General features: G+C 49.4%; 33 protein-coding genes, 3 long non-coding RNA genes, 7 other non-coding genes and 2 pseudogenes across 121 annotated transcripts in view; 22 read left to right on the top strand and 23 right to left on the bottom strand.

The window, feature by feature from the left end:
- The window catches only part of SHC1 (SHC adaptor protein 1), a 10,688-nt gene extending 7,698 nt beyond the window's left edge, over positions 1-2,990 (bottom strand). The window contains exon 1 of one of the 3 annotated variants that reach the window (XM_059673862.1): positions 2,829-2,990. Coding sequence is in view for 1 of the 3 variants with exons in the window: in XM_059673861.1 (XP_059529844.1) it covers positions 1,441-1,524 (84 nt within the window). In the remaining 2 variants the exon portion in view is untranslated. Of the gene's footprint in view, positions 1-1,440; positions 1,806-2,278; positions 2,540-2,828 lie in introns of those variants that run through there. The other 2 variants (XM_059673863.1, XM_059673861.1) reach the window with 2 other exon arrangements.
- A 236-nt stretch (positions 2,991-3,226) lies between these two features.
- CKS1B (CDC28 protein kinase regulatory subunit 1B) lies at positions 3,227-6,697 on the top strand. Its single transcript, XM_059673866.1, has 3 exons — positions 3,227-3,383; positions 5,448-5,575; positions 6,178-6,697. The coding sequence occupies exons 1-3, from the start codon at positions 3,325-3,327 to the stop codon at positions 6,225-6,227; spliced, it is 237 nt and encodes a 78-aa protein (XP_059529849.1). The 5' UTR covers positions 3,227-3,324; the 3' UTR covers positions 6,228-6,697.
- Positions 6,698-8,785: 2,088 nt separating this feature from the next.
- Positions 8,786-15,262, top strand: FLAD1 (flavin adenine dinucleotide synthetase 1). 2 transcript variants are annotated; one of them, XM_059675216.1, is made up of 8 exons: positions 8,786-8,875; positions 9,327-9,551; positions 11,601-12,345; positions 13,186-13,333; positions 13,766-13,864; positions 13,947-14,136; positions 14,873-14,946; positions 15,046-15,262. In XM_059675216.1, exons 2-8 carry the CDS (start codon positions 9,471-9,473, stop codon positions 15,179-15,181), a joined length of 1,473 nt encoding a protein of 490 aa, XP_059531199.1. In that variant the 5' UTR covers positions 8,786-8,875; positions 9,327-9,470; the 3' UTR covers positions 15,182-15,262. The 2 variants fall into 2 exon arrangements, 1 of the variants encoding a protein (XP_059531199.1); XR_009449918.1 differs by lacking the exons at positions 8,786-8,875; positions 15,046-15,262 and having other exon boundaries at positions 8,913-9,551; positions 13,947-14,207.
- A 132-nt stretch (positions 15,263-15,394) lies between these two features.
- Positions 15,395-16,363, top strand: LENEP (lens epithelial protein). The gene is made up of 2 exons (XM_059675217.1): positions 15,395-15,921; positions 16,010-16,363. Exon 1 carries the CDS (start codon positions 15,709-15,711, stop codon positions 15,892-15,894), a length of 186 nt encoding a protein of 61 aa, XP_059531200.1. The 5' UTR covers positions 15,395-15,708; the 3' UTR covers positions 15,895-15,921; positions 16,010-16,363.
- A 4,391-nt stretch (positions 16,364-20,754) lies between these two features.
- ZBTB7B (zinc finger and BTB domain containing 7B) lies at positions 20,755-36,418 on the top strand. Of its 5 annotated transcripts, none has more exons than XM_059674358.1 (4): positions 20,778-20,832; positions 20,988-21,088; positions 32,685-33,841; positions 34,199-36,418. In XM_059674358.1, the coding sequence occupies exons 3-4, from the start codon at positions 32,691-32,693 to the stop codon at positions 34,662-34,664; spliced, it is 1,617 nt and encodes a 538-aa protein (XP_059530341.1). In that variant the 5' UTR covers positions 20,778-20,832; positions 20,988-21,088; positions 32,685-32,690; the 3' UTR covers positions 34,665-36,418. The 5 variants fall into 5 exon arrangements, with proteins under 5 accessions (XP_059530343.1, XP_059530341.1, XP_059530342.1 ...); XM_059674359.1 differs by having other exon boundaries at positions 20,797-20,815; XM_059674360.1 differs by lacking the exon at positions 20,988-21,088 and having other exon boundaries at positions 20,755-20,832.
- DCST2 (DC-STAMP domain containing 2) lies at positions 34,971-46,448 on the bottom strand. The gene is made up of 15 exons (XM_059675049.1): positions 46,181-46,448; positions 45,836-46,006; positions 45,496-45,597; positions 45,054-45,251; positions 44,650-44,715; positions 44,048-44,261; positions 43,757-43,914; positions 42,910-43,074; positions 41,928-42,095; positions 41,695-41,795; positions 40,663-40,793; positions 40,202-40,329; positions 39,751-39,844; positions 39,506-39,646; positions 34,971-36,642 (listed from the first exon to the last, which is right to left on the bottom strand). Exons 1-15 carry the CDS (start codon positions 46,446-46,448, stop codon positions 36,618-36,620), a joined length of 2,130 nt encoding a protein of 709 aa, XP_059531032.1. The 3' UTR covers positions 34,971-36,617.
- Positions 45,059-62,542, top strand: DCST1 (DC-STAMP domain containing 1). 5 transcript variants are annotated; one of them, XR_009449867.1, is made up of 17 exons: positions 45,059-45,174; positions 46,124-46,779; positions 47,323-47,448; positions 47,516-47,590; positions 52,410-52,538; positions 53,094-53,233; positions 53,970-54,186; positions 54,278-54,421; positions 55,172-55,293; positions 55,870-56,027; positions 58,216-58,315; positions 58,448-58,543; positions 58,662-58,788; positions 59,118-59,234; positions 59,784-59,834; positions 59,977-60,090; positions 62,291-62,421. XR_009449867.1 is itself a non-coding variant. In XM_059674362.1 (17 exons), exons 2-17 carry the CDS (start codon positions 46,713-46,715, stop codon positions 62,540-62,542), a joined length of 2,127 nt encoding a protein of 708 aa, XP_059530345.1. In that variant the 5' UTR covers positions 45,059-45,174; positions 46,124-46,712. The 5 variants fall into 5 exon arrangements, 4 of the variants coding, with proteins under 4 accessions (XP_059530345.1, XP_059530346.1, XP_059530348.1 ...); XM_059674362.1 differs by having other exon boundaries at positions 59,692-59,834; positions 62,291-62,542; XM_059674363.1 differs by having other exon boundaries at positions 59,784-60,090.
- Positions 62,543-63,058: 516 nt separating this feature from the next.
- ADAM15 (ADAM metallopeptidase domain 15) lies at positions 63,059-73,431 on the top strand. Of its 15 annotated transcripts, none has more exons than XM_059674341.1 (23): positions 63,060-63,241; positions 64,364-64,470; positions 65,103-65,179; positions 65,614-65,692; positions 65,865-65,941; positions 66,033-66,225; positions 66,981-67,046; positions 67,129-67,197; positions 67,275-67,444; positions 67,583-67,667; positions 68,370-68,518; positions 68,602-68,776; positions 69,046-69,138; positions 69,267-69,571; positions 69,661-69,856; positions 70,111-70,188; positions 70,608-70,680; positions 70,895-71,033; positions 71,434-71,503; positions 72,066-72,137; positions 72,545-72,616; positions 72,880-73,004; positions 73,108-73,431. In XM_059674341.1, the coding sequence occupies exons 1-23, from the start codon at positions 63,163-63,165 to the stop codon at positions 73,148-73,150; spliced, it is 2,592 nt and encodes an 863-aa protein (XP_059530324.1). In that variant the 5' UTR covers positions 63,060-63,162; the 3' UTR covers positions 73,151-73,431. The 15 variants fall into 15 exon arrangements, 14 of the variants coding, with proteins under 14 accessions (XP_059530327.1, XP_059530332.1, XP_059530333.1 ...); XM_059674343.1 differs by lacking the exon at positions 72,545-72,616 and adding an exon at positions 72,224-72,294; XM_059674340.1 differs by having other exon boundaries at positions 72,063-72,137.
- Positions 73,432-74,289: 858 nt separating this feature from the next.
- On the top strand, positions 74,290-78,406 carry EFNA4 (ephrin A4). Of its 2 annotated transcripts, none has more exons than XM_059674382.1 (4): positions 74,290-74,655; positions 76,490-76,785; positions 77,200-77,268; positions 77,840-78,406. In XM_059674382.1, the coding sequence occupies exons 1-4, from the start codon at positions 74,543-74,545 to the stop codon at positions 77,887-77,889; spliced, it is 528 nt and encodes a 175-aa protein (XP_059530365.1). In that variant the 5' UTR covers positions 74,290-74,542; the 3' UTR covers positions 77,890-78,406. The 2 variants fall into 2 exon arrangements, with proteins under 2 accessions (XP_059530365.1, XP_059530364.1); XM_059674381.1 differs by having other exon boundaries at positions 74,302-74,655; positions 77,676-78,406.
- Positions 78,407-87,932: 9,526 nt separating this feature from the next.
- On the top strand, positions 87,933-101,046 carry EFNA3 (ephrin A3). 6 transcript variants are annotated; one of them, XM_059674367.1, is made up of 6 exons: positions 87,933-88,158; positions 93,998-94,287; positions 94,650-94,715; positions 94,903-94,980; positions 95,209-95,297; positions 100,277-101,044. In XM_059674367.1, the coding sequence occupies exons 1-6, from the start codon at positions 88,025-88,027 to the stop codon at positions 100,304-100,306; spliced, it is 687 nt and encodes a 228-aa protein (XP_059530350.1). In that variant the 5' UTR covers positions 87,933-88,024; the 3' UTR covers positions 100,307-101,044. The 6 variants fall into 6 exon arrangements, with proteins under 6 accessions (XP_059530350.1, XP_059530351.1, XP_059530353.1 ...); XM_059674368.1 differs by lacking the exon at positions 100,277-101,044 and adding an exon at positions 98,609-99,648; XM_059674370.1 differs by lacking the exon at positions 94,903-94,980 and having other exon boundaries at positions 100,277-101,046.
- A 24,251-nt stretch (positions 101,047-125,297) lies between these two features.
- LOC132220274 (uncharacterized) lies at positions 125,298-128,834 on the bottom strand. The gene is made up of 3 exons (XR_009449752.1): positions 128,649-128,834; positions 128,097-128,213; positions 125,298-125,901 (listed from the first exon to the last, which is right to left on the bottom strand). It is a non-coding gene; the product is annotated as an uncharacterized LOC132220274 (long non-coding RNA).
- Positions 128,835-136,001: 7,167 nt separating this feature from the next.
- Positions 136,002-142,177, top strand: EFNA1 (ephrin A1). 2 transcript variants are annotated; one of them, XM_059674379.1, is made up of 5 exons: positions 136,002-136,233; positions 139,695-139,990; positions 140,938-141,003; positions 141,158-141,208; positions 141,368-142,177. In XM_059674379.1, the coding sequence occupies exons 1-5, from the start codon at positions 136,142-136,144 to the stop codon at positions 141,478-141,480; spliced, it is 618 nt and encodes a 205-aa protein (XP_059530362.1). In that variant the 5' UTR covers positions 136,002-136,141; the 3' UTR covers positions 141,481-142,177. The 2 variants fall into 2 exon arrangements, with proteins under 2 accessions (XP_059530362.1, XP_059530363.1); XM_059674380.1 differs by lacking the exon at positions 141,158-141,208.
- Positions 142,178-142,934: 757 nt separating this feature from the next.
- On the top strand, positions 142,935-145,230 carry SLC50A1 (solute carrier family 50 member 1). Of its 6 annotated transcripts, none has more exons than XM_059674378.1 (6): positions 142,935-143,086; positions 143,374-143,451; positions 143,556-143,679; positions 144,246-144,407; positions 144,657-144,776; positions 144,843-145,230. In XM_059674378.1, the coding sequence occupies exons 2-6, from the start codon at positions 143,390-143,392 to the stop codon at positions 144,957-144,959; spliced, it is 585 nt and encodes a 194-aa protein (XP_059530361.1). In that variant the 5' UTR covers positions 142,935-143,086; positions 143,374-143,389; the 3' UTR covers positions 144,960-145,230. The 6 variants fall into 6 exon arrangements, with proteins under 6 accessions (XP_059530361.1, XP_059530357.1, XP_059530356.1 ...); XM_059674374.1 differs by having other exon boundaries at positions 142,958-143,105; positions 144,858-145,230; XM_059674373.1 differs by having other exon boundaries at positions 142,958-143,105.
- A 436-nt stretch (positions 145,231-145,666) lies between these two features.
- Positions 145,667-146,268, bottom strand: DPM3 (dolichyl-phosphate mannosyltransferase subunit 3, regulatory). The gene is made up of 2 exons (XM_059674383.1): positions 146,180-146,268; positions 145,667-146,017 (listed from the first exon to the last, which is right to left on the bottom strand). The coding sequence occupies exons 1-2, from the start codon at positions 146,205-146,207 to the stop codon at positions 145,740-145,742; spliced, it is 306 nt and encodes a 101-aa protein (XP_059530366.1). The 5' UTR covers positions 146,208-146,268; the 3' UTR covers positions 145,667-145,739.
- Positions 146,269-155,315: 9,047 nt separating this feature from the next.
- Positions 155,316-159,455, bottom strand: KRTCAP2 (keratinocyte associated protein 2). Its single transcript, XM_059675561.1, has 5 exons — positions 159,298-159,455; positions 158,812-158,966; positions 158,620-158,683; positions 155,703-155,769; positions 155,316-155,467 (listed from the first exon to the last, which is right to left on the bottom strand). The coding sequence occupies exons 1-5, from the start codon at positions 159,377-159,379 to the stop codon at positions 155,347-155,349; spliced, it is 489 nt and encodes a 162-aa protein (XP_059531544.1). The 5' UTR covers positions 159,380-159,455; the 3' UTR covers positions 155,316-155,346.
- Positions 159,456-160,155: 700 nt separating this feature from the next.
- On the top strand, positions 160,156-169,759 carry TRIM46 (tripartite motif containing 46). 3 transcript variants are annotated; one of them, XM_059675557.1, is made up of 10 exons: positions 160,156-160,485; positions 161,860-162,121; positions 162,354-162,697; positions 163,594-163,737; positions 163,850-163,945; positions 164,580-164,833; positions 165,125-165,246; positions 166,189-166,491; positions 167,287-167,584; positions 168,598-169,759. In XM_059675557.1, exons 1-10 carry the CDS (start codon positions 160,159-160,161, stop codon positions 168,989-168,991), a joined length of 2,544 nt encoding a protein of 847 aa, XP_059531540.1. In that variant the 5' UTR covers positions 160,156-160,158; the 3' UTR covers positions 168,992-169,759. The 3 variants fall into 3 exon arrangements, with proteins under 3 accessions (XP_059531540.1, XP_059531543.1, XP_059531542.1); XM_059675560.1 differs by lacking the exon at positions 160,156-160,485 and adding an exon at positions 161,019-161,113; XM_059675559.1 differs by lacking the exon at positions 160,156-160,485 and adding an exon at positions 161,292-161,395.
- Positions 169,760-170,648: 889 nt separating this feature from the next.
- On the bottom strand, positions 170,649-175,100 carry MUC1 (mucin 1, cell surface associated). The gene is made up of 7 exons (XM_059673299.1): positions 174,963-175,100; positions 172,869-174,535; positions 172,719-172,774; positions 172,450-172,583; positions 172,167-172,288; positions 171,936-172,082; positions 170,649-170,989 (listed from the first exon to the last, which is right to left on the bottom strand). Exons 1-7 carry the CDS (start codon positions 175,021-175,023, stop codon positions 170,921-170,923), a joined length of 2,256 nt encoding a protein of 751 aa, XP_059529282.1. The 5' UTR covers positions 175,024-175,100; the 3' UTR covers positions 170,649-170,920.
- Positions 175,101-177,408: 2,308 nt separating this feature from the next.
- Positions 177,409-187,872, bottom strand: THBS3 (thrombospondin 3). The gene is made up of 23 exons (XM_059675152.1): positions 187,503-187,872; positions 186,249-186,455; positions 185,434-185,690; positions 185,230-185,332; positions 184,456-184,482; positions 184,165-184,247; positions 184,027-184,078; positions 183,754-183,902; positions 183,267-183,407; positions 182,960-183,037; positions 182,447-182,599; positions 182,122-182,232; positions 181,924-182,031; positions 181,456-181,615; positions 181,028-181,146; positions 180,862-180,914; positions 180,378-180,571; positions 179,779-179,957; positions 179,622-179,670; positions 179,250-179,446; positions 178,846-179,018; positions 177,799-177,938; positions 177,409-177,711 (listed from the first exon to the last, which is right to left on the bottom strand). Exons 1-23 carry the CDS (start codon positions 187,579-187,581, stop codon positions 177,653-177,655), a joined length of 2,871 nt encoding a protein of 956 aa, XP_059531135.1. The 5' UTR covers positions 187,582-187,872; the 3' UTR covers positions 177,409-177,652.
- A 938-nt stretch (positions 187,873-188,810) lies between these two features.
- MTX1 (metaxin 1) lies at positions 188,811-194,041 on the top strand. 3 transcript variants are annotated; one of them, XM_059675174.1, is made up of 8 exons: positions 188,811-188,944; positions 190,170-190,239; positions 190,353-190,432; positions 192,365-192,457; positions 192,634-192,816; positions 192,942-193,018; positions 193,479-193,603; positions 193,704-194,041. In XM_059675174.1, the coding sequence occupies exons 1-8, from the start codon at positions 188,864-188,866 to the stop codon at positions 193,916-193,918; spliced, it is 924 nt and encodes a 307-aa protein (XP_059531157.1). In that variant the 5' UTR covers positions 188,811-188,863; the 3' UTR covers positions 193,919-194,041. The 3 variants fall into 3 exon arrangements, with proteins under 3 accessions (XP_059531157.1, XP_059531155.1, XP_059531156.1); XM_059675172.1 differs by having other exon boundaries at positions 193,449-193,603; XM_059675173.1 differs by having other exon boundaries at positions 188,827-188,938; positions 193,449-193,603.
- A 439-nt stretch (positions 194,042-194,480) lies between these two features.
- GBA1 (glucosylceramidase beta 1) lies at positions 194,481-209,734 on the bottom strand. 3 transcript variants are annotated; one of them, XM_059675164.1, is made up of 13 exons: positions 209,591-209,734; positions 202,202-202,460; positions 199,221-199,505; positions 198,754-198,841; positions 198,098-198,289; positions 197,855-198,001; positions 197,429-197,562; positions 197,040-197,212; positions 196,591-196,828; positions 195,757-195,981; positions 195,225-195,388; positions 194,741-194,857; positions 194,481-194,650 (listed from the first exon to the last, which is right to left on the bottom strand). In XM_059675164.1, the coding sequence occupies exons 3-13, from the start codon at positions 199,245-199,247 to the stop codon at positions 194,545-194,547; spliced, it is 1,611 nt and encodes a 536-aa protein (XP_059531147.1). In that variant the 5' UTR covers positions 199,248-199,505; positions 202,202-202,460; positions 209,591-209,734; the 3' UTR covers positions 194,481-194,544. The 3 variants fall into 3 exon arrangements, with proteins under 3 accessions (XP_059531147.1, XP_059531148.1, XP_059531146.1); XM_059675165.1 differs by lacking the exon at positions 202,202-202,460 and having other exon boundaries at positions 209,591-209,726; XM_059675163.1 differs by lacking the exons at positions 202,202-202,460; positions 209,591-209,734 and adding an exon at positions 200,426-200,619.
- Positions 204,531-270,328, top strand: FDPS (farnesyl diphosphate synthase). Of its 3 annotated transcripts, none has more exons than XM_059675171.1 (10): positions 204,531-204,536; positions 263,935-264,100; positions 265,039-265,179; positions 267,164-267,244; positions 267,394-267,516; positions 267,891-267,979; positions 268,072-268,144; positions 269,054-269,131; positions 269,229-269,363; positions 270,073-270,328. In XM_059675171.1, the coding sequence occupies exons 2-10, from the start codon at positions 263,960-263,962 to the stop codon at positions 270,271-270,273; spliced, it is 1,062 nt and encodes a 353-aa protein (XP_059531154.1). In that variant the 5' UTR covers positions 204,531-204,536; positions 263,935-263,959; the 3' UTR covers positions 270,274-270,328. The 3 variants fall into 3 exon arrangements, with proteins under 3 accessions (XP_059531154.1, XP_059531153.1, XP_059531152.1); XM_059675170.1 differs by lacking the exon at positions 204,531-204,536 and adding an exon at positions 262,679-262,803 and having other exon boundaries at positions 263,938-264,100; XM_059675169.1 differs by lacking the exon at positions 204,531-204,536 and adding an exon at positions 263,640-263,861 and having other exon boundaries at positions 263,938-264,100.
- Positions 211,718-217,626, bottom strand: ENTREP3 (endosomal transmembrane epsin interactor 3). 7 transcript variants are annotated; one of them, XM_059675153.1, is made up of 12 exons: positions 216,797-217,626; positions 216,541-216,597; positions 216,232-216,342; positions 216,018-216,137; positions 215,764-215,871; positions 215,042-215,217; positions 214,808-214,907; positions 214,407-214,476; positions 213,589-214,137; positions 212,945-213,025; positions 212,563-212,816; positions 211,718-212,473 (listed from the first exon to the last, which is right to left on the bottom strand). In XM_059675153.1, the coding sequence occupies exons 1-12, from the start codon at positions 217,019-217,021 to the stop codon at positions 212,300-212,302; spliced, it is 2,025 nt and encodes a 674-aa protein (XP_059531136.1). In that variant the 5' UTR covers positions 217,022-217,626; the 3' UTR covers positions 211,718-212,299. The 7 variants fall into 7 exon arrangements, with proteins under 7 accessions (XP_059531136.1, XP_059531137.1, XP_059531138.1 ...); XM_059675154.1 differs by having other exon boundaries at positions 215,042-215,214; XM_059675155.1 differs by having other exon boundaries at positions 212,957-213,025; positions 216,797-217,625.
- On the bottom strand, positions 218,267-222,730 carry SCAMP3 (secretory carrier membrane protein 3). The gene is made up of 9 exons (XM_059674197.1): positions 222,525-222,730; positions 222,114-222,191; positions 221,365-221,490; positions 221,160-221,280; positions 220,616-220,744; positions 220,002-220,161; positions 219,802-219,903; positions 218,996-219,113; positions 218,267-218,726 (listed from the first exon to the last, which is right to left on the bottom strand). Exons 1-9 carry the CDS (start codon positions 222,588-222,590, stop codon positions 218,580-218,582), a joined length of 1,047 nt encoding a protein of 348 aa, XP_059530180.1. The 5' UTR covers positions 222,591-222,730; the 3' UTR covers positions 218,267-218,579.
- CLK2 (CDC like kinase 2) lies at positions 223,295-232,140 on the bottom strand. Of its 7 annotated transcripts, XM_059674190.1 has the most exons (14): positions 231,972-232,135; positions 231,137-231,199; positions 230,237-230,406; positions 229,287-229,515; positions 228,518-228,605; positions 228,104-228,170; positions 227,819-227,935; positions 226,633-226,799; positions 225,790-225,884; positions 225,031-225,160; positions 224,848-224,930; positions 224,613-224,692; positions 224,345-224,435; positions 223,295-223,810 (listed from the first exon to the last, which is right to left on the bottom strand). In XM_059674190.1, the coding sequence occupies exons 3-14, from the start codon at positions 230,404-230,406 to the stop codon at positions 223,625-223,627; spliced, it is 1,503 nt and encodes a 500-aa protein (XP_059530173.1). In that variant the 5' UTR covers positions 231,137-231,199; positions 231,972-232,135; the 3' UTR covers positions 223,295-223,624. The 7 variants fall into 7 exon arrangements, with proteins under 7 accessions (XP_059530173.1, XP_059530177.1, XP_059530176.1 ...); XM_059674194.1 differs by lacking the exon at positions 231,137-231,199 and having other exon boundaries at positions 228,518-228,602; positions 229,287-229,512; positions 231,972-232,138; XM_059674193.1 differs by lacking the exon at positions 231,137-231,199 and having other exon boundaries at positions 229,287-229,512; positions 231,972-232,137.
- Positions 232,357-242,788, top strand: HCN3 (hyperpolarization activated cyclic nucleotide gated potassium channel 3). Its single transcript, XM_059674186.1, has 8 exons — positions 232,357-234,371; positions 236,501-236,930; positions 237,849-238,010; positions 238,397-238,615; positions 239,020-239,166; positions 239,561-239,801; positions 240,796-240,960; positions 241,313-242,788. Exons 1-8 carry the CDS (start codon positions 234,088-234,090, stop codon positions 241,996-241,998), a joined length of 2,334 nt encoding a protein of 777 aa, XP_059530169.1. The 5' UTR covers positions 232,357-234,087; the 3' UTR covers positions 241,999-242,788.
- On the bottom strand, positions 242,789-252,239 carry PKLR (pyruvate kinase L/R). Of its 2 annotated transcripts, none has more exons than XM_059674187.1 (11): positions 252,074-252,239; positions 250,957-251,139; positions 247,845-247,936; positions 247,619-247,750; positions 247,321-247,507; positions 246,719-246,989; positions 246,441-246,591; positions 245,996-246,148; positions 245,737-245,903; positions 244,669-244,850; positions 242,789-244,067 (listed from the first exon to the last, which is right to left on the bottom strand). In XM_059674187.1, the coding sequence occupies exons 1-11, from the start codon at positions 252,177-252,179 to the stop codon at positions 243,961-243,963; spliced, it is 1,731 nt and encodes a 576-aa protein (XP_059530170.1). In that variant the 5' UTR covers positions 252,180-252,239; the 3' UTR covers positions 242,789-243,960. The 2 variants fall into 2 exon arrangements, with proteins under 2 accessions (XP_059530170.1, XP_059530171.1); XM_059674188.1 differs by lacking the exon at positions 252,074-252,239 and adding an exon at positions 251,678-251,791.
- On the bottom strand, positions 261,192-272,068 carry LOC132221174 (uncharacterized). Of its 2 annotated transcripts, none has more exons than XR_009449911.1 (3): positions 271,951-272,068; positions 270,838-270,948; positions 261,192-263,267 (listed from the first exon to the last, which is right to left on the bottom strand). It is a non-coding gene; the product is annotated as an uncharacterized LOC132221174 (long non-coding RNA). The 2 variants fall into 2 exon arrangements; XR_009449910.1 differs by lacking the exon at positions 261,192-263,267 and adding an exon at positions 269,280-269,393.
- RUSC1 (RUN and SH3 domain containing 1) lies at positions 271,997-280,353 on the top strand. 6 transcript variants are annotated; one of them, XM_059675147.1, is made up of 10 exons: positions 271,997-273,458; positions 273,735-274,145; positions 275,107-275,205; positions 275,355-275,431; positions 275,555-275,729; positions 275,823-275,928; positions 276,109-276,155; positions 276,783-277,332; positions 277,872-278,000; positions 279,630-280,353. In XM_059675147.1, exons 1-10 carry the CDS (start codon positions 272,096-272,098, stop codon positions 279,694-279,696), a joined length of 3,024 nt encoding a protein of 1,007 aa, XP_059531130.1. In that variant the 5' UTR covers positions 271,997-272,095; the 3' UTR covers positions 279,697-280,353. The 6 variants fall into 6 exon arrangements, with proteins under 6 accessions (XP_059531130.1, XP_059531131.1, XP_059531133.1 ...); XM_059675148.1 differs by lacking the exon at positions 279,630-280,353 and adding an exon at positions 279,420-279,552; XM_059675146.1 differs by having other exon boundaries at positions 272,001-273,458; positions 279,647-280,353.
- Positions 280,354-282,183: 1,830 nt separating this feature from the next.
- On the bottom strand, positions 282,184-403,037 carry ASH1L (ASH1 like histone lysine methyltransferase). The gene is given in 28 exon segments (XM_059675176.1): positions 282,184-284,670; positions 285,012-285,313; positions 286,143-286,183; positions 289,021-289,187; positions 289,744-289,916; positions 290,034-290,172; positions 290,601-290,691; positions 292,046-292,132; positions 292,961-293,209; positions 294,417-294,549; positions 294,633-294,687; positions 297,629-297,781; positions 298,975-299,132; positions 301,098-301,192; positions 301,345-301,509; positions 302,152-302,260; positions 302,715-302,861; positions 302,981-303,187; positions 306,637-306,745; positions 306,858-306,903; positions 309,024-309,097; positions 321,331-321,425; positions 337,148-337,327; positions 349,834-350,575; positions 354,013-354,192; positions 376,060-380,620; positions 391,921-392,441; positions 402,900-403,037. Coding segments are annotated over 27 exon segments (8,970 nt in total). The 5' UTR covers positions 392,341-392,441; positions 402,900-403,037; the 3' UTR covers positions 282,184-284,578.
- On the top strand, positions 300,258-300,360 carry LOC132221464 (small nucleolar RNA U13). Its single transcript, XR_009450006.1, has one exon. It is a non-coding gene; the product is annotated as a small nucleolar RNA U13 (small nucleolar RNA).
- On the bottom strand, positions 332,575-332,707 carry LOC132221449 (small nucleolar RNA SNORA48). Its single transcript, XR_009449996.1, has one exon. It is a non-coding gene; the product is annotated as a small nucleolar RNA SNORA48 (small nucleolar RNA).
- LOC132221499 (U6 spliceosomal RNA) lies at positions 341,529-341,631 on the bottom strand. The gene has a single exon (XR_009450028.1). It is a non-coding gene; the product is annotated as a U6 spliceosomal RNA (small nuclear RNA).
- LOC132221489 (U6 spliceosomal RNA) lies at positions 387,972-388,079 on the top strand. The gene has a single exon (XR_009450019.1). It is a non-coding gene; the product is annotated as a U6 spliceosomal RNA (small nuclear RNA).
- Positions 402,801-433,057, top strand: DAP3 (death associated protein 3). Its single transcript, XM_059675166.1, is given in 13 exon segments — positions 402,801-403,102; positions 412,470-412,551; positions 419,539-419,661; positions 423,211-423,312; positions 425,083-425,191; positions 425,332-425,424; positions 426,301-426,431; positions 427,089-427,169; positions 427,260-427,418; positions 428,614-428,673; positions 428,994-429,083; positions 431,638-431,755; positions 432,713-433,057. Coding segments are annotated over 13 exon segments (1,521 nt in total). The 5' UTR covers positions 402,801-402,815; the 3' UTR covers positions 432,799-433,057.
- Positions 404,101-407,428, top strand: LOC132221172 (high mobility group protein B3-like; annotated as a pseudogene).
- LOC132221175 (uncharacterized) lies at positions 410,307-437,877 on the bottom strand. Its single transcript, XR_009449912.1, has 3 exons — positions 437,815-437,877; positions 435,165-435,333; positions 410,307-410,406 (listed from the first exon to the last, which is right to left on the bottom strand). It is a non-coding gene; the product is annotated as an uncharacterized LOC132221175 (long non-coding RNA).
- LOC132221422 (U1 spliceosomal RNA) lies at positions 433,713-433,869 on the top strand. The gene has a single exon (XR_009449974.1). It is a non-coding gene; the product is annotated as a U1 spliceosomal RNA (small nuclear RNA).
- A 198-nt stretch (positions 437,878-438,075) lies between the features above and the next one.
- Positions 438,076-442,910, top strand: MSTO1 (misato mitochondrial distribution and morphology regulator 1). Of its 3 annotated transcripts, none has more exons than XM_059675160.1 (14): positions 438,076-438,205; positions 438,316-438,439; positions 438,915-438,984; positions 439,076-439,151; positions 440,071-440,125; positions 440,210-440,348; positions 440,483-440,600; positions 440,846-440,980; positions 441,081-441,236; positions 441,488-441,619; positions 441,694-441,878; positions 442,058-442,162; positions 442,251-442,363; positions 442,640-442,910. In XM_059675160.1, exons 1-14 carry the CDS (start codon positions 438,122-438,124, stop codon positions 442,849-442,851), a joined length of 1,704 nt encoding a protein of 567 aa, XP_059531143.1. In that variant the 5' UTR covers positions 438,076-438,121; the 3' UTR covers positions 442,852-442,910. The 3 variants fall into 3 exon arrangements, with proteins under 3 accessions (XP_059531143.1, XP_059531145.1, XP_059531144.1); XM_059675162.1 differs by having other exon boundaries at positions 441,084-441,236; positions 442,612-442,778; XM_059675161.1 differs by having other exon boundaries at positions 438,091-438,205; positions 441,084-441,236.
- LOC132221160 (GON-4-like protein) lies at positions 442,428-492,418 on the bottom strand. Of its 9 annotated transcripts, none has more exons than XM_059675137.1 (33): positions 491,906-492,262; positions 491,263-491,389; positions 489,186-489,716; positions 486,838-487,029; positions 484,028-484,221; positions 483,044-483,118; positions 482,814-482,864; positions 479,970-480,020; positions 479,530-479,640; positions 477,844-477,963; positions 476,219-476,389; positions 472,995-473,187; positions 468,760-468,861; positions 466,402-466,442; positions 465,701-465,804; positions 463,503-463,701; positions 462,910-462,996; positions 462,357-462,525; positions 460,591-460,735; positions 458,452-458,602; positions 455,818-455,934; positions 453,737-455,440; positions 452,932-453,190; positions 451,987-452,171; positions 450,939-451,136; positions 449,023-449,166; positions 448,317-448,460; positions 448,095-448,214; positions 446,379-446,492; positions 445,447-445,657; positions 443,974-444,595; positions 443,784-443,886; positions 442,428-443,422 (listed from the first exon to the last, which is right to left on the bottom strand). In XM_059675137.1, exons 2-33 carry the CDS (start codon positions 491,315-491,317, stop codon positions 443,273-443,275), a joined length of 6,813 nt encoding a protein of 2,270 aa, XP_059531120.1. In that variant the 5' UTR covers positions 491,318-491,389; positions 491,906-492,262; the 3' UTR covers positions 442,428-443,272. The 9 variants fall into 9 exon arrangements, with proteins under 9 accessions (XP_059531120.1, XP_059531122.1, XP_059531124.1 ...); XM_059675139.1 differs by having other exon boundaries at positions 491,263-491,353; XM_059675141.1 differs by lacking the exons at positions 491,263-491,389; positions 491,906-492,262 and adding an exon at positions 492,269-492,418.
- A 2,362-nt stretch (positions 492,419-494,780) lies between these two features.
- Positions 494,781-514,047, top strand: SYT11 (synaptotagmin 11). 2 transcript variants are annotated; one of them, XM_059675168.1, is made up of 4 exons: positions 494,781-495,067; positions 501,487-502,313; positions 510,188-510,308; positions 510,761-514,047. In XM_059675168.1, exons 1-4 carry the CDS (start codon positions 495,034-495,036, stop codon positions 511,069-511,071), a joined length of 1,293 nt encoding a protein of 430 aa, XP_059531151.1. In that variant the 5' UTR covers positions 494,781-495,033; the 3' UTR covers positions 511,072-514,047. The 2 variants fall into 2 exon arrangements, with proteins under 2 accessions (XP_059531151.1, XP_059531150.1); XM_059675167.1 differs by having other exon boundaries at positions 510,188-510,311.
- Positions 514,048-518,497: 4,450 nt separating this feature from the next.
- On the bottom strand, positions 518,498-519,421 carry LOC132220431 (heterogeneous nuclear ribonucleoprotein D-like; annotated as a pseudogene).
- Positions 518,498-529,319, bottom strand: RIT1 (Ras like without CAAX 1). 2 transcript variants are annotated; one of them, XM_059673495.1, is made up of 6 exons: positions 529,195-529,319; positions 528,496-528,635; positions 528,271-528,327; positions 525,997-526,070; positions 525,581-525,772; positions 518,498-524,808 (listed from the first exon to the last, which is right to left on the bottom strand). In XM_059673495.1, exons 2-6 carry the CDS (start codon positions 528,596-528,598, stop codon positions 524,578-524,580), a joined length of 657 nt encoding a protein of 218 aa, XP_059529478.1. In that variant the 5' UTR covers positions 528,599-528,635; positions 529,195-529,319; the 3' UTR covers positions 518,498-524,577. The 2 variants fall into 2 exon arrangements, with proteins under 2 accessions (XP_059529478.1, XP_059529479.1); XM_059673496.1 differs by lacking the exon at positions 529,195-529,319 and adding an exon at positions 528,989-529,155.
- A 1,364-nt stretch (positions 529,320-530,683) lies between these two features.
- Positions 530,684-547,731, bottom strand: KHDC4 (KH domain containing 4, pre-mRNA splicing factor). Of its 3 annotated transcripts, none has more exons than XM_059673493.1 (14): positions 547,629-547,731; positions 546,900-547,116; positions 543,269-543,397; positions 542,813-542,892; positions 541,417-541,469; positions 541,004-541,167; positions 540,044-540,255; positions 538,911-538,971; positions 538,220-538,277; positions 537,727-537,980; positions 535,049-535,240; positions 534,038-534,150; positions 532,844-532,935; positions 530,684-531,966 (listed from the first exon to the last, which is right to left on the bottom strand). In XM_059673493.1, exons 1-14 carry the CDS (start codon positions 547,664-547,666, stop codon positions 531,767-531,769), a joined length of 1,863 nt encoding a protein of 620 aa, XP_059529476.1. In that variant the 5' UTR covers positions 547,667-547,731; the 3' UTR covers positions 530,684-531,766. The 3 variants fall into 3 exon arrangements, 2 of the variants coding, with proteins under 2 accessions (XP_059529476.1, XP_059529477.1); XR_009449782.1 differs by having other exon boundaries at positions 531,909-531,966; positions 534,038-534,122; XM_059673494.1 differs by having other exon boundaries at positions 531,825-532,935; positions 534,038-534,122.
- Positions 536,312-536,448, bottom strand: LOC132221439 (small nucleolar RNA SNORA42/SNORA80 family). The gene has a single exon (XR_009449988.1). It is a non-coding gene; the product is annotated as a small nucleolar RNA SNORA42/SNORA80 family (small nucleolar RNA).
- LOC132221443 (small Cajal body-specific RNA 4) lies at positions 540,592-540,720 on the bottom strand. The gene has a single exon (XR_009449992.1). It is a non-coding gene; the product is annotated as a small Cajal body-specific RNA 4 (non-coding RNA).
- Positions 547,732-550,844: the final 3,113 nt, after the last annotated feature.

Raw genomic sequence — 550,844 nt, 5'->3', positions numbered from 1 at the left:
AAGAGGAGGTCTGGCCCAGTCCAAACCGGACAAGGGCAGGCCAGAGGGAGCAGGAAGCTGAGGGAGGGAAGGGGAGGAATGAGGGAGGAAACAGAGGCAGCTGGGGTGGAAAAGGGAGGAGATCCCAGAGCTCAGCATTTCCCTTCCTGTGAGATTGAACACAAGCCCCCACCCCCACCCCACCCCCATCACAAAGTGGGGTGGTAGCCCCAGGGAGCCAGGGCCATTAGCACCCTCCGCTAGACAGCTGTGAACTGGAGTAAAGAAACGGGGAGAGGAGCCCTAGCTGGGCGGATATGTTGGCTGGAGCATCGTCCCAGTCAGGGCACAGACCCAGGCCAGGCACATACAGGAGACGACCGGTCAATGTTTCTAACACCGATGTTTTTCTCTCTCCCTCCCTTCTTCTCTAAAATCAATAAAAATTTGATGAAATGGGGAGAGGAGCCCGCTGGGTAGCTGAGTTGGTTAGCGCATCGTCCCAATACACCAAGGTTTTGGTCAGGACACATACAAGCAGCAACCAATGAATGCATAAATAGTGGAACAAAAAAACACGATGTTCTCTCTCTCTCTCTCTCTCTCTCTCTCTCTCTCTCTCTCTCTCTCTCTCTCTCCGCCCCCCCTTCCCTCCCTTTCTCTCTCTAAATCAATAAATTTTAAAAAAAGAAATGGGGAAAGGAAGAAGATGGTCCCAGAGGAAGGGCACAGCTGGTGAGGCACGGGGAGAGGAGCTGGAGCCGAGGGCGGGCTGGTGGCACTACGATGCCAGGAACAGCAGCCCACAGACGAGCACTGTCCTGCCCCCTTTCCACAGGCCTGGTTAGCAAAGCCAGCTGTCCAGGGTAGAAGGGGGGGCAGGGCACTGGCTCCAAGGTCAGCTCCCCCTCCGTTTGCGGGGAGGACCGGTGAGGGCCCATGTGCCCACCAGGGGACACAGTTCCTCTCATACCCAGGGCACAGTCTGGCTGGAGGAGGGGGGAGCGTGAAACGGAGGCCATGAAGCGACAGGGGGGCAGAAGACAAACTATGCCGAGTACAGGAGAAAGGAGTGCCAGGAGAAGACGGGCCGAGGCTGGACACGGGGAACCCATCCCAAACCCACTCTTCCCACCCCCAGCTTCCTGCCACAGCGCTGCGTGAGGGGGCCATAGAGGAAGCTGGAAAGTGACCCAAGAGGAAGCAGTAAAATCCATATACCCCCTGAGCTCACCTCGGAATTACCTATCCTTAAATTACTTCAGCAGATTAAAGTATGCAGATAACCATGGGATGTGCTAAGCTCCGTCACCTCCCCCCGCCCTCAGCAGAGGAGAGCTGGCATGGCCTCCCCCACTCGGGAGAAGGGATTCTCTCCGTCTGCTTCCCGAGGCTCAGCGCCCGGGCATCCAGAGCACGAGGAAAGGGTTCTGCCACCACCTCACACACGCAAACACACACCGGGGTGTCTTCATCTTTAGAGACGGGCATCCTGCAGACGCCTGCGGCACCCACAGGCGGCGAGTGACCGACAGGTGTGGGCATTTGGGGGCAAAGTAAGAGGAGATGGGGCTCCTTCTGCACAGAAAGCAAGGAGACTGTCCGCGGGCGGGCGACTGGGTGTGGGGAGAAGCGGCATGCGCCTGCCCAGCCCAGCAGGGAGGAGGAGGAGGCAAGAGCGGGAAGTAGCAGGAAATGTGGAAAGCCTCAGGAATGTTTCCAGAAAGGAAGGCTGGGCAAGCGGGACCAGAAGGAATGCCCAGACAAGAACTCTGGTTAGGGGGAGGGTCAGAGCCAGAGCAGTGGTGGAGGCTGAGCAGAACCCCTAAAAAAAAAAATTAAACAGCAAAAAGGTCACTGCCCCCTACAACCCCGCTCCACCCCAACCAAGACACCGTTTTCTGATGGTGGAAAACTTTCGCTCCTGTCACAGTCAAATCAGTGCCCTACCCAAACCCCCGGGAACAGGTATGAGACAGAACGGCTGGTCCTGGGATGGGTGGGTCCTGGGGAGGGGAGCTCAGGGAGTGGGGCAGAAGTCTGAGCAAGCCTCCCGCCCCGCTCCTGCCAAACCCCAAGCCCAGCCCCCCTCGGGGAGCCACCCTTGGAAGGGGGTTCAGGAAAGGAAAAGGGCTGTCTCTACGCTCACTCCTCAGACCCAGAGGTGGAAACTCTGCTTCCCACCTGGTGGGTGGAGCATGCGGGAAAACTGAGCCCAAAGCCCGAGAGAGAAAGGAAACAGGGAAACGTGAGCAGATGGAGTTTGTGGGGTTGAAGGCAAAGCTTCTGAGGTGAAGACCTGGGTTCCACAAGGATAAATCTCCCGAGGGAGGGCAGTCCTACGGCCCGTGCTTTGGAGACTTCTAGGAGGCCAGGCTCTGGGCGATCCGACGTGGACTAAGGAAGGGGCGGGGCTGCTAGAAGGGCCGAGCCTCTAGGAAGGCGTGGTTCCGCCAATTCGAAGTCTGTGGTGCTTTGGGCAGGGTTCTGCCCTTTCGGGAGAGAGGCTTTTTGGTGGGCAGCTGTGAGCCAGCAGAGAACCGTCGCGCTGAGGCGGAGTTTCGGGGAATCGGAAGGACTAACGTGGAGTTTCGTGGAGTGGGGCTGGAAAGCACGTCTAGGGTGGGACTTCCAGGAAAGCTGGGCGACAGGGTGGGGTCGGGGACAATAAGTAGAAAACCAGACAGGGTTCAGGGATAAAAAGCCCCCCGAGGCTGGGAGGTGGGACTTCCGGGGAGGGGGTCTTAGGGGGCGGGGCTTATGAATGAAGACCGGAAGTAGGGTCCCGGGAGAGGGGTTCCGGGGTGGAGGAGTGGGTCACCTAAGGAGGAAAAAAAGTCCCCACTTACCAGGGCCTCATGGAGTCTCCGCACCGCACCGCGGGATGATTTGGTTCTGGATCACGCCAGTGCCTCCTTAGGTCGCTGCTCCAACTTTCTCCCCGGGAAGGCCTCCCTGGAGAAACTTTATTGCACTCACTTCCGGCCTCGCTAACCCCTGACCCTCTACCCCACCGTCCCTCCTTCGCCCGTCCCACTTTCCGGGATCAGCCAATGGCAGTGCGGGAACGCTCACAGAAGCCGTTCTAGCCAATAAGAGGCCTATTTTTTACCTAAGCTCGTCCTTGAGAAACGTAACAAGTGCGCTCCAATAAGGACTCGACGAGAAGCAAATGTAAGCCAATAGGAGGCATGGAGATGGAGTTGTCCCGCCTTACGTCGAAGGGGCCAATAGGAAGTGCAGGCGGCGTGTTTGAAAGTGAGGCCAAAGTGGGTGGGAGCGCGTGCTGCTGGGAGTTGTTTGGAGGTTGGCGGCGCGGGTCTGACGATCTCAGGCAGAGCGATCATGTCGCACAAACAAATTTACTATTCGGACAAATACGACGATGAGGAGTTCGAGTACCGGTTAGTGCCGGCGTGGGGGCCGTAACGAGGGGGTGAGCTTTGACAAGTGAGGGCACGAGGAGTTAGTAACTAGGACTGAAGAGACAGAATGGGCGCGTGCGCAGCAGGTTAACGGGACGGGGTGGGGGTGGTTGAGAGCGTAAAGCGCATGCGCGAAGGGTAGCGACGCGTGTAAAAGTAACAGCACGGAATTCCGTGTTAGCCTTCGGGGGGTGGGGGGCGGGGGGCGGGGTAGGTGGGCGTGGTGAGTGTTAGCCTGCAGACCACCTTCGCCCCTTGGGGTTCCTGGATCATTCTCAATCGCATTGAGCACGTTGAACTTGCCTCCCTAAGACTGCTTGTATCACGGCACCACCATAAAACACGGAACCCACTGGGAAACGGGGGCAAAGGCGGAGCTCGAATTTCCCTCGCGTCTTCAATGCCAGGGGAGTTACCGAGCGAGTGTCCCTCATTAGTTCATGAAAAAGGGGCGTGCTTGTCCGGCTTGGATTAGGAGGGGGGCCTTCGGGGACCTGGGATGTAATAAAACTGGCCAGGAACATTGAGAAAAGGCTTAACATGGACCCAGTCGATACCCTTCAAATATTTGAAGGGGATTCGTCTAGGAAACAATCGTGGAGTGTTTATAGATTCTACTAAAGTACAAGGGTGAGCATGGTGTCTGCTTCCAGCAAACCTAAAATAATCTGTGGGAATACAGACTTCAGGAAGAAGGTGGTGATTGGTGTGATATAGATACGTAGGGATTGTGATGGGAGCACATACGACTTGCCACGGACGGTGAGGAAAGGAACCCCTACAGAGTCTGCACTGGATAAACCCTAAATTCACCGTTCTAGGGTAGGAAATCGGGAGGGTTTCTACAAATGTTGGCATTCCACTAATTGTATTGAGTGTGATACTTAAAACACCTTCCTGGTGTGTACCTTGTCTTCTCAATTGAAGACCGTAAAATGGAAACTTGCTTGTGTTTCTTCTCCAGTCTCGCACGGGGCTCTGGACCCTCTGGCTGGAGAGTTCCGCCCGTGCTGACAAATAAATACTTAATCATCTTGATGCCAGGCCCGTGGGGATTTAAATGCATGAATCAGCTTGATGCCAGGCCCATGGAAAAAGGCCCAGGCCATGCTGGAGCCGGTTAACTTCCTTCTCCTCAGCTGTTTTCTTCTACACCTGAACTGAGCTAACTGGAACTGTGTGCTGGTGACACATGGCAGGGCCAGGGAGGAGAGGTCGCCAGGCTCACCCTTGCAGGTGTAAGGCTTGGCAGTGGTATTTAGGGTTAAGAAAAGCTTGGGTGTTTTGGTGGGGGTGTTTTGGTGGGGGGTTTTGTTTTTTGTCTAAACAGTTATTGAAGCTAGTCTTTGTGCCAGGGGCTTGTTAGGCTGTTAGCTATTTTCAGACATTTAGACTAGAACAGATTCTGTAGGGAAAAAGTCTGTTACTAGTACACTTTCATTTAGCATGATAAAGTCTCTCTGGGTTAGCCCAATTCAAGTTCGAGGAGTAATTTCTTGGCCATGAAAAGAGACGTATCCTTGGTTAGGAAAGCATGAAGTTTCCCAAAGGAAGTCTCATGGCACAACCCTTCAGAGTCAGGAAAATGAAATGAAGAATAGACTTTAAAGACTTCGGCATTGACATTATTTCATCCTTTGTGCTGGCACTCCATCTTAGGCCTTTCTTCACAAAAATCACTTCTCTTCCGTACCAATCCTGTTCAAAACCGCCTTAATTATTAATACCCTGTGTACTGTGGGGCCCCCATTGTATTATTTTAGAATCATCAACTAGAAGACTAAGCTCCAGGAAGGCAGAGGCAGCGTATCAACAGCGCCTGAAATTTAGGTGCCCATTCACTTGAGTTATTAATTAGTACTTTTACATATACTTAAGTTGGCCTTTATTTCTAGCTCCCTGTATCCCACAATAAGGTTAACTCCCTGCCATCAGAAACTGGTTTCTCTTTTCTTTTGTCTCTTGGCTTTGTATGCAGGCACTTGCCTAACAGACTGGACCCAGTACTGACCAATTTCCTACCTTCCCATGTTTCTGTTACAGGCATGTCATGTTGCCCAAGGACATAGCCAAGCTGGTCCCTAAAACCCATTTGATGTCTGAATCTGAATGGAGGAATCTTGGTGTTCAGCAGAGTCAGGGATGGGTGCACTATATGATTCATGAACCAGGTCAGTGCAATGGCTGAAAGAACCATGTAGGGCTGTTTCACTGAGGAAATGATGGTCACATAACCCAGCGAAATAAGGGGAAGGTGGGGGTGGTTCGCCGGTTTCTTACCCCACCCGTCATCTAGAAAAATTGGACCAAAAATAGAGTGAAATATATGGGAAGTTCAGAGACCAGCCGTTACTGAAAAAACCGTTAGTGTCTAATTCACTCAGAGGGTACTCTCTTTTTAAGGCCACATAATACTCTGGGAGAGATTATGGTCCCTACTTCATTGTCCATCAGAAAGAATTCTTGGATGTGTTCCAAATAAGCCAAGGAAAGTATATTTCCTGATAAGACACCAGACACCAAGCTGTCAAGCAAAACTAATAAAAGACACCCTGGCGCTCCACAAACAGCAAAAAAACCTGATATTAACAAATCTAAACTTGGCAGACAGGCCAGGCTTATGGGTCTGCTTCCAAAGCCGCATGCTTAAATAAATCTTAATTTAGTTATCAAGGTCCGAGTGGGAGAAAGCTGGGAAATGGGAGTGGGGTACCCTATAGATTGTGCGTAGAATGGTGTTCGTTTGTCTCTTAGATTTCACTCACTCTTTCAGAACCTCACATCTTGCTGTTCCGGAGGCCGCTGCCCAAGAAGCCAAAGTAATGAAGCTGGCGAGCCACTTTTCAGCCCCTAGCTTTACTCAGCTGTCCTCACTTGCTAACAGCTTTCTGATAACATGTTGCCTTCTTGTTTCTCACTTTGCTATTTAAAGGATGTTTAAAATACACTGTTTGAAATGTGCTGGTGACTGCTTTGCTTCTTAAGCAGAGCAGAGCCAACAGCAGCACTGCCGGCCGAGGAGTGCTCTGTGGACTGCAGCCTCAGCTGTGTGACCCCTGAAGCCATGATGAGTTCTATGTCCAGCAGAACACACGTGGCAGATGGAGGAAGCATCTGAGAATGAGACCACGGCTGTAACAGGGATTGTGTGAATTTGCTGTTTTGTTTTGTTTTCCTGCCAGGTGTATGTATGGGGATTTGTGTTTCAATGTATTGGAAACTTTCCATTTTATTCAAGAACTCTATTTCATGTTAAAAGCCTTGATTAAAGAGGAATTTTTTTTATAATCTAATTCTCTGCTTGTAAAGGTTTTTCCCCCTCTCAGGGTGAGCATCACATTCAGTATATGGTTCTAATTATACACCCTTCACTTAGATAATGAAACTCAGCTTTGCTGATAATGAGGTTTATTTCAACAGTCAGGTAACTGGTCTTTAATCTTAAAAGCTGACATGCTGTCAAACATGGCTGAAATATATTTTGATCTAACTACTGGCCAAAGGTAGAGGTTATATAGGGATAACATCATCTCATCAAAACAAGTGAACTGTTTCCCACAGTCAGGGATGCTGCCTTTAATATAGTCCCAGTATTTGAAGGGCACGCGAGGGTAAGGGCGGAGGCCATCAGCCAGGGGCGGGTAGTGTGCTCCGCTCCTGCCTGGCCTAAGGCTCTGGCACACCTATGGCCTCTTCACTGCACATTGGTTGGGAGTTTTCAGTAGTTCTCACTTTGGCTGAGCATTGGGATCCTCGGAGTAGCTTTAAAAGTACTGATTTGTAAGTCATTCCTAAAGGTGTTGACTGAATTGGCCGGGAGTGTGGCCTGGATGTGGGGATCTCAAGCAGTCCTATGCAGGTAGATACAGCACTAACTTTTGAGAAAACAGGAAACTAGCTGTTTAAGAAAACACTAAATCACAGCTTACCCTCTACTTTTAAAAATAACAGTAGTGCTAAGTAAGGGAGATTAATCTACCACCTTTCCCTGTCTTCCATCCGTTTGTTCCAAGAGCAGTACAAGTGTAGTTCCTGGACCGGAAGCATCAACATCATCTAGAAACTCATTAGAAATGTATAGTCTTGGGCTCCACCCTAGACTAACTGAATCAGAGACAACGTGGTTGGACCCAGCAACATTTTAGCAAGCTTTCCAGGTGATTCTGGTGCATGCTTAGCTTGAGAAGCCACTGATAAAGGATTGGACCAGAGCTGATGTTTGAATGGGTGTGTGTGTTTTGTTTTGTTTTGGGGGGGGGGTTACCTCCAAAATACTACCTTTATTAATCATCAAGATATAAAGCACGTGGCTTATGTCATTAGGCAAGTAGGGCTTTATTTTTTTAGAGCTTGAGAAAGAATGGCTAGAAGCTTGGTTCTACCGTTCACTTTATTTTGTGTGGCATCCCTTTACCTTTCTGAGCCTGTTGCCCATCTGTAACACAGACATCATATCTATCTTAAAGGGTTTTTAGGAGTCATATGAGGCCGACCAGGCGTGGTTCAGCAGTCTTCCAAATGATGAATGGATTCTAAACCTTTACTACAAAAAAAAAAAAACAAAGTCCACAGACCAGTAGCATCATCATGACTGAGAACTTGTTAAATACAGATCTCAGGCCCCACCCAAGATCCCCAGATGAATAATAAGAACATTAAGGTTTGATGGGCACTTTTAAACCACAGGCAATTGAATGAGAGTAAGGAGAGTAGTACAAAGTGGGCACGTGGCACTCCCTAGTCGCTGCCATCACTTGGCACTTGCAAAGCAGTAACAGGTGATGGATGCTTAAACTAAGCACATGCGGAGCAAGGTGGGGCAAAGCTCTGTCCTGTCAATGAGGCTTAAATAATTAGCTTTACTGTTCATATCAGAGACAAATGAAAGTCTACACACTCAAAGCTCACCTCCAAGATCTCCCTACCTCACAGGCAATGCTGACTATTGGTGTCCCTCCATCTGCTATAATAAATCCCTTCAGACACCAGTAGCAACTCGTGACCCCTTGGCCAATAACAGGGTTATGGCTAATGAAAACAGCCGTGCACGCGAGAATCTGAATACAAAACAAAGGTTAAAGTCAAGCCTCCCTTTATTTCTAACAGCAGAAAGCACCCCAAAATCCTTAGAGCGTCTCCCACCACCGCTCCTTTCGCGCCCCAGCCCTCCTGCCAGGCCCCTCCTCCTCGGCCGCACCACCAACCCCTGAGCCCGGCCTCCACATTTCCGGGCAAAGGGCGACCACGTGGTTGTCGCTAATGACAACCCGGCACTGCTCCCGCCCGCTGGCTAAAGCTCGCGAGTGACAGTCGACTTCACCAATGAACACGTGAAGGTAGTCTGAGCGACAGCCCAAATGACCAATGAATATGCGGTAAGTGCGGCTCTGAGGTGGGACTGTGAGTACGGAAGCTGTCCTGGGACAAGAGGAAAGGAGAGAGGGAAAGACCTGGTGAAGGGGCTGGAGCAGGTGAGAACCTGAGAGAACTCAGTTGTCAGGAGAGTGGTGGGAAGAGGTGGGATTCGGGCTAGAAAGGGTGCGGAAGCCTGCAGAAGAAGGCGGCTGAGTTCTGGTGTGGGTGGAGGAAGGGAACGTATTTAAAGGGCCCAAGTCCCAGGAGCAGGTAGACATTTAAAGGGACAGGTGCCCCAAAGAGAAGAGACATTTAAAGGTGTAGTTGCCCAAGATAGAGCAGACCCGAGGAGCGGAGCTCAGCGGACACTAGACCTTTTAAAGTGGTAGCTGGAGCAGGACATTTTAAGACTAGAGCCAAGCTTAGAAAACACTTAAAAGAGGCATGGGCTGGATTTTGAGAACATGTTTACTAAAGAGGCAGGGATAAAGGCGTCAGTTGTCAAGGGCCTGGTGAGGAAGACCATGCCCTCCTGCTCTCCCCCATTTTCCTTTCTGGCTCCTCCAGGTTGCCTCGACCCCGGACCCCCTGTTCCCAGGCTATGGCCCCCAGTGCCCTTTAGATCTGGCGGGACTCCCGTTCTTGCGCCCCCTATTTGGGGGTCTGGGTGGCTACCGGAGGGCCTTGCAGAGGGGCAGAGAAGGCAGGACCATGGCATCTAGGGCCTCTGCCCCTCCCCCAGGGCGCAGCGTGACGGCGGGCATCATCATTGTTGGAGATGAGATCCTCAAGGTGTGTCTGGGACAGAAGAGGGGGGAGGGCGGGGCGTTCTCCTGTCCTTAAGAGTCTGCTCCACATTGTGTTGAAGGAGGGTGAACCAGGGTGGGGGTCCCCTTGCTGCCCTAGGATTCTGGAGTGAGTCCAGAGTGGTGGAGGAAAAGTGACCCTCATTCTGTTAATTCCGTTGAAAAGCTTACAGCAAAGTTTCTACAGTTTGCCAGGCAGTATGGTATGGGGATGAGGGGCTTTACAGAAATGACAGGGAGTCAGCATGCGAAGGAGGTATAGGTGCATGTATTCCTTAAAAGTTAAATCTGACCTAATTGAGGAATGATCCAAGGCACGCAGCAGCGTGGGTGGGATAGAAGGAAAGTACCAGAAGAGAGAGATCCCTTCTGAATAATCAGGGAAGTCATGGTAGGCATCAGGTTTGTAATAGTAATAGAGATCCCTATTTTTTTAATGCTTACTAGGACCTGGCGGTGAGCTTATTACATCATATATGTGACTTTACTAATCCTCACAACAACCCCATGACATTGGTACTTTTATATATATGTGTGTGTGTATATATATATATTATTGATATCAGAGAGGAAGGGAGAGAGAGATAGAAGCATCAGTGATGAGAGAGAATCACCGACTGGCTGCCTCCTGCAAGCCCCCTATTGGGGATCAAGCCCACAACCTGGGCATGTGCCCTTGACCAGAATTGAACCTGGGACCTTTCAGTTCACAGGCCGATGCTCTATCCACTGAGATAAACCGGCTACAGCTAAGTCTTTTATATATTTTTGTTGTTGTTGTTGATATCAGAGAGGAAGCGAGAGAGAGATAGAAACATCAATGAGAGAGAATCACCGACCAACTGCCTCCTGCATACCCCCTATGGGGACCGAGCCCGCAACCCGGGCATGTGCCCTTGACCAGAATCAAACCCAGGACCCCTGAGTCCACACGCCAATGCTCTGTCCACTAAGCCAAACCAGCCAGGGCTATAAGTCTTAATTAATATATTATGAGACTAAGGCTCAGAGAGGTTGAGAAACTTGCCCAAAGTAACACAGCTAGGAAGTGCTAGATGGACTTGATTCTCACTCCAGAGCAACCACTTAACCACTAACCTCTGTAGAACAATAGTGGAGATGAGGCTGGGCAAGAAGATTGTATACATACCATAGACAGCCTCAAATATTCTGCAAAAGAATTTGAACTTTATTCTGTATATGGTTGGAAACAACAAATGGCTTTTGAGTCCAAGAGTGATGCAATCACAGTAACACATTAGGAAGGGTATTCAGGAGGCACCAGGCAGAGCACTGCGGCTGGAGCTGGGAGCCTGGCCAGGAGGCTGTTGCAACTATTCAGGTGAAAGGTGCCAAAGAGCTGCTTGGTGGCAGTTGGGACAGAGAGAAGAGAGCAGATGGGGACGTATTTCAGAAGTGGAGCTGACAGCATAAAGGGCCTGAGTGGCTGTGGACAGTGTCTGGGGATGCCATTAACAGCCAGGGCTAGGGTGACGATGCCCAATCAGCATTTGACGCCAGGGGACTGAGACTGTCCGGGGTGGTGAGGAAGTACAGAAGTTGTCACATGGGATTGATCACTGAATTCATCAACCTAGATGAGGTCAAATCAAGGTCGCAGTGCAGAGAAGGAGGCCCGAGGTATATCACATCATCCCTGACTCCATTCACATGGATCAGGGGTCCTCAAACTACGGCAAATGCAAATATTGTATTTGTTCCCGTTTTGTTTTTTTACTTCAAAATATGATATGTGCAGTGTGCATAGGAATTTGTTCATAGGTGTTTTTTTAAACTATAGTCCGGCCCTCCAACGGTCTGAGCGACAGTGAACTGGCCCCCCGTTTAAAAAGTTTGAGGACCCCTGACATGGATCGTCTCGCTCTGGTGCCCAGTCCAGAATTCTTGGCAGCCTGAGGTGGCATCCCCCAGAGAGCGGAGGGCCCCACCATCACGCAGATGCGCTTTCATCCCTGCCCCCTTTGCCCCTCCTCCCCCAGCACTGACGCTTATCTCCCCGTCTCCAATCTCCCAGGGACACACTCAGGACACCAACACCTACTTCCTGTGCCGGACGCTGCGCTCCCTGGGGGTCCAGGTGTGCCGAGTCTCTGTGGTTCCTGATGAGGTAGCCACCATCGCCGCCGAGATCACCTCTTTCTCCAGCCGCTTCACTCACGTCCTCACGGCGGGGGGCATCGGTCCCACTCACGACGATGTGACCTTTGAGGCGGTGGCACAGGCCTTTGGGGATGAGCTCACGCCACACCCCGAGCTGCAGGCCGCCATCCAGGCCCTAGGCAAGCAGGGCTGGGAGAAGCTGTCACTGGTGCCCTCCTCTGCCCGCCTGCATTACGGCACAGACCCTCACACCGGCCGCCCCTTCAAATTCCCACTGGTCTCGGTCCGCAACGTCTACCTCTTCCCCGGCATCCCAGAGCTGCTGCGGCGGGTGCTGGAGGGGCTCAAGGGACTGTTTCAAAACACAGCTGTTCAGTTCCACCTGCGGGAGCTGTATGTGGCCGCTGACGAGGCCTCCATCGCCCCCATCCTGGCTGAGGCCCAGACCCACTTTGGACAGAGGCTTGGCCTGGGTTCCTACCCTGACTGGGGCAGCAACTACTATCAGGTGAAGGTGACACTGGACGCACAGGAAGAAGGGCCGCTGGAGGAATGCCTGGCCTACCTGACCGCACGTCTTCCTCGGGGGTCGCTGGTCCCCTACGTACCCAACGCCATGGAGCAGGCCAGTGAGGCTGTATACAAACTCGCCAAGTCAGGTAGGGGCCTCCGGGGGGGCGGGGGGAGAGCAGAGGTACCAACCCACAGGTGCCACCCTAGGTCTAGGAGAAGGTAGAAGATGACAATTGATTCATTCATTCTCCCGATAATTTTTTTTTAACATATTTTATTGATTCTTTACAGAGAGGAAGGGAGAGGGATAGAGAGTTAGAAACATCGATCAGCTGCCTCCTGCACACCCCCCACTCTGGGGATGTGCCCGCAACCCAGGTACATGCCCTTGACCGGAATCGAACCTGGGACCTTCCAGTCCGCAGGCCGACGCTCTATCCACTGAGCCAAACCAGTCAGGGCTCTCCCGATAAATACTGAGTACCCACTTTCACCAGCACTGTGCTGGGTGTTGGGGAGATAGCTCAATAGGACAGACGTACACCCACTCCATGGACAAGTAGTGTAATCGGAAAGGTAAACTTCACACAGATAATGATGCCTGAGACGTCCGTGTGAGTGAGGGGGGCGGCACAGCCAGGAGCTCGGCCTTGCTCTGGGGTCAGAGGCCTCTCTGGGCGGGTGATGGAGAAGCTGCATGATGAGGAGCCTCTGGCCAGACCAGGAGTGGGGCCCACAGTGGGAGAGGCACAGAGGAAGCAGCAGGAGGTTTAGGAGAAGGGAAAGAAAGCAGGGCCCTGGAGTGGGAGACACTGAGAGGGGCAGCGGCTGAAGGGCGGCGGGCGGGGAGCAGACTGCCGGCTCGTAGGCAGCACGAAGGAATCTGGACTTTATCCTAGAAAATATTGAAGGGTTTTAAGCAACAGCATCATGGCTGCATGTGTCACATGGGATTGGTGACGGCCTCTTCCCTCCCTGCCCGGCAGGGTCCTCTCTAGGGAAAAAGGTGGCAAGTGCCCTGCAGACCATTGAGACCGCCCTGGCGCGGTACAGGCTCACCCAGCTCTGCGTGGGCTTCAACGGGGGCAAGGACTGCACTGCCCTCCTGCACCTCGTCCATGCGGCTGTGCAGAGGTGAGCCTCCGCTGGAGACCAGGCCCCGGGACACCAAGACCCCTGATCTGCCCCGTTTTCTGGTTCCCCGTCCCAGGAAGCAGAAGGGAAAAGTGGCGCCTGGGTGGCGTTTGGGTGGGAGTCAGTCATAGGGACCTCTCAGTTCCATTCCCCCACCCTGTGTATGGAGCATCTGACACATGCCTGGCCCTGGATGCGGAAGATCCTGGTGCTGTTGAGGTGAGATCCGCCCACCTGAAACAGGGATGTGTGCTCCAGGTTTGAGAGGTGAGAGATCAGAGTGGGCTTCCTGGAGGAAGTAGGTTGCGATGGATGGGAAAGACAAGGAAAGGGTGTGCATCCCAGGAGCCAAGGAGAACAGTGCAAGCTCCCTGGAGAGCATTCCCCGGCCCGTGCCGGCCAGCCTGTGGTTTTCTCCCCGTCCCCCCCTAGGAAATGCCCTGGCACTCAAGAACCCCTCCAGATCCTATACATCCGCAGCATCTCCCCTTTCCCTGAGCTGGAGCAGTTTCTGCAGGACACCATCAAGAGGTACTAGGGGCCTGAAGGTTTGGGCTCGAAGAGGGGTTTGGAGAAGCCCATTTGTGACCCCCCAGCCCTCTTCCTTCCTCAGGTACAATCTGCGGGTGCTGGAGGCTGAGGGCGAGATGAAGCAGGCCCTGCGCCAGCTGCGGGCACAGCACCCCCAGCTGGAGGCGGCCCTGATGGGCACCCGCCGTACGGACCCCTCCTCCTGCAGCCTCTGTCCCTTCAGCCCCACCGACCCAGGCTGGCCCTCATTCATGCGCATCAACCCGCTGCTGGTAATGCAGAGGGAGGCCTGACTGCCCTCGGTCCGTGCCCCCTGTCAGTCATTGCACCCTGGCTTCCTGAGGTAGGGACATTGGAGCCTGGGGCTTGGAGGAAGGGGCCCCATCATCCAAGGAAGGCTGTGCTAGTGGTTCATTCTGCCTTTGGACCACTATTTACCAAGCACTCATTGCGTGGCAGGCATTGTGCTTTTGGCTACGGACGGAACCATGACTTAGACCTGTGCTGTCCACTATGGTAACCGTTAGCCATTTACTTACACTCAAAGCATAAAGTACAAATGACTGAACTGCACAGCTTAAAAGGATGGATTTCAGTGGCGTGTGAATTATATCTCAGTTTCAAAAATTAAACACAATTCAAAAGTAGTTCTTCAGCTGCACCAGCCACAGCGGAAGTGCCCACCACTCTAGCACAGCAAAAGAACGTTTCATCGTCCCAGAAAGTTCTGCTGGACAGCTGGCTGACACAGACAGAGCCCTTCCTGTCCCCCGGAGCTGACCTGCCAGGGGAGGGGGGGTCGGGAGTGGAGAGGGACAGGATGAAGGCCTCTCTTTCTCATTGCTTGGCCTACACAGAGCCAGGTGTACCAGCCAATCAGATAGCAGGCCCCCCCCCCCCCCGAGGCCAAGGGAGCAGACGAACCCTGAGTGGGCCCCTTCCCAGGCAGCAGAGGGTGGAGTGGGAGAGGGCAGTGTTGGTGACTCTTCTCCGACTCTGACCTCCCAGGACTGGACCTACAGAGACATCTGGGACTTCCTGCGTCAGCTGTTTGTCCCCTACTGTATCCTGTATGACCGAGGGTAAGGGTGTGGGCAGAGAACGGGTGTGGGTCAACATGTAGGTGCTGAGATAGGGAGAGCCACCTCACCACACGTCCGCCCTCTGTCTCCCGCCTCCAGCTACACTTCACTGGGGAGCCGGGAGAACACGGTGCAGAACCCAGCCCTGAAGTACCTGGGCCCAGGAGGACAGCCCACCTACCGGCCAGCCTACCTACTTGAGAATGAAGACGAAGAACGGAACTCGCGCCTGTGACCGCCACCCCTGCCCCCTCCAGAAGAGAAAGAAGGAGGCCACCCCTGGGTGTCACCTCAATAAACAGTGCCTCTCCTCTCACGTGCCTGTGTCTTCCTGCTCCCAGGGGGATGGGGAAGGCAGAGTGGGCCAGGCCCCTGAGGGGCTGGGAAGGAGCTCTCCTGGGTGATCCTGACTGAATGCCAACCACCAGGGGGCAGAAGCAGGGAGTTGTGCCAACCACTGGGGGTACCAGCAACCAGGCAGGGCACCCAAGGTTTCTAGGCTCAGGCTGGAGGGCGGGAAGCTGAGCTGGCCTGGCTGTGGAGGATGAAAGATGGAGTGGCCAGATCCTCCTCCTCCTAACCCCACCCCTCCTTCATGGGGGCTGACTCAGCCCATTCTCAGGCCCAGAACCTTCCCTGTGACAGACCCTGGGGCCTTTGTCCCTGTAGTCATGAGCCTGGGGGGTGGGGGGGCGGGGTGAACAGTGTTGATAAAAGGTACCAGGGGCAGCTCCCACACCCTTCCTCAGAGCTGCTGCCCACATGCAGGCCCGCACACAGCCCTTAGCCCAGGCCCTACCTTTCTCCCGCAGAGGGGCCCTGCCAGACGCTGGGCTCCGGGCGCCTGTTGTAAAGACGGGCCCCAGGTGGGAGGGCCTGCAGCGCACCCTGAGGGAGGTCCTCTACGTCCTCCTCTGCTGCTGGTGTGTCAAGGAGCTCCTGGATTAATGGCAGCAGGAGACTGGCCTCGTGCAGGTGAGCAAGGAAGGCAGGACAAGCAGACAGGAGGCATGGCTGCTGCCGCTGTGGCAGAGACTGTCTCCCAGCTTTCTATTCTCTTTAGTGCCCAGCTCTACCCCCACCAAGACTCCCGGGGCCGGCTGCATTGACCAAGGATGGGCCACAAACAAGGAGTGAAGTGTGGATCTCACTTTGGGTCGGTGCCGTCTGTCTCAGACCGGCCTCATCTCTGGGCCTCCATTTCCAGCCCCCACCTCTGGTGGAGCCCTGGTGCGCGGGACCTTGGCCTGCTGGCTAGGACCCTAACAAGCCTGCGGCAGGACCTGGCACTTCTCCAAGCCTGGCACAGCGAGCCCACCAGCCCAGATGGTTGATCTTGCCGTATCCTCTTAGTGCCAGGAAGGGGCTGCCCCCTAATATCTCTGTTTGAGAATCCCTGCGCTATAGATATAATAAACAGGCCTTGTGGCTAAAAGTTCTCCATGTCAGAAAAAGTCCGCACTGCAAGGGACTTGGGGGGGGGGGGGGGGTGTGAGCAGTGAAGGAAGGAGGTTGTTCTAGATCAGCGGTTCTCAACCTGTGGGTCGAGACCCCTTTGGGGGTCGAACAACCCTTTCACAGGGGTCGCCTAAGACCATCGGAAAACACAAATATAATTACATATTGTTTTTGTGATTAATCACTATGCTTTAATTATGTTCAATTTGTAACAAAATACATCCTGCATATCAGATATTTACATGACGATTCATAACAGTAGCAAAATTACAGTTATGAAGTAGCAACGAAAATAATTTTATGGTTGGGGGTCACCACAACGTGAGGAACTGTATTAAAGGGTCGCGGCATGAGGAAGGTTGAGAACCACTGGTCTAGAGGGTTGGCGGGGGAGGGGTAAAGGGAAGCAAAGTGCCAAAATAGGGCGGGATGGGTAAGATCTCACCTGCCCCTCTGCGCCCTGGGACCCTCTCAGGCCACAGGACACCCGCCTGAGGAGGAGGAGCGGCATGACACCAGAATTCCCAGCGGATTTCCTAGGATACAAGGCCCTCGATGGTGTAGGAAAGACCGGTGGACGAGAGAGGTCATAGCGGAGTGTTCTGGGGAGCCACACGCCATAAACTGGATTATTATAGTGATGATCTTCGGAGGGTCCCACATTTTCCCAGTAAGGCCGTTGGAATGGGGTGTGTGGTGGTCGTTTCACCAGCTCCAGAGCGCAGACCCCCCAAGGGCCAAGGCTCTTATTTGCATCCCTATTTGCATCTCGTTTGCATATGAGTTATTTCCCCTTCAAAAGGCAGAAGTCGCCGCCCCTTTCTCAGTTACTCCCAGCTGAGGCTTTGCGTCCCCCAGGCTGTCCGGGCGCACCCACACCCATTCTCCCGGCCATTCTCCGCACGCTCTGACCTCCAGCCCTCAGCACCCTTCCATATTTCGCCTGCACCTCCACCATTCCCAGCTCCCAGGCAGCGCCCCAAACTCTTAGCTGGGTTCCAGGACTTGGGGACCTGCGCCGCCTGGCGGCTGGCTGGAGGGAGGCTGAGAGCAGAGGGGTTCTCTGATTCGCCTTCCCTGGGACGTGGAGTTTTGGAAAATGTTCCCCCGAACTTCCTGAAGCTAAATTTATCTCCCCGGCCCCGGGGGGCGCAGAGATCCCCGCGACGATTAGCTTGGCGAGGCAGCCGGCGCCCGCCCGGAGGGAGGCGCGGAATCGGCGCCGAGTTATAAATAGCGCCGCCCGCAGGTGTGGGGGGAGTCGGCGGGAGGGGGGCAACCCTCGCAGCCACGGCCCCTTCAGGTGGGTTGGGCGGTCGCGGTGGGGCGCCGGGGGGCGGCGAGCTGGGGGTGCTGCGGTCTGAGCGCCCCCAGCGGTTTCCTGGGCGGCGGGTTTTTCGAGGGAAGCGGAGGCAGCGGGGGGAAGGGGGGCAGCAGGGAAGAGGTGGGCGCCTGGCGCAGATCGACGCTCCACTTCCAGCTCGGCCCCCCACATCCACATTCCAGAACAGGCCCCCAGACCCACTCACTCAGGACCCCCCCCCCCCAAGGCAGAACCTCCCTCCTCCAGGCTCTAGTCTAAGGCCTCGCGTTCCTCGGCGGATGCCCTTTGGAGCACGTGGCCCAGCAGCCGTCGCTCGGCTCCGCAGCCGCTCGCAGCGCAGGTAGCAGTCTCCCTGGGAGGGTGCACCTCCCGCCGGGCCCCCCTTCTCTGTGGTCAAGCACTTCATTCTCCGGGTATTCACCCACCTCCTGCTGCTTCCCCCCAAATGAATACCTAGTTGGCCGCCTGGAGATTTAAGTTAGAACGGGCGTCGCTGGGACGCCCCCTATCCCCAGGAGGCCCAACACCTGCCCTCGGGTTCCCAGTTCCAGTCAGGGCTGGGGGCGGGGCGGGGGTGGCGGAGGCCCCAGGGGCCCGGCCCGCGGTCGGGGGAGGGAGCGGGGCCCGGCCCCGGCCGCGTTTCCCGGCCGCAGCCGTCTCGGTGGTTCGGGGCGTTGAGGGCCCGAAGTTGGGGAGTAGGCGGGAATTTCAAGTCGGGATTCCCCCCCGACTTCTGGGCGAGGAAGGGAGATGCGTGGACCAGACGAAGCGAAACGTGGGAGGGTCACCGAGGGACTCTCGGGAGGTCCCGGGAGGGTCGAGAATCCAGCGGGGAATGGCAGGTCGGCCCAGAAAGATCCAATTGGATCCAGCACGACCTGGGGCACACCCCGCGGAGAGGAGGACGGGGCGAGCCCGAGGCGCCGGGCGCCGTCCGCTTATCTGTACCTACGGGCTGGTGCCAAGCGAGGCGCCCGCCCTTCCACTGCCCGCGGAGGCCTGGTTCTGCCCTCCCGGTGACACGCTCCCGCCCTCCGTTCCCTCGGCCGTGCCCCTTCCTCCCCGAAGCAGCCCCCTCTGCACTGCACGGGCGCATCTGGCACTGGGGCATCTGGCACGGCCGCCTCGGCCCTGGTACAGCCGCTCCGCAGACCAGCGCGACCCCGACGGCTGCAGGAGGGAGGGGGAAAGCCTGGCCTGGACCCCGCCGGGCCGGGCCCTCGACAACCGGAATCTGACCGGCGGGGCCCAGAAGAAAACCCGGAGTAGTGACCAGCCTCGGGACCCAAGGGGGACAGGGACGAGAGGAAAACCCGGAGCGGATTCCCCTAGCGGTTGCGCCCCATGCCTGCCGCTGCCCCCCTCCTTCCTAGAGCCCCCCTAATTCTCCAGTGAGATAATGTCTGGGGTGGGGGGCTGTTTGGTTTGGCCTGGGCCCGCAGGGGCGCCTCACACTTTCCGCCCCTGGCTGGGACACGGCAGCAGCTCCGAGGCTGAGTCACGGCCGAAAGAGGAGGGAGGGGCCGGCACGCTGTCCCTCCCCTGCGCGGGGATCTCGGGTCAGCCCGGGTGAGGGCCAGGGCCACACTGGCACCGCCCATTGTGGTCCAACAGGTTGAGCTGGTGCCCGGCGGAGCCACCTGCTGGAAAGGGAGGGAGGCCCCCTGCGGAGGGGGTTGGGGAGGAGAAAGCGAGTCCCACCCAGTTCGTCCAGGCCGGCCGCGGGGAGCCGAACCGGGCCCGCGGTGTCCGAATGGGATTCCGTTTGATATTAGCGGGGGGGAGGGGCTCTTTGGGGTACACAGCACCGCAGGCCCAGTTGGAAGTGTCCCTCACCGGCTACCTTCCTCCATCGGGGGGCCCCGAGTGTCGCATCCTGGCCCCCTCCAAACCCACACGTCCTAAAATGCCCGGGCAGCCCCCTCCCCACCTGCTTCTCCGCGAATCCCAATCTAGAGGTCCCTCCTGCTCGGAGCCTCAGTTTCTCCATTTCGGGAAGCCGCGGACTGGAGGCCCGGAGCTGGAGCGAGAGCGGGCCTCTCCCCCTCCCCCCCCACTCCTACCCCCACCCCCCCATCTTCGCGATCCCGGCTCCTCCCCTCTGACAATGCCAAGGCCGCAGTGGCAGCGGCTGGAGCGCAAAGGATGCTTGCCCAGGGCGCCGATCCCTCCCCGCGGGGCGCCGTCACGCGTGGGGAGGGACGCAGGGTGCTCGCAGCCTCTACTCCCCCGCTCCCTTTGGGGGAGGAGGGATGGGGCGTAGGAGCTGGAGCCCAGGGCCTGGTGGCTTCCCCTCCCCCCGCTTCCCGGGGCCCTGACCTGATTACAGCCCCTCCCGGGACCCCGCTCCATCCCCTGAGTCCCCGCCTCGCCCCAACCTGGCCTCTCTGTAAGCTCTTGTACCCTTCCCTTCCGAGGTGCCGACCCTACAGAAAACCCCTCTTGGAGGAATGGGAGCCCTGGAAGGGGGTGCTCGTTTCTCCGGCCGCTGCGGACACCCCCGCCCCCCGGCCCCTGCCCCTCCTCCTCCAGCTTTCAGGCCAGCCCCTCGGCTCCGCCCCGGTCCTGGCCGAACGCAGGGCGGGACCCAGTGGGGATGGGCGGGTGTTCGGGCCAATGGGCCGACGGGGCGGTGGAGGGCCCGGGCGGGGCGGGGCCGCTGCGGAGGGCTGGATGGGGGCCCGGGGCGGAGCTCGCGTTAAGGTGGACTGCGGGAGATAGGGGCTAGAGGGGAGAGAGGGAGAGGGAGAGAGGGAGAGGGAAAGGGACCGTGGCAGGTGAAGGGGGAAAGAGATAGAGAGGAAAGCGGGTGGGAAAAGAGGCGGGTGGGAAAGGCTCGGGGAGCAAAGGAAGAGCGGGGTAGAAGGGAGCGGGGAGGGAGGGACCCATCTGCGCCCTGCAGGGACTGGCTGGACCAAGGGGTTGAAGTTTATGTCCTTATTGGGTGGAGGGAGGGGGGCCTGGGGGGCGGGTGAAAAACCAGGAAGTGACAGAGGGTGTTGCTAAGGGTTGGGGGGGGAGTTTGGGGGGTGGCAGGGGGCGGGGGGAGGGAGGGGAGGGATGGGGGGAAAGCAAGCTGGAGGACAGGTGAGACAGCAGGACAGGTGAGGCGGGCCCTGAGGGGGGGCGGGTGGGAGCCAGGTGAATGTACGGTTCTCGCGACCGAGGGGGGGGCGGGCGGCAGGAGGAGGCCGAGGGCTGCGGAGGAGGAGCCCCCCAGCAGAGCGCGGCGCGCGACTGACCGCGGCCTTCTGACCAGGACCGGAGCAGGGCCCCGAGCCCCCGGGCCTGGCGGGGGACGCGCTTCTCCCCACGCGCTGTGCCTCGGCAGCTCCAGCCAGCGGTCCCCACGGCGGAGAGGTGAGTGAACCCCACTTTTGTCTCCCGGCCCGGGGTCCCCCGGATTCCAAACGACTGCAGTGTCCTTCGTCCGTCCTGTGAGTGGGACCCCCCCACGCACACGCATGCCGGCTAGGTCCCCACCACTCCCCTTCCCAGCGCCTTCCCGGGACCTCGGCTCTTTGGAATGGGTTTTCACTGGGAGGAAAGGTAGAGCAGGCGCTCCGGCCGCTCCCCGCCCGCGGCGGAGGGACCCCAGAAACTTTCTCTGCACTTCGGGGATCAGACAGCCCGGCGGCCCCGGGATGCCGAGAGGGCGAGGCGGCGCCGAGCGCGCCCCCCGTCCCCTTGGCGACTCGAGGGGGAGACCCTCGGCCCCGCGGAGCGGAGGGAATGGAAAGGCTGACGGACTCTAACTAGGACAACACCTCCCCGCCCCCCGCGCCCCCTGGCGCTGTGGGTTGGCCCCGGGCCAGTTGCATGCGGGGTGGGGGCAGCGCCGGAGAGCCGCGGCCCGGCCCGGGGAAAGTTACCAGCCGGACTATTCGGTTTCTTGCGCTTCCAGAGCCGCGCTCCGGGCCCGGGATGGGGGCGCAGCGACAGCCTCCATCGACCCCTCTCTCCGCCGGCCCCCGTCCCACTCCCCCCGCCCGCTGCAGTCCCGCCGCCACCTTTCAAGCCCGCTCGGGCCCCTCGACCCGGAGCGAGGGCGGGTGCCGAGGAGGGGTTCAGTCGCCCGCACCCCGCCGCCCGGCGCACCTGCCCTGCCTGGAGTGGGGGTCGCCACGGCGTGGCGGAGCCCACAGCGCGCGCCGCCGGGAGCGGGCTGCCAGGGGCGGGGGGCGCCGCTTCCATTCCCAGCCTTCCCTCCTCCCACCCCACCCCAAGTCAGCGAGCGACGTGTCCCGGCCAGAGCAGGGGGGGCCGCAGGGGGGGGCGGCGTGGGCAGCGGGTTGTGCCCGGACACGTGCCTGCCCAGGCGCCCCGGCCCAGCCGGTGTTTGGAGAGAGGGCGGGTCCCTGCCCCCCGCCCCGCACAACCCCCACGTATCAAAGGGCGGCTGAGACGTGGTGAGACCTCGGGGCGCCCTGGGAGGGGGGAGCCTGGGTCCGGAGCAGGGGAGGGGCAGAGGAGCTGGTGCGAGCTGACCCACAGGAAACGAGCGCTGCTGACCTAGTTTGGGACACCGGAAGTGGGTGCTGGGGAGAGGGGGAGACCAGCAGGCTGTCCTGGCTTCCGGGCCAGGTGGAGGGCATTCTTGAATTGACCCCCACCCTGATGCCCGAGAGACCCTTAGCTGCAGCTGAGAATGGGAATGAGTCAGCGCAGCTATTTCCCCTTCCCCCAACTTATTTCTGGAGAGGGAGACAGTTCATCGGAGGCAGGGGGAGCCAGACTGGGCAGCGAGGGGTTAAAGCAGGATAGGAACTCTCTGTTCCCTGGGGACGTATGTGTGTGGGGGGGGTGAGGCCTGGAGGATTATGGGGTTGCCTCCTGCTCCCACCCCCCTCCACACACACACCAACTGGTTTGGTCACCCCTGTACCTGCCTGGCACTGCTGGGAGAGCTGGCATGGAGTGGGCATCAGGTTGGGAGTGGAGAGTGGGCACGGGGAGTGTTGTGCTGGTCTGGAGAGGGACATGCTTGTGACCGAGTTTGGGTGGTAGTTCGTGTTCCTCCTTCGGGGTGACTGCGAAGGGCAGGGGGCTCCCTCCGGGGCAGCTGATGAAACAAGAAGAAATCGCTGTCAGTGCCTCCTGGCCTTGGCCCCCGGGACCCAGCTCCCCCAGCGTGCCTCTGTTACATGGTTGCTGTGGGCACCATGCAGCCGGCTGACACCCCCAGACACTGTCCCCTCCCTTGGGTACCACACCTCCCCCAGCCTGAGCACAGGGGTCAGGAAGGGGTTAATGCCACTGGAAAGGGGCTCTGGGGAAGAAAGAAGGCAGTGCCCACTGGGCTCAGGTGTCAAGGAGAGAGGCCTGCTCTGAGGAGGCGCTCTCATCACGGCTGGGCTCCGGCTGATGTGCACCCCAGTGTCCGGGAGACAGGTGCTGACCTCGTCCCCCTTCCCTGTGGTGCCCCCTGGCACCCAGGGCCTTCAACTCCTCCTTGGCCTAGTGCCTGCCCCAGGAGGGCGCGGCGGGCAGCGGGGGCTGGGCTAACAATGCACCATCAGGCCCTTTGTGTGCTTGCACTTGGCACCCTGGGGAAGGGTGGGGGAGGGGGGCCCGGCGAGCACGGGCATGGGGGACCGGGTGCCTCAGAGGGGACAGTGATGGCTGGGGGCAGAGAAGCAGAGAATGAAAGCAGGTGGAGAGGAAGGGGAAGTAGGTCATATAGGGTGCTAGTCCCCCATTCCCAGCCCAGGCTGAGAGCAGCAGCCCCTGCTTCTATGGCTGCCCAGATGGCATTATGCTGCCTGAGGCACAGCCAGGGACTGGGCATCTGGGGTCAGAAGTCACTGCCTAGGGGACTGCTCAGATAGAGGAGGCCTGGCCTGGTACTGCGTCCTCCTGGTGTCTAAGAGACCCAATTCTAACCCAGCGCCGAAGCCCCAGGATGGGTAGTGAGTGGACTCCAGGCCGGGCACTGCCCTCTGATAGAAGCCTCCAGGCCTGCTTCAGGGCTTCCGGCCTCTGGTGTGCTTGGTTCCCTGACCTTCTGCGAGGTGGGACTGCTCCGCACCAGGCCTTGGAGCCCATGCCTGTTTTGGCCTAGGGCTGAAGAGGAGGGTGAGGGAGGAAGGTGGGGACAGATAGGACCCTGGCATGGGGTGTGCCTGCCCTGGCCTCTTCCCCCTCCTTCTGCTGAGTAAACTCGTGAGTAAACTTGACGTTTTGCCCGGACAGTTTGAAGTTGCCTCGCCGCCCCCCCACCCCCAGTCCTGCCAACACACAGGCGGCCAGGCGCCAAGGCGGGCCTGGGGGACTGGGGGGAAGGGGTGAGGACTACTGTAGTCCACCATCAAGGGCTTTGGAAGGGCACGAAAGACCCCCCACCCCCACCCCACCCAGCCAGACCCAGGTCTTGGCGAGTCTTGGCTGGGGCCTGGAAGCGTTTGTCCTAGAGCCTTGAGGAGCCAAGCAAAGTGGTCTCAAAGCAGAGCCTCTGCCACTTCTAACCTCCACTCGCACTGAGGAAAGGCACCTTTAATGCTCACAGGCTTCCTGGCACCGGGGGGAACTCCCCTTGGCAAAGACCACAGGGAGACAGACCAGAGAGGGCTCCCCTCTTCGCTCTCGAGGTGGGTGGGAGGCCGGTGGCCTTGGCATCTCAGCCCTCTCCTCCATGAAGCCTCCCAGCTGCATGGCCTCGGCCCTGAGGGTAGGCCCTGGAGGATAAACAGCATCCTCATCTGCCAGCACAATGCCTTGACTTCACACCTGGGCCTGTCCCCACTCCACCGAACTCCCCTCAGGCCTGTCCCTCATGTCCCCTGGCCCCTTTGTCGGCCTGTTAGTATTCCAGAACCCAATCAGCCTTCAGAGCTTCCCAGCCACCAAATACCTGTGCCAGGTCCAGGGATTGGGGTGCCCCAAACGAGAGAGCGCAGGTGACAGGCAAACGTCGCCAGTGACCCCCTTGCAAACACACCAGTTTGCTGTCACTTGACATTACTAATTCCCCTTCTGCCTCCCCAGGCCACCAGATTGGCATGGGGAAATGCCGTCCCTGTCCCGACCAGGCCTCGGAGTGGGGCTCCACCAAGCCTTGCTTTCGACCTCATGTCTCTGGCTTTGGTTTCCTTCCTGTTTCCATTGCCCCCCCACTCCTCCCCACCCATATGCCCCTTTCAACAGACATCCTCTCTTCCTTCCTTCCTCCTTTCCTCCCCCTTTGCCTGGGAGCAGGGGTTCTCTCCCCCCATCATGGACCTCCCAGCCTTTTATCTCTCCTAAACACAGTCCCCTTGGAGATTAGTGACCAGGTCTTCTGCTCTGCCCTCCCCACCCCATCAGCAGGACTCTGGGGAAGAGAAGAAAGCGCTCAGGGCTTCTCAAGGGAACTACAACTCCCAAGGTGTATGCAAAACAACTGTAGTGCATACTGGGAGTTGTAGTCCTTGATCTCTCAATTGGGTTCAATCTGGAAATGTTTCTGGGTGGAAATACATGCCAGGATTGGGATGAATTGGGACACGGGCACCCTCTGCATTCCCCCTACCTGGTTCTCGTCATCCTATTCCCCTGTGACACCATGTTCCCATGACTGACATCCATCTCCCCTGCTGAGACATGCTACCCATTGTCACCTTAGGACTCCACCCAAGAGATGCCCACACCCTGCCCTGCTGCCCCTGGCAGGGGTGAAATGGAGGGGCCCCGTGGACTCCCTCCCTATCCCCTGCCCTCTAGGCTGGCGCCCTCCTTTATGGGGATCAAAGGGCAGACGGCAGCCCCACCCCGCGCCCTCTTAGGTTTCTGGCATTAAGGCTCTCAGGAATTGCAGGGACTTTGGTGCCCAAGCAAACGCCTGGGCAGGGGGAATGCCGGGAGGCTGGCGCCTGGTGGCAGGCCCCCACCTTGGGGCGCGGAGCCTTCAATAACCGTTCATCAGGCTGTCCTCCTGGGCTACTGCAGGCCTAACCCATGTGCTGCCTCGAGGTTGTTTGAGAACAGGGTCCTGGGTTTTATCTGTAGGACCTAGGGGCCTGGGCCCGCCTAGCTGGCACCAAGGCACAGGGGTGACCCTCCCCCACCCCAGGCCCACAGTTGGCATGGGGCGCTGGGAGCAGGGGGGTAGGAGGGAGAGAGGGCACGACTGCCAGCATCCTGGTGGGTAGGTGCCAACCGGGACGGGAGCTGGTGAGGGGCAGCAGGCCAGCGGCATTGAGCCAGCAGCTGTTGGGGGGAAAGGGGAAGGGATATTTTGGGGGGCATCCACAGGACTTGGGATGGCCTAGCGTGTGGGGGACACTAGGGTGCCCCTCATTCCAGGAATAAGAGACCACTGGTGTTGTTTAAGTGGGACCTTGTGGCCCACCCATGTCTGGGCTCAGAGCCCTCCTGAGTTGCCCCTCAGGCCCAGGCGGGTCCCACCCAACCGGCCAGGGTGGCAGCAGCTTGCTTGCGCAAGGGGTGGGGCTAGGCGCCCTTCCCAGCAGATGCCCCCTTGCAGCTCCTTCCTCTTTCGGTGCCCACAGCTCCCCCCATCTGTCCACCCCCCACCGGCCAGTTCTCTCCCCGTGGTCCCCCTGGCCATTGGGGGCTGGCACAAGTGCTACCCCCTGGCCTGGTTGGCAGGGGCTGGCGCCCGAGCAAGGAACTGTGGTATGTGAGTGGGTTTGGGGTGAGGCATGGGGAGGGCGGGGTGCCGCCTTGCCCAGCCCCTAAGGGCCCCAGCCCAGTATAGGGTGGAGAGAATTCGGCCACCTCCCAAGGGGGCTGAGGGCCCTACTGGGGTCTGGAGGACCTCCTTGTGGTCCCCTATCCCACCACATGCCCCTAGGGGCTGGGACCTGGGCACCTGTCACCCTGGCACTGACTGTCCAAGGTTCCCCTCCTCCCTCTTCTAGCCACAGCCACCTCCTGTCCCCACCCCTCCCTTCTTCCTTCTCCTGGTCCCACCTCCAGCCGCCTCTCCCATTGCTCCTCTTCACCTCTGTCCTCCTGGACTGTCCTAGCTCCTACCTTTCCTCCTGCTCACCTCTTTCCCCCTTTAGGACTAAGGGCAGGCGGGGGTGGGTACAGCTGGGGCTTGGGGCACCACAGGCAGAGACTCTAGGCCCTCTCCCACGCTGCCAGCCCTCTGGTAACCCCTCCCTCCAAGCTGGGGGGAGGGGGGAGAGCACCCAGAGAGTTAAGGCTGTAGGGGGGAGGGGCTGGACCAGGTCGTGGGCGGCCCTTTTGAAGGAGGGAGCTGGAGCGGGGAACAGCCACCCTACCTACCCCCCAGCCTGGCCCTCCCCCACCCCTCCCAACCTGCTCCCCCCCAGGGGCCAAGAGGAGTTGCCGGCAAGGCCCCTCAGCGTTCAGGTGAGTAGGCCCGCGCTGGGAGACCAGGCCCTAGGGGAGGCTCGGAGGCCTAGAATTGGACAAGGGTCAGAGAGGGACTGAAAAACAGGTTTGGAAGAGGGTGTCCGAACTTCTCTGGGGGTTAGGGAGCTGAGGTTCTGAGGAGCTGGCGTTGGGGGGGGGGGGAAGCTTCCGTGTGTTGGGGACCCAGCAGCACCGCCGAGCCAAAGCAGGGGCCTGCGGGAGCCCGGGATTGCTGTGCGGTGCCAGGACGGGAGGTTGGACAGGCTGGCAGGGAGCCGGGCTCCGGGGATCGAGCTGGGGTGTCCTCTGGGGCTGGGGGGCTCAGGTTTCTGCTGTCGGCTTGGCGGGTGTGCGATTACCAGTCGGCTCAGTTACCCAGCCAGAGACACTAGGCTGGGGGGAGGGGGTGGGCACAGGGCAGACCCTGGCACCTTGTGCCATCTCCTCAGGCCCTAAGAGGAGCTGGCACTCTCAGGCGGACCCTGCTGGGAACCCTGATGGCCACGGTCTGTCCAAGGGCGGTTGCCTGGCTCAGGGTGGGCACCCTCTGGGGAAAGTCCAGCAGCTTCAGGGCTGGAAACTCTGACGGGCAGAGAAGCCTAGGTTGTCCTACCCGCCCCCCCACATCCGCTTTCACTGTACCCCCCCACCCATGCTCCCCAACTGGCCCCCCGATTTTGGGTCCTGTGCTTCATCCAGAAGGGAGGCATGGGTGCCCTAACGCGGCCATCCCGGGGCAAGACCAGGCCTTGATTGGGTTCCTCTGTCCCTCTCTCTGCTGAGGCTGCCTGGGGAGAAGGGGAGGGACCCTTGGATAGGGCGAAATAGAGAAAGTGGGAGAGACCTGGGAGAGAGAACTGGGAGGGGAAGGGAGAGGCCTCCAGACTCAGCGGTGGCAGTGGAGGCCGGAGCCGGCACGGGCTGAAGGAAGACAGGAGAATGCGTCATGGAGAGAGGACAAGGGTCGGAGAAGGCACGAAGGGGACAGAACAGGAAGCCAAGAAAAGGGGCCAAGAGTGGAGAGTGGCTGATGGGCAGGGGTCCCCCAAGATAAAGTGGGGAAGGCTGGGGAAGAGGGAGGTACCCCCATCCCTCCCTCCGCCATCTTTTATCTTCCTCATAGTACCCTGATGCGGGCGGAGAGGCGGTGGGCGAGGGCTGGTGTCACGGAAAAGAAAGTGGGAGGGAACACTGAGGTCTCCCTCGAGACAGGAGTTGAAGCCCCAGGAATTGGGGGTTTTGAGGGAGGAGAAGCTTAGCCCCAACAGCACCGGGAAGCCGGCTCCCCTTGCCTCCTTCCCCTTCGTGGCGTGGCTTGCGGTCTCCCTTCCCCGCCTAGGCCCCCAGGAAGTGTGAGTGCTGGGGGTGGTGAGGTTAGGAGGGGGAAGCAGCGTATGGGGGATGGGGAAGTCTTGCACTCGCTTTGGAGGGGCTGGGGTGGCGAAAGAAGGGCTCCAGACATGCCTTGGGCATCCCTGGGCGAAGCCCTTCGAACCCATCGGCGACTCACCTCCGTCCCTCACCCTGCCTCCCCAGCTAGGCGGTCCAGATGGCTTCAGCCCTGGGCCCCAGAGGCCCTGGGAGGGGGTGGGAGACGCTGGGGAAACTAGGATTCCTGGGTCCCTGAGGACTTTGGACTGGCTGTCCTATTTCCCCAACCCTCTGGTCCAGCCACAGGCCAAAGCCCTTGGCTTCGTGCAAACTTAGTTCCAAAAAAGAAAAAAAGAAAAAAAAAAACAGGAAGAGAACCCGAGGCTGGAGTGGGGTGGGAGTTGAGGGATTGCAAGGAGAAAGAAGTGGGGGGGGGGGGGGCCGGCCAAGGTGCCAAGGCCCCGGGAAGAGCCGTAGGTCTCCCCATCACCCCCGACAGGAGGGTGTCACAGCCTGGTCCTCCTCCGCCCTCGCCCCCGGCCGCTGCACCTGGAGAGGCTGACCAGGCTCCTTCGGGCTCCCTGGCAGAGCGGGGAGGTGGGGGCCTGGGAGCCCGCGGAGGGGGGGCTCTGTGTGCCTGTGTCTCGGGCCCATATCTATTTTCTCCGCTGCTAATCCTGGTTCCGCCTGCTGCCCCCCACACTAAGCCTCACTCCCCTAATCCCCAGGGTGCGGGGAAGGGGGGCCAGCTTTACTCAGCTGCCCTGTTCAGGGCCTCGTATCCCAGCTCTTCAGCTGTGCGAGCCAGCAGTGCTGGCCCTGGTGCCCCCATCCCTGCACTGGCCACTGCCCGAGGTCGGCCCTGGAAAGAGCTCTGGCCTCCTTTCCTTCCCAAGCCCTTTCCTTCTCACTGCCCTCTCTCTACCTCGTGGTTCTTGGTGGTGGACGCGCCCTGGCAGCTGCCCCTGGGCACTGAGGGGTAGGCGATAGGGGTTCCTACCTTTCTTGCCCCAAAGTCTTCCCCCCACCAATGATGGGGCAGGCTTGACTCAGGGCCCAGTTTCAAGAGAGCTGCCCACTGGCTTGGCCGGTCTAGCAGGCCTGACAGTGAGGGGAGCCTGGGGGGGTGGCAGGAAAGGGGGGAGTGATGGGGCGGGGCCCCCAGTTCTTCCCCCTACCAGGCAAACAGACCAAACAGACCTCGCCTGGTTCCCTGGCACAGCTGCCCCCCCAACCACCACACGCCCATGCCCACAAGGTCTTAGCAAGAGGGGGCATGCCAGGCTGGGTGGGGATGGGCCGCCCTCTTGGGGCGTCAGGGGGCTGGGCCCTCTGGGATGCAGAGGTGGGAAGGGTGCCCAAGGTGGGGTGGGCATCCTGGCACCAGTGCCCCACCCTGGCAGAAAGAAGGGGGAGGCCTCCACCCCATCTACCCCTCCCAGATGATGGGGCTAGGAGTGCCCCCTTGGCCTGGTTGGCACCAGCATAGTTCCAGGTGGCACCTAAGTTGGCATGGATGCCAGAGCCCTGGGTAAGGACTGGGGGAGTTTCCCAGAAGCTCGAGAACCATATGAATACCTGCCCTTCCCACGTGTGTCTTGTGTCCTCTGCCTCTTCCCTCCTTCATTGCTACCTGGTGGCATGGGCATTGGAGTTGGACCTAAAGGGTTAAATACCCACCCTTGCCCACCCTTACCCACGCCTGGTGCGAACTGTATAGTGTACCAGCCTGAGCTTCTGACCTGACAGCAGGGTCAGCCAGTCAATGCCCCCGCCACACCGAGCTGCCATGGCGACTGGCCTTGGGGTGGGAGAAAGGAGGCGGGCTTCGTTAGCAGCAGGAATGGGTGGGGTGGGGTGGGGTGGGAGGGAGCGAGAGGGATGGGATGAGCCACGTGCCTGTGGGTGTCCAGCTCCCGGCCAATGGACAAGGAGGACAGCCACACCCATCCCCCTCTGGAAGGACAGGATCTGCTTGGGCCCAGGAGGGTGGCCACTGCTGCTTAAGTGGCCGCGGCTGCTTCTGCCCACTGGGTTTTGTTTGTTCCTGAGTCCGGGAGCCATTCGTCACTTGTACTGTTTGTAATGTTCAGGCAGGAGAGCCCAAGGGAACTGGGAGAGCTCCCACAGGGGTTGGCCTAGAGGGAGAGAAGGGATTTGGGGATTTAGGGTGGGAATGGGTGGACTGTTCTAAGGCCACTTAGGTGTGGCTTAGGAGCCAAGATAGACACGTGGGTGCTACCCACTCAAAGCTTCGGCGCAGTTTTGGCATCGCCATGGAGGTGCCAGGCAGGGAGGCAGGCACAGACAATGCAGTTCTTATGTCTTAAAGAGGAAACGTGTGGCCCTTGACTCTACCAACTCCTCCCCCCCAAACACCTTTCCCCATCCCTGGCCCGGGCTGAGCAGCTATTGGGAGTGACATAGGAAAAAGATCATCTAGGTAAGTCCTTCATGCAGCCCAGGAAGCAGGCCTCCCGGGGAAGGGAAGTGACTTGTCCAAGGTCATGTCGCTGGTAGTAACTTGACTCCCTGGGGGTGACTGAGGGAGGGAGCCAGACCTGTCTCCAAGTAGCTTGTGCAGTGGAATCTGCCCTCAGGCCAGGCCTGGCTTCTCCCTCCCAAGGCCAGGGCCTTTATTGAGCCCCTGCTGTGTCAGGCACTGCGCCACACTTGGTCTCATCTAACCTCGTCGCCACCATGCTAGGAGTCACATTATAGATGAGGAAGGAGATTCAGAGATGAAATCACTTGTTGAAGGTCACAGAGCTAATCAGTGCGGAGTGAGGATTCAAACTCAAGCCTGGCTGACTCCAGAGCCCAGCTCTTTCCAGGCCCCAACTCTGTCTTCAGTGGCTCCAGATCCACCCAACGTCAGGGCTGAAGGGCTGAGCCCTCAGGGCTCCCCCTCCCACCCCCTCCCGGTAGAGCTAAGGAGATTAACGCGCGAGGGGAGAAATGACTTGCCCAAGCTCATTCCGCAGCCAGTAGCGGAGCCAAGACCTGAAGCAGATCTCCACACTTCCAGGCCAGACTCCCTCCACCACCCGTTCCCCTACCTGCCCCAGCCTTGGGATTGCTGGCTGCTGACTCTGTCTTCTGTGGCCGTGCCTGGTGGGGGGAAGCCTAGAGGTTGGGAGATGGCCCTCTAGATGTGGGGAGGCTCTGCTGACCGGCCAGAAGGAGAGGGAGAGGTGGTGGTGATGGTGGTGGTGGTAGCAGAGGTGGAGAGGGGTGGGACTGGAACTTGGCCTATTGGCAGTGGGGGAGGGGCGGGGACGATGCTTATCTGCGGGGCAGGAAGCACCGGAGCCAGCGACACCCCAGCAAAGCACTGCTGCTCCTTGGCCCCATGGGGGAGGGAAGGATGTGTGTGTGGGGGGGGGGGGCACGGGATGCTGGGAGCTGTTTTCCTTTTGGCCTTTAGAAGAGGGGACATAGAAGGGGAGATGCATTTTTAGTGGAGGGGGAGGGGAGGAGGAGGAGGGTGTTGGAACGAGGCCTCCCCCTGTGCCTAGTGCTTTACTGTGCACCAGATGCTTTAGGGCCGCACGAGGCCTGCAGAATCGGTGGGTCTGACCCTACCAAGGCACGAGGGGTGAGTTAATTAAATGTTTGACCAAAGATAGCAGGCTACTTTTTCTTAAGTTGATCATTTTGTGTGGCCCTGAGAATGATGTTACAAATATCCAAATGGCCCCTGGCAGAAAAAAGGTTCCCCACCCTGCTTCAGGGAGATAACCAGTTAAAACAACTGGCGGGTCTCCAGCAGACCTTGGTCCAACCTGAATCTCTCGGCTGCTGAAAGGCTCCGTCACACTTTTCCGATGACTGAGGCCGGCGCCACAGCCACCCAGCATCCTTCAGCCACTTCTTCATGAAGCCCGAATCAGGCCCCAGGCCCCCGCTCTCGCACCCAGTGCTTTTCCCGGGGCTGGGGAGTGGGGCAGGTGACGCGGAGGGGTCCCAGGCAGGGGCCCGAAAGTCAGGCCGCTGCTCCCACAGAGGCTGAACCGTGAGCAACACAGACTCCGGGCCCTCCTCCTCTGCTTGAACCCTTGTCCTGCTTCACCTGGGAAGTCACTTCCCCTGCCTGTGCCTCAGTTTCCTTGTCTGTGAAATGGACCGTTGTCCCTCCAGGGATGGTGGGAGGGTATCTGGCACGTAGTACCTGCCAATAAGCCTTGGCTGGTGTTGGGTCTCCTTCCCGGGGTCCCCCAGCAGGGCTGAGCGCTCTTAACCTGCCCTCTCCTTGACCCTGCAGGAGAAGATGGGGAGCCCCGAGGATGACCTCATTGGGATCCCGTTCCCGGACCACAGCAGTGAGCTCCTGAGCTGCCTCAACGAGCAGCGCCAGCTGGGCCACCTGTGCGACCTCACCATCCGGACGCAGGGCCTTGAGTACCGCACCCACCGCGCCGTGCTGGCTGCCTGCAGCCATTACTTCAAGAAGCTCTTCACCGAGGGCGGTGGCGCCGTCATGGGGGCTGGGGGTGGCGGCGGGACAGCCGTGGGGGGAGCAGGGGCAGGCGTGTGCGAGCTGGACTTCGTGGGGCCCGAGGCTCTGGGAGCCCTGCTCGAGTTTGCCTATACAGCCACACTGACCACCAGCAGCGCCAACATGCCGGCTGTGCTGCAGGCCGCCCAGCTGCTGGAGATCCCCTGTGTCATCGCCGCCTGCATGGAGATCCTGCAGGGCAGCGGGCTAGAAGCTCCGAGCCCGGACGAGGACGACTGCGAGCGAGCCCGCCAGTACCTGGAGGCCTTTGCCACGGCCACGGCCTCGGCCTCGGGAGTTCCCAATGGTGGAGACAGCCCTCCACAGGCGCCTCCACCACCGCCCCCTCGGCCTGTCGCCCGCCGTAGCCGCAAGCCCCGCAAAGCTTTCCTGCAGACCAAGGGGACCCGGGCGAACCACCTAGTACCTGAGGTGCCCGCAGTACCCACCCATCCGTTGACCTATGAGGAGGAGGAGGTGGCCGGCAGAGTGGGCAGCAGTGGGGGCAGTGGGCTGGGGGACAGTTACAGTCCTCCCACAGGGACTGCCTCACCCCCAGAGGGGCCCCTGAACTATGAGCCCTTTGAAGGAGAGGAAGAGGAGGAGGAGCTGGTGTACCCCCCGACCTACAGGCTGGCACAGGTCGGGGGGCCCCCGCTCTCCCCAGAGGAGCTGGGCTCGGATGAGGATGCCATCGATCCCGACCTGATGGCCTACCTCAGCTCCCTGCACCAGGATGCCCTGGCACCAGGCCTGGATGGCCAAGACAAACTGGGAGTGCGCAAGCGCCGCTCCCAGATGCCCCAGGAGTGCCCCGTCTGCCACAAGATCATCCACGGGGCAGGCAAACTGCCACGCCACATGAGGACCCACACGGGCGAGAAGCCCTTTGCCTGTGAGGTCTGCGGCGTCCGTTTCACTCGGTGAGCATCCTTGGGGCGAGGGTCCAGCAGGGGGCCATGCCATGGGGGCGGGAGAAAGGAGTCCTGAGCCCTGAAGTGGGGAAGTGGGTGATCCTGGAGGGTCCGGGTGGGGGTGGGGGTGGGGGTGACCAGAATGAGGAGAGAGGCCGGAATAGGAAGACCAGTCAAGAGGGATGGGTGTGGGGCATGAAAGAGGAGGTGGCAGGGCCCAGCCAAGCTGAGACAAAGTCAGCAAGGGGATGCTGGGGCAATAATGGGGGAGCAAATGGTGAGGGCTGGGAGTGGGACAGGGTCTGGGAATCTGGCCAGGACCCCACCCTGAACATCCCCCTTTCTCCTCGCTCCTGCCTGTGCCAGGAATGACAAGTTGAAGATCCACATGCGGAAGCACACTGGGGAGCGCCCCTACTCGTGCCCGCACTGCCCAGCCCGCTTCCTGCACAGCTACGACCTCAAGAACCACATGCACCTGCACACAGGGGACCGGCCCTACGAGTGCCACCTGTGCCACAAGGCTTTCGCCAAGGAGGACCACCTGCAGCGCCACCTCAAGGGCCAGAACTGCCTGGAGGTGCGCACCCGGCGGCGCCGCAAGGACGATGCACCGCCCCACTACCCACCGCCCTCTGCCGCCACGCCGTCCCCCGCGGGCCTCGACCTCTCCAACGGCCACTTGGACACCTTCCGCCTCTCTCTGTCTCGATTCTGGGAGCAGTCGGCCCCCACCGGGCCCCCCGTCTCCACTCCAGGGCCCCCTGATGACGAGGAGGAGGAGGGGGCACCCACCACTCCGCAGGCTGAAGGTGCCATGGAGTCCTCTTAAAGAGGGAGGGGCCGGCTGGAGCAGCACACGCGGGGCCACCCATGCCAAGCAGTGGGAGCCTGCAGGACAGACAGAGCTGGGGTCAGAGCACCGAACCGCCCTGGCGTCAGAACTCATCCCCTTCTCCCCAGAGCCCTGATTCCAGTTCCAAGCTGAGAAGGTTTTGGGGCGAAGGCTCCCCAGATTGGGGTGGTCTCCCAAGGAGTGATCCATATAATCTTATGTATATACTTACAGCTCTCTTGTAAAGGTGGGGTCCCTGTCTCCAGCTGTGCCTGGGGAGTAGAAGCAATAATGTATTTCTGATTTGTGGGGTCCCTCTTCGGCTATGCGGGTTTCTAGGGGGTGGGGGGCTTGGGACCAAAGCCTTGCCCTGCCCCCATGCCCCTTGGGGCTTTGGCTGTGTCAGGGGGTGAAGGACAGCCCCTCCCTTCCTAGACCCCTCCTTCCTGGTTTCTGTTCCCTTTTCCTGACCGTGCAAGGGGGGGCGGCAAAAGCAGGGTAGGTGGGGGAAAGCAAGGTAGAAGCTTGAATGACCGACCGGGGGCGGGGGGGCCTGGGCCTGTAAGGAAGGAGCCATCCCAGTCCCCCTCCGCCCAGCTCCCAGCGCTGAGTCATGGGGTCCTGGAGAAGCAGGGGGCGGGGTGGCCCGATTGGCTCGCCTGCCCCTGGGGGCAGCGGGAGGGGCCCCGCCCAGCCAGGGGTGCTGCTCCGCAGTTCTGCTCAGTCCTCCCCTCCCCTCCCGCGTCCCCGGGCAGGGAATGTCTTGTTCCCGCCGCTCCCTCCCCGGGGCCAGAGGGCAGGGCGGGCCGGGCTGTGTCCTACCCTCTGCTCCTCCCCGCCTCCTCCCCGCCCAGGTGCGGGCCGCTGCCGCCCCTGACTCACGCCGCCCCCGGGCTGGCGCGGCGCTGGGTGTGGGCCGGCGAGGGGCTGGGGAGCCGGGCGGAGAGCGGGCTCGCCGGCGCCACCTGGCGGCCGCGCCCCTCGCGGGCGGGCGCCCCCAGCGGCCACTTGGCCGCCGTCACCTCCACCCGCGCGCGGCTGGGGAGCCGGTCCCCTTCATGGAGGCCCGCAGAGAGCTTCTCGCTGGGCCCCGGGAGCGGGGAAGGAGTCCACGTCCCGGAACCTGGCCAGCCGGGCTCTGCCGAGGTCGAACCCGCCCTCTTCTGTACATAGCCTCTTCTGTTGGTCTTGTCCAGATCTAGTTTCAGATTTTTAACGACCCAATTCCGCCCCCTCCCCTTCCTCGCTGGGTGCTGGACCCCCCGTTGTGGCCTGGGCTCTGCCTTGCACTATAACCCCCACCCCCCACCTCGCGGCCCCTCCCCCTCCTTAAAAGGGGCAGGTTCAGGGGCCCGGTGCTCTCCCTCCCATGCACCCCTATGCCCATTTGCACAGCTGCCCAGGTACCCCCAGTCGTGGGGGGGGAGGGTCACGGGGAGGAGGGTAGTGGGACCAGTCCCTGAATCTATTTAAAAAGTAATGTTGTAATATATTGGGGTAGGGGGAGGTCGGGTTGCTCTGGGCCTCATCTTAGCATTTCAGGTGATAGGGGAGCCCAAGGTTGGGGAGACCTGGGGCCCATCCCTCGGGAGTGAGGACAGTGTGGCCTCCACCCTCCCTCCTTGCTGCTTCTCCACTCAGTGCCTTAGGGGGGGAGGCAACCCCCCTCTCCTGTTCCCTTCCCCTTCCCGTACCCCCCACCTCTGGTGTAAAAGTGACAGGAAGAAACAATAATAATAATTTAAGATTCACATCGTCCACCTTTGGTTCCTTTATTTGGGGGCAGGTGGGAGGGTCAGGAGGTGACGGGGTGGAGAGGCAGGGCCGGAGCTCCAACGCTGGGGAGTGGCCGCTGTGGAGACAGGACCTCGGAGGGGGTCGCCGGGGCTGAGGGCTGGGGAATGCTGGCGATGGGGCCGCAGGTGGGGGCTGCGGCCTGTGCGGCCTCCGTCAAGGTCCCTTCTCATCCGGGTCACTAGTGAGGCGAGGAAGGGCCCCGTCCGTCAGCAACATTCTCACAGGTTCATTCCTGCCCCTGTCCCATCTGTTCAGATGGGCCTCTCGCTAGGCACCAGGCCCCCAGGCACATCAGCCCAGGGCTGTGGACATCTGACTTCAGGCTGATGATGACAGACCAGCGGGCAGTGACTTGCCCAAGGTCACATGTCTGGTGAGGCCAGAACCAGGAAGGACTTGGTGATAATACCTGCTCAGGTGACTCAGCTTTTATATTCCCTGAACTTCTCTTCCCCTTCAACCTCTCCTCTCCACACGGCTCCCAGCCCCTTCACACGGAACGTGCCCGCTGGACATTCCTCCCCAGTGGAGGCTGCGGGCCTCTCAAATCCCACTGGCCAGTGGCGTTCCTGGTTGCCATGGCAGCCACACCACTGGACCTTGGCTGTCTCCCCAGGCCTCCCAGAGGCTCTGCCACACCTTTCCAGGGTCCTGTCTCAGGCGTGTGGCCCAGCAGCCTCCTCATTGGAGGACTCATCCAACTCTGGCCTTTCAATCCTTGTCCTAATGACCTTCCCCTCTGCTCCCACGCAGGCATCCCCCTCAACGTTGGCCGCTCGCTGGAACGATCCCCGATTTCTTCCCTAGCTGCGGCCCATTCTCTCTGTCCCTCCTGGCCACTGTCCCTGCTCTAACGCATCCTGACTTAGACCCTGGACTTCCCCCTGAGGCCCCAGGCCCTCCTCTTCCCCCAGGCCAGTCATCTCAGACACTTACTGAAGAGGCCTGAATTCTCTCCCCATCTAGTACTTCCCCTGACCCGCCCAGAAAAAGCCCTTGAATCCTGTGCATGACTACCACATGTGCCAGGGGGGAACCCACATAACCTCCCTGACCCAGGAGCTCGGTGTGATAGTGTCATCCTGATGCATCAAGGTTGCGGGGTCGATCCCTGCTCAGGGCAAACACAAGAATCCACCAGTGAACGCGTAAATAAGTGGAACAGCAGATTGATGTTTCTCTCTCTCTCTCTCTCTTGCATGCGCTCTCTCTCAAATCAATCAATAAGTTAAAAAACAAAAAACCACAACCAGAGCACAGAGGTCAGTCATCTGGGCCTCGAATGCTGCCTGGAAGTCCCTTAACCTCCCCTCTCAGCTTCTTTGCGCACTCCCGTAGGCAGGTATTTCACCCTCCACCACCTTAAAACCTCTATTCCACGCCTTGGCTCTCAGCAGGCACCCTTGCCTCCTGCTCCCCAGAGAAAGCCAGGCCACCAGGGCACAGCCTATCCGAGGCCACCCGATCCCATCTCCGGCAGCTCTCTCCCTTCACGCTCCTTTTCACCTCCTCAACACGCAGGTCTCCCTATCCTTGGAGAAAGAAGACTGTAGTGTGGGTCCCCTTCAAGCTACTCTCTCACCGTGTGAGGCCGACTCCCCCCTCTTCACCATCAAGCTTCCCTTTTTAAATTACAGCAGTGATATTTTAAAAAAGAATTCTCAAACTTCTTGCAACAATGGTGCGAGGCCTTGAACCCTGTGTCTGAGTCTTCTATACCAGTCACCCCTCAACTCACTATGATCCGGTTTGGGTCTTCCTGGGGCCATTAAAAATGTTTCCACCAGGCACTCCAATAATCCTTCAATCACTGAATTCCATGGCCGGTCTCCAGTCCTCATCCTACGTGACCATCTCAGCATTGGATGTGCTTGGTTCTTATACTCTTGAGCCTTTCTCCTCCTTGGTTTGTGATTGAGCCCCTTGGGGTTCTGTCCCTGTCCCCTTCTCCTCTCCTGCCATGGCCTCTGCCAGGATGGTCTATCTCAGTGGTTGGCAAACTGCGGCTCATGAGCCACATGCGGCTCTTTGGCCCCTTGAATGTGGCTCTTCCACAAAATACCACGTGCGGGCGTGTACATGCAGTGCGATTGAAACTTCGTGGCCCATGCGCAGAAGTCGGTATTTTGTGGAAGAGCCACACTCAAGGGGCCAAAGAGCCACATGTGGCTCGCGAGCCGCAGTTTGCCGACCACTGGTCTAGCTCATCCTTCTTACAGTCAACACCCCCCAAAATGCCCCTGTGGCCCTGAGTCTGGCCCTTTTCCCAGTCTCCTGGGCCTCTCCAGTTAGATTCTCTATAGACACACAAAGGTCTCAAACAGCCCCTTCCTCTTACCCCGGGCCTGCCCCGCCTCTCGCCCTGGCACCTGCCCCGTCCCAGGCATAAACCCCCTTCTCATTTGGCAGCCCAGTCCTGAGGCCACCACCGACTTCTCCTGAACTAAGACAGCCTCCTCTCTGCCTTCTTAGCTTATTGTCCCAAAAGACAAATTAGGACCATGTCACTTCCGGACCAACAATCTTCCCGTCTCTCCCCACCTGGACTTCCCACCTCATCTCCCAGCATTCTCTGAGGTTCCCACCCAGACAGCTCCCGCCCTCCCCTCCCAAGTGCCTCAGGGTCTCCAGGCTCACACAGGTTCCCGCCCCGCAATGCTTTCCTCCGCTCTTCAGCCTAACAAGCCGCAGGGTGCTCCCAGTCCCACCTCTTTCTTCATCTCCTCTCAGAAGCCGTCGTTAATGCACCCCGATTCCAGACGGGTTGTTCCCTGTACTGCCCAGCGCCTGCTTCACTCCTTGCATGGGCTACTCTCCACACCGTTGTCACTTACCTATTAGATTCACTCCCCCCCACCCCCCATCCCCCCATTCAGTGGGCTCCTCCGGGGCGGGGTGCTGACACGGAGCAAGCACTCTGCAAACCTCCATCCCTCCTCGCTTTTCATCTCTGTCTCCAGCTCCAACAGAGGACCAGGCACTCGGGAAGCCATCTGTAAACACGCTCAGGCCTCCCAGGCCCAATCCTGCTTCCTGCTCACCTGAGCTCAGAGCTGGACCCCGACGAGAGGGTCCTGCCCAGCGCTTCTTGGAGCCGCTGCCGCAGTAACCGCTCCTGCGCGGGGTTCTTTCTTCGAGCTGCAGCCAGCCACAGCCGGGGCCCTTCCTCATCGCTGGAGTCCCTGGAGGAGCCTCCCTTGTCAGTGGCCCACAGAGGTCCTGGGGGAGGGGTGGCTGCTCCCACTGCCCCCCAGACTCCCGCCGCCCCATCGCGCGGGGGACTCACAGCTCCAGGTCCAGCTCTCCCTGGTAGGAGAGGGGAGATGCGCACACGGAGCAGGTGCTGTCCAGGAGGCGGAAGCAGGTGGGGCAGAAGAGACCTGGGGCGGCCAGGAGGGGAGGTAAACGTGAGTTGACCCCTCACCCACTCTGCTCCTGGCTTCCTCCCTGCCCCACCACTGGGGGGCGGGGGTGGGAGGGGGAGGCCTTGTCCAGCGGCGCACACTAGGGAATTGCAGTAGTGCCTCTTGCGTATAAATCCTGCTCCCACATGGGGGATTTAAGGCAAACACGGAGAAGGTGAGCTGCTACCTGCGGGTTCTGTGTAAATGAGAAGAACACGCATGGTAATGGAGGGAGGGATGCAAAAGGCGAGGGACAGGCGTCCCTAAGTGAAGGACCACAGTTGATTGTCGTATGCAAATGCAGCGAGTCCCGGCAGCGCCCCAGGAGCTCACCTCGGCAGGCTGGGGTACTGCAGGACACAAAGTTCTCCGTGTCCCCCTCGTCCTGGGGCTGCCCACAGCCCAGGCAGTAGGCCTGCTGCTGCCCAACGTGCTTCATCAATGGAGCCAGACAGAGGCACCTGAGGAGAGGGGTCCCAGACCCTCAGCAGCCCGCCCCCAGCCTAGCCGTGCCCCCCAGCACCGCCCCCGGAACCAAGGGCAGGCCTTCCTGCCGTCTACCCTCCATCCCGCTGGCTGTAGCAGCAACCTGCTTCCTGTCCTCCTCCTCCCTTCGCTCCCCACCTCTAAGGACGTGCATCCCTAATCCTCCCTCTCAGTGCGAGAATGGCATGGGGTGGGCATCCTCCTCAACCAACCCTCCGGACACTGAGGGAGGACAGGGTCCGTTCGGACCTCCGGCTTTTGTTCTGTCCCTCTCTGCCCCGCGCCTATAGGGAGGGCAGTGGGCTCACCGCCTGGCCAGCACCTGCAGGAGGCTCAGCTGGCCCTGGTCCGCTGCCCGCCGCCTCACTGACCGGTGCAGGGCAGCCAGCAGAGAGGTTCGGCGGCTCAGAAGTAAGTTGTAGAGGTAGGAGATCCTCTCCTGGCGGAGGCAGGTCAGGGATGGGGTCCCCTTTACCCAGTTTCACCTGCCTGGCCCGCCCTCTGCACCCACCCCCTCTCCCTCCCTTTGCCTTCCCTCCAACTCCCATGAGTGCCTCTCGGTTTGGCTCCAACGCCCTTTCCTCTGGAAGCCTCTGGGCTCCCCCAGGCAGTCGCCCATCCCTCCCCTGGTTTCCATAGCACTGTATTCACTCCTTAATAAGAACCCTTGTTTACTTGTAATGTCTTGTTAGCAGCCTGTCTCGCCTGCCTGGAGTCTGGGAGCTCCAGACTGTGTCCATTCGCCCTGGCATCCTCGATGCCAGCACAGGGACTGGCATCCAGTAGATGCTCAATAAATGAGGCGTAAACGAATGAGCAAGTGGTGAGTTTCCACTCACACCTCAACAGGCCAACACGCCCCCTTCCCCCACGGTTTCAGCAATACTTGGGCCCTGGCTGGTTTTGCTCAGTGGATAGAGCGTCGGCCTGTGGACCGAAGGGTCCCAGGTTCAATTCCGGTCAAGGGCACATGACCAAGTTGTGGGCTCGATCCCCAGTAGGGGGCATGCAGAAGGCAGCCGGTCAGTGATTCTCTCTCATCACTGATGTTTCTATCTCTCTCTCCCTCTCCCTTCCTCTCTGAAATCAATAAAAAAATATTTAAAAAAACACACAGAACAGTACTTGGGAGGCAAGCTGTCTCAGGAAGCCCTGCCCCAAGAGGCCCTATTTCTCCCAGGCCCTACGGTGTCGGGAGACCTTCAGTCTAGGTAATTTGCTTTGGGGTTCAACCGGAAGAGCGAGGACTGGGGCTGCTGAAGGACTCCAAGCTCCCCAAAACTCAGACAGCCAGATTCGCCCCCTGGGGAGGGGGACAGGGACTGGCTGGGGCCCCTCACCTGCTCCCGGGATGGGTAGTAAGAAGCACAGATGACCCGCCGCAGCCGGCTGACGTAGCTTCCAAACAGGGTGACGAAGAAGCATAGGCCGTACATGATGCCTGGGGGCACAGTGGGCACAGCAGCCACTGCCGGTGGGTGCAGGTGCCAGCCACACCCCCTCCGCAGTCTGCACCCCTCATGCCCTGCGTGGGGCCTACGTCACACCCTGTGCTCAGGGGTGCGGCTGTTACCGATGACGATATAGCCAGTGGTGTTGGGCTCCGAGGGGTGCAGGGCGCAGCGCCGTGACAGGACCGTGACGTTGCCTTGTTGCAGGACGTCGAAGGCCGACACCAGGTCGCGGTAAATGTTCCCGGTATAGCCACTGCCTTCCACAGTGATGGATACCAGCACGGGGCCTGGCACAGAGACCCTGTGTGAGGGGCGCTGGGGCAGCCGCCTGCTCCCCACACCTTCCGGAGGGCAGAGCGGGGCAGGTTGTAGGGACGGCCCAGCACCCTCAGCACCTGGCCTTTGATGCACCTGGCACCTGGCACTGGCTCCCCGGGGCAGAGCTGGCTGGCACTGGTGCCTGGTCTGCCCGCCCAGGCCACCAGATCTGAGGTGACCTTAGCGGTCAGTGAGTCCATCCCCACCCCCACTGCTGCCGATGCATTTGAGTTAAAGCGCCTGCTAAGCGCTGGCCATGTCGTGGGCGCGGACTAAGTGCGTTATTGACTGTCGGTGTTTTTACTTTCGTTGTTGGCCCTCTGGTCACAGCATTAGATTCCTTGTGTGCCATGGCTCTCCACACACTCAGTCAGCCCTCTGCCAGCAGCCAGTGCTCATGGCCTCATTTCCTCCTTAGAGGGACCCAGCCAGGCTGCTGCATTACTGCCTGCTGTGCAGGTGAGGCTGACGCTCTGGGAAGTTAAGCAACTTGCTCACGGTCCCCGCCTCATAAAGAGCGGAGCTGGGATTCGAACCCAGGGCATGTGACTCGGAAACGTGTGAGTTTAACTACTCGGTCATGGTGTAACCTTGACCTGGACACAGGGTTTACCCGGCAGAGGGTAGAGTAGGAAGAGGAGCAAAGTCAGAGGCTGGTGAGTAACAGTGATGACGGGGTGGGGTGGGGGTTGGGGGGGGCTCAGGCAAACCCCCAGGATGGTGGGGAGGATGCAGGAGCCAGCCGAGGGGGCTGAGGGGGGACGGGGAGGTTCAGGCGCTCACTGCGGGCCACCATCTCCCCCTGCAGGTGGTGCCGGGCCAGGTCCAGCACCCAGAAGACCGCGTAGTCCAGGAAGATGAGGAGCAGCGTGATGAGGAGTTGCCGGAGAAGCTGGGAGATCGCCAGGAGGTAGAAAAGCTGCTCCCACCGGGACAGGTAGAGGGAGCCTGGGGAGGGGAGGACGGGTCGGGCGGCTGCCCCCAGCTCCCTCACCCCACAGACTCCAGACCTGGAGGGGCCTCTCTCCTGGGGAGGCCTCCTGCCCTGGAGGGGCTGGAGCCTGTGTGCTCATCTGGAAGGTGTGGTCGCTGCGAGGACCCCTGGGCAGAGGGGGAAGCCCTCTTCCAGGCCAGGAGCGGAGGCCTGATGCTGCACCTGGGCCTGGTGGCCCATTTCCAGTCTCCGGGAACCCTCCTTCCTGGGGAACCCCTGACCCCCATACTCAACTCCCTGCATCACAGAGGGCCCCAAGTTGCATCTCCTCCATATTACCACACTCACACTTCCTGCCCACCCCCAAAGCCTCCCCCCTCACTTTTCTTGCTCCATGTCCGCCCTCCACCCCTCTTCCTCTCTGTCCTGATGGCCAGGCGCTTCTAGAAGCATCTTCTGCCCTCCTCTGTCTGCCTGCTACGAGGAGCCCTCCTTCCCCTCCACACCGAGGGCTCCCCAAGGACAGGGCGGTGTCTCCCCCGAGCCTGAAATTGCCTTAAAGCTCCGGGTTGTCCCTCCTCACTCGGGCCCTGCCCCAAGCCCAGCCTGTGCGTGGGGTTCAAGGTCAGGGCCGTGGGGTTGGGGGGAGCCCTGGCCTTTCTCAGACCCCCGGCCCCTGGTCCTCAAGGCGCTCACCTGGCCGGATATAGTGTCTGGCCTCGTGGGCACTGAGGGGCAGCACGGTGGGCAGCCCCGCCCGGGAGCGCACGGCCTCCATGCGCAGGAACCGGCTGGTGATGTAGATGTTGTCATGGCTGTCCAGGTTCAGGTAACAGTACCGGTAAAACAGGGCCCTGGCGGAGCAGGCGCGAGGGTCCTCAGCACCCCGGATCTGACCCCACAGGCACCACCCCCACACGGGAACCCCCGCCTCCCAGAATGCCAGGCGACTGCCTAGCCCCAGCAGCCCCCACCCCAGCCCCTCACTGGAGGTAGAGCAGCGCAAGCAGCAGCGGCGTGGAGTAGCCCATCAGGGCCAGGGACTCGCGGGCGCGGTGCAGCTTCATGCTGACCGCCTCGTAGAGGTCCAGGGCCACCTGGGACAGGCTCCGGGAGGCATCCAGGTCCACGGAGAAGTAGTGGGTGGCCGTCACGTTGAACTCAAACTCTTGACGCACCCGGTTAATCAACTTCTGCACAGCTGGGGCCCGCCGGTCGGGGAGAGGTGAGCAAGGACAGTGAGGGGGAGACACAGCCTCACCGGAGGGAGGGGCCTGGCACAGCCCAGCGGCCAGAGGGACCAGCGGGGACCCCCAGGGCCTGCACCCACGTGGACTGAGGAAGGGACAGCGCCCCCACAAGCCGTGCTCGACAGGAAGTCAGGCTTTGGTGAGGCTCCTCCCCGTTGCGGGGCCTCGATTTCCTCATCTGCACAGCACAGATACGGCTCCGGGCAGCCCACTGAGGCCCCTTCCTGCTCTCGCCTTCGCACCCAGGGGCTGGCGCGTCCCAGGCTGGCGATGGCCTCACCAGGATGAGGGAGGCGGGGAGAGCTCCCAGGAGCACCACAGAGGGCAGGGGTCACTCACGGATGCCGATGGTCGTGCGCAGGAAGGGCTGCAGGTACTTGGGGATGATGCAGAACACCTGGACCACTGAGAGCCAGAGGCTGAGTGTCAGGAGGGCAGAGAGATGCGGCCGGCCTCGCCTGCCTCCGGGGACCTTGTTCTCACAGGGTCCTCTTGACCTTTTGCTTGTCCTCCTGGCCTCAAAACCTTTGGCTCAACACCTTTTGGCTTCTCCCTATCACCTCACCCTCCCACGCTCGTTTCTCACGATCTTCCCTCCACCCCATGCTGGGCCAGCATCCTTATTGGCCCCACAGTCATCACCCCCTACCGGTCCCCTGGGCCTGCCCTCCCAACGGACCCTGCCCCCAGTTCACGGCGCCCCCCCCCCCCGCATCCTGCCCCTGAGCCCCTGGCTCTCTCACGGCTGGCAAGTCCACAGAGCACCAGCTTGAAGGGCATGAGCACGTAGCACAGGTGATAGGCCTGTGGGATGACCTTCATGCAGCTGTCCTTGGCGTCATCGAAGACCCGCGCGCACTTCAGGTAAGGGTTGCCCAGCTCTGAGTTGCACACGTCTCCGATATGCAGGAGCCAGTACCACACATTGCGCAGGGCCCTGGCTGGGGACAGCCGTGGGCTGGTACCCAGGGCCGGAGGCCTGCAGCGTCTTTCCAGGGGTTTGGGGAACCCCAGGAGAGCACGCAGAGCGGGGAGGCCTGCGCTCAGGGGCCTGGCTGTGTGTCCCTGGGGGTTCATCAGAACCCAGGAAGGGCCCACAGGGTTCCGGACAAGGGTGAGGCGGAGGAGACGGGGTGAACTGTGACACCCCCCCCCTCCCAGAAACAGACGTGCTAAGGTGCTGACCTATATGCTTCACTCCATCCATGATGGACCGAAAGAACTTGCGGATCCGGTCAGCCACCTCTTTGGCCTTCTGGGCAATGGCCTTAATCTTGTTCAGGGCACCTGAGGGGCAGGGCAGGGGCACTGTGGGGTCTCTTCCTCTGGGGACTCCTTCTTCCCACGCTGTCCCTGGGGGAGGGGGAGGGGGAAAGGGAGGGGAGAGGGGCTGCCCGGGAGGTGGGGAGCCGGGAGGTGGGGAGCAGCTGCCCTGGCAGGGGTGCAGCCGGAGGGCACGGATGAGGGGCCTTCTGGCGCAGGGAGGCGGGGCAGTGCCAGCAGAGGCTGAGGCTGGAGGCCTTACTGACAAGGGGCTGCTTCGCTCGCTCCAGCAACGCAGCCGTCTGGTTCAGGGCCAGCTCCGCCCCGCAGGCCACGGCCTCGCTGGCTTGGGTGAAGTTGCGCAGAGTGTTGGCACAAGGCCCTTGCAGCACCAACCCAAAGACAGCCAACAGCAGCAGTGCCCGGCTCTGCTCTGGGGGGGAGGGGGGAGCTCCATCAGAAGCAGGACCCCAGCCTTGCAGGTGGCAGCACATCCAATCCCTCCCAGAAGCCTTCAGAGTGTTTCCCTCCACACACACACCCCCCCCAGGTCCCCCGGCCCAGCCCCTGTCCCAGGTCCTGCCCTCCCACCGGGTGCCACGCTCACTGGAGAAGGCCTGGGGCAGCACCAGGAGGACAGTGACCCGGACCTGCCGAGAGAACGCCATGCCCAGGCCGAGGAAGCCGGCCAAGGTCAGCGTGCCCACCAGGCAGCCCCAGGGGCTCTGCCCTTCCACCAGCAGCTCCAGGAGCCCATAGACCGTGGCCAAGGACAAGCCCAGGCTGAAGCCCCCCAGGCTGCGGACCACGGCCCGGGCCAGGCTGGGCTCCTCGGCCCCCGCGCGGCGCACAGCGTCCTGCAGGCCTGTGGGCATGGCGGCTGAGCCCAAGTGTCTGCCCGTCTCCAGGAGATGCCCACCAGGTTCTGTGGCTCGGGGGAGTCACAGAATTCCTCGCCGGGTTCTGAGGTTCCGGGCTGTCACTGTGGGTGTTGGGGTCTCTAATCCCCACGTCTCAGGGCAGAGTGGGGACTGGAAGACAGACCTCAGGCAGGTGTGGGCGAGGCCGAGGGGACAGGAGCAGAACCTCACACCCAGAGCTTCCTTGAGGAGACCTCTGAGTGAGAGAGGCTCCCCAGAATGGACATGGACACCGGAGTCCACCAGGACCGACCGAAAGGGCAGCGGAGGAGACAGCCCCACACCAGTGAGTCAGTCGTCGGGCACCACCCTTTCTGGCGCCCCCAGCCCCCAATCCTCTCATCCAGTCTCCTCCAGGACCCCCTCCCCTGCGCTTTGGGGTCCCTACCCCTCTCATTCAGTGCCCCTCCTTCGGGCGAGCCCTTCCTTCACCCCCCATGTCTGCCCCACTTCCTTCAGGACCCCTCCAGTCCCTGCCACCCTCCTCCAGGCTCCCCCAGCCTCCAGCCCAGTGGTTCTCAACCTCCCTAATGCCACGACCCTTTAATACAGTTTCTCATGTTGTGGTGACCCCCAACCATAAAATTATTTTCGTTGCTACTTCATAACTGTCATGTTGTTACTGTTATGAATCGTCATGTAAATATCTGATATGCAGGATGGTCTTAGGCGACCCCTGTGAAAGGGTTGTTCAACCTCCAAAGGGGTCGCGACCCACAGGTTGAGAACCGCTGCTCTGGCCCCCCTCAAGCCCTCACCCTAATGAACCTCATCCTGGTCAGAAGAGCCAGGTGTTGGCTCTGATGGGCTCAACGCTTTGGCCCTTCAGCTGTGCAGAGGCTCCTGAGCTGGGCACTGCCCACCTGCTGTAGCCGATTCCTGTGGCGCCAGCCCGGCGAGTTTCCGGTCACTGCTGTCCTGCTGGGGGCAGGCGCTGGGGGGCTCCTGGCCATAGGTGAGTGCGGAGCAGAGGGGACGGGGCGGCCCATCTTTTGATCTTGGTTTTGACTCTGTCCCCTCAGGTCTCTTTCAGCTCCTGGTGAGCCCTATGAACATCTACGAAGAACAGAAGATGATGATACTGTACGGCCTGGCGGGTTAGTGCGGGGGCAAGGGCAGGCACCCAGGAGGCCTGGGGGACACGGCCCCGTCCGGGGTCCCCAGGAGGGAGCCTGAGCTTGTTTCTTCTGTACCCAAAGCCTGTGGCCTCAGCCTTGCCTTGGCCTTTGAGGCGAGACCCAGCGGGAGGAGGCCCCAGTCTGTAGGAGACACAGTCCTTTCCCTTTAGGGGTCTCCCCAATCGGAAGGACTCCCCATGACCCTCAGGCTACAGTCCCAACCCCACGACCCTTCCTAAGCCCCATCTCTCCTCACCTCTCTGGCCTTGTGTCTTGCGCCTCTTGGTAAGTTCAGGTCATTCATTCAGCACTAACTGTGCACCTGCTGAGAATTCAGCAATGAACAAGATTGGCAAGCAGCTGTCTCGGAGTTTACGTTCTGGTGGAGAGAGTTAGGCATTAAATGGACAAGAAATAAGCAAGAGCATTTCTGATAGTGACAAGTGGTATGAAAAACAGTTCACCAGGCCCAGGTGTGGCTCGATGGGTGAGTGTTGACCCATGAAAAGAGGTCACCGGTTGGATTCCCTGTTAGGGCACATGCTCAGGTTTCGGACTCGATCCCCAGTAGGGGGTGTGCAGGAGGCAGCAGATCAATGTTTCTCTCTCATTGATGTTTCTATCTCTCTATCTCTCTCCCTCCCTCTCTCTAAAATCAATTTTAAAACGCATATTAAAAAAAAAAAAGTTAACCAGGGGAATTTGATGGAAAGGGGCTGGGGAGCTACCCTAGCTTGAGTAGTCAGGGAAGGTTTCTCAGAGAAGGTGACATTGTAATATCAGGAGCTGTTGGGCTGTAAGAAAAGAAAGCCCACCTAAAAGTGGTTTAACCATAAAGAAAGTTTATTATCTCATACTAGAGGCCCGGTGCACGAAATTTGTGCATGGATAGGGTCCCTAGGCCTGGCTGGCAATCAGGGCCGATTGGGGCCTTCCAGCTGCCGGCTGGGGCCTTCCTTCCCTGGCTGCCGGCTGTGGACCAGGGCCTTCCTTTGTTCCGCACCGCCCCCTGGTGGTCAGCGAGCAATCAAACTCCTGGTGTCTGGTCAAACTCCCAAGGGGACACTTTGCATATTAGCCTTTTACATATATAGATAATAAGTTTCAAGTTAGAGTGGAATTTGGAGTTTGTATAATTCAGCAGCTTATTAAATCCACCAAGGACCCAGATTCCTTTCATATCTCTCTTTTTTCTTTTTTTAAATATATTTTATTGATTTTTTACAGAGAGGAAGGGAGAGGGATAGAGAGCCAGAAACATCGATGAGAGAGAAACACCGATCAGCCGCCTCCTGCACACTCCCCACTGGGGATGTGCCCGCAACCAAGGTACATGCCCTTGACTGGAATCGAACCTGGGACCCTTGAGTCCGCAGGCTGACGCTCTATCCACTGAGCCAAACCGGTTAGGGCTCTCTCTTCTTTTAATCCTCACCCAAGGATATTTTTCCATTGATTTGTAGAGAGAGTGGAAGAAAAGGGGGGAGGGGGGGCGAGAGAGAGAGAGAGAGAGAGAGAGAGAGAGAAACATTGATGTGAGAGAGCTACATCAGTTGGTTGCCTCTCACATGTGCTCCAACCAGGGGCTGGGGATCAAGCTTGCAACAGAGGTACATGCCCCTAAGAACAAGGAGAACTTTCCTGTAACCCTGCCCACGCCCAGCCAGCTCCCCTCTCGTCTCATTGGTCAGCACTGAGCAGCACAGGCCCTCTCTAAGCCTGTCCCAGGCGAGGAGCACGGAACTGGCATCCCCACCAGCTTGCAGAATGAACGCCTCTCTATGGGACACCAACAGGAAGCTGCTCTTCTCTAATCACTGCATTCAAACCTGTTCTGTTGCTGACGACCTTTCATGGAGACCCTTAGCTTTCTGGCTCCTTTCATTTAGAAGCCCTAGTCCTGCTTCAGTAATTACGACTATTTTTAAGAGACCCATTCAGTCTACTATATCAACATTTCCATCTCAGTTCCTGCTCCAGCCTGCTCCCTCCTTCCCACCCTGCCTGCTCAGCTCAGGCCTGACCCCTGGTGGGGGTCCTGTAGTGGAGAAGGGGGCACGGCCAATCCTTGACTTTTTTTCTCCGCTTTCTTCCCCTCTGGTTGTTCTGATGTCAGAACGGGGATTACAGTGGTTCTCAACCTCATGCCGCGACCCTTTCATACAGTTCCTCATGTTGTGGTGACCCCCAGCCATAAAATTATTTTCGTTGCTACTTCATAACTGTAATTTTGCTACTGTTATGAATCGTCATGTAAATATCTGATATGCAGGATGTATTTTCATTGTTACAAATTGAACATAATGAAAGCATAGTGATTAATCACAAAAACAATATGTAATTATATATGTGTTTTCCGATGGTCTTAGGCAACCCCTGTGAAAGGGTCGTTCGACCCCCAAAGGGGTTGCGACCCACAGGTTGAGAACCGCTGCATTAGAGGAAAAGGGACAAAAGTCTGAAGTCACCGGGACTGTTATAATTCTTCTGTGTGACAGGCCCTCACGTTTATTGTCTCCTTGGAGGCTCTGAGTGGACCTTGCAGAGCCCAGGTCACTGCTGAGGGCAGTTCCACTTGGCCGACCTCGGGTGAAGCTGCCCACAGCTCCTGCAGGCGGCCCACGGCCTCCGCTTGTGATGCCTCCCACAGGCAGGCGCCCTTTCGGATGGGGAGCCTCACAGGTGACTGGCGGCCTGCTCCCTTCCAGCATGGCCTGTTGTCCCAGAGGAAATGCCCACTGCGAGCCCTGCCAGACTGGGAGAGCAGGGCACCTTGCAGCGGCTCTCTCTGCCATGGAGCGCGTGCCCCTCTCACTCCATGAATGCTCCCTGGGCTCTGGGCTCTGGGCAGCCCCGGTTCTGCAGCTCAGCAGGAGGCTAGCCCCGGACAGATGACCAGGTTCCCCTTCTCGAAGCGCCAGTCTCTACAGGGTTCTCTTGGAGCCTCTCACTCAACATGGGGAAGCGAATGCCCGTTCTTTTCACAGACTCGCCTCCAATGGCTGCCTACTCCAACCGTTTCTCTCCACTTCCAGAAAATTCACATTTCTGGTCTTGTCTTTATACAGGCTGGTTGGGGTGGAGGGTGAGAGACTAGCTTTGCTCTTTGGGAGTCGAGAGAAGGGGTTGGCACCTCCATCGGGCTCTCTCTCTTTTTTAAAATATTTATTATTGATTTCAGAGAGGAAGGGAGAGGGAGAGAGAGATAGAAACATCAGTGGTGAGAGAGAATCATAGGCTGTCTCCTGCACGCCCCACACTGGGGATCGAGCCCACAACCCAGGCATGTGCCCTGACCAGGAATTGAACTGTTGACCTCCTGGTTCAGAGGTCGGCGCTCAACCACTGAGCCACGCCAGCCAGGCCATGGGGCTCTCTTTAGAGTGTAGGGCAACTCTCAACTCTATCAACTCTCGTCCTCAGCTTGAGTCTTTGGTCAAAAGGCCAAGGCCACAGGAAAAGCCCCTTCAATGTTCTGTTTTACCACAATTGGATTAGACAAGCCCAGATTCACTCCCAGGGGTCAGGGCATGGACAGGCCGTAGAACAAAACTCAAGTTATATTAGCAAGAAAGAAAGCAGAACCAACGGTTGGGTGGCACCCGATAGGGTTTGCAGCAAACCTGTATGACTAGGTGGTGCCAGACAGGTGAAGATTAGGGGGAGGAGCGCTCCTGGCTGGGAGAACAGCCAGGGCAAAGACCAGAGGGGAGGGATGAGCTGGGCGTGTTCTAGAAACAGCAGCAAGGTCTGTGAGGGTGGACATGGTGGGTGAAGGGCTGAGTAGCATGAAATCACGTCGGGAGGGAGGCAGAGGCCAGATCACGAGCCTGTAGACCCTGGTGAGGGATTTGGATTTGATTCCAAGTGTGGTAGAGAGTCACCGGATGGTTTGGAGCAGAAAGGGGACGTGGTCTGATTTATGTTTTTACGCGATCGCTCTGGCTGCCGTGTGAAATCGAAGCGTAGCTTAGCAAGAGAGGGAGTAGGAGGCCAGTCAGTCCAGCGAGAGATGACGGGGACTCTCTGGGGGCAGTGGAAAGGGAGTGAGGCGTAGGCTCGGGGTTTGCTTTGGCGACCCCGGGATGAACACTCTATCCGCACAGGAATCTCCTAGGTCCCCTGACCAGCTGGTGCTGTTCCTGTGGCCTGGAATGCCGTCCGTGCCTTCTAACAACAGTTACTCATCTCCCAGGCCCAGCTGACACATCACCTCCTTTGTCCAGCTTCTCGGCCCCACCCCTCCCTGCAGAAGTGCCCGCTCCCTCCTTTGCTCCCACGGGTCTTTAAAGCGCCTCCCTGAGCACTGAGCACGTCGCCCTGTAGTCATCTGTTTACCCGTCTGTCTCTCTCCCTGGATTATGAGCTTCAAGGAACTCACTGTCTCCTTTCATAGACCACAGGGAGACACATGGGAAACTGCGGAAACATACCAGGAGGGACATGCTTAAGGGCTCAATTAGGGACCTAGGGTAAGAGAGAACGCAACCTGGAGATAGGAGCTAGTGGCCCCTTCCCTAACACACTCACTCACTCGTGGACACACACGAAGTCGTCACCAGCCATGGCCTTTCCGTCTCTCCCAGCCCTCCAGAGACGGGCACTCAGCTGAGCTCTGTAAATGGCTGTGGGAGAAGTGAAGTAATGCGTGGCCTGGAAGGCCTATCTGAGTCTGTGTAAATGGGGACAAGAGCGGGATGGTGGTGTTCTAGAAGGGAGCCGGGGGGAGGGGAGGTAGCTCTGGTAAACCTGGTAGCCTAACCAGCTTCCTGGCTCTGCCTTACCACCTCCCTTACAGGCTCCGGGGCCGTGGGCTGGGGGACCTCCCCTCATATCCGTTGTGCCAGCCTCCTGCTAATCCCCAAAATGCTGGGCAAAGAGGGCAGGCTCTTTGCGTTGGGCTACGCCTTGGCCGCCATCTATGAGGGTGAGTGTGCCCCTGGGCACCAGTTAGTGCTCCTGAAGCGGTGACCTGGGTGGGACACCCCAGGGGAGCCAGGCCTGGAGGAGGAGAAAGGGTGGGAACCGAATCCCAGCTGCGGCCATGTGCTGTGTGTCCCTGAGAGCGTTCCTCCCATCTCGGGGCTCCTTGGCTGACACAGGCGGAAAAGCCAGGGGCCGAATGAGAGGGCCTCTCAGGGCTGCGGGGGCCGTCAGATTCAGTCCTGGAAGGCGGTCACTGCATGCAGTGTGGGAGCGAGGGGTGGGCTTAAGAAAGTGACTTAGCTCCAGAGCAGCGGTTCTCAACCTTCTGGCCCTTTCAATACCGTTCCTCATGTGGTGACCCAACCATAACATTATTTTTGTTGCTACTTCATAACTGTCATGTTGCTACTGTGATGAGTCGTCATGTCAATATCTGATATGCAGGATGGTCTCAGGCGGCCCCTGTGAAAGGGTCGTTCGACCCCCAAAGGGGTCGCGACCCGCAGGTTGAGAACCGCTGCTAGAGGGAGTGACTCAGCGGGGCTTCTCCCCCCAGGACCGGTGGCCAACCTGCGATACAACCTCAACGAGGTGGTAGCCTCGCTGGGCTGCACGGTGGAGCTGCAGATCAACAACACGCGCGCGGCCTGGCGCGTCTCCACTGCCCCGCTGCGAGCCGTGTTCAAGGACCTGCTGGTCAGGGCCCTTCACGGGCAGGGCCGAGGGGCCCCTATTTCCAGGGGCCTAGGTGACTTGAGCTGGGAGCGGTGACCCTGAATTTGCACTTTCCCCCTGGGGGTGCTGCTGGCATTGTTTTTTCCAGGACTGTCCCCAAACATTGCAGGATGTGCCCTGGTCCCTGGGCACTCAATGCCAAGAGAGCCCCCGCCCCCTGTCATGGGGACATGCCCTGCCCCCTACACAGTTCCAAACGCCGAAGTGGGAGGTTGGTTGGGCAGCTGAACTAGAATGTCGGGGCGTTGGGGGCCTTGGCCGTGAGGATTTGGAAGCGTTGAAGACCAGGGGATAGAGAGCATTGGGTTTTGGAGACTGGGGTTTGGGGGGATTGGAGCGTTGAGCTGGGGAGATAGGGGTTGAGGGGCTTGGGAGTCGGGACATTGAGACAGCATAGGGCTGAGAGATGGGTGATGTGGGGTGTCGTCCAAGGACCTGGGGAGCCCTTCCCTGACTAGCAAGGACCTGAGGAGGAGCTGGGAGCCTGGGAGGTGAGCAAAGCAGAGGCATCTGGGGAGAGGAGAGGGCTCCGGGCACTGTAACCAGTGAAGTTAAGGTGAGAATCTACCTCAGGGCCTAGGCTCCTGCAGGCCTGCGGTCAGAGCCCAAAGCTCGGCTAATGCGGGGAGGAGAGGCTGTTGGGCAGCAGAAGCTCTAAGCCCCTGTCTCTGACCCTCTCCAACCCTCGTGCCCCCAGGGCAGCAAAAAGTCACTGAGAGCCGAGACTCAAAACATCTCCCAGTCCTTCGGGGACCTGGACGCCCAGGTGAACAGTGAGACTGGCTACACACCCGAGGATGCCACGGACCTGGAAGAGGCAGCCCAAGGGCTGAGGACCCGCCGAGCCATGGCCTTCAGACCCCACCTCTCCACACAGAAGATGTACGAGCTGAAGACCAAGCTTCGCTGCTCCTGTGAGGGGCGTCCCCAGGTGGGGCAGGCCATGGGGCCGGGGCTCCAGCTCAGGGTGTGGGGGTCTCAGGCAGCCCTTGCCCCTGCCCACAGACGTGGTGAACAGGGCCATACTCAGCTGCCGCCGCTGGTTTGACAAAAAGCACGAACAGTGCATGCAACGCATCCGGGTCCCGCTCCTCAACCACCTGCTCTGCCTGCCCATGAAGTTCAAGTTCTTCTGTGGCATTGCCAAGGGTCAGCCCAGGGGCAGGAGGGTGGGGAGCACCAGGGTAGGGGGCTGAGTCCTTGGGGTGCGCTGGGTAGGTGTGGGGCAGGAAGCAGTGAGGCGGGAGGCTTTAGGCTCCGAGGACACAGCCCCCTCAGAGCAGCCCTTCCACTCCCCAGGGTAAGTGACAGCCACGCTCTGCGCTGTCTTTTCAGCTGAAAGATGGGCATCTTAATAGTGCTTATCCCGCCCAGTTTTTGAGGGTTTAAGGCAGTGGTTCTCAACCTTCTGGCCCTTTCAATACAGTTCCTCATGTGGTGACCCAACCATACAATTATTTTCGTTGCTACTTCATAACTGTCATGTTGCTACTGTGATGAATCGTCATGTCAATATCTGATATGCAGGATGGTCTTAGGCGACCCCTGTGAAAGGGTCGTTCGACCACCAAAGGGGTCGCGACCCACAGGTTGAGAACCGCTGGTTTAAGGCGAGAACACTTGTGAAGAAGATAACAGAGCTGGCGAACGGAGCAGCTGCTCTATGAATATGGACTAACTTTATTAATAGTTGGGATGGTTATAGACAGGGGGAAAAAGGGGGCAATCAGACCCTGCTCCTGGGAAAAAGAATTCAAGGAGAGCAGAGAGGAAATGGACTCCAGGTGGGAGGAAGCCGTGGGCAGGGAGGCAGAAAGCAGGATGGAGAGGATCACCGGAAGGGAAGCCTGGAGGCTGGGCACGGGAGGCAGCCCCTAACCTGGCCCCGCTGCCCCCCAGCGATGGAAATTTGGTGCCGCAGTCGCATCCCAGTGGAAGGCAACTTCGGGCAGACGTACGACTCTGTCAACCAGTCCATTCATGGGCTGGGCGGGGACTTTTCAGCCACGATTAACCTCAAGGTAGGAGGCAGGGGCATTTTGGAATGGGGGGGGGTAAGGAGTGGGAGGAGGGCACAGGGAAGAGAACCTGAGGTAGGGCAAGTGCAGGTGGGGGGGCGGGGGGCATAGGAAAGAGGTCACTGAGCGTGGGGAGGGGGCAGGAGGGGAACAGCATTGGTGCCGGGTGATAGGAGAGAGACAGGCTGAGCCTGTGGTGCGCATGGACCCGGCGTTGGGATGGACGGTCAACCAGGTGTGAGACGTGGCCGCTCACGTAGACGCAGGGGAGCAAGCCTATGACCAGGAGGGTGTTGGGCGGGAGGCGGCAGCAGCTCCCCCAGGTCCCGCGACCAGCCAGGGGACATGACGTGAGTGGGGCGCCGGGGAGAGATGCCACGGAGAGACTGCGCCTGGCAAACAGAGGAGTGGCTCCATGAATAGCGACTAAGTTCATTAATGGTGGGGATGGGTATAGGCAAGTGAAAAGTGGGGGGCAATCAGGCCTAGTTCCTGGGAAAGAGAATTCCAGGAGAGCAGAGAGGAAAGGGACTCCGGGTGGTGGGAAGCCTGGAGGGCCTGCAGCTGTGCCCCCCGCAGGAGGAGAAGCAGGCCGGGCTGCTGGGCCTCAACACCAGCTGGGAGCACGTGAGCACCGAGGTGCGGGACTACGTGAGGCGCCAGGAGGCCCAGCTGGAGTGGGCCCTGGGGCTGCTGCACCTGCTGCTCTCCTGCACCTTCCTGATCGTCCTCCACGCGTGAGCCCGCCCCCCCCTTCCCAAAGCCCCTTCCTCAGCTCTGGAGGGGAGCCTGCTGGGGCGGGGGCTGGGAGAACGGACCATCAGGCCCACCTCCGACTCTGAATGTGCGTGTCCTTGTGCCCTTAGCTCTGCCTTTCCTAGAGTGGGGTGAGTTGTTTACACAGAGTTAAAGGAGACGTTCCTTTCTGTCAGAAGGAACATCGCCCGTGTTCCTGCCGCCCCAGAAGGGCGCCCGTCTCCATCTATCCAGCTCCTTCCAGCCTTTATGCCGATGCTGACGTTTTTACTTTTCGCTTTGACTTCTGATTTTTTTCTTGCCCTTCATAGTCCCCTTGGCTCTGACTTTGTGCCATTTTTATCGTCCAATTCTGCTTTCATTTTCTCCCGCCTGCTGTGTTGGCAGCTACTTTCCCTCCATTTGGACCAAAGTCCTCAACCCCACCCAGCCTGGCGTCCAGCCGGGCTGCCCCGGGCCTTGCTCTCCGTCCCCTACTGACCTCTGGACCCTCTGTTTCCTGTCTCCACCCCTGAAGGCTGGAGATGGGCAGGGGCTGGGCAGGGGCAGCCACAGGGGCTCCTGCTCCGTCTGCCCTTGTTTGTAGAGCCCAGAGCGACGCCAGTGAGGGGTTCTGTGTGTGCCTGTGAGAGGACAAAGATGAATGGGCCACAGTCCCACCCTCAAGAAGCTCACGGTGGAGGGCAGACAAGAGAGGCATCCGAGAGACAGAGGCCATTGAGGGCTGTGGGACGGGTGTGGGAGCCGAGGAGGTGCCCCTGCAAGAGCTATAAATGGGCTTCAAAAGGCAGCCGATGGGGAGCCATGGTCAAGGAGAGAGAGGGTGTCTCGTGGGCAAGGATCCTGGCATCTGTGGGATGTGGAGGGCAGAGGACTCGGCTGGAGTGGGCTTGGCCAGACAGTCTGGAAAGCCCTGGGGGCGGTTGCAGGATGGACGGGGACAGACTGAAGGCAGGAGTCCAAGGTGGGTCAGAGGTTAGGGAGCCTGGCCAGACTGGGGCGTGGCAGGAAGTCGGCCTGAGAAGGCCCTAAAAGAGAAAGGTGTCCAGGCCTCGGAGCCTGGGGAGGGGAGGGGAGGGGAGGGGAGGGGAGGAAGGAGGCACAGAGTCAAAAGGCACTTCCAGGCTTTCAACCTGGGTGAGGTCACTCCCGGCAGGGGCAGCATTGGGCACAGGGCGGGCCGGCTCCGGAGGCCTCTGCCGAGTAGCGAGAGGTTCCTCCACAAGGGGGCGCTCACCATCTTTCTTTGCATTTACAGTCAGTTCTACTTTAAAGGGAAGATGTATGGATTATGACAAGGCCCCAGGACCAATAGCGTTGGCAGTTACGTTTCACGGCGTACAGAGATTATTTACTGTCATGTTATAGTTTCAAACACATTTTATTTTTTTAAAGTATTTTTACTGATTTCAGAGAGGAAGGGAGAAGGAGGGAGAGAGAAACATCAATGCTGAGAGAGAATCATTGATCGGCTGCCTCCTGCAGGCCCCCTACTGGGGATGGAACCCAGGCATGTGTCCTTGACGGAAATCGAACCCGGGACCCTACAGTCTGCAGGCCAATGCTCTATCCACTGAGCCACACCAGCTGGGGCTCAAACACATCTCAACAATTAACATTTTTTTCCTTAGAAATGGAAGCTTTATGTGGGGCCATGGGAGAACACAGAGGAGAGTTACACATGCACGCGCACCCACCTACCCCCCCAACACACACACCTACCCCCCCCAACACACACACACACACACACAGAAACCACGGCTGAACCCAGGGAGTGTCAGAGGGGAAGGAACCTCCAGGAGATGTTTTTCAGGCTCAGCCGAGAGGCGAGGACTCGGCGGTGAATGTGGGAGTCATAATGGATCAGGTGGCTCTTGAAACCTTGCCGGGTCCCCCCCGCCCCCCCTGTGCCTTTGCTCTTGCTGTTCCCCTGCTTGATATTCATCCTGGGAGATGCACGCCTGGGACAACTCCCTCCTCCCGCGACACACCGGCAGGCACAGCTCCTCCCCGCTGCCCCCTCGCTGGTGCGGGCGCCTTTCGCTGCGCCTGACTGAGGCAGGGCCGGGCTTCTCCTGGGAAGCAGATGACGCTCAGTGGCCGGCTGGTGGCGTGGCTGTGCCTGAGGCAGCCCAGGGCTGAGAGAGAGGGAGCCGTCCTCACCCGCAGGTCCTTCTCCTACTTGGACAGCTATAACGGGGACATTCGCTTTGACAACATCTACATCAGCACCTACTTCTGCCAGATCGACGAACGCAGGAAGAAGCTGGTGAGTGGGCCCAGCCTCACCCGAGGGTGCGGGTGCGCCGCTAGCTGCCCTGTGGCTTCGCGCTCCGGGAGGGCAGGGGGTAAGGGGGGAGGGGGCCCTTGGTGTTCCTCGCGGTGTGGACACCTTTTCCAGGGCAAACGGACTCTGCTGCCGCTCCGCAAAGCTGAGAGGAAGACGGTCATCTTCCCCTACGACCCCACCATCCAGGCCTCAGAAATGAGAAATGTGGTGAGGATGGCAGGGGGGCCACCAGAGGCACAGGTCTGAGAGTGGAGGGCAAAGGCCTCGAGAGGGCGCCATGCCCGGGCAGGTGGGTGCCCCGCTCCACCCCGCCTGCTCCTGGCAGGTCAGGGAGCTGCTGGAGACACTGCCGGTTCTGCTGCTGCTCCTGGTGCTGTGTGGGCTGGACTGGGCCCTCTACTCCATCTTCGACACCATCCGCCGCCACTCCTTCCTGCAGTACTCCTTCCGCAGTGAGCGCGCCCCGACACCGCCCTGGCAGCCACCCACCCCGATTCTTCCAATTTTGTCTCCGCCTCTGGGTCTCAGCCCCTTTCTGTCCTCCTCAGGGTCATATCTGAGCCCCGCCACCTGACAGCTGTTCCCGGGGCCCTCGGTTTCCAGCCCCTTTACATCCACAAGAGAAAGGGCTTGGCACTCAGGAAAGGGGTGGACTGTGCACCTGAGAGGTGTTTCTGAGCTTGGACCTCTCCTCATCCCCTTAACTCCAACTCCTCACCTAACCCCTACATCATCCCCCATCCCCCAACCCCCACCCCACAACCCCGGATCTTTGCCTCAGGCAGTCATAAACTGGAGGTGAAAGTTGGGGGGGACTCCCTGATTGCCCGGCTTCTTCGGAAAACCATCGGCGCCCTGAACACCTCCTCGGAGATGGTGGTGGAATCAAACAACATGCGTGAGTGATGCTGAGATTTGGGAGCAGAGGAATGGAGGGCTGAGGGGCGGCCAAGGCCACGAGTGGGGGCCTGGGCCTTGGTGGGGAGAGATGGGGTCAGAGGAGACTGATTGGGTTGGGGAACCAGAGCAGGAAATATCAGGTCCGACTTGAAGAGTTGGAGGATGACAGACTTGGGTCAGAGGAGCCTGGGGGCTGGGCCTTAGGGCCAGAGGGTCCCGTCGTCTGGAGGGCGTTGTCCCACAGAACTCCCTGCCCCGATGGAAATGGTCTACGTCTGCGCTGTGTTGAGCACAAAGCCACCTGGGCCCTTGATGGCCCAGCTCTTCAGGGGGCGGGGGAGGCAGGAGTCCAGCAAGGTTTCAGACCTAACCCGCGCCCTCACTGGGGTGGAAATTCAGCCAGGGCTGCCCTGTCCCTCAGCGGCCAGACCCTTGACAGGCCTCCCCGCCCCCAGCCTGCCTGCCTCAGCCCGTGCGCCTGAGCGCCGGAGCCTACGCGAGGACTGGACTCCCCACCGGCCTGCTAGTGTGTCTCTGTCTGCTCCAGGCTTTCGGCTACCGGCTCCGGAGGGTCATTGCAGCCTTCTACTTCCCCAAGGTGCACCCTGGCCTCTCCCCGGACCTCCCCGCCCCTCCGGGCAGCGCTCACACACACACACACACACACACACACACACACACACACACACCAGCCCCGCAGCTCCCCCGGCGCTGGCCCTGATCCTCTTCTCCTGGCCCAGCGAGAGAAGAAGCGGATCCTGTTCTTCTACAATGAGCTCCTGCGGAAAAGAGCGGCCTTCACCAAACTGAGGAGGGCGGCCATCGTGAGGCAGGCGCGAGAGCAGAGAGGCCAAGTAAGTCAGGCCAGGCCTGCGTGCTGTGGCTCCCGGCTGGGCCTGAGAACCGCGAAGGAAGGGCTTCCCCCCCTTCAGTCCACCCAGCCCCCACCAGGCCCCAGGCCTCTGGGAGCTCAGTGAGTTCAGACATGATTCATGCCAAGGGGCCTGGTCATCTGCTCCTGGACGTCAGGGCTGTGTCCATCTCTGAGCCCCAGACGTCAGCCCAGCCTGAGCTACTCAGAGGACCAGCAGGAAGCAGGCGGAAAGGGGGAGTAAGATGTGATACAGGCTGATCGAAGGAAAGCAAGAGGGGTTCATCAGAAACCAGGGACCACAGCAAAGCTACAGGGCCTACTGAGAGGCCTGCAGACCAGAAGCTCAGGGCAATCCATAGGAGGCGGGGAGGTGGGGGCTGGGGGCCAGGGAGGCCTCATGAAGGTCGCGTGGTATATGGAAAGCGCATTGAGTCGGAAGAACCAGGCTCCAGTCCACACTCCCTCCCTCATGAAGCTGTGTCACTCTGGCCATAGTCCCCACTGGACCTGGGCCTCCCTCTGAAGAACAGGGGTCGGGGGGAAGACAGATCTGCAGGCCTGCTCACTAGAGACTAGTAACAGAGTGATGGTCAGGTGTAGGGATCCATTGCCAGAGGACCTGGGTTTAAATCCTGGCCCCTGTCCTTATTACTATGACAACTATATGATGTTGAGCACTTACTTAAATGCTGTGCCTTGATTTTCTGTAAAGTGGAGTTACCCACTCCATTTGGGTGTGGTAAGGATTAAGTGAGTTTTGCTGTCGAGGTGCAAGCACATAGAAAGTTCTGAACACGTGTTAGTTGTCATCGTGTGACTCCAGGCACGTGACCACCTCTCCAACCATCAGTTTTCTCACCTGGAAAAGAGATGATGAGGATGAAAACAATGCCTGCCTTACATGGTTATTGTCTGAATTGAGCTAATTCACTTACAGTTTCTTAGTACAGGGCCCAACATTATTCAAAAACAACAGCAGCAACAACAAGTGGTACTTGTTCTTATTCAATCAGCCCTAAGCAAACTCATCAAAGTGAGAATGTCTGTTTAACTTTTTCCTCCTGTGCCCAGATCCCCTATCCCCCATGAAACGCAACATGGACTGATACAAAAACAACAACAACAAAAAACCAGCAACAACATACTGTGATCCCATGACCCGGTCCTGAGTAAAGTGGATTTTGATGGGCAGATAGAAATGTGAAGGGCATTCATTCCATGCGGAGGGAACAGAATGTGCAAAGACTAAGAATCCAAACAGAGGGCGTGCCGAGTGCCAGGGCTAGTCTAAGGAGGCAGGTACAGCTCAGGAAAGGGTACGCTGGGGCAGAGGCTGGAAAGGGACCAGATTGGGGGAGGCTAGGAAAGCCATGCCCAGGAGTCCTGCCTTTGGCAGGCAGTGCAGCTCCTGGAGTTTTGGGAGCCAGAGTGACCTGATCAGGTGGCGGGTGGGGAGAGGGTGGGAGAGAGGGGGCGCATCATGTACCGGGCTTGTGATTTCCATCAGGGCACCTGGGTGCAGCCAGGTTTGATTGTTTGTGATCTGTGTGCCTTTGGGAAAGTCAGTTCACCTTTGTGAGACTCATCTTCCTCATTTGCAAATTGGGGAACACAACAGTGATCGTCTTATCTGTCCTCCTCACTTCGCAGCCCCACCCTGAGAACCAAATAAGATGACTGATGGGAAAATGAAAATGATGGTTACTGCTGTTGTCCACGCTGCATCCTCCCACTCTCTATTTTTTTAAAATATATTTTTATTGATTTCAGAGAGGAAGGGAGGGGGAGAGAGAGAGAGAGAGAGAGAAACATCAATGATGAGAATCATTGATCTGCTGCCTCCTGCACGCCTCTCACTGGGGATTGAGCCGCAACCCGGGCATATGCCCTTGACCGAGAATCCAACCGTGACCTCCTGGTTCATTGGTCAAACTCAAGCACTGAGTTCCACCAGCCCGACGCTCCCACTCTCCATCATGGAGTGCGGGAGGGCAGCTCTCTAGGACCCGCCTCCATAGCACCCTTGACCTCCGGGGTCGTCTTTGCCCAATCCAGTTTCCTCCAGCTCGTGGGCACTGTCATGCCTCGAGACTTCCGACAAGAAGCGCTGGCCAGTTCCCCTCCGCCCTTTCCCCACCTCACTCCCTCTCTAGCTCTACACCCTCCTCGCTTCCCAACAGCGCCACGACCTGGCGGACATCCTGCACCGCCGCTGCCCCTTCCTGCGCCCCTGGCTGCGCCGGCGCTGTGTGGTGTGCCAGGCCCCGGAGACGCCCGAGTGCTACGTGTGCCCGACTCCGGACTGCGAGGCTGTGTACTGCCGGTCGTGCTGGGACGACATGCGGCAGCGCTGCCCGGTCTGCACACCCCGAGAGGAGCTCTCCTCCTCCGCCTACAGCGACAGCAATGATGACGCTACCTATGCGGAGTGAAGGGGGTCCTGCGCGCTCCCACTTCGCCCTTCCCAATTAATAAAATGCCGTGCACACTCCCGCCGCCCGCGCTCTGCAGGGATCTGGTACGCGGGCAGGAGCGAACCGGACGCTGCCCAGCGGGCAGCGGGGAGAACTGGCCCCGATCGCCGCAGGGCCGGGCGGCGGACTGGAGGCGGGAGGCAGCAACGCTGCTAGAAGAAGTCCGGACCTGCGGCGGGTGGAGAAGCGACGCCCCAGCCGGTCGGACCGGCCTCGGCTCCCACCCAGCACAGCGGCAGGAAAGCGGCAGCGCTGTGCTGAGCGAGCGGAGTCCGGGGCCGGGCCCGACGCCTTTGCGACCCGGAGGGGCGGAGCCTCTCCGGGGGCGGGGCCGCTGCGGGAGGGGCGGGGCCTGACTCGGGACCCTGTGAGAGGGGAGGGGCGGGGCCTGGTGGCGGGAGGGGCGGGGCCGCGGCGGGCGGGGCGGGGCGGGGCCTGGCTCGGGACCCTGTGAGAGGGGAGGGGCGGGGCCTGGCGGCGGCCCGGCGCGGCGCAGTGCGCGAAGCAGACCCGGCCGCCGCTGGACTCGGCGCGCGGCCCGGCACCTGCCGCCCTCGCCGGCCCCGGGCGCCGCTGTCATGCGGCTGGCGCTGCTCTGGGCCCTGGGGCTCCTGGGCGCCGGCAGCCCCCTGCCCTTCCCGTCGCTTCCAGGGACAAGTGAGTGCGGGGCCAGGAGTGGGCCAGGGCAGGACTGGAAAGGGGCGCAGCGAAGTCGGGAGGCATCGGGGTCAGAAGGAGACCCAGCGCGACCGGCCCTGGTCTGCGGTCCTGGGCGAGGGCCGGCGACTGGGCGATGGAGAGGAGAGGAGAGGAAAGGAGCGTCACCCTCGGCACGGTCCCCGCGGACACTCTCGGGCGCTGGTTCCAGCTCCCGGGGCCTGGCGCAGCGCCCCGCCCCTCCGGGAGTGGGTCACTGCGCCCCAGGACTGAGGCCTCGCCCCTTTGGGGCCCGACCGGCCGTTTCACCCTGGCCAGGGTGCCCAGTGGACACGCTCGTAGGGTTGGCGAAGAGGATTCTTGCCGCCACCTTCTAGGCCTGAACGGCCAGGCACCTCTCACTCTGGTGCTGATGCCACCAGAAACCTGGCTGAGCTGGCGGGGGCGCGGGAGACGCCAAAAGAGGGGAGAATTGGCCAGGAAAGAGGCTGGGACACCAACTCCTCCTTGGAACTTTCACTTCCTGCTGCGGTCTTGGGCCGGGGGCCGAGCGGGCAGGCGAGGGTGGAGTGTCCGGAGGAGAGAGGGCCATTGTGTGAGGGGGGGGGGGACCCAGGGAGGAAGCAGAGGCTGTGGGGAGCGGGTGTGCCTAACTGGGCATGAGGGGTGTTTAGGGAGGGCATGGTGGTGTTTGCACTGCTCACCCAGAAATGGGCGTTCCCAGCATCTCCGACGTGAGAAAAGGGGAGGGTGAGTGGGCACCCAGCCACCAGGCTTCCCTCAGTCCTCGTAGGGGGCGTTGCTTGGGGGGGAGGGAGATTGGGTGGGGGTGGGAGGGGAGAGGGCCCCTATGAGAACCTGGGATTGGCCTGAGGGCGAGAGGGAGGAGCCACAGGCTGGGCTAGCTCAATTTCTTTGGGGATTTGGGGATGTTGGTGGAATGAAGGCCCACTGTTGGAGGAAGCCCCCACCCCCAGTATTCTCCTTTAAGTCCCAGCACGCAGTTGAGGAGCCCTTCAGGCAGAGAAGGGCCTTGAAGTACCTGGGAACCAGGGCGGTCCGAGGGCACCAGCTGGTGCTGATGTCTCAGCATGCTCTTGGGGTACCCTGGGGACCCTGCAGGTGGCACCAAGGAGGAGCAGGCAATTCCAGAGAAGACCCCGAGTGGGCCCTTGGGACCCCAGATCCTTCAGGACAACCTCTCACTCAGCATAGCAGAGGTGCTTCAGGTGAGCCTCTCCGTACCCTCAAGTAAAGTACCACCCTGTCACCCCCCGAGTCAGGTGTCTCAAGATGAAGCTTGGCTGAAGAGCAGGTGAGTGGACCTCACCGTGGCTCGGCCACCCCAGGTCTGGCCCCCTCTTCCATCACACCCCAGCTCCCGGCTTCATTTAGCTCCCTCCCCCTTCTCCACCCATCTGCCTCAGCCCCACCCAGCCCATCCATGGCCACTGGGAAATCCTGAGGTCAAGCTTGATTTCTTGGTCTCATTTGTTGGTTTTCTCCGTGGAGGGACTTGGAGAGAGCGTCAGGACCTCACCCAGTGCCCTCCCCTTACCCCCAATTCTAACACTGAGTCAGAGGAAGGGCTGGGGCCTGCACCGAGTCCTCCACGATGCTTCCTCTCTGGGCAGGAAGCCGAGAAGGGGGCGGCTCAAGATACCTTCTTTGACCTCCCAGCACAACCCCCCAGAACAATGCCCCAGGCCAGACAGGCCTTCCTGACCCCTCCCTTGGGACAGCCCCCCCAATCAGTGATGTAATCATTGGTGCTCTCCTAAGGGCCTGACACTCTCTGGTCAGGGAGAATAGGAATTTGGGGGCAGGGCCAGGGCGGTGACCTGTTCTCTGGTGCCCACAGACCAGCCTGCCCGAGACTTTACGGATCAAATTGGAATTGGATGGTGAGAGTCATATCCTGGAGCTGCTACAGAATAGGTAAAGGCTGGGGTAATAATAATAATAATAATAATAATAATAACAACAACAATAGCATGGCTAACAACTGATATGCATTTACTGTGTGTTAGGTACTAAGTGCTTGAATTCATATAATCCTCATAACAACCCTACAAGGAGATACAAGTAATGTGTTATTACTGTCCTCGTTTTATACATAAAGAAGTCAAGGCACAGAGAGGTTACATAACTTGTCCGAGCTCACACAGCTCGTGTGTGGTGAAATCCAGGTTGGAACCCGGAAAGCCTGGCAGAATTTGTGGCCCAACCACTATGCTCTGCTGCCTCAGGGGGGAAGCAGGAAGGATGGGGCAATGCCTGGTACCCCGTTAACCCGCTGTCACCTTCAGGCCGCAGGCTGGCCCTGCAGCACCCTGGGAGAGAGCTGAGACTGCTCTCCTTTGTCTTCACAGGGAGCTAGTGCCAGGCCACCCAACCCTGGTGTGGTACCAACCTGATGGCACCAGGGTAGTTAGTGAGGGACACACACTGGTGAGTCGGGCCCTCTTGTGCCCTGTCTCTGGCCTGAGGAAAGGAGGGAGGGACGGCTGGAGGGGCCATCCCTGGGGGATGTGGGAAGATGCTCCATCTTAACCAACAGGCAAGTCTCCTGGGCTGAAACCCTGGCCTGCCCTGCAAACTGGCGCTCTGCTCTGTGCCGTAGGGGAACTGCTGCTACCAGGGCAGAGCGCAGGGCCATGCGGACTCCTGGGCCTCCGTCTGCACCTGCTCCGGGCTCAGGTACAGTGGGTAGAGTCCACAAAGGTAGGGAGATGGCAGGGCATGAGGCATGGAGCTGAAAAGTTGTCTGACTTCCTGTCTCTTTCTCTAGGGGCTTGGTGATCCTGTCCCCAGAGAAAAGCTATACCCTGGAGCTGAGGCCCGGGGACCTTCAGGGTCCTCCCATCGTCTCCCGGATCCAGGATCTCCCCGTGCCGCGCCACACTTGCACCCTGAGCTGGCGTGGACCGGTGTCCACTCAGGCTCCACCAGAGCGCCCCCTGGGACAGCACCATATCCGCCGGGTAAGGAGGAGTGGCAGGAGGGCTGGCCCCGGGACCCTCAGAGCAATTTGTCCACAGTAACAACAGCTCCTGCTAATGGAGCAATTTCCACGTGCAGACACTTTATGAACATTATCTCCTTTACTCTTCCCGGCAACCCTGGGAGGTGGGTGCTATTGATAGCTCTATTTTAGTGAGAGATTAAATGACTTGCCCAAGGCCATTCAACTAATAAGTGGTATATCAAGGATTTAGATGTATGTACTAGACTCCAGCTCCTCATGTCTTATGATCCCATATGTAGAGCGCTCACTTCGATATAGAAAATACATAGTTACCAATAATAAAGCAATAAAAACTGAGTTTCCTAATTTGTAAAATGGAGATAATAAAACTACGGATCTTATAGGGTTGCTATGAAAATTAAGTGACTCAATATGTAAGTAAAGTGCTTAGAACTGTGCCTGACATATGGTATTTGATGGTGTTGGCTATTATTATTATTATTATTATTATTATTATTATTATTATTATTTTAATTTTGGGGGGGAAAAAAAACATTGAATTTGGAGCCAGAAAAGCAGGGCTCTGCTCCCAGCTTCCTAACCTACTTCTTGGCCTACCTGGGGCAAGTCCCTAGCCTCTCAGGCTCTCAGTAGTTCCTCTGTAAGAGGGGCTCTTCACTGTCCTCGCGGTGGGAATGGACACAGCTTGGTCAGCCCTGCAGCTCTTGGCAGCGAGCGGCCTGTGTGCCTGAGGCTCCTTCTTGTCCACAGTGGCGGCGGGATGTGGTGACAGAGACCAAGATTATTGAGCTAATGATTGTAGCTGATCATTCGGAGGTGAGCTTGCTGGCCCCTGCTTGTCCTGCCCTGACCCCCACCTGCCCTGCCACCTTTCACGGGTACCTCTCTTAACCCACAGGTCCAGAGGTACCCAGACTTCCAGTACCTGCTGAACCGCACACTGGAAGCGGTCCACCTCCTGGACACGGTGAGTGTCGGGCTGGATGGCATCCTCGCGGCCCCCTAACCGTGAGAACCCCACTCCTGAGCCCGGCTCTTTTCCAGTTCTTCCGGCCCCTGAATGTACGAGTGGCGCTAGTGGGCCTGGAGGCTTGGACGCATCAAGACCTGATAGAGATCAGCCAAGACCCAGGTGTCACGCTAGACAACTTCCTCCGCTGGCGCCGGACCAACTTACTGCCTCGTTTGCCCCACGACAGTGCCCAGCTGGTGACGTAAGATCCCCAGGCTCAGTCCGTGGGCCAGCTCTGCGCTGACCTGGCCAGTTGTACAGCCCAGCTCCCTGCCTGAGGCCCTGAAGCTCTGGCCTCCCCTGGTGTTTGGCCTTGACCTTTGGCTTCTCAATTCCACAGAGCTACTTCCTTCTCTGGGCCCATGGTGGGCATGGCCATTCAGAACTCCATCTGTTCTCCTGACTACTCGGGAGGCGTGAACATGGTGAGCTGTTCCCAGGTCTCTTGCCCATTCCCAGTTAAGTCCCTCTTGGTGGTACCATTTATTCACTGGAACCCTCTACAAAGTTACCCAATGCCAAGGGATAGGTCTAGAGAGCAGGGGTGCTTCATGTGCCTTCTGCAGTCAGGGCACCCTCACTGATGGCCAGCTCACCAGTGTACAGCCTTCACCTAGGAGGTTTTCCCATTTTGGGTGGGTAGCTGAGCCCCAAAGAACAGAGGTGATCTCCCTGGACCACACAGTGAGGGAAGGAGAACAGAGCTGAGCTAGAACCCAGGTTTCCCACCCCCCAGGCCTGGGCTCTCCGACTACTTTATTTATTTATTTACTTACTTATTTATTCTTTCATTCATTTATAACATATTTTTATTGATTTCAGAGAGGAAGGGAGAGGAGAGATAGAAACATCAATGGTGAGAGAGAATCATTTGACTGGCTGCCTTCTGCACACCCCCCACTGGGGACTGAGCCAGCAACCCAGCATATGCCCTGACTGGGAATCGAACCGTGACCTCCTGGTTCGTAGGTCAGTGCTCAACCACTGAGCCACGCTGGCCTGGCTCTCCTCCTACTTTAGAAGCAACTAAGGAGAGAGGCAGTGCCTGCAGAGTGCCCAAGAGGTCAGCTGAGGAGAGAACAGGAGCATTTAGGCTGGTGGTGGACCTGGGATACCCCTTCCCATAGGACCACTCCATAAGCATCCTGGGAGTTGCCTCCTCGATAGCCCATGAGTTGGGCCACAGCCTGGGCCTGGACCATGACCCACCTGGGAACAGCTGCCCCTGTCCAGGCCCAGCCCCAGCCAAGAGCTGCATCATGGAGGCCTCCACAGAGTGAGTAACTGCAGGATGTAGAGGGGATGGGCAGGCGTCAGGGAGTGGTCTACAGCCCCAACCTTCCTTGCTGCCCTTCCCAGCTTCCTGCCCGGCCTGAACTTCAGCAACTGCAGCCGACAGGCCCTGGAGAAGGCCCTCCTGGATGGGATGGGCAGCTGCCTCTTTGAACAACTGCCCCGCCTGCGCTCCATGGCTACTGTCCATGGAAATAAGATTGTGGAGCTGAGCAAGCAGTACAACTGTGACTTCCCAGATGTGAGCCCCTCACCCACAGCCTTGCCCCACTCACTTTTGTGCCCTGGCCCTGGCTCAAGGGCTCCCTCCAAGCCTCCTGAGCCCCTCTCTGTTCTGAAGGGCTCTCTCACTCCTCTCCCACCTCCCTGTCTGCAGGGACAGCATGTGAGCTGTTGGGCTGTAGCTTTCACTGGCTGTGGGCGTCCTTTGGGTTCAGGCTCTGGGAGGAACTGGAGGTAGCTCAGCCCAGCCTGCTCTGATGCCCAGCCCCTCTGTGCCCTGGCCCACAGGACTGCACCGATCCCTGCTGTGATTACTTCACCTGCCAGCTGAGGCCAGGGGCACAGTGTGCATCCGATGGACCCTGTTGTCACAACTGCCAGGTGGGCACAGACTGGACTCGTCTTCTAGAGCTCATTTGCCAGGGGCCGGGGTGGAGAGAGTCATTCTGACCTCCAGGCCTGGCTGGATTTGCCCGGCACCCACACTGATACTCACTTACCCTCCACAGCTGCGCCCGGCTGGCTGGCAGTGCCGTCCGAAGAGAGGTGACTGTGACTTGCCCGAATTCTGCCCAGGAGACAGCTCCCAGTGCCCTCCTGATACCAGTCTGGGGGATGGCGAGCCGTGTGATGGTGGACAGGCTGTGTGCATGCGAGGGCGTTGTGCTTCCTATGCCCAACAGTGCCAGGCTCTCTGGGGGCCTGGGGCCCAGCCCGCTGCACCCCCTTGCCTCCTCACTGCCAATACTCGGGGGGATGCCTTTGGGAGCTGTGGGCGCAGTCCTACTGGCAGCTACCTGTCCTGTGACCCTAGGTAAGTGAGGAAATCAATGGCTCCTCCCCTAGGTTTGTGGGAGCCTTGGCCCCACTCCCACAGATCCCGTGCCTCCTTCCTCACTCCAGAGATGCCATTTGCGGGCAGCTCCAGTGCCAGGGGGGCATGGCCCAGCCTCTGCTGGGCTCAGCCCGGGATCTGCACTGGGAGATACTAGAAGCCAACGGGACCCACCTGAATTGCAGCTGGGTACACCTGGACCTGGGCAACGACGTGGCCCAGCCCCTCCTGACTCTACCTGGCACAGCCTGTGGCCCTGGCCTGGTGAGCAGCCTGGGTGAGCCAGACTAAGTGGGGAGGGATAGCATGGTGAGCAGTGCCCAGGCCTCACCGTCCACCCGTGTAGAAGGCACAGATCTGAGGGGAGTTCACATTCTTGTGATTGAGCCAAGTCCTGTCATCCTCTGAGCCTTGGTCTTCCCATCTGAAAAAGCAGGGTGCGGCCTTAGCCGTGTTGGCTTCCAGTGCTGGTAAGTTCTGCAAGAATGTGATCCTTGCTCTTCTTCCCCACTGGGCAGGTGTGCATTGACCGTCGATGCCAGCCTCTGGCTCTCCTGGGAGCACAGGAATGCCGAAGCAAATGCAATGGGCACGGGGTGAGCTGGCGCGGGAATGAGAAAGGGGAGCAGGGAGCCTCCAGGCCTTTGGCAACAGACATCCCTGGTTCTAATCCTTGCTCTACCCCTGCCTAGCTGCATGACCAGGGGAGGTTACTCACCTCTCTGAGCTCAGTGTCCTCGTCTGTCCAATGGGCAGAGTAATAGTACCCACTTCCTGAGGGACAAGAGAGGAGTCTGAAAGCTTCTAACTTGGTGTCCAGCATCTAGAAGGCACTCACAGTGGTAGTCGATCTAATTTCCTCCAGCATGAAGACTCCCAGAGTGCTAGCTCTCTGCCCCCCTTAAACCCCCGGCTCACCTGCCAGTTGTGGATATCTGGGATCTTGAAAAGCTGGGGACAGGGACACACGGCCCCAGAGTGCAGAGCCCCTCATTGTTCAACCTGTTCCTCCTAGGTCTGCGACAGCAACAGGCTCTGCCACTGTGAGGAGGGCTGGGCACCCCCTGACTGCCGTGCCCGGATCCGAGGTAGCAAGGCCTGGGGACAGGGACAGCCGGAGGGCAGAGCGGCTCACCCTTTACCCCTGTCTTTTCCCCACCCCTTCACTGCTGGCTCCCTGACTCTCTGTGACCCCTGACCCCCTCACTTTCTCAGCACCTGACTTTACTCCCTGCCCCCTGCCCGTTCCTAGGTGTGGAGTTCTCAGCCCTGCTCACCTTCAAACCTGCCTTCACCCCACAGCCTCCAGGTCCCTGACCACAGGGCTGCTCCTCAGCCTCCTGTTGCTGCTGATCTTGGTGTTGCTTGGTGCCAGCTACTGGTACCGTGCCCGCCTGCGCCAGCGACTCTGCCACCTCAAGGGACCCAGCTGCCAATACAGGTACCAGCCTCCCTGCTCCCAGCTCCCTCCACAGCTCTTTTGAGGACAACAGCCTGGAGCCCTGTCCCTACCCCCTCTGCAGCCTCTGCCACCTGGCTCTGACCCCAAGCCCCTGGGGCCACAACCCACGCACCTCCCTTCCCTCCATGTTCCCTGGAACTCTTCACCTCACATGTAGACTGGTAGACCTGAGTGGGTAAGCTGGGATGCTAGGATCACCTCCCCCAGGAGGCCCTGTGCTGGGAAGTGGGGTTCCCAGTCTGTTCAGCTTCCGCCCCCCACCCATGGGGCCTAAGCCCCACACATGCTCCTCTCAAGGGTCTGCAAAGAGTTAACCCCACTCAAGAGTGGCATACGGGTGGAGACAGGGTCTGAGGCTGAGCCCTTTCTCCATGCTTAGGGCAGCTCAGCCTGGTCCCCCAGAACGCCCAGGACCCCCGCAGAGGGCCCTGCTGATGCCAGGTGTCAAGGTGAGTCCTGAATGCCAGAGGACAGAGGGCCCCATTTTGGCCCGGCATCCAGCTTGGGCCCTGGGGTGGGCCCAGAGAAAGACTCACAGCGCCCAAGAGTCCATCAAAGGAGTCAGGGCCAGCCCTTTCCTCCCTCCTGGTTGCAGACTGAGAAACAAAGCCCAGCCTGGAGTCGGGTGGGGCAGTCGCCTAGAGAAGGGTCTGCTGACCTCTGAGCTAACCATGCTGGTGGCTTTGAGACCAAGCTGTGGTCCCTGGAAGGAAAGGGAGGGCGGGACCCAGGATGGCCTTCAGTGTCCACCATGTGGAGAGGGCTGGTGAGTGCCCTTGCCCTGAGCCCTCTGCACCTGATGATAGAAGTATGTGTGTGGAGGTGGTCTCCGTGCCCACTCTACCACTGGTCACCCCCTCTGCATGCAAATGAATAACGGCATGCAAACCCCCATTGTCCCGGGGGTCCTAGCTGCCCCTCCCTGGGCACTAACCCTCTCTGCCCACATCTCTCTCTCTGCTCCCTCCCCCTCCCCATTCTGCCTGTTGGCTCCTCCTGCTATCTCAGCAGCCTAGTGCTCTTGGCTTCCCGGCACCCCCTTCAAGGCCACTGCCTCCTGACCCTGTGCCCAAGAAACTCCAGGTAAATCTGGGCCAGGCCCTGCCCTGGCTCAGGGCAGGCGGGAGGCTTGGTGCCCAACTGCAGTTCTCCTCCCTGTTCCCTGCCAGTGGTGCTCTTCATTAGGGGACCCGGGTGCCCCTCAGCCTTCAGACACTCTGAGCCCCAGAAGCAGCAAAGGGTGAGCCTCCTGCCTTGGTTTCTACCACCATCTGGTGGTTAGTGGCGGGACTGCAGCGGGCCAGGGACAGCACGGTGACCATACCTTCCCCCCCAGACATCTGCTGGCATGCACCCGAGCCCTGTGCGCATGTCCCGACGCTCCTGCCCTCTGGCTGTTGTGCATGTCGATCTGAACCCCGTGGGAGCACCTCTGCATGCTCACTGCCCCTCGATGTGCTCTCACAGCCACTGCCCCTCTCTCTGTTCAGGCTGCGCTGGCTGACCGACCTAATCCCCCCACCCGCCCTCTGCCCGCTGACCCGGTGGTGAGGCACCCGAAGGTAACGGTGGGGGGAGAGAAGGTCACAGCCTTTGCCACCATCCGGGCTGTGGTGGTTGTGGCCGTGGCGAGATCTCCCCTCTGTGCTGAGGCACATACCCCACTGGTACTCTTATGGTGATGGATGGAAAGAGAGGTGACCTCTGGTGCTCTCCCCTCCCCCCAACAGCTGGTGTTCCCCAGCACCAGTACATTGGGGGGGTGGGGGGGATGCCAACACGACAGCCCCTCCCAAGCCTGTGTCCTACCTTCTCTCTTTCTCAGTCTCAGGGGCCTGCCAAGCCCCCACCCCCCAGGAAGCCACTCCCTGCAGACCCCCAGGGCCTGTGTCCTTCATGTGACCAGCCTGGTCCAGGAGCTGGAATCCCGCCCCTAGTGGTACCTTCCAGGTGGGCAAGGAGGGTCGCTGAAAATGGGGGGTGGGGGTGGGCAGGGCCAGTGGTCTGGGAAAAGGGGACCTCTGACCTTGTTTCTCTGCTTCCGGCACCCCAGGCCTGCACCGCCGCCCCCAGCTGTGTCCTCCCTCTACCTCTGACCTCTTCTGAAGTTCCACCTGCCTCCAACCCAGCTTAGGACTTCAAGAGGCGTGGGCCGGTCCCCTGCAGCACCCCTCCACACACCCCGCGGTGATGGAAGGAGCCAGAGCCTGGATGCCAAGGAGCAGGCCTCTTAAGACACCCCACGAGCTGTCGAGCTGCGCCCTGGGGACCTGCGCACGCAGTTGCAGATGGGGGGTAGGCAGATCTGGGCGCTGGGCCTGGCTGAGGGAGGTGCGCACAGTCTCTGCTCGGTTGTAATAAACGGAAGATTTTAGGAGCTTGCCTCGGAGTTTGTCTGCTCAGGGAAGTCCGGGTCGCCCCCGCTGCGGTTCGTCTGGCCGCCAGGGGACGCTGTCGCCTCAGACGAAGACTGGATGGGGAGCACGAGAGTCCCAGGCTGGAGCAGCTGGCGTCCCCCGGGTGCCCGCAGCTTGTTTCTGCCCAGCTTGGGGCGGCTCTCAGCACAATCTATTGCCAAAGAGAATTGTACGCCCTTCGCTATCCCCAGTCGCCAAGCCCTCGCCCCCAACGCCTGGGGGCGACCATCCGACCAAGCAGCCAAGCGGTGGAACCTGCCGTCTCCACCCTCGGACTGGTGGCTGGGAAAAGTGGCTCTGGATGGTGTGCTCAGAGCCCTGGAGCCGGGGTGGAGCCCGGCCGCGGCTCCCACGATCCCAAGGCCACGCACCTGCCTCCTCCCCCGCCCCCACCTGAGGGCTCGGGAACAAAGGTGCTTTGTACAAGCCGCAACCACCTCGTTAATTCGTCTTCAGGACCGGGCTGCGTGGGCCCCCAGCCCAGAAGGAAGGTGTGGGGCGGGAAGGGACAGGCGCCCACCCCAAGGTGGGCACCGAGCTCCCCACTGAAAGCTGGTGGGGGGCAGGCGGTTGCCCCTTCCCCCGGCGCTACCCCTACGTGTGCAGAGAACACAGGGCGATGCGTGATGTGGCTGGACAGGCTTCGTGGGTCCTGGCTCAGGCCTCCCTTTACTTTCTGGGCAGAGGGCGTGTGCTCCCGTTTAAATCTCCAAACTCCCGATAACGCCTTCTGCCTGGCACTAGCGCGGACCCGAAGGACACGGCCTCCTGGATAACCCTCCTGGGTAGTGGGAGACGCCCCTCCCGCCCCTCCCGCCCCTCCCGCCCCCTCGCCAGGCGGTCCAGCCTCCGCAGGAGCCCGGCTAACCTGGCGCTGGTAACGGGCTCGCAGGGGGTTAACCGGAGCTGGCGCTGAGCGCAGAGGCGGAGACGCGCTCCCATTGGTGGAAAGTTGTGCAGGGGCGTGGTCTGTGAGGCCCGCATCCCCCCCGCCCCTCCACTTTGTACCTTTCTGGCGGCCGGAGCGAAGTGGGCCGGGCCGAACCAGACCAGACCGGACCGCGGGGGGCGATGCGGCTGCTGCCCCTGCTGCAGGCTGTCCTCTGGGCCGCGCTGCTCGGCTCCCCGCTGCACGGGGGCTCCGGCCTCCGCCACGACTTCTACTGGAACTCCAGCAACCCCAGGTAGCCGGGCCGAACCCGGGCAGCGCCGCCGGGCCGGGCGCTCCGGGGCTGGGCGCGCGTCCGCCCGACTCGCCCTGCGCGCCGCGCCGCGCCGCCCGCACCCGGCCGCGCGCCGGGACTCCTTTGTTTGAGTCGACGGGGGAGGGGGGAGGGGCGAGGCGTGCCCGGGTCTCCCCCGACCCGCACGTGTGGGGGGACGCGCAGAGAACCCCAGCCCCAATAACGGTGGGGAGGCTCCTGGAGCCGGGCTGAGGGGCCTTGGCCTCTTCTCCGGGCCCCGCCCCCCTCGCTGCTCTTCTGGGGACTCCCCGGCCCCCCTCCAGCCTGGAAGGGGGCTTTCCTTCCTCTGGAGAGAGTGAGTTACTCTCCTGCTCGCTGGGCCTGCCCTCCGACGCTCTCTCTGATTCCTGAGCTCTCCTGTGGCAGCTCTGCTTTCATCTCGGTCCTTATCCCTCCTAGTTCCCTCCAGGCTCGGCCCTGCCCTTCTAGCCGAATCGCCTTTGGGTGAATCACCTTTGGGTGAATCCCTGTGTCCATACCCCTCCCCAGTTCCCCTGCCTCTCTCCGCTCTCTCCATCTGCTTGAGACAAATTGTGACTCTGTGTCCATTCACTCACTCACATTTACTGTGTGCGGGGACCTGGGCTCGGGGGCCAGGGATTAGAAAGATGAGAAGACGAGACTGTGTCCTCCCAGAGCCCAAAGACCCCCGGGGAGGGCAGGCGCCAGGACAGGTCATTCTAATGCCAATACCATATGATAAGCGCTATTGTTGACTTCCAACTCGGAATTCCTCTCTCTGGTTCCAGACCAGTGCCTCTGAGTCACTTAGAGGACTTGTTAAAAATCCAGGGTCCTAGCCCCCAACGCTGAGGTTTCTGGCTCCTTCACTCAATTCACAAATATCTATCGAGCGCATTCCTTGTGCAGGACACTTCTCCAGGCACTCAGGACCCGGTGAAAGGAAACATACACAGGCCTGAGGTGTGCTCCAGTGGGTCTAAGCTGAGCCCAGGAACCTGCGTTTCTGGTCAGAACTCCTGGTCCTGGTGGTCCTTGGACCACCCACTGAGGGGCAGCTGGAGGCCTTTCCTACACCAGGCTGGGTTGTGTGTCAGTGTGGTCGGGAGGGGGCGTGGTTTGTGCTGTATTGGATGCTGTGGGGGGGCGGTATGTCCCAGTCCTTCCCACCTGCACTGGCTCCCCCAGGCAGCTCCCAAGAGGTGGGGAAGGGAGTCCTGAGGAGGCTGAAGATTGGGTGATATGTGCTGGGGGCTCCCCTCCATGTCTGGAACCTGGAAAAAAAAAAAAAGAGGGAGGCACCCACCATCCACTGCGCCAATGGCATTCTTCTCGGCATTGGATTGAGAGCTCAAGGACAGCCTCCCTCGCTGTGCATCTTTTAAAGGGGATACTGCTCCCAGCCTCCATCCCCGTGGCTGCCCTGTGGGCCCGATCTCTACCCCTTGCCTCTGTTCCAGCTCCTTCGCAGCAGCCGTCCAGCTAACAGTTATGAGGCACAGGTGCTGGGCCAGGCCCTGGCTGGGCACTGGGCCCGAGAGATGGTGGCAGCTCCAACACAAGGGTGTGGTGAGAGGCCTTCTCACGTTGGAGCCGCATGGTCGTGAGCCCTGCAGCCCTTAACCTCTGCACCTGGGCACCTGTCGCTCATCTACTGCTCGCACTCTCTTTGTCCCTCAGAAGTTGTCAGTCTGGAGAACTCCGGCCTCTCCAGACGGCAGGGCAGAGGCTGGCAGAGACCCTTGGGAAGGATGCCCCTGACCCTTGTGCCCCACCACGACCCCCTCAGCCCACGCCTACCTTGTGTCTGCAGGCTGCTTCGAGGAGACGCTGTGGTGGAGCTGGGCCTCAACGACTACCTGGACATCTTCTGCCCGCACTATGAGGGCCCGGGGCCTCCCGAGGGCCCTGAGACCTTTGCTTTGTACATGGTGGACTGGTCGGGCTATGAGGCCTGCCAGGCACAAGGGCCAGGCGCCTTCAAGCGCTGGGAGTGCTCCCTCCCCTTCGCTCCCTTTGGCCCTGTTAAATTCTCGGAGAAGATTCAGCGCTTCACACCCTTCTCCCTTGGCTTCGAATTTTTGCCTGGAGAGACCTACTACTACATCTGTGAGTGAGGAGGGGCGCACTGGCGCCTCTTGGGGGAGGGTGGAAGCGGTCCCTGACTGCCGCCAGTCAAGGCAGAGCCTAGGTGTGGAGGAGGGATGGGCCTGGGAATGGAGACCAGACCTGGGACGGGGGAGGCAGGAGGGGCTGTGGTCAGAGAGGGGGGCTGGAGGGGCCCTGAGTCCAGGACTGGGGGGGCATCTAGAGTGAGTCTATAGAGACGACGAGGAGGAGGAGGAGGAGGAAGAACTAGGAAAGGGGCTGAGGGGACGAGCAGCAGCCATGAATGGGGCCTGGCACCTGGATGGGGCCCAAAGGGAAGGGAAAGCTTTCCAGGAACTGCAGAAAGGAGAACTTGGGAGGGTCTGAAAGGGTCTGCAAACCAGCCTGTGCTAACTTCTTCCTCCCACCGACCAGCGGTGCCGACGCCCGGGAGTTCTGGCCAGTGTCTGAGGCTCCAGGTGTCTGTCTGCTGCAAGGAGAGCAGTAAGTGGGTTGGGGCACGGGGAGCAGCCCTCTGGCGGGGGCCCTTGGGAAGGAGGGAAGGCCTGGGGAGAGCCTGGGAGGCTTAGAGGGGTTCAGGGAGGGCTGTAAGCTCTGGCCCCTCTCCCCTGTGCAGCCTGTGGGAGCTCCCACTGCAGTCTGTGTGCTGGGCCAGCAGAAATCACATCTCCGGCGGCCAGGCCTTCGAAAGCTTTAGCTGAGCAGGTGGTCTGCACTGGCAATTTGGGGGAGACTCTGAAGCTGGGTTTTGGAGAGGACAAGGTGGTCGGTTATGGGGAGGGAGTGGCTGAAAGGTCCTGGAGAACAGGATGGGAGCGAACAGCTAGCGGGGAGAGTGAAAGGAGGCTGCTGGAATGGAGGACACATCGGTGCTACCCTCCCCCTCACAGAGCCTGAGTCAGCTCATCCTGTTGGGAGCCCTGGAGAGAGTGGCACATCGGGGTGGCAAGGCGGGGGCACCCCCAGCCCCCTCTGTCTCTTGCCGCTGCTGCTGCTCCCAATCCTTCGTCTCCTGCGAGTTCTCTGAGCCGAGTGGAACTTCCTGCCACCCCAGGAGCCAGAGCCCCCCCAAGACGCCCTGGAGCAGGAGCCCCTGCCGCCTGAGCTAGGAGTGCCACGCCCGCCCGACAGACAAGGTGGAGGCGTGAGGAGGGAAGCCAGAGGGTCCGAGGCGACCCCTGCGGTGCTGGCCCCTCGTCCCAGGCTGAAGAGGAGCCACGGGGGAGCTGCTGGCCGCCTTGGGCATCTGGAACCAAGGCCAGCTAAGCCCAGGTCTCCCCAGCTGCTTTGAGGGCCTTGCCATCTCCCAGGAAGACTGGAATTTGGTGGGATTGAAGCCTTGGGCCTGCTGGGGGCCAAGACGAAGAGCTGGGGCAGGTGGACTGAAGGACCAGGGCAAGGAAGCCGCCCAGACCTGCCATCTGTGCCCAGTGCCCCGTGGACCCTGCCCGAGGGCAGCGCCTTTCCCTTCCAGGGGGCCACTCACTCGTCTTCCGTGAAGACAGACTTGCCACGAGGCTGAATTTCATACCAGTTTGTATTTTTATAAGTTTCTGGACCAAACCCTCAATAAACCACCCATCTTTTTTGTTGCTCTCCTCAACCTTCTGCCCCCTGGCCCCTTCCTTGACACCAGGACTCCCTGCGGCCTCTGCTCTCAGCGTGGCTTGGCCTGACCTCCCTGCCAGCTGTGCCCAGGCCATCCATGCCAGGCCTCGGTGGGCACCCCTCTGGGCAGTGTGCACTGGGCGCCAGCAGCAGCTGTGGAGCTTGGCACCCTCGCCCACCCCCCTGAGCCGGCTTCCTGTGCTGAGGAGAGGGTGGATGCTCCCGACAGCCCACCCACTTGGGGCACTGCCCAAACTGCGGCACCAGGCCGTGCCACAGGAAGAGGCACCGTGGGTTTCAGCGCTTGGGTCCCTGAGAGCTGAGCGTCTCTCTCCCTCCCGAGGGCAGCCTGGGCGGTGCCTGGCCTAGAACTGGGAAGGTGGGGTCGGATCAAAGCCTCCATCCCCAGCGGCCTCTTTGTTCTTCGCTTTTATAAGGAGGGAGGGGGTGGGCCAAGGAGGGAGGGCCCCCTTTGCTCTCAGCCCCACACTCTCCTGCCTCTGCAGACAAGGCTGTGATCCCCCCAAACCCATCCGGGGTGCTCTTTCTGAATGATGTCCTGGGTGGCGCCAGGGGAAAGGACCCCCGCCCCCTCCAGCTGTGTTCTACCGCCCCCTGCCCCACAGCCTCCCGGCCCGCCTGGCACTGAGCCCGGATCGATAGGTGGATGTTGTGCTCATTAGCTCCGAGGCTGCGGCAGCGAGAGGCAGAGTGTGAACACCCGCGTGGGGTGGGGTGGGGTGGGGTGGGGTGGGGTGGGGTGGGGATGGGATGCTGGAGGGCCAGAGACTGGCAGATTGAAATGCTGGGGATTGCGAATCCCTCCCCCACCCCCCGGAGCACCTAGGTCAGACCCAGTCCCTCTCGGTTCATTCCATTGCTCTGGCTGAGGCCTGGGATGGAGGACGGCGGGGAGCAGACTCGAGTCGACCCCTTCCCCCATTGGAGGCCCCTTTCAGAAAACGCCTGTCTGTGGGTGCGAGCGCCTGGGTAGGCAGGTCAGGGCCTCATCTCAAACCATCTTTGGGGGGGGGGGCGGCGGACGTGCAATCTGGGCTGAAGGCTGTCTTGTGATCCTGGGTTCGAGTTCCGTCTACCGTCATCCAGAATGTATGTCTCTATGTCGCCACGTCATCCGACTGTACTACCTCCACCCTCTCCAGGGAAACCATGGGTGGGGCAGGCGGGGCAACTGGTTAGTAGCCCCTGCCCTGCCCTGAGAACTGAGGGGTCTCGCTCAGCTGCCAACTGTCCCGGACACCCCTTCTTAGCAGACCGAGGGACACCCCCTCTTAGCAGACCGAGGGACACCCCCTTATAGCAGACCGGCCGGGCGCGCTGGCTCTAAGGACGCAGGTGCGAGAGAGACCCCAGCCCAGCCGGCTCTGACCTCCCTCCTCCCCGCCCTCCCTGTCACACTTGACACAGACACACGCCCTCGCCAGCCGCCCAACGCCCTGCAGGTGCGAGGGCGACACCTCGGCAGCTGAGCACTTGTGGGGGGCGCGAGGGGCGGAGTCGCCAACTCAGGCCCGCCGGCCTCCAGCCAAGCCAGCCTCCCGCCCCTCACGGTCCGCCCAGCCGCCCCGATTCCGTCCGGGGGGCCAGTCCCCACGGAAAGCGAGAGCTAGGTCCGCCCCGGGCCGAGCGGGGCTGAAGGCGCGGGCGGTCTTCCGGTACAGCCCTCCCTCCCTCCCCATGAGAAGTCCTCCAGGCGTGTTCCGGGCGCGGTTCCAGGAGGCTTGGGCAGCTCTGCCAGTTTTGGGGCGTCACCGATCTCCCCTAAATTCAGCGGCGCTAGACGGCAGAGGGTAAGGCCCTCAATTTGCTGGGCCTGCCCTACTCTCCCAAACATGCGAAAACTCCACTCACCTTTGCTCACTCTCTCTGCCCGGAACAGAGTCTCTGCGACCGGATCCGCTCCATTCTTTACGGGGCGGGGTGGGGGCCGCGGGTGTGTGTGTGTGTGTGTGTGTGTGTGTGTGTGTGTGCAAATCTCCCTTCAGGCAAAACCCTTTCAGGCCTTTTTGTGACCCATCCCTTTTTCCCCCCTTTTTCATTCATTCGGCAGATTGTGAGCTCGCAGCACGCCCGTCTATCAGTAGGCCACACCGGTCATGGGGATCCCCCAGCCCTGACGCAGCTGGAGAGGGGCACTATGGCTTCCAAATAACCAATAGAACTCGGGGGCCTGGGGCATGAGGTCATCAGCAGTGACGCCCATTGGTTCAGGCCTGGACGTGGAGGGGTCCCCGTAGCAACCGACGGTGCGTCCGAGCACTACCTGGAGAGTGGTTAGTGCTGGAGTTCCATTGGCATCTTGGTGGTGCTCGGGTTGGGGGCGGGGAGGCAGGGGTGGAGCCCAGCTTCCCAGGTCCTGCGGCTCTAGCCCAACCAAGCTCTCATCTTCCTGGAGGTCCTTTTTCTCACTCAAAGTGATGGTTGGTGCCACTTCAGCCAGGGATTTTAGGAGAGGGTACTGGCAACAGCGCTGGGGTCCTGGGTGCAGAGCTGCTGCCACTGGGAATGTTAATTCTGAGATCCTCGTGTTCATCTGCATATCGTCTGCATCTCATTTGCATTCTCTTCATTTAAGGTCAAATTGGGCAGACATCTCCGAGTTCTGAGCCCCGTGGCTGTATTTCTCTGTCGCTGTCTGTATCCCAAATCCACCCCTTCTCTCTCATTTGTCCAGTTCCTTACCCGACCCCTCTTCCCAGCCTCCGGCGTCTCCTGAAGTGGGAGGGGGCACAGCCTAGCTAAAGGAGAAGGGACAAGAAGCCTGACTCCCCCTCTGAATGTTTGGTGACAGATGGGGAGGACTGGTCTGTACTGCCTAGAGACTAAATTGGCAAAGCAAATGGTGGGGGGAGGTGCCCCCGACTGGGTTGAGGATCTCCAGGGCCAAATAATGCGCACACCTGGCAGGGCCCTGGAACTGGGGATGCCTGCTTCCAGCCAGGGGCAGGCCTGCCCACCGGTCTGGTGCCAGGGCAGCTTCCTTCCTCCAATTAAACCCTAATGAGGTGTCATTAACCCTTACCTTGCCTGCCAGCCCTCAGCCGAACTCAAATTCATGGTCTTGCATTGAATGAAGAGGGAGAAAGATGGGGCCTTTGAGGAAGCAGAGAGGCAGTAAGATCAGGGGACTAAGAGACAAGAAGGTGGGGCCAGAGGCCTGAGTAGCATGCACTTGGTATCCACTGTGCTTCTGAGGGGTTCTGGGTGGGGGGGGAGGGGAGATACCACGGTCTGGATGCAGTTATTCCTCTGTTCATCAATTCAGCAATTATTCATTAAGCACCTCCCCTACTCCTACTAACTAAATACCAAGCTGCATGCTTAGATGCTGAGGAAAACACTTGCACCAGACAAGATTTCTTCCCTTAGGAAACCTTCAGATTACGGGAGAAGAAAAACTGGCTAACAAATAATTATAATGCCAAGTGCAAGTCTATTATAGAGCTATGTCCAAAGTGCTACGATAACGCAGGGAAATGGGCTGTCAGAGCAGGCTTGGGTTTTGAAGGACAACGTTTATGGCAGGGAGGGGATGTGCCTTCGACTCAGTGTGAGTCCGTGCCTAGCTGTGTTTTCAGGACCGCTGGCGTCTGCCTCCCAGAGCTGTGTGTGTGTCTATGTGTGTGAGTGTGTCTGTGTGTTGTCTGGATCGCTCTGTGTCTGGAATCCCTTCTCCTGAACACACGTTGTGGTTTTATTACAGATCAATGTTTGCTGTGAAGCTCTTGCGAAGATTAGCCCGAACCTGCCCAGCCCAGGGGAGGGGAAGTGAAGAGCCGATGCCGGCTCTCTGGGAAGGGGTGAGCAGGCACCGTCTTCCCCCGTAGGGGCCCAGACACTTGGCTCTCCAAGTGGCAGAAGCCTGGCCAAGGGGGGCAAAGGGCTGAGCCCCAGGCTATGGTAGGGTGTGCCTAGGCCATACTCCCTCTGCTCCTGGCTCCCCAGAGGAGCCATGGGGGTTACAGCCACCGCTCCACTCAGATCTCAGGCCCCCTCCCCCAGCCTGTTCTTCTGTCTTCTGAGGAGCAGGCCAGCTCAGACCTGTCTGCTGTTTTCTCCCGAAGGGAACGGATCCTTTCCAGGGTACACGAGAGGGCTGGGGAATGCTGGGGCCTACGGGGAGGCCCAGGTCCTCCGCCCTGGCCCTCTCCGGCTCTCTCCAGCCGGGATCCTCCCCACCCACTCTGGGATGCCATTGCTCTGGGTTTTGCCCAGACAGAGCTATCTTTGCCAGGGAAGCCCTTGGCTGCTGTAGGCGGAGGTTGGTAGCTAGAGCTCTGGTAGTGAGAACAGGCATGGGGGTGAGAGGGAGTCGGGATGGTCTCTGTATTCAGAGGCCTCTACCCCAATCCCCTCTGTCTTCTTGTAGGCACTTGCTAGAAAGCTAGATTTGTGTGGCAGGAAAGAGAAGAGAGTCTCAAGAGAAATTTGAGGGGTTAAGGAGAGGCTCTGGGGTCTGAGGAGAAGGCCACGGAGCCCTCCTTCCACTCTGTCAAGGATGGGGCCTCCGTTTTGGGCTGTAATTTCTCCTCCCCCTGATGCTATCTAATCTTTTCCCACCCACCCCTCTCCCCAAGCCCTAGGCCACCTCTCCCACTATGATAGCTATTAGAGAAGCTTGGAGATGGGGAGGAACAAACGGAAAAGGAGTCTGGGCCTGGTCTAGGTAGGTGGACCCCAAGAGATCAGCTCGTCATAATAATGACAAGGAGGCCTCCATTAACCAGACTCTGTAGGTCCTAAACCCTGTGCTCAGGGCTTCCCAGGCATGAATCTTAATCCCCACAACAGCCAGCTCCTCCAGGTAGTAGAGTGTGACTAGCCCCACTTTACCGTCTCAGACGAGTGAAGTGACTAACACAGCCAATGAGTGGTAGGACTGGAATTCGACCCCAAGTCCATCCTGGTAACTGCTAAGCCAGGCTGCCTCCCTTTCAGCTTGCTTTAAGCGCCCTCAGAGGAGTCACACACCTCCAGTCTACCGCCCGAGACGCCTCCCGATTCAGGCTCCTCAGCTTGCCAGGCTCATCAGAGCGATCAGGGCATGACTAGGATGAGAGATTGTTACACCCCAACCCCACCTACCTGCCCTGCATCCTCATTTCCTGTGTCCTGGACCACACAGCAGAGCACTGTGTTCCCTGCTGTCAGTCACGTGTGTCGTTCCATGTCAACTCATGGACATTAGAGGACCGTGCGGACACATACGTTTGGAAGTCAGAAGACCCATGCATGGCCTTCCTTGTTAGCACCCAGGTTCCCATGTTAGAACCACACAAACCCCCTGCCAGCACTGGGCACATACATGGGTGGAAAACCTGTGAATATTTTATGTCTGGGGCTGGCAGGTGCTTCTCCCACTCACACACATGTCCGAGCCCCCTTCTGACAGGCTCCTTGTTTATTTTTTGTTTTTATTTTTATTGATTGATTGATTTGTGTTAATACTGGGTGATATTTTTTCCCTTGATTTTCAGAGAGACTGGAATGGAGGAAGGGAGAAAGAGGGAGGGAGAGAGAGAGAGAGAGAGAGAGACATTGATTGGTCATTTCCCACATGTGCCACACTGACCCAGGTGGGAATCGAACCTGCAACCCAGGTATGTGCCCTTGACTGGAAATCAAACCCGCAGCCCCTTGGTGCACTGTACTGAGCTGTGCCAGCCAGAGCTCCTTGTTCATTGTTTAAATTAATTATTTATTCATGGCCCCCCCTTCCCTCCTGGCCTCCCTCTCCCTCAGGCCCTAGCTTCCATGATTTATTGAACACAGCTCAGCTGAGCTTCCTGATTACCACCCGATGTCCTGGGAGCCATCTTGGGCCACACAGCCTGAGTACTTGCTCTGCCCCTGACCTGTTCAACTCCCTGCTTCCTAGGCCTCAGGGGCAGAGGGGTGAGGTACATGCTCAGAGAGCTCCCCAGAGCCTGAGCTCCCTGCCTCCTGGAGAGAACAGGGCAGCTAGCCATGTACTGGAGAGCCTGAGGGTCAGAAGGAAATGAAGGCAAAGCCTGCAGGAGAGGAAAAAGAGGCCTGCGACCCTGGTTCTCAACCTTGGCTGCTCATTAGAATCACCTGGGAATCTTTTTAAAATCCTGATTTCTGGGCCTCATCCTCCGGAAATTCTGTTTCTTTGTGATGGGGTGGGGCCACAACATTAGTAACAAGAAACAGAATTTCCAGAGGATGAGGCCCAGAAATCAGGATTTTAAAAAAGATTCCCAGGTGATCCTAATGTGCAGCCAAGATTGAGAACCACTGCCCTAGAGCAGTGGTAGGCAAACTGCGGCTCGGCAAAAGGCGGCTCGCGAGCCACATGCGGCTCTTTGGCCTCTTGAGTGTGGCTCTTCCACAAAATACCAACTTCTGCGCATGGGCCACGAAGTTTCAATCGCACTGTACGTGCGCGCCCACACATGGTATTTTGTGGAAGAGCCACACTCAAGGGGCCAAAGAGCCGCATGTGGCTCGCGAGCCGCGGTTTGCCGACCTCGGCCCTAGAGAGAAGCCCAGTCCTGGGAGAGAAGCCTGGCTCCACAGAGGCCCTCACCCTACGGAGAAGTGCTGATCTGGGCCCAGGCCTTGGGCACCCGTGTTTCAGACTATAGCTTGTAACCCATTAGAGGTGGTAAAGTCAAGAAATCAATTTTATGGATTTCAATCAGCTTTTTATTTAAAACATTTTAATGTGTTTTTTAATTATTATTGATTTTAGAGAGAGAAGGAGGGAGCGGGATTGACTATCTCCTGCACACCCCGTACCAGGGAATCCAGCCCGCAACCCAGGCATGTGCCCTGACCAAAGTGACATCTTAGTGCATCGGATGATGCTCAACCAACTGAGCCACACCAGCCAGGGCCATATTTGAAAAATTTTTTAAAGAATAGAACAGAAGAAAAATATCAAAGTGTATCCTCTGTAGTAAAGGTAAGTAGTAAAGGTAAGTGTTGTTTCATAAAAATTACTGTTCCAGTTATATGTGAATGTGTGTGTTTGTGTTTACTATATTGCAAATGCAAAATACACAATCAGGAAAAATTTGAGGCACAGTTATAAACAGAGACCTAGACCCCATTGATGGAAGCCCAGATGCCATGGAAAGAGGCCTGCTTCAGGTCAGATCCCAGGCATGTAGACAGTGGCCCAGATCTTACACACAGAGAACCAATCCTTAGAGAATCCAGAACCCTTGAGTAGAGGCCTATAGACAGGCCTAGGCATTATAGCTGGAAGTGTATGCCCTGTAGTCAGAACTGATACATACAGTCGTGTGGTTTGTGCATGGCACAAAGAAGCGACCTCAGCGGGAGTCCAGGCTGACATGAGCCCAAGGTAGGGAGACACATAGGACCACCTTCTGCTGAAGGAAGTGGCACCTTTGTTTTTGCACATAGACACCATTTGCCAAGAGATGCCCCCTAAGGACTGGGTCTGCATAGAGGGGTGCTGTTTCTAATTCACACAAAAGGTCAAGTCAGCCATCAGCTGATTTGGATAGAGGCCCAAACAGGCAACGCACCGGATCCTATAGACCAGTGGTTCTCAACCTTGGCTGCACATTAGAATCACTTGGGAATCTTTTTAAAATCCTGATTTCTGGGCCTTGTATAGACACAGGCCTAGGTCCTACAGAGAGTATCCAGATCCAGAGGCTTAAATCCTATCGGGAGAGCTCCAGATGCTAGAGAAAGGGTGGATGTGAGAGTGCTAGTTTCTAAAGAGGAGGATCTGGGCCCTACAGAAAGGGCCCACAGCTGTAAGTGGGATCCAGACTCTACCAACAGGGATCTAGAGCTTCTAAAACCAAATCTAAGGTGCTCAGCCAGCAAGCTCCGACTCCCTGTGATTATGGACAAGTGTGAGCCCCACAGAGCGAAGCCTGGCTTGGCAGAGCAGGGAGTGTGGGAGGCAGGGAAGGGGCTGGGACCTGTGGCACCTGGAGTAGGCAGTTAGCATCACTCAGGTGAAACACATCTCCTGGGGGTAGGAGTCCCGGGGGCGGGAGAGCTGTTTGCAGTCTCCCTTTCCACCCCAAGGGGCCCAATTTATTTTCTGGCTCCTGAGAAGGGAGAGGAGCTCTCCTGGGGTGGAGAGGAGCTGAGGGAGCACAGGGCAGCACTAGACATGGGACCTGTTCTGGATGGCACTGCCCTTCCCCCAAGCCCAGCACCAAGGTGGGCTTGTGGTCAGGACTTCTGGCCCTCCAAGGGTAAGTGGATGAAGGGTGCCTGTGTGTTCGTTCTCCTGCGGTAAAGACGGAAGGAACATCATGCCTGTCCCCCTGCACACAGGTGGTTGGCTTGAGTTCTGAGAACGTGGTCTGAGGCCTGGTTCTCCTGGTCACTCAGTCTGAACCTCTCCAAAAGAGAAGAGATGGGAGGAGAACAGGATTCTAGACCCTTTCGCTCAACTTCTCCGTCCTAGGAAAAGAAAGGAGAGCGTGGAGCTACACGTGCGTAGAGGGTGCATGTAGGTCTGTGCATGAGGTGCGTGTGTGCATGTGTCTGATGTATGCTCCCCTGTCTCTGTAAATCTAAGTGTCTGTGTTTCTACAGATCTCTAGTTATCTGAAATTACCTTTACCTGTGAGTGTGTGTGCGCGCGCACGTGCAGGGGGCATGTGTGTGTCTATAAATTGGTGTCCGCTTCTGGGTGTCTGCTTTTTCCTGACTGTGTGTGTGTGTGTAATGTCGTGCTTGGGTGTCCCTGTAAGGACAATGACTGTGGTGAGAGCTGGGACCCAGGGTGCTCTGCCCTCTGCCCTCTTGTCAGTGTTGATGAGAGTAGGCCTGAGAATACCTGAGGACATCCCTGCACTGGGAGGGGGCCTGCCAGAGTATGTGAGGGTGGTGTGTGTGTGTGTGTGTGTGTGTGTGTGTGTGTGTGTGTGTGTGTCCCAGGAAAGCCTGGTTTGCTCCAGCTGACTCTCCTGGGTCCCTCCACCACCTTGGCCCTGGAATGCCAGGCCCCTCCCAGCACCCAGGACTGACATTCTTGGGGGCTGAGCTCCTCTACCCCACCCCCACGAAAAATAAGCCTCCTGCTCAGGTGGGAGCTTCAGGTCAGCAGCTATCAGGTGTTGGTGCCAGCTGAGAGCTTGTCCACACCCTCTAGGCCACCCCCCCCCCCCCAATCTCCATTCACAGGGGAAGAGGGGCAATGGAAGGAGCAGAGGGCCAGACCGTTCAAAAAGGAGGGGGGTGTAGTGCTACTGATGAAGAGGTCCTGGATCCCCGCCTTCTTTTCAAGTCTCTACCCCATCCCAGAAATTAATGTGCTCGCCCCAGATGGCGATCCCTGTCTTGGGAACTCCAGACTAGGGAGCAGAAAACCTAGGACCAGCGGTAGCAAATTAAACCGCGGAGGGAGAGGCGAGGAGCGCGCGGGTTGCACGGCTCCAACCTCCCACGCGCCGCGCACTCGGGGCCCACACGGCGCGGGGCGGCGGGAGCGCGCCCAGGGCGGGGCTTCGGGAGCGCGCCCGGGCGGAGGGAAGGCGGGGGGCGTGGCCTACGGCTCCTGGGCCGGCGGCCGCGGCAGCGGGGAGCTGGGAAGCCAGAAGCCCGGAGCGCGGGGCTCAGTCGGGGGGCGGCGGCGGCGGCTCGGGGGATGGCGGCGGCTGCGCTGCTGCTGCTGCTGCTGTTGCTGCTCGTGCCGGTGCCGCTGCTGCCGCTGCTGGCCCCGGGCCCCGGGGGGGCGCTGGGAAACCGGCACACGGTGTACTGGAACAGCTCCAACCAGCAGTGAGTCCGGGGCCGGGAGCTCGTGCGTCCCGCGTCGGTGGAGGGGAAGCGGGTGGGCGCGGGAGTCCTGCGGGAGCCGAGGTGGGAGTCCTGCGGGAGCACAGCTGGGTGCTGGGAGGCGGCGGAGAGGGAGGCACGCTCTATGGGCGCCTGTGAAACTCGGGGGGCGTCTGAATAAGGAGGGCTCGGCCGTCCAGAGGAGCCTGCTCGGGGACCCCCACCCCACCTTGGCTTTTCTCCACCCCCCACCACACAGTGCCCCCAGCGTCACTGCCTTCGCCGGGCTGGGGTTGGGGAGCACCCGTGTGCCGGGGGTAGGCCGTCCGTTTTTGGTGGGGGGCAGGGATGACCTGTTTTCAGCGGTGCGCGTTTCCAGGGGTTCTGTCTCGGACTCCTGCTTTGAGAAGTGGGGCCCGGATCCGGGGCAGGGCGTCCGGCTGAGACCTCCCCGGAACCAAGGCGGAGGGGCGGCCGGGTGGTGTGGCTCAGCCCGGCCGGGTGAGCTGGGGCTGGGTCTCAGCGTCGGGGGGCACCGGGGCGCCGGTTGGCGAGGATAGGGACGTGGGGTCGCGGTGAGAGGGAAGGCAGCGGGGGGGATGGCTTGTCACACGCGCGCGCGCGCACACACCCGGGCCGGGATGGCGTGTGGCTCGAGTGTGAGCGGGCGTGCGCGGCTGTCAGGGTGCGTGTTTGTCTGGGTGTGTGATTTGTGTGTCTGCGTCGGCGTTCGGTGAGGGTGGGAGCGGGCGGCCGGCCGAGGCGGGGGCTGCGGTCGCCGTCCGCGTGGCCGGCCACGTCTGGGCTCGGGGGCTGTCGGCGGCGCCGCCGCGGTCGGGGCGGGTGTCGGGGCGGCCCTGTGGTTTCCCGGGCGCGTGGCGCGGTGGCGGGGTGCCGGCCGGGTGCCGGTGCGGGGCCAGGTTCTCTCTGCTCAGTCCTGGCTGCCCTTGTCTTCTCCTCCCGCCGAGCCGCTGTGTGCATCACCCCGAGTGTGTCTGTGTGTTGGGGGGATCCCTGGGGACGCGGGGGTCACTGTCACACCTGCCCAGGCGGCGGCACTGCCTCTGGCTCCCACCCCGGAGGCGGGTGCCGGCAGGCCGGCAGGGCCGGCGGCTGCGACCCCAGGCTCCCGGGGGAGGGGCTGCCGCTCGCCGCTCAGCTCTTTGTTGTTTGGGGCTCCGCGCCTCCCCCTCTCTCCCACCTCGCGCCCGAGTGTCAGACTGGGGGTGGGGACGATCCCACGGCGCCCCCCTCCCGCTTCCCATGGAAACCTCCCGGTGGGGGTGCGGCCCCTCCCCCGCGGCGTGGAACTCGGAGAACTCCGGGGTGCTGGGGGCCTACTCCCCCGTTCCATGAGCGTGTCCCCCTCCCGCAGACCCACACGTCCGCCCTCTGCCCGGCCGGAGTCTGGCAGGGAGTGGAGAGCTTCAGGTGAGGGCCCGGGCTCCCCGCCGCCTCGGGCATCCCCAGCTTCTCCGCGGAAGCCGGAGCCAGGGGGATGCGGAAGGCGGGGGGAGGGAGAGGGTGCGGGCGGGGGGTGGTGTTGATCGGGTTCCCCTCCCCGCATACACCTGGGCTCAGGTGAAAGCCCCGGGAGGGGACGGGGACCCGGGCTCGGCAGCCGCCTCTCTGCCTTTCCCGCTCCCCGCAGGTCTGGGCCGGCAGCGGTGGGAGGGGTGCACTCCGGCCCGGCCGCCGCCACCCCCGCCTCACATCCTCGGCCTTTGTTGCCGCTGCGCCCGGGCTCCCCGGCTCCCTCACTGCGGCAGCCGCGGCCCCATAAATCGTGAGAGCGACGTGCTCCGGAGCCGGGAGCCGAGAGGCCGGGGAGCGGGGGGCGGGGCCGGCCGAGCCACAGGCTCCCGCGCCCCTGCCCCGGTCACGTGAGCGCGGCTGCCGGCTCCCACCCCGTCGCAGGCGGAGGGTCTCTGCCCCCTGGGGTCACGTGGAGGGGGTCTGGCGACCCCTCCTCCTGGGGTCACGTGGGAGGGTGCCGGTGGGACACGTGCGGGGCCTGGTTTGACAGACCTGGGGGCTGCGCCCTCGATGAGGTCGAGCTCCTGCCCAGAGCCCCCCCACCCCACCCCCAGCCCGTCCGCTGGGTCCCCTGGAGGAGTCAGACCCGTTCCCAGCCTAGACCAGAAACTGGGGCTGGGGGGCTGCACCGGGGAGTAGGATGAGTGTGAGGTTCAGGGGCCCCCAGCCTGGAATTGAATGGGAGGGGGCCGGAGAGCGGGGGCGCGAACCGAGAGCCGGCTGTCTGCGCCCTGGCCTGTGCCCCGATCTGTACATGCGAGCAGGTGTGCGGTGTCCGCCCTGCGCCAGAAGCCCGGGGACATCCTTCTCCGCTGTCTCCCTCCCCGCCTCTGTCTCTGACATGTTTCGGTTCTGATCGGCCTTCATCCGTACATTTATTAACAAGTGTTTATAGAGGCTCTGCTGCATCCACGTTGGGCTCTCCTCCCTGTCCCTGGCCCTGAGGGTGCCTCGCGCCCCCTCCTTGCCGCTGGTAACCTCCCTCGCGTCCCAGTCTGTCTCTGCCGTGTGGGGGCCCCCCTGGCCCAGCCTCCGCGTCGCTCGGTTCTCCGAGCCTCTGGGTTCTCACGCTCCCCTCTTTCTCTTTCTCGGTTTCAGGCCCCCCTCTGTCTCTGTGCCGCACTCCCGTGCCCGGGTTTCTCAGCGGACCCAGTCTCTGTTCATCTCCCCCCGTGGTGGGCGTCTCGCTCGGCTTCCGTGCGTCTCGCTTTCGGCGGGGCTCTCGCGCTTCTCCGCCGCTGCAGATCAATAAACCTTCGCCGCCACCGCCGCTGTCGCAGGGAGGAGGGGCGGGGATGCGTGGCGCGCGCGAATCCTCTCCCCTCCACGCTGGCCGTGAGGCTCGGGGCCTGACCCGGCGGGGCGGGAGTTCCGAGGCCCCGTGAGCCAGAAGGGCGCGGGGGTGTCCGTGGGCACCCGCCAACCCGCGAGCGTTCCCGCCACCCCACCCCCACCCCCAGCCGGGCGCGCGGACCCCACGTTGCGCACACGTGGTCTGGCCTCGCCTGCAGGAGCGAGCTGCACGAGGCCTCGGGAGCGCGCGCTGGAGGGGAGGAGACCGGCCGGTGTCTTCACAGCCTTCCTCCACTTCTCAGCTCGGCATTCCCACGTCTAGGGCTGGAGGCAGGGATTGGACAAGATCAGGGCCCTGTAGGGTCTTTCCCCTGCTCCCTGATGGTTTAGACACCCTGTTTAACGCCTCCAAATTGCCCCGCGGGGTGGGGGTAGAGGTTTGCTTCTTCCCGCTCTCCCGCCGCCCACCCAGCAGGTTCCAGCAGACAGAGCGCTGAGAGTAGGGCGCACCGGAGGCGGTGAGGGCCAGGAGAGACGAAGTAACGGGTGAGGCGCCGCCCCCTCCAGGTGGGGTGAGTGGACACTCGCCTTTATTTGAGACGTGGGAGGCTAGTGGGGGATGATGTAAGGAAGAATAGAGAACTGTTTGAAGGGGCAGGTACCACCCAGTCCCCAGATCCCAGCTCGCCCCACCCCCTACCGGGGGCGGGGCTCTGAACTGGGGAGGTACAGCCCTGGAGGAGGGGTTAGCAGCGAGCTTCTCGGGCCTAGTGTCACCTTCTTCTTCACTCTCAAGACAGGGAGGGTGACAGGTTTAAAGAAAGCGCCCAGGCCAAGCAGGCCCCGGGCCTTCTAGCAGTGTGGCTGGGCTTGCTGGCATCCGGCCCTACTGCCCCCAGTCGGACAGATTCCGGCTGGGCACAGCCATTCCACAAGTAGGTCTTTTCCTCCCACGTGCCCAGCTTTGGGGGCATTTCAGCCCAACCCTGGGATAGGTAAGAGATGGTTTCTCTTCGTTTGTGGTCACCCAGCAACCCCACTTGGGAAACGGAGGTGCCTATAGGAATAGCTCTGGCTCTGGCTTACTCCCTGCTGGGAAGGGGAACTGAGAAGGCCCCCCAGGGAGCGGCCGCTTCAGAGCAGGGCTGGGAACCCGGGTGAGGCTCAAGGCCCGAGGCCCCAGTGTGGCTCTGCAGCTGTTCCTGACGTGGCCCCTACCACGGGCGGCCTCCTCCTCGAAGCCTTTGGGGCTGGAGATAGAGAGGCAAACCTAGGGTGGCAGCTGGGAGCCAGGCCTGGTCTAACCCGTTTTCCTGCTCCCAGTGCCCCAGGCCAGTACTCCTGCCCACCTGAGTGCCAGGGCCGGGGAGTGGCCTGAGTGACCCATCACCCCCGTGGGAACTGAGTGGGGCTAGTAGCATTCCTGATGACTCAGGGAAGCTGTGCCCATTCTTACTGGGTGCCCAAGCACCAGTGCCCACCTGTCTGCCTTACTGCCAGGCCTGGAAGGGGATGTGTAGGGAAAGGGTGGCACAGGCAAGGCCGAGGAAGTCGGGTAAGGTGGGCAGGGACCCTCCAGGCCCTTCCCCATGCAGAGCCTCCGAACACCTTTCCTAAGAGATCTAATTACTGTTGGTGGAACTGGGAGGTGCCTGGCGACATGGGGAGCCAGTCCCTCCCCTCAGGGAGTTCTCAGGGACTCCTGTGGTTTGACATTTTGCCAAGGATCCGTGCCATCCTGTGTCCACCACTCTCCCTCTCGCCGCGAGATGCATGATTCCTACCCCAGGGAAAGGAGGGGAGATTCCTGCCTCGTTCTCTGAGTTTTTCTCTCCACTCATGTTTCTCCCATCTCCACATCGACAGTGTTAAGACCAGTGCTTTGAGGATGCCTAATAAGGCAGGTGGGGATTACAAGGGACCCAGCATCTGCTTCTCTGTCCCATAGGAGGCTCAGGGAAGTATGAGGAACAGCCATCTTGTCCAGGCGCTAGGCCCACGGCTCTGCCCAGCATCTTTAAGGGACAGTGGTGCCCAGGTTGAGGACGGAGGGAGATGTATAGATACGAAAGTTTGGGCTGGTTGGTATGATACCATGTGGGGCCTTGATGCTGAGCTCTTTAACTCCCTGATGTATTGTCACACGGGGGGCCTAATGCCCATGGCCTCAGGGAGGTCAGTGGGACTCAAGGTACAGAGACCAGTGTTACTGTAGAGAAAGCATGTGCCAGTGTGTGTGTGCGCGTGTGCGTGCGTGTGTGTGTGTGTGTGTGTGTGTGTGCGCGCGCGTGCGTGAGAGAGAGAGAGAAAGCAGGGAAGGAGTTGGAGGTTGCGGAGGTCAACCCATACTTGGTGTGCAAGTTCAGCACACGTACAACCGAGCCTTTCCATGTGTCTGCCGCCGGTGAGTGGGTGGTAGACATGTGTGTGTGTGTGTGTGCCCTAGAACTCTGCATGTACATGCATGAAGCCTGCATACATGCTCGTGTGAGGGCAGGTCCTATGGGACTGGCCTTGGCGTTGGACCGGCAGCCGCGGGAAAGCTTGTGGGGAGATGGGATGGAGGCGCTGATCTATCCGAAGGGATTCCTCCCACTGTCACTATTCTCCCTGCCTCCATCCCCCCGCCCCGCTGGTGAATTATGGGGAGTGGAAGGAGGAAATCCGGGTCTGGGTCTGGGAATCGGAATCGCAGGGGCCTGCGCCGTTTCTGTGGTAACCAAGCCGGCGTTCCCTACTTCCCTCCACCTTTCTCCCCGCCTCCTTTCCTCGGAGGCCGGCGGGGCTTCCCTGCGCCTTTTCTGCCCTCTGGTGGCCACAGGAGGACAGAACCAGAAACGGGCCGGAAGTCTAGCGCGGGCCCTGGCGGCACCGGGTCCTGGGGAAGGCAGGGACGGGGGGAGGGGGCTCCCAGGAGCCGGGAAGCTCGAGGACTCTGGGGAAGGGTGCGGTGGAGAGAGGGTGGCCTGGCGCTGCCTCTCTCTGACCCGCTGCCGTCCCCGGCCCCCCGCAGCCTGCGGCGAGAGGGCTACACGGTGCAGGTCAACGTGAACGACTACCTGGACATCTACTGCCCGCACTACAACAGCTCGGGGCCGGGCGGCGGGGCGGAGCAGTACGTGCTGTACATGGTGAGCCGCGCCGGCTACCGCTCCTGCAACGCCAGCCAGGGCTTCAAGCGCTGGGAGTGCAACCGGCCGCACGCGTCCCACAGCCCCATCAAGTTCTCGGAGAAGTTCCAGCGCTACAGCGCCTTCTCTCTGGGCTACGAGTTCCACGCCGGCCACGAGTACTACTACATCTGTGAGTGCGCCGGTGCGGGCGGGCGGGCGGGCATCCGGTCGCTGGGCGTGATCCCCGGGATCTCAGTTCCCAGACAGTGCAGTGAGGCTGGGAGTGTTTGGTGCGTCCTCGGTGTGGGTCGGAGCCACTTTCTGTGCCCAACATTCCAGGGGTGGAACCTCAAGGGTCCGGGTTACTTGAGGTCCAGGAACCGAGGGGCTGCTGGCGCTGACAGCTGAGTCTCGTGGCCAGTGTCCATGGTGACCGGGAGCTACGGGAGGAGACTCCCTGGGAGGGGCAGGGAGGGGCGAGAGGGCGAGTTTCTGAGTGAGGGCACGAGGTGCAAACCGGGAAAGGCCGCTCAGGCTCCGTGTCCTCCCCAGCCACGCCCACCCACAACCTGCACTGGAAGTGTCTGAGGATGAAGGTGTTCGTCTGCTGCGCTTCCAGTGAGTATAAGCGGCTCCCAGCCGCCACCCCATCCTCAGCTCCCCTGCTTTGGGGCTCCCCTGGCTTCCTGGGGATGAGGGCGGAGGGCACAGGAGAGGGGGACTCGCTCCCCAGCTGTAGCAGGGGGAGGGGATCCCTGGCCCTGACTCTCCCCTCCTCTTTCCCCACCCACACCCTACCCCGCAGCATCGCATTCCGGGGAGAAGCCGGTCCCCACTCTCCCCCAGTTCACCATGGGCCCCAATGTGAAGATCAACGTGCTGGGTGAGTTCGCAGCGCCCTCTGGTGGCCACTGCTGGAACCGCAGTCCCCTCCCCGGTGCCTGCTCACCTCGCATGACTTCCCCCTGGGGACACCCATCCCTCCTACCACCGTGGGTGGTCACGGCCCCTGCTCCCCTCCTGCTGCTGCTGCTGCCGCCGCCGCTGCCGCGTGCCCCCGCCTCGGCGCGCAGCCCAGCCCTTATCTGCCTGTCTCTCCATCTCTCCACAGAAGACTTTGAGGGAGAGAACCGCCAGGTGCCCAAACTTGAGAAGAGCATCAGCGGGACCAGCCCCAAGCGGGAGCACCTGCCCCTCGCGGTGGGCATCGCCTTCTTCCTCATGACACTCTTGGCCTCCTAGCTCTGCCCCCTCCCTTGATGGGGGCGACGGGGCGGGCGGCCCAGATAGGGAGACTTTGGCCTCTCCAAGGGAAGCCTAGCCCAGAGGCCAGACCCTCCTCCAGTGGCTGAAAGTGGGGTCTGCACCATACATCTGTGCCCATCCCTCTGCCCCTCCCTCCACGTGTCACTGTAGTGGACCAGGCACAGGGAGGCCATGGGTCCCAGTGGCCTTATGGCTTGGGTAATGTTTGGTACCAAACTGGGGGGCCATAAAAGGTAGTGCTCAGGACTCCCTGACCCCCGGTGCCCTCCTCTTTTGTCCCCCCAGAGAGACAAATATGCCCCAAAGAGAGCAAATTGAAGCGTGGGAGACACCCCCACCCCTCTCTTCCAGGGGCAGAACACAGGGAGGGGACTCGATGGGCGAGGGGGTGGCTTCACCCGCTGCCCCCTTACCCTGTTTACAGCAATAAGCACGTCCTCCTCCCCCCTCCCCACTCCCACTCCCAGGATTGTGGTTTGGATGGAATCCAAGTTTACAAGTAGACACCCCTGGGAGGTTGGCGGTGGAAAAGGGTGACAAGGGGTGGGCACTGGGGTGCCAGGCAGGCATGTACAGCTCTATATCTCTATATATATGTACAGACAGACAGAGTCCCTCCCCTCACCCCCCTGACCTTCCTTGACTTCCCCTTCCAACCTCAGACCCCTTCCCCACCAGGCTAGGCCCCCCACTGGGGGACCCCCTGGCCCCTCTTGTGTCTTCTGTGAAGACAAGACCTATGCAACGCACAGACACTTTTGGAGACCGTGAGACAACAACGCCCTCCCCTCCAGCCCTGAGCCAGGACCCAGCTCCCAGGACCTTTCTCTGTCCATCCTCTGTGGTCCCCACCCACCCTCCTGGGCCTTTTTCAAGTGCTTTGGCTGTGACTTTCATACTCTTGCTCTTAGTCTAAAAAAATAAACTGGAGATAAAAATAAGTGTGTGTGACTTCCAGGGCTCGTGAGCCTTCTGTACACTAGACACAGGGCCTTCGTGGGGGAGGGTATTGTAGGGCCCACGGGACCACTGCTCACCGTGTTCTAGAACTTACCTTGAGGAGGCAGCTCTGTGTGGAAGGAGCAACAGGGGCTGCCCAGCTGGGCCTGGGTGACTTTGGGCAACGTCTGTGAGCCTCAGGTATGAGAAAATCCTGGGTGCAGCCCTGGCCGGGTAGCTCCATTGTTGGATGCACCATGCTTTCGGGTCCAGTCCCCCGTCAGGGGACATACAAGAATCAACCAATGAATTCATTAAGTGGAACAACAAATCTATGTTTCTTAAGAAAAAAAATCCATTAAAAAGAAAAGAAAACCTGGGTTATAATACATCTCTCTCCGGGTTAGTGTAAGGATTAAATGCAGGCGTATAAGGCTCAATCAATGACGAATTTCTCCTTTCCACTTCAGGGTGTGAACCTAGATAGGAAGGAAATTATATCTTTATTTTTACTCACCTGTAGCTAAAATTTAACCTTCCCTTATGTACTTGGGCAACCAGCCACAATAGTTAACAGTGCCTGTGACTTCATAACCAACAGAAATCATAGATGTTTTCCGACTGCATTATAGTTTTTGGAGATATCTCAAAATAGCATTTACTCTCCACACTACTTTGAAATGACAAGGTAGTTAGTTATTAGGCCTTCCTTGTTTTTACCGTGTTAATAAAAACCTATATATTACTATGCCAAAACAAGTAAATGCTTTGATAACTGTTTCAATATAATTGGTTTCCTTTGTAAATTTATTTTATTTGTTTAAGATGCTGTGGCCAAAGGGCTGAGAGTTTGCTGGTGCTGGGGCCGCATGCGCCCGGCAGCCTGTGAGTGAGGACAGGAGGGGAGGGGGAGGAAGCCCACGGCTGCTTCTGAGACGCTGCTGCCCGGGCCAGGCTGCGTGAGGCCCGGGGTACGGGTGGGCACTGCGTGGGGCGTGCTGATAGGGACCAACGTCTATCGAGCCTTTGCTGGCCCAGGGAGAGGGGGTGCCTTTTCCTCAGTGCCAACCTGTGCACCCTGGGGACTCCATCTCAACCAGGCTCTCTAATTGTCACTGTGTGGGTCCTGGGTGAGTGCCCTCCTGGGTGCCCCTGGGGCTCTTGCCAGAAGCATTGTGGGAGTCCCTGGGCACAGGCCCTGGGTCTCGCCTCCTCTGTACTCATGGGAAATTAGATTTCAGCCGTGCCCTGGAGGGTGCGTAGGTCTCCCACGGGCAGAGCAGGGAGGTGTGAGGATGGGAGGACGGATGGGGAAGAACCAGGGCCAGCCAGTGCACCAGATGAGACAGGGCAGCAAAGGGAGGCCCATTCGTCCCATCGATGGCGGGCATTGGGGGGGCACCTGCTGAGCGCAGGCTCAATGCTGGGTGGTGGGGACACAGAGAAGAGGGTCTCCACCCTCGAATGCGCTCATCATTGAGCGTGTGCTGATAGGGAGGAGTAACACACGTGTGACCGTGTGACCAGCGACAACGTGGTGAAACGCCAGGAGGCGGCGGGACATGAGGAAAAGCACACGCTCACCTGGGGACACGGGGAGGAGGCTGCCGGGAGGAGGCGGCACACGCAGCTGGAGCCCCACAGGGTCGAGTCTTGGGGGCCTGAAGGCTGAGGAGGGGGTTTGTCCCACGAAGGAGCCACAGCAGTGGGCCTAGGCTGCAGGCTCCCTCGATCCCAGGGCCCCGTGGGACAGAGTGTGGCCGGCTGAGAGGGGAGGGCCTAGTGGATTCAAACTCCAGGAACGGGAAGACTGGGCAAAGGCAGGCACCTGGAGTCAGGAACTAGGACGAGCCGCTCCCATTTACTGAGCACCTACCATGTGCCAGGCAGCGAGCAGCGTGCCCTCGGGAGCCTGACCACCCCAAAGCACAGACGGGAAAACGGAGGTAAGGGGCTGTGTCCCTTGCTAGGGTCACACGTCCTGTGAGCTGGCATGCAGCGTGGGTCTGCCTGTCGTCGGGCGTGGAACCTGCACCCACACCTGCAACCCTTTCCCACAATCCCCGCTGCCTCCTTCCCCCTCCAGCAAAGCTACTCAGAGTTTCTGGGGAAGGACATCACAGGACCTCAGATAGGGGTTAGGCGAGCTGATCTGAACCCCACATTCTAGATGGGAAAACCGAGGCTCATTCGGAGCAAGTGATTTGCCTGCGTCACTCAGACGTTCGTGGCAGAGCCAGGACGGGGACGCGGGGTCATGACCCCCACCTTTTTTGTTTTTTTCATCCTGTGATGCACCTTCCCAGGAACCTGGGGCTGATGTCTGAAACCTCGCCGTTAAGGAGGAGGCGCCACCTACCTGAGATCCCTGCTCATTTGCCGTGAGGCTGGGGCTCAGGAAGCTCGGGTCCTGCTGGGATCTCCCCTCAGACAAGGCTTCAGGCCTCAGAGCACGAAGGCCAGTGAGGTGAGGGGAGCATTTCGATAGACAGACCGGGGTGAGGGGTCAGCACGTGGGTAGACAGAGACCAGCGACCTTGAGCCCTGGCACAGGGCCTGCCTTGTGGAACCAAGGTCCGCACAGCCCGGTGTCCTGGCCAAGGCAGACGTGAGATGACACCAGTGGCAGGGCCTGGGGTGAGGGGAGGGTAAGGCAGGGCCCACAGTGCAGACTCAGTGCCTACTGACGATAGGCCAGGGCAGGGGGATAGACCAGAACAAAACAGAATAGCGTTGGCTGTGCGGCTGAGTGGGATATCGCAGGGAGGGAGGCAGATGGCAACAGGACAGGACAGGGAAGGGAAAGGCCAGGCTCGGCCACCTCCTTCCTGCTCCCACACACCTGAGCCAGGTGCCCTGAGAGTCCGCTGATGCCGGGTGGAATCCCAGCGCCTGGGCACTTTGTGGTTGTGCTGTCCCCACCCGGAAGCCCAGGGCCCTCAGGCAGGGAAGGTCAGTGAGCTGTGCCCCAGGAGGGCCTCCTGCCCACCCTGAGCAGGCCCGTCCTCCTCCTTGTGTCTCCTCTGGCCGCCTCCACAAGGGCCTCATAGCAACACAGGCGGTACTCCCAGAGGCTTTCACAGGGACCCCGTCCCCCTGCTGCCCTCCCCAGGGTAAAAAACAACAGCAATGCCCTAGCTGGTTTGGCTCAGTGGATGGGGTGTCAGCCTACGGACTGAGGGGTCCTAGGTTCGATCCCGGTCGGGGGCATATACCCAGGTTGCGGGCTTGATCCCTAATGGGGGCATGTAGGAGGCAGCCAGTCAATGATTCTCCTCATTGATGTTTCTATCTCTCTCTCCCTTCCTCTTCCTTCCTCTCTAAAATCAATAAAAAAATATTTTTTTTAAAAAACAGCAACAACAAACACCGAGCACAGATGTTGGCTTGAGGAGTCAGGCTCAGAACCAGGCCCTCCTCTTCTGGGGGAGGCCACCCTAGCCTTGCCGTGGGTCGGGGAAAAGAGTAGGGACATCTGCATTTCAGTTTGGGTTCAAGCCTTGTCCCCTGGGCTGGGGGTGCGGACAAAAGAAAAGGGGTTCCATGGGAAGTAACTTCACAGGGCCATGTGATCTAAACTTCTAACTGGACAGTTCGCCGTAGGTAGTCATGCCCCAGGCATATAAGTTCTTTTTTAAAAAATTATTTGTTTCCATCACATATAACTTCTTTAGTAAATGTTTTATCTCTGCCTTAAGCAAGCTCTGTCCATTGCTCTCGTGTATCTAGGTTAACACACCTTTGAAATAAGCCATAACCACCCTCAAGAGAGTGGATAATCTTGTTAAGCATCCTGTAATCCAATCCCCACCTTGCCTTCCCCACCTCCGTGTACTCTTTCTCATGTTTCCTCCTCACCCTCAAACGCATAAAAGAAGTTTCAAAACTATTATTCTCGGGAGCTTTCGAGAGCTTGCTCCCTGGTATATGTCTTCAGTTTGACGCAAGCAAACTCTTATAAAAATTCTCTACAGGACTGGAAATTGGTTGAGATGACGGTGTAGGTAAATGCAGTATTCGCCCCCTCCCACAGCCACATCACAATTACCACGGAAATACAGAACCACCATCGTCCAGAACCACCTGGAATCTGGCTGAATGGAAGTCCTACAACCAGGGAATTAAAGAAGAAGCCACATGGAGCCTGGGCTGGCTTCCGCACAGCAGCTCTCCCACTGTAGTCGCAGCTGGTCCTCACAGCTGATTGGCCTGGAGGTCGATCCCTCCCAGTGACACCAACAGCAATCAAGGCTCAACTACAGCAGGACAGTACACACAGCCCACACAGAGGAGCACCTGGAGTGCCCTGCTCAGTGACTGGGGAGGCTGAGCCACTGGGCCCTACAGGACAGCTACTACATTAGACCACTCTGCCAAGTCCAGGAAACATGGCAGCTCTACCTACTACAGAAAACAAACACAGAGAAGCAACCAAAATGTGGAGACGAAGAAACGTCGTAAATGAAAGAACAGAAGAAATCCCCAGAAAAGAAAAAGAACTAAATGAAATGGAAGCAAGCAAACAACCAGATACAGAGTTCAAAACAATGCTGACAAGGATGCTCAAGGAGCTTAGTGAGAACATCAGCAACATAAACAAGGACCCGTCAGGAATGAAGGGTACACCATCTGAAATGATATTTTACAGGGAAACAACAGTAGAGTAGAGGACAGCGAGAATCTTATCAGTGATTTGGAAGCAAAAAATACCCAATCGGAACAGCAAATAGGAAAAAGAATGAAAAATATAGCCGAAACCGGTTTGGCTCAGTGGATAGAGCGTCGGTCTGCGGACTGAAAGGTCCCAGGTTCGATTCCGGTCAAGGGCATGTACCTGGGTTGCGGGCACATCCCCAGTGGGAGATGTGCAGGAGGCAGCTGATCGATGTTTCTCTCTCATCGATGTTTCTAACTCTCTATCTCTCTCCCTTCCTCTCTGTAAAAAATCAATAAAATATATTTTAAAAAAAAAAAAAAAGAATGAAAAATATAAAATAGTGTAAGGAGCCTCTGGGACAACTTCAAGTGTACCAAAATTTGCATCTGGGAGGTGCTGAAAGGAGAAGAGAGGGAACAAGAAATTAAAAACCTATCTGAAAAAAGAATGACAGAAAATTTCCCTTACCTGATGAAAGAAATAGACATACAAGTCCAGAAAGTGCAGAATGTCCCTAACAAGATGAATCCAAAGAGGCCCACACCAAGACACATCATAATTAAAATGCCAAGGGTTAAAGACAAAGAGAGAATCTTAAAAGCAGCAAGAGAAAAGCAGTTAGTTAGGACTGTCAGCTGATTTCCTAACAGAAACTTTGCAGGCCAGGAGGGAGTGGCAAGAAATATTCAAAGTGATGAAAAGCAAGGACCTACAACCAAGATGACTCTACCCAGCAAAGCTATCATTTAGACCTGAAGGTCAGATAAAGAGCTTCACAGATAAGAAGAATCTAAAGGAATTCATCACCACAAAACCAGTATTACATGAAAGGTTAAAGGGTCTTCTTTAAGACTCTTTAAGAGAAGATAAAGATAAAAAATATGAACAATAAAATGGCAATAAATACATACCTGTCAACAATTGAATCTAAAAATCAAAATAAATGAACAAGCAGAACAGAGACAGTCTCATAAATACAGAGAATATTTGACAGGAGCCCGATGGGAGGGGGTTGAGGGACTGGGTGGAAAGGTGAAGGGACAGATGGACAAATTAGTAGTTACAGTGTAGTCGTGGGGGTGTAAAGGACAGCCAGAGAATACAGCCTGTAATATCCTAATAACTATGCACCGTGTCAGAGAGGAATGCGGTCTCTGGGATGATCACTTAATGCGTTTTATAATGTCTGATCACTGGGGTGCACACCTGAAACTAATATAATATTGTATGTCAACTGTAATTAAAAATAAAATTATTTTTAAAAACTATCTACAGGTTTGGATGTTTCTTGAGTCAACAGGGGCACACAGGGGCAGATGTTGGCCCTTGAGGGAAGCCGGGACTGTGTTCGAGGAAGCGCTAGGCTAAGACTATTCTCAGGCCTGGGGCAGGAGGGGGAGGTCCCCGCCCACTCCCCATCTTAGCATTTCTCTTCCCCTTCCCCCTCTGGCCCTCCCTCCAGTTCTGGAGACAAAGGGGTTGGGAGTGGACTTGGGCCCAGTTCACACCTGTCCAGCCCTTTGGAGCTACTCAACCCCAAAGCCTCAGCCTCTTTGCTCTGCCCAGTTGGCAAACTCAGGCCTGGGCTGGGCTGGAGGGACATGGTCATGGGCTAGATGTGACGGTGAGATGGCTGGAAGCAGACGGGTTGGAATGAAGGAACATGAACGAGGACCAGGAGACAGGCTGGGACACAGGGACACAGGTGGGGATGAAGGTACATGGGCTAGTGGGGAGGCACAGGCTGGCATGAAAGGCACCGGTGGGAAGTGGTGGGGCCACACAGGCCGGGGAGCTCAGCCCCTGGACGAGGGGCAGGGAAGTGTGGTCCAGATGTGCTGGGGCCAGGCCAGCCAGAGACACCTGGGCCTGGAGCAGGAAGAGCAGAACCCAGGTTGGGTTGGCCTGGGATCTGACCCTGGGGCATCTGACCTCTGACTTGGGCAGGGCAGGGGGTGCAGATCCTGCCCCTCCCCTGAAGGGTCAGCTGCCAAATTCTTAGCTTTCACCACAGTGTCTGGCCCAGGCTAATTACAGGGCTGCCGCCAAGCCTGGCTATAAAAGGGTGGGTGAACCGCCCAGGCACCTGGGAGAGCTCTATGCAAGGGCCTGGGGTCCCCAACCGCCCTAAGAGGCTGGTGTCGGCAGGGACCCTCGGGCACCCTTCAGTTCACACCCAGTTATATAACCTCACAACCTTTCAACCCCACACAGTCAATCAAGCCCACTGCTGGGGGCAGGGGAGGGGAGAGGGAGGGGAAGACAACCAACCCTAAAGGGGCCTCAGAAAGGAAGGCAGGGGCTTTGTTTACACAGCTGACGTGGGAGGGAGCAGCGGCCGCCTCAGGCACACAGGCCACCTTCACTCCCCACCGCAGGCAGGGACGCTGACACATGCTCCCCGCACTTCTGCACACTTTCAGGCATGCGTGTTCCACAAACTTCAAAGCCACAGTCACACCCTTCCCCCGCCTCAGGCACACACAGGAATGTCACACCAGCTCACATACTCAGTGGAGGGGCTCGCGGGCACCCCAAGCCACACTGGCATCCCGGGCGACACGGGATGAGGGTACACTTAAGGGCTGGCATCCAACAGACGCCAGCACAGACCATGCTGACAGCCCCAAGGAAACAGACTGCGTTTCCTGCCAGGAAGGGCAGCCGCCACCCCGAGGGACAAAGTCTGGAGTCCAGGAACGGCTAGGGAGGCAGAGGGAGGGGGGTGAGGAGAGCAGTACCGCACCCCACACCCCTGGAAACCTACAGGTCATGTCAACAGCCACACGGGACACAGAAACAACTCCTAGGACCCCAAGGACGTACCCAGACACGGCCACTAACACAGGGAGCCAGGGCTTCTCACTCATCACATGACACAGAGACATGGGCCCTGCCTGCCAGGCGTCTGTTAGAGACCATCCACCAGCTCCCCCAAGGTCCCTGCGCACCCCTCCCCGCCCCCCATATGCTGGTGAAGGAGGTTCAATGAGGGAGGGAGCTTGGGACCAGAGACCCCTCTCGCCACACCACAGGCATGCTTGCACACGTGTGTGTGTGTGTGTGTGTGTGTACACAGACGCCAGACCCTGAGCCTGGGGGAGGGACCCAGGGAGAGACCAACAGAGCCTGCCCCACATCTCCTTTCCCCCCACACGGCACAGACCCCCAGGCCCCGGGGTGCCGCCCAGAATAAAAGGGCCATTTGGCTGGGCCTGTGGGCAGAGCCGTCAGGGAGGCTTTTGGAGAGAGGAGAGGCTGAAGCGATGGTTGGCAGATTGCCATCTGGGGTGTGGGTGTTGCCTGCGGCGAGTCGGAGGGCAGACAGGCCTTTCAGAGGGTGGGGGGGGATGACCAGAAGGTCAGAGGCTGTTATGTTTATGTTTCGTAACATCAGCAGCCACGCAAACATTCACACTCTCGGCGGAGCACACCCCGTCCACACAGGGCGCCTTTATGCACGGTCTGCGTCTGCGGCGCCCTGTCCTCCCAGCACAAGCCTGCCGGCCCTTCCCACGGCATCTACGCGCATGGCGCCCTCTAGCGGTTCTCTCGCGCACCTGCGCGGGCGCCCGGGGCGAGCGGGCCTCTTCTGGTCCCGGAGCATCTTCTGAGTCTGCCGAGGCTGGGGGAGCGGGAAGCCGGGGGGACTGCGGCGGCCCTGGGGATTCAGAAGAGACGGGTTCTCTTTTAGCCAAAAGCACTTAAACAGGGGCCTGAGTTAAAAATAGGCTGTACGGCCCTAGCCGGTTTGGCTCAGTGGATAGAGGATCAGCCTGCGGACCAAAGCGTCCCGGGTTCGACTCCGGTCAAGGGCAGGTACCTTGGTTGCAGGCTCCTCCCCAGCCCGGGGCCCTGGTCAGGGCTCCTGCAGGAGGCAAACAATTGATGTGTTTCTCTCACATCGATGTTTCTCTCTGTCTCTCCTTCTCTCTTCCACTCTCTAAAAAATCAATGGAAAAAATATCCCTGGGTGAGGATTAACAACAAACAAACAAAAAACAAATAAATAAAGGTGATTAAATGTTTAAAAAAAAAAAAAAAGGCTGTGTTTACTGCCAGAAGGTGGCAGGAGAGGAAGCTTTTTTCCGAGGAAGGTCCAGGCCAGTCTGAGTAAGGACCCCGCTTACTCCGTCCCAAACGTCTGGAGTCTGCAGGGCCCTGGGCGGCCCCACCCACGCGCTGTCTGCAGAGTGGGGCCCCTGAGATGCCCGCCACCGGGACTCCTTTTTAGCTCCTTTATTCGCTGATTAAGCTGGACTTTAACTTTCTTCATGGTGCCTGCAGGAGTACAGGATGCACCTTAACTTATCATAGTCGACCTGCTTCGATATTCCACCACTTTACTTAGACTGTAAACCCTCGCTTCTATGTCCCGCCTCCCAGCCTTTGTGCGATTGACGTCCTGCATTTTATTTCTATGTATTCTATGAATCCCACACACACATTATTATTTTTGCTTTAATCCCTCAACTGTCATTTAAAGAGAATTTTAAATAAGGAAAAAGTCTTTTATTTACCATTTCTGGTTCCCTTTGGGGTTTTTTTTGCATAGATGGCAATTTCCATCTGGTATTATTTTTCTTCACTTGAAGCACTTATATAAAATTTTCTTTTTAAAATATATATTTTTATTGATTTCAGAGAGGAAGGGAGAGGGAGAGAGAGATAGAAACATCAATGGTGAGAAAGAATCATGGATCAGCTGCCTCCTGCACACCCCTTGCTGGGGATCAAGCCCACAACCCGGGCATGTGCCCTTGACCAGAACTGAACAACACTCTATGCACTGAGCCAAACCAGCCAGGGCTAGTCTGCCCTTTTTTTGTGTTGTTTAATACAGAAGGGTAGAGGATGGTGGTCCCTGATATGCCATCATGGCCAGAATCTGAAGTTGGCCTATGATTTTGGAAGAGATTTCTCTGCAAACATGATTAGTTTGCTTTTTAAAAAGCCCTAATTGGGCCCAGCTGGTGTGGCTCAGTGGTTGAGGGTCAAACTATGAACCAGGAGGTCATGGTTCAATTCCTGGTCAGGGCACATGCCTGGGGTGCGGGCTCGATCCCCAGTAGGCAGCATGCAGGAGGCAGCAGGTCAATGATTCTCTCTCATCGCTGATGTTTCTATTGCTCCCTCTCCCTTCCTCTCTGAAATCAATAAAAATATATTTTAAAAAACACACAATAGCATAAAAGGAACAATAAGAACAACCTAACAAAAGGATGAAACACAGTCATGGGAGAGAAAAGAGAACCTGAACGTCTGCCCTTTTAAAATTTATAACCATGTCAGGAAAACAGGAAAAACAGTGCACAAAACCTCAAGCAGAATTTTTAAAATTGATTTTAGAGAGGAAAGGAGAGGGGGAGAGAGACAGAAACATCAATGATGAGAGAAAATCAATCAATTAGCTGCTTCCTGAACACTGGGGATCGAGCCCGCCACCTGGGCATGTGCCCCGACTGGGAATCGAACTTTGACCTCCTGATTCATAGGTCGATGCTCAACCACTGGGCCACACTGGCAGGACATGGAGCAGAATTTGTTACCATTTTGTTAGTGTATTAGGAAGAAAGTGACCATTTTGATTGTCCGCTATAGGCTTGAAATACACAATTTATCATCGCCTCATGAAAAGAGGTGGGAATGGCTTTAAATTTGTAAAAAACATGCTCAATCTCACACACAAGATAAATGAAAAGCAAAACTACATTAAGATGGCATTTTGCACTTATCAGCTTGGCAACATTCCCAACGCTTCCAACCCAGGCTGTTGATGGGGCTTCAGGGAACAGGCGTTCTCACTGATATTGCAGTGGGGAGGCGAAAAGAGCAGCTCCGGTGAAGGGAGGTCCGGAGGCATCAAGCAAAATTGCAAATGCATTTACCCTTTAACCCAGCAATCCCGCATCTGGGACTCTGTCCTGCAGCTATATCTGTACCCATGTGAAACAATGTTGTATACAGCCGCTCACTGTGGCATTCTTTTACCGTAGTAAAGTGTTGGAATGAACCCAAGTGTCTTTCTATAGAGAGCTGGTCAAATAGACTACTGTACGTCCACACAATGGAACGCTAAGCCACTAGACAAAAGAATGGGGAAGTCCTCCGTGGAAAGAGCTCCAGGATATAACGTAAAGAGGAAACAGCGAAGGGTAGAACAGTGTGTATAGAACGCAAGAACAATAAGAGAATGTATTCATATTTACTTGGGCCTTATTAAGAAAACGCTGGAAAACAACGATGTGAAATGTGAACTGTACACGTAAACATGGTTGCAGTGGTAAATTCTATGTTATTGTGCTTTTTTTCACAATTATTTAAAAAAAAAAACAAAAAAAAAAAAACCTTGGAAGTTACTAACAAAAACGGTTACCTGTCTGGAGGGAGACGGGTGGGTGCGTGAGTCAGTTATTTTGCTTTTTATATCATTTTGATTTTTCAACCATGTGAATGTATTTCCTATTCAAAAATGGATTTAAATATAAAATATATTTTATTCGCTTATTTTCCTTATTGCTAACTTGTCCTCGAACTCTCCGCTCAGTCCCCCCCTCTCCACATGGTCAGACGCAGCGGGTGGCCTGGGCCCTTTTTCTTGGGGAGGCTCTTCCTGGAGGCTTCACTCCTCTGTTCTAGTCTCGGTTGGTTGGTTGTTCTGTGTGTTTTTTCAATCCCCACCTAAGATGTGTTTTTATTGATTTTAGAGAGAGAGAAACATCGATGTTTCACCATTGATCAGCTGCCTCAATCAGCTGCCTCTCACATGTGCCCCCCCCAGGAATCGAACCCAAGACCCTTAGGTGCATGAGAGGAAGCTCCAACCAGCTGAGCCACAGCCGCCAGGGCTGGGTGGGTGGGTCTTTAGTTCAGATGCGCAGCCGCTACCTGGGAGCTTTCTTACCCACCGTCTGAGAATTCCTGTCCCCTTTCCTGCGCCAGAGCCCTGTTTCCTGGATGCCCTGTCTCCTTTCTTTCTGTTTCCCCTTTTTGCAGGCAAACTTCCAAGAGCTTCCTGAAAAACACTAAACACCGCAGGCGGGGAGGGGGTGGGGGGCGGGGGGTGGTATTGTGTCACTGAGTGACTCAGAGTGCTCTTTATCCGAACCCCACTCTGCACTGCTAGTTTGGCTGGGGTATAATTTTACGTTAGAAACATTTTCCCTCGGATTTCGAGGTCTCTATTTCTCCAGGTCTCCTCGGTTCTACTGTTGCTACTGAGAAATCTAAGACTCGGCTGATGCCTGACCCTTTGTCTGAATGGAAATCGTGATCACTCTCATTCTAAACCTTCCCTTCTTAGGAAGTTTCTTGTATCAGTTACCGTTTTTATTTTTTTTTCCTGATTCCTTCTACTCCCTGCATTATTCCTATTTTCTTTTTTTAATATATTTTTTATTGATTTTTTTACAGAGAGGAAGGGAGAGGGATAGAGTGTCAGAAACATTGATGAGAGAGAAACATCAATCAGCTGCCTCCTGCACACCCCCTACTGGGGATGTGCCCGCAACCAAGGTACATGCCCTTGGCCGGAATCGAACCCGGGACCCTTCAGTCCGCAGGCCAATGCTCTATCCACTGAGCCAAACAAGTCAGGGCTATTCCTATTTTCTTATGATTTCCTTTCCCCAGCGTGCTTTATCTCTGCCTTTTTCCCACTGGGAGCTTCCTAAATGCCTGCTGATCCTTGACTATAGCAGAGAGGAGCTGCTGGGTAACTGCACGGGTTGGGCTTGTGGTTGCACCCACTGGAGTGTCATCTCTTCAAGACAAAGATCTTTGTCAGTTTGTTCACAGACAGAATCCAAGCTCCGGGAATACTGTCTGGCCCATAGGAGGCGCTTAACAAATACCTGTGGAAGGAAGGGAGGGAAGGGCAGTGGGGAGGAGGGAGGGAGGGACAGTGGGAAGGAGGGAAGGAGGGAGGGAGGGAAGGAGGGAGGGAGGGGCAGTGGGAAGGAGGGAAGGAGGAAAGGGAGACGTGAAAGGACATCGCATGGCTTTTTCCTCTTTTCTATTCTAAATCCTGGCCTGTTCTCGGAGGCCATTCTCTGGGACTTTCTGCAGGAGAGTCTTCCAATCTCCTTTGTAGGAGGCCAACCTGGCTTTCAGGAGGCAGGGGTCTCCCCTATCTTGTTTGGTGCTTCTAAGGCTGGATCATGCCCTTCCTATTTTTGCAATCCTACCATGTGCCCGGCACCATTCTCCACAGCGGGGAACACAGTCCGTGCCCCATGAAGCTTACAACCTACTGGGGAGAAACCTAAAGCAGACAAAATATATCTATATATATCTGCACACATGCATACAGATAATACACACGTACATGCAGATATATACACACGTACATGCAGATATATACACACGTACATGCAGATGTATATACACACATACATACATACAGATATAGAGAGAGATAGAGAGATACTGGTGTGCCAGGTAGTGACAAGTGCTCTGCGGGAAAACAACGCCAAAGAAGCAGATGAGAAGGACAGGAGTGCGTGTATGAGCTCGCTCGCGTGTGCTAGTCATCAGAAAGGACTTCTCGATAGAGGTGACATTTGAATGAGTCAAGCGTACACCCTGGGGAAGAGTTTTCAGTCTGAGGCTTGAAGGACACATCCCCTGACCCTAGAGCAGAGCTGGGAGGTTCCGGAGCATGGAGAGGGCCAGTGTGGCTGGAGGATGGTCAGCAGGAAGAACATAGTTTGAGGTCAGGCTGGTGCGGGTGTGAACGGCCAGATCAGGAGCCCAGGTGGGAGGTGAGGATGGCCCAGCGGGGGTAGAGGACATGGGGAGCGGGATACAGGATGGGGCTTGGACGCTGCGGAGAGAAAGGACAGTCAAGGGCGACTCCTGTTTTGGTTGGGCATTTTCTGACGATTGGCTTTGGGTGGAATCCAGAGTGCACTTGGCAGTGGTGAGTGTGGGGTGCAGTGCGGCTTCCTGGCATAGATGCCCAGTGGGCAGTGGATCTGTAGTGTGTGGGTGAGGTGAGACAGGGGCTAGATACACACCCGCCAGCCCTCATCGGACGGTGCTCACAGCAGGGCCCAGGCACTCGGGCAGGTGGGAGTTTCCTCTGAGTAAACTGACAAGGAGGTTGAGCAAACAACACCTGAGGAGGGGCAGGGGAGTGCAGGTGGACACACGGGGGACGCCCTCCCTGGCAGTGGACAGGGGTGTAGTTGCCTAGCTTCTGGGGGTGCAGGGAAGACCTGGGGCCTAACTGCTCTGGGTCCCCCTTCCCGCGTCCTGTCCCCACTTCAGTCCTGGGCACATCTGCTTTGATAGATACCTTGCTCTTCCCAGATCCTGAGCCCTCTGGGTCCTGGGAGCCAACAGACTGACTTTTGGCGAGACTTCCGTCTGCGGGCACCTCCTCAGAGCTGCTTCCGCTCAAAAACCCATCGCCGCTCCTCCACTGCGGTCCCGCCTCTCCCGTGACCTGGCTCTCCTCCTTAGGAGGCTAGCCTCCTCTTTTTTTTTTTTTTTAAATATATTTTATTGATTTTTTACAGAGAGGAAGGGAGAGGGATAGAGAGTTAGAAACATCGATGAGAGAGAAGCATCGACCAGCTGCCTCCTGCACACCCCCTACTGGGGACGTGCCCGCAACCAAGGTACAAGCCCTTGACCGGAATTGAACCCGGGACCCTTCAGTCCGCAGGCCAGCGCTCTATCCACTGATCCAAACCGGCCAGGTCCATCCTCCTCTTCTGTGATGCGTTACAGGCATGTGTATGTGGTTTTGAGAAACAGACACGTGTAATGAACCCCCCAGGCTTCCCCGAGTCTCTGGAAGGATAGGGTTTGAGCGTCACCATGGAAAGAGCTAAAGATTCAAAACCAGACAGGCCTGAGTTCAAATCCCTGCTCTGCTATTTACAGGTTTGGGAGCCTGGACAGGCCTTTAATCCCCCTCTACGCACCCCCGCTCCGTGCCCACCCTGGGGTGGCGATGATACCGCTCCTTGGTTACCAGGAGGAGCCACCGGTGCCTGCACACCCCCACCTCTTCTAAAAGCACACAAGCGAGGATGGGAATAAAAATAGACAAGAGGGTGCGGGTGGGAAGAAAGGAGGCAGCTGGCTGGTCAGGGGCAAGGCCGACCCCAGGCCCGGACATCCACAGCGATGCCCATCCCCGCTCCGCGGGCACTTCCTCCTGTCCCGGGACTAACGTGCTTGCCCTCCGTGCACTTGTCTGACTCCGGTGCACAGCGAGGAAGAGAGATTCCTGCAGCAACTGAGGCCTAACAGCAAAAGGAGCTGCATTTTCACTGGGGGACCATGGACCATCAGAAGGGGCTGCTTCGATGTGCTAACGTGTTCTCCACGATGGACCACGGCTGCTTTTAGCTGATTTCCAAACGTAAAGCAGAAAATTTAAACCCGGGCAGATCCCACGTGGGCCGGGCGCCGGCAGAGGCCTGCGGTGTCGGCCCGGTCCCCGCCCCCCAGGAACAGCAGCGTGGGGTTCAGAGTCCAGTCTCGCACACGGGAGTCTGCAGCACGATGCCACTGTGCGCCCCCTGGGTGACACGGGCCCTCCTGGGCCTCGATGAGGACACTGATGTCGGCCTGGGGCGACCCTGTGAGTCCAGGCCTCCAAGCGCCTCCGTGCCTGGTACTCACACAAGTGGCTGTCGTTACTCATAAGTGAAAGGGGGGCTGTGCCCTGGGTGGCAAACAAGTGCCCAAGTCCTGACGCGCTGCAGGAGTCAGAGGGTGGAGCTGCTGCTAAGCTGAGGAGGAAGCAGAACTTGGCACCGAGTGGTTAGATCAGCGACAGCGCTCCCCGTTGAACTGGACTTTCAGGTAAGCAACAACTACTTTTTTAGCAGAAATAGGTCCCAAGTGTTGCATAGGAGGTACCCATACCCCAAAAAAGTAGCCATTGTTTATCTGAATTCAAATTCAGCTGAGCATGGCCTATTTTTATTTGCTCAACCCAGTGAGCCTCACCTGGAAGAAAGGGTAGCACACATGGGCGGGAGGAGAGGAGGGGGAAACGGCCCAGGCCACGCGGAAGGACTAACACGCTTACCCCTGCCAGATGCGGTTGCTGGGCAACTCACCAGAGCACCAGGGCCCCCTCACACTTTACAGATGAGGGAGCTCAGACGCGAGACTGCAGGTTGGTAGCTACACCCTGGTCTGCCTTGCGCCTCAGCACCTGTCTCCTGGCACCACATCCTGCTTGGGGCGCAGGAAAGGGCACGAGTGCCCACCTTCCCGTGAGAGCCCACCCCGGCTCTGTGCCCGCACAGCCTCCCTATTTCACGCCAAGGGTCTGTAATTGTGTGTGTGTGTAATATATATATATATATATATATATATATATATATATATATATATATATATATATATATATATAATATATATATTTTTATAATATATATTTTTATAATATATATAAATTATATATATATATTTTTTGTTGTTGTTGTTGTTGTTGTTTGTTTGTTTGTTTTAAGCGAGAAAGGAAGGGAGAGGGAGAGAAGCATTGCTTGGCTGCCTCCTGCAGCCCCCCACGGGGATCGAGCTCACAACCTGAGCAGGTGCCTTGACCGTGAATCGCAGCAGCCGCCTTCCTGCACAGGACGATGCCCAGCCGCGTCCCACCGGCCGGGAGTGTGCGATTTCTGTCTGAGAGCTTGTTTATCTGAACACACAGCTGGGCTCTCAGATCGCCACGCCCTTGACCATGTCCATTGCACGGGCTGCATTTCGGACGCCTCTGAATTATTCATGAGAATCAAGTGTTCCTTCCACGCTCCGCTTTGAGAGCCACCAGACCCGTCCCAGAGACCACCACGGGGCGTCGCTCCTGGAGTGCCACCGCCCTCCATCAATTAGGTGCCAGGAATTTTCACAAGAAAGACAAACTTCCCACAGCCCACCTCGCCCCCTGCAAATGCTCTCCCCAAACAAAGGACTTCCTCACCAGACAGACATTAGGTCTAGCACGTATATATCAGCACTGCAACAAAATAAAACCACGTGTCCTTCAAATTATATTTTCAATTTCATTAATTCTACATCCAGTGCAATTATGTCTAGACTCTGAGGCAAAGTTCAAAAACTATAAAATAAAAAATAAAAAAATATCGGAGTGTGTGATGACTGTTACCAAACAAGACCCCAGTGCAGGGTCTTTATTGTCTGCAAACCAATCCTCTTAAAAAAAAAAAAAAAAAAAAGTTGAATTCAACAAATATTGACCGAGAACGGAGCTGTGGGGAAGACATCGACAGCCAGGACCCAGTCCAGCCAGCACCCAGTCCCCCCTGGGGCGTGTGACAGGGAATGGTCCCATATTCAGCTGTTTCAGGAGAGAAGGAACAAAGTAAACATCGTAAAAGACAAAATGTCAGGAGGGCCCGGAGAGGGAGTGAGTAATTCGCACTGCGGGGAGACGGTTCTGAGCCAGCCGGAATGGGTGAGTCGGATTTCGACAGCTGGTGAGGGCCTCGCGGCAGAGGGAGCAGCTTAAGCGAAGGGAGAGAGCCAGGATGTGCGGGAGGACTCGTCGCCACCCTCTCATTTAGCAGCACGGCTACCGCACCATGCTCATTAGCAGATGTTGTCAAAGATCAGCGCCCCTACTTGCTTCAGAAGTAAGAGTCGCATCCCTGCGGCACTGCCCCGCGAGGCCTCTAACGGATGATTTATAAGTGCGGTGTTGTTTTTTTAAAAGATGCTAATATCCCAGACCATACCACCCTCCCAAGTCCTGGGCCCTTTACACACATTCCAGCCCTGGAACACACACCCTGAGCAACAACAGAGGCCTTTTCTTGCCCCGCCCCCCATCCTTGTCGGCTCCTCGGCATCGCTGCCTCTAAACCCCCTCGTTAACGCACGCTCCGGGCCACACATGCACACGCATTCCCAGCTCCCCATTCACAGTGCCAGACAGGAAACACATTTGCAGGATTTTAAACAATTTTAAAATGTGCCTTCAAATTTCACAACTTGCTCCACTCGCCCGAGGGAGGAACCAAGCTCCTTGTATAAACACCACCGCGAACAGGCCTGCCTCACATCCCACCCAGCTCTGGGAGTCTGGCTTTTCTAAGGGAGGCCCGGCGTGAGTGTGTGTGTGTGGGGGGGGGGGGGTTGTTTGTTTTGATTTTTTTTTTCCTCATTTCATCTGTGTCTTCTGTGGTCGCTGGCTTTTCCCATCATGTTTATGTTACACGCACTCCCAGTAGCCAGGGGAGGGGAGGCGTGAGGGTCCTCGCCGCTCAGAACACCAGCCTCGCCTCGGCCCAGGACAGAACCGGGTACGGGCTCCAGGTGCACCGGTGAGGAAACATCTCCAGGAAATCGTTTCCTGGCCTTGAGTCCAACAGCCCCTAAAACCAGAGCAGCTGCGGCCAAGGGACAGGGCTGCTCTCCGTAGCAGGGCCCGGGGCACCCCGAGGGAGCTGAGTGAGAGGGACGCATCCCCATCTCCGCGCCTCCCAGCGCCTCTCTCTGGAGGTCGGTCAGAAGAAAGTAGAGAGAGTTGTATTGAAACGGGAGCCCGGGCCCCAGCTGGTGTGGCTCCGTGGCTAGACCGTCGGCCTGCAGACTGAAGGGTCCCGGACCAGGGCACATACCTGGGCTGCGGGCTCGATCCATAGTGGGGGGCGTGCAGGAGGCAGCCGATCAGTGTTTCTCTCTCATCACTGATGTTTCTATCTCTCCCTCTCCCTTCCTCTCTGAAATCAATAAAAATAGTTTTTTTAAAAAAAGAAAAAGAAATGGGAGATGGGAACAGGCGGACAGAGGAGGTCTTGGTGTGTCCATGGCAGTTACCTGGGGCAGATGCCCGCCCGACGGCTGGCTTAGGTGAGGGTCTTGGCCTCAGGGCCTGGTCCTGGGCCTCGGTGGCTGAGTGCAGCCCCACCTGCCAGGGCCCCCCCCTGCGAGTGCTGGGGTGTGGCAGCTGCGTCCCAGCCACCCACCCTTATCCTCAGCTGCCCTCACCCGGGGCAGGGCTGGCCTCGCTCTGCCCGAGCTTTCTGAAAAGGGACTGGCTGGGCTGCTGTCCCAGGAAGGGGTGTGGCAGGACATGCCCCGAGAGCCTGGTGACTGCCATGTACCCTCGGGGTGAAAATCGCCAAGCAGCCAGGAAGGGACCCCTCACGGGGCTGTCCTTGCGGGAGGGCTGAGGGTCTCCCAGACGGCTCCATGGCGGAGTCCTCGCCCTCAGAGAGCACGCGAATCCCGCCCCGGGCCAGGGCAGGCCAAGCAAGCCTGTCGGGCCTCGCAGACAGAAGCAGCAGGGGTGAAAACTGAAGAGCTGAGCCCTAGTCCGTCTGGCTCCGTGGATAGAGCGCCAGCCTGCAGACTGAAGGGTCCCAGGTTCTGGGTTGCTGGCTCGTCCCCTGGGGGTGTGCAGGAGGCAGCCAATCAATGATTCTCTCTCATCACTGATGTTTCTCTCTCTCCCCCTCTCCCTTCTTCTCTGAAATCAATAAAAATATATTTTTTTAAAAAACCGAAGAGCTGAAACACCACACCATCCCATGTGGAAGCACAGGCGGCTTTACTGGGAACCCCCAACAAAGGAGACAGGAGGGGAGAGGGAGATTCTGGCTGCCACGCCCCTGCCGGCAGAACAGCTGCTGCTCAGTGACACACCCTGACGAGTCCACTGAATCACCCTGTGGGGACCATCGGCAATATCTGAGGGGAATTTTGCAGGGGACTGGAGGCCCTATGTCAGCAGGTAGGAGCAGGAGCCAGTTGAGTTGGAATTCATTACTGCCACTGTGAGCCCTCTGCAATAAAAATCATAATAATCGCCAAAACCGGTTTGGCTCAGTGGATAGAGCATCGGCCTGTGGACTGAAGGGTCCCAGGTTCGGTTCCGGTCAAGGGCATGTACCTGGGTTGCGGGCACATCCCCAGTGGGAGGTGTGAGGGAGGCAGCTGATTGATGTTTCTCTCTCATCGATGTTTCTAACTCTCTATCTCTCTCCCTTCCTCTCTGTAAAAAATCAATAAAGTATTTTAAAAAAATCATAATAATCCTGTATAATAGAGCTAATATGCTAATTAGGCTGAACAGCAGACTGACTATCCTGACAGCCTTCCGGATGAGGCTGGGCTGCAAGGGCCGAGCCCCTTGCATGAATTTCGTGTATCAGGCCTCTAGGTACCATTATAATAGCTAATCCCAAGGTCTTTCCTTATGCCAGACACACAGCTTTTGTAAGTATTATCTCACTTCATCCTCACCATGATCCTTTGGGTGGGCACTGTTATTATCAGCCTCGTTTCATAAATTAGAAAACTGAGCCCTGGCCAGGTAGCTCAATTGGTTAGAGCAGGGGTGGGCAAGCTTTTTGACTCGAGGGCCACAATGGGTTCTTAAACTGGACCACAATGAGTTCTTAAACTGGACCGGAGGGCCGGAACAAAAGCATGGATGGAGTGTTTGTGTGAACTAATATAAATTCAAAGTAAACATCATTCCATAAAAGGGTACGGTCTTTTTTTTTTTTTTAGTTTTATTCATTTCAAACGGGCCGGATGCGGCCCGCGGGCCGTAGTTTGCCCACGGCTGGGTTAGAGTGTCATCCCCAAACACCAAGGTTGTGGGTTCGATCCCCAATCAGGGCACACACAAGAATCAGCCAATGAATGTGTAAATAAATGGAACAACAAATCTATGTTCTCTCTCTCTCTCTCTCTCTCTCTCTCTCTCTCTCTCTCTCTCCCCTCTTCCTCTCTCTCAAATTAATTTTTAAAAGTTAAAGAAATAGGCCCTGGCTGGTGTGGCTCAGTTGGTTGAGCATCGTCCCAGGCACTCAAAGGTCACTGGTTTGATTAGAGTCAGGATATATACCCAGGTTTCGGGTCAATCCCCAGTCAGGTGTGTATGGGAGGCAACTGATCAATGTTTCTCTCTCCCTCCTTCTCCCTTCCTCTCTTTCTCAAATTAAAAATCATTTTGTAATTAAAAATAAATAAATAAATGAGGAAACTGAGTCCCAGCGTCACAACCTAGTGAGTGATGGGGCTGGGCTTTCAATCCCTGATCCCTGAGTCTGTTTCCAAGCCCAGGCCCTTGGCCGCGGGTCAGGGTGGGGGCCCCGGGGGAGGGGCCTGCAGCACCAGGTCACCTGGGAACAGGCTCCTGTGACCTCCTCTCAATACCTCAGCCCTCCCACCGGCTCCCTACCTGCCCGACTCTGAGAAACAGTTGCTCCCCTTGGACAAGAGGGACTCCCGCCCTCTTCCCTGAACCCCATCCCCCCACCTTCCTCTTGGGGCCTATTCCTCCATTTCCCCCTGCACCTCCAGCCTTTCTCCGTGGGAGCCTCCTCTTTATCGACAACTAGGCCCCGGGTTTGCAATGCAGAAAACGTCTTCCCTCCATTCTGAAACCTTCTCAAGTATCAACCTCTCTCAGCTGACACCTGCTTGTTTGCTTACCCATCTTCCTTTCCCTGTTCTGGGCACGAAAACCCAATTTTCCTTGGGAAACCCTCATCCTCAGTCCACCTCCCAGGGGCAGTAGTGAGCCAGTGCCCGAGCCTGCTGGCCCCAGCGCAGCAGCCAGGACGCAGGGGTGGCTTTGGGATGGGTGTGTGGCCCTCGCAGGACAGTGGGAGTCCTCAGGATCTGGCCGAGGCAGAGGAGGGATTCTCCTTCTGTGACGGCCGAAGCCTGAGCCTATGTGTGTCTCCTTTCTGGCAAACAGCAACATAGAAGACATCCAGACCTGCAGATCAATTCTTTTAATCCTCACCCGAGGACGTTTGTTTGTTTGTTTGTTTGTTTGTCTAATTTTGGAGAGAAATGAAGGGGGAGACAGAGAGGGGGAGGGAGGGAGAAGGGGGGGGGGGAGAGAGGGAGAGGGAGAGAGAGAGAGAGAAACATCAATCAGTTGCCTCTTGTACGCATCCGACACAGGATTGAGCCCACAACCCCAGCACGTGTCCTGACCGGGAATTGAACTGGCAACCTTGTGGTGCATGAGACGATGCCCAACCAACTGAGCCAAACTGTCAGGGCTACAGGTAAATTTTTTTTGATGTAACATTTTTGTGATGTAACATTCACAATATCCTTTAATATTTCAAAAGCTTTTTAACCCACTTAGAGTATACAATTCAATGATTTTTAGTGTATTCATGGAACCATTCAACCATCGCTACAATCCATTTTAGAACATTTTCATCACCCCCAAAAGAAAACCCATATCCATTAGCAGCAAGTCACCATCCTTCTCTAAGCCACCCAATAGGCAACCTCAGCAATAGGCAACCACTAATCTACTTTCCATCTGTATAGATTATAGGTAATTTTTATAGGAGTTTATTTGAGCCAAACTGAGGACATGCTGAGGAGCAAGAACTCAAATGCTCTGGAGCAGTGGTCGGCAAACCGCGGCTCGCGAGCCACATGCGGCTCTTTGGCCCCTTGAGTGTGGCTCTTCCACAAAATACTCACTTGCAGGAGTGTTACCTCTCGTATTTCCAAGGTGTGCAAACCTGGATGCACAAGAACGATGGACAGGCCGGCTTAAAACCTCTCACTGAAGCGGTAAAGGCCTGGGACGTGACCGCCCACCATGACCTGCCCAGCTAGGAATTTATGACCAGATCACCTTGTGGGGCTACTCTCCATAGAACCCCGTCTCTCCTGTCCACACGGATATACCTGGTCCTCTCACTCTTGTGATCCCGCCTGGCTCCTTGTAGGCACTCTGTCTGCAACCAGCTCTCCACTCTCCCAGGTCATCCCAGGGCCTCAGGTCCAGTTCTCCGGCCCATCTCTACACCTTTAACTCAAAGCTCAGTCCCCAGGCCCAGCCCCTAAAATGCACCTTTTTGACCCACTCTCCAGGTAACCCCAAGCACTGTAACCTGCAAAAATAGAACTCCCTGCCCCCCCCCCAAAAAAAAAAACACGCTGCAATTGATTGTAGAAAATAATACAAATGGCCCTGGCTGCTTTGGCTCAGTGGATAGAGCATCGGCCTGGGGACTGAAGGGTCCCAGGTTCAATTCCTGTCAAGGGCACATGCCCAGGTTGTGGGCTCGGTCCCCAGTCGGGGGGCATGCAGGAGGGGACCAATGATTCTATTGATGATTCTCTCTCATCATTGATGTTTCTATCTCTCTTTCTCTCTCTCCCCCTTCCTCTCTGAAATCAATAAAAATATATTTTTTAAAAAAAAGAAAAGACAAAAATACAAATGGAGCCACTTTAACACGGCTGCCAGCTCAGAGGAACTGCCTTGTATGTCTTACTCCTCAAACCTTTGGAATGTTAAATGGGGCGAAATAATCTTCGCACTGGGCCTAAAGCCGCACTCTATCCCAAACAACTGTTTGCAAAGATAACAAGAAAGCAGATAGAGTGATTACAGGCCTGAAGATTAAACGCATTTTTTTGGAATTACAATCACTATGTTAGTTTGTATACAGACATTAATCTCACGGAGTGATCTGATCATAAATTCCTAGCTGGGCAGGTCATGGTGGGTAGTCACGTCCCAGGCCGATTACTTCTGTAGTGCAAGGTTTTAAGGCAGCCCTGATTTGTAGAGAGAGGAAGGGAGAGGGAGAGGGAGAAACATCGATGTGAGAGCAAAGCATGAATCGCCTGCCTCGGCACTGCCCCCACTGCCTCAACCTTCTGGTGCACGGGAAGACGCCCAACCAACTGAGCCACACCAGCCAGGGCGGCCTATCGCTTCCTTCGTGTAAAAAGTAAGGTTCTTCTTGCCTTAAGCAAGCCCTGTCCTTTGTTTCTGTGCATCTAGGTTAACACACCTTTGAAAGGCCACCTTTCAGCCTGGACGGTGTGGCTCAGTGGTTGAGTGTCGACCCAGGAACCAAGAGGTCACCTGGTCAGGGCACATGCCCAGGTTGTGGGCTCTATCCCCAGTAGGGGGTATGCCGGAGGCAGCAGATCGATGATATTCCTTTCTCATCGATGTTTCTCTCTATCCCTCTCCCTTCCTCTCTCTCTAAAAACATATGGGGGGCGGGGGAGAAATGCCACCTTTCGCCGTCCTTATAAAGGTTGACAACTCTCTGCAGCGGTTCTCAACCTGTGGGTCGCGACCCCTTTGGCGGTCGAACGACCCTTTCACAGGGGTGGCCTGAGACCATCCTGCACATCAGATATTTACATTACAGTAGCAACATGACAGTTATGAAGTAGCAATGAAAATAATTTTATGGTTGGGTCACAACATGAGGAACTATATTTAAAGGGCCAGAAGGTTGAGAACCACTGAGAGAGTACATAATCTTAACTATCCTGTAATCCATTTTCCGCCTTGCTTTCTCCCACCTTCTTGTAATCTTCCCTCCTTAATCTCAAATGAATAAAAGAAACTGTAAAAGTATTATTATCTGGAGCATTTGAGACCTCCCTCCCCGGCATATATCCTCAGTTTATAAACGCTTATAAAAAAACTAGCAACCCAGTGCATGGATTCGTGCACATTGAAAGGAAATTAATTAGAAGGTGGCCATGGGGCGGGACTGGGCGAGATGGGCCAGACACACCCTGGAGCCAACCTCCTGCGGTCCCTTCCCGGTATCTGCGGAATGAGCGGGGTCCCTCCGGCACAAAGGGGTCCCTCAGCCTGGCCTGTGGGGATCGGGCCGAAACCGGCTCTCCAACATCCCCCGAGGGGTCCCAGAGTGTGAGAGGGCGCTCTGCAAAGTTGCTGTCATACAGGGTGTGGTATGCAAACGCAAGTGTGCAGTAAACCAGATTCGAGGCTGACAGTGCCCCAGCAACAACATAACCCACAGCCCAAGGTGGAATTGTACGGCCCCGCAAGGAATCAGGCTCCCTCCTCTCTGGTTTCAGGGTGCGTCACCCAAAAACTGCAACTGCCAAGTCACTGCAGCTCAGCAACTCCTGCGTTGAACGTCTGCCTCCTGGTGGTCAGTGCAAGTCATAGCAACCAGTCAGACAGACACTTAGCATATTAGCCTTTTATATATAGAGATATCTACAGGTTTGAGCATTTCTTTTCTTTTTTTAAAGCAAATCTCTTTTATTTAGTTTTTTTGTTTGTTTTTAGAGAGAGAGGAAGGGAGAAGAGATAGTAACATCATTAATTGGCTGCCTCCTGCACACTCCCTACTGGGGACCCAACTGGCAAAAGTCCATGCTCAACCACCGAGCACACCAACCCGGCTGGCCATTTCTCACATCAACACTTCTATTGATGTCATTGTTCCCCTTCCTTTCCCATAAACACCCCTTGCCTTTAACTCCCAATCAGAACACTATTGGCTTTCGGCCTGAGTCTGTGCTTCCTGATTTGGATCTCAAATAAATGCTGGTTGCCTCTCACTTGGCCCTCATTGTTAAGTTAACGTGATCTTCCCAGTCTCCCAGGCTTGCGCTCTTGGCACCGCCGTCGACTCACTCTGCACCCGTTCAGGTTCTGTCTGGCCAGTGACAGAGACTGACTCAGGGTCACTTAAAGCAGAGAAAGGATTTGCTGGACGGAAACCCAGTAGTTGAGACAATGGATGGAAAAACCGGGAACCTCCCTTGGGAGATGGGCAGGGACCAGGTAGGGGCCGGCCGGAGCTAGAGCCAGGGCCACGGGAGTAGTTACTGGGAAATGGATTCTAAACTCCCACAGCTGAGCCCTCCCTGTGCGTTTGGAGCCCTGAGTGGGAGCACCTGCCCTACTGAGCTCCAGCAGAAAGGCCTGGAGAGCAAGTTAAAAAATAAAAAAAAAGATGACCTTTTGGCTAATGCCTCAGCGGTCCCAGATGTGTCTCTTGCTTCCACAGTGTTTGGACGGAACAGACCCCAGGACGCCCCTTCTTCCAGCCTCCACACCCTCCGCCCTCCTTTCCAGTCACCACCTTCGGCACCACCTCCGAGACCAGACACGGTTTATTTTTTCTACCTTCACTCCTATTGACCAACAACCATGAGCCCCCAAATTCGTGGGAATTGTTCCACTGGCTGGAGGCTGCCGTCGACCGCCCGCCCGGCCAGCCCGCACCCACCTCTGTCCGGACGAGGTGGCCTGGAGGGCGGGGGCGCGTCCTCCTCGAGTTGGTGGAGAAGCACGAGGGCGCCCAGCGTCTTGAGCTGTGAAACCGGCGCGGGGGGCCTTCTCTTCCAGGACGAGCTGCCGCCGCCCCGAGAGGAGGGGGCACAGCTCAGGGCGCCATGCGAGCTGCCCTGGCCTCGGAGAGGAGCTGAGCCCGGCCCTTCTGGGCCCGCAGACCCGCTCCCCGCAGACCCTCCGCTCTGGCTCCTGCAGAACCGCTTCCGGGGAGGAGGCACCGCTCATCAAGAAGCCGGGCCCACCTGCCTCCCCGCCACCTGCCTCCCCGCGCCTGCCTCCGCGCCACCTGCCTCCCCGCGCCTGCCTCCCCGCCACCTGCCTCCCCGCGCCTGCGCCCCGGGCCGGGTGAGTGTCTCCCAAAGGCCCCTCCGCACCGCCAGGCGCCTCTGAGCCCGGAGGCCGGTGAGGGGCCGCTGCCTCCCTGGGGCCTGGCTTCCCTGCGCCTCTCCCCGGACCCCCATTCTGTTAACCACCTGAGGCCTCTCCCCGGACCCCCATTCTGTTAACCACCTGAGGCCTCTCCCCGGGGGACCCCCCATTCTGTTAACCACCTGAGGCCTCTCCCCGGACCCCCATTCTGTTAACCACCTGAGGCCTCTCCCCGGACCCCCATTCTGTTAACCACCTGAGGCCTCTCCCCGACCCGCCATTCTGTTAACCACCTGAGGCCTCTCCCCGGACCCCCCATTCTGTTAACCACCTGAGGCCTCTCCCCGGACCCCCATTCTGTTAACTACCTGAGGCCTCTCCCCGGACCCCCCATTCTGTTAACCACCTGAGGCCTCTCCCCGGACCCCCATTCTGTTAACCACCTGAGGCCTTTCCCGGACCCCCATTCCGTTAACCACCTGAGGCCTCTCCCCGGACCCCCATTCTGTTAACCACCTGAGGCCTCTCCCCGGACCCCCATTCCGTTAACCACCTGAGGCCTCTCCCCGGACCCCCATTCCGTTAACCACCTGAGGCCTCTCCCCGGACCCCCATTCTGTTAACCACCTGAGGCCTCTCCCGGACCCCCATTCCGTTAACCACCTGAGGCCTCTCCCCGGACCCCCATTCTGTTAACCACCTGAGGCCTCTCCCCGGACCCCCATTCTGTTAACCACCTGAGGCCTCTCCCCGACCCCCCATTCTGTTAACCACCTGAGGCCTCTCCCCGGACCCCCATTCTGTTAACCACCTGAGGCCTCTCCCCGGACCCCCATTCTGTTAACCACCTGAGGCCTCTCCCGGACCCCCATTCCGTTAACCACCTGAGGCCTCTCCCCGACCCCCATTCCGTTAACCACCTGAGGCCTCTCCCCGACCCCCCATTCTGTTAACCACCTGAGGCCTCTCCCCGGACCCCCATTCTGTTAACCACCTGAGGCCTCTCCCCGGACCCCCATTCTGTTAACCACCTGAAGCCTCTCCCCGGACCCCCATTCCGTTAACCACCTGAGGCCTCTCCCCGGACCCCCATTCTGTTAACCACCTGAGGCCTCTCCCCGGACCCCCATTCCGTTAACCACCTGAGGCCTCTCCCCGGACCCCCATTCTGTTAACCACCTGAGGCCTCTCCCCGGACCCCCATTCTGTTAACCACCTGAGGCCTCTCCCCGGACCCCCATTCTGTTAACCACCTGAGGCCTCTCCCCGGACCCCCATTCTGTTAACCACCTGAGGCCTCTCCCCGGACCCCCATTCTGTTAACCACCTGAGGCCTCTCCCCGACCCCCCATTCTGTTAACCACCTGAGGCCTCTCCCCGGACCCCCATTCCGTTAACCACCTGAGGCCTCTCCCCGACCCCCCATTCTGTTAGCCACCTGAGGCCTCTCCCCGACCCCCCATTCTGTTAACCACCTGAGGCCTCTCCCCGACCCCCCATTCTGTTAACCACCTGAAGCCTCTCCCCGACCCCCCATTCTGTTAACCACCTGAGGCCTCTCCCCGGACCCCCATTCTGTTAACCACCTGAGGCCTCTCCCCGACCCCCCATTCTGTTAACCACCTGAGGCCTCTCCCCGGACCCCCATTCTGTTAACCACCTGAGGCCTCTCCCCGACCCCCCATTCTGTTAACCACCTGAGGCCTCTCCCCGACCCCCCATTCTGTTAACCACCTGAGGCCTCTCCCCGGACCCCCATTCCGTTAACCACCTGAGGCCTCTCCCCGACCCCCCATTCTGTTAGCCACCTGAGGCCTCTCCCCGACCCCCCATTCTGTTAACCAGCTGAGGCCTCTCCCCGGACCCCCATTCTGTTAACCACCTGAGGCCTCTCCCCGACCCCCCATTCTGTTAGCCACCTGAGGCCTCTCCCCGACCCCCCATTCTGTTAACCACCTGAGGCCTCTCCCCGGACCCCCATTCCGTTAACCACCTGAGGCCTCTCCCCGACCCCCCATTCTGTTAGCCACCTGAGGCCTCTCCCCGGACCCCCATTCCGTTAACCACCTGAGGCCTCTCCCCGACCCCCCATTCTGTTAACCACCTGAGGCCTCTCCCCGGACCCCCATTCCGTTAACCACCTGAGGCCTCTCCCCGACCCCCCATTCTGTTAGCCACCTGAGGCCTCTCCCCGACCCCCCATTCTGTTAACCAGCTGAGGCCTCTCCCCGGACCCCCATTCTGTTAACCACCTGAGGCCTCTCCCCGACCCCCCATTCTGTTAGCCACCTGAGGCCTCTCCCCGACCCCCCATTCTGTTAACCACCTGAGGCCTCTCCCCGGACCCCCATTCCGTTAACCACCTGAGGCCTCTCCCCGACCCCCCATTCTGTTAGCCACCTGAGGCCTCTCCCCGGACCCCCATTCCGTTAACCACCTGAGGCCTCTCCCCGACCCCCCATTCTGTTAGCCACCTGAGGCCTCTCCCCGGACCCCCATTCCGTTAACCACCTGAGGCCTCTCCCCGACCCCCCATTCTGTTAACCACCTGAGGCCTCTCCCCGGACCCCCATTCCGTTAACTACCTGAGGCCTCTCCCCGGACCCCCATTCTGTTAACCACCTGAGGCCTCTCCCCGGACCCCCATTCTGTTAACCACCTGAGGCCTCTCCCCGACCCCCCATTCTGTTAACCACCTGAGGCCTCTCCCCGGACCCCCATTCCGTTAACCACCTGAGGCCTCTCCCCGGACCCCCATTCTGTTAACCACCTGAAGCCTCTCCCCGGACCCCCATTCTGTTAACCACCTGAGGCCTCTCCCCGGACCCCCATTCCGTTAACCACCTGAAGCCTCTCCCCGGACCCCCATTCTGTTAACCACCTGAGGCCTCTCCCCATGCGTTGGACCAAAGGAAACAATAACGCTTTTTGCAGGGGGAAAAAATTCTTAAAAAATAAAGATTACCTTTTGTTTTTAATATCTTTTAATTTATTTCAGAGAGGACGGGAGAGGGAGATAGAACCATCAGTGATGAGAGAGAATCATTGATGGCTGCCTCCTGCATGCCCCCTACTGGAGACCAAGCCCGCAACCAGGGCATGTGTCCCGACCAGGAATCGAACGGTGACCTCCCGGGTCATAGGTTGACCCTCAACCAGTGAGCCACACCGGCTGGGCTGGAAGCGAATGTTTTAACTGTAGGCTTTCATGGTCCTGCTTCCCGCCTGGGCTCCTGATGCTGACACAGATGATCCCACCTGCCCCCCACATCCAAACCGCTGCTGCTTCCTGTAGGGACTGTTTTCATACTGGTCTGTGTCTCTCTGGGCTCCCAGTGACCTTCACCCCAGACTACCCCTCACCCCTCCCTAGGAACAGCTGCCAGAACAGCCAGGTAGTATGGTGCAGTGGTTAGATCAGGACTCTCAGGCCAAATTGCCTTGCCTCAGACCGCTAGCTGTGTGACCTCCGGAAAGTTATTGACTTCTCTGTGCTTTCTCATCTATAAAATAAGGAGAACAACACTACCTCTCTCTCATGCTGATTGTGAAGATAAGTGCATTCTTGTCTGCAAAGTGCTTCCAATGCGCCTGCACTGATGACCGTGTTCTGTAACTGTGAGCTGTTATTATTCCCAGGGCGCCATGCCCATTATCTGCTCTTGAGTCTCCCAAACTTTTCTCTCTCTGCCTCCCCTCAGTTCTCTGATGGAATACAGCCCCGTGGCTTGCTTCTAAACCATGCTGGGCTGGCCCGGCCCTCTCCGGCCCAATCTGGAATGTCCTCAGCCCAGGGAAAACCAGTCTCCCCGGGAGCCTCCAGGAGGTCTGTCCCCAAGTGGAGCTCTTTCTGCCGAGTCCCACCGGCTGCGGGTTCGATCCCCAGCCCCAATCTGAGCGAGGGTGGGAGGCAACCAATGGATGTGTCTCTCTCACATTGATGTTTCTCTCTCTCTCTTTCTCTCTCACTCTCCCTCCCTTTCTCCCTAAAAATCAATGGAAAAAATATCCTCGGGTGAGGATTAACAACAAGACAAAATTCCTAACTCAAGGCGGGTCATGGTTGGTTGTCAAGTCCTAGGCCAGTCTTTAACTCTGAGGTTTCTATTGTCTTTGATAGCAGACCTTTGAAATGCCAGAGCAGCTTTCTTTTCCGAAACCCTCAAAGGCACAGCCGCAGGCACCTGAGCGTGAGACCACACCGTTAGCTTGTCGCCCACATACCATCTCCATGTGCTGTAAACATTCGCTGTCCTGTGCCTACCAATGTAAGGGAAGTGCGTCTCTCTTCTTTTGTTGTTCTGTTTTAGTCTATCCAATCTCAGAGAGTTCCCTGCTTTGCTTCCTCCGTCCTGCCTAACCTACGTGGATGGAGCTTCTGTAACACCCCTTACAGCGCCTCCTTGGAGGATTCTAACATATAAAACAAACGGCAAAACCGCCATCCTCCGGGGCATTTTCTCAGTCCATTGAGGTTTTGCTTCCTGGCAATTGTCACCAGTTTGGCTCAAATACCTCTTAGAAGACGTTTTCTTAGCGTGGAAGTTCTTTCCGCAACAGCCACGGTTCTTTCGGCAACAGCCACGGGAAAGCGCGGGAGCTGATAGGGTGAGGGAGGGGCTCCCTGGATCTGGGGTGGGGGGTAAGGAACATGGAGGAAGGGCATCTGAGGGGCAGACTTTCTCCCCACCTCCCCCATTCAGGCCTGCAGGTCAGGGGAGTGTGGCCCACACCATCCCTCTGGGCATGAAGCGCCCTTGCCGGCCATTCCCACCTGGAAAAACCCTCCAAAGTGTTTCCTCCACCGTCTCTCTGAACCCATGGAACCGCCATGCCCTGGGCTTACCAAGTGCTCCTTAGCAGAATCAATATTTGTGCTCCTGGGCCCCTCCTCCCTGCCTCCCCTACATCCTGGTCTTCCCCTATCACCCCCAGTATCAGCACAGTCACCCCAGCCAGCCCAGGAGGCCAGGCCGGCGGAGAGGTGCCCACCAGGGCTCCATGGCAGCCAACTCCCCCGGCTCCCCAGGCCTCTCACTAGATCCCTACGATAACGCCCTGAGGTGAGCCTGCCTCCTCTTAGAGGTGGAAATACAAAGGAGGGCGGAGGCTCAGAGAGGTGACAGAACTTTCTCAGTTCCCACAGCTGGGCCTAAACCCAGCTCCCGCCCAGCTCTCTCCAGAGGGGCCGCTCTGGCACGCCCTGCAGAGCGCTTCCTACACAGGCCGACCTCAGCCGACACCCGGTGAAGCGGAAAGTAAGCCATTTTCTGTTCACCTCCTGCCTCCAGGGACAGGCAGAGAAGGCTTCTGCCCTCCAGGAGGACTGCCCACGGAGACCCCGGGTCCCCGCTAGGGCCCACCACCTCCCTGCCCCCTCCCTTCCCCTACTCACCGGCTCTGGTCTGGAAGGAGCGCCTCCCCGCCACCACCCCCATAGCCAGGGCAGCTGGGCCCCACCCCGATCACACCACCACCTTTCTGAGCCTTGGTCTCCTCATCTGGTGGGGGGAGAGGAGGAGGAACAATTCCTGCCTTTGCCCGCATCGCAATGTACAGGAGTCTATAAAGATGAAACAGTCCGTGATAAAACACACAGCTGGAAAACCTGGAAGACCATAAAATGTTACACAACTGTAAGGGATTCCGGGCTGGCTGTAACACGGGCATTAAACTGTAACCTCTCAGAGATATTTACCATAAAAAGTTACCGGGCCCGGGGGAGGGATTCAAGAAGTGTGTTTGCTCCTGGGGCTGACTTTTTTTCCCCTCTCTTCATTTGTGCTTCTTCTAGTTTTCTGATCATTTATTCCTTCTGTAATCAGGGGGAAAGTTATATAAAAGGAATGCTTCTGCAACAGAAGCATCTACACTCCTGCTCTGACACTATGCTACAGGGAAAGTCTAGCCGGTGACGGAAAAGGTTTATCGGCTGCCCTGGAGGTGAAGGTGCCGGCCCACCCTCACTCACACCGGCCCGGCCCGGCTTTCCCCCAGTGCAGCTGGGGAGCTGGAAGGAGGGCTTTCTCCCCAGTAAAAACCACAGGAAAGGGGTTCCTGGTCCTGTGCCCCCCACACGCCTCTCCCCTGCCTGGGGCACGCAGCCTCGAGCGTCCCAAAGGGACAGTATTCAGAGCTTCCCACCCTCCTGAGCTCCAGCCCCCACCTGCCGCTGCCCTGGGACACCCCCCTGGCAGTTCTGCTGGCCCCTCAGGCAGCACGTGTGTGGCAGGCACTATCCAGGGCTCACCCGCTTCCAGGCTCGCAGGCACCAGTTCTCTTGGGAGCAGAACAGGTTCTGTTTTGGGGATGGTGGACCTCAGCCCCAGTCAGAACCAGTCCCTTCTCCTTCCTTCACAGATATGGGGATAGCAATGGACACCGAGCCGGTTCGGTCCCCTGAGGATAAGTTGGCTGGGAAGCTGCTAGAAAAGATTTTCCTTACCAGGTTAAAAAAAAAACACAACAGCCTTGCCTGGCGGGTGTGGCTCGGTGGTTGTGTGTTGACCTATGGACCCAGGAGGTCACTGTTCCATTCCCAGTCAGGGCACATGCCCGGGTTGCGGGCTCCATCCCCCGTGGGGGGCGTGCAGGAGGCAGCCGATCCGAGATTCTCTCTCATCATTGATGTTTCTCTCCCTCTCCCTTCCTCTCTCTGAAATCAACTTTTTAAAAAACATATTTAAAAGAGCCTTAGGAGACCTTGTGCTCCCACCCCTCCTTTCTGCACTCCATTCGCCAGAGAGGCTGACAGGCAGCGCTGGGTCTCTGAAAACACGTTGAGCCGCTGTCCCACGTCCAGAATGCTTTGCTAGGGGCCAGGGGAAATAAAACCTTGTTTCAACTGCTGGCAGTTGGGTATTCTGCTACTCGCAGCCAAAATCATCACAATTTGATACAATGACCAAAATGACACGCTGCATTTCTCCTTCCCAGGTCTGTTCCTCCATTTCCTGTCTGTAAGGGCCACTTCTGCCCACCAGGCCTTCCACACCCTTCCCTCCTCTGGCCCCGGGCTCAGGTCCCATCCAACTCTGTTCCATGCCTCCTGCGCTCGCCCCGCCTCTGCCACTCCTGCTTCAGGCCCTCCTCCCTCCCACCAGAGCGCCTGCAGCTCAGGCCCAAAGTCCTCCACCTCCGAGCTCCCTCCTCTGCCCACACGCTGCTACCCACAGTGCTTTTTCTAAAATACAAATCTGACTGTGCTTCTTACTTAAGCATCTATGGCAGTGATGGCGAACCTACGACACGCGTGTCAGAGGCGACACGCGAACTCATTTTTTTGGTTGATTTTTCTTTCTTTTTTTTTTTTTTCTTAAATATATTTTATTGATTTTTTACAGAGAGGAAGGGAGAGAGATAGAGAGTTAGAAACATCAATGAGAGAGAAACATCGATTAGCTGCCTCCTGCACATCTCCTACTGGGGATGTGCCCGCAACCCAGGTACATGCCCTTGACCGGAATCGAACCTGGGACCTTTCAGTCCACAGGCCGACGCTCTATCCACTGAGCCAAACCGGTTTCGGCTGGTTGATTTTTCTTTGTGAAATGGCATTTAAACATATAAAATAAATATCAAAAATATAAGGCTTTGTTTTACTATGGTTGCAAATATCAAAAACTTTCTATATGTGACACGGCACCAGAGTTAAGTTAGGGTTTTTCAAAATGCTGACACGCCGAGCTCAATAGGTTCGCCATCACTGCTCTGTGGGCTACAGATTAATACTCAAATCCTGTGCGTGGCATTCAAGGCCCTTAGCAACATGGCCCCAAACCACCTTCTGCTCTCATCTGCTGCCACGCCTCCCCCGGGCCTATTCTGTGATTTTAGCTCCTTCGGCGTAGTCACTGCACAGACTCTCACCCTCTACCTTTGTTCTCTGTTCCCTCACCCTTGAATGTGAATGCCTCCTTATCCTCGACACTCATGTCAAATATTTCCTCTTCTGCGAAGCCCTCCTCACTACCAATAAACATCCCTTCCTCCATGAGCCCACAGCCTGCTGTTCCACCTACACCACTATTACGATTCTTATCTTATATTCTAATTATATATTTGCCAGTAAACTAGATTCCTTTAGGGCAAGGATAAATTTCAGAGTCCCCAGTGCCTCCCAGTACAGTGTTTAACATGAGCAATTAATTTTATTTATTTCATTTTTTTAGAGAGAGAGAGAGAGGAAGGGAGAGGGATAGAGAGATAGAAACACCGATGAGAGAGAAACATCATTGATCGGCTGCCTCCTGCAAGCCCCTTTCTGGGGATTGAGCCCAAAACCCAGGCATGTGCCCTGACCGGAGTGGAACTTTGATCTCTGGGTTCCTGGGTTGACGCTCAACCACTGGGCCACACCAACCGGGCAATCAGTCAATTTTTCGGTGGAAGAGGCAGCAGTACACAACACCCTCTGGGACACAGTCTCATCCTCCTTACCACGGCCCCTCCCTTCTCCCTCCCACTTGCCATCCTGTCCAAACTCCTCTTCCCGGCCATGGACTCCCAGGGGAAGAATCCCACCCTCTTCCATGGAATCATGAGTTGCATGTGTGTGAGCGGGAACAGATCCACTAGGTTCTGCTCACTTTGGCCCTCAGTAAAAGAGCTGGACGAGTTAGTAGCCAAAAGAATCTGGCTTTAGCTTGGCAACATCTTTAGCAAAGCACTCTCCCACATTGTGAAATTCTCCAAGATCTAGAAAAGCTGATGCCCAGATTTCATCTGAAACATAAGCTCCAGGACAGCTGGGATCTCTCCTCTTGTCCTCCACTAAGCCCCCCGCCCCAATCCGGAGTCCAGTCCAGATTGCGTGCTCCATAAACACTTGTTGAGTGAAAGTCACCCTCAGCTTTGTTCCTAGGTTCTAAGAACCAGTCACTCACTTGTTCAGCAACTGAAGATAGCTGAGTGTGCGTGCGGATGCATGTACTTATATCTACCCTGCCGCATTCCAATGGCAAACTCTGAAACAGGCACTGGAACGTTATGCTGCCATTAAAAATATTGTTTAGCCCGGCCTGCGTGGCTCAATGGTTGAGCACCGGCCTATGAACCAGGAGGTCACTGGTTCAATTCCCGGTCAGGGCACATGCCCAGGTTACTGGCTCCATCCCCAGTGGAGAGCATGCAGGAGGCAGCCAATCAATGATTCTCTCTCATCATTGATGTTTCTATCTCTCTTTCCTCCTCCCTTCCTCTCTGAAATCAATAAAAATATTTTTAAATATTGTTTGTAAATATATATAAATTGTTTTTTATAATATATTTTTATTGATTTCAGAGAGGAAGGGAGAAGGAAAGAGAGAAACATCAATGATGAGAGAGAATCATTGATTGGCTGCCTCCTGCACATCCCCCACTGGGGATCGAGCCCGAAACCCGGGCATGTACCCCGACCAGGAATCGAACCTGGGACCCTTCAGTCCACAGGCCGACGCTCTGTCCACTGAGCCAAGCTGGCCAGGGCTACAACTGTATGTAAATTGTTCATAGCCAAGGGGTCCAATTGGTTGGACTGTCATCCCATACACAATAGGTTTGGGGTTTGATCCTCGACTGGGCACCTATGGAAGGCAACTGATCAATGGTTCTCTCTCACATCAATGTTTCTCTCTCCCTTCCTCTCTCTCTAAAAATCACTAAAAACGTATCCTCAGGCAAGGATTTAAAAGAAAATTACTAAAAACAATGTTGTTTACAAAGAGTTTGCAACATGAAAAATGTCTTCTGTCATAAAGTTAAAGGAGAGAAAAAAAAGTACAGGAAGGAAATGTGTGATATTTATCACACTATGTAAAAGCAAGCAACCCCCACCCCACCCCCAAAGCTCACAAGCAAAAAGCTGGCTGGAAAGGGATGATGTTAACAGTGGCTGGTGGCTCCTCCTCCCCTTTATTCTCCTGTTCTCTCTCTCTCTCTCTCTCTCTCTCTCTCTCTTTTGTTTGTTAATCCTCACCCAAAGATATTTTTTCCATTGATTTTTAGACAGAGTGGGAGGGGGAAACAGAGAGAAACATCAATGTGAGAGAGACACATCGATAGACTGCCTCCCCAACTCGCCCCACCTGCTGTGACTTTGACCAGAATTGAACCTGGGACCCTTCAGTCCAAGGGCCAAAGCTCCAACCACTGAGCCAAACCAGCTAGGGCTCCTGTTCTCTCTTTTCCAACTTTACACACATCCTATATAATAAAAGGCTAATATGCAAATTGTCCCCTCCACCCGAGGTTGGACCAGGTGGCAGGCTGGCCAGCCAACCTCTCAGCACCACACCCCACCCCAGCCCTCAGTCCCGCCCTGCGAGATAGGCCTGACGGGGCAGGCCGGCCGGACCCCACCCGTGCCCGATTCCTGCACAGGCCTCTAGTTATTAATAAAGTGGGAAATATACACACTTAACTAATAAAGTGGGAAACATATACTTTATATTTTTCAAAATGACATTGAGGGAATGGCACAGGCCTCCCACCCCTACCCCACTGTCTAAAGATACCCTCAGGGCTGGGCCAGGTTGGCAGGCGCCCCAGGACCCTGTGGCCCTGCCACCCCAACCACAGGGTGCTCAGTAAAGGAGTAGCAATCCAGTAGCTCTGCCAGTTCCAGACTGGAAATGGCGCCTGCCGGCGGGCAGTGCCCCCAGAGGTGGACAGTATGTCCCTCCGGAGGTCGGGCCTCCTGCAAGACACTCAGAGGGTTAATCCTGTCTCCGAAATTCACAGGGAGGCCCAGGAGGGGAATTTCCCAGACAGGCAGACAGACAGACACCTCAGACCGCTCCGCCACTAAGCACAGATGTTTGCCTGGGGTGGTGAGAGCCTTCACAAGCGCACCGGCTTGCGGTGAGAGGTAGCCCAAAGCCAGAGACGAGACCCGCCTGGGCAGGCTGGGGGCTGCGGAGGGGGAGGGAACCGGGTGGGTTGGTCTTCAGGCCGAGTCTCTGGGCAGCTCCCTGTTGTCTGTCTGGGTCCCGCAGTGCCTGCACCTCCCCTCTGCGTCCAGCAGGCGGCGCAGCGGCTCCGGAGTGTGGATCTGCAGTCTGCGCTCTGACGCTTCCAGCCAAGTTTGCTGTGTAAATAGTGGTTTGTCTCTGTCCCCTACGGGTCCGGAGGCTCCCCAAGGGCAGGAATGTTATCTTGTCGCCGCCTTACCTTCGTGGCTAATTACAACACCCGGCCCCTAATGGGTGCCCCATTAGGTCTGAAACACGACCCCCAAACACAAAGATATATGCATAGGAGAGTAATGAGAGCAAAGCCTGCAGTGAGAACGCTGGGGAAAGCGCCAGGCCGGGGAAGGAGGCTCCGTGTTCCGTTCGTGCTTCCAGCCCCCCCCCACCCCACACACACACACACCTTTTTTCCACCGAGACGCCGGCAGGGCGGGGAGCCGCCGTGGCCCCGCCGGGTTGGGCGGAGCGAGCCTGAACCTGCCCGACCTAGCAGCGCAGCCGAGGGACCCGACGCGTTCCCGCCCTGCAGTCCCATCAATCAGAGAAAAGGGGGAATGTGCCCCAAACCATCTCCTCCAGGGGGCAACCCTGGGCTACCCTCTCTGTGGAGCTGCCATCACCCCTCCGCTCCCCTCCTGAACCCCTCTCCGTGTCTTTTCAGAGCAGGAAGTGGGTAGAAGTACCTTAACTAAACAGTGAAGTCACCCACTCAACAGACAATTATTGACCAGCTACTAGTGTGCCCAGTGCTGTGCCAGGCGTGGGCAGCGCAGCAGGGCACCAAACGCCCTGCCCTCGTGGCGCTTCGATTCCGTGGGACACAGACGGGATAATCTCTCGTTGGGCACGTGGGAGGCCGACACCCAGGTGACCTCCCAGGTGAGTAAAAAGCGCGTGAGGCGCCGCCCTGGAGATGGTCGGCGGGTAGACTTCGGCCCCGGCTGGAGGGGCGGGCTTCGGGTCGGTAAAACCCCGGGCTGGACACGTCTCCTGGGGCAGGAGCGAGCCAGGGGGTGGAGGCGGGGGAGGGGCAGAAGGCGCGCAAAGCTAGGTCTCTAGACCTTAGTAGGCAATGGGTAAATATTTACGGTCCGCCCGGCACGTCCGACCTCATGCACTTGCGCCCCGAGGGGGGGGCGGGGCGGGGAGCCAGCCGGGGCCCTCCTCCGCCCCAGGCCCCTCCCCACGGGGTCAGTGCAGGTCTAGCCTTGGCGTCCGGGCCCTGAGTAATTACAGGGGCTGTCGCCAGCCCTGGCCGTAAAAGAGAAGGATGAAACGGCTTGGGAACCGGGGAAGCGGGGCCCGCGCCGGCCGGGGGGGAAGGGGAGGCCCGGAGCCTGCGGCTTCCCGCGCCGCGCAGCTGCGTGGAGGGCTGGCCAGGGTGCGCGCACACTCACTCCGACACCTACCGGGGGCGCGCGCACCCGCCGCCGGGCGCACAGCCTTCGGCCCTTCCCGGCAGACACGCCAGCCCCATCCAGCACCTGCGCGGCCGCTCCTCCCCGCGAGCTGGGCGGCAGGCTCCCCTCCATACGACACAGACCCTTGCGAGGAGCGACCCCCCACACACACACTCCCCGCAGCACCAGCGAATTCCAGTGGGTTTGTTTACGGGGCGCGGGGAGGGGGCCGAGCTGGGTTCTGGAGCCTGATGATTCGGAGACCCAACTGCCCAGCCCCGGGACCCACGTAAACACTCCTGCCCCCTACCCTACCCCACACACCCTGCTGGCCTGTGCACTTTGCCTTCCTCTTCGTACAGCATTAGCAAACACACGTCCAAGTTTCACACGCTCCCCCACCCCAGACGCAGCTGTGACGGATTCAAATGCCTTCACCCTCGCACACCGTCACAGGGATCTGACATGCCAGATGCACATGTGTGGTTAGGCGCTCTTCATGCTCAGATTCTCACCGTCCACATTCAGAGCCCATTCCATGGTGTACACGTGTGTTCACACACGCACACGCACACGCACACGCCAAAGGGCGCACTAGAAGCAGAAGCAGACCCTATCGCGGGCCCAGGATGTGCCTCCCCCTCTCACAGGCACAGAGGTGCGCCCTAACCCCCGGCCACACACGTTACACACTTGTTCACTCAGGGTCACACTTGATTCCCGGCATCTAGGCGATGACACAATCTCCCGAACAAAGCCAACATTGACAAACCCAACAAAAACAAACAGCCGCGTATTTGAGGAGGGGCAGCTGAGCGCAGCCCGGCCCTGGGGGGTGGCGGGGAGAGTGTGGGAACGCGGGGAGCCGGGGAGGGGCAGCTCGGGAACCGTGCGGGACCTGTCAACCACCTGGCGCCCGGCAAGACCCGCGCGCTGCGCGCAAAAGCCGGGTCTCGCCCCCGCGTGTTCGCAGAGCTGCCGGTTCCCTCTCCCGCACGCGGCTCTGCGGGGGGGGGGGGGACACAGACCCACCGCCCCGAACAGGCCCAGAAAGCGGCTCACAGACCCGCAAGTGAGCGCACACGCAGCTCGTGGCGGATCGGCCCGGGCGCAGTCGCGCGCTCGGCTCCCCTCGCCGGCGCTCCCCTCCTCCACCTCCCCAGTCCCCAGGCCCCAGGGCAGCAGCGCGCCGGGCGGGGCGGGGGGCGGGGCGGGGTGTCGGGCGGCGCTGGCCCAAAAGGCGGAGTCCGGAGGCGCTGGAGCCAAATCGGTGAGCCCAGTGCCGACTGCGAAATCTGAGTGCTGAGCCGACTGCGCCGGAGAGAAAGCCAGCGGGAGCCCGGACCCTGACGAGCCCCTCGCCCCCGCCCGGCCTGGACGGGCCCCGCGATATGGAGTTCCTCTGGGCCCCGCTCCTGGGTCTCTGCTACAGTCTGGCCGCTGCCGACCGCCACACCGTCTTCTGGAACAGTTCAAACCCCAAGTAAGCCCGAGTCTCCGGCCCACAGGGCGTCCGGTGGCACTGCCCCTGCACCCAGGCTGACCCCAGGCTAACTGTTCCAGCCAGCCCCTGACTGGAGTCCTGGGGTGGCGACCAGAGGCGGGAGGGATTCCTTAAATGTGTTTGCCCTCACTTCTCCCCCGGACCTGGGAGGAGGCCACCCAGGGTAGGAACCTGCCCGTGTCTGCTTCCTATTTCTATTTCTGTCCCTCCTCTCCTTCCCGGTGGCACCTCTCCTCCGAAGCGAGGCACCCATGCTGAACTGACCATGCCTCCCGCCCGGACCAACCACCCTCCCTGGCCACCAGGGCCCTTGTTGCCGTCCCCCCACCACCAAAGCCTGTACCCCTCTCCTTGTCTGTCACTTGGGCATCTGCCCACACTGACAGGTACCTGGCATGACACCAAGAGGAAGCCGAATGCTCGCTGTAATCCTAGAAGGACCTCTCAGGAGGGCCGGGGCTGCGCCATTAAGGTTCATTCTGTACTTAAGGTGATAGTGGGAAGTTCCCCACCAAGGGCTCTTTAGAGATGACAGGAGTGAGGCACGCGCTGTGGGTGAGCAGGCGAAGGTAGTCATCTGTTTATGAGGTTCACGTAGTAAAACTAAAGAGATGGGGGAGGAGGTCATGGGAAAAGCTCAGACAGCATGGAAGGGGTTAAAAGGTTACCCAGGGCTCCGGGCAGGGAGGAGTTAATTCCTCCTGGGCAGTTTTAGGGCCCCGAGGCAAATGGTCCTGGACTGAAGAAGCTCCGTGGGACCCTTTGTTCTCGCCCTTGAGTTTTCTGAAGTTATGGGAACAATATCTGTGGAGAAACAGGAGGGGAGGGGTAGGGAGAAGCATGGCGAGGAGGGCTGAACAGCTTGGGGTCAGGAAAAACACTACACTCAGCTGGCCCCCCCCGCCCCAGCCCTAGTGCGCCTGCCCCCCCCCAACCCCCCTAATGAAGACATTGTGCCAGCCTCCTCCGGCCCTGCCGCAGTACTGCTGGGTGAGAGGGTCTGTGCCGGTGGCATGCTGGGTGAGAACAGCTAGCCCCAACCCCAGAGGGCAGTCCCCTCTTGCCCATGATTTAAAAGGGGCAGCCCAGTCAGCCCTCCCCCACCCCACTCCTTGCTGTCTGCTCTTTGCTTTCTTGACCAAATCTTGTCCTAGTGGGAGAGAGCAAAGTCCCTGTTTATGCCCATGCCAGGTGTTGGCTGAAGGAGGAGGAGGGGACAGGAAGCTGTGAGTAGGGAGGGGGTGACCCTGGCCTTTTCCGTTCCCAAGCTCCCAGGTTTCCTCTCTTTCAGGAAGGAGCCTCTTCCTTGCCCCTTTCCCCGCCTTCCCTGACGCCACTGCCCCCCTTTCCCAGATGGGAAGCAAGAGTCAAAAGGGTCCTAAGTGGAGCAGATTGTACCCCAGGAAGGGGGTGACGGGTGCCCCCACCAAGCAGAGTTCTGCCCTGTTCATCTGGCCACATGCACCCCGACCATACCCAGGACTAAAGAGAAGCCAGCCCAGATTGGAGTCCGCAGGCAGCCAAGCTAGGCCCAGCTGAGGGCCGAGGATGAGGTGGCAAGGAGCTAGGCGGGTGTGAGGCTGGCACAGTGACTCAGGGCAGCGAGCATCCATCGGCCCTGGGATCTTGGAGGGGGCAGCGTGGGAAGGGTGGTGCAACTGCGAGCTGGGCACGGGCCTCCTTGGTGCTGGAGGGACAAGTACCCTGCCCATTCAGACCTGCCAGCCCCCTTTGCCTGGGGGCAAGTGCCCAGGGCCAGTGGACACTGTGCCATCCTGGGGTCCACATTTGACAAGGTAAATTTTCACGGACTCCCGTGAATGCCAGGGAGGGTGGCAGAGGTGGATGAGGAATGAGTCAGTGCCCTTCACTGGAATGGGGGAAGGATGCCAGGCCGAGCTGAAATACCTGTTCTGAAATGGCTTCTATGTTTATCTCTCCAGAGAGGAATTTTAAAAGCCTCTCTCTGCTTCTCTCTCTCTCTCTCCCAGCCTCTCTCACTCTCCTTCTCCTCCCCAGGGTGGGGGAGGGGCCCTGGTCAGCCTAGCTTGAGAACTGACACGCCACCCTCAAGGCCAGGCCTCTTAGGGGTCATGCTGACTGGGCAGTGGGTGCCCACCTCCAAGGCCTTGGCCTAATTCCCGACACTCCTCCCACCGCCCGTGCCCAGGGCTTTGGTTTGTAGCAAGTTGGCAGCCAAGCCTGCTGAGTCTCTAGCTGACAGTGCTCAGGGGAATTCAGAGAAGCTGACCAGCTTGGAGAGGGAGGTGAGGAGGCACTTTTCCCCCTTGCAGGACCCCACCCAGACTGGAGCCAGGTGTCTGGAGCTGGGGGGAGGGACTGGTGGGCAGTCAGGCTGGAGCCTGTGAGCCTGTAGGGAATGGGCTGGGGGAGGGGAGCTGGCTCCACCTTGGGAGGCGAGGTAACCTCAGATGCGAGAACGCCCGCCGTTTCTGGGGCTCACCTCACAGCTGGTTGTGTGGCTTTTGCGGAGAGAGGGGCAATGGTGTTGTGGGTGCTTGGAGAAAAGTGGACAAGGAGACCTGAGCATCATGTTAAGTAGCTCAAAGGAGAGATTTGAGGGGAATGAATGAATGGATGAAAGTGATTTAACTTCAAGGATTCAGGCATTATCTGTGGGCCTGGGTGTATGGGAGGTTTGGGGGGACATGGAGCTGAGAGATGTGAGATATGCAATGGGTGAGGGCGGGAAATGAAGGGAGTAAGAGAAATGAGACATAAGGGTGTTGGGGCCCGTGTAGCCTGGTAAAGAGGAAGGGCTGCTTGGACCCTGAGGATGGAATGGGCCGGAAGGGTCTCAGACTGGGTCCAGTAGCATTTAAAGGCACACCTGGTAGAATAAATTTGGGGAGCCCTAACCAGTTTGGCTCTGTGGATAGAGCGTCGGCCTGCGGACTCAAGGGTCCCAGGTTCAATTCCGGCCAAGGGCACGTACTTTGGCTGCGGGCACATCCCCAATAGGGGGTGTGCAGGAGGCAGCTGATCGGTGTTTCTCTCTCATCGATGTTTCTAACTCTCTATCCTTCTCCCTCCTCTCTGTAATATATATTTTTTAAAAAAGAATACATTTGGGGAAATATTTACGGGTAGAAGAGAATGCTGAGTGAGCTAAGGAAATATTTAGAAGCCCACCCTTGGGTAAATATCAGGGGGGAATGGGAAGGGCCTTGTTGCCTAAAAGACACTAAGTGGATGCTACTTATTGGGTTATAGGACACAAGGATGGTGGAGGGGTGTTTGGAAATGGTGGAAAGATACTTGAGAGATCGAGATCGGTAAATACTGGGAGTTGAGATTGTCAGAACATCTGCGCGGGGGTCCGTGTGAAAGTGAGGGGGTCGTGTGAACATGTGGAGACTCCAGGCTCCGGTCTGGCTCCTGAGTGACTGCTGGCTTCCTTCCCCTCCGCGCATGCCCAGGTTCCGCAGTGAGGACTACACTGTACACGTGCAGCTGAATGACTACCTGGACATCATCTGTCCCCATTATGAGGATGACTCTGTGGCAGCCAGTGCCATGGAGCAGTATACACTATACCTGGTGGAGCTCGAGCAGTACCAGCTGTGCCAACCCCAATCCAAGGAACAGGTCCGCTGGCAGTGCAACCACCCCAGTGCCAGGCATGGCCCAGAGAAACTGTCGGAGAAGTTCCTGCGCTTCACACCCTTTACCCTGGGCAAGGAGTTCAAAGAGGGACACAGCTACTATTACATCTGTGAGTGCCTGGGAGGCATGCACGGAGGTGCCCGTACCGGGGGACGCAGCTGGCATGATGCAGATGCCCGGGGACCTGCTTGGTGGGGAGTCAAGCCGCAGAGGGCCTCTCCAATCCTGGACTCTGTTTTTGTTCACTCACGTTACAAATGTGGAGTGAGCTTCTACTGAGCTTGGCACTCTGGTCACAAAGATAAACACTACAGGGTCCCTGTCCTCAAAGCTGGGAAGAGACACAGGGTAACAGGCCGTTAGAGCAGTATGCTACGGGAGACATGGACACGGGGGCCCTGGAGGGATGACCTGGTACTTCCAGGTCAGGGGGGCTCAGAGAAGGCCTCCTGGTTTCCCAGAGCTTTGGACAAGCAGAGGACTTGGCCACACATGAGGGGACACGTGCAAAGGGAACATGACATCTTCAGGGAACTCCGTGTGGCTGGAGTAGGAGGAACACTTTCAAGAGGGGAAATACGAGCTTGGCGAGATGGACAGGGCCAATCACGGGGACCTAAGGAGAGCTAAGGAGTTTATCCTGAGGGCACTGGGAGATTTTAAGAGTGGTAAGGTCAGCTTTGTGTAGAATGCATGCAGGCCTTACTCTTCCAGTGGTGCCTAGGCCGGGGGCGTACAAAATGCCCGTGTAAGGGGAATATACCGTGCAGGCCTCGCCCGGCTTCCAGCTGGGCGGAGTGAAGGACGGATGGACTGTGGCGAGGGGACAGTGGCCATGTTCTTTTCACCGCCACCTCCAAAGCCAAGGGTTATTCCAAAGAAAGGAGGCTGGGCAGAACATGGGGCAGAAAGTGGGCAAAACCTAAGGAAGGTAAGAATCAAAGCTTAGAGGGAGGAGAGGGATTCAAATGAGCAGGGACTGAGAAAGGAGGGCCAGAGAGGCATTTGCACTTGTTTCCTTCCCCTTCCTTAATCCTGTGCGGGTTTATCTTGCAGCCAAACCCATCCACCACGCAGAAGACCGGTGCTTGAGGTTGAAGGTGACTGTCGACGGCAAAACCAGTGAGTGTCAGGGTCCTGTGAACCTCCCTCCATCCCCGTTCTGGCCCTGATGACCTGGGGTGGTGGGAGTTCACTGCCCGGCCTGCCCAGCCCAGCACGCCCACTCCTCTCTCCCTGGTGCAGTACCTGATCTATGGCCACCTCTGTGTTCTAGCTCACAGTCCTCAGGCCCATGACAACCCACAGGAAAAGAGAATTGCAGCCGGTAGGTACCTGGGGCGAACAAGGGGGTCTGCTTGAGGAGGTTGGGTGCAGGAGGTAGCTCCTTTGCTAGGCAGGGACTGGGGGAAACCTTGCTGGGCCGAGGGCTGGTGCCAGAAAGTGGGACTGCTCACCTGAGGACCTCTGCCCTCCCCGCTCGCAGATGACCCAGAGGTGCAGGTTCTACACAGCATCGGTCACAGCGCTGCCCCCCGCCTCTTCCCGTTTGCCTGGGCTGTGCTGCTCCTGCCCTTCCTGCTGCTGCAAACCCTGTGACGTCGGATGCCACATCTCGCCTAAGGACTGGAACAGGGCCGAGAAGGCCGGGGCAGGCACCCCTCGCCGATCCTGGGGCACCTCCCCAAGCCCCAGTGCTGGGAACCACTCCCGCCACAAGCACAAGCTGCCACCCAGCAGCCTCAGAACGGGTCAGTATTAAGGGTTTCAACCCACGGGAGGTCGGCAAGCCTGGTATTGCCATCCCTGCCTCCACCTCAGAAGGACGGACAAAGCCGGACAGTTCTTCCCCTGCCATTCCGGCCCTTAAACCAAAACACAAAACTATGGACGCTTAAGAAACGCGCGCGGTGGGAGCTGAACTGGAAGGGATCTGGGGTCATGTGGGAGGACACTGAACTTGGCAAAGACGCCCCTTCCACAAAGAGCCAGGATGCCAGGATGGACTGAAGGAAAAGCAGGAGCTTCCCGCCCGGGAGCCGGCTGGAGAGGCAGAACGCTCCGGCGGCCCCAGCCTCTGCCATGTGCGGAGCTGCTGCGGAGAGATCTGCAGCCAGCCCTGCACCCTCTACCCTGGGGCAGCACCCCCAAAGCGGTGCCAGCAGGGGGCTGTGCCCACCTCTTCCTGGAGTGTAGCTGTGAGGGCAGGGCCCAGATGTACAGAATTTGTATATAAATATGTTGTTTGTACTGGAATTTTTTTATATTTGTGTCAAAATAAAGATGTGTCAGTCTTTTTGGACTTGCTTTTCTGCCCCTCCATACTAACTGGTATAACCCTCGAGTCCCTGCTATGGAGATACCAGTAGCCATGGGTTTGAATTTGCTTCCCTCTCTAGAAAGAGTACATACCCCTCACCAAAGTGGGGTACTCCTCCCCAGGGTTGTGGGGGACGGGGGTTCCCCACACCGCCTCTCGAGTTCCAGGCTGGCCCCGCTCTGGAGTTCCTCCTGGCAGACCTCTGCCCACCCCCACCTTGCAGCGCGGGCTGTGGGCTGTGCACGCCAGGCAGGTCCTCCTGCAGCGGGTGAGTCCGGGCAGCCTCGGGACGGAGACTTGTGGGAACCTAGGGGAGGGGGGTCCCCCAGCTGCAGGTCAGGGTCAACATGATACGGGTTCCAGTGGACCCGCCAGGTTGGTGGTGTGGCCGAGGGAGAGGGCACCTGCCAGAACCGGCGATCCCCGCAACCCCTGTCCTTTAGGGCGGAGACTGGGAAGAGGCTCCAGCAAACGGGAAGCCGCCCAAGCCCGGGGCCGCCGAGGTTCCGATCTGGAGCTCTGGGTGGAAGCGGGCTGGTCCGGTTGGGTCCAGCCAGCTTCTGAGGTCACCACGCGGGCCCGCGGGAGAGCGGAGGCTGGGGTCCGGGTGACCAAGGGGTGCGCGGAGCCGCGGGCCGACCGAGACCCGGAGGGCGACGTCAGGACCGGGAACCTCGCGGGCGGCCAGGGGGCGGGGCCTGAGTTCCCGCCCCGCGTCGGAGGCCGGGTTCCGGCTCAGTTTCCGGGGGACGCGCAGGGGCGGGCCCCACGTCGGAGCCCGGCGCCCAGAGGCCTGCCCTCCGCGCTCCGGAGCGGATCGGCGAGGGATGGAGGCGGGCGCCGCGGACGCGCTGCTCTCCGGGGTGTGCGTGGTCTTCACCCTCGGCATGTTCTCCACGGGCCTGTGAGCGCGCGGCCGGGCCGGGCAGGGCAGGACCAGGACCGGGAAAGGAGCGAGAGGGGCCGGAGCCGTGGCTCAGCCCCGGGCTGGGTCCGGAACCCGGGGTCCCAGTGGCATCGGGTCGAGGGGCGGGGGTACCCGGGCGAGGCAGGTCATTGACTCCAAGGCCAGGGAGCGGAGGGCGGAAGCGGGGTCCGCCGTGGTCGGGGGAGGATGCAGGCTCTGGGGCTCTGCCTTCCCCTCTCACACCTCCTTCGGGGCACCGTTACAGCTCGGACCTCAGGCACATGTGGATGACCCGGAGAGTGGACAGCGTCCAGTTCCTGCCCTTTCTCACCACGGATGTCAAGTGAGAGGGGTGACGGCTGCGGCGGGAAAGACTGTCTGGGGGGGCGCGCCCTGGAAGAGCCCACAGTCAACCCCTCGGCGAATGTCCCTCCCTCCATCCTGCAGCAACCTGAGCTGGCTGGGCTACGGGACCCTGAAGGGAGATGGCACCCTGATCGTGGTCAACACCGTGGGCGCTGTGCTGCAGACCCTGTATATCTCGGTGTACCTGCACTACTGCCCTCGGAAGGTAGAGGCCCGCCCTGCACCCCCTCCCTGGGCTGCCCTGCCGCGCTGGCAGGACAGTGCTTCCTGGAAGACTTAACAAGCTGGCACTGCCACCTTTTCCTAGAAGGCCTCCCCCCGCACACACACACACACCCATGCAGCCCTCCTTCCTCCATGGAGCCGGCCCTTATTCGGGCAAGGCTGGTAGCTCTGCCTGCCCGGACGGTGCCTTGCTGCTCAACACACTGAGGGAAAGGGCTTTTGTCTCCCTTAGTTCCTTCAGAACCAGGGCCAGTGGCTGAGAATGAGATGACGAGCTGCTTCCCCATTCAGTCACACAAGCACGTATTAAGCTCCTCTCGTGTATACCAAACGCACAGAAAAGACCTTTCCCTCCCCTAGAGATCTCCAGTGTGGTGGGTGGCTCAGGCCACTGGGGGGGAAAAGGCCGTGACAAGTGCAACCCTGGAGGCCCAGACCAGGGCTGGCTCCCCGACTGGAGCAGGGAGAGGCAGGAGGAATTCATTCCGGTGGGGGCTCAGGAGGCTCCTGGCACACGGAGAAGCCAGGCTGTTCTCTCCCCTGCAGGGTGCTGAGCTCCTGCAGACGGCGGCCCTGCTGGGGGTCCTGCTCTTGGGTTTTGGTTACTTTTGGCTCCTGGTGCCCAACATCGAGGCCAGGCTTCAGCAGCTGGGCCTCTTCTGCAGCGTCTTCACCATCAGCATGTACCTCTCACCACTGACCGACCTGGTGAGTGGGAGTGGGCGTGTCCATGGAGGTGGGGAGATAAGAAGGGTCAGGCCCCCATAGCAGAGGCTGTAGGAAGATTCCAGGCCGGAGGAGACGGGGCAATCGAGGCGGGCGAGTGGGAGGCAGGAGGGGAAGGTCGGGCAGCAGAAGGCCGGGGAGGCTATCTGCCCTATGTTCTGAGGAAATGACTAGGCCCGGTGGGAGCTTAATGTGTATCTGGAGAGGAGTGTCTTTCATCCTTCCCCACAGGCCAGAGTTATTCAGACCAAATCAACCCAACGTCTCTCTTTCTCACTGACCATTGCCACCCTCCTCTCCTCTGCCTCCTGGACCCTCTATGGGTTTCGACTCAGCGATCCCTACATCATGGTAAGCAGCGCAGGGAGGGGGTGGCAGGTGTGCACGGTGGGAAATCAACTCCTCTCCTCATGGCAGCCCCTGCGATTTCAGGTGCCCAACGTCCCAGGAATCCTCACTAGCGTCATTCGCCTCTGGCTTTTCTGGAAGTACCCTCAGGAGCAAGACAGGAACTATCAGCTCCTACAGACCTGAGGCAGCTCACCTGACCACAGGACACCTGTTGCCAAAGAGGTTCAAACCAGCCTGTTTCAACCGTTCCTGCTGACCAGCTGCACGGTGCCAGGGGTTATGGGAAAAGAGACAACTTTGAGAATCTGGGGACCAAAGAAAGAGCTTGACTTAGAAGAGTGGGTGGGACCTGGGAGATGAAGCACTTATTTTTTAGAGATTATATTTTTTAATTTTGGGGTTGGGGTGAAATCTTTAGAGTGTGCCTTAAAATAAACTGTGCCCTTTCCCTGTCCATCAAGGCTCATTCTCTATGCGGTGATTCTCAACCTGCCGGGTTTGGTGAAGGGTGGAGGTGCGCTGTCTGGCTGAGTTATTCCTGGGCTGGGAGGCTTAGCTCAGAAAAGGGAACTAAAAGAACCAGAGCATGTGTGAGGGGAAAGGTAAAAATAAATAAAAGGACCAGAGCCACCTAGAAAACACTAGGAAGGCCTTAAAAAGGACAGAGCGTGGATGTTATGAAGAAGAATGTAGGTTAGGCTTCAAGAAGCACTTCCTGACGGGGTTAAAAGGCCGGGAAAAGTGAAACATTTCCGTCCTGAGGTCTTGAGAAGGGGTCTCTGCCTCCTTTGGAGCAAAAAGGAGGGACCCCGGCAGAATGCAAAGGTAAACGCTTGGCTGCCTCCCGCTGGTACACACAACCCCCAGTCCCCATCCTCCATACTGAACAGTTAGAAAGTGAACTTCTCTTTAATGGGGGGTGGGAGGGAGCGGCTGTCGGGTGTAAAAGGGGTGGGAGGAGTGTCAGAAGCGCATCCCCCTGCGGGACAGGTCGGCTCTGGCCTCCTGGATCTGGCTCTGCAGCTCGCGGGCGGCGTCCTCGCAGTCGTGAAAAGTGGCCACGCGATAGCCCACAGTGGCCAGGGCATAGCAGCCGGCGGACACCAGCAAGTAGGCGGGCAGTGGCCACAGGACCTCCCGGCAGGAAGAAGGCAAATCCAGGCACCCCAAGGTCAGGGCCGCCCAGGCGGAGCCCAAGAGCGCCAGTGCCCAAAGCCACTGTGCTAACTTCGTCATGGTCGCTGCGGGAAGAGCAAGCAGAGCTCGACATCTTTCCACCTCGCGACCCCCGCTTCATCTGAGACCCATCTGTCCTTCTCCCTCAGCAGGCCCCTCCATCTCACGTCCCCGAGGGCCGCTCCACCCTCCTCGCCCTCTCCATTCAGCCCGCAACCTACACGTACCTCTCTGCAGGGCTCTTCCCGGTTCCATGCGGGTCTGACGTCAGCGTGCGGAGCCCCGCCCCCGATCGCGCGCCGCCTTTGCGCTGCCTTCTGGGAGTTGTAGTCCTCGTGGCGGCGCCTGGAAGGCTCGTGGCCAAGGTCCTTCCGGCCTCTGAGTTAAAGCTGGTTGCTCCGGAGACTGCAGCTTGGGTCCCGAGGGCTTCGGTGCTGCTTCTCTCCCTAGGGCCCCGCTCCAAGCTGGCGTGGGCCTTGCAGAAAGCCTGGGGCCACTGTACGCCTGAAATCTGTATAATTTTATTAACCAGTGTCACCCCAATAAATTCAATAAAAAGGAAAAAAGAAAGAAAGCCTGAGGCCACCCTTAAACCTTGCAGTATCATTCATGAGCTTCACCTATACATACAAATTCCATTCGTTCGTTCATTCATTCGAACGTTTCTTGAGCGCCATGATAAACTTTGGAGAAATAGAGAAATTAAGACATATGGCCCCTCCTGGGGTGGAAGGGGCAGTTAAGGAGAAGTCAGGAAAAACGGATGCACTGACAAGTAATCATGATGCTTTGAGATAGGTGCTAGAACAAAGGTTGTCTTTTTTTTTTTTTAGAGAGAGAGAGAGATCGATTTTTTCATTCCACTTATGTATGCATTCAGTGGTTGCTTCCAGTATGTGCCCTGATCAGAGATGAACCCACACCTTGGCGTATGGGGACCATGCTCTAACCAACTGAGCTACCAGGCCAGGGCAAGGTTGTCATATTTTTAAAAAGAAACGCAGGGGAGAAACCAGTATAGCTTGGAGCCAGGGGAAGAAGGGTCCAGGAAGGCGTCTTTAAGAGGAAAAAGTGTGGGACAGAGGAATTATGGGAGAAGGTGTATACATCTTTCAGAGAGTATGGGGGATGAATTCCTAATAGGGATATGGAAAACCAAGTAAAAGAAAAGGTCAGGCAATTATCAACTTTAGGGAAAATAAAGAGCTATAAAAGGAAGGAAAGAGAATTAATACAAGGCCTTCTTGATAAAAAGCAGTAGGAACAGAACTGTGTGTTGGACAGAGTTAGGTCTACTGCTGCTGCAAGAAAGCACACACACCAGAAGAACTATGTGGACCAACGCATCAAAGGGAAAAACAGGGTCATTACGCAGGATATGGTAAAGGTGGAGCTTAAGTAATATGTAAGCAAGGCAGCGTTTTGATAGGTTCAAGGTAAGCACAGCTATAACTGAGGGAATCAACAGCAAGCCTGGGCTGAGGGTCCACTTGGAAACTACAAAATTAAGATAATTAATTTTAGCTAATTATGTAATAGATAACTGCTTAATTAAGATACATCTACTGTTGTGTCTAAAACCCCATTACCTGAAGCCTTGCATCTAGGTTGGAATTCAAGGCTGCTTCTTTATGTCAAAGTATTCCACGTGGCTCAGACCTCCAGGCAAATGAGAATGGACGTTCCATTCTCACTGATCCAAGCAGCGAAGCTTGTGACTACGATTTTAGAGAAGGAGTTTCTCAGCCCCTTGTCCTTCATATCAATGAATAAAAGCAGGTTTAGTACAAACACTACATAACTCAGCTGTGAAGAATATCTTCACAGCTCAATACTGTAAACACTGAGTATTGGTTTAACTAAAATTTGGAATATATTTTAATTGAGAGGGAACATTAGGAGAGTCAGGATTAGAGAGAACTATATGCTCATCTTCCATCGCAGACAGTATATTGATTATATTAAAATATAAAGAAGAAATACTAATAGAAGCATGTTATTTAGAAATAGAGAGGCAAGTGCCACATGGAGCAGCCAGTAGACCTGCGAGTGGCTTATGGTGGAGTGTGGACGGGGGTGGGAGAGGGGGCGGGGATGCCATTTTTCATGAAATGCCTTGTAGAACTTGTTGGCTTCTTAAACTATGCACGTTTTTTGTTAAATTAAGCATGACGACAGAATAAAAACATTTTTTAAACCTGCTATATGAATTTCAACCGCACCCCACTCCAGCCCCTTCCCCATTCCGTGCCGCCCCCATCCCAAATCCTACTCCTTCCTCACTCAAGACCTCACTGATCACAATGACTTTCAGTGCAGGTCAAGGGCTAGGCATCAACTTTGCAGATCCAGAAATTCTATTTTATTCACCCACAGTAGACCTGGCTGTGAATGTTTGCTACTCCCCCCATAAAATTTTTTGGGGAAACACAATGAGAAGGGGCTACAACACATAAAGACAGGTAATAAATTATAACGCTGTAATAATAATCAGCGGAAGAATAAGCATTCATCGAGGGGTCAGGCTTAATGTTCACAACGCGCTGCCGTAGATGCTTTCATGTCCCCATTCCGAGTGAGGGAGCCAGAACAGAGAGACCGTAAAAGGTAGTAACTTGCCTGAGGTTATGCGCACAGTGAGCAGCAGGGTGTTTCATCAGCTCACAGCTACGTGCTTAGTAATTCACCCTCCTGGGTTATGGCCCAGGGACAGGCAGATAGGGATCATCGCAGCGGCTGATGGTCACTGATGGATCGCTCTGTGCCAGGCACTGGAATGAGCACTCTGGGTGCATTATCTCCTTCCATCTCCACAGCTGTGGCATGAAGTAGGCGTTAGGATTGTCTGCATTTCGCAAATGAGGGACTGAGGCACAGCCCAAGGAAACCGACTTCAGAGCCTGCGAAGTTTCCACCACAGTGAAGTCCCTTCCTCCCAAGATCAATGGAACAGAATAAAAAGTGAAAAAATAGATCAAGCATACACCGCTTTATCAGATGACAGATATGACATCGCAGGTACGTGAGGGAAGATGAATCGCTTAAAAACCATTTGCAATTAGCTTACCATTTGAAACAGTAAATTAAGTTAGAATTCAACCTCACACCTTATACCAAAATTAATTCCCAGTGCGTTAAAAAAATAATAATGTGAAAAGTGAAACCCTGTATCTGTCACAAGAAAATGTGGAGACATACTTCTCTCATGTTTAGCTCAAGCAGCCTTCCTGGGTTTTGACTGTGGTGTAGGATTGGTCACCATCTTTCTCCTCTGAGCACCCATTACCTCTCTTGTATAGATGTTGAGCAATAGGGATGTGTGTGTGTGTGCCTTTTTAAATATATATTTTTATTGATTTCAGAGACGAAAGGAGAGGGAGAGACAGAGAGAGATTATGGATCGGCTGCCTTCTGCATGCCCCACACTGGGGATGGAGCCCACAACCCAGGCATGTGCCCTGACTGGGAATCAAACTGTGACCTCCTTGTTCATAGGTCTACGCTCAACCACTGAGCCAGGCCAGCCGGGCAAGCTGTAGGTTTTTTCTTTCCCTGCTTGGTCTACCCAAGACCATTGTATCTCCAGGAACAAGCACAGTGTGGGAAACCCAGCGAGCCCTCCATCATTATAAGATGAGGGACAGAGGGAAAGACAGGTTAGCATTTGATGGTCTCCAGGGAAACTGACCCAGCTCTCCTGGTCCCAGGAAATATATCTACTCCAGAAACTACCATCTGCCAGACACGTGGTCTTTGGCCTTGGATAGCACTGCACAAAAGCCAGCCGATCCTGATGGCCTTCCTGTCCATCCTTTTGCAGACCATCACCCTCCACTGCCTCGGCAGACACAATACATGTGGTAGTTACAGTATGAGAGGTGGTACAGCTTGGGGGTTAACATTTGGGGCTTTTAGAGCCCAGTTGTCAGAGCTTGTGTCCGGGCTCTTTCCTTTACTTAGCTATGTGATCTTGGGCAAGTAACTTACCTTCTCTAAGCCTCCGTTTCTCAGCTGTACAATGGAATCAGTAATGAATTGATCCTCCCTCATGGGGTTGCTCTAAGATGAAAGGAGATAATGCAGGGAGGGTACCTAAACCAACTGGTGGCATTTGGAAAGCACATAGTGGGTGTCAGTTACTTGTTGTTGTTGTGAATAGCTGTCAGTAGTTACAGGTCAGGGCTGAGGACTCACCTTAGCCCCCGGCCTCCCTCCCATCATTCCCAAACCATCTTCCGAGCCAAGTTGCTTCTGCAGACGGAGAAGCTATTTGTTGGGCTTTTCTGTTCTTGCAAGCTTTGCTTTCAGAGGGAGACAACTTCCTTCAGTCTAAAGTGCCTGGACGATGGGAACGTGCAAGATCACACACAACAGAGGAAGGGACTGCCTGGGGGAGGCTTCTTGGAGGCCCTCACACTGGAGTTAGATGGAAAGGTGAGTAAGAGGGGTTCAGGTGGGGGCAGGAGGCATGTGACGCCAAGAGAAAGTCTGAACAAAGGTACAGAGGCTGGGAATCCATGGTGAATAATCCTCTGTGGCTGCTTCTGGGACAAAGACAATTCCTGGGGGAGTGGCAGGAGAAGAGGCGGGAAAAGTGGCCAGGCGATGAAAGACCCCTTAAAAGGACTGTGCTGGCCCAACCGGTGTGGCTCAGTGGTTGAGCACTGACCTATGAACCAGGAGGTGACGGTTCTATTCCTGGTCAGGGAACATGGCTGGGTTGTGGGCTCGATCCCCAGTGCAGGGCATGCAGGAGGCAGCCTCCCAGTGATTCTCTCTCCCTGTCCATTCCTTTCTGAAATCAATAAAACTATTTTTTTAAAAAAAGCATTTTGTTGGGGGGAAGGGCTGGTCCCTCAGGTCAGCGGCTTCACACCTTAGAGGAGTGGCTGACCCCCACATGTGCCTGTGTGCATCGATGTCAGGCAGTAGAGCATTCTGTGTGCCCACAGGTGCCAAGGTGACTACTGGTTCTTGGCAAAGCTTCCAAGGGGTCAGGCTGTGTTGGCTCCATCCCTGGCCTTAGGGCACCCACAGTTCCACTGGGGAGACAGGGAGAACACACAGACAATCAACAAGAACACGCACAAAGTTACAGCAGGCTTTAGGAGGACGCGGTAGATCAGAGATCCTGCCGGATTGGAGAAGGGGCTGGTGAGTCAGGGTTTCCTAGACAAGGTAAGCCAGAGGCCTCGGGACAGAAAGATGGCCCAAGGGAAGAGGAACTAGGCACAGCCGGCAGCTGAGAGGAACTTTTGGATGACTCTGGTGAGTCAGCAATTTGGAATTGAGGCAGGATGGATGCTGAGTTTCAGCAAAGAGCTCAGAGTGTGACAGTGGTGTGTTGCTAATGGGGTTCTTGTTGCTTCTTTTAACAAATACGTATCGAGCACCTACCAGACATCAAGCAGTGTTCTACTGACCAAAGCAGACAAATTCCCTGCTTTCCATGAAGTGGTGGGAGACAGGCAAGAAACAATCAAATAGCCCAGCCCGCAGGCCAGCGTGACTCAGTTGTTGAGCTTGGACCTATGAACCAGGAGGTCACGGTTTGATTTCCGGTCAGGGCACAGGCCTGGATTGTGTGCTTGATCCCCAGGAGGCAGCCGATCCATGATTCTCTCTCATCATTGATGTTTCTGTCTCTCTCTCCCTCTCTCTTCCTCTCTGAAATCAATAAAATATATTTTTAAAAAGAAACAATCAAATACATAGTTACTATAAAAAGAAACGAGAAGTATTATGAAGAAAAATATAGCCAGTTTAAGGATTTAATAGGGTGACAGAGTGTACGATGTTACATAGCACAGTCCAAAGGCCCCACTGAGAAGGAGACATTTGCAAGAAAATCTGAATGAAGTGAAGGAGGGAGAAGTGTTGCAGTTCAAGTCCAAAGGCGTCTGCTGCAGAATTCCCTCCTGCTCTGGGGAGGTCAGGCTTTTGTTCAATGTAGGCCTTCAATGGACTCCGTAAGGCCCAGTCGCATGGTGCAGGGCCATTTGCTCTGCTCACTAAAGAACATCCTCACAGAAACATCCAGAATAATATTTGACCAAATATCTGGGCACCATGGCCCAGCCAAGTTGAGACATAAAATTAACCATCACATGGAATATGAAGAGCAGTGAGATTGATGAGAGCATTGAAATTGAGAATATCTGTAAAGCACCAAGTACATTGACTGACAAGTGGTAAATGTTCAATTAAAGGTGTCGTTGTCATCACACAGGGAAAAACAACATTTGTCGCCTGGCTGGCGTGGCTCAGCTGGTTGAGCTCTGTCCCCTGCACCAAGAGGTTGCAGGTTCAATGCCCAGTCAGGTCACATACAAGAAACAACCAATGAATGCACGAATGAGTGGAACAACGAATTGATGTCTCTGTCTCTCTCTAAAAGTCAATCAATAAAAATTTTTAAAAATAAAATGAAGTGTATCTGGAGCCTCAGTAGTTGAAGGGAGCTGGACCTCTCTGGATCTTTGGGGGCCTGTATCCAGGGAGCCGCTGCTGAGAACTGGGGGCCCGGGTAGGAGAGTTGGAAGGAAGGGTGCCAGCCTCCCCTTCGCCCACATCCCAGGCGGGGCAGGGAAAGCTCTCCATACGGCCACAGGGCGGCCTGCAGCAGGTGATGGGGTGCCTAATTCCAGTGCCAAGAGGGGCTCTCTCCCTGCCTCCACAGGAACCCAGCCGAACAGCATTACAGAGCAGCCTCTGTTTGGCGTCTTGCTGTCTGCTGTCTGCTGTCCGGTGGTACTCGGGGCCTTGGCCCTGCCCCAGGAACTTCCAGTCTGCTGAACTGGAGCAATGAAAGTGCCACCAACCTCCTGCATAAGGGGCTGGGCCGTTGTTCGTTTAGGAGGCAGCTCTGTGGTGACCCTAAGTCAAGAAGGACTGTGCACAGGGCAGGCCAGCCTGGAGCTCCCGGGGGCAGGGCCTCCAGCTTCCCACAGTGCCCAGGCCTGCTGGGCTCACAATGAACGGCAATGCTCGCTTGTGACGGCGCCTTTCCCCTTTGTGTGTCTCTGTGTCTCTCAGCATCTCTGTCTCTAACAGTCTCTGGCTCCCTTGTTTCCCAACACCCTTCCCAACCTCCCGGGGCAGAGCCGGGGACGGGAGGAGGGCAGTGGGAACGAGGCTGCGTCCTGTTCTCACCACGGACAATAAGGGCCGGAAAGGGCTGGCCTGAGTCTTAGCGCCACTACTCGGCCCTGACCCTCTAGCGTGCCCTGCATGCCAGGGGTGCCCTCACGCCAGTGCCAGTCCCAGGGGAGCCCAGCCTCTGTGGGTTGGGAGCCTGCTTGCCCTGTCCCGCATTCACACTGCCTTCTTGGTGATGGTATCCCTCCTGTGGCAAGGAGCGCCCGATTGGGCCAGTCTCCCCATTCACCCCCCCACACACACACCCTGTATTATTTACTCCTGTTTCCAGGAGCAGGCGCGGGTGTCGGGGCCACATGTGAGGGAGCAGGAGGCAGGAGGAAACATCTGGCTTCCCTCTGCCCTCCAGGGGCGGGACCACCGCCCCTCTCTCTCCCAGGCCTGCAGCCTCAGGGGGGAGCAGAGTCCCGGGAGTCCAGGGCCAAGAGGTTAGCACCTTTGCCCTTCTCACCTGCCAGTCCAGAAGCCGGGAGGCCTCCCGCCCCCTTACTTAATGATGGTGATAGGTGGCTAGGATACCCTTGCCAGGGTTAATTGGTAGGTCAGGTACAGGCAGCCTGCAACTAGGACACCAGAGACGGCTGGGTGGAGGGCTGCGGTTGGCGCCACCCTGCCTTGTAAATGCCTTCCCCGAGGAAGGGGTTATTATTTCTGGGCCACCTGCTGTCCCTGGTGCCTACGCAGCGGGTGCCCTGGCACCTGCTCTCCAGCCCCACCCTCCTCCCCTAGCCTGGCCCCTCCCAAGCTCTCATCTTGGGAGGCAAGGTGCCCTCAGGCGGCCAGATACTCCCAGCCGTGTCTATGCTCACCTGGCCTGGCACCTGGCCCTCTGCCCACTGCTCCCACCCCAGGGCCGGACAAAATCAGTGTTTGACAGAGTGAGACCCAGACGCAGCCCAGCCACCTCGTAGGTGCAGGGCCCATACTGCAACCCCCAACCATCGGCAGGTAAGCTGCAGCCTAGAGCCGCCATCCCCTCAGGAGGCTCGCATCTCCATTGAGCTCTCTGCCTTGGCTTCCAGCCTCGGGGAGCAAGGACTTGATCCCGGCTTCAGCCCTCCCGAGTGAGCTAGCCTTTTGGGTCCTCCAGGAAGGTTGGCTTCCACGGGAGGCCCAGCCCTGGGGTGGGCTCGCCAGGGAAGATTGCAGATTGCAGCTCGTCTCCGGGAGACGTGAGCTCACGGCGCCCTCTGCAGGAATTCTGGGTAAACTGCATAGCACTCCCTCAACCCAGGGACTGGAGAAGGGTCTGGGCCTCTAATTGGAGGAGGGAGGTTGGGGGTGGGGTGGCTCTAATCCTTGACCAGTTCTCTGACTCACTTCATCTTCACTGGGTCTTCCTCCCCATGCACATCCCATGCACAGGATTTTACGTCCTGGAAGGGCAGGTTCTTTCACCAACCCAACCAGGCACTGCAGAGAACACAGTACTGCACTGTGCACCCCTAAACCCACTCCACCCGGAGTGCGCCTCCTGCCCAAGGACAGGCGCTCTGGACACGGCTTCTCGCGGCAGCGCAGACAGCGTGGAACCCAAGAAGCCACACCTTTCATTTCTATGGGGTGGGGGGTTCCAAGGTGGACGGCCTTGTCCCTATTGTTTTACATACTCGGCTACAAATTAGGAAGTTCCTAATCCCTTGGCTACTAAACAGAGAAGAAAAACGAAGGCACCAGAACAAGGGTTTTTTGTTAATCCTCACCCGAGGATATTTTTCCGTTGATTTTTAGAGAGAGTGGAAGGAAGAACGAGAGAAAGATCGATGCGAGAGAAACGCATCAATTGCACACACCCTCCTGCACACACCCCGCCCAGGGCCGGGGAACCTACAACCAAGGTACATGCCCTTGACCAGAACCGAACCCAGGACCCTTCAGTCTGCGGGCCCATGCTCTATCCACTGAGCCAAACCGGCCAGGGCTACTCCAGTTCTGACAGGCCTCCCTGCACTGCAGCCTTTACCCCTTTTCTCAGAGGCCAAGACTGCAGATCATTGGCGCACTTTTCCTCCACGATGAAACACAGCATATGCCACTCCAGTGCCTGGCAAAGCACCTGGCCACTGATGACACTCTAAAATTTGGTAAAAATGAGCCTTACCATCCTTAAGGTCTGAAATAGCAGGTGCCCACGTGCCCTCACGTTCTGTACACCCATGTAGGCATTGGCAAAAGAGGGCCGCAGCTTATCACGACTCACAGAGCTACAAACAATCAACTTTATTGGTGTTCAGGGTCAGTTTCTCTTTTTGCTCTTGCCAGTGACCTTGGCTGGCATGAGGACTGGAGTGGTTGCCTGATACAGAGTGGAGGAGATCTTGTTGATGTAGTACAGACCAACCATGGAGAAGATGAAGCTACAGGGCGGAGACAAAAAGGTCCCGGCATCAATGGGCCTGCTGCCAGCCTGGTGCCTCCCAGGACTGACACCAGCATCAGGAGAACAATCCAGGCTCAGGTTTAAGAAAATGGGGAGGGGGAAAGGGGAGAAGAGAGGGGGAGGGAAATATGGGGAAGGGTGGAGCCATCAAAGGGCGGTCCAGGCCCGAGGGACAGGACACTGTACCCCTTACCCAGCGGGCAGGCACTTACCAGGTGGTGACACAGACTCGATGGATGAGGCCAGATGCAAAAAGAGCCAACAGGAGGCAGAAGAGAACTGGGGAGGCAAGAGAGCACAAGGGGTAGAGGTCAGAATGGAAATGCCGGCATTCATATGTCTAGTATTCCGAATACTAGGTACACGCCAGGGTTAATTGGTAGGTCAGGTACAGGCAGCCTGCAACTAGGACACCAGAGACGGCTGGGTGGAGGGCTGAGGTTGGCGCCAACCTGCCTTGTAAATGCATTTCCCGAGGGGCCTTCCGAATCTTGGGGAACCTGCTTAGAGGGATGTGGCCTGACGACAGCGGAAAAATGCAGATGGCCCTACTGATGCCCAGGACATGGGGGCAGATGCACGCTCAGCACCTGCTCTGCCCCAGCTATCACCCAACGTCCCTCTCCTGGCCTCCTTCCAGGGAAAAGCAACAGTGATAACAGAGTCTAAAGGGCACGGCTCGCTCCCTCTCTGGGAAGAGGGTCAAGGCCTCTCAACAGAAGCCAGCCAATGGGGATCGATTCATTAAACTGGCCAGTGGTGGACGCTGAGGGCCTCACTCCCTGGACATGGGATGGGGCAGAGTGTTTGGATACACACCCCCATGAGGCCAGGGCAGGCTCAGGGGCTAGAGAAGGACTGGAGAGAAAGTGGGGGAGGGGGGCAGAAAGCAAGGGCAAACCCCACCTGCCCGGTGGGAAAAGAGAGGCAAGAACCCTGCCCCACAACAAGGTTTCTCTCCAGTAAATGAAGACAATTCACATGGAACAACATCTAACAGGGAGAAGCCCTGGGGCTGCTGGACGGAAGGAGCTCTCGCTCGCAGCAGGGCTCGGTGGAGAGCAAGACCTAGAGGAGGGCTTCACACGAGATCGCATTGCTGTCAAATTTTCAAAAACACTTATAAGATATATGATTTTCTGACCCAAGTACAGTGGTTTTTAAATCTCCTTAAAGAAATCTGCTTATCCCTGGCGGGCAGCTCAGCTGGTAAGAGCATCCTCCAGGTTTGCGAAGGCTTCAGGGCACATACCAGGACCAACCAATGAATGCATAAGTGGAACAACAAATCAATGTTTCTCTCTCTCTAAAATCAATAAATAAATTTAAACTTTAAATAAAACAAATCTGCCTTCCCATCTGTGGTCTTGTTCCAACTTCGAAGGTTGTCTGATTTCTGGGAAACCCATCAATCAAGGATTTATTCTTCTGAGCATGGGCAGGCATTGTCTGATCCATTCCCTCGTTAAAAAGCTGATAGCTAGCCCTAACCGGTTTGGCTCAGTGGATAGAGCATCGGCCTACAGACTAAAAGGTCCCAGGTTCGATTCTGGTCAAGGGCATGTACCTTGGTTGTGAGCACATCCCCAGTAGGAGGTGTGCAGGAGGCAGCTGATCAATGTTTCTCTCTCACTGATGTTTCTGACTCTCTATCCCTCCCTCTTCCTCTCTGTAAAAAATCAATAAAATATATTAAAAAAAAAAAAAGCTGATGGTTAACCTGGGCAGGTGTGGCTCAGTGGTTGAGCATCCATCCATAAACCAGGAGGTCACAGTTCAATCACAGTGGGGGGCACGTAGGGGGAAGCCCATGGATAATTCTCTCTCATCATTGCCTCTATCTCTCCCTCTCCCTTCCTCTCTCTGAAATCAATAAAAACATATATTTTTTTAAAGTTGGAGTTCTTTTTTTATTTTTTTTAAATTAATTTCAGAGAGAAAGAGAGAGGGAGAGATAGAAACATCACTGATGAGAATCATTGATCAGCTGCTTCCTGCACGCCCTCTACTGGGGATCAAGCCGGCAACCTGGGCATGTGCCCTGATGGGGAATCGAACCTCCATGCTGAGCCACACTGGCCAGGCAACTTGGAGTTCTTTAAAAAAAAACAACACAGATAGTTATCTCAACTGGCACAATCTTTTCATCTTTAATGTACTTTTCAAAGAGTTCACCAAAACTATGAATCTGCGGTTTTCCTTTCATCGAGAAGTTCTCCTGCAGGGAAAAAAAAGTTCTCCTGCAGAAAGGTGTGAGGAGCCATATTTCTCCACCACTAGGTCCACCGGGACCACTGAGGACCAACACAACCAGTGGCTTCATGGGGCAGTGAGGGCAGAGGACAAGCAGCTGGCAGCCGGCCCCAGCGAAGGCATCAGGGCAGGGTGGTGAGAAGGGAACCCCCCTTCCCACCCCTGCCCCTGCCCCCACTGCCTTGGCTGCCCCAGCATCTGTGCTGGGACAGGAAGGGGCAGGGCCTCTGTGGGCAATTTCTGAGCATGCGGCATTCTTGGTGTGATCTGGCCTTGACACCTAATTTGCTTTATGAACTTAATTCTCCATAAATAACTAAATCACATCAAACCTCGATTGCATGAGCAGTAACAAGGGTCCTTTCAAACAGGAAGCCACCTAAAAGTTATTCTAATTTGGTCAGGACTCCTGCTCACATAGAAACTTGGTGTGTCCAACACTTAGGCTCTTCACAATCATCTCGGATAGAATTCACTGACACTGGGTCACCTTCACATCAGGACCCTCGTGAACTCGGTCCTTCTCGCTGCTGCTTCTGGTGGGAACAAGGAACGCACCCCCCCACACACACTCCCCACCCCCAGTACATGGATGGATGCAAAACGGGTGCACACGCGCCTGCGCCCCTCAAACATTCCCGGGGAACCAGCCATAAGGCAACCGAGTTTCTCGCTTTCAGAGGCCTTCTTTCCCAGCTCCAATCCCAGGAGCTAAAGTGCTGGATCCAAAGGTGTGATCTGTCCCCACGGCCTTACCCACCTACTTCCTTCTCCTGAACAACCATTACCTTCTAAGCGCCTGGAAACTCAGGTGGGGGGAGGGGGATGGGGGGTGGAAGAGAGGGTTCAAATCCTCAACCCCCAATTTTTACTTACTCTCCGGGAAGATCTTTGCTTGGAATCCTTTGCCAAAGACCAGATTCTCCAGGTTATTAAAGGCCTGGGTTGCGGGAATTAAGGAGCGGGGCAGAGCTGTGTGAGACACGGGGTGGGCACAAGCCTGCGTGGCCCGCCCCCCCCCACCTCCTACCCCCGAACCCCGCGCCCCGCTGCCCCGCAGGAGGATACAGTGAGCGAGAAGACGAACAGGCCGGAGCCGAGCAGGCCCCCCTGGATGGTGAGCCACTCGGTGGAGGCCAGCTGGCGGCTGTACATCTGCATCCCGGCGAAGAGCAGCAGGGACAGGAGGGAGGACAGCGCCAGCGACGTGCCCGTCCCCACCGCTGCGGGGCAGGAGAGAAGAGACGGGGAGTCGGGCCCGGCCCCCCCTCCAGGAGCCGCAGGCCGACGGGACAGGCAGGTCCGGGGGTTCGAGGGCCCGACACCTGCACGCACTCCCGGGCTGGCAGCCATGCTCCCCGACTCCCCACACTGCACCACGACGCCCAGAAAAGTCTCAGCCCCGGACGCCCGGCACCCTCCGGTCCCGTGCAAACTGGCCCGCCCCCTGGAACCCAGGACACGTCAGCTCTGCGGGGAGAGGACCAGGAAAGCGGGTCGACCCCAACTCCAACCCCAACTGGTTTGTCGGGAGTATCCCGCCGCCCCAGTTACCCATCACGCCCTCCGCTGGGTCCAACAGATGCCCCTGGCCCAGAAAGACGGGAGATGAACGGGCGCTGTGGCCTGTGCGCATGCGTCAGCTCCCGGCGCGCGCTAGCTTCCCCCGAGTCCTCCTCCTGCTCCCTCTCGGCGCCTTACGTGGCGCCCTCTCCCGGCGGGGAGGAAATATCGCGTCAAAGCGCATCTGGCCACCGCCCTAGCCCCCCGCCCTCACCCGCCGCCCGGGCAACTGCTGCCTCTAACGCCAGCTGCACTTAACTCTTTAAGTCACTGTGACTATGGCCATCACCTGTCCACCTCTGTCTTCTTTGCCATTGATGTCACCTCTAATGCCTGTTCCTCCAACCTCCCTCCTCCATGATCATTCCCTCGACATCTCTGTAGACTCTTTTTTAAAAATGTATTGGGGTTACATTGGTTAATATGATCATATGGGCTTCAAGTGGACATTTTTTCTCATTTAAAAAATATGTTTTCATTGATTTTTTTAAAAGAAAGATAGAGGAAGGGAGAAGGGGAGGGAGAGAGAAGCATCGATTGGTTGCCTGCCGCATGCACCCGACTGAGAATCGAATCTTCAACCTGGGTGCGTGCACTGACCGGGAACGGAACCAGGGGCCCTTGGGTGCGTGGGAGGACGCTCAACCCACTTTGCCACACCGGCCAGGGCGAGAGTGTGCATTTCTATGATACAAAATCTGTGCATTGCACTGTGTGCCCACCGCCCAAGTCCAACCACCTTCCGCCACCTCCCATAGACTCTCGGCCAAACCAAAATCTCGTCCTGCCAGCCTGGAGCCCAGCTTTCTCTAAACCGATCCTTCCGCTTGATATGAGCATGATTAGGAGGCAATGGAGGATGCGAACCTAAGAAATGGTTCTCTCTTCAAATACCATCCCATGCTACCCCACCACCGCCTTCTGAGAACCACGTGGGGAAAACTATTTCCCACCTCCCACCCCGACTGGCGCTGGTTGAGGCTCGTCCCTGGAGCATGCGCAGTGGTATTTTACCCCCACCCCTCCCCACACCCCCACCGGGCTCCTGCATTAAGCCCCGGGTTCTCAGCCGCTGCCGGGATCGGGCACCCGGGGGCAGACGGGCCAGGCAGGACCATGGCCGAGGGCGAGGACATGCAGACCTTCACTTCCATCATGGACGCGCTGGTCCGCATCAGTGTGAGTTAAGGTGGGGCCGAGGGGGAGGGGAAGGGGAGTGCAGGGGTTCGGGACCGGCCGGGACCTCCTCGAACAGGTGGGGATCCGGCCAGAGGCTGGGAGGCAGGGTGGGGGCGGAGAGGGCTGGTGATGCAGAAGGGACTGGGAGGGTCGGGATGCAGGGATGAGATGGTCATCCGGGGCCGCCCAGAGGCGGGTGCCGGGAGGGTGTCCATCTGCTGGGGCGTGAGGAACCGGGAGCTGCCGGGGCGCAGCGGGTGGGCTGGGGGAGCGGCCCCCGTGCACCGGGGCTGGGCTGCAGGGCAGTGGGGCTGCGCTGTGAGGACGGGGCGAGTGTGAGCTTGGAAAATTTCCAAGAAATCTGAGGGCAGGTAGGGGCGACGAAGGAGCTACCCCAGGGTGTAGCTCCCAATTTGGACAGCTCCACGAGACCCCACCCCACCGCACCCCCACTCCGGGCTGCCTCCCAGCCTCCTGCGGTTGTCATGGCAACTCATGCCCGGCTCTCCCAGGGGCGGTGCCAACCTTGCTCCCCCCACCATCACTTCCTCCCCCCTCCCTCCACGTCCCTCCCTCCTTTGTGTCAGCTGCGCCCCTGACCGGGATGGCTGCGAAGAGGGGGACCAAGGTGAGGTGAGGGGGTGGGGCATAGCGAGGACCCCCGCCACGAAGAAAGGGAGGGGTACTTCCGGTGGGGAGGGGGCGAGGAGGGAGGCTGCTTCTCCCTCGCTCGGGGAGGGGTTTGCGGGCAGCCCAGTAGCGTTGGGGGAAGGAGCGGGAGGTCCGGATGGTGGGGGGCAAAGGAGAATGGTTAGTATCGGGGGGCCGGAGGAGATGCCTGGGGAAGTGAGGATGGCGGATGGAGGCTGGGGAGGCCGCAGGCCAGAGCCGCGGCAGGAATACGGCCGTGGTGAGCAGGAGGATGGAGAGAGAGCTGCGCCTGCCTATAGGGAGGAGTCACGCGTGGGAGGGGGCGTGGGGTGTGCCAGAGAAGGGGGCAGGGGTCCCCTAGGTGTGGTGTCCTTGAGAGACGTGCCGGGGGCGGGAGCAGAGGAGCAGAGATGGGGGCGGGGAGCAGGGGGCAATGGCCAGGTGCAGGGGCTGCAGATCTGGCTGGGCCGGGGGAGTGGAGGGGGCGGAGCTTGGCGCTGGCGGTGGTACGATCTCCAAGCATCCCTCCTCCTGCGTAGGCCTTTAGCTCTGCCTCCGAGAAATAGAGGCAAGAGACAGGGCTGGGAAGGTCTGTGGACCAGGCCTGGGCTGGTACTGGGGGAAAGCCAGACGTAGCTGGTCTTGCCCCTGCCTGAGACCCCTTGGGGCCTGTCAAGATATCCCGCGTCCAAGCTCTGACCTAACCTCCTGGTCCCTCCACAGACGAGCATGAAGAACATGGAGAAGGAACTGCTGTGCCCAGTGTGCCAAGAGATGTACAAGCAGCCGCTGGTGCTGCCCTGTACCCACAACGTGTGCCAGGCCTGTGCCCGCGAGGTGCTGGGCCAGCAGGGCTATGTAGGCCACGGTGGGGACCCCAGCTCCGAGCCCACGTCTCCTGCCTCCACCCCTTCCACCCGCAGCCCCCGCCTGTCCCGCAGAACTCTCCCTAAGCCAGAACGCTTGGACCGGCTGCTGAAGTCAGGTGGGCTGGAGCCTGTGGGGTGGGGGTGAGGATGCTGGGATGTCCATCAGGAAGATGGGAGGGGTCATCCTTGGTCAGGGGCATCTGTCTGTCTTTCAGGGGGTGGAGCTTTTCCTCAGTCAGGCTCAGCTGAGCTATGACACAATAAAAAATTAATTTTTTAGTGGAACAGACTTCCCCCACCTCCAGCCAGCTGTAATTTTGACCTCCTACTTCCCCGGCCCATCCATAGGCTTTGGGACGTACCCCGGGCGGAAGCGAGGTGCTTTGCACCCCCAGGTGATCGTGTTCCCGTGCCCAGCCTGCCAGGGCGATGTGGAGCTGGGGGAGCGGGGCCTGGCAGGCCTGTTCCGGAACCTGACCCTGGAGCGCGTGGTGGAGCGGTACCGGCAGAGTGTGAGTGTGGGTGGCTCCATCCTGTGCCAGCTGTGCAAGCCCCCGCCGCTGGAGGCCACCAAGGGCTGCACCGAGTGCCGTGCCACCTTCTGCAACGAGTGCTTCAAGCTCTTCCACCCCTGGGGCACCCAGAAGGCCCAGCATGAGCCCACCCTGCCCACCCTCTCCTTCCGCCCCAAGGTGAGCGGCCCTTGCAGAGCCTGGGAAGGGAGGGGCCTGGTAGAAGTGGACGGGTGGGGTGCCTGGCCTTGTGAGCCTCCAAAAGGAGGTGGGCAGGGGTTTGCCGTTGCCAAGCTCCTTTCTCTGTAACAACAACAAAAAAGGCGCTGGAGGTTTGGGGGGGGGGGGGGCGCGGGTTAAGAGATCAACCGAAGGACTTCTTTGCATGCATATAAGCATAACCAATGGACACAAGACACTGGGGGGTAGGGGAGGCCGGGGGAATGTCAAGGGGGGCGGGGAAGGAGACATATGTAATACTCTTTGTAATACTTTAAGCAATAAAATAAAATTTAAAAAAATAAAACAAGTGGAAAGCAGGAAAAAAAAGGCGCTGGACCGATCCTCGAACACGGAGCCTTCATCCTATCTGCTGAAGGAGGCTGATGTGTGTCCTGCAATATCCACACTCGCAGGGCCGTTCAGAGGATCACATGAATTAATGTTTGTGAAAGTTATCTGTACACTGAAAGTCTGTATGCATTTATTCACTGAACAAATATGTAGCAAGCATCTAAGTGCCCAGCCCTATTCCAGGCATTGGGATATGGCAGAGACTAGGTGGACACGGTTAATTAGTGACCACAAGGCTAAGATTACTCGTCATCTTTAAGTTGTTGTTACCACGCCTCTGCTGAGGTAGATGAAGGGAGGAGGATGCCGGTGCCTGGAGGCTGCAGGAAAGGCTCTTTTTGATGCTAGTATGTACCACCAGGTGGCACTGTGGAGCGCAGCCCGCTGAGCTCCACTTCACCCCCACCTGGCCAATGGAGGGAGGGCACCTAACTGCTCCCGTAGTAGGTCACACCCTTACGCCGACCGTTGGCTGACTATGCCATTGCCCTTTCTGTCCCTAGGGCCTCATGTGCCCAGACCACAAGGAAGAGGTGACCCACTACTGCAAGACATGCCAACGTCTGGTATGCCAACTCTGCCGAGTGAGGCGCACCCACAGCGGGCACAAGATCACCCCGGTGCTCAGCGCCTACCAGGCCCTCAAGGTGAGCTAACCCCCACGCCGGGCTGCCTCCCAGCCTCGCATCCTCTCACACCTCCTCTTACTGCTAGCTTCTGCCGAGCCGGTATGATCCCCCCCTCTTTCTTCCCTCTTAGGACAAACTGACAAAGAGCCTGACATACATCCTAGGAAACCAGGACACAGTCCAGACCCAGATCTGTGAGCTGGAGGAGACCTTGAGGCACACTGAGGTGAGGGAGGGCATAGAGGTGGCCCTTGGCCCTACCTGGGCCTGGACACAGCAAGAGGGTATGGAGAGGCGTGGCCCCATCACCTGGCTGCAAGCTCAGGAAGTGGGGATCCATGAATGTCCAGGTTCTGACTAAACCAGGCTAGCAGGAACATCGGTGCCCTAGGGCAGGCTATACCTGGAGCTACAGTGGGGACAGGAGAGGGGGAGCTTGAAAAGTCCCAGGAAAGTAGTTCAGATGCCCTCAGGCTCGGAAACCTGCTGAGGATGGCACATATCCTGGAGCTAGGGTAAGGCGATGGCTCTGATCCCAGATTGCATACGTCAGCTGGTGCGGGCATGGGCAATGAGGGTGGCACAGACGCCACTGATGTTGGTACAGTCCCAGTGGTGATCTCTTTTGTTTGGGGGCGTCCTTAGGGATCATGGTGTGGGCACCAGAAAGGTTAGCACAAATGGCCAGGAGCTGAGGCCATGTGGGTATGTGGTGCCTTTGGACCCATAAGCCTGGCCCTGTTGAAATGGGTGGGTGGCATTTCCCCAGATGCTTTGTGATCCTAGCCATGGTGTGGGGCCCCGGGAGGCTGGCACAGGCACTACCTGCGAGAAGATAGTGAGTGTTGCTCTCTGGGCAGGTGAGTGGTCAGCAGGCCAAGGAGGAGGTGTCGCAGCTGGTGCGGGGTCTGGGCGCTGTGCTGGAGGAGAAGAGGGCGTCGCTGCTTCAGGCCGTAGAGGAATGCCAGCAGGAGCGGCTGGCCCGCCTCGGCGCCCAGCTCCAAGAGCACCGGAGCCTCCTAGATGGCTCAGGCCTGGTGGGCTACGCCCAGGAGGTCCTTAAGGAAACAGACCAGCCTTGCTTTGTGCAAGCAGCCAAGCAGTTACATAACAGGTACTTCAGGGCACAGCTCAGGGACACGGGCTCCGGGGGGGGGGGGGCGTTGGGGGGGTGCAGGGGCATCATGGCATGGTGTAGTCGTGTCCAAGACAGTGTCTCTAGTCCCGGCCGATGGAGAGCTGGGCCCGAGGATTTTCCCACCAGGCCAGACCAATCCCCAGCTTGCGTGAGGGGACGAGGAAGAGACCCATGCTGATGCCAGGGCTCAGGGGCAGGCAGGCAGAATCAAGGAGGAGGGTGGCGGCCCAGATGGCAGTGCCTGACCCTTGGGTGCCCCCATCCCAGGATCGCTCGGGCGACAGAGGCCCTCCAGATGTTCCGGCCAGCTGCCAACTCCTCCTTCCGCCATTGCCAGCTGGACGTGGGGCGAGAGATGAAGCTGCTGACAGAGCTGAACTTCCTTCGAGGTAAGGAGACGGCCAGGCCCCACGTCCTATTAGAGCCTTCCTCCCTCCTCCCCCAGCAGCGGGCCCGGGGGGCAGTGCCCACCGGGGACCTCCCAGCCTACTGCCCGGCCTGGCCAGCCACCCCTCCCACCCAGCCCACCGGCCACACCGGCCCCGCGCTCAGCGCTGCTTCTCCCTCTCTTTGTTTGTAGGCTGTGGCCACCGCGGACTCTGCTCGAGAGCACCCCAGGCAAGTCAGCGCCCGGGCCCCTGCTCCTCCCCCAGCCCCCCGCAGCTTGGCCACCACTCTTTGCTGCCTCCCCTGCCCTGCCTTAACCAGACTCTCGTCCTCCCCAGTCCTCCCCGGTCCTCCCCAGCCCAGTGGCCTCTCTTCCGCCTTCCTTAGGTGTTTGTCCAGTCCTTGCCCTTTGTCCTTATGACCCTCGTCCTCGGGCTTTTCTCCTCTTTTCCTTGACCTTTGTCTCCTGCCATCAAGCTTTTGCTCGCCCTCTGGTGTCCCCCCTCTGTCTTGCTGACCCTTGCCCCCTCCCTCCCGCTCTGTCCCCTCCTTCCGTTCAGTGCCCTCTTGCCTGGGTCCCAGTGGCCTTTCCCTGGGGCTGCTCTTTATTCCTAGGAGAAAAGGGTCATAGAAGGAAGGGTCTCCCTCGGGCCTGAGGCCCGCATGTGACAGGGAGGAAACTGAGGCCCAGGAGGGGGAGGTAACTGGCCGAGGCCAGTGCGCAGACAAGACCAGCACCCAGGCCTCCTGCCTGCCCAGCGAGCACCTGCCTCTCTCCTCCCTTGGGCTCTGCCTGCCCATCCCTGCCCAGGGCCCAGCTGGGTCTCTCCCCGGGTCCCTCTCACCCACACTCACCCCCCGGCTCCCGCTGCTTTCCCTCTTCCCGCCTCCCTCCATGCCCGGCCAGCGGCCAGCCCGACTGACCCGACTGTCTCTCCCAACAGTGCCCGAGGCTCCGGTCATCGACACGCAGCGCACCTTCGCCTACGACCAGATCTTCCTGTGCTGGCGGCTGCCCCCGCACTCGCCGCCTGCCTGGCACTACACCATTGAGTTCCGGCGCACAGACGTGCCTGCCCAGCCGGGCCCCGCCCACTGGCAGCGGCGGGAGGAGGTGAGGGGCACCAGTGCCCTGCTGGAGAACCCCGACACCGGCTCCGTGTACGTGCTGCGTGTCCGCGGCTGCAACAAGGCTGGCTATGGCGAGTACAGTGAGGACGTGCACCTGCACACCCCCCCAGCGCCCGGTGAGTGGGCCAAGGGGTGGGCACAGGGTGGCACAGACAGGGCACAGGGCATGCTGGGGCCCAGGCACTGACCGGCGGGGCCGGGTGAGCGCTGGAGAGACGGGATGATGCCGGGGGTCACACTCACTCACTCTGGAGCTAGGTTTGCTGGGTTCGCATCCCAGCTCTGCCTCTTGCCAACCGTATGGCTTTGGGCAAGTTTTTCAGCCTCTCTGAACTTCAAGTTCCTCTTCTGTAGGGGTATGTACAATACTCACCTCAGAGGGCTGTTGTGAGAATTAACTGAATTGATTCATGTAAAGTCTTAACAGAGTTTCCACCTCAAGTAAGGGCTCAATAAGTGACAGTACAATGACTGTCCAGAACATAGTGTGGACCCTGGGACACAGGCATTATCACCCCTGCCACCCAGGGGCGGACGAGGGAGGGGCTGGATGTCAGGACCAGATGTGAGCACCAGAGTGTGGGCTGGGAGGTGCAGGCAGATGTGGGGATGTCGCCACATGGAACGGAACAGCCGGGGGAAGGGGTGAGAGGATGCCCTGTGAGTCAGCTGGTCTGGGGACCGGTTTCCGTGTCCACGAGTCATCACTCGACTCCTCGGGGGGCCCATGCCCACTTGGAATCTCCCCTTCTGGCCTCCCTGTGCCCCTCGTTCCAGTTCCCCGGGCCCTGTTCCCAATGCCCTGGGCAGCGCGTTCCATGTTCTGAAACCTCCCAGTGTCCTGTCCTCGCGCCTCAGTCCCCAGTTTGTCCCTGAGGTCCTTCCTTTTGTCTCAACCTCCCCCACTCCAGTCCTTCACTTCTTCCTCGACGGCCGCTGGGGCGCCAGCCGGGAGAGGCTGGCCATCAGCAAGGACCAGCGGGCGGTGCGCAGCGTGCCCGGGCTGCCCCTGCTCCTGGCCGCCGAGCGGCTGCTCACTGGCTGCCACCTGAGTGTGGACGTGGTCCTGGGCGATGTGGCCGTGACTCAGGGCCGCAGCTACTGGGCCTGCGCCGTCGACCCAGCCTCCTACCTGGTCAAGGTGGGCGTCGGGCTGGAGAGCAAGCTTCAGGAGAGCTTCCAGGGCGCCGCCGATGTGATCAGCCCCAGGTCAGGCCGCTCTGGCAGGGAGGGGGTGGGGGACCCGGGGTGGAGAGCTGGGGGCAGGATGGGGTGGCAAGAGGAGCACAGACTTGCTGGGGTGGAGCTGGGGGAGACTGAGGAGGAAGCAGTAAAGTCATGGAAGCCCAGACCGGGGCCTGTGGCCAGGGGAAGTGAGGGAGGGGTCAGGGGAGGGGCTCTGAGGACTGGGTTTTGGAGTGTGTGGCTGGGGAAGGAGAGGAAAGAAGAGGGAACCACCTCCACTTCCTACCATCTGTCACTCAAGATAGACCGTCTCTCCACGCCTCCACACCATTCCCCGATATCCCATTTCCAACCTCCTCTCCCCACGAACGCCTTCTCTCCCCACGAACGCCTTCCCTCCCATACCTTTTTGACCCATATCTTTTCACGCCCTAAAATTCTCCCCTTAAACTCTCCATCTCCACACCCTCTCATCCCTAACACCCTATTTAACACCCTCCTGCGCGTGCCTTCCTGCCTGAGCCCTTCCTCCCAGCTCTCTGCCCATGAGCAGCTCGGCCCCCAATCCCAATCCTGAGAGCTCTCATCCGGGACACCAGTCTTCCCTCATCTCTCCCAACACCTAACCTTCCCACATCCTCTCTCTGCGCCTCCTTCACCAGGACTTAGTCACAAACTCCTCCCTCTCCCAGCTTCTCCAACCCTCAGAGCCCTCTCCCCGCGGGATGTCCCCAAACCTCACTTCTCACACCTTCCCCTGAAACGGCTGCATGTCTGCCGGGCGCTGTATCAGCACCTTGCCTGTCCTTTTCCCGATACCTCTCGTGCCAGCGTGACTTCCTTTCAGTGCCCTTGTCTGCCAAACCACACCCCGACCCTACATTCTACCCCGTCTCTTCGACGTGGTTTCTCCTCCATTTCCCAAATCCACCCTTTCAACCAGCGTTCCGCACTTCCCACGCCTCAGCCGTCTGGGACCCATCCCCCACCCCCTTCCTCCACCCCAACACCCTGCTACCCAGTGCCCTCTCCTGCAGGTACGACCCGGACAGCGGGCACGACAGCGGGGCCGAGGATGCCACGGTGGAGGCGTCGCCGCCCTTCGCTTTCCTCACCATCGGCATGGGCAAGATCCTGCTGGGCGCCGGGGCCAGTGCCAGCGCAGGGCTGACGGGGAGGGACGGCCCGGCCGCCGGCTGCACCGTGCCCCTGCCCCCCCGCCTGGGCATCTGCCTGGACTATGAGCAGGGCCGGGTTTCCTTCCTGGACGCGGTGTCCTTCCGGGGGCTCCTGGAGTGCCCCCTGGACTGCTCGGGGCCCGTGTGCCCCGCCTTCTGCTTCATTGGGGGGGGTGCTGTGCAGCTGCAGGAGCCCGTGGGCACCAAGCCCGAGAGGAAGGTCACCATCGGGGGCTTCGCCAAGCTGGACTGACGGTCTCCGGCCCCCCGAGGCCCTGGCCCTCTGAGCTTCCTGGAGCCGGGTGATCCCTCCGGCAGCTTTCCCCTCAGCCTCTTCCTACCAGGTGGTCCTATCCTTCCCCCCGTGTCTGTGTCTCCCCAGGGCCTTCTCTTGACCAAGGGACACTCCCCCGCTCACCTCTCTGGCTGACCGCCACTTCTCCACTGCCTGTTCATCCAGACCCCACCCCACCCAGTTCCTGCTCCATCCTCTGCCCGTGGCATCCCACCACGTCATGGGAGAGCCCTGCCCCCACCCCGGCCCGTTCTCCCCAGCACTCAGGCCAATGGGCAGGGAGCTCCCGGAACACCGGGCATGATCCCCGCTCTACCCTCTGCCCTGCCGAGCTGCCTGCCCACCGATGCTGACCGATGGCCTTAGCGTGGGCAGGCTTTGCCGACCCTGCCTAGGCATTCCCGGGAGGGGCAGAGGACCCTCTCCTGTGTGTGTGTGGGTCCCCGTGCCCTGCAGCCGCATGCCCGTAGCCCCTCTCCCTCTTGCATGCTTCCTTTGTCCCGCACCCGCACCCGCACCCACGCAGATGTGCGGCGGCTCCCTTTGGGGCCACACGCAGGTTGGATGTCCCCATTGGGTTGGGCCAGGCAAGACCTGGGGCCCACTGCTGCCCCCCTGTGGTAGGGACTGCGAGGCCTGTGCCAAGCAACAGCTGTCATTTTCATGGTTTATACACAATAAACTGTGATGCCGGGCACATCTCCGCCTTCCCTGAGCCCGACCATTCCTCTTAGTTTCTGTGCTGGGTGTGGCTGCCGGAGGGATCCGGTGCTCAGCTGTCACTCAGCAGGGCTGCCTGATGGGTATGGCCCTAAGGCGAGGAGGTCCCCCAGCCAGGGGCTCCCAAGCCTCCTGCCCACACAGGTGCCCGGCCCAGGCCTGAGCCCACCATGGCCGCCAGGGGGCGCATGGCTCTGGTGACCTCCTGTGTCCCCTGATGAGGGTGGGACACCAGCTCCCACACCCTGAGGGAATGTGGTTGAGCTCAAAGGGGCAGGGAACCGGAACCACTTCCCCATTCCCAGGGTGGGTGCGGGGAGCAGACCCCACAGCCAGCGGGGCGGATGGGGGGGCCCATGGCCAGGGAGGGGACTGGGCTTGGCTCCAGCCCCGGATCTAACACTTATCAGGCCGTGTTGACTCTGGGGCTGCGATCCCCTGTTGACTTTGTGGCTGTTATCGCTGCCTGAGGACTTACTTCACACCCGAGCAGCTCAGAATAGAACCGCCTGAGGGCATCCTGCCAAGGGGAGAAGAGGGTGCGGGCCGGCCAGCCCCCAGCCAGGGTGAAACCAGGGGCGAGCCATGGGTGCGCAGGCCGAGCAGGCCCAGGCCAGAAACCTAACTTAGGTTTCGTTTCCTCCTTCCTCTTGTGCCGCCATCCTCTTGTGCCGCCAGCGATGGGGGAGAGGTGACTCAAATTCTTCCACCAGCCACTCCTGACCCAACGTCATCTCTCCACACCCCCTGCTGCCCAAATGAACCCTGCTCCTGGCCTTCTTTCCTCCCTGCCTCCTCCCCCAAAGTCCCCTCCAGACCCCCCCCGCACATACATCCTGATCTCCCCTCCTGTCTGAGGGTCACAGATGACAGATCAGAAGTTAGAGCCAGAGCGGAGGAGGCCCATGTTTTATTCAGCCATGTACAAGTTCCCACTCCGACTTGGGGGCTTTCGGGGCCAGTCCTGGAGCCACTGCCCCAGGCGCATCCCCAGGGGCCAGGATGGGCTTCCCGGGGCTGAGATGGGTTAGGGCCGCGCAGGAGGCTGCGAGCAGCCCACCGGAACTCCCAGCTCACCAGTCCAGAAAAAGGGGGAGGGGGCACTGGTGGTGAAGACCAAGACCATGACAGAGGCCACTGGCCGGATGCTCAGCGGGCAACGTGCCCCTACAAGTTGGCAGAAGTGGCTGCTGGGTTCGTGTAGGAGAGGCTGCTGCCACCATTGCCTGCAGAAACCTAGGTGAGGGGGGAAGGGGTCCAGGCTGACGGGCAGAAGCTTCCCTGGGAGAAGCCGCCACCCCAGGGCCCCTGGATGGCACCCAGGCTGGGGTAGTGGTCTGGGAGCCTGACTAGCTCTCGAAGGGTTAATTTGGAGAGAGCACCTGCCAGGCACCACCAGCAGCCAGGTGACTGTAAACAGGGCCTTTCCTCCTCCCTCTGCTCCCCTGCACTCCCTCCCCTTGGTTCTCATCAGCCCCCTCACGGTCCCCTCCTGCCCGGTCCCCTCCTGCCCGTCTCCCTCCATTCTAGGCTCTTCCAGCCCCCGAAGGCGTGTGTGCTCATCTGTGTGAAACAGGGAGAAGGAAGTCCCAGGAGCGGGGAGATGGGGTCAAGGAAAGAAAAGTCCCCTCCCCCACCTGGAGTTCCAGCCCCAGGTGATCAAGTAATTATTTACTAGTCCTACAGAGAAGGCCCAGGGAGGGAAGGAGGAGGAGGGTCCTTGCTTCCCCGAGACTCCCAAGAACCCCCGCCCAGGCTCACCTGGCTTGGTGAGACTTCAGCCTTGGAATCGGAGACCCCCCCCAACATTCCCCAACCTACCCTCCATTCTTAGGAGAAGAGTGGGGGGACAGGCGCTCACTCCTTGTCAGTCCTGTGTGACGGGTGCCCACCCATTTCACCTCTGGGCATCCCAGCCACAGCAGGGCCCCAGTCCGGCTGACCAGCGAACGCTCTCCTGGTAGTGGGGACACTCCCTCATGAGGTCCCCTTTCTTCCACGGTCTCCCCAGGCCTTTCCCCTAGAACTCTCCTGACCGCCACCCACCTCCTTGCCAGGCGCTCCACTGCTTGCTTCATGTCACTCCTCACCTTTTCTAAGTTCTTTGGATTTTGCAAGTACCCCTGCCGGGCCCCTTCCCAGGAAAAGCCTCTTCTCCCTCCACCGTGGTGCCCGTCCTCACCTCCTCATAAGGGCTACGTTTGGTACCAGGGGGCACATAGCGCCCGTGGGTGTGGTAGGTGGGGTACTCGCTCATAGGATGGTAGGCATCTCGGGTTGGGAAGAGGTCCAGCTGCCCACAGCTCTTCCGGCGGCACTGACACACCGCCTGGGGGAGACAGGAGGTTAGGGGGAGCCACGGAGTTCCTTCTAGCTGGGGGACTCTGGGTAGAGCTGAAGACTGAGCACTTACCAGGGCAATGAGATAGATGATGACCAGCGCAACCAGAACACAGACCAGCACCAGCAGGGCAATGCCCCAGCCAGGTACCCCGGACCCAGGCCGGGAAGAGGAAGGAAATGACACATCATCCACTGAAAGGAAAAGCGGTCAGTCATCCGGGCAGTTTCCCAAAGGAGGGGACCTCCCCCTCTACCCCCCGGGGAGAAGATGGAATCCAGCCGGAATCAGGATGCTGGGGAGTGAGTGGCCCTAGAAGCTTCCTGCTGGCCTGAGGCGAGGAAAGTGGCCTCACCAATAAGTCTTGAGATGACCCAGTTGTATCTCTTTTCATGTGATTCATCTAGAAGAAACTGTGCCGCTACCTTGTTGGCATTGGTGGTGCCCTCTCGGAAGGCCAGAGTTGACTCCGCCACCACAGATCCTGGCCTGCTCACAGGGAAATGAGCAATTCAGGTGCAGGTCCCAGCTTCTGGGCACTTCCCCCAACCACCAGTGACCAGTCCTTCCCCACAATCACAACAACATTTACCCACCCAGGCGGAGTCCACACCCAGACTGTACCTGAACTTTACGTTAGAGGAGCCCAGAAAATTCTCCTGCTTGTAAATCTGCAAAATCTGGGGGGAGAGGGTGGGTACTAAGTTTGGTGCACGGGTTCGAGCAGCTCTGAAGCTGCTGCAAAGGAGCACGTGGAGGAAGGCAGTTACTCACCCATTCAGTCACGTTTCTCTGCAGCACCTGGTAATAGTTAGTGCTGGGGTCTTCCAGGGAAGAGTTAAACGGGAGGTTCAAAATACGAAAGGACAGGAAGAAGAAGGACAAGCTATGATTGGAAGAGGTGAGGGGCACTATGCTACCGCTAGTGCTACTGGCTGTAGTCCTGGTTCTGTGGCTGGCAAGGGTGGTGGGAGTATCAGAGTGGCTGGGAACTGAGGATGGAGTGCCCTTGCCAACTGGGGTGGTGGTAGCCTTGGCAGAAGTGCTCTTGTGCGCTGGAGTGGCTGCCACACTTGAGGCAGGGCTGGTGGCCGGGGAAGAGGTGGCATCGGGGACTGCAGTGGTGGCCGAGGTTGAGGCAGAGCTGGTGGCCGGGGAAGAGGTGGCATCAGGGGCTGCAGTGGTGGCCGAGGTTGAGGCAGAGCTGGTGGCCGGGGAAGAGGTGGCATCGGGAGCTGGAGTGGTGACCACACTTGAGGCAGGGCTGGTGGCCAGGGAAGAGGTGGCATCGGGGGCTGCAGTGGTGGCCGAGGTTGAGGCAGAGCTGGTGGCCGGGGAAGAGGTGGCATCGGGAGCTGGAGTGGTGACCACACTTGAGGCAGAGCTGGTGGCCGGGGAAGAGGTGGCATCGGGGGCTGCAGTGGCGGCCGAGGTTGAGGCAGAGCTGGTGGCCGGGGAAGAGGTGGCATCGGGAGCTGGAGTGGTGACCACACTTGAGGCAGGGCTGGTGGCTGGGGAAGAGGTGGCATCGGGAGCTGGAGTGGTGACCACACTTGAGGCAGAGCTAGTGGCCGGGGAAGAGGTGGCATCGGGAGCTGGAGTGGTGACCACACTTGAGGCAGGGCTGGTGGCCAGGGAAGAGGTGGCATCGGGAGCTGGAGTGGTGACCACACTTGAGGCAGGGCTGGTGGCCAGGGAAGAGGTGGCATCGGGAGCTGGAGTGGCTGCCACACTTGAGGCAGGGCTGGTGGCCGGGGAAGAGGTGGCATCGGGAGCTGGAGTGGTGACCACACTTGAGGCAGGGCTGGTGGCCGGGGAAGAGGTGGCATCGGGAGCTGGAGTGGTGACCACACTTGAGGCAGAGCTGGTGGCCGGGGAAGAGGTGGCATCGGGGGCTGCAGTGGTGACCACACTTGAGGCAGAGCTGGTGGCCGGGGAAGAGGTGGCATCGGGGGCTGCAGTGGTGACCACACTTGAGGCAGAGCTGGTGGCCGGGGAAGAGGTGGCATCGGGAGCTGGAGTGGTGACCACACTTGAGGCAGAGCTGGTGGCCGGGGAAGAGGTGGCATCGGGAGCTGGAGTGGTGACCACACTTGAGGCAGAGCTGGTGGCCGGGGAAGAGGTGGCATCGGGGGCTGCAGTGGTGGCCACACTTGAGGCAGAGCTGGTGGCCGGGGAAGAGGTGGCATCGGGGGCTGCAGTGGTGGCCGAGGTTGAGGCAGAGCTGGTGGCCGGGGAAGAGGTGGCACTGGGGGCTGCAGTGGTGGCCACACTTGAGCCAGGGCTGTGAGTGGGGAGTGAGCTGCTGCTTGTGCTCACAGAACTTCTGTCAGTGAACCTGGACACTGGGCTGCTTTGGGCAGTCACAGTCTGTGTATTTTCCGAGTGGCTTGTGTGGCCAGAGGTTGTAGGAACCATTTGAAGGGGAGTGATGGGAGGAGCTGTAAGAAATTGAGAATGAGGTTCAGGGGTAAATCAGAACCAGGAGGAAATACTTCCTCTAGCACTTGGAGAGTCATGCTAGGAGGATCTGGGGAGCAGGCCCTTGAGTCAGCCCTCGTCCTCCCTCCCAGCTGCGGCCTCCCTCTCTTCCCACACCCTCCGCTCCCGCTTTAGCCATTCTCCACTCCTAAGATGTACCTCCCCTGCCGCTCCCACTCCCACCCCCACCCTGCACTTCTCTTCAGGAAATTCACCGGCCCCTGGCACCCATTCTCCTGGGGGGTCGTCTCTTAGCCTGTCTCCTTTATTCTGGCACAGACTAGCCACCTGTCTGCCATTTCTGCCTTGTGGGGTGCCATCTGCCAGGAAACAAAACCCACAGAAAGGCTGTGCAGGGCAGCCCCTTCCCCACCTTGTGCCCCTCACCTGTCAGCACCGGGACTAGCAGCAGCAGGAAGAAGCGAGGGGCCTGGATGCCTGGTGTCATGGTGGTGGTGAACCGGGTGGGGAGGGGGCAGACCAGATTGCGGCCGGCACTGGGCACTGCGTGTGAGGTGGAGCAGCACAGGTGCCGGCTGTTTTATACTGGTCTCCCCCCCCCCCCCCACCCCGCCCGCCAGAGCAGGTGACAGGTGACAAACCCCGCCCCTCCTCCATTCCCGACCTCCTCTCTCTTCCTCCTCCTCCCCAACCATTCCTGTCCCCTCAGGTAGGGCACATGGACTCCAATCATTCAACTCTCTGACAACCTGTTTGTTCTCGAGTTGGCCTCCCCTTTTCACCAACCACTCCCTGGCTTCAGAAGGCGGGGTGTGTGTGCGTGTGTGTGTTTGTGAAAGTGGGGGAGTCTGGGACCTGGGTCCCCAAGACCTTAGTTTTAGCCCCAGGGCAACAGCCAAGGTTAGAAAGGTAACAGAGAAAGCGGGCTAGGTTACGGCTGGGAAGCTCACCCTCAGCCCCCCACCCCAGGGCTCCCTGGGGCCCTCGGAGCCCCGCTCTGGGGCTGGGAAGAGAAGGGGAGGCTTGCGAGGAGCGGACTAGGTGTTGGCTTTGGACGCCCCCCCCTTCCCGGAATAGCCCCACCTTGCTCTCCGCTCCCTGTCCCGTTCTGCAGCTCTGCCCCGAACCTACAGCCCCGCCCCTGCCGGACTCTCCAGCAGACTGAGTTCCTTCCTTGGCTCTCTCCCGAGAAGGGAGCGGGGAAGAAATTTCCGCTTAAAGGACGAAACCGCGAAACCGCCGAACTCTAGGTCTTCCCTCCCCAGCCCTCGGCCGGGTAGCGGGCCGCCCGCGGTGGCCAGGCTCTCCTGCCCTCTGGTGGCCGCACGGAGCCCACGACGCCTGCCCCGGCGGGTGGGGAGGCTGCCCGGGTCGGGGAGGAGGTTGGACGGCGGCGCTGCCTAACCGGGGGCGGGAGAGGCTGGGGAGGGCAGCGCCCCGGGGAAAAGAGCCAGTGGCTGGGACAGAGAAGGGGAGGAATGCAGTGCGCCACCGACCGAGAGGCTGGGGACCGTAGGAGGGACTCGGGCGCGTGGGGCGATGTCTGCAGGAAATGGCGCTCAGTGGGTGTGATCCTGAGGTACGCGGAAAAGTGGGCGAGGCGTGTAAGAAAGTACATCGGAAAAGTGGGGGGCGGTGCGACAGGTTACGTATTTAGGAGTCAGATAATAGGTAGGACGCAGAATGGTATTGGGGGGACCGTGGGCTATCTTTTGGGGGAGCAGAGTGGTATTTGGAGCAGGTAAGGACATGGTAAAAGTGTATGAGGTCGCGCCACTTTGGAGAACCGAGAGAGATTAAAGGACAGAAATATCTGGGACCAGAGAGGTGTTCACAGCGGCGCACGGAATTTAGGGTGTCTGGCCTCCGCCGGAGGTGCTGGGTTGCGGTCTCGGCCAACGGAAGCAGCTACATCCGCGTTAGGGACACAATTCCTAGCCCCGATGAATACAGTTGAAAAATTAACTTTAAACACACCGGTGCGGCGGGAAGCCTGGGACAACAGCTCTCCACCCGGTTGGCGCGGCTTTGTGCGGCGCCCGGCGGGACGTCAGCGCCCGGCGCGGTGGGAGGGGCGGGGAAGCCCCTCCAGCCGCCGCCAGAGAACGCGCGGGTATCTAGGTGGGCGGCCTCCAAACTTCAACCCTGGAGTTGCCAGGCAACAGCCTTTAGCTCAGTTGCTGGGATACGCGTTACCATGGCGACAGCTCCGCGCCGTGCAGTCGGAGTATTTAAAGAGCAAGCGCGCACAACGCCGGCGTCAGAAAGCGGCCTTCCGGGATACCGGTGTCGTCCCTTCGGCCTTCTCCCTCTCCCCCCACCTCCCCTTCCCGTCCCCTTCCCCCTCTTCCGGCCGCCAAGTCCCTCTGGCCTCCCAGGTGAACTCAACTTCCCAGAGCGCTCCGGGTCCTTGGGCTGGTCCCGCTTTAAACGGTGGGGAGCGGGATCCCGGGCCCCGGGCGGGCGGGAGGGACGGGACGCGGTGCAGTGTTGTTTTTTCCCCCGCCAATATTGCACTCGTCCCGGCCTCCGGCCCTCCCGGCCTCCCGGCCCCCCGCTCACCCCGAGCGGGGCAGCCCCAGCCCTCCTGGCTCTCGATCCTGACCGATCTATTGACTGGAGTGTCGCTGCTGCCATCGTAAGTAAGTGGGGCTGGGAGAACTTTAACCACCCTCTGACCAGCACCTCATCCTTCACCTACCCCAGCCCCATCCTTCCCCTAACCCTCACCCAGCACCTGCCTCACCGTGCCCCAAGCTCAGCCAAACTTCCTCTAACTTCCATCCTACCAGCCCGCTCCCTTACCCTTCTCGGGATCCTTTTTCATTGGTCACTACCCTGGAAAATCCCTAAAATAAGCAACTGCACTGGCTTAGAAAACAACTGGAACTTTATGGTAATATGCTCTTATCTTTCCTGGGGTTAGCGCCTGAGAAATGCCCCTTGAAAACTTCCCATCTCAACAGTCACCACTCCTCTGGGGCTGAACTCCTGGTGGTGCCAGAGGAGGGTGTGCGTTTGGCTGAGGGGCTGTAGATTAGAACCGGGGGCCACCGGGATGGATCCCAAGGCCCAAAGGGTCTAAAGTTAGGATTTTGAATCTGGTAGCCACCTCTTCACACTCTTCCAAGGAGCAGCTGCCTCCGGAATGGCTCAAAGTCCTCGGGAACTGTGTCTGAGGAAGGAGAAACGATTAAAGTCAAGGATGTGACTCTCCCATGAGGGCATGAGAAGTCAGGCTGATAGGGGTCGAGAGCCTCACCATTGCATCGGTACTGGAGATTGGACCAAATGATGTTTTCTTGGGAGAAGCAGAATACACCAAGACGCCCCCCTCGCATGGATGTGTCAATGATCACCCCAGAATCCGCCACTAGCTGGGGACCCTCATAGAGCTTCACTCTGTCCAGGATAGGGGTTTTCGTTGGTGCCAGGGTACCAGTGGGCACTGTGCCACTATGCTGGGGCCCTGCTCATCCCCAACCCCCCTTAGCTTAGCTCACCAGGCCTGAGAGAAGGAAGGAAAGGGGAGGGAAGGGGGTGCTTTTCTCAGGCCTGGGGCCCCTGGCTCTTTGTCCAGCCCCCTTTGCATCTCAAAGCACCAGCCGCATTCCAAGCGAGGATTGGGTTGCCATGACGATGAACACAATGGGCTGGGGGGTGAAGTCACCCGCTTCCCAGGCTCTGGTCCACCCCTCCCTTATCCTTTGCCCTGGCGCCCCACAGCCCCAGGAACCTTAAAGGGAAACCAACCCCAGTGTCTGAACTCTGGGCTCTTGGCCATTTCCTCTCCCTTCCCTGTCATCCCCACCAACTAGGAAATGCAAAGTCGTGGACAAAGTGCTGAACTCAGAGGCCTCAGCCCTGCTCTGAAGAGCTGTGAAGTCTGGGGCTTGGTTTGCACATCTGTCAATGATGGTCCCTTCCAGGCCAGACCCCTTGAGGAGGCAGCTTCTGGGCTGTCCCACCCAGTGAAAGGGCTGGATATGATGTCCCTCTCCGCAGACTGGCCTGGGCTTGGAGGCTCCCAGAGTTGCCCTTGTTTTACTGAGTGGAAATGGAGCACAGAAAAGGAAGGACTTGCCCAACATTGCCAATATGTCATCAGCACTAGAGCCCAGGCCGCCTGATGCTAGGAAGAAAGCAGGGCGAAGGCAGCGTGTCTGTGGTGAAAGAGGATGGAGAGAAGTGGTCCCAGTCTGGGCCCATGGCACCAAGGCACTGAGTAGAGGGGTCACTGGTGAGTCCCAGCTAAAAGGGAAGGAAAGGCTGAGCCTGGGGTCCCTCAGGAGGCAGCCTGTCCCCTCACCGAATGTAGCCAACTTGAGGCCGGTGCAGCAGCTGCCAGCGGTAGGAGGTCTTGTCACGCCAGCCCACATTTCGTGGGTCAGTCCACAGCAGTCGTACCTGATCAGGGGTGTGGCCAGTATGCCACAAGGCATTCCGGAGGTGCTCACCTGGGCCAGACACTGATGTCACTGCCTGAAGGGCATTGGCAAAGACAGTGGGTCAACCGCAGGAACCAAATGAGGGCAGAGACAACAGGTTGGTAAGTACAGGTGGGAAAGGAAGTCCAGGTGGTCAGGAGAATGTTCTGAAGCCCCGGGGAGCCAACCTCCAGACCCAATGTCTGAGTAAGAGGGTTCCCACTCAGGTAGGGGGAGAGGTTTGGGGAAAGGGTCCTGGATTGGGGAATCTGGGCAGCTGTGGGACCTTGAGCTGCAGCCCAGGCTGGGCAACAGCCCGGAAAGGTGTGGCCTGCCAGTAGGTCTGCTCCGTCTGCTTCCACATGACCACGTAGAAGCGGCCACTGTCCTGGTAGCTGAAGAGGAAGCCTGCGTAGTCATCATCGGTCACGGTGTTCACATGGAAGGTGCCTTCAAAGTCCACACCGTTGAAGGCGGTATATCCTAGGGGTGGGTGGGTGTGTGGGATCAAGATCAGGGCAGCAAAGCTACTAGTGGCCCATTGTGCACTGGGGGTGGGAAGGGATGCCTGCTGTATGTGTGGCCAGCTTGTCCCCACCCTCTGCCCCTGTCAGATTCCTCTATTTGGAAGGCATTGAAATGGGTATCCCTCACATACCAACTGCCAGGCCAGGGTCACTGTTCATGGTCTGAACGATTTCCATGCCCTGGTGATGGGCAATAAAGAAAAAAGACCTGATCCAGGTGCGCTGCCCACCTAGGCCCTGCCTGGGAGTTTGGTCTGACAGCGCCCACCCAGCCCACTGCCCTAGTACCTGGTTGAGCACGACCCAGTTTGGATCAATCTGAGCATCCCCTTCAGGGTCCAAGACGACGGTCTGATAGGCCCGAAAATCTGTGAGTGTTACCTCTGCACTTTCAGGGCACACATCCAGGGGGTCGACCACTGCATCATTGTCAAAGTCATCCTCACACACATCGCCAATGCCATTGCCTGGGAAGAGTGGGGCGGGCACTCAGGAATGCCGTGGCCACTGCCACCAGCTAACACTACTACCCCTTGGGCCTTGCATTCTTTCTTTTTTTTTAATATTTCTTTATTGATTTCAGAGAGGAAGGGAGAGAAGAGAGAGATGGAAACTTCAGTGATGAGAGAGACTCACTGATCGGCTGCCTCCTTCATGCCCCGCACTGGGGATCAAGCAGCCCAGGCATGTGCCCTTGACCAGGATTGAACCTGGGACCTTGCAGTTCTCAGGCCGAAGCTCTATCCACTGAGCCAAACCAGCTAGGGTGGGTCTTGCATTCTTGACCTCTCTCTCCCCACCCTGCCCTTTCTAACTCCCCAGCAAGTCTACCACCTCTCCATGAGCAAAGCCCACACCAGTCCGATCCTCTGGGACCCTAGCCTTACCATCTGAGTCCTTCTGATTGGGGTTGGGTACCAGGCGACAGTTATCAGGACCAGGAGGCACATAATCTGGGACACCATCATTGTCATCGTCCCCGTCACACTCATCTCCAAGCCCGTCATTGTCTGAGTCCAGCTGGGAACTATTGGGTAGCTGTGGGCAGTTGTCTTTGGTGTCCTGATGGCCATCTCCATCGCTGCCCAGAAGAACAGGCACCAGATAAAAGCTCTAAAGGTACCACATCCTTCCCTTGCCACCTGCTTAGGAGTCTCTCTGAGGTATGAGGTATACCCTCTGTTCAACCAGACCCCTTACAGTCAGCCAGGTGAGGTGAAGGTCCAGAAGTAGAAATGGAGGACAGACTACAGGAATAACTTCCTGTTCAACAGTAGTGGAGAATTAGGGCTAAACCACAGAATTGAGAATATACTAGAGAGAAATTAAGCATCCCCTGTAAGATCTTTTATCTCTTGGCCAAAACCCTACCTGTCTTCATTGGTGTCACAGACATCCCCCACCAGGTCACTGTCTGCATCTGTCTGAGAGAGAGAACTGCTCTCACCATCTCTTGGTAACTGAAGAGGGTGACCTGACCACTTCCTATCACCCATCAGTCCGCCCACCCCTTCCCTGCCCTCTCCATTCCCTGTACCTGGGTAGGATTGCTCATTTCAGGGCAGCTGTCACAAGCATCTCCCACACCATCCTCATCCCTATCTGTCTGTAGGGGGTTGGGGACTTTAGGGCAATTGTCCAGTCCATTGGGGATGCCTAGAAGACATGGGGATAGCAAAAGGTTGTCACACTCTCCTAGGTTGGCGAAAGTCCTGAGCTTTGTCTCCCATCCAGAGGATAGCTAGTCAGGAAATCTGCCTGTACCTTTCTCACCCTCTTGCCTGCTCTCTCCCTGCCTAACCTTATATACCCTACCTTACATTCCCATTGACATCTGCCATAGGAAGTTACCCAGGCTAACTTTCATAAGACCCTCCCCCAATTCTCAGACTTCCTACTCTCTGTTTCATTCCCACTGTATCCAAATTCTTACAGGTCTCCCACCCCCTCAGCCCAGGCCTGCACCATCCCCATCCACGTCGTTGTCACAGGCATCCCCTTCCCCATTGCCATCTGTGTCCTTCTGGTCATTGTTGGGGACGTTGGGACAGTTGTCACAGGCGTCACCAAATGAATCTGTATCTGAGTTTTGCTGGTCCTTGTTGGGGAATAGCCGGCAGTTGTCCTGGGTGGAAAGGAAAGAGTCAGGCCTCCCTCAAACCACTGGCCACCTAGCACCCACCATGTCCCTGTGCCCTTGTCTACGATCACCAACCCTGTGGTGGTCCACCTGCTTGGTGCAGTCCCACCCACCCAACCTCTAGGTAGTCCACCTTGTCCTAGGCACCAGGCTAGGCCTCCCATTGGTAGTACTAGAGCCCTTCCTGCAATGCTGCCAGGGGCCAGAGGTAGGGGGAGCAGGGCTATAGGACCAGGCGACAGAGGCAGGGAGGAAAGTACAGGACTAGGAGGAACAGAATGTCTGGGAGCCACCTCAACGTTCTTGATCCCGTCCCCATCAGCATCATCATCACACTGGTCCCCCACGCCATCATTATCAGCATCTTCCTGCCCAGAGTTAGGTGTCAAAAGGCAGTTGTCCTAGAGGTCAGGGAGGAGATGGATGGACGAGTTCTGGCCTGCCCCAGCCTGGGGCGCCCACCCTGCTCACGCGCCCACCCGCAGCTGCACCTGCTTGCAGTGCTTGTTGTTGTCCATGCAGGGCAGCGCCTGATCTGGGTAGCCATCGATGTCAGTGTCTGGCCCACACACGTTCCCGTTCCCGGCCCAGCCCACGTTACACTGGGACAACACAAAGGGTGGGAGTTAGCCGTCGGCTGGCTGCCCCAAGCCCACCCTTTTCCCTGCTTCAAGCTCTATTCTCATCACCCAGTTCCTGGGCCCAGGCCAACTTCCCTTTCCCATGAAGGTCCTCATCCCAACCCCTAAGCATGTCCACTAGCCCTGTCCCATCCCCCGATTCTGCCTTTTCCTTCTGCGCCTCAGCCCAGCTCACCGAGCAGGACACTGCACCGTTGCGTTCGAAGAGGCAGTGTGCGTGGACGTGGCAGGGGCTGTGGGCTGGGCTGTGGCAGGTCCGAGCTGGAAAGCAGCCCTGGCTTTGGTTGCCCAGGAAGCCCAGGCGACAGGGACCACACTTGAAAGAGCCCTAAGAGAAGGGAAACACAGTCTCAGAAAGAGGGCCAGCCTACCAGGCACCCAGGACCAGCACGATGCCACCTGAGGGGTGTAGGACGGCACTCATTATGTGTCAGGTCTATCAATGACCTCGGGTTCTCCTGACAACCGTTCTAGGTAGATAACAGCCCCACTTTTCAAGCAAGGAACGTGAGGCTCAGAAAAGGTACATAACTGGCTAAAGGTCACAGCTAGTAAGGGGCAAAACCAGGTCCATGAAGAACACCAACTATGTGTAGTGCCCTGGGGGAAAGAGGAGGGGAAGCAGGAAGTCTGAAGAGGGGGTTGCACATTCCCACCACCCCAGGCACACTCAGGGCACTCAGCTCACCACTGTATTGGTGCAGATGGAGTTTGGGTCACAGCCACCATTGTTCCCGTCATTGCATTCATCAACATCGTTGCAGACCTGAAGGGGCAGACGTGGGGTAGAACCAGACCTGGGGTAGGTGGTCTCAGATACAGGAGAGGGCACTGGTGTGAACACTGACAGGAAGCCCAGACCCCAAACCAACGCAAGGCCAGCAGATGAGTCAGTGGCCTCAGCCCATTTATCCCAAGAGCCCCCTGGCCGACCCAGAACCCCCTGGCCCCTGCAAGGCCACGTTCTCTTGTTCACACGCTCTAGCCAAGCTGACCTGCTTGCTGGCCCGGGCATAGTCGATGCCCACACCCGACACCCGTGTGCCTTTGTAGCCCCGAGGACAGGCCTCACAGTGGAAACCAGGCACGGTGTTGATGCAGCTGGAGCCCGGGAAACACGGGTCGGCATGAGCGCACTGGGGACCGGATGAGAGGGAGGAAGTCAGGCCCCTGCCTGTGATCCTGGGACCCCTGCTCCTGTGTCCCACTTGCAGCCCTTCCCACCCAACATCACTGTGCTCTGAGCCCCACGTCCAGCCTCCCTCTGGGCTCCCTGCCAACTGACCATCTCAAGCTCCCACTCCCCCACACCTTCCCTGTGTGGTCCTTCAGTCTTTGCCTCAGGCCTTCTATCTTCCTCCTCACACTTCTTTCCCGGTCTCCAGCCTCTCCTAAACCCCAGGTAACTGCTTCAGACCAACATTTCCCCAGCTTCCTGGGCCACTCCCGACTTCCTCCCCCCGGCTTTCTGTGCCTTCCCACCTCATTGATGTCAGTGCAGTGGGTGCCATTGCCCTGCAGGCCAGGCGGGCAGGGCCCGCAGCGGTAGCCAGGGTACTCGTACACTTCCATGCAGTCCACGCCTCGGAAGCAGGGATTGGGGCTGCAGTGGGAACGCTGCTCATGGAAGCCTGCGGGGAGGGCACAGTCAGAGCCACCCAGAGTCACCATTCACATCACCGGAACCGGAGGCCCACGCCATGGAGCCGGCAGCACAGTGATCCCCCCTGGAGCCCGCCCCTGCTCCCCACTCACCGCACACCTGACACTCCATGATGGTGTTTCGGATCAGGGACATTTCCTTCACCTGCAGGCACAAGGAGGGGGAAAGTCAGCTCTCAACATTTGCCACCCCACCTCAGCGTCTGCTCCCCTTTGCTGACCGGCTCCAACCTGGTCTCGGATATCATCCCGCAGCTCCACCAGGATCTGGTTGAAGAGGGTGAGTTGGGTGACCAGTGCCTTGGTTTGCTCCCCTGTCAGGGCCCAGGATGCAGAGAGGCTCAGAACTGCGACGCCAGCCCTGGTCCCTCTTTGGGTAATAAGCCAGCTCCTGCGACTGCTACCCCCACCACCTTTAAATCCCACCCTATTCCTGACTGAAGAGGACTTGGTCTCAGGCCGCTGCCAAAGCCGGGGACCTCCGCACGCCCATGCCCTCCCACCGCATCGCGGCCTACTCACCCAGGATGGAGTGAAGAGCGCTGGCCACTAGAGAGAGGAAACACAATCAGAGGGTGGAGTTGTAAAGAGGGGCCTGGCTGGTGAAGAGGAAGGAGGAAAAGGACGGAAACAAAGGGCTGGAGCCGTGGACTAAGGAGAGGGGGTGTTAGATGGTGGAGGTCAGAGGTGACAGGCAGCAACACCGGCTTTTACACACGTGAGGGGCCCTCTAAGGGCGTTGCCTCAGACAGTCAGAACCCAAATCTCTGATTCCCAGGCATGGGAGTGGCAGAAGGGCTCCGAGGGAGGTAACCCAAGGCAGGGCCAGGGCCACAATATATGCCATCTCCTCCCTCCCAAGCTTCTCCCTCAAGAGCACTGCCTTTGAACTATGCGGAAGATGTGGGTGTTTTGTTTAGGCAAGAGCCTCTGAACATCCCTGTCAGACCAGGCAGATGGGCAGTGCTCAGAGAAACCGCTGGTCGGTGACGGCACCAATGGGAGCTAAAAATAGACCAGGACCCTTATCTCGCTCAAAACCAAGGCCGAGCAGTTAACATTCTATTCTTCTACGACCTGAACTGGGAGATTTTTTAACCCACACCTTTTGGTATGGCTTTATTGTTTGGAGATCAGTCAGAGGTGAAGGAGATTTGGGGTAACAGCACCAGAGCCCCATGAATAGGTGAACCAAGGAATGAATGTTAAGGGGAGGTCAAAAGGATGTGAGTCACCAAAGACGACAGAACGTGATCTGGGGTCCAGGGTGTCAGCTGGTGGAAGTCACTGTGTTACCTGCACTGTGGATGGACTCGTCCCCCTGGAATGGACACTCACTCAAGGCTCCGACCCGGGCCATGGACCCGCCTAGAATCATCTTCATAGACTCCACGAAGCCCTGGAGGGAGAGGAGCAGAACCGGGCGGGAGGACCTACCAACTCCTCGCACTGGTGCAAACTGTTTCCACAGGAACTCCGGGGTCCTCCCCTCCTCCTCACCTGCATCCTCAAGTAAGCCTTCTGTCCGGTCCGAATCTCCAGCCCATTGACCTCCGCTGGAGGAATGGGGGCCAAGGCCGGGAGACCAGCATGCTGATCGCCCAGTTTGCAGTCCACATAGAGCTGCAGAGCAGGGCTGGGGCGGGATGGGCCTCGGAGTCGCAGGAGAGCTGTGTGTGTGCGCCCGTCGGCCAGGCCTGCTTGCTGTAGGTTCACTGCATGGACTTTGCCATCCTCCCGCTGGTACCGCACCAGCACTGCCCAGGAGGGGAGGTCAGTATGGGCACTGTCCCCCAGCCCCTGTCTCCCCATTGAGCCTTGGATCAAAACTCTTCAGGATGCCACATCTCTAGTCTCTATGATCCCTTACTCAGCTATGCATCTGTCAACACCTTGCATGTATGTTTTTTTTAATTGGTTCAAAGACTAGGAGTTTCTTAGTCTTCAGTGGCATCAGATCACTCTATCCCCTGCAAGGTGACAGCTGGTTCTGTACCCACTAAACTACCCCAAGAATGTGAGGGACCTCTCCATACCCCTGCTGCAGGAATGTCATGCCTTCCCCCTCCCCGCAAGCATCCCAAGTACAACATTCCATCCCGACAAAGACCAGCCCTTACCCTGTTGTTTGGGTACCTGGCCTTCTGGGGTACCTCCTAAGTACCCCATACCAGGTGGCCCTGGTGCCTGGGCACGGCCTGATAGTCCAAGGTCCCCAGTGGGACCCAAGTGAAATTAAAAGGGCTACGGGAGTGGGGGTCAGGGAGAGTGCTCAGGGGGTCGCTGCTGCAGGAAAGGAGATGCCCACCAGTCACCTTTGTTTATCTTGCCCACAACAGAGGCCTCCAGCCATCGGGTGTTGTCTTGGCGAGAGTAGAGGCCAAAGAGGACACCGCCCTGTTTAGGAGGCAGGCGGAAGGTGGAGAGGAGGTAGATGTCCCCAGCAGTAAGCAGGGCTGTCCGGATCTTCTCTGCCACAGCGACCATCTGCCGGGACTCGCCCACAGTCAGCAGGTCGATCACTGGCCAGGCAGGGATGATCAAGGTCAGAGAATGGGGTTAGAGGCTACATCCTGCCCAAGTCCCTGAGCCCTCAGGGGCGGGGCATCCTTCACCACTCCGCCTACCCTCCCCACCCCACCCCCAGACAGCGTTAGTCACCTCAAAATGCAACCCTTGCTGCTATCAGAGGACAAGATGTTATTCCTCCCTTCCCTCCAACACTGCCTACGGCCGCTCTCCTGTGGGAATCCACAGGGCTGAGGCTCATTGGGAAACACAGAAACAGTGTCCCACAAATCTGAACCTCTCCACCAGGTGGCGCAAGGGAGTCGCTGCTGATTCCGGGCAGGAGTAGCACCTGGTGCCCACAGCACAGAAATTGGAAGGCAGTTTCTCTTACACAGCGGGCTCCGGCTCACTCCACACCCCAATGCCCCTCCTCCCACCCTGGGGGCTCAGCACACTCGCTCCGGATGAGAACAGCTGCCCGCTGAGGGATCTGACCCTCCCACTGTCTGGCTCTCTCCCTGGAGAACGTAGGACCCAGCTCCTTTGCCTCCTGTGTTCTGGCCAATCTGTGGTTTCCCTCCCAGCCAGTGAAGAATCTGTGCCTGTGTCATCTGCCTCAGCTACCTCTCCCACACCCACAGGCCCGTCCCACCCCAGACCTCCGGGGGAGCCCAGAGCTCTGGGTCCCCGCCCCCACCCTGTCCTGGGGCAGCCGGCCGCCTAGGGGACCAAGAAGCCTAGGGGACCACAGTGCACCCACCTTCACGCTGCTTAGACCCTGGGGTGCCTGGGGATGCTCCGACACCAATCCAGCCAGGCGGCCCTAGCATCCTGCTCCCGAGTCCCCTGCCCTGGCTTCGTGGTGCCTCTGGCCAGTGCCCACTCACCTACCACCCTCTGGTGTCCACTCCTTCCCACGGGGCCAAAACGCACCAGGTCTTCGCCCTGGCTCCATTTCAGGGCTCTCCCCTTCTCCCCTGGCCCACATGTTCCTTGCTACTAGGCTGAGGGCAAATGGGGAGGCGGCGGAAGGCCGAAGAGGATGGAGACAGGCTTACCCTGCAGGTCCTGACTGGCAGATGCCAGAGTGCAAAGAAGCAGAAGAGCCAGGGCCCCCCGAAGTTCCTGTGTCTCCATGCCGCTCGGCCGGCTCGCTATCCCTGGCGGGCCGGCGGCTGGGAGGGGAAAAGGCTAGGCGGAGGGAGCAGGGGGGGTGGGGGGCGGAGGGACTGGAAGGGGGAGTTGCGGGGGGGGGGCAGCAGGCGGGCGAGGGGGGGCTGAAACAAAGAGCTGCCAATCACCCGGGAGGCATCCCCAGCTCCAGGAGCCCGGGCCCGGGGCAGGGCCCTGGAGGCCTCCCGTCTCCGGCCACTCCTTCGCGGCCCGCTCATCTTGCTGGCCGCCTCCCTCTCTCCCGGCAGCTCCTTGTTGGGGGCCACCACCACATGCTACCGTTTTCTGGAAACCCCTGGCAGGGCAGCGCCGACAGGGCATTCCTCCGCAGCTGGCATGAAAGGCAGCCAAGGGAGCGGTGGAACCAGCGCCGGTGCCCAGGGCATGCCCACGGGGCAGGGATGCGCTGCTCGGACAGGGCGAGTGCTCTTTATTAGAGGGAAGGTCCCCCGACACGTGCCTGCACCTCCATTTCCCCTCGTTCCTGGGAAGACCTGGGAGCCTCCAGTGGGAGCTGGAGGGAAAACCTAAAACGGCGGTCAGCGAGGTCGGAGTGAAGACGTCAGGAGAGGAGGGAGGGACGTGAGAGGCGGGTGGACAGGGAGCGCGGGGCCGGACTGGGCCCACCGAGGGTCCCGGCTGACAGGCCACGACCCGGAAGGAGCGAGGGGGCGCCGGTTACCCAGGCAACGGCCCGCGAGCCCCTCCTCCCCTCCCCCACCCGGGCCCGAGCTCGGCCTCGTTCCGGCGGCCGCCACCGCCCCTGTTTTGTTTCCATGGCGACAGGCGGCGCGGGGCCGGCTCCAAGCATAACGCGCTGTGGAAAACATGCGCCTCGGGGGATCCCCCCCGCAGCCCCGGCTCCGGGCCGAGGCCTGAGGGGCCCTCGAGCCGGCCAGGTCACGTGTAGGCCTGCGAGGCGCCCCGGGGCCGGCCCAGGCGCTCGAGACCCCTTGCTCCCGGGCCTGGCGCTCCTTCGGGGGTTCGGGGAGCCCCTCGGCCGAGCCTTCCCGACTCTCCGAGGCGCGCCAGGTGGAGAGCCCTTCCCCCAACTTTGGGAGCCGCCTCGACATCTCCCCAGAGGCCCTCAGCTCCGCCCCCGCCGCCCGGGCCGCGAGGAGCCGCACCTCCCGCGGAGCCACCCTCAGCCCTCGGCCTCCGGCGACCCGGGCGGCGGCGGCGGCGGCGGCGGCGGGGGGCGGGCCGAGCGCGGGGGGAGGTGCTTCCGGGACAGAGGGCGGGCAAGATGGCGGCGCCCATGGAGCTGTTCTGCTGGTCGGGGGGCTGGGGGCTGCCTTCCGTGGACCTGGACAGCCTGGCGGTACTGGTGAGGGCGGTGCCGCGCCCAGGAGGGCAAGGGAGGGGCCCTGCCAGCCGATCGCCCGGGTTTTGCCGGGGCTCCTCCGCACGAACCCAGTGGGAGACACCGAGGCGGTCGAAGGGCGTGCCCGTCCGCTGTGGGCGCAGCGCCCCGCGCCTTAGCCCCGGGGTTCGTGTAGCCCCGGAGAGGCCGGGACGAGGGCTCGGGGAATGGTCTCGCCCCCGCCCAGCCGCTGGCCGGCCGTGTGACCTTGGGGCGATCACTTCTCGGGGCGGTTTCTTCCTTCCCGTCTTCGCTGGAGCGGGACAGCCTCCCGGTCCTCAGGCCTGGCGTTCCTGGCTTCGCCGCCTCCTCTTCCTCCCTCTCCCCCTCCTCCTCCTCCCTCCACAGCACCTACTGCGCTTACTGTTCCTTGAACCAAAAGGCCCCCAGCCGGGCTCGTCCGTGTCACTCCTTCGCCCCTTCATCGAGTCAGCATGTACGAGGCCCCTTCCCAGTGCGAACACTGGCAGCAAAAACACGTCAGGCCTGGTCCCCGCCGTGGGGCTGCTTATAGGAAGGCAGACATGTCGGCGAGCCCGTGTGATAAAATGACCGGGTGCCGAGGGCTAGGCAAGGACAGCCGCAGAGGCTGCCCGGAGTCAGAGCGCGGACCTGCGGACCGAAGGGTCTCGGGTTCAGTTTGGGAGGCAACCAGCCGGTGTCTCTCTCACATCTATGTCTCTCTCTCTCTCTCTCTCTCTCTCTCTCTCTCTCTCTCTCTCTCTCTCTCTCTCTCTCTCTCTCTCTCTCTCTGTTTCCCTCCCTCTCTTTCTCTCCCCCTCCCTTCCACGCTCTCTAAAAATCAATGGGGGGGGGGGGGCGATATCCTTGGATGAGAATTAACAACAACAAAAAAGTGCATGGTCAGTTTTTCCAAGAAAAGGGAGGTACTGGTTAGAACAACCTTCTGAGGATAACTGTTCCCCAGGTAGATTGTAGGAGAGGAGATGGAAGGCTTTTCCTAGCTCACTGGTAATCATGGATACATCCGTAATCTCTGCGCCCTGTGTTGCCCATTGTGAAGTAGTGTCCTCTGTGTGTGTGTGCGTGCGCATGTGTGTGCACATGTGTGTGTGAAGTGCTAAACATAGATCATAGCATAAGGGGTACTCAATACATGTTTTCTCTTCTTGACCCCCCTGTGGGGGCCATGTCCTGGCCCCTCTGCCTTCTGCTTCCTTCCCTGCAGACCTATGCCAGATTTACTGGGGCCCCGCTCAAGGTGCACAAGATCAGCAACCCCTGGCGGAGCCCTTCAGGTACCCAGTGTCCCTGGGCGGGGGGAGAAGCAGAAGTCAGACAGGAATGTGGTCCAAATACGAATGGACAGGCAGCTAAGGGTCTGGCGGGCGTCCTTCTTTCTCAATGTCAGGAACGCTGCCCGCCCTCCGGACCAGTCACGGAGAGGTCATCTCAGTACCACACAAGATCATCACCCACCTTCGAAAAGAGGTAGGTGGCTCGGCCAGGGGAACTGCTAGTGAGAAAAGTTCAGTCCGTGCAGTGCGACACACATTTATCGAGCCCCAGGTATATGCCAGGCTCGAGGCGGGGGACCCAGAGCTTCAAGGCGCACAGTGTGATGGGGTCGGGGGTGGGGGACACAGTGTTGGTGTGATGCAGTAAGTAGTAGGCCAGAGGGTACGCCGGGGCACTTTGGGGGCATCTGGAGGCACAGAGCCTTCTGCCTGCTGGGCAGAGAGAGAGATGAACAGGCTGATGACACAAGGAAGGGAAAGGAGACTAGAAGAGAGCTGTTGGCTCAGGTGAGACCCTCGAAAGTGCGACCAGAGAGGGACTTCTAAGGGCTATCGCCCGTTTTTCAGGGAGTAGGTCAGGCGGGATATGGGACTCGGGATGGACAAGGATTAGAGCCAGGGTAGGAAGTTGGAAGAGTATTACACGAAGAACGGGGAGGCCTAAGCTATGCCCCTCACTCTCTCCTTGACCGAGTGACCTGTGGCAAGTCGCTTAATGTCTCAGGGCCCTAAGCTCCTTATTTGTTTTTTTTATCTTTATTGTTGAAAGGATTACATTTGTCCCCCCACCCCCACCCCATTCACCCCTTATAGCCTGCCCTGCCCCAGGCCTCCTCCACCCTATTGTCTGTGTCCATGGGCTATGCATATATACATACATGTTCTTTGGTTAATCTCTTCCCACCCACCCCTGCCTTCCCTCTGAAGCTCCTTATGTGTAAAACCAGGGGCTGAGCCAGGATGCTTTCCAAGGGTTCTTTTAATTTTCCTGGTCTGATTCAAAAAGGGAATACACGCCCTGGCCGGTTTGGCTCAGTGGATAGAGCATCCGCCTGCGGACTGAAAGGTCCCAGGTTCGATTCCAGTTGCGGGCTCGATCCCCAGTGGTGGGCATGCAGGAGGCAGCCAATCAGTGATTCTCTCATCATTGATGTTTCTCTCTCTCTCTCTCCTTCTCCCTTCCTCTCTGAACTCAAGAAAAATATATTTAAAAGGGGGGGGGGGATTCACTGTCAGAAGTGGGACCCTCTTCATTTCTACTTTCCCAGATATTAAGGAGCTGGGGAATTAATGGAGGCTTGAGAGGCATGGGATCCAGATAAAAGCCAAAGTTCCTGGCAGGGACTGGGCCACAGCCATGTTTCCTTATGTGTGAGCACACCTTTCCAGTTTCCAGAGTTTTTTCATAACAGCCACATTGAGAGGAAGAGATCAGTACCCCCATCCCACAGGGAAGAAGTGAGGCCCAGAGAGATGTGAGGATCATGCTCAGAGGGTTATTCGGGGACAGAGTTTACTCAAAATGTGGAGGGGTTGCTAAGCAACAGACACTGGAGCCTAGGAAGATGAGCAGCCCGAGACCTGGGGGTACGGTTGGAATGTGTGGTGGTGGTGGCGCCTGGGCCGTGGAATGAAACAGAGGAAAGAGCCAAGAGCTGGGCATTGAGAGCAGCAGCCAGGGGCCCTGAGCCCATGGGTCCAGGAGCGTGCGGATGGCGTCCCCGGTTCCTGAGGCGTGGATGGAGGCCCAGCCTGCCTCTGAGCTCACTCTGTTAGCGCTGCGGTGCCCGGACTGGAGCCGTTACTGTTCGAAAGCTGCTGTCAGCAGGCACGTTGCCACCTTTCCGTGGAAACTCCGGGAGCTGCTCCTGGTTTGCGGCTGGGCCTTCTCTCCTTCCCCAATGGGCTCGAGATCTTGACGGCCAGCAGGCTCCGAGGCCCAGGCCGTCCGCCAACAGTAACAGGCTACTGGCTCTGCTCAGGCCATGGGGCCTCAGCAGGAAAACTCCTGACTCTACCCCTGCTACGCTCAGAGGCAGCGAGGGTGGCACCAGACAGGCTGCTCCTGAGGGCCCTGCAGTCCCCCCAACCCCCCATCAGCTCACGGTAGGCGTTTCCTCCACAGAAGTTCAATGCTGATTATGATCTGTCTGCCCGGCAAGGGGCAGACACCTTAGCCTTCGTGTCTCTGCTGGAGGAGAAGCTGCTCCCAGTGCTGGTGAGTGTGCCCAGACCTCCCAGGGTTTATGGCCAGCGGGGGAGGGGCCAGGGACACACCCCGACCCCTCGCCCCCACCCCTCCAGCCCTGGAGCAGCATGGGGGTCAGAAGCCCACCCCGACTCAGGCGGGTACACAGGCTCCCGCCTTCCTCTCCCTTCCCATGTCCCGTCCAGATCCATACTTTCTGGATAGACGCCAAGAACTATGTGGAAGTGACTCGGAAGTGGTACGCGGAGGCTATGCCCTTTCCCCTCAACTTCTTCCTGCCTGGCCGCATGCAGCGGCAGCACATGGAGCGGCTGCAGCTGCTGTGTGGGGAGCACAGGCCTGAGCATGAGGAAGAACTGGAGAAGGAGGTACCTCTGGGACAGGGCGCTGCTGTAGGAGAGAAGCCCCAAGGCCAACGGCCAGGCGTGGGACTGCCTAGGAGGGGGGTGGCACAGTGCCCGCAGCCTCAAGCCTCCCTGTGTCCTCCCTGTAGCTGTACCAAGAGGCTCGGGAATGCCTGACCCTCCTCTCTCAGCGCCTGGGCTCTCAGAAATTCTTCTTTGGAGATGCGTGAGTCTGACTCCAGGGGAGTAAGAGGTGGCTTGGAAGAAGATGCGGGTTTTGACGTAGCTGCAGGCGCTTGGGTGGGCTCAGCGCGGGGCGAGAGGTCCTCGGGACGGACACTGGGTCTGCTGACAGCGGGGCTTGGAGTTGCCTCAGTGGCCCGGGAGGGTGGGAGGGCCGCCAGGCGCAGAGTCTGCAGCGCTGTGGGCACTCAATGTGCCCTTTATGCAGCCCTGGGCTAGCGTCCCATTCAGGGCCAGGCTGGCGCCACCTAGGGGCCCTCCCCGCACCAGACCCAGAAAGGTGTGCCCTCACCTACCCTAGTGGTCCCTGCCGTCCAGAGCCACCTCCCAGGGCCAAGTCTTCCTCTGACTCCATCTCTGCCCCCTCGGCCAAAGTCGTCCTCCCCCATCACACCCCTCTCTCTCTGTCTCAGCCCCGCCTCCCTGGACGCCTTTGTCTTTAGCTACCTGGCCCTGCTGCTGCAGGTCAAGCTGCCCAGTGGGAAACTGCAGGCCCACCTTCGGGGACTGCATAACCTCTGTGCCTACTGCACCCACATCCTCAGCCTCTACTTCCCCTGGGATGGAGGTAAGGGGCAGATGGGTGCGGGGTGGTTGCTGGCCCTGGGGAGAGCGGGCAGGGGTCCAGGAACTAGCCTCCCTGCCCACCTTCCTTCCTTATCCCTCAGCTGAGGTGCCACCTCCACGCCAGACACCAGTGAGCCCAGAGACTGAGGAGGAGCCGTACCGGCGCCGGACCCAGGTCCTGTCCGTGTTGGCGGGGCTGGCGGCCATGCTGGGCTACGCCTTGCTCAGTGGCATTGTCTCTGTCCAGCGGGCAACACCGGCCCGGACCCCAGGCACGGGGGCCCTGGGCATGGCCGAGGGAGACGAGGAGGAGTGATTTGTCCTCATGCTCCCAGGACTGATTTTTCTACTCTCATGCATTCCAGAGGTCCCTGTGTCTCCCTGTTGTCGATACAGCCAGAAATGGGGTGTCCCCTGAAAATAAACCTGCTCACACTCACTGGGATCAGACCTTCTGTCCTTTAAGGGGCCGTCTGGGTCCTTGCCTTCACGGGTGCGTGGCTGCTCAGCTGCTTGGCCCTGATGACCTTGCTCCTGCAAGGACCCAGTTCTCACCTCCAGGAAAGACAAACAGTCCTCAGTTCTGCGTCCAGCCTTCCTAGTCTCTTCCTTTTCTTGCCCTCCCTCCCCCCATCTTGTGTTTGTACAGACAGTGAGCTCACCCTGGGCCTGGGCCCAGTTTCCACAGGAACCAGCACAGAGAACACACTCACACAAGCTTGTGGGGGGAGCACTGGGGCTTCCCAATCCTTTCCTGAGGAGCCTCCAGCCCCTGGCACCAGCTGGAGGGGAGAGTGTTACCCAAACCACTGCTCCTGGGCTGACGTCACTTAAACTCGCCCAGGCCCTGCTGTCCCCTGTTAGCCACAGACAGCATGTGAGCTGACTCGGTCCCTTTAATGCCCATGTTGAGCCCAGGCCTCTGCTTGGGTATCTGCTCCATCACTGGCGACGCCACAAATAGGTGTGAATGGAGTAGGCAGGTGAGACCGTCTCCAGGAAGCCCAGAGCAGGATCCTTGATGGTGAGAGGCACATCCTTAGAGGAGCTGGGGAGGGAGCAGGAGAGCTGAGTGTCTGATCCTGCCAAACCCACCGCCTGCCCTCAGCCCAGTCCCGGGCCCTGCTGCTGCTCTCACCGGTTTAGCACCACCACAACTGCAGAGCCGTCGGGACGCATCAGTGCCACTGTTTCCAAGTCGTTCTTCTCACTAGCGACCAGCCCCACTCTCTGGGAGCCTTCAGGAATGAACTTGCTGAAGTGGGAACAGCAGCGTCAGGAACCCAGCCCAGCCCCTCTGACCTGAGGGTAGCTCCCAGCCACTCGTAACCCAAGAATTCATCCCCCACATCCCTTGCTAAGGCTCTGCCCCAGTTCTCCAGGTCTTGAGCCATGCTGCTGGCATGCCCTCCTTCCCGCCTCCCAGCTCCAGCATCAGCAGCTGGGTTGCCTGTGTCTGATGCTGTCCAGTCACTTCCTGCCCAGATGGTGCAAGAGGGACAGGTGTGCCTCTCCCAAGGGTCCCACCCTAAGCACCTTCCTGCTCCTCATGTGGGGTGAGGTAAGCCCAGCACAGGAAATACTCGGCTTGGTGCGGAGCGGGGTGCCTGCCCACCACTCACCTGAAGTGGCCAAGGTGGTAGAACATGGGCTGTTTGTAAAACGTGTCCTTGGCGATGTCCACGATGATGGGACTGTCAACAAAGTTGCGCACCCAATTGGGTCCCCCTTCAGGGTTCAGGGCGAGGTTCCAGTCAGTCCAGCCAACCACGTGGTAGAGGAGGTTCTAGGGCAGGAACAGGGCGGAGACAAAGGCTCGACACTGGGTCCCCAGAGAATGTGGTTAAGGAGGGAGGTGGGCTCCGGTGCCTCAGCCCTGCGACAGGCCTCTGTGTCCTGACATCTAAGGAGAGACTGAGGATGAAGATAACACAGGAGAAGCTGGGAAAGCAGACAGCTCTAACGCTCAAGACCCAAGCATGTGGAGGAAGGGTGATGGGATGTGCAGATCTGAAGGGAATCACGGTATCCCACAACGTGCCCCCAGGAGCGAGCCGGCTGGGGAGCAGGTGGAGCGGAGGGCCGGTCGTCAGTCCTTGGTGAGACTGGGAAGGGCCGGGGGCTGCTTTGTGAGAAGGGAGGCCGGTGGCTCACCGTGATGATGCTGTGGCTGTACTGCATCCCTCGGTCCCAGGAGCCCAGCCGCACACTCTGCTCCCAGAACTTGGAGCCCACACAGGCCTCTGAGGCAAAGAGCATGGTGTTGGGGAACAGGCGGTGTGTCTCCCCCAGGGTGGCTTTTGCTGGAGCCAGAAAGTCCAGGTACCAATGTACAGCGATGCCGTGAACATACTTAGCTGCCTCGGGGTCCGCCAGCACCTGTACAGGGAAGGGGAGGAATACTGGGGAAAGGGAGCCGCTGAACCTGGCCGTGCCCGTTCGGAGGGTTCTGGGAGACACCAGGGGACCAGAGAATGGGCAGTGGGATAAACACAACTAGAGGGGGCTGCAGTAACACCATGGGGTCCTGGGGCTCCACAAGGGGGCACCATCACCCCAGCACTCCAGGAGTATGTACACCACCCGGGCACCGGCTCCAGCCCAGGGTGCTCTAAGAATCCAGAGTTGGGGCAGGCCCAGCCCCCGCCCTCCCACCCCCAGGACAAAACAGAGAGAACAGGTGCCAGCATGGCTCAGTGGTTGAGCGTCAACCTATGAACCAGAGGGTCACGATTCTATTCCATAGTCAGGGCACATGCCTGGGTTGCAGGCTCGATCCCCAGTGTGGGGCGTGCAGGAGGCGGCCAATCAATGATTCTCTCTCACCATTGATGTTTCTATCTCTCTTCCTCTCTGGAATCAGTAAAAGTATCTTAAAAAAAAAAAAAAAAAAAGGTTGGGGCAGAGAAGGCACTCTATTTGAGAGCCAGTCATTTGGATCCTGGATTTGAGGGTCACTGGGGTACCCATGGAGGCCCTGGGCCTTACCACCTCGGCCCAGTGGGGCAAGAGCAAGCGCTGGTCGTCCAGCATGAGCAGACGGACGCCTCGGTGGGTACTGTTGGCCAGGGTGGGACCCAGGTCGCGGGCAATGAAGTCTCGCTGGTGCTCAGGGGTGAACCCCAGGCACTGGAAGGGGTACCCGCTGAAGAGCCCTGCAGAAGGCTCGTTCTCCGCCGTCACTGCCCAGAACTGCAGCTTGTGCTCCGCATAGGCGTCCAGGAACCTGGCAGAGGGAGGGTGTGTGTGACTCTGACCAAGAAAGGGGACCAAGAACCTGAGGACGAGGAGGCTGATGAGGTGGGGGAAACGGGGGGCCCAAGTCAGAAAGGCCCAGAAGAAAGGCCAGTGAGTGAAGAGAGTCATAGCTAGAGGTGAAACCAGGTGGGGACACAGACCAGGCTGGTGCAGGGCCCGTGGCCTTGCTGCTCCCTTACTTGACAAAGTATCTGGCCCAAGTCTGGTGGTAGAGGTCCCCCGGCTGACCCTTGAGTGACCCCCTCCCATTCACTGCCCCATTGGTCTTGAGCCAAGTGGGTGATGTCCAAGGACTGGCGAAGAGGGAGACAGGGCGCTGGGACATCTCTAGGGCTTGGTGGATCAGGGGTATCTAGAAACAAAGGTAGTGCGGAGAGAGACAACCAGAGTTAGAACAGACTGGCCCAACCAGTGCATCAGGCCTGGCCATCAGCCCCCGCCCTCCCACCCCCAGGACAAAACCGAGAGACTCGGGGCCAGGTTCTGTCTCTCTAAACTTCTCTAGCCTGAAGCTTTTCCAAGCCCGGGCATCAGTGTGACCAGGGCCTCAGGAAGCCGGAGTGCCCACCTTGAGCTTGACATCTTCCTCTGGGAGGCTGAAGTTGTGCAACTGGAAGTCGTCAGGGGTGTCGGCATAGGTGTAGATGCGGATGGAGAAGTCGCAACTGGCCATGGGTACCCGAATGATGTTGTATTCAATTCCTGCGGTAGAAGACCAAGCTCTGGGAGTCTGAGTCAACAGGAGAATGTAGGGCCTGGCCTATCACTTGTCAGCCCTAAATTCGATGGGGCTCCTGGGTTAGGGCCTGTGGAGCCAGGCACCTGGGTGAAACACAGGGCTGAGCCTGAGAATCCCCAAGCACTCGGTGGAAGACGGGTAGGACAATCTTATTGGGGCAGTCAGAGAAGACCCAAATGTCAGGGATGGGTGGGATCAGGGTCAAAGGAAATGTCAAGGTCAGCTGTACTGTCATCTTGTCCCCCTCCTCCTCACCTTCTTCAGAGAAATACGATTTGAGTAGCAGATTCCGGGCAGGGGGTGACAGGGCAAGGATATTGAGAGCAGCAGCATCTGTCATGGCCCCTCCAAATCCCTTTATTTTCTGGAACTTCTGCTCCGGCTGCAGGGTCAGCAACAGCCCTGAGAACACATGCAGGGAATCCAGGGTGTCAGTGCCCCGGGAGGAACCCCAGGAGGACCCCAGCCTGGCTCGGGGGTGAAGGGTGTAGTGGTTACCTGTGCCTGTTTGGTTGGCCTGGATGGTCCCCAGACTCGGCTCCATTCGACGCCCGCTGCGTGTGCTCTCATAGCGTGTGAAGGTGCCAGGGGCAGGCAGGGTCAGGGGGTCAAGAGAGTCACAGTAGGTGGCATTGCAGACACAGACCACCGAGCTGTAGCCAAAGTTTTTAGGGTTGCAGGGGCGGGCACCTGGGAGGGAGAGAGAGGCAAGGGCTGAAGGATGAAGCTGGGAGAAGCCACACTGTTCAGGAGAGACTGAACACCGGTTCCTAACATCCTCTCACACCCTGGCCGGCATGGCTCAACAGTTAGAGCATCGGCCCCTGCACGGAAGGGTCTCAGGTTCGACTCCTGGTCAAGGGCACGTACCTGGGTTACGGGTTCAATCCCTCACCCAAGTTGGGATGCGAGAGGAAGGCAACCAATCGATGTGTCTCACATCAATGTTTCTCTTTCTCCCTCCCTCTCTTTCCCTTCCACTTAAAAAAAAAATCAATGGGAAAATTATCCTTGAGTGAGGATTAAAATCCTCTTGCTGTACCTCCACCCAAAAGTATTTGTTGAGCATCTACTGATGTCCACCACAAGTCTGCCAGAAAATTACCAGAGAAGAGAAATGTTGGGGCTACCTCCCTCCTCCTTAATTTACTCACCTGACGCCCAAGAAACTGCCTGAAGTAGAAGCAATCCCGTGAGTCTGGCAGCCATGACGCCTACCCTGCCCAGGGCCTTGGGACATTCCTGAGAACAGAATGAGGAGCGGCTGGAAGGCAAGCCCCTCTCCACCCTCAGCTACTCTCCTGGGCAGCGCTCAGCCACCCCGGGCACGCACAGGCTAGTCTCCCACCTTTAAGAGGGATGGAATAGGCCCTCTGCTCGAGCCAGCCCTCCCTCCAAGCCCTCTGTTAGTGACAGGCCCTCCCCGACCGGGACCCTCCTCCTCCCCGACCGGGACCCTCCTCCTCCCCTCTTGCCACCCACTTCTCCCTTGACCTGTCCCTCCGTAGAAATGCCATGATGGCCCGAGTTCGAGGAGAGTCTGTCATTCATTGAATTCCTGAACCTGATGGCCAGGATTCCAGAAGCAGACGAGATCAATTGGGAGCCCTGGCCCACTCACCTCTCTGGAAGGACTTGCAGGCTCCATCACCAGGTGGGAAGACGGCAGCGTTCGCAGCCTCGGAGGGGACAGAAAGTCCCCTAAATCGAAGCGGAGCTGCAGGTACTCGGGTAGTTACAGACCCGGGATTAGCCTTGGGCATTAATTCCGGCATCACGGAGTAAATGGGTCATGTGATGACTACGGGAGAGTCACATGACACCGGAAGTGAGGCAACTTCACCCATACTTGTAAAGGGCGACAGGTTTCCTCCGGGTTGTTGGTGATTCTGCACCCCGTCACATCCTAGAAGGCATGTGTGGATGACAGCCTAGGGAAGAATCTAAATCAAAGGTCTGAGAGGATTGGGTAGAGGCTCCAGAATCCCAGAGGATGGGAACCATAGTAAGCACATTGCTTTCTTGAGAAAAAATGTTAAAGTAATACTAATGAAGTTGATGCTAATAAAAGAGGGTACTGAGAGATGGGGAAGGCAGCCTTTGTCCTTCCTATAGAGGCTTGTGAAGCAGGGAGTCAGACACTTACGCAGATAGTCACACGTGAAGACAAACCAGTAAGAAGGGACACTCCACGGTAAGGAGTTACCTCGGAAGGCTTCCCGGAGGAGAAAGGGCAGGGATCATTACCCAGAGAAGCAGGGAGGGAGGGCCCTGGGCAGAGGAAGGGCACGATCCAAGGGAGGCCTCCCTGGTTTCATCAGCAGGTGGGTGCGGGTTGTGTGAGCGGCTTTTCCTTTCTCCCAGGACAGGGAGGTTGTGGAACGTAGTTCAGGGACTGGAAAGTGCTGTACAAGCCATAGCAGGGGTCCTCAAACTTTTTAAACAGGGGGCCAGTTCACTGTCCCTCAGACCGTTGGAGGGCCGGACTATAGTTTAAAAAAAAACTATGAACAAATGCCTATGCACACTGCACATATCTTATTTTGAAGTAAAAAAACAAAACGGGAACAAAGACAGTATTTGTATTTGCATGTGGCCCGCGGGCCGTGGTGTGAGGACCCCTGAGCCAGCCATGCTGCAACCACATCACACCTGGACCACATCCCAAGTGACTTAGTGGGAGTGACACACACCCTGAGGACCTGACCAACCCCAGCCTCGGAGCCTATTTCCTAACTAAAACGGAGGCCGCCCACCATCTTTCAGGGCTATTCCTGGAGCCAGTGAAAGCAGCATGTGCCTGGCGCACAGGAGATGCTCACTGACCGCTGGTTTGCTGTGTCTTTTTAAAACGATCTCAGTGAAGTCTTTCCAGACGCGCCAGGCCGAACGGATCTTTTCTTGTTCCGGTTCCTATAGCGTCAGTAGAGTTTCAGTGAGACCAGCTGGGTTTGAAACTTGGCTCCACCGTTTACTCGCTGTTTGACCTTCAATACATGACGTAAGCCTCTGTTTCTCACTTATAAAAGGGGAGTGACAGCTCCTGCCTCACCAAATTGTCGTGAGGTTTCAGTACATAATGCATATGTATAGTAGGCTGCTGCGCACCAAATACTGTAATAAGTTAAGTCCTCAGAGGGGTCAGTGAAGGAATGTCTTACTCATTCCTTTACTGACACAGAATGGGTACATGCCAAGTTGTTGAACCAAAATGAGCCATCATCATGTCAATATTTGCCCCATCTAGACTTCCTGTTTTTCCAGGAAATGTTGCGTAGGGCTCATTCTTGGGAAGAAGACAGGTGATACCTGCACCTTACTTCCCTCGAGTTCATTCATTCCACAAATATTTGTCACACATACTATATCTGCCCCTTTCTGCTCTGTTGGATTTAGCCTCCACCTCCCTGTTTCACTCTGTAGTAACAGTGTTTATGAGGCTTTTATTTCTTCTTTTTATACTTCAGTTTAAAAACCTTCCAGAGTTGATACCACCTCGTTTTTTTCTTAATTTTATTCATTGATATTGAGAGAGAGAGAGAGAGAGAGAGAGAGAGAGAGAGAGAGAAATGTGGGAGCAATGAGAGACACAGACACAACACGTTGGTTGGTTGCCTCTCAAACGTGCCCCAGCCGGGGCCAGGATTTGAACCTGCAACCTAGGTCCCTGCTCTTGACTGGAAATCAAACCTGGGAGCCTTCAGGTGCAAAGGCGGATGCACTAAGCCCTGAGCCACACTGGCCAGGGCTTCCCTTGGACTTTTATGTTTTATTTTCTAAATGAAGTTGGTTATAATAAGGGCTAATGCTTACCGAGTACTTATTCTGTGGTACTTAGTGTGCATGGGACCTTCACCCCACTCACTTCATTCCCGCAAGACAGATATTATTATTTTTCCCATTTTAAAGATGAGAAACCAAAAACTCTAAAAGGTCATTAAATTACCCAAAGTCCCTTGGCTACTCATATCCAGAGTCCCATGACACACAGCACACATTTCAAGAGCGCCTCTGGTATGCCAAACGCGATGCTAGGAGCTGGTCATTTTCCAAAGCTGCAGTGTTGGTCTGCAGTGTTTGCTTTGTATTGTTTTAAAATCGTCCCTTTTTTAAAAAATAAATTTTATTGATTTTTTACAGAGAGGAAGGGAGAGGAATAGAGAGTTAGAAACATCGATGAGAGAGAAACATCCATCAGCTGCTTCCTGCAAACCCCCTACTGGGGATGTGCCCGCAACCAAGGTACATGCCCTTGACCGGAATCAAACCTGGGACCTTTCGGTCTGCAGGCCGACGCTTTATCCATTGAGCCAAACCGATTAGGGCGTCTCTTATTTTTTTTTAAATATATTTTTATTGATTTCAAAATACATTTTTATTGATTTCAGAGAGGAAGGGAGAGGGAGAGATAGAAACACCAATGATGAGAGAGAATCATTGATTGGCCGCCTCCTGCACACCCCCCACTGGGGATCGAACCTGCAACCTGGGCATGTGCCCTTGAACAGAATCGAACCCAGGACCCTTCAGGTCGCAGGCCAACGCTCTATCCACTGAGCCAAACCAGCTAGGGCCGTCCCTTATTTTTACAGAGGGTCCTACCTGTCCAAGATGAAGACCAAATTGGCTTCTGAAGTGCTGGCTCCGTGTTCTCCAAAGGCATCAGTCAAGGGATGCCACTTCAACAACGGAACAGAATCCAGAACTCCAGAACTCACAAGCTGGTCGAGAGTGGTCAATTTCAGCTGGGAGGGGCGACTCTGCCTGTCTCTGAGCTCCACGCTCCCCATCCTGGAGATCTCAGCCCAACAGTCCAAGCACCCCCTTTACATAAGTATTTTCTAATATACTCTTTTCTATCCTGAAATAAAGATCCAAATAATATGACTTAACCTACACACATAATTTAAAAGAATCAATATAATTGCCTTAATTGGAATATAAAGGAAAAATATTGGGACTATTTTTAAAAAATATTTTTTTCTTGATTTCAGAGAGAGAAAGGGAGAGGGAGAAAGAGATAAAAACATCTGAGACATAAGCTGCCTCCTGCACACCCCTTACTGGGGATCAAGCCTGAAACCTGGGCATGTGCCCTAATGAGAAATTGAACCGTTGAACTCCTGGTGCATGGGCTGATGCTCAACCAACTGAGTCACTCCAGCCAGATGGGACTATTTTTTATAATATGTTTTCAATAAGTAAATGCTTTCACTTTTACCTTGGAGACATACTATAGTCAGATCTTGCACTAATCTAAATAAAATAAAACCTAATAGAAGCAAAACCAGTCCATGAATTAATGATTTTGATATGTAATTTTTGCCATAAGTCATTTTCATGATATGAAATTATCATTGTGCTGCAAAAACATAAAATTTATGACAAATAGCCCTAACTGGTTTGGCTCAGTGGATAGAGCGTCGGCCTGCGGACTCAGGGGTCCCAGGTTCGATTCCGGTCGGGGGCATGTACCTTGGTTGCGGGCACATACCCACTGGGGAGTGTGCAGGAGGCAGCTGATCGACGTTTCTCTCTCATCAATGTTTCTAACTCTCTATCCCTCTCCCTTCCTCTCTGTGAAAAATCAATAAAATATATTAAAAAAAATATATATATATATATATGACAAATACTATGGCCGGTACCTCAGTTGGTTTAGAGCATCATCCCAATACACCAAGGTTGAGGGTTTTATCCCTGGTCAGGGCACATCCAAGAAGCAACCAATGAATGCATGAATAAATGGAACAACAAATCGATGTTTCTCTCTCCCTTTTTCTCTCTCTAAAATCAATAAATAGAAATTTAATAAAAAATATATGACAAATAGAAATGCTTAAAAGTCAGTCTTTGTGAATAAGATTAAGTGCATTCCACAAACTTAATATTTGATTCTGAGCCTTGGCAAATTTAATACGGAAAAGAATAGTGTTTTTTATTTTATATTTGCATATGTTGTTGAGTGGAAATTTCCAAAGTCAAGTAGAATGCGAGAACTCTTCTTTGTGAATGTAGAATGTCTACCTCTCCTGTCCTCCATCCAGGGTCTCCTCTAAAGACACAAGTTTCCAAAATGTCCCCTAGGGGGCGACTGAGAACCACTCCCCTAGGCCTGGGGAGTCACCTCCAACACCCCGGCTGCTGCAGTGGCCGCTAGGGGTGCATTAGGTGGCCACATATGTATTCCTAGGCCCTGTTGCACACTTTTAAAAGACTTAGCTAAACACCAAGGGAGGACAACTGGGAAATATAAGCAAAAGCAGAAGCACAAAAATAGTTTGGCTGACTCAGCAGCAGAGTTCTGATCCCACTCCTGCTAGCCCTGCAGGGCTGCCGGCTTGGCTCAGAGAGCAGGCTCCTGCCTGGAGACTGGCAAGTATTATGTCACAGGCTCCTTGCTCTTTAGGCCTCGGACCACGTCCCCAAGGAGGTCGCCCCCTCCCAGTCCCACTGTAACATCCACGGTCAAGTCCAAGAGAGATGCTTTCTCAATCCATACACAGCCAAGAGTAGGTGCTCAAGAAATATCAGATGAAAGAATGAATAAACCTTATTTATCAATCAACCTAGAACCTGTTTTCTTTCAGCTCTGATTTCTGATCTGAAGATACAACACTCCTCCTTATTACTGACACCAAAAAGGACCTGTTGCTGAAACCGGTTTGGCTCAGTGGATAGAGCGTCGGCCTGCGGACTGAAAGGTCCCAGGTTTGATTCCGGTCAAGGGCATGTACCTGGGTTGCGGGCACATCCCCAGTAGGAGATGTGCAGGAGGCAGCTGATCGATGTTTCTCTCTCATCGATGTTTCTAACTCTCTCTCTCCCTTCCTCTCTGTAAACAATCAATAAAATATATTTAAAAAAGGACCTCTTTCTCCAGTGAGACTAGCCCCCTTCTGTCCCTTACTAGTAAGAGTGTGGCTGCATCCTTGAATTCATCTGATTAAACAACTCTTTTTAACTTTATTGAGATATAATTGAAATATAATATTGTGTAAGTTTACTGTGATAATGTTGTGATGATTTGATACATGTATATACCCCAAAATAATGACCACTATAAAGTCAGTTTGATTAACCAACTCTTAATAACCACAGCATTCACTGAAAAGCCCAGTGCAAATGGGAAATACTTGTACCTCATGTGCCACTCTGTATTTTTACTCACGATGATAGACAGCCTTTCATTAGTGCTCATTACATGCGTTAGCCTGACAACTCCTGGTTACAGAGAAGCCTGAGACGTAGAGGACTTCAGTGGCAGAGCCGAGCCTGAGTTCAGATCTGTCCTACTCTGAAGCACAAGCAGCTCTTAGTCATCATGTCCTACAGCCCCCAGGTACCCAGTAGGGTGTTTTCAGTCTTCCTTACGGCTATAAACCTGCAGAGCACATTTCATGGCTTCTATTTCTTTTTTTAAATATTCCCCCCCCCCCAATATATTTGTATTGATTTCAGAAAGGAAGGGAGAGGGAGAGAGAAACATCAATGATGAGAGAGAATCAATGACCAGCAGCCTCCTGCACGCCCCCTACTGGGAACCAAGCCCAAACTGGGACATGTGACCTCCTGAGCCACACCAGCCGGGCTCATGTTTCTATTCTTTGAAACCTCAGAACTCTTCACTCAGAGGGAAGCACAGAATCAAGGCTCACTGTTTACTGAATGAGTGAATGAACAGGTTAAGTTACTGATCACAGCCTGCTAATTCAAGGCCCTGGTTGTCAAGTGTTTCAGAGTGTGGTTTGAACTTCAGGAAGAGTGAGGCTAACGCTGAACATTAATATTAGAGTTAAAATAAGACCAGATCAGGGGGACTTGGTTGAGGCTATAGAAGTGTGGATTCAAATCCTGAACAGCGGTGAACCTGGCCGGCGTGGCTCAGCGATTGAGCATCAACCTATGAACCAGGAGGTCAAAGGTTTGATTCCCCAATCAGGGCACATGCCTGGGTTGCAACTTGGCAGCCAATGAATGAGTCTCTCTCATCATTTATGTTTCTATCTATCTCTCCCTGTCCCTTCCTCTCTGAAATCAATTAAAAAAAAAAAAAAAAAAGCCGAAACCGGTTTGGCTCAGTGGATAGAGCGTCGGCCTGTGGACTGAAGGGTCCCAGGTTCAATTCCGGTCAAGGGCATGTACCTGGGTTGCGGGCACATCCCCAGTGGGAAATGTGCAGGAGGCAGCTGATCGATGTTTCTGACTCTCTATCTCTCTCCGTTCCTCTTTGTAAAAAATCAATAAAAAAAAATATATATATATATATTAAAAAAAAAAAGAATAATGTCTGTGATGGTACACCTTGTGAACTATAATAGATACAGATGCCAGGAAGTATTACTGTTATTGTTATTCAGCTTTTATTTCTTCCCTCCAGGTAGTTGACTGAGTCATCTGTCTAAGACCTCCACCTCCCACCTTGCTTCCTCTAGTTACCACCATTTCTCTTGTCCCCTTAAGGCAGGGGTGGGGAACATTGGGCCTACGGGCTGTATAAGGCCCGTGAAATCATCTGACCCCTGCCAAGGCATGAGGGGTGAGTTAATTAAATGTTTGACCAAATATAGCAGGCTGATTTTTTTTTTCCCCTTTTAAAATATATTTTATTGATTTTCCACAGAGAGGAAGGGAGAGAGACAGAGAGCTAGAAACATCGATGAGAGAGAAACATCGATCAGCTGCCTCCTGCACATCTCCTACTGGGGATGTGCCCGCAACCCAGGCACATGCCCTTGACCGGAATCGAACCTGGGACCTTTCAGTCCGCAGGCCGACGCTCTATCCACTGAGCCAAACCGGTTTCGGCTGATTTTTTTTTTTTTAATATATTTTATTGATTTTTCACAGAGAGGAAGAGAGAGGGACAGAGAGCCAGGAACATCGATGAGAGAGAAACATCGATCAGCCGCCTCCTGCACACTCCCCACTGGGGATGTGCCCGCAACCAAGGCACACGCCCCCGACCGGAATCGAACCTGGGACCCTTGAGTCCGCAGGCCGACGCTCTACCCACTGAGCCAAACCGGCCATGGCTCGGCTGATTTTTAATTTAATAATTTTGTATGGCCCTCGAATGATGTTATAAACATCCAGATGGCTCTTGGTAGAAAAAAAGATTCCCCACCCCTGCCTTAAAGAGCGGCAACATGAACAGGTGTTTTAACATGGACACGAGTGACTAAGGACTTATATCCTTGCTTCATTACGCACTAGATCGGAGGTATTGGCAAGTTACTTGACTTTTTCCAGCTGCAGTTTCCTCATCTCCAAAGCTCTCGCCTTGACACCTCCCTTCCTGAAGTCATCTCCTTTGCTTCCAGGACGCCACATTCTGCTGGTCGGAAGTCCTCCCACCTTTCCGACTGCTTCTTCTCCTTTGAGGGTTTCCCCTTTCTGTCTGCGGGTGTTCCTTAGGGTTTTGTCCCAGCCCTTTTCTTATGCATCATCTTTCCTAAGAGACGCCCCATGGCTTTGATTACCTTCTAGTTGCTTTGGTGTAAAAAAAATCCACCTCCAGCCCTTACCGGTTTGGCTCAGTTGATAGAGCCTCGGCCTCAGGACTGAAAGCCCAGGTTCGATTCCGGTCAAGGGCATGTACCTTGGTTGTGGGCACATCCCCAGTTGGGGGTGTGCAGGAGGCAGCTGATCGACGTTTCTCTCTCAACAATGTTTCTAACTCTCCGTTCCTCTCTGTAAAAAAATCAATAAAATATATTTTTTAAAAAATCAACTTCCAATCCCAACCTTCCTCCTGGGGTGACTCTGTGACATGACCCTGAGCTCAGCTCTTTCCTCGGTGTCTCACAGACACCTCACAGGACCATGATGAGGTCACCTCCCCCAGCCAAGCCTGTTCTTCCTGTGCTCTTTCCCCAGACATGGAACCCCTTCCCCCAGGATCTGGGGCTTTTTTTTTTTTTACGTGACAAACTTATTTTATTTTAACCTACATCCTCTCCTTGTACCTTTCTCCACATTTCTCTCCTAGACTACAGAAACATCTTGGTCTTGCAACCACCACTTTCCTCCTCCAATCCATTCTCGAAGAACTGGATGGTCTAACTAAAATATCAATTCTGAAGTTACCACTCTCCCTCCTCAAATCCCTTAATGGCACCACACTACCTTTAAGCAGGTTTACCGGATCTTTGTTCCACCCTCATTTCTCACCTCTTCAATCCCATTTCCCCTGACAGGCTGCATTCCATTTTGCCTCTATTTTCCTCCCTGCCGTAAGTACTTTCTTCTCTTCTCTTGAAGAAAATGAATAACTCTTTTTCTTTTTTAATCATTAAGGCCCCAGCCTTAGTATCCCTGCCATCAGTACCATTTTCCTGATATCCCCTGACTGGGTTAGGCACCCTTGCTAAGTGCTCCCCAATTCACACATCCAACAAATAATAATTGGGCATCTACTATCTGCCAGGCATTGTTCTAAATCCTGGAGAGTCAATAAATAAGATGATAAAGTTCCTGTCCTAGTGGCTGGTAGATGAGAGAGAGAAAGAGAGAGAGAGAGAGAGAGAGAGAGAAATAATTCCACATGGTCATGAAAACTATGAAGGAAAATAAAGGGGTAGGGAGTGCTGGATAGAGCCAGTGATGGGGCTAATTTTAAGAAGTGAGTTTAGAAAGGAAAGTTTGGAGCCAGACTCTGTAGGCCTTGGTGGCCACAGTAAGGAGTCTGAATTTTGTTCTAAGATGGAAATTCACTGGAGAGTTTGGGGCAGGGAAGTGACAGGATCAGATTTATATTTTTAAGGTCATTTTGGCTGCTGTATAGAAATTAGACGGTAGGGGGGAAGATGCCAAGACAGGGAGAACATCTGCCAATTACAGCCTGCCCTGGACGTGTCCCTTGTTCCACATCCACTGTACCTCAGAGTCCTGGAAAAGGCTCTTCTTCAGTATATATCATTCTTCACCTCCATGCAGCCAGTTAATGCCTGTTCATCTTTCAGAACTCACCTGAGATGTTGTTTTCTCCAAAAATTCTCTCCCTCCACACACAGCTCTCCTGTAACACACATTGATAGCCCTTACGTCTCCTTTGTAGCTCTTATCCCAATTAATTGTATAGTGGCTTACTGTCAGTTGGAGTGTCCGGTGGCTGCTAACTCCTTTGCCGGCTGGTCCGTCAGTGGGTAAGCCCAGTAGGATATGGATGAGTCTGTCCACCTCCCTTCCTAATCCCATGGCCATACCCCAATGTGTAGCATAGCGGCGGGCACCAGCCCGGTGTTGAGTGAACGTTTGTGGAATGACTGAAGAACAGAGGAACAAATTACACAGACCTTATACCCACTCCACCCCTCAAAAAAACAAGGTGGGCCCTAGCTGGCTTGGCTCAGTGGATAGAGCGTCAGCCTGCGCCCTGAAGGGTCCCAGGTTCGATTCTGGTCAAGGGCACATGCCTAGGTTGCGGGCTTGATCCCAGTAGGGGACATGCAGGAGGCAGCCAATCAATGATTCTCTCTCAACACTGATGTTTCTATCTCCCTTTCCCTCTCCCTTCCTCTCTGAAATCAATAAAGACATATATATATATATATATATATATATATATATATATATATATATATATTTCTTAATATATTTTATTGAGTTTTTACAAAAAGGAAAGGAGAGAGATAGAGAGTTAGAAACATCGATGAGAGAGAAACATCGATCAGCTGCCTCCTGCACACTCCCCACTGGGGATGTACTCGCAACCAAGGTACATGCCCTTGACCGGAATCGAACCTGGGACCCTTCAGTCCGCAGGCCGACGCTCTATCCACTGAGCCAAACCGGTTTTGGCATATTTTTTAAATGTTAAAAAAACCACACACAAGGTGGGCAAAGGAGAATTTTAAGGTTTTATCCTCGCTTCTTCATTAGTAAATTACGACCATCCCTACAAATAACAACAATGATGATTAATAAGTGAAGTGCAAACGCCTGGAGGGAGAGTTAAGATCCAAATGGTGCCACATCCATGACGCCTACCGTGGGCGAAGTAAAACAGCACCCCAACCCGAGGTGAGGACAAACCCACTGCAGCCTGCACAGCGGGGTGGGCGGGGCTGGAGGTGGGGGGGCTCCGCAGATCCGCGTCCCAGCGAGGATGCGCCCCACCACGCGCAGCCGCGAGACGCTCGGGGCCCGCGGGGCGGGAAGGAGGCGGGGCCTAGCTCAGGAAGGTGTCCCTCTAATGGCCAGGAGGCGGGACGCAGGTCCCTTCCGCACGCCTTATTGGTCCTCCGACGGCTCTCCCTGAATAGTGGGAACCCAGATGGGGCGCAAGCGTATTTGGGCGTCTACGGAAAACAGGGAGCGGGAGTCACGAAGCGCGCATGCGCCTCGGCCCAGGAGCCGGCCCCCCAATATAAAGCGAGGGGGTGTGGTGGGGAAGGGAGATAGAATTCCCTCAATGAATCCAGGAAAAACAAGATTCGTGAGCTTCCTCCTCTAGGAGCCTCCGGATAGCAGCCATTCAGCGCCCAGAAACTGCCCCGTTGGGAATCCCAATCCACCTTATTGTGTCGTCCTGGCCGCACCCAGCCCTCCCTGAGGCGGGGCTGTTATGATGGTGAATTATTCAAGGAGTCTTGCGGCCTGACGCCATCTGCGGACAGTGCCCCTTCCTCCTCCCTCCCTTCCCAGTAGGGCGCCGCGGCTATCCCCAAGTCCTAGGGCCCCAAAGCTGCTTTCAAGGCCCCACTCTGCCACTTAAGTAACGAGTTTGTTGAGGACCTACTAAGTGTTAGGCCCAGTGCAATGAGCAAGTCCCTGCTCTCCGGAGCTTACATTTTATGGGACAACAGACAAAAACAAGATAATTTTGGCTCGTGATAGTGCTCAAAACAACATGACAGTGTGATAAAGTGACTGGAGATTGCTCAACGAGGTGAATTAGGCTTAAGTGAAGGCAACCGCCCTGGGGTTCAGCGTTTAATGCTTGGGGAAAAGCAGACCAGGTTTTACCTGTCTGTAGCCTGGGAAGAAGTTTGGAGATTATTCTAAATACAATGGGAAGACTTAGATTTGGGTGGAATCTTGATGTGACATGATTTCTTCCTTTGCTGGGTGGAGAACGGAGTGTTAGGAAGAAAGGAAATAAATCCATTCAGATGCTGGCAGAAATGGGGACGTGAGCTGGGTAGCTGGTGAGACATGGATGAGTTCAGAATAGGACTGGGTGTGATGGATGAGGGAGAAGAAGAAATCAGGTTGAGTCCCAAGCTTTTGGAATATGCACCTGGGTGGTGGTGGCACTTGGTGAGATGGGACAGTGGAAGTGGGCCAGGTGCTAGAGGTGGGAATCAGGAGGTCAGTTGTGGCCATGTTGAGGCTGAGACACCCATTAGACATCCAAGCAGAGATGTCAAGTTGGAGGCCTGAGCCCATGGAGAGGTCAAGGTGGGAGTTATCCATGGACACCTGGATGGTATTTAAGCTACAGGTCTTGGAAGAGCCATCTGCTGACAGTGAAAGTAGAAAAGGGCTGAGGGGAGAGCCCTGGGGCCTTCCCCTGTTAATCCGTCCAGCAGAGGTGTCAAGCAGTGGTTCTCAACCTTCTGGCCCTTTAAATACAGTTCCTCATGCTGTGACCCAACCATAAAATTATTTTCGTTGCTACTTCATAACTGTCATGTTGCTACTGTTATGAATCGTAATGTAAATATCTGATGTGCAGGATGGTCTTAGGCGACCCCCGTGAAAGGGTTGTTTGACTGCCAAAGGGGTCGCGACCCACAGGTTGAGAACCACTGGTGTAAAGGCTTCAAAGGATACCGAGAGGGTAGAGTAGGAGGAAAAAATAGGAGAACATGGTATCTTTTAAGACAAGAAAGGGAAAAGTCAAGAAGAAAGATGCTGATTTTCTGGGTAAAGGCCTGTTATAGAGTTTAAGCAGCAGGCAGAGAAATGGCCACTTCTTGGCTGCTGAAAACTTTATCAAGAGCCGTGCCTGGGGATCGGTAGTGGAGTGCAGGGAAGGAAGAGAAAACATTCTGCTATGAAAAGGAGCAGAGATACAGTGTGGCAGCTGAAAGGAATGTAAGTCTTGAGGGAGTTTTATCTGTAAGAGACACTAGAACAAATTTCATTGATGACAAAAAATAATCCAGAAGGGAAGGGGGAAATTGAAATTTATTGAAGGCTTACAGGGTGTTAAGGGTTTTACAAACATTTGCCCTCGCAGTGTTTTACAGGTCAGGAAACTGAGGTTAAATAACTTGCCCAAGGTCATGCAGCTAGAGGTGGCAGAGCTGGGAGGCCACCCAGGTTTTTATGACTCTTCATGCTTCACCACCCAGTTGTATAGGCACACAGCCCCTTATGCTTCAACACCCTGGGCAGGCCTTGCCCTGGCCATAGTGCCCCTGACAAATCAGAGAGAGTTACTCTCAGGCTGGGGGCTGGGGGGTGGGGCAGGACTTGATTATTTTCTCCCTCCAGTGCTGTAAGCAGGGTATCTCCCCCACAGCCTGAATACCCATGCAGTACAGGACAGAAGCTCTCCCAGGCCAGAGGAGCAGAGGCAAGCAGCAGGGGCCCCAGAGGTAGGAGAGAAAGGAATAACAGTGGGTATACAGCGAGTTTCTTTCTGTGTCAGCCAGTGCAAGGGAATGCTGGAGGCTGCTGGTCCCAACCAGCTGGGGCCTGTAGCCCCAGCATTCACCTGGATCTGTTCAATGCGGCAAGAAGCCCACATCAGAGCCCTGTCTCCCGGGTGCCACCATTGAGGCTGAGGCTGTGGGGGCGAGTACCCCGCTCAAGCCTGCGGCCAGACAGGAGGCGCCGCAGGGAGGAGCCGGAGCTCAGATCCCCACAGCTTCTAAGATGGAGACTCTCTCGGCCTGGCCGTCCCCACCGGCTCCGGGGCACCTGAAGGGGGACACAGGAGAGGACATCCGTGTGGCCCAGCCCGAAGCCCCAGGCTTTCCTGGCATCTTCCCAGGCTCCCCTAATCCTACCTGCTTATGCCCATGGGCTCCATTCCCACTGGGGTCCGGGGTCTTCCTGGACATCTGGAGGAAACGGGTGACCAAGGCCCGGCCCGGCCAGCTGCCCTTCAGGTCCCCCAGGGAGTGGGCAGGTGTAGGGCCCGAGGGCAAGGGGACCTTCTGGTAGGTGGGAACAGGGCGCTGTTTCCCAGCTGAATGAGCGCGGAGCAACTTGGGGGAAGGGCAGCGGGCTAGATGGAAGAGGCAGGCTTCAGAGCAGAGCCCTGGAGAGAGAGAGAGAGAGAGAGAGAGAGAGAGAGAGAGAGAGAGAGAGAGAGAGAGAGAATGGGTGGAATGGGAGGTGCAGAGGGCCAGGCAGCACGCCCCCAGCCCCCAGCCCCCAGGCACTAACCACACGCCTGACCTGTATCTGCAGAGGAAGCGGAAGCAGCTTCTTCCTCTAACACTTTGGTATAAAGGTCCCTGAAGTCAGCTGTGGAGGGAGAGCCAGACGGGGCCTTGCTCAGTGGACACACCTGCCCAGCCTACCACCCTCCTATGAGAATGCAAGCCCAGAGGAGCTTTCCCAGCTCCCACACGCCATCCCCAACCCAGGGGGCACGTCTCTGCCCACAGGTGGTACCATTCGCCAAGGCGGGGCCAGGCCTATGGCTCACAGCGACATGCTCCCCGGGCCTGGCACACGCGGTGACCATGAGCACGGCGTGTGCTCAGCATTCACCTGCAGCGCCTCACTTCTCAGTAACTCGCAGGCAGCGAGGGTGGAGGGACTATTGCTGCCTGCTTTCCAGGTAAGAGCCTGAGGCTCGGTGCCTGGCCCCAGCTGGGAGCTATGGGTTTGGGTTTCAAAAACAAATCCTCCTTCAGCCAAAAGCTATGGAAGCCGTGTGTCTAGGAGGCGAGCACCCGCAGGAATGAACTCGCTCTTCCATCTTCTTCTGGGATCTCAACCATCCCAGACCCTGGTGGCCATCGCTGGTCCTTCACTCCCAGCGCCTCCCCTTCCTGAATCTTGGGGGGTGGGGGGGTACTCACCGGTGTTGCTGGAGGAGGCGATGCCGGGGTCGCTGTGTGAGCGCGGCAGCAGCAGCGGTGGCGCGGGCGCCGGGTGAGGGGGCCGGTGCCCGGGTGGGGTGAGGGAACCTGAGCTGTCGCTGAAGCGGCGAGGGGGGGCTCTGCCGGCAGGGGCTGCGGCTGGGCGGCCGCCTCCGCGGGGGACCCGCCGCCGGAGCTCGGGGAAGCAGGGCGCCACCCAGGGCGGCCAGCCCTCCAGCCGGTGGCAGCTGCGGGCCGCGGTGGGGGCGCCCAGGGGGGGTGGGGGCGCCTCCGGGGCGGAGCAGGAGTAGGAGCGCGCGGCGCGCGGCGGCCGCCGGGGCAGCGGGCTGTCCTCGAAGGGGCCGCGCAGGCCGCAGTCCAGGCTGAGGCAGTAGCCGGCGCGGCTGCGCTGGATGGAGCGGAAGAGCACGTAGTCCACGGAGCGGACGGAGCCCTGCAGCTCCAGCAGGCACGAGTCCTCGGACGGGCTGGAGCCCCCCGGGAGGTCGCCGATGGCCGACAGCACCAGCGACCCGCTGTCCATGGACACTGTGGGCAGCAGGGGGCGCTGGGTAGCACCGGCCCGGCCCGGCCCAGGCAGTTCCCCTTTGCTCAGGCCCAGCCTCTGGGGGGCCGCTCTGCCTGGTTTTATCTCTAAGCCCAGGATTCCACGAAGCCCCCGCCCTCGCTTGTCCACACACCACCAACTCGGCCTTGTCTCCCCCTGTTTCGCTCCCACCCGGCTCTGCTCTCCCAGGCCGCCGGCCCTGCTCTCCCAGGCCGCCGGCCCTGGTCCATCCTCCCCACTTTCTGCTCACCATCTACAATGGAGGCCACCCGCTCGCAGATGCAGGAGCCATCATGAAGCTGAGGATCAAACAGAGTGGCCTGCGGAAGACACAAGGGTCAAAGGTCTAGCCCTGCACACTGATATGGCCACCCCCCTGTGCTGGACAGAACTGGGGCGTTCCAGGTTCCAGTCCCGCTGTGTCACTTTGTCAAGTCCCTTAAGTGGGCCTCTGTGTCCGTATCTGTAAGACAGAAATCACGGTTCCTACCCCACCCACCTCACCGGGCTCTGGGGAGATCAAAGATGGCAGCGGATGTGTTAGTGCTGTAAGATCATGGGAACTGTTCTCATCTTTATCCAGCGACTGCAGCTCACTCAGCGTGCATGCTCTAGCCCTGCTCCCTGGCCCACACCAAGCCTTGCTCTCACCTGGCTGTCCCCTCGTAGCCCCATGACGGCCTCATAAGAAGGGGGGCAGTCAGTAGGGTACAAGGGCACTGGGCTGTCCATGGAGCCATTATAGGTGATGCTGGTGGGAGGAGGGAGAGAGAGGGTCAGAGCCTGGAGAACTATTCCCCAAAGACCCTCCCCACCAATCAGGGCTGCAGCCAAAGCCCCCTTCCCCTGCCTTCGTTTCCCCAGCAGGAGTCCGCCGGGCCTCACCTCTGTGCATCTGTTTCTGAGCTGCAGGTGTACTCTGGGGGGTAGTAGGGAGGTGGGGGCACAGGTGGTACAAATTCCTCCAAGTCCAACATGGTGTGCAGGAGAGGGGCCGGGGGCGAGGAGGTGCAGCCCAGAGGCCCCAGGGGACCTGAGACGGAGCGCTCAGGGGCCAGCTGCTGGGGAGCAAGCAATCACCCAGGTTTCTGGTTATTTGGCTCCCAAACTCCTCTCCTCATCTACATTTTCTGGCCCCGCCCTCAAAGTGCTCAGCTTGGCCCCTCCCTCAGCCAGAACCAGCCCCTCCTCTAACCCTGCCTCCACCCAGGACCTCCAGCTCTGGCCCTGCCCATCTAAAGTAATTCCTCCTCCTTATGACCCCACCTCCATCCAGAGTCACCACCTGCTCTGTCCTCACCAGAATGTCACCTCTTCATCCCCACCCCCACCTAGGCCCTTCTTGACCCCACCCAACTTCTAGCCCCACTCTTTAATGCCCCTCTCCTGGCCCCGACTGGCATCACATGCTTTCTTACTCCCTGTCATTCCTCTCCTCGCCACCACCCCCCTCGGACCCCCTTAACATCCCTACAATAATAGACATTCCCAATGGGTGATCCACAGCCCCTGGTGCTCAGACCACCCCCTCAACCCCAGGCCCAGCACATACACCCCTGCCACCCCTCCCTCCATCTGCTTGACCTTGACCCCAGCTCCCCCCTCACCGTGTGCATGAGGTCAAGGGAGAATATTTGGATGCAGCAGACAATAGCTGAGACAGTGCAGATTATGGTGGCACAGACGGTAAGTCCGCAGACGCTGAAGAGCAGGTTCTGGGGAAAGAAAGAGAGAGAGAGAGGGATGTATGTGTGGAATGGGTAATCCCACATAGCCTGGGCCTGTGAGGACCCCAGGAGGGGAGGCATGGTGGGGGAGGAAGGGATGGTAGGGCGGGGGGGGGGGGGGGGTGCATGCTCACCTTGAGGGCCCCTCGGGCTTCATCACAGGTGGAGTTAGGGGCAACTTTCAGTTCCTGCCCTGACTCTGGACAGGGCCGGAGGAGGGGGCCGGAGGGGCAGCACACACAGACCTTCCCTTCCTGAGGGGGAGCGGGGAGGGGAGACAGACTGAGTCAGGTGTCCCTCGCATCTCCCCCAGCCAGCTCTCTCCGGCCCGCCCTCCTCAGGTCTCACCGTGGAGCAGTGGCGGAAGTCTCGGGCCAGCTGAGCATTCTTGCAGGAGAGAACAGAGCCAGCCATGCTGAGCATGACACACAGCACCGACAGCAAGGAGAAGAAGGAGATCTGGGGAGACGGGGTGCAGGCTCAGGGCTGGGATGCTCAGGAACGGGGGCCACCAAGGAGGGAGCCACCCTCCTTCACACTCATTCGTGCCTGGGTGGCAGGAACCGGAGAGCCAGTTCCCTTCTTGAGGGCATAAATGGGCATCCCCTCAGGTGCTGGGCACCTGCCTCCCAGTGGACACCAGACCCTGGCACCTACCACTAAAGTGAATGGCCGCTTCCAGGACACAATGCCAACTACCCCGGAGAACGCCAGCTGGGGACAGAGTGGGCACAGGCTCAGCCTGGCAGGGGAGGCCCCTGAGTGAGCCCCTCACCACAGGGTGCACCCAGCCCTTTGAGGAGGGAGAGCGGGCCAGGAGAGGGAGGAGAGGCCAGGATTTGAACTGGCAGCTGGTGTGGAGGGGTGGGGCCCAAGGAGCCGCCCCCACCCAACAACTGTGCACCCAACTCACCGAGAATCCAGCCCAAGACGGGCAGGACCTCTTGATGCTCTCGGTGGTGGTGACAGAGGAGGCCACCATGCTGAAGGTGACCACCAGGATGCCCAGAAGCACCTGGGCCAGCCCCAGCGTGAGCAGGGCCTGCAGCCAGGGTCGGTGGAGGCGGAGGTGGGTAAGGCCCCGGGTGCTAGGCCGGCTGGTAAGCGAGCGGCTGGAGTCACTGGGCGAGGGCATCATGCCTGCCGCCCGGCTGCCTGCGCCTCGCGCGGCCCCCCCTGGCGCTTGGGAGCATCTCAGAGGAGCCCAGGGCCCCGTCCTTCCTCCTCTCCACCCCACTCGCTCTAGAGCCCACCCCCTGGCTGGGTCCCCTGGGGCATGGCTCAGGGACTCCAGCTGGAGGGGCGGTCAAGGCAGGGAAGTCACAGAGGGGCCGCGGAGTGCTCCCTCCCCAGCACGGGCACTGGATGGGCACCGTGCCCAGGATGGCGATGAGGGCGCTGGGACACAGGCTCATCGCATCTCCCTAGGGAAGAGGGGCGCCGAGAAGGGCAGGTCCGGGAGTGAGGAGAGGGAGCGGGGAGAGGACGGAGGTCGGGAGCCCAGGAAAGGATGGGGAAGGTGCAGTCCAGAGGATGGAAGACGTCTAGGGAAGAGGGGAGGGGTCGGCGTGGGTGACTCTAGAGGGCGGTGGACGTGCCTCCGGTGTCCAGTGGGATCCAAGGCTGGTGGGTGGGCTAGGCCAAGGCACCGCTGTCTCCAGAGTCGCCAGCCCCGCTCCCCTCCCCACCACGCTCCGCTCCCCCACCTCCGGCTGCAGCGGGTTTGGAGGCAGGGGGTGGGGATGGGATGGTGCGAGAGGAGGAGCGTGGCTGCGCGGTGCACCCCGGGAGTTGTAGTCAGGACAGGAGCCCTGCGGCGGTGGCGGGGTGGGGGCAGGAGCTGGCCCCAGAGCAGGCAGGCAGGTCTGCGGGCAAGGTAAGTGCTCTCCAGTCCCTGCCTCTACCGGACCCGCCGGAGCCAACAACCCTTTGGGCGCTGGCTTGAGCCCCACCCAGCCTCTCAGACCCCCACCCCCACCCCCCCTGCGTTCTCAGTGGAGGCAGCAGCTCTTTCCGGGTCATTAATGGAAGGGTGGGGAGCAGGGCTCCCTGGTGAGTCTGTGATTCCACGCCCAACCGTGGACTTCCCTCCTTCTTCCCGCACCAGCCACCCTGTCACCCAGCTCTGCTGCCCCACCCGGGACAGCTGGCAGTTCACACTGAAGCCAGGCCTGACCTTCCTCTGGAATTCATACTCTGCCTTCACTCCAGTTCCCTCCCCCAGGATATTTGCCCATTGGTTTCTTAGAGTGGACGGTGTGAGAGCAGCACATTGATGGGTTGCCTCCTGCACTCGCCCTGACCCGAAGCTCTATCCACTGAGCCAAACCCACTAGGGCACTCTTTCTGTCCTAGCTCCCAGTAAAAATTCCAGAAACAGGAATTTGAGTTCCAGTTCCACTGTCTTTTTATTTAAATAATCGAAGCAACAGCCTTGGCACAGCAGAGGGAAGCTGGGCTGGGGTGTGTAAGGGGCGGCAGCGGTGTGGCCTGATTGGGGAGTGGGGTGTAGGCAGAGCAGTGACGGGGTCACAGTGGGCTCCCCGCACCCCTAAATCAGGTTCAGCAGTCACAGCTGCGGGGTTGGGCACTAGACAGGAGACATCAAATAGCCATGTCTCACAAGTCCCAGAGACCTCAGGGCGAGGGGCTCAGTCAGCCCCCTCAAGTGGCAGGGCCAGGGCATCCGTCAGGCATCACGGGGCCCGGAAGGCATTTTCAGCAGCCCCGGCGGCTGCATTGGCAGCTGCGGTTCGCATCGCGGGGTTGGAGAAAACACCAGCAGCAAATTCTTGCTGGGCCTTCTGAAAGCTGGCACCTGTGCGGCGGTACAAGGAGTGGATCTGCAAGTAGAGGACAGAGATATCAGAGCACATTCCAGCCACTGCTGCTCTACTCCAACCCAACCCCGCCACCACCCTCCCCAGCCTGCTGCTCTAGATTTCCCTTGGATCCCCTCCAACACACAAACACTCCCCCTACCTCAAAGGTCCATTAGCTCAGAACCCGCCCATCAGCCTGGCCCTCCCCAGTTCCTCCTGAATGTTCCACCCAGGCCCCTAGGGACACATGATCTCACTCTCCTGGCCCCACCCTCAACACAGCCCCTCACCCGCTTTAGCATCACAATTCCCAGCACGGCGATGCCAGTGAAGAACAGGGCAACCAGGAGCATGAGCACAGCTACCGCCGTGTTGGTCCTCAGCACCACCAGAGCGGAGATCCAGCCACTGAAAGGAGGGACAAGGATGTGGCAGTGAAGAGGCCTGCTCATAGCTGGGTCTCTGTCTTCCCAGCTTCTCCACTGGTTATGTCGCAAACAAGCCCTATTCCCACCCTTCCCATCGACCGACCGTCACTCCTATTAGTCTGGCAGCTTTCTACGCACCACATTCCCAAGCTACATCCACTCTCTTCATAGTTCAGACCCACTTTCGGAACTGCCTCCTAGCTCTCCAAGCTCTTCCAGACATCCTCACTCTAAATAGACTCTTCCGGCCCTGGCTGGATAGCTGTTGGTTAGAGCATCAAGGTTGTGAGTTCGATCCCCAGTCAGGGCACATACAAGAACCAACCAGTGAATGCATAAATATGTAGAACAAATCTCTCTCTAAAAGTCAATAAATTAAAATAAAACAGACCCTTCTGTTGAAGATTCTCCCTCTGCTCTTCAACTGTGATTACATGTACCTCCTCCAGGAAGCCTTCTCAGATTGACCTTCCCCTCAACCTATGTCTGTGTAGAGTTCTGTCTGGGCTCTCTCTATCCTGGAAGTATCTCCTGTCTCTCTCCATAAACCAGCACCTCCCAAGGAGAAACACCACATTTCCTTTTGCTGAACAACTCCCCCCCCAGTACCCTGACTTGGTCTAGAGGAGTGGGAGGAAGGGCTGAGGGTAAATAGCAGCCTCACAGACCTGAACCCCCAACCTGGGATGCCAATGGCCTGGAGGACAAAAAGCACATCCTGGGCGAAGAAAATGAAGAAGAAAACGAAGAAATTGAATGAACTATCGCTCCTGCAAGGATAAAAAATGGGGAGAGTGGGAGAATTAGTGTTGGAGGAGCAGGTGGTGGGTCCATTCAAACTTCCCCATCACCCCAGCGCCCAGCTTACCGGAAAGCCTTATACATGGGGCGGTACCAGCAGACGAAGGAGCAGGGAGTGAACAGGAGGATCCAGAGGATGGACAGCCCGAAGCCCGTGCCGTTGTTGGTCTCCACACAGAAGCTGGCCAGGCAGGCGAGGAAATTCAGGAGAAGAGCCAGAGTGCTGCCTAACAGACGGAGGGACAGGGTGACGGCTCTTGCCGACCGCAGCGAAGGCTCCTTCCCCGTGAGCCCGCCCGGTGACCCGCACCAAGTGTGGCAGAGAAGGAAACGAAGAAACATCCGCCTTTACAGAATCCTCACCGGGGGAGACAGAACGAGCAAATCCCAATCATGGGTAATCAACCCCCTTTGGAAAGACAGTTAAAGGATTCAGAGCACATCTGTGCATGAGGACAAGGGAAGGGGAGTGGGCAAAAACACGCATTTGCTAGAAGGCTGGAGAATACGTTCTAAATGGTATGAAAGGAGTAACCCAGGAAGATCCTAGAGAAATTAGTCTTAAACTCAAACATTAAAGAGAGGCAAAGTGTCTAGTTCTAGGTGAGCGGGCTCCAGGGCAGGAAAGAGGTACAAGTTACTCCCTGTGCTCTTTCTCCAAAAGGGCTCTTTACTACTCACACATCCAGAGATAGTACATGGTGGATACTGTCTTCTGAAATTCTTGTGGGATCTCCATGGAGATGTCCTGGAAAAAGCAGGGCTGAACTGGGCAAAAAGAAGGCAGAGGGGGCCAATTGTTCTGTCGAGCTGAAAAGCACAAAGAGAGCAGAAGTGAGGCAGAGACCAATGAAGGAATCACTCCCCCTCCCACTCCAGGTCCTCTATTCTATCTCTAATTTGGGGTCCAAGGAGATGCAGAGAAATAAAAATAATGAGGATTACTATTTACAACGTTTAAGCACGGTGCCAAGCACTTTGTATAGATGATCTTGTTTAACTCCCACAACAATCCTGTCAAACAGGTACAGACAGTATTTTCATTTTACAAGTGTGGAAACTGAGGCACTCAACATTAATAACTTGCCTAGGACCTCACTATGATTAATAAGCGATAGCGCCCAAATTCGAACTCACAATTTGGCTCTGGTGCCCAAGCTCTCAGGTTTTTTTGCTTCTTAGAAACTGTCAGATTCCCTCCGCACCCTATCAAGGACTCACTTACTAGCTTTGCCCCCCAGGGCAGCATGCTGCAACTCTCGCTCTCTGCGGTCCAACTCCTCCGCCTTCCTGTTGAGCTCCTCTTGCTTCTTTAGCAGCTCTGCTGTGGCTGCTGCAGCGGAAGCCTGCCCAGTAGGAGCAGAGAGATGTGAGTCCTGGGCCCCAGGGCTGGTCCGACTTCCCAACCACCATCCACACACTTCCTTTACCTGGGAGCTGTAGGAACCATAGTTCTTGGGTTCTGTGGGGCTGAGCTTTCTTGAGGACTGCGAGGGAGCTGAGGATGGAGGCAATGGGGCTGGGGCAGGGGCAGGAGGCTCGTAGGCTGATGGTGGCTGTTGGGTTTAAAAAGACCGTACAGATCATCTTCTGGTCCCTCATAACAGAGGAATCTAGAGTCAGCCTGAATACCTTTTGACCCCAAACTCATTACCTAGGTAGCAGCCCCTCCCACAGTTGTTGGAAAGCTAGTTCTTATGTTTGTCAGAGAACTCCTTTACAATCAGCAGCAGCCCTCATCACCCCTCACATCAAATTCCTTAGCCAGAACTAAAGCACTCACTACATCTACTTCCGTAACTTTTAAAAACTCTATCTTTCCTGTTCCAGTGAGACACACATGTCTAGTTCTCCTCATTCCCTGCCTTCTAATTGCACACCTAAGCAGCGTCTGTTTTCTCAATTCCAACCAGCTGCGTACTTCATTTTTTTCAAAGAAGCCTCCCCAGACAGGGCCTTGGTTATGGCCCCGCCAGGCTCCAGTGGATGGATCGTGAGCCCTGGTGTCTCCAGAAGAATTAGGCATCCCGTGGCAGCCTGGCCGCTCTGTCAGGAGCTAAGGTCATGGTGCTTGCTTCTTCCTTCCTTTCCATGCAGAAAAGGCCCCTGTACCCCGACAGGGTGGGCTCACTGGCAAGCCCTCCCCTCCCTTGCAGTCCTGTGCTCTTCAGAACCTCACCTCTCGGGTCTCAAAAGGGTTGTAGACGTCAAGCGTGGCATACTGCGGGCTCGGTCGGTGCTGGATCACAGCTGGGTCCTGCGGGCAGAGATCAGGGGCTCAGCTGGCACCTGATACCTCACAGGGAACTCACGGGGGCCTCTTCACGTTGCCTGTGGCTCCAAGGACTGCACCTAGGGGGCCACGCTGTGGTCCCAGCATTTCCTCCAAATCCTTCACCCCTCACTGCCAGTACCAGTTTCTAACAGGGACAGGACCCGCCCCCAGGGTGCTCACTGGACTGGAGTCACCGTCACCCTCACGTGGCGGCCCTTCCAAAGATCAAATGTCACGAATGGGAATACAAGTTAAGCCCATCCTCCAGAACCGGGAAGTCAATCCTGTTGCCCAAAGGAGGCCGGCGCAAGTCACCTGAAAAGGGTTGTCAAGTTCGCCGGGCTCGGCGAAGGGGTTTCCACCGTCTGTGTTTTGAGCCATAGTTGCAACCGCGGACTAGGCCGCCCCCTGCCCTCCACGCCCCTGGGGCGGCACTGGGGGCAGCAGCGACGCTCAGCCTTCCCTCCGCTCCACTCCGGCCGCCCCGCTTCTCTGTGCACGGATTGGCTGCACCGACCGGAAGTCCCAAGGATCCCGCAGCAGTAGCGGGTTACGCCTGCGTCCTGGCTCCAGGAGAGGCCGGAAGTACCCCACGTGACACCGCTAACCCAGTGTCTCTACCAAGTACCACCCCTTACCCCCACGTGATGCAGCTCCACCAACGAACTACACCCCCCAGGAGGCCTTGCGTGATAATCCTGCTCAGTCCGTCTCCCGAGGTGTATGACGGGAGTCTTTCCACCGGTGGTGGCAGCCTCTCGGAAGCCCAGTTGATCAAGTTTTTCACCTGGGTTTCCGGGTGGATGGTGGGGGTCCCGTCTAATGGCTCTAGTAGTTGGACCCCCTTGGCAACCCTCATTCCTGATCAAAGAAGTGCCACCTTATAATCCCTCTCCAGTCTAACGTGCAAGAAATGTTATCACTCATCATTGCCCTCCCCTGAAACAAACCAGATAAACCGGTCGCCTGCCTGGTTAATTTCAGAGGGTCAGCTAGGCTCCCTGCTGACCCAAACTCAGAAAGGCTGCCCATCTTCTCATCCCTCCACCCCAGCATCGCCAAACCTCAAACTCCGGGGATGGAGGTCAGATGAAGCACGTCATTTTATTTCACAAAGACTATACAAAATTCTTTATAAAATATGGGCTGGATGCCACCTGGTTACCTCATTCTGCCCCCATCCAACTCAGTCAAGGGGCAAGTGAGGTTGGGAAGAGTGTAGAATGGAATAGCATTATGTACAAGGCAGGGTACAAGCTCTTTCATATTTACACTATTTCACATATTCACAGGTATATAGGGAGCCAGGAGGGAGGAGTGGGCTCCGGTTCTGTTCTCTTGTATAAAAAAGCACCAGTGTCCTGGACTGGACACCCACTGCTGCTAGAGATGCAGGGGGGCCCAGGGTCTGATCGTCACCGACTGATATCCCGACTGGAGTCCCACAACTTGGCACTGAGTGGTTCGGCCCGGAGGCGGGTGAAGAAAGGATGCTGGAGAGCTTCACCCAAGGTCAGACGCTTAGCAGGTTCGTACTCTAGCATGCTTTCAATCAGATCGAAGAGCTGGTGGTGTTCCTCTGCCTCTGAGGTCAGATACCGCTGGTGGTGGAGGGCAGGAAAAAGGTAAGGTGCGATGCCTTACGAACCCTGCCTTCTACAAGGCCCTAGCTTCAGTCTTGGAAGACCGAGGCTCTGCTTACAACCATTATGAATACTACCTTCGCACAACCACATCGTGACCGATTCTGATATTACAGCTTAACCTACCTTCGCCCTAGGTACTGCTTCATACCCTGAAAGTTTTACTCGTATAGTCTTGTCAACTTCGTAAATCTTCTTTAGCTCCACATTAAAATTTAAGCTCTTCAAAGGTAATTTATTCTTTTGTCTGACCCAAGGAATCCAGGACATTGCTTTGATCTCTAATTGGCTCAAGAAGGACATGGCTGTCTAACCTCCTTCCCTCCGAAACACCACTCCTTCTTTTCTCTCTTCAATTAACCGAAAATGTCTTCAGTATTCCTCCCCTTCTTTCCTAACTCTGTGCTTGTGAAATGCTTTCCAGAGGCAAAACACCTTAAGAAGGAAGTGACCTCTGGGTGGCGGGCACTACTGATCCCCAGCCTGGCTCACCCGCAGTGGTTTGCAGTTTTCTCGAACGTAGCGCCCAGCTGATGTGTTCTCATCCCAATCCAGGCGACCCCGATAAAAATATTTCTGCTTCCTAGAGGGGAAGGGGAGGTTGAGGAATCAGGAGGTTCCTCTTACTGTGGGATAATCCCCTTACTCCCCCATCTGAGTAGCTGGGGGAGGGAAGGTGTCAAAGAAAAAAGAAAATGTGATATTGACCATTTGTAGAGAGAAAAGGAAAAGGGTTAAGTCCCTCCCACTCAAAGTTCACCTTGTTTTTCGGGTCATCCGGGAAGGGATAGGACCCAAAATCCTTTCCATCATGGCTAGATGCTCTCTGTTGTCGTGGGTCTAGGAAAGGAAGCCAGGACTGAGCATGGGACTGGGAAGGGGATGCTGAGGACCAGCTGCCAGGAGAATAAGCGACGTGGACGAGTAAGCAGGCAGGCCCTCAGCGGACAGGGAAATCAGGGATGAGAACGCCAGGTGGTCACATCGTTACTTACTTGGAAGAGGGTGAAGCCCACATAGTACTCAAAGATGATGCAGCCTATGCTCCACACATCACAGGGCTGTGACCAGCCCAACTCTGGGTAGGAATTGGAGGGAAGAGGTGTTAGGAGGCTTAGGGGACGCCGCCCTCACCACACCTGCTTACAGCCTGGGACACCCCTGTCCTTCCCCCTTACCAAGGATGACCTCTGGTGCTCGGTAATGGCGAGTGGAGACAATAGTACTATGGTGCTCATGGTCAAAGGTGGCACTGCCAAAGTCTACCACCCGCACAGCTGTGCTCTTCACGCTTCGCTCATCTCGCTTCTAGGAACCAAGCAGGAAAAGAATGAACCTCTGCACTACAGCCTGAGATGCCGTTACTATCCTCTGAAGTGGTTCTGAGCATTAAAAAAGCTCCTTTGACCTGCCTGTCTGCCCCCCACCACACGCCAATCTCTCGCCTTACAGCCTCCCCATATCTAGCAGAGTACTTTAGGAGTTGGAGGAAGAGGATTAAGGAATAATTATGGAATAGCATGCAAGTCTCTGTGCATCGGAAGACTATACCCAAGTGACTGGTGTTTTTCTGAAAATATACATGTTGCAAAGAGAGGGAGAGCTTCCTTTGGAGATCTCCGTGAACTCTAGAGTTCATCAGGGAACTGAGCTTTCTTTACAAAAAAGAGAAAAGTCCAAAGCAAGAACCTTAAAAGCATTTCCACTAGATTGGAAAGTTATCTGAGGTTCTTTTTCCAAATTCTCTTCCAATTGAAGTCTTCTCAAATCTCTCCCTTTCAATCTATTCTGATACTCTGGTTTTACTCAGTCAAGAGCCAGACCAAGAGAAAAATGTGGGAGCAAGAAGTAAAAGGAGGCCATGAAGGGTTAAGAGAAAGGCAACCTGACACAGCCGCCTGCCCTCATTGGCCAAGGGGAAACCCTATCCATCTTACCTTCTCAAGATTGTAAGTGAGCTCGTAGTCTGAATTCACAAACAAAATATTTTCAGGCTTGAGGTCCGTATGTGTCAGCTTGTTATCATGGAGGACTGCAGGGGAAAAGGCCAGGTCACGGTTGGTCCTGGCAGCCTGGGCTACCTGGCCCCGGCTAACCCCAGGCTCGGTCCCCTAGCTCCCAGCTGGTGAGGAGGCAGGGTCAGAGTTTCTAGGTTGCTTTCTGCTTCACATCCAAATGAAATGCCTGGTCTAAGATGCTCTATGCTTATTAAGTAAGATATGTAAATAATTCTCAATTGAAGCATAAAGGCAGTTTCCTATAGCTTGTCTTTTTGGACTGATTCTGACATATGTGTATCTGACGCTGTGTGACTTCAACTCTGCCAAACTGTAGCTACGAACACTCAAGAGGAACTATATACTAGTCTGGATTCCCTACTGGGCTCCTTGGCTGTGCTGCTCCCTGCTTCCACCTGCTTGGCTGGGAAGGAAGAGCATCTCAGATTAGACACATGTAACCCCCTAGCTTGAGTCGACCTTTCGTTGTTGTGCTTGCTGCCTGACTTACACTTCCCAAGGAAAAGAGGTATTTAAGTGCTTTGATTTCAAAGGCTTTGTCTTCCAGCTCCTGCTTGCTTAGATGTGGAGTAAGCCAATCAGTGATGGCGAGGACATCAGTCAAGGAGTTAAGTCAGAAGAGATGTCAACATGACAGTGAGTAAGAGAAGTGCAGATAATCAAGTTGACTGCTTAGGGGCTTCACCAGTGCACAACTGAGAGAGAAGAGGTCCAATGGAGGCAGGGGCTGTCCCAGAGTCCACCGCGGCCCACCCCACTCACACTTGACAGCCTGGCACAGCTGGAAGGCCATGTGGCGCACTTGGTGGATGGGGTAGGGCAGGTAGTTGTTGTCTTTGAGGAAATCGAAGGTGCTAAGGCCCAGAAGCTCAAAGGAGATACACATGTGGCCATGGTAGTCAAACCAGTCAAACATCTGGACACAGAGGCTGGGAAGAGAGATGGGGAAGGGGAATGTCTGATGAGCTTCCATCTGCTCACCACCTCTCCAACAAGGTGGGACTGCATAGCTGTTGATTCCACACACGTGTATTACCAACAAAATTCAGTTCCTTTAGGAAATCGTCTTTCTGGTGGACTCAAGAAGAGAGGTACTACCTGGCAAGATTCAAATCCTTTTCAAAAACTTTAAATAGTTAAAAAAAAAAAAATTCTAGTTGCTGAAGAGTTGTTGAGTGCCAGGCTCTTATGTTGACCTTGAATTGCCAAACTGTCACTCCTAAATCCAGACCCCACCCCCCATTCCTGACATTCACTATCAGCCACCAATGGCCCCTGTTCCTGTCATCGTTTTATGTGTTCACTTAACACCCTTATTATATATTTGGCTTATAGAATGTATGAACAGAAATATTACATATAAATGTCAGTGGCCTCATCAGCATAGCTCTAAGTCAGGGGTCCTCAAACTACGGCCCGCGGGCCACATGCAAATACAAATATTGTATTTGTTCCCGTTTTGTATTTTTACTTCAAAATAAGATATGTGCAGTGTGCATAGGCATTTGTTCATAGTTTTTTTTTTTAAACTATAGTCCGGCCCTCCAATGGTCTGAGGGACAGTGAACTGGCCCCCTGTTTAAAAAGTTTGAGGACCCCTGTTCTAAGTATTAAAAGCTCAGTTAACTTTTTTGACGAAATGTTAATTCTCAGTCTCAGGGTCATTTCCAAGGGAGATCTCTACAGAGGCCACCCTGGGCTGGAGCCAAACTGCAGAGCAATTTAACTGCCCTAAAAACAAGGGAAGTGAATTGGAGAATATCTTCTGAGAGGACTGAGGACCAGACCCTCCCTTCCTACTCTAATGTTCTACTGCTCTAAGATGAGGAACAAAAGATGAATGGATGAGCAGGTCTAGGACTCCCTGCCGGCCTAGCCTAGGTTGGGGAGGTTTTCCTGTATGGGGTGGAGCCTCTCAGACTCCCCACATACTCCTTCGCTTGCTTACTTCTTGTTGTCAGGGTCCTTCTCATTGATCTTCTCCAGGACGTTGATTTCAAGTCGAGCAGCTTCCTTGTACTTTTCCACATTCTTTATGATCTTCAAGGCAACGCGAGCTCCGCCCCTGTGGGTTGGCAGAAGAGGCTTTTGCTGGGCTCTCGAGAACCTCAAATTGAATGGGGCTGTCGGGGCATAAAGAAGTCCTACCTTTTGCTCATCGTACATAGGCCCCAGACAACCCTCACTACCTCTTTACGCCCAGCAGGTATGGGGGTGGGTGGCTGACAGTTACCTGCGGTGGTCGACACACTGTACAACTCTGCCAAAGGTCCCCTCTCCCAACGTGCTTACAATTTCATCTGAAATGAGAGAGAGCAGGGTCGGGGAGGGGGAGGGAGAGAAGGTAGGGACTGAGCTGAGTTGGAAGGAAAAAGGGACAGCAATCTGGGGTGAAATGAAGGATGGGGGAACAGATACAGATGGTCACAGGGGAAGAAAACCCCTGTGTGATTCCCACCACCTATAACCCAGGGGCCATGAGAGCTGGGAGTGGACGGCAGAGGTCAATTCTCAACAGCAACTCAAACCACCCAGATAAACAACACCACTGAGAAAAGGCAAGAGACTGTGACTTGGGTTGGCTTGGGACGTTAGAATGGCTATGGGACCATTACAGGCTATAGGATTGTTACGATTTGGCTTGTACATCGCTCTTGTAGCCAGTCCCCGACGTGGTAGATGAGGTGGCCCTCAGCGTCGTCCTCTACACTCTTGGCTCTCCGGCTGCTGTGCTGCTGTCGGGGGGCGGGGGGGGTCGGAGCAAGCCAGGTGTCGGAGCGGGGGCCGGAGGGAGGCGGGGTGGGTGGTGGAGGGGCCACCGGTCACAGGCGCCCAGCCAGGGGGGACAGACGATGATGGGGGACAGTGGAAGGGAACACGTCAGATGCAGTAAGGCGGATCGGGGTGAGAAGAGAGAGCGGCGCATAACCCCAAGTCCCAAACCCAAAACGGGACCAAGGAGAGGCACGGGCAGAGCAGAGAAGTGGTGTCGTTGTGCCCATGTCACCCACAACCCCATGCTCTACACAATGCCCTTCCAGGCAGGCACAAATCTCCCTTTCCCCCCACCCAAGCCCACCGACTGAGGGGGCCATGGAGCCCAGGGCTTGGGGGAGAAAGGCCGTTCACAAGCAAGGTCCCCACTGGACAGCGCAGGCCGCTGGGGCAGGGAAGCTGCTCCCTGCACAGTAAGGCCGGCATGCCAGAGAGGGCACTGGGCTCACAAGTGCTCTGTGCCCATCCGTCTCTAAAGCAGATTCTGGGGCCTCCAAGAGTCGAAGAGCTTCCAAGAGAGACAGGCTCAGTGCCCACCTCAGGGTGCATGCCCCAAGAATCAGCTGAGAACAGGATACTTCTCACTTACCAGGGTCCCAGAGGGCTGAAAGGGGAGAGGAAGGGCCTGGGCTGGCACTCACCGAAGATGAGCGGCTGAATGTCCGACTGCGCCGCCTTCGCCGTCTGTGCTTCCTTCGGCTGCTGCGCTGGCTGCGGTAACTGCTGTTCTCCCGATGGTATTCGTAGGAATGCCGGTAGTCCGCGTCATAGTAGGCATCTCCCCGACCCCTGCTGTAGTCATTGCGTCTGTAGCTGCCACAGTATCGCCGGTCATACGCTCTCCGGTCAGAGGAACGGTCATCATAGCTGCTGTTGGACAGTACACACCCATTAGGTGCGTCTGTTCAGCCACAGTCCTTGCCACACCATGTGACAAGGTCGTCGTCCCACCCCCCCATCCCCCCCGCAGTGAGCAAAGAGTACTGCTGGGAAAATGGACACCCATCAAGTCTCTCAGGACTGAGGACCGGAGAATTGAAGTAACTGAGTGCAGAGGAGGAACCACCACCTGCATGTCACCAAGAATCTGAAAAGACATCTGCAGAACTGCATCCTCTGGGGCCATCTCCTTCCCTCCAGGGACTTAATGGAACAAAGCCGTAAGCCTTCCCTCCATCCGGCTTTGCCCCAAACTATCCCTAACCCCTCCCTCCACCGAACCTGCCGCTAAGTCATTAAAACCGTGCAAACCTAACTCTGTCTTGCCTAGTAGCTCACCAGCTACTTCCAGGCCTGGTCTTTTGCATTTGCTTTACCGTCACCTGGGACACTTCACCCTTATATTTCAGAAGAGTTGAGATGTCACACACTCTGGGAAATTTTCCTTGAACTACACACCCTGTCCTACTCCAAGCAAACCTGCTAGATACTTCCTCAGCCCTTTCCTGCATACTTCCTCTATGAGAACACTCTTGGGATCACAGTGCAAATGCCTTATTTTGTCATCCATCTTGAGCATCACCTTCACCCAGGTGCTTAGCATGTAACCAACACATCTTTGTTAAATGAATGAATGAGTACAAGGTCTCACCTCCGGGAACGAACATGGTAGCTGTCTTCCCGTCGATGCCTCCGTGTCCGGTCGCTGCTACTTGACCAGGATCGGCTTCTTCGTCTCTTATGCTTTCGGCTTCGATAGTGTTCGTGGTAACTCCCCCGGCTGCCTCGTTCTGAGGATGGGTACCTTCGGGGATGAGGCATCTGGAAGAGAAGGCAGAGCAGAAATAGTGGGGAAGTCCCTTTCGAGGGCTGGGTGCTGCAGAGGTGCCTAGCTGCTTTCTTCTCTTCGATGTCTATCTCTTTTGCCCACCCACTGTGCTGAAAGTTCCTCCTTAATGGAGTGTAACAGCAGTCACTTACTAACTCTGGCTGAAAACTCTAGGAAGCCTTCCCTAACTCTCTCAATCCCTTAAATACGCCCCACTCAGCACACTGCTCTACTCTGATTTCCCACAAACATGGCTCCATGAAGACCTTCAGGTTTGGGCCACAGCGCATTGCAGGGGAGATGGTGTAACTGATAGGAGGCTGCCAGAGTGCTTCCTGGGCTGAGATCTAAGAGAGATCTGTGTCATGCTGAGTTCCTCACAACTCAGCAGGCTAAAGCGTTATAGACACTATCATGATGAATGTTTTACAGTTATTCAGCGTGTCGACCATCCTGTTCTGAGGGCAGGAATCCCATTCGCCGGGTTTCTACACGCAGCAATGTATACGAAATGTAAACAAGTTCTAGGGACCTGGGTCTACTCTAGCCCCTGGACTGCCTTCACTCTTGCACCTCCGGCCAAACACCCCTGCAGAGGTTCTAATACAGGAGACCCCACGCTGCAGTCAGCTTCCCATCCGGCTTCTCCTCCCCTTTTTGCCTCGCAAGTACAGAATACCTGGTGTGTTTTGTTTTGTTTTCATTAATGTCAGCACTACTTGCCTAAGAGCCAGTTCCCTTCCAGCTATTAGAACTGGAATGGCCTGGTGCACACATCCTTTTTTTCTTCAGGGGAAGAATCAGAAGGCACTGTCACACCCAGGAAGATGAGGCCAGGAGGGCATAACGGCAAGGAACGGGCCCAAGGACAGAAGTCGTGGTGGGGGGAAGGATTCGGTGCGAAAAGGCCACGGACTCCAAAACCTGGCTCCCCCCGGGACTCTCCCTGCCCAATGACTTCAGATTCGGAAGGGCAATATTCAATTCATCCCGGGCTTGGCAGGGCTCACGGAGCCCAGAGGGTGCCAGTGCAGGGCGCTGCCAGGGCACCCAGCGCTGCTCCGCCCGCCCAGGTCCCCCGCCGCGCGGAGCCGCCGCCGAGGTTGCGCACGGGCCTCCGCTCAGAGCATCCCAGCTGCGACCTTCCCCGGCGTCCACGGCTTGATCTCCCTTTCTCACTCGGACGATCCACAACTAACTTCTGGAGTCAAAGGCCTTCCGTGCCCTCCACGTGACACGGCGCTGTCTCTCCTCCTCCCAGCCCCGGTGCAACTCTGACATTCCGCCCGTTCTCGCCCCGGGAGCCACTCCCATCCCGGCTCCATCACCTCCTCCTCCTGCGGGCGCCCCCAAGTTTCCGCCGGGTCTTCCCAGATGCACCCGGGCAAGCTGTCGCCCCCTCCACTCCACGCCTCCCCTCGGCCGCTCCTGCAGGTCTTGCCCCGCTTCCTCCCCTCGCCTCGCCCCGGCCCCTCGCCCCCCAGGCACCCCTACCCCGCCCGCCCCGCCGTCGCCATCTTCCCGCGCGGCCCCGCGGCCCGCCCGCCCGCGCGCTCACCGTTCTGGCGGCGAGGCCCGTGCGCTTGTCCCACAGGAAGTCCGTGATGGCGGCAGCACTGCGGCCGGGAGTCCCGGCACCCCCGCGGCGACGAAGTGCGGCTCCACCCCCCCAACCCGAGACCCTGGGACCTCCCGCCTGGTTCCCGGGCTCTGCTCCAGTCCCGCCCGCCCCGGCTCCGTCCCCGCCCCGAGGATCCGCTGGGGGGCCGCTCGCACCGCCCCCGCCCGGGGCCCGGTCCCAGCTGGGTCTCCGGCTCTGGCCTCTCCGATCCGCCGCTGCCACCGGGAGCGAGCACGTACGCACGCACGTTCGGCGTCGCTTCCCAGTTACCCCCGGGCTCCGCCCCCCGGGCCGCGCACGCCACCGCGTCCTCGCCCGGCTCGCGGGCGTCCGCCAGCCCCGCCGGCCCGAGAGGAGGGCGCGCCGGGGGTGCGGTCGCCCGGCTTCCCCTGGCCGGCTCCGCCCCGCCCCGCCCCTTCCCCGTCCCTCCTCCATCTTTTGCCGCTTTTAGGCGACCTCTCCGACCTCGCTAGGTTTGCAGATTTAAAGGAAAAGGCGGTGATTTGGGGAGCGTCGCCGCTGCGCAAAGCTTTTCAGGCTGGGCGGCGAGGTCTGCTTCTCTAGAGCCTGAAACCTCCCGTCCTCAGAGCAGCGCGGCGACCTCACCCAGCAGAGCGACCCCCACCTTTGGTCCTAAACACAAACTGTGCACGTGTGCATTCAGCCCGGCGGGGCACGGCTGCGGGGGGAAAGGCTGGGGCAATGCGGGGATGGACAATCGGCTGCCGAAAAAGGCGAAGTCACTTCGGACCTGTGTATTATGTACTTACGCATCGCTTGAGGAGCGTACGTTTACTGAATTGAAAAAGAAAAGAGAAGGGGACGTTGAGGCAAGCTGGGCAGTTACAGACGCTGCAGAAGGAATTGAGAAGCAGAAAGGGAAGTGAAAAAGAACCTGAAGAAAACTACATTCAAGTCGGAATATCAGAGGGGAGCTGGGGCGGAGGACTGTCAGAGGGAGATCAGATCCGCTAGCCAGAAACGGCTTAGGAAGAGATCCCCAAAATAGAAGAGGAAGGGCAGTGAGGGGCCAAGCGGACAGAAAGGGAAATTCACTTCCTCCTCCAAGAACACCTTCCCGGGTCAGCGTCCATTCAACAAGCATCTACTGAGTGTCCACTGTGCCCAGCACGGTGCTAGGCTCTTCGGGGCTTCGCAGTCTGACGGGAGAGAAAGCCCTGTGACTAGATAATGGCAGCCTTGTGTCCAGAAGGGTTATGAACAGAACAGCGGCGCCCCGGACACCGTTGGAAAGTTCTACACGAGACCCGACCAGGGGAGAGGAGGTTTGGAAATGTGTCTCTAGGTCTCCCAGAGGAGATGAGATCGGAACCAGCTGTTGTGTCCTCAGCATCCACTCGGCGATGGGCAGAGTCGCATTTGGTGAAGGTTGGCAGAAAAAACATCAGAAAGTTCAATACCAGGGTGAGCAGTGGGGGGAACGGAAGAAAGGAATATGCCCAGAGAGTGCTGAGCGAAAGAAAGTGGAATCCAGGACGTCCATGAGCCAGAGTGGCCATTCCCCGCCTTTCCCATCGGTCCCCAGTTCCTCGCCCTCCTGTCCCATCAGCTACAACGCCCGTCCGGTTTTCCCGCCGCTTGCAGCGGCTCCACCTCCCTGGCAGTCGGTGAATAAAAGCCCAGCTCTAGGCCACGCCCCCTCCGCGGCTCGGGCGGCGTTTTCCGTTTTCCCTTCTCCTCCTACGCTTGGAGGACCGCCCCTGTTCGCTAAGCCCCGCCCACCTTGGAGGCCCCCCGGGATACCGGCACCATTGGCCCCGCCCCCTCCGGGGATGGCTCTCGGGCGGCCCCGCCCACGCCTGCCCTGTTCAGCTTGCTCGCGGACCTCGCCAGGGGGCGCAGCGCACCCCGCCCGCCGCTGGCGGGAGTGTGTCCCCCACACCCCTTCTGCCCCGCGCGCCGGCAATTCCCAGCCCACTCCGCCTCGGCTCCGGGCCTGCGGGGCCGCGCCGGCCCGACTCCGGGAGGGGCCGGGGGTCCCCGATGGCCGCGGCAGGGTCTCGCAGACCGAGTGTGTAAGCCGCGGGGCGCCATGGAGGCGGAGCCGCGGCCGACGACGGGGCCCGGCGACCGGGCGACCCCTGGGCTGGAAGCGGCGCCTCCAGCTGCCCCGGCGCCTGCGACCGCCACCTCGGGTCAGATCCCCGGGTCCGCGTTCGGACCCGAGCCCAAGAGGAGGCAGTTCGGGACGCTGCTCCAGCCCACGGTCAACAAGTTCTCCCTTCGCGTGTTCGGCAGCCACAAAGCTGTGGAAATCGAGCAGGAGCGGGTCAAGTCCGCGGGCGCCTGGATCATCCACCCCTACAGCGACTTCCGGTACTGGGGGCCCGGCAGGAGGGCGGGGGACCCAGATCCCATTTCCACGGCGGAGAAGCGGGGACTGGACCCGCCCCACTCTCCACGGCCATTTCATTTCCAGCCCAGGGACCCCCGGGTGGGGCGAGAGAGTCACTTGCACCAGCCTAGCCTGGCATTCCCAGTGACTGCTCAGGCTGGGGCCGCCGGAAGAGAAGCAGACACCAGAGACCCCATCTGGACCACATGGACTGCTGGAGTTAGGGATCCTTGCCTCCTCCAGTACTGCTTGCTGGTGATCTGGGAAATTATGTCTTATTCCAAGACTCAGGGTCAGCCTGAGAGAAAAACCGAGCTCCGCTATCTTTCCCCCGCCCCCCACTCCCACCCCCAGCACCTGCTTAGTCCGGCAGGGCAGGCGACCAGGGAAAATGGGGGTTCTGGGGGGTTGGTGGCGGGGCGGCGGGCGCGGGTGGGGGGGCGTCCTGACAGCTGTCCGGGTAGCTGTCCCTGGTGCTGAAGGCGGGATGCGGCGGAGCAGGGCTGGGACTCACAGCGTCCCAGGCTGCAACACAAGGGCAAGGCCACCACCAGAGAGAAAGGACGGAGGGCGGGGCGGAGCCATTTCATAGTCCCCATCTGGCTGTACCTTTACATCAAGGGCGCTAGGGGCGGACAGCTGCCCTGTCCTTGAGGGACATGAAGGACAGCTGTTGGATGAGGTGAGGATGTGTGCAACGCATACCTAACCTAGGGAGAGAAATGAGCTGAAGGGATGAGGTGTGCATGAGGAGCCTGGAAACACAATTGGAGATTTGGACATCCTCTTGAATGCACATTCATATACATCCCCTAAATGTTCCTTTCTCCCATCGTTTCTTCTACTCCCATCTTCTTTACTACCTCATTCCCACCCCACCATGCACCTTTCCTCCTCTCCTAGTTTGCTAGGTCTGTGGATCTCCCCCCCCCCTTCCCCCATTTCACCCTCAAATGTATCCCCAGAAGCCGTGTCTCCCCCTTATTATTGTGCTTCTCTGTCCTCTCTACTGTATCACCCGCCAGGCTTGTGACTGCCTGTGAGTCAGGCAGTGAGGTTGCTCTATGGCCAGGAAAACCCTCTTTCTCTCTCCTCTCCCACTTCACGGTATAGGATTTCTCTTGTGGCCCAGGAGGGAGAGGAAGAGGATTTGTTTATTTATTTATTTATTTTATTTTTAAAAAATATATACTTTATTGATTTTTTACAGAGAGGAAGGGAGAGAGATAGAGAGTTAGAAACATCGATGGGAGAGAAACATCGATCAGCCGCCTCCTGCACATCTCCCACCAGGGGTGTGCCCGCAACCCAGGTACATGCCCTTGACCGGAATCAAACCTGGGACCCCTCAGTCCGCAGGCTGACGCTCTATCCACTGAGCCAAACCGGTTTCAGCGAGGATTTATTGTTGATGGACTGAAGGTTCGCAGGTTCAGGTGGATCCCCATCAAAGGCACATGCCTCGGTTGCAGGCTCCCTACCCCCACATGTGTGGGAGGCAGTCCATTGACGTGTCTCTCTGTCCCTCCCTGTCCATTCTCTCTAAACACTCAATGGGAAAAATATCCTTGGGTGAGGATTCACTAACTAACTAACTAAGTAATTGTGTGTGTGTGAGATTCATTCATGCTGCAGAAAGTGGCTGCAGTTGGATGAGTCCACAGTTGTATAGTATTACAGGGCATAACCGTATTCTAGTGCATTTACCTTATTTATCTACATTTTTCTACTGATGGACATCCAGGTTGTTTCCAAACTTAAAGCTGCCATATATACCAGATATATGTGTGTGTGTGTATATATATATATATATATATATATATATATATATATATATATATATATATGTGTGTGTGTGTGTGTGTGTGTGTGTGTGTGTGTGTGTGTGTGTGTATGTATGTATATATATATACATATATAATTTGACTTTACTAGATAATGGCAAACTATTTTCCTAGATGGTGGTCCCAATTTACACTCCCACGAGCTGTAAATAGTTATCCCCTTTTCTGTGTCCTTGCCCACCCGTGGCCGGTCGGAGTATCCGCTGCTAGTCCAGAGGGCTGATGAAGCATCACTGTGGTCCTACTCCCATCCCACGCCCACCTAGGTTTTACTGGGACCTGGTCATGCTGCTGCTGATGGTGGGGAACCTCATTGTGCTGCCCGTGGGCATCACCTTCTTCAAGGAGGAGAACTCGCCGCCTTGGATCGTCTTCAACGTCCTCTCTGACACTTTTTTCCTGCTGGATCTGGCGCTCAACTTCCGCACGGGCATCGTGGTAGAGGAGGGCGCTGAGATCCTGCTGGCTCCGCAGGCCATCCGCACACGCTACCTGCGCACCTGGTTCCTGGTTGACCTCATCTCCTCCATCCCCGTGGATTACATCTTCCTGGTGGTGGAGCTGGAGCCACGCCTGGACGCTGAGGTCTACAAAACAGCGCGGGCTCTCCGCATCGTGCGCTTCACCAAGATCCTCAGCCTCCTGCGGCTGCTCCGCCTCTCCCGCCTCATCCGCTACATACACCAGTGGGAGGAGGTGGGGCGGGGAGGTGGGCAGGGGGGTCACAGACTTCTCCGAGACAGTGCTATGGGTGGGACTCCTGGTGACTTTATGGGGCGGGCAGATGTGTGGGCTTCCGAGGTTGGCTATCTCCAAACTTGGTGAGGGAGAAGCAGGAACAGGGGGGGGGGGGGCGGTTAGGGGGTGGGGTCCCGAGATGAGGATGGTGGTACAACGGCTGGAAAAATTCCTGAGGGTTAGTTGGACTCTGGGAGGAAGATGTGGGAGGAGAGCTAGTAATGACAGGGTGGGAAGAGGCTGGAGTGTCAGCTTCAGGGCAGCTAATTTAGTGGTTCATTCAGAGTGTGGGCTGTGCAATCTGATTGCCTGAGGTCAGATCCCAGTTTTACTATTGACTATAGATGAGGCTTGGTTTTCTCTCCTATAAAATGAGAATGTTAAGTATACTTACATATGATAAGGTTATAGGATTAAAGGAGCTAATACCTATAGAGCACTTAGAGTGGTGCTGGCACATGGTACGTTCATAGCCAATTACCTATTATTATTAGAGAGGGAGAGGGCTGCTGGAATTAATTCTTATACACATGCCCTGGCGACGTTACACTACGAAATGCCCTCTCTCCTCTTTTCCAGGCTACACCTAGGTAGCTTGGGCAGCACACCTCTTTGCGTTCCTGCTGTGACACTGCCTGATTCTGGGCTCATGAGTGGCAGCAGTTTTCCTATCTGCAAGATGAGAGTAGTAACACAGCCTTTGTATTAGCTGGATCTGTGTGCTGTGACGCTCTGTACAAACCATGGCCACATTTTTTACATCCATGGGGCTGGGGCTAGAAAGAGAAGTTCAAAGGGAGCATTTGCAAGGCTGGGGATGGAGGAGACGGCCAGGAAGGGTTCCGGTCCACAGCGGCCCCTCCTCGGAACCCTCAGATCTTTCACATGACCTATGACCTGGCCAGCGCGGTGGTGCGCATCTTCAACCTCATCGGGATGATGCTGCTGCTCTGTCACTGGGACGGCTGCCTGCAGTTCCTGGTCCCCATGCTGCAGGACTTCCCCCCCGACTGCTGGGTCTTCATCAACCGCATGGTGGTGAGATCCCCCCGCAGCCCTCCTCGCCGGGGCACTCTCAGGGCCCCTGTGTCCGAGTAGTGGGGTGACCATAGGGGGCAAGAGGTGATGGGGAGGCGACCAAGAGAGCAGGCAGGAGTGAGCAGGTGGGGAAGAGACCCAGAGGAAGTGTTTGTGTGTTGGAGGGAGAAGACAGGGAAGGAAACGTAGGCAGAAACTGAAGTCCCTAAACTGCAAAAAAGGCCCCTTCTACCTCGGGCTCCCCAGGACCACACTTAAGTGCTCCCTGGAGACAGCTATGAAATCAATGGGGTGGGCAGAAGGACTGAGAGAGAGCGAAAAGGGGTCAGGAGGAGAATGAGGCTCTGAGGGCCCTCCGCCCACCTGTGCAATACTTGGTTCTCCAGAACCACTCGTGGGGCCGCCAGTATTCCCACGCCCTGTTCAAGGCCATGAGCCACATGCTGTGCATTGGCTATGGGCAGCAGGCACCAGTGGGCATGCCTGATGTCTGGCTCACCATGCTCAGCATGATTGTGGGCGCCACCTGCTATGCCATGTTCATCGGCCACGCCACCGCCCTCATCCAGTCCCTGGATTCCTCCCGGCGTCAGTACCAGGAGAAGGTCAGCAGGGGCAGGAGAAGGAAGGGGTGGGCATGAAGGGGCGCTGGAGGCTGGGTAGCTGAACTTGAGGCCTGTTTTGACACATACTCCTGTTGGTTCTCTGTGTCCATGTCCATTTGTCTCATGCCCCTGTGTACCTTCTCCTTGTTTGGACCTATACCCCTGTTCTTGGACCCCGCCCCTGCCTGTGTCTGGGTTCTCCTGTGACTGCTTTGTGTCCTCCCTGTATCCACCATTATCCACACGTCCTTCTGTGGCCTTATGTGTCCCCTTCTATCTCCCTGCTTCACTTCCCTGGATTTGGTCCATGTTTGTGACCTTCCTCCACACACACCTGCCTCCACTGCTCTGGCCACCCGTCTGTCTCTGTCCTCTGTCCTGCTGGCCATCGGCTGGCCCTCCAGTACAAGCAGGTGGAGCAGTACATGTCCTTCCACAAGCTGCCGGCTGACACACGGCAGCGCATCCATGAGTACTACGAGCACCGCTACCAGGGCAAGATGTTTGATGAGGAGAACATCCTAGGCGAGCTGAGTGAGCCACTTCGGGAGGTAGGACTGGGCACGGCCCTGGAAGGGGCTCTTCCAGGACCTGGGCTCCTAGGATGGCGTCTGGGGTAAGGGCTATTGGTGAGCAGAGGGCTCCATGGGAAGGCAGGCCTTGGAGGGGGGGTGCTTTCAGGGGCTAAGGTCTTTCTTGAAGTTCATATGGGGGTGAAGTGTACATGGGGAGGGATGGCAGGGATCTCTGTTTGGGAGGACGGTCTTTTGAGGGCTCATGGGAGAGCTCTGAGGGCAGGAGCTTAGGGATGGTCCCAGGCCCACTGAAGCATCCTCATTCTTGCAGATCATGACCCAGGGGTGGGGTCTCCGGAGACAGATGAGCTCGATGGGGGCACCTTGGGACAGGGGCACAGAGTGCCTGACAGGCCCCTCCCCTTCCCAGGAGATCATCAACTTCACCTGCAGGGGCCTGGTGGCCCACATGCCGCTGTTCGCCCACGCGGACCCCAGCTTCGTCACCGCGGTGCTCACCAAGCTGCGCTTCGAGGTCTTCCAGCCGGGGGACCTCGTGGTGCGTGAGGGCTCCGTGGGCAGGAAGATGTACTTCATCCAGCACGGGCTGCTCAGGGTGCTGGCACGCGGCGCCCAGGACACCCGCCTCACTGATGGATCCTACTTCGGGGGTCAGCAGGCCTCGGGGGGGGGGGGAGTAGAGCAGAGAATGGAGGGCACCTGCTCCCCTGGGTCCGAGTCCCTGCCTGGCCACGCTGCAGAATCACAGAGTCCAGCCCCTTCCCAACCGGCCTACTTACTCAAAATCTCTGGGCCTGGGCCCTAGAACTCTGTATTTTTAAGAAGCGTTTGAAGCAATTCCTATGCAAAGCCAGGTTGAACATTTCTGGGCCAGTGGGCCGTTTAGAACCCATAATTGGTGAGATCGGAGGATCCTGAGATGAGGGACAGCGAGGAAAAAAGCAGTGCTGTCCGAGGGGCTTCTTTTTTAAAAAAAATATATTTTATTGATTTTTTACAGAGAGGAGGGGAGAGGGATAGAGAGTTAGAGACATCGATGAGAGAGAAACATCGATCAGCCGCCTCCTGCACATCTCCCACTGGGGATGTGCCCGCAACCCAGGTGCATGCCCTTGACCGGAATTGAACCTGGGACCTTTCAGTCCGCAGGCTTCGCTCTATCCACTGAGCCAAACCGGTTAGGGCCCAGGGACTTCTCTTGGTGGCTCCCTGCTGGTGTGACCCAGGGGCCCAGCCTGTGGCAGTGCAGGTAGTCCAGCTGGTGCCCATATAACCTCTCAGTCTCCGAACCACCCTCCAGCATTTCTAGCGTGTTGCCCTTTGCCCGTTGGCACTGCTTTTCTCCGTCTGGGCTGTCCTTGGTGTTCACATGAAGCAGCGGAGGGGGGTGAGGATTAAAGTGGAGTGGAATAACGACGAGTGGGGGCCAGCAGGACCTGCCTGGCTGTCAGCTTTAGTTGGGAGAGAGAGAGGATGATAATTGTGTAGGCGTGAAGGGTGACAGTGCTGGGAGCATGTAGGGACCGGGCGCGTGAGTAAGCATTAGCTTCTCCCGTCTGGGAGGCCCTGAGGAAGCTGGGTCAGCAGGCCCCGTGGGAATGAGTTCTGGGGACTGGTTCTGAAGACCTCCTCCCAAATCCGCAGAGATCTGTCTGCTGACCCGGGGCCGGCGCACAGCCAGCGTGCGGGCCGACACCTACTGCCGCCTCTACTCACTCAGCGTGGACCACTTCAACGCTGTGCTCGAGGAGTTCCCCATGATGCGCCGGGCCTTTGAGACTGTGGCCATGGATCGGCTGTGCCGCATTGGTGAGGCCTGTCCACCGAGTCTTCTCGGTCCAGCCCGGGCCCTTACCCATCTGCATAGTGAGAAGCCCCATTGTCCCAGGGCCCAGCCTTTAGTGCTCCAGCGTCCCACCCCAGCCCACCCCCCTCCCAGGAAATGTCCCCATAGGCCTGTCAACACCGGGGCTCACTGTCCTGGTCACTCAGCATCTCCTACCCTTGGGGATATTGCCCTAAGTTCCCATCCGAGCCCTCCTTCCTGAGTCCCTGACCCCCACCATCTCTGATACGTACTCTCATCTCTCCACTCCGACATTCAAGCTTTACCTTGGATTCCTTCCCTATGCTTCATTCCTCTCTCCGGGACAACCTCTAGGTAAGAATTCCGTCCTGCGGCGGAAACGCTCCGAGCCAAGTCCGGGCAGCAGCGGGGGCATCATGGAGCAGCACTTGGTGCAACATGACAGGAACATGGTTCGGGGTGTTCAAGGCCTGGCCCCGGGCACAGGAGCTCGGCTCAGTGGAAAACCAGTGCTGTGGGAGCCACTGGTGCACGCGCCTCTGCAGGCAGCCGCCGTGACCTCCAGCGTGGCCATCGCCCTGACTCACCAGCGGCAACCCCTGCTCCTCTCCCCTGACTCTCCAGCCACCCTCCTTGCTCGCTCATCGGGCTCCCCAGCCTCCCCGCTGGCGCCTGTTCGAGCGGGCCCTCTGCTGGCCCGGGGGCCATGGGCATCCACCTCCCGCCTGCCGGCCCCACCTGCCCGAACCCTCCAAGCCAGCCTATCCCAGGCTGGGCGCTCCCAGGTGTCCCTGCTGGGGCCGCCCCCAGGAGGAGGTGGACGTCGACTAGGACCTTGGGGCCGCCCACTCTCAGCATCCCAACCCTCCCTGCCTCAGCGGGCAGCGGGCGATGGCTCTTCTGGGCGGAAGGGCTCAGGAAGTGAACGCCTGGCCCCCTCAGGGCTCCTGGCCAAGCCTCCAGGGATAGCCCAGCTCCCCAGGCCACCAGTGCCTGAGCCAGCCCCCCCTAGGGGCCCCCAGCTCTCTGCCAACATGTGAAACCCCTAGGTAAGCTCTCAGGTGCAGTAGTGAGTACCTGAAGGCAGACGCCTCTTGGGGAAGGCCAAGGGGACCTGGAACATCTCCCCTTACTGCCAAAACGATAGTTTCTGTCCTCAGCTCAGGCACCCTGCAGCCTCCTCGTCCACTCGCCCATTCATCAAATGTACTGAGCGCCTGCCCTGTTCACGGCACTGTCTCCACTGCCAAATAGAAGTGACTCCAAGCCCTCGGCGAAGGTGTTCCCTCAGCCATGGTCCTGCCAGGTGCAGGCCCAGGCCCGTGATCCCTCCTTATTAAGCACAAGTACTTGCCACTGCCATCACTGCCAAGTAGCCAGATGTCTGTTTCTCTGCCCATGACCCTGCAGGGTCTGCCTGGAGGGGCTATCTTCCTGTCCCCCTAGCATAGCCAGCCGGTTACCTGTGCCCCATGCTGTCAACAAATGTTTAGGGTCACCAGTGTGGGGATCCACCGTCACTGCCATGTGCAGGACCCCCTCTCTATCCCCCCTGGGTGGGAACACGTCTCCTGCCAAGTTCCCTGCACTGTCTCTCATAGAGCTGTCTCTTTGTAAACTGGGAGCCACCTCCTCCCTGCGTCCCTGCCCCACTGGCGTCCCCCTTGAAGCTAAGGGATGTTCGGCACCTCTTATTTAGTGTACCAGCCTAGATCCCCCAGGTGAGGGCAAGTGGCTGAATCCTTAGATGGCACTTTTTTCTTTCCTTCTTCCCTTCCTTATTTATTTATTTATTCAATTATTTAATAATTATATTTATTCATTTGCTAATTTTATTTATTATCAATTCATTTTATTCACCCATTTCTTTATCCATCCCTCCCCCTCCTCCTGGGAGGGAGACAGGAAGGCGCAGCCCCCCTACCCCCCACTGCCAGTTCCTGTGGTTCTTGTCTAACTCCCTCGGCAGCAATACCAGAGCACTCCCCCTATCTAGGTGGGGGCACAAGGGCCACCTGAGGTGGAGGGGAGGGCTGTTCCTTTTAGTTTTAGGGTTTTTTGTTTTGTTTTGTTTTCCCCTACTGCGTTTGCTGGTGGTACAAGAGTAAGGGGAGGACCCGAGGTATCCGAGCCTGGGGAAGGGCAGCCTAGCCAGCACCTCTGCCTTCTCAGGGACAAGAGAAATCCCTTACCCACCCGTGTCTCCAGCATCAGAGAATGTGGGACCAGGGCCCCACCTGCTTCTCCTGGGTAGGGAGCTCTGGGCTACTGGCTATGTGGGAGTTTTATAATTGCTTCAGAACAGCTGGGTTTCAAAAAGAAAATAGAGACACTCATTTTGGCTCCTAGTTTGTGTGTGGAAACAAAGTGGGCATGAAGGAATTTCTGGGTGCAGGAGAAGGGGACTCCCCCAGCAAGGCGTGAGATGGCCCTGAGAGCAGCCAGGGAGTGGTCTGAAATCCCAGAGAGGTTGTAAGGACAGTGGTAGATGTGCTCCCAGCACCCATCTATCCAGGCTTCCCCCAAGAGTGGGGCTTTGGTATTGCTGTCAGTGACAATGAAGGAAGAGGTGGCACTCCCTCAGGAGATAATCAGATGACCATAAAGGCCACATATGAGAATATCAGTCTGCATGGATATGAAATATTTCCAAAATGGACGTGATTGCTCTGTTCCCCTCTCCTCTACCTCCAGATGTGGGAAGCCTGGGGAAATACAATTAACCGGTTAAGCTGGGATTAAAGTCTCCGAGCTCAGAGCACTGGGTGCAGGCATTGTATGATCGGTGCTGCCGGATGGCCAGTGCTTAATTGGACAGGTTTTTAGGGCCTGCGTGCAAAGGAGAGGAGGAAGGGGCACCCTGGAATGGGGCAGATGGCAGATGTGGCCTCAGGGAGGGAGGAGGGGAGCAGAGACGACAGATGAGTGTGGGGGGCTTGGAGTGGAGGAGATGGGGAGGAGGGACGGGTCCAGCGCTGGCTGGGTCAGAGGGGAGGGGCATCTCAGGATATGTTTAGCACCCGCATGATGTTGGTATAGCCAGACCCAGGTCGCCAGCCTGTCACCACAATCACCAGGTCCCCAACATGGAGGAAGCCACGGAGCTTTCCTGGGGGAAGGGAAGATGACAGTCAGCCACCGAGGGACTCAGGTCACCCCTGTCATGAGAACCAGCCACCACCTTCTACCTCAAGGCCGCCCAGGACGGAATGAGAGGCCTGAGGCTAAACTACAATGTGCGCCTCAGGTAGCACCACAGAGACGAGCCCACTGCAGTATATTAGAATTGCAGGTGTGTCCGTGGGCGGTATGGGGTGTGTTGCTAAGCAGCAAGTCTATCCACCCGTGTTGCTATGCCAATAGGAAGACGTGGGGTATGATCATAGCCAGTTTTAAATTAGATTTTCCAGCTGCGGGGGACTGGGTCCCCTTTCTCCTGTCACCTCCCGCTTCTTACATCACACCAGGCTCTGCCACCTGATGCAGGCCACAGTGGGGTTGACTTGTTAGGGAAAGCCCTGAGCTCTCTCCTGCCTCCTCCCCCAGCATGTCCATGGAGGCCAAAACATCTCTGCGTCTTAGTGAACCTCACAGAGTAAATCTAGGATCAGAGGAGAGAGGCAAGGCCCTTTGGGTGGGTGTGGGAAGTGGGGTTGGGGGCTCACCATACAAATCCAGGGGTGGGTGGGGAGGAAGCCCCAATGGCTCACCGCTTTCAATGCCAAACTGAACCCGGCGATCCACATCATCTGCCCAGACGGCCTCTGGAGGTTCACGGTAGAGCAAGGGGAAGACTCCTCGGCATAGGTGGGCCTGGCGGGCAGCCTGGGCAGAGCGGGTGACAGCAATGACCGCTGCCCGAGGTCGGTACCGAGACAGAAGCTGGGCTGAGCTGAAGGAGGGAGAGAAGTCAGCCCAGAACAGTGAGAGTGCTAAATCAGAAACTAGAGTTTGAGTTCTGGTTCCAGGTGTCACCAACACGCTGTGACCCAGGATGGTTAAGTCCTATTTCCCTGGGTCTTGGTTTTTCTCATCTGCAAAGTGGGTATAAGATGCCTGCCCTTCTTACCACACAAAGAAGATGTGAAATAATAAAGGGTACAGCAAGTGAAATAGTCCAGGAAAAACCTCTTTGAGAAACAAAAGCCTTCTGAGAAGATACCTTTATTGTACAGTAGTAGTACTTAACAAATGTCTCTGCGGAAGCAGAGGCTTGTAGAGCCTGGGTGACTTACCCAAGGTGTCGTGTCAGAGCAGAGACTTGAACTCAGACCTGGGCCCAGCCGTGTAAGACTGTGGGCTAAATGCAAAGCACTTGTTCCCAGCCAGTGTGGCTCAGCGGTTGAGCATCGACCCATGAACCAGGAGGTCACACTTTGATGCTAGGTCAGGGCATATGCCCCAGTAGGGGGCATGCAGGAGGCAACCAATCAATGATTCTCATCATTGATATTTCTAGAATTCCCTTTCCCTTCCTCTCTGAATCAATACAAATATATTTTTTAAATTATCTAAATGCAAAGGACTTGCTTCTGAGCCCTAGGAGCCCGAATGGTCTGGAAACCAATGCTCCCAGTGATGCCACCGCCCCTCAATCCCCTGCAGCTCCCTGGCACGTATCCTGGTGAGCTCCGAGGTCCTCTCCTGGCCTCCAGATCTCGTAGCTACCCCTCCTCTTGCCCCAGCATGATCCTCCTCATCTCTGATGACAAGACAAAACCCAAGTCTGCGGCCCCTGGCCCAGAGGCTTGTGTTGGGATTCCCCGTGTCCCCCTCACCGGCCAGTCTTGGTCAGCACGATGATGGCAGCAGCGCAGCACTTGAAGGAAGCCTCCACAGCCCCAATGGCAGTGACTTCCGTGGGGTCGCGGGTCAGTGGTGCAGCCCGGCGCAGCTCCTCGAACAGCTGCCGGTGGTACACTGCGGCTTCTGCCTCCCTGGCGATCTGCAGGCATCAGGAGGTCAGACTGGGCAGGGGCACTGGGCCTGGCAGGGATCTGGCTGTTCGGCCCATCTCCGTGCATCACCAGCTCCTACCGCGTGCTGCATCCTCACGGCCTCCACCGGAAAGCTGCCCTTGGCAGTCTCCCCTGACAGCATGATGCAGTCGGCGCCGTCCAGCACGGCATTGGCCACGTCGCTGGTCTCTGCCCGCGTCGGCCGGGGCTTACTGACCATGCTCTCCAGCATCTGGGGGACATCTGGATGTCAGAGCTGTAGGAGTCTCACGCGGATCAGGGAAGCTACTTCTCTGACCCCCACATTCTCAGTGTGCCCTGGAAGCCAGGGTCACCGTCACAGACTGGCATCCTGGCAGCTCAGCTTCTTATCTGAAAACGGAGGTCACAGTATCTCTTCCTGACTTCATTGTTTGAGGACCAAACACTGGACAGCAAACCGTGCTATGGCCCTAAGGTGCAGGGACTCACCCTCAGGTGTCCCCGAACCCAGCGTGCCCAGCCTCTCCCGGCCCACTCCAGACCTGTGTGGCACAGACAACTGGTTTGCCGGCCAAGTTGCAACGCCCAATCATCATCTTCTGAGCCAGGAAAACCTTCTCAGCCGGGATCTCGATGCCCAGGTCACCCCGTGCCACCATGATGCCATCGCTCACTTCCAGGATTTCATCGAACCTGGGGGGTGGGGGGAGTCCGGGCTGGGGAAGAGCAGCAGATGCCAGGGAGAGGAGATGGGAGAGGAGATGGGAGAGGAGGAGCTCCAGGTGGTTAAGGGCCAGAAGGGGCGAAGGCCAAGCCTCACTTCTTGACGCCTTCGTGGTTCTCGATTTTGCTAATGATCTTGATGGCCTGGCCTTCAGGCCCCAGAGCAGCCCGCACCGCGGCCACATCGCTGGCTTTCCGCACGAAGGAAGCAAAGACGATGTCTACGCCGTGCTCCACCCCAAAGCGCAGGTCCCGGAAGTCTTGCTCGGACAGCCCGGGCAGGTCCACCTGGGTGCCCGGCAAGTTCACGCCCTTCCGGCTGCCCAGGACGCCGCCGTTCTCCACCTCGGTCTCCAGCCCCGCCGGGCCTGTGGGCAGGGAAAGGGCCCGCCTCGGTCAGCGGGAGGCCGGACTAGGGAACAGGGGACTGGCCCCCCCAGGAGGTTAGGAACCACGTCCTGTTCTGTGGGTCTGTCCGCCCTGGGCCGGGGCTCCGCACAGAGTAGGCATCGGGTGGAAGTCGGTGGAAGAAACGACGGCCCCGCCGGTGCCGCCCCCAGCAGGGCTCCGGGTGCGGGGGCTCCTGGGACAGGGGGTGAGGACCCGGCCTGGGGAGGTGGTGGGCACGCGGGGCGAATGCGGGCGCCGGAGGGGAGGGTGCGCCCCGCTCCGCGGCCGGGGCGGGAGGCGCGTCCGCACCGATTTCCTTGACTGTCAGGGAGATGAGCCCGTCGTCGATGTAGATGCGGCCCCCCACCGGCACGACCCTGACGATGTTGGGGTAGTCCACCCACACGGTGTGCGCGTCCCCCCGCGTCCGGAACGCCGGGTCCACGGTCACCAGCACCTGCGAGCCCTTCACCAGCTCCACCTCCGACTCCGGGCCCTGGGGGCGGAGCCAGAGCCTGAGTGCGGCCCCGCCCCGCGCCCGCCCGGCCCTGGCCGTGCGCCCCTCCGCCCGCGGTGCGGCCCTGACCCGCCCAGCCCGGCCGCTCACCCCCTGCAGGATCCCGGTGCGGATCTCCGGGCCTTTGGTGTCCAGAGCAATGGCCACCGGTCGGTAGCTGACCGGGGAGGCCGCAAAGCTCTCCACCGCCTCCCGGACGTTGGCGATGGACTCAGCGTGGTACTGGGGGCAGAACCGCGTGGGGGTTTCAGGGGAAGGTGGCCGCGACCCGGAGGCATCCTCTGGCCCCGCCGCCTCCCGCGACCCCATCCCGAACCTCGTGGGTGCCGTGGGAGAAGTTGAGTCGCGCAATGTTCATCCCGGCCTTGATCATCTCCTTGAGGCGCTCTACGGAGCGAGATGCCGGCCCTGGAACCAGAGATCCCGCTCGGACAACGTTCTCCCCAAACCCGGAGGCAAGCAAACCACCACCGCCACCCTCAGAGATGCCGCGCCCCAGGAGTCCCGTTACCTGACCTTTAGTCCCTGACCCTCCCTTGCGCATAAGTCAGAAACCCCTTCCCCTCCAGCCAACAACTTGGGGAGGCATCACTGCGGGGGGCGCGCAGGGGAGGGTCCTCAGCCAGGTCCAGGCAACCGTGTCTGCAGTAAGTGCTGCAGTGTGGATGTAACCCCAGCGTATGAGGGCACAGCAAGGGATGGGTGCCAGGGAGGGCCTGTGGGGCTGTAGAGCCGATAGGCCTCATTTTGGCTGAGGAGAGTTGAATTCTACCCCATTTCTGCTCTCTGACAGGGCAGCTGTGTAACAGAGCCAGTTGGCCAAGCTCTCTGGCCCTACCTACTAGTGCATTAGGTCTCCTTCCCATCACCTGTTCAAAGACTTAGACTCAGCCATTCTACAATCCTCTCTGTCATCAGTGTTTTCCTTTTAATTGTCTCATTCTCATCAGCATGTAAACCTGCTGTTACTTCTTTCAACATAAAAAATTATCTTGCCCTGCTGGTGTGGCTCAGTGGTTGAAGGTGGACTTATGAACCAGGAGGTCAGGGTTCAATTGCGGGTCAGGGCACATGGGGGAGTGGGGGGGGGGGGGAGACTGGTCCCCAGTAGGGGGCGTGCAGGGGCAGCCGATTAGTGATTCTTATCATTCTCATAATTGTGGGGCATGCAGGAAGTTCAAGCCCAAAACCCACACATGTGCCCTAACTGGGAACTGAACCGAGACCTCCTGATTCATAAGTTGATACTCAACCACTGAGCCATGTCGGCCAGGCCTCCCTCCTTATTGATGTTTCTATCTCTCCCTCTCCTTTCTTCTCTGAAAAAAAAAAAAAAAATTTAAAAAAATATATATTCCCAGTTCTCCCTCTAGCTACAGTCTTAATTATTTTCTATATATTTTCATTGATTTCAGAGAGGAAGGGGAAGGGAGGGAGGGATAGAAACATCAATGATGAGAGAGGATCATTGATTGGCTGCCTCCTGCACACCCCTCACTGGGGATGAGGCCTGCAACTCAGGCATGTGCCCTGACTGGAAATCAAACCATGACCTCCTAGTTCAAAGGTTGACACTTAACCACTGAGCTGTGCGGGCCAGGCTACAGTCCTATTTCTCTGCTCTCCTTGGCAGCAGAACTCATTGTAAGAGTTATCTGCACTTGCTGCCTCCAGTTCCCCACCCCTATACTTTGTACCACACCAGTCAGTTGTTCACCCCCATCTCTCCACTGCATCTGTTCTTGTTAAGGTCACCAAGAAGCTCCGTGTTTTTGCTAAATGTGATGGTCAATTCTCAGTCCTTGTCCTAGCTGGCCCATCGGCAGCAGTGGCTACACGTCCCTGATGTACCTTCTTCAGCTGGCCTCTGGGACACCACACTCTCTCGATTCACTCCTACGCACCGGCTCTCCTCAGCCTCACTTGCTGCTTCTTCCCCTTAACATTAGATGTCCCATTCTCTTCTTTGTCATTTCACCTTCATTCCCCTGGTAGTCTCAACTAGTTCTGTGGCTTTACATACCGTCTATATGCTGACAATTTATGTCTCCAATTTTGTATCCCAGATTTATATCTCCAATTCAGACCTCTCTCCCAGACCCAGAGTTGCGTGTACCTGACTGCCCACTCTGGATCCCACGTGAATGTCTAATATGCATCTTAAACTCAACTTTCCCTCAACCCAACACCTGATCTCCTCCCCACACCTCTGCACCAGCCTTTCGGCTGATAATGGGGAAATGCATCCTTCTAGTTCCCACACCCAAACATTGGAGTCATCCTTGACTACGTTTTCATCCACATCCCACCCCACATCCAATCCACTGAGAAATCCTTCAAAATGCATTCAGAATCTGATCACTTCGTTTTTTTTTTTAATTTAAATCTTTTTCTTTCTCCTCCCTCTTTCTCCCTCTCCCTCTCTCTCTTTTGTTCACCCTCACCCGAGGAGAGTTTCCCATGGGCCCTTTTAGAGAGGGTGTGAAGGCGGGGGGTGGGGCAGACAGAGACACATCCTCGGGAGAGACACATGGGTTGGTCGCCTGGAGGAAGATGCCCTTGACTGGGAATCGAACCCTGGACCCTTGGGTCCCTGGGCTGACTCTCTAACCACTGGGAAAACTGACCAGGGCTTATTTTTCAATCACAGTTTACATTCAGTAGAATCTGATCACTTCTCAGCACCTCCATTATCACCACCTGGTTTGACCCAGAAATGCTGCAGGAGCAGCCCCTCCCCACCTGCAATCTATTTGCAGTACAGCAGCCAGCGTGGCTCTATTCAAACATCAGTAAGAGCCTGTCATTTTCCCGCTCAGAATTATGCAGCAGTTTCCCATTTGGAAGGAAACAACTCAAATTCTATTAAGCCCGACACGACCGTCCCTCCCCCAAAGTCCCTTTATTTTATACTCTTCCCCCTCAATAGCCATCCCAGCCTCCTTGACGTGGGGTTTGCGCTGCCCTTTCCCTCTGCTGGAACTCTTCTTCCTGTTCATCCACACGGCTCATTCTCTCATCTCCCGCAAGTGCTTGCTCAGTGTCTAGTTTTCAAAATAATGTCTCCTCTGACGTTCTCTTCAGCACCGCAGCCTTCTCCCGCCCCGCATCCCTGGTGCCCCTCACCATGCTCTATTGTTCTTTCTTCCATAGTATTGGTAACTTGCTAACATCCTACGCAGTCGGTTGTATTTATCCTTTACTGTCTCACCCGGCGAGATTGTCAGCTCCCCAGGGCAGTGATCTTTGTTTATTTCACTGGTCAACTCCCAGGGCCCAAACCTTACCTACCAAGTGCTCAACAGATATTTGCTGAACGAATGACTCTGTCAAACACGGAGACGTCTCGAAGAAGACAAAAGATGGGGAAGCACCTTCAGAAACACCCAAGAAGCCCTGTGATACTGCGGGGGCTGGCGGGTGCTTACCGATGGTGGCGATGATGCTGGTACTGCGAGCAGCCACGGGCTCCGAGTCGATGTCCAGCAGGCAGAGGTGCTCCAGGAAGGTGTCTGCCATCGCAGCTGACAGCTGCTGCCTCTGGAAGAAGGCAGTGCCCAGCTCCTGGGTCAGCTGGGCCACGCTGGCCCGCCGTAGGTACCCTGCTGGCCCTGCAGAGAAGGAGGCTGCATGGGCACCTGCCTGTCCTCCCCGTCAGCGCAGCACACCCTCCATTCCTTCCCTCAGCTCTCAGTCCTTCCTGTGAGCTGCGCAATATGCATACCTTACCTCACACGCAGGCATGATTACATGTTCTACAATGGTCCCCATTTTACAGATAAGGAAACAGGCTGAGAAAGATGAAATAAATTGCCCAATATCATATAGCTTCTAAGTAACAGAGGTGGGATTCACCTCCAGGTCTGACTAACTCCAGGCTCAAGTCCAGCTACCTGACACTCACAACTCCCGAATTCTTGGACTTCTTACCCTTCAGCGGCGGACTTCCCTCCGCACCCTCCCTTCCCCCCTATCTAATCCACAGTAGCCCCTCCTTATCCAGGCTCAGAATCACCCAGTTCCCTTTTCTAAGGTCCCTGTTGTCTTCCCTCCAACTGCTGGAGTCTCCATCCCCTCCTCTGAGTGTCCTCAGCCCTCCCGCTAATCCAGGTCTTGAGGTCCGTGTAGCTTGACTCGGGCCAGCGGTACCCTCCATGCCACTGCACGCCTGCCCGTCTCTGGTGGCCGGCTCCACGCCGTCAGGCTGTCAGAGGACAAGGCCCGCTGGGCTGGGGATCAGTTCTGCCTACTGGTTAAAGTGTCACCAAGTCTCCCCTGTCACGGGGAGCCCTGTGCACCAGGGGTCAGAGTCTGAGAACCCCGCGGCTCCCATGCTGCAGGCTCCACTCTGCCTTCCTCCTAGGAGCTGAGAAGAGGCCCAGACCAGGGTCCACAGCTTAACGCAGGGGACACCCTGCTAAACACTGACCCTCCCCAAGCCCCTACAGAGAGCAGCTGATATGCATCTTTTGCGCCCTCCACCCCCACTCCTGATTTCTACCCTCGTCTTCCCCCTCTTTTCACTGGCTTCTGTTGACCTCTTACCTCCTGGAGCCCCAATCAGGATGGACTTTGCGAAGTCCCTTTGGGACTTAGGGATACATGCCCAGAACTGCTGGGGCCCCATGTTCTTGTTCTCCTGTACTGACATGCTTCCGAAGTGTGTGCTGGGGCCGCCGGACTGTGCAGAGAGAGGGGGACAGGATAATAAAACTGCTGGTCTTATCTAAAGGAGCCAGAGAGAAGAAAAGGGACACACCCAGTAGGCTGCCCCTGTCCCCACAGAGTCCCTCCCCCAGACCTACTGGCTCTCCTCCCTTGTCTTCTGGCATTCCCCTCTCTCATCCATATTTCCTGATAATTTTTAATCCATTTCCATTCACTCACCATCAACCTGAATAGAGATTTCTTTTTTTTTTTTTTTTTGCCAGTGATATGGCCCCTGGGAAACGGGTTTAGGGTCAGGGCTGGAGCCTGAGGAAAGGGGATGGGAGCATTTGGTAGTGTGGTGGGACTCCTTGGCAGGGCTCTGAGAGCAGGCTGGCCCTGGCCACCGTGTGCTCATTGCCTACTCTCCAGTGTTTACTGAGCACTTACTCTGTGCCAGGTACTGAGGATGCAGTGGTGAGCAAAACAGACAGGGCCTTTGTCTTTCTATGGAATCTACAATATGATGGGAAGACAGACGATAAACGAGCATCAAACAGATAAAGCTGTAACTGCGCACTGTGTAAGTGCTACAGTGGAATCGATCAGGGTGCTGGAGCAAAGGCCGTGGGAGGGGGAGGGGAGTGAGCTTGGGATCCTAGGCTTTGTCTGCAGAAAACAGAACACGTAAAGATGGACACATGACAGCTAGAGGGGACGTGATAGACGTCAGGGACAGGGACTCAGTTCTTGTGCTTGGAGGTCGGGAGGGACATGGGATGTTGAAGGTTGGCCTGGAAATTTTGTACTGATTCTCAGATAGCTGGGAGGACAAGAATCCCAGAGGTTCAAGTCCCAAGTTGCCAACAGGAAATAGGGGTTGGTGCCCCAAAGCACCCCTTATCCTATCCAGCTGAGGGACCGAGCTTTGACTGAAATCGAGTCAAACAGGAGAAGCAGTCCGGCTGACCCTGGGTCCACAAGTGACCAAATGAGATAATCTGCACTTTGTCACAGGGCCAGGCAGCCTGAACGGGAGGCGTGTGGGTGAGAAAACAGGGAGAACAACAACAGGCCTCCAAACAGAACCAGTGAATTCAGCTTTTCAGGTAAGATCTCCCCCACTCCCCCCACACACATGTACTGTACTGTGACACCCTGACACATACTCGTGTGACTGCCCACATGACATCATACACACATCGACACAGACAAAGCATGGAACAAGCCCCCGCCGCATGCCCGGCACCATAGCAGACTCTGAGGGTATGAGGTCACCAAGGTCAGGTCCCTGCCCAGGAGGGAGAGACAGGAATGCTAGCAGTTAGCACTCCTGTTAAAGTATTACAGATGTCTTCCCTTCCCCGCCTTCCCTCCTTCACCCAGCCCCTAACCCCCCCAGGTCTTCACCATCCTATTGTCGGTGTCCATGGCTATGCATATAAGTATGTAAGTTCTTTGGTTTCTCTCTCCTCATCCCCCCCCCCCCCGCCCCCATCGAGGTACGCAGTCTGTTCCATGCCTTCCTGCTTCGGGTCTTATTTGGTTGGTCAATTCTTTTTGTCCACTAGGTTCCACAGTAGTTAGGGTTCATAAAGTATGTCCCATGGGGTGATGGAGCTGTGTTCAGGACACAAAGGAGCACTAGGAGAAACTGCCTTGTGGGTGAAGGGGAGATCAGGGTGGCTTCACAGAGGGGGTGACACCAGAGCCCGGCAAAGTCAAGGAAAGAGCATGCCCAGTGCTGGGACACCTGCCCATGCATGCACGCACACACACACACACACACACACACGTGCGCACACTGAAACACCCCATTCTATTCATGCGTGCACACACACACACACATGCACACACTGAAACACCCCATTCCATTCAGGCACACACACCATCTAACAGTAACACACACACAGGATCTACATACCATAAGCACACGCTCATACAACACACTCACACAATTACACAAACTCACCTGACCCTCCTACACTTTTCTCACAGGGACATACACATGCATGCACACGCATGTTCCTGCTCTCACACAGGCACACAAAGTCCAGACTACCGGTAAGGCGACTTTATTCTGCAAACCATCCAATACCGGCCCAGCCTCTCCCGGGGAAAGGTCCGCCGGCCGGCCCGCCCGCAAGGGGCGCCCGAGAGCCGAGAGCCGAGAGCCGAGAGCCGAGAGCCGAGAGCCGAGAGCCGAGAGCCGAGAGCCGAGAGCCGAGAGCCGAGAGCCGAGAGCCGAGAGCCGAGAGCCGGGGCTGGCAGGAGGGCGAGGCCGGGTTCCCGGCAGGAGAGGACCGAGGCCGTGGGACGCGGGTCTGGGTGGAGAGCCTGCGCGTCGCGTTCATCGTCTGCAAACGGAGATAACACCTTGGGGAGGGGCAGTGCGACACCAGCCGCGGACCTGCAGAGGTTGCTCCCTGTGCATGTGGTGACGCCTCTCCCACCTCAGGAATCAGAGCCTCGCCTGTGGGGCCTGCATCTGTATTTCCAAAAGTTCCATAGAATTTGTTCAAAATGTAGTTACACTTATTCGAATCGACTTCTGCACAATATGCACAGTCAGACGCACAGGGTACAGGCCAAGCGTTTCTCCCTCCCAAGTTCATCCCCCTCCCAGCCGCTCAGTCCCCTCAGCAAGTTACCAGATTTCTGAAGGAAAGAATTCCCCCAGAAATCACCAATGCAGGAATAAACAATTGTACATCTTCCCCTTTTTTCATGCAAATGGCAGCATGGAACTATACATTCCAGTCTATGCCTCTTCCCTCACTTAGATCCCAGGCTCCTTGCTTGTGAAGAGAAGAGTTAATTTTGCTCACAGCTTTCATAATGGACGCCCTGAACTCCATCTGTGGAATCCTAACTTGCCTGGGGTAGCTAGTCGGAGAGGAGCTAGAGGCAGAGGCCAGCCTGGGCCCTGGTGGTCTCTTTTTCTTTTTAAAAAAATTGTGGTCGCCCTGGCTGGTTTGGCTCAGTGGATAGAGCGTTGGCCTTCGGACTGAAGGGTCTCAGGTTTGGTCCGGTCAAGGGCACATGCCTGGGTTGTGGGCTCAATCCCCAGGGGCGGCGGGGGCGTGCAGGGGGCAACAGATCAATGATCTCTCTCATCTTTGATGTTTCTATCTCTCTCTCCCTCTCCCTTTCTCTCTGAAATCAATAAAAGTATAAAAAACAAATTGTGGTCAGATAGCTCTGGCTGGTGTGGCTCAGTGGTTGAGTGTCAACACAGGAACCAAGAGGTACTTGGCCAATTCCCAGTCAGGGCACATGCTGGGGTTGCAAGCTCAATCCCGGTGGGGGGCATGCAGAAGGCAGCTGATGGATGTGTTCTGCTCTTATTGATGTTTCTATCTCTCTATCTTCTTCCTTCCTCTCTCTCTAAAAATCAATAAAAACATATTTAGAAAAAGAATTCCTAAAAAAAACTTGTGGTAAAATATAAATAACATTTACCATTTTAACCATTTTTAGGTGTAAGTTCAGTGGCACCAAGTACATTCACACTGTTGCACAACCATCACCACTATCAATTTCTAAAACGTTTTTATCAATCCCCGTTCCCTACTCTCCACCCTCAGCCCTTGGTAACCTCCATCTTACTTCTTGTCTCTATGAACTTGTCTGCTCTAGGTACCTCATATAAGTTGAATCATACAGCATTGTCTCTTTGTGGCTGGCTTATTTCACTTCGCATAATGTTTTCAAGGTCCTGTTGTAGCATGTATCAGACCTTCTGTGGAGAGCACTACAGCATTTGGACAGCTTCAAGCCTCAGAATGACTTGTGATCTGACTATAAAATAAAGCTTCGGCTTACAGGCTGTGTCACTGTTTCCTCATCCAGGCAGTGATCCACCTGATCCCAACTGTATTCTCTTGTCTGTCTTCTTTAATCCTTCACTGCCCCTCCTCAGGTTCACCCCTGGCCATACTGGATGCGGTTCATGTGGTGCCCAACGTGGGCCTGAGTACCGGGGAATTATAATTGTAAGGTGAAAGGACACTCCAGTGAAGCACATGCAGAAAGCGAAAGTAAGGTAAGGAGCGAGGTTTGGTAGCAGGTGGGTATAAAACATGGGAAATTCAGGATCTCAGGAAAGGGATCTCTAGTACAATGCTCAAAGAAGCGTAGTCAAATTCTTAATTTCTTAAGTTTTGCTAAGGAATGTAAACTAAAAAATGGAAGTGCTGGTCAGCAGGATGCTTAAAGCTAAGCCAGGGCATTTTGTTAAGGACTGTAAAGCAAAAAATGGAAGTTGAAAGGCCCCGGGGGAGTGGAAACAAGCAGCCTGGACTATGTCCAAGATGCAGGAGAGGAAAGCATTGGGCAAATGAATGCCACTCCAAGACTGATGTTCATGGTAATCCATTGCCCCTGGCCCCACCAAATAGTAGGGGCCTTATTTTTGTTCCCACTGCAGCCTTTCCAGCCGGCTCAGTCTCAATGCCAACCATCCAAGCAGCCTGATCCTCAGAATCCAGAGGGAGCAGCGCAGCCGATTTGGGTGTCACGAGTGTTACATGCGTCACCACAATGGACCCAGAGAAGCTCTTTGTCCCCCCACTCAAAAGACTGAGAGTTGCCCCGATGCTACCCAAGGGGCTGAGATGCCAACATGGGGCCATCTGAAGAAGTTAACAACTGACGCCCAGCAGATGGTAGAAAAGTAAGGAGTGGAAGCTACTCCCTCAGTCATGTTTCTGGCTATGCTATGTTGGTGAACTGCCAGTTTTCTGTAAAGTCTTATGCAGCCACATACAAGTCCCAGCTTGGAGGGCTTAGCCCTTCCAGCACAATTATTGGCAAAAGGCTATGGTCTAAACTTGACCTTATAGTCTGACCCTACAGTCCTAGGTAGCTAAGGGATGTTGGCTGTTGGGGGTGGGGTGCAGCAAGTGCTGCCTAAACAAAGCTTGATAGAGTTCAAAGAATGGGAACAACAGGAAAGAAGCAGATTTGACATTGATAAGAACATTGTAAACATCTTGCCCTTGTTTTGCTTTGTGTGATCTGACTATAAAATAAAGCTTCGGCTTACAGGCTGTGTCACTGTTTCCTCATCCAGGCAGTGATCCACCTGGTCCCAACTGTATTCTCTTGTCTGTCTTCTTTAATCCTTCACTGCCCCTCCTCAGGTTCACCCCTGGCCATGCTGGAAGTGGTTCAGTTTCCTTCCTGAATAATATCCCATTGTATGTATATGTCACACTCTGTTGATCCGTTCCTCTATTGATGGACACTTGGGCTGCCTCTGCCTTTTGGCCATTGTGGATGGTGCTACTGTGAAGGTTGATCTATGATTCCAGGTCTCTGGCTCCTCCTGGAGCCTTCTGTGGAGGCATATTACATTTTGCCCATCTTTTGAATTGCTTGTGGGGCAAGGCAGAGGGCTCAACTCTGATGAGAGGAGGGGCAAGCAGAGAGCCAAACACTGTGAGGGGTTGGGGGAGCAGGAGGTAGAGGGTGAGAATGTGGAGAGCACAGCACTCCATGTACACCCACTAATGTTCATCGCACTTGGAGTAAGAGCCAGAGTCCTTACAAGGCCTTGGCACTTCTCAATCCTCCTCCTCCTCCTCTTGTCTCTTTAAAGCCGCTTGTCTGGTCATACTGACCTCTTCACTGTTTCTCAAACAAGGAGAGGGCAGCTGCATTCCTTGTTCCTTCCCTCTGTCCATTGGAATGCCTCCCCCTAGATGGCCATATACTTTACTTATTACTTCCTTCTAATTTCTTTTCAGGTATTACCTTCTCAGTGAGGCCTTCTCTGACCACTCCATTTAACACTGCAGTCTTCCCACCATGCTTTGCTTTCCGTACTTGCTAGCTTTCATACATTTGACTTGTTAAATGTATTCTTACGACACCTAGAAAGTCAGTTGTAGGAGGACAGGGATTTTGTCCATTTTGTCCACTGCTGTATTCCTAGTACCTAGTAGGTGCTCAATAAATAACTGGATGATGAATGAATGGTGTGGGGCCCAGCTCTCGATGTGATTCAACAAGACCCAGCCCACTCCAGCCTCTCTCCTGGGCTGCAGACCCTCATATCTACTAGCCCACCTCGCACCCCTGTGGTGGGGTCATGCTCCACTGTTCAGCACCCCCGCCTCTTGTATACCTTCTACTAAACCAAGTCAACTTCTTTTCATTTCCTTACCCTCACCCAATCCCTGTTCGCCTCCTCAACTCTCTCTCTTAATCTTAGTGACACTATGAACCTTTTACCACCCAAATCTAACATCAGTCAACAAAACATGTAGATTCCTAACATTTTCCAAATCCACCTCCTTTCCATCTTCACTGCCAGACTGTGGCTTGCCTCTTCTTACCAGTTGCTCAGACTTTTCCTGCCTGGGGTCTCCACTGTGGAGGTTCCTGCCTGGGGTCTCCACTGTGGAGGATCCCCCCAGGGGATCCTCTCACTGCAGCCCAAGATGTCTAAACATCATGTCTGATTAACCTGCTCTGATTGAAGACATTGCTGACTCATTAGGGCATGCTGAGACCTTTACTATCTGAATCCAGATCACTTCTGCAGCCACATCTCCTCCCTTTCTCTATGCTTCAGCCCACGCCAAAACCCTGACACTTCCAGAACATGACTTGATCTCTCTCCATGTGGGGCTTTGCACACACTATTTCCTGCACCTGTGTGCTCTTTCCCTTTCTTCTCTGCTAAACAAAATTCCTATTTAACCATCTCAATTTCACCTCCTCTCTGGCATCATTTTTTAAAAGAAATTATTTTATATATATTTTATTGATTTTTTACAGAGAGGAAGGGAGTGGGATAGAGAGTTAGAAACATCGATCAGCAGCCTCCTGATGCATATAAGAGGGGTCATATCATTCACAGGCTGCCTGACCCTGTGACAAAGTGCAGATTATCTCACATGGTCACTTGTGGACCCAGGGTCAGCCGGACTGCTTCTCCTGTTTCACTCGATTTCAGTCAAAGCTCGGTCCCTCGGCTGGATAGGATAAGGGATGCTTTTGGGCATCCTAGGGGCATAATAGTAAGTTGTTGTTGTTTTTTAATTAAAAAAATTTTAATGGAAAAAGGAGGCTGGAGGAGAACCAAGATGGCGGCATAGGTTAACGCCGGAGTTTGCTGCTTTGAACAACTACTTCAAAAGTGAAACCAAAAAACAGAAGGGACATCACCCAGAGCCACAGGAACGCTGGCTGAGTGGAAGTCCTACAACTAGGAGGAAAGAGAAACACATACGGACACTCAGAGGAGGCGCAGTGCTGAAGTCAAATTCTGAGGTGCGGAGTGCGTGCGCGGAGCGGGCTGGCAGCGGAGGGCACGGTTGTTGTTTTCAATCAGGAGGGAGTCGCAGACTCTGAGCACCAGATCCGGGCGAGTCTTTAGGGACCCAGACTCAAACGGGAGAAGCGGGACTGTCTGGCTTCGGTCAGAGCGAGTGCAGCTTTCTCTCCGAGCTTTGCAGGGGGTGCTGGGACTCAGAGAGGCAGAGCCCCTGGGGACAGGACTGAGAGCCGCCATAACTGCTCTCTCCGGCCCACCCTGTTGATCCTGTGCGACCCGCCCCGCCCAAGCCCTGCACAGAGGCCTTTGCCGGATAGCCTCAGGCAAAGGCTAGATTAGCACCTCCCTAGAGGACAGAAGTTCTCTCACAGCTGACACAGCTGATTCTCATAGCCACTTGGCCTGGAGGTCAAACCCTCCCTGGAATTAGCTACAACAATCAAGATTTATCTATAAGACTGTGAACAAAGACCACTAGGGGGTGCACCAAGGAAGCATAACAAAATGCGGAGACAAAGAAACAGGACAAAATTGTCAATGGAAGAAATAGAGTTCAGAACCACACTTTTAAGGTCTCTCAAGAACTGTTTAGAAGCTGCCGATAAACTTAATGAGATCTACACGAAAACTAATAAGACCCTCGATCTTATATTGGGGAACCAACTAGAAATTAAGCACACACAGACTGAAATAACGAATATTATACAGACGCCCGACAGCAGACCAGAGGAGCGCAAGAATCAAGTCAATGATTTGAAATGCGAGGAAGCAAAAAACATCCAACCGGAAAAGCAAAATGAAAAAAGAATCCAAAAATGCGAGGATAGTGTAAGGAGCCTCTGGGACAGCTTCAAGCGTACCAACATCAGAATTATAGGGGTGCCAGAAGATGAGAGAGAGCAAGATATTGAAAACCTATTTGAAGAAATAATGACAGAAAACTTCCCCCACCTGGTGAAAGAAATGGACTTACAGGTCCAAGAAGCGCGGAGAACCCCAAACAAAAGGAATCCAAAGAGGACCACACCAAGACACATCATAATTAAAATGCCAAGAGCAAAAGATAAAGAGAGAATCTTAAAAACAGCAAGAGAAAGTAACTCAGTTACCTACAAGGGAATACCCATACGACTGTCAGCTGATTTCTCAACAGAAACTTTGCAGGCCAGAAGGGAGTGGCAAGAAATATTCAAAGTGATGAATACCAAGAACCTACAACCAAGATTACTTTATCCAGCAAAGCTATCATTCAGAATTGAAGGTCAGATAAAGAGCTTCACAGATAAGGAAAAGCTAAAGGAGTTCATCACCACCAAACCAGGATTATATGAAATGCTGAAAGGTATCCTTTAAGAAGAGGAAGAGGAAGAAAAAGGTAAAGATACAAATTAAGAACAACAAATATGCATCTATCAACAAGTGAATCTAAGAATCAAGTGAATAAATAATCTGATGAACAGAATGGACTGTTGATTATAATAGAATCAGGGACATAGAAAGGGAATGGACTGATTATTCTTGGGGGGGAAAGGGGTGTGGGAGATGTGGGAAGAGACTGGACAAAAATCGTGCACCTATGGATGAGGACAGTGGGTGGGGAGTGAGGGCGGAGGGTGGGGCGGGAACTGGGAGGAGGGGAGTTATGGGGGGGAAAAAAAAGGAACAAATGTAATAATCTGAACAATAAAGATTTAATTAAAAAAAAGAAAAAAGAAAAAGAAAAAAAAAGAAAAAAACATTTTAATGTTTTTATTTATTTTTTGAATATATTTTTATTGATTTCAGAGAGGAAGAGACAGGGAGAGAGATAGAAACATCAATGATGAAAGAATCATTGATCCACTGCCTCCTGCACGCCCCCTACTGGGGACCAACCCCACAACCTGGGCATATGCCCTTGGCTGGAATAGAACTGGGGATCCTTCAGTCCACAGGCCTTTGCTCTATACACTGAGCCAAACCAGCTAGTGCTGATATCTTAATGTGGGATGTTTTCCACTTGTTTAGGACTTTAATTTTTTTCAGCAATGTTTTCTAGTTTTCAGTGTACAAGAAGGACTTGTACACTGGCTAAATTTTATTTTTAGGTATTTTATTATTTTAGATGCTATTGTAAATATTATTGCTTCCTTCATTTCCTTTCTGAGATTGTAGGAACACAACTGATTTTTTTCATGTTGTTTTTGTACCCTGCAACTTTGCTGAACTTGTTTATTAGCTTTAGTAGCTTTCTTGAGAAATTCCTATATTCGAAATCATACTGTCTATGTAATAGATATCTTTACTTTTTTCAATTTGTGTTTTCTTTCTTTTTCTTGTCTAGTAGCCCTGACTAGAATTCCCAGTACAATGTTGAAACAGCAGTGGTGAAAACGGGTATCGTTGCACAATCAAATTTTTCTTGCAGTTATTTTTGTTACATAATGGCAAAATCCATTTACGTCCTAGATGGTTTGGCGTTTCAGACTTTTTTTTAAAATTGATTTTTAGAAGAGGAAGGGGGAGGGAGAGAAACATCAATGTGCGAATGAAGCAATGATCATCCATCAGCCGCCTCCTGTGCACCCCCTACTTACTGGGGGTCAGCCCGCAACCCGGACTGTGCCCTGACCAGGAAGCGAACCAGCAACCTTAACGTGCAAGGGAGGACGCCCAACCAACAGAGACACACAGACCCGGGCGTAGGCATCTTGACCTGATGGGTCAAGTTACTGAGTTTTGGAAGAAAGATAACAGGACCAAGCCATAGTGTGGGTGGGGTGAGGCTTCTAGCTTCTACTCTGAGTCTTATTTTAATTCAGCCCTTAAAGCACTTCATACTACACATTACCTCCCGGTAAGTATATAGTCGAGGAAAGGAAGTTAACTGAGGCTCAGAGAGTTAAATGACTTGCCTAAATTAGAGCATCAGTAAGTGACAAAGCAGGTCTGCTGGGTTGTACTAACATGCCACTTAGCTGCACGGAAAGATAATAAAAGTTTGTGTGTAGAAAAGGTGAGGACATTCCCAGCCGCCTCCCATCCCATCCCACTCCCAGTCCCGCTCCTTTAAAGCTTTGCCCTAGGCGCAGCCCTTCCATTGGCTCTCATCACAGGGCCCCATGCTCATACGAGGGGAAGCGGCCAATCAGCGCGACTCGTCCCCGCCCAGCCAGCCAGCGCTAGATCGCGTGGTGTCTGTCCCTCCCGCAGCATGCCGGGAATTGTAGTCTAACGAGCCATTTCTGTCCCTAGTGAAAGAGGATCGAGAACTATTAAACCCAGAGAGCTGAGCGCGGCGTGGGGTTAGCTTTAAGGAATACCCCGCCAACAATCTGGGCCCGGAACCGGCATCCTGGAACAGGTGAGAGTGGTGGCGGACTGGGAGCGAGGGCAGGGGTTAGACTCGGCCTTACCTCTGGAAGGCTGCTTCGAGGCACAGGAGGCCCGGCCAGCGGCGTCTGAGTCCCCCGTGTTGGGGGGTCGGTGGCCCTGACTGGCTCACCCATCTGGAGGTGCGGAAACTCCCGAGCTCTTTGGTGGCTTTCCTGGCATCTCCCCAATACACCCGAACCCGGTTTCTATTCTGCGAACCCTCCTCCCTCGCCCAGTGTGGCTCCGAGGCGTCTCCAGCCCCAGCGCTCCCTGTGGGGGTCGGGGCGCTGAGCTTCAGAGCCCCAGGCCACGTGCCCCAGTACCAGGGCTCCGGCTCCTCTTCGTGGGGCGGCTCAGAAAATCCACACCCTCCTCCGCGCCGCCGGGGCAGATCTAGGTTCTAGATGTGGCGCTGCCTCTGCCGAAGTGTCTTCCTAGAACCGCAGTTTTGATCTGTGAAATAGAGTGATTTAAGGATCCTCGCAGCCCCTCGTCTTGAGGAACTTGACTCTGGATCCTTCTAACTGTGCCAGGATTTCGGGGAAGCCAAGAGAGTGGCAATTCCCGAGGTTTCCTGGAGGAGGAGTTGATGGTTGAGGAGGATAAAGTTAGGTACATTAAGTACTTGCCATCTTATTTTAAGTGTGGTCAGTGGAGGCTCAGCCACCAGCCTTACTTTTTGTTCCCGCATTTCCTTTTTTCTCTAAATGCCCAAGTTCTGTCCAGAAGAGGGTGGGCCCAGGGCCTTTAGGTAAAAGGTGGAGGTGGTAGGGGTGACCTGGGGACCTGCCACCAAGCATCTGCCTTTGGTGCTTGTCCCTGCAGGGAGCGCTCGTGCCTCCTCCCTGTGCCAGCCCCTGTCCCCTTGATGCCTCTGGCCCGCTGGCTGAGATCTGTGGGGGTCTTCTTGCTACCAGCCCCCTGCTGGGTGCCACAGGAGAGGTGGCTGGGTTCCCTACAGCGGCCCTCCCTGGTGCACCGGGGCTCAGTCCTGGGGGCATGGCACAGTGCCCGCTGCCGGTGCCAAGTGTGGACAGAGGAGCCTCGGTGAGTGTTGGGGGGAGAAGGTCTTTGGGGAGGGGAGCAGCTGATCAGGTTTCTGACTTGTCCTCTCTCTCCCCAGAGTACTTTATTCCTCCCTCAGAATGAATGGAGACCAGAAATTGGATGTTTATGACCAAAACAAGCAGACTTTCATCCAGCACTTCTCCCAGATTGTCAAGGTGCTGACTGAGGATGACCTGGGGCACCCAGACACAGGAGATGCTATTGCCCGGCTTAAGGAGGTGAGGGATTTGCGACTTGAGGGAGTGAATTTTTGGTCACTCTGTGTGTGTGGGATCCAGCTATGGTTTTGGGGGGACTTTTGACAGGTGGGGGGACAGGCTTTCATCTGAGTGACGCCAGGTCAGCTCTGGAGGGGCCTGTGCCTGGACAGGTGTACTTTCTCAGCACTTCAGTTCCACCTTGTAGATCTGGTAGGGCGGCCAAACTGCTTTGCATGGGTGTAGGCCCTTGATGGTGAAGGTGTTGAACCTGATTTTGTCAAGGAAGGAAATTAGATGTCCAGAAATCATACGGTGCTACCCGGGCAGGGATCCCGGAGGAAGGCAGGGCTGGAGTGAAGCTAGCCTATCATCAGAAACCTCTGCTCTGGGGCAGGAACTATTGCTGGGGTACTTACGTTACCTAATTCTTTTATTCTTTTGGGGTTTCTAGTAATTCTTTTATAAATGCTGTCTCATTTGTCTGAGGGGACCAAGGAAAAGGAGGAGGTTTGTCTACACTGGGATGGACATTAAAAGGGAAGTCTTTCCATTGAATTAGATCTGGTTGCCAGCAGGATAACAGAAGGCAAAATGAGCAGGAAGAGACACCATTGCCAGAGTGGGGGACGGCTCCCCCATCCTGGGTCCTCTCCAAGCTCTCCTCGGACCAACTTTGAGGGGTGGGAGCTTGTCTTCAGTACAGTGAGAGGCTCTTCGTTTGCAGATAGGTTGAGTTGTGGGTGGGAGAAAGAGGCTGGGAAAGGAGGGATGGGTTGTGAGGGGAAGTTAGGAGAGGCGGGGATGGGGCTGGAACTTGAGAAGTTGAGACCTGGGCATGCCAGCCAGGGTTAAGGAGGATTTAAAGTTAGGTCATGGTTGGAAGTAGGAGAGGGCGAGAAGAAATCTCAGAGTAGCTGCTCCCGGATCCTGCCACTCTGTCCCTCTGTGCCCCCCAGGTCCTGGAGTACAATGTCATCGGAGGGAAGTACCAGCGGGGTATGACGGTGCTGATAACTTTCCAGGACCTGGTGGGACCCAGCAAGCAGGATGCTGATAGTCTCCAGCGGGCCATGACTGTGGGCTGGTGTGTGGAACTGGTGAGAAGGGGGGGGGGGGAGGAGAAGAGGTTTACTAGATGTGGGGGTGCCTTGGTGAGAACCGGAGGGCTGGGCCTGGAACTCGTCCCTTGGCTGTTTGTGCTTCTGGGCCTCTAGTGTGCCACAGCCAACTTTAGGCAGTGAATTACTCCACGGATGAGCACATGTGGGGAACTTCTTTTGTCAGTAGGTACATATTTCACTTGAAGACCACCTGTGGGCCAGGGCCTTCAAACTGGGCCTACATTCTCTGAGTAAAGTGCCATGGTTCTTCCAGAAGATTATTCTAAAGCAGAGATTGAAAACTGGCAGCCCACAGATAGTTTTTGAAAATGTTTTAGAAATAAGTGCCCTAAATTTAACAAAGAAGAAGATTCACATAAAAACCCAAATTTCTAGTCCTAGTCCATTTGCTTAATGGTTAGAGCATTGGCCCATGGACTGCAGGGTCTCGGGTTCGATTCTGGTCAAAGGAATATACCTGGGTTGCAAGCTTGATCCCTGGCCCCGGTTGGGGTGCATGTGGGAGGCTAGTTGTTCGGTAGAGTGGCTCACAATCTAGTCTGGATTTGTCTGATTGTTTCATCATGATTACAATGAGGCTAAACATTTGCTAAGAATGCTACATAGGTAATGCGGTATATTTCCCATTACTTCCCACTATAAGCACATACCTGGGAAGACTATTTAAAAAAAAAACACCCAATGCTGAGGTACCACCCCTATAGATTTCTTATTTAATTGATCTGGGGTAGGACTCTGGAATTGCTGTTATTTGGGGGGTTTTTAAAGTAATTTTTAAAATTGATTTTTAGAGAGAGAGGAAGGGAGAGGGAGAGAGAAACATCATGTGAAAGTGAAACATCGATTGGCTGCCTCCTGCATGCCCCTACTGGGGATCTAGCCTAACGCCCTATCAGGGCATGCGCCCTGACTGGGACTCCAACCGGCAACCTTTTGGTTCATGGGCTAATGCCCGACCAACTGAGCCACACCAGTTAGGGCTGGCACTGGTATTTTTGTTGTTGTTAATTCTCACCTGAGGATATTATCCCATTGATTTTTAGAGACAGTGGGAGAGATGGAGGGAGGGGGGAGAGAGAGAGAGAGAGAGAGAGAGAGAGAGAGAGAGAGAGAGAGAGAGAGAGATGTGAGAGAGAGATATCAATTGTTTGCCTCCTGAGATAGAGAGATGTGAGAGAGACATATCGATTGGTTGCCTCCTGAACTTGACCCAACCAGACCGGGGATCGAACCTGCAACCCAGGTACATGACCTTGACCTGGAATCAAACTGATGACCCTTCAGTATGCAGACTGACACTCTAACCATGAGCCACACTGGTTAGGGCTGGCACTGGTATTTGTTAAAGTTCTCCTAGTAAATAGAAAGTGCAGTTGGCTCAGAATCATTGCTGGGGGGCAGAGGTGATTGAGGGAGGCCACGCTGTAAATGCCCTTTGTAGACAGCCCTGGCTGAATGGTACTGGTTGAAACCAGATGGCCCTGCACTCGTGCTTGGGAGAGGCAGTCGACTGGTGGCTTCAGGGGGACCATGCCACTCAAATAAACACAATGTAAATAAAATATGTGCCTCCAATGTGGAAAGCCCAGACCCACCCCCAGGTGAGGTCAGAGGTGAAGGTGCAGATTGATGCCTCTTTCCCCAAGGACTTGGCCTGGACCAAGAGCAGCGATCGCCATGGCCTTTTCTGCACTGCCTACACCTAAGCCGGTGGACAGTGTTACCCACTAGAGCACACATACAGATCAGTATGATGTGAAGATTTAAAAGCCATGCCTTGGAAAGCTGTATTAAGGAACTAGAATGTGTAGCCTGACCCCATAGAAGAGAACAAGTCCTGGGCCTCCCCATCCTGACTTTCCTTCTCAGCTCATAGTGACTCTCAGTGGCAGCTCTGTTGCTGGTGGAAGGGACAGTAATAAGGAGCCCTGGGGTCTTATTCCACTCTTCCCTCTTCTAGCTCCAAGCTTTCTTCCTGGTGGCAGACGACATTATGGATTCATCCCTCACCCGACGGGGGCAGATCTGCTGGTATCAGAAGGTAAAGTAAGCCCATGGGAAAGTCGCAGTGGGCATGGAAACAGGCCACAGGGAGGCGGTTACATAGAGCCTATTGAGGTGTTCAGGGTGACAGGTTCTTGGCATGAGTCTAGGCCAGAGACCGACTGCTTGTTTTCTGTCCCCTGACAGCCAGGCATTGGTTTGGATGCCGTGAATGATGCCATGCTCCTGGAAGCCTGCATCTACCGCCTGCTGAAGCTCTACTGCCGGGAGCAGCCCTATTACCTGAACCTGATGGAACTCTTCCTGCAGGTGTGCTGCCGGCCAGGCCCAGTGCCCAGAGGCTGCCTGCAGCAGCGTGGCCTCCACGGGCCATTTTCACCTAGCTGGTTTCAGGGCCCAGGGAACACCTAGGTTTTCATGGAAGAGGAAGGAAGCGAGGGAGTTGGGAAGGATGGTGTTAAAGGCAAGGAGGGTTCTCTCTTCCTGTGTGATGGGAAGGAGGGATAAAGGACAGTGTGTGTCTGTATGTGTGAGAATGTGGGCCTTGAGACTTGGTACCCTCCCTCCCTCTTGCTGCCTTCTGACTCTGCCTAGTTGTTGGCTGGTATGGGATGTGGGGCCCAGGATTTCTGGGTTCCCCAGTCCTGAAGAAAGCCCATCTCATGGCCCATCTTCTGCCTTAGACTTCCTATCAGACTGAGATTGGACAGACCCTGGACCTCATCACAGCCCCACAGAGCAACGTGGATCTTGGCAGATTCACTGAAAAGAGGTGAGGGACAGTGGGAACCAGACCTGAACAGTGAGGGAGGGCTCCAGGTGGACATTGCTTTTTTGAAGAATTGATCTTCTGTCCCTACTTAGGTACAAATCTATTGTCAAGTATAAGACGGCTTTCTACTCCTTCTACCTTCCTGTAGCTGCTGCCATGTATATGGTGAGTGAGCCTCCACACACCCCGCTACCCACCAATGTTAGCTTTTGTACAATCTGGTGCCCCCACTTAATGGCTGTGTGACCTTGAGCAAGTTGCATATTCTCCCTGATTCTGTTTCTTCAGCTGTAAGATGAGGATAAAATCCCCACCTCACAGGATTGTTGTAGAAATTAGGTGAGGCAAGTGAAAGTGGGTAGTCCATCATAGAGGAACAAGAAATCTTCCATCTGAGTATGGATAGGAGTGGGGAGGAGATGATCAGGCTGAAAAGACTGGATTTACAGGCAGTGAGTGGGATTGACTGGCACCCTGAACCTGCTTCTCCAAGTTTCCTTTTCATCCTGAATGAAGTTTGAAATGGCAAAAAGATTATGAAGAAGAGCCCTAGCTGGTTTGGCTCAGTGGATAGAGCATCAACCTGTGCACTAAGGGGTCCTGGGTTTGATTCCGGTCAAGGGCACATGCCTGGGTTGCTGGCTCGATCCCCAGTAGGGGGTGTGCAGGAGGCAGCCGATCAATGATTCTCTCTCATCATTGATGTTTCTTTCTTTTCTCTCCCTCTTCCTTCCTCTCTGAAATAAAATATATATATATATATATATATATATATATATATATATATATATATGATTATGAAGAAGAATCAGTGACTCCTGGACTGAGTCTCATGAAATAAGAGATGGTCTGAGGGCCTCCAGAATGGATTAATTTTTGCCTGCAGGAAGGCCTAGCTAAAATTAAGTGAGATAGAGATTGGACCACCAGCCAGGACTTCCTAGACCAGGGAAGCCAGGGATGTCTGAAAGGAGAGCAGAGAAGATTTAGGGGCCAACCTTGGGCAAGACCCTATGGGTCAGGAAGGTGAAGGCGCCCCTGATGTCTGGCCTGTCAATCCCCTTTCCACTATAGGCAGGCATTGACGGGGAGAAGGAGCACGCCAATGCCAAGAAGATCCTGCTGGAGATGGGAGAGCTCTTTCAGATCCAGGTAGGAAGGCAGGAGGCACTGGCAGAGAACAGGCTCCAACTTCCCTCCTTCCCTGCCTCGGAGCATCTTCATTCTCCTTTTCTGCTCCCCTGCCCAGGATGATTACCTTGATCTCTTTGGGGACACCAGTGTGACGGGCAAGATTGGCACTGACATCCAGGACAACAAATGCAGCTGGCTGGTGGTACAGTGTCTGCAACGGGCCTCGCCGGAACAGCGCCAGATCCTGCAGGTGCCCGAGAGAGGGTTGTGGGTCCCTGAGCTGATAAGAAAGGGGCTAAGGCAGTGGTTCTTACGTGGGGGCGGTTTTGTACCCCAGGGGACATTTGGCAGTAGCAGCAGACATTTTTTGTTGACTTGGTGTGTGTGCATGTGCTAAGGTCTCTAGTGCAGTGGTTCTCAACCTTCTGGTCCTTTAAATACAGTTCCTCATGTTGTGACCCAACCATAAAATTATTTTTGTTGCTACTTCATAACTGTCATGTTGCTACTGTTATGAATTGTAATGTAAATATCTGATGTGCAGGATGGTCTTAGGCGACCCCTGTGAAAGGGTTGTTTGACCACCAAAGGGGTTGCGACCCACAGGTTGAGAACCACTGCTCTAGTCGGTAGAGGCCAGGAATGCTTCCATACATCTTACAATGCACGCAACAGTTTCCATAACAAAGAATTATGTGGCCCCAAATTTCAACAGTGCCAAAGCCGAGAAACCCTGCGACAGGAAGCTGAGGGCTGAGCTAATATCTGAGCATTCAGAGTGGGAGGGGGAAAATTGAACATATTAGACAATCTTAGACGCTTAAAGACACTTGAATTGGAGGCAGGAATCAAGTGAATGGCCTTGGAGATGTTCCAAATATATGGATGAGGGGCGTGGAGGGGGCGTGGAAGCACTAGGGGAAGAGTAAGCCTGTTTTCCTGCCTCCACCCCCTTCTAGGAGAATTATGGGCAGAAAGAAGCTGAGAAGGTGGCCCGGGTGAAGGCACTCTACGAGGAGCTGAATCTGCAGGCCCTGTTTATGCAATATGAGGAAGACAGTTACAGCCGCCTTCTGGGTCTCATCGAGCAGTACTCTTCGCCCCTGCCCCAAGCCATCTTCCTGAGGCTAGCACAGAAGATCTACAAGCGGAAAAAGTGACCCAGAGACTGCCAGGGCGGGAGGGGAGCTCTCAATAAAATTATAGTATGTCCTCGCTGAATGTCATCCATAGATTCTTGGATACTGTGACGAAATTTTGTCATATATTGATATAGACAAGAGTTGTATTTTATGATATTTCTGGTCACAAAAATATCACGTCTAGGTGGGTGTGGCTTGGTTGGTTGGAGCATCGTCCTATGCACTGGAAGGTTGCAGGTTAGATTCCCGGTCAGGCACATATCTAGGTTGCTGGTTTGATCCCAGCTGGGGCATGTATGGGAAGCAACCAATTGATGTGTCTCTCACACTGATACTTCCCTAACTTTCCCTTTATCCCTCTAAAACAAAATCAAGTAAAAAAACCCATCAAATACTTCAAATATTAAACACTGAAATGAGCTATACACACATTTAAGGAATGAATAAAAGAAGTTAAGGGTTGTGTGTGATAGGAGCCTATCTGGGCAGCTCAAAGTGGAAGCCAACGCTGGGCAGGCGGCCCTTCCATTGCAAGGGCCCAATCATCCCCACAACCACTCAGGCAATTGGACACCAACTCACCTCACCTGCATGTCTTTGGGCTGTTGGAGGAAAACAATCCAGGAGAAAACCCAAAGGGAAGAACTTGCAAGCTGCACACAGTGGACCTGTCTGGAATCAATTTTCTCAATCCTATAAAAAAACAAGGAAGAATGAAATGATATTATACCAGAACCTGCTGTCCTATCCAACCTTGTGGTTCTGTTCTTGCGTATACCAGCCAGGGATGCAGCTCTGTCCAGAATAGGTAGGGTGGTTCCACAGAAACCAGGGCGATGACTTCTGGACCTCTAAGGACGAAAAAGCTTAGAACATACCAAAAACAGAGACAGGCCTTAGGTGGGTGACACAGGCAAGACGTCAAGCGCAGCGGGCTGGGTCTGAGCCCCGCCCCGCCCCTGCGTGAAGGGGCGCGGCTGCGCAGCGTGGGCGGGCTGTCCTACCGCCGCACCCCTTCCCTCCAGTCAGTGCGGGGACTGTGTGAGCCGCAGAGGAGCTCAACGCCTGGAGCAGTTGCAGAACCGAGGTGAGGAGGGCTCGGTCTGTGGGTGTGGATGAATGGATCTGCATGAGGGGTGGGGCAGGAGAGGGAGCAGTAAAAATGAATAGGGGTGGGGTGGTGGCCGGATGAAAGACAAGTACGGAGAGAATGGACAGAAACCCCGGGTTTCTAGCCCGGTTTCTACCGGGGCTGTACGCTGAAGCCCTGTGCGGTCAGTGCGGGCCGGCTTGACATGCAGACTACTGCTCCATCCCCCCGCTCCCGCCCGCCCTTCCCTGCATTCACCAGCCAGACGCAGCGCCCCTCCTCCCCGACTTAGAGCATTTGGGCAGGGCCTCCCTTGGCCCCTACTCTGGGAGTGATTGCAGCCAAGAGGACCGAGGGTCCATTCTGGACCGCATCCTTTTTCAAGTCCCCCCCACCCCCCGCACCTCCATGGGGATCCAGAGCGCAGCCGCATTCTCTGATGCCACCCCCCGCCCCATGCCGCGCCACTCCCCGGGGGTTCCATTCGATTCCACCTGCAAACACTGCAGAGGAAACTAAAGGCCAGTGGATGGTCATTTGCATCTCATCTGAATATTGTCTGGAGCAGGCGGCGCCTTCCCGGGCCTGCTCCCGCTGTCAGTCACCTGGGTGTCCTAGCGGTCCGCACCCTCACCGGCTGGGTTTCACCATCCCTGTCTTCTAGGTCAGCATCTGCGGTTGCCAGGTAGGCGGATGCGAGAGGCCCGGTCTTCCTGATTCTCTGGAGGCCATCCCGTCGCCGCTGGCACCATGCTGTCCCCTCAGAGGGCTTTACTCTGCAACCTCAACCACATCCACCTCCAGCATGTCTCTCTGGGCCTGCATTTGTCGCGCCGTCCTGAGCTAAGGGAGGGGCCCTCGAGCACATCCTTCCCCCCGGGGGACGCAGGGGGCAAGGAGAGCCGGGGCCCCTGCAGCGGGACCCTGGTGGATGCCAATTCCAACAGCCCAGCGGTGCCCTGCCGATGCTGCCAGGAGCACGGGCCAGGCCTAGAAACCCGGCAGGACCCAGCACAGGAGGAAGAGGGGGCTGCCTCTCCCTCGGACCCGGGTTGCTCCTCCTCTCTCAGCTCCTGCTCAGATCTTAGCCCTGACGAGTCCCCCATTTCAGTCTACTCGCGCGACCTCCTTGGTGACCAAGATGTCCCCCCTCAGCCTAGCGTCACCCCCCCGGAGCAGGGCTCCCCTCTGGCCTCCGCAGGCCCTGGCGCCTGCTCTCCCGACAGCTTCTGCTGTTCTCCCGATTCCTGCTCCGGAGCTTCCTCCCCACCCGGCCCTGGCCTGGACTCCAACTGCAATGCGCTGACCACCGGCCTGGACCTGCCTTACCCAGGGCTGGAGGAGGAGGAGGAGGAGGGTGGGGAGCAGGACCTCCTGACCTCTGAGCTCTCAGAGGGCGACGACGGGAAGACCCACCCTGGGAAAACCGAACCCAGTTGGAAAATCAACCCCATTTGGAAAATCGACACCGAGAAAACGGAAGCTGGCTGGAAACCCCCCGAGGACAATAACTCTGGTTGGAAAATCGGTGGGAATACTAACTCTGGTTGGAAAGCGGAGCCTGGGAAATCTGACTCCGGTTGGAAGACCAATACAGGAATAACTGATTCTGGCTGGAAGACAGACGCAGGGAGAAGTGATGGAGGCTGGAGGAGTGACGTCAGCGAGGAGCCGGCGCCCCACCGGACCATCACGTCCTTCCACGAGCTGGCCCAGAAGCGCAAGCGGGGCCCGGGGCTGACCCTCGCGACGCAGGCCAAGAAGGACCGCAGCGACTGGCTCATCGTCTTCTCGCCCGACAGCGAGCAGCCCCCCGCCGGGTCGCTGGGCGGCTCCCCCGCGGCGCCCCGGGAAGTCACCACCTTCAAGGAACTGCGGTCCCGCAGCCGGGCCCCGCCCCCGCCAGTCCCGCCCCGAGACCCCCCAGCTGGCTGGGCCTTGGTCCCGCCCCGGCCCCCACCCCCACCCGTTCCTCCCCGGAGGAAGAAGAACCGATCGGGGCTGCAGCCGATCGCGGAAGGGCAGCCCGGGGAGGGCAGGGAGGTCCGGCCCGGCGAGGAGGCCCCAGCCCCGCAGGAGCCGGAGGAGCCCGGCGCGCAGGCGGGCCGTGAGGGTAAGAGGCCGCCGGAGGCAGCGGGAGGAGGGCTGGGCTTCGGCCTTGCCCCAGCCTCCGAGGCTCACAGCCCGTCTCCGTGCCCCCCACCCCCTTTCTGTCACCCACCCCTCCTGTGCCCTTCCGCCGGGGAGCGCTCCGGGAAAGGGAAGCCGGGTGGGTCGCTGGGTGACGGGACTAACTCTTTGCTCCCTCTTTCTCCCGCCCTTCCTCGCCTGGCTGCCCATCCGCTGCCCTCCTCTCCCTTCGCACCTGCCCCGCCAACCCCGCCCGCAGCCCGTCCCCTCCTGGTCCCTCGGCCCCTGGTTTTCCGGTTCTCGGCCGACGGGCGCCCCCTGTTGGAGGGTGGGGGCGCGGGCACCGCTGGGTCTCTGCTCCTGGCGCCTCTGGCGGGCTGGCCCGGCGCGGGGCTGCGGTTGCTGGGGGCGCCCAGTCCCGCAGAGGAGCCGCTGCTGCCTGTGCGCCTGTCCCCGGTGGGAGCCTATTCGCCCCCGGCGCGCGGGGCCCTGTCCTGCCTGGCCAGCCCCGAGCTGGCGCTGCTGCTGTCCCCGCTCTTTCCCAGAAGCAGCACCTTCCCCGCCGCGGCTCCCCCACCCCGCCAGGTACCCGCCCCCCCGCTGCCACCGCCACCTCGTCCGCCGAAGGCCCCTCGCTGGACCAGGAGCCCACCGCCTCCTCTCAGGCTACGTAAGACGGCCCCGGGCCGGCCCCGCAGGCCACGCCCCAGGCGGGCCGCCCCGCCCCTCCTCGGCTCGGCTCCCAGCTCCGCGGTGGTTACATCCGGGTTCCCGGCTCCGCCCCGCCCTTCGGCCTGGCCGATTCCTAGCGAGTTCATTGGTTCTGGGAGCCTGGCTCCGCTCCCGTGCCGCCGGGCGCTGTGGACGCGGGCCTGTGCGGCTTCAAACTCAGTTCAGGGGCCTCCAGCAAGTCCGTTGATAGGGACCTGGGGTGACCCCTCTGTGGAGCCCCTGGCCAGGGCGGGCCGGGCCCGACCGCCTCCTTGCTGGGGGAACGTGCAGGGTGCAACTCCCCAACTCTCCCGGCTGCAGAGGGACTGGTCTCGCCTTCCTACCCACCAGCCTCACTGGGCTGCGGGGCGCCCTCCGCAGCGATGCCGGAGCAGGACCTGGGTTTCCCCTTTCTGGTGCCTTCACTGTAGCCTCCCAGCCCTTGGATCTCCGCTCCCTCCCTCTCTTTTCCATTCTCGTCTGTCTGTCTTTCCATTGGTCCGGGCTCCCCACGTGCTCTTCCGTGTTCGCGGGCAGGACGCAGGCCCGGGGGTGGGGGGAAGGTGCCCCCTCCCTGCCCTCGCCCTGTCATCTCCTGCCCTAGAGGCCCCAGCGGGCGGGCGGGAGGTGAGCGCGGCTGTCCCTGCGCCTGGACTTCCGGGATCGCGGAGGTGGGAGCTGGGCCCTGAAGGAATGGAAACGGGGAATTGGGGTGCACAGGGGCGGCGAGTGCTGAGATCCGGGCAGCATTTCACTCTGAGGTCCCGGGTCGCGCTGCCCGTGCTGTACCCAGCTTTGTGTCCCCTCTCCCAAGACTTCAGGGCTGGGTGCTGTGGACCCGTAGGAGGTGACCTGTGCCAAAGCCTCGAGTCCTCGAATAACCCTCGGTAAGTGTCTCCGCGTTCTTTTCCTCACCGCAGTCCGCAGTTCCTGGTCCTTCGCCGGTGTCCCCGGGGCCCAGCGACTGTGGATGGCAGAAGCCCAGAGTGGGACCGGCCAGCTGCAGGAGCAGAAGAAAGGTAGGACACCCCCGCCCTGGCCTCGGAATCCGCTGCCCCTCACTGTGCCCTCCCCTCACGGTCAGATTGCATGAACCGGGTTCTCCCAGGCCCTTGGGTGTTCCTGGGAGACAGGGGCCTCGATGCTTCTCTCCCCTCCCCCTCCCCAGGTCTCTTGATAGCCGTCAGCGCCTCCGTGGATAAAATCATCTCACACTTTGGGGCCGCCCGAAACTTGGTTCAGAAGGTGAAGTTGTCTGTGGGAGGGTCTGTGGGTTGAGGAGGTGAATGTAGCTCTGGGGGCGCAGAATTTTGGACAGGAAGCGCGCTGTTGGTATCTCTGGACCCATGCCCACTGCGCTGCCTCCAGGCCCAGTTGGGGGATAGCCGGCTGAGCCCAGATGTGGGGCACCTGGTGCTGACCACCCTCTGCCCGGCTCTCCATGCCCTGGTGGCTGACGGGCTGAAGCCTTTCCGAAAGGACCTCATCACTGGGCAGCGCAGGAGCAACCCCTGGAGCGTGGTGGAGGCATCGGTGAAGCCAGGTGAAGTGTGGGACTGGGCCCGGGGCTGGGCCCGGAGGGAAGCCGGGCTGGGGCTGGGGCTGGGGCTGGGCTGACAGCTCGGGTTGTCCTCAGGCTCCAGCACCGGGTCCTTTGGAACCCTGTATAGCCAGGTCAGCCGTCTAGCCCCGCTGAGCAGCAGCAGAAGCCGCTTTCACGCCTTCATCCTGGGCCTCCTCAAGTGAGTGGCATTCTTTCTGGCGCCCCTCCCATGGCCTGGGGGACTGCAGGGGGATCTCAGGTGGGATTCCCCAGGTTCCTGGCGCAAACCTCTCCTGCTCCAATCTCATCTCCCACCCCCTGCCTAGAGGGCGCTGGAGTCCTCCACCTCCCTGAGCGTCTGTTCCCTTTTCTCCCCCAGCACTAAGCAGTTGGAGCTGTGGTTTTCCAGTCTGCAGGAAGATGCAGGTCAGAGGTTCAAATGGGAGAGGATGGGAGGGAAGGAGGAGAGGGGATCTGTTCTGCTGGTTCCCACTAATGCCAGGATGATCTTAATCTGCTCTGCGATCTTATCACTCTTCTGCTTAAAACTTTTCCAAGGAGTCCCTTAGCCCACAGGGGGAAAGACCCAAATCTTCACTATAACCTCCCGTCTTGATTATTGGCCTCTGCCTTCTTCTCTTGCCTCTAAGTCTGGGGCTTTCCCTGGTTCCTTGACAGGCTTCCTTTCTGATTCTTTCCTCCACCTAGAATAGGACTTCCTGCCCCTCATTAACTTTCATCCTTTAGATTTTCCAGTGAGGCTTCACCTTGCCCTCAGACTAGGCTAACCCTCACCCCCTATTTTGCTCCCATGGCCCGGTCCTCCTTTCTGTTACAGTTTCTTATCACCATTGTTCTATATGTGCTTCCCTCTCTAGGCAGTGGTTTTACATGGGCAGGGAGGTGTCAGCCCTGTTCCCCACCATGTTCTCTGCCCCAGTGCCTGGCATAGAATGAGGCCTGGGGGATGTTTGTTGATGGGTGAGCTGATGCAGGGAGCCCTCTGGGACTAGGTCGAGGGCAGGGACTAACGTTAGCCTGCTTCTTTTCTAGGCCTGCTGTCCCTCCTGTACCTGCCCACTGGATTCTTCTCTTTGGCCCGGGGTGGCTGCCCCTCCCTGTCCACAGAGCTGTTGCTCCTGCTGCAGCCATTGTCGGTGCTTACCTTCCACTTGGACCTGCTCTTTGAGCATCACCACCACCTGCCCCTGGGCCCACCTCAGACTCCTGCCCCGCCAGGCTCACCGCCAGCCTTGCAGCAGACTGTGCAAGCCATGCTGCACTGGGGGGGTCGGCTGGCCCAGAGCCTCCGTGGGGCTTCTGAGGAGACCCCTCCAGGCCCTTCAGCCCCCTCCAGCCCTCCCAAACCAGGCAGCTGGTGGGAGCAGCTGACCCAGGCCTCCCGGGTCTATGCCTCTGGGGGCACGGAGGGCTTCTCCCTTCGTCGGTGGGGATCCAGGTGTCCCGGGACTGTGGCTGAGGAAGCACAGGAGAGATCGCTGCCCACAGAGGACACGGCACCAGGCAGAGGTGTGTGGCTGGGAAGACTGTTTGGAGTGCCTGGGGCCCTCACAGAAACTGAAAGTGGAACTCTAAAGTCCAGGTAATGGGGCACCTGGTCCCCTCCATGCCCTCTGACCCCATCCCACATCACCCAGTTACCCAAACATGAAACTAGAGTGATCCTCTAGGTCAGAAGTTGTCAGTCTGTTTTTCTACAGCCATGAGCTAAAAATGGTTACATTCTTGAGAAGTTACATTTTAATGGTGATATAAGCACCTATATGATGTTCTCCATTTGCCTCTTGGTCCTTAGAGCCAAAAATAGTTACTATTTAGCCCTTTAGAAAAAAGGAAGTAGTTGCTGAACTCTGGCTTCAGATACTCTCCAGTGATCCTCTAGGTCTCTCTGAGTGTACTGGTTCCCAGAGGTCCTTTAGTGACTTTTGTGGTGTAGACCTGTTTTCACCTCCCTAATCACCCTAACAAACTGTCTCTCTGCCCTTAGCAGTGACCAGCTCCTGATCTCTTTTGAAGCACAGGCTGCTCAGCCTTTTTCTCTCTCCAGAGCCCTGGGTGTGTTTTTTTTTTTTTTTTTCTGGAGGTGGGGTAAACTCTGTGACCCTGTATCCCTTCCTCCAGGAGACCATCCAGCTGGCTGCCTCCTACAGTGAATGTGTTGGCTCTGGTGAAGAGGGTGGCACCTTCTGAGACCCCCAGTTCACCGGAGGAGCTTGAGGCCTCAGCACCCAGCACGGTGCAGACCCATCGGTAAGGAGAATTGGGGAGAATGCAATTCTGTCTTCAGAGGGGAGGGGAGGTAGTTTAAAAGGCTGTGGGGCTGTAAAGTCAGACAGTGCTTAGTTTGCATTACGTTTCTGCTATTATTGGTGTGAATGCATTTCTCTGAGCCTTGGTTTCTTTCCCCTTAAAGAGGATAATTTATACCTTTATTGTGGTTGTTAGAGAGACTAAACATAATTTTATAAGAGCATCTGGCACAGAGGAGGTGCCCAGTTAATGACAACTATGTATTGGATGTGCCCATGTGCATACCCTAAGGGGTTGTGCTTCCCTTCAGTGGGGTCTTCTAATTTGGCACCAGAGATTGCTTCTGCTTTAGGGTCTGGCTTCCTTTGGTTTCTTAATCCATTGAATTAGGTTTCTTGATTTTTCATTCATTCAGTAATACTTTTCAAGTACTTACTATGTGCCAAGCATTATGCTAGGGGAGGGAAAACAAAGATAAACATATTGGAGCCCCTGCCTTCAAGGAGCTTGTAGTCCAGTGGAGATACCAATGAGTAAACAAGCCGTTAAAATTCTGTATGGAGCCGGCTGGTGTGGGCCAGTGGTTGAGTGTTGTTCTATGCACCAAGAGGTCACTGTTCGATTCCTGGTCAGGGCACATGCCTGGGTTGCAGGTTCGATCCCCAGTAGGGGGAGTGCAGGAGGCAGCCAATCGATGTTGCTCTCTCATTGAGGATCCTCCCTCCCTCCTTCTCTCTCTCTCTGTCTCTGTCTTCATTCCTTTCCCTCTAAAACAAGAAAAGAAAAACAATAAAAACATTTTAAAAATTCTGTATGGAGAAGATTGTAGGAAAGGGCCATATAGACAGGGCTTCCTCCCAAGGTTGCAGACTCAGGGAAGGCCCAGTGATGGTGTAGGGTGTGTCCGAAGGAATAGGATGCAAACGTGGAGAGGCCCAAGTGTAGTGAGGTACTACAGACACATGATTGGTCGTGCCCAGAGTGGAGGTTGTTGGCAGCAGTGACAGGAAGCCATAGGCTTCAGTAGGCCTAGACCTCACTGTGAGGTAGGGGGAACCATTGAAGGGCCGTCAGCTGGGGGATATGCCTGCTTGTTTTTGAAGGGTCTCTGTCTGCTGTGTGGGAAATGGAGCTGGGGAGGGAGGTCATGAGATGAAGGGATATCAGTTAGATTATATGTAGTGGTTGAGAGAAAGGATAGAGAGCTAGAGTGAGGGCAGTGGAATTGATGAGAAAGACAGGTGGAATAGTGGGAGATACAAACACCAAGGCAGTTTTGGTGATTGATTGGATATGAGGAATGAGAGACCCTGGTTTTTGCTGGGAGCAACTGGGTAGAAGGTAGTGCTATTTACCAGTATAGGGGACACAAGAGGAGGGAGTGGTGTGTAGAGTTAAGATGAGTTATTTAAGTTGCAGATGTTGAATTTGAAGTACAAGAGAAGTGCAAATCATGTCAAGTTGCTGAAGAGTGGGTTTGGAGCTCAGGAGAGGGCTGGGGCCCCACAGGGAATCCACATGTTGCTAGACAGGAGCCCAATGTTCCCAGAGCTGAACCAAAGGGATGTTCCACACAGTGGGAAGATGAGACCTGGGACAGCTGGGTACCCCCACTTCACTTCATCCCAGCATCTGGCTCCCCACAGGGCAGTCCGTGCTCTCTGTGACCACACCGCTGCAGGACCTGACCAGCTGAGCTTCCAGCGTGGGGAAGTGCTGCGTGTCATCGCCACTGTGGATGAGGATTGGCTCCGCTGTGGGCGGGATGGAATGGAGGGGCTGGTACCTGTGGGGTACACCTCTCTTGTTCTCTAGGCCTAGGACCTTTTTCCTTTCCTGCATATGTCTCTCTCTCCTGTCACTTTGGAATGGAATGGCCTGTGAACTGATTTTCCCAGAAGCATTTTCCCTGTCTGTAAAATACTTTCCTCCCACATCCCTTTCTACTAATATGTGAAATAAATTTTCCTACTTCTCTCCCATACCCACCTGTAAGTTGAAATCTGCTCTTCTTCCAAATATATACAAAGCAACTTTCCTCCATGCAGTTTCTTTCCTCTTCCCCATCTGCATAAGGGAATATCTCCCTATCTGCAAAATGGAAATCTAGTCCCCATCTACCTTCCTGTGTAAGTACTCTGCTAGTACAGTATATGCCTCAGTTCCCAAGACTAGAGGGTCTCTAGTTTCCTTCATGTGTATGAATCTTCCCCCACTTCCCCCATCCCATGTTGCCAATATTTATTATGTACTCATGTTGTAGGTGTTAAAGTCTGGATACCCCTGGTGGGTGGGCCTGTGATGTTGGATATGTCTCCTTCCTCTTTTGTCCCAATAAAGTGTGGGAGTTGAATGTGTGTGTGTGTGTGTGTGTCACAGAGGGTTTGAGGACATAGGCTGTGGGAGGCCCTCTTGTAGGAAGCTCAAGGGAGATGCTTCCTTCCAAGCCCAGGTTCAGTTCTTACTGATTCCTGAGGAATGCAGAAGTGCCCCTTGATTGTGCCTGAATCTTAGAAGTGCCTCTTTATTCCGAGACGTCACTGCTTTGTTTTGTGGGACTGATAGGTAGGAGCCTGAGTAAATAATGGGAGAATGGGGAAGACATGGCCCTTGAAATTATACTCATTAGATTTGTATCTGAGGTGATGAAGGATTAAAGGGTTGCAGAAAGTGACAGATTGTTTTCTATTTAACATTACTATTCTGCAGTAATACAATTTCAGAAAGCACAATAACTTGACATTTATATCTTTGTTAGGAGTTAATGAGTTTTGGTCTTCCGAAATGAGAATAGTTAAGGTGCTCTGGAGCTTTGAGGATGGGATAGGAAATCATTATAAATGATTGCCTCGAGGAAAATAACTAAAAGGTTAGAAGAATAAAGATGTAATTATAACCAGGCAAGAGAAAAGTTAGGGGGAAGGTGAAAACTATGAAGTGAAATACAGGGAAAAAATATCTGGAAGTTTTCCTTCATTTTGGAGAACTTGGTTGGAGAGGACAATGGGCAGGTAATAGGAGAGGGGAGATAAAACAGATCAAAGCTTTGTGACTACTCGGGAGCAGGCTTTGAATAGCCTCAAGTGTCTCATACTTGTTATTTTTGAAGGCTTATTATTATTATTTTTAAAAATATATTTCATTGATTCTTTAGAGAGAGGAAGGGAGAGGGATAGAGTCAGAAACATAGATGAGAGAGAAACATCGATTCAGCTGCCTCTTGCACGCCCCCTACTGGGGATGTGCCTGCAACCCAGGTACATGCCCTTGACCGGAATCGAACCTGGGACCCTTCAGTCCGCAGGCTGACGCTCTATCCACTGAGCCAAACCAGCTAGGGCAAGGCTTATTTTTAAAAAATATTTTTATTGATTTCAGAGAGGAAGGAAGAGGGGGAGAGAGATAGAAACATCAATGATGAGAGAGAATCACTGATCGGCTGCCTCCTGCACACCTCCCACTGGGGATCGAGCCCGCAACCCTGACATGTGCCCTTGACCGGAAATGAACCTGGGACCCTTCAGTCCGCAGGCTGACGCTCTATCCACCAAGCCAAACTGGCTAGGGTGTTGAAGACTTATTGTTAAACTCCATTCCTGGCCAATTCATATCATCTGCTCCTTGCTTTAAATTTGCATTTGTGTTTAGCTGCCCTCTCAATTTTGACCTCAGTTTGCATTTCAGATGTTTTCTAGGGTGATGTTTCACCAACTAGATTCTGAGAGCCTCTGGGGATTCCTAGTTATATTAGGAGTACTCAAGTTTACACAAATTGCCACTGCAAGAGTTTTATTTTTATAATGTTTGAAATTATAAAACAGTAGATATGAAAGACTACTTTGATTTTTCTTGGGGGGGGGCAATGATTTCTAAAGTTTCAGATTTGAGAGAGAGAGAGAGAGAGAGAGAGAGAGAGAGAGAGAGAGAGAGAGAAACATCCATCAGCTGCTTCCTGTACACACCCTGACCAGGGATTGAACTTGGAACCTAAGATATGTGCCCTTACTGGGAATTGAACCCTCAACCTTTTTGGTGTATAGGACAATGCTTCAACCAACTGAGCCACCCAGTTAGGGCCTGATGATATGGTTTTAAAAAGATCTTTTTGGAAACAGGATGGAGAAGATCCTGGAAGATAAATGGAGGATAGGAAAGAGGAAAAAATAGCAAGCTCACCACTCTGTAGTTAGGAAAAGTTTTTTCCATTTAATACTAGACTTTTAAGGATTTGAGATGCAAGCTTTTTATGCAATTACATCCAATGTTAAAATTGGTAATACATAATTTACAAAGATTAACATCAAAACAATCATCTATTTAGATATGCTTTTGTAAAAAGGAAATATATTAGCAGCATTTATATTTTCCGCAATCACACAGCCTACAGACATGCAGACTAACTGTATCTATTTGCAGTGATGTAGTGCTTTGCCCCGCATTTCAAACACCAAAACCCACCTGGCAGCTAGGGGGATCTTTTTATTTCGTTATTATAAAATAACTGAAAAATAAAAAAGGCATTAATCTCTACACAAGTAAGAAAAAAACAAGTTTTTGCACTTACCTAACATTTGATTGTCTAAAAAACATTTCAGTTTTTAGTCTTTCAACAAAAGAAAGATAAAATGACAGAGCGTAGTGTCTTTTGCTTCTGTTCACACATATTACAAAGTTTTTTCTTTTTTTGTCTTTTTTAAAATTTTAGTGTTTAACACTATTAAAGGAAATATTGAATTTTAAACTCTTTCTTGTAACTTTCCTGCTTTTGACTAAAAGGAGACTCCCAAAGTGCCCCTATCCCCACCTCCCTCCCCCCCGGCTCCCTGAAATGAAAACCAAAAAAGAAACCACTCAAATGGGCTTGGACATGCGATGTTTCCAGCTCCACACGTGAGTATCTTATACCCAGGTCTCTCAGTAATGTACAGTGCTTCTCTACAGTAAGAAAATACTCCAAATTATTTTCTTAATTCTCTTTTTTCTTTAATAAAATATTTATTCTGCTTTTTCTCTGCTCAAGGGGATCTTTGGCATCCCCGGTCTCTTTTGTTTATTCCTCAAGATTGACACAGAAAGAAGAAAAAGGAAAAAAGATTCAATGGAATGGAAGGTGGTCAATGTTTCTACCTAAACAAGTCAGAGTGTCGTCATCATAAGGGAAAATGTACAATTAGGACAGCATTGGTCCAATATTAGAAAAAAGTAATGAGGACTGGTTTACTATTGTATTGCTTGCTAATCACGCAGCAGATATATATATATATATATATACACACACACACACATATATATACACACACATATGTGTGTGTGTATACACACACACACACACACACACACACATATATACACATACAACTTGGCACATTTAAAAAACATTTTTTCTCTTATAAGAACATCTAAAACTTATATGCATATGTATGTCTGAGAAGACAACAAAGCAAAGCTTTTTAAATTTTATTTTTAAAGAGACATTATTGTCTGGTAACTTCTGGCCCAGAGAATGGGAAGGAAGGAACACCCTGGATATCCCTCCTGATGATCAGGAGGGTGGAGGAAAGATGGAACTAGGGGTAGGGAGAATACACTGTCTCTTTAAGAGATAAAAATTGAAAACTGTACAATTAAGAAAACAAGAGTAGTGTTTTGAATTGATAATCTACACTCACAACAAATACTCTGATAGGTGAATACTGTTCAACAGTTTTGTAGTGATTTTTGTTTGGTGGGGGTTAGAGTTCATTTTTATATAGGTTTTAAAATGATTTTATTTTGAAATGAATCTTCATTCGCACAGCACAGCAGACACACACAAACCACAGTGCATAAACTGTACATGTGCTGGGGGGAGGCCTGGCCTCGTCAGAAAAAAATATGTTCGGCAGGTTAAAACGAAGATAATTCTAAGTACTGTGCCCTCTGACCCCATGGGGGCCTTCCCTATTCCATGATTCTATTTTGGGGAGTAGATGTAGGGAGAGGAGCAGCAGTTACAAGTGCTTTGAGTTATCAACTCATGTTTTACTTTGACATTGTTGGGCAAGAAAGGAGAAACTTTCCTCATCGGGGATCTGGAAAGAGGCCCCAGCTACTGTTTCTGTCTCAGGTGTCTGGGATAGCTCTTGGAGCCTACAGAAAGCAGATGGGGTAGGTGGTGGGGTTCCTGGCCCTACCCCTTTGGATTCTGAGTTATACCTGGGTATAGGAAGCAGCTTCTTAGCAGTGCTTGTGGGATCAGAGGATGACAGAAAAACCCAAGCTGGGGGAGGGGCAAGTGTTATAAAGTACCAAAAAGTTTTGGTCATCCTCAATGTGCTCTGCCTTCCTCCCTACGTTATTATTAACCTTCTGGATGAAGCCATGGAGAGGAAAACAAGTTAAATTGAACTGGTTAGACAGATCCCCTTCCTCTTCCTCTCTACAAGCTCCAAGGTTTATTAAGTACCTAATGTTAACGTCATGGCCCCATTCCCCTTGCTGGATGGACCCTTCCCACTCCTGTCTACACTCAGAGAACAGGAGGCAGGACTGTTAGCTCCACTGGATCTCAGATGCTTGAGGTTCTCATTCTTTGAGGTTCACTTTCGAAAGCTGTTTTCTGGGATAAACAGAGTACGCCTTCGCAGTTTCCTGCCTGATCCTTCCTCCAGCAAGTATGTCACATCGATGGCTGAAAACAGAACCAAGGAGGCTGATCAAATACCACTGGCCTACTCCTTACTCCAGATCTGAGTTCTCAGATCAGAGGACTTCAATGATTGCTTTTCTGACCTATAAGCAATTTAGGCCTTCCTCCAGCTAGGTATAAAAGCTAGTCTCTAGGAAGGAGAGCATCTCACCTCCCACAGTTTTATTCCCCAAATATAACTAAAGGCAGGCCCATTAAAGAACTATACCACTTTCTTAGAATACATTCCATTCCGGACCGGTAGTTAGAAGTTGTTTTTTTCATTCCATCTCCCTAATTTTCTATTTACCTTAAATCCTAGATTTTAGCCTGATTCTTCTTACCATTTTTTCCAGGGATTTTGTCAAGGAGATTGAGCAAGATCTGGTTGAGTCGTTCCCGCTGGTTATGCCGCCGTTCTTCAGGGGTACAGGCTGACTGAGCTTCTTGACTACTCTCTTCTGTTTTTTTTCCGCCCTCACTGACTTCGGCAGTGGCCCCTTCCTGTTCTGGCTCCTCCAGGCTGGGCATCTCGTTGGCTGCTTGCTCCTGACTGGCCAGAACTTCTTCAATCAAGGGCAGAGCATCGTCCTCCTGGCCCAAGTCTTTTAGGGGTGGCTTTGAGCGCTCAGACTTCCAGGACGATCTGCCAGAAGGATACGTGAACTTAGAGTAAGGCTGAGAAGGGCACTTGGGGTTGGATAGGGCATGAAGGGAAGAGACCTCAGGGTAGCTTGAGACCCTGAAGCCAAGCTGTTACAGCCGTGGCTCAATAGGTCAGGAACTTGGCTCTGGTCTTCACTTTATTATTATTTGAACAAACAATTACTTTTCTCTGAAATTTAATTTTGATTTGTAAAGTTCAATTTTTCTTCTTTCTTTCAGAAATCCAACAAATTCATAAAATATACCAGAGCTGGTAAAATTGCTTAGCTAGTTCTGAATGCTTCATGAGTATAGAGAAGAAGTATGGTACAACTTTGTAGTCCAACTACAGTAAGTATTTAAATAAAGTTTTTACTTTTCCTAAAATTTTTCACATCTATTATCCAGTATTTTTTCCCTTATGGTAAGCTACTGAAGTAGGTAAAGCAGTTGTTATGCCACCATTCAACAGAAAAAGAAGACAAGACTTTTGTGCTCTTTTTCTAAGAATATCCATTATATGCAAAGCAAACATAAATAAAAATTACAAACTCAAACTGTTCAGCTAAAACTGTGCCTTGACAATGGTCTTAAAAGTTGATAAACTTTGGAGTAATGGGCAAAGCTTGCAGACATCTAAAAAAGAGACTTTTCTTAATCTGTATGGAGTTCTGTTCCAAATTCTCTTCTTCTCTATCTGTAATCCTTGCAAAATCTCCCTTTCTGCCCTTACTGTTGGCACAACATTGGGCTACTCTGTCAGAGAACCCCCAATCTTAGGGGTTGTTGGTAAAAACCCCTTAGGCTCTTCATATCCCTATGGGACTCACCGTCCTCCGTTCCTCTTGTAGTTGTCTGGGACATAATGAGGCTGCAGAAAAGAAAAGGAAGCAGTGAGTGTACACTAGAAGCTGACAAAGCTGGATCATACGATCTGGGGCTAACTCACGATAGACAGGTGAGGAGGTAAAGGAAGAAAAAAAATGGGGCTGAAGCCCTTACGAGCTGGGTGACTATGTTTTAAAGTCAGAAGTTCAGTACTTCTATTAATCTGTAGGCCGCTAGGCTCACAGTTCTTTTTGCCCCATCCCAACTTTTAAGCAGTTAAGGTTGGGGTTTCAAAGCTAATCAGTGAGCTGCTGTCTGAGCAAGAAGGACCAGAGAAATCTAGATGAGAGTCAGGGCTTGGTTGTGGGTAGAAAGAATGTAAAATAAATACTGTTTAGAGAAATATGAAATTAATAATAGAAAAAACAGGGACATAAAGGTTTGCTTTCTGGCTAGATTACCTCTAAGCATTCCAGGATGACAGCTATGAATTTTGACAGGCCCAATTACAAGAAGACAGAAGGATGAGAAGAGCTAATCCAGGGTTTCATTATAGCAAATAGATGAATGGATGACCAAAATCTTTACGGAATGATGAATGGCATAAAATAATCAGAGGAGTATGTTCACAACAATTTAAAAGAAAAAAATACAATAAGAAAAAGGCTGATAATAAAAATGCTAACAGTAGTTATTTTCTGGGTAGTGGGATAATACAGTCAGTCATGTGCTGCTTAATGATTGGAAATGCATGGTTAAGTCATTTTGTTGTTGTGTGAACATCATAGAATGCCCTTACACAAACCTAGATGGTATAGCCTATTACATACCTAGGCTGTATGGTATAGCCCTGTGGTAGGCAAACTGCGGCCCATGAGCCACATGCGGCTTTTTGGCCCCTTGAGTGTGGCTCTTCCTAAGCCTTAGGAGTACCCTAATTAAGTTAATAACAATGTACCTACCTATATAGTTTAAGCTTAAAAAAATTTGGCTCTCAAAAGAAATTTCAATCATTGTACTGTTGATATTGGCTCTGTTGACTAATGAGTTTGCCGACCACTGGGCTAGCCTATTGCTCCTGGATATAAGCCTATATAACAGCATGTTACTATACTGAATACTGTAGGCAACTGTAACACAATGGTATTTGTATATGTAAACATAGAAAAGTTACAGTAAAATACAGTGTAAAATATTAAAAAATGGTACACCTGTATAGTGTACTTACAATGAATAGAGGCTGCAGGACTGGCAGTTGCTCTGGGTGAGTTAGTGACTGAATGGGGAGTGAATGTGAAGGCCTAGAACATCATTGTAAACTATTGTTTTATAAACACTACACTTTACACTTAGGCTATACCAAGCTTATAAAACAACACAAAGTTTAAATCAAGCATGAGAAAATGATGCAATAAAAATGTAAACATGAGATGAGTAAGGCTGCTGCTGGTATAACATGGGATACTGTTTACAGCAATTTTTAAAAAAATAAGCAGAAACAGTACACTTTAAAATAACTATAAAAGTGCAGTATAGTAAATACATAAACCAGTAACAGTCATTTATCATTATCAAGTATTATGTACTGTATACAATTGTATGTGCTATACTTTTCTATGAATGGCAGCACAGTAGGTTTGTTTACACTAGCATCACCACAAACATCTGAGCAATGCATTGAGCTATGATGCTCCAGTGTCACTAGATGACAGAAAATTTTCAGCTTCATTATAATCTTATGGGGCCATCACTGTTATGTAGTGCATGGTTGTATATATTTTTAAAATTTATTTATTGATTTTAGAGACAGAAAGATAGGGAGAGAAGGAGAGGGAGAGAAGAAGAGGGAAAAGAAGAGAGAGGGAGAGGGAGAAAGAGAGGGAAAGAGAGAGAGAGAAAGGGAGGGGGAGAGAGAGAAACACTGATTTGTTGTTCCACTTATCTATGCATTCATTGGTTGCTGCTTCTTTTTCTTTTTGTTACTCCTCACCCCAGGATATTTTCCCATTGATTTTTACGGAGAGTGGGATAGGGAAAGACAGACAACACATTGATTGGTTGCCTCCTGCACGAGCCCTGACCAAGGCCCAGGCTGGGGAGGAGCCTGCATCATTGGTTGCTTCTTGTACGTGCCCTGACGGGAGATTGAAGTGGCAACCCCAGGGTATTGGGATGACCCTCTAACCCAGGGGTCCTCAAACTACGGCCCGCGGGCCACATGCAAATACAAATACTGTATTTGTTCCCGTTTTGTTTTTTTACTTCAAAATAAGGTATGTGCAGTGTGCATAGGAATTTGTTCATAGTTTTTTTTTAAACTATAGTCTGGCCCTCCAATGGTCTGAGGGACAGTGAACTGGCCCCCTGTTTAAAAAGTTTGAGGACCCCTGCTCTAACCAACTGAGCTACTTGGCCAGGGCTTATAATTTTTCTTCTTAATGCTTTGTACTTTGAAATTTTTATATAATGATGCCTTATATTTTAAATACAGGGACAAAAAGGAAAAGCACTGAATACTTTTCACAAAAGGTTTCTCAGCGTTCTTGATTCTACTTGCTTCTTAAAATTATGGATGTGAAAAACCAAAAAAAACCTACAATATGGGGCTCAAGGGCAAAGATTAGATTAAAGAGTTGAGAGAGAAAAAAGAGAAAAAAACGACTAACGTGTAATCAGGAAATAAAAAATTTCCTGAGACACAGCTCATGCCAGGAAATGCAGAATAAATGCATTTATGCTGCTCAAACATCCCAAACAGAAATAAAGATTTCCAGAGTGTGGGATGGAAACAGGATGCCACTTGAGAATTCTTACTCTGTGAATTCCATGTATGAACTACATTGTCCTGACATGTACAATTAGGAGAGAAAGGAGACTTACAGAGAAATCTCTTTTGGGAGTGAGCTTCTTGGGGAAGTGATCAAAGGCATAGGGTTTGGTGCAGACAGGATAGCGGTTCCGGTGGATCTTGTAAAACAGGTGTGCTGACTTGTCAAGCCGATAATCACAGATGTACACATCTTGCTCCTTCACTCCTTTGGGTCTTCCTATGGGTCCAAACACTGTTAAATAACCCTATTTCCCTTCTCTCCCCGAGCTGCCCAGAGACTACCCCACACCATTGAGAGAGCAGTTAGACTCTTTAAGAGGGAAACACTGCAGCTATTACTAAGCATTTGGTGACTGCAGGAGAAAGGAGAATTCTCAGACACTAGCAACAAGAAAGGAAAAAGGGTGTCTAGCATGTTGAGGATACTATAGGATGGAAAGAAACCAGAAATGTACATAAAGTGCTGCAGGGATTTTTGAAGAAAGATTTGGAGGAAAAACAGAGCAGAATATGGGGAAGTTATGGGAAAAGAAAGGCAGTATAAATAAGGAAAGCACATCTGGCAATGAACACTTTATCCCACAAATACTAACAAAGTGCTAACTATACAGTATTACAGAAAAAAAAAATAAAAGAGAATTGACATTATTCAATACCAACCACTAGGTAAAAGAAAGAAAAAAATACAGTCTAGCTCTCTGACTAGCCTTGGACAATCTTTTATGAAACAGAGACGATAGGAGGTGATTTCTGACGTTGCCCGGACCCCTTACCTTTACAGTACGTGTAGAGGTCCAGCACGCAGCAGGTCCCCACGACGGCCTCCAAGGGAATGATCTCGTAGAGCGGCACCCGGAACAGCTCGTTGTGGTAGAACCGACGGGATGGAGAGTGGTGGGTTTCATGGGGACGGAAGTAATGGTGGCCAAAGGCAAACCGTTCCTCTCTAAAAACAGAAAAAGAGAAGAGAGAGGTTTAGCTGGTTAGCAAGATCCTAGTGCTTATTCAGCTCTGTGCAGATGGGGCACAGCTGGAAGAAAAGAGGTAAGTCCTCCACACATACTTTTCATTCTTCCAAAGCTTCTCAATTCGGAAGATGTCAAGTTTATCTCTGTTAATGTGAGATAACAGTCGATAGGACTGACGGACTGGGTGGCCATCAGGCGTGCGCCGACTATCCCTCATCAGATATACACAGTCACCTAGGAAGGCAGAGAACACAGGAGGTTAAAATCATTTCTGCATCAATTCTATTAGGCATCCATTGGTCTGGCTCCAGGTCTACATAGAAAGAAGTTAAAATCTAAAACAATAAATTCAACCAGCAGTCTAATGGTGATAATCAACTCTAGACTATGAGAATGAGCTGAGGGAGGTCTTCCATCTTTTAGAATCCTACACGTCCTTTCTAGTCTTATAATTAGCTTTATAAGACCCTGTTCTCGCCACATTAGTTTTATCTGGTGGAGGGGAAGAAGTGCATGTAAGCCTAAGGACTGAAAGATATAAAAAGCTTTATTCCATTGCTACTAATGGTCATATGGAGACAATGACTATTATGCAGACAGCTGACACCTCCTACTATTCAGAAAGGTCTGCTTTGACGTAGGGTCAGCTCCCGTGTACGCACCTTGACGAAGAAGCAAGTCATCTCGGAGCAAACAGATGAAGTAGACACATCCAGGCTGGGCATAGTGGGGCCGAGGAATCATGGGTACCTCCTGATAAGAGCACAAAGCCAATGGATAAGGGCTGGGCCTACTACATCCAGCCTGCTGATCTCTATTCAAGAGGCAGATAACTAAAACTAAGAATTCCCAACCAAGTAAAATTTACTGTTTAGTCATTTCAATACATCACAGATATATAATAAAAGATGAAAGCAACTTGGAAAATGAAGGTAGAGGACAAAACGGACAGGCTAAGTACCCCAAACTATATGCCATGAAGCACTAACTGTGTGGTGGTTCTGTACCATCTAGAGAGCATTTGAAGGGGAACTTGGTCACAACAACTGGGGGAGGTTACTATAGTATTTAGTGCCCAAGGGCCATGGAAGCCAAATATTCCGCAATGCATCCCTCACAACAAAGAACTCTCTACTCAAAATAACACCAGCACCACTGTTAAAAAAAAATATCACAGACATAAATATGGCAGAGCTAAGACCAAAGGCCCATATAATAACTTGGGCAAATTAATCGACAGTCTTTCCTGGAGTACTTGGCTAAGGCTAACCTTTGCTGACTCTGAGTCCAGTGCTTTTTTCATTTAAACACTGCCTAACACAAGTGGTATTTAGAGTACTCAAGTTTTGGACTTTACAAGCTACTTCTTTTATAAATAGCTGATTGTTGATAAAAACCATAGTTTTGCCTGGCCGGTGTGACTCAGTGGTTGAGTATCAACCCATGCACCAAGAGATCCCAGGTTCGATTCTGGATCAGGGCACATGGTTGCGGGCTCGAACCGCAGTAGGGGGCGTGCAAAAGGCAGCCTATCGATGTTTCTCTCTAATTGATGTTTCTATCTCTCCCTCTCCTTTCCTCTCTCTCTAAAAATCAATAAAAACAAACAAATGTATACACACAAAAACCCACCATAGTGTTATAGAGTACCATTCCTTCCATATATTTCTAGCTACTTTATTTTCTCTTTGATCCCACTCCTAAGAAAGGAAGGGCAGAATTATTACTCTCAATGTAAAGTATAAGAAACTGAGGCTGCCCTAGCCGGTTTGGCTCAGTGGATAGAGCATCAGCCTGTGGACTGAAGGGTCCCAGGTTTGATTCTGGCCAAGGGCACATGCCCGGGTTGTGGGTTCGATCCCCAGTAGGGGGCGTGCAGGAGGCAGCTGATCAATGATTCTCTCTCATCATTGATGTTTCTATCTCTCTCTCTCTCTCCCTTCCTCTCTAAAATCAATAAATAAATATATTAAAAAAAAAAAAGAAACAGGCTCAGAGGTTGAGTGACTTATCAAAGGAAATTCAGTACATTAGGAGCAGGGTTGATAAAATATCATATACTACATCTCCTACTTTTAGATCAGAGTATTATCAGAGGGCCGCTTACTCTGTCCACAGGCCTTGGGTCACACTGCTCACAAAGGTAGTGCTCCACATCTGAGTTCAATCCCATGCAATCACAGTGCTGCCACACCTGTAGGGGAAAAAGTACAGTTGGGGGGGACAGGGTGTCTTAGACTTACTGAGAGAAGTCCTGGGTGCTAAGATGTAAATATTTAACAAATAGGAGAGGCTAAAGTAAAACAGGAATGAACTAAGGGATAAGTATGTAAAACATTAGAGATAAATGATAAAATAGGGGGAAAGGAGTAAGGACTCTTCTGAACACAAGTATACAGATTGGTTCACAATATATAGATCTGGGCAAATAAAATGGGAAGATGGATAGAAAATGGGAGAATGAACATAGTACCAAACTATTACTTACTAAATAACATATATCAATGATATAGTTATTGTGAAAGGCTTTACAGTTACAAAATATTTTTACTTATCTTTAATTATATTCTCCCAACAATCCTATGTGTTACTCATAGCTCCATTTTCCATAAGATAACAAGTTCAGTAAATTGGAATACTAAAGTTCAAATCCAGGCCTTCACTTCTTCGTCAGGAGCTCTATAAACCACATTCCATCTGTATTAATGTTATACAGAGTGTAGTACCTCTAAAGTTTTGCAAGGTAAAGCACTATCCTAAATACCATCATTTTTCTTGATCCAAGACATGTATAGTGGGAAGTGGGCAGAAAGAATGGGAGGCAGGAAAAGGGAAGGATAAAATGAGAGAGACAGATATACAAAAGGAGAAAAGCAATACGGTGAACAGTGGGGGCAACAGAAACCAAGACAAAGTTAAAGTTCATAAAAAGCTGCCAAGCCGCCAGAGCACGGGCAGCCTCTTTGAATATGGTCACCACGGTCATCGGGGCTAGGTTTCTGCTTCCCCTCCTGACCCTCACCATGCACTTGTCACACTGGATCATGAGGCCTTCGTCCTTGTAGAGGCCACAGATACAGCGGATAACATCATCATCCTTCTCATGCCCGTTCTCCTTTTCAGAGACTGAGGTCTCACTGCTGTCTGCCTCACTTGCTGTTTCTCCCACAATCTCATCAATTTGGGCTGATGCCTCATGCCGGGCGTTATAATAGGCTTTTCGTAGGCGGCAAACATCTCTTCCAATTGGGGATTTACGCCCGTAGTACTTCTGAAGAAAGCAGAAGAAAGAAGTCATGTTTGGTCTTCTCAATGTGGCTTAAAAATATACTTGAAGAGGTAGCAGGATTTTCTTTTATCCTCCCATCTTGGTTAACAGAATTTCAATGCCATCAAATATAGTGCCAGGCATCTGAAAACAACTTAAACTAAACTAAAATGAATCACCATTAGGATCTGCATGGCATTTTTCCATTTTTCCTACTGCTCTGCCATTCACTCCCTTACTGGCCACGTGATAAACTACACAGTGACCATGAAATGTGAATTAACGTCACAAGAATAATGCTGTGGAGAAGCTCTTGGTTTACCTTTGTCTTGCAGATATTAGGGACAGAGCTATAAGCTTTAAATATATATGAAAGCTGGGTTTCAGTAAAAAACATGTTATAATTCAGGATTGCCCTAATTGCCCACTTGTCTGTTTTTCTTTCTCATTTCTTGTCTTCAACCTCAATTCTTCCTTCATCTAGTAACCTTTATTAAAAAATTTCAATAAGTGTAATTGTTTTATTTATTTTTAAAATTTTATTTATTGTTTAAAGTATTACAAATAGAAGTACATAATCTAATAGCCTTTTATCCTTCAAATACCTCTTCAAGGTATTTCAAAATCACGGAATAATTTCCTCTTCTATGTACCATACAGTATTCCATCCTCTCCTTTAAATCAGTTTAAAATCACATTTTCTCTAATAAGCTTCATCTAGTCTTTTTTTTCTTTAATTGTTGACAGTGTTACAGATGTCCTCCATTCCCAAAGCTTCACCTCTTCTAAAATGTATTCACATAGTACCCCTCAATTCCATTCTTGATACATTTACAACTATTTACCTATAATACTTCTGTGTATTTCACATATACTTATTGTTTTGAGGAAAGAAACTGTGGATACGATTTAAATGTAGTAAAATGTCCGTATTATGTAAATATAAAGGTTTAATAATTAGGTTTTTACAAAAACTGCTTTTTTGTGAGTATGACTTAATTTCCATTTTAGTCACATCAATGTCTTTACTATACAAGATTCTATAATATTTAGTACCATGTATCTTTACCCTAAGGGTACTCAAAAAAATTACTGGCTTTCTTAACCAGAAATATGAAGGTTTATAGAAGAGGGTAAAAATCTTAAAATCCCCAGAGTAGTTCTTCAGAACAAACTTCTAAAATCTGTGTTTGAAGTCAGTGAGAAATACCTCAGCATTCCGAAAGACTTTGAGCATGTCAGCATCAAAAGCCTCCACTGTTTTATAATAACCAATGAGGATCTGCTTCTCTATGGTAGAAAGATCTAGGGGATCAGATATCTTCTCATAATAATCAGCATTCCTAGAACATAAAGCCAGGTGTCAATCTGGTATACTTGGTACTTTAAAAAGAAATTCAGATGATTCCCACACATGTAAACTTACTTCTTCTTTGGGGGGAGGTTCAAAAGTGGCGCTGCCAATGCTTGTCGGGAAGAATCTGCAAAAGAATACAAGGTTTAGTAGAAGGGCTAAATGATACAAGGGAGACAAGTATGAACTCAAATGAAAAAGTAGAATCCTCAAAATTTACAGTTAGAAAAAAAAATCTAAGTTCTTTTTGAGGGCTATGACAAATGCAAATATTTTTTAGAAATGGGGGTAAAGGCAGGGATCAGAAGATACTTTCAGAATTACTTGGAATATAAAAGCTATAGCATATATGCTTGAAATGTTAGATGCATAATGAGAAATGTTAGATGGGCAATGAGAAAAATTTTCATTGAACAATGAGAGATGGGAACTTATTTAGGTAGCTAGGCTGCTTAGTGCAAATTTCAGCTCAATCTATATTATAAAAAGGCCTGTGGCCCTAATGCCATAAGACCAAAGACTGGTGTGGGTGGGCGGGGCTGCTGAGTGTGGCAGGGGGTGGTGGGCTCGCAGGTGGGCAGGGCCACGCGATTTCGTGCGCTGGGCTTCTAGTAAATTATATTACAGCAAAGATCATCTCATTCAAAAATGTCTTCTAGTTCTCTGTTGGTTTGGATTTAATTAAATTCCAGATAATGGATAATTGAGTACTGTAAATATTTTCTGGAATCCTTTTGTTTATAATAGTTACTTTGTATTACAAAAACAGAAGTCATGCTGTGGGGCTACTTCTCATTGCTACCTTATTTCCTTTCTAGCAACTTACAATATGTATAGAAAAAAGCCTGTTGTTTCATACCCCGAATGTAATGGACAATAGATGTACTAGTTTTACATTAGACCAGATGGGGCTGGTTGAAAATGCAGACTGTGACCTTTTGGGATAACAAAACTGTAAAAGCTACTCAAATATGAAGAAAAGTACAGAAAGAAGAAAAAAAAATTCTCCAGAATTTATTTATTTGTTAATCCTCAATTGAGAATATTTTTCCATTGAAAGTGGAAGGAAGGGGGAGAGACACAGAGAGAGAAACGATGTGAGAGAGACATACTGATTGGTTGCCAGGGCCAGGGATCAAGCCTGCAACTGAGGTACGTGCCCTTGACTGGAATTGAACCCGCAGGCTGATGCTCTATCCACTGAACAAAACAGGCCAGGGTCAGAATTTAGGGAAGAGAAGACCAGCCAGAATTGATAGCAAAAGCTGCAATTATTTGTTAAAATCTTTTATTTTAAATATCTCCACATTTTCTGATCATAAAAAGGCATGTACATTACCAAACTCCCTACCCAAATTAAAATCTCTCCTTCCCCACCCTTACCCCCCAACACATATCCAAAAGATGTGTCTTGAAAGAGAAACGGGGTAGGGTAAAGATATTTGCATGAAAACACCATAAAAAATATTTTTATTGATTTCAGAGAGGCAAGGAGAGGGAGATAAAAACATCAATTATGAGAAAGAATCATTGATTGGTTGCCCCCTGCATGCCCCACATTGAAGATCGAGCCCACAACCTGGGCATGTGCCATGACCAGGATTTTAACCGTGACCTCCTGGTTCATAGGTCGATGCTCAACCACTGAGCCATGCTGGCTGAGCTGAAAACACTCTTGAAGTAATTTTTTTGTAACTTTAGGTCTTTATTCTTTCTTTTTTTCAACTTTTTTTTAGAATATTTTTTTTTCTTATTGATTTCAGAGAGGAAGGGAGAGGTTGAGAGTGATAGAAACATCGATGAGAGAGAATCATTGATCGGCTGCCTCCTGCATGCCCCCCTACTGGGGATCAAGCCCACAACCTGGGCATGTGCCCTTGACCAGAATCAAACCCGAGATCTTTCAGTCTGCAGGCTGATGCTCTATCCACTGAGCCAAACCAGCTAGGGCTAGATCTTTTTTCTTCATGTAGGGCCTGTAATCCCTCCAAAAATATATGCAAAATTACTTACATGCATTTTTTCTAGGGAAAGAGTGCATAGCTTTTCTGAGATTCTCTGAATATCAGAAAATCAAGTATCTGTCAATCAAAAAAGGTTAAGAACCACTGATGCCATATGTTCATATTTTTTTCTTATATTACTACTAGAGGCCCGGTGCACGAAATTCATGCACAGGGTGGGGGGAGGGGTCCCTCAGCCTGGCCTGCACCCTCTGGCAATCCGGGGCCCCTTGGGGCATGTCCAACTGCCTGTTTAGGCCCAATCTCACAGGGATCCCTGTGGGATCGGGCCTAATCCGGCAGTCGGACATCCCTCTTCCAATCTGGGACCGCTGGCCCCTAACCGCTCGCCTGCCTGCCTCCTGCCTGCTTGATCGCCCCTTGCTTGCCTGCCTGATTGATCGCCCCAACCGCTTCTGCCTCAGCCCCTGTCGCGGCTTCGGACCAAGGTTGGTCAGCTGTCTGGTCTAATTAGCATATTAAGCCTTTATTATTATAGATGTCACTGCTTCATTCAGGAAAATTTTTTTTTTTTAAATATATTTTATTGATTTTTCACAGAGAGGAAGGGAGAGGGATAGAGAGTTAGAAACATCGATGAGAGAGAAGCATCGATCAGCTGCCTCCTGCACACTCCCCACTGGGGATGTGCCCGCAACCAGGTACATGCCCTTGACTGGAATCGAACCTGGGACCCTTCAGTCCGCAGGCCGAGGTTCTATCCACTGAGCTAAACCGGTTAGGGCATTAAGGAAAATTTTATCCAAGACAGAGACCTGCTTCTTTCTATACTGTAGCTAAAAAATGTGATTTCTAAATATAATACTTACGGTAAATCTAATAAATAGAAAAAATTGACCTATAAGATCTAGGGATTTAAAAACAACAATTCCCAAAGACTATAATCAGTCCTGTAATTCTATACTCTGACAAAAGGAAGAGCTAAATAAACCTCCTAATTTCCTAATCCTAAACTGTCACTTGTTCTTGGATGTCTCAAGTGAGGATAAATGGTATGACTTTTAGAAAAAGCTAAGAAGAATGATTTGGGGTGGATATGGTCACCTTTATAAGAGATGATACCATCACAGATCTCTTTGAAGATCTGAGCGAGGCGGGCTGCTCGAGCCACTTCTATGTTTTCCTCTGCAGCTGCCAGCCGCCTTGTTCGAACAGATCGGGCTGTCTGCAGAGCGGAGAACTGGGTCATGAAGACGTCTGGAAGAATAAAGTGAAAATTAGCTTCAGGAAAAGAGGAGTTCTACATGGCTTTTTCTCCCGCAATGACTTTCTGCCCTTTGCTCAATTTTTGTTGAAGTGATTAGTTGAAGTCATAGAGTTCTTTCTCTCTTTCTTACAGGAAAATCAGAAAACAATGAAGTTTACCAGAGAGACAGATGCTGCAAGTTAGAGCGAGCTTATTTTAGTAGCCAAATGCTACATAGCGTAGTAGCTGAAAGTCTGAGCTTCAAAATGAGTCTGTGTTTTTACTGTGGCTTCTCTACTTATTAGATTTTGATCTTGGGCAAGCTACTTAAATGCTCTGCATCTCAGTTCCTTAACTGTAAAATGGGACTAGTGGTAGTATTTTCCTCATGAAGTAATTATGCAGATGAAATAAACATCTTCTTAATGTGTCTAGCTCAGTGCCTGACCTATAAAAGACTCAGGAAATTATTATTATACCAGACGATTTGAACTAACTGAATTGTAAACTTAGAGAATTTATACCAATCAAATCACTGAGAGGATAGAAGATTTTGGGCAAATTTCTATCTATTCCCTAGCTCAGCATATTCCCTCATGCACAATGCAGAATGCCTGTATTTTCTGAGGGAAATAAAATAATAAGAGCATGAGCTTTTGAACACTATTTTCAGTTAGAATGAGTATTTAGACATGCCACTTTCTCTTCTTTGAATCTGCTCTGGATAATAAATCTGCATCAGGAATGCTATTACATTATTCACTCATGAAGGTTAGAAAAAGGAAATCTGATGGTCTGTGTATATAATGCTGGTCTAAATGTGGGGGACAAAAAGTCTTCAAATTAACACTGGTGTCATTTTCCTCTGCATCTGTCATCACTATTTACCCTGTCTGCAAGGTATTTTCCAGGTAGGAAAGAAGACAAAGGACCCACTACCTATATCTCATGTCTAGTGACTTTCAGGCTGTAGGTGATGTCTGGGAGGTGGTGAAGGGGGTTTCTTCCTATTTCCCATAGTAGAAACAGGAAGATGGAGAGCTGGAGGGATAGGTTATTGCTGATTGGTGTTAATATGCTTGGATCTTAACTTTTTTGGAACAGACCAAAAGGAATTTTTGAATAGACTGTTTGTTTGAAAGTAACTAGTGTAATCACTTTGAGATAACCTTTTGGAATTAGCAGAAACTTTTCTAGTCCTTACCAGATTTGATGTTCCCATCATCTCGGCAGATGCCATTCCAGCGGGTATATAATGATGCTGAGTGAATATTATCACTGGTGTGCTTTACTTCCTCCTGTTTCTGCCGAATCTTCTCCCAGTTTCGGACCAAGAACACATGATGCTTTAATACAAAATTCCTGCAAGGAAAGAAAAAAATAGTCCTTTTATTCATTAATTCAATAAGCATTTATTACATGTCTATTCTATGTAAGCCGCTGTTAAGATGTTATAAATGAATACTTATCAGTGAATTCAGCCGTATAAAGAGAATTATATATGAGAAAACATTACTCAGTTTTGCATCCTAACTTTTTTTTCACATAACATAAAACATTTCCTTATATTATTTACTGATAATCCTGGGGACTTAAAGACTACAAAAATTTTGGCAATTGAAACAACCTGATTTGAAGGCAGAACTTTATGGAGTATTTGTACAAATTCTAAAGAAAGTTTTTCAGATAAAGTACAGGATTAGCTCATAGGATTAGCTATGAGAAGGAGAACTGGCAGATATAAGCTAAGATATTTAGGATGGATATGCACTGGGCAATGATGCTACAAGCAATGCCTTCACATGGATCTCTAAATGTAAATGAGTTACATGTATCTTGATTGACCCTACACATTATTTTGATGATTCCATTATTTGATTTTCACCCTAATACACATATAAAACAATGTTAGCTTGAATAAATCTCAAATATAGGCCTCTGTAATGGAGATTAGACCAATTTTATATTCTTGACTTTGGCTGCAAATTGAAATCACTTGGGGAGCTTTATAAACTACTGATGTCTGGATTCCATCTCTGAAAATTCTGGTTTAAGTGGTCACGGGTGTGGCCTGGGCATCAAAAGCGTTTTTTGTTTTTCTTTTAAATTAATTTTAGAAAGGGAGGGAGGAAGGAAGAAAGAGAGAGGGGGAGAGAGACACACAATGATTAGCTGCCTCCAGAAAGAGCCCTCCAAACAAGGACAGAACCTGCAACCCAGGTATGTGCCCTTGACCTTCCAGTGCAGGAGATGATGCTCCTACCAACTGAGTTACACTGATTAGGGCCATCAGAAGTTTTTTAAAGCTTCCTAGGCTAACATGCAACTAAAATAGAGAACCACTGGATTAGATCATCTGTTTCAATGAAGTTTAAAATTTCTATGACAAAGTGAAATAGAATAAAAGTGGCTAACATTATAGTAAAATTGTAAGTAAGGATAAACTTTCTAAGATATTAAAGTGTGTAGTCAGGGGAAATATAGAGTATCTTAAAAAAAAAAAAAGCGTGATGATTGGGTGTTCACGCTGCTGTGTGAGATGTGCCGCCCATGAACCTTGTTACGCTTCTGGCACATGACCCGTCTGACGTGAACTTAAAAAAATAAAAATAAAAATAGAGTATCTTGAGAAATATGACATGTTTACATTGTTTAACCTCTGACATGAACAAATCCTTGAATACAAGGAAGAGTAAAAATGACTAAAGATCCTTTTGACTGCTGTTAATATATCAACATAGTATGGATCCCTCTGGCAGACTGATGAAGCCCATATAATCCTTCTCTGAACAATGTTTTAAAAGCATTTAAAAAATTAATTTAAAAATTTAAGTAATTTTAATACATAGGATTAAAAGGAAACTAAATATGCTGCAATACAGTTTTCAGAATATTTTAAACATTAATTTTTAACACATGACAATATCTAGTTGAGGGTTTAACAACTATTGTAATTTTGAGGCAGAGATAAACCTAAATGATATTTTGAGATATGTGTAACACCTGTAACATAATATGAAAATGAATATCGGTGGCAAAACTCGTGGAAACTGCAAATACTACACACACACACACACACACACACACACACACACACACATTTGTTGTTGTTGCCTACAGTCATATTTAAGGTCATGCTAAATTTCAGTTAGAAAGTAGGTAAAATAAAGACACAATTTCCCCCCCCCACCCAAGTTCACAGACCCCTTGAATCCTTATTTAAGGAACTCCTGTACAAAAGAAATGGCTCAAATATACAGCTGCTCAATAATCGGACAAGCGAATCACATAATTTAGAGAGCTCAGGTAAGAATATCTACTTTTTACCTCTCTCGATTGGACATGGGCTTCATTTGTAATTGGGGGGCCAATCTTGTTGGAGTGTTCATGTTTTCACTGGGTTCCTCAGAGAGGTGGCCTCTCTGAAAAAGAGATGGATCAGAATGCAGGGGGAAAAAAACATCAATCAGAAATCACCTCCAAGAACATTAAAACCACTCTGAAGATGCCACCCTTTGGCATTTCCCTTGTTTCAGTAATTGCCTCTGAGGAAAGCCATGGAATTATTATTCACCCTTTTTTTCAGCTTGTGCTTAGATTTCCTCTTTTCTTTTGACCGTCCAGACTTTTTATGTGTGGCTATAGGCTGGCTGCTTTTGCTGCTGGTGAGTCCATTCATACGTTGACTCTTGCCACCGATGATTCCTCGACATTTCTCAAAGCCACACTTACACAGTTGCTTTGAAAGGAACGAGAATAATGCTTTTAGGCTGCCGTTTCATTTATAAGTTCAAATAGGATGCCAGAGCATCTGGACACCCAACAATAAGTTTGAATGAAGAAACTTTCACATAGAGGAAAACAACTAATTGAGAATGAAGTAGATTTCCACAATAGTTGAAAGATAAGATTAAATATTGGAAAAAACTTCACCAGAATACTTAAGAACTGGAGACCAAAAATGATTGGGCAATCTCTTCTGAAAGAATAACATAGACCTGTGTATCCTAGATAAAAGTGGAGTTAAGAGTGAGAAACTGCTTTTTCCACTGTACTTCTCAATGGCTACAACTCAGTAATGTTTACTGAAGGCCTATGTTATACAGAGCACTGTGACAAAGTTCAACCTCCCTCTTGGATTTACTATTCTTACCTGTTTTTTAAAAAATGTATTTTTATTGATTTCAGAGAGGAAGGGAGAGGGAGAGATAGAAACATCAATGATGAGAGAGAATCATTGATCGGCTGACTCCTGCACACCCTCCACTGGGGATTGAGCCCGAAACCTGGGCACGTGCCCTGAATGGGAATGAAATCGTGACCTCCTGGTTCATAGGTTGATGTTCAACCACTGAGAAACACTGGCCGGGCACATGCTTACCTGTTTTTCAACATTAAATGAATGAAAGTTGTAATCATAAGTGAGTTCTGTACCAGCTGGCATATCTTTAAGAGCATATAGTCCAATCCGGTAAACTCCATTAACAGACCTATAGAGAAAGGACAACAGTTAAAGGTAGAGATTCACTTGTTTTTATACTCATGGTGACAAATTCAGTGGGCCTATGCTGAATGAACTGTTATGAGACAAACCATGTAACAGTACGTAGGACAAAGTAAGCAGTAAATAAATACTAGATGTTTTATATATTTATATATGACATTTTCTACCAACTGGGGCCAGGGATTGAACCTGCAACTCATATACATGCCCTTCACTGGGAATCAAACCTCAGGCTCCTCGGAGTGTAGGCCGACTAAGTAGTTAGGATGAAGTGAAGAATAGCAGAGGCTTACTCTTTGCCAGGAGGATCTGGTATAATAGGGAAATGCCTAAGCTACTTTGTGTAAGCTGATTGACATGGTGCAAAGATCAATCTCTGGATACCCTCAATGCTTTCTGTCCTATGGGATTCTTGGTTTCACCATCCCCTGATTCCTTACCATTTCTGCATTTCACAGTTTGGGTCACAGCTGTGGTTGATGAATCGAGCCTCATTTCCCATGCGATAACTGTCAATCACCATTCCACTATCCAGGTTCAGACAATAGTGGTCACTATGATTATGATACTGCTCGATCATCCTGTTTCTGAAAAGGAGAAAGATTATTGAAAGCCACTTAATGATTAAATTGAAAGTAAATTTCAAATATTCCATTTTCCATTCTAATCTGATACTTCTACCATTTTACTGACTATCATCAATTACCTGAATTCCTGTTCGCTGACAACCTCTCCTAGGTATTCAATGATGAACTGCCCAGCTTTTAGGGGTTCTTTGGTTCTGATTCCCCAACCTTTTTCCTCAGCTCGAAACCGTTCTAGACATTGCACCCACTCATGCCTCTGTATCCTCTGGTTACAACACTGCTCACCACAGGGGCAAGTGTTGGGGGAACACTCAGCAAAGATCATTCTAGAAAGAAAAGCAATAATTGTATGTCAATTAACATTATATGCCTACATAAACCCATTTTATGTTTTATAGGAATTCTTAAAATGAATACACCAAATTATTTTAACAAGGTTAGATTGGCTAACAAGCTTAACAAGTAATAATATAGAACTTAAAAAATTAATAACACTATAAATTTCCAAATCCAGTTGTAACACCAAATGCTCCTTGCAAATTATTAAGCTAATTGTCCACTTAGCATCCTGGGTAAAAGTTATCTTACTTAGCTCTGTGCTAAGAGTAAATGAACTGCAACCAACACAGAAATTAATAGTTTCAGATTATACTGCAATCTTGTTTTGAAGTAGCTCATGGCCATTTACAGATTTTTTTAAAAACTGTAGTAAAATACACACAAAATTTACCATCATAACTACTTTTAAGTGTAAAGGTCAGTATACTCATATTATAATTTTTTTTTAAAAATAGGAATCCCTATTTCATTAGTTTAAAGACATTTCCATATTGGAAATAACATTAGCAGTCTATATAACTAGCTAAACCTATAATTTGGAGTGAATAAACAAGTAAACAATTTTGAACACAGTAGGTGAACGTGGTTATGCGTATGCCCTATCACTGCTTTCCTTTTTAAATTTCTAGGATCTTTAAGAGAAGCCTTTTAGTTGTTTTATAGTTTAGAATCCCAGTATGGGTATTTAGCATGAACAAGGGAGGACCAAGAATATATTGGTAAATCAAAATATATTATGTTTATAATCATAACTTATAAAGGACAAATAGTATAGTGTCAAATCACATAAATGAGCAGTAAGCAGAGAAAGTCTCCATTGGATTCTTCTTCAACTTAAGACAATCAACTTAACTTGTGAAAAAGACACTGCCTTACTGTCAAATTCATCACCTTTATTCTTCCTTTTGCTGACTTCTTTGCTGTAAGAATATTGTTGAACAGCTCTCCTGAAAAAGCCCTCTTTTTGTGGACTTTGTTGATAATTTATGATAATGGATTTCCCACCTTTCTTCCAATAACGGTTTCTGTCTTTCTATTTAAACAGGAAGCCCATTTTCCTGCGTACCTTCTATGACACATTCTTTGTTCATCTTTTCTTTAGGAGGCTCATTTATTTTTGTGGTTTCAATTATAACTCCCTGTTCGTAATACCCTACACCCACTAGTATATTTCCATATTTCAGAACACACACAACAATATAGTTTAGGTGGACAAAATAACTAAAATATAAATATAACATAGTACTGAGAGAAAAGAGACTTCAATTTAAAAAATTTCTGCCAAAGAACAATCATTCAGAGGTTGCTAAAAATTTGTGGTTTTTAGAGTTGAAGGCACTGAAATATATTCCATTTGTTTTTATAAATAACCAAGATAAGCCCTTTAATTATATAAAAAAGTAAAACATGTTTCTGCCGGGAGCCGGTCCATGCTTGCTGTTTCAAAGGACCTGGCATATATGGCATACTGTTCTTGGCACTATGTGTTTTAACCAAGGTCTCTGAGAAAGGTGGTTTCCCCAGGTAGGGATTTTCCCCTGAAGTTAGGGAGGGAATAAAACCTCTTAACTAAGTGGCAGGCGGGTAATTAATCACTTTAACTATGAACAATCATGCTTAAGCTACATAATCTTTACTCCCTGGAATGGAGATAAGAAACGCCCTAACCTTTGTAATAGAGATTGATAGGATTGAATCAACTGGTATAAATACAGTTGTAACAAGACAGAAAGAGACAGAACTTCAGACACAGAACTGAGAACACAGGGCTTGGAAGACAGGACCAAGAGAGACAGAGCCTAGGCACAGAACCTACACAGAACGTTCTCTAGAGACAGAAGAACTTCGCTGGAGAGAACATGGCAAAAGATCCTGGACAGAAACTGGCCTCAGAACCTAGAGACAGAACCTAGCGAGGGAACATGGCTACAGAATCTGGCTGGAGAACCTGGATCCGAAACAGAACCTGGCTGGAGATCCTAACCAGAACTTCGCTGGAGATCTTGAACAGAACTTGGCTGGAGATTGTGGCTAGAGATCCTGGCTAGGCTGCTGATCAACTGAATGCTGTCTCCGTGTCATTCCTTCTTCGCCGACTCCGTCTACACCTTTGGGGACCCCTGGACCTGCTGGGGCTGGACCCCGGCATGTTTCTATACATTGTGCCTGAAAACAAGACTGTAAATTTACCCAAATCTAAAAGTAGATGCTGCAAATTAAGATGTGAAGATTTTGAAATTTACAGTGATGTATGTAAGGTACAATTTCACAACTGGCATGTTGATGCAGGAGGTAGGTACTGAAACACTGATTTCCCCAGCCATGAGAACAATTGACCAGAGACCAGGAAAGCAGTTGCTTTTGCCCAGGAAAACGATATAGAACAGAAAATATTGATGTGAATTTCAATGGTTCTTTTTTGCTATAAATTTTCTTATATTACCAAAACCAACAAATCTATTTTCACTCTTTTGCCTCTATTAAACATTTCCACTTTGAAATCTCATTGTCATTTTAAAATTAATGGTCCAAAATGAAAATCATAATTTGTATCTTCAAACCAGTTATATTCCTTACTTTCTATCTCTGACAATAGTGTTACTATTTCTTGTTGCTATCATTGACTAGATTCTCATGTGTATCCGCTATATGCTAATGATTTGTGAACCCATTCTTATTTCTCACTGCTACCAGACTACTTTACTTCCTCATTATGGCTACTATATACAGAGATCTAGGAAGGTTTCCAGAACTGTGCTTAATACTTTATAAACATTGATTCATACAATCCTCACAAACTTCTCATAAAAGGTATTTTTATTAGAGGGGTTAATAACGTTCTTCAGGTCTAATAAATAACAAGATTTAAAACTGGGTATGTAAGACTCTAAATATCATTTTTTTTCAGTTACTGTATTCATCCCACATTTGAGCTGAATGTTTATGTGCTCCCAAAGTTCACAGCTGAAGACCTAGCCCTAATGTGATGGTATTTAGAAGTAGTGCCTTTGAGAGGAAAACAGGTTTCTATTAGGTGATGAGGGTGGGAACTTCATGATGGAGTGCCCCTGTTAAAAAGGCACTATTTGTCTATGAGCATGCACTCAGGAAAGGCCATGTAAGTATGCAAGAAGGCAGCTGTCTATAAGCCAGGAAGTGGATCCTCACCAGACAGCGAATCTACTGGCATCTTGACCATGTACTTCATAGCCTCCTAAACTGTGGGGAATAAATTTCTGTTGTTTAAGCTACCCAATCTATGGTATTTTGTTATAATAGCCCCAGCTGACTAAAACATCCTATTAATTATGTTTTATATATCAATGTGGACCTTCCTGAGGCAAAATCAAAGAGCATATTTAACTTTTCTCTCCAACTGAAGTATCTTACATAGATCGTAAAGCCTATGTTTTAAGGAATCTGTTTAGTACAGTACCTATTGAGGCAGTCATCCACACAGCCCTTCCTGGTGTCGTCATCTGGCTTCTTACAGTTACAGGTGGTAGCCTCATAACCAGAAAGGGGTTTGACGTCAACGTAGACATCTTGAAAGAGGTAAAGAATAGTTTGTGAATATACAGGATAATTTTTAAAGCGTCAGACCAAGAGGAACACTGATGATACGGAGACAGAAAAAACAGCTCCCAAATTACTCACTTGAACGAATTTTTTTATATAGTGGGACATCTGGCTTTTTGTATAGCTAGAAGAAAAAAGAAAAATCTTAATATAGCATTTAACTTCAAATGCCAGATAGCAGCATTAATCACTAAAAATACAGGAAGTTATCCATGTGCTCTGCCTACATGGAAATAGTTACAAGACTTTCTGGGCTGGATACATTTGAGGGAAACTCTTGATGTGATCACTTTTTACCCCAAATTAGAAGGTGATTTACTAGATCAGTGTGAGAGAACTAGGTTCAATAGAAGAAATATAAATATAAAATGGTTTAAAGAAAGTGCATTTTGAACAATGGTTTTTTTCTTTGTTAATTCTCACTCAAGGATATTTTTTCCATTGATTTTTTAGAGAGAATAGAAGGGAGGGAGGAAGGGAGGAGAGAGAGAAACATCAATGTGAGAGAGACACATGGAGTCCGGCCAGTGTAGCTCAATGGTTGAGCATCGATCTATGAGCTAGGAGGGCACATGCCCAGGTTGTGGGCATGATTCCCAGTGGGGGCGTGCAGGAGGCAGCTGATCAATGATTCTCTCTCATCATTGATGTTTCTGTCTCTCCCTCTTCCTTCCTCTCTGAAGTCAATAAAAATATATATATATATAAAAAAAGAGAGACATAGCAATTGGTTGCCTCCCCCACATGCCCCAACCAGGGCTGGGGAACAAACCAGAAACCCAGGTATATGCCCTTCACTGGGAATCAAACCTGAGACCCTTCAGTGCATGGGCCAACACGCTAATCACTGAGCTACGCTGCCCAGGGCTGACTGATATATTTCTTCTTCTTTTTCTAAATATTTTTATTGATTTCAGAGAAGGAGCAAGAGGGAGACATAGAAACATCAATGATGAGAGAGAATCATTGATTGGCTGCCTTCTGCACGCCCCCCACTGGGGATCGAGCCTGCAACCTGGGCATGTGTCCTGGACTGAAATCGAACCCGGGACCCCTCAGTCCGCAGGCAGATGCTCTATCCACTGAATCGAACCGGAGAGTGTTTCTTTAGCATGTTGTTGGATTAACTTAAATGAAAATCACACATTGTAAATCAAAGCTATTCATTTGGATAAATTAAGCTTCTATTTGCCTCTATGAAAAAGGAGAAAAACTTGCCTAGGGATTGCTTATATGAACTGTATATGTATATGAAATTTTAAAAAATTAGTACCCTGGCTTTTTCAAGGTGGGTATTGTTGGAAAACACATTTCACATTTTAATTAAGGCAATTAATTTAGTGAATAAAGAGGATAGGGCAAGCAGGAAAATTGAGCTCTCACACTGTAATTAAGAATGCATCAGCCCAGCTGGTGTGGCTCTAACTGAACATCAATCCATGAACTAAGAGGTCACTGGATAAATTCCCAGTCAGGGCACATGCCTGGATTGCAAGCTTGATCCCCAGTAGGGGTCGTGCAGGAGATAGCCAATCAATGATGTTTCTCATCGATATTTCTATCTCTCTATCCCTCTCACTTCCTCTCTGTTTAAAAAATAAAAACATATATATAAAAAAAGTCTGGCCACTGTGGCTCAGTAGTTGAGCATCAACCCATGCATGAACTAATAGGTCACTGGTTCGATTCCTGGTCTGGGCACATGCCCAGGTTGGGGGCTCAATCCCCAGTAAGGGCGTGCAGGAGGCAAGAGAGAAAACTAGTATCTTCCTATTTTTACTTCCCAATATATTTAAAGATCTTTTAAAAGCATAAGAGTGTTAAACATTTTCCCTGTTTCCTTTGTATGTGAAAAATAAATTCCAAACTGATGGGAAGGAGCCAACAAAAATAAAGCCTGAAATTTCTTCATGCTGCTTGCAGTACATCTAAATTCTCTGGAGACCTGCATCAAACAGGATTCTGACAGGACAGAATCTATGCTACCAAAATAAAAGTCCAGAATAATAACAGAAGATTGCCCAGGAAAGTAGAAACTCACTGCTATTTTGAATTATGAGTAAAGGCAAACAGGTCACATTAAATATGAATGCAAATTCTTTTTTTTTTTTTTAGTCTCTAACCTTCACAGGGACACTTTATATTTCCTAAAATGAGAGCATAACAAGGAGGCAGAGAAAAAGATCTGCATTCCCTCCCTGCCATGCCTTAAGAATGAAACCTGGTAAGATAGGTTCATTGTACCTGATTATGTTTCCACTGCCAAAGGATGTCATAAGGAAGCTGGAAGTCAATTCTTTTTTGCCTTAGATACTTTCCTGAAACAAAAACAACAATAACAAAAAAACTATCAATTTGAACATCTATTCATACACAAGATCTAATATGCACTGACTAGAAAAATAAAAATCTAATTTTTAACTATATGGATTTTTCCATCACTAATCTTTCATTTTTACCTACATTTTTTCATGCTAAAAACATATTTTAATAGTAGTCTATATAAACAACTAGCATAGCAAATTTACTACCAAAAAAACACAGGACATTATGAAGCAAATAAAACATTAAGAATTTTTGATTATTATTATTTTTAAAACTTTTTATTGATTTTTAGAGATAGGAAGGGAATAGAGAGATAGAAACACTGATGAGAGTGAAATATCATCAGCTGCTTCCTGCACGGCCCCTTCCCCCAACCCCAGGTATCAAGACCCCAACCCCAGCATGTTCCCTAACCAGGAATTGAAACAGTGACCTTCTGGTTCATAGGTCAACACTCAACCACTGAGCCACACCGGCCGGGCAAGAATTGTTTATTAAAATTACAAGAATTGTTTATTAAAATTACTAACTAGAGCATCTGGTACCTATTCTCCTTCATTATTATGCATAATATAAAAGCTCTAAAGCTGATTATAAAAAGGGGAAGAATAGCCCTAGCTGATCTGGTTCAGTGGATAGAGCGTCAACCTGTGGACGGAAGGGTCCCAGATTCGATTCTGGTCAAGGGCACATGCCCAGGTTGCAGGCTCAATCCCCAGTAGGGGGCTCGAAGGAGGCGGCCGATCAATGATTCTCTCTCATCATTGATGTTTCTATCTCTCTCTCTCTCCCTCTCTCTGAAATCAATAAAAATGTACTTAAAAAAGGGGGCGAAGTATGAGTTTTTAATCACAGGATTCCCTGACTTTAAATAACTCAATAGTGTTTACATGGATATTCATAATTAACTTCTTAAAAATTAAAATTCTACTATTTAAAGCCAATTTCAAAGCCCCCTTTCAACCTTAAAGAGGCTTCTTCAATTTCCTTACTCTATATGACCCTTCTGTGTTTTTTAAGGAATATTGTTCAATGTTTTGTTGCTCAATTGAGAGAACAGATGTTAAAGATTGTATATAATACATGTTTATGGTTTAAAAGCAATTTCTCAAAAATATAACAAACCTATATATAGAGAAAATTTAAAAATCATATCTATCATTCACTTGTATAAAATCAATTTCCTATACTGAATAGAAAAAAACCAATGAAAGAGTAACAACTATTTAAAGTTAAATATATATATATAAACATATATATATATGTTTAAGTTAATAGTCAGTTAAAATAAGTTTAAATATTTTTTTATTTTTATTTCTAGGGTATATTTTATTTTATTTTTTATTTTTTTAAATTAAATCTTTATTGTTCAGATTATTACATTTGTTCCTCTTTTTTTTCCCCCCATAACTCCCCTCCTCCCAGTTCCCGCCCCACCCTCCGCCCTCACTCCCCACCCACTGTCCTCATCCATAGGTGCACGATTTTTGTCCAGTCTCTTCCCACATCTCCCACACCCCTTTCCCCCCCAAGAATAGTCAGTCCATTCCTTTTCTATGTCCCTGATTCTATTATAATCAACAGTTCATTCTGTTCATCAGATTATTTATTCACTTGATTCTTAGATTCACTTGTTGATAGATGCATATTTGTTGTTCATAATTTGTATCTTTACCTTTTTCTTCCTCTTCCTCTTCTTTTTTTTTTTTTTTATTGCTTAAAGTATTACAAAGGGTATTACATATGTATCCATTTTATCCCCCCGCCCTAGACAGTCCCCTAGCCTCCCCTATCACCCAGTGTCTTATGTCCATTGGTTATGCTTATATGCATGCATACAAGTCCTTTAGTTGATCTCTTACCCCACTACCTCCTGCCCCCCAACCCTCCCCGGCCTTCCCGCTGCAGTTTGACAATCTGTTTGAGGCAGCTCTGCCTCTGTATCTATTATTGTTCAAAAGTTTATAATGGTCTCTATTGTCCATGAATGAGTGAGATCATGTGGTATTTTTCCTTTATTGACTGGCTTATTTCACTTAGCATAATGCTCTCCAGTTCCATCCATGAAGTTGCAAATGGTAAGAGTTCCTTCCTTTTTACAGCAGCATAGTATTCCATCGTGTAGATGTACCACAGTTTTCTAATCCATTCATCTACTGATGGGCACTTAGGCTGTTTCCAGATCTTAGCTATGGTGAATTGTGCTGCTATGAACATAGGGGTGCATATATCCTTTCTGATTGGTGTTTCTGGTTTCTTGGGATATATTCCTAGAAGTGGGATCACAGGGTCAAATGGGAGTTCCATTTTCAGTTTTTTAAGGAAACTCCATACTGTCTTCCATAGTGGCTGCACCAGTCTGCATTCCCACCAGCAGTGCACAAGTGTTCCTTTTTCTCCACAACCTCTCCAGCACTTGTCGTTTGTTGATTTGTTGATGATAGCCAGTCTGACAGGTGTGAGATGGTACCTCATTGCTGTTTTGATTTGCATCTCTCGGATGATTAGTGACTTTGAGCATGTTTTCATATGTCTCTTGGCTTTCTGAATGTCCTCTTTTGAAAGGTGTCTATTTAGGTCCTTTGCCCATTTTTTGATTGGATTGTTTATCTTCCTTTTGTTAAGTTGTATGAGTTCCCTATAAATTTTGGAGATTAGGCCCTTATCAGATATGTCATTGGCAAATATGTTTTCCCACACAGTGGGTTTTCTCGTTGTTTTGTTGATGGTTTCTTTTGCTGTGCAGAAGCTTTTTATTTTGATGTAGTCCCATTTGTTCATTTTTTCTTTAGTTTCAAGTGCCCTAGGAGCTGTATCAGTGAAGAAATTGCTTCGGCATATGTCTGAAATTTTCTTGCCTTTGGATTCTTCTAGAATTTTTATGGTATCCTGTCGTACATTTAAGTCCTTTATCCATTTTGAGTTTATTTTTGTATATGGTGTAAGTTGGTGGTCTAGTTTCATTTTCTTGCATATATCTGTCCAATTTTCCCAACACCATTTATTGAAGAGACTATCTTGGCTCCATTGTATGTTCTTGCCTCCTTTGTCAAATATTAATTGAGCATATTGGTTCGGGCCGATTTCTGGGCTCTCTATTCTATTCCATTGATCTATATGCCTATTCTTGTGCCAGTACCAGGCAGTTTTGAGAACAGTGGCTTTGTAATACAACTTGATATCTGGTATTGAGATCCCACCTACTTTGTTCTTTTTCAGGATTGCTGCAGCTATTCGGGGTCTTCTTTTATTCCAGATGAATTTTTGGAAAGTTCGTTCTAGATCTCTGAAGTATGCCATTGGTATTTTAATGGGAAGTGCGTTGAATTTATAGATTGCTTTGGGTAGTATGGACATTTTAATGATGTTGATTCTACCAATCCATGAACACGGTATGTTCTTCCATCTGTTTATGTCTTCCTCTATGTCTTTTTTCAACGTCCTGTAGTTTTCTGAGTAGAGGTCTTTTACCTCTTTAGTTAAGTTTATTCCTAGGTAGCTTAATTTTTTTGGTGCAATGGTAAACGGGATTGTTTTTATAATCTCTCTTTCTGAAAGTTCACTATTGGTGTATAGAAATGCCTCAGATTTCTTGGGGTTAATTTTGTATCCTGCTACATTGCCAAATTCATGTATTAAGTCTAGTAGCTTTTTGATGGAATCTCTAGGGTTTTGTATGTATAATATCATGTCATCTGCAAATAAGGATAGTTTTACTTCCTCTTTTCCAATTTGGATGCCTTTTATTTCTTCTTCTTGCCGAATTGCAATGGCTAACACTTCCAGTACTATGTTGAACAGGAGTGGTGAGAGGGGGCATCCCTGTCTTGTTCCTGTTCTTAGGGGAAATGGTGTTAGTTTTTGTCCGTTGTCTTCCTCTTCTTAAAGGATACCTTTCAGCATTTCATATAATCCTGGTTTGGTGGTGATGAACTCCTTTAGCTTTTCCTTATCTGTGAAGCTCTTTATCTGACCTTCAATTCTGAATGATAGCTTTGCTGGATAAAGTAATCTTGGTTGTAGGTTCTTGGTATTCATCACTTTGAATATTTCTTGCCACTCCCTTCTGGCCTGCAAAGTTTCTGTTGAGAAATCAGCTGACAGTCGTATGGGTATTCCCTTGTAGGTAACTGAGTTTCTTTCTCTTGCTGTTTTTAAGATTCTCTCTTTATCTTTTGCTCTTGGCATTTTAATTATGATGTGTCTTGGTGTGGTCCTCTTTGGATTCCTTTTGTTTGGGGTTCTCCGCACTTCTTGGACCTGTAAGTCCATTTCTTTCACCAGGTGGGGGAAGTTTTCTGTCATTATTTCTTCAAATAGGTTTTCAATATCTTGCTCTCTCTCATCTTCTGGCACCCCTATAATTCTGATGTTGGTACGCTTGAAGCTGTCCCAGAGGCTCCTTACACTATCCTCGCATTTTTGGATTCTTTTTTCATTTTGCTTTTCCGGTTGGATGTTTTTTGCTTCCTCGCATTTCAAATCATTGACTTGATTCTTGCGCTCCTCTGGTCTGCTGTCGGGCGTCTGTATAATATTTGTTATTTCAGTCCGTGTATGCTTTATTTCTAGTTGGTTCCCCAATATAAGATCGAGGGTCTTATTAGTTTTCGTGTAGATCTCATTAAGTTTATCGGCAGCTTCTAAACAGTTCTTGAGAGACCTTAAAAGTGTGGTTCTGAACTCTATATCTTCCATTGACAATTTTGTCCTGTTTCTTTGTCTCCGCATTTTGTTATGCTTCCTTGGTGCACCCCCTAGTGGTCTTTCAAGTTTAAATATTTTTAAAAGTGTGACAAGGGTACATTGTTGTTTTTCAATAAAGATGTTTTGCAAGATCTTTCTGTTAATAAAGTAGTTGATAGTTTCACTAAAATTTTCTCTTTCTCTCCCCTACCCTTTCCCTCTCTCTAAAAATCAATGGAAAAATATCCTCAGATAAGGATTAACAACAACAAAACTGAAAGCAGAGTCCTCAACAGAGAATAGCAAACTAATGTTCATAGCAGCATTATTCAGAATTGTAAAAAGGTGGAAAGAAGAGAAATGTCCACTGACGAATGAATGAATAAACGAAATGCGGGGCTCTGGCCAGTTTGGCTCAGTGGTTGGAGCTTTGGCCCATGGACTGAAGGGTTGTGGGTTTGATTCCAGTCAAGGGCTTGTACCTGTGTACAAATCAAATAAAAACAGAAAAGTGGCTCTATTTCTGGGCTACTTATGCTGTTCCATATATGAATGCCAACACCACAGTTTTGATTAAAGTGCTTTATAGTAACTCTTGAAGTCTGATAATGTCTTTCAATATTTTTATTTAAAGATCATGTTGAAGATTCTAGGTCTTTTGCATTTCCATATAAATTTTAGAATCAGTTTATCAGTTTTTACAGAAAATCCTACTGGTAATATAGTTTAGATCGTACCAAATATTTCCAATCTCTGAATGTGGCATATTTCTCCATTTATGTAGGTCTTTCTGAGATAAATGTTTTTCATTTTTAGGGTAAAGGCCTTGCAAATTTTTAGATATATTTATTTTTAAAATTTTTATTCATTGACTTTAGAGAAAGAGAAAGGGAGAAAGAGAGAAACTGTGTATGGGGTGAAATGCAGCAGGAATTCAATTTATTTAAATGATATAGGCTATTCAGATTTTCTATTTTATCTTGCATCAGTTTTAAGTTGTATTTTTAAAGGAATTTATCCATTTCATATACATTGTTCAATGTCCTGGCCTAAGGTTACTCAGAATAATCCCTTAATAGCTTCTTAATGACAGTAGGACCTATTGCATGGATACCAGTAATTTGTGTTATCTTACTTTTTTTCTTGATTAGTGCAGCTAGAGGTTATGAATTTTGTTGCTCTTTTCAAATCTAATATTTTATTGATTTCTACTCTTTATTATTTCCTTATTTCTACTTATACCCCAGTTTTATAGAAATGACTGGGATGGCTTTGATCTTCTCACTTGACATTGAGTATTTGGTTATAGTAAGTCAAGGGGAAGGGGTAGTCACTCTGTGTTAAGTACAAAGTAAGTCTTACATAATCCTCACTATTCAGGATGAAAGCATTTTCAATATGTAGATGAAAATGCTAAGATGTAGAGTAGAAAAGTAACTTGTTCAAGGTCAAATAGCTACAAGAGTATGGAATGGGAAGAGTTGTTCATATGTGCTTGATTCTAAGGTGTGTCAAGGATCCCTAAGATCACCCTCAGGTTTGGTGATTCACAGGACTCAGCATATAGTTATACTCATGGTCATTATAGCAAAATGAAACAAAGCAAAATCAGTAAAGAGAAAAAGGCTACTGGGCAACATCTGGAGGAAACCAGGCACAAATTTAAGAAGTTCTCTCCCAGTGGAGTCACAGATGATGAAATCTTTGGCAAGGCTTTGTGACAACATTTGTGAAACATTGTCTATCAAGGAAGATCAACAGAAATTCATTAATGAAGGTTTTAATTGGTGGCTGGACCTATAGGTACCCTCTGCCTATAATGTACCAAAATTCCAGACTTTTAGAATGAAAGCAGGTGTTCAGTGGAAACCATAGACTTTACACACAGTGAACACAGTAAAACACTGTTATTACCATCTAGGGCAGTGATGGCGAACCTTTTGAGCTCGGCGTGTCAGCATTTTGAAAAATCCTAACTTAACTCTGGTGCCGTGTCACATATAGAAATTTTTTGATATTTGCAACCATAGTAAAACAAAGACTTATATTTTTGATATTTATTTTATATATTTAAATGCCACTTAACAAAGAAAAATCAACCAAAATAAATGAGTTCACGTGTCACCTCTAACACGCGTGTCATAGGTTCGCCATCACTGATCTAGGAAGTTTTATCTCAATAGAGGAAACCGTTTATGGTTTTCAAGTTCCCTGATGCCAGGTAATGGCCAACCTAGCAAGGAGGAGGTTCTAAGAATAAAAGTCTTAGGTCTGCTGTTAATTTTTTTTCTGCACATAGGTCTATGTTCTTTCCATTATATTGGGAAAAGCAGTGAGTGGCAACCGAGGCTGCAGGTTTGATCTCTGCTTGGGGTGCATACAGGAGGTAACCAATTGATGTTTCTTTCTTAGCACAATGTTTCTCTCTCTCTCAAAAATAAAATCAATAAAAGCATATCCTTGGGTGAGGATTAAAATTTATTTCTCTAAGATAAATAAACCTGATTTTATTAAACATTTAAAACTAAATATTACTTTACATTTATTGAATATGACTCCAATGGTAAGATGCATTTAATTTTGTTTATATATCTATTTTATTCATATAACTAATACGGCAAAGAGAGAGATAAACCCAGGTCTCGCTGACTCAGTCATGCTCTTTGTTTACACCATATTGGAAGTGACCAGTTTAAAACATCTGAGTATCCGCCCTCTCTATCCTATCATAAACGATTATTTGAAAAACAAAATAGCACATCCTGAAAAAAAACATATCCTGCAACAGTCTGATTTAAAGTCCTGTTTCAGCCCTGGCCGGGTGGCTCATTGGAATGTAGTCCATACACCAAAAGGTTGCACATTCGATTCCCGAGAGGGGTGCATACAGAAGGCAACCAATTGATGCTGCTCTTGCATCAATGGTCCTCTCTCTCTCTCCCCCACCTCCTTTTTCTCTCAAATCAATAAAAACATATCCTTGGGGGAGGATTTAAAAAAAAAGATAAAGTCCTGATTCACCAGAGAAAAGAGTCACTACTTGGATAAGTTTTTCTATTTTTTATTTACTGAGTACAAATTAGTCTTAATAGAACTAAAGTGGGGATGCAGACATAAAATCTTTATTTAAATAAAGGAATTTCCATTCTAGACTTGTTAACCACTAATTCATGCCAGAGACATGACAGGAAATATTAGTCTACCCATTATTTTCCCTTTTTTCCTTGGAATTGACTGATTCCTTCATCCCCTTGCATAGTTAGAGCTTCATCCAAGATCTAAGTTAATTTCCCAAACAGGACAAAACCAGTAAGACCAAAATGGCTGTGTTTTCCTTTAAACAGGACTTGTAAATTACTTCTTATTTTCAAAGCCTATTTATCATTAGCAGGTTCTAGGAAATAGCACGATCTGCTAAGAAGCTGCTTCCACTGCTACAGCATCACTAATAAAAACAAAAGATTCTTTCAAGAGAACTTTGGCATTATGCCTAGAGAATATGGAGCTGAACTCTTACCTTCATTAAGTAAGTACAAGCATAGTTACCTAGCTGAGAATTAAGCCTTGTAACTCTATGTTGTAGTTACACCATTCTCCAGGCACTCAATATACAATAACTCATCTTTATTGCAAAACTTGTCTAAACCTGCTACTTTAAATACCCTTATGGTGCTGGACTCTCTAGGGAGAAAAAGGAGATTTGATAATCATAAACCAGAGAAGAGCCCCTAGTCAAAAGGGTCAAGAGAGTCATAGTTGAAGAGAATATTATAGTGCATAGGATCAACATCTGCTACACAGTAAGTTGTTCCTGAGAAAAAATTGTCATCTACGTTCAGCAATTTATCCTAATTTCTCCTTTTCCTTCATTTATACAACAAAAAATTGTTAAACTTCTATTACGTATTAGGCACTGGGAAATCAAAGGAGAATAAGAAAGACAAATGATCCTGTACTCCTGGAGTTAATAACATAACTAGAGGTCCAGTGCATAAAATTCATGCACTGGTAGGGTCTCTATCGGCTGGTGGCCAGCTGGGTATTCCTTCCCCTCCCCAGCTGGCCCCACCCCCTGGTTGAACTCACAGTAAAGGGGACAATTTGCATATTATGCTGTTATTACATAGGACTAGAGGCCCAGTGCACAAAAATTTGTGCACTGGCGGGGGAGGGGGGTTGGGGGGTGTCCCTCAGCCCCACTTGTGTCCTCTCACAGTCTTGGACCCCTCGGGAGATAACCATCTGCTGGCTTAGGCCCGCTCCCTGGGTGGCAGATGGCAGGCCCGATCCCTCGGTGCCTGCCCCGCCTCCCCGGGTCGCGCACATGGCAGGGCCGATCTGGGGGTTGGGGCGCCGCCCCGGGTCGGGTCACACACGGGATGCCCGGGTGAGCTGGCTGATCGCTGCTGCACTGCCCGGCCACCCTGGGTCGGGTCGCACATGGACGCCTAATGCCCCGGTTTGCAGATGGCAGGCCCGGATGGCAGCAGAGCAGGTGGGATGGCGCTGTCCCGCCCCGCCGCCCCGGGTTGCAAATAGCAGGCTCAGATGGCGGCGGGGCAGGCGGGATGGCGCTGGCCTGCCCTGCCTGCAGTATGCAAATTAGCCGCCATCTTTGTTGGCAGTTAATTTGCATATCGTGCTGATTAGACAATGGGAAGTGTAGCAAAGGTATGGTCAATTACCATGTTTGTCTATATTAGATAGGATAGGGGAGTCAGATAAAAATGAATAAACAAGTACAGTAATTATGCTATGTAATAAAAGCCTAAAAAGTTAAGTGTCCGGTCATCAGTCAGCCATTCAACCAATCAAAGCGTAATCTACACTAATAAAAGAGAAACAATTGGTGTTACTCCGCTACACCCACCAGCCAATCAGAGTGACTATGCAAATTAACCCAACAAAGATGGCAGTTAATTTGCATATGCAGACGTGGAGCAAAGACTGAAGTCTCTAGCTGGAGTGAAGACTGAAGACTGAAGAGGCTTGGCTTCTCTGCTGTGGCCGGACCAAAGGCCTGGGTCCTGGGTGCCGGAGGTAAACTGGTGCCAGCAGCCAGGGGAAGGAAGGCCTATTGTGCAAATCTTTGTGCAACGGGCTTCTAGTATGTTAATGATATGCTAAGACTGCTCAACTGCTTGCTATGATGTGCACTGACCACCAGGGGGCAGACGCTCTGACCAGTAGGTTAGCTTGCTGCTGGGGTATGGCCAATTGGAACTGAGCGAGACAGGCTAGACAACCTCCTGCGCCCCTCCCCGGCTCCGATCGTGCACCGGTGGAGTCCCTCGGCCTGGCCTGCACCTTCTCACAATCTGGGACCCCTCCGGGAATGTTGGAGAGCCGGTTTTAGCCTGATCCCGCAGGCCAGGCTGAGGGATCCCACTGGTGCACAAACTCGTGCACCAGGCCTCTAGTAGATTATAAAAGAAAAACAGGGTTCTGTGATGTAGAATAAAGGAAGAACCCTCTGTGGTGGGACAATCATGAGAACAATTTTATTGTAGTTTTTATTTATTATTATTTTAAATATTTTTAAAAATTGATTTTTGGACAGAGAGGAAGGGAGAAAGAGACATCGATGTGAGATCAAGAGCTTGTATGTATATATGTGCACTAGAGGCTGGGTTCACAAAATTCATGCACGGGTAGGGTCCCTAGGCCTGGCCGGCGATCAGGGCCGACCTGCAAGGCAACCGGGGGACCTCCACTGGCACCCACCTTGGTTGGCCTGGCACTGCCTACTCGCTGACCCCTCCACCCCCTGTCGCCAGTCGGGGCCTGAGGGCTGGGGGCAGCTCTTGTGCTGAGCATCTGCCTCCTGGTGTTCAGTATGTGTCATAGTGACAGGTCTTTCTGCCGTTTGGTTGATTTGCATATTAGGCTTTTATTATATAGGCTAATTATATAGGCTAACCCATGGACAAAGACAATAGTGTGGTGAAGGCCTGGGGCAGAGGCTGGGAGAGAGCAGGGGCGGGCGAGAAGGGGTCAATCGGGGGGGGGGGGAGGGGAAAGAGGACATATGTAATACTTTCAATAAAGATTAAAAATAAAGACATTGATGGGCTGCCTCCTACAAGCCCCTACTGGAGATAGAGCCTGAAACCTGGGCATGTGCCCTAATAGGGAATTGAAGCCGAAACCTTTTAGTGTACGGAATGACGTCCAACCGAGTCACACTGGCAAGGGACATGAATACAATTTTTATTTTAATATATATTTTATTGACTTTTTACAGAGAGGAAGGGAGAGAGATAGAGAGTTAGAAACATCGATGAGAGAGAATCACCAATCAGCTGCCTCCTGCACATCTCCCACTGGGGATATGCCCACAACCCAGGTACATGCCCTTGACCGGAATCGAACCTGGGACCTCTCAGTCCGCAGGCCGACGCTCTATCCACTGAGCCAAACCGGTTTCGGCGACATGAAAACAATTTTATTTTAAATGTTTTATTGATTTTTTACAGAGAGGAAGGGGGAGGGATAGAGGGTTAGAAAAATCCATGAGAGAGAAACATCCATCAGCTGCCTCCTGCACAACGCCTACTGGGTATGTACCCGCAACCAAGGTACATGCCCCTGACTGGAATCGAACCTGGGACCCTTCAGTCCGCAGGCCAACGCTCTATCCACTAAGCCAAACCGGTTAGGACATGAATGCAATTTTAAAGAAAACTATATATAAGCTGATACTGTCAGCTAATCCTTAAAGAATGAGAGGAAAACAATCATGAGAAGAGTTTGAAGAAATTTTCAGGCAATGGGAATAATAAAAGGTTTTAAATATGATCTGTTCAAGTTATGAAATCAAGTTATCTTTTTATTGTGTGGAGAGTGGATTGGAAGACTGGAAGGGGACAATGGAAGCGGACAGATCTGTTAGAAGGCTATGGCATAGTGGCATGGACTTGAGTGATGGCAATGGAATTTGGAGAGTAGGATGTATTTTAAGAATAGAAATAATAAAACGTGGAAACGGATTGGATAAGGTGTTGAAAAAATGAGAAGAATTTAGGATGACTTCTAGGTACTTTTTATTTATTTGGAATGCTTCACAGTAGGACCCTAGGAGGTACTATTACCCAAATGCTAAACAAAGCCTTGACATTTTCTCTAAAAAAAAAAAAAAGATAAATCTTGCTTAATTTTCAAGCAGATTAAGATCAGGAAAAGCAGGGGGCCTTTTTCCTTTGATTATTACATATCCATAAATCATCTCACTCCTTTTGAACTATGAAAGTGGACTGATGAATAGTTGGGTTTTTCTAGATGACATACTTAGGGAATCAAATGCTACAGGTACAGTGTTGTTTACTGAAACTCCAGTTAGTAAGATTTATGTCATTTTGACTCCTAGACAGCAAAGAGTTTGCAGAATTCTTTACAGTTAAGTATAAATTAAATGGTAAAAAAAGAAAAAAGAGCTTCACCCCACTGGATATAAATAAATAATAATAGGAATGCAGAAACATTTCACCCAAACTCAAGAAATAACCCATTTTTTTCTCAGCAATATATTGTATATACTCACCAACATGAATGGGGGCTGGAAATAATCCATATTCATGCTCTCCTGGAGAGTATTCCAGCTTTTCTTTCTTTAATTGAATCAATCGGCTCTTTGGGCTATGATTAAAAAAAAAAAGAGGCAATGACATTTTCTCCTGTGGCCTTATATAGAAAACAGATAATTCTATCAAGACTATTTGCTGTAACAGTACCTTAAATCTTTTTGATTTTAGAGAGAGAGAGAGGAAGGTGGTGGGGGGGGGGGGGGGCGAGGAAAGAGAGAGAAGGAAACATTGATTTGTTGTTCTACTTATTTATGCATTCATTGGTTGACTCTTGTATGTGTCATGACTTCGGATTGAACCTGCAACCTTGGTGTATCGGGTCAGTGCCTTATCTGGCCTTGGATTTAGTCTTAAATGCATATTTTTGGAGGGACAGATGCCAAGTACCTTCATATATTTTTAAAATACACATTTTTGGAATAGCCTTTTAGGAATTACACATAAGTAAGAGCATCACTAGCATTCTCCAATAGTTTTGCAGAAGAAACCTCAATTTCAGATCTGATCCTAATGATTACCATACATTTCACTAATGATTTGTAGTTTATAAAGTACTTTCACATATCATTTATAGCAATACTATGGAAGTAGGGAAGAGGAAACATTACAGTTTACAGATTTTGAAAACATGCTTATGAGATTAGGTGAATTGCCTAAATTTTATTAACTGGTAAGGAAATTTAAGATGAAAAACCTCAGTTTCTTTCCTTCTTTTGGTTAATCCTCACTGAGGATATTCTTTCCCATTGGTTTTTAGAGAGAGTGAAAGGTGGAAAAGAGGGTAAGTGGGGGGTGGAGGAGGGAGGGAGGGAGGGAGGGAGGGAGGGGGGGAGAGAGAGAGAGAGAGAGAGAGAGAGAGAGACAGACAGACAGATAGACAGACAGACAGAGACAGACATTGGTTGCCTCTCTTGACGCATCAGGGCTGGGGATCAAACCTGCAACCCAGGTACATGCCCTTGACCTGGAATCCTAGAACCTTCAGTGAACAGGCTGACTTACCCGCTGAGCTACACTGGCCAATGCAAAACCTCAGTTTCTTGAATGATGTTCTTAGAGGTTTACCTCTTTACGCATCTTACTGGTTTGTGCTCCTAATGTTTGGTATGAGATCAATCTCAAGAGATTTCACAAATATCTAACAGTGAGATAAAAAAAAAAAAAAAAAAAAAGGAAAAAAGAAAGAGAAAAAAGGGTGCCAGGAAAGCCTCATTAGTCTACTATGACTTTGTTTTGGATTAATGTTCCAATAAATAAAGGCTGATATATTTCTTTTCTCTATGAATGACAACATATTACCTTTTAAAAAAACAAGTAAAAAAAAAAAAGTCTATCTTATAACAAGTAGGGAAACTAATACACATTTGCAAAATGAGAAAATTGAGGCCCAAAGAAGTTAGTTAATTACGGACCCTGAAGTTCATAAATTTGAAGACTGGTTCTTTCTAGTGGATCACTCATTTGTTTATTCAACAGTTATTGAGCACTCATTAAAGTCCAAATCCTATTCTAAGTGCTAAGGAACAGTGGTGAATAAGACAGTTTACATTCTACTTGGATAGACAGACAAGGAAATAAGAAAATAGTGGGGGGGAAATCAGCAAATAATAAATGCTAGGCAAACAATTAAAATGTGATAAAGAATAATATAAAAAGTGTTTTATAAGGACATTAAGCTAAGATGCAAATATTCCTGAGATACCAGACATGAGAGGATCTGGGAAAGGGAAGATCAGGCAGAGGAAATAGCTGTATAAGGTCAAAGTCAGAATGAGGTGGCTGAAGTAGTCCAGATGGAGTCAGAAACTAGGTCATGTAAAGTTTTTAAAGAAGTGATTAAGGAGTTTCAGATACAGTCACAAAGGAAGATAGGAAAGATGCTAGATTGTTCTACTTACATCTAGATTTCTCATTAAAAAACAAAACTAAACTTACCCAAATAATGATTGTGAACAGAAAGGTGAATTTTTAAAGCCAAGTATAAGGTATATTTCTTCATCATAAAAGTCAAATACGTAGCTCAAGAAAACTGTTTTTATAACCAAGCACTCTGTATGAATGAAAATTTGGTCTACACTTTATTAGATTTAAGATTTATACAAACTAATTAAACAGAGAATATAAAAGTTTCAATTTAGCTAAAACAGGAATGGAAACAAAACAGACATTTTAGCCCGGCTGGCGTGGCTCAGTGGTTGAGCATTGACCTATGAACCAGGAAGTCACGGTTCGATTCCCAGTCAGGGCATATTCCCGGTTGTGGGCTCCATCCCCAGTGTGGGGCGTGCAGGAGGCAGCCGATCAATGATTCTCTCTAATCACTGATGTTTCTATATTTCTCTCTCCCTTACTCTCTGAAATCAATAAAAATATTTGAAAAACATACCACAAAACCAACCAACCAACCCAGGCATTTTACACTACTGCCATCAGGGTAAGTAACCAAATAGATAGTAGTCAGGGATGAAAATATATGGCACCCTGAAATGAACAAACATACAATACCCCCTCCCCCCACCCCCACACACAACAAACCCAATAGGAACCTGTATAGTTCTAGTCCCAAAAGAATGAAATCTTAAATACATCCCCCCTCAATCACTGACTGGCTCCCTAACAAAAACAATTTTATCCTTAACGTTGCAATACTGATATCTAAAATACACGATACCATTATGGATATGATAATTATGCCAGAAATTGTTTTCCTAGTTCATGGGCAAAGTTTGATTTTGGTTTTAATTTAGGCATGGCTGCTTATTTTTCTGTTGGTGATAACATCAAGATACTCTATCACTTAAAAAAAAAAAAATATATATATATACTAGAGGCCCGGTGCACAAAAATTTGTGCACTTGGGGGGGGTTCCTCAGCCTGGCCTGTGCCCTCTCACAGTCTGGGACCCCTCGGGAGATAACGACCTGCTGGCTTAGGCCTGCTCCTGGGTGGCAGAGGGCAGGCCCAATCCCTAGGTGCAGCCCCTGGTCGGGCTCAGAGCAGGGCCGATTGGGGAGTTGGGGCACCGCCCCGTCATGCACAGAGCAGGGCGGATCGGGAGGTTGCGATGCCACCCTCAGTCACGCTCAGGGTAGGGCCGATTGGGGGGTGGGGCACTGCCCCATCACACTCAAGGCAGGGTCGATGGGGAGGTTGCGGCGCCACCCCGTCACGCACAGAGCAGGGCCCATCAGGGGGGTTGGGGCTCTGTACCCTGTCATGCACAGAGCAAGGCCAATCAGGGGGTTGGGGCGCTGCCCTCTGTCACGCACAGAGCAGGGCCCATCAGGGGGTTGGGGAGCTCCCCCGTCACGCACAGAGCAGGGTGGATCGGGAGGTTGCAATGCCGCCCTCAGTCATGCTCAGGGTAGGGCCGATTGGGGGGTTGGGGCACTGCTCCCTGTCACACTCAAGGCAGGGTAGATGGGGAGGTTGTGGCACCACCCCAACCCGCACAGAGCAGGGCCAATCAGGGAGTTGGGACGCTGCCCCCCGTCACTCACAGAGCAGGGCCCATCAGGGGGTTGGGGAACTCCCCCGTCACGCACAGAGCAGGGACCATCAGGGGGTTGGGGAACTCCCCCGTCACGCACAGAGCAGGGCTGATCAGGGGGTTGAGGAGCTCCCCCCTGTCACTCACAGAGTAGGGCCGATAGGGGAGTTGGGACACCGCCCCCTGTCACACACAGAGCAGGGTGGATCAGGGGGTTGGGGCACCGCACCGTCACACTCAGGGCAGGGCCGATGGGGAGGTTATGGCTCTACCCCAACACACACAGAGCAGGGCCCGTGGGGGGGGGGGGGGGGCGTTGGGGCACCGCACCCTGTCACACACAGAGCCGCAGGGCGATCAGGGGGTTGGGGAGCTCCCTCCTAACAGGCACAGAGCAGGGCTGATCAGGGGGTTGGGGCGCCTTCCCCTGTCACGAACAGAGCAGGGCGGATAGGGAGGTTGTGGCACCACCCCCTGTCACAAACAGAGCCGCAGGGCCATCAGGGGGTTTGGGCGCTGCCCCCTGTCACGCTGATCCCGGTGCTGGGAGGCATATTACCCTTTTACTATATAGGATAGAGGCCTGGTGCACGGGTGGGGGCCGGCTGGTTTGCCCTGAAGGGTGTCCTGGATCAGGGTGGGGGTCCCCACTGGGGTGCCTGGCCAGTCTGGGTGAGGGGCTGAGGGCTATTTTCAGGCTGGCGGGTGACTGAAGCTCCCAACCGCTCCTTTTTTTCTTTTCTTTCTTTTTTTTATTTTATTCTGGGCCAGCTTTAGCTCTGAGGCTTGGCTCCAGCTCTTAGGCCTTCGCTGCTGAAAGCAGGTATCTGGTTTGTTTGGGTTCTATAATCGAAACACTGTTTCAACTCCAGCTCTGAGATACCAACAGGCTGAAAGCAGGTTTCTGGGGTTTTGTTTAGCTTCTATATTTGTAACAATGTTTCAAACTGCAAGCTCAGAGGCCGGCAGCGGCAGGCGGGGAACGTTGGAGTCCTCCGTCACTGAAGCAAGGAAGCCTCATGTTCGCTTCAAGCTGCCTGGCTGCTGGCCGCCATCTTGGCTGGCAGTTAATTTGCATATCGCCCTGATTAGCCAATGGGAAGGGTAGCGGACGTACAGCTAATTACCATGTTTCTTTCTCTCTCTCTCTCTTTTTTTCTCCATGTTTCTCTTTTATTAGATAGGACTAGAAGCCCGTTGCACGAAGATTCGCGCAATAGGCCCTCCTTCCCCGGGCTGCTGGCACCGCCTTTCCTCCAGCACCCAGGATCCAGGCCTTTGGCCCGGCCGCAGCAGAGAAGCCAAACCTCGAGGCTAGGCTTCTACGCTGGGGCCACAGCAAGGCTTGGCTTCTCCGCTGCGGCCGTAGCGAGGCGGAGAAGCCAAGCCTCTTCAGTCTTCACTCTGGCTAGAGCCTTCAGTCTTCCCTCCGTGCCTGTGAATGCAAATTAACTGCCATCTTTGTTGGGTTAATTTGCATAGTAGCGCTGATTGGCTAATGGGTGTAGCAGAGTGACACCAACTTGCATGTTTCTCTTTTATTAGTGTAGATTCCTGAGAACATAAACAGTGATGTTGTAATATGTTCTACTCCATATTAGGAGCGAAATCACATTTTCAGATCTTGACTACTGTAAATGCTGCTATGAACATAAGGGGTGCATATATTCTTTCTGAGTGGTGTTTTGGTAGTCTTAGGATATATTCCCAGAAGTGGGATCTCTGGGTCAAAATGCAAGTTCCATTTTTAATTATTTTAGTAAATTCCATACTGTTTTCCACAGTGGCTGCACCAATCTGCATTCCCACCAGCAGTGTACTAGAATTCCCTTTTCTCCAAATCCTTGCCAACACTTGTTTGTTGAATTATTGATGGTAGCTTCTGGCAGATGTGAGGTGATACCTTATTGTGGCTTTAATGTGCATTTCTGTGATGTTGAGCATTTTTTTTTCATATGTCTATTGGCTATCTGTATGTCCTCTTTGGAGAAGTGTCTATTCAGGTCCTTTGCTCATTTTTAATTGGATTGTCTTTCAGTCCCATCATTCTTGATTAATTTCTTCTAAATTTCCTTGATGAACATAGATGTGAAAATCCACAACAAAATATTAGCAAACCAAATTCACCAATATAATAAAAAGATCATATGCCATGTCAAAGAAGAATCTATTAATCTATTGATGATACTTGGGTTAATATGTTTTGTTTTTTTTTAAAAATATATTTTATTGATTTTTTACAGAGAGGAAGAGAGAGAGGGTTAGAGAGTTAGAAACATCGATGAGAGAGAAACATCGATCAGCTGCCTCCTGCACATCCCCCACTGGGGATGTGCCCGCAACCCAGGTACATGCCCCCCAGCTGGAATCGAACCCGGGACCCCTCAGTCCGCAAGCCGACGCTCTATCCACTGAGCCAAACCGGTTTCGGCGGGTTAATATGTTTTTCCTTCTTAATTTCCCTTTTATGTTTTTGTTTTCATTCACTTCTAGGTATTTTCCAATATGCCTTGTGACTTCTTTTTTAAAAAATATATTTTTATTGATTTCGGAGAGGAAGGGAGAGGGAGAGAGAGATGGAAACATCAATGATGAGAGAGAATCATTGATCAGCTGCCTCCTGATGCCCCCTACTGGGGATTGAGCCCATGATCTGGGCATGTGCCCTTGACTGGAATGGAACATGGGATCTTTCAGTCCACAGGCCGATGCTCTATCCTCTGAGCCAAACTGGTTAAGGGTGATTTCTTATTTGATCTATCATTTAACAGTACGTATGTTGTTTTCCACACATTTGTGAATTTTCCAGTTTTCCTTGTGATTCTGTATGATTTCAGTCTTTTTAAATTAAGACTTTTGGCCTAAAACATGGTCTGCCGTGGAGAATTTTCCATGTGCAGTTGACGAAACTATGTTATCTGTTTTGGGGTATACTTTATATTTTGTTATTGAAATTGGTATATTGAAGTCTTCAACTATTACTGTACTACTGTCTATTTCTCCCTTCAATTCTGCCATTGTTTCCTTCATATATTTTAGGGGTTCTGTTTGGTGAATATGTTTATTATTGTTAGAGCTTGTTGAGTGGACTCTTGTCAATATTTAATATTCTTGTCTCTTGTGACATTTTTTAATTTAAAGTCTCTTAGTCTGTTATTAGCATAACCTCCTGACCTTTCTTTTGGTTACTATTTGCATGGAATAGTAACCAAAGATAATCTGTTTGTGTCTTTGGATCTATAGTAAATCTCTTGTAAATAGCATAGCTGAATCATATTTTTATCCATTTTTCTCTTCTTTGCTTTTTGTTTGGAGAGTTTGATCCATTGACATTTAAATTATCAATAAGGAAGGACTTATAAGTCCACTTTGTTATTTGTTTTCCATTTCTTAGAGCTTTTTGTTCCTCATATCCTCCATTACTGCCATCTTTTGTACTTAGTTTTCGTAGTGACATTTTGATTCCCTTTCATTTTTTGTATATATTATATAACTATTTTCTCTATGGTTACCATGGAGATTACATATAACTTCCTAAAGATACAACTATGTAATTTGAATTGATACCAACTTAAATTCAATCACATACAAAAACTACTTCTATAAAGCTACATATCTCTTTTATGTTATAGATGTTACAAATTATGTCTTTATTTGAATATGTGTGTGTGTGTGTATACACACACACACACACACACACACACACACACACATATATATAATTGCCTTTTAAATCCTGTTTTCTCTTCTCTACAGTCACCATCACTATTAAAATATTAAGAGCCTCTTTTGTCTTTTTTCCTGGGGGAAAAATATTTTTGACAATTGTAAATAATATATGTAGTTTTTAACCCTATTGTAACCATTAGATTATCTGTAAGAAAGAAATTTTAATCCACTCCCCTCTGAACCTCAATCTTTGAAAGCAGCACAATTCAATGGTAAAACAATAAGTGGTGGGACCTCTAAGTGCTCAAGATTCCAGTACTGATTTTAATGAAAAATTCTGTAAACTTAGGTAAATTCCTTAATCTTTTTGTGTCAGTTTCTTTCTTTCTTCTTTCTTTGGTTAATCTTCACCCAAGGATATTTCCCCACTGATTTTCAGGGAGAGTGGAAGAGAGAGGGAAATCAGAGAAACATCAATGTGAAGGAAACAAATCGATTGGTTGCATCCTGCATGAGCCCTGACCAGGGCCCAGGCTGGGGAGGAGCCTGCAACCAAGGTACGTGCCCTTGACCAGAATGGAACCCATGACTCTTTGGTCCGCAGGCCGACACTCTATCCACTGAGTCAAACCGGCTAGGGCTGTGCCAGTTTCTTAAGAAGCAGACAGTAACCATGTGCATTACCATTTCCTACAGATTTAATATAAAAGTATTCTGAAATTTTAAAAATCTCAAATGTAAGATGGTACCATGTTTTTATTTACAGCAATACACATCATTTTGAGGAAATGATAGCTAAGTGCAAAAACTATGTATTACATATAAATAATATATTATAAAGTACATCTATATTATATATGATTCCCATAAAATAATATTCTGTAAGCATCAAAATTAAAGTTATCCCTTTTTCTATAAGTTTTAATACTCAAAAACCTAGCCTATAAATCAAATTAAATGTATGAGGAGAGTTCATTATTTTATAAAACGTAAAAGTCACAGTATTTGAGAGGTAGGATAATCTTAACATATGAACTCTATAGTTCGACAGATTCATTTTATACATCAAGCTTCATTTTTACGACTCCCAGAGAAGCTAAGTAATTTGCCCCAAATGTTATGACAGCGGCAGAACTAAAAGTAGAACCACGGGCTCCAGTCTAAGTAGTGTTAATTTTTCTACACTATGCTGTTTCACTATAATATACACTGAGTGGCCAGATAATTAGGACCACCTGACATTTACAGGCAAATTAGCCGCACACTGCATCGTATGGAATATGGAAGCCCCTGTTCGAACACCTTTGCTGTCTGCAGTTACCAAGATAAAATGTCTCCAATTCACACAGGATCACAAGGATTGGACAGTCGAGCATTGGAAAAAAGTCATGTGGTCTGATGAATCAGGTTTCCAGTTGCATCATGCAGATGGCAGAGTGAGAATTTGGCGGAAACAGCATGAAAGTATGCACCCTACATGCATGAGTACAACTCTTCAAGCGGGTGGGGGCAGTGTTATGGTTTGGGGCATGTTTTCCTGGCATGATTTGGGCCCTTTAATTCGTGTGGAACAACGTTTGAATAGCACAACATACCTAAGTATCATTGCTGATCAAGTTCATCCTATCATGTTGATGGCGTATCCCAATGGAGATGGCTTTTTCCAACAAGACAATGTGCCTTGTCACGGTGCACGTATTGTGCAGGAGTGGTTTCAAGAACATGAGGAACACTCTTGCTTAGGTGGTCCCCACAATCACCAGATCTCAATCCAATTGAGTATTTGTGAGATGAAGTTAAAAGAGCCATCAGGCAGCTGGTTCCACAACCATCAAATCTCAGAGAACTGGACAGTGATATTCATCAGGGATGGTGTCAGATTCCTCGCATCACCTTTCAACATCTCGTGGAGTCAATGCCAAGAAGAATCGCCGCAGTATTTAAGGCAAAAAGTGGCCCAATGAAGTACTGATGGGGTGGTCATAATAATCTGGCCACTCAGTGTGTGTATGTGTGTGTGTATATATATATCCCACATTCAAAGGCTGTTAAATTGCATTGTTTACCCATATCTTCAGGAAAAAAATCACTTCTACTGTCGTGGTAAACAACCTATTTCCCTATTTATAATAGTCTGGCCCTCTAGCAACTTCAGCGTGAAATTATAGCTAATTTGCCTACAAACGTCAGGTGGTCATAATAATCTGGCCACTCAGTATATATCCTAAGTCTAAAGCTCATCCTCTAATTCATTTGATATATGTCTGATATTTCATATTCTTTTAAACTCCATTTAGGTAAATAAAATGTAATTCTAAAAGTAATATAGCATTTATATAACTTCAAGCAATAAACACAAAAATAAAATAAGAAGTCAAAACCCTACTTCCCCATTCCAAATCCTATAACCTAGAAGGGTATAGTAGGCACAATAATATCCACTTTCCTCTCCCATGTCATCGTAATCCATACAACCTGAGAATATGCAGGTGAAATTAAATTTTCTAATCTGTTGATTTTAAGATAGAGAGGTTATTCTGTATTATCTGATTGGCTCAATGTAATCAGTAGAACAGGAATGTGAAAGAGGCAGTGGGAAAAAAATGTAAAAATAGAACTGAGGTTGAAGTGATACAATGTGAAGACTCAACCTGTCATTGCTGGTTCTCAAGACAGAGCTCTAAACCAAGAAATGTGGGTAGCCTCTTCAGACTGGAAAGGCAAGTAAAAGGATTGTACCCTAGAGCCTCCAGAAGGAACGCAGACGTGCCAGCACCTTGATGTTAGCCTGGAGACTCATATTAAACTCCTGACCCCAGGAACTGTAAGTTAAGTTTGTGTTGCTTTAAGAAATTTAAGTAATTTATTATAGTAGACATAAAAAACTAATCACAGGCTTTTTTGTCGCCTCCTCCAGCTAAGGAGGCTCGCTGAGTGGGGGCAGTGGGGAGAGGATGGTCGGCCGCCACAGCCATGGAAGCCAACTGGACCACATTCCTGTTCCAGACCCATGAAGGCTCTCATCACCAACAGCAGGCGGCACAAAACAGCTTGCTGCTCCTCCTGAGCTCTGCTTGGAGCCCCCTGATCAGAAACCATTACTTCCAATAGCAGTAACTCAGAAACCTCAGGCTGCACCAGAAACATTAAAGAATGCCATTGGAATTAAAAAAGAAAAACCCAAAACTTCATTGGTGTGCACTTACTGCAATAAAGCTTTCAGGGACACCTATCACCTGAGGCGCCACAAGTCCTGCCATACAGGAATCAAGTTGGTGTCCCGCGCCGAGACCGGTTTGGCTCAGTGGATAGAGCATCGGCCTGTGGACTGAAGGGTCCCAGGTTCGATTCCGGTCAAGGGCATGTACCTGGGTTGCGGGCACATCCCCAGTGGGAGATGTGCAGGAGGCAGCTGATCAATGTTTCTCTCTCATCGATGTTTCTAACTCTCTATCTCTCTCCCTTCCTCTCTGTAAAAAAATCAATAAAATATATATTAAAAAAAATAAAAATAAAATAAAGTTGGTGTCCCGGGCAAAGAAAACCCCCACTACAGTGGTTAAAAAAAACAAAACAAAAAACTAATCACAGGTTAACTTCTTATGATAGTTTGATGACTGTATTACTAGACTTTATTTTGGTGCCTTCGTAAGTGCACATTAATAGAGGTTTTCTTAAATTGGCTGCACCACTTTTATCTGTAGCTTAGCTAATGACATCATTAACACAGAAAACAAATTTTAACACTGGAATCGTCATTGATTCTAGCTCTGTCCTTTATTCCCTACTATTGAATAAGTCTTTTAATTCCTTTCAATCTTATTGTCAAAAAATTTTAAGAGTCCATGCTTTCCAACATCCAGTCACTACTATCACTTTAGTGCATGACATTACTTGTATCCTGGAAAACCTCAAAGGTGTCCTGCTTTCTAACTGGTCTTCTAATTTTTATTATTTCCTCATCTAATTCATCTTTCATACCAATAATGTTTCATCTTGATCCATTTTTGATGGAATCAGTCTCCCCTCATAGCTTTTCGCCCTATGTGTCAGGACATGAACCAGGCACAGGAACAGACCAAAAGCTAAGCTAGGATAAACAAGGAGTTCCTTTGTCCCTGCTGATATGAGACAAGTACCACCAAACCAGGTGCAACTCTACCCAGTCAGAGACACTCCTCAAAGTTTTTTTAAGATCTTTTATATATATATATATATACAAGAGTAACCTTGCTAATATGTGGAATCTAAAGAACAAAATAAACAAACAAACAAAATAGAAACAGACTCATAGATACTGAAGCAAACTGATGGTTGCCAGAGGGGAGGGGATTTGGAGGGCTGGGTAAAAAAGGTGAAGGGATTAAGAAATACAAACTGGTAATCACAAAATAGTCCTGGGGATGTAAAGTACAGCATAAGAAATATAGTCAATAATATTGTAATAACTTTACATGGGGTCAGGTGAATACTTGAAATATTGGGGGACCACACTGTAAAGTACAAGACTAACTACTGGGCTGTATCTCTGAAAATAATACAGAATAATGAAAGCAAACTCTAATTGAAAAAAAAGTAATCTTGCAATTTACTTGTAACATTTTGTGGACCAAAAAACAAATTGGCAGAGCACAGGATTTTTAGGATAGTAAAACAATTCTATATGATACTCCAGTGGTGAATTCATGTCATATATTTATCAAAACCTATAGAATGTACACCACCAAGAGTGAATCCTAATTTCAACTACATGGTTATATAAATGTCTCATCACTGGGTTGTATACCTGAAACTAATATTAAAGAGAGATTTGTTGTTACACTTATTTATGTATTCACTGGTTGATTGTCAACTGAAAAATAAAATATTTAATTTTTTTAAAAAGGCAGAAAAATATACTAATGTAGTTGATGATATCGACCTTTGGATAGACAGTCTGATTTTATTATTCATCTCTCATTTTTAGGGGTTTAATCCAGAAAAAGAACATAAGAAAAAACAGAAGCCAAAACTTGAATCTTATTTTTTTTTTAGCAAAAACTTGATATATTTTTGTTCTCTCTATTCAGAAAAAATATTGCTTTAAAATGATAACTGTATTAGATCTTCCCAAAATACATTACCATGTTCTCATCTGTAGTGACAGAATGCTAATTTTTTTCACATATTACTATTTTATTACTATCCTATCTAATAATAGACAAACATGGTAATTAACCATACCTCCAACATGCTTCCCATTGGCTAATCAGGGTGATATGCAAATTAACTGCCAACCAAGATGGCGGCTGACAGCCAGGCAGCTGAAGCAAACAGGAGGCTTGGTTGCCCCGGTGATGGAGGAAGCCAAGGTTCCCTACCCTGCCGGCCTCTGAGCTGCACTCTAAGAAACAATGTTGCAATTATAGAAGCTAAACAAACCCCAGAAACCTGCTTTCAGCCAGCCGGGCCTCGGAGCTGGAGCTGCAACAGTGTTTCAATTATAGAAGCCAAACAAACCCAGATACCTGCTTTCAGCAGCCAAGGTCTCAGAGCTGGAGCCGAGCCTCAGAGCTAAAGCCGGCTCTCAGTTCCAGTGACAGCCATAGAAGGTAAATAAATCCCAGAATTAAAAAAAAAAGAAAAAAAGGAGAGGTTGGGAGCTTCAGACACCCGCCAGCCTGAAAACGGCCCTCAGCCCCTCACCCAGACTGGCCAGGGACCCCAGTGGGTACCCCCACCCTGAAGGGAGTGTGACCAGCTGCAAATAGCCATCATCCCCTCATCGAAGGCTGGCCAGGCACCCAAGCAGGACCCCCACCCTGATCCAGGACACCCTTCAGGGCAAACCAGCCGGCCCCCACCCATGCACCATGCCTCTATCCTATATAGTAAAAGGGTAATATGCAAACTGACCCTAACAGCAGAAGGACTGGGAATGACTGGTCACTATGACACACACTGACCACCAGGGGGCAGACGCTCAATGCAGGAGCTGCCCTCTGGTGGTCAGGGCGCTGTCACATGGGAGGAGCTCTGCTCAGCCACAAGCCAAGCCGATGGCTGCCAGTACAGCGGTGGTGGTGGGAGCCTCTCCTGCCTCCTCAGCAGCGCTAAAGATGTCCGACTGCAGTTCAGGCCTGCTCTCCGCTGGCAAGTGGACATCCCCCGAGGGCTGCCAGGCTGCCAGAGGGATGTCTGATTGCCATCTTAGGCCCAATCCCCCCAGGGAGCGGGCCTAAGCCAGCAGGTGGTCATCCCCTGAGGGGTCCCAGACTGAGAAAGGGCACAGGCCGGGCTGAGGACCCCACTCCCTGAGTGCACAAATTTTTGTGCACCAGGCCTCTAGTGTATATATAAAAACCTAAGCGACTGTCCGACCAGTAGCTAAGACACACACTGACCACCAGGGGGCAGATGCTCAACACAGGAGCTGCTGAGCTCCAGTGACTTGGCAGTTGTAGTTCTCGGGTGATGCACCCGCAACAAGAGAGGAGGGAGCCCTATTCCAGGGTGCGTCACCTGAGAACCACCCTTTCGAAATCTGGGACCCCTCAGGGGATGTTGGAGAGTCGGTTACAGCCTGATCCCCACAGGCCAGGCAGAGGGACCCCACTGGTACATGAATCCGTGCACCAGGCTTCTAGTATAGAATAATGACCATTATTTCCCAGCCTTTCTTGTGGCTGAAGTATGGTTACATGACTATGTTCTGGCCAATGGCTATAAATTAGGTTTTGAATTTTCCTTCCTTAGTCATTTTGTGCTATAACAGATCACCATAGACTAGGTGGCTTAAAGAATGACACCTGAATGACCTAAGTACTTCCCAAAGGTCTTAACTGTCAAATACCAACACAATGAGGATTAGGGATTCAGTATACGAATTTTGAGAGGGGGGATATTCAGCATATGTAAAGGAGAGTTTCCTTACAAAAAAGGTACATGATTTTTATTCCCTTTTCTCTTTTTCTGCTCTCTCTTATGAAGACCTTATGACTGGACTCTAGCACCTATGTTGAAATAAGAGGAGAAGAAGTAACCATAGGAATGAAAGCCTGGTGCTGATATGGAAGAACAGAAAAAAAGGAGTGTAGTTTCCTATAAAGACACCATGAAGATACCATATTAACTTTGACTTGTGTACTTCACAACTTCTTTTAAATTAGAGGAAAATAAATGTCTATCATTTAAGTCTTGGTTATTTGAAGATTTCCTATTATTGGAAGCTGAAACTAAACTTAATAAAACATTTTCATGACCAAGAAGAAGGAATAGAGTTCATAGAGTTTATGTGCTATCCACCTCAGTGGTAAGTTAATGAAAAATCTTTTCAATGCAAAATAAAGTGCTATGATTTACACTTTGATCACTCAAACCACAAGTTAAATGTATCTCTAAAATCTAAACTCTCATCTTTCAATTTCAGACTTTCGTATCTAAATTCAGACCCTCGTGACCTTTCAATGGATAGTGAGTTTCTGCCATTATTAACTCTCATTCAATTCACTTTCTACTGTTGCCAGAATTATCACCTTAAAATACAAACTTGCATTTTCACTTCCTTTCCTAAATATATCATTTTAAAATTTCCTGTAGCTTAATGGGATAAATAAATACCTTATAGTCAGTAAAATCCATGGTTTTGTGGTTTCTCATTATTCAATTCATTTTGGTAGGCAGTTAAGTTACTTGTAGATCAGCTTGGATTCTGGGAAGCAATGCTTATTTTCCACAACACCCACTGAATTTTAGAAACGTAACTTCTGAGTTATTGTAATACATGAAAAATCTTTACAACCTAATGTTGTCTTTGCACATTCTATTCTAAATGAAATGCCCTTCTCTACCTTGGAAACTACTATTGAATCTCCATAACCCAACCCAACTCAACTATATTGTATTTTTTAAAAATTTTATTGACTTTAGAGCAAGAGGAAAGGGGAAAAAAGGGGGGGGGGGAGAAAAAGAGAGAGAGAGAGAGAGAGAGAGAGAGAGAGAGAGAGAGAGAGAGATTTGTTGTCCCACTTATTTATGTATTCATTGGGTGATTCGTGTATGTGCCCTGAATGGAGATCAGACCCACAAACTGCATATCGGGACGACACTCTAACCAATTGAGCTACCTGGCCAGGGCTATAAAACACTTCTTATTCAATGATACAGTTAGTTGATATCCCTTTGGGGGCTTTAAAGCTTCTCAATTAGACTGTTTATCATTCTATATTTTCCCAAGGAAATATGAAGTTTTTTAAAGTAAGGTATATTTTACGAAGTGCTTGGAACATAGAAAACATTCAACCAATGAGGAATGAATGTAGAATAATCATCAAGATTATTTTAGGTACATGCACAATGCCATTATTTTTAATTACCAAAAAAACGCAAACACCATTAGAATCCAAACTATAGAAATGTCATCTGGAAAGACAGAGAGCAGGTAAAGATCAGAGAAGATATATTAGCCCCGAACAACATAGTGTGGTGGTATTACAGTGAACATTTAAGTGTTTGTGGTGAGATTCACATTTGTGTATTTTACATTTGTATTGTGCTTTATGACTGTCAGTGTTTTTTCAAACATGGAAGAATAAAAGATCTTTAAAGGATGTCAGCTGATAGATACTATTACTTACTCTGTAGTTTTGTAAACATCAGAATACAGCCCTGCTTTCTGATATTTCTTCTTTGGGGGACGTGGGACCTTCTTTTCTCTTGGGATGAGAGAAAGCACGGGTTGCAAGGTGCTTTCAGGTTCAAGAGGTTTGGCTGGGGTTTCAGGAGGACTGGGAATCTCAACTGCTGCTTCAGTAAAGCTATAAAAAGAAGTTTAAAGATAATTTTATGGTGAAAAAATACTTTCCTACAAATGATTTTCTATTTTAAAAAACATAACAGCAATTTAAAAAAGGAGATATGGAGTCTTTCTCATCTGGCCATGCTAGAATAACAGATACCACACTTGTTCTCCTGACAGAAACTAATAGAAATACAGTAAAGTACTATAAACCTGGATAATGTTTATGAAACAACCATTCAGACAACAGTTAGTGCAGCACTGTGATCCCTGAGAAAAACTGGTAACACCCACATACAACAATAAACAAAATAAAAAATGAGAGAGACAGAGACACACACACACACACACACACACACACACACAGAAAAGTCCTATAACCACTTTCCCTTTATGAGAACTTTGGTAGAGGAAGTAGAACCAGTTGAAAGAGAGCAATCAGAGTATTGAGAGGCTGAGGTAGCTGGAAATCATGGGGCAGAATACTGAAGTGAAGAAAGTTACAGAGAAAAATAACTCTAGAAATCTGTGTATGGATCTCCTTTAGTATACTGCTGAATACTAAGTTGTGCATGTGCAGGGTGAAATTCTATAAGGCTAGTCAAAGAACTACCAGAGTACTATAACCTGAATAATTCCCAGAGCTCATACATCATGGTAAATACTCAGATTTCACTAGGCAGAGTAGAAAGACATTGCCCAATACCAGGGACATTCAATAGAGATCCCAGAGGGTAATATTACCCATTTTTGTAGGGCTTAACTATCTCTGGACTAAAGCCAAGTCCTAATAGAGTTTAAAAACAATCTTCAAAAGAATCCAAGCTGATCTACAAGTCACTTAATTGCCTATCAAAATAAATTAAATAATATGAAAAGAACAAAAACCAGACATAATAATGTGATATTCACAAAGTAAAAAATTTCATAATGAAAAAAATTTTTATGAGTACTGGTCAAAATTTCTCCAAATTTGATAAAAATTATAAAGTCAAAGTTCCAAGACACTAAATAAACCATAAGAAATATAAACTCGCCCTAGCTGGTTTGGCTTAGTGGATAGAGCATTGGACTGGGAACTGGAGGGTCCTGGGTTCAATTCCAGTCAAGGGCACATGCTCGGGTTGTGGGCTCGATCCCCAGTAGGGGCCGTGCGGGAGGCAGCCGATCGATGATACTCTCTCAGCATTGATGTTTCTCTCTCTCTCCTTCTCTGAAAGCAATAAAAATATATTTAAAAAAAAGAAATATAAACTTAAATAAGTAAAGCATAACATAAACTTGCTGAAAATTATTGAATAAAAAGGGGCTAGAGAAAAAAATACATGATATATACAGGAGTACAAAAATAAGAATGAGTGCAGCTTTCATGTATGAAACAATGCAAGTCAGAAGGCATTGAAATAATATCTATAGTGCTAAAAAGGAGGGGAGTGGGAAATGCCTCTGAATTCATTAAGAATTCTAAAGAAATAGAAAAAAAACTTTAAAAATTAAGGTGATTCCAGTTCCAGGCAAAGATGGAATAGACACTTCTACCAATCCTTCCACTAAGAACAATTAAAAATCCTGGAAATTTCATATCAAATAAACATAAGCAAACAGATTGCCTATAGACTTTGGGACCTAAAGCAATGACATGGCAGGGAATTTCCCAGATTTCTTTTTCGCTTTGTATTTAATGGTGAAAGACAATACAATTTACCTAATATCAAGGACAATGCAAATGCATAGTTTCACCACTTATATTCAACATTATAGTAAAGGTCACAGCCTGTGCAAAAATGGGAAAAAAAGAAAAAAACTCGAAGTGGGAGTCCTCCAAATTTCTTCTTTTTCAAGATTGTATTGGCTATTTGGGATCTCTTGAAATTCCTTATGAATTTTAGAATGGATTTTTCTATTCCTAAAAAATACATCATTGGAATTTTGATAGGAATTGCACTGAATCAACAGATGGCCCTGGGTGGTACTGATATTTTAAAAACATTAAATTTTCTAACCCATGAACACAGGCTATCTTTCCATTTATTTATTTCTTTAATTTTGTTCAACAATGCTTTGTAAATTTTCAGTTAAAGTCTTCTGCCTTGAAATTACCTAACTAGAGAGAAACCAAGATGGCATAGGTAAACACCGGAAATTGCTGTCTCACACAACCCCTTCAAAAATACAACTAAAAGACAAAACGGACATCATCCCGAACCACAGGAAGGCTGACCGAGTGGAAATTCTACAACTGGAAGGAAAGAGAAAAGCACACTGAGACTCAGAGGAGGTGCGGAAGAAAAGTGCAGAGGTACGGTGGCGCACATGGAAAGGGCTGGCAACTGAGGAGGCAGCTGTCTTCTTCAATCGGGAGGGAGACACAAGCTCCCGACATCTCTGAACTCCAGTTCAGCGTGAGTCTCTGGGGACCCAGACTCATATGGGAAGAAACTGGACTGTCTGACATCGGTCGGTACTCGAGGGCGGCTTTCTCTAAGAGGTGCTTGCAGCAATTACCGGGACACTGAGACATGGGGCCTCTTAGGGTAGGACTGAGGAGCAGCCATAGCTGCTTGCTCCACCCTGTTGATCCCCTGAGATCCTGCCCCACCCAAGCCGTGCACAGAGGCTTTTGCATATGAAAGGCCTGGCCCTTTGCAATCTGAAAATTACCTAACAAACTGCAGCTAGGTCAGAGAAACCCAGAACTTCCAAAAGAAGGCCCAAGGCCCCACAGCAGGTTGCACTGCTTCACAGTTGGGCCTCATCTGGGTACCTCCAAACCCCAAACAAAGAAGAGGAATCTGCAGATCTCTCCATAGCTCCTGCTGGGTAGCCTCAGGCAGAGGCTAAATTAGCACCTCCATAGAGATCCAAGAGCCAGTGTACCCAGTGGTCAGAGTGGGACCATCCAGATTACAACTCCTCAGATCCATAAGGGACACACTCAGGGGGCAGACTCAGTGAGCACCAAAGCCCCACTGAAGCAAGTCTTGCCCCAGAAGGGTGTCTCCAGCACAGAAGTTCTCCCACTGCAGACACAGCTGATTCTCACAGCCAATTGGCCTGGAGGTCAATTCCTCCCAGTGATACCTACAACAATCAAGACTTAACTACAAGACTGTGCACAAAGCCCACAAGGTGGAGCACCAAGAGTGTCCACCTCAGGTAATTGGGGAGGCTGAGTCACTCGGCCCTATAGGTCAACTAGCACAGAAAACCACTCTATCAACACAGGGAAGCATAAAAAAATGCAGAGACAAAGAAACAAGTCACAAATGACAGAAATGGAGGAAAGCAAACTACTGGATGTAGAGTTCAAAACCACACTTATAAGGTTTTTCAAGAATTTTCTAGAAACCACCAAAAAATTTAATAAGACCCTCAATAAGTCTAGTGAAACCGCCGATAAATTTAGTGAGACCCTCAAGAAATCTAATGAATTGTATGCATGCATATAAGCATAACCAATGGACATAAGACACTGGGGGATAGGGGAGGCCAGGGGATTGTCAAGGGCGGGGGGAAAAAAGGACACATATGTAATACCCTTTGTAATACTTTAAGCAATAAAAAAAAAAAAGAAATCTAATGAGACCCTCGAGGTTATGAAAAAGGACCAACTACAAATTAAGCATACACTGACTGAAATAAATATTATACAAAGTTCCAACAGCAGACTAGAGGATTGCAAGAATCAAGTCAAAGATCTGATATATGAAGAAGCAAAAAACACCCAACGGGAAAAGCAAAAAGCAAAAAGAATCCAAAAATACGAAGATAGTGTAAGGAGCCTCTGGGACAACTTTAAGCATACCAACATCCAAAGTATGGGGATGCCAGAAGAAGAGAAAGAGCAAGATATTGAAAACCTATTTGAAGAAATAATGTCAGAAACTTCCCCTACGTGGTGAAAGATATTTTAAAAACTTATTTTAAAGATATTTTAAAGTCTTCCCCTACCTGAGGGTGGGGGAAGAGACTGAACAAAAATCATACAACTATGGATGAGGACAGTGGGGGAGGGGGGTAAAGGCAGAGGGTGGGGTGGGAACCGGGTGGAAGGGAGCTGTGGGGGGGAAAAGAGGAACAACTGTAATAATCTGAACAATAAAGATTTAATTAAAAAAATAAATAAAGTCTTTTGCCTTCCTGGGTAAGTTTATTCTTAACTATTATACTCTTTTTTATGTTACTGTAAATGGAACTGTGTTTTTTTTTCCTTTAAAATAAAAAATATGGAACACTTCACAGATTTGCATGTCATCTTTGCATAGGGTCCATGCAAATCTTCTTTGTATTGTTCCAATTTTAGTATATATGCTGCTGAAGCAAGCGCTTGAACTGTTTTAATTTCCTCTTTGGAAAGTAGTGTATAGAAATGCAATTGATTTTTGTATGGTGATTTTGCATTCTGAACTTTACTTAGTTTAGTAAGCTTTAACAGGTGTTGTGTGTATGTTTGTGTGTGTGTGTGTGTGTGTGTGTGTGTGTAATCCTCAGGGTTTTCCAAATATAAGACATGGCATCTGGGCCCTGCCGGGTGACTAAGTTGGTTGGAATGTCGCAAGGTGCCAGGTTAGAATTTCCAGTCAGGGCATATACAGTGGGCAACCAATTGATGTTTCTCTCTCTTCCTCTTTCCTAAAAATAAACAAATAAATCTATATATATATTTAAAAGGCTAAGTGACTAACCGTAAGTCCATCCCATCGGCACATATGACGCGCACTGGCAATATTTAAAAATAAACGTTGACTCGCGCATTTGCGATACATATAAAGCTCTCGCTGGTGCCAATTGCACCTGTGTGTTTCTTGAAGCTGAAGTATTAACAGTATCTGTGGAAGGAGAAGTTCTGATTCCAAGAATTGATTTGTCCCCCGTCTGACACCGGCCTCCCATTTAAATTAATTCAAAGACAGTTTCCCGTGATGCCAGCATTTGCGATGACTGTTAATAAATCACAAGGACAAACTCTAGACAGAGTAAGAATATTCATACTTGAACCCGTTTTCAGACATGGTCAGTTATATGTTGCTTTCTCTTGAGTTTGAAGAGCTTGTGACATTAAAGTTAAAGTTGCAAATACTTCATCACAAGGGAAATTAATCAAGCACTCTCAAAGTGTTTTTATTCTTAATGTGGTTACAGGGAGGTATTAGAATAAGTTTAATCAATTTATCAGTCATTGTTTTTATATCATGTTTTTGTTGCTTTTATATCATATTGTTTTTATATCATATCTTTGTTGTTTATTTACTAATCAATTCATATATAATTTTCATATTCATTTTACTAATTTTCTTTCATCTTCGACACTTCTATTATATAGAAAGGGTGAATAGCGATATTAAAATAATTCTTCTAATTAATTTCTTTTCAATGTGCATGAATCCCCTGCACTGGGCCACTAGAAAATAAAATAAAATAAATAATGAAATGAAATAAAATAAAAAAGAAAATAAAAACCATATCCTTGGGTGAAGATTACAAAAATAAAAAAAGACATGGCCTCTAGGAACAGACCTAATTTTACTTTTTCCTTCAAAATTTAGATGCCTTTTACTTCTTTTTCTTATCTAATTGCTCTGGTTAGGAATTTCATACTGTGTTGATCTGAAGTGGCAAAAGTGGCAACCTTTCTTCATCCCTGATGTTAGGGAGAAGCTTTCAGTATTTTACCACTGCGTTTGTTAGCCATGAGGTTTTATAGATGGTCTTTATTAAGTTGAGGTAGTTTCTTTCTATTCCTGGATTACTCAGAGTTTTTATCATATCTTTGTGAAATTCATTTTTTGCATTTATTGGTAGGATCATAAGATTTTTATTTGTTAGCCTACTGATGTACTGGATTGCATGAATTGATTTCTGCATATTGAACAAGTCTTACATAACTTACTTGATCACAGAATCTATTTACTATTTATTTACTTAATAATTTTTTTTCTGTTCTGACCCAATTCATTTCTACTTCTGTGCCTTATTTATGTTTCTTTCTCCTGCAATTAAAAAAAAAAATGCTTTCTGCTTATCTCCTACATATATAAATTCATTAATGGCTATGTTTTTTCCAAGTGCCACCTATAGAACATATACATCAGAATCACCTTGGGGGCTTATAAGAAAAACAAATGCCCACTCATACAATTTTAAAATTTTATACTGAGGTCTGGGATAAACACCTTCCTAACCTTGCTGGTCCCTGACACTCCAAAGTAGGCACTCATTAATAAGAGCATCCGTTTAAAAAACAAGCAAACAACAGCACCCTTTTCATCCTACTCAGGCTCTGACATTAGGGCCTGGATTGATACTCTTTCCCCGCCAGGCACTAACCCACCCAACTCCCTCACCCCATTAAGGCTCCAAAACTCAGCTCAGGGTCACCTTGCCATACCCCAATAAGGCCATCTACCTAATGGCTTTAAGACATTTTTCAGGAAAGAAGAGAAAGAGGAAGAGGTATGGCATTTTAATAGATGGTTTATGATGTATTTATCTACAACAATATAATACCTTTATTTTGTTTTTAAAAATAAAAATAGTATTAACTACTGTGTCATTTTTAGGGATTTGTTTCTTTCATTTAATATTATGTTTCCAAGACTCATCTGCAATTATTGCATCTGTAATTCATGAATTTTTACTATCATATCACATTCCAACTGTGTAAAAAAGAATATACTATTTCCTTTTCTGTTAATCTGTGATATTTCTATTTTATTATACATTATAACCAATCTTGCTACTACATTTTCAAAAAGTGTTTTCTGGTGCCTGTTGTGCAAGAGTTTTTTTTATTATCTAAAAGGAAATTACTAGATTATATAGTGTTGATTTGTAACTATTTTTTTTGGTATATATTCTGGATACAAAAGAGGTATACATTACATGTGTTATAAATTTCCTCTCCCAGTTTGTAGCAAGTCTTTATATGTTTGTCATGCTATTTGATGAACAGAAATTCTTAGTTATAATATAATCCAGTTTATCAATTTTTACCTGTATGGTTACTGTTATTGCTTTTGATATCCTGTTTATGAAATCCTTTCTGAGAACAAGGTCATGAAGTTTTTCTTCTTCCATACTAGCCTTTAAAAGTTTGTTTTGCTTTTATATTTATGTATTTAATCAATTGGGAATTTTTCTAATTTCATTTAAGACAAAAATCTTTTTTTTTTTTTATTGCTTAAAGTATTACAAAGGGTATTACATATGTATCCATTTTATCCCCCCGCCCTAGACAGTCCCCTAGCCTCCCCTATCACCCAGTGTCTTATGTCCATTGGTTATGCTTATATGCATGCATACAAGTCCTTTAGTTGATCTAAGACAAAAATCTTATTTTATTTCCATTCTTACACAATACCAGCTTCTGGGACACATGTATTGAATATTGTTTTTTTTCCCCATGTGTCAACTCTGTCATATAGCAAGCTTGCATACATGAATGGATTTGTTTCTCTTACCCACTCAGTTCCATACTATCTTAATATACCATATCTTGAAATTAAGTCCTGGGACAAATCCATCACTTTATTCAGTTAATTCCATCCCTAAGTATATACCTCGGAGAAATTAGTGCCCAAATCCAAAAGTGGACATTAGCGTAATATTAAGAGCAGCAGTTTTAGATAATAGCCTCAATCTGGAAATAACCCAACAGTAAAATGGAAAACTATCTTCCTATATAATAAAAGGCTAATATGCAAAAAGACAGAATGGCGGAACAACTAGAACAACCAAACATCCTGTCACTATGACGTGCGCTGACCACCATGGGGGGGGGGGAGGGGGAATTCAAAACATGATGGACCTTGGTTGTGGCGGGATGGTGGAGCAGGTGAGCGGGGGCGCCAGACCATGGGGTCACTGGTCACTGTCATCGGGGCGAGCCTCTGGCGGTTACTGAAAATTCTTTGCTCCCATGCACCACGATCCCACCTGGCACTCGCCCCTGCTGCCAGTGCTAGTCCCGCTTGCACCCGCAGCCAGCACCAGAGCCACCACTCGAACCTGCTGCTGGTGCCTGGTGCCAGCCCCGATCACCCGAGGGCTTCTCCATCTCCCCCAGTTCCTGAGCAGCGATTGGGGCAGCAGCTGCCGCTCGCACCCCAATCGTTTCATGCCATCAGCGGGTGCGAGCAGTGGGAGTGGGGCTGCCAGCAGACAGGGGGCTGGGGGCTGCGGCGGGAGGGGCTGGGCAGAGGCATGGAGGATGGGCCGAGACTGCCCCTGTGCCTACTGCAGCCTCACGGCCCACAGTTCCTTTCAAGGTGCACGAATTCATGCACTGGGTCTCTAGTCTATAATATAAGTGTAATATGCTAATTAGACCGGACAGCTGAACGACCTTCCAGACAAAGCTGAGGCTGCGTGACTGCGAGGGCCGAGCCCCTTGCAAATATTTCATGCATCAGTCCTCTAGTATTATATACAAACAATGGATTACTACATAGTAACAAAACAAAGGTAACTACAGCAACATGCAGCAACAAAGATGGTTTAACATGTATATGTAGAGCAAAAAAAGGTGAGACACAAAAGCATATGCCTTGCAAATTCCATTTCAATGACATTCAGGAAGGATAAACTAAATTATACTATCTATAGTTACATACCTAAATGGTATAAAAAAAGGTAAAGATGTGGTTACCTTAAAAGTCAGGAGACTGATTATAGCTACTGGTAAGGAAGCAGTTTATGACTGAAAGGAACATGGAGTGGTAGCAATGTTCTATATAGTCATCCATTTTATATCTACATGTGTCTCTATAAAAATGTTTTAGAACTGATGACTTGCCCTGGCTGAGTAGCTCAGGTGGTTAGAGCATTGACCTGATATACCAAGGTTGCGGGTTTGATTTCTGGTCAGTGCACATATAAGACCAGTGGTACAAAAATAAGTGGAACAAATCAAAAGTTTCTCTCTCTCTCTCCCTAAAATCAATCAATGAATAAAAGAACCAGAAAACTGATTACATTTACATACTTTCTGTATATCCTTTTTACTTCCCTAATATTGTCTAAAGTGCACTAATCAGACTTGAATATTTTTCTTTTAAGTGTGGTAGAACTCTTGCCTAGCCGGTATGGCTTACTGGTTGAGCATCGACCCATGAACCAAGAGGACACAGTTCGATTCCCAGTCAGGGCACATGCCTGGGTTGTGGGCTTGATCCCCAGTGGGGGTGTGCAGAAGCAGCTGATCACTGATTCTCCCTCATCATTGATGTTTCTATCTCGCCCTCTCTCTTCCTCTCTGAAATCAATAAAAATAAATTAAAAATTTGAAAACATTAAGTCTTTTAAAATTAAATCTTCCTTTTGCCTTTCCAAAAAACAAACAAAACAATAAACACTTTATTAAAATCCACTGGGGGCCTAGCTGGTTTGGCTCAGTGGATAGAGTGTCGGTCTGAGGACTGAAGGGTCCTGGGTTCGATTCCAGTCAAGGGCACATGCCTGGCTTGTGGGCTCGATCCCCAGTGGGAGACATGCAGGAGGCAGCCAATCAATGATTCTCTCCCATCATTGATGTTTCTATCTCTCTCTCCTTCTCCCTTCCTCTCTAAATCAATAAAGATATATTTTTTAAAAAATCTACCAGGAATGTAAATATAATTACCTACAACGTAAATATAGCCACACTTACAAATCTGCAACCTTGAACACAGACACTAGAGGAGTGAGGGGGGAGAGCTGGGGAGAGGTCAATGGGGGGAAAAGGAGACATATGTAATACTATATGTAATCCTTTAAACAATAAAGAATTAAAAACAAAACAAAAAAAGATTGGCCACAAATATAACATTAATTCATACCTTATATGAAAGTAAGTTTCAACTGATTTAAGGTACTACATGTAAAAAAGTAATATATAATCTAATCTATTGCAGGAAAACAATTAAATAAATGATATTTTTCTTAGCATGGAATAGGGTAATTCATATGGACTAGTGACAAGATCTCCAAGATACATAAAGAAAAAATGTTGTTAAAAAATCTGTCGAAGCCGGTTTGGTTCAGTGGATGGAGCGTCAGCCTGCGGACTGGGGGGGTCCCAGGTTCGATTCTGGTCAAGGGCATGTACCTGGGTTGCGGGCACATCCCCAGTGGGAGATGTGCGGGAGGCAGCTGATCGATGTTTCTCTCTCATTGATGTTTCTAACTCTCTGTCTCTCTCCCTTTCTCTCTGTAAAAAATCAATAAAATATATATAAAAAAAAAGTATACATTTTATAAAAAAAAGAAAATTAGTATACTATGCTACCAATTACATAAAACAATCGCTCTGAGCCTTGATTTCCTCATCTGTGAAGTGAGGGGCTTGAACAGCTTTGCACATGCACACATTTATAAATGTATAAGAAAAGGTATTAAAGGATACACAATATACTGTTTAACACTTTTACCCATGTGAAGAACAGGCTTGGGAGGAATGAGATCATGTGAAAAAGGGATTTTAACTTTTGAATGAGTAAATTTCTAGTTTCACTGATTTGTTTACAAGCATGTATTACTCATGAAAAACATTTAAATCCCACACATTCTCTAGAAAAAACAGGAGTATTATTTTATAGATGTATGCATAGAGATATGAGAAATGCATGACAAACAGGATTCACCAAGACAGACGACAGAGAAAAGGCGAGAAACTGTAACTGTTGGTTGATGGATGGAAAGAAAAAAAATAAAAAAAACTGAATGTCAAAGAACAAGCATGAAGAGTTAATATTCTAACTGTATGAGCACTTAAAAATAGAAAAAATAGGTAAGAAACATAAATAAATAACAAGTAGGAAGTGTATTTCATCTATAGCAGATTGATAGATTTTAAAAAATTGGTAATTTTCAGGGTAGATAAGCGTAAACAGTATACAACAATTACTATGTAATGTTAGTAAAAGTATAAACAGATGTGGCTTTGAAGAGAGTAATTTGACAATATATGTTAAAGACTTAAAGTGTGTCTAGCATTTTATTTATTTATTTAAATTTTTTTAAAAAATTTATTTTATTGATTTTTTACAGAGAGGAAGGGAGAGGGATAGAGAGTTAGAAACATCGATGAGAGAGAAACATCCATCAGCTGCCTCCTGCAAACCCCCTACTGGGGATGTGCCCGCAACCAAGGTACATGCCCTTGACCGGAATCGAACCTGGGACCCTTCGGTCAGGGGATATTTATTTAATTTTTTTTCTTTTCTTTATTTTGTGTCTAAGATTTTCAATTTGTATTTCTCTAATTGTGAACAGGATTGTAATGTGATACTGAGCATGATGTATTTATTTATTTCATTTTATTATTCTTTTTTTTTTTAAAAAAAATATATTTTATTAATTTCAGAGAGGAAGGCAGAGAGAGAGATAGAAACATCAATGATGAGAGAGAAGCAGTAATTGGCTGGCTCCTGCACACCCCCTACTGGGGATTGAGTCCACAACCTGGGCATGTGCCCTTGACTGGAATCCAACTCAGGACCCTTCAGTCCACAGGCCTACACAATATCCACTGAGCCAAATCAGCTAGGGCTTAAGCATGACATATTTGGAAAAGCTAAAGCCATTTGCAAATGGTGAATATTGTACTAATTAATTTTAAAATATTGAATAAACCACCTTGCCGATGTGGCTCAATGTTTGAGTGTCGATCTATGAACCTAGAGTTCACGGTTCAATTCCCAGTTAGGGTACATGCCTGGGTTGCAGGCTCCAAGTCTAGGTTGCAGCTCAATTCCTGATGTGGGGTGTGCAGGAGATAGCTGATCAATGATTCTCTGTCATCATTGATGTTTCTAGCTCTCTCTCCCTCTCCCTTCCTCTCTGAAATCACTAAAAATGTATTTTTTAAAAAAATAAAACCTTCAGGGAAATAAATGGTTGGATATGTAACAAAAGGACTAAATGATTTGGTTTTTTTGGTAATTTTGTACTTTCTACTCTACACCTTTAAGAAAAAAGTAAAAATATAAAAAGGAAACTATGAAGAAAATAAATCTAATATGCAGGAAAACGTATTTGATGATAGGATGGAAAATTTAGAATAAAGGTAAAATAGTGTGAGGGTAAAAATGATCCCACTTACATAGCTATATACTGGATAAAATATATAATCTCTCTAGGCCTTGATTTCCTCATCTGTAAAGTGAGGGGCTTGAATCAGATTATTACATCCCCTTTGCTTTTTAATCATTTATAATTTTGGACAGCCATGAATAAGAACACTTTAAAATAGAACAGAGAAGAACAGGTCTTCCTATATAATAAAAGTGTAGTATGCAAATTGTCCCCTCAACCAGGAGTTATCCGGGAGTTCAACCAGGGGGCAGGGCTGGCTGGGGGAAGGGAGGGAAGGCCCTGGCCGGGAGCCTCTAGGGACCCTACCAGTGCAAGAATTTCGTGCACTGGGCCTCTAGTATACAATAAAAGGTTTTAAGATTAACTGAATTATGCATCTGCATAGGTATGTTACATTTGTATAAAAGCTAGTTTTCTCTACTCAAATAAAAATGTTAATAAGCAAGGAATTACCATTTAGTGTTCTCTTGTTCTTCTTGTTCTAGGAATGGCCTTTGCTTTTTCTTGGCCTGTTCTTCCAAAAACCAACTTTTCCTCTTCAATCCCTTCTTATGTTCTGAATTCAGGTTTATACTCTGAACAACAGCTTCAATGACATCTGTAACTGTATCAGGGCCAAGGTGTAGTGCTGTTCCTTCCTCATCTTCATTCAATTCTGGGCTAACAAACTGAGTAGCCTGGAATGCTTGCATTGATACCACAGCCTGGAGGGGACATTTCCGAGGTCGACCTGGTCTGCGTTTCACAAAGTTATTTCCTGTCCTGGCTTGTCTTTGAAGTTTTTTGGCTTTTAAAATTTTATTGACATGGTCCAGGTTTTTCTTTGTGGCCAAGATTTTATCATAATTGCACATTTTCCGAGCTTGGCGCTGCATAGCTTCCACTATACTTCTCTTAATATGATGAGGGGAACAGCTGCTTGGCAACTTTTCAGAAAGGAGTGAGATGTTATTACTGCAGGAGTCACTGGGGACTGCAGGCACTAGAAGGCCATCTGGTTTTCCCATGGTTCGCTCCTTGCTGTGGCTATGGCCTGGACTACAGGAAGGTGGCACAGAGGCAGATGCAACCTCAGCATCAATATTTTTCTCCAGGGGCTCTTGGTCCTCATGTTGTACCATCCGCTGCAACAGACTATCCACAGAGTCATCCCCAGAAGAAACCAATCTTGGACTTCGAGAGGGAACTCCATTCACTAAATAAGATGACAAATCACACAGATAAAAACTGAACACAGCTAGCTATTTAAATAACTTTTTACATAGGACAAAAGATAAGAAATACTGCTCTATTTTTCACAGCAAGATTAAACATCATAATATCATATGCATTTGTCTTTCATAAGCAAGTTGACAGTATACTTTCATGAATAGGGAACATTTCAGTAACCATAATAAATTCAAAATTGACTCATATTTCCTTAATAATATGTGGATTAAAAAAAACAAGAATTCTCATTCTCTGAGATGAAGAGCAGAAAGAAATGAGTTAATTTCAAAAATGAAGGTCTAATTAAAGGACTTGTCAGTTAAAGCAATCTTGGATCTTGGATAAAGACCTAAATTTTAAATATCCTATATAATAAAGAGGTAATATGCAAATTGACCGTCACTCCAAACACACAAGATGGCCACCCCCATGTAGTCAAAGATGGCCGTCACAAGATGGCCAGAGGGGAGGCCAGTTGTGGGTGATCAGGTCAGCATGGGAGGGCAGTTGGGAGGGACCATTCCTGCAGGCGAGGGCAGTTAGGGGCAACCAGGCTGGCAAGGGAGGGAAGTTAGGGGTGACTGGGCCAGCAGGGGAGAGCAGTTAGGCGTCCATCAGGCCAGCAGGGGAGCAGTTAGGTGCCAATCAGGCTGGCAGGGAGTGGTTAGGGGTGACCAGGCTGGCAGGCAGAAGCGGTTAGGGGCAATTAGGCGGGCAGGAAGGTGAGCAGTTGGGAGCCAGCAGTCCTGGATTGTGAGAGGAATGTCTCAGATTGGAGAGGGTGCAGGCTGGGCTGAGGGACACACACACACACACACACACACACACACACACACACACACCGTGCATGAATTTCGTGCACCGGGCCTCTAGTAGGTAATATTGCTAGTTCGATGCCTTTTCTGACAATGTCTTAAATGCAAAGGAATAGAAGTAAAACTCTCTTCTTAAGTAAAGCTTTAAAATTATAATTTAAAAAATCTGTACAGGTCTGGCTGGGTAGGTCAGCTGGTGAGTATCATCCTAATACACCAAGTTGTGATTCAGATTCCAGGGCAGGGCACATACAAGAATCAACCAATGACTGCATAAATAAGTGGAACAAGAAATTTATGTTTTTCTCTCTCCTTCTCACTGCTCCCTCCCCCTCTTCTACTCTCTCAAAACAAACAAACAAACAAACAAAATCCCTGCGCAACTGGTATGGCTCAGTGGCTGAGCATTGACCCACGATCCAGGAGGTCCTGGGTTCAATTCCCAGTCAGGGCACATAGCTGGGTTGCAGCTCAATCCCCAGTAGGGGGAGTGCAGAAGACAGCCAATCAATGATTCTCTCTCATCATTGATGTTACTATCTCCCTCTCCCTTCCTCTCTCTGAAATTAATAGAAAGAAAGAAAGAGCAAGAAAGAAAAGAAATAATCCCATTTACAATTGCATAAAAAAATACTTGTATATAAATTTAACAAAGGACATAAAAGTCTGTACAGTGAAGAAACTGAAGAAGATACAAATACATGGAAAATACAATTACAAATGCATGGATAGGGAAGAATTAACATCATTAAAATTTCCATATTACCCAAAGATTCTACAGATTCAGTACAATCCCTACTAAAATATGAAAGGCATTTTTCACAGAACTATAATAAATACTTCAAAAATCTATATTGGAACCACAAAAGACCAGACTAGCCAAAGCAATCTTAAGAAAAAAGTTCTTTCTATACTTAAAACAGCATGGACTGGCATAACTACAGACAAATAGGCCAATGGAAAAGAATAGAGAGACCAGACTATAAACCCACACCTATATAGTGAATTAATCTATGACAAAAGAGGCAAGACTATACAATGGGTAAAGATAGTCTCTTCAATAAATGGTGTTGGAAAAACTAAACAGGTACATGTAAAAAATGTATAAAGAAACCAGGCTAGTTTCATACACGTTTCATAATAAACTTAAAAGAGATTAAAGACATAAGTGTAAGACCTGACACCATAAAACTCCTAAAAGAATTTTCTCTCATCATTGGTGTTTCTCTCTCTCCCTCCCTCTCCCTTCCTCTTTGAAATCAATAAAAAAATATAAAAAATACATAAATATTACTAATTATAAATACATAAACATTACTAATTTTGAGGTTAGAAATAAATATTAATATTCTTCTTACAACCTTATAAATTTTTTTGTATATCTCAGAGATTTGTGAATGTCATATTTTAAAATATACTTATGTTTTTCTTTTTCTTTTTTTCTCTTCTCAATCTGATCAATGTCTTTATTCTCTTTTTTTTTTTTATTGCTTAAAGTATTACAAAGGGTATTACATATGTATCCATTTTATCCCCCCGCCCTAGACAGTCCCCTAGCCTCCCCTATCACCCCGTGTCTTATGTCCATTGGTTATGCTTATATGCAACTTATGTTTTTCTTGATTTCAGATAGAGGAAGGGAAAGGAAGAGGGAGATGGAAACATCAATGATGAGATGCCCAGCTGGTATGGCTCAATGGTTGAGTGTCGACCTATAAACCAGGAGGTCACAGTTCAATTCCTGGAGAGGGCACATGCCCGGGTTGTGGACTCAATCCCCTGTGTGGGGCATGCAGGAGGCAGCTGATCAATGATTCTCTCTCATCATTGATATTTCTCTCTCTCTCTCTCTCTCTCTCTCTCTCTCTCTCTCTCTCTCTCTCTCCCTTCCTCCCTGAAATCAATAAAATCCTACATAATAAAGAGCTACTATGCTAATTAGGCCGAACAGCAGAACGATCTTCCGGACGACCTTCCAGACGAGGCCAGGGCTGTGAAGGCCAAGGCAACCAGGGCTGTGAGGGCCGAGCTCCTTGCATGAATTTCGTGCATCGGGCCTCGTGTGTGTGTGTGTGTGTGTGTGTGTGTGTGTGTGTAAAATAAACATCAATCTGAAAACATAGGACACTACTGTATCAGTATAGTTAGTGCTTGTGTCCAATTAGCCTTATTTTTAAAATTAATAACAGCCCTAAATCACAAGAGTAGTGATGCTGGCAGTAACAATTAATTTTCTATCTAAGAAATTGTAAAGAAGGAAAAAGAAATTCATGCCAGTTTTGCTGTCACATCTCAAACTGAAAGTTATGGCCATGGGGGTGATAATTACTCAGTTAAAATGGAAAAGGAATTAAATTTGTGGGTGGAAGACATTAACAGAAAACATATGATTCAGTATTATCTGTGATTTTAGGCATCCAATGGGGTTCTTGGAACAGTTCCTCCATGGATAAGGGAGGACTACTCTATGTTTAGCTGGACACAAAGGAGTAAAAGGGGAAGACTATTATATTGTTTCAATGTACATTGTTACTGACTCCAGAGCAACTTTGTTTTAATACAATATTATATTATAAGTCAATATAAATTATAATTTTTATAAATATACAATATTATATTTTAAGTCTATTCACAAGTAACAGATGAGAAATTATCTTTAAAGTCTGGTTAAAGAAACAGCACTTGCCTGTTGAAGAAGTACTTTCAGATGAAGACCTCTTCCGGGTAGGGCTACAGTTCATACTCTCTGATGGTCGCTGGGAAGACTTATCTGAGGTTGTTTGGGAACCTGGAGAGACAGGAAAAGATAGAAACCATAGGAAAATTCAAGTATAAAAATGTTAAACCATATTTTGTTAGCAATGTAACATTTTAGTTGTTGCCACTGTCATTCCCTGTAATATGATTTTTGAGCTGACAGTAACAGGACAATAAGCAGAGGACAAACCACACTAGATGCTGCCAAAAGAATGTCACAGGTTTCATATACACAATTTCTTCTGTTAGATTAATAGAGGGAAAACTAGTTTTAGTGGAAGAATGAACTGAATAATTCAGTTTTTATGTATTACTACTTTGAAACATATAATTGAGATGTTTATTGATAAAAACCACTAACAATATCCTAATCAAATCTGTTCCTGATTATTAATTCCAATTCACCATATAAACTGACAAACAAAACTTACAATGCAACCTGATTGTTTCATTTACTAGAATCAGAGATAAAAATTAAAGAGTCAGACCTAAAATACACATATTCATCTAGAGGTAATTTTCATATTCTATGTTTTCCCACTTCAGCATATTCTAGAAGTGACTAATTTCTCCATGAAATAGAATAAACCCCCTTTAAAGCTGCACATAAAAGCTCATGAAGATAAAGAAACTCAATTTCCCTTCAAAACGTCTCAGTTTTTACCAAAACACCAGGTCAATGCAGCATAGTTTAACACTTCTCTTATTCAAGAGATAAGTCAGTCATTCAGGAAAGATTATTTTCCTGAATAAAATATACTTGTTCCTGATGGGATTCCTTATAACCTAAAAAGCTAGCTGTTGAGAATACATAAGGAATGTCAATTTCATGTTTGTCAAAAAACTAGTAGCGTTCTGCAATGTTCACTTTTAACTTGAAAGTTACAAATAAAAAGCCTTACATATAACTGAAGGCACAAAAGGTACAAGAAATCAAATAACTGAAGATGAGATTTTTAAGATCTGCCTCTAAATAAGAGTTAACTCCTTAATGAAGAAGGACAAACTCCTTAATGAAGAAGAAGGACAAGCTGAAGAACTGAATGCAGCTGTTTCTAATATCTCCGTTTTTCCAAGAGGAAAAGTTTATATCACATAATAGCTTCAATCTCTTTACTGTAAATACTCTTTTAGCAGACTCTTCTAGCATTGCTCAGGTAAGATATAAGACTATGCATTGCCATTCAAGATTAACAAGTTAGATTTCTGGAAAACTGATGTTGTGATAGGATAGCCTACTTCTGAAACACAGTGATGACTAAGGTAAGATCTAATCAAGAAGCAAGACTTTTTACTATTGAATCTTAAAAATAGATACAAAAGGATTTAAAAAACCCCTAGACTGTGGTTCAGATAAGATTTCCATCAAATAGCTAAATACAATAAAATACGTAAGAAGTAAAAGCCCAGGCATCAGTGAAGACATAACTTTAAGTATTCATACTGGAAAATTCATATACTGGACAGATATTTCCTACTCAGAGAGACAGCCAGACAGAAGACAACAGTGGCCAAGAAGTTTGAGACATCATTGAACTCTCTTTATCACTATTCTCTTAGATTAAGTGCTAAGGAAAGATGGGTTGGAGAGCACTCTCTATCAAGTCTTTCCTCTCAGTCACTAATATTATTGAATATAGTTTACATGCTTGTTACTATGCCAGACATTGTAGAGGTTGTGGAATAGATATAAAAACAGCGTAACAGTCTGTCCTCAAGGAGCTTATTTAGGGTCAAGTATGTCAGCAAATAATACATTTCAGGTGGCATTTGTGCCATGCATTCTTGAGCTCCATCTTCAGTTTTTAGGCTATTTGGTAATGTTTCCCAAATTCCTTGGTCATCTTCAAGAAATTCTTGATGAAGGCTTCAACTATACCTTTGCTCATCAGGATATCCTGAGAATCACCCTGCCTGGCCTCACCCACCTCAGGGTAAAAGAGGGTACAGGCACTTTCTTCAAAGCTCCTTCTTTTGGTGGCATCTGGAGCTGCAGAGGAGGCAGTGGGAGGTGGAATGGGGGTCAGATCCCCGGAGACCGTTATTGGCAGCATTGTACAGCAATTCCTGAGAAACTGAAACAATTGAGAAAGAGATGGCTTAGCTTACTTAGCTTCTGAGCCATTTTTCATTTCCTGAAAGTAATGGAGGCCAGCAGCCTATTCTTAGGATTTAATAGGAGATTAGAATAAAATCTCATTCAGGAAGGTTCTCAATTTTCATTTGTAAAAGTCTGTCTGAATTCCCTGTTCAACAGAGCAGAACTTTTCTTGACAATATTCCATATTTGAAGGGAATAAGTTGTATCCCTGAGACACCAATCTCTAGGACTTGGTAATCATCAGATCTAAGACCCTTATTTCATTTAAAAACATTGCTTAGCAGTAAGAGAATGAGGATACCTGAAAACAATATTAACTAATGATGTAACCAAGTTTAAGATTGGAAAACGATGATATAAACTTATGTGCAAGAGGTAGCAACCTAAAAAAGACGTTCAAAAGCATGTTAAAACTGGCCTAATCATATGAAATCTGCAAACATTATCTCCAAAACTACCAAAAGTATACTGGTTTGTAAGTGCCACTATGCAGTTGGGTGGCTGGGGACAGCAAGGTAATACCCAAAGAGAACAAGCATGTCTATTTCAAAAGAGACCAATATATCTTTTTCAAAACCTAAAACAGAAGGCAATGCAGAGTTGAGTGTAGTATAGTGTTAAGTACATGGAATGGAGTAAGGCATGGTGAGCTTGATTTTTGGCTCTGCTACAAATTAAACTATAAAATGCAGGCAAATAAATATACTTGAACGTTGGATTACTAAAGCACTCTCACATTATGTCCAATTAGAAACTGGAACTAATTTAAAATATTAAGCACTTCTTTTAAATATAAAGAGGTACTAGTAAAATGAGTACCTCCAATTAAGAATTACTAGTAATATAAGTACCTCCAAGGCTGGTAACAGCAAGGTTGGAAAAAGCTAATACGAAGTGAATCTTCTGATTCACTGATTCTTCACCATAGCTTCTCCAGGGTTGGGATTATGCCCTAGATTACATCAGTAAAACCAGATGTGAGGAATAATGAGTCACAACCTGACGGTGTCTGGCTTTCTATTCAGCTCTTGTACCAGGGGAGAAAGTAGTTTTCTGTTTTTCCTATTTGGCTCTTCGGTTCTTCTAAATCAGTTTATTTTTCAGGGGAGTTACTGCTTTGTTGCTATCTCCATCATGTGACAAATGTTTGTTCATGTCTCATACGTGGTCATTTTAGCTCTGCCTGGAGGGATATGTGAAGACTCTCCACTACTCACAGGATACGAAGTTTAAGAAGTTTCCAGTTCAAGAAAATCATATACTTCCTCAGATAATACACACAAAGAACTCATATAATTTTAATTTTAGATACTAGAGAGTTCCCATCATTTCTCATTTCAATATAGTGTAAAACCAAATAATTAAGTACTTTGTAAGAAAACAAAGAATATAAATGGGAATTCCTCAATTCACAAAACTATTAGGTAGAAACACTACTGTCTCATCATTAGACAACAGCTTCAGAAATAGGTTTAGAAATCTACACCCATAAATGAAGGAAGGAGAAAATATAGGTTAAGCACTAAATAAAATGGAAATTCAATACAAATGTAAGCTGACTACATTAAAATCATTTTTTCAGTTAGAAAAATAGAGACCTCATGTAAAAAAAAAAGCAGACTACTAGTAAGGAGGGAAACTGAACAAAGAGAATATTATCAATTGGGATAATAAAAAGGGAATTAAGAATTAAAAAAAATTTGGAAATGTGAATGAGCCCTGGAAGTTGTATTGATAGTAGGATTTTTGGATTTTATTTGGCCACTATTGGATGAGCTTTTAAAGATTAAGATAGGTTCTATGTCAAATTAGACAAAAAGGGGAAAGATGGTACTTTTATAGCAAAAAAAACCATAAGATGAAATCATGGATAAGAATGCCAGAAAGTTGAAAAAAACAAACAAAAAAGAACATAACTAGATTTTAAAGGGATAAGCATCTGGAAATCTTCGCATTATACACAACAATGAGTGGAAACCAAGATGATGTTCTGAAGTTTATCTGCCACAAGACATCTTAATTGATGTTTACACAGGAGGCACTGAAATCTACAAAAAAGGAATACTATATTTATAGATGCCTGGGTGTAAAGATAGAGTCAAATGGGCAAAGATATCTGCATAAATAGAGAAAATTTCCACTAATAGTAGTATCTGTGGGGATGGGGGGAAGGCATCACAAAGAAAACACTGGAATACAAAGATTCAAACTAATTCATTGAAGTATCCTAGACAACTAAACGAAGAATTTGCAAATGTAAATTAGCAAAAAAACCAACAGCAGCAAGTGAATGAAACCAGCAACAGTTGGATAAAACGTGTACTTCTTTAGTTTAAATCCATTAAAACTTTCATAACTTAATATAGCATAAATTTTGGTCATGCACTGTTGGGAGTTCAACACTAAAGATCCAAGTAACTATTCAATGCTTTGAATGAGCAACAGGTTCTTTGATGTTTCTAATGCTAGAAAGAAATATCTTTGGGTAAAACAGAGTAAGTATGCTAGATTTGGAAGTGTACTATGCAATAATCAGTTCAAAGAAAAACTGATTGTAAAATAACATTTAAAACAAATTTCTAATATTTAAATCATTTTTCAACAAAACGAAAATAGTTGCAAAATTTTAAGAAATTCCTTTTCCTTTATCATTTATAAGTCAAGGCTATTAGTAATGTTTATTAGACAATGACTGAATCAAAACTGGTTACAATAAAAATGGATACCATAGTAAAAGAATATGAATGCAAAATACCAAACTATTTGAAAATGTCTGATCAAAGTTTTTTGTTTCAAGTTCCGAATCCTTTGCTATGTTTCATAGTTCATAGTAGCCCTGGAAGGTTCTTTTGAATAAGGTGACTGATGAGAGAGAGATAAGAACTGGTTCCACAATAAAAAAGGCTGATTCCAATTGTGGGAAATACATTTACTGAAAGCAAAAATTTTACCTGACTCACTAATTAAATGTAAATTAAGAGAAAATGATTCAGAGCTTATGCTGGTGATTTTTAAGCTAAAAAGTCTGTTTTCTCCTAGTTTATTGCTTTTTCTTTTCTGTTTTTGGTTTTGTTTTTCTCCTTCTAATTGGGCTTTCCTCATAAGGCCCAAATCAGTTAACTGAAATGAAATTCTTCTGGAAATTCCCCAAACTGCACTAACCACTACAATTTTCTGATTTCATCTTCACATGTTCATACTTCACTTATGAATGTATCTTATACACCATGCTAGAGAAATTGTTATAAATCAGAAAATTCTGATCAATGCTTACATTCTTCAGTTAAAAAGAAAACAGAAATTGGTATACTTTGCTTCAACTATTATGCTTTTACAGTGTTTATACTTTTTCTGAACAAAAAAAATTTACCACTAATTTATTCTTGGAGGACAAAATAGTTATCAACACCTATAATAATTTCCCTCTCTATCTGTTTTTTTCTATAATTTGTAATCTGTCAAAGCAAAAATACTACATGATAGTGCTCACCCCATTTTTGAAATCAGGTTACAGGTTCTGACATATGCAGCCAGCCATGAGTTGAAAATGTTAAAAATCAGGAATGGAATCTGCCACTACAGGTTACAAATTCTTTCTCACTGGGTCTAGTTCATGTCTATTTCATGTCTACCTAATACAGATACTTAATGAAATAGAATTATCAGGATTGGTTGAAACCAGAAACCTGGGCCCACTTAAAGTGTATACTATCAGCAAGCTGATTTTAGACTGTTAGTAGCTAGTATAAAAGACTATGTAACTTAAGAAAAACGCTAACCACCACACACATATCATTTATGATTAGACCTGCTATTCTTTTAAGGTTTTATGAGATTTAATTTGTTTAGACCCAAATCAGTCTGAGCCCCTATCTATTATAAAAAAAGAGGAAAGGTTCAATACCTTGCTCCAGGCTACATATGGACTATCATTCCTATGTCACTAATCTGATTTCATTTACTTTTCCTCAAATTTACATCACCATAACTTATCAATTATGTCTGTTTTATTGGAACACTTATAAAGTGATCCCCCCGGTAAGTAGTACCCACCTGACACCACACAAGGTTATTATTGACTATGTTGTCTGTGCTGCACTTTATATCGCCATGGTCATTTTGTAACTACCAATTTGTACTTCTTACTTCCTTCACCTTTTCACCCCAGCCCCCCTGACTTACCAAATGACAACCATCAATTTGTTCTGTTTCTGAATTCGTTCTCTGTATCTGTATTGTTCATTTTTTGATTCCACATATAAGAGAAATCATAAGGTATTTGCCTTTCTGTCTGACTTATTTCACTTACCATAATACCCCATAAATCCATCCATGTTGTTGTAAATAGTAAGATTTCATTCTTTTGTTTTTTAAATATATTTTTATTGATTTTTTTTTTTTTTTTTTTTTTTTTACAGAGAGGAAGGGAAAGGGATAGAGAGTTAGAAACATTGATGAGAGAGAAACATCAATCAGCTGCCTCCTGCACACACCCTACTGGAGATGTGCCCGCAACCAAGGTACGTGCCCTTGACCGGAATAGAACCTGAGACCTTTCAGTCTGCAGGCCGACGCTCTATCCACTGTCAGGATTTCATTCTTTTTTTTATGGCCAATTAATATTCCATTGCATATATGTATGTACCACATCTTTATTCAGTCATCTATGAATATATGCTTAGGTTACTTACATATCTTGGTTATTACATATGCAAATGTCCTTTTTTGTCTCTTATTACAGCCTTTGTTTTAAAGTCTATTTTGGGGCCCTAGCTGGTTTGCCTCAGTGGATAGAACTTTCGCCTGTGGACTGAAGGATCCCAGGTTCGATTCTGGTCAAGGGCACATGCCTGGGTTGCGGGCTCAATCCCCAGTGGGGGTGCATGCAGGAGGCAGCTGATGATTCTCATCATTGACATTTCTCTCTCTGTCCCCCTTCCTCTCTTAATTCAATGAAAATATATCAAATTAAAGTCTATTTTGGGCACTCCCGCTCACCTATACCTCTCCCTTCTTCTCTGATGAGTTACCTTTGCTTTGCTTTTTCTTTCCCTTTCCTAAGCTCCAAGAACCCTTCTTCTACCTCCGTAGCTTTGTTTTTGAGTTTATATAGCACCCTTGTTTCACTTCTACTACCTTTCAATGAACTTTCTCTTATAATTGGGGGGGGGGGGTCTGTTTTGTCTGTAATAAGTATTGCTACCCCCCCTTTTTTCCATTTTCATGAAATATCTTGTTCCATCCCTTTGCTTTTAGTGTGTGTATGCATGTCCTTTGATCTGAAGTATCTTGTAATACTAGTTAATACTAACTCCTTTAGCTTTTTCTTGTCTGAGAAGCTCTTCATCTCCCCTTGGATTCTAAATAATAGCCTTTCAGGGTAGAATCTTGGTTATAGATCCTTGCTTTATCACTTAGAATATTTCAAATACCTTCTGGTCTGCAAAGTTCCTGTTGAGCAATCAGATGACAGTCATATTGGAGCTTTCTTGTATATAACTCACTACTTTTCTCATGCTTCGTTTAAGATTCTCTTGTTGGCATGATTGATGTTGGTTTGGGCCTCTTTGGTTTTATCCTGTTTGGGTCTCTTTGTACTTCCTGGACTTGTATATCTACTTCTTTCACCAGGTTAGGAAAGTTTTCAGCCATTATTGCTTCAAATATATTCCCCATTGCTTGTCCACTCGTTCTCCTTCTGATACTACTGTGATGTGAATATTGTCCACAGTTCACTTATACTATCCTCATGAAAAACTTTTTATCCTTTTTGCTGTTCTGATTGGGTATTTTTTGTTACCTTGTACTCCAAACTGCTGATTTCTCTGCTTATTGTAATCTGCTGATTCCATCTGATTCCATCTAATGTATTCTTAATTTTAGTTACTGTATTCTTCATTTCTGAATGGTTCTTTCTTATAGTTTCTATCACTGTGTAAGTTCTGAGTAAGTTCTCACTGAGTTCATCTTTTCTTCCCCTAAATTCACGGAGCATCTTTATAAAAATATACCAGATACAGAGTTCAAAATTTTTGAACTCTGTATCTGGTATATTACTTGCCTCCATTTTTATTTAGTTCTGTTTCTGTAGTTTTGTCATGTTCTTTTGTTTGTTTCCTCATTTTGGCTGCTTCCCTGTGTTTGTTTCTATGTACTAGGTAGATCTGTTATGTCACTGAGTCTTTGCAGGGTGGCCAAATATAGTAGGTGTCTTATGGGGCCCAGTGGCAGATATTCCCAGGTCACCTGAGCTGAGTGGTCCAATGGTGTCACTTGTGTGAGTTTTGTCTGCCCTCCTGCTGTAGTTGGGCCTTAACTGCTGCTGGCACTTCAGGCTGACGGGCTGAGGACTATACAGGACTACAATGAGCTGTTTTTCAGGGGCTGACCCCAGAGTAGAATTTGCTTTAGTGGGGCTCTGGTGCCTGCAGAGTCCACCCTTTGTGTGTGTCATTTGTGGATCTATTTGAATGGTGCTCTGGTGTGTGAAGCTGGCTACCAGGTGTGTTGATCCTGGACCTCTTGGGAGGAGTTCTGGTACAGCTCCAGGCCTGTGTCTGACCTGGGCCACCTGGTAGGAGCTACAAAGTGATCAGTGTTTGGTAGTTGACTGTGCTAGGTGTGGAGGCATCTTGAAAAGACTGGGTGCCACTATTGCCAGGGGTCACTTAGCAAGAGGTACAGTATAGGGCACCACCAGTCAGCTACAGTTTGTTTGGGGTTTGCAAATCTTTGATTTTAAGAAAGTACATAGTGTGAGCAATGGCTGGGTGCTTGTGAGAAATGGTTGCTGAAAGCCTTAGCCAGTAAAAAGAGTGTCAGCCTACAGACGGAAGGGTCCCAGGTTTGATTCCAGTCAAGGGCACGAACCTCGTTTGCAGGGTCTTCCCCTGCCTAGGCCAATCGATGTGTTTCTCTCACATCAATATTTCTGTCTTTCCCTCTCTCTTCCATTTTCTCTAAAAATCAATGGAAAAATATCCCCAGGTTAGGATTTAAAATAAAAAAGAAATAGTTGCTGGAAAAGGTTCAGGTTAGGGCAAGACTCAGGGAATCACCAGAGTAGGAGGAGTGGTGTTGACCAAGTGGATGAACTCAGATATGGCACCTGCCTGCACCTGCCGGCTGTGTGGGAGAGCACAACAAAGAAACAATGGTGCCTGCCAGAACTTCTTTCTGGGAGAGAGCTGCCCCTCCACCCCTTACCCTGAAGCCAGACAATTCAGTTCCTCCCTGCATGCCCCTGGAGCTTTTCCTGCAGGCAGGTGCAATATCTAAGTCACCTAGTCTTCAGATGATTCTATAATTTAGTTGCAAATTTGATATAGCCACAGAAGGAGGCAAGCATAGTGTTTACTCTCCATCTTGACTGAAAGTCCTTGATAGTCCACTCTTTAAAAAAAAGCTAAATTGGTTTTAAAATAATTTCAAATTTGCAGGAAACTTGCAAAGACAGTACAGGGTAAGAATTCTCTTCCTTTACCCAGTTCCCCCTAATTTTAACATCTTACACAATTTTAGCACAATTGTCAAAACTATGAAATTAACATTGAGACAATTTTTCGACTTATTTCCTTTTCCTGTTACAGGGTCCAATTTAGGATACCATACCGTATTTAGTTGTCATGCTTCCTTAATCTCCTCTAATCTGTGACAATTCCTTAATCTTTTTTTTTTTTTTTTTACAGGTCCTTGGTACTTTTAAAGAGTACTGGTCAGGTATTTTGTATAATGTCCTTTTAAAAATATGTTTTCTTATGATTAGACTGGTGTTATGGGTTTTTGGAAAGAATTTCCAATCATATTATAACAAAGGATACATATTGCCATGATGATTTATTATTGATGAAGTTAACCTTGTATTTGGCTAAGGTGCTGTGTGCTAGGCTTCTTTACTATAAAATTACTATTTTTTTTCCTTTCCATACTCTGTTCTTTGGAACTAGGTCACTAAATTCAGTCCATAATCAACAAGTTCCTCCATTTATCTAATCAATCGTTTTCATTTATTGATATTGGCATGGACTCATGGATATTTACATTATTCTTTAGGCTATAATCCAATACTCTTATTATTTATTTTGTTGTTTAAATTGTTCCAGCTGTGGCCCTTGAGCTCTGTTCTAGGATAACAATGTCCCAAAATAACTGACAATTTTGTAATACACGGTATAGTAAGTAGCCTTTTGGACATTTTAACAGGATACCAATTAATGTATAATGAATATATCTTCAAGTCATGTATGGAAAATATATCAACTGAAGACCAAGGTCAATTAAAATTAGCATGATGTTTAGTTATGCTTTTTATTTAACCCTTTTCGGTCCAACACGGAGGCTGAGGACTATAAAGGACTACAATGAGCTGTTTTTCAGGGGCTGACCAGGCACTAGGAGCAGGTCCAAAGTCGAGGCTGAGGTCCGCAAACAGGTTCAACATTCAATCCTGTCAATTAATTTGGACCAGACTGTTTGAATTCCAAAAATAAAATTGGACTGCAAAGGGTTAAGAAGAAAAACTATGTGACACTGAAATAATCACAGATTGAGAAAATGCAATTATTTCCCTGACACTACAAGGAAAGAATAAATAATAAACCAGACAAAATTGCTACAAAATTTAAAGCTGTAAGAATTTTAATTGTCTGCATTTCCTCATTTTCCTTTCATTCCTTAACCCGCAAAAATCTAGTATTTGACACTATGGAAATGGCTCTTAAGATCACAAAAGGTAATCTGCCAAAGCAAACTATCTACTTTTAGTCATTATCTAACAGATGTCTGTAGCACCTGGCACTCTTGACTACAAGTTCCCTTAGGAAACCCAGTATATTCACCCTAAATATCATTGTTCCTCCTGACTTCAACAATCACATCTAAAACTTGTAGTTTCAGGTTTCTCTTTTGAGCAACAGATCCTTTTATCTCACTAAATAGCATAAACCCACATCCTTTTTCTATCTCCAACCTTCTCCTTTTGCACACCTCCTACCTGTTTTTCACTTCACATCACCAACTGCCCAAGAAGGGTATCTTGAAGACATTCTAAAATCTTTCCCCCTTCCCTTCCTTGTGTAAATTTACTTCTGAATATGTCTTCACTATCCCTAAGTTAAAGCCCCTATACTATTTGGGTGGGAAAATGTCCAAATTGGTCTACCTGATCTTTCTCTAATTAATCTATCATACCATGATCAATATAAACTCAGACAAATCATTCTTCTACTTTAAAAATATAAATTCCCATTGACTACAGGGTAAATGCCAAACTCTTTGGTATCTTATATAAACAAGAGGCTATACCTATCTTTCCAGCCTCATATCCTGGGTCCCAGATCAGACTATTTACAGTTATCTAAACACAGTATCAGATCCAGAGAAGCTTATTTGTAAGATGTAGTCTTCACCCTCCGGTCTTTGCATACTTAAAACATTTTCCTAGTTCATTTTAAGTAAGCCCCTCTCTTTTGTGCTCCCCAAAACATGTTGTGAATATCTCAACTTTAACAGCTATCAAGTTATTTGTGTACATGTCTGTTTTCTGCTAAACTATAAATTCCTTGGGAGTGGAAATTATATCTCATTCATGTTTGTATTCCTTGCACCTGGCAAAAAACAGATACAGAATATCTGCTGAAGGGACAGCTACTATCAAAATAGTTAAGATTAAAAAATCAAATACATAAAGCTTTGCCTAAACAAAATAAGTTCTTACTTTTAAAGTGATTTAATTATAAGATACCTCATGACTTATTTAGTACTTTTATTTTCCTTAACTAAAAATATTTTTTCTCAACTGGTTTTAAGTGGGTAGGTAAACCAATTTTCATGTGTACCTGAAATAAAATTCCTATTAGAAAACAAGCTCCACTTCTATCCACTTATCAACAGTAATTGAGGAGAGATTCCAAGATACAATCCAATTAACAGAAGAATGTAAACTTGTGATCTATATACATAAAAGTCTAAGTGACCATCCAACCATTTGACCAGTAGCTATTATGCACACTGACCACCAGGGGGAAGATGCTCAACCAACAGGCATTGAAACATGGAACAGACTGATGAATCTCAGAGGGAAGGGGGGCAGGGGCAGGGCAGGAAGAGATTAACCAAAGATCATATATGCATAATAGAGGCCTGGTGCACAGATTCATGCGCCCGGGGGGGGGGGGGGGGAGGAGGGGTCCCTTGGCCTGGCCTGTGGAGATCAGGCCGAAACCGGCAGTCCAACATCCCCAAAGGGTCCCAGATTGCGAGATGGCGCAGGCCAGGACGAGGGACACACCAGAGCACGAATCTGTGCACCGGGCCTCTAGTATAATAAATAATACAGGAGTGGGCTACTGTAGGTTTACAGTTGTTTGTATGGAAAGTAATATAATTAATAATACTGTTAATTAATAATTAAAATAAACTGTTTCACAGCCTAAGTGCCCATGAGGAGATGAGTGGATTAAAAAACTGTGGTTGCTGAAACCGGTTTGGCTCAGTGGATAGAGCATCGGCCTGCGGACTGAAGGGTCCCAGGTTCGATTCCGGTCAAGGGCATGTACCTGGGTTGTGGGCACATCCCCAGTGGGGGGGTGTGCAGGAGGCAGCTGATCGATGTTTCTCTCTCATCGATGTTTCTAACTCTCTATCTCTCTCCATTCTTCTCTGTAAAAAATCAATAAAATATATTTTAAAAAAAAACAAAAAAAAAAACTGTGGTACATGTGCACAATGGAATACTATTCTGCGATAAAAGAGAAGGAGTTCTTACCATTTGCAACAGCATGGATGGAACTGGAGAGCATTATGCTAAGTGAAATAAGCCAGCCAGAGAAAGATAAATACCACATGATCTCACTCATTTGTGGAATATAGTGAACAACATAGGCTGATGAAAAGGGATAGATCCAGAGACAGAGAAGCAGTGATAAGACTGTCAAACCTCAGAGGGAAAAAGTAGGGGAGGGTGGAGGTAAAGGGGAGAGATCAACCAAAAGACCTGTATGCATACATATAAGCCCAACCAATGGACACAGACAACAGGGGGGCGAGGGCATGAGGGGGGGGGGTTTAATGGGGAGAATGAGGTCACATATGTAATACCTTAATCAATAAAGAAATTAAAGATTGAAAAAAAATAAAATAGACTAAAATGAAAAAAAATAAAATAAAAATAAACTGTTTGAGTTACTCCTAAGTGTAAACCTACTTTCTGTCCACCCTTGTATATCTGTTCTTTGCCTCTGATTCCTGGCGTAGTTTCAAAAACCCTTGGAATTCTCTGAGTATAGGAGTGTGCAATATGCCAAAGAGGTCATTTAAGATGGAACCTGAGAGAAGCTTAGGATGGGGCTTGGCTATTAGGAAGACCAACCACATGATTAAAGGGTTGAAACTTTGGGCCAGCCCAATGCAAAGTGGATGAAGGAGAGCTAGAGATTGAGTTCAAGTACATGGCCAATGATTTACTCATTCATGCCTATATAACGAAAGCCCAATCAAAACTACAGACACAGAGACCTAGTGGAGCTTTTTGGTTTGTGAATACAATAATGTGCTGGGAGGGCAACACACTCACAGAGAGGGAATGGAAGCTCTGTACCCCCTGTTCGGCCCAGACAACGCCCCATGATTCTCTTCAATTCCTAATCTGTATCTTTTAACATAAAACTGTAATCATAAATAAGTGGTTTCAGTAAGTTCTGTGAGTAATTCTACCAAATTAGCAAACCTGAAGGATTGTGGGAAGCCCCAAATTTGTAGCAGGCTAGGCAGAAGCGTGGGAGAATTGGGGACAATGAAATTTTCAGCTAGCATCTTAAATGGAGGCAGTCATCCTTAGAACTTTGCTCTTAACTTGTGGGGTCTTCCCTAACTGCAGGTATCAGAAGTGAAATATCTCAGCCAGTGTGGCTCAGTGGTTGAGCGTCAACCCATCAACCAGGTCACTGGTTCGATTCCGAGTTAGGGCACATGCCTGGATTGTGGGCTTGATCCCCAGTAGGGAGCGTGCAGGAGGCAGCTAATCAATGATTCTCTCTCATCATTGATGTTTCAAATCTCCCTTTTCCTCTCTTGTACTCTCTCTGAAATCAATAAAAACACATTAAAAACATTTTTTTAAAGAAAAAAATGAAATGAATTGTGTAGGACAACCAGTTGGTGACAGAGAACTGGTGTCAGAGCAGCGACTTCAGAGAGGTCTCAATGTTTTTGTATGTTATTTTTTTAAAGGAGAGGGGAAAAAGGGACATGTTCTTGTTCTTAAAGTAGATATTTTTGCATCACATAAATTTCCCTGCTGTTTCATTCCTTGAGGACCCTGAAAATCAAGCTCACATTCACCCTCACCCTGTGGGTTATGACCATCGGAAAACACATATAGCATATCTGATATTTACATTACGATTCATAACAGTAGCAAAATTACAGTTATGAAGTAGCAACAAAAATAATTTTATGGTTGGGGATCACCACAACATGAGGAACTGTATTAAAGGGTCATGGCATTAGGAAGGTTGAGACCACTAAGTCCTTTATATGGCCTCTTAGATGCCTTTAATGTCCATGTAGATGATAGTTAACCACCTAACCTTGACATCTCACTTCACCTTCACCTAAATTTCTTCAACTCTTCTAAACTCCTTCTAACAACTTTTAATTAAGTAATTAATTTTTTAAAATATATTTTATTGATTTCTTAAAGAGAGGAAGGGAGGATAGAGAGTTAGAAACATCGATGAGCGAGAAACATCGATCAGCTGCCTCCGGCACACCCCCTACTGGGGATGTGCCCGCAACCAAGGTACATGCCCTTGACCAGACTCGAACCTGAAACCTTTCTGTCCACAGGCCGACGCTCAATCCACCGAGCCAAACCGGTCAGGGCTTCTCACAACTTTTTAAAATAATATGTATTTTTTAAATATATCTTTTTAAATATATGTAGTAGAGGCCCAGTGCACGAAATTCGTGCACTGAAGGGGGGGGGGGGGCGGGGAGGGTCCCCTCAGCCCAGCCTGCATCCTCTCACAGTCCAGGAGCCCTCAAGGGATGTCCAATTGCTGCGGAGGCGGGAGAGGCTACCGCCACCACCGTTGCGCTCCCCAGCCGTGAACCCGGCTCAGGGCTTCTGGTTGAACAGTACTGACCACCAGGGGGCAGCTCCTGCATTGAGCGTCTGCCCCCTGGGGGTCAGTGCACGTCGTAGCAACTGGTCATTCCACCTTTTTTTTTTTTTTTTTAAAATATATATTTTATTGATTTTTTTACAGAGAGAAAGAGAGAGGGATAGAGAGTTAGAAACATCGATGAGAGAGAAACATCGATCAGCTGCCTCCTGCACACTCCCTACTGGGGACGTGCCCGGAACCAAGGTACATGCCCTTGACCGGAATCGAACCTGGGACCCTTGAGTCCGCAGGCCGACGCTCTATCCACCGAGCCAAACCGGTTAGGGCGGTCATTCCACCTTTTGTTCAATTTGCATATTAGCCTTTTATTATATAGGATTTTTATTGATTTCAGAGAGTAAGAGAGAGAGAGAAATATCAATGATGAGAGAGAATCATTGATCAGCTGCCTCCTACACGCTCCCTACTGGGGATCGAGCCCACAACCCGGGCATGTGCCCTTCACTAGAACTGAACTGGGGACCCTTCAGTCCACAGGCCAACACTCTATCCATTGAGCCAAACCAGCTAGGGCTAAATACATTTTTATTGATTTCAGAGAGGAATGGAGAGGGAGAGAGAGAAACATCAATGATGAGAATCAATGATTGGCTGCCTCTTGCACGCCCTACTGGGGGATCAAGCCCACAACCCGGGCATGTGCCCTTGACCGGAATCGAACCAGGGACCGTTCAGTCCCCAGGCCAATGCTCTATCCATTGAGCAAAACCAGCTAGGGCCTTCTCACAACTTTTAAATTAGGGGGTTTAAATGCAAATGCTCATTGATGCCAGATACACTACTTAAATAGCTGAATTGGGCCATATATAACACACAATAGGAAACTGATGGACTGAGGCAAACTGAAGAATGCATACCCCAATTAAAGTGGGATGGTGATGGCTGCCACTATGAGACCCAACCATTAATGTCATCCAGAAAACGTGGATTGCTGTCAGATGCTCTGATTTTTTTTTTCTTAAGAGAAGCAGAATCTTTAAGTTTTATGTGAAATCTCCAGATTTTCAAATTTCAGCAATTTTTAAAAAACTGTAGGGAGCCCTGGACAGTGTGGCTTACTTGGTTGAGCATTGCCCTGTACACCAAAAAGTCACCAGTTAAATTTCCAGTCAGGGCACATACCTGGGTTGTAGGTTTCGATTCCCGGTCGGGTGGGTATTGGAGGAAAAAGATCAATGTCTCTCTCTCACATCAATGTTTCTCTCTCTAATTCTCTACCTCTTCCTTCCTCTCTCTCAAAAATCCTATATAATAAAAGGCTAATATGCAAATCGACCAAACAGCAGAATGACCAGTTGCTATGATGTGAACTGACCACCAGGGGGCAGATGCTCAACCCAGGAGCTGTGCCCTGGTGGTCAGTGTGCTCCCACGGGGGAGTGCCACTCAGCCAGAAGCCCCGAGCCAAGCTCACGGCCAGGGAACGCAGCGGCGGTGGCGGGAGCCTCTCCTGCCTCCACGGCAGCACTAACGATGTCCATGGAAGGGGGGTGGGGAGCGGGCCTAAGCTGTCAGTTGTACATCCTCCGAGGGTTCCTGGACTGCGAGAGGGCACAGGTGAGGCTGAGGGACTCCCCACCCTAAGTGCAAGAATTTTGTGCACCAGGCCTCTAGTCAATTATAAAAAACATATTTAAAAACTGAAGAGGTCAAAACCAAAGGCTGGTGGTTGTTAACCACTATTTTAACCAGTATTTTAAATATTGCAGTTTCTCAGAGCTGACCAAGGCACTCCTCTTTTCTTGCTCTACATTCTCTCTGTAGGGAAATATTATCACTCTTATGATGACTGATCAATAAATACATAATTCATAATTGCTCATATAAAATTGTTAAAGAAAAGAATACCAGGATAACATGGAAGTTGTGTGAATTCATAAATGGTTTTTCAAAGCACATTAATGTTTTTGAAGCGCCAAGTTAGCAATTGAACAGAGTACATTAACAAAAAATAAATGCAGCAAACCATGGAGCAATGCAGCTTTGTTCAGAATGGCCATTCATCCCACATTCATCCTTATGGCTCCAACTGGTCACAGACTTACCTACAAGTGCGTATTGTGTGGTTTCCCCCAATCTTCACACAAAAGAAACAAAGACAATAAACCAGAACTAGCTATATCTGGCATCACTTCATTTATCTGCCAATGTTACACTTTTGTGTCTACAACTGAGCAACTTCAGACCTTCTTTATAACCCCTTCTATCAAGCTACCTTCTTATTTTCCTAAAATTTTAAGTCCCTTGTTTACTATAGTATTTTTTTATTTATTAAACAATTTAACGTATCTTTTAAATTACAGCTAGAACTTTTTAGAATTATGTTTCTTTGGTGCTCTGGTTACAAAGTTGCATAGATTTTGAGAATCTGTTCCCAACTCTATCTTTCTCAGAAGCCTTTTCATTTTTAGTGAATGATTTTGCCAAACAAGTTTTAAAACTCACAGTGAAATGCCCATATCTCCAGCTCAAACATCTGTATTGAGCTCCAGAACAAGATATCCAACTGCCTGCTCAACACTTCCACTTGAATGTTCTGGAGGCATCTCAAAGTTTTCATATATATATATATAAAATACAAACGTGTGCTCTCCCTAAATCTGTTCTTCCTGTCTTCTCTATAGTATTAGGGCAAAGCATCACAACCTCTCAAACGTTCACACAGATGTCTGCCACCACCCTCATCTAAGTAACACTATCTCATCTAGACTACTGCAAGTGCCTACTGGTTTTCCTGTAAGTATTTTTGTCCTCTACACTTTAATGTTCACACATGAGCCAGAACGTTTTTTAAAAATGCTTATCTAAAACCAATACTCCTCTGTCTTTTGCTGTTAGTATAAAATCAAAAATCTTTAACATATGGTCTGGCTTCTTTCTTTTTTAAAAAAAATGTATTTTTATTATTGATTTCAGAGAGAGGAAGGAAGAGAGAGAGAAAAACATCAATGATGAATCATTGATCGGCTGCCTCCTGCATGCCCCCCACAGGGGATCAAGCCCACAACCCAGGCATGTGCCCTTGACCAGAATTGAACCTGGAACCCTTCAGTCTGGAGGCCAACGCTCTATCCACTGAGCAACACCAGCTAGGGCTGGCTTCTTTCTTTCACCACAACTCTCACCATCTTGTCTTGTAGTCCCTCTTCTACCACAATTAACCTTCCCCATTATTTTTTAATATCTAAGTTCCTTTCCAGTTCAGGATTTGTAAGTAGCTCTTCACTCCTCAGCTTGAGAAGCTAGTAGCTTCTCATTTTTCAAGTTTCAACTTTTTATCCTCAAGCAAAAGCTAATAATTCTTATCTAAATAGGTACCATTTCTCCCCTAATTATCCACTTTAACAATATTATATTAAGTGTGTTTTTTTTAATTATGCCATTATTTACATACTTACCACTGTGTTATCTTCCTTCACTAAGCTCAAAGTTAATGAGGCCAGATATCATGTCTTTTCTCTACTATATGCCAGTGATTAGAAGAGTGCTAGATGTTTTGGAATTCAATAAATGAATGAGTCAATGAATGAAAATAAGTGGAATTCTGTTTACCTAGCTAACTGCTGCTTATCCTTCAGGTAACAGTTTAGGGTCCCTGTTTCAGGGCTCTCATAGAACCCTGTACTTTCTTTGTTTTGTCTTAATATATTTTTATTGAATTCAGAGAGGAAGGGAGAAGGAGAAAGAGATGGAAACATCAATGCTGAGAGAGAATCGTCCATTGGCTGAGGGATCGAGACCGCAACCTGGACATGTGCCCTGACCAGACATCGAACTGTGACCTCATGGTTCATGGGTTGAGGTTCAACCACTGAGCCATGCAGGCCGGGCTGTACTTTCTTTAAAAAAAAATAAAACATGTACTCACATTTAATGTGTAATTTTTTTGTTTATTACCTACCTCCTTCACTGTAAGTTCCATGAGAACAATAAACCTATTTTATCACAAGTACCCACAAAGTAGAATGCCTGGCAGATAGTATTTAAAAACTGTTGATTAATATTTGTAAAAAAATCTGTTGAGATGGTTACTAGACTTATTGTGGTGATGACTCTGTAAAGGTATACAAATGTTGAATCATTATGTTGTACACCTGGCGCTAATATAATATTGTATCAACTATAATTAAAAATAAATTTTAAAAATAAATAAAATATACAAAAGAAAGGGTAGGGAGTGCATTATATCCTATCTTCTCCAAGAGTATTATAATTAAACTAGAGGCCCGGTGCACGAAATTCATGCATGAGTGGGGTCCCTAGGCCTGGCAGGCAATCAGGGCCAATTGGGGCCAGGCCAATCAGGACCAGGCCGGAGAGGAGGTGATGGTCGCCAGGCCAGGTGCGGAAGGAAAGGGCGCTGGATGCTGATGCTGGATGCTGACACAGCCATCATCAGCGCCCTGCCACTGCATGGTTCCCTGCCTGCCCCCCTCCTCCTTCCCTTGCCACCACACCACCACCACGGTGGGTGGGCAGCCGGGGGGAGGGATGGGGCACAGGAGGCTGCCGCTGGCCCTGAGGAGGGAGCCGGCCCCTGGCCCCCTTGGGGAAGGGGCCGTGTCCACCGCCACCCACCCCTAGTTCCCCATCCCAGCCCAGGGTTCGGGGGGAGGGACCACAAGAGGTTGGACAGCAGGGGAGGTTGGCTGTGGGAACACACTGACCACCAGGGGGTAGCTCTTGCATTGACTTTTATATATATAGTTACTAAAAGGTCTCAGATTGCCTTTCTCTCTTTCATTAAACAAATATTAAAGCTGCACAAAACTAAAGAATGTTCAGCTTTTTCTACCAAGGTAGCTTTTATTTTTTAAAAGTTCATAATGAAAATCAGGAATAAAAACTTGTTGAGGGTTTAATCATTTCCTAAAATGCACAGGTTTGTTTGTTTTTTGTTTTTTTTTTAATACATTTTTATTGATTTTTTACAGAGAGGAAGGGAGAGGGATAGAGAGTTAGAAACATCGATGAGAGAGAAACACTGACCAGCTGCCTCCTGCCCACCTCCCACTGGGGATGTGCCCGCAACCAAGGTACATGCCCTTGACCGGAATCGAACCTGGGACCCTTGAGTCCGCAGGCTGACGCTCTATCCACTGAGCCAAACAGGTTTTGGCAATGCACAGGTTTTTAAACTTATGGATGAATAATACAATTCACATGTGTGCTTACTATGTGCAAATCACTTTGAAAAACACTTCTTAAACCATACTAATCAGAAGTGATTTTGAGTCTAAAAAAAAGTTTACTTGGAGAATCTGATGAAACATATGGACTTTCTCCTGAAATATACACACAATTTTACTTCAACATCAGAGGTTTTATGAACGTCCCAAAATTATTTACAAAGCCTCAGAATTGAGATCTTTGATAAAAAAAACAACAACTCCTGACTTAGAGATATCTTCTGTATCAATGATTTTCAACTTGTATGCTGTAAAAGGCACACTGATGTGGCACATTTTTAAAACATGCAATACCTGATTATTTAGTCAGGGCACTGACCTCTTTTACCCAACACAATAGCTGTCCAATGTGAATGAATCAAAATTATGCCTATTTTCTTTTGTCAAGTTGGCAAAAATATTTGTTATGTGTGCCATGAGACAAAGGTTGAAAATTACTGTCCCATTTGAATGGGTAATGCTTCCTCTTTCTTAATTTTATTTTCAATTCTTAAAAGACACTTTTTAGACATTACAAATGCATTATTTAATTTGTTTCATGTTATTTTATATCCAATTGAAGTAGCTTTTATAGATACTTAAATGTACTCTACAAATGAAGTCCCTCTGAATATTCAGTTCAATTTTATAGGTTGATAATTTGAACGCTTAGATTTTTATTATGAGACATACAGAGTTAATAAAATACTTGTCCTAGAACAAGAAGTGTTAATAACTATTGGATTAGTGTATACAAAAAAAATCCTGAATAGTGACTAACAGATAGCAAGAGCCATTTCTCACTAAAGAAACTGTGTAATACGTAAGATAAATAATTTTTCTTGGTTTCCAAAAGATGACTGTTATTTCTTGTTTTCATAATGGTATCTCTTCTCAAAATTCAAAATTAATGCAAAGACCAGCCTTATTTCACTTCTCACAACAAATGAAAATGAGAACTTCACCCTGGTGAGTATAGCTAAATTGGTTGAACGTCATCCCATGTACTGAAGGTACACCAGTTCAATTCCCAGTCAGGCCACATGCCCAGGTTGTGGGTTTGATTCCTGGTTGGGGTGCATACAGGTGGTAACTGACTGATGTTTCCCTCTCCCTTTCTCTCTAAATCAATAAAATAAGTTAAAAAGAAAAAGAAAACAAGAACTTTTAAACAAAAATGATTACATCTATTAAAAGTTCATGTACATGGCCCTAGCGGATATGCCTCAGTTGGTGGGGCATCGTACTATGCACTAAAAGGCTGCCATTTCAATTCCCAGTCAGGGTACATGCCCGGGTTGCAGGCTCAATTCCTGGCAGAAGGTATGCGGGAAGCAGCCAATCTATGTTTCTCTCTCTCTCTCCCCTTTTCTCCCTCTAAAAATCAACAAGTAATCTAGTTCTCTAACACAAGTTAACAGGCAACAAAATGACCCTCTTACCTGTCAAGTTCTGTACTGCCCTTTCACTGGAAGGCAGTGGCTCCTTTCTGTGAGGCCGATTTAGTGAAGTGTCCTGTGCAGAAAACAGTCCAGGGTTATCAGTTAATTTCTTCCGGCCACTGGAGTTAGGGTTTGAAACTCTGCAGCTGCCTATTGCACTCGTGAAAAGGTTTGTATGTTCATCACTGCTGGCTGGATCAGAGTTGGGAGTGAATCCTCCAAGGGATAAAGTTGGAGAACTTTCTGAACAGTCAATCTGTAAAGGTGTCTGCAATCCCAAGGCCAATGGACTAGATTCTGAAGGCTCTCGATGGATCCACTGTTCTTCTCTATTTATTAAACTTTTTGAAGGAGAAATGTGAGGGCAGGATATATGACACCGGTGCTTTTCCTTATGTTTATATCGTTCTCCAACAGTATCCTTTCCGAATCGATAGCGTTTCAAAGTCTCCAGGACAGATCTGGAAGAGCCAGTGTCCATGGAAACTTGGGGTTGCTCAGAAGAACGGTGTTCTCTGTGTTTATGGCGGTGCCTGTGTTTGTGCTCGACCATCCAACCATAGGCCATCTCAGGAGGGACACTAGGGTAGGTACTCATGGAAAGGAGGGGAGTCCTGCTGGTTGTAAGAAAGGCCTCCTGTCGAAGCAGCTTATGCTTTTTCTTATGGTATTTGGTGGGATTGAGAAGTAAATGACCAGTATGCATATAGGAAGGAGGTGGAAGTGGAGTAGTGAAAGAAGGAGATGGAGGAGGTGGATAAAGAGTGGGGGGATACCTTCCATAGTAACCTAATCCTATCGGAGCAGCTGTAAGGGGTGAGGGAGAGTAAGGCATGCCATAAGAGGGATAGAATCCAGTACTAGAAAGAGGAAAACTAAGGCTATGCATAAAAGGCATTTCAGCCATTGCCTCTCTCATCTTAGGGGGTCTCCCTCTCTTCTTTTTTAAGTCAGGTTTTCGAATGTAGTGCAAAGGATCTAAGGGGAAAGAAGGGTGTGTATAGAAACTATTGAAGTTGATTCGAAAAATAGTGGGCAGGAGGTCTCGGGGGATAAAATGATGACTTCGATGGGTGATTCGAATTTCACTTAGACGACTTATTAATTCCTCCAGCTCTGCAATAAAGTCTGGATCCTGTCTATTTCGGAGTTGGGGATATTTCTTTTTCCGTTTTCGTTTCTGCCTTTTCATCTTGTCATAGCTGAGGTAATCATGATTCCTGCGCTTACATTTGTGTTTATGTTTTTCTTTAAGACTGCTTAGAACTGTAGAGGTTTCAGGGGGAATCAGAGAAACATGCTCAAAGGAATGCCTTCTCTTTTTTTGCCCACAAAATTTCTCTGCCCTGTCTGATGTGCTGTTATTATCTGTCCCAATTCCACTATCACTGGGAATGGTCTCATCACTATGAGACTCACTAATGGGAGAAGGAGTAGCTTCTTTCAGAGATGTGAGTTCACTCAAATGTGAAGGAGAATTGGGCAACAAAGTAGGAGGAGATAATCGCCTCCTCCCCTTTGAGGCTTTCTTCATTGCAAGAGTCTGAATCATACTTCCCTGTCTGGAGTGTAAATGCAAATATGGCACTGAACTGGGTTCAACAAAGCCTGCATCACTACTTACAGGGCTCTGACCTCCACTAGTCCCAGAAGACTGAGAACAAATAGGTGATGGAAGAATCTCAGAACTACTAGCAGATGAAGGCAGTAAAGGGGGAAGGATCTGTCCTAATGCTGATCCAGCTGCCTGCTGAGCTGTTTGCTCAAGAACAGCAAGGCTAGTAGGGCTACCAGAAAGAATGCCATTTAAGACAGTTTTTGGTTTTCGACCCCTCCTCTTTCCTATGTAAATGGTTCCTTTCTTGCTGACATTTATCTGTTGGCCCAATTTAGAGCCAAATGTAGCAGCAAGACTTGACACTGTATTATGGAGTTTGGATTGCACTTTCCCTTTATTACTTGATTCTACAGAGCTTGAAAGAATCTGATTCAACAGTTTCTTTCTCTTTAAAGTCTTCATTTTATTTATTTTGCGGATAATTGTTTTCATCAATTGTCCATTGTTTCTCTTGATTTTTTTATCTGGTTCCATCTCAAGGTCATTCATACTACAGACAGTTGGCCTGTGACTGTCATCTAGGTCATCTGGATCTGGAAGTTGATCCTCACTCTCAAAGAAATCACTACTACTTCTATGGTTGTCACTTTCACATTCTAGCTTGCTTGGACTTTCGGTGGCAACAAATGGAGCCACTGATAGTACAGGTGGCTTCATCTTGACTGGTGACCTCATTTGCCTCTTAGGTCTGCCTCTCTTTTTTGGGAAAGGAGACACAGACAGACTTTGTTTGAAGGAAGGAATTTCAATTTCTGGTTGCAAAATTGGGGGTTCTTGTTCTTCCTTAGACTGCAAAGAAAAAACTTTAGAGGCAGGAATTTTTAAAGTCCTCTTAGGTGGACCTTCCAGTTGAGGCATCTCTTTAGATTTAGGTCTTCCTCTTTTGGGCTTATAAATATCAGACAAAAGGTCACTAGAGACACACATACTGGAGGACAGTTTGTGAGTAGCAAAAGACTTATGAGATGGTTTTTCACTGTCAGTTAAGAGAGCAAGAGATGGAGTTGTAGATTTGCTCAACTTTGGCAATCGGCGTTTAAGGAAATCATGATCTACAAATGAAGATGGTCCAATGTTTTTCATAAACTTGGCTGGCTCAGAATTACTATTTGATAGTGAGCTACATGAAACATTTTTAAAAAGCTCTGATCTTTCTAATTCTAGCCCTTTTGGAGACCGGCATGTGCTTCTTGCCACCACTTTAGTCCATCGAGCTTTTCTTCCTTTCCTTTTTTTTAATGGTTTTGACTGCAAACTAGTGCTTAGGCTCTCAGCAACTTGGCAGTGTTTGTCAGAGGCAGTTACTGCACCAAGCTTTAGAAAAGGGTTGTTACTAAATAAACTAGTGAAGTTAACAACTGAAGGGGTAATTGTATGAATACTGGATTCAGAAGTCAAACTTGGCTTTTTTCCTAAAGAAGAGCTTATTCTTGGAATATCTAGATGTGTAGTTTTTGAATCATTTAGCTCTTTATCAATCCCTTTACATTCAATATTCATACTATGACCCACAGACCTGTGACCAATGTTCAAGTGGGCACTTTCAGAAGTAAATTGGTTCTTTCCACCAGATTCAGAAATTTCTTCCATTAGTTCTGTGGTAGGACTTAGAAGTAATGAATTAGGAGCCAAGTGTAGTGAAGTTTCAGGGGGACTTCTGGTTAAAGGATTAACAGATACAGTAGGTGATGGGGAGGGGAGAGTGCTTTCTCCTACTGCACTAAAAGGGGATTTAGCTGTAGATGCATCAGAAGCACCTCCCATTTGAAAGTCTGGAGAAGTGCAATATACGGGAGGTTGCTTTTCATGCTTTGAGGTTTCATATGACCCCCTTTCACTGGATGAGAAACTATCTTGCTGAATGCATGTTCCTTCATTAAACATTTCTTTCTCCAAATTAATGATTTCTTTTCGAACTGAGAACTTTTCCAATATGCTTTCTTTACTCTGTCGTATAACACTCTTCTCAAAAGTTTTGCTGCTGGCACTGTCTTTCAAGGATTCAGAAAGTTCCTGACTTTCATGACTCTTGATGTTTGTACAAGAAGCCTTAAATGATTCTTGAGTGGAGAGCAGTGCTTCAGCTTTAAGGTTTAGGGCATCTTTACTGACCAGTCCTGCCATAGGACAACTCACTAGTTTCTTTCCAATGTCCTTATTAACTAATCCCATTGTTGAATTTGCTACAATCTTCTTTGCACAGTCCTTGGTCACAAGGCCAACAGTAGAACCCAATTTCTTTCCCAGGTCTTTATTAACCAGTCCAACTACAGTGCCAAATCCTAACTTCTTTCCAGATTCCTTATTCACTAAACCTGGAACAATACCAATTCCTAGCTTCTTTCCTGAATCCTTGCTCAGCAGTCCTACTGTAGTGATAGTCCCTGGCTTTTTGCCTAAGTCTTTATTAATGAATACCGCTGTAGTGCCATTTCCTAGTTTTTTCACAGAGTCCTTATTGACCAATCCTACTGTTGCATTAAACACTGGCTTTTTCCCAGGATCTTTAGTTACCAATCCAACTGCTGTGCTGATCACTGGTTTTTTTATTAAGTCCTTATGTATTATTCCAGCTACAGAACCAACACCTGCTTTCCTGATCAAATCCTTGCTAACCAATCCTGAAATAGTAGTACCAGTTCCTAACTTTTTCGATTTTGTCTTGGAAGACTTGGAGGGGGGACAAGTTGCAATAAGGTGTGCCAACTTTTCTGTTACAGTTGTTCCTCCATTAAGTAATGTTTTGTTCTTTAAATCAGGATCCCGACTACCAACAACAGTAGATGATGTTGCATTAATGTAATCTGTCATTTCTGAGTGTATTGGAGAAAGCTTCTTAGACAAAGAATTGTTTTCTCCCTGTGAATGAAGATGGATACTTTCTTCAGAATGGCATTGAATGGCTGAAACATCACCTGATTTCTTGTACAACTTTGAAAGGTCCTAAAATATGAACAAGAAAAAGGTTTTAGAGAGGATAAACTTTATACCACTTCAATTCAGTATTTAGTTGAACAAATTTATTGATCACATGTCAGATGTAAGATAGGCAATACTCCTTTTAAAAACACATGTAATGGAACTAGCGCAAATAATCCTAAAATTTATAAGGAATCATAAGACAGTGAGTGGCCAAAGCACTCTTGAGAAAAAAGAACAAAGTTGAAGATATCATGCTCCCTAATTTCAAACTAATATTACAAAGCTACAATTAAAAAAAAAGTATGGTACTTGCACAAATACAGACACATAGATCAATGAAACAGAATAGAGCCCAGAAACAAATGCACACGTATATGGTCAATTAATCTACATCAAAGGAGGCAAGAATATACAATGGAGAAATGACAGTCTCCTCAGATGCATGTACAGATACATGGGAAAAAATGAACAGGTGATACCTTAACCTTATAATATGTTTCATACTTGAAAAGACTATTTTTCCCTTTTTGTATTACATAGAAATTCCTTGGTTATTTTATTTATAATGTTATTGAGATACAATTCACATACCATAAAATTCACCCACTTATAGCACAGATTCAGTAGTTTTTAATATATTCACAGAGCTGTGCATATTGGTAGAAGTGGAGTTCATTTTGTGAATAAATTTTAAAAAATATTTTCTAGCTCAATAAACTGATGGTATTCAAGAATACTATAAATTTTATGTTAACTATTTTTTAATCCTTACCTGGGGGTATGTTATATTGATTTTTAGAGAGAGAGGCAAGGATAGAAGGGAGAAACATCAATGTAAGAGAGAAATATCAATCAGTTGCTTTCTGTACTTGCCCAAACCAGGGATCGAACCTGCAACTTAGGTATGTGCCCTGACCAGGAATCAAACCCACAACTTTTCTGGTGTATGGGATGATGCTCCATTCAACTGAGCCACCTGGCCAGGGCCTGATTTTATTTACTTTATAATCTTAAATTCTTGCTCCATAAGGAATTCCTTTTTTCAGCAAATAGGTAGCAAGTACCTATAATTTAAATGCTAAGCATAACAGCAGTAAAAAAAAAACCTTTCACCATGGAGGTTCCATTCTAATTCATGAGAAGAGTAGAGGCAATAAAAGATAAGATTTGCTATGAAGAAAATCAGAGCATGAAAACGAAAGAGGAAAAGACTAGGGTTGGCCCTAGCCGGTTTGGCTCAGTGGATAGAGTGTCAGCCTGTGAATTGAAAGGTCCCAGGTTCGTTTCCGGTCAAGGGCACATGCCGGATTGTGGGCTCGATCCCCAGTGGGGGACTTGAAGGAGGCAGCCGATCCATGATTCTCTCTCTCTCCCTCTTCCTTCTTCTCTGAAAACTAATCAGATAGTTTTGGCTCTGTATGATCGAATAAAAGGAAAAAGTCTTAAATATAATTTATAGTATTTTCCAAGTGGCTAGGTAGGGGCTCTTTCTGACCATGTTGCACATGGTACCCAGAACACTTTGTGATATTTATCTGAGGTCAATAAATATATGCTAAAAAAAAAAAAGACTAGGGTTAGAAAGGATTTGCAATTTTAGAATAGGTTGTCAAAATATTACATTTACAGAGAAACACAAAAGAAGTGAAAGAGGGATCTTCATAGTGACTAAGAAAAGAACAATACCAAAAAAAAAGGAAACGGAAAGAGCAAAGGCTCTCTGGCAGGAGCTTGTCTGGTATATTCAAGGAATCCAGGTTTGCTGGAGTAATCAAGGGAAGAATAGTTGGGAAAGAGGTAGGGGGACAGACATTTTTTTAGTCTAAGAGAGGGAAAGTTGTTGGAATGTTTTATGCAGAAAAGGTGTGTGGGCCTAATACTTAATTCAACAAGTATTGGGTGATTACTCATTGTTGGCAACATAGCAAAAAAAAAAAAAAAAAATTAAGACAAAAAATGCCTGCTCTTGTAAAGCTTACATTTTAGGAACACAATAAAGAAAACCAGTAACTTTTTAAAAAATATATTTTTGTTGATTTTTAGAGAGAAAGGGAGAGAAATAGAGAGATAGAACAATCGATGAGAGAGAAATATCATCGATCAGCTGCTTCCTGCACACCCCCCACAGGGGATCGAGCCTGCAACCTAGACATAGGCCCTGAATGGGAATTGCTCCGGTGGCCTCTTGATTCCTAGGTCAATGCTCAACCGCTGAGCTACACCGGCCAGGTGAAAACCAGTAACATTTAAAAATATTTTTTGTTAGAAGGTAATAACTGCTATGAGAAAAACAGAAGGCAACAGAGAGTGTTAGAAGAGATTATGGAAAACTGAGTTCAGTGACTGGGCTAGCAAAGACAAGTAAGGAAGTTAACAAGAACATGAAGAATACTAGTGTACCAGAACTTAAGCAGGTGACTGGGGAGAATAATACAATATGTAATAAAAAAGGGCTAGTTAGATACTGGAGGGTCTTTAGGCCATTATAATGGCTTGTGCTTTTACTTGGTCCCTCCCTGACCAGAGAACTAAGATGGTGGTGTAGGTAAACACAGTACTCCCTATTTCCCACAACCACATCAAAATTGCAACTAAAATACAGAATAATCATTATTCAGAACCAACTGAAAGCTGGCTGAATGGAAGTCCTACAACTAGAGAAGAAGACAGCATATTAAGACTGGTAGGAAGGGTGGAGGCGCAAAACAGGTTGGTCCAACACCCAGCCCCACACTAGACCCTTCAGTGCCAGGAAGAGAAGTCCCCAGAACTTCTGGCTGTAAAAAAAAAACCAACAGAAAATATTGTGGATGAATGACACAGAGGCTGCTGGAGTCCCAGCAGTTCCTTTAAAGGGCCAGCATATAGACTTACTCCCTCTAAGCTCCAGCAGTGGGACAGCGGCTTAGGGGGTAGGGGGGAGGGGGGGTGGGCGGTGGTCCAGGGACATAAGGGGAGGAACTGGATTGTCTGGCACCAGGACAAGAACTTGGGGGTGGCTTTCTCTTGGATAGGGGTGCTCACAGGTTCAGTGTTCCTATGCTGAGAACTCTCCTGTCGAAGAGCTAACTGGCAGGCGCCATATCTGAGTCTCCATCAAACTGGCTCACAATGTTCACTCTGCTCTGCTGATTCCCTGAGACCCCACCCCACCCAACTTGCAGCCCCATCTAGGCTGTTTGAAGTGGCTTTTCCATATGAATGGCCTGTTCTGGCTCAGGCTTCAGACTTTCCTAAAATCTTTGAAACAAGCAGCAGCTGGCATCAAAATGCCTCATACCTATCAATAAGAGGGAGGCCCAAGGCCCAGCACAAACAATAGCCTGCCTTGCTTCACAGCTTGGCCTCTCCTGGGCACTTCCAAGCACAACACAAGTAGCAGCCACCTGCAGATCTCTGTGTAGCAAGGCTAGGTGGTCCCAGGCAGTGGCCAACTCTGCACCTCCTTGGAGGCCCCAGAGCCAGTGCACCCAGTGGACAGCTTCAGACCATACCAGATTACAATGCTACACAAGCGACACACTCAAGAGGCAAACTCAGCCCTAGCTGGTGTAGCTCAGTGGATAGGGCATCGGCCTGTGGACTGAAAGGTCCCAGGTTTGATTCCAGTCAAGGGCACATGCCTGGGTTGCAGGCTTGATCCCCAGTAGGGGGCATGCAGGAGATAGCCAATCAATGATTCTCTATCATCATTGATGTTTCTATCTCTCCCTCTCCCTTCCTCTCTGAAATCAATAAAAAATATATATACATTTAAAAAAGAAGTCCCACTGAAGCAAGTCCTATCTCCTACACAGCAGCTCTTCCACTGTAGTTGCAGCTGGTCCTCACAGTCAACTGGCCTGGAAGTCAATTCCTCTGAGTAACACCAACAGCATTAAAGGCTCAACTACAAGGCTGTGCACACAGCCCACACAGGGGCACACTTAGATTGCCCAGCTCAGATGACTAGGGAGGCTGAGTCACTGTGCTCAACAGGGCACTTACTATACCAACTCCAGGAGACATAGCACTCTACCTAGTACACAGAAGCAAACACAGGGAAACAGACAAAATGCAGAAACAAAGAAATATGTCACAAATGAAAGAAATGTAATCAAGCAAACAACTTGATACAGAGTTCAAAACCAGTAATAAGGTCACTCAAGGATCTTCATGAGACTTTCAAGGATCTTAGTGAGAATGTGAAAGACATGAAAAAAGACCAGTCAGAAATTAAGCATACACTAAACAACATAAAGAATGACCAACAGTAGAGGATTCTGAGAATCAAAATCAACAATTTGGAATATGAAGAAGCAAAAAACACCCAGTCAGAAAAGCAAAAAGAAAAAAGGAATCCAAAAATATGAAGATAGTGTAAGGAGCCTCTGGGACAACTTCAAGTGTACCAACATTCACATTATGGGGGTGCCAGAAGGAGAAGAGAAACAGCAAGATATTGAAAACCTACTTGTGGTGAAGGCCTGGGCTAGGGGATAGGGGCAGACTGGAGGGAGTCAATGGGGGAAAAAGAGGGACATATGTAATACTCTCAACAGTAAAGAATTTTTTTAAAAAAATAAAAATCAATGGAAAAATATCCTCAGGTGAGGATTAACAAACAAAGAATAAAGAAAAAGAAAAAGAAAACCTATTTGAAGAAATAATGACAGAAAACTTCCCCTACCTGGTGAAAGAAATAGACTCATAAGTCCAGGAAGCCCAGAGAGCCCAAAACAAGAGGAATCCAAAGAGGCCCACACCAAAATACAAAGAATCTTAAAAGCAGCAAAAGAAAAGCAGTTAGTTACCTACAAGGGAGTGCCCATACGACAGTTAATTGATTTTTCAACAGAAACTTTGAAGAGAGTGGCAAGAAATATTCAAAGTGATGAAAAGCAAGGACTTAAAACCAAGATTACCTAACAAAGCTATCATTTAGAATTGAATGTCAGATAAAAAAGCTTCACAGCCCTAACTGGTTTGGCTCAGTGGATAGAGCGTTGGCCTGTGGACTGAAAGGTCCCAGGTTCAATTCTAGTCAAGGGCATGTACCTTGGTTGTGGGCATATCCCTAGTGGGAGGTGTGCAGGAGGCAGCTGATCGGTGTTTCTCTCTCATCGATGTTTCTGGCTCTCTATCCTTCTCCTTTCCTCTCTGTAAAAAATCAATAAAATATTAAAAAAAAAAAGCTTCACAGACAAGAAAATACTAAAGGAGTTATTCACCACCAAAGCAGTATTACATAAAACGTTGAAGGATATTCCTTAAGAGGAGGAGGAGGAAGAGGGAAAAATAAAGATTAAAAATATTGATAATAAAGTATCAATAATGCATATCCATCAATAATTCAATCTAAAAACCAAAATAAACAAAAAGGAATCTAATGAACAAAATAAACTGATGAATAAAATAGAACCAGAGGCATGGAAACATGGAACAGACTAACTAATCTCAGAGGGAAAGGGGAAGAGATTAACCGAAGAACTTATATGCATATATGCAATACTTATGGACACAGAGTGGTGAAGTTCTGGGGCGGGGCAGGAACTGGATGAATGGGGGTAATGGGGGGGGGGGGGAACATCTGTAATACTCTAAACAATAAAGTGTTTTTTTTAATGTAGAACTATGTACCCAGTGAATTTGACTCACTTAGTGATGTTAGACAGGAAACAACTCTTCCATCATGTATCTAACCATGTCTCCCTATTAATGAAGTTTCAAAAAAGCTCAAGGTTTTGACATCTCATCATATAGAGCCTTTAATTCTGATGTCTCCCCAAAAGTCTTCATTCATTTCTATGTAGCTATATCTCAGAATTAAAATTAATCATCAATATGCATTTATGGAGCAGTCTGTATGTGAGCATCTCTGGAGTGATTTAGTCATTAAAATAAAATAAAAGATATGAACAGTAAACCAGAAAAAGCAGCATGTGAATTAGCAAGTAAGTACAGCAATATTTAGGTTTAATTTTCTGGGACTAAAGCAGCTTTGCCTGCTATCAATTTGGTTCAATAATGACTTTTTCCATTAGCAAGTTCAACAATGAAATGAGAAATATTCACGTTCACCATACCTCATTATATATACCATTAAACCAAACCGTAATACTGACTTAAGCAGATATCCTTAACATTCTACACTAAGAGAAAATGAACTGCTCAATCAGCCAAATGCGGTGCTGATTAGAGAAGTTTCTAATACAAACTGAAAGCAAGAATTGAGGATGAACCTGATGAAACTAATTATGGCAGTTTTAACCTTCCTGGTATATATTTTTAGCAGAAGCTGTACAATGCAATGGAAGGGATCTGCTTCCCTCCATTTATGGGAGCGTATGCTTCCACAATGAATGTTATTTTGGAAAAAGAGTGGCATGGCACCTTGTTTTGTCTCTAAGGCTTAGGACAGATCGTGGATGCCCCCTTGGCTGTCTGTTTTGTATATGTGAAGGGAGAAAAAAAGGCTTTACTGAAATGTGAAGATCCAGGAGAATTTACGTAATAGCTGCTGCCATGGAGAACCGGGGCTCTGTGCCAACTGTTCTCTAATTTTCTACTACAAAATAACTCTAACTCAAGTAGCTTCCAAAGTAAACAACCAATATAATGGCAACAGAACTCCATTCAAAGCACGTTCTGGAAATACCTATATACCATCAGATTGCCCTTTTTAAATAACTTTTGTCACAAAGAACATGAGAATGGAAAGATAGCAGTGGGATAATGTGGACTTGTCATTTGGACCTTTTCATAATTTGGTATAAGAAAGACTACATTCATAGATGGCAAACCCACAAGGTATTATAGGTAGGATGAGAAAATGTGACCATCTCCCATATTTAGCAAACCTCAAGTTCTCTGGGTAGACCTAAAGAGACTAAACATGAAAAATTCATATTTTTTAAAAAAAGGCATTGGGATAAACATAATACCAATAGAAGTAACAACAAAAAATTATCACTTGGGCTCATGTGGTACCTTCTAGTGAATGAGTCACTAAGATGTGTTAAATGCTTTCAAAAATGTTTGACATCTAAAACTTAGTTTTTTAAAACTAAGAATCTAATGTGGGGTTGTTTTTAAATGGAGGTACTATAGACATCTTAGTTTACCACTCACTGTGTTGGGACAAAATACTTAAGGAAAGTTTTTGTTTCATCTAAAAGTTTTTCTTTTTCAGAACTGCAACCTTCGCCATGAATGGGTTTTCTAATGTATTTACTGAAGTTGTCCTTTATCAGGAAATTAGTGCAAAAGCCACAGGTAACAGCATTACTACCAATAACACAGATTTTTCTTTTTCTTTTTTATAATGACTATAAACAATGACTTTGCAGGGACATCAGGCATGAGAGTGAATTAATCTCAAAAAATATTGCTAGTGCTCGCTTCGGCAGCACATATACTAAAAATTGGAACGATACAAAGAAGATTAGCATGGCCCCTGCGCAAGGATGACATGCAAATTCGTGAAGCGTTCCATATTTTTTTTAAAAAAGAAAAATATATATTGCTATTCTAGAAGGCAGAAAAGAAAAAATTGGAGAAAAAAGAAGAGAAATATAATATTAAGCTTCTATGTTTCATTAGTGCTCTCATTGACAGTGTCGCAAAAAGCCTGACAAGCAAAGAGAATTGTTCCATTAGGAAGTGAGAAAGGTACTTAAAATAAGAAAGGAAGATTTAAAAATCTAGACTTCTGCAGAATTTACACCAATATTTACAGAAACAGTAAGATGTATTTTCTCAATATATTTTTTAAAATATGCATTTGTCAGTCAGGAAATGTAAAAACTAAAAAGAGCACCCTGACACTCAAGAAACATTCATTACTAAAAGAATAACAAATCTATAATAATAAAAGCGTAATATGCTAATTAAACAGGATGTCCTTCTGGATGACCTTCTGGACAGACGAAGCTGGGGCTGCAAGCAAAGCCCGTGTCCCGGGTGCCAGCCGGGCCAGACGGAAGCTCAGGTCCCGGGTGCCTGGAGGGAAACCTGGGTCCCCAGTACCAGAGGGAAGCCAGTGCTGGCAGCCAGGGGAAGGAAGGCCTACTCTTGCACGATTTTGGGGAGCGGTCCTCTAGTAAATTAATAATTACAATATAATGTGATATATGTTAAAACAGATAAATACATGCAATGAAAGCACAAAGGTTAGAGTAACTCTGAGAGTGTTCAGAGAACATCTCACATAACTGGGTGATAGCTAACTGGGTGAGTCTTTCTACTCTCTCATCCCTCATCCTTCTTCCTTTCCCTATTATGTACTGAAGCATTCTCTTTTCATTTTTTTTAAAGGAATTCAATAACCTTAACTTTATTATTGTAAATTTTTTCATTTTAATCTTAGATAATTTCCTTCTTGAAGTTGAAACAAAGAAACACTCACCTAGTATGTTTAGGAGAATTTTCACTTGTTTGATAATTTCTAATAGTCATAAGCAATAAACAGATTAAAAAAGTAAAGTTACCAAGTTTCTCTGCCTTTGGCTGGCAATTTTCAGTATCCCCCTGTCATGTCTTCTGTATGCCCTTACCTATGCAATCAAGGACTAGACAGGGAGCTACAGGATAATCACACTCAGCAATTTTGCTTTTACTGTGAAAGTCACTGATTTCTGTAAATTGTTAGGATCATCTTTCTGCCTTCACATATATTCTCAGATGTTAGAATTATATGTAGTTTAGCTAAAAATAGGTAAAATATTCTAGTGTATAGTATATCCACCATCTGTGCATTTGTGTCAAATATCTCCTAAACTCTGACTTCCTAATATAGCAGCTTTTAAAAATTACATGAACAGTTAACGATCATTGAGTATTAACCTGATAGTAATATATTTTTTCAGAGGGTCTTGTTTTTGCCCTCTGAAAACTGTTGAAAGAAAAATTACATTACAAGATAAAATATACAATCTGTATTTCTATGTTTTTATTATAAATTTTGCTTTAAAAGCAGCACTGACAAAAACTGAACTACTTTTGTGAATCAGGGGCTGGGGATAGCATTGGCTGTGCTTGGTAATGCCTTGTTTTAAAATAAATAAAAGAAAACCCCAAGCTTTCTTAGACTACCAACATGCTTCACAACAGTCAATCTTAGCCAGTGATACTTAATCTTTTTGGAGTCATGAATCCTTTTGAGAAGTTGGTGAGAGCTATATAAAAATACATCCAAACAAAAACACAAAATTCTGCACACACTATCATATTCCAAGGGCAACCACACACACCCAAACCCCTTCAGAGTCCCAGGTTGTGAAGTACTACCTTAGGCTATAAAAAGGAAAAGAGAGCATTCACAAGAGCCAGATACTAGATATAAATTTAATTATTTATATAACCATTTAAGATAGGCATTAGAGTCCCACATTATAGTCCTACCTGACTTGGCTCAGTGGATGGAGCATCGGCCTGGAGACCAAAAGGTCCTGGGTTTGATTCCAGTCAAGGGCACATGCCCAGGTTGCGGGCTCGGTCTCCATTGAGGGGTGTGCAGGAGGCAGCTGATCAGTGATTCTTTTTCATCATTGATGTTTCTCTCCCTCTCTCTTTCTCTCTCTCTTTCTCTTTCCCCCCTTCCTCTGAAATCAATAAAAATATATTTAAAAAGAAAAAACGCCCTAACCAGTTTGGCTCAGTGGATAGAGTAGGGGTCCTCAAACTTTTTAAACAGGGGACCAGTTCACTGTCCCTCAGACCATTGGAGGGCCGGACTATAGTTTAAAAAAAAACTATGAACAAATTCCTATGCACACTGCACGTATCTTATTTTGAAGTAAAAAAACAAAACGGGAACAAATACAATATTTGTATTTGCATGTGGCCTGCGGGCCGTAGTTTGAGGACCCCTGGGATAGAGCGTCAGCCTGCGGACTGAAGGGTCCCAGGTTCGATTCCGGTCAAGGGCATGTACCTTGGTTGTGGGCACATCCCTAGTAGGGGGTATGCAGGAGGCAGCTGATCGATGTTTCTCTCTCATTGATGTTTCTAACTCTCTATCCCTCTTCCCTTCCTCTCTGTAAAAAATCAATAAAATATATATATTTTTAAAAATAAAAAATAAAAAGAAAGAGTCCCACATTAAAAATACAACTGGCACAATAAATTGCTGTGCACAGTTAAGCCAGTAGTTGAATTTTGTTCTGATTCTATCACCTAAGCTCTTGCCATTATTTCTGAAGAACTAATTCAGATGGTAGTAATACATTCAAATTCTATGCTAAAGTAATTGTTAGACAAATAAATACCTACCCATCACCAGCAGTTTTGCAAGTATACAAACACCTTCCCTCAGAAACCACAGACTCAGTGATTAAGTGTCAACCTATGAACCAGGAGATCAGGCCCCAGTTGTGAGCTCAATCCCCAGTGTGGGGTGTACAGGAGACAGTCAATGACTCTCTCTAATCACTGATGTTTTTATCTATCACTTATCTCTCCCTCTCTGTTCCTCTCTGAAATGAAAATATATTTTTTTAAAATATCTGTACCAGAGTAAAAAGAGTTAAGAAAAATTAATTATATTTGGATAGCTGGTGAGAAAGAGGGGACAATTTTTTCTTAAGGTTTTTTTTTCATTGATTCTTAGGCAGAGAGGAAGGGAGAGAGAAACAACAATGTGAGAGGTAAACATCAATCAGCCGCCTCCTGCACGCCCCCTCCCTGCATGCCCCCTACCAGGAATAGAGCCCATAACCTGGGCATGTGCCTTGACCAGAAATCAAACCAGTAACCTTTCAGTACATAGGACAAGACAACACCTAACTAACTGAGCCATACCAGCCAGTGCAAGGGGACAATTTTTAATTTACTAACTTGTCTTGTGAGGAAAAACAAGAGTTAATACTTGTATAAAACAATTCATTTAACAAAAGCTCTCAACATATATTAGTGAACTGGATTCTTACAGTTCACTAAAAGATAGGTAATATTATAATCATTTAAAATCTTTGAGTCTCAGTTTCTTCTCTGTTGATTTGTCTATAGTCACACTGTTGGTAAACAGGAACTAAGATTAAAATCTAGGCTTCCTAAACAAGTCCAGTATTCTTTCCACTATGCCACTAGAAGCAGGATTCTGGGTATACTCCATTTAAAATATTTCCCATGATTTTACTAATACAAATACATACATGGTAAGGCTACCGCTCACATCTCCTGACAAGCCACAAAGCCTATTTCATTTCAGTCTTATAAAACAGACTATTTTGAAATAACTTACAGATTAAATTCAAACTTCATAGAAAATGTATGCAGGTTAGATAAAAATTAATCGAGAAATCCAAATATTGTCACCACATGTTGTTGGGAATTCTACTTACTCGTTTTGAAGGACAGTGTTCATTCTTTTCATCTGTCATCTTCCCACTTTTAAGTGCTTTCCTTGGGTGCTTGATAGTTGTTTTTATGGCAGGTCGACATACATAGTTCTCCAAGTTCTTTGGAGGTTTTTTAGTTCTCTTAGCCTGAAGGCCAATTTTCAATTTTAAATTTCCCTCTGAAAAGTTTGTTTCTTTCACTGAAAACTGTTGCTGTGCATCGGTCAAATCATCATCTTTCCCTAATTCAATGTTTCTTTCCCGATTCCATTTGCGAAGGCCCTCTTCCTCCTTTGCGTTGTTTTCTAGCTCTACTTCTCTATTGCTGACCAATGTTCCAGCATTGATGGCAGAGGGACTCTTTCTTGAAAATCCTTCGGAATCAGAACCCAATCCTAACATAGCAGTATTTCTAAGGTCCATCACAAGTGTATGTTATTACCAAGGAATCCTATGAATATTTTACAGAACTGTGTTCCATAAAAAACAGGAATCTCCAAAACTTGCAACCAGCATCTCTTTCTCTGCAGGACAGACCATAACAAAAATTTATCAGAGTAGAAGTAACGTGAGAAATGAGTATTAGGGGGAGAGGGGGAACAAGTTAGTCAGAAGAACACAGAATCACAGTTGAAACAAATACAAATGTAGTTCAAAATGAATTTAAATTCACTTAGTTATGATTAGATTTAAAATTTCAGAGTAAGTTTATTATTTTACAGATATCATAAACAAGCTGAGTGGCAAACAAGCTAGTGCAAATCAATGTTTAAGAACCACTGTTATAAAACTCAACCAAAAAGCTTCTATAAACACAAGCCTAAGTTAAAAAATAATTTCATATATTTTAGCACTCCTCAGTTTCAAGGAATATATTTCTCCATTTTAGTTGAATAAAATCAATTTCACTAAGGGTAAAAGAATCATTTTTGGCTGGTTCCAGTGTTCCAACCTTTTTTTATAAGAGGTTATCAGGCTTTTTACATTAGAACTCTTAGGCTAAAATTATCTCCGTTGTACAATTCAACTCTAGACTTATTCAAAAATATTTCTGAGCATCTATCATGTTCAATACCCTGAAAGTACAGTATTCAACAAAACAGACCCAGTTCCTAAACTTACAAGCTTATACTTTAATGAGAAAGACAAAAGTTAAACAACTGATTACACAAATAATTTATAACAATTGTTATAAAAACTTTGAAAACCAGAAATTTATTTTTTATAGTAGTCAGTTGGCATGCTTTAATTCCCCAAATTCATAAAATATTTTTAAACCAGCATGCCAATTTATTTTACAGTAGGTGAGTGGTACACCCTAGCTGAAAATTTGAATAAACTACACAGGGCAAGCCCCTTCTCAAAAATACAGATCCTCAAGAAACTAGATTACCATATTATAATCAGAAGGCTGACTAGTAAATATAAAACCGAAACAATCCACTTGACTATTCTTAAGGATTGATAGGCTAGTCTTTATTTCAAGCATATATCCCAAACAAGATCCAGTACTACTATCTGGAAAAAGAAGAGAATATCCTTTCCCTTAGAAAGTTCCATTTATGAAGTAGAATATTTTATAGTTTAACTATGTGCCTTAAGACTTTTTTTCCCAATACGATTATTGCCGGAAGCCGGTCCATGCTTGCTGTTTCAAGGGACCTGGCATATATGGCATACAGTTCTTAATATGTTTGCTCACCTTCTTGGCGCTGTGTTTTAACCAAGGTCACCTCTCCGAGAAAGGTTGTTTCCCCAGGTAGGAATTTTTCCCTGAAGTCAGGGAGGGGATGAAACTCCTTAACTAAGTGGTAGGCGGGTAGTTAATCACTACAAACAATCATGCTTAAGCTACATAATCTTTACTCCCTGGAATGGAGATAAGAAACACCCTAACCTTTGTAATAGAAATTGACAGGATTAGAATCAACTGGTATAAATACAGATGTAACAAGACAGCAAGACACACAACTTAGGAGTCAGAATTCAGAAGACAGAACCTACACGGAGCCTGGAGACAGAAGAACTTCGCTGGAGAGAACATGGCAATAGATCCTGGACTGAACCTGAGTATAGAACATGGCAAGAGAACCTGACTAGAACCTGGTGACTGAACCTGGCTGGAGATCTGAAGCAGAACCTCTCTGGAGATCCAGACCAGAACTTGGCTGGAGATCCTGGCTAGGCTGCTGATCAACTGAACGCTGTCTCCGTGTCATTCCTTCTTCGCCGACTCCGTCTACGCCTTTGGGAACCCCTGGACCCGCTGGGGTTGGACCCCGGCAGATTATAAGATTCTTAAGGCCAAAGACCATATGATAGAATTGTTTTAACTCCTGTAAAGAATTTAGGTAAAGAGTATAGCCCAAATGACAGGCACAGAAAAGTTATCAACAGCCGAAACCAGTTTGGCTCAGTGGATAGAGCGTCGGCCTGTGGACTGAAGGGTCCCGGGTTCGATTCCGGTCAGGGGCATGTACCTGGGTTGCGGGCACATCCCCAGTAGGAGGTGTGCAGGAGGCGGCTGATAGATGTTTCTCTCTCATCGATGTTTCTAACTCTCTATCTCTCTCCCTTCCTCTCTGTAAAAAATCAATAAAATATATTTTTAAAAAAAAGTTATCAACAATTTATTGTTATTACCATCAATAGTAGTAGCAGCAGCTTTTTAAGTACTGAACAAAGATATTGGCCAATTGACTAAAACTTTTGCTTTGTTCCCACTCTATTCATTCACACAAACAGCTGAAAGAGTAATCTTCCAATCAGTTCATTCTGACAATTCTTTGCTATCTATAATGGCACTCAAGGCTTTACATAATTTGGCTCTAACTATTCAAACTTGTTTACCCTTACTTCCCAACACACAGTCTCTATGTTTCAGTCAAATCAGTTTTCTTTACTGTCCCTAACAAATCATATTCATTTCTGTTTCTGTGTCATGTGTTTTCTTTCCCTTTAAATGTACAAAGTCCTATCTTTTCCATGATGGGTGCACAATCCCGAAATTCGGAAGTCTAAAAATTGAAAGTATTTGCATAATTCACTAATAACAAAACATGCTATGACCTGATCTCGATCCATTTTTGTATTAATTACCACAATTTCTGTGACTAGTCATATATTTCATGGTGAAATATTAACGTGTTGATTAAGGAATGATACTCTAAAAACCACTGTGGAAATGAAATTACCTAATCTATATTATATTATCTTTCTAAAATCATCAAAAAAACTTTTGGATAATGAATTATTGACCTATGTTCTCAGATCTATATGTAAGCCTGCACTGACCTGATTCTTCCCTTAGTATCTACTATCCATACTGGATCACAACCTGGGTAATTTTTTATTCTTGTTCCACATTTATCAGCTGCTTTCCCAAATAGACTATAATTGTAAGCCTGGCCCGGCCGGCATAGCTCAGTGGTTGAGCATCGACCTATGAATCAGGAGGTCACAGTTTGATTCCCCGTCAGGACACATGCCCTGGTTGCAGGCTCAATCCCCAGTGTGGAGCGTGCAGGAGGCAAACTATCAATGATTCTTTCTCATCACTGATGTTTCTATCTCTCTCTCCCTCTCCCTTCCTCTCTGAAATCAATAAAAAAATTATTTTTTAAAAATGTAAGCTTGATGTGGGTAGGAAACTCTTCTGGCTTGTTCACTACATTCCCAGCACCTGGAACAATGAATATCATATATGTTAATACCCAATAAGTAGTAGAAGGAAGGAGGGAAGGGATTTTAAGGCCCCCCTATAGCTTCTAATATGTTTGGTATGCAGAAAATGTTTCTCCTTTTTGTTTGTTTTTTGTTTTTACTATGATTTCATCTTGTTATGAGAAGCCTGTTTTTTAATTGTATTTTGACTATATTTCATACAAATGGTTTTCTGTAAACTTACTATCATATACTGCACTAGTAATAGCTTTCAAATCATATCTTAATACCTCTTCTAGTTCTGTACCATCAAAATTAGTCTAAAAAAACAATGTTCACTAATCTCACTTTATACTCCTGACCACTAATATCAAGTGGCCCTTAGAGCTGTAACACATTCCCATAATCTATTCACTCCACCACCACTCTCCTAGAAGCTATTTCATATCATCTCCTCTCACTGATTTTGCTTCCAATATGATGATGGCAATAAAGAAAACTGTCACAAGCTCCCACTGCATTGCACGCACCTGCCTGTACCTGTTTCCCTTCCTATCATTATATATAAACTAGAGGCCTGGCGCAGGAAATTCATGCACTTGGGGGTTGGGGGGGAGGGGTCCCTCAGTCCAGCCTGCATCCTCTTGCAGTCTAGGAGCCTTCGGGGATGTCCAACTGCCACGGAGAGGGGAGAGGCTCCTGCCACCGCTGCTGCACTTGCCAGCTGTGAGCCCAGCTTCTGGCTGAGCAGCGCTCCCCCTATGGGAGCACACTGACCACCAGTAGTCAGCTCCTGCACTGAGCATCTGCCCCCTGGTGGTCAGTGTGCATCATAGCGACTGGTTGTTCTGCTGTTTGATTTGCATATTAGCCTTTTATTATATAGGATTGTCTCTATTACCAATCCCACCACTTGAAGATTAAATCATATTCCTGGGATCTTCTTAAGAGCATTATTCAGAAAACTATATTGATGGGCATTTGGGCTATTTCCAAATCTTAGCTATTGTAAAGAACACTACTATGAATATAGGGGTGCATATATTCTTTCTGATTGGTGTTTTGGGGATTCTTAGTATATATTCCTAGAAGCGGGATGACTGGGTCAAATGGCAGTTCCATTTCCAATTTTTTTAGGAAACTCCATACTGCTTTCCACAGTGGATGCAATAGTTCGCATTTCCACCAGCAGTGTACTAGTGCTCCCTTTTCTCCACATCCCTGCCAGTACTTGTTGTTTGCTGATTTATTGATAGCCATTCTGGCAGGTGTGAGATGATACCTCATTGTAGTCTTAATTTGCATTTCTGTGATCATTAGTGACATGGAGTATTTTTTCATATGTCTATTGGCCATCTGTATGTCCCCTCTGAAGACATACCTATTCAGATCTTTTGTCCATTTTTTAATTGAATAATTCATCTTTCAGTCCCATCATTCTTGACTAAATTCTTCTAAGTGTCAACAATATCTCACAATTCAGTCCAATAACTTCATCTCCCCAGGTTATATCATCAAGTTCTATGGTTCTCAATACCAACTCTCCAATGATGAACTCCCAAATTTATACATCCAACTACCTATTCAATGTCGCAACCAGAAACACTTAATAGAAAACTAAAGTCAGTATATCCAAATCAGATTAGTTGTTGTACACCCGCAACTTGCTTTCTCCCAGTGTTCCTAATTTCAGTAAATGGCATCCAATTTTTGAGGCTCTCATTGATGTCATTGATTTTATATAGATTTAGCTATATTTTTATTGACTTCAGAGAGGGAGAGATAGAAACATCAATGATGAGAATCAAAGATTGGCTGCCTCCTGCACACCCCCTACTGGGGATCAAGACCACAACCCACACCCTAGCAGGTTTTGTTTGGCTCAGTGGATAGATCATTGGCCTGTGGACTGAAGGGTCCCGGGTTCGATTCAGGTCAAGGGCACATGCCCAGGTTGTGGGCTTGGTCCCCAGTGGGGGGCGTGCAGGAGACAGCCAATCAATGATTCTCTTTCATCACTGATGTTTCTCTCTGTCCCTCTCCCTTCCTCTCTGAAATCAATAAAAAATATATATTTTTTAAAAAAAGGTTATTAGGTAAATTTCTGTCATTACTTGAAGCCATAATTTATGATGATGTGTCAACATCACACTGCCCATTAACACTCCCAATGAGGCAATTACTAAAAAAGTGATTTCTAAAACATGAAATGTAAAAATGAAAGTTGTAATTAAGATGACAAATCATAAGTATGAAAATCTAACCTCTACATACAAAAGAATATAAACAAAAAAAACACACTCCAAGTAATTTAAAGGGGGGGGGGGAAAAAACACCCTACAATATAGCTCAAAACAAAACAAAAACTATTTTAACGTCCCTCTCTTATGGCAGCCAGGCTTAAGATATCTCATGCTCTGAAAAGGCAGACACAAAGTAGACCTCACAGTGGATTTCAGTAACCTTAAAAGATTTATAACAACACATATAACTTAAATAGCAATATGAAATTGTTAACTGGAGACATACCACCTACACATATGGTAAAACTTCTCTACTGTTTGTAGGCAGATCATTTTGGGCAGGATTGAATGTGTCCAATTCTTTATTGATAGAGTATAGAAAAAAACTTAGAATAAAAAGCCTCAAGTAGTACTACTAATTCTATAAAAACACAGTTCCTAGCAAAATATGTAAGTTATGGATGGACAGAGACTTGACTTGGGGTAGTAAACACACAATATAGTGTACAGATGATGTTTTGTAGAGCTGTGCACCTGAAACCTGTATAATTTTGTTAGCTGGTGTCACCCCAATAAATTCATGTTTTTAAACAGATACAGGGAAGTTATGGTCTGTACTTTAAAACACAACTCAAGAAAAGGACAGAAAAATTGATTTCCATTTTTTTCTTTAAAAAAATTTTTTTAATGGATTTCAGAGAGGAAGGGAGAAGGAAAGTGATAGAAACATCAATGATGACAGAGAATCATTGACTGGCTGCCTCCTGCATATTCCCACACTGGGGATCAAGCCGGCAACCTGGGCATGTGTCCTGACTGGGAATTGAACCATGACCTCCTAGTTCATAGTTTGATGCTCAACCACTGAGCCATGCTGGCTGAGCAATTATTTTCCATTCTTGATCCTTAAAAGATCCTGAAGAATTTTTTGTTATTATTACAAGCATTACTTTTGTGAAGTATCTCATACATAGAAAGAGACTATATACATATGTATCTATATGCACAGATATATAGGTTGTCCCCAAAAATGTATACACACTTTAACAGCTGATAACTCACTTAATTTTCACTCCTTTTCAGGTTTAACTGATTTGAAATAATAGGTGAAGCCAGGCTAAGTTTTGAACGAAGAAAACTCATCCTAAAGTGCCACTAGACTTTTTCAAAAGGGGATACATAAAAATAAAGTTTACAGTATAAAACCAACGAATTGAAAGCACACAAATTCCGAACAAAATGATTCTTGATGTTTGAGATTCCACTGCTTCGTGTTATCAGTAGTGCATGGACCAGAATCATCATCGGTTTAAAAACAGGCATTGACAAAAAAATTATTCACTTCTGTACATTCTTTTAAATTTTGAAATGAAATGTATGTTAATGAATACTGACTTTAACCTTTTCACAAACTTACATAACATTCTTACACAGAGGCCATGACAAAAAAGATGAGACAATCAGAAAATTTTTCTTAAGATCTCTCTCCATTATCTTGCAGAATCCTATAATCTGTCCTATTGAAAGACCTTTCTAATTTTCTTGTTCTTTTAAAAATTCAGTAATTATTTTTAATTTCTAGTATTAGATTCATGGGTAGTCTGTGAAATAACTACTGGATTTTACCCCCAGAGTGTTTTCTAGGTGCATGTATATCCAAATATGACATTAAGACATTTTTTAGCCAGACCAGCATAGCTCAGTGGTTGATCATAGTAGATCTATGAGGTCACAGTTTAATTCTCAGTCAGGGCACAAGCATAGGTTGTTGGCTTGAGCATGCAGGAGGCAGCCAATCAATGATTCTCTCTCATCACTGATGTTTCTATCTCTCTCTCTCCCTCTCCCATCCTCTCTGAAATCAATAAAAAATTTTTTTTATCTTTTTTACATAAACTTACTATGGAAATATATCCAAAACAAGATAAGGAATGCAACCAATGTCTGCCTCCTTTTCAAACCAGAGTTCCTCAATCCAAAAACATCAAATGATCAATCATTCAATATCAAAGTACATTTTTTAGCTACGAAGTTGCATAAAAAGTATGAAGACATTATAGCTTCCTAAGAATAAGTAGTGGCAAAAACTCTGCAATTAAGTTATGAAACCTTAACTCCTAGGAATATGCTTCCCACCTCCTTCCTTGCCCTTTTGAAAGTCCCTACCATCATACAATTCAAAGCTTCAACTGGATTAGAATACCTTCAAGGATAGAGGCCATATATTATTCATCCTTTTATCCCCTGAATCGAATTAACTCAATATTTGTTATAACTAAGGTAAATTTCAGGAAATGAGCCTCATTTCCAATACAAAACTGGAAAGATAGAAGTTTGAAAATAAAGATAACTAAAAGGAATAAATTTATAAACATTTGTGCTGTATTATATTCTCTTACCACTTAATTCAGAATCACATACTAACACTGCAGAAATAAGTATGCAAAGAAATAAAAATAATTAAAAACATGGATCTTCAAGTTCTCCTTACTGTCAGCATGCTCAAATAAAGTTACAGAATTTTTCATCTTTTCAACTCATAACAGCATACTCACTCCCAAACAAAACTAAGGCTTTCAAATGAGACCTGAATATAAATTGGTTCTATTTCATTACAATTTAAGTTCCTGAAATTGTATGCATAACTTGTGTGATTATTCTTATGCTCATTTTCTACAGTTGAGCAAGGGTCTTACACCAGATTCTCAGAAGGGTAAGTGTCCCAAAAAAACTTTAAGAACCACTGATCTGGCACATCAAAAAATTCAAACTTCATGCCCTGACCGGTTTGGCTCAGTGGATAGAGCGTCAGCCTGCAGACTGAAGGGTCCCAGGTTCGATTCTAGTCAGGGGCATGTACTTTGGTTGCAGGCACATCCCCAGTAGGGAGTGTGCCGGAGGCAGCTGATCGATGTTTCCAACTCTCTATCCCTCTCCCTTCCTCTCTGTAAAAAATCAATAAAATACATTTTTTAAAAAATTCGAACTTCCAGAGAAATAAAATTAAGTTGGCTTTATTCAAGTCATATTCATAAAGGAAATCCTTACTATAAATTAGCCTTTCGAAGAATTCCTTCAGCCTAGCCAAAGTTTCAATATCCATAGGCACATATAACAACAATTCCAAGATCCCCCAAATAGTTTACTCATAAATGCCCCCCCCCCAAAAAAAGCAAAAGACGACACACTCTATCACAACTTGGCTACCTACCCTGTTAAGAGTCTTAATTAAAAATACACTTCTATCCTTTCATATTAAAATGTCTGGAAGATCTAAATACCCTCCAAACCGAATAGATTTTTTTAGGAAGGTTTTCTAGTTTCAATTCCACACTGACTTGTTTGCCTGGCTCAAGTTAATATATATCTCTGTCAAGACAAGTCCCCCTTCATATGTACTCAGGTTGTTTCAACAGGATCACCTCGATTATTCTCAGCCTAAGGCAGGACAATTTATTAAGAAGTTATTAGATAAATATTTGTTGACTGAATGAAAGATCCTTCCTCCCAAAGATTTAAAGTTAAGCTGTCAAAATAAAAATTAAGCTGTCAGACCCCATGCAGCTGCTCTGGTACAAGTTATGCTATGAAAGATCCCTCTCTCAAACACACAAGCCTAACTGTCAAAAATGCTCTGCTTCCCCCATAAACAAAAAATAATAGTGATGGATACACATTTTCATACAGGTCAACCTGAGCAAGGACAACATACATTCCATATACATGTCTGACACAATTGATCGGTACCAAATATATTATCCAACCAGTCACATATGCCCCTATCTTTCCAATAAACTCAATATTTGCCTGTCAAAGACCTTCAAAGGCTCCATTCATTGTATGATGGAAATACTACTTAAGTAGTGGTCAAACCATTGAATTATAATCCCAACTTTGTCCCCAACTTAACTTGTGACCTTGGAAAAATTATCTCGTTATGCCTCAATTTCCTATTCTGTCAAATAGGAGAAAACATCTATCCTACCATTTTCACAGGGATTTAGGATCACACACACACACACACACACACACACACACACACACACTGCAAGTGCAGTCTGAAAAATACAAATGCTTTACTCTATTCTAAAGTGTTGATATAAACTCAGGTCCGCAAAAAGGCCAAGCATTCTTATACCCTCACAATAATTGTGCTGTTAAAGATGGTCTGGGCCCTCGCATTTACACGATGCACTCTATTAGAGAAACCAACTATTCCCAAGACCACACCTGGCTCTGACAGGCTTCTCCCATCCCTGACCCCAACACACACACACACACACACACACACACACACACACACACACACACTACCTAGTGTGTCTACAATACTACTGCCCTGACTGCTCTTCCCCAACAAGTAACAACGCACTCGCTCCCAAACCCTAAAATACACACGCATGTCAATCAGCAGGGAACAACATCCCACGTTTTATTTTTAAAATAAACTAACTTATAGGGGGAACTCCATTACCCTTATACAAATACAAGCAAACTCTTCCGGAGCACTTTCCTTCCTTACACACACACACACACACACACACAGCCGCTATACCAACAGACCATCTGTCTTCTAGACCAAAAACATGTCTTTCCATGTACAAACTAACCAGTAACATTTATTCAACTTAGAACCCTGAGATCGTTCTGTCGTTCGCTGCGTGCAGTTCAGCGGGTCAGGAGCACAACAGACCTGATCGTGCAGGCAAACTACCCTCCGAAGATCACTTCTCCGTAACAGACGGAGCCCGGACCCGGGGGGATGCTCCCATCGGGCCCACGCCACACGCGAAATAAACCTGTCAGGGACACGGGCGACTCCGCCTCCGCTGGCTGACTTTCCCGCCCCCCGGCCCCGCGCCAGGAGCCCGCCAGTGAGGGACACCCCTTCGGCCCCGCCAGGAGGGACTTCCCGATGAGCTCAGGATCCCCTGCCCGGCGCTCCCCTCCCCCATTCCCGCCGCCGCTCGCCCGGAGGCGCGGGTCCGGGAGATGACAGGAGCGCCCCGGCAGCCAAGGGCTGAGTAGCGGAGGAACGACTTAGGCCCCAAGGCCTCCCCCGGCGGTTCTACTCACCGTGTCAGAGGCCGAGGCCCAGCGATGAGAGTGCAGGGAAGTGGGGAAGAGGGGACGGCCGCCACCAGGCTCCTCCGCTTCCCCGGGTCCACAGCGGATCCCTCTCGCTTGTCAAGAGGCGGCCGGCGGGGGAGCGGACTGGCGGAGACGGGAGAGAGGAGAAGAGAAAGGCGTGGGGCTAAAGCTGGAGAAACTGAGGGGAGGTGGGTCCCGCAACCGAGACGGGGATCGTCTCCCCCTCCGCCAAGCGAACCCAAAATGGCGGCGGAGTGGCGGCGGCAGAGCGGCGGCGGCAGCTCCTCGGGAGGGAGGGAGGGAGCGAAGGGCGCCTCGTACCCCCCCACCTCCCACTCCTCCCTCTTGGCTTTCTCCACCGCCCCCCCTCGCCCGACTCCGGCGGCGCAGCGCGCACGCCCGCCCACAAGCGCCGGAGTGGAGCTGGGCTCGTCGCTCGCGGCTCCCACCAACCACCACCCTCGGCCGCCCGGCGCGCCCGCCAGCCCGGACGCGCTCGCTCCAGGGCGCCTCCTCGCCCCGCTCCCGGCGTCCCCGCGGCCCCTGTGGAGCCGGCGCTGGCGCGGCCCTCACGCGTACCTCCAGCGGCGCGAGCCCCAGCCGCCTCCTCCTCGGGCTCCTCTTCTTCCCTCCCCCCTTCCCCGCCCCCACTGCCACCAACAGCCGCCGCGGCCGCCGCCGCCTCCTCCTCGCCCCCCCCCCCACATTCCCTCCACCCCTCGCGCGTGCGTCTCCCACAATCCCCCCCGCGGGCCTGTTCCATTCTGGTAGCTGCGGGGCGGGGAGACGAGGGCGGCGGGCACGGGCGGAGCAGGCCGTTGTAACCGGACCCACCCGCGTGGCGGACGGTGGCCTGTGCCGACTGAATCCGTGGCTACGGCTCCGCGGCGGCCGGGGTGGCTTCTCCCCTCCGCTTCGAGCGCCGGCGAGTGGGTGAGGGGCAGCGGGGCGCCCCTCCGCCGGGCGGCGGTTGGAGGCCGCGGCGGCTGCGCGGTGAGTAGTTTCCTGCTGGAGGGGCCGAGCGGGGTGCTCCGCGGTGGGGCCGGCTGTGTGCAGCCCGCCGAGCTCCGCTGTGGACGCACCTCGTCGGGAGGACCGGTCCGCGCCCGCCGGTGACGGAGGGACCCTGCGCGGGGGTTTGCCCACGAGGGGAGGCAGCGGGACTGCGCGCTCCCAGGAGGTAGGAAGTGGGGCCGAGCAGGGCCGGCGACCTTCCTGGGGGACGTGTTTCTGGGCTCATGGTTGTGGACTTGGGACCCAAAGAAAAACGCGCGCGTGGTCGTCTTTCTTTCTAAACCCCGCTAAGATTTCTCGAATCCCACACACTGCGGTCTTTTTGTGCACGATTCCTTCTCCTGAGTGGGTGATACATTTTCAACTTCACGTTAGGGCAGCGGTTCTCAACCTTCCTAATGCCGCGCGACCCTTTAAAACAGTTCCTAATGTTGTGGTGACCCCCAACCATAAAGTTATTTTCGTTGCTACTTCATAACTGTAATGTTGCTGCTGTTATGAATCGTCATGTAAATATCTGATAGGCAGGATGTCTTTTCGTTGTTCGCGACCCACAAGTTGAGAACCGCTGTGTTAGGGGCTAAAGAAACCATGTGTGTCTGGTTCGGTTCTGGGCCCGATCTTCCGCGGCTTGTATGTCCTTCAGGAAGTTCTTTTCCTTCGCTCCATCTTAGAGAACGCAATTTAGGTCGAGTCGGAGTCGAATTCGCTCCGAGGCACAGGGAGGGGGCAGAGTATTCCGTTATCGTTCAGAGTACTGTTGATGTTGATAAGGTTTGTGGGTGTAATTGGTAGTTGTGTCTCCTTCTTCCAAATCATTGATAAAACTATGCAAAATTAGGCCTATCAGATTTCTGTGGCTCCTAATACTTGCTTCTCAAAACTCTGTACCAACACTTACTCTGAATGATTGAATGCAGAACTCTGGACTATTAAAGCACACAGATAATCCCACAGCCTCTTCATTTCACCCAAAGGGAAAAGCAGAATCAATGAGGAAAGGGATCTACGTAGGTTTCCCTTTTCTTCAACATCTGTGGGCTTCTAGGGACCTAGGGGACAGTTTGAAAATCTCAAAGGTCTAGTCAAGTCCAAGTAGACACGCCTAAATTTCACCCTTAAACATATTTCAATGTATGAATCAGGTTTTGATGGCTTGCTTTTATTTTTTTTAACTCAGTTTTAATCACCTAACTATATATTTGCTTTTCCTAAGTATGTCTCAAGTTCCAACTCTTTCATGGAGCCCATTTAAGTTTACCTTGATCTTTCTTTTTTTTAATATTATTTTTTATTGATTTCGAAGAGGAAGGGGGAGGGAGAAAGAGAGCGCTAGAAACATCAATAATAAGAGAGAATATTCCATCGGCTGCCTCCTACACACAAGCTCAAAACCCGGCATGTGCCCTTGACCGGAATTGAACCTGGGACCCTTCAGTCCACAGGCAGACGCTCTATCCACTGAGCCAAACCAACGAGGGCACATTGATCTTTCTTTAATTGTGTTTTATGTGCAAGTGCCTTATCCTACCGACACGTTTTTAATTTGAGGGCAGGGACTATGGCTAGCATGTGAGTCATGGAAATGTTGACGTGAATGTTAGATACTTTAAACATGAGAAGGGAAAGAGAATTGGCATTATCTTGTATGTTCTTCAGAAAGGAGAACATGTGTTCCTGTTTAATCCTCATAATAAACAGCATGTGAGGTAGATCACCTTATCCCCATTAAAAGCCTGAGGCTCGGACAAGTCCAGTAAGTTTATCTTTAGGCTTTACTTTGTCTATTAAAACTTAAATTATTTCACTATACCACATTGCCTTCCTGGTAAAAGAATTTTACCATTTTATAAAGAAAGTTACTTATGGTCTCTGCCTTCATTTAGCTTTCAGTAACTGCACTAAGTTATGAATTGTCAGATAAGTATAGGCAGATTCTATAGTACTCTGTTCTTTTGTGTATGTCCCAGGTGTTACCAGAGACTAAAATATAAAATAAAATGGCCTTCAGGCGGCTCTCATGGAGGCAGCTAGCGCGAGGCTGGGAAGCGCTGCCCAGAGGAGCGAACAATACAGTCAGGATGACTAAAGGTGATCCCAAGAAGCCAAGGGGCAAGATGTCTGCTTATGCCTTCTTTGTGCAGACATGCAGAGAGGAACATAAGGAGAAAAACCCAGAAGTTCCAGTCAATTTTGTAGAAATGTCTAAGACGTGCTCTGAAAGGTGGAAGACAATGTTGGCAAAAGAGAAATCTAAATTTGATGAGATGGCAAAGGCAGATAAAGTACACTGTGATCGGGAAATGAAGGATTATGGACCAGCTAAGGGAGGCAAGAAGAAGGAGGACCCAGAAGGCCACTGTCTGGATTTTTCCTTTTCTGCTCGGAATTCCGCCCCAAGATCAAATCCACAAATCCTGGAATTTCTGTTGGAGATGTGGCAAAGAAGCTGGGCGAGATGTGGAATGACTTAAGTGACAGTGAAAAGCGGCCTTACAACAATAAGGCTGCAAAACTGAAGGAGAAGTATGAGAAGGGGGTCGCCGACTATAAGTCCAAAGGCAAGTTTGATGACATAAAGGGTCCAGCTACAGTTGCCCAGAAAAGGGTGGAAGAAGATGAAGAGGAGGAGGAGGAAGAGGATGAATGAACTTTATCTGTCTCCTTGTGAATACTTTATGTAGGGGAGCTCCGTAATTGACACAGCTCTTATTTGAGAGGTGTCTGTTGCCCTCATTAGGATTAATTACACAATTGGATCATGATCATATGTAGTCTCTCAAAGTGCTCTAGAAATTGTCGGTGGTTTACATGCAGTGGTCATGGCTGTCCAGAGCACCCAGAAACTGTATCAAAGTTATACATATTTCCAAACATTTTTAAAATGAAAAGGCTCTTGTGTTCTCCTCGCTCTGTGCACTTTGTTGTTGGTGTGACGGCATTTAAAGATGTTTCTGGCATTTTCTTTCTTTCTTTCTTTTTTTAATCTGCAAGGTGGTGTTACCTATTTGGCTACTGGCTAGAAATCCTGAGTTCTCACTTGCAATCTCTATAGTTTGTAAAAAGAACAAACAACCAAGACAAGCTCTTGATGCTCTTTGCTTGGCGCTGAGGCTGTGAGGAATATGCCTTTTGGAGGGGCTGTAGCTCAGGGTGTGCACTGTGAGGCTGGACCTGTGGACACTGCAGTGGGCATCCATTTAGCTTTAGGTTGTCTTGTTTTTGTACATTGTGGCATAGCACCCTGCCATTCTTAGCTGTGGAAAAAGGGGGGTCAGCTGGCACGAGAAGTATTTGGATCGTTTTTAGTTGTGTGGTAGTTTTAAACTGTTTTAAAACAAACTACAACTCTTCATTGTCAACAGTGACAGTGCATCAATGAAAGTTCAAGAACATTCTGTACTAAACACAATTTGCAATATTTTGTTAATTTTTGTATGTTTAGAATGCTGAAATGTTTTTGAAGTTAAATAAAAACAGTATCACATTTAAAAAAAAAATGGCCTTATTGAATGAGTGAACCAAGGAAGGTATGGAAGACAAACTAATGGTTCCTCCAAAGACAGTGATGGCGAACCTATGACACGCATGTCAGAGGTGACACGTGAACTCATTTTTTTGGTTGATTTTTCTTTGTTAAATGGCATTTAAATATATAAAATAATATCAAAAACATAAATCTTTGTTTTACTATGGTTGTAAATATAAAAAAATTTCTATATGTGACATGGCACCAGAATTAAGTTAGGGTTTTTCAAAATGCTGACACGCCGAGCTCTAAAGGTTCGCCATCACTGTCCAAAGATGTTCACGTCCTAATCCCTGGGACCTGTGAATATATCACATGACAAGAGTAAATTAAGTATGCAGATGGAATTGAGGTTGCTAATGAGCTGACCTTAAGTAGGGAGAATATCCCAGATTACTTGATAGGCTTACTGTAATTACAAAGTTCTGAAAAGTTGGAAGAGGGAGATAGAAGTGTCAAAATGATGCAATATCACAAAGACTTGACCAGCTATTGCAGCTTTTGAAGATGAAAGCGCAGGCTTTAAAAACTGAAAAAGTAAAAAAAAAAAATTAAAATTAAAAAAAAACAGCACACACACACACACACCCCTCAACAGATTCTCTACTAGAGCCTACAGAAAGAATACAAGCCTGCAGACACTTTGATTTTGGACGTCTAAACCACAGAAAGTGGCAAATTTGTGTTGTTTCATGTTGCTAAGTTTGTAGTAATTTGTTACAGCAGTAATAAGAAACTAATATAGAGCTCTAGCTGGTTTGGCTCAGTAGATAGAGGTCTGCCTGCGGACTAAAGGCTTCTGGGTTTGATTCTAGTCAAGGGCACATGCTCAGGTTGCAGGCTCCATCCCCAGAAGGGGGCATGCAGGAGGCAGCCAATCAATGGTTCTCCCATCAAGGATGTTTCTGTCTCTCCCTCTCCCTTTCTCTCTGAAAACAATAAAAATATCTTTTAAAAAAAAAAAAAAAGAAAAAGAAACTAATATAGAAAAGGGAGCCAAATCATGACTAACCTCCCAAGTACTCTGATTTGGACTGTGATTTGTGCTTTAAGTGCGGTTGTGGTTTAACTGAAAGTTTTCTTTAAGCAAAGTTATAGGCACTCAAAGCTGCCTAGATTTCCAGTAGAGGCATACATTACACTTCACTTTATTGTGCTTCACTTTGTTGCGTTTTATAGGTGTGTTTTTTTACAAATGGAAGGCAACACTGTCCACCAGCAAAAAGATTACAACTCACTTAACTGCAATACTCACTTTATTACAGTGATCTGGAACCAAACCCACAATATCTCCAGGGTCTATCTGTATTTCCCTATTGCTCTGCTTCTTCTGGCATCAGTCCTCAAGCTGTATGATATACTAGAGGCCCAATGCATGAAATTCGTGAATGGGTAGGGTCCCTTGGCCTGGCCAGTGATCAGGGCCAATCTGTGGGACGACCGGCGGGGCGATTGGGAGGGCCCCGTTGGCACCCGCCTTGGCTGGCCTGGAGCCTGCAAGCTGGGGGCAGCACCTGCGTTGAGCTCTGCCCTCTGGTGGTCAGTGCACGTCATAGCAACCAGTCATTCTGCCGTTCAGTCAATTTGCATATTAGACTTTTATTGTATAGGATGGGCTATATCAGCCGTGGGCAAACTACGGCCCGCGGGGGCCCGTTTGAAATGAATAAAAATAAAAAATAAAAAGACCGTACCCTTTTATGTAATGATGTTTACTTTGAATTTATATTAGTTCACACAAACACTCCATCCATGCTTTTGTTCCAGCCCTCCGGTCCAGTTTAAGAACCCATTGTGGCCCTCGAGTCAAAAAGTTTGCCCACCCCTGGGCTATATGATATTACTGTCCAGCAGCAGGTCTTAGCTAAACTGCTCTCAGATCCCCCCCGCCCCCCTGCAATAGATGCAAATAAACATTTCATGGTGCTTCCTTGCTGGGATGTTGTCTAAATGCAGTCTAGATAAATAGGAAAAGGTCTGTAATATAAACTTTAAAAATAAGACTTCAGATGTTAAAATAAATTTTTAAAGCCTTGGCTGTGTAGGTCAATTGGTTAGAGCACCATCTCAATATGCCAAGGTTTTCGGTTCCATCCCTCCTCAGGACACATATAAGAAGCAAGCAATGAATGCTTAAATAAGTGGAAAAACAAATTGATGTCTCTGTCTCTGCCTCTTTTTCTCTCTAAAATCAATAAATAAATTTTTGTTTTGTTTGTTAATCCTCACCACAAGATACTTATTCTTTTGATTTTTAGAGAGAGTGGAAGGGAAGAAAGGTGGGGGGGCGGGGGAAGACACAATTGGTTGCCTCCCACACTCTCCCTTACTGGAGCTAGGGCTGAACCTGGGATGCAGGTATGTGCCCTTGACCTGAAATCAAACCTAAGACCCTTTGGTGCATGGGCTGATACTGTAACCACTGAGAACACAGGCCCAGGCAATCAATAAATTTTTTTTTCTTAAGGAATTTTTAAAGATAAAACTTACTGGTTAAGTTTATAACTAAATGTTTAAAATAGTGAATTTATTTAAAAAATTTTCTTAATAGAAGATATCAAACTGAAATAAGGTTCAAATTAATAAAATGAATTTTAACAATTCACTTATTCTTAGCTAAGATCAGAATCAACAAATAGCTGCACAAATAAGGGATTGAGGCCACCTAGGAAGAAATATGGTATAATGATGAAGAACGTCACTCAAGTCCAATAGCCATGTTTACATTCAAGCTTCTCCATTTTTTAACAGTACAGTGGTTTCCATGCCAGAAAAATTGTGATTTTGCAGCTCTTCCCATAAAGAGGTAAAATCTACTTCCCATCCTTTGAATCTGCAATAATATGTGACAGAAGACCATGCTGATTCTGAGCTAGGTTTGAAGAGGTCTTAAGTTATTTCAGGTCCCTTGGACCTCTGCCACTGCTATGACAAGTCCAGGATACACGGCTAGAGAATGAGAGACAGTGTAGAGCAGAGTCAGTCATCCCAGCGGAGGCCAACCTTGACCAGCCAGCCAACCTCTTTGGTGGTAAGACAGACATTGGTGTGCAGCCAAGAGTGAGAACCATGCACAGATGTCAATGGTCAAGGAAATTTCAACCCATTTAACTAACATGTCTTTTGGGTACCATTATACCAATTAAATATGCAGTACATATTTCTCCAAAACAAATATTCATGTACCCATTAGCTAGCATTAGAAAGAGATCATTACCAATTTCTCTGTCTGCCTTGCCCCAGTCTTATCTCTTTACTTTCTCTTTAAGAGTAAGCATTATTCCAAATGATGTGCTTATTCTCTTGCTTTTTCCTTTCAATTTTACTAAATATGTATATACTAGAGGCCCAGTGCACAAAATTCATGCACTCGAGGGGGAGGTCCCCCAGCCTGGCCTATGCCTTCTCACAGTGCGGGAGCCCCTCGATCGATTTCCCTAAAGAGGTAGGCCCCGCCCACCCACTGGGGCTCCTGGATGGATTGTCCCAAAGAGGTAGGCCAGAGCCGGGGGTCTCGCCTCCGCTGCTCCACATGCACGCAGCCCCGCCCACCTACCTACGCTCACCGCACACACAGCCTCCTGGTGATGGATTGTTACAGCATGAGGGCATCATGGCATGAGGACATGATGACCACATAGGCTTTTATTAGTATATAGTATAGATTCCCCAAGTGATGAATTAAGCTTTGTATGTTTGATTTCTTTAATCCTCACCCAAGGATATTTTTCCCATTGATCTTTAAAGAGAGTGGAAGGGAGGATGGAGAGAGAGAGAGAGAGACACATCAACTGGCTGCCTTCTACACGCCCCCAGACTGGGACCAAGGATTGAACCTGCAACCCAGGCATGTACCCTTGTCCAGGAATTAAACCCAAACGCGAGACCCTTCAGTCCAAGGGCCAACGCTCTAACCACTGAGTAACTGGTCAGGGCAAGCTGTTTTGAATTTTATATGTTCTATTGCTGTATATAATAGTTTTTACTCAATATTAGCTTTTTGTTTTGTTTTTTAATCCTCACTTCAGGATATGTGTTGTTTTTTTTAAATATATTTTATTGATTTTTTTACAGAGAGGAAGGGAGAGAGATAGTTAGAAACACTAATGAGAGAGAAACATCGATCAGCTGCCTCCTGCACACTCCCCACTGGGGATGTGCCCGCAACCAAGGTACATGCCCTTGACCGGAATTGAACCTGGGACCCTTGAGTCCGCAGGCCGACTCTCTATCCACTGAGCCAAACCAGTTAGGGCCAGGATATGTTTTTTATTGAAAGAGAAGAAGGGAGAGAAAGAGAAGTATTAATCCGTTGCCTCCCGCTTTTACCCAACTGGGAATCAAACCCACAACCTTTTTGGTATACAGGACAATGCTCCAACCTGGACTAATATTGTCCAGGGCTCAATATTAGTTTTTGAGAGTCATACATGTAATGCATGTCACTGCAATTTACTCTTTTTATTTCTGTATGGATTTCCATTGTATGACCATATCTCTGTTTACTCACTCTTCTACCAATGGACATTTGGGCTTTTCACAATTTTTGATAATGCTTCATATTCTATTACTAAGTCCATTGTTATAGATATTTTCCAGTGTACATGTATAAGTGTTTTTGTAGAATAAATACCAAAGAATAGAATACCTGGGTTTTCAGACTTGTACATTTTCAACTTCACAAGATGATGCCAAATTTGTTTTTTAAGATATTTGTATTTACTCTCTCATTGACAATGTATGAAAGTTCCTAGTGCTTCCTTCACGGCCTCTTTAACATTTGCTATTGTCTGATCTTTTCATTTTTCCCAAAATGGTGGTTGTGAATGATCTCATTGTGGTTGTTTTAATTTGTATTTCTCTGATTTGTAATGAGAATTCTCATGGGTTTACTATCCACCTGTATAAACTTTTCCGTGAAATGTCTGTCTGTGTCTTCTCATTTCTTATCTATTATAGGCATTCTTTATGTATTCAGGATACTAATCCATTGTGCAAATGTCTTTTCCCAGTTCTGGCCGACCTTTCCACTTCTTCAAGAGTGTGGGGACAATGCTGAAAGGAGTGACAAGACTTGTCTCCAGGGTCCATAAGGTGAGTCCTAACTGACTTCAATGCTTTGTACAAACTATCTGTAGGTGGACTTCTGTTTTTATATGGATTTACTATATCCAGAATTAAATGCTCTAGAGAACTTCAGCTGACTTTAATTTATAAGTTCACACTCAAAAGAACAGTTACAGTTCCATTTCCCTTCCCATTCACTTCACTCCCAGCTGCCCTAACAATCTTCAAGTAACAAGGTCTCCATAGAATAGTTCTGTTTGAGAATTTACCATGCCATAGGAGAAGTAACATTTTTTAAAAGATTGATTGCAGTTCTAACTTTTATTCGTATTCTCTAGTTGGATTATCATTTCTTAATAAAGTACTTAAAAGAAAAATATGTTGCCAGTTTAGACCCTAAGTATCTGATAGTTGAATAACATCATATATGAAAAAAACATTCTGTTGCTCTACTTCATTCTTTCATTTATTTAGCAAATAGTTTTCATTACTTTCCATATTGCAAGTACTGAGGATTTTCAGATTACTCATTTCACTAATGGTTACTATTTGTTGGGCATTCGTTATGTGCCAGGCACAGGGCTAATGTTTTACTTTTTTAGATGTCATAATAACCCAGGAACTAGATGATACCTTTGTTTCACAGGTGCAGAAATTGAGGATTAGAAAGGCAAAGTAAGAGGCTGTGAAATTGCAGAGCCCAGACTAGGTACCATGTCTGTCTGACTTCAAAGCCTGTGGCCTCAACCACTGTGCTATAGTGCATGTTATAGTCCATGCAATTTAGGATCTCAAAGTCAGTAGTGGAATCATGAACAAATGGTTGTTATAGTATGGTGCTGTTACTAAAGCACCCAGTAGGAGCACTTAACCTGGATTAGTAGGATCCAGAGGAAATCCTCCCAGAGCTGTATCCTGAAAAATGAGAACTGAGCCAGAAGGGCTTAGTCACTTCCATCTCATTGTTTAATTATTGCAGATTAGATTTCCTAGAAAAGCAGCCCTTCCTCCTATAGAATTCATCTTTTTTCCAGGGGTTTACCATAAACCTATGTACATCAAATGAAAATAAAAGCAAGGATCAACAGAGGAAGGATTCTGGTTTCAGCATTTAAAAAGCTACAATTTCTTCTTTAATAGCAGACAAGGAAGACAAGTCCAAAATGCAGAGATGTCTGAAGAAATTTTGTGCTTCACATAGATTGGTTTAGAGTAACTGTCTTGATTTGGCTCATGAATGCTATTCTTAACTGCATGATGTTCATTCTGGAACTGTGTAGAGGCTATTGTACTTATAGTTGTTTTCCCTGGAAGCAAGAGACTAGCTGGATGATGCCCTATATAATGCTGTGATAAGTAAGGAATCCATTTTGCTAGCTCTTAATTTGCTTCAAAAAGCAGTTAACAAAAGTCATAGAATTCTTGTAGAAATAGCACCACCTTGTGGTCCTTGAATATCTTAAATTTTCCACTTCACTACTTTTTAGAGATGGTACTTTCTCTCCAGTAGAATTGACACTGTCCTGTCAATAGTAGGGTATACTATTCATGTTGCTTTACTGAGGCAACAGACCCTGAATTCTCATTGGCTTAACACAACAAATGATGTTGTTTATCAAGATCTGTGCATGTGTTTTGTTTTTCCTGTTGCTGTATTTCCAGAGTGGTTTACAGGCACGTGTAGGAGGGGCTTGACATGGGATGAAGGTTCATCTTGGGATGCCACCTCAGCACGTAGGTTGCCGTGACAGGGGAAGAAAGAGGATTTATAGTCACGCTAAGCTGACTGACTAGAAAAGACACAAATTATATTCATGTAGAGCTCATTTACGAGAATTAATAAAATAACCCCAATTTGCACAGGAGGCTGGGAAATATAGAGAATTTGGATATTTGATAAACATTGGAATCTGCAATCCTCAGACAAAGTTGGAGCAACTCTGTTACTTTATATTAAATCTATAAGTGCTAGTTTAAGAGGTTTCTGTATGCAGTTGAGTTGAATTAGTGCAATTTATTTTCACTTAGCTAGATGCTTTACATACTCCCTGCTATATGTCTCCAATGAAAGATTCTTTATTCCAGAGCACAGTATGAAGTATTTGTGGTGTGTTACTTAGAGAAGGAAATACAAAGGTGAATAAAATCTGATCCATTCTCTTCCAAGTGTGTGTCCTAGAATGGAAGACAGACTTGTGTATAAGATAATCCTATCTAGTAAAAGAGAAACATGGTAATTGGCGTACGACCACTACCCTTCCCATTGGCTAATCAGGGCGATATGTAAATTAACTGCCAGCCAAGATGGCGGCCGGCAGCCAGGCAGCTTAAAACTAACATGAGGCTTGCTTGCTTCAGTGACGGAGGACTCCAACGTTCCCCGCCTGCCACTGCAGGCCTCTGAGCTGGCAGTTTGAAACATAGTTACAAAAATAGAAGCTAAACAAAACCCCAGAAACCAGCTTTCAGCTAGCTGGGATCTCAGACCTGGAGTTGACACAGAGTTTTGATTGTAGAACCTAAACAAATCAGATACCTGCTTTCAGGAGTGGAGGCCTAAAAGCTGGAGCCTCAGAGCTAAAGCTGGCTCAGAATAAAAAAAAGAAAAAAGAAAAAAAGGAGCAGTTGGGAGCTTCAGTCCCCCCCAGCCTGAAAACAGCCCTCAGCCTCTCACCCAGACTGGCCAGGCACCCCAGTGGGGACCCCCACCCTGAAGGGTGTGTGACCAGCTGCAAACAGCCATCATCCCCTCATCCAGGCTGACCAGGCACCCCAGTGAAGATCCCCACCCTGATCCGGGACACCCTTCAGGGCAAACCAGCTGGCCTCCACCCATGCACCAGGCCTCTATTCTATATAGGGTAAAAGGGTAATATGCCTCCCAGCACCGGGATCAACGGAGCTGAGAGGCCTCCCGGCACCGGGATCAGCATGACAGGGGGCAGCGCCCAAACCCCCTGATCACCCTGTGGCTCTGTGTGTGACAGGGGGCGGGGCCACAACCTCCCTATCGGCCCTGCTCTGTTCCTGACAGGGGAAGGCGCCCCAACCCCCTGATCGGCCCTGCTCTGTGCCTGATAGGGGGGAGCTCCCCAACCCCCTGATCGCCCTGCGGCTCTGTGCATGACAGGGGGTGGGGCCCCAACCCCCACCCCCACCCCACGGACCCTGCTCTGTGTGTGACGGGGTAGAGCCATAACCTCCCCATCAGCCCTGCCCTGAGTGTGAGAGTGGCGGCGCCCCAACCCCCTGATTGGCCCTGCTCTGTGCGTGACAGGGGAGAGCTCCCCAACCCCCTAATCGGCCCTACTCTGTGCATGACAGGGGGCAGCGCCCCAACTCCGATTGGCCCTGCTCTGTGCGTGACGGGGTAGTGCCACAACTTCCCCATCAACCCTGTCTTGAGTGTGACGGGGCGGTGCCCCAACCCCCCCAATCGGCCCTATCCTGAGCGTGACTGAGGGTGGCATCACAACCTCCCAATCCGCCCTGCTCTGTGCATGACAGGAGGCGGCGCCCCAACTCCCCAATCGGCCCTGCTCTGAGCCCGACCAGGGGCTGCACCTAGGGATTGGGCCTGCCCTCTGCCACCCGGGAGCAGGCCTAAGCCAGCAGGTCGTTATCTCCCGAGGGGTCCCAGACCGCGAGAGGGCACAGGCCGGGCTGAGGGACCCCCCCTCCCCCCCGAATGCACAAATTTTTGTGCACCGGGCCTCTAGTATATAATAAAAAGAATAGGTTTTGTAGTCAGACAAACCTGAATTTGAATTCTGGCTTCACCACCTGCCAACTCTGACCTTAGACAGGATTAATTTCCCTGAATCTTGGTTTCCCTCATCATAAAACATGATATTATACCTATCTTCTAGGATTCTTGGCTCAGAAATGTGTTTAAAACTCTGTATTGCCTCACATCTAACAAGTATTCAGTTAACAAAAGCCACGAATGCAGTTCAAGGCAGTGTAAAAATGCCATGGAAGCACTGGCCGGTGTGGCTCAGTTGGTTGAATGTTGTCTCTTATACAGGTCTGGTTGCTGGTTCAATTCCCAGTCAGGGCATGCAGGGGGCAGCCAATTGATGTTCCACTCTCACATCCATGTTTCTCTTTCTCCCTCTCTCTAAAAATCAATAAAAATACATATTTTTTTAAAGAACCTATTGCCCTGTCCAGTTTTTCTCAGTGGAGACCAAAGGGTCACAAGTTTGATTCCAGGTCAAGGGTACATACCTCAGTTGACGTTTCAATCCTCAGCTTGGGGGTTGTGCAGGAGGCAACCAGTCCATGTGTGTCTCTCACATCAATGTTTTCTCTCTCTCTCTCTCTCTCTCTCTCTCTCTCTCTTTGCACCCCTCCCTTTCACTCTCTTTAAAAATTAATGGGACAATATCCTTGGGTGAAAATTTTATATATATATATATATTTTTTTTTTTTTTAATGCCATGCAAGACAAAGTGCTATCAGCAGAGAGGGAAAATAATTACTTTTGACTGGAGGTATCTGGAAAAGCTTCACAGAGGTTGTGACATTTGAGATGAATCTTAAAGGAGGAGTAAGATTTCAATAGGGAGAGAGGGAAGTTGAAGTAGAATGAGCAGTATAGAAGTATCAAAGTGAATAACATGGTCATAGGCTAGAATATGGAGTTCATACAGGAATGAGACTAGAGCGGTCCATTGAAGTCATGGCCTTGATTACCATGCTAAGGACTTTGGGGCTTATTTTGGCATTAGTAGGAAACCAAACTTTTTATGTGTATGTGTATGTATGTGTGTGTGTGTGTGTGTGTGTGTGTGTGTATATATATATATATATATATATATATATATATATACATATATATATATTGATTTCAGAGAGGAAGGGAGAGGGAGAGTTAAAAACATCAGTGATGAGAGAGAACTATTGATTAGCTGCCTCCTGCACTCCCCCCACTGGGGATGGAGCCTGAAACCCAGGCATGTCCCCTTGACGGGAATCGAACCTGGGACCCTTCAGTCTGCAGGTCGATGCACTATCCACTGAGCCAAACCAGCTAGGGCAAAACGAAACTTTTTTATTAGAAGAAGGTTAAACTTACTATTTGGGAGGACAAGTCTTTTACACTATGAAAGATGAAGAATCAAAGATTTAGAGGTAAAGATAACCAATTAGAAAGTTGTTATTGATTTTAAGGTCTTTTTAAGTGGATGTAAGTGTTATGAGGGCTGGTACAAAAACAACACATTTTCTGCACTCATGAGGCTGCTTGGTAAGACTAAATAGAAATACAGGCAGTTTTTATGTTACCTGTTGATTTATCGGGTATCTTCCTTATTGCAGCCATCTTTCATATCTGCTTCTGCTGATTTCATATCCTAATCTTTCCCTTGTAACTGCCATCTTTTCACTCCTACATAAGCCTATTATCCTCAAACTCAGTTTGGGGGTTCTCCAGTTAGCATTTTGCCAGATTTGACTCCTGAATCATCCTCTCTCTGCACTCCATCCCCCCAATCCCTTCCCAGTTCAGAGGTTTCCACATGCAGTTCACTGAATTTAGCATTATCTTTTCACTTACCTAGATGCTTCCTCATTCTTTTATCAATAAAGGTTCTTTATTCCAGGACACAGCTGGCAAGAAAATTGTGGAGGGTATAATTATACCTACCAAATAGGAACATTGCACTAATCCCCTAATTACTGAAGTGACTACGATTACTGGACAGACAGCTGAGAATTGAACAGTACTAGCCACCATTCATCATTGTGGGCAAGAGCATTAAAAGAAGTTTCCTGCTTCAGGTTAATGGCTGTACTATGTTCCTGAACAATCTCTAATGGAATTATTTGTTTCCATTTGGGACAGAGCCCTGGTATCCTATATAATAAAAGCCTAATATGCCAAGTGTTCAGTCGTCCATTCAACCAATCAAAGCGTAATATGCTAATGATATGCTAAGGCCGCTCAACCACTCTCTATACATGTACTGATCATCAGGGGGCAGACACTCCAACCAGTAGGTTAGCTTGCTGCTGGGGTCCGGCCGATTGGGACTGAGTGAGATGGGCCAGACATGCCCTGGAGCCCTCCCGCAGTCCCTCCCTGGCTGGCCAACCTCCTGCGTCCCTCCCCGGCCCTGTTTGTGCACCAGTGGGGTCTCTTGGCCTGGCCTGCACCCTCTCTCAATCTGGGGGTGCACTGTCTGTCAGATAGTCCCATCTATATAATAAAAGCCTAAGCGACCGTTATGGTGGAACAATCAGAACGACCGGTCACTATGATGTGCACTGACCACCCAGGGGTAGACGCTCAATGCAGGAGCTGCCCCCTCGTGGTCAGTGTGCTCCCACAAGGGGAGCACCGCTCAGCCAGAAGCCAGGCTGTGCAAGTGCAGCAGCGATGGCAGGAGCCTCTCCTCCCTCCATTGCAGCTCTAAGGAGCAGCGAGCCAAACGGTAAGGAGCAAGGGTCCTGGACTGTGAAAGGGATGTCTGAGGGGTCCCGGACAGCAAGAGGGCACAGGCCAGGCTGAGGGCCCCGCCCCCACCCCCACCCCCTCCCCCCAGTGCATGAATTTCATGCACTGGGCCTCTAGTAGCAACATAAGCTGAAATAGATTCAGAGCCAGAGTAATGTGATTATACTTAGAGAATTACAATAAGTACAAGGATCCTCATTTTACATAAAAATAAAATGTATGTTAGTGGCATTTTTCCCTGTTGCAGATATTGCTTAAAAACTAAGTGTTGTAGCAAGCATAAACTTTACAATTACAAAACACTAGCCCTAACCAGTTTGGCTCAGTGGATAGAGCATCGGCTTAAGGACTGAAAGGTCCCAGGTTCGATTCCGGTCAAGGGCATGTACTTGGTTGTGGGCACATCCCCAGTAGGAGGTGTGCAGGAGGCAGCTGATCGATGTTTCTCTCTCATTGATGTTTCTAACTATCCCTCTCCCTTCCTCTCTGTAAAAAAAATCAATAAAATATATATTTTTTAAAATTACAAAACACTAACACGGTTTCTTTTCTAGTTGGACCCTGGACATGTTTTGCACCTGGGGACCCAGGCACCCCAGAGCCTTGCTGCTCACCTGGATAACCAGGTTTCATTTGAGAGTCCTAGAGCTATTTCCTGCACCAGTGAGAATGACCCGGTGAGTTGCTAATATGTATATGAATTTTTTTCAGTGCTTATAATCTCTGCTGCTGTCATTTTACATATCAAGAAAATGTACATGTAGTCAGACAATGCACCCAAGACAGCATTCTGGAACCCAGATCATCCCCATCCCCCTGTCTGGTATTATAACACTAGAGGCCCGGTGCACAAATTCATGCTCGGGTAGGGTACCTCAGCCTGGCTGATGATCGAGGCCTATCAGGGGGCCAACCAGGGAGGGGAGGGGTTGCAGGAGGTTGGCTAAGGGAGCGCACTGACCACCGGGGGGCAGCTCCTGTGTTGAATATCTGCCCCCTGGTGGTCAGTGCACATCATAGCAATTGGTTGACCAGTCGTTCTGGTCGTACCAGTAGTTTAGCTGTAGCAGTCTCTTAGGCTTTTATATCTACACTAATAAAAGACAAAGATGCAAATTGACCATACTTTTGCTATGCTCTAAGCCACACCCACCAGCCAATCAGAGCAACTATATGCAAATTAACCCAACCTAGATGGCGGCCAGCAGCCACAGAGCTGGAGCAAGCAGGAAGCTTGATTGCCCCGGCTATGGAGGAAGCCAAGCTTCCCGCCTGCTTTGAGCTGGCTGTAGACTCCACTTATTGGCAACAAAGTTTCAATTATAGAAGACAAATAAATCCCAGATACCTGCCTCCAGCCAGCCTCCACTGAGAGCTTGGGTGGCTGGGGACCGTGGCCAGCCTGCAAATAGCCATCAGCCCCTCACCCAGGATGGCCACACCCTCATGTGGTGAGAGTCCCCACTGGGGGGCTTAGCCAGCCTGAAAATGGCCTTCAGCCCCTCACCCAGACTGGCCAGGCGCCTCAGCGGGGACCTCCCACCCTGAGGTGGCTGTGGCCAGCCTGCAAATGACCTTCAGCCCCTCACCCAGACTGGCCAGGCACCCCAGTGGGGATCCCCACCCTGAAGGGGCTGTGGCCAGCCTGCAAACAGCCATCACCCACTCACCCAGGCTGGCCACACCCTCATGGGGTAAGAGTCCCTGCTGGGGGGCTTGGCCAGCCTGCACACAGCCATCAGTCCCTCACCCAGGCTAGCCAGGCACCCCAGCAGGGAACCCCATCCTGAAGGGGCTGTGGCCAGCCTGCAAACGGCCCTCAGCCCCTAACCCAGGATGGCCAGGCACCCCAGGGGGGACCCCCACCCTGAAGGGGCTGTGGCCAGCCTGCAAACAGCCATCAGCCCCTCACCCAGGCTGGCCAGGCACCCCAGTGGGGATCCCCACCCTGAAGGGGCTGTGGCCAGCCTGCAAACAGCCATCAGCCACTCACCCAGGCTGGCCACACCCTCATGGGGTGAGGGTCCCTGCTGGGGGGCTTGGCAAGCCTGCAAACAGCCATCACCCACTCACCCAGACAGGCCAGGCACCCCAGTGGGACCCCCCCACCCTGAAAGGGGTGTGGCCAGCCTGAAAACGGCCCTCAGCCCCTCACCCAGGCTGGCCAGGCACCCCAGCGGGACCCCCACCCTGATCCGGGACACCCTTCAGGGCAAACAGGCCGGCCCCCACCCATGCACCAGGCCTCTATCCTATATAATAAAAGGGTAATATGCAAACTGACACTAACAGCAGAAAGACTGGGAATGACTGGTCACTATGACACACACTGACCACCAGGGGGCAGACGCTAAATGCAGGAGCTGCCCTCTGGTGGTCAGTGCGCTCCCACAGGTGGAGCTCTGTTCAGCCACAAGCCAGGCTGACGGCTGCCAGTACAGCGGTGGTGGTGGGAGCCTCTCCCGCCTCAGCAGCAGTTTTAAGGATGTCCGACTGCAGCTTAGGCCTGCTCCCCACTGGCAAGTGGACATTCCCTGAGGGCTCCCGGGCTGCCAGAGGGATGTCTGACTGCCAGCTTAGGCCCAATCCCCCAGGGAGCGGGCTTAAGCCAGCAGGTGGTCATCCCCCTGAGGGGTCCCACACTGTGAGAGGGCACAGGCTGGGCTGAGGGACCCCTCTCCCCCTGAGTGCACAAATTTTTGTGCACCAGGCCTCTAGTATATAGATAAAACACTTAGGCAGGTCAGTCCACATTTGTTCTCATTTAATCCTGCCATTGAATTCATTTTATGCCAAGGATTTTGCTGGGGATAGAGCAGGCACATAGTAAATACTTAAGTCAATTCCTCAGAAGTTAAATTTAGCAGATATTATTGATCTTACTGTATGACGGGTTGACAAACATTTTCCATAAAGGACCAGATAGTAAAATTTTAAGCTTATGATCCACAGTGGTCTCTGTCACAACTGTTTAGTTCTGTTATAAACAAATGGAAATGGATATGTTCCAATAAAACTTTATTTTAAAAATGATAGTCAACCATAGTATAGACTGGTATGCAAAATTCTAAAGAAGTCAACTTAACTTGTCCAAGATCACAGCAGAACAGTTACAGAACCTAGTTTTCCTAATAACCCAGCCGTGGGCAAACTACGGCCTGCGGGCCGGATCCGGCCTGTTTGAAATGAATAAAACTAAAAGAAAAAAAAGACCGTACCCTTTTATGTAATAATGTTTACTTTGAATTTATATTAGTTCACACAAACACTCCATCCATGCTTTTGTTCCGGCCCTCCGGTCCAGTTTAAGAACCCATTGTGGCCCTCGAGTCAAAAAGTTTGCCCACTCCTGTAATAACCCATCTGGGACTATTTTCTATCTGTTTTTCTAAGTGGATTTCCTAGTTCTAGAGAAGGAAGTAACTTGACTTGTGGAGAAGAGCTGCATTTAAAATGAAGTTTGTCAGCAGAAGCTAGGATTACAGTGGTATCCAGTGTTGTATTTTCTGCTTCAGATCCCATTAGACTAGATGTTGATTTTTTTTTTTCTCCTTCCCCAGCATTATTGCTGCCTCTCATAAATGAAGTTAGTTGTAAGGTCTGTGATTCAATGTGAAGAAAACCAATAGCTTTTGTTTGTTTGTTTGTTTTCCTACTCTCTGAGTTTCCCCATCTTAACATATGCTTCTGTGCATGTGGGAGGAAAAAAAATAATTCATTACCCAAAACACTATCTCAGCAGGGTATGTTTTATTTATATCTCCAGTGTTCACCTACTTTCAAAAGCACAAAATGAAATAGAATAAGTGAATGAAATCATCAAAGTGCCTTTCCCTGTGAATATAGTCTCTTCATCTGCCAATTCCTCTAGAGTTTCTATGGAAACAGCAGCATGCAGATGATCTTGTCACATGACTGGATCATCTCTATACACAGCACAGAAGAATCCAGATGGCAAGAATTGTCACTGCTACCTCCACATCTAGGGTTTACGTTGCTGGGCAACTGGTTTCATCCTTCAGGCCAACCCCAGCTGTATATACACACTGGATTTGGGTACAACAACTAGCATATTTTTTATTTAAGATAAGAAATGAAAGATATGCTTTTCAATTCTGAGAGATGAATGTTTCTTCAGTATTGTCTATCAGGCCCTTTCCACTTTTCAAAGACTTTGTCACTTTGTCTACAGCCCCATTATATCTGTTTGCATTTTTATTTCATAGGCCAAGCATGAGGAGAAGCATGAGGGTCAGCACTACAACTTACCCCTCCAGGATATGAAGACTATATTCCCCCATGGCCTGCCTCCTCGATATGCAATGCAGGTGCTCAGAACAGGGGAGGGAATTGGAGGGAGCCCAGAACACAAGCTGTTCATAGCAAAGTGATGTGATGAAATGAATAGAAAACTATAAAAAAATGAAACTTGAATCTTAAAACAATAGATGAATTCATCTTTTGTTAATGGTGCTATTACTTTAAGCCAATGTTTATCTGTGTTTAACTGATTAAAATCCTTTTTGGGGGCAGGCAAAATATTCTTTTTTTTTTTAACGCTCACACAAGGATATTTTTCCATTGATTTTTAGAGAAAGTGGAAGAGAGAGGGAAAGACAGAGAGAAATATCAGTGTTAGAGAAACACATTGGTTGGTTGCCTCCTGCATAAGTCCCAACCAGATCCCAGGCCAGGAAGGAACCTACAACCAAGGTACATGCCCTTGACCAGAACTGAACTGGGGACCCTTCAGTCTGCAAGACGATGCCCTACTGAGCCAAACTGACTAGGGCCAAAATATTCTTAAATAAATAAACAATATTCTGCTATTTTCCTTACCTAACAGGTTTTGGGAAATTTGAATATTTAAATAGTTGTTTAAAAAAATGGATTTAATATTTCTTTAGAAAAGTATCATGAAAATAGTGAATATGCTATAGAAAAACAAAATTATAATGTATTCCTAAGACATGTAGAAATTATGTTTGGATTAGATGTATCATGTTCTTCAATTTCACAGATTTTCAGAAAATTCTAGATTTATGGTCATAACTTAAACCCAAAGAGTTGCTTGGGTTGTGTTGTAGCCAATAAAGAATTCATGATCACACTGGCTGGTGTGGTTCAGTGGTTGGAGTGTCAGCCCTCACACCCAAGGGTCTTTCTTGGGTTTGATTCCCAGTCAAGGGCATATACATGGGTTGCAGGTTCCATCCCTGGCCCTGGTTGGGTTGTGTTCGGGAGGCAACCTATCGATGTGTGTCTCACATCGATGTTTCTCTCTCCCTCTCCCTCTCTCCATCCCTCCCTTCCACTTCTAAAAAAAATTTAATGGAAAATATATTCTGGGGTGAGGATTTACCAGAAAAAAAAAAAATCATGAATAACTGCAAGCATATTTTGTTGACATGATTGGTTCTTTTTGCTAACTCCTGCTGAATTATTTTCAGCCTCAGAAATTATTCCTTGTTGTTGTTGTTAATCCTGACTGAGGATATTTTTTTCCATTGACTTTTTAAAAACATATTTTTATTGATTTCAGAGAGGAAGGGAGATGGGGAGAGCTATAGAAAGAAACATCAATGATGAGAGAAAATCATTGATCAGCTGCCTCTTGCACGCCCCCTACTGGGGATGGAACCTGCTACCTGGGCATATGCCCTGATTGGGAATCAGATGGTGAGCTCCTGATTCATAGGTCAACACTTAACCACTGAGCCATGCTAGAGGTAGCATTAAGTAGCATTTTATATGCTTTTAGTATTTACATCAACCCTAAGTGGAATACCTACCGGTAGTTATGTTGTGTGATGTCTGTATTATTTGTAGATTTCAATTAACTGATGCAATATCTGTACTTCATAACAGATACAATCAAAAGCTGACTCTTACGTTAGTTGGTGTGAGATCATGTGTTTCAGTTTTTAGCTTAATTATCATATACGGATATATTTTCAAAATCAGAATCAACTCAACCCCTCCTAACTGCATAAATTAAAAATATACAATTTGTTGCTATATTAGACTCAGTGTGCATACCAAGAACAGGTTAGAAGTTCCACACCTACTCTCTCCTTTCTCCTTCCCTGTTTTATTAGATGAAGACATTCAATGAAGCTTGCCTGATGGTAAGGAAACCAGCCCTAGAGCTTCTGCATTACCTGAAAAACACCAATTTTGCTCATCCAGCTGTACGATACGTTCTGTGTATCCTTTCCTGCCTACATGGGCTGTCTTAAGCCAGTGCTTTCCTCCCTCAAATGGGAGAAAAGAAGAAATGCAAGTGTACTCTTTGTTAGCAGAAGTGTTCCTTCTGGTAATGTTTTCTTTAACAGCAAGTGCTTTAGATGGGGAAAAAGGAACAGGAAAAACACTCAGTCTTTGCCATATTATTCATTTCTGTGCAAAACAGGACTGGCTGATACTGCATATTCCAGATGGTAAGAACTTCTATCTTCACTGTACGGGTTTGTTATCCTGTTGCTGTGGGAGCGTTGTGGCTTTAACTTTCGGACAGGGCTCTCTGATGGCTACAGGAGAGGCCTTTGCTCCAGGTACAGAATCATCTAAACTACTTCACAATTTCTTCATATTACTGACAAGCAAGGTGCAAGGTGAAGTAAATGCAACAAGAAGAAATTCAGCTGCCTGGCCAGCGTGGGTCACTGGTTGACTCATGCACCAGGAGGTCACGTGCCCTGGATGCACACTCAGTACCCAGCAGGGGGCCTGCAGGAGGCAGCCCATTGATGTTGATGTTTCTCTCTCGTCCATGTTTCTGTCTACCTCTCTCTCTAAAATCAATAAAAACCTATTTTTTAAAAAGAAGAAGAAATTCAGCTGAAAGCTTCCTGGAACCTTTTGATAATAAGAATGAACTACTTTGGCCCAGCAGTCCTCACTTTGGTATGTGATGCCCAAGAGCATAAACTCCCACCTTAGAGGTCATCACAGGCATTATGGCCATCATATCCAGAGAAACTGACATGGTACTGGTAATCAGCATTCTGGAGCTTAAAAACTTAAACTCTCATTCTTTGTACATATCCTTCCTTGTTGTGTATGTGCATCCACATTCTATGACTATCTTTAGAAACTACCAGGAAGCTGAGGTGACCATTAATTCACTTGGAATGCCTTGTGTGTTGAGTAATGATAATGTTTAATCTAAAATAAACCTTGGAAACAAGGCTTTAAGAAATATATAGGACACTAAAGTCATTCCCCATGACTTACAGTCAATAGAGTATTTTGTGTTGTATACAGTTAATTCCTGCCTACTTTGTTCTCTGTGCCCCTCACCCCCCTTTTTGTAGCTCATCTTTGGGTGAAAGACTGCCGGGATCTTCTGCAGTCCTCCTACAACAAACAGCGCTTTGATCAACCTTTAGAGGCTTCGGTCTGGCTGAAGAATTTCAAAACTACAAATGAGCGTTTCTTGAGTCAGGTGATTAGACTCCCAGAAGTTTGGTGCTGGCCATTCTTTAAATAGATTTTATCTCCTTTGTGCCCCAAGTACCAGTAGACTGGAGAACTAGTATCATGGTTGAGATAACTATACCATTTTCTACTTCTTGCATATATAGTATTTTACTCACAGTGAGCTCACAATCTGAAACTCATTCCCATAGAGCCATCAATCAGTAGGCTGTTCTCATCTTGTGGGTAGCAAATTGAAGTTCAAATTAATTAACTGACTTTTTCAAGGTCACAGGCTCAGATTCTCAAAAGCATATTCTAACTACATAATTTTCTACAGATAAAATCTTTTTTGGAACCAGAAATGTATTGGTAAAATTACTCTTTACTCTAGTAATTCTTGAATATGATCTCTAGGCCAGAGGTTTTCAAACCTAGATATTTAGAATCATCTAGGAGCCTATTAAAAATGTAGGTGTCAAGGTCTTATCCTGGACCTTTATAGTCAGAATCGTGTGTGTGTGTGTGTGTGTGTGTGTGTGTGTGTGTGTGTGTGTGTGTGTTTAAGTTTCAGGCAGAAATGGGCTAGATAGCATTCACTTCCATACTGAGATAGACCTCTTATAGGGCTTGAAAAATAGATTTAAGCTGATTCCTAATAACACAACCTTTTGTTTGGCTTTAGATAAAAATTCAAGAGAAGTATGTCTGGAATAAGCGAGAAAGCATTGAGAAAGGCAGTTCTCTGGGAGAAGTAGTTGAACAGGTAAAAAAAAAGATACTGTGTACTGTGCGATACCAGAGAAGGCCTCTTACAGACAGGCTGGACTGTAAGCCACTCTCCCTTTTGCTACAGGGTATAACACGGGTGAGGAACGCCACGGACGCCGTTGGGATTGTGCTCAAAGAGCTAAAGAGGCAAAGTTCTTTGGGTATTTTTCACCTCCTGGTGGCAGTGGATGGAGTCAATGCTCTCTGGGGAAGGACCACGCTGAAAAGAGAAGATAAAAGTCCAGTAGGAAAACTGACTTTCTCTGCTCTGGTTTCTCTGGTTTCTGGTGCCACATTATATATAGTCTGGGCATAGTAGACATACAATATATTTTCTTGCCTAGGAATATTTGAATTAGATGTATAGTGAAAATAGCATCAAAAGGAGCTGATACAGCCCTGGCCGGTTTGGCTCAGTTGATTGAGCACCATCCTGTACACCAAAACGTGGTGGATTTGATTCCCAGCCAGGCACATACCAGGTTGTGAGTTTGAGCCCCAGTCTGGGCAAGTACAGGAGGCAACAAATTGATGTTTCTTTCTCTCTCTCCCACCTCTTCTCTCTAAAGTCAATTTTTTAAAAAATATATTTTATTGATTTTTTATAGAGAGTTAGAAACATCGATGAGCGAGAAACATTGATCTGCCGCCTCCTGCACACCCCCCACTGGGGATGTGCCCGCAAGCAAGGTACATGCCCTTGACCGGAATCGAACCCTGGACCCTTTGGTCCGCAGGCCGACGCTCTATCCACTGAGCCAAACCAATCAGGGCTAAAGTCAATTTTTTTAGAGGATGATACCAAGTTCCACTATCCATTGAAAACTAAGGGAGAGTATTTTGTTTTTTTAAAAATATATTTTATTGATTTTTTTACAGAGAGGGAGGGAGAGAGAGAGAGAGTTAGAAACATCGATGAGAGAGAAACATCGATCAGCCGCCTCCTGCACACCCCCTACTGGGGATGTGCCTGCAACCAAGGTACATGCCCTTGACTGGAATCGAACCTGGGACCTTTCAGTCCGCAGGCCGACGCTCTATCCACTGAGCAAACCGTCTAGGGAAGGGACAGTATTTGAAAAGAGCATGACAACAGAAGCTACTAGTACAGTTTTTTTCTTTCTATTCTCTTTTCAAAATGAGGCTATGTGGTGTAAAAAGAGATCAGAAGTATCTTGGGGGTATTTGGAGACAGTGGGTGTTTTCGCCCTTGGGGACTGTTTTTAAACTCCAGAAGCACAGCAGTTTTAGGGCCAACAGCTCTGTAGCTTATCTCAGAGGCTTATCTTCAGCCTCTACTATGCTTACGTAGTAATTGAAGGTTTTTTAGTCATTATCAATTACTAGTAATTTGTCTCAGTGAAGCATCCAGGCAAAAGCAAGTAATGGCCTCTTTCTGCTCCCACCTCTTCCTCCCCTGCACACTGACCAATGTGCAGATCGCCGCAGAGGAACTAGCACTTATTCACAACCTGAGGAAGATGGTGAAAAATGACTGGGTGAGTGATATGATGCCTAACACATTTCAGAGAGAAATGTATTTTCATTTCAAAGATCTTCCACTATGTCATTCCTAGCACTTTGCAGTCTCTAATTTTATGGACAGAACGTTCTTTTATCTCATTTAATTCCCATAACTGTACCAATTTTAAAATCTATATATTTGGTTTCTAATCTTTCCATTTAACTGGAGTAAGCTTATTCAAAACCATTTTATTTAAATATTGGTGTAATTACTTTGCTTACAATTGTTCAAAGTGTTTTTAGATCTTCTATCTGTTTTAGCTTTTTCTAATTGTCTTTTTCTCCTTTCTTTCAGAATGGAGGTGCCATTGTGATGACTTTGAGCCAGACTGGGTCTCTTTTTAAGCCCCGGAAAGCCTATCTGCCCCAGGAACTGCTGGGAAAGGTCAAACCATTGAAAAACTTGTTTCCCTTAGATAGTCATTCTGTCTAAAGACATCTTTTTCTCTTTTTTTACATAATTTCAGACTTGGATAAAAATTATATTCCTGTATGACTTCACCCAAATTCCTAAAATGTTAACATTAATCATATTTGCTTTATTCTTCTTCCTCTTCATTCATTTTTTTCTGAATATGTGGCAGTAACCTGAGGATGCCTCTTTTTTTTTTTTTTTTTTTTTTTTTTTTTTTTTAAATATATTTTATTGATTTTTTACAGAGAGGAAGAAGGGAGAGAGATAGAGAGCCAGAAACATCGATGAGAGAGAAACATCGATCAGCTGCCTCCTGCACATCCCCCACTGGGGATATGCTTGCAACCCAGGTACATGCCCTTGCCCGGAATCGAACCCGGGACCCTTCAGTCCACAGGCCGACGCTCTATCCACTGAGCCAAACCGGTTTCAGCAGAGGATGCCTCTTTATTTAAAAATCATGTGTCCTTCTTAAAACCAAAGATATCTTTTTTAAAAAAATATATTTTTATTGATTTTTTACAGAGAGGAAGGGAGAGATAGAGAGTTAGAAACATCGATGAGAGAGAAACATCGATCAGCTGCCTCCTGCACATCTCCTACTGGGGATGTGCCCGCAACCCAGGTACATGCCCTTGACCAGAATTGAACCTGGGACCTTTCAGTCCGCAGGCCGACGCTCTATCCACTGAGCCAAACCGGTTTCGGCCAAAGATATCTTAATATATAACCAAAGCACAGCTGTCAAAATCAGAAAGTTGACATCGATATAATACTGTTAACCTAACCTATGCAACTTATTCTGGTTTTGACAGAATATCCCAATATTCTTTACAGAAAAAAGAGGGTCTTGGGCAGTGTGTTACACTCAGTTGTCATGTGTCTTTAGTCTCCTTTAACCTGGGACAGTTCCTCAGTCTTTGTCTTCTATAATCTTAATATTTTTATTTCTTTTCTTTTTTTCTTTTTTTAAAAATATATTTTATTGATTTTTTACAAAGAGGAAGGGAGAGGGATAGAGAGTTAGAAACATCAATGGGAGAGAAACATCGATCAGCTGCCTCCCGCACACCCCCCACTGGGGATGCACCCGCAACCAAGGCACATGTCCCTGACCGGAATTGAACCCGGGACCCTTCAGTCCACAGGCCGACGCTCTATCCACTGAGCCAAACCGATTAGGGCAATATTTTTATTTCTGAAGAATGCATGCCAGTTATCTTAGGGGTTATTTTATGAAGTTGTCTGATGTTTTTCTCCTGATTATATGTGATATTAGAAGGGATGTGTGCTCTTAGTGCATAATATTAGGAGGCACATGAAACCTGTTTCTCCTACTACTAGCAATGTTAACTTTGAACACATAGTTAAGGTGGCATCCATTTGGTTTCTCCTCAGTGAAGTTGTTATTTTACTTTTATAGTGAATAAATAACCTTGTGGATGTATATTTTGAGACTAGGTAAATATCCTGTTACTCCTCAAATTTCTCCTTACTAGTTTTAGTACTCATTGGTGATTCTTCCTAAATTAGTTATCATGATAATAGCAAAATAGATACGTTCTAGTTCCATCATTTCCTCTAAATGTATCAGTTGGCTTTCTATTATATGTAAGAGTTTTCCTTTCTACCTTATATATTTATTTATTTCAGTACAGACATGTGGATTCTTAATTTTTACTACCATTATTTATTTCGATGCTTAAATTTGGCCAGTAGGTGCCCCTTTAAGCTTACCCTGGATGCATATGTGCTACTAATAACACCCAGTTAAAGGAACCTTCTAGACCATGGTTGGGCAATGTTAATACCCACCATTTCTAAGCCATGGAAAACTGATAGAGAAGAATTTATTTTCAAGATGAATTCATGCCCTGGCTGGTTTGGCTAAGTGGATACAGCATCGGCCTACAGACCAGAAGGTCCAGGGTTTGATTCTAGTCAAGGGCACATGCACGGGTTGCGGGCTCGATCCCCAGCTGGGGGCGTGTAGGAGGCAACCGATCGATGATTCTCTCTCATCATTGATGTTTCTAGCTAACTCTCCCCTCTTCCTTCCTCTCTGAAGTCAATAAAAATATTTTTTTAATTGAATTTCTAATGAGGTCAACATAGAACACAGTTGCCTGCAACAGCCACACACACACACAGGCAACATGAACCAGAAGGAAAAGAGATTATCTTTAAAAGAGTATGTGTGGCCAAAAGCACTACCTAGTGCAGTGATGGCAAACCTTTTGAGCTCGGCGTGTCAGCATTTTGAAAAACCCTAACTTAACTCTGGTGCCGTGTCACATATAGAAATTTTTTGATATTTGCAACCATAGTAAAACAAAGATTGATATTTCTGATATTTATTTTATATATTTAAATGCCATTTAACAAAGAAAAATCAACTAAAAAACTGAGTTCACGTGTCACCTCTGACACGCGTGTCATAGGTTCGCCATCACTGACCTAGTGCGTACAGGCCCTTTGTGTGTCACTTAACAATTACTATATCTTTATCCTTTTTCTTTTCCAGGAAGGATTTGATGCCTTGGATCCCTTTATTCCTATCCTGGTTGGCAACTATAACCCAAAAGAATTTGAAAGTTGTATTCAGTATTATTTGGAAAACAGTTGGCTTCAACATGAGAAAGGTCAGTTGTTTAATTTTTTCTATAAGGACTTTATCTGTCAGGAAGAGCCCCACTGTCAAAACCTTGACCTCTTCTTCCCTCAAGAGTAGTGTGTTATTTGTATTTCATCTTTATTCCCTTTATCTTGACTTCTTCCTGGCTGATCACATGATACAGAAGGGGGGCAGGGGTAAGGTTTAATTTACAAAAGACATTATATCTCTCCCAAAATTCTCAGAGTAGTCTACAATAAAATGCTCATGCTAAGAGAGGAGGCCAAGCCAAGCCCAGTCACTTGGTTCAGGTTGCTGGCCACACTCTAATTGTTGCATTTTTCTTTCTTTGTTTTTTTATCTTTTTTGTTCATTGTTGCATTTATTCATCATTCAACAAACTTCAGTTGACTCATATGCTAGGACACCCACAGAATAGTTGACTGTGTAAGAGACTAAACCCCGCCGCCCCATCAAACCAAATCTTTGCTCTATCTGTCCTAGTCTTGTACATGAGAGCATTCGGGCTGTTCTTTTTATCCTTGCCCTCGGCTTGAGGACAGGGAGGAGGAGGAGGATATAGAGGAAAAGCCAAGGCTGTTCTATCGATAGGTCATAGAGAATTAGCTGTAACTGGAATATGTTACTAAAGGAAAGAGCATAAAGCAGCTGCAACATGATGGGTTGGGAAGCACAATGGAGAGATTTGGGGAGGTTGGGAGATTTGACCATGTCCTAAAGTCCAGAAGATAATCTTGGAATAATGGGAAAGATGAATGCCAGACTGGAAGAATAGAGACAGAAAGAGAAAATGTGCATAGAAAATATAATCATTTATTAGGATGAAGGATCTAGCAGTGAGGTCTCTGGGAGTGCTGATGACATCAGAATGTAATCTAGATAATGTAGCCTCTGCAGAATTCTCTGGGTGTAACTTAATACTTCAGGAGAAAACTGCCAGTTATCTGTGCTTGACTCCATTCAGCTCACACGGAAGAAGGTAAAAAGGAGCTGCTGTTCCTAAGCAATGGGAATCCTGGGCAGCTGGAGCGGCTGTGTGCCTACCTCTAGGCGATGGCCACAACCTGCATGGAAGGCAATGGACATCACAGGCCCAGTCAGATGGGACGTCCCACAGCACACACACAGCTCATGAGACTGGGCAGTACTGCAAATCAACTCCCAACTTGGCTGAAATGGGTTCCTTGTAAAGTGACTATAATGGCAATAAGACATCCTCTTGTTCCTGAAACTAATATCAGTTTATTATATATGGTTTTCACATTTTAATTGTGCCTCTTTTCCTAAAAATTAAATTATCTTTCTTAAAGTGTTGTGTTAGATCTATACGATGGGAAGAGTCTTCAGATTGGCCAAATTTTACACTTTTATCGGTGGTCCTTGAGAACCTTACTGACACTCCACCTGAATCCGGCAGCTTTGTGCAGTACAGCCCCTTTATACAGGCTCCCAAAAGAATTAAGTAGTAAACCCCGACAGAATGCATTGTGTGTAATTCACTTGTCCTTAATGCATATAGAGTAGTACTAGCTGTGTACCATCTTTGGGAGATTTGAGAAATAATTACTCAAATAAGTTTCAATAGAGTTAAATTGTCTGACCATACCCAGGTTTTTGGTATAGAGTCAGAGTTTTGAGTCACAAATCTACCACTTAATCACTATCTGACTTAGGGTCTCTTACCCTATTTCCTTCTTTGACTTCACCTTATCTCTATTTCACTACATAAGGCCACTCTACCAAGTACAGGAGACAGCATTTCTACCTAATACATTGAAACAAACAAAGCCAAACTGACAAGACTAACAAATAGTTCCTAAATTTAAAAACAGGAGAAAACTTGAGAAAAAGAACTAAATGAAATGGAAGCAAGCAAATGATCAGATAGAGAGTTCAAAATACAGGTATAAGGATGTTCCAGGACTTTAGTGAGCCCTTCAGTAGCATAAAAAAAAAGACATGGAATACCTATCTAGCAGGAGGGAGACCATGATCACAAGGGGGTTTTCCCAAGGTGAGGATACACTGCATTCCAGATGTGCTGACCCCGTGATTTCCCCAAATGTGGGAAACTCGGCTGCATAATTTGTGGTAGTGGGGACTGCATTTGCGTTCTCCCCCGAAAAATAAAGGCATGGAGCCCTAGCCCCAGTGGGCTCAATAGTTAGTGTTGGCCCATGCACCAAATGGTCAAGGGTTCAATTCCCAGTAAAGGGCATGTACCTTGCAGGTTTGATTCCTAGCCCCAATCAGGGTGCCTCTGGGAGGCAACCAATTAATGTGTGTCTCTCACATCGATGTTTTTCTCCCTCCCCACCTCTCCTCTTCCCTCCCACTCTCAAAATCAATAGAAAAAATATCCTCAGGTGAGGATTAACAAAAAAGTAATTTTTTAAAAAGGACATAGAAACCACAAAAAAAGAATCAGATGAAGGATACACTAATGGAAATGAATAAATGATCACGGGGCCAGGTGTGTGTATGTGGGGGGGGAGCAGAGTGCACACCCAGTGTCTGCCCCCTCTGCCTAAGGCAGTGGATCTCAACCTTCCTAATGCCGCACCCCTTTAATACAGTTCCTCATGTTGTGGTAACCCCCAACCATAAAATTATTTTCGTTGCTACTTCATAACTGTAATGTTGCTACTGTTATGAATCGTCATGTAAATATCTGATATGCAGGATGTATTTTCATTGTTACAAATTGAACATAAAGCAGTGATTAATCACAAAAACAATATGTAATTATATATATGTTTTCCGATAGTCTTAGGCGACCCCTGTGAAAGGGTCGTAGTTCCACCGGGGTTGCGACCCACAGGTTGATAACCGCTGGCCTAAGGGGTCAACTCTCAGGGCCCTACCACACCTGTTTGAGGACCCGGGGCTGCAGGCAGGACCTGGGGAACTGGTGACCGGCCGGGCCGGGCTCAGCAGGTCCCTGGGGCTGCAGGGGAGCGCTGAGGGTGCCTGTGCTGAATGGGGGCCCAGGGGATGAGGGATGCCACCACGGAGGTGGGGGGGCATCGGGCACTTGGACCAGGAGGCCCCAGGCAGAGCCACGGCTCAGAGCGAATGCAGGCAGTCTGCTGGTTTGCAGACCCCGAATCAATTTCATTTCGAGGTAAAACAAAATCTGCCAGGAGAGGCAGGCAGCGGAAGCCAGACGGGGAAATCATGGCACTTTGTAATCTCAGCCACAGACGGCGAGGGGAGGGGGGTGTTCCCCACGCAGGGCCCTCGCCCCAGTGCAGCGGGACTCCGCCAAGGTTACCGGCTGGGAGGGACCTTGGGACAGAGAGCAGCCGCCCGGAGGCATTGGTGCGGTGATCCCCCGTGTCCGGCCCCCTGTCTGCTGGGGGTGAGTGGGGGGCTGAGGGGAAGGGTGAAGCCCATCAGAGCAAATGGCCGCTTACCCAGAGGTCACAGGTCAAGGAGACAGAGGCTCTGGGCGGCCCAGGGTCCATTTCCAGCTCCGTCCTTTTACTGCTGTGCACCCTCCAAGGAAGAAGCCACTCGCCCTCTCTGTGCCGCAGTAGCTTCACCTGTGCAATGGGCGCGTGAGCAGGGGCGGGGCCACGTGATCTGCCGGAAGTGAACACAGTGTGGGGTTATGTTAGGAAGGACGAGGGGGCACCTGAAGATGGAGGAGAGGCCACATGAAGACGAGCGGCGATTGAAGGGATGGGGCCAGGAGCCCCAGGAGCCCCCAGAAGCTGACCAGGCAGGAAGGACCCTGCCCTGGAGCCCTCCGAGGGAGCACAGCCCTGGACGCCCTGATTTCAGATTCTGGCACCCAGATGGGGACAGCACTTGTTCCTGTTGGTTTAGGCCAGTCTGTAGTCATCTGAGCTGCAGCCTCAGGAGGGGCTTTTATTTTATTTTATTTTTTATTGATTTCGGAGAGGAAGAGGCAGATAGAGAAACATCAATGATGAGAGAGAACCACTGACTGGCTGCCTCCTGCAAGCCCCTCACTGGGGATTGAGCCCTGGCATGTGCCTTTGACTAGAATTGAACCTGGGACCCTTTAGTCCGCAGGCCGACACTATCCACCGAGCCAAACCAGCTAGGGCTCCTTTTGGGGCTTTGACCTGGTTCTGGGAACAGCTGAGCCCTGTGCTCCATGGCAGGGGAGACCCCCCAGCCCCCACCCCAGACTTCTCACTGCAGGGCTCACAGGGAGATCATCCCTGTGTCTGTGCCTGGGCCCTGTCTCCTGCTCCCTGGCGCTCCTCCGCAGCGACAGTGCAGTGGGCACACCAGGCAGGCTGCTTGGTGGGAGGGCAGGCCACGTGGCTCAGGGACTCTCCGCTGCCTTGCCCAGCCCCCGCTGCAGGATGATGCAGGGCACTTCCCAGCCCCGCCCTTACCTCCCTCCAGGGCTTTCCCCTAAGGCAGCGGTTCTCAACCTGTGGGTCACGACCCCTTTGGGGGTCGAACGACCCTCTCACAGGGGTCGCCTAAGACCATCAGAAAACACATATATAATTACATATTGTTTTTGTGATTAATCACTATGCTTTAATTATGTTCAATTTGTAACAATGAAATTGGGGGTCACCACAACACGAGGAACTGTATTAAAGGGTCGCGGCATTAGGAAGGTTGGGTACCACGGCCCTAAGGAGTCCCGCCTGGGCCTAGGCCTGGGCTTCCTGGAGCACCTGGGTTGACAGGAGCCCACAACTGGGTTGCCGTGCCCATATTCTAGATGTCAAGACTGAGGCTCAGAGAGGGGGAGCAGAGGTCCCTACCCCCAGCCCACCTCCCCCTCAACTCAGCCCAGCTCACAGGTGGCTCCCCCAGCTGCCTCCCGGTTGCCATGGTGTCAGAGGAGGGGGAGGAGGAGATGATGATGATGAGGGGGGCACCTTTAAGGTGGTTTCTGAGAAGCAATCCCCGAACACACACCAGCTGGCCCCTCCTTGCTCACTCCCTCTCTCCAATGTCAAAGCATCCATTTGTGCAGCTGGGCCCGGGCCTCTTCCTAGCCGGGAGCAAAGGAGGTCAAGAAGGCAGAGGGCCCAGGGAGTGGGTTCTGGGACCCCAACCTCACCCAGCAGATTTCCTGGACCCGGACTCCATCGCCCTCCCACAGTTCCCAGACCAGGCGAGCTCCTTCCTGCCTCCCTGCCTTCCCGCATGCAGTTTCCTCCACCTGGAAAGCCCTTCCTCAGCCTTCAGGTCCCAGCGGCTTTAACTCCACTGGAGAACCTCCCCTGAGTCCCCAGGGGCTCCCCCTGCATCCTGCACCCACCGGGGTCACAGCCCTTTTCTTGATGATGCTCCCATGGGCGGTGAGGTCTTGGGGATGATGCAGGGCTTTGCCTTTGTAGCCCAGCGCCTGGCACAGACAGGTGCTCAGTAAAGCAAGAAGGAAGGAGGGAGGGAGGGAGGCAAAGGGAGCAAAGAAACACCTCTGGTTGGATTGGAGGGGATCTGGACTGTGAGCACCGGGCACAGGGCTGGGCACGGAGCAAAGCCCACCCCCTTCCTGCCACTTGAGCCTGGGCTCCAGCACCTTCTGCCTCACCCCATTTGGAGCCGGCTCAGGGGTCCTCTCTACACCCACAGGCCTGTGTCTGTTGTCCCTTTGGAGGCAAGGTAATCACACCAGGATGCAGGCGTGCACTTGACTCCATAAGGAGCTCCGTGTGTTGGGGAGAATTGGGAGAAAGGCCTCCATTCTCAGAAATCCAGGGCCAGGCAAGCTGGCAAGGGCCTGAGGGCTGACCTTGAGCAGGGGACTTCAAAGGGTTTTCACACTGAGTACTTTCTGCAAACAAGGCCTTACCTGATGGCCATGACATAAAACATGGAAACCAAGCTGCTTGGGGCGAAGTGGTGCATGTTGAGGGCGCCTGGGAGAGGGGACAGACAGATAAAGATAGTTCACAGGGTTAAGGCTGTGACTTTTTGAGCGGAAGAAAGGGGTGCGTGGGAAGCTTTAGGGGAGCACCTTTTCCATCAAGTTTTTAGTTTTGCCTGAAGCAGAATTACCCCGAGAGAAGAGACAAACGCTGCAAGAGCAGTAAGACGTAGGTGAACCCCGACAATCCCCACCTGAGCAGCAAAGACCACCGCACCAAGAACGCGCCAGCAAGGGGCGGAGGCTCGGGCGCTACAACTTCCGGCGTGGGCCCCACCCCTTGGCAACCACAAGGAAGTAGGATAGTCCACGACAGGAAGAGGCGGGAATGATGAGCGGTGTCTCTAAAGCCCAATGAATCGTTCCTCCTGTGGAAAAAGACGTATTTGTGGACCAATAGGGCTCAGAGGATGAGGCCCCGCCTACAAGCCTGCCGAGCCAATCGGCTGAGAGCAGCGAGTGGGCAAGCGCCGGCTTTGCGACTTCGTGGAGTCTCGCGGCATGGCGGGCGGCGCCCGGGAGGTGCTCACGCTGCAGTTGGGACATTTTGCGGGTTTCGTGGGAGCGCACTGGTGGAACCAGCAGGTGAGGTCTCTTGGCAGTTGCCCCAGCGGAGCCTTTCGGGACCTCCAGCCCTTGCCTCCGGCTGGCCCATCTTGCCACCCCTGAGTCCGGTCCCTTTTCTGCCTCCCCAGGATGCTGCGCTTCGTGAACCGACTGACACCCAGGAGCTGTGCCCCGACGTCCTGTTCCGGGCCGGCCGAACGCTGCACGGCCAGGAAACGTACACGCCAAGGCTCATCCTCATGGATCTAAAGGGTGAGGCGGTGGCCGGGGCCTGCCAGTGCCCATGTTCTCCTTCGCATCGGAGTCTCGAGCATCCGTTCGTCTCAGGACCCTCTGACCATACTAAGCTGAAGGGCACAGATGAGTTGCCTAGGGAGAGCTAAGCACAGTATGCAAGTGCCCAGGGACGCAAGAAGGCACAGCTTCATTCCGTTCACGAGCCACCTCTGGAATGGGCTGCTTGTCCCTGGAGACAGTGACACGGCCGGCCTCTAAGACCGCTGGGTATGGTCTTTGCCTCATGCCCACAGCCACAGCTAAGGAAAGGATGAAATCTAGATTCTCCTAGGCAATGTTTGTTTTTCCAACTTATGGATATTCAAGAAAGCTTGGAAGTGCCAAGTGCTGGAGGGATGGTGACAGCAGGTTTGCGGGTGATAAGAGGAAGATTACCTGAAGCCTGGGAGGGACTAGGCTTTGATTTCACATTTCCTGTATTTCTGTGCAGGTAGTCTGAGCTCCCTAAAACAAGAAAGTGGACTCTACAGGGACAAACAGCTGGACGCTGCAATAGCATGGTATTTGTCGTCTGGAGAAGAGTGGGAGATGTGCACAAAATGCTGGAAAACAAAGGCAAACTGGCTATGATCCGTCTCCAATTTCTTTAAGGCAGGGGAAGCTCACCACACACAAAGAGGAACTCCATCCCAAGAATCCTTATCTCCAGGATCTTCTGAGTGTGGAGGTGAGGGTCTCAGCCCTGAACTTCTTTTTCAAATTATGAGAGAAAGTTTATTTAGAAAGTTACAGAGGTAGTAAAAGTGAGCCATAGAAGAAACAAATGGCTAAGGAAACAAGTTACAGAGGCAAAAGAAAGGTTTAGGAAAGGACAGTGGGGAAAAAAGATCTGAGAGGGTGTGCTCTGGGGGGCGGGGAGGGGGGGGCGGACAGACAGAGAGACTGCTCTGAACTTGCACACCGAGTGCTACAACCACAGTGCCTCCATGGGTCAGAGAAATAGAGGATTTCAATAATCTTAAATGCCTTAAATAGTAATTTTGGAAGCAGCACTTTTCTTCCTAAAAGACTGTGACTACAACTGGACAGTGTGTCTCAATGGTTGAGCATCAACCTATGAAACAGAAGGTCACGGTTCGATTCCTGGTCAGGGCACATGCCTGGGTTGCAGGCATGATCCCCAGTGTGGGGCGTGGGGGGGGGCGGCGTGCAGGAGGCAACTTATGGATGATTCTCTCTCATCACTGATGTTCCTCTCTCTTCCTCTCTGAAATCAATAAAAATATATTTTAAAAATTAATAAATAGCCCTAACTGGTTTGGCTCAGTGGATAGAGCATCGGCCAGCGGACTGAAGGGTCCCAGGTTCGATTCTGGTCAAGGGCATGTACCTGGGTGGCTGGCACATTCCCAGTAGGGGGCGTGCTAGAGGCAGGTGAATCGATGTTTCTCATCGATGTTTCTCTGTATCCCTCTCCCTCCCTCTCTGTAAAAAATCAATAAAATATATTTTTAAAAAATTAATAAAAAGGACTGACTACATAAACAGAAAGGAGGCTGCAGGGTGTGGCCAGCGAGATCAGGGAGGGTGAGCCTTCTGCCTTTAGATGCCTGGAACTAAGTACAGATTTTTCTCATCCCTCCCAGGGAGTGATGAGCAGTGATGGTCTCTGGAGGGTCAAATCCATTTCCAACGGCAAAGGTGAGAGCGGTCCAAGTGCTGCAGGATGGGAAGTGGGCAGAGCGGGAACACGGAGAAGGTGAATTTCCTCTCATTTTCCTTCAGGTCTCCCGCCACTCACCACTGCTGCAACTCCAGAGCCCCTTATCCCCACAGAGGGCAGCGTCAGGGTCTGGTCAGACTTCCTCAGAGTGCACCTCCATCCCCGGAGCATCTGTATGATTCAGAAGTACAACCACGATGGGTATGGGATGCCCCAGAGGCTGTGAGGCAAGAAACTGGGTCTCTACCAATGTTGGATGGGAGATCTTGGGGGGGGGGGGGGGGCACGCGGGGAGGCAGGACCCTGTAAGTCCCGGATTGTGTTTTGCATGATAGCGAAGCAGGTCGCCTGGGGGCTTTTGGCCAAGGGGAGAGTGTCCTGAAGGAACCCAGGCACCTGGAAGAGCTGGAGGACAGGCTGCACTTCTACGTGGAGGAATGTGACTACCTGCAGGTAGCTGAGGGGCACAGCGGACCCTGGGGTAAACTCTACTTTTATTAAAGGTTTTTAAATTGATTTTTGAAGAGAGAAAGGGGAGAGGGAGGGAGGGAGGGAGGGAGAGAAACAATGTGAGAGCAACACATCAGTTGGCTGCCTCCTGCACAACCTCTTCCGAGAGCCAGCAACCTTTTGGTGCCTGGGACTACGCTCCACCGAGCCACACCCACCAGCTCATTCTGCTCATCATTCACCTCCAGGGCTTCCAGGTCCTGTGCGACCTGCACGATGGCTTCTCTGGTGTAGGTGCGAAGGCCGCAGAGCTGCTACATGATGAGTATTCAGGGCGCGGGATAATAACCTGGGGCCTGCTCCCCGGTCCCTACGCTCTTGGGGTGAGTAGAACTGGGAAGAAAAACCTCAGTGGCGGGGGAAATGAGGGAATGATAGCCCAGTGAGAAAGTTGCTGAGAACAAACTCCTCTCTTTCTTTCAGCAGGAGCCCCAGAAAAACATCTATCGTCTGTTAAACACAGCTTTTGGTCTGGTGCACCTGTCTGCTCACAGCTCTCTAGTCTGCCCCTTGTCCTTGGGTGGGAGCCTGGGGCTGAGACCTGAGCCACCCGTCAACTTCCCTCACCTGCGTTATGATGTAAGGCTCAATGCTCTTGTTCTGCTAGTAAAAGGGACTGTCCCATTCACCAAGTCAGCCTGTTCTGGAAGCCTCAGCTTGAACTCGGCTATGATGGGGCCTCTTAGATCACATCCTGCGTTTAACCAGCCTTAGGCCAATCACACCGATTGTCTCCAAGCCCCCAGATCTCCCTGCCAGCACTATCCCGCTTCCACACGCTCTTCCCGGAGCTGGAAGACTAAGTGCTCTTTTTGGTATCCTCTTTATAGGCAACTCTGCCCTTCCACTGCAGTGCCATCCTGGCTACAGCCCTGGACACAATCACTGTTCCTTACCGCCTATATTCCTCACCACTTTCCATGGTTCATCTAGCCGACATGCTGAACTTCTCTGGGAAAAAGGTACGAAGCCTTGTGAGGGGTTAGGTCGGAACTGAGAAAAGTCCCTGTAACTTGGTTTTGTCCTTACCTTTAAGGTGGTGACAGCAGGAGCATCCATCCCCTTCCCTTTGGGTCCAAGCCAGTCCCTTCCCGATACCCTGATGCAGCTCGGAGGGGCCACCCCTTGGACTCCACTGTCCGCATGTGGGGACCCTTCTGGAACACACTGCTTTGCCCAGTCAGTGGTGCTGAGGGGTCTAGACAAAGCATGCCACACCAGGTGAGGACTGGTGGTCCTTAGGAGCCCTTGTCAGGCCTCTGTTTCGTGTTCTTTTCTCTCTAATACCTCTGGACATTCTCATGGTATTGCCCTTCTCTTCTTCCCTCTGTCCCACTTTAAAAAAGAAAAAAAACCTGAGCACCCCCATATTAAAGGTGATTTTGTCTCTGTTCTGGCAGTCAGCTCACCCCAGGTACACCTCTGCCTTCCCTACTCCATGCCTGCACCACTGGGGAGGAAGTCTTGGCCCAATATTTACAACAGCAGCAGCCTAGAGCCAGGAGGTTAGTAAAACACTTGCTCCTGCTCTCCTCCTAGATCTCAGACCTCCCTTGACCTTTTCTCACTCGGCTGCTATTCTCTTGTCCCCAGTTCTTCTCATCTGCTGCTGACTCCCTGCAAGGTGGTTCCTCCTTATCCCTCCCTCTTCTCCTCAAGCCTCAGCCAGCAGGGCTTGGTTCTGGATAATCCCCCAACTGGGGCAGGTATGTAGGAGACCATGAAAACCAAGATTTACTCTATCACTTCCTGGATAAAGATACTTTAAAGTCACAGTCAAACATTTCTTTATTCATTCAATGGTTCCCGAAGACTTTTCTTCCTCTGGAGTACTGGTATACCAAGGGGACAGTACACAAAATTTATTGAGTTTACTTTATAATCAAGTCAACTAAAGACCCAGACTTCCCTATCTATAGGACAGTCTCAGGGTGAAGGAACAGTCTGACTACAGGTCTCTCTTTTCTCTCCCTCTGCGGCAGGGGAGAGCATCCCAGTGCTTGGGGCCCTCCGTTCCTCTTCATCCTTGAACCGGACCCTGGGAGACTTGGCCAAGGAACTCACCAAACTCAACCTGCGGCGCTGGGCCAGCTTCATGGACGCTGGAGTGGAACAGGATGACCTAGGGGAGTTGCTGCAGGAGCTCTGCAGTCTGGCCCAGTGCTACCAGCATAGTGACAGCCTTATGGACTGAAGTTCCAAGAAAAGGAAAAAACTAGTTTACAATAAAAAATGCTGGATGCAGGAGCTATGTCTTGGGACTGGCTACACCAACATATGCACTTATTACATTTATATAGAATCACTGTGCCTTACATCACAATAAATGTGAACCATCAGGACAAAAAGTTCAAGAAGGGTAGAAAGGAGCTGAGCCCCTCTCCCTCAACACTATTTACAAAATGACTCTAAAGACTTCGTAACAAACACTGAGTGAGGCAGAGAATGGCAGAGCCATGAAAACCCTCAGCCTAGCTTTGTCCTGTCCTTGGCCCCTGCTCCTTCAGCTCTATACTGAGCTCAAGGGGCACACCAGCAAGGGACAACCACCCTTTCCCTCGTCAGGGTGCCTGTGGTTTGGATCCGACACACATCTCCCACATGCTTCCTGAGTCTCACTCATCCAGCTCCTCCTCAGACAGAAGATCCCCATGGTCAGAGAGCTGGTCTGCATTGCTGGTGCTGGTTGCATCGTCTTCATCCTCCGAGCTGGCCTCGCAGGCGGTGTGGAAGAGCTGCATGAGTTCTCGAAAACGGTGGGAAACCTAGGAGGAGAGGGGAAGGTTGGTGTTCCCTGTCTCTAAGTAACATAAAGCGTTATATACTAAGCTAAACAACCTTGTTTTCTCCACACAATAAGGTCCTCCTTAAAGATAAGAAAATTCAGGTTAGTGGCTAAATATTTTGTCCAAAGTCACTCCTAAAACCGAAACTACAATGGAATCTCTGGGGCTTCCACCTCGAAATCCAATGCCCTTTCTCTTCTAGAACCACCACAAACACCCTGGGAAGCCAGGCCCTTCCTCAGCAGAGCGTTACAATCTCACCTCCTCTGAGTTGGCCAACCTGTCCTCTTCCTGCCTCTCCTGGATTTGACACTGTAGAGGACTCCCCCCGCCCACTTACCTCAGTAGCAGTCTTATTTCCTAGCTGCTGGGAGATGATTCGAAAAGTCTGGGGCTGTGCTCCTTGTTCCTGGCACATGGTGAGAATCACACGGTCAGCTTCCCTGTAACCATATATTGTGATGAGTCCTGAATTAGTATCAGGGATGTGGCCCGCGTGCCTTGTAAGCGCACACCCCCACCCGGCCTACCTTGTCCACAGGACCACCTTTTCCCCGGTGGAGCTGACCTTGCTGTTGTTCGCACACACGGTGACTTCTGTGGCCTTTGGCTGCTGCTCCCCTTCTGGAGCCTTGACCTGTATCCCACTGTCTTTAGCCAAACCTCCTTTAGGGGTTTTGGGAGAAGTCTCTGAGGGGTCCATTCCTGATGAAGATTCATGGACTGAGGACTTCCTGTCTGATGTCTTCATACCAGTTCTGCTTGAAGGCAGCCAGCTCTCTTGAGTATCTGGTTTCCCAGACATCTGTCTTCTCCCTAAGTCTCTGGTCCTTGAGGAAACAGGACTCGGGAAAGAAGCAGGGGGTTCAAGAGTTCCAGAACATGGAGTTTCTGAAGCGTCGCAGACCAGCGTGGAGGACTCTGTGTCACCTGCTGCCTGACGGCCCTCCCCCTCGTCCTGAATCCTGGGGACCTCCGCGCAGCAGGAAACCTCCGGTTTGGCCTGGGTTGTCCTAGTGTCTAGAACAACTCCAGTGTTGGAGGGCAGCTGAGGAGTCTCTGGTGAGCTGGGCGGTGGGCCATCCAGGAGGAGCTGCCGTTCTGTAAGAATCACTTCTTGAGGGGACAGCAAAGTGCTCCCCACTGCAAATCCTGCTTAGGAGGAAACAAAGATCTAACAGTGTGGACAGGGTGGAGATGCAACTAAGGACTGACTTCAAATTACCACAGGGTCACTCTGATAAGCTACTGTGACAAAATTCTAATCCAAAAGAGTGAGGTGGGGTCAGGGCTAAAGTCACGTTTAAAGAAATAAGCCCTGGCCCGGTGTGGTTCAGTTGGTTGAGTGACGCCCCATGCATGAGAGGTCACGGTTCAATTCCCAGTTGGGGCGCATACCCAGGATGTGGGCTTGATCCCCAGGGGGAGGCATGCAAGAGACAGCTGATTGATTGCTCTCTCTCACTGATCATAACAAAAATATATTTTTAAAAAAGAAATAATATTTGCGCCCCTAGCCTAATAGCTCAGTTGGTTAGAGCATTGTCCCAATACACCAAGGCTGCAGGTTCAAGCCCCATCAGGGCACATACAAGAAGCAACCAATGAATGCATAAATAAGTGGAACAACAAAACGATGTCGCTCTCTCCAGACATCAATAAATAAAAAAATAAAAAAATATCTGCCTGCCAAAGCTGATAATGCTGGAGTCTAGAATGCAGATCACAGAGGATCTGGAGATAAAGAGAAGGGATTCAGGAATGGGAATACAAGAAAAGGCTGAATCATGTTGATTTTGTAGCATTTTTAGTTCTGCAAGAGTATTAAAGCCACAGGAGAGAAAATGAAGGCTGAACAGGAGAAGGGTTTCCTATTGGTTTATTAGTAACAGTCCTTGAAAACACTGTGATTTACCCAGGTTCAAATACATTTTTACTTGAAGTGTGTAAGAATAAGACAGAAATAAATGGAGAAAGGCTGGACTGGCAGCCAGATCACTCACCTGAAACAGGCCTCTCTCCCTGCCGGGTGCTCCTGCCAGTCCTGCTCTGGGTTGCCTCAATGGTTTCTCGTTCCTCTGGGGCTTCCTCCTCCATCACATCCTTGCCCTGCCCAGCTTCCTTAGCACCAGGCATAGGACTGGCCTCTCGGTGGGGGCTGCCACCCACCGACTCATGGGGCTCCTTGCTCTTGTAGGATTTGCTGTCATAGACCTGCAGGGATGGCCTTGTGGGTCAAGGGTCTCCTGACCCTCCTTTGTCTTAGGGGGCCAGCCAAAGGAAGAAGCCCTGTTGGGATGCTCAGCAAGTCAATCAAGATAAACGCCTGCTTCAAGGATTTTAAATGCCCAGAATAGAGTATGGATTCAACAACTCCTCTACCAAGGACTGTATTTTTGCTGCCAACCAGCTCTACTCTCCCTAGAGAGCAAGCATTACCTTTAGGGTCTGTTTTCTTGACACAGGCTGACTTAATTAAAAAATAAAATCATCTATGAAGGAACTATTTGAACTAATTGATTTTTTTTTTTCCAACTCCAAAAACTTTATCCACAGGATTCTCTTTAAAAAGTAAAATCTGCCAGACTGGTGTGGCTCAGTGGTTGAGCTTTGACCTAGGAACCAGGAGGTCACAATTCAATTCCTGGTCAAGGCACATGGCAAGGTTGCAGGCTCAATCCCCAGTTGGGGGCGTTGCAGGAGGCAGCCGATTACTGATTCTCTCTCATCATTGATGTTTCTCTCTCTTCCTCTCCCTTCCTCTCTGAAATCAATGAAAATGTATTTTTTAAAAAGCAAAACCCACAATATATTTTTAAAAGATTCTATTTGTATTCTATGTGTGCACACAAGGTTCACATTTGTGGTAGCAAACCATGCCCCAACAGTAAGGCAAGCTGGAGGCTGACCGAGGTCGGGAAGTCTCTGCCCTCACCTTGCTGCTGCAGTGGCTGCAGTTTCTCCTTTTGCTCTTCTTCAGTTTGGAATCAGGACCTCCTTCGTGGCATGCACAGGCACAGTCCTTGGCGCCATCTGGCCACTCGGTCTCCTAGGAGATATCTGGGCTTGGTTAGCTGCCAAGCATTTTGGTAGCAAGAGAGAAATAGCTTGCTCTGGCCCTGCCAATCCCATCCTCTCTCTTTCATTATATGCCATCCTTATATTGCCTGAGGAAATCAACATCTAAACTCGATTAAAGCTTATTGTGAATCCCTAAAACAATCCTTAAATAACCCCAAAACTGACATATCCCAGTTGCCTAGATGTTTCAAGGAATATTTAAGTCAAATATAATCTGAGACAAAGACACTGGAGAGCTCCAACGTAAGATATGATCTACTCACTCACCTGTCTTTGTTTCTGTCTCCCTGTGCTTTGAGCTCTCCCCTCCCAATCACCTTGAGAGAGGCTTTGTACATATGGAAGGCTCACTCAATGATGCTATTTAATAAACCCAAGACATAAGTACCATATTTATTCCCGTTGATGATGAAAAAACTGAAGAGATATTAAATAAATTGCCCATGGTCACTGAGCTCCTATAAAGTTCTTCCCTAAGAAATAGTAAGAGACATGGAGTAAAGGGACATGGATTAAAAAGACTACTTCTTGCCTTAGTTGGTTAGGCTCAGTGGATAGAGCTTCGGCCTGCAGACTGAGGGTCCTGGGTTCAATTCTGGTGAAGGGCACATACCTCAGTTGCAGGCTTCATCCCTGACCCTGGTAGAGCACATGCGGGAGACAACCAATTGATGTGTCTCTCTCACATCAATGTTTCTCTCTCACTGTCTCTCCCCCTCCCTTCTATTCTCTCTGAAAATCAACAGAAAAATATCCTGGGGTGAGGATTAAAAAAAAAAAAAAAAAAAAAAGACTACTTCTTGCCCAGCTGGTGTTGCTCATTGGTTCACCCTCAACCCATGAACCAAGAGGTCACCGGTTCAATTCCTGGTCAGGGCAAGTGCTGGGTTGAGGCTCAATCCCCAGTAGGGAGTGTGCAGGTGGCAGCCAATCAGTGTTTCTAACTCTTTGTCCCTCTCCCTCTTTCTCTAAAAACAAAACAAAACAATAAAAACGTATTTTTAAAATAATAAAATAAAAAGAATACTTCTTGAAGAGCATTCGAGAGCAGTATGAGCAGGCTCTGGAGCTGGATTCCCTGGGTTCATATCCTAGCATTGCCACTTATTAAATATGAGACCCAGGCAATGGCCTCTCTCTGCACTTCAGTTTCCTCTTCTATAAAATGCAAACAAGAGCAATCTCTTCATAGGATTATTGTGAGAATTAAATGAGTGAATAATCCATTGAAAATATTTCCAAGAGATATATATTTTATACCACACCTGAGGACTAGCCATTATCATTATTAAAAAGGGGGCGATCTTAGTTCTATTTTTTCACATAAACAGAAAAGAAAAAGTTAAGCCCCAAGGGCAAGAGAAGTAGCTCTGAACTAGACAGAAAGTGGGAGACAGACCCTTCTAATGAAGCGATCCAGGGTGGGGCCTCTAGCAACTGCACTGTCCTCCCATGGGCTCTGCATGTCCACAGCAGCCTCAGATCCCGGAAGCTTTGCCAGAGAAACATTTAGGCAGAAACTCAAGTCTTGATTAATGGAAAATGGGCCATCTCCAACAGCTTGGTGTACCTTGTCATGGTTCTGTACCCCAATCTCCTTTCTTCTTTTGTTCTTTGGGGCTGTGGGTATCTTGGGAGGTTCCTCTTCCTCTTCCACATCAGGCAGTGCCACTTCTTCAAAGCCATCAAACTGGGGAGAAGGTGGTGCCACTCAACATAGACCATGGGCAGATTACCCCTCCTACACAGGCCTTCTCCCTTCACAACCCTAGTGCAGCCTCAGGGCTTTTACCTCATATTCCTTCTCTTCAGTCCAATTGATCTCTTCAAAGTCACCCATCCGGCTAGCTGCTGGGCGCAGATGGTCAAAGAAGATGGAGAACTCATCCTGCAGGTGGTCGTGGCCCTTAAGGAGATGCCACATCTGTGTCTTGAGCTAGGAAGAGGTGTAGAGGGAAAGATGAAATCCCCAGATCCTCTCTAGGCCATATTCCAAACCAGTCCCATATACTTCCAAGTTCTATTTTTCTAGTCAACTGGGAGGCACACAGAAGCCTCTCTTTGATAGATCAAAGTTCTTGAATTTCCTCTCCCTCCTTGCTTGCCTACACAGGAGGAGTATTTACAATAAGTTTGATTCCTAATAACAACACTCTCTATCCTGCCCTACTGATCTCCAGGGCAGGCATTAACCCAAGCAGAGCAATAAGCCTCTTCTGGGCCCCATCATCACCTCCTTCCTTGAACCTCTTCCTTCCAGGGCACCGAGGGCATTCCTGAGCCTGGGAAGGTCAGTCAGGATCCGGTTTCAGGTGGCAATCAACCCCTATTCCAGTGTATTATGCTACAGACAGGCCTTAAAAGGTCCTTGCCTTCTTCATCTCCTCTAGAAGTACATGGTACCCAGAAGCAAGAGGATATGGGCTAAGTTAGGGAAAGGGAGAAGGGAAGGGCCTAAGGCCTAGATGAAAATGGAAAGGAAGGATAGGAAAAAGTACCTCAGTGATCTCCTGGGGCAGGCAGTCTGCACAGCTTTGGAGGACCTTGATAATCTTCTGGTGATGTGAGGGGTTTTCCGCAAAGCAAATTTCAAGCTGCCGGAGAAACTTGCGACTCTTCTCAAAAGCCTGTTGCTCCTCAAACTACCAGAGTGAAGAGAGAGCAAAAGAGGAGTCGCCTACACAGCCAGAGCAGGTGTGAGGGTTCTACGCTAAGAACCAAGACAAAATGGGCTGGGGGACTAGGGGATGGAAGGCTCCAGTTTACAACTGTGTCATCTTCTTAATGACCTCTAGCATCTATCCGCCTTGGGTTACTGGGGTCTACTGGTCCAAGGTAACTATGATGTGAATGAAAGATTCAAGAGATGTACATACATATCTCAAGTTGTTTACTGTTTCATGCATTGTGAAATCAGACACTCAAACTGATGTAGCATTCAGTTTACTAAGAATTTTCACATATGCACTCATTTGATTCTCATAATACAGAAAGAGAAGATTGGCATGATATGTATAATCATTCCATTACCACTGAACTGCCTTAAGACTATCAGAAAATTCTCATTATATCCTTAATTCCTGTCTACCAGTCATGATAAAAAAAATGAGAACTACCAGGATATCCCTCATGTTTAGATACTGGATCTCAAACATTTCAAATGTCACCTTATCACAGTGGCCCTCCCAACCTTCCATGTATAAAATTGCAACACCCTACCCCTCACCCATTTTATCTACTACTCTCTATTCCCCTTTTCTACTTTATTTTTCTATAGAGCATTATTACTATAAATCATTATATACTATATACTATTTATGTCTATTTTATTTTTTTTATAATATAGAGGGCAGGACAAAAGTAGGTTTATAGTTGTTCATATGGAAAATAATACAATAATTAACAAATAATACAAGAATAAACTGTGTTTCACATACTCACAACTATAAACCTACATTTGCCATACTCCGTATATATATTTACAATAATGTATTTTACTGTTTGTATGGTAAATGGGAACATGGGCCCTTTCCCAAGCTCCAATTCCCCTTCCCACCCTGTGGGAATATACAGAAGGCCTGTAAGTGGACGGTGAGACCTTCAGAGCCTGGCCAGCAATTCGGACTAAGAAAGGCCAAAGAGGAACTGCTTCCAGACGTGAGCCCGGATTGCGAACAGCTAGTGTTTTGATTTCACACAGCTTGCCCTCGGGCATGACCCCCTCCCCTGCGTGCCCCATTCTGCTTTGCTTTCTGCGCTCTAGGATAAAACCGTGTGCTGAGGAAGTCTGGGTGGTGGTTAGACAACAGCATCAGCTGGCTGCCCCCAGGGTGGCCTATCAGCAGGCCAGATGGGACCTGATGGAAAACATCACAGATGGAAGCCAGTGCACATGTCAAGTCCTAATCAACTCATGTCTTTCACAGCTAGTCCTCAGGGTTATTTCTTTGGAGTCCACAAACACCCTAAGGTTTTCTCAGACCTCAGCACTTTACATAACACTGTTTATCATATGACTTTCCCCGTGAGAATGTAAACTCCATGAGGACAAGGATTTTCTTATAATTACTATAGTCGTAGTACCTAGGACTGTGCCTGACACACAGTAGGCACTCATTAAATATTTGTTCAACAAATGCCTGTTTTACAACAATGAGGAGCAACAGGCATATGATTTAACTAAGGTCTTCACTGGCAACTGAAGGTAAAACCCTCCTAGTCCCATGTAACGTACTTGGGAGAATGGAATTGGGAAGATCATTCTTGAAGAGGAGGCTCTTTCCACCTTGTGCTAGGAAAAGGCTATCTGACTGGAAGTAGTAGGGAGACAGAAACAGTGTTAACCAACTCTATTCAAATCCAATCTCGCTCCGACCCAGGAATCCCATTGTGCTGTCTTTGCCCATCTACTCACTAATCCACAGGCCAGAGCTTGCTCGGGCAACAGGAAAGCAGCAAAGTCCTTCAACAGCTGAGGCCAGTCTTGGAGAAGAATTTTCAGGCTTTTGTAGAGATCCACAGCCGTCTGCCTCTGAGTACTTGACTCAAATTCATAGATAACCTGAAGGAAGTCCTCATACCTGCCAGGGATATGTTGCAGGGCTTCTCGTACCTGTACAGGAAGACTATCAGTCATCAGTACCTTTTCTTTGCGTTGCAACAGAAAAAGGCAATACCAAGAAAGGATGAGGAGTTATTGTTAGAGAGCTCTAAGAATTGTCCTTCCTCTAACAGACCCTAAGATCCGACCATTAATGGAAGACAATGAGCAAGGTACATACAGCTCCTTTTCTGCTAAGGGGCAACTGAAAAGCCATTTTCCCCACAAAGCGAGGTAAGCTTTTTTCCTAGCCTCTATCCTTCCTGATTTCAGCTCCATACTGAAATAGATAAGTATTCCATCCCTTTATTTCAGCATGGTATCATTTGAGGGTAACTAATACAAAATTAGGATTGTTAGTAAATATTAGGAGACAAGAAAGTCATGACTAGCACTGCTAGTACTCCACTTTGCTTGGGGGGGATAAAGGAACCAGGTGGCTAGCAAAAGAATGAGACCGCCAGCCAGGACAACTTCAAGGAGCAGGTTGGTTCCTCTCTCTGAAGACCTCTCTCTGGCATGTACCAGAGGTCTATCTTCACAAGCCAAGGGCTCAGTAAGGGTCCTACTTTAGCCGACCCAGGGAAGTCACAATCTCCTACTGATGATGGTGGTGTCCAGCTTTCCCCCGTTTCTAGGCAATAGAGGGATGACGCTAAGGTACTAACAGTACACCTGCTTAAAACTGAATTCTATCTCCTTACGGTTCTCACAGATCTTTAGGTAATTCCAGGAGAGCCAAGGCAGAGGCCTAGAAGGCTCTTGTGGAGCCTGAAAAGCAAACTTCATTTTGAAAACATCTTCCTTAGAGGAGCAGCCTCACTCAGAGGGAACGGCAGTGCAGGAAGTAGCGTGTGCCTACCCTCGTCAGGTAAGCCTGAGCGAAGGCCAAGTCCTTCTGCTCTCGGAGTGGGTCCCGCTCGAGAATGTGCTCGTCGTACAGCAGCAGCAGTTTGGAGGTGTCCTTGCTGGCTCGGGCCCGACTGCCCCTCTTATTCCGAGCTCGATGACTGCTCCGGCCCTTTCCAGAAGCTTTGATGCTCTCTCCTTAGAGGACGTGAGAAAAAGAGTGTTTCTTCATCGCTGCAACCCCTCCTCTTCCCACCCCACCCCATGCGAACCCTTTTAATGGGATGAAACAAATCAGGAGAAAAGCTGCTGGGAAAACGGCATGAGAGGCATGTCTGTCTCTGACAGGTCAGGTCTATGCAGAGTCAGCAGTCTTGAGAGTGAGTATGGCCTATGTCGAGCTCTCAAGGGACTGAGTCTTGGTGAGGAATAAGCAGTGCTTTCTGAAATACACACAGTGTTAGCCTCATGCATGAAAGACGAATGAAGAACCAGGATAGCCTGGCTAGTGTGGCTCAATAGACTGAGCATCCTCCCGTGAACCAAGAGATCCTGGATTCAATTCCCAGTTAGGGCACATACTCGATCCCCAGTAGGGTGCGGGCAGGAGGCAGCCGATCAATGTGTCTCTCTCATACATGTTTCTATTTCTCTCTCCCTCTCCTTTCCTCTCTAAAAATCAATAAAAACATATTTTTTTTAAAAAGAACCAGTATAAAAATTTAGATAAACCTGATACAAATCTAACAGCTGATGGGAATAAAATTTTAAATTTCTGAGCATCTCATCTGTAAAGGTACCAAGTTAAACTTCCGTTTTGGGGAAGGGAAGTTGCAGGGGTGACCCAGAGGAGTTTTTCTGAAGTCGACACCTGGCTTACAAGCGAGCCACTCTGCACACGTCTTTAGACAGTGAGGCCAACTGAGACCTGCCCCTCATACAGGCTTGCCAAACTCACCTGCTGGGGTCCTGCTGGTCTCTTCTGGAGCAGTCTGGGGTGAGGCAAAGGTAGTGGGAGGTTTCTCAGCCAGGTCTCCTATGGCTTCATCTGTCATTCCCTCCTCTTTCTGCAGGCTTTCCATTCCTTCTGCTTCTGCTTCCTCCTCCTCCTCTTCTTCAGGCTCAGAGTTCTCTTCCTGAGAGTTCTCTTCCTCAGACTCACCCTCCTGACTCATGCGCCTTTCAGATGCGAGCCAAGTCAGTTTCTCCATTGTTTCCTGCAACCCTCACCCCCCAAAGAGTGTTCATAAGGGCTGGTAATGGCTCATCAAGTGCCAACTGCAGTTTTTCAAGAGGAACTGAGGTTAATCAATCAGAGTGTGTGTGTGCGCGCGCGTGCATATATGGCAGGGGGGACCTGTGGAGGTCACCACAGAGGTTACCACAATTATCAGAGCCTGGTTCTCTGAGTTATGGAGTCATAGGTGTAGCTGGAATTGCTGCCTGACAGCTGACTGGGGGAGGGGATGGGGGAGAGGTACCCTCTACCCTGAAGACAGTTTTCCTTTGCCACAGTCCACACTTATGATCTATTTTTTAGGCATTTAAAGTGTGCTTAGGTAATTCAACACAACATTTAAATGTGTTTAAGTCAAATATAATGAGTCAAATTTCACCCTTTCCCTCTCCTCACTGCAAACCCAAAATTTTATTTCAAAAGGCAAAAAAAAATGATTTTAGAAATATCTATAGTGCAGCAACCAAGGTAACCTACTGATATTACTGAGCCCACAAAATATTTGCGAATACTTCCCATCTCTCACCTGGAGTTCTGGGACAGAGAGCACAGATTCCTCAGAAGCTGAGGACATCTCATCTTCCTCATCTTGGGTAAGGTCATCAAAGTCCTCTTCCTCCTCTTCCTCTGGCCCATCCTTCTCTCCTCCAGTTTCTGGCCTCGCCGGGGTCCCTGCTAGCTGACCATCAAGGCTGAGTACGTCTTCAGGTTTCCCGGGGAGGCTGCTCAGCACCGTTTCAGGGTCAATGGAGGATGAAGCATTCTTTGGCGATTCTTTGCTCACATTTCCTGAGTTTGCTCCATCAGGAGGCTCTTGAGAAGCTGACGGGGTTTTAGCTAGTTGGTTCCTCTCCTCCTCCTTTTGTAAGACTGCCTGTTTCTTTGCTTCTCTTGCACCACTTGACTCCTCACTTGGGAAGCCAGTGTCCAATTCCACAGGGTACTCTTCTTTGATGTCATCATAAATGGTGTGCTTCGGGGATGCCCGGGGGACTTCCTCCCCAGGATCTTTAGGTTCCATCTTGACAATTTCCTCTACATTTTCAGGAGGAGAGCTTAGAGATTCTTGGAAGCCCTGAGGCAGTGGTTCCACAACTTGCCTCCCCTCCTCTGTTTTCACAACAGTCCAGATATAGGCACTGTTTTCTGACAAGTCTTCCTGGCACACTCCATCTGATGGTAGAGGTCCTGGGCTGTGCTCCTTTTTGGGGAAGACAGGGGCACAGAGAGGAGATAGGTCCTGGGGTTCTAATTTGGGTACCAGGCCTGGAAAGGCATTTTTCCCTTCATCCAAAGGACAACCAACATCCATATTCACTTGGGCCTTCTCTTCAGAGGTGGACTGTACAGGAAGATTCACAGAGTTGCCAGAAACAATTAAGGGTGGGATGGAGGAGGCTACAAGGGGCTGGTTCAATGGACATGGGAAGGAAGTAGGGTTAACCAAGAGTGTGGTGATGGGAAGGGTCTGAGAACTCTGGGCCACAGTCGCATTGACAGGCTGAATCATGTTGCAGCCACTGCCAAGGCTCACAACCTTCACAGTGGTGGCAGGAACAGTGAAGATAACAGGTGCAGAACTGATGAGGGGGACAGACTTCAGACAGAGAGAGGCCTTGGCCCCCTTTTTCTTTGGGCCTCTCCGTTTCACATATGGCTTTCGGAACTTAGAAGGGGCAAGTGAGGGCAGCATTATCTTGGGCACAGGAGCAGAGGAGAACACGGTCTGGGGCTCGGACAGAGGGAAGCTGGTCCTGGCCTCGGGGGGTATAGTAGGCAATACTGTTGAGGACTCAAAACTATCGCCTCCAGTGACCCTCAGCTGAGGGGCAGCTGGCACCGTCTGTAAGACGGTGGCTGGCTGGATCGTTTGAGGAATCCGGACCACCATTTTGCTTGGAGGGGCTTCTGACTGAGTTGACCTAAGCGGTATTTTCCCAGAATTGGAGGTAGGCTGGAGAGAGGGGCTGGGTCTGATAAGGAGGGGCTTCAAGGTTGATGACCGCTTCTGTCTCCAGCCCTTCCTGGAAAAACAGTTGGCAACTGGCTTCAGTTTCAGGACTACACCCTTAGGCAGTAGCAGTGGGTACCGAGTCTCACTCTCCAACTCCAAGCTGGTTTTTCCTACATCTGGGTCCGGCTTGATCTCAGTGGTGCCAGTCACATTTCCTGCCTCTCTGGCACCATCAGCTATGTGCTGCATTTCCTCCTGGATGGATGGCAGACTGGCCTATTGGGAACAAAAACACTCTGATCTAGCATATGTCAGAATTTGGTAAAAAATAAAATAGGATTTTCTAGATTTTAGGAACTTTGTCAGGACAGTCTCAAGGTAATCTTTTCAAGAAGGATTTTTCTGCACAATATAAAATTTCTACGAAGACTACATTCCTGTTGCATACTCTAGAAACTCTTCTCTGAGTTTCCTATAGGAAACTATCATTTTACCCACCTGGGGGGAGGGGAGAGGAAGGAGAGAAGGACGAATGAGGAAGATTTCTTAAATCCTGGTTCTACAACTAAAGCATTAGAGGTGTAAAGTGGAACTGATGTTTCTGCCAGGTTTTAGCGACCTGCTGCCCCTGGTCCTGGAGGAGGAGGGCTTACCTTCAGCCAGAATGGGAGCCGGTGTTCTTCCCTCTCTACAGGTGGCTTCCACTGATGTGGCTGGATCTCTTCGCAGCACTTCCCGAAGACGGGCAGCTGTTTGGTCTTCTTGTAAAACTGAGCATGAAGAAATGAAGCATGAGTTGTATTTCTTTCAGAAACATTGCCCTCTGTCAGGGTGAGGAGTGGGGTGGGCAGTGATTTGACTGACACAAACACACACATACACACAGGTACACATCCATATATACATCTATATAAACAGCATGTGCTGAATACTTCTGCATTTAAAATTAAACTAATCTCTAATTAATAAAGATTTTATAATTATTCAATGTCTTTTAACTGATCATCTCTATTCAGCTCACCAGGAAGGGGAAAGTTTAGGTCACTGAGAAAAGGAAGCAGATGGTCAGAGAAATCTTATTTAAAATTTGCTCCTACACAACATCTGCCTTAACCCTCATCCTAGACATTTGGAAGCTTCTTTTTTTTTTAAAGCAAATAATGGCGAAAGAACATTCGAAGGGAAGGGAAAGAACAGAAAGACTGAGACAGTGAGGTTTTAAGCATAAATGAAGATGGAAATTGAACTTACAATGACAATAAGCACCCATTCATTTACATTTGCAGAATGCCTTCTATGTGCTGGGTCCTGGGCTACTAGCTAAGCATACAAAATAAGAGAAGCAATTCCTGCTCTCAAGGAGCTTACAGATTAGTGGGAGAAACAGTCAAGTAGACCAATAATGACATTCTGTGTAAAAAAGTACAAAGATGTACTATTATACAAAAAATGACACATAACTTCAAACTTGAACAGTATTTTTCTGGAGCAGATGCAACTGGTATAGATGAATCTTAATGGAACGGAGTTTGCTACATGACGCAGGGGAGGGCAGAGTATACTTTACGTTCAAATCATGAACATGTTTAAGGAACCACAAAGAGAAAACTACTGCAGTAAACTAAGTGTAACAAAGTCCTGAACAAAGGCAGTGGGCAACTGAGTAGGAAAGAAAGTAAGCAAACTGAGGATGTGATGACTGGTAGACATGGTAGCAATCAAGCAGGAAGAACTGAGAACACTTCCCAGGTTTATGGACTGAGACATTAATGTCATACACATACACACAGACCACAGGGGGGTAAGCTGGGGAGGAGAGTTTGCTGTTATTGGTGGTGACAGTGGCACAACTGGAGGGTACAGAGGGAGAGACAGAAGTTCTATTTGAGGAGTCAGTGAGGAGTGAGGCAACCAAGTTAAGAATTACTTTAAGCAGTTGGCTACACTAAGTCAGAGCTCAGGAGAGAACTGGACCAAAGACACAAATTTGAAAATCATGAGACCATTAATCCAATTTACTGTGGAACACTAATATTTAAGGACAGAGCAGGAGAAGAAGAGTTCAGGAAGGAGCAGCCTGCGGTAAGAGTCCTGGTATCACAGAGCATAAGAGAATAGGGAGTTTAAGGAAGGAATGAGTGACCAGCACTACAAAGTTTAAGAGGAGAAGAAGAGAAAAGTATCTACTGGATAGCCAACTGGGAGATAATTCAAAATCTTTACGGGGATAATATCCACACATTCATAGGTTAAAGAGTTAAGGAGAAACCTACTGTTAAAACCATTTAAACCATCCACTTGTCTTTGTTCCCTTTTAAAACCCCATGAAAACAACAGAAAGGAATTTCTTACAGGTAAAAGCCTACAAGGAGAGAGAGAATGAGAAAATAACAGCAAAATTTTCAAGGCTAAAAAACAGATGGAGCCCTGGCTGGTTTGGCTCAGTGGATAGAGAGTCAGCCCCCAGACTGAAGGGTCTTGGGTTTGATTCCGGTCAAGGGCACATACCTCGGTTGCAGGCTCGATCCCTGGCCCGGGGACTATACGGGAAGCAACCAACCGATGTGTCTTGTTCACATCCATGTTTCTCTTTTTCTGTCTCTCTCCACTCTCAAATAAAAATCAATGGGAAAAATATCCTCAGGTGAGGATTAACAACAACAACAAAAGCAGATGGATGGATACTGAAACACACGAATTTCCAAACTAAGACACAGGAAAATGAAGAAAACCAAATCACATGTGGAGGAGAGTTCACAGCCAACAAAATTTATGTCAGAGTCTAGCAAAAGGATAAGACACCACCTACTTCTTGAATTGGAGGAAAAGCTACAACTCAAATTAGGTAAAGATGAAGAGGACAGATTAAATCTGTTGAAGAGGCAGTCGAACCCCCATCCCCTCTCCCATGGTGTGTAGTCAGGTGAAAGCCTCCCCTGCCCTGGCAGGAGGATTTCTGGAAACGATGATCTCTGGACCAAGCCATTGGGCATAACTGAGGGCTGGAGTACTATGCTTAACAAACACAGGGGGAAAACCAAATACAGAAATTCCAGCCTTCTTCCTCTCCTGCTTGCCCACTGTCCCTCTGCCATTCACTATTTTAAAGTATTTAATGAAACTAGACCCAAACTAAGGAATATTATGAAATTTCAAAACAGTAAAGAAGAGGAAATATCTCACATCTCTGCACCTATCTCTTCTTTTGGTTGTGAATTCTTTCACAGCCTGAGTCACCAGCCAAAGCCCTAACAAGTCCCCAGGTAGAGCCTGCAGGAAACACTTACTTTGAAGATATTGTCAGGAGCTCTGTTCATGCTCCGGTTCTTGATTCTCACTGTCAGCTGGTGGGCAGTTTTGCAAGTTAGAAGGTACTTGCTGATTAGAGGCTTAGGAAACTCAGTCCCTTCAAAGTGCTTTAGTCCTAAAACTAACAAACTGAGAAAGGAACAATGTCACAAAATCTCACTTTACAATCCATTCTCCTAAAAAGGCTCCCCAGACTAACTCCACATTTTACAATCCACTTTTTCTCCATCTAATTCTTGTATAAGTTCGTGGCTACTCAACAAAAAATTTCAGATATTTACTGAGTGCTAATAAGTACAATGAGTAAGAGACTCAATCAGAAGTTCACAACCGGGTGGGAAGAGGAAAACCTAAGCGTAAATCACTAATGAATGTCAGAACATGAGTTTTCATACTTTGTATTCCTTTGAACTTTGTATTCAAAGGAAGGAGGATGGCTGTAATAAAACAAATATAAAAAAACAATGGGCACCATGCTAAGTATGTGAAATCAACACCAACACTACCCCCCATCCTAACATAATTTATTATGGTTACCTGTGTACATATTTACTGATGGCACTACACATCAAGAGCCATAAAAATATTCCTAGCCTTGGGAGTCACGGTGGCCGAGTGGTTAAGGCGTTGGACTCGAAAAATATTCCTAACCTTTATCGAATAATCTCACTCTTGGGAATTTACCGAAAGGAATGAACAACAAAGATTTTCAAAAGCTCTACGTACAGCCCAGCCAACATGGCTCAGCTGGCTAAGTGTTTTCCTGTGCACAGAAAGGCTGCCAGTTCAGTTCAGGTCAGGGCACATACCCGGGTTGAGTTTGATCCCTGGTTGGGGCAGGTACAGAAAGCAACTGGCAACCGATTGATGTTTCTCTCTCACATAGATTCGTGTGTGTTCTCTCCCCCCCCCCCCCTTCCTCTCTCTAAGCATGTCCTCAGGTGAGCTTTAAAAAAAAAAAAGCCCTATGTGTACAAAGATCTTTGGTGAAGCCTCACTCACAACTGCAAAACAGCAGAAGGGGGAAAAGTAGCAAATAAAAGAAATATCACAGGGCCATTAAATATTGCTTTAAAGGACAATATACAGAAACAATAAAAAAGAACAATGTTGCCCTAACCGGTTTGGCTCAGTGGATAGAGCGTCGGCCTGTGGACTGAAAGAAAGGTCCCAGGTTCGCTTCCAGTCAAGGGCATGTACCTTGGTTGCGGGCACATCTCCAGTAGGAGGTGTGCAGAAGGCAGGTGATCAATGTTTCTCTTGCACTGATGTTTCTACCTCTCTATCCCTCTCCCTTCCTCTCTGTAAAAAATCAATAAAATAAAAAATAAAAAAAGACCTGATACTGGAATATTAAAAAAAAAACAAAAAAACAATGTTACAGCAAATAGAAAAACAATTTCAAAAAGGTGTTAGGTTAGCCTTGGCCAGTGTTCTCAATGGTTAGAGTGTTGAGTGTTGGCCTACACACCTAAGGGCCGTGGGTTCAATTCCTGGTCAAGGGCATGTACCTGGATTGCAGATGTGATCCCCGGCCCCCCGTTGGGGCTCATATGGGAGGCAACCAATCAATGTGTCTCTCTCACATCAATGTTTCTCTTTCTCCCCCTCCCTGCCTCCCTTCCAATCTCTAGAAATCAATGGAAAAAAATATCCTTGGATGAGGATTAACAAAACAACAACAACAAAAAGACATTAAGTTAAAAAAAGGCAGAAAGTATATGTATTTAAATGGCCAAGAATTACCAGGTATATAAGAAATGCAAGAGAAAAATCACTATCTTGGGGTGGTTAGAATAGGGGATAAAAATTTTTTTCCTTTGCTAAGTTTCCCCTAGTAGTACATATTACAAGATTGTTTTTTACAATCAATAAAAGACAAAACATAATTTAAAATGTTTGGAAAATGTGCATGTCATCCCCCAAAAAGAACAGTATTTGGCAATGCTGAAACGAGCACATATTACAGAACCTTATACGTAACAATCAACACTGCTTTTCTTTGTCTTTTGTGTCCGTATCTTATACAGGTCTTATTTCCCTAAGCTCCCTAAGAAAAAAGAACTAGACCTTCTCTTCAGGATATTCTGTGCTCGCCCCCCACAATAAGCCCTTACTTGTCCTCAGCCTTGGAGAATGAATTCTTATCCTGGGGGTTCTTTGCCTTCAGGGAACACACTGGAAGCAGCTCTGGATACATGAAAACCTTGCTTGTGGCCAGGACCCAAGCCACTTGCTTTGGTAAACAGGGAAATTTACAGGCTGTAAGAAAAAGAGAAAAAAAACCAATACATTAAATTCTAGAACAAAGAGGACTTCATAGAAGTTTCTGATTGCATTTCTCCATTTAGATAGAGCTGTCCCTACCTAACTTAATCCCTTCAAAATCCACACAACTCTCCCCACAAAAGTTTCCACAACTTTCTGAGCCTAATATACACCTCATGGGAATCCCATTCAATGTTACTAAGAGTTGATTTTCTTATTCTTTCCTATGTGGAACACTTAACACACTAAGTAACATAAATACTTAGAAAATACCTACTAACGCCTGGCACACTGTGTATGCTAAAAATATTTTTACCTCCTTCCCCCTTAAATCCTTGAAAGATAAATGACCTTCAACAATGCTTTCTTTCTTCCAGGATAAGATTTCAACTTCTTTTTTTTTTTAATATATTTTATTGATTTTTTACAGAGAGGAAGGGAGTGGGATAGAGAGTCAGAAACATCGACCAGCCTCCTCCTGCACACCTCCTATTGGGGATGTGCCCACAACCGAGGTACGTGCCCTTGACCGGAATCGAACCTGGGACCTTTCAGTCCGCAGGCAGACGTTCTATCCACTGAGCCAAACCGGTTTGGCAGATTTCAACTTCTTAAACGTCCCTCACAAATCTGGTATTCCAAATTCCAAATTTTATTTTATTTCATTCTTACTTAACTTTCATTAAGTTTCTCCCAGATTCCTCTTGAGGTTGAAAATTAAAAAGAAAAAACAACATAAGGGGAATAAGATGACACAGTCCCATTCATTTCTGTCTTGCTGTCCATCTCTCAATTCCAGGCATTTTTCTGCCTTTCCAGAGGTAAGAACTACTATAGCCATACTTCTCCTTCCATAAGTGTTTTTATATCACCAGGAAAAAAAGCACAGGACACTATATCTATTAGTCATTACTGTAGTTTGGTGTTAAATTAAGTTTTCAGTACCAACATATAGCTAATAAAGTAGTTTGAGATCAGTGTCCATGACCTAATGAACTTAAATTCAACTATATTCAATTTAACTATAAGAGTCATGGATTTAAAATCAAATCCAAACACAAACCTAAATCCAGACCAAACCACGACTAATTTGCTAAACCAGGAAATAAATCAAAAGCAAGTATTAATAGAGTATATGGTGCTGCTTCTTTCTGATGAGATACCAAATGGTGGATGACACTGGTGCTACAGGAGGGCCCGGAGGGCCCAGGGGCCCCGTAATGGGAGGCTGCAGCTGCTTCCCAGGAGGGTTTGGAAGCGGCATCTGGGGCCAAGGTCAAGGCTGAGGGGGGCCGGGGCCAGGGCCTCGGCCGTGGAGCTCTCAGAGGCAAGGCCAAGGACAAGGAGTCCTTCCAGTCACCAAGCTGGGCTGCCTGGTTAAGGACATGAAGACCAAGTCCCTGGATGAGATCTAGCTCTTCTCCCTGCCCATCAAGGAATCTGAGGTTATTGACTTTTTCCTGGGGGCATTCCACAAGGAGGAGGTTTTGGAGATTATGCCTGTGTGAAGGCAGACACGTGCTGGCCAGAGGACCTGGCTCGAGGTATTTGTTGCCACAATAGACACGTTGGTCTGGGTGTTAAGTACTCAAACAAAATAGCCACTGTCCCCTACCCGTCTTGACAGTTTTACGAGGACTCCAATCAATGCTGACATGTGTGTTGAAATCTTCAATGAGCTTCATGGCTCCAGTCAGGTTACAGGGTTGGAACAAGGTCTGAAACTTAGGGTTGAACTGATGGTGAAGAGCGATGGAGCTTTGAGCAAAGGTTCCCAGCTCTTCCTGGGAAAACAGGGCACAAAGGAGATTTAAATTCCAGGCCATTATCATCAATAGCCCTTAGCCTCTGTGTGAAAAACTGTCCTTCCTATTACAGGATAAAAACAGGTAAAAAAGTCATCCTAAACTCTTTCACAATCAACATTACCTCTTTAAGATTGCAAGTCAGAGCAATACTCTTAAGAAAACTGAATACACTCTCTGCCCTTTCATGAAGATCAGTGATTTATGTTCTTTCAGCAAAGATAGGAAGACATAGGAATAGCTACCCAAACATGCAGGAGAGAAGAAGAAATATAGATTATGGTGGGTGAATATCTGTGAGAAATGACTTGCCAAGGTAACTGTATACTCAATCTTTAGAGTTAGGGATATTTGGAACCTTACAAGAAATATCCTGGTAGTACTGGCCTCCGAGTTGAGATTGGGGTTGGAGGTGGAGAGAAGGTGAATTTGCGTCAAGAGCTGAACATGCTGGGGAGGGAAAGAAAACAATACAGTGACGTGTTATGATGCCATTTCCGGAACCCAGAAGATCTGGTCAAGATATTTGCAACTTTATTATACATCATTTGCTTTCTCGATAGTCTACGAGTACAACATTAGTATGAATTTTACAGATATGTTCCCCTTGAACAAAATGATAGAATCAGAGAAGCTTAACCTCAAACCAGAGAAACTGAGATTAGAAAGAAGAAAAAACTATTCTGGCCCCAAGGCTATTAAATTCAGAATGGATTACTCAGGATTCTTTGAAATCTGTAATTCTGAATATTATCAACATACTTACATGCATTCTGCCTGAGCCACGATGACTCATGAACGTAAGTTCTCAGGGCCTAGCTGAAGTGAAGATCCTGTGGTCCTATGGTTTCAAAGGGTGTCAAGACACCTATTCTGACTTTCACAGAGCTGCTAATTTTGGCTCCAGGTCAAGCCATGGGATGATCCAATAGTAACGTTACCAAGAAGAGTCTTACCTGTTGCATCTGCTGCTGGAGTCTCTTCCTCTGGGCTGGGTCTAGAATCAGAGTCTGAGGAACTTTCTCGGTCTGGGGCTTAACCCTTTCTACTTCCTGCTGCTGTCTGGCTGAAGCTTTCCTCAACTTCAGCTGCTCAAGGAGCTCCTTCATTGTACGATGCTGCTCATTTAGCAAGTTGGCCAGTGGTTCCTCAAACCTACCCCCAACAGGGAGACAACTGAATGTGAACAATTCCCTAGGTCCACAACACATCCAGTTCCCGCTAATAGTGGTCTAAGAGAATCTGCATAAATTCTATCTACTAATAGTTCCTAAATCCCACTTTAGCCAATAAGCAAAACTCCTAGTCTATCCAAATCTTTTCCCAAAGTTGTTAACATAGATTCAAATAAGATGGTTCTGAATTGTACCACATCCCCATTTTTTTACAATCAGTTCTCTAAGTAATCCTATATAATAAAAGCCTAATATGCTAAGTGTCTGACCATTCAACTAGTCACTATGACATGCACTGACCACCAGGGGACAGACGCTCCAACCAGTAGGTTAGTTTGCTGCTGGGATCCGGCCAATTGGGACTGGGCGAAAAGGGCCTGACACACCCTGGACGAATCCGTGCCCTGGGCCAGTTTCGGCCCAATCCCTGCAGGTCAGGCCGAGGGACCCCACTGGTACACAAATCTGTGCACTGGGCCTCTAGTATACAAATAAAAGGGAAGGAGCAGAGAAACATCAGGATAACAAAGCAGTCAAGGAGCAAATGGAAACTTATCATTCCAATATCATACTGATATGCACATTAATCTGGAACTTGTTCTTAACAATTATATAAAATCTCCTCAAAGTACAGCATAAATTCTCTGATTTACCCATTACTCCAATCCCTGATCTAGCTTCTCCCATTCCGCTCTTGTTTTGCTTTCGTTTCTTAAAAATTCAAAGACCTTCAGGCATGAAGCAACAAGGAATATACTAAAATACATGGCAGTTTAACTGACCTAGTGAATATGGCTCGCCACACCCTGGTAACTCCCTGAAACCCCATCCAGGTGAGACAAAGGGCTGCTAGAAAACCAGGTGTCCTCAAAAATGGCCTGCCTACAGACTCACTCGCTTACAAATACTCACTTTAAGCTGAAGCCTAGAGACAGCAGCTCAAAAGGTGCCAGAGATATATCAAGAACAAATTGAATTGTATGGCTTCATGGCAAGTGCACCATTATCCCTGTGTTGAGCCCTCCCTGCACACAGCTGGCAGATGCAGGCAGGTGCCAAATCTGAATCTACATTTACCTGATGAACACCATTAGCACCAGCAGGTGACACCGAGCCCCGCTCCACCCAACTCGCACACGGTCAGTGACACCTCCATAAAGCTCAAAGGGGAATCCTGAGATCCTTGTTACAGTTTCATTATGGTATTTATTGTAATGGAGTACGACTAGTATTTCCAGATTTTACACATTGGTTAGTATACTTCGTCGTCTTCACTAAATTTTAAGTTCCCTTAAAGACTACCTTTCAAATGGATCCCAGGCTCTCTAGTTAGGTAATGCTGTTCGGTTCAAACACAGGACTAATTAGAAGCTGTGGATCTCTAAGTTTTGCTTTATTCCACCCATGGAATAAGCCCCATCCTGACTTCTGTTTCTACTCAGAATGAGTAACAATAGTGTACAGATAGATTATGCAAACCCATCGCCAAAATAGGGAAAAAAATGAAAGCCTCTACTTTCTGGGTGGAGCAACAGAAGTGCTAACTTTATGTGAAGAGGGCAGTACATATATTTCAGACCTTAGGGCATTATTACAGGTGCTTCATGGTTTGCTCAATTAATGCCTAGGTAATTAACAAACATTCATTAACATTTACTAGATGTTAACGGCAAATGAAGTGAACAAAAGGGACATGATGGCTGTGACAATTTGGGGTAGTTTTTGTGGCTGGCCGCATAGTCCTACATACCTCTCCAGCACCACTCACCTGGAGAAGTCGCCATGGATGCCAGCTACTGTTTTCTCTCCCTTCCCAAACAGATCCAGCTTGGTCTATAGCTGCACTGCCCCATCATAAGGAGACTCAGTCACCTGACAGCTAACACCCGCCGAGGGCTGGGGAATTAACTGAAATTGCTGAAAACCTTTTCAGAAGACATTTTTTCTCGATTCTGTTTCAAAGTCTTTGACAGGCCTACCGTAGGGCTTGAGGAGTATTAAAGTTAGGTCGAGGCTCAGCCACACGTTCCTCCTCCTCTGGGCCATCATCTTCCATGCTGGGGAATCCCATCTCATCTTGGAACTGAGGAAAAGGAAACGGAGCGTTTTCCTGGGGAACAAGCATGTGAAGTCACTGCGCAGTACGAAGGGAAATCAGTCACTACAGCTTACAGGATAATGCTGGCACTCAGAGAGAGCTTGCATCAGGGTGTTTTTCTCACTTGAGGACTTCCACAGCCCTGCACATGGGATGACTCCACTACTACCCCAGGGGGAAAAATCTCTCAACTGGTCAGTCTGTACAGCTAAGGACAAAGCATGGATAACTCACAGTGATCATAACTATCTTTCACGAGACAAATTTATGAGCAAGGTAACTATGTGATTTAGAATAATCTAAAACTAGTATGCAATCTTAAAGATGCACCAAATGATGGTTGGGAAGGCCTTCCAAAGTTTGCAAGTAAAGTTTCCTAAGAATTATCTATATATGGATAACCAAAGTTCGTTAGTTACCAATATTCTCCTGCCATTATATTCTCTCCTGGGTGGGCTAAAGGGGGAACTGGCTTTGTATGAATGCCATTCTGGAGGCAGGGGCCCTCAGACCAAAAAGACAGAGCTTGCTGAAGAATCCACTTTTACCATCCCGAATTCATACTCAAGGATCATTACTCACAGTTTCAAACAGTTCTTCCATCAGTCCATTCACTTCCTTTTCTGCAAGAAAACCCAAACAGTATGTTGTGAGCACAAGTTAATTTCATAAGAGGGAATTCCAAGAAAACAATATATGTTATTTTCAGCAAGGCATTTGACAAAATCCTCATATATATCTAATATTCATTATTCAAAAACATTTACTGAATACCAACTATGCCTCAAGCCTGTTCTAGATACTTGGAATACATAAGCAAACTAAATAGTCTTATTCTTGTGAAGCCAGAGTAGTTCAGTGGTTGAGTTTCGACCTATCAACAAGGAGGTCACAGTTCAATTCCCGGTCAGGACATATGCCATGGTTGCTGGCTCAATTCCCAGTAGGGGACATGCAGGAGGTAGCCAATCAATGATTCTCTCTCATCATTGATGTATCTATCTCTCCCTCTTCCTTCCTCTCTGAAATAAAATATTCTTTAAAATATTTATATAAAAAAACAGAAATAATAAAAATTGTCCTGATGAGGTCTCAGGACCAATAGTGGGTGTTTAATACATGCAATAAAAATCAATAATTTCTGCCCTGACCGGTTTGGCTCAGTGGATGGAGCGTCGGCCTGCGGACTGAAGGGTCCCAGGTTCGGTTCCGGTCAAGGGCATGTACCTTGGTTGCGGGCAACATCCCCAGTGGAGGGTGTGCAGGAGGCAGCTGATTAATGTTTCTCTCTCTTCAATGTTTCTGACTCTCTATCCCTCTCTTTCCTCTCTGTAAAAAAAATCAGTAAAATATATTTTAAAAAATCAATAATTTCTGAAATATGTTTTTCATCACTGGCAATGAAGTAATTTTTCAAACAAATGACTCAAGTCAAGTGATGTGCTTTGCATGCCTCTAATCTTGCTCTCTTTATATTAAACCGGCATTTAATCAAAATGGTATTTTTTTTTAAATATATTTTATTGATTTTTTACAGAGAGGAAGGGAAAGAGATAGAGAGTCAGAAACATCGATGAGAGAGAAACATCGATCAGCTGCCTCCTGCACATCCCCAGTGGGGGATGTGCCCGCAACCCAGGTACATGCCCCTGACCGGAATCGAACCTGGGACCCTTCAGTCCGCAGGCCGACGCTCCATCCACTGAGCCAAACCGGTTTTGGCAAAATGGTATTTCTAAAATCCAAATAAGTTCCTATTGATTTCCTACTTAAAACTCTCTGAGGTCTCTCTCCTTTTTGATAAATCAAAACTCAAATTCAAGGTTCTCAAATTCAAGTTCTGAACACTGATTATCCTTTTCTACCACCACTCACTCACACAACTATACCAACCACTTACTATTTTCCCACCACACTTATTATTGTTTCACAATTCTGCTGTTTATAGATGCTCTTATATTTATAATATCCTTCTCTGCCCCCATTTGCCATAAATTTCCTATTCCTCCTTCAAAACTGGGATTAAAAAAAAAACCTCATCTTGTGAATCCTTCCCTAAGCCCTCCCACCCTAATTTCATACCATACACTAGATTATACCCTCTTTTAGGCCACTAGCATACTTTTTAAAAAATATATATTTTATTGATTTTTTACAGAAAGGAAGGGAGAGAGATAGAGAGTTAGAAACATCGATGAGAGAGAAACATCGATCAGCTGCCTCCTGCACACCTCCTACTGGGGATGTGCCCGCAACCCAGGTACATGCCCTTGACCGGAATCGAACCTGGAACCTTTCAGTCCACAGGCCAACACTCTATCCACTGAGCCAAACCGGTTTCGGCCATTAGCATACTTTATACACAACTTATTATAGCACCTATCACTTTGCATTATAATGTTTTCTTTTTTTAAAATATATTTTTATTGATTTCAGAGAGGAAGGGAGAGGGAGACAGAGAGAGGAACATCAATGATGAGAGAGAATCACTGATTGGCTGCCTCCTGCACACCCCCTACTGGGGATCAAGTCTGCAACCCAGGTACCTGCCCCTGACCGGAACTGAACCTGGGACCCTTCAGTCTACAGGCTGATGCTCTATTCACTGAGCCAAACCGACTAGGGCTATTATAATGTTTTCTGTTTGTATCCCCTACTAAACTGTCACCTATAAGACACAGCCATGTTTTATTCATTATGGTATCCTAAGTATAATCCCTGCCAAATACTGGACTCAATACATAACTGTGGGATGTGTAAATGAACGACTGATAGGCTTTCTGAATATATAACTACATTTAAAGATTTATAGAAATAGGATAGAGGAAGCTTAAATGTCTTAGATTAAATGGAGTGCAAACTTTACCCTCAAAAATATACAAAGTGAACAAATGTAGATAGGACAGTCAAGAGCAGGACCCATAGTAAACACAGACTCACTGGTGATTCTCACTGCCCTGTCGGTGCGGAAATCCTCTGTGTCTGGTTCGTCACGGTCTTCCAGGAAATTATATTCTGGATCGTCATCATCATCCGCCTCATCTAGAAAACACAAAGTTTCAGACACTCATTCTCAACTCTCAACTCTTATCTTTAGTGACAATGTAAGATATTCAGCACTATGACAATCTGTTCCAATAAAGTACATTTATCCTTAAGTTTTTAAATAATTTTTTTCCCTCTATGCCTTTGCACAGATCACTTCCTATAGCTGACTCATCTCACCTATTCTCTCCAATAAGCCAAATTTCTTCCGTCCCCCAAACAAGACTTAAATCTGTCAAAATGCAACGAAAGCCAGAAAACTGAACTTATAATTTACCTCAGGAATCTCACTTTGATTAGTGCATATCTTATGAAAATAATACTTTTGTTAAACTCATGAAGGCATTGATAGTGAAAAAAGGAATAAATCTAATTCCCCCAAATTAGGAAATGACTATAATACCAAAAGCAAAGATGCAATATTCTATAAAAGTTCAATACATACATGACAAAAAACACAATATAAAAACATATAATAATCATTAAGTTTCAAAAATTATATCCCTATATTAGGACTCAAAAATAACTAAAAATACACAAATATAATAAGCATTTGTTATGTTAGGACATAGAAATGTGGTTGTGTTTCTCCCTAATAATTTTCTCTATGATATCTTCCCCATTTCTCAATAAAAATTGTTTGCCCAGCTGGTGTGGCTCAGTGCTTGAGCACTGACCTATGAACCAGGAGGTTAGAAAGAAGTCACTGAATTATTGTTATATTATGGTAATATTTTTCTGAGACTTTATTATTTTTTAATTATTTATTTTAAAATATTTTTATTGATTTCAAAGAGGAAGGGAAAAGGAGAGATAGAAACCTCAATGATGACAGAGAATCACTGATTGGCTGCCTCCTGCATGCCCCCTACTGGGGATCAAGCCTGACAGGCATGTGCCCTCACTGGGAATCAAACCGTGACCTTCTGGTTCATAGGTTTTCACTTAATCACTGACCCACACTGGCCGGGTCCTGGGACAACTTTAGATCAGTGATGTCCAAGAGAACTTTCTACAATGATGAAAACATTTTACATATGCATTGTACAATAATAGTAGCCACTAGCCATGTGTAGAAATTGAGAACTTGAAATGTGGCTAGTGCAACGGAGGAACTGAATTTTTTTTTTTTTCAATATATCTTTATTGATTTCAGAGAGGAAAGGAGAGGGAGAGAGAGATAGAAACATCATGGATGAGACAGAATCATTGATTGGCTGCCTCCTGCACATCCCCTACTGGGGAACAAGCCCCCGGCGCAGGCATGTGCCCTTGACCAGAATCAAACCTGAGACCCTTCAGTCCACAGGCTGACACTCTATGCCAGTGGTTCTCAACCTTCCTAATGCCGCGACCCTTTAATACAGTTCCTCATGTTGTGGTGACCCCCAACCATAAAATTATTTTCGTTGCTACTTCATAACTGTAATTTTGCTACTGTTATGAATCGTCATGTAAATATCTGATATGCAGGATGTATTTTCATTGTTCATGACCCACAGGTTGAGAACCGCTGCTCTATGCACTGAGCCAAACCAGCTAAGGCAGGAACTGAATTTTTTAAAAAAAATCTACCAAATGAGAAAACTAAATTCCTTACTACTGCATCGCCATTAAGCAAGAGTGGAAGATGTCTATGTATTACAATGGAAATAGATCTAACTTAATTAAGTGAAAGAAACAAAGCTTCAGAGGCAGAACAATATGTGCAGTATGATTCCTTTTGTGGAAAAAAAAATATTTGAGATAAATATGTGCTTGATTAAATACACAGAAAATATCTAGAAAGTATTATCAAAGATTGAAGAATAGAACTCTTTACTTTGTACCCTTTCACGATTTACTTTTTCATATTAAAATCTTCCATTAAAAATAAAAATATATACACATTTTTGGTCCATAATCATTGAAAAGTCTGTACTGATTAAACTTCATCTAACCTATATTCTTTACTCAATATTAATACTAGTTTATAAAATATTAAGTTGCATTGTTTATACGTAGCTATTTGAATGTCAAATCTTTTTCATGCATTTGTGGGTTTATCTCCCCAATAACATTTCTTTAATCCTTGGAATGGAATTCTGTCTTCCTAATATCTATAGTCCTTTCTTCATAAGTCTCTTCACAGCAGATCCTTTTCCAACACTGCTGGATAATGAAAGCACTGAAAGAACCTATAACATACGGATATTAATGTTTGCACACCCATCTGGTTTGGGTGCAAGAACTGCAATAGGCAACTTCTTTTTTTTTTCTTTTTTTTAATATATTTTATTGATTTTTTACAGAGAGGAAGAGACAGGGATAGAGAGTTAGAAACATCAATGAGAGAGAAACATCGATCAGCTGCCTCCTGCACACCTCCTACTGGGGATGTGCCCACAACCAAGGTACATGCCCCTGACCGGAATCGAACCTGGGACCTTTCAGTCCGCAGGCCGACGCTCTATTCACTGAGCCAAACCGGTTACAGCTGCACTAGGCAACTTCTGCCTACAACACACAAATGGGTCAGCCAATGTTCTCTGAATACCTATTTGACAAACATATTGAAAAATCAATGAAAAACATATCCTTGGGTGAAGATTAAAAAAAGAGAATATGACAACATCTGGAATCACTACAAATGAAATCAACCTCATATCTTCTAAATCTACAGAAATGTATTGTACAAAACAATTAAATTATGCCTGATTTCCACTACAGTACACTTTTTAAAACTCACCAATTTTAATAACGTAATTTCACATTATTAAACTAAGAACTTTTACTTATATTCTAAAGTAAAGGTTATGGTAGGGATTCTTACACGATGTATGACTGTAGTCAACGTTATTTTTTGTCTCATTAATACTCCTTCCTCACTTCTGGAAACACCATCACTTCTTTTGACCAACTACATACTCCAACCACATTGTTCTATGAGGTTCTGCCAATCAGAGAACTCCATGATGAAACAGCCTTCCTATCAATCCCATGCAACACCAAGAAACTGAGCATGTGATCAAACGAAGGCAATCTGAGTTGTTCCCCTGGATTTTCCAACTGGACCCTGTAGAAGAGAGTCCTTCTGATCTGAGGACAATGCAAGAAGTTAAGTGTGCTTATAACTATGGTACAAGCCCTACAGGATAAAACAGGTTTAATAATGGAGTTGACTGACAAAAAGAAGTAGAGATGAAGGCTATAGAGAAAGAAGGAGGCCTTAACAGGGTCTCAACTCTACTGCAGGTTTTTCTGCCCTTTAGCAAAGTCTGGTTTCATCTGACCTTCTTGCAAGTGGGAGTTTGGATTCTTTCACTTGCATCACAAAGAACCTTAACACAACAGTCAAATGAATCAATGCACTCCAATGGGAGGGTATATAAAATTATGTGTGCATTTATATTTCAGGGGAGGATTCTTAGCATTCAAGATTCCCAAAGATTCTAAACCAAAAAAGGGGGGAGAAGGGAAATTACATACTAACCTATCTATATAAAACCGTAATATGCAAATCGACTGAACGGTGGAACAACCAGTCACTATGATGTGCACTGACCACCAGAGGGCAGACGCTCAATGCAGGAGCTGTCCCCAGCCCACAGGCCCCGACCGGCAGTGGTGGTGAGGTGGTGGGGGTGGGGTCGGCAAGCAGATAGCGCCAGGCCCGCCAAGGCGGGAGCGAGCAGGGGCTCACCAGTGGCCCCACAGATCAGCTCTGATTGCCGGCCAGGCCTAGGGACCCTACCCATGCACAAATCTCGTGCACCAGGCCTCTAGTCCTATATAATAAAAGGCTAATATGCAAACCGACTAAATGGTGGAATGACCAGTCACTATGACACACACTGACCACCAGGGGCAGATGCTCAATGTAGGAGCTGCCCTCTGGTGGTCAGTGCATTCCCACAGGGGGAGAGCTGCTCAGCCAGAAGCTGGGCTCACAGCACAGGCTGGGCTGAGGGACAACCCCCCCACCCCGAGTTCACGAATTTTGTGCACCGGGCCTCTAGTTTAAAATAAATTGCTTGATAAATACCAAATTCAATTAACCAAAAATACCTTCTTTAAGCTTCTAACTAATGAAAATTTCACCACAGAGAAAGTAGACACAGTAGATAGTAAATGCAAGTGAAACTACTTACCTTCATTCCCCACATCATCATTCATGAGTCCCCCAAGCCACAGCTTCCATTCCTCATCATCTGCTGTATTGGGGTCATACATGTCTGGGGTGATGTCTGGAGCTTGAAGCTCTGCCTCTAGTTGTCCCAGGGGAACATCTTTCAGAGGCCTCTTAGAGCGGGTTCGGAACGCAATGAGACTGTCATCCATTGGCTAGCCAATAGAGAAGGAAATAAAAACATGTCACTGAATGCCTAATGCTTCCAAATTCTTCAAACCTCATATCCTGTGTGCATCTCTTCTTAGCTAAAACGACAAAGTCTCTTCTCTAAACAATTTGGGTTTATTATTCTTTGAGAAACTTTAAGGACAATGACATAAGTCTTAAAACCAAATTTCAAGGATATTTAAAAACAGCTTACTAAGCTATAATTTATATGTCATAAAATTCACCATTAAAGACAGGCCAGAGTGGCTCAGTGGTTGAGCACTGACCTATAAACCAGGAGGTCACAGTTTGATTCCCAGTGAGGGCACACACCTGGGTTGCAGGCTCAATCTCTAGTAGGGGGTGTGCAGGAGGAAGCCAATCAATGATTGTTGTTTCTCTCTCTGAAATCAATAAAAATGTATTTTTTCAAAAAAAGAGAAATGATCCTTTCATTAAAAAAAATTCACCATTATAGGTATAACATTGAGTGGATTTTACTATATTCACAGAATTGTGTAATCATCAACACTACTAGTATCTAATTCCTGAATATTTTCATCATCCTCCTCCCCCAAAATCCAATTCCCATTAGCAGTCACTCCCCACCCCATTCTCACCTGTATCCGGTCTCTGTTAACCACTTTTCTACTTTCTGTCTCTAAAGACTTGCTTATGCTAGATATTTCATATAAATGGAATCATACAATACGTAGCCTTCTGTCTTTGACTTCTTTTATTTAATGTAAGTTCATTCATTTTGTAGAATGTATCACAACTGTTTTCCTTTTTAGTGCACAATAATATTCCATTATATGGATATACAATTTCTGGTTTATTCATTTATCACTTGAGGAAAATTTCATTTGTTTCTACTTTGGAGCTATTATGAATAATGCTCCTGTGAACACTTGTGTATACATTTTTACATGGACATGTTTTCAGTTCTCTAGAAAAGGAACTGCTGGGTCATATAGTAATTATTGAGAAACCACCAAACCATTTTCCAAAGTGGCTGTACCAGTTTACGTTCCCAGCAGCAACATATGAGGGTTCCACAATCTTCCACATCCTTGTCAACACTTGTTACTGAACATCTTTTTTTTTTTTTTGATATTTATTTTTATTTTTTAAAATATATTTCTTTATTGATTTCAGAGAGAAAGGGAGAAGGAGAGAGAGATAGAAACATCAATGATGAGAGAGAATCATTGATCTGCTGCCTCCTGCACAGCCCCCACTGGGGATCGAGCCTACAACCCAGGCATGTGCCCTTGGCCGGAATCGAACCTGGGACCCTTCAGTCTGCAGGCTGACGCTCCATCCACTGAGCCAAGCCGGCCAGGGCTGAACATCTTTTTTATTATCACCATCCTAGTGGTAATGAAGTGATATCTCATCGTAGTTTTGATTCGCACTTTCTTAATGACTGAAAATGTGGAGCATCTTTTCACTGCTTATTGACCATTGCATATTTTCTTTGGAGAAATGTCTATTTATATGCTTTGCCCATTAAAATTTTTTTTTTAATTTTTCAATTATAGTTGACATACAGTATTAGTTTTAGGTATATAACATAGTGATTAGGCATTTATATAACTTACAAAGTGATTAACTCATTAAGTCTAATAACCATCTGACATCATACTGTTGACTATATTCCCCTTGATTGATTTTATACTAGCAATTTGTACATCTTAATCCCTTCCCTTTCATTGTTCATCCTCCTCTAACTCCTTCCTATATTTCCCATATTTGAATTGGGTTGCTATTTAAAAGAACATTTTTTTTAATTTACTCATTTTAGAGAGAAAGGAAAGAGGCAGAGAGGAAGGGGAGAGGAGGGAGGGAGGAAGGGAGGGAGGGAGGGAGGGAGACAGAGAGAGAGATAGAGATTGATTGATTGGGATTGAGATTTATTGTATAATTTATTTATGCATTCATTGGTTGAATCTTATATGTGCCCTGACCGGGGATTGAACCTGTAACCTTGGTGTTATCAGGATGACGCTCAAAACAACTGAGCTACCCAGACTGGGCAAACTCTAAATTCTTTATCATGGTTTTCCAAAACCTTCATGATCCCACACTCTAGCCTAGCTCTTTGACCCCACTCCTACTGCTACTTCCCATGATCCTTATGAATCAGGGGCTTTAAATGTGCTATTTCCTCTGAATGAACCATTTTCCCCCAGATCTTTTATACATGCCTGGCTCTTTCTCATTCAGATCTCAGCTCAAATGTCACCTCCTCAAGAGGCTTTGTTGTTGTTAATCCTCACCTGAGAATATTTTTCCACTGATTTTTTGAAAGAGAGTGGAGAGAGGGCGAGACAGAGAGAGAAAAACATTGATGTGAGAGAGACACATCATTTGGTTGCCTCGCACATGCGCCCAGACCAGGGCCAAGGATCAAGCTGTAACTGAAGTATGTGCCTTTAACTGGAATTGAACCCAGGACCCTTCAGTCCACAGGCCAACGCTCTATCCACTGAGCCAAACTGGCTAGGGCTATGTTCCACATTTAAAAATGCTTTCTTTCACATACCTTATTCCTTCCTTGGGAGCTGCCGTTCTCACAATAAAATAGTACAAATAAAAAAGAATGTCAAAGACCTACAATTTCATAACTTTTACTTATCATATCAAAATGTAATATCATCCCTTCTCTCTTCCCAACATGAGCAATAAATTACTCCATTTGATTTTCCCAGTGATTTATTATTTAAAAAAAGATTTGTTGTTGTTAATCCTCACCTGAGGATATTTTTTCCATTGATTTTTAGAGAGAGTGGAAGGGAAGGAGGGAGGGAATGAGAGAAGGAGGGAGGAAGAGAGAGAAACATCCATCAATGTGAGACAAACACATCAATAGGGTACCTCCTGCACATGCCCAGACCAGGGCTGGGGATCAAACCTACAACCCAGGTATGTGCCCTGAACCGGGAATAGAACCCTTGACCCGTGGGTGCATGGGGTGACACTAACCAATAAGCAACACCAGCCAGGGTTCTGAGCGATTAGAATTATATTTACCTGGAAAGAATCCATGCAGACCGGACTAGATGCCAGTTCCTCATCCACAGCATGCAACTTCTCCATGAAAGTACTATCTCTGGTCTGTTTGGGCTTTGGGGGGGGTGGAGGCCCCATGGGTACGACCTCAGCACTGATGTGCCTGATGGTAGGTGTGGCAATTTTCTCAGCCTGATTAAAAGATGCAAGCACATTAAAAAATAAATGGAAGGGATGGAAGGAGAGAGGGAGGCATATCTTTCATATACTAATGATCTTTCTGGACCCATCTGGATAGATGTGATGGAGGTACATAAAAACAAAGACTCCGTCAAGTATATTAATTTAATTAGACTTCATGCTGTTTCCAATTGTTGGGGTCCAGCCCCAGCAGGTCCAGGGGTTCCCAAAGGTGTGGATGGAGTCGGCGAAGAAGGAAGGACACGGAGGCAGCGTTCAGCTGATCATCATAGCCAGGTTCTCTCGCCAGGTTCTGCAGCCAGGTTCTCTAGTCAGGTTCTCCAGCCAAGTTCTGTTCTTTATTGTGGTGTTACATCTGTATTTATACCAGTTGATTATAATCCTATCCATTCTATTCCAAAGGTTAGGGCATTTCTTATCTCCAGTCCAAGGTTACTCTATTGTTCTATTAAGCTACAAGGAAGTAACTGAAGGAGATTATCCTAAGTAAAGATTATGTAGCTTAATCGTGATTGTTTGTAATTAAAGTGATTAATTACCCGCCTAGCACTTAGTTAAGGGGTTTTATTCCCTCCCTAACTCCAGGGAAAAATCCTCACCTGGGGAAACAACCTTTCTCGGGAGGTGGTCCCGTTTAAAACACATAGCGTTAAGAGGGGGAGCAAACATATGCCATATAAACCAGGTCCCTTGAAACATAAGCTGTGCAGATGTTTCTTCCCTGCAGCGACTGTGTCAAGCAGCAAGGGTGGATCGGCTTCTGGCATCCAATGAAACCAACAGGATGCTACTTAGGTTTCCAAAAGTGGGAAATGTTATAAAAATGGCTTTAGGACAAAATTAGAAAACTTGTATAAAAAAGAGAAGAGTCGCCGAAACCGGTTTGGCTCAGTGGATAGAGCGTCGACCTGCGGACTGAAGGGTCCCGGGTTCGATTCCGGTCAGGGGCATGTACCTGGATTGCGGGCATGTCCCCAGTGGGAGATGTGCAGGAGGCAGCTGATCGATGTTTCTCTCTCATCGATGTTTCTGACTCTCTATCTCTCTCCCTTCCTCTCTGTAAAAAATCAATAAAATATATTTAAAAAAAAAAAATTCCAGGAAGCCGAAACCGGTTTGGCTCAGTGGATAGAGCGTTGGCCTGCGGACTGAAGGGTCCCAGGTTCGATTCCGGTCAAGGGCATGTACCTGGGTTGCGGGCGCATCCCCGGTGGGAGATGTGCAGGAGGCAGCTGAGGCAGCTGATCGATGTTTCTCTCTCATCGATGTTTCTAGCTTTCTATCTCTCTCCCTTCCTCTCTGTGAAAAATCAATAAAATATATTTAAAAAAAAAAAATTCCAGGAAGATCCTGGCATGATTATTGATCTTGATTCATGTTTGGCAAAGGGTAATAGCTTAGAATTCACACAGTTATAACATCGCTTTTGTATGATGCAGATTTACCTCTGATAATATGCCATTCTCTTCATCTGTTTCATTCATCTCAGAAGACTGTCTCAGTCTGGATTTCTTTGCCCCACGTGGAGATGAAGCAGTGCTCTCAACATCACTTTCCAACAAACTCTACAAAACATATCCGGTTCACTTTTACATTTATGCCTCTACCTTATTCCACTGAGTTTGAAGTATCTCAAGAGAATGAATCACAAATTATCATTTAATTAGTCAGAGTAAGAGAAAATACTTTTAAATAAAAGCTTAATATTTTGAAAGTGGGAACAGAGATCATCAGATCAATATGCTCATCAGCAATGCAAACTTCATAAAATTATAAGGCATTTATCAAAGATCCTTTTATAAACAAGTCAAACAACACATTTAGAAATAGAATATTACCAAAAAAGAAATAGAATATTACTATAGCTAAAAGAAATAAGATAGATGAATCTCAAAGGATTAATGTTAAAAAAGAAAGCCAGACACAAAAGAATACAGACCCTCTCCCTTTAGGGAATATAACCATGCCAACAGGTATGTATCTCCGAAACACCAAGGGACCCCAGGAGACTTGTGACCAGGGGAGAAATGGGCAGCAGCGCCTCTTCCAGGGCTAACTACCTGTCTCCAAGAGCCCTTTTCTCTGACTTCCTAGTGAGCCAAAGCAGCCAAGCCCGGGGTCTCCTGTTGCTGATTCAATGTCCTTCCTTGTTTCACTGTCCTAAGTGTGTTTTTGCTGCAATCAATAAATTCTTGCTTGCTTTTCTACCAAAAAAAAAAAAAAAAAAAGAATACATGCACTATGGGTCCATTTATATTAAAAATAGTAATCGAACTGTAATGTGTAGAGCTGCAAATTTAGGTAACATAACTATAAAGAAAAACAAGAAGCCCTAACTAGTTTGGCTCAATGGATAGAGCCTCAGCCTGTGAACTGAAGGGTCTCAGGTTCAGTTCTAGTCAGAGGCATATGCCCGGGCTGCGGCCTAAATCCCCAGTGTGGGGTATGCAGGTGGCAGCCAATCAATGATTTTCTCTCTCAGCACTGATGTTTCTCTCTCTCTCTCCCTCTCTGAAATTAATAAAAATATTAAATCAAAACAACAAGGGCCCTGACCGGTTTGGCTCAGTGGATAGAGCGTCGGCCTTTGGACTGAAGGGTCCCAGGTTTGATTCCGGTCAGGGGCATGTACCTTGGTTGCAAGCATATAGCCAGTAGGGGGTGTGCAGGAGGCAGCTGATCGATGTTTCTCTCTCATCGATTTTTCTAACTCTCTATCCCAATAAAATATATTTAAAAAAACAACAACAACAAGGAAGTAATTACCAAAACGTCAGGATAATGGTTATCTTTAGGGGAAGAGAAATGATTATGATCTTGAAGGGCAAATAAGAGGTATCTTGGCAATACTATATTTAATGACTTTGGAGAAGTTTCATGAGAATTAGCTTTGTAATTAGGCTGTATATTTTTACTGTATGTACAGCTCTGTAGGTTACATGTTATATTTCATAATACAAGATGTGACAAAATTAAGAGTGTGAAAATACCTCTCAGACTTGGATTTATGCAAAGTGAGTAGAAAAAAGAATGGTGTTTCAATACTCTCTATAGAACAGGTGACATTACAAAGGAAGAAAATATACTCTGCCTTATTGAGCCAATTTTTTTTCTATATTATCAACACTCACAGGGTCACCACTGACCTCTTCAGCAGTCTCATCTTCTTCTTCATCATCTGGCTGGTACTCTTCATCTGAGGAATCATCTTCTTCAAGGTTGATATCCACAAATTGAGGAGGCTTCATAAATACAATTACAGAAAGAAATGAAGTAAATAGGAAATATAAACCATATGTATTTGGAAAATAAGGGGGAAAAGACAAAGCAGGAGGGAAAAAAATCCTAAGAGCACAATAAGCTAAAAGCAAGTAATAAGAAGCAGGGGTTAGAGAGACTCCTAGCAAGAAAGTCAAACCTAGCAGTTAATAGAACAGAAGAAAAATTAAAGCTAGAATTTTAAGAGTTTAATTTAAAAGTCCCCAAAATGTTAACAAATAAAAAGTACTTAGTTTTCAAAACTGATGAAGTCTTTCTGGAAAAGATTAAGAATTACCTCTTCCAAGTTTACCTTAATCTCATTGGCCTTCTTAATTGGTGAAATATTCCATGTTGGAATTACCTACCAACAAAGAATATAAGTAATTAAGTTCTCTTGCCTAGAATAGACTGTTTTTCGTTTTTACTTTCTCTTTACCATTACAAAGAGCCATTTACCTACCATGGAGCTGCCCTGAGCTAGGGGTATTGATTATCCCTGAGGGTATACTCTCAAATATTTGTCACAGCTTGACAGAAGAAAAGGTGAGAAAACTATTTCCATCATCAGCATTTCTGCCTTAAGCCAGGTAAGAATCTGTATCTGTCTTGTCTACTTTATATCACAGCTTGGGTTCACACGAAATAATGAATATGAAAACTACTTGTAAACTACAATATTATAGGTGACAGTAGCCTTTGACATCAGTATTTTTTTTTAGTCAATTACATAAATCTACCATTAGAATGCCTCTAAAAAGCAGGCCCGGAAAAGTTCTTATGAAAGGATTTAGGGTGAAGTGTCAAGTTGTCCACAACTTATTTTCAAATAGTATAGGAAGAAACAATAGATAGGTATAGACAGTTACAAAACAAATATGGAAAATTTTACAATTGTTAAATCTAGATGGAATATGGATTCACTAAAATTCTTTCAACTTTTTTCATGTTTTAAAACAGTAGAGTTGGAGGAAAATGATTTTAAAATAATTTTTTTAAAGCTCCTACATAGTGCTGACAAAATGCCAGGGAGTAGGAAATTTCTTGGCTACTTACTTGTGACCCAATCAAAATCATTTTATGAACAAAATCCAACAGGCCACTAGGTTCTACCTCTACAAGGAGCCTCAGGTTTTCCACATTTCAGCACTGCCATGTCTTAGCCACTTATCTAGCTCTGTGTAGCTAGGCCCGCACAAAATGTAAAGGGGATGATGTGATTCAGGGCCACACCCTTTCTCATGTTTGTTCTGAACCAGTTTCCCTACTCCCAAATACATCATGAAGGCAAAGCAGCATCTGGAAGTGTATTGGAGTTAGTCTATTGAGCATTAACAAGCAAGAGGGACTCTAATCCTGCTCTTCCACATAAACGATAGTCTTGGATTGTTCCACTTCTCTACACCTATATTTGTGGCTGGTAAGCATAATCCAGAATCTGATTTAGATCTCCTTGGCCTTTTATTCCAAATCAAATATGGAAATAATGTCAATTACACTCCAGATGTCAGGTAGACGTCATACAACTTCTGTCCCTCTGATGGCTGCTATCATCAAAGCTACCACATGCTCATTTGTGTACTTCCTGAAGATGTTAGTTCACTTAATGCAACAGGGTTAGTTGATTAAATTAAAAAATATGATGTGGCTGTCAAAAAGCAGACTGCATCAAAAGAAATATGGTATCTGGAACATTGAGGGGATAGCCTAACTTTAACCTGTACTAGTTAAAACACATCTGGAGCAGTAGATTCCACTTTTGGCATACTTTTAAAAGGATACAGACAAACTAGGTACATTCAGAAGAAAAGGGTGATTGATAAAAGTACTCAAAGCTATATCACATAAAAACCAATAAAATATTGGGGGACATTTAGCAAGAAAAGAATGTTACAACAAGAGATGCTAGTTTTCAGCCCTAACCAGTTTGGCTCAGTGGATAGAGCGTCAGCCTGCGGACTGAAAGGTCCCAGGCTCGATTCCGGTGAAGGGCATGTACCTTGGTTGCGGGCACATCCCCAGTAGGGGTTGTGCAGGAGACAGCTGATCAAAGTTTCTCTCTCATCGATGTTTCTAACTCTCTATCCCTCTCCCTTCCTCTCGGTAAAAATCAATAAAATATATATTTTTTTAAAAAGAGATGCTGCCAAAACCGGTTTGGCTCAGTGGATAGAGCGTCGGCCTGTGGACTGAAAGGTCCCAGGTTCGATTCCGGTCAAGGGCATGTACCTGGGTTGCGGGCATATCCCCAGCAGGAGATGTGCAGGAGGCAGCTGATCGATGTTTCTCTCTCATCGATGTTTCTAACTCTCTATCTCTCTCCCTTCCTCTCTGTAAAAAATCAATAAAATGTATTTTAAAAAAAATAAATAAATAAAAAGAGATGCTAGTTTTCTTCGACTAGAGGAAAGGTCACGTGGAAGAAGAACAGACATTTCTTCTACAGGGTTGCAAGAAACAGAACTGGAAAAACAGATAAAAACTGCAATATGTATTTCGGATCCATCTTCCTCACTACCAGAGATAGAACGGACTCCCTCAGATTATCACCTGCCTTGTCACAGAAGGTAACCATAAACTGGACAAGTGTTTGTTTAAGCATGATGTAACATGGTTCCAAGCATCAAAGACCTTGCTATACCAAAATACTTCAGAAGTTTTCAAGCGGTTCTCAAATTTCAGTGTGCAAAAGAACAAACTAGTGTGTTTTCAATAATACATAATCCCAGCCCTACTCATGGGTCCTGCTATGTAGGTTTGAGGTGAGCCCAAGAACGTGCATTTTTAATAAGACTCCCGAGGGAACCCACACCAGGGTGATATTGATGCAAGTGGTCCCCAGGACACACTATGAGAAATACTTAACATTGCCACATATAACATGAAAAGAACAACTGACCTCTCATTGCTTTCAACAATTCTAAATGGTTATCTACCTACCAGTTCCAAAGAAGTAATATTTTCACATCAACTAAAATAAAAATAAACTATGCTGATGATTTCATATATTCTATCTTTACTTGTCTTTTACATATCTTTCATTAAGAAGGCAAACTCAGACCACAATAATCATTATATTTTTTCCTCTACAAATAACCTGAAATGAGATATTATTTACCAACCTAAGTAAACAATAAAGAAAAAACAGAACACCCACCACTCCTTTCTCCACCACTTCCTTAAGTTTAGAGCGTGTCATTTTGGGTTCCTAAAAAGGGGAAAATAAGAAGAGTCAATAAAAATCATCATGTAATTCTTGAATTTGAGATGCTAACTTTGCCCCCAACTGCTAAACTATTTACAGACTCCAAGTGGCCTCCTACACTTAGCCAGTTTACAGGTAGCTTTGTTCCATGACATTAAAAAAAATGACAATTAACTACTCACAAACATTGGCATATCTTCAGTCTCACTGATGGCTGCTTTCATCATCGCTACCACATGTTCATTTGTGATTACTTCCTGCAGAAAGATAAAATTTCACATTATGCAACAAAGATGTGTCACTCGATAATATTCATCTCTCTGTAATTCTGCTAGACATATGTAGAGACAAATGAGAGCTATATACTCAAACAGCTTCAGATTAGGGTAATGCAAGGCAACTAAAAGCAAAGAAGCAAGTTTTGCATAAAAACACACAGCTTCAAGCAATGTAACAGCTTATTAACTGCTACAGGGAATAAGAATGGCTTACATAGAAAGAAATTCTGCCCTAGCTAGTTTTGCTCAGTGGATAGAGCATCGGCCTTTGGACTGAAGTGTCGCAGGTTGGACTGCTCAATCCCCCCCAATATGGACATGCAGGAGGCAGCCAATCAATGATTCTCTCTCATTGATGTTTCTATCTCTCTATCCCTCTCCCTTCCTCTCTGAAATCAATAAAAATATATTTTTTTTAAAAAAAGAGGAAATTCTAAGGTAACTATATGCTTAAGAGAAACGAATAAAGTTTTGTAAATAGCTGTGTTGCTACATATTGAACAACAGTATTTGCATATGTGCAAAGTACTATAAACTGTTAACTGGACATCTTGTCAGGCATATTAACCCACAAAAGAGTAAATCCAGTATAAACATTATCATCATCATCTTCAAATCTAATAAATAATACAGTAAACAATCGAATCAGTGAAGGCAGCAGAGGAACAGTTTATCTTCCCAGTTAAGTTCTTCTTTAACATTTGTTCAGATTTCAAATGTGTGCTGAGTGCAAAGAGAAATCTATCTTGAAATGTAAAATGTTTTGCCATAGGTAACTCACAAAATTAGTAATTCACATACCAAGAGTCAAGAATTTCCTGAGTGCTTTTATTTGCTTTCCATAGAAAATTCCCATGCCGATTACACAGCCGTCCCAGTCGTACTCACGTGAAGGATGTTTCGCACGTTGACTGCTGTCAGGTTGTGCTGCTTGGCGCCATCCTCTAAGGTACGGTCCAGCCTGTCATCCAGTTTTGGGTCATAAGCCAAAGTCCCTTCTTCTTGACCCCTTCCATCTCGCTTCCTCTTGGTACCCTTTTTCTTTTTCTGCCTTTTCTCACTTTCTTCACTGTCTTGCTCTTCTGCAAATAAACCAAGAACATCACCAGAATCTCCAAAGCAACTGCTCCCCAAACGTAACCCCGAAAGGCAACCTGGTAAAAGAGAAACCAGCGGCCAGCGGTCCGGCCCTGGAAATCAAAGATTATGCTGTGGCAGTGGTGGTAATGGTGGAGGTGATAGAACTGTCCTAGTAATAATACCTAACTTTCTGTCAGGCAGTCTTCTACACACTTTATATGTATTAATTCACTTACTCCTTATGAAATAGAGACTATTCTTTTTTCCGCTGTACAGGTGGAGAAACAGAGGCTAAGAGATAAGAAACTTTCTGAAGAGGCAGTATGACAGAGCCATGTTTTGAAGCCAAGCAGTCCAGCTCTAGAATCAGCAGTTTTAATTATTACTCCACATTGCCCAGATAACGCATAGAAAACCCTCGGTTTGTGGCCCAATTCTACAACTTAACAGGGTAACCTTGGCAATAGTCTCGTTTTTTCTTTTATAAAATATAGATATCTGCCCATCAGGAAAGCCACGTAGATTAAGTTAAATAATATATATCAAAGTGCTATATAATCAATGAAACATTATATAAATGTAATTTATCATAATATTACTATTCAATGTAGAAAAGAGAAAAACAAGGAGCAAAGCTATAAAAATTCCACTCTGAATTACACAAATAAAAAAGGTATACACACACAAAAAGATACCAAGTATCTCCATTCTACAAGAAAGGAGCACAAATATTACCAAGAAAAGAAAAAACTTCCTGCCCTGGCCGGCGTGCTCAACGGTTAGAACACTGGCTTGTGCACCAGAGGGTCTTAGGTTTAATTCCCAGTCAAGGGCACATATTGGGGTTGCAGGTTTGACCCCTGGCCCCAGTTGGGGTGCGCTCGGGAGGTAACCAACTGATGTATCTCTCTCACATCGATGTCTCTCTCTCTCTCTCTCTCTCTCTTCCTCTGTCACTCCCTCCCTCCCTCTCCACACACCCTCCTCCATTCCACCATCTCTAAAAATCAATGGAAAAAATATCTTTGTGCAAGGATTAACAAACAGAAAATACAAATCAACCAATAAATAAATAAGTAAAACAGCAAATTGATGTTTCTCTCTCTCTCCCTTACTCTAAAATTAAAAATGTTCTAAAAAATAAAGAAGTAAAAAGCCTACAACTATTGTCATACATAATGGAGAAACACTGAACACCTTACCCCAATTTCAGAAATGAGACATGGAAGTTCACTATCACCACTTCTAACCTACATAGTAATTTGCAATATATGAAAAAAGAAACCACAGGGGTTCACTTAAAGCCACTTAAGTTGAATAAAGAAGTCTACTTATTTGTCTGTATGTGTTATATTGCACAAAAATATAGTTCAAAGATTTTTTAGGGAGGACTAATTCTATAACCTATTAATTCCACCCAACGAAAATAAAGTACATATGCTCACCGGGAGATCTATAGTACAATGTTCACAGCAGCACCATTCAGAGTAGCCTATAACTAGAAATGATCCTTATGTCCATTAAGAGTGTTTTGTTTTTGCTTTTATTTTAGAGAGAGAGAGGGAGAAACATCTATGGTTGTCTTCTGTATGCACCTGACCAGGGATCAAACCTGTAACCTGGGTATGTGCCCTGACCAGGACTCCAACCCACAACCCTTCGGTGCACTCCAACCAACTGAGCCACACTGGCCAGGGCAAGAGTTGAATGGATAAAGAAAATGTAGAACATTCAAGAACAGAATACTACATAGCCAAGAAAATGAACAATCTACAAATACATGAAACAATGTGGACCAATTTCATAAATATATAGTTAAGTGAAAAAAGGCAGTCACACAACATACTTTATATTCCATTCATACAAAGTACAAAACAGATGAACCAATCTATGCTGCTAGAAGTCAGGATAATGGTTACCCAGGGCTAAGGTGTTGGTAGTAACTTAAAGGGAGTACTTTTGAGTACAGGTAATATTGTTTCCTTTTTTTAAAAAATATATTTTATTGATTTTTTACAGAGAGAAAGGGAGAGGGATAGAGAGTTAGAAACATCGATGAGAGAGAAACATTGATCAGCTGCCTTCTGCACACCTCCTACTGGGGATGTGCCCGCAACCAAGGTATATGCCCTTGACCGGAATCGAGCCTGGGACCCTTCAGTCCCCAGGCGACGCTCTATCCACTGAGCCAAACCGGTTAGGGCTCGGTTTCCTTTTTTTAAAATGGGAATGTTCCAAAGAACTGTTCATCTATTTTTAGAGAGAGAAAGGGAAAGAGGGAGAGAAAGAGAAAAACATCAATGTGAGAGAGAAGTATCAATTAGCTGTCTCCCATACATGCTCCAATTGGGGACCAAACCTACAACTCAGGCATGGGCCCTGATCGGGAATGGAACTGGAAACATTCGGTGTATGGGCTGACACTCCAACCAATTGAGCCACCCCGCCAGGGAAGTAATATTCTTTTCTTGATCTGGTTGCTGGCTACACAGGTGCACTCAAACTCTGAAAATTCAATAAACTTTTATATCTTAGGATATGTGCAGTTTTCTGCATATTATACTTCAATAAAGAGGGTTAATTTAAAAAAAAAAAAAGGAAAGAAAAAGAGAGCCTACCCATTGGAATAAAGAGTCCATCATCCTCTATCTCTTCCTCAGCTTGGTGATCTGAAGTCCTGAATGGCTTTCCTTGAGGAGACGCACAGGCATCTGGCTGAGATGATTTCCTAGGCTGGGCTCCTAGTTTTACAGAGTGGCTGCCTGATGGCAATAAAGGCATCTCTTCTCCAGAATGCATCTGAGGTTTTCCTGGAAGAATTACAAACACTGCTTCACACTTTCACCATTCTTAGTCATACTCTATTGTAGAAATCAGGATCTTGTTATAAAGTCCTTTGTAGGTAAATAACTTTGTTAATGATGCTTATACTATACAGACATTCCTCTCTTAAAGACAGTGTCCTAAGAAAAATATTGAAATATGCTCACATCCAATTTACTCATCTATAATGTCAGGGAACTGAAGTAGATAATTGCTAAGGTCTTTCTAGCTCTATTACACTGGGAGCTATGCATTTATTTCCTACTAGAGGCCCGATGCACGAAATTCATGCAAGAGTAAGCCTTCCTTCCCCCAGCACCCGGGACCTGGGCTTCCCTCACAGCCCCGGCTTCGTCTGGAAGGTCGTCGGGTCTAATTAGCATATTATGCTTTTATATTATAGATACAAAAATCAGATTCATATGGGGGGAGGGGAGGTGTTATATTGCTGATGACAAAGGGACAATTTATATAGTTGACCATTAACATCACATTTAATTAACTATAAATGATATACATTATAAAATGTGGTTACCAGAGGGGAAGTGGGGTGGGAAGGACAAAGAGGGTAAAGGGGGTCAAATACATGGTGATGGAAGAAGACTAGACTTCGGTGGTATAAGTAGACAGATGTCATATTATAAAGTTCTACACCTGAAATTTGCACCATGTTACTAACCAATGTTACCCCAATAAATCTAATTTTTTTAAAAATCTCTAGATTCCACTCAATAGCTAAGTGACATTGAACCCCTACTTAATTATCCATTCCTTGTTTAGCACTCTAATCTTGTATTTTTCTCCAGTTCTTCCTGTCTTCATGTCACCATTACAACTTCGTTTATAGAAAGAAATTTAACAACCAGCCCCTCAAATATGTTCCCCATTATGACAGCATGCTTCACCATCCCCCAATCCAGATACCTTAAATCACAGCAGTCTCTGAGCAACATTAGTTATTTCTTTGTCAAGTCTAAATTATACTCTTTTTTATTCTCTATTCTTTATAAGGTCTTAAGGGGATAACAGCATGGCTGTGAATACCTTGATCTGCCCTTTCTTTCTGAAGCCCTGCTACATTCCCACACAAACACAGCACACAAATTAATCACATGTTGTCTTATACTGTTCCAAATGTTTATGTCTTATCTTTCCAACTAAACTATAAGCTTCCTGAGGTTAGAACCCTGTCTTCTGCTTCTTTTATGCGTCAACTAGAGGCCCGGTGCATGAAATTCATGCACTGGGGGGGGGGGGGGTTTGTCCCTCAGCCTGGCCTGGCCCTCGAGTCAAAAAGTTTGCCCACCCCTGGCTTAGACCCTAAGCCAGCAATAGCTAAGGAGGCGGGAGAGGTTCCCGCTACCGCCACTGGGCTCACCAATTGTGAGCCCGGCTCAGGGCTTCTGGTTGAGCAGCACTCCCCCTGTAAGAGCACACTGACCACCAGGGGGCAGCTCCGGCATTGAGCGTCTGCCCCCTGGAGGTCAGTGTACATCATAGCAACCGGTCGTTCCGCCATTCAGTTGATTTGCATATTAGCCTTTTATTATATAGGGTTAGCTATCGCCTACAGGAAAAGTTCAAACACCTGAGCATGGAAAATAAAACCCTTCACAATCTAAGCACAATCTACCACTCTGAAGTCCTCTCTCACCACTTCTTCCAAGCAATGTCACCATCCTCTTCTGCCTCCGACATCTGAGCTGACTACTGTTGGCCTATGAAACCCTATGCCATCATTCTGTCAAACTGCAACTCATCCTTCAAGTCCTAAGGATTAGGTAAAGCCTTTCCCAATGCCCCAGGCAGTAGTCCCTAAGCCACTGACCCTCCTCCACAAGCCCCACGTCATAGATATGCACCAAATCACAAAAAGCTATATATAGTTCATACCTCCAGACAAGAAAGGAAAGAAAAGGACACAGAAGATTTAAGGACTGGGAGGGGAGAAGAAAACCTCCACCCATTCATAAAGTTCACTGCTGACCTTCGGAACTCTGCAATTCCAATTCCATGCCAAATCAAGATCCCCTTTCAGAAAAAAACTAAATTTTGTAAAAGCACTGCAGGAATGCAGTAGCAAAGGCAAAGACAATGCCAAACCGCTGACAAGAAAAACATAGCAAGACCATGCATGGCTTACCTCCCTCTTCCTCGACTTCTTCACTAGGCTCTCCTGAAAAAGGCTCCTTGGTGATAAGAGGATCACCTCCGTCTTCTTGGGTAACTGGCTTGGGCCTGAGTGTCATTTTCTTCCCTCTCTTTGAACCAGTGGCATGGAGTTTTTCTTTATCAATGTGTATGTTAAGGGGCTGGGAAGACTCCAAGGAAGGTAGGGCGATTCCGGTTGAGATGGCCACATTAACAGCTTCTAGAACTGCTGCATTTGTGTCCTGGGTGAGTACCCTGGAACTCAAAGATGGATCTTCCACACCAAGCTGATTTCCTGCATCCTGCACAGATTCAACTTCGAGACCAGCTGCCCTACCATGACTTTGACCCCAGGCCAGTGACACTGACCCCAAGTCTTTAACCTGGTCAGATTCTGGTTGAACAGCTGACTCTAGGTCTAAGTCCTCTTCCTCCAGGTTGCCCTGATGCTGTGGGAACTCAGTCTCTGAAGTTCTTCTCTTCTTACTGGGCAACATTTTAAAAGTCTTACTTTTGTTCCATCCTGGAAGGATAAAAGCAAGTTTTTACCACCTTCATATTAACTAGGATACTTCCTCAAATATATTTTCACTTACTCATATTCAATCATGAACACAGTACTTTATATCAAATGCACCTTATTTCCATTAGGTGGAAGTGGACAGACAGTGGTTAGAGTGCCTGAGATCCCAATTCTACTGCTGATTAGTAAGTTATCTTGCTTAGTGACTTAACCTCTCTAAACTTCAGTTTCCTCCACTGTAAAAAAAGAACTGTTTTTACCTCATAAGAGTTGTTATAAGAATTACATAGTAAATGATCAGTGTCAGTTATTATTATTACCATCAGGAGGGTAGAATAGCACGATGCTGAGACCAAACAGAGTCAAACTGTCTGGATTTGTTTCCCAAGTCTGATTCCCTCCAGCTTTGTGACCTACTATACATTACTTAACCTGAATCTGCTTCTTCAGTCATAAACTAAATTAAAAATAGCAGTTACATCATTAGATAGTAATTTATTAGATCAATAAATGTTCTCCATTTCTGTTTGCAGAAACAGGTTATTTCCATTAACAGAAACAATCCAAAAGTAAAATGTGTTTGTTTAAAGAGGTTAGGCCTTGCCCTGGACAGGGTTTCTCAGAGGTTAGAGCGTGCACAGGCCCACACACCGAAGGCTACAAGTTCGATTCCCGCCAACGGTATGTACCTGGGTTGCAGGTTTGATTCCTGGCCCCAGTCCAGGTGTCATGCAAGAGACAACCAATCCATGTTTCTCTCTCTCTCCCTCCCTCCCTTCCACTCTCTCTAAAAATCAATGGAAAAAAATATACATCCTCGAGTGAGGATTAACAAATAAATAAATAAATAAATAAAGAGGTTAGGCGATATTAACAGAAATTTTGTGTTGTAAACAAGGGAGAGATTCCTACTGTTCTCTGTACTAAGTTACTTCTGACGCTTGCTTTCAATTCCAGTTATCACAGTTTAGGAGCAACACTAACCTAAATTGGATAGTATCTTCTTTCATGTTCTTCTAGCACCTGTTTGCAACCTCTTTTATAATAATTATAACTTTCGTAATTGCCTCTTGTCTATCTCCTTCCTATCTGCCTCCACAAAAAAACTATGTGGTTTTTCAGGTAAAGGACTTTTTCAACTAGTACCCCTAGTACCAAGCAGTATCTGCCCTATTGTAAAGACGACTAAATGAATGAATGGGAAAGAGTGTGGCTCCAGCCGGTGTGGTTCAGTTAGTTGAGCATCCTCCCATGCACCGAGATCACCTGTTCGATTCCCCGACAGGGACATGCCCAGGTTTCAGGTTCGATCCCCAGCAGCGGTGGAGGCAGCAGATTGATGTTTCTCTCTCTCATTAATGTTTCACTCTCCCTCTCCCTTCCTCTCTCTCTAAAATATCAAAAGCATATTTTTAAAAAGAGAGCATGAACTTCCCTACTCTGTGCTTATTTTATGCAGCATTTAGACCGAAGTTAAGCATTATATGGAAACTTTTAACCAAAAAACTTTACCCAATAAAATAGGTACAAGAACAGAATAAGTTACCTTGTGTTACAGTGAGTTCTTCATCACTGATAATGTTCAAAGTCTGAATGCCCATCCACCAGGGCACTAGATAAACGTTTGGACTATAGGACTGCAAAATGAAGTTCTTTTTTATTTTATTTTCCGTCTTAAATAATTTCCCGTATTTAAGGAGTTGAAAGAGAGAAACATTGATTTGTTGTTCCACTTATTTATGAATCCATTTGTGGATTCTTGTATGTGACCTGACCGAGGATCGAACCCGAAACCTTGGTGTGTCCTGACGGTACTCTAACCAACGGGGCAGACCGGCCAGGGCAAAGTTCCAACTCTTCAGAGTCTGAACTATAAAGTTAGTTTTAAACCTCCCTAATTCAGCTTCCACAGATCCTAGGAGAGCTCTCCCCCCAACTCCAATCTACCGACGCCTTTATCTTGGTAATTAAAGCTCAAGGGCGGGTGGTAAGTGGGGAAGGGGAGTGGGAGTAGCTTAGGCGAGTCCAATATTCTGCAGATGAATTACTGAGGTCCAGAAAAGTGTGTGTGTGGGGGGGGGGGGGATTAAGAATGAAAGAAAAGACAGCCAGCTACCATTTAAAGTCAGCAGCGTACAGGGGTCGGCTCCCGGCACTTACAATAATACAGCAATTCTAAAGCGGCTCACCTTTTAGGAACTGGAGTGGGACCAACAGGGTGAACGAATGCAAATCCGAAGGTAGCCCCCGCGCGAGCCCCTCCTGGGGATATTTTCCAAAAGGGGGGCCTGACTGCGCTTTTTACCAGGGGCCGAGCACTGGCCCAAGTCCCCGCGCCCGGCTAGACCCCCTCGGACCTCTACTTTCTGTCCTACACCCCGCGCCAGCTCTCAAACCCGACCCCCGCAGCCTGGACATCCTGCGCCCGGACGTGCGGCTCCCACTCGCCACTTCCCGCCTCACGGCACGGGACACGGTCCCCTCACCAGCGACTGATCCCGCGGAAACTCGGAGTCGGGGCCACCGGAAGTCCGCCGGCGGCAGCAACTTACGTGCGCGCCCCCGAGTCGCGGTGCGCGGCGTCAGGACGTCAAAGAGCGCGCTCCAATCACGGAGGCGCCGTCCCACTTGCGGGCGGGATGAAGCCGCAAGGCTAGCACGTCCGTTGTGGGCAAAAAGTTTTAAGGAAATATCCCTCTTACTCGGTCCCAGGCGCTGCTCAAAACAAAACTTGGGATTGTGATTCGTTAGTGTAACTTGATAACGAATCCTTCTTGCCGCGTCACACCTGAACTACGGGGCCAAGGAAGTGGAGAATTCAGAAATTTTCAGAAAGGAGTCCCTGGGTTACCAATAGGGCAGTTACACTGAGTCATGGAGTCACCCCATAGTAACTACTACTCATAGCTGTATAATACTCTGCCATTTTACAAAATGCTTTCGCTTACGTTATCATAGGTGATTTGATCTCCCCGATAAACCTTATGGAACAGTGGGTATTATACTTTCAAATTTACACGGAACGAATTTCTGGCTCAGTTTGGATAGGTGATTTCACAAAGGTACACAGCAATCAAGGGGAATCAGGTATCCTTAACTCTAGCTTCTAATGCATTGATCCAACGTCCAGGAAGCACAGTTGATGTCCAATAATTCAATACTTGTGTTTTGAACAAATGAATGACTCCTAGAACCATGTTCTTTCCACTTTTCTAGAAGAAGAGAATTGGAAAAATTGGAAAAATACACTCAACTCTCTCATTTTGCAGGTGAACCACCAACAAATATTTTATGCATTTAAATAATCTATGTAACCTGATCCTGTCTGTAAACAGAATCGATGAAAGTATCCACAGCCAAAATGAAGAGCGAAATTAATATACTCATGGACACAACTGCAATCTGACTCAAGCCTCAATCACCCTAACTCTCCCAAATGCCAAGGAAGTCCCTAACAGGGGTGGGCAAACTTTTTGACTCGAGGGCCACAATGGGTTCTTAAACTGGACCGAGGGCCAGAACAAATGCATGGATGGAGCGTTTGTGTGAACTAATATAAATTCAAAGCCCACGGCTGGGAGAAGCTTGGGGTTTCATTTGTGGCTTGCTCTTGAACCTGTAGCATATGGGTATCTTCCCTGGAAAAGTTTTGTTGCTCACAGGGTTTCAAATATCAGAGCCTCTGGTCATCTGATGGTTTGCACATGCTCTCTCTCCTAAGCAGCCCTAATCACTTGACACTTTAAAAAAGAAATACAGCCCTAATTGGTTTTGCTCAGTGGATAGAGCATAGGCCTTCAGACTGAAGGGTCCCAGGTTCCATCCGGTCAAGGGCATGTACCTGGGTTGCGGGCACATCCCCAGTAGGGGGCATGCAGGAGGCAGCTGATCGATGTTTCTCTCTCATGGATGTTTCTAATTCTCCATCCCTCTCCCTTCCTCTCTGTAAAAAAAATCAATAAAATATATTTTAAAATGAGTAAAAAAAGAAAGAAATATGCAGCGCTGATAAATTTTGGCATTCTTTTTTTTTAAATATATTTTATTGATTTTTCACAGAGAGGAAGGGAGAGAGATAGAGAGTTAGAAACATCGATGAGAGAGAAACATCGATCAGCTGCCTCCTGCACATCTCCCACTGGGGATGTGCCTGCAACCCAGGTACATGCCCTTGACCGGAATCGAACCCGGGACCCTTCAGTCCGCAGGCCGACGCTCCATCCACTGAGCCAAACCGGTTTCGGCGGCATTCTTCATTAGTCTTTTTATTTATTTATTTTTGATTTAGTTTATTATTTATCTGTTTGTTTTTCAACATTTTTTTTAAATCCTCACATAAGGGTATTTTCCATTGATTTTTTAAAAGAGAGTGGAAGAGAGAGGGAAAGACAGAGAGAAATATCGATGTGAGAGAAACATCGATTGGTTGCCTCCTGCACTCGCCCTGGAGCCTGCAACCCAGGTACGTGCCTTTAACCGGAATCGAACCCAGGACCCTTCAGTCCGCAGACTGACGCTCTATCCACTGAGCCAAACCGGCTAGAGCTTCATTAGTCTTTTTTATAAAAACAGCTTTAATTTACACACCACAAAATTCATCCGTCCTACTTGTATAATTACATTGTTCTAAGTAAATGTTCAGAGTTGTGCATCCATCAGGAGGTTTGATCTTGAGTCAGAGTTTTATAGAGTTTCTGAAGTTTAAGAAAGTTTCCATAATAACCTTTAGTGGGCTCAGAAATGCATAACAATAATGGCAATGGATACTGAAATGCAGACATACAGAATTTTGTTTTTCCACAATCCTGGGCTCCCTCTCAGCCAGAACATTCCGCCGCTGTGTTAAGCCCAGGGGATCGGAATCATGATAACATACCCACATTTCTTACTCTATCCTTGGGGTTTTCTCCTTTAGACCAACAGCCCGTCAGTGGGCGGGGTCTTATTCTCGGGAAATCCCGGTGAGGGGGTCCCCTCCCAGAGATCTTCCGGAAAGGGGCGGGTCCTGCCTTCCGGAACTTTTCGGACAGAGGCGGAGTCTTCTGCCGAGGACCGCTCGGAAGAAGGCGGGGCCTCCCCTCGCATCAGGACCAGTCTGGCTGCACCTGCATCCTTAGCTCAGCGCATCCCTGGGGCATCTGAAGAGGCGACCGCAGCTGGCAACCGGGGACCAGACCATCACAGGGGGCACCCGCCAGATACCTCCCCGCTCCCCTGACCTAAGCGCTGTAGAGCGGCGGCCTCGGTTCTGATCCAGGGTTCTCAGAGTTGTCTGACCATTGCAACAGCCTTTACAGCAAGAGCCTCTGATTACGACATGGCCGAAATCACCAATATCCGACCTAGCTTCGGTAAGTACAGTCGGTCCAACTAAGCCTGCGGTAATCGAAAGAGTTGTCAGCTAGGGGAACCCAGCGGCTGCACAAGGAATGGAGCCCAGACCGGGGTCTTCAAGTGCCAGCCCCGCTAGAATCGGGCCTGTGGAGGTGGGTCGTGGGCAGTGGACGGAGCCTGAACTTGAACTATGGGCTGCAGAGGCTGGGAAGGCTAGAGACATGGAGGCTGGTGGGGGGTGGACGGAAGGTCCAGGATGCTAAAACCTCGTATGGTGCACCGTCAGCACTGCTGGAGGTGAGAAACAGAGTTTGCAGAGGATGCGAACCCCTCCTTCTGGGGGAGGACAGGTGGAGTAGGCCGAGCCCTCCCCCTTGGGGCGCGCAGGGCGGTGCCCCTTCCTCCCCATCCTAGTCCTCAGGCTGCGGGGGAGGGAGATGGCAAGGGGGATGGGGCATCAAGATGGCAGTTTGGAGACTGTGGGCTGTGTGGCTGGCAGCCAGGGGAGGCAGCGGCCTCTAGGGAGAGAGGTGCGGGGGTGGGGAGTTAAAAGGAAGCCACTCCTTAAGCCGGTCAGCTGGATGCGGAGGCCGAGGGGAACCGTGAGCCCCGCAAGTTCTATTCTGCATCGTAATGGTGGGTCCTTCTGATGCTACCAAATGGCGCTTGGTGCCGCGGGGCTAGGGGATGACGTGATGTCTATTTCTGGGCCGCCTGGCAGTGCCCAGGCGCTTCCTCCCGGGCCTTTTGTTCCCCATTCCCTGGGCTGGCTTTTCAAATCGGGGGACTCACCCGCGCTAGTGCTGGAGCTGGTGGGGGCCCGACCCAGGCCGGAGGGGGAGGGGCGTGAGAGGCCCAGCCCGGGGGAGGCCGCTTTGTGTACCAGAGAAAGCATTACGTCATCTCGGCGCGGCTCCAAGATCTGTTACATTCCTTGGAGCAGAGAGTGGAGTGGAAAATAGGAAAAATGGGAAATAAAAGCTCGAGAAACAAGTTTTTCCTCCTAGGGAATTCCTCCAAAATATGCTAGGGTAACAAACTACCTGTGCTATGTCTTCCTGGTGCAAACATAAAAAAAAGAATTACCCTGCGTCTCCCTCAATTGCACATAACCCCAGTTCGGATGGTAGCAGCCAGTGAGAGGGCTGTCAGCCAAGGGTTCCTTCATGTCCCTTAAGAGCTCCTAACCCTCAGACAATCCAGAAGTTTTGAGCATCCAGGGTTTGGGTGCGTCCACAATCCAATATGGAAGTGGCTTTTCTCACTCTCCAGGGAGAGGTTTATGGAAATGAGCAAAACCCAATGTGCTCCATTCTCTCGATATCCAGAAGACATCAGATCAGGGAAAGTATCTAGACAACAGATCACACCCAATTACTACTTGCTCCCACTGATTCTGAAGGCTAAATCTTGATGTTTTTGTCTTCCACTTCACCTTCTGCAATTGCTATTCTTTGAGTCCTAAATTTCTAAAATAGAAGTCTCTTTGGAGATTGCATGAGCACCCTATGATTTTCTTTCTGCTCTTTCTTTTTCTTCTTATGCCTTCTTTTCAAAATGTTCTTTTTTTCTAATTGCATTTCCCAATTCCTTGGAAAGTGAGATGGTGTGATTTCCTTTAGAACGAATATTAGTGGAAAAGAGAAAATAAATTTTATCAGCCTTTTACATACTACATTTTATTTAATTCTTCCAAATAGCCTCTGATGTAGGAATTATTATATATACTTTTTCCAGTTGAGGAAACTGAGGCTCAGAGAGCTAAAATAAATAAAAGTTACACAAAATAGTGAGGGTAGTGCCAATGTCCAGTTGATGCCAAAGTTTATTCTCATATCGGTATCACACTGGTCTATTTGACAGGGAAAAGCTGGTTTAGTAAAGGAAGTCAGTAAGCAGGTCTCGTCAGGGACTCACAGAGTTGGGCATAGCCCAGATGTGTCTCACAGGCCTTTCAACCCTTGCAGAGGGTTTCCTACACAAGAACTGTTACTTCTGACTTTTTCTTTTTCTTTTTTTTTAGCATTCTTTTTTTTAAATATATTTTTATTGATTAAGATATTACATATGTGTCCTTGTCCCCATGTTACCCTCAACCCCCCCCCCCCCCACTTCTGACTTTTTCATGTCTCATAGAGTACTCCATTTCCAATGCCTTAGCCCTTGGGAGATACAGCAAGCCAACGCTCAATTATCCACGACCTTAGAGTACAAAAGGAGCAAGAGGCATAGGTCACTGCAATTTACAACTACTTTAAGCACTCACTTCAGATATCAGTTCCAACTTCCTTTTCCCACCAACCTTTTGACTAAAGCAAGACAGAGGGTTCTGAGTCTCAACATCCCCGATTTTCCTAATTAACTGCATTGAGTGTGGGAAGGAGAAGCAGAGGTTAACAATTAAGAAAAAAGTAGAGCAAAGGTGGGAAATAAGGTGGAGAAAAGCACCTAGGTGATTTATAAATGGATTGATCTGTTTCTCTTCTTTTCCTTCTCTGTCCTTCTGAAAGATAAGAATCCTTCATCTTCTTTCTTACCCACACCACCTGCATTTTCTAGCAGTAAAAGCCAAGGCATGGGAAGCAACAGTGGGTTCCCTTGGGATCACAGAGTAAATTTAAAGTAGAGCCAAAAGGATCACTCCAATGTCTCCCAACATGGCCTTTAGATCTCTCTTTCAAATCATTCTCAAAAATACACCTGTCTCGGTAGTTCCCTGCTTTCCCCTTACAGAGACAATGTTCAGTTTCACTAATCACTAGCAAGCAATTTTCAGGAAAGTCCCTTATTGGTGAATAGAGAGCCATTTTCTTTTAGTTTGTGCCATTTTGATTGACAATTGAAACCAATCAATTGTTCAAATAAATACTTACTGACCTTGTGTTAGATGCAAGAGACTCAGGGATTCAGAGATGAACAGGATGTCATTTCTGCTTGCTCTCAATGAGCTGAACACCAAGGCTGTCCCATTTTGTGAAAACTCTCTCCATAATAACTCTTATTTCACTTAATTCTCTGTGAATAAACACTGTTATTATTTGGTATGGACATGGTCACCTTGATTTATTTTGTTAATGGCTTTATTCCTTAACTATATTATTTTAGAATGTAACTCCTCCTTTTCTTTAACAATTTTTTTTATTTTTATTGATTTTAGAGAGAGGAACATTGATTGGTTGTCCCATTTATTTATGCATTCATTGATTGCTTCTTGTATGTGCCCTGACCAGGGATTAAACTCAAAACCTTGGTGTATCAGGACAAACTCTAACCAACTGAGCTACTCGGCCAGGACTAACCCCTTCTTTTCTTACCTGGTCCCAGCTTTCATGAAACCATGGATGTCTGAAGTAGAAAAAACATTGAAGATATTTAGCACAATCTCCATGGAAGAAATCCCTTTTAGAATATCCCTAACCAGTGGTGATTCAACCTCTGAAAGTTTTCAATTATAGATTCACTGCTTTATGAAGCAATCGGGGCTATTGTGAGGCAGTTGAAATAATAATTTGACTCTTTTCATTGAGTCAGATCTGTCTTCCTGCAGCCTGTACGTGCTGGTGCTGGGCCTGCCTTCCAAAGTTAAATCAAATCACACCTTCTTCCATCACAGCATCTTAAATAATTGAAGACAGTTATTATTCCTAGACCTCTCAGCTCCTTCAGTTCCCAGATCTTTCACCATCTTGATTATCCATAATGTAGAGACACTTTGGTGTCAGGCAAACCAGTATTTAAATCCCATCACTACCATTTGCCGTTACTTGGCCTGGGGCAGATTTGAGCCCCCAGGTTTCTCCATTGTAAAGCGAGTATATTAATAGTTCCTACTTAATGAGTCCTTTGATTCAAAGAGAGGAAGCTCTAGCTCAATGCCTGGCAGGGACATAAAAAGTGTACAACCAAAAAAAAAAGCAGTGTTTATTCCTGTCAGTGCTAGACAGTAGACAGAACACTCCATATGTGTTGTGACCAGTGCAGATGAAATTATACTACCCTCCTGTGATCCAGACATCGTATTCAAAGTATAAGTCGGCTCTAGCCTAGTTATACTCCAAGCTTGTGGTCACCTAAACTGCTAAGTGATTTTTGCTCAGACTTGTCAAGTCAGGTCTCCCGTTGCTTATTGACAGGTTTTAAAAACCAAATAGAATTTTAAATTTTCCTTGAGATATGTCATCATATTGACCTCACCCTCTTTTTCCGATCTGTGGAGGCTGTTTTGAATTTACGAACTCATTTGTTCACTGAACACTTCCTAGGTGCCACATGGTTCTGGGACCTGGGGATATAGCAGTGAACAGACAGAAATTCAGTATTCTTATTAAGTTTATCTGGTGAGGAAAAACAGAAATTGTTGGGCGTAAGAACTACTATGAAGAAAAAATAAAGCAGGTAATAGGGATATTATCTCACTCGGGGCAGTCAGCAAATGCTTCTCTGATAACATGAAGTTTGCACAGAGGTCTGCAGTGAGAGGCAGAGAGCCGGGCAGACCTAGTGAAAGGATGTTCCAGGAAGAATCTGGAATATTCTGGAGTCACACTTATTTTCTTATTTCTCCCTGTCCAAATCTTTCCTTAAAAAAGTAATGTGGGGTTTGTTATGTTTCTGCTTCCGTTGAAACAAAATTATATAACATTTCAAATTCAAGGGACCATATTATGGCACAATGGGTTTCAATATTTGTGATTACCACAGAGGATTATAATTTGTGTGTGTATACATATATACATTACATGTTATTAAAATGCAATATATAAGTATATATATGCAAAACATAAAAAAGTAATATGGGGATAGTTACAAAAATAGTAATGGGGGTGTAAGGTACAGCATAGGAAATATAATCAATAATTTTGTAATATCTATTTATGGTACTATTTGGGTACTGGAAATATCGGGGGGAACACTTTGTAAAGTATATGATTGTCGGACCACTAAGTTGTACACCTGAAATTAATACAAAATAATATTGAATGTAATTGAAAAACTTAAGCAAGTCAAGTAATGTAGAGAACTAGAGGCTGTATCTAGACCAATTGGCTTCAGTGACCTTAAAGGGGAAATAACCCCAAACCTAATTATCTAAATTAGGGGCCAACTTGTGTGGCGAAAAGACAGGTAAGACTAGAGGAAGGGAAGGAAAAAATCTGTTTCTCTTTAGTTACTTGTTTATTCCACAAATATATATATTAATTGTCTTTAGTGCTGGGGATACAGAAATAAACAAAACAAACAAAATCCCTGTCCTCAGGAAACTTATATTCTAGTGACAATAGATAATAAACAGTAAATTTATATGTGTGTTTATATATGCTCTTGTGTATGTGGGTGTGTATAACAGAGAGAGAGAGAGAGAAAGAAAGAGCAGACACATGGAGAAAATTAAGCAGGGCTAAGAAGTGTGGGTCTTTGGGATGGAGAAGGTTGCACTTTTAAATGGGGTGGTCAGGGAAGATCTTACTAAAAAGGTGACATTTGAGCAAAGATCTGACTTTTCCACAGTCTCTCTTTTTCTCTTTCTAAAATTCTTCTATTTGTAAATACCTAGGAGCTGAAATTTAGAACATATATTAAAATATTTAAACCCTCCCTGGCTGGTTTTCTCAGTGGTTAGAGCATCAGCCTGGGTTCCAACGGGTCTCAGGTTCGATTCCCTATCAAGGGTATGTACCTGGGTTGCAGGTTCAATCCTGCCCCAGTCAGGGCACCTGCAGGATGCAATCAATTAATGTGTCTCTCTCACATCGATGTTTCTCTCTCTCTCACCCTCCCTCATTCCCTTCCACTCTCTCTAAAAATTAATGGGAAAATTACCTCGGGTGAAGATTTTAAAAAGTACTTAGACCCACTGTTCTTATTACCACCCACCCACTTTTGCTACCCTTGAGCAACCTACTAAAATGATCTGAAGTCAACCCCACATCCTTTCACCCTACAAGCCAGTAAGTCAACTCAGTCCCACTGTTTACAAACCCTGTCCGAGATGCAGTGGAATACCCTCCTGAACCCAGACACACCTCGTGCCCTTGTGTAACAGTTGAGGTGAATGGGTTCCCGTGTAAAAAGGTGACCTTACAAGACTTACAGGGCAGTTTATGTGAAACCAATCATTATTAGCAAACCAGGTTCCTAAGTGCTAAGGGAAGGCCAAGACAATAACAGGGAGTTGGGTAGGCACTTCAGGGAAGTCTTTCTGGAGAAGGTAAATATTTCACTCGGGTTTGGTGGAAAGGAAGAGCCGTGGCTTGGTTGAGTGGATGGATGAGGGCATTGCTAAGGGAGGGGATAAGTTCATGAGCCCAGATGAGCAAATTTTGTGTTGGAGGCTCGGTTGGGATGAACTTGGCTCCAGCAGAGGCACCAAGTAGGAGAGCTCCGGAAGCGGGTTGAGGTCCACCTGCCTTAACGCATCTCTGTTCTCCACCTTCAGATATGTCACCGGTGGTGGCAGGCCTTATCGGGGCCTCTGTCCTGGTGGTGTGTGTCTCGGTGACCGTGTTTGTCTGGACATGCTGCCACCAGCAGACAGAGAAGAAGCACAAGAACCCACCGTACAAGTTTATTCATATGCTCAAAGGCATCAGCATATACCCAGAGACCCTCAGCAACAAAAAGAAAATTATCAAAGTGCGAAGAGACAAAGATGGCCCTGGGAGGGAAGGTGGACACGGGAACCTGTTGGTGGATGCAGCAGAGGCTGGCCTGCTGGGCCGAGACAAGGGTCCCAGGCCACCCAGCTCTGGATCTTGTCTCGGCCAATTACCCATCAAAGTGGACTATGGGGAAGAGCTGAGGAGCCCCATTGCAAGCCTAACCCCCGGGGAGAGCAAAACGAGTTCTCCATCGTCTCCAGAGGAGGACGTCATGCTGGGGTCCCTCACCTTCTCAGTGGACTATAACTTCCCCAAAAAAGCCCTGGTGGTGACGATCCAGGAGGCCCATGGGCTGCCCGTGATGGATGACCAGACCCAGGGCTCTGACCCCTACATCAAAATGACCATCCTTCCTGACAAGCGGCACCGGGTGAAGACCAGAGTGCTGCGGAAGACCCTGGACCCTGTGTTTGACGAGACCTTCACCTTCTACGGCCTCCCCTACAGCCAGCTCCAGGACCTGGTGCTGCACTTCCTGGTGCTCAGTTTTGACCGCTTCTCTCGGGACGACGTCATTGGGGAGGTCATGGTGCCGCTGGCTGGGGTGGACCCCAGCACAGGCAAGGTACAGCTGACTAGGGACATCATCAAAAGGAACATCCAGGTGAGGAGGAAGTGTGTGTGGGGGAGGGATGGTAGGTTGGGGGAGACAAGATCTTAGGGGACAAATGGAAGGGGGAGGGGGAGGGGATGAAATGGGTGGCAAAGAGGGACTGTGGGGCGGAAGCTCTCACCTACCAAGAATAAGCCGTGGTCAGAGTAAGACAGAGGGCCTGGCAGGTAAGGTCTCCTCTAGGAAGCAGCTTCCTGGGGAGAGAGGGACAGGTGGCTTCTGAAATTCCACGTAGTAGCTGGTATCCTGACACTGCACCCAGCCTGCTTAGCTGTAGGGGCTAATTTTCCCCCCTAAATAATATGTGATCTTCCTCTAGCGAATTTCTCACAGCTGAGAAACTTTGAAAGTGGTTCAATAATTTCCCCCTCTGCTTTCCTTTCCCAGCCCAAACCTAGGGGTATAAATAGCATCATGTCTGGATGTCTTTTAGTAACCATTTTGTAAATGCGATTAAATGAATTGCTTCACCTCTGAGCCCCTGAGCCAGGCCCAAACCTCTGCTACAGATATTTCTTTCTCTATTCCTCCTCTCTGTTGGCGTGAGAAGGGGGGATGGGGAGGGGAGAGCCTTCTCTCCCACCGGGCTAGCATTGGCTCTTGAGTTGTCATTTCAGGGGTACAAGAAATGTGTACCTGTCCTCCATTAGTTCATTCACTTCCTCCACATTTGGGGAAGCAATGTAGTTCTATGGTGAAGCCAGCCGTGGGCAAACTATGGCCCGCAGGCCGGATCTGGCCCTTTTGAAATGAATAAAACTAAAAAAAAAAAAAAAAAAAAAAAAAAGACCGTACCCTTTTATGGAATGATGTTTACTTTGAATTTATATTAGTTCACACAAACACTCCATCCATGCTTTTGTTCCGGCCCTCCGGTCCAGTTTAAGAACCCATTGTGGCCCTCGAGTCAAAAAGTTTGCCCACCCCTGGGCTAAGCCCTCAGGCTCTGGAGTTGGACTGCCTGACTTCATGTTCCAGCTCACCCTTTTCCAGCTGTGCGACTTGGGAGAAAACCCTTCTAAGCATTTTCCCCCCCAGTGTAAAATGGAGCTAATATTACCTTCCTTACAGGAGTAGGTGGCTCAAATGAGATAATATCCCTGGTATGTCAGTGCCCTAGGGGAGCTTGTACTCTAGTGGAGGAAAGACAGACGATTTTGGCAATTACCATATTGGCAGGTGCTTTGAAAGAAGTTGTTGACATTTTAACTCAGAGTTTCATTTATTTTTTCAGGATTAAATATAAGTGGTTAATAGCAAGGGCTTTGAAGTCAGACCTGAATTTTAATCCAGGACACTGGGCAGGGGGCATTTACTAAACGTCCAGGGGGGCTCTTGGCATGAGCCCAATTTCTTTCTTTCTATTTTATTAACTCCCCTCAGGGAGGGATAAGCCAGGGCTGCAATCCTTAGCAACACATTCCCTGGGAGAGGCCCCCCACAGGACACCCAGAGCCTGTGCAACCCCCCACCAGAGCCTTCCCACCCCCCTGGCTTCCCAACAGTGTTCTCCCCAACCAGTAACTATGGGCAGGGCTGTGTTCCAACCCGAGCCATGACTGTCATTCCCCACTCATCTGGCTAAACACTCATCCTGGTGATTCCCTAGCACTGCAGCCTCCAATGCCTGCCCGAAATCCTCCCGACTGTAGCCAAGAGTTTGCCCTTTCTGGTCTCCCCTTAGCTCACCAGTTAGAGCTGCTCGGGCCGACTCCACGCTGTCTGTAAAGAGCTTTTTTTTTTTTTGGTCTGTGTAAAGCATTCCTTTATACTATGGGGCCCCATGATCTTCCTCCAAAGATTCCTGCGTGGTGGTGAGAATTGCGTTTCTCTATATAGCTCCTCACTACTAACTGTATTTCCTGGCCTTTAGCAGAGAATTCATCTCTTCTTCTTTCCATTATTCAGGGCAGTCCGGTTGAAGAAGCCCAGGACTGGTCATCACTTTTACTCTGTCCATTTCATTACCTTATTCTGGGCAGGTGGTTAACATCTCTGGGCCTCAGTCTCTCTCTCGGCTGCATCATGAAGTTTACTAGGATCACTTTATGAGAGCACTCTTGGTTCTTATGAACATACAAAAAGATATAAGAAGCATGAAAAATGAACTCTTTATGATTAGTGAAAAGGAGATCGTGATATAAACTCTGTAATACCCCAAATCTCTGAGTTGGGCTTTGGGACTTGATTTTTTATTTTTTTAGTGGCAAGCAACTTTTTTCCTAGTATTTTATTCAGATAGAAATGAACATGCAGTCATATTCCCACAATAAATTCCCCACAAGGAGAAGGGAGACACTGCAGAGAGGCTGGGGAATAAAAAAGAGACACTGGGAAAAGAGAATTACCGAGTGGGTAACAGAGAGCTGTTAGACTCCTAATTTCTTCAGGTCATTGTTTTCCCGCCTCTCCACTGTCCAATCCAGTGTTGGTGACCTGGGACAACTGCCACTTAACGAAAGGATTCTTAAAACCTCAGATTTACAGGGGCCTTAGAGGTCACCCATTCTAGCCAAAGGGACTGAAAAGAGAGAGAGAAAAAGCAATGTCCCTTTCCCAGGAACAATAAAGAAGCTCGCTCTGTATGTCCTGGGGAGGAGGAGAGGGGGGAACATGAAGGTTTTTGTTTCTTTTGTTTCCCCATGATTGTGATGGATGTGGAGGTGGCCCTTCGTACTGCTCACCCCAGTAAAGGTTTACTGTGGATGTGTGGCTAGCAGATCATCCTGGGAGGGGCTCTGCTAGTTAGAGGAGATAGGTTTCTCCCCCGCCGAAGTGTTCCTGTGTCCGTCTGTCTGCTTCAGGACCCATGCTCCTGTTCCTCTTTCCCACCGAGGGCGGGCAGAGCCTCCCAACTCTGCCAGGGACAGACAAAACCCTTTCTCCCCCTTGTCCTTCTGCTTGTCTGCCCCACAACAGGGCCTTTGCCTCATTAAGCCAAGGGACTGGGAAACGGAGCCCGCTCCCAGCCCTTGACAAAGAGCCTTTGAAAAAGAGCCATTGGCAATGCTACTTGGAATGGGATTGGGTGGGAAAAGAAGGGGAGGAGAATGAGGGGACGTGAAGCTCTGTTCTTCGATGCAGAATGGAATGGCATTCAGGTAGCGCTGCGGCTGCAGACTTGGGTATCACAAAGGGGCAGCTGAATGGGCACTGGCAGTCTGCCCAGGTAAAATGACAAAGGTGAGGGCGGCCAGAAGGAAAACAGTTGCCCGAGGAGTGATTTTAGGGGAGAAAAATATTAAAAGGGGAACCAGAAGTTGTCTACTTTCTCAAAGACCTAGGGAAGGGACGTGGAGGTTTAGATTAGGGAGATTTTGCTATCATGAATGATTTAGGAAACAGTTTTAAACAAATATTCAGGAAACCTAAACTATAATATTGTAGTTAGTGGTGGTTTTTTTAAATTGATTGATTGAATTTGAGAGAGCGGTGGGGGGGTGGGAGAGGAAGAAACATCAATGTGAGAGAGAAATGCTGGTCAGTTGCCTCCCACAAGTGCCCTGACCAGGGATTGAACCTGCAACCTGAGTGTGTGCCCTGACCTGATCGGGAATTGAACCTGCCACCTTTTGGTGTATGGGACAATGCTTCAACCAACTGAGCCACGCCAGCCAGGGCTAAAACTCTGTGTTATTTTTTTAAATCAAATATCCCTTGAACCCCACGTATCCTTCTTCTGTCTATAAAGTTAGAATTATATTGAAAGATTGCATATTTAATATTTAGATACCAGTATTCAAGATGGTCCCGGAAATAGATATCAAATCTACTTAACGTTTCATTATTCGTGGAAAGGGAGGAGAGCAATGGCCCAAATAATCCAAAGGTTCTCGCTTTCTGGATCAGCTCTGGCTGCTGGGGCTTTCTGTGATGCTGGAACTGTTCTCCATCTGCTCTGCCCAATATGGCAGCCACACATGGCTGCTGACCATCTGAAATGTGGCTCCTGTGACTGAGGAACTAAAATGTTAATGGATTATAATTTCAATAGACACATGTAGCTAGTGGCTACTGTATTGGATAGCTCAGTTCTGAAATGTTTTGGAAGGCATTTGATTTTCTTTCTCACGGGGGATTACTTTCCCAATGCCATTGGCTGTGGGTAACAGTAGTAAAAAGGAGTTTACGTTCTCTGGTTGTATTCTGATTTGTGTCCAAAAGAAGCAGCCCAGAGTATACTGGTTGGCAAGGGCAACCAGCCTGTGATTTTAAACGGGCTGAGGGTACTTCCTGTGGATATCATCGAAACCAGACAATATGTATGTTATGGGCAAGGAAAAAATGGGAGACTTCAATCTAGTAGAGAAAAGCTATCACATCTTTTTTAAAGTCTATTCTCTTTTGTACTTCAGTTTCAAAATTAAGTTTTAGTTAGTCATATTCTATGCCCTATGAGAGACATTTTCATATGCTCCTGGTATGAAACATCGTCTTGAGAAATTTTTTAAACCACATGAAATAATCGAATTCCTTATTATCACAATTTTATTCCTTGAGATAACATAAGGCTTATAATGAAAACATAAACTATTAGGTTTCCCCCTTGTTTTTCATTGATAAGCTGGTTAAATTACTGCTGTTGTCCTCCCCTGTATCAGACACACGTGACAGAGCACTAGCTTGTAGCCTCTCCTTCTTCTTCTTTTTTTTAAAATATATTTCTTTATTGATTTCAGAGAGGAAGGAAGAGGGAGAGAGAGATAGAAACATCAATGATAAGAGAGAATCATTGATTGGCTGCCTCCTTCACGTCCCTACTGGGGATCGAGCTCGCAACCCGGGCATTTGCCCTTGGCTGGAATCGAACCTGGGACCCTTCCGTCTGCAGGCCAACACTCTATCCACTGAGCCAAACTGGCTAGGGCGCTTCTTTTTTTAAAAAAAAAATATATTTTTATTTATTTCAGAGAGGAACGGAGAGGGAGAGAGAGATAGAAACATCAATGATGAGTCATTGATCAGCTGCCTACTGGGTATCAAGCCTACAACCCAGGCATGTGCCCTTGGTGGGAATCGAACCTGGGACCCTTCAGTCCACAGGCTGACACTCTATCCACTGAGCCAAACCGGCTAGGGCTAGCCTGTAGCTTCTTGAGGGTAGGACTCTTCATTGTCTGTTTTTTCAGCCCTAGCTGCTGGCAGAGTTCCTGGCACTTAGTAAGTGCACAATGAATCATTTTGATGGACATGTGAGGCTGGAAGTGAAAATAGTCTATTTTTGCTCAATCTAAGAAAAATTCCTGAAATAGGCGACATTTCTTTGGGACTATGAATAATACAAGCAATAAGATTTGATAGTAGGCCCTGGCTGGGTGGATCAGTTGGAGTATCATCCATATACCAAAAGGTTGCGGGTTTGATTCCCAGTCAGGGCACCCATACCCAGGTTGCAGGTTCAATCCCTGATCAGGGCACGTACAGGAGGCAACCAACTGATGTTTTTCTCTCCCTTCCTCACTCTCTGAAATTGATTAAAAAACAAACAAACATATCCTTGGGTAAGGATAAAATAATAATAATAAGGTATACATGTTAACACACACACACACACACACACACACACACACACATATACTGATTTGATAGTGGAGGAATGATTTTGTCTCAGATTTAACTTGTGTCTTAAATTCCTCAAATTCTACCTCCTTTTGTTTTCTTTATCTCAGCCTCAGCCCCACTTTCTAAGCTAGAAACTTAAGAAATAGTCCTCCAACAAGACAAAACCAACAAACAAATATTCCTCCACCTCTTCCCTCTCCCCTACATTTACATCCAATTAGCCACCCACACCTAGAACATCCTGGCAATTCTCCGTGAGACATAGCTCACCCCCCTGTCCAACCCCTCTGCTCTAGCCCTGGCTCCAGGCCTCATCATTTCTTCCTCCGCCTATTGCAGCAGCTCTTAACTGAGCTTTCTGACTTTGGTCTTTCTCCATTTTCCAGCTCTCACTAGAATAATAATATTATTAATGAAATACTAAAAACAACCATCATAACTCTGTCACTCCTATACCTACAGACCTCGCCTTGCCCGGTGGTGACTCTGCTGGTTGGCGAGACTGCCCCACTGCTCTTTACCCTCACCTCACCCACCTCTCCAGGTTCCTGCCAGGCACCCCAACATCAGGAACATGCGCCTCTCACCATCCTCTGAGCACAGTGTGCCCTTCCAGGGCCCCGTGCCTTGGTGCCAGCCACTCCTTCCACGCTGCCTGGTGTGAGCTTCTCTCTGCCCATTGTCTCATGGCCTCTGACTCACCCTTCGTAACTCAGCCCAGATGTCAGCCGGCAGCGCCTCCCTGAGTCTCCCGGCAGCGCGTGGACAGGCTTCTTCCTCCTCTGCTTGCTCCATCTGTGTCTCTTCTATGCTTAGTGAGCTCCGTGGGAGCAGCTGGGTCCGGGCAGCTGCGGCCCCCAGCACCTGGCAGGTAGGGAGCCAGGGGTGTAAAATGTTCTCGGAGGACGAGAGGTTTTTCCCAAGTTCACAGTGAGGCCTAGAAGACACGTTACAGATGGGGAGGCAAAGATGTCGGCCCAGGGAAGAGAGCGACGACTGGAGAAGACGCCCCGAAGTGCATGACTGAGGCAGGCGGGGCAGGTGCGGCTGTTCACCTGGTGGCATGGAGGGGCGCAGGCTCAGAAAGGCCAGGCGCGGAAGCGGCAAAGTGAAGGCTCAGACCCAAATGTCCTGCCTCCCAATATACGTGTTTATCACAAGAACCAAATGAGGAAATAGGAGAGAACACACTTCTGTCACGCACACTGTACTCCGGGCACTGGGATGTCACAAAATTTAACTTATTTAATCCTTTTAATAATCCTCTGAATGAAGTACTATTTTTAAAAAAAATTTTTATTTACTGATGAGAGAGAGAGACATAAATTTTCTTGTTCCACTTAGTTGTGAATTCATTGGTTGCTTCTTTTTTTATTTTTTATTTTTTTTAAAATATATTTTATTGATTTTTCACAGAGAGGAAGGGAGAGAGATAGAAAGTTAGAAACATCGATGAGAGAGAAACATCGATCAGCTGCCTCCTGCACATCTCCCACTGGGGATGTGCCCGCAACCCAGGTACATGCCCTTGACCGGAATCGAACCCGGGACCCTTCAGTCCGCAGGCCGACGCTCTATCCACTGAGCCAAACCGGTTTCGGCGGTTGCTTCTTTTTTTAAAAAAAATACATTTTATTGATTTTTTACAGAGAGGAAGGGAGAGAGATAGAGAGTTAGAAACATCGATCAGCACGCCCCTGCACGCCCCCTACTGGGGATGTGCCCGCAACCAAGGTACATGCCCTTGACTGGAATCGAACCCGGGACCCTTCAGTCCGCAGGCCAACGCTCTATCCACTGAGCCAACCCGGTTAGGGCTCATTGGTTGCTTCTTGCATGTGCCCTGACTGGGGATCAAACCCGCAACCTTGGTATCTCAGGACGACACTCTAACCAACTGAGCCACCCGGCCAGGCCTTTAGGTGCTATTTTTATCTCCATCTGATAGGTGAGGAAACTGAAGTACTACAGAGATGTCAAGTAAGTGGTCCCAAGTCATACAGATGACAAGTAGCCCAGTTGAACCCGGGCCAGGTTGGCTTCAGAGTCTGGGCCCTTAAGAACGGGGCTGTGCTGCCTCTCCATGCAATGATCTTATTTAGCATCTGGATTATAACAAGAACATCTCCTCTTACCCCTTCCCTGTCCAGTGATAGTAACATCTTCTTGGGGGATGGGCACCTGCCATGCAGCCTTCTCCTCCCTGTGCTTCCTTTCCAGCCTCTCTTCCCTCTCCCCGGCACACTTTCCGTGCCATGCCCGGCTCCCCTGCCAGGATTCTCATGCGCTGTTTTTCTTCACAGAAGTGCATTAGCAGAGGGGAACTCCAGGTGTCCCTGTCGTATCAGCCTGTGGCACAGAGAATGACGGTGGTGGTCCTCAAAGCCAGACACTTGCCGAAGATGGATATCACCGGGCTCTCAGGTAGCAGCTATTTACTCCAACCTATTTCTAAGTGTCTGAATGACACCCCCTCCTCTTGCCTGAGGCCCAGATACCCGCCCTACACACACACACACACACACACACACACACACACACACGTCAGGACCCCTTATACCAGTCGCTTTACATGCGTTCCTCTCTGTGTCTCCTTTCTCTTCCTGGGGAATATCTAGGTTATAGATTTTCCTAGCCAAATGGGTGAGCACATGGGACCTTGACCTTTGGTGAGATGCCCTAGTAGGAGCCCATGCCAGGTGCTGACTCCTTGCTCCAGGCATTGATTGTGCTGTCACTAAGACCACGTAGGGGTGGCCACCAAAGAGATGGACAGCAGAACCCCCTCCTCCCAGCATGAAACCACCATTATAGAGGAGAGGACCGTGTCATAGGCCTGTCTTCCTTTTTTCGTTTTATCTCTTTGGCGGCCCCAGATCCTTATGTCAAGGTGAACGTCTACTACGGCAGAAAGCGCATTGCCAAGAAGAAAACCCACGTGAAGAAGTGCACTTTGAACCCAGTCTTCAATGAGTCTTTCATCTATGACATCCCCACTGACCTCCTGCCCGACATCAGCATTGAGTTCCTCGTCATCGACTTTGATCGCACCACCAAGAACGAGGTGGTGGGGAGGCTGATCCTGGGGGCGCACAGTGTCACAGCCAGTGGCGCCGAGCACTGGCGAGAGGTCTGCGAGAGCCCCCGCAAGCCTGTGGCCAAGTGGCACAGCCTGAGCGAGTACTAACCCTGTGATCCTCGCCTCCAACCCCAGGGCCAGGCTGGGCAGGGACATGGTGGGGAAAGAGGTGGCAGAGAGAAGCGGACTCAAAACCTCACTTTAGTTGTAGAAGAAAATTTCTTACAAAATAAACCCTACAAAGAACACCCCACATGACCACAGCTGCAGATCAGTTCGTAGAGATGATGATTTCTCTCCTTGGCAAGGCACTAGCAATTCTTTTTTTTTTTTTTTAATGGGGAAAAAGAGAGAGGGAAAGACCTCTACAAGTTTATATATAACAATGTAACCTATACTTGCATGACTAATACAAACTGAAGAAATTAGCCTAGCTGCCAATATCAAGTTACAGATTTTAATCCATGAAAACTGTGTTTTGTGCCGAACTGTATTTGCTGATTACCTGAAACTGGCCTCTTTTTATTGGTCTTCTCTGAACAGTTACTCTCCCCACCTCCGCAAAGAATATTTTGCTCTTGTAAAACCTCATATTTTCATTGTCCCCATCTTTTCTTCCTATTACCTCTGACATCTCTGCTCTTTTATTGAGCTCCAGGTCAGAGGTCTGTAGTAAGCCAAGAAACAAAGGTGGACTGGATTCGGCCGGGTTTTCAGGAGAAAGACTGTTTGAGAGATGGGGCGTTTTTGCTGTCAGCTCTCCTGCCATGAAGGGGTAGACGGCAGCCTATGATTAAATTGTGATGAAGCACATGGACACATGAGACTCATGAGGCAGCATTAGGTTTACAAAACAAGATGATGTCTCTAATGAGCGCTTTGGAAATTCCAGCTTCAGCTATAGGATAGTACCAGTGAACACATCCTGCTGATCCCAAACACTATTTGCAGGGATGAGGACAAGGAGAGGAGAGATGAGATGGCTGCGACCTCCCTTTTGCAGCTGGATATGGAAGTGACAGCTATTTCTGGTTGATGGGTTAGAAATCATCAGATGTTTGAAGAATTAAATTGGCCTTTGTTTTTCCAGAAATGCTGACCCTTGAGAAGAAGCTTTAGTCTTCTCAAGTAGCTTAGGCGTGGTTAGTGGTTAGTTTTGCTTTGTAAGGCAAAGGGCCTCAAAAATTATTCTCCGTAAATTTTTTTAGCAATGACTCTTAAAAATAGCAGTGAGACTGAGTCATAAAGGTAACTTGGATTCTTTCAGGACATCTTTTCCCTCAAAACAAAGTGCTTGGTTCTTGGAACTGATGAGGGGAACCACAGAGTTCAGCCCTCCTTCTGCCAGTGGGCACAGAGGTTGGGAGCACTCAGCATCCTGCTGGGATTAGAATTCAAGTCTCTTTTTACTCCTAGTCCAGCCGTGTCTCTAATGTTGAGACTTCTCATGGTGGCAGAGACTTCACTGACAATAAGTATGCTTGGATAGGCAGTCGATATTTTTGCTAGCCTGAAGAGGAACTCAAGTCAGCAGCAGCTTGAAGCATGGCCTGAGGGATTCGCTAAAATTGAAGGTCCACTTCCATGCAAGAACACCACTTTCTAACTTACTTCTGAGAAGGGAGTTAAAAAGCTGAGTCGCTGTGGAGAGTGGTGATGTTGCCTTTGATGTTCCCTTAGCTCTTGTGGATTTAAAACCTATCTGCTCCTCCCGAATCCTTTGGTTGTTGTCTGTTTTAACCTTGATTCTTGACAAGGCGGAGCAGGACTGAGCAGGCACAAAGCCCTCTCTGTTCTTGTCCCTGTCAGCTCCCACCCACTACAATCTGACTCACTCTCTCACCATCAGTTGGGTTCACACCACCACTCTCTGTCCTATACTCCATGGAATGTAAATACTGTATCATACGTAGAAGAAAATAATTTTTGTTTTCTAAAAATGGCATTTTGAGATAGTTTAATGTAAATCTAACGAGAGCATTCTGAAACCCCATTAGGAAAAAAATTTAAATGATTCTTCTTCATCGCCTTAATGTCTAAAGGTCAGAAATTGCCGAGCAATCCATTTTTGTTTCCTTCCCAGAAACAATGCAAAGCAACAGGTGGAGACAGTCTGATCTTTGCCCTGCTGTGTGTGCCTCTGTAGCTCCTCCTGACCTAAGAATGGGAAAACAGCCTCACCCCACTTTTCTCTCTCCCATCTCCTTGTAGCTTTATTCCTTGAATTCGTTGGGTCTACTGAGTAGTGGGTAGTGAGGTGACAGGGGAGGAACCAGTAGTTCTGTAGCCTATGAGCCGCCTCGGTGTTTTTCTCAGAAAAAAGGCCAAAAGGAAGTACAGGTTTCCTCCCTCCTACCTCAGGCCTGATCCATCGTGCCCTTGACTTTGCTGTCCCAAAGTTTCTTAACTGACTTGGGCTTTCACATTTGTTCCCCCCAGAGCTAACTGATGAGGGTGGGAGAGGCATGCCTCCTCCTAAGAGTCAGTTGAAAGACAAGAGAGTCACATCCTACTTTTTGCACAAGGCACTCACGGTCAGGAATAGGTTAGGGAATGGTCACTTCGGATTTTCCAAGAGTCAGTTCTTCTCTGCTGACATCTTGATTCCTTTGGGAAGACAAGGGTTTCTCTTAATAACAAAAGTCCCTTTATGAGTTATTCCTTCTTTCAGTTCTCAGTGGAGCACAGCCAAGAGGTGCGTGCTTAGAAACAGTGCTCTAGGTATGAACACAGACAGAACTGGTTTGCGGGACAGGGGCAGCTTGCTCAGGAGAGGGGATAATGCAAGTCCTTTTTCTTGGAAGGCTTTTATTATGGCCAGGATAGTGACATTTCCCTCACCATGATCCTTCTCCAGTGTGGTTGTCTTTCTTTACCTTGTGTCTTCTCTTGTAAAAATGAAACTCAAGAATAAAATAAACGTTGTCAAATTAAAAAAGAAAAATCTGAAAACGCTAACATGAATCGTGTGAAATTGCATAATGCCGTAACGCTAACCTACAATATGTAATGCTATCTTGTATGTTGAATTTGTTAATGCACCGCACAAGTGCAAAATAAAAACCGATTCCCATTAAATAGAAACAGCGATGTCAGCATGGTTCTCTTGGAAGCTGGATGACGACGAGTGAAGTGAATACTCAGATTCTAAGAGGATGTTCCAGGGTCTGTTTTCAAAGTGTGTGCCTCAGGCCACCTGATTCAGAATCATCCGGGGGCACTTGTGGAGAAAATGCACATTCCAGACTGCTGTCCTAGAGACTCTCGCTTGATAGGTGGCTTGGTTTGCTGTTTGTCCTAGTACTTTTTCTAGTCATTCTGCTTTCCCTTCAAAATGTAATTTCTAAGACCATAACCACCAGGGGGAGAGATGCTGGTTTTGAGTGCTGAGAATTACTCTGCCCTTGTAATTGGGAACATTTATTCCAAAAGCAATGCCTAGACTGACTGAGTTGGTTCACTCACTCATTCATTAATCTACAGCTATTTACTTATTGAGTGTCTACCATATGCCACATACTGCGGATACAGCATATTGATAAGCAAGAGTCCTATTCTTATGAAGCTTAGCAGAGGACAAGCATTAATCAAATAATCAAAATAACAAATGTATAAATGCAAACTGATAAATGCTCTGAATGAAAAAAAGCATAGGTACTTTCAAAAATAAAGATTTAGAAAAAGAAAAAACATAGGTTAATGCAAGACTCAGGGGTCATATACTGGGGTGATATGACCCCTGCAAGTGCTTTTGTGGATTTCTGAGCCTGCCTTAAAGTCTGGAATGATTCAGTTTTCATATTTTCTCTTAATGGTCCTCCCTGTGTACATGCTTGGGGTAGAGAGAAAGGAAGCAGGAGAAAAAGCTCCTTCTCTTTGAAGTTTCAGTGAAGGAACTAAAAAACATTTTCAAATTATAAAACTAATATAATAAACATAAGAGAATTGAAAAATAAGAGGGGAAAATTAATCAATTCCAAAACCTAAACAACCGTTTTGTTTTCCAATCTTATTTCCTGTGCATTTTTTCCCTGATAACGTCACTCAGGATCATTATAGAAAACATGTAAAATAGTAAGTTCATAGAAATAGCAAAAGCATCCATCTACAGACAAACATCAATCATTTTGGCACATCTCCTTCCAATTTGTTTTAACTCTCTTATTATTGCGATCATGGCATGTATATATTTTCCCCTAGTTTTAAAAATAGTTTTAAAATAGGAACATGATATAACAAAATGATTGTAAGAGTAACTTGGAACTCAGGGTAATTTTGGCTACAAGTACACAAAACCCAATTCAAAGTGGCTTAAACACTAAGAAAATGTATTAGTTCACCTAAAGGGAAGTTCAAAGGTGGGGGGCAGCCTTTAGAGCTAACTCTGGCAAAGGGTCACTGAAACTATCAGGGACCCAGGTTCTTTCTGTGGGCCCAATATGATATGCAAAATAATGAATAGTAAGATTACTCAGCAAAGCTCTCATTTAGAATTGAGGGTCAGATAAAGAGCTTCACAAACAAGAAAACGCTAAAGGAGTTCACCAGCAAACCAGTATTACATGAAATGTTGAAAGGTATTCTTTTTTTTTTTTTTAAATATATTTTATTGATTTTTTACAGAGAGGAAGGGAGAGAGATAGAGAGTTAGAAACATCGATGAGAGGGAAACATCGATCAGCTGCCTCCTGCACATCTCCCACTGGGGATATGCCCGCAACCCAGGCACATGCCCTTGACCGGAATCGAACCCGGAACCTTTCAGTCTGCAGGCCGACGCTCTATCCACTGAGCCAAACCGGTTTCGGCTTTTTTTTTTTTTTTTAAATATATTTTATGAAAGGTATTCTTTAAGAAGAGATAAAAAATAAGAATAAAATGGCAACAAATATATATCTATCAACAATTGAATCTAAAAATCAAAATAAACAAGAAGTCTAATGACACAAAAAAAGCCAACAATCCAATTAAAAAATGGGCAGCCTTGGCCCATGTGGCTCAGCTGATTGACTGAAATGTTGCTGGTTCAGTCAGGGCACACGGCCAGATTTCAGCTCAGTCCCCAGTAGGGGGCATACAGGAGGCAGCCAATAGATGTTAGGCTTTCACATCCAAGTTTCTCTTTCCCTCTTCCTTCCTCTCTCTAAACATCAATAAAAATTACTAAAAAAAAGGAGTCTAATGAACAAAATAAACTGGTGAATAAAATACAATCAGAGGCATGGAAGCATGGAACACTAATGAATCTCAGAGGGGAGGCGGGAGGGGTGTGGGAAGAGATTAACCAAAGATCTTACCTATGGAGACAGACAGTAGGGCAGTGAAGGGGTGGGGTGAAGTGGGAACTGGGTAGAGGAAGCAAGGGGGGGAAGGGGAACATCTGTAATACTGTCAACAATAAACATTTTTTAAAAAAATAAAGACTTTCTCCTGGTTCAGAGCAAACTGTAATAAACTCTATCCATAACCAGCTCTGGGAAGGGCAGGAAATGACACATGTCCCCACCCCAGCAGCTTTTGTTAAAAAAACTAGTTGACTTGATATAGTCATGTGTACTGGGGAATGTACACACTGAACCAAAAGCTGCGCAGTAAGGATTCTGAGGTTGTTTTGTTTTAAGCAAGGACTGTAATTTTCAGTAATTTTGTGTCAAGGCCAACTCATATTTAAAAGTTGATTGGAAATTTAAGAATACCCCAAACATAAAGATCTATCGGCCCCGCCAAAGCCGGTTTGGCTCAGCGGATAGAGCGTCGGCCTGCGGACTGAAGGGTCCCGGGTTCGATTCCGGTCAAGGGCATGTACCTGGGTTGCGGGCACTTCCCCAGTGGGGGATGTGCAGGAGGCAGCTGATCGATGTTTCTCTCTCATCGATGTTTCTGGCTCTCTGTCTCTCTCCCTTCCTCTCTGTAAAAAATCAATGAAATATATTAAAAAAAAAAAAGACCTATCGGTCCTTTGTTCGATCCAGTAGTTTCCTTCAAAACAAGGTATGAGTTTACTTTTTTTAAAAATATTTTTTTATTGATTTCAGAGAGGAAGGGAGAGGAAGAGATAGAAACATCATGATCAGAGCCATTGATTGGCTGCCTCCTGCACGCCTCCTATTGGGGGTCGAGCCTGCAACCTGGGCATGTGCCCTTGATCAGAATCGAAACCAGAACCCTTCAGTCCGCAGGCCAACGCTCTATCCACTGAGCCAAATCAGCTAGGGCTGAATAATTCTTTAGTCAGAGAGCTAGTTTCCTGTATGGAACGGTTTCAGCTCCAGCTGTGCTGATAAAATGGGAGATAATTTGAGAGTAAATTTTAATTAGAAGCTGAGCAAATCCAGGACTATGCAAATCCAACATTTTCAGTATTGGACTGTAAAGCACTTTAAAGCCAAGTGCTTGTCAAACTTAGCAAAGACTCTGTCTCACCCTTCTCAAGTTTGAGTTTGGAGAAGATGCAACACTATCATTTGTCAGGAACTTACTAAACTTATATAAGAAAAAATTCTTTTGAGAAAATAAGCAATAACGACTAAGAATGAGGCCCTAGCCAGGTAGTTCAGTTAGTGGTTCCATATCTGGTCAGGACACATACAAGAAGCAACCAATGAATGCATGAATAAGTGGAACAACAAAAAAGACATTTTTCTCTCTCCCTTTCTCTCTCTCAAAAAAAAAAAAAGAAAAAAAAAAGCCCATCCAGTGTGGCTCAGTGGTTGAGCATGACCCATGCACCAAGAGATCGCGTTTGATTCTCGGTCAGGGCACATGCCTGGGTTGAGGGCTCAATCCCTGGTGGAGGCCATGCAGGAGGCAGCCAATGGATGTTTCTCTCTCCCTATTCCTCACCCTTCCTATCTTTCTAAAACTCAATAAAAACACATTTTTAAATAAATTAAAAATTCAATAAATTAAAAAAGAATTTAAGACTAGGAATGAGGGCACCCAGGCCAGTTTGGCTCAGTGGATAGAGCATCGGCCTGTGGACAGTTTGATTCTGGTCAAGGGCATTTACTTCGGTTGCAGGCTCCTTCCCATCCTGGGCCCTGGCCGGGGCTCGTGCAGGAGGCAACCAATCAATATTTCTCTTCCCCTCGCTCGTCCACTCTCCCTAAAATTCAATGGAAAAATATCCTCGGGTGAGGATTAAAAAAACAAACCAAAAAAATAAATAAAAGACCAGGGATGAGGGGAGACTTCAGAAGTTACAGCTTTTGATCTTATCTTTATTATTGCATTCCAGTTAAAGTCAATCTCTTCTCAATTTGACTCTTAAAAGAGTCAGCTACTCAGATCTGGCCCAGCTATACTAATTCCTTGTCTGAACTCCTATAACATTCTCACTTTGAAGCACATAATCTACTAAATTCTCTGAATTCCTATAATAGTCCCAGTTTGGAGCACATAACATACTACTTTAAAGTTGATCTCTAGTTGTTTTGTACATGCAAATTTTATCAAAGCTCAAAAGCAAGGCTGTTGAATACTTTGAATCCCTCACAGCTCTTTTTTCTCCCCAGTACCTGACACAGAAAAACAATCACATAAGGAAGCATTTATTTGAAGTTTAACATGAAACCTACAAATAAAACTTGTATAAACACAAGTCCATATTGAATCCTAACACAGATAGCAAAAGACAAAGTAAAAACAAAGAAAACTAATTGTTGGCTATATACAGTTGGACACAGTTGTCTTGTATACTAGAAAGTCTTTAATAAAATAATTACCTTAGAGCAACGGAAGACCAATCTTCAATGCTGTCCTGAGGACGGGTTACTTCAGCAATCTCCTTCAGCTTTCCCCGATGTCCTCCTTTAGTATGGCTGGAAATTGCTGTGGCGATTGCCACCCCCTCCAGAGGCCTTGCCTGAAGTGCTCTATTGGGCTCAGCCCAGACCCCTAGTACCACCTGGCCCACCAGCTGCAGGTTCTCTTCCTCCTCTTTGTTATTATTGCTGCCTATATACTTTTTTTGGTTGGGCACTTTGATTTCATACTTCCCAGAACCGAACGGATGATGGCTGCTGTCTAATAATTTCCTCACTGGTTCTCATCTGAGTATGTGATAAAACAAAAACCTCTTCATTTGTTTTTGCATCCACAGCGAAGTTCAATATTTTCAACCCCTCCAAAGGCTCCAAAATACTCTGTTCTTCAGAAGTATCTGGGCTCAATCCACCCCAAACCTTTTTGGGAGCTCCTTCCCTTTGAAAGCTTTGGCCCTTTGGGGTCTATCAATTTGCCATCCAGTTTGTGTTCTTTCCGTTCCAAAACCTCATCCACACTAGCAGCGTTAGTGCGCAAATCCAAATCCCCTTGACCTTCCGGTGACTGGATCTGTTTTAATTGTGCAGTCTACAACTTCCCCACATCGAGATAAGTATCAGTCAGATCCTTCTTGCTTGTATCCCCGCTCAAGTCTCCAGTCATCCCGCTGATTCTTGCTCGTGTTGATCTCCATGGTGGCCAAGTTCCTGGCTGGGGGTGCTGGTGCGCAGTTAGGGTCGGTGCCAGGAAGCGCTGTATGGAGCTGGATTTAAAATGGTGGCGGGAGACTCACAGCTCTTAAAACAGTGCTTGGTGTGCACAGAGGAAGTTCACACACTGGACTTTAATTCCATTGCCTTTCCCAGCAGACCTTACTTTAGGAAATGGAATGCCGTGTCTTCCTTACCCATCTCAATACACCCCTTTAAGTCCAAACTAAGTCCTCTCTACCATCACGGATGCCCATTTAGAGAAGTGAAGATAAAAGCAATGACCACATACAACTTTATTCCTTGTTTTCTCATATTTAGTACACATACTTGAAACAACTTTACCCTTGATTAGGTGGCAAAGGAGCTATCATTTTCTATGTGTTTCCTCTCTCCACCCAGAGGTAATGTGAATGAAGGAGCATTCCATGGCATGTTCCCTAGCACTTAACACAGGTGTTCTGTGCATGGTGAGCACTAAAGTTTCTTGTAATCAATGTTTTCCAGAATGCAAAATCTCATGGCATTTAACTTTTCTTAAAATGACACATTGCAATGATTCCAAACATTTCTACCCACATATAGGTAAGTAAAAGCCCAACAAGTTGTTTACAAGTTTTGTATTGTGTCTGTCTTCATATACAAGAGCGTAAGTGAAAAATATCTCTCCCTTTGCCTCCCCAAACATCACAGACCAATTCTGGCTAATATATCATGAAGTTAAAACATATTTCCCTTTCTGAATTATACAGTTAATTCTAGACACTAGCTTCTAAATTTTGTAACTTACCAATCTAGTAGGGCATGAATACTTCCAGTGCTTTTCAACTTGTCCCTGAATTTTTCTCTCTTCAAAGTTCCAGGCAGTAATTGATTTTAAATGCCTTCAAATTGGATAAAGCTGACTACTTAGAGCTTATAAATTACATGCACTATAAATATATCCTTCAAACTAGCACCATGAAGAGAATTCTCAATACTAATTGATGAGCTAATTAATCCAACAATCAAATATATAACAGTGATAGTCTTTTTTGATTTTTTTTTGAGAGGACATTTATTAAAGCTGGGGACAGTGAAACAAGGAAGGGCTTGGGGCAAAGCAGCAACAGGAGAGCCTAGGCGAAGCTGCTGCTGGCTCACTGGGAGGTAAAAGTCACAGAGACCGAAGTGAGCCAAGAAGGAGCTGCTGCTGACTTAACTGAAAAGTCAGAGAAAAAGGGGGCTTTGGAGACAGGTTTGGGGATTAGCCCGGGATGAGCTGCAGCTGCCCATTGCTCCTCTGGTTGCAAGTCTCATAGGGACGGTTAGAGTTTACAAGAGGCACACCTGAGAGGGAAGAAAGGCGTGGGCGTGCTCCTGAAAGGGAAAGCCCTGGCAATGATAGTCTTAAAAACACTAATTTGTTATTTTTCTTATATACAAATCAAATTCCCTCCAGTATTACATATTTTTTCTTTTTGGCAATGTCCTCTGCTACCTTGTCTATCCCAAATAATTATATAGCTAGCTGTCCACTTCTTGGTTGATGCTCATAACATTTCCCCTAGGTCATTAGTAATGAGCGCTAAGGCATTAAACTTAAAAGGCTCTAGGCTGGTTTAAATATGGTGAAATACTGTTAAAACAGAATTGTACTGCATTTATTTTCTACCTTCATGCCTCTCCATGAACCAATCTATGGTTCCTGTAAGATTGTCCTGCAAAATTTGAATTCTGGGCCTTTTACTTCTGCATGGCTTGAGTACCATAAAACGTAACTTATTTGGTAGCAAAAACATTTCCAGGAGTTTCAAAAGGAACCACTACTCAGCTCAAAAAGTTACAACTATTATTTTTCTTTAAACTTGGAACATACAGCATCGATTATAAGGAAAAATACAACCCTGTCCTTCCGCCTGTAAATAAAAAGGACACAGTAAGTTGAGCTGTGTGCTTTTTAAGAGGCACTACACAAAGTCCTGTCCTTAGAGGTTGGACAAGAACACTGCTTCAGTGATATGTAATGTTCAACATATGCCACATTACTTAGCATTTATGCACTTAATCTTCACACATAATCAAAACAATCCTGATTCTAAGAGAGAATTCCACCAACATTTAAAGCTGTTTCTTCCCAGGACAATAGATTATCAAAGTGGTATTCTCTTACGCTAAGCTTTGTCAAGGCTCAGAAATGTGAGGTGAACTTTGCAAAGTCCTTGTAAAGAAATCTTCAATAAGAAACTCAGCGTATGGGAATTTTAAAGCTTCAAGACTGGCTCATTAAACAAATACCACAGGCTTTCTCAGAGCACCGAGTCTAGTGATTGTCAGTGTCAAGGAGGCACATACACAATTTTACTCAAACTCCTGAGGTCTCTTCTCTGTATGGAAAATGCAGTCAGTCTGACAAAGGGCCTAACAACATTTTGCCAGGCCTAGCTCTTCTAAAGAGCGCAGGGAATACCCAAGGTAATCTACAGATTCAATGCAATCCCTATTAAAATACCAACGGCATATTTTCCAGAGCTAGAACAAATACTCCAAAAATTTATATGGAATCAAAAAAGACCCCAAATAGCTGCAGTAATTTCAAGAAAGAAAAATAAAGGTGGAGGAATCACAATAGCAGATTTCAAGTTATACTACAAAGCCACTGTAATCAGAACAGCCTGGTAATGGCACAAGAACAGGTATATAGATCAATGGAACAGAATAGAGACCCCAGAAATCGACCCCAGCCATTATACTCAATTAATATTTGATAAAGGAGGCAAGAGCATACAATGGAGTCAGGACAGTCTCTTCAATAAATGGTGTTGGGAAAACTGGACAGATACGTGCAAAAAAATGAAACTAGACCACCAACTTACACCATACACAAGAATAAACTCAAAATGGATAAAAGACTTAAATGTAAGTCGTGAAACCATAAAAAATCCTAAAAGAAACCACAGGCAGCAAAATCTCAGACATCTCTCATGGCAATAGGTTTACAGATACATCTCCTAGGGCAAAGGAAACTAAGGACAAAATAAACAAATGGGATTACATCAAAATAAAAAGCTTCTGCACAGCAAGAGAAACCATCAACAAAACGAAAAGGGAGTCCACTGTATGGGAGAACATATTTGGCAATGATACATCTGATAAAGGGTTAATAACCAAAATATATAAGGAACTCATACAACTTAACAAAAGGAAGGCAATCCAATTAAAAAATGGGCAAAGAATCTAAATAGACACTTCTCCAAAGAGGACATACAGATGGCAAAGAGACATATGAAAAAATGCTCAAAGTCACTACTCATCTGAGAGATGCAAATCAAAACGACAATGAGGTACCATTTCACGCCTGTCAGAATGGCTATCATCAACAAATCAACAAATGACAAGTACTGGCGAGGATGTGGAGAAAAGGGAACCCTCATACACTGCTGGTGGGAATGCAGACTGGTGTAACCATTATGGAAAACAATATGGAGTTTCCTCAAAAAGTTAAATATGCCATTTAATACAGTGATCACACTTCTAGGAATATATCCTAAGAAACCTGAAGCACCAATCAGAAAAGATGTATGCACCCCTATGTTCAATTTACAATAGCTAAGATCTGGAAACAGCCCGAGTGCCCATCAGTAGATGAGTGGATAAAAAAGCTATGGTACATTTACACCATGGAATACTATGCAACAGTATGAAAGAAGAATCTCATAAAACAAAATTTAAAAATAAAAAATAAAATAAATAAAAAAAGAAAAAAAAAGAAAGAAGAATCTCTTATCCTTTGAGACAGCATGGAGGGACCTGGAGAGTATCATACTCTCCATAAGTGAAATAAGTCAGTCAGAGAAAGACAAGTATCACATGATTGCACTCATATGTGGAACCTAAGTAACAAAACAACAACAACAAATTTTGAAGACCATTGATCTTGACCACATATTTCCTCAGTGTACTTACAATCTGGTCCAGGTACTGAGGAACACTACCAGTTCACACATAAAAACAAGGCTGACATGCAAAATAAAATGTCCGTGGTCACTGCTCTTTAGACCCTGGATGTTCAGCAAATGCTAACAAATGAGAACCGAGTAAACCATTTTTCCTATGCTATTCTTTTATCTCTAAAGACACTGAATGTAGCTATGTCTATCACACTGTGTGTTTCAGGAAAACAATAATATAAAATACAGCTTTTAAGATAAATAAACGTGCCACAAGAAAAAAAAAAGAGCATAGAGATACTAAGGGAAAGCACTAGGGAAAATTAATGTAAATGTATTGGTAAGTGCATCTCTGGGGGAAAAATAAACCTCTACAAGGCAATGGCTGTCCCAACTAAGGATTTAAATTAAATGAGTTTGGAATCCAGTAATGGTTAGCTAAGTGTTTACCTTTGAAGGTAAAGAAAAGTCCAAACCCTGAAACAAAGAGTACAAGAAGCTCATAGGAGAACCCTTCATTACATTTTACATGCTTCTGTTTGTTCTCACCCATCCTAGTACATTTCTAAGAAAAGCCAGGTGCATACTGGGAACACTGTTCTGACCCAACTGTTTTTCTAGCCAAGTTCCTGTAAATATATGGCCTACTTCCCCAAATCTCATCACTCCATGATCTGCAACAGGAGTCAGTTCCACAGCTATTTGCTGAACTTCAGCACCGGTCTCTTTAGCACTGGTTTCCCTATATGATTTTTGTTGTTTCCAGGAAGCACAGTGTGAATAGAAAAGACGGAGGTCCTTCTCTGAGACAGTCCCAGGAAACTGAAGTGAAAAGATAATGTGGAGTAGTGCATGGCAAAAAATTCCTCTTATGAGCTTAGTCCAACACATGGTATACATATTCCCCTGGATATAAACAATTTACATTAATTAATTAATCAGCAACAGAACCCAAAACTATGGAAAATCAAATTCTAATGTGACAATTTAAAAGCAGAAAGTGCTCCACTGGGTTAATAAATCAGAATTAGCTAAGAGACAATATATTAAATACCACATCATTGAAAACTCCTAGTAGGCATGTCCCCTTCATCAGTTACTTTACAAATAACGGTCATAACAGGAGAGAGAGCAAGCACCATGCTCACTAATGCAGGTTACTGGACTGCTTTGATTAAGCACTGCAGTTCACACGTAAACACTTCACAACTTCAAGTTACTGAATCTTTCTTCTTCCGGAATGGCGATTTTAGCCTCTTCCATACACTGTTTTTGGGTTTAGATTTTTTCTCCATGGCCAGTACTGCCTCCTTTTCTTTCCTACGTATCTCCCGGACAAGGGCATGGAATACATCATCAATGTAGTAGCGGTATGCAGCAGATGTCTCAAAAAAGGGACAGCTGAATTCTCGGGCCAAAGCCAATCCTTCTTCCTTAGTGACCTTTAAAAATGTAAACAGAGAAAATGTGTAGTAGTACAAGTGGAAAACAATTACAACTACCCCAAATGAAGGAGCTACCTTAACAGGAAGAGAGCTCCTCAACTCCGGAGGTATTCAAGCAGAGTGCAGTGATTTTCGTAATGTTGGGAGGCTAAATTACATGAGTTCTGATTCCTTCTGCCTTCAAATTATGTAAATCTATTTCTACTCCATTTTAAAGATAACCTTTTGCAACAGGCAACAGTTATAGATATCAAAAGTGCAATCTGCATTTTCTTCATACTTTTCATTTTAAGAATGTAAAACATGAGGCAAACAAATGTATATTTAAACTACAATACTGAAAACTGTAAGGAACCCAAAATTGATATACTTGATTATGGATATACCATAATTTCTTCTACTTTTGGGTATTTAGGCTTTTTCTAATTTTTGGCTACCATAAATAGCCTGGCAATAAACACTTTACATACAAATCTCTGAATAAATTTTTCAAAGTTAAACTACTAGTACTTCCAACAATTTGTACCATTCATTGTGTCCAGCAGTAGCCATCTTGATTACTATCCTGTGGATTTTGTCCTGTAAACTGATTCCTGAAATCCAGACATTGATCCCAAATGATCACAAATTAGTACATAACAGGAAATTTTCAAGGTTAGGGAGAAGCTAGTTTTTAATTTTTACTTTCAGACAGAGGAATCTGTAAACAGAAAAACAAAAATGACTAATCCCATTAGGTTTCAGACAGCATTTTCAACTCTGTCCTCACCTGTCTTAGCTGCTTTAGATCAGACTTGTTTCCTACAAGAACCACAGGTGTATCATCAGTACGTCGAACTCGATAAATAAGCTGTTTAAACTCCCGAACTTCATGAAAACTTCGACGATCGGTGATAGAGTAACAGATGATAAACCCTTCTCCTGCCCTCATATACTGATCGCGCATGGCTGTAAACTCTGCCTAGAGGGGAACAAGGGTCATTAATGTAATGATGCAACCTAGAACCACATATATATTAGCTATTTATTTCAGATTAAGGAAGAGATATATCAGTTACCTGCTATCCTGAGTGAGAGTGCATGAAAAATTAAAAGACATGAACTAGTGATATTCTCTGCATAAGCCTTCCCCCCTCCTTTACTAGAGTGAAAATGTCTTATTCATAGCATTCTGGGATTAGGTACCTGTCCAGCCGTATCCAAAATATCCAGATTGGCAGGCTCATCATCAATACGGATCCGGATTTTATAAGCATCTTCTACAGAAAGGAAGAAAGGTGTACTGTGACCCCATAAACTCAGGAATATGCAACCCTACTTTAAAATCCATCGTATGGAAAAGCAGATTACATAAGTTCTTTAAGGGTCCACATTTTCTCTGGCAGTATGCTAAGTCTATTGAGATTCATAAAGTGGGTCTTCAACTAAATTTATTTTTTCACTTAAGCAGTGATGTAAGTTTATTCACAGCTTAAGTTTATAAGATCTCATCTACAATTCTAAGTTAAAAAGGATTCTGAGATCATTTAAACAAAATATTAGATCAAAAAGTAACTTTACCACTTATTAAATGCAGGCATTACATTAAGTAATTTATATACATTAACTCATTCTATAATAATCCAACGAGGTATTATTATCTCCATTTTACAGATTTAAAAAGTTAAACTCTAAAAATTAAATCTCCCTACATTAAACATTAATTAATGATATAGCCAGAATTAAAACGCAGGGCTGGCTTGACTTAAAAGCCATATACTATAGTTCCTCCTCATTTTAATACTATAGAAAAGAGAACAAATTCTAAATAATCCAGTGTCACTGATTTCTCCTTTATGGAAGCAAATTTTTTAATGCATATTATTACAGTAACCTTGGAAAATACAGGAAATTTAAAAAGGGAGAAAAAATACTTAATATGTTCACCAAACAATTGCTGCTTATATACCAATGTATTTTCTTATGAAAATTTTTTCTTGAACCCCTGCTTCTGACTCTTCCTCAAAAGTGAAGAGCCGACTAAATCAATATTTCTCAAACTACAGGACATGATCCATTAGGATTAGTGAATTATGAATGAATTTAATGAGTTGGGACCAGCATTAAAATAAACAAGCAAAAACCTTAAATAAAAGAGAAAATACCAGACTGTACCACATATAGTGAGGTAAGTACAGTTTCATGAATTTTAATTACACGTGCATTTGGGTACACACACACATACTTAATATGTGTACTAGTTACTAGCAGCCACCGTTTAAAACAAAATGTACTCAGTGGGAACAGACACCATATCTTTTTGCTCAACCTCTCTACTCCCAGGGCCTACCACATTGCTGGGACATAACAGGAACTCAAGTGACATCGTATTTACTGGTGAATCAGTTAATATTGTCAAGAAAGTCTCTGATTGAAAAAAAGAACAATCAATGGGGGGAATTCTTTTGGAATTCTAGTTACCCTAATCCCTAACTCTGTTTTATTCCTAGAATTTCCATCAGAGTTTGAACCTCTGAACAATGTCCTAACATTAATACAGTACACGGAAAAGCAAGCACTGTTTCCATTTCCCTCTCCCACAACAGTTACCTACTATACGAGATGACCACAACCAAAGCTGGGTTAGCACAGACACTCAGTGGCTTTGTGGAGAACAGGGCAGCAGAGGCCTGGCTCAATCGAAATCCTTCCTGGAGACCCAGGACCATGACTAAGTGTCACATCCTGAAAACAGAGCAGCAGGGCAGACCTGTGCTCTCTCCTACCCTGGCCCCTTTCATCCTGAGATATAACCCTTAGATCCAATCTGTCTCCTTATGGTTTATGAACAACAGTAATATTCTTAGTCTTTGTAGAGAAAGGGAAATCTTTTTAAAAGGTGAAATAGTTACTTTTTATTCTAAGAGCATTTTGCCAATAGAGCATTAAGGATTACAAAAGTCATGAAGGAAGACCTTACTGTTTAGTGAACTTGAGCTACAAGGAAGTAAGTGACGAGCTTGCAAGTGGAAGTCCAGGCCCTGGAGAGCTGGACTGTAAGCCTTCAGCAGGCTGGCCCTACTTGTTTTTCTGCTTCCTTTTGTGGAAGTTCAAACCAGCTGACTCATAGTTAGAGAGTCAGCCTCAAGTCAGACCCTTAGAGAACTGACAGCAAAAGGTTAAGTGGCCTTTAAACTTTTCCTTTAATCCAGCCATACAGTAGAGCCATAAAAATAGGACAAAGAAAGTGTCCCATTCATGTCCAATAAAAGACAGAGCCTAACAATGGCTTATATCCAAACAGAGTTAAGTGAGGAAAAGAAAAATGCATCTGCTCACCCACCGCTCTGATCCTCTTCTTAAGTCAATCCGAATTAGACACCAAAAGAGGCTCAAACTATAGTTAAAAAACTGTTTTAAAGACGGACACCCAGGCATTTGTCTGGGTTCTTTAGACACCTGCGGGACAGTCCGACTTACCGATGGTGGGGTCATGATCTTCCGGGAACCGGTGGCTGATGAACTGCATGGTCATGGCTTCGAAAGAACAAAGTGAAGTTAGAACTCAGCCCGGTGACCGGCCAGAGAGACTCTGAGCGCCGCCGGCCTGACAGCCCGGCTCCCATCGGGCTCGCGCGGGGGGCCCGTCTTTAAGAAATGTCCCCCCCGCGCTCTCGCACAACCGGAGGGAGGGAATGCACCTACCGCTCTTCCCCACGCCGCCGGCGCCCAGCATCACGAGCTTGTACTCCCGGGAGAGCCCGGCGGCGCCACCGCAGCTCCCGGCGGGGCGCGCTCCGGGCTCCATCGTCCTCGCGGAGACCCCGGCCGCCACGGAAAGGCACCTGCAGACAAAGCAGCGGGGAGAGATGCCGGTATCCTCCCGGGACATTTCCCATTGGTTTCAGGGAGCGTGGAAGGGCGGGGAGGGACGGGAACTCCGGAAGGAGAGACACGGCCATCGGTTGCCCCGGACGGGACCCTGGACGGGAATCGAACCGGGACCCTTCGGTCCCGGCGACGCTGACGCTGAGCCGAAGCAGCCGGGGCCGAAGGAGGAAAGCACTTCGCCCAGGACGGCGACCTCCGACGACAGTCCACGGCGGCGCCGGCCTACCGGGCTCGGGCCCGCCCCCCGCTCCCCGCGGAGTGTCCCGGGGCCTGGGACTCCCCCCCTCACCTTCCCTCCAGGGCCCACCCGTGACACAAAACAGTTTTCCAAAAGGAAAAGACGAGGCACAAAGGAAGTGAGCGAGACTCTCTTCAGACGGAGATCCGCGCAGGAGGGAGGAGACGCCGGGCGCTGAAGTCGAGGTTCGGGGACCAGAGGCAGAGCCGCTCGGCCGCCGGGCCCCCCGCCCCCAGGGCCCCCGCCCCTCCGCCACGAGGAACCGGCCGCTGTACCTTTCGGTGGGCGAGGACCGCGGTAGGTGAGCGCCCTCGGTCCTGCGGTCCGGCACTCGCAACGACGCTCCGGCACTGACCGTGACCCCTCCCGCCGCCGGGAAGATGGCGCCAGCGGCGCGGACGGCGCCGTGACGTAGCAGCCCCGCCCCCCCGGCCGCCGGGCCTCTAACCCAGTTCCTGCCACTCGCCGCCGCCGGCCCTGGGGTAGAGCATCACACGCCAAGCAAGCAAATGTGCTAAAGTCACTATTTACACAAGTCAGAAAGGAGGACGGCATGCAGGGGGCAGCCCATTGATGGTTCTCATAGCTGTTTCTCTCTAAGATCAATCAAAACGTATTTCAGAAAGAAAGAGGATGCGATAAGGAAAGTACTCAGGGCTGTCCGCTGCTTGCGGTAAACTAATTCGGCCAAAGGTAAGGGTTAACAGGAAATGGTACCCACCAAGTCCTCCCCCAGAGCAGGACTGGAGAGTTTACTGCTCAAGAACAGAAAAGGCAAATTTCCCCAAAGAATAGCTATGACTTGGGCTTTTGAAAACAGTGGATCAAGTCTCAAAGATCAGATGTTCTAGTTAAGCAACTTTCAACCTTTTTTGACTCATGGTACACATAATTACTAAAATTCTGTGGCACACCAAAAACTTTTTGCTAATCTGACAAAATAGGTATTTTTTCATTCACACCAGATGGCTGTTGTGTTGGCTCTTGTCATTTTGACAATCTAAGGCAAAGGAGGTCAGTGCCCCTGACAAGTCAGGTATTGCACATTTAAAAAATTCTTGCAGCACACCAGTTGAAAACCAGTTCTAGTTAACTGGAATTCCGTATTTATTTTTACAGAGAGGAAGGGACATAGAGAAACACGGATTTACTGTTTCACTTATCTAATCTATGCATTCATTGGCTGATTCTTGTATGTGCCCTGACTAGAGACTGAACCCACAACCTTGGCGTATCTGGACAATATTCTGTTTTCCAGAACATTCTATATGTTCTGTATTTTAAACATATATAACTAAAACCTATTAAGATAATTTTTGTTTTGTTGTAAGCAAACTACCCTCCAACAGGAAATAAAATTAGAATTTTCAGGTGGCCTTGAATTAAACATGGAAATAAATGAAGACTTTATCATTATATTCCTCTATTTAGGTACCGGTACCTGAAGGAACTTAACACCGGGAACTCTGTTGAAACTTCTGCCCATCCTACTTCCTTTTTGAGAGTGTTCTTCCAATAATTTGCATTTCCGTTAAAAGTGTTTCATTCATCAAGTCCCTTTAACCATGAGAGCTAAAACATTGACACTTTTCATCTGAACTGGTTTACTTTGGAAAGTCAAAACTCTGAACTGTATGCAAGCTTTTGGGTCCATGTATGTATTTTTCTGGAGGTGCTAGAAAGTCATTGTGCTATGAGTAAACAAGTTTATGAATTTTAATGTATGGATGGGTTATGGAGTTAAGAACAGAGATACCACAAGCAGAATATTTATACATTTATTTATAATGACATTATGGTCTAAATATTTACAACATATAGGAAACCAGAGGATACGTTTATACAAAGCCAGCCTGCAAAGTATTCAAATGTGCAAAAATGACAGTTCAGTATCTCAAACTACTGATTCAGCAGACTAGCTCCTTCACTTTCACACATTAATATTGATACAAAAAAGTTCTTTTGGTAAAACCTGTAATGCCAAGAAAAAGGACAAGTTGCCATTTCAGTCACTAAGTCCACCATCCTATTGGGAGCAGTCAAGTCTCTCTATTTTAGCTGCAACAGTTCTGAGAGAGACAGACCACTGTGTTTCATTTCTATGATAAATTCTGGCCAGCTTTTGATCAAGTAGTTTTCTGACCCAGTTGAAGACAAGAGCTTAGAAGAGCAATAAAAACAGCAATGGCTATCTGAGACAAGTGTGCCTGAAGGTGCCAGCTTTGGATCATTCCCCAAAAAAGACACAATAAAAAAAATAACTTCATTTTCTTACCCAGGATCCAGCTATACCTGACAATTTTAAACTAGTGAAACAGCACTTGCCAAAACAGAAAGAACCCAAAAATGGAATAGGAGTGAGGAATCTGTAGATTTAGTACTGAAAGGAAAAGATGGTCTTAAAATCATTTCCCTACTAATAAATAGTAAGGCTTGGTTTGTAACAAGTTATTATCAAAATTGACCAAACAGTAGTAAAATACAAATAAAACTGTCTACATCAGAAGAGGGGTTCTTCATTTGGAAAGGCCAGACCAGGTCAAATGTATACAGGAATGACCCCAATGGAATGCTGCGTTGAACAGCACATTTCACCGAGTGTTAAATAAAAAAGCTTCTGAGACATATTTGTGATCCCACATAAATTTTAACAGATGCTATGCCACTGAAGAAAAAAGGGTATTTTAAAAAGAATGAAAGCCTTTTAAGAAAGGAGACACTGCACCTCTAACTTCTGCCAAGGTCCACGATGGTTCCCAGTACAGGCCAAAGTCTTGTTAAATCAAACGCATGCATTATTGCTAAAGAAGAGTCACCGAGGGTCAAAAAAGTCTGTTCCACTGTTTCCTACGGGGCCATCCAGAATGGCATCTGTTGTTTAGCTCGTGGTTGTGATGACGGGAACTGATATCCCAAACTCCAGCCCTGTGGAAAGCTACCTGCATTTTTATGACCCCCATGTTCCTCCTCTTCGTCAGATGAGTCTGCAGCATAAGCCACCAAGCCAAATCCCTTCTCTGTGGTTTTCATCTTCTTGACTGGATAATCTAGAATAGAGAAAAACAACCCAAACCCCATTCCCCGCCGAGAAAAAATACCATAAATTCGTTAATTAAAAAAAAAAGATGTTAATTTTAAGTGGTTAGTTGGACGCCATTTTGAGGTCACAGGGTCAGTGGTCACCCAAATGCGTTGAAGGTCACACGAAAAACAGCACCAGCATCAGCAAATGTGAATCCACCAGAACCATGTAAGAAAACAGAGAAAGAAAAAAGAAACACACACACACAAAAAAAAAAAAGAAAAAAAAGAAAAAAGGAAAGTTAGCAAGGGCATCTTTTGAGGCCGATACTTCACCTTTTAAAGAGTTTAAAGAAAAGAAAAAAATATTAATTTTCTTCTGTTCATTTTTATTATGACTAAAGGGAAGGAACAAAAATGTTCCCATGTACCTCTACAGGATTTAAGAGTTCTGGGATACTAAGAAGCAACATTTTTTTATAATAGCCACAGGCTGACCATTCCCAACCAACAGAGCTATGAGAGGAGACATGGCTCAGTTCCCAATACAAAAATATCGATCTTTAATTCTGTTTCAGATTACCTCCAAGTATTTAGATAACAAGGCAACAAAATTTTGAAATGACCTACCAATCATTAGTATTTCCTAGGGTTTTAATGTCACTGATGTTATGTATAAAATATAAGTCGACTGACTCTTTTCTAGACACACGTCGGTTGAAAATAAAATGCTGTGTAACTATATGCTGTCCGTATGAATAAAAAGAAAAGTTTTTTCATTAGATTATAGAGGTTGGATTAAACACCTAAATGTATCGCACCTGAATGAACATCAGGTTAGAAAATTAACAGTTTAGTACCAGTCTTAGTCACTCCCTTAGTCCCCCGTTATACCTTACTCACCATGGCTTCCTGTTAAGGTCCCAGACCCATTCCTTTCATCAGACTCTGTTTTTATTCCAGTCACTGGGAAGGCTGGTGGAGGCATCAACTGCCTGTTAAAAAAGAAACACTCTTTCAGACAAATTCAATCAATTTTAAATTCTCCCATAGATAAGCAGGGGAATAACAATACAGTCTGCAGATAACCTTTCAAGTTCACATTAATTTCAACCTTCAAGCTGTTTTCAAGTTGTAAGATTTGTCTACATCGCCAGGCCATGCCAAAAACAGAAGGACTGTTATGGGAAGTGAGCTCCCTCCTACGAAGGTTACTAATGACATAGGGAGAATCCAAGCACTAGATGGCAGGCTTGACTCCCGTTCAAGCACCTCCATCCATGATACTCGATTCTAAGTAGCAAAATGGCTTGATTGTGTAACTCCTACCTACCCTTTTTAAAAAAATGGCCAAGATACAGGTACAATGAAAGTAAAGGAAGATGACTAAATAAGCAAGCATGGAATTATTCAAAGCTAAGTATAGCTGCCTCTAAGACTGGGGAAGTTATATCATTGTATTTTCCATTACTGCATCAACTACAACAGGAACTTGTTTGCCCAAGTGATTTCATTTCAGTATTAGAACATGGAAACTTGTAGCAATGATCATTATTTACACTAATGGTACAAATGACATATGAATATCTATACTAATAAAAGGGTAATATGGTAATTAGACCGGGAGACCTTCCGGACAAAGCCATGGTGGCAGGGCTAAGGCAGAGGCGGTTAGGAGCGATCAGGCCAGGAGGGGAGGGCAGTTGGGGGTTAGCAGGCCCGCAATGGGGGGCAGTTGGGAGCAATCAGGCTGGCAGTAGGGGGCAGTTGGGAGCGATCAGGCCGGTGTGGTGGGGACAGTTGGGGGCAAGCAGGCTGTTGAAAGGCAATCAGGCCGGCAGGGAGGGCAGTTGGGGGTGAGCCAGCCGGCAGGCAGTGGTTAGGGGCGATCAGGCAGGCAGGCAGGCGAGCAGTTAGGAGCCAGCAGCCCCAGATTTCAAGAGGGGTATCCGACTGTGGGGATCAGGCCTAAACCGGCAGTCAGACATCCCCTGAGGGGTCCCAGATTGGAGAGGGTGCAGGCCCACCCCACCCCCATGCACGAGTTTCATGCACTGGGCCACCAGTATTCATATAATTACGTTCCAACTAACTTACCTGTCCCTCTCTCGCTCTTTGCCTGAGGAACTTGCCGCCTTCGATCCTGCACCTTCAATCTCATTCTGACTGGAGAAGCCTGTACCTAAATTAGTCATATGAATGGGTCCATGCTATGAGCAGAAAAATACAGTGGCATTAGCAAATCTACAACTGCTGTATTGACTTTAGCTCCTTAATGTAACTGTCAAGTGCCTCATCTTTCTGGTAAATTGCAGTAAACTGCACTACATAGCTCCTTGGGATCTGGAGCATAACCACAGTCAAAGTAGAGATGATTTATCTGTTGGGATGGTTAGGGATGTGGTGATTCACTATGTTATGTCTCTGTTTTCAACTACCCATAACTTACACGGTTTGTACAAACCTAGTTATAAGCTATAAAAATATTTCAAAGTTTGTTTCAAAAGAATGCTTCAAGGATTCCAGCAAAAGGTAAAGGTGCTTTTCCTGATAAAACAAAATTGCACCAAACTACATAATCTTAAAGAAAAAAAACATCCTCAGTGAATGACTGTGTTTATAATTATGTATATGCAGATTCACTGCATTTCTGACACTTTTGGTGGTAGGGGGGCATCGGAGGGAAAAAAAATCACCACCTTTTTTTGGGAGAGAAAGGAAATCAAAAACTGAAACCCAAGGTTTTAAATATAAACCACATATTGGTAGAATGAGCTTTCAGTGAGATGTGTAGGGAAGTAAGAAGTATTAGAGGCTTGCAAGTGTATGAATAAGAGAAGTCCAGAATTCTACAGAATTCCTTCTAGATGCTAGTCAGAGACTTCTCTAGGTGGAAGGCTTTGTATGCCCAAGGACAAAACCCACTCAGAAGGAATCAACTCTTGCTTTAAATTAATCCCCCAAGGATAAAAACCTAATCTAAGTAGATTCCAGAAAATGGAAATCCTAGTATTGGGAGGACAGTTGATATAGATGTGAATTTATCTTTATTTAAAGGGAGAATACAGAATAAGATTAGGAAAGTTAAGACAGGATATTTTATTTAACCTGGTATCCAAGAAGTCCAGATTCTTGTTCATCTGGTAGCTCCTCCGTGAATCTCCTCTTCTGTGCCTGGGTTTGAGTTGGAGTTGGGAGTGGGGGCTGGGGCTGGGGCTGGGGCTGAGGTGGGGGTTGAGGGCCGGCAGGCAAGGCAGGTTTGACAGGAGTAGCAGGAATAAAAGGCCCACTCATCGGACTCTGGGACAAAAACAAACCAAGGGGGGAAGTGTGAGAATCCCTAACTAATGAAGGAGTAAACAATGAAACAATGATTATAATATACTTTAATGATCAGGGGATAGCACATGAATCTTTCACTTCTGGCACTTAAGTTTCCTTCATGTATAATTTTTAAAAATATGTTTTTATTGATTTTAGAGAGAGAGGGAGAGGGATAGAAACACCAATTGGCTGCCTCCAACATGCTCTATCCTGGGGATAGAGCCCTGACTGGAAATAGATCTGGTACCTCTTAGTTCATGGGTCTACACTCAACCACTGAGCCACACCAGCCGGGCCCTTCATGTATAATTTGCTAACAGTATTACCTAGCCTTCCCACCTTCATGGTAGAGAAACATGAAATTGATAATCTCTACAGCTTTAAACTCTCAGGTAAACCTGTTGTGCATTTGAGCTATTAGGAGCAAACATGACCTTTAACAAACAAGAATTCCAGCCACTTACTTAGAAGTTACCAAGCAACAATGATGAGAATCATTGATCAGCTGCCTCCTGCATACCCCCTACTGGGGATTGAGCCCATAACCAGGGCATGTGCCCTTGACAGGAATTGAACCCGGGACCCTTCAGGCTGTAGGCTGATGCTCTCCATGGAGCCAAACCAACTAGGGCAGATTTCTTTCTTTCTTTTTTTTTAAGTGAGAGAGGATGGGAAAGGAAGAGGGAAACACAGATAGGCTGCCTCTGGTACCCACCCTGGCCTGGAATCAAACTGGCGACCTTTTGGTACACGAGACACGCTCCAACCAATTGAGCCACACTGGCCAGGGCTACTCCCATTCTATATAGAAAGAAAACCAAAGCCTCGATAGGTTATATTATATCCCAACATCACACAACTCAAACGTGGGAAAGCATATCTATCTCTAAACCCCAACTGTTAAACACTCTGCTATACTGCTTTCTAATTACAACAGAATGTGGCTCAAAGCTGGAGAACTATATAGCTCTGCCTAAATATAAAAGGTAAAATAATTATGACTAGAGACCACAATAGAATTTAGTCCAGAAATCCTTTGTTGTCTCATACTGTACAACCCTCTTCAGTGCTGACAGCCCACAGGTAAGGAGACTGGGCAATGGTTCGAGGCAGCAATTTACTCTGGCATGGGTACACTATGAGAAGCCCACGGAGAAGGGCCCACCATAAATCCATTACCATGCTCTCTCAGTCTCTCCCCTGCCTCTAAGTATGATGGATATAATGTGTCTAGATGAGCTAACTGCCTACTTCTTTCCTAAAATTCTAGTTTCTTACAGTTTGAGAAATAAATACCAGTACTTATAATCCTTATGTTTGGCAAGTTCCCATATATCTTGGCCTAGGAACACCTGTATATGAGAGCTCTAAGATTAGTAATTCCATTCCAATCATCTAGAGATGTAGTATAGGCCAGCCAGTTTCTCCTTGAGCACTTTTAAATATAAAGCCAGGTACAGGCATATGACGGCCCACAGTATGGCACACTATGATTCTGGCCTGCTACCGATTTTTGTCAATCAAGTGTGACTGGCATACGGACATGCGTGTTTGTTTGGTACTGTCTGCAGCTGCTTTTGCGCAACAACAGCAGGGCTACAGTAGTTGTGACAGCAACCACGTGGCTTACAAAGCCTAAAATATTTAGCATCAGGTACTTTGTAGAAAGTTCACTGACACCTGCTCTAAACAACTATAAGGTGGGAAGGCTCATGAAACTGTGAACTTCAAGATGAACAGACACACATACACATTATTCCAAAGGACTCAGGTAGTTTGTTGGTGGTAAGAGAGAAGATGATACTAGAGCCCTGGCTGGGTAGCTTAGTTGGTTAGAGTGTCATCCCAATACACCAAGGTTGCAGGTTCGATCCCCGGTTACGGCACATACAAGAATCAATCAATAGCTTTGGCCAGTGTGGCTCAGGTTAGAGCATTGGTTATCACACCAAAGGGTCTCGGGTTCGATCCCCAGTCAAAAGCACATACCTGGGTTGCAGGTTTGATTCCCAGCCTCGGTAGGAGTGAATGCAGGAGACAACCAGGCACACGGGTTCGAGAGGCAACCCTTCAATGTGTCTCTTCCACACCAATGTTTCTCTCTCTTTCTCTCTTCCTTTCTCCTTTCCTCCCTTTCACTTTCCCTCTCTCTCCCCCTCCCCACTCCCTTCCAGTCTCTCTAAAAATCAAATGAAAATATATCCTCAGGTAAGGATTAACAATAGCTACAAAAAAAGCCTTTTAATTTTAAAGTATTTTAAATTAAAAAAGAATCGAACAATGAATGCATAAATAAGTGGAACAACAAAATTGATGTTTCTAATTTTAAAAAAACTTAAAAATAGGAAAATAGTATTTCATATTACATACAATTCCTGAATAAAATCACCACTTTTCCACTCTTTCCCTGCCCCAATTTTTCCTAATTCAATGGTATCATGTTTCATATTCTGACATCTTACCTGTCCAGTGCTAGCTGGAGGCTGCACTTGTGTTATCGGGTATTGTGTAGGCACAGGTGGGACTCCAGTAGGTAATGCTGGCAAGACTCCAGGTGCCAATGAAACAGCTGGTGGCACTATGCTTGGAACTCCATAGGGAGGCTGAATTGGCTGCTGAGGAGGGGGAACAACAGGGTAACCAGACTGATAGCCATTGGATGGATAATATGGTGGTTGAGGAGGGACACTACTTATAGCAGAGGGTTGTGTATAGCCTGAAGGGGAAGAAAAAAAGTGTTTAATCAGCTGCAGCAGAATGAGACATTTTAGCTGAATATTAAACTTAATCTTCAGGGAAGAAAAATACTGAGGCTCAACTGGCTTTCCAAATTACCCTAAGTTGAAGGGAACACTATTAGTGCCCTGGCACAATTTAGTCTAGCCTCATGTATCAATATTTTATTCATAAATATCACTAGCAAAATATTTTATAAATACTTTAAGACATACACACCTGGTAAAGGTACAGCAGTATTAATCTGATTCACAAATCTAGAGTATTCGGCATGAACCTGAAAGAGAAGGGAAAACAAATATGTACTATAGATTCAAAATTCCCTAGTGAAATAGCTCCTGAACAAGAAATGCATGCCAACTGTGCCCCTGGCTAGGGAAATATGACTCCCTTAAAAAGAATGTTAGTTGCGAGAATGGTGTAATGGTTTGAATAGTGTCATGTGTGTCCCTCCACCCCCCCACCCCGCATATTCACGTCTGCCTGTAACTCAAAATATGACCTTATTTGGAAACAAGGTATTTGCTTGGAGGTTGTTAAAATGAAGTCCAACTGGATTAGAGCAAGCCCCAAATCCAAAGACTGCTACCCTTAGCAGAGGAGGTAAGAATGGAGTTCTGCTGACACAAGGCAAAGAATGCCGAGGGCTACAGACGATCACAAGAAGCTAGGAGGGAGGTGTGGGATGGATTCTCCCACAGAGCTTTCAGGAGGAACCAACCTACCCCACACCTCAATTCTGGACTTCTGGCTCCCTGAACTATGAGAGAATACATTTCTGTTGTTTGAATTCTGTTGTGGTAATTTTGTGTGGCAGCCTAGGAAACTAATACAGGTGGGAAAAATAGCTAAGACACAGTCTAAAATGGCAGTAGTTGTTCTGAATAAGTATGAGACAAATATAACTCACTGTTTGCAAGAGATTCTCACAGAGCTTCTTGGCAGCAGCAAGGCCTTCTGGTTTGGGATGACTGCAAAAAAATTAACAACCAAGAATTCAAAAGGAAGAAAAATAAAGGATACAGGATTCTGTTTTCACTTTGTATGCTGCTTTATAAACTTAATACATTCAATGCAGCACAAACCTAAGCTTCTGAAAACCACTAAATAGGGACCCAAAATCCTATAAAATAAAAGCCTAATATGCTAAGTGTCCAGTCGTCCATTCAACCAATCAAAGCATAATATGCTAATGATATGCTAAGGCCGCTTAACCTCTTGCTATGACGTGCACTGACCACCAGGGGGCAGATACTCTGACTGGTAGGTTCGCTTGCTGACAGAGGTCTTGAGACTGAATGAGATGGGCCAGACATGCCCTGGAGCTCTCCTGAGGTCCCTCCCCCACAGTCCCTCCCCGGCTAGCCAACCTCTCATCCCTCACCGGCCCCTATTGTGCACCAGGCCTCCAGTAATGTTATAAGTCCTTTAAGGTACAACTAGTATTATTTTTTATATATATATATATATATATATATAATTGATTTTTTACAGAGAGGAAGAGAGAGATAGAGAGTTAGAAACATCGATGAGAGAGAAACATTGATCAGCTGCCTCCTGCACATCTCCTCCTGGGGATGTGCCCGCAACCCAGGTACATGCCCTTGACCGGAATGGAACCCGGGACCCTTCAGTACGCAGGCCGACGCTCTATCCACTGAGCCAAACCAGTTCCGGCACAACTAGTATTATTACCATATTATTTTATTGGTCTTTCCCCGAGTAATAGTACTTCGTGATAAAAAGAAAAGACATTTAAAAATATTGTGATAGGTTTAAGTCAAAGTTATTGTAGGCTCATGATAGCTCGTTTTAGGATCATAGACTTGTATAAAATCCAAGGAGTTGAATACTAAAAAAGATAACCTATCTCCTAATCCAACAATTTTTATTAGCTAATTATAAAGTGATTACTCCTGGTATTTACCTAAGTTCTTTCACATTACTACTTATTAAGCCCATTTTTCTCTTCCTCCTTCTGAATCACTGCTGTCTGTACTGCTAAGTTAACAAGGATTTAAATGTTCTCAGCTCCATCCATACCTGATGTAAATATACATAGGTTCAAAAGCTTCTCGGCCAGATGCTGGCTCAATGCACCCTGAACCCTTGCCTCGTAGAAAGACTTTGGCACCCGTTTCGATCTGAATGTGCTGCAAATAGGAGCAGCCTGGACCTTCCACTTTCTCTTTGACATTAAAAGTGGGCACAGCATGTTCCAGACCCACGAATAATTTATCTTGAACATAATGCATCTGTGGAGGAACAGAAAGATCAGGTTAAACAGAGAATATAAAGTTAAATCCAAACCATGGAAATCATTATACAAAATATTTTCATTCTCCAGATACACTTAATTACTTCCAGAATAAGGATCCCCTATCATTTCTATCAAAATGGCATTAAAATAAACCTTATCAGGTAGCTTAATTTAAATGAGAACTACAGTCCTCATACCTACCTCTCTGCTCAGCAAAACCTATCTAAGAGGTGAAAATCCCAATTCAATAGTGAATAAGCATTTCCAGTTCCTCTCAACTGATATATGTTAAGAAATTATAGCAAAGACAGTTTCCTGTAAAACTGGAGTAGAATGTTGGGTAGTGCAGTCAGCCCTGTGATATTCTCCAATAAGGGCTGCTCTCTCCAACCCTTTTTTTTAGGAGGATTGTATCAGCAGAGTCTTACTTCATCAGACTCAGCCTTCTTAGTCCTCCAGCTGCCATCAGGTTTACAAATATAAATTCAAACCACTAACTTTAAATGTACAATGCGCACACTCTTTGTTCTATCAAAAGCCCCTTTCTGGAATATGTCAGAAGGAAGAGCTATGTGCTCAAATGTTCACTACTACATCTTGGACACCTAAATGGTCCATTAATCTGATATCGATAATGGTAACTTTCAGGATTTTACTTCTTTCTTCATAGTTTCTGTATTCTTTGGCACACATCATTTTTATAGAAATGATAAAGCTGTTAATGATCTCTCCACAAAACGTACCCCTGACTGGAAGGGAGGCTTCTGGCTAACAGCTGGAGATAGCTGCGTAATGGGCGCTGGCTGGTGATAGACGGTGACTGTCGCACCATTAAAAGTTGGACTTGTCCCCGTGGCAGCTTTCACCACCCCATTGGTAATAATTTCTTTGATTCGGTTTACAGCTCCTAGGGAAAAGCACAGAGAGTAAGATACTATACCAAAGAACTGAATGAACTGACTAGTAACCAATGATAAACACAGGCCAATACTTAATTATCTGAGTATTAATCCATTTTATAGGTGACCCAAATGTCTGGCTCCCAACCTTTCTAAATCCCTATGTACATTCACGAGTACTTCATAAATAATATCACACACATCCCTGTACTTTGCTTTTCCCAAAAAGTGATAGGTGAGCCAAAAACATTACTTACTGTCCACTAATTCCCGTGTCTGGCCTTGAACATGAAGATATAATGGACGATCCCTATAAAGAGAAATATAAAATGATGACCCCAAACTGGTAATAACCAAAGAAGGAGCTAAATGAGTCACCAAAACTAATTTATAACATTTAAAGCTTCCAAATAAGTGAAAGGAACTATACAGCACATGGAAATGGCTATGGCTAATTTCTAAGAGCATGGTTTAACAGTGGAGGAATGACTAAGCCAATGTTAAAGATGTTGTTTTGTCCTGGCCAGGTGGCTCACTTGGTTGGAGTGTTGTCCCATACATCAAAAGGTTGCGAGTTTGATTCCCAATCAGGGCACATACCTAGGTTGTGGGTTTGATTCCCAGCTGGCGCATGCACAGGAGGCAACCAATCAATGTTTCTCACATCGACGGCTCTTTCTTTTTCCCTCTCCAAAAATCAATAAAAACCAATCCTCAGGTGAGGATTAAAAAAATAAAATTGAATACTAGAAAAGACGAAGCTAAACTGAGATGAAATCTTTATAGATAACCTACAACTTATAATCATCAGAGCCATTAAGGAGTCTTGATAACAAAAACTGTTTAGCCCTGGCTGGGTTTCTCAGTGGCTAGAACAGGGGGTGGGGAACCTTTTTTCTGCCAAGGGCCATCTGGATATTTATAACATCATTCACAGGCCAGACAAAACGATCAACTTAAAAATTAGCCTGCTGTATTTGGTTAAACATTTATTAACTCACCCCTAATGCGTCAGCAAGGCCAGACCAAATGATTTCACAAGCCTCAGACCAACATTCCTCACCCGTATTAGAGCGTCCACCAGGGGACCAAACGGTATTGGGTTGGATTCCCGGTCAAGAGCACGCACTTCAGTTTCAGGTGTGTGTGTGTGTGTGTGTGTGTGTGTGTGTGTGTGTGTCTCCCTCCCTCCCTTCCACTCTCTAAAAATCAATGGAAAAAATATCCTCAGGTGAGGATTACTTTTTTTTTAACTTTAAAAAAGATTACAACAAAGTATGAACTCATTTGTTAGGGGAAATATTTCCATAAAAAACAGGTTACAAGTATCACATTAAGTGTTAACAACTATTATCTTCTTTTACACTTTTGTATAATTTGTTGTCATCAATAAAGACACTGTGAAATAAAAAAACATAGCACAATAGAAAAAGAATAATTGCAACACTTCTTGTATCTATTGAAGATGTCCTGAATTCTGCAATAAAGCATATATACATATACATATACATAGTTATATATCTATTAACCAAAGTAGCTACTGCATAAACTACTAATCAAGCACTGACATGTATTCCCTAAGAATAAAATATATTAAGCTAATGTGAGTCATATACCCAGCCCTCCCCCAAAGTAGAGGATATGCATACACACCCGGGTCCTACTTTGGCCTTCTCCTCAGTGGTCATGAACCTCCCTCGAGTTGACACTGCAGCCCCACTAAGTCGGCTGATCTAAAAAGGAAATTTTCTATTAAAAAGATGATGTGGCAATTGACTTCAACGACAGGTAGCAGGATAGATTTTCCCCATCCATCCATCCATCCATCCATCCATTCCATCAATAAGGTAGAAATGAGTTCTCTCTGCTATCTGAAAATCTAGTTCCATTGTTTCTTACTCAGACCACCCCAGGGAATTTACACATAGCTGTTTTGTTTTTTTTACCATCACTAAGAAGTTCCTCTGCAGTTAAATCAAACCCAACCCTAACTTTGGAGAGTATGACCCAAATACACTAATAAATATCTGATTCATGTCTGTCCTTATTTAGCAGTCTTTTTCTAAAACCACATCCACCCACATTCCCCAAAGCCCAACATCTCCACACCTCGTCTTGAGTTTGTCCTCGAGTCAGCAAGTTCCTACATGTGAGAGGCACATCATTGATCTCTACTTCAGCTACCACCAGGTCATCCTTGCTTTTACTGCTAGTTAAGCCTTTTCCAGGGGCCTGAAGCTACAAAAAGAGAAATTAGATTAAAAGTTTACATGATGAAATATCTTCTCAATGCCCAATTCAAAAGTATACCTTCCCCAATCCCCCTTTACCTGCCTACAGACATACTTGGAAACACTCCCCGGTCATTCTTCATGAATGAAATAACACGCAAATAAAACCTCACTATTGTCGATCTATGAACCAAAAGGTCATGGTTTGATTCCTGGTCAGGGCACATGCCCAGGTTTCAGGATCGACTCCCAGTGGGGGCGTGCAGGAGGCAGCCGATCAATGATTCTCAACATTGATGTTTCTCTCTTCCTCTCCTTTCCTCTCTGAAATCAACAAAAATATATTTTAAAAATAAAATTTTAAAAACCTCACTAAAATGATACCAAGTACAGTTTACTTGAAGGCTGCCATCAGATTTCTCTATAATCTTGGCCATGTGTGCATTTTTATGACCACATAATTACAGAAACTCTATGAATTAGAAGGGCCAAGTCATGATGCTTTGCAGTTCAATTAGCTAACCATGTGTGTAAATACAGGGTAGAGCTCAACACACAATTCAAAATAAGTAACTCATATACCACACCTGTGTAATGGGAAGTAGCCTTTGTGTAAGGCTTTTAAGTGTTAACACTATGGTCACAACATATCAAATTAAACTAACTGCATCTTTCAATATCAAAACCCATAAATTGGCCCTGGCCAATGTGGCTCAATTGGTTGGAGTGTCTTCCTGTACACCAAAAGGCGGTGGGTTTGATTCCCAGTCAGGGCACAGAGCCAGACTGTGGGTTCCATCCCTAATGTGGGCGAGTGTGGGAGGCAACCAATCAATGTTTCTCTCTCTCTCTCCCTTCTTCTAAAATCAATTTAGCCAAAACCGGTTTGGCTCAGTGGATAGAGCGTTGGCCTGCGGACTGAAAGGTCCCAGGTTTGATTCCGGTCAAGGGCATGTACCTGGGTTGCGGGCACATCCCCAGTAGGAGGTGTGCAGGAGGCAGCTGATCGATGTTTCTCTCTCATCGATGTTTCTAACTATCTCTCTCCCTTCCTCTCTGTGAAAAATCAATAAAAATATAAAAAAAAATAAATAAATAAAATAAAATCAATTTAAAAAACAACCACCCTTAAATTGTATCTAATTAACATTCCACCCCATTACTCTCTAAGGAAGAGTGTGTAAAAAGTCAAATAAGATCCTAAAATCTGGAGACACACTAAAAAGACACAATACATATCTCCTTACCTTTGTTTAGCCCTCTTCAGCATGCATTATACATCTTAGCTCACTGAATCCTTATGGCAGGCATATCAGTATTGTCCAACAGAACTTTGTGTGATGATGTAAGTGTCCTCTAGCTCAGCCGTCGCCAACCGGTGGTCCATGGACCACTGGTGGTCCGTGAGGTCCGAAAGGTTGGCAACCGCTGCTCTAGCTGGCAGTGCAAAATGGGTGCCACTAGCCACATATCTACTGAGCACCTGAAATGTGACTAATGTGACCAAGAAACTGACTTTTATATTTTATTTTTAATTCAAATCTTTAGTCACATGAGGCTAGTGATTATGGGACTAGACTTAACAGATATATATAACCAACCCCATTACAGATGAGGAAACTGAGGCTCATCTGTCAAAGCCACCCAACCAGTAGCTGGGGATTCTGGGATTTAAACCTAGGTATTCTGATTCTAAATTCAGTATTTATACACCATGCTGCCTCTTGCTGAGTTCATTTACCATTTTAAAAATTACTTATTAGAGAAAAAATGAGTCTAAATGATTAACATCGGTATTAAGAATTTTAATATTCATGGAGCATTCCTTCATCAGTGTTCTTTTAATATTTCCTTGTAGACCTTAGAAATGGACAGTTGACTCATACAATCTTTGCAAACCATTAATATAAAATGAGTAATAAACTTCCAAGTCATTAAAATTTCTCACCAATTCTGCAGAACTTGAATATTTAAGTATCCAGACAGGTGATGGCCTACTAATAAACATTCTGTTAATGTTATCTACTGATAAATTAGAAGGCTAACAAAGAATATCATTCTTTTTTTTCCAGCTTTATTGAGGTATACTTAAAAAATAAAAATTGTATATATTTAAGGTGTACAACTTGATGTTTTACTGTATGTATACATTGTGAAATAGTCACCACAAACATGCTAATTAACAAGTCCATAACCTCACATTCATTGAATTTTCAAATACAGAACTCATCTCTTCACAAGGATGGCAAATTTAAGCCAAAAGAAGTTTTAAAAATTGTAATTCCAATAGAATGGGCTGCCTTGGAATATACTGCACTCTGCAACTCTAGAGGCTTTCAAGCAAAAGCTAAACATCCAATTGTCTGAGACGACTCTGAAGTAGACGTCCGTGCCAACCACTTACATAGATTTTGGACAAGTTCCTTTACATTCACGAGCCTAACTTTCCACACCTATAACTGGTGACAATAATTCATTTCATAGAAATGCTGTAAGGATTTCTTTTAAGTGCAAAGCATGCATTCTGGCAATACAAACAGTCGCTATATACTCATTATCCTATAGGAAAATTCTTGCATTCTATGGCAATTAAGTTAAAGGTTCCCAAGTTCAGATCCATTCTAGCTGTAAGGGAGTTTATAAAATGTTCAAATAATTTCCTTAATTGTGTGAAGACAACAAAACCATATATATATATAAAATTCTTTTATTTCTTGTGTAATTGCACTTTGGTTAGGCAGTCATTAAAAAGTTGAATCTAACCCGATACACCAAGATTGTGGGTTTGATCCCTGGTCAGGGTGAACATACAAGAATCAACCAGTGAATGCATAAATAAGTGGAACAACAAATAGAGGTTTCTTTCTCTCCCCCTTCCTCTCTCTAAAACAGCGGTTCTCAACCTGAGGGTCGGGACCCCTTTGGGGGTCAAACGACCCTTTCACAGGGGTCGCCTAAGACCATCGGAAAACACATATATAATTATATACTGTCTTTGTGATTAATCACTATGCTTTAATTATGTTCAATTTGTAACAATGAAATTGGGGGTCACCACAAGAGGAACTGTATTAAAGGGTCGCGGCATTAGGAAGGTTGAGAACCACTGCTCTAAAATCAATAAATGAAAAAAAGAATTTTAAAAAGTTGAATCTATAGATTATTAGAGACATCTGAAAGTTCACTTGATTTATTTGAACTCCTTTGACTTTAGGGGAAAATGCACATGTATCAAAAAGCATATTACATCCCTGCTTTACATGATTACACTTAAGCTGAACTAAGTGAACACAGACAAAACAAGCTATTTGGTCCATAAATGTAATCAACCCAACCAAAACCGCCTCGTCAAAACCAATGACAAAACTTCTGATACATTCCAAAACTAAGTGACCTTTAAATTTCCGTACCCGTTTCCTCCCACATTAATACAACTGATTGTGAGATTACAGGATTACAAAAAACCCTCTTAAAATTGCAATTAGCTGAGTCCCTTCAACTTCAAATACCTTCTCAGCAGCATTCTGAGTTGGTTTCAGCTTCCCTTTGGCCATGAGCATGGCATTGATCTTGGCAGCCACAGCGGCAGCGGCATCTAAGGCTCCAGAGGGAGCAGCTGTGGTGCCCCCAGGACTTCCCCCACTGCTGGGCACCTCCCCACCTGGGACCGCCGGTGGGAGGAAGAGAAGGGGGGCTGGAGCTGGTTGGTCCCATTTGCTGCGGCGCCTACAATAAGTAAAAGAAAAATAATAGGCCCCCCCCCCCAAAAAAAAGCTTTCACTTACACTATTTTTCCCTTGCTGTGCCTTGGCACCCCGTTTTCCCTCTATCACGTTCCCTTGACACCTTCGAATCTCCTATCAGGGCTTCAGATTACCATCTTAAATAGACAATTACTGCATGATTTCCCCAAATCCTCACTTCTTTCAACCCTTTCCCAGAATCTACTTCCTTACTCTTCCGTCATTCCCATCAAAAGACTTCACTCTGTCCCACAAGCCCTCGTTTTCGCCTTCCCCTCGGCCCGCACTCCCAAAAGTCCCGGCTTTCCTCTCCCCGCCGATCCCCGCCGGCCTTTTTCCGGGGCCCCAGGCCTGCTCACCACCCTTCCCAACAATCCGGCCCCCCGATAGTACACTCCCACTTCAGCGCCCCTCTACCCACACGCAGCTCCCCAGGGCCCCCCGCCTCTCCCGCGCCCCCCGCTCGCCGCGATTCCCTCGCCCGCGAAGCCTTACCCGCCGGCTCCAGGATGTGTCGCGCTCCCCGCGGACATGGCGACCGGCTCGGCTCAACCACCCGCCAACTATCCCACAACCACCCTCCCGTCACTTCCGCCCCTAACGCCCTGACGCATAGTCTCTTCCGGTCGTGAGGCCAAGAAGTTCCGGTTAAAACGTCTATTCCGATTGGACTCTCGTGGATCTCCAGGCGTCTGGCGTTAGCCGAGGCTGGTAGGGTGTGACCTTCTTGTCGGGCCTTGCCCCAGAGAAAGATGGTTACTGATCCTCGCGTTAAAGCGAAATTAGCGCGGGGAGAATCGATCTGTGTTGTGGGCACATTGGGAACCTACACGATAATATGCACGAGTCTGGGAATTACGCCGATTTCCCCCCAAATTGAGCTGTATTCTTATGGGATCCCAGGCGCCAGCTTTCTCGAGGTCTTTTGCCCACTTCACGTTTCAGTTACCTAATCTAGGAAACGGAAAATGATTCGTCCTAAAGGTCATTGGAAGAATTTATGGTTTTGTGTGTTTATTTTTGTTTCTTTTCCGTGCGCCAAGCACTGTTTTAAGAGGAGGACATAGATAAAGCGGAAAGCTACGGGTCCTGCCTTTCTAGTACAAGGTGGCGGGCGGGCACGCAGACGGATGCGTATGGCGAGGTGGTATCATCAACTCTGAAGGAGGTGAAGTGCTCGACTTGGAGGCGCTTACACTGAAGTATTTGAAAGAAATGGAGCGGAGAAGTGGTAATAGGCCATGAAACCCTGTTCTGCGATCGAGCTCTTCAGGTTGAACTGGCCTGAGTGTGGGGGCCAGATCCTGAAAGGCCTTGAAGGCCAACCGAGAAGTCAGAGTTGATGTTGGAAGCCAGAGATTTCCAACATGGGGGTACCTTGGAGCTGCCAGGAGTCTCTAGCTCACATAAATATAATACAGCACTGTTTTTCAAATAAGTTTGCATTCTGATAGGATTAATAGAATACAAATTCATTTAAAAAGTCAAATTTGTACTGTTTCCCTTTCAGCATTTAATAAGTTTCCCCCTCGTACACATGCCACCGATATTGGATGTGAAATATATATTTCTGCATTCTTTTCTGTTGCATTGATCTATTTGCTTTGCTATAGTGTCTTTATTACAGTAATTCCATGTGCATGTATATTTTTAAAATATGTTTTTATTTATTTTAGAGAGAGGGAGAGAGCGAGATAGAAACATCATCTATAAGAAAGAAACATCAGTGGGCTTTCTGCTGCACACCCCCTACTTGGGATCCAGCCCTCAACCCAAGCATGTGCCCTGAGCAGGAATCCAACCAGCCAGTTCCTGGTGTAGGGGATGATGCTCAACCAACTGCGCCACACCAGCTGGGCCCGTGTATATTTTAATATCTGTTCGGGCGAGCCGGTTCTCATTCTGCATTTTCTGCATACAGGTGTATTTTTTTCCAAATGAATTTTACTTATTTTTAAAATAACTATAAATTTCAAATGTACAACATAATTCAATATCTGTGTACTGTATTGCATGTTCACCACCAAAAGTCTAGTTTCCTTCCATTGCCATATATTTGACCCTTTTACTCAATTTGTCCTGCCCCTATCCCCCCAAGTGAATTGTAGATTAAACAACATTGTTTTCCCTTTGCCTTGTATTCCCAAAACACATGCTGTTGGGATTCTGATTGTAATTCATGAACCATAAAATCTTCCCTTTTCAAAAGGGTGCTTTAAGTGTACAATTTAGTGCCTTTTTGTGTATTCACAAAGTTGTGCTGCCATGACCAGTATCTAATTCCAGATCATTTTCATCACCCCTAAAGCAATCCTGCACCCATTAACAGTTACTTCCCATTTTCCTCTCCTGTCAGCCACCATCAACCACTAATCTACTTTCTGTCTCCATGGATTTGCTGATTCTGGGCATTTCATATAAATGGAATCATATATGATCTTTGTGTCTGGCTTCTTACAATGTTTTCAAGGTATCAGTGCTTTATAGTTTTCAGTTTGCCAATATGCACACCTTTTTGTCAGATTTATCCCTAAGATTTTTCTTTTTGATGCTCTGCCACTTTTTTAAATATACGTATATATTTTTATTGATTTCAGAGAGGAAGGGAGAGGGAGAGAGAGAGAAACATCAATGATGAGAGAGAAACATTGATCGCTGCCTCCTACACGCCCCACACTGGGGATTGAGCCTGCAACCTGGGCATGTGCCCTGACTGGGAATCCAACCGTGACCTCCTGGTTCATAGGTCAACACTCAACCACTGAGCCATGCCAGCTGGGCTGGACTAGATTATCTTAAAGATCCTACCATCCGCCAAAACCGGTTTGGCTCAGTGGATAGAGCCTTGGCCTGCGGACTGAAAGGTCCCGGGTTCGATTCCGGTCAAGGGCATGTACCTTGGTTGCGGGCATATCCCCAGTGGGGGGTGTGCGGGAGGCAGCTGACCAATGTATCTATCATCGATGTTTCTAGCTCTCTATCTCTCTCCCTTCCTCTCTGTAGAAAATCAATAAAATATATTAAAAAAAAAAAAAAAAAGATCCTACCATCCATCTCAAAAGTTTATTATATTTTATGAGGTGAGGGACCTTATTTTATTAATTTTTATCTTCCCACCATCTAGCACAGTGCCTAGCACATAGTAATAGTTTGGGAAATGCTGTGATTAACACACGAATGAATAAATAATGCAAAAGAGGGAAGGAAGGGAGGAAGGGAGGAAAGATCAATAAATCAACCAACAAAATTCTAGAAAAGTGCAAGGGCCCAAAGTGAAGTTCTTTGACTTGGCCAGCTGGTGGCATCACTTCTCTACATAACCACAGGGCGGGTGTTGATAGGGCAAGGGAAAGGATTTAGATTAGAAATGAATAAAGGTAAAAAAAGAACTGATCACAGGACCAGATATTGCAAATGGATAGCAGAATTCTGACCCAGCTTCTTTTCTTCAAGCCAAGAGAAAGTAAGTCTGATGCATTAAGCAGACACCTTCGCTGCTAGATTGGCAAGGGGATGCTTGGATGGGTGGACAGGAGGTAACTCATGGGACTCATCTGAACTTGGGCTGGGCCCTCCCCTTCTACCACCCCCTTCACATGTATCCCTTGCTGAAAAACCCAAACATCCTGGCACCATCTGGACCTTTTTACCTTTGGGTCTCCTCTGTAAGGTTCATTAAACCCACTGCTGCCTGGCCAGCATGACTCAGTA

This window comes from Myotis daubentonii, chromosome 18 (genome assembly GCF_963259705.1).
Source record: "Myotis daubentonii chromosome 18, mMyoDau2.1, whole genome shotgun sequence".
Classification (NCBI taxonomy): domain Eukaryota; kingdom Metazoa; phylum Chordata; class Mammalia; order Chiroptera; family Vespertilionidae; genus Myotis; species Myotis daubentonii.
Note: the sequence above shows the minus strand (reverse complement) of the source record. Positions and strands in the feature narration are given on the sequence as shown.

Bases quoted from the DNA above. Each gene is read 5' to 3' on its own strand.
- LOC132221160 (XM_059675137.1), bottom strand. From the start codon at position 491,317: ATGGGCATTCAGACTTTGAACATTATCAGTGATGAAGAACTCACTGTA. The intron at 489,717-491,262 runs GTAACTTATTCT...TTATCCTTCCAG, and splicing joins AGAACTCACTGTAACACAAG to GATGGAACAAAAGTAAGACT. The intron at 449,167-450,938 runs GTGAGTAGATGG...TCACTCTGGTAG, and splicing joins AAGCTCTGGCCTGTGGATTA to TTTGAGGAGCAACAGGCTTT.
- KRTCAP2 (XM_059675561.1), bottom strand. From the start codon at position 159,379: ATGCGCACAGGCCACAGCGCCCGTTCATCTCCCGTCTTTCTGGGCCAG. The intron at 158,967-159,297 runs GTAACTGGGGCG...CCTGCCCCGCAG, and splicing joins CCCAGCGGAGGGCGTGATGG to CGGTGGGGACGGGCACGTCG. The intron at 158,684-158,811 runs GTATCCTCCTGC...CCCGCAACCCAG, and splicing joins TGTTCGTCTTCTCGCTCACT to GCCTTTAATAACCTGGAGAA.
- THBS3 (XM_059675152.1), bottom strand. From the start codon at position 187,581: ATGGAGACACAGGAACTTCGGGGGGCCCTGGCTCTTCTGCTTCTTTGC. The intron at 182,233-182,446 runs GTGAGCTGGGCT...GTGTTGTCCCAG, and splicing joins ACGGTGCAGTGTCCTGCTCG to TGTAACGTGGGCTGGGCCGG. The intron at 179,447-179,621 runs GTATGTGAGGGA...ACCCACCCCTAG, and splicing joins TGACCCTGGCCTGGCAGTTG to GATATACCGCCTTCAACGGT.
- CKS1B (XM_059673866.1), top strand. From the start codon at position 3,325: ATGTCGCACAAACAAATTTACTATTCGGACAAATACGACGATGAGGAG. The intron at 3,384-5,447 runs GTTAGTGCCGGC...TTTCTGTTACAG, and splicing joins GATGAGGAGTTCGAGTACCG to GCATGTCATGTTGCCCAAGG. The intron at 5,576-6,177 runs GTCAGTGCAATG...TCACTCTTTCAG, and splicing joins CTATATGATTCATGAACCAG to AACCTCACATCTTGCTGTTC.
- SYT11 (XM_059675167.1), top strand. From the start codon at position 495,034: ATGGCCGAAATCACCAATATCCGACCTAGCTTCG. The intron at 495,068-501,486 runs GTAAGTACAGTC...CTCCACCTTCAG, and splicing joins CAATATCCGACCTAGCTTCG to ATATGTCACCGGTGGTGGCA. The intron at 502,314-510,187 runs GTGAGGAGGAAG...TTTTCTTCACAG, and splicing joins TCATCAAAAGGAACATCCAG to AAGTGCATTAGCAGAGGGGA.
- ADAM15 (XM_059674340.1), top strand. From the start codon at position 63,163: ATGCGGCTGGCGCTGCTCTGGGCCCTGGGGCTCCTGGGCGCCGGCAGC. The intron at 68,777-69,045 runs GTGAGCCCCTCA...CCTGGCCCACAG, and splicing joins ACAACTGTGACTTCCCAGAT to GACTGCACCGATCCCTGCTG. The intron at 73,005-73,107 runs GTGGGCAAGGAG...CCGGCACCCCAG, and splicing joins CCCCTAGTGGTACCTTCCAG to GCCTGCACCGCCGCCCCCAG.
- RIT1 (XM_059673495.1), bottom strand. From the start codon at position 528,598: ATGGAGCCCGGAGCGCGCCCCGCCGGGAGCTGCGGTGGCGCCGCCGGG. The intron at 528,328-528,495 runs GTAGGTGCATTC...GTTCTTTCGAAG, and splicing joins CGGCGGCGTGGGGAAGAGCG to CCATGACCATGCAGTTCATC. The intron at 526,071-528,270 runs GTAAGTCGGACT...TCCTTTCTGTAG, and splicing joins AGATCATGACCCCACCATCG to AAGATGCTTATAAAATCCGG.
- CLK2 (XM_059674190.1), bottom strand. From the start codon at position 230,406: ATGCCTCATCCCCGAAGGTACCCATCCTCAGAACGAGGCAGCCGGGGG. The intron at 228,606-229,286 runs GTGAGTGCCAGC...GCCCCCCGACAG, and splicing joins CATTCAGCCGCTCATCTTCG to CAGCACAGCAGCCGGAGAGC. The intron at 225,161-225,789 runs GTAAGATGGATA...CTTGGTTCCTAG, and splicing joins TCACTTACAATCTTGAGAAG to AAGCGAGATGAGCGAAGCGT.
- GBA1 (XM_059675164.1), bottom strand. From the start codon at position 199,247: ATGGAGCCTGCAAGTCCTTCCAGAGAG. The intron at 198,290-198,753 runs GTGAGTAAATTA...TCTCCCTCCCAG, and splicing joins GGCAGTTTCTTGGGCGTCAG to GTGCCCGCCCCTGCAACCCT. The intron at 197,213-197,428 runs GTGGGCACTCCG...CTTTGTTTCTAG, and splicing joins AGGAAGATGTCAAGCTCAAG to ATACCCCTGATCCACCAAGC.
- EFNA3 (XM_059674366.1), top strand. From the start codon at position 88,025: ATGGCGGCGGCTGCGCTGCTGCTGCTGCTGCTGTTGCTGCTCGTGCCG. The intron at 94,288-94,649 runs GTGAGTGCGCCG...TGTCCTCCCCAG, and splicing joins CCACGAGTACTACTACATCT to CCACGCCCACCCACAACCTG. The intron at 94,981-95,208 runs GTGAGTTCGCAG...ATCTCTCCACAG, and splicing joins TGTGAAGATCAACGTGCTGG to AAGACTTTGAGGGAGAGAAC.
- SLC50A1 (XM_059674373.1), top strand. From the start codon at position 143,029: ATGGAGGCGGGCGCCGCGGACGCGCTGCTCTCCGGGGTGTGCGTGGTC. The intron at 143,106-143,373 runs GTGAGCGCGCGG...GCACCGTTACAG, and splicing joins GGCATGTTCTCCACGGGCCT to CTCGGACCTCAGGCACATGT. The intron at 144,408-144,656 runs GTGAGTGGGAGT...CCTTCCCCACAG, and splicing joins TCTCACCACTGACCGACCTG to GCCAGAGTTATTCAGACCAA.
- ZBTB7B (XM_059674356.1), top strand. From the start codon at position 26,510: ATGCCCCTAGGGGCTGGGACCTGGGCACCTGTCACCCTGGCACTGACT. The intron at 27,047-32,684 runs GTGAGTAGGCCC...TTGACCCTGCAG, and splicing joins CAAGGCCCCTCAGCGTTCAG to GAGAAGATGGGGAGCCCCGA. The intron at 33,842-34,198 runs GTGAGCATCCTT...TGCCTGTGCCAG, and splicing joins TGCGGCGTCCGTTTCACTCG to GAATGACAAGTTGAAGATCC.
- DCST1 (XM_059674362.1), top strand. From the start codon at position 46,713: ATGGACATGGACACCGGAGTCCACCAGGACCGACCGAAAGGGCAGCGG. The intron at 59,235-59,691 runs GTGAGTGATGCT...CCCCGCCCCCAG, and splicing joins GGTGGAATCAAACAACATGC to CCTGCCTGCCTCAGCCCGTG. The intron at 59,835-59,976 runs GTGCACCCTGGC...CTCCTGGCCCAG, and splicing joins CAGCCTTCTACTTCCCCAAG to CGAGAGAAGAAGCGGATCCT.
- KHDC4 (XM_059673493.1), bottom strand. From the start codon at position 547,666: ATGTCCGCGGGGAGCGCGACACATCCTGGAGCCGGCGG. The intron at 541,470-542,812 runs GTGTGTATGCAT...TTCTCTTTATAG, and splicing joins AAGGCCAAAGTAGGACCCGG to GGATCGTCCATTATATCTTC. The intron at 541,168-541,416 runs GTAAGTAATGTT...GCTTTTCCCTAG, and splicing joins GACACGGGAATTAGTGGACA to GAGCTGTAAACCGAATCAAA.
- EFNA1 (XM_059674379.1), top strand. From the start codon at position 136,142: ATGGAGTTCCTCTGGGCCCCGCTCCTGGGTCTCTGCTACAGTCTGGCC. The intron at 139,991-140,937 runs GTGAGTGCCTGG...TTTATCTTGCAG, and splicing joins ACACAGCTACTATTACATCT to CCAAACCCATCCACCACGCA. The intron at 141,004-141,157 runs GTGAGTGTCAGG...TCTGTGTTCTAG, and splicing joins GACTGTCGACGGCAAAACCA to CTCACAGTCCTCAGGCCCAT.
- DPM3 (XM_059674383.1), bottom strand. From the start codon at position 146,207: ATGGAACCGGGAAGAGCCCTGCAGAGAG. The intron at 146,018-146,179 runs GTACGTGTAGGT...CTCTTCCCGCAG, and splicing joins GGGAAGAGCCCTGCAGAGAG to CGACCATGACGAAGTTAGCA.
- SCAMP3 (XM_059674197.1), bottom strand. From the start codon at position 222,590: ATGGCTCAAAACACAGACGGTGGAAACCCCTTCGCCGAGCCCGGCGAA. The intron at 221,281-221,364 runs GTAAAGGAAGTG...CCTACTGGGCAG, and splicing joins ATGGTTCCTACAGCTCCCAG to GCTTCCGCTGCAGCAGCCAC. The intron at 219,114-219,801 runs GTCTGTGAGGCT...CCCTCCTTTCAG, and splicing joins ATCCCAGGTTGGGGGTTCAG to TGGCTGGATCTCCGCTCTGG.
- FLAD1 (XM_059675216.1), top strand. From the start codon at position 9,471: ATGGCATCTAGGGCCTCTGCCCCTCCCCCAGGGCGCAGCGTGACGGCG. The intron at 12,346-13,185 runs GTAGGGGCCTCC...CCTGCCCGGCAG, and splicing joins ATACAAACTCGCCAAGTCAG to GGTCCTCTCTAGGGAAAAAG. The intron at 13,334-13,765 runs GTGAGCCTCCGC...GTCCCCCCCTAG, and splicing joins GTCCATGCGGCTGTGCAGAG to GAAATGCCCTGGCACTCAAG.
- EFNA4 (XM_059674381.1), top strand. From the start codon at position 74,543: ATGCGGCTGCTGCCCCTGCTGCAGGCTGTCCTCTGGGCCGCGCTGCTC. The intron at 74,656-76,489 runs GTAGCCGGGCCG...TTGTGTCTGCAG, and splicing joins TGGAACTCCAGCAACCCCAG to GCTGCTTCGAGGAGACGCTG. The intron at 76,786-77,199 runs GTGAGTGAGGAG...CCCACCGACCAG, and splicing joins AGAGACCTACTACTACATCT to CGGTGCCGACGCCCGGGAGT.
- ENTREP3 (XM_059675153.1), bottom strand. From the start codon at position 217,021: ATGATGCCCTCGCCCAGTGACTCCAGCCGCTCGCTTACCAGCCGGCCT. The intron at 215,218-215,763 runs GTGAGGGGGGAG...CTTGCTCCCCAG, and splicing joins CCCTTGACCTCATGCACACG to CAGCTGGCCCCTGAGCGCTC. The intron at 212,474-212,562 runs GTAGGATTAGGG...GTCCCCCTTCAG, and splicing joins GAGCCCATGGGCATAAGCAG to GTGCCCCGGAGCCGGTGGGG.
- MUC1 (XM_059673299.1), bottom strand. From the start codon at position 175,023: ATGACACCAGGCATCCAGGCCCCTCGCTTCTTCCTGCTGCTGCTAGTC. The intron at 172,083-172,166 runs GTAAGTGCTCAG...TGTCTCCCCCAG, and splicing joins TCATCTATCTCATTGCCCTG to GCGGTGTGTCAGTGCCGCCG. The intron at 170,990-171,935 runs GTGAGGACGGGC...CCCCTCACCTAG, and splicing joins AACGTAGCCCTTATGAGGAG to GTTTCTGCAGGCAATGGTGG.
- MTX1 (XM_059675172.1), top strand. From the start codon at position 188,864: ATGGCGGCGCCCATGGAGCTGTTCTGCTGGTCGGGGGGCTGGGGGCTG. The intron at 190,240-190,352 runs GTACCCAGTGTC...TCTCAATGTCAG, and splicing joins CCCCTGGCGGAGCCCTTCAG to GAACGCTGCCCGCCCTCCGG. The intron at 190,433-192,364 runs GTAGGTGGCTCG...TTTCCTCCACAG, and splicing joins TCACCCACCTTCGAAAAGAG to AAGTTCAATGCTGATTATGA.
- DCST2 (XM_059675049.1), bottom strand. From the start codon at position 46,448: ATGCCCACAGGCCTGCAGGACGCTGTGCGCCGCGCGGGGGCCGAGGAG. The intron at 45,252-45,495 runs GTCAGCACCTTA...GGCTGTCCCCAG, and splicing joins GGATGGAGTGAAGCATATAG to CCAGGGCCCTGCGCAATGTG. The intron at 36,643-39,505 runs GTGAGCAGGAAG...TCGCCTCACTAG, and splicing joins GGGTCCAGCTCTGAGCTCAG to TGACCCGGATGAGAAGGGAC.
- HCN3 (XM_059674186.1), top strand. From the start codon at position 234,088: ATGGAGGCGGAGCCGCGGCCGACGACGGGGCCCGGCGACCGGGCGACC. The intron at 236,931-237,848 runs GTGGGGCGGGGA...CGGAACCCTCAG, and splicing joins ACATACACCAGTGGGAGGAG to ATCTTTCACATGACCTATGA. The intron at 239,167-239,560 runs GTAGGACTGGGC...TCCCCTTCCCAG, and splicing joins TGAGTGAGCCACTTCGGGAG to GAGATCATCAACTTCACCTG.
- RUSC1 (XM_059675145.1), top strand. From the start codon at position 272,096: ATGCTGTCCCCTCAGAGGGCTTTACTCTGCAACCTCAACCACATCCAC. The intron at 275,206-275,354 runs GTAGGACACCCC...CCCCCTCCCCAG, and splicing joins GCTGCAGGAGCAGAAGAAAG to GTCTCTTGATAGCCGTCAGC. The intron at 275,432-275,554 runs GTGAAGTTGTCT...CGCTGCCTCCAG, and splicing joins CCCGAAACTTGGTTCAGAAG to GCCCAGTTGGGGGATAGCCG.
- TRIM46 (XM_059675557.1), top strand. From the start codon at position 160,159: ATGGAGGATGCGAACCTAAGAAATGGTTCTCTCTTCAAATACCATCCC. The intron at 160,486-161,859 runs GTGAGTTAAGGT...GTCCCTCCACAG, and splicing joins ACGCGCTGGTCCGCATCAGT to ACGAGCATGAAGAACATGGA. The intron at 166,492-167,286 runs GTGAGTGGGCCA...CCCCCACTCCAG, and splicing joins GCACACCCCCCCAGCGCCCG to TCCTTCACTTCTTCCTCGAC.
- MSTO1 (XM_059675160.1), top strand. From the start codon at position 438,122: ATGGCGGGCGGCGCCCGGGAGGTGCTCACGCTGCAGTTGGGACATTTT. The intron at 440,981-441,080 runs GTGAGTAGAACT...TCTTTCTTTCAG, and splicing joins CCGGTCCCTACGCTCTTGGG to CAGGAGCCCCAGAAAAACAT. The intron at 441,879-442,057 runs GTGAGGACTGGT...CTGTTCTGGCAG, and splicing joins GACAAAGCATGCCACACCAG to TCAGCTCACCCCAGGTACAC.
- LENEP (XM_059675217.1), top strand. From the start codon at position 15,709: ATGCAGGCCCGCACACAGCCCTTAGCCCAGGCCCTACCTTTCTCCCGC.
- PKLR (XM_059674187.1), bottom strand. From the start codon at position 252,179: ATGTCAGTACAGGAGAACAAGAACATGGGGCCCCAGCAGTTCTGGGCA. The intron at 247,937-250,956 runs GTAAGCACCCGC...CTCTGGTTCCAG, and splicing joins CAGCATCATCGCCACCATCG to GGCCGGCATCTCGCTCCGTA. The intron at 244,068-244,668 runs GTGAGCCATTGG...CCCTTCCCCCAG, and splicing joins TCAGTTTGGCATTGAAAGCG to GAAAGCTCCGTGGCTTCCTC.
- FDPS (XM_059675169.1), top strand. From the start codon at position 263,683: ATGCCTCTGGCCCGCTGGCTGAGATCTGTGGGGGTCTTCTTGCTACCA. The intron at 263,862-263,937 runs GTGAGTGTTGGG...CTCTCTCCCCAG, and splicing joins GTGTGGACAGAGGAGCCTCG to AGTACTTTATTCCTCCCTCA. The intron at 269,132-269,228 runs GTAGGAAGGCAG...TCCCCTGCCCAG, and splicing joins GAGAGCTCTTTCAGATCCAG to GATGATTACCTTGATCTCTT.